The sequence below is a fragment of the Lutra lutra genome, chromosome 11, assembly GCF_902655055.1.
Source record: "Lutra lutra chromosome 11, mLutLut1.2, whole genome shotgun sequence".
Lineage (NCBI taxonomy): Eukaryota > Metazoa > Chordata > Mammalia > Carnivora > Mustelidae > Lutra > Lutra lutra.
Window position 1 is genome coordinate 54,384,076 of NC_062288.1, and position 543,027 is coordinate 54,927,102.

The following is a 543,027-nucleotide window of genomic DNA, read 5'->3' on the forward strand; positions in this document are numbered from 1 at the left end:
ATTTCATGTTAATTTGTAGCCATTGCTCTAGACATTAATGGAAATTAAAATTTGATTTAGGGACATTTTTTACTTAAATATTTTTAAGCAATAAATGTTAGGAAATTGTAGGAAGAGCTAAAAATGAAAAGATAATTAAAATATTATTTAGGCTCACAGAAACGCTAAGAAGCAGAGTGTACCACATAAATGCCACAAAAATCTGTAAGCAAAAGCTGTTGTCTTTTCCTCAGGGGAGAGCCCAGCAAATCTCATGAAGAACCTTGCTAACATAGTGAATACATTACTGTAACAAGTTCATTTATCAGATTTCCAAGCCCAGGCCAGATTAGATGATACAGCCACACGGGGGGCTGGGGATGTTAGGTAGCAGGGGAAGTACCCTGACTCACAGAAGACCCCACAAATAGTCTTTTTACATCTCTAGTAATCGAGAGCTAAATAGTGTATGGGGAGATTGCCTTGTACAGGAAAGCCCTGAGGTAATGGTATGTTTATGTCACAACTTCGTGTAGTGTAGTATGTACTCATAACAATGACTGAATCAACTTAAATGTATGCTATTCTGCCAAACAATACCAGTAAAAAATTTTTCAAAAAATTTGTGTCAAAATGAAAGATGATAGAATTACCAAAAAAGTTCACATTTGGAAGCTAGGATAATACTACATAAAAGAGGTGATAATGGAGAGAGTTAAAATTTTACTGTTTTTTTTTTTTTAATTAATAACATATTACTGGTTTGATTCTTGGGCCTTCTAGGAACTTCAACCACATAACTATGAACAAGACTGAACAGAAGAAAAGACCACGAAGTAATGCTTTTTACTTTCCTAGATTGTGGACATGAAACCATTGGTATAATAAGCTGGGAAAGTGGAAGCAGTGCTAAGAACAAGACTGTACTATAATATGGTATGGTTCACAGTGCTGTTGGTGAGGATAACCTCAAGGCAGGGAAAAGATAGTATCATTTGTTTAGTATTAAAAGTTCAGATGCTTAAGGGGTGCAGAGACTTAAGGTGTGTGCAAGAAACACAAAGGAGTTTATTCCTGAATACATGAATCGTGGTAACTGTCTTAATTGCCCAAGCAATAATATCTGTTTAATATACATACAACCAACTTGTAATTGTGTAGGAGGGTTTTTAAGGTATGTATTTTCATTCTTTTCAGATTTGCTAATTAGCATCTTTGGCCATGTTCTCCTAGTAGCAGGTGGCAATGAAGTAATTATTTTTGGATACCTGCAAGTAATCTCAAGTACAAATAAAAGGAGAGGGGAAGAGAGGAGAGAAGATAGATCTTGTAAACCTCTATTTTTGTCTAAGGTAATAGTTTGGATAATGCTTGGATAATTTTTCCTGAAAGAAAAAGTATTCTAATTTATCAGGTTACTAGAGTTCAGAATTTTAATAATACTCCCAAGTTTTCATATATTTAAAAAATATGTGTATATGCTGCTTGTAATACTCTGGCCCAGAAAAGCAATTTGTGTATGCATGCACATATAGTCAACTATTTACAATAAGGTTTTGAATTAGTAGTACGTGTATTAGACCATACGGGCATAAAAATCTGTTCTCTTCAAACAGAAAAGCTGTTTTATGATTCTGCCCACAATCAAGTGCAGATACTGAAGCCTTAAGTACATTGTACATTGCCTAGCGAAGTCAAGCAGGAAAATTGGGTAACCGTCAACAAAATTTTCACATAACCTTATATATGAAATATTCTATTAAAAATAGTAAAAAATTTTATTCAGGGAAACAATAGCTGCATTACCTGCAATTAACAATACTCCCTTTGCATAGCTGGCACTGTTTAAAATTTTTGTTCAATGTAAACATAATTCATAAGGTTTTTTGTTCCCTATATCTATTTTAAAAGATTATTTATTTGAGAGTGGGGGCAGAGGGAGAGAAAAACTTAAGCAGACTCCACACTGAACATGGAGCCCAACCTGGGGTTTAGTCCCACAACCTTGAGGGAATGACCTGAGCCAACTGCTCCACCCCGATGCCCTGATGTTCCCTATATTTTAATAAAAAATACATTTATATAGATACATATCATAACATTTGGATTGGATTAAGAAGTTAAAATTTAAGGAATGTCTGTGTGGCTTAGTCTGTTATGTGTCTGCCTTCAGCTCAAGTCATGATCCCAGGGTCCTGGGATCGAGTCCGGTATCAGGCTCCCTGCTTAGCAGCAAACCTGATTCTCCCTCTGCCTGCTGCTCCCCCTGCTCTGCACACATGCTCGCTCACTCTCTGAGAAATAAAATCTTTGAGGAAAAAAAAGTGTTAAAACTTCAAAATACAACTTTTGTTTTTAAAGATGCTTTAGGAAAAACCATAAGAGAGTATAGTTAGACTTAAATGTACACACATGGCCTAAAATGAACACTATATGAAGATTTGTACCAATAGTTTCCATGAAACTACCTTTTTTATTTCTGAACATTAATTTGCTGTAGGACTTAACAATAGCAAAGGCTAATAGGTTGAGTTTTGAGTCTCCACTCATCGAACACCTATTACCTACTTTGTGCCAGGCACTAATGCTGGTGGCAGAGAGAGATCAAGAAAGACCAGAAGCCCTATCGCTGACCTCCTAGAGATCACACATATTCCAGAGTGGTAAGGGCGAGGGAGGGCAAGCAGAATAAAGGTGAGGAGAGCTAAGGCTGCAGTTGTAATTAGGGTAATCAGGAAAGCCTTCCTGAAGTGATGTTGGAGCAAAACGGAGTGAGGAAGCGAGCCTTGCACAGGAGCATCTGAGAAGTGGGAGGAAGAGGACTCCAGCAGGAGGGATGAGCCCTAAGATTGGACTGTGGCTAAAGCATGATATCCAGAGGAGCCAGAAGGCAGCAGGAGATAAGACACAACAGTACAGCAGTGTCCTACACACCGGAGTGTGAAGACCTGTTGACCATCAAGTGAGTTGATCTCCCTGGTCCTAGCAAAGCCCCTGTGACCCAGAGATCACAAACTGGGAGCCAGAGGAGCGTGGGCTTTGTTCCTGGTTTGGCCGCTTACTACCCACACCACCTTGGGCAAACTAACCTTTCTAACACCCCCTCTTCCTCCTTTGCACAATAGGAATAATACCTCACAGATCTGTTAAAGGATCAAATAAGATAACTACCGAGCTCCTAAGACCATAGTATTCAGTAGAAGTTATCATTAATTATAAATTAATCCAAAAGGTGAGGGAAGGGACATGGAATATTTCTCAGGTGGACCAATGCTGAAAGCATTGGAAATGGATAATAATACATTGAAAAGTTAATTCTCAGAATCCCATAAAGGAAAGAGAGGGAAAAAACTCAGTGGGAATTCGATTCAATCGTATATTTTTCTCAAACTGTCTGCTTATGAGCTAGTTTGGGATGCTCTATCTCAAAATTAGAGGATAGTCATGTTTCCTCAGTGTAAACAAAATTGAAGTTTCAAGTCATTTTTTTCCTGTAATTTTAAGATTTATTTATTTATTTGAGATAAAAAGAGCCAGAGGGTGGAAGGGGCAGAGAGAGAGACACACAGACTCCCAGCTGAGCACAGAGCCTGACGTGAGGCTCCATCCCGTGACCCTGAGACTGTGACCTAAGCCGAATAAGAGTGAGACACCCCTATTTTTTTCCCTAATTTTAAAATGTTAATTCCCACTACAAATTGCCTACCTCCAAAGTAATAGCAGACAACCAGACAAGTCAACAGAAGCAGACCAATTAGTGAAAAACAGAAACAGCTGCCCATGTATTCAATAACCTTTTTTTTTTTTTTGGACATGTTTGGAAAATGTTCTATATTTGAAATTACTCCCTACATATATTAAATAGATGAAATGAATCCGAACTTACAGGGCAAAAGTACTCCTGTGTTTTCAGCTGCCTACCATATTCCAGCCACAAAAAGAAAATGTGCAATTTTGTGTCCAAAGGTTTTCTTACCCTAGACAACTACTTTTCAGACTCGATTCAGAAAAAGAATAATAGGATGCTTTACATTTATGAGCTCCAAGCTACTTTCACCTAGCTGTCCAGATTATTTGTGGAATAAGATAGGATATAAATAAATAAATTGTCCAAACTGGCTTAGTGTCCTGCCAGGCTCAAGGGCACCTTGGGCTAGTTCCTGCTCTCCACTTCCCCTGCCTTGTCCTTTTACTCTCTTACCTTGACTTCAGATCCTTTTCTTTTTTTTTTTTTTCTAAAGATTTTATTATTATTTGACAGAGAGAGAGAGATCACAAGTAGGCAGAGAGGCAGGCAGAGAGAGAGAGGGGGAAGCAGATTCCCCACCAAGCGGAGAGCCGGATGTGGGGCTCGATCCCAGGACCCTGGGATCATGACCTGAGCTGAAGGCAGAGGATTTAATCCACTGAGCCACACAGGCGCCCCCAGATCCTCTTCTTAATTCTGACTTGCCCCTTCCATTCTCAAGCTGACTTTTGGAGATGCTTTTTTTTTTTAAAGCTCAATAAAGTAAGCACCTCTTGTATGCCAGGATCAGGCACAAGGGGTGCTATTCCTCTTTTCTGCACTAACCCTGATTCCTTGGATCTGTACCCCAGCTAGATTTCTAGAGCACCTCAAGATCTTCTTGCCACAATCCTAGGGACCTGCTGGCCAGCAGTTGCAGAGATGGGAGTATATTAAAATAGTCTGCGTCTGCAGAGAGGAGCCAAGGCTTAGATCATGTTAGGCTAAGTTAAGATGAACGGGTTTCATGTCAGAGTCAGCCAAGAAATCAAACCCTGGAAGCAAAGATCAGAAAAACAGCAAATTACAGGGAAGAGGAGGAAATTAAATGTTAGCAGTTGTCTCAATCACCCATCCATCTTTGAATCATGCATTTCTAGATGGTTGGCTTGGTCAAATTGTGTTATTTATTATCTTGCTCTGAAATGTGATGTAATAAATATTTTATTGATAGTAGTATTATTTTTGAGATGTGGGAGCCATAATAAAGATTATATCTTCTGGTAAAATCATTTCTAGCTTGAAGTTTATGCTAGAATTAAATTTTATGCTAGAATTAAATACATCAGTAATTCATTGTGCTATGGCGAGGGTATCATGGCTTCCAAGAGTTTGGTCACCCTAACACTGTTGAGGAAAGTAATTTAAAGGCAAACAATAAGTTAACTGGAAAAAGATTCCAGCTCAGTTCAGGAATATTGTGAATGGTTACAACTTTAACTTAACTGTTTGACATCTTTGAAGCTCTCTCTATGTCAGCTGCTTCTTTGTCAAATATAGTTATCTATATATGAAATGTGTGTACGTGCGTGTTTCGTGAAGCATCATGTCCTTTTCCAAATACAGTCAGAAGTCAGAAGTTAATTTACTAGTTACTGTGGTTTTGTATTATAGTTGCTTCCTCTCACTTTCTATAATTATGTGGACAAAAAAATTGTGAGAAAAATAAGCCCTATTCTGATGATAATATCTAACCTTATTTTAATGCTCATTTTTGTGGAATAGATTATGACTAGAAAGGGGTTTGGGGACCTATGGAAAGAGCCTCAGTTCTTGATATGTTTTCTTGTTTGTTTTGTTTTTCAGAACATCTGGGATGCCAGTTTGTATTAAAAGTCTCCGTAAGTATGTCCACTAAGTCCTTTTATTTTACTTTTATTCTTGCATCAAATTGTAAAAGTAGACTTCGACATAAAAAAAGGAGAAGGGAACATCTGGCCAACTCATTCAGTGGAGTGTGCAACTCTTAATCTTACCATTGTGGGTTCAAGCCCCGCATTGAATATAGAGATTACTTAGGGATAAAATCCACTTAAAAAAAGGGCAGGGGAGGGCAAACCTACCTAAAGATTTTTTATTAAATTTGTCATTTTGCAGATGCAAAATATATTTTCTGTATTTTTAGGGGAAATGCTACCTTATTTATAAAATGTTTAGAAAATATTTATTTTCCTTTAAGTATTATCATTATTTAATAAAAACCATGATCTTGAAAAATTCTTGAAGGAATTACTGATATGAGAAAAGAGCAGAGAATCATCAAAGAATATATTTAAAGAAATTATTTGTCTTCAGTTTGTGCTTCACATTCTAAGAGAAACACTGATCAGATTTATGATTTAAGTACTTAAGTCTCTTACTTAGAAAAATATAAGATGTTTTTTAACTCTGGCTTTGTTCAGAATACTTCCAAAATAATTATGATCTGTAAAAACATCAAGTAACCCTCCTGCTTTAATTTTTTGTAGCTGAGCTATAACGACCTAAAGGACATCCAGCTCATGAATCCTGAGGACAGGGCTTTGTTTTCAGGAATCTACAACATCCAATCAAAATTCAGACATATTTAGATGTCAAACTAAGAGTTACCATGTTCCAAGTTCAGTGCATTCCTCTTAGGCAAAAATATAAAAGTAATTATTGGTTCTCGTTGCTGTAGATACAGGTTTGATAGTCAAAGTATTAATAACAGTCATGGCACAGCATGCCTCAGTCAGAAAAGATACTAGACATAGTAATGGAGGAAGGTCCCAGAGTCCCTCCTATCCCTCCATCCCCACACACCCCTACCCAACCCCTTGTGCCAGTCAGTACTCTTCAGTTGCTGGGTCCTGGGGAGGTCATAGGATGGTAAGAGAGGGATCAGGAACCACAGTGCCCATATACTTCTTGGTATGAAATCATCTCAATATCTTAATAACCATTATGCTATACTGCTGAATATGAGTGAGGGACAGTGTGGTGATACTCTGAACTATAAATATATGGATAGAAAACCCCGTCCCAAAGTTATCCTTTTAATTGCTGAATTCAAGAAAAAGCTCAGGCAGTTACATAAGCATTTTACTAAGACACACAAAAATCAAAGAAAAATGCAAGTGGAAAAGCCATTTCACTTAAAGATGAGACTAATTTAAAAACTTGCTGGAATATTTGTGTAAGTCCAGTTTCAGGGGGTTATGATGACTTAAATAATTTAAAAGTCAAGTCAGAGAAAGGGCTTGTTAGCGCAACAAAGGTGATTGCTTCCTAAACTTTATTTTCACTGGTTTTTAAAAGCCTGTTAACTATATTTATTGAATTTGAGACACAATTGGTTATTTTTCATATATTAATTTATATATTACAAAAAATTTCTGCCAGTAACACTACAATACAATGCTTTAATGTTAATTAGAAGTTTTATTTTACATTTATGAAAGAGCTCTAATAGACTATTTAGACAGATATTTTCTCATATATCACTCCCGTGCATACTTTAAGAATCCCAGTGAGGGGCTCCTGGCTGGCTCTGTCTGTGGAGCATGTGACTCTTGTTCTTGGGGTTTTGAGTTTGAGCCTCACGTTGGGTATAGAAATTATTTTAAAAAAAGAAGATCTTAAAAAAAAATAAAGAATCTAAAGAGAAGTTTCTTCATATGCAGTGACTCACTTTTCAATCATGTTTGTGCGCAAGAGTGGTAGTTTTTTTTAAAACTATAAATTCTTTGATATTCCTTCCTTCAATAAGTGAAACCTAATTCCCTCCCTTGAGTGTGGGCTTGACAATGAACAGAATAAAGTGGATGTCATGGTGTGGGACTCAAGCCTGGGATACAGAAAGTCACTGTGGCTTCCTTCTTAGTTCTTCTCTTGGATTATTCTATTCACTTCAGAGGAAACCAGCTGCCATGTTGTAAGCAGCCCTAGGGAGGGGCCCACAAGGTAAGGAACTGAGACCTCTGGACAGCCGCCACATACGTGAGCTTGAAGTGGATCTTCCAGCCCAGTCAAGCATTCAGATGACTACGGCCCCCAACGCCACCGTGACCGCAACCTCATGAGGGACTCTGAGGCACAGCACCCAGCTAAATGCCTTTCAGATTCTTGACCAACAGGAACTGTGTGAGCCAACAAAATGTCTGTTTTTTTCAGGCTGCTACATTTGGGGAGTGTTTTGCAGCAATAGAAAACTAAGACACCAGGAGTCATGAATTTTCAATCAATGTCACTTCCTGTGACATTAACAGCATTAACGATGCAGCCTTTATAAAAGAATGCTTCACTTTTATTTTCCAGGAATTTCTCTGCAAGCTTTGCTGTGGATGTGTGGTGGGGACACTGATAACAGACACAGTTCTTGTCAGTCCTCAAATGTAAGACATACCTCAATTTCAGAGACGTGAAAACATGTGCACCACACAATTGATGAAATACCCTTTAAACCATGTTTGTGATTTCCCTTCTGCTCTCATCCACCCCCTTTCTTCTCAAAGCCCTTGATCTTGCCAGTGGCAGTTTTATTGACCATTTCAGGAGAAAAGTACTGAGCTTCACGGCGGGGGGGATTGCTGTATTTGCACTGTTGTTTACAGGGGAAATGAGAGGCTTGAGTGGCTGAGAAAGGGGCTGCTGATGTGAACTGAAAGAATACTTTGTGAACTCTATCCTGTCCCAGCCCAAGCAACCCTTGGAGAGCCACAGAGGATGCTCTTTTTATAGGAGGCAGGAATTGCCCGGAAAGTGGTAGGGGCTTTTTGGTGCTGGCAAAGTTGGGGCATAAAAAGAGAACATGACCATTCTTGGAGATTCGGGAATATTCTAGTTTTATGAGGATTTCTATCTCCTGGAACAATTCACTACCAACCCATTAGGAATATAAATGTATATTTAGGAAGAAAAGCAAATAATTGCTTACTGGTTCAGAAAAAAAAACCTTAGCAACATTATAGTGGGCACATCAGCAATGTAAATATGAAAGGAAAAAGGAGATTTATCTGACCTAAGCACATTGCTCTTCTCCTTAAATCTCTCTGCACTAAATAGGATATCTTATATGAGAGGGCTTTGTAAACTGTTGAGCGCTAAACTTGAGCATAAGGCTTAATTACATACGTGTCTGCTGCCTCCACACTGGGTGGGATCACTAATCTTCATTTAATTCCCACCTGCACCCTGAGCTGAGCACTTTCTCTAGGCTTTCTCCTTATTTCTGATCTCAAGGAAAGGAATTGAAATAATAATGTTTAAGGTGATTTAGAAGATATTCTGAAATAATTATGTTTATACCCCCTACAACTTGACTACCTTTCATATTCTTTTGATGAATTTATTTAATCTCTAAATCTTCCTCCTCTGGAACTTGTGCTCCTAACTTAAAGCTGCTTTCTTGTTCTGATCACCTGTAATTTAATTAATCTCTTTTTACAGGTTTATTTTTTTCTTCTTCAAAGACTCTGACTTTTTTCTGGCTAAAATTTCTTAGAAAACAGAAGTCCTTCCTTTGCTGACATTTTTTTGAAGGGCCTGTTCAAGTCAACAAATATTTGAACAATAGTAATGCTAGAAGGTCTATCCTAGATGCTGTAGGGGATAAATAAATTAATAAATGGCCCCGTCCCTGATAGTTCCTGTCCTCAAAGGGCTTAGTTGCCAATAAGAAAAAAATCAGAAAGCTCCACCAATAACTGTAATGTCGAGTGGAGTACATGACCACTGGAACAGGAAGAGATTATACCAAGTACGGGATGAGGATTTCCTCTCCTGAGTCTTGTGGTTGTTTGCTTCCTCGCTTGCTTTTGTCAGTCATTTCCAGTACAACTCAGTATTTTCTAAGTAATTTTTTTTAAATTTATTCATTTGACAGACAGAGATCACAAGTAGGCAGAGAGGCAGGCAGAGAGAGAGGGGGAAGCAGGCTTCCCGCTGAGCAGAAAGCCCGATGCGGGGCTCGGTCCCAGGACCGGGAGATCATGACCTGAGCCGAAGGCAGTGGCTTAACCCACTGAGCCACCCAGGCGCCCCAGTATTTTCTAAGTATTATGAAATTATTCTTTCTGTAAATCCTTTCATTTTCTACTGTCTTTACACCGTTAGCTCTTACATTCAGGCTTATATTCTGGAAAGCTGACTTAAGTTGCTGTTGTTGTTTTAAATCAAACCCAACAGTGGTTAAGAAAACGGAACTAAACTATTGCTTTAGATCTGCTTTGAATGATTTGACCTTAGGGGTTTCCATTCCTGTCTGATTTGCATATGTCTTTTCGCTGGCGTTTCTACCCTTCTCGACCGCTATGTTACACATAGTAGGGCTGAGACAGCAGCTCCCTGTTACAGTTGTCTTTCACCAGCTTGTTTTAATGTCATGATATCTCTGAAAATCCAGGTAATAAATTTCCTCAAATTGCATGGTTTTCTCAGTTTTACCCTGTTTTTCTTTTCTTCCAAAATCTTAAGATGGCCTCAGTCAAGGGATTCTAAATTTCCTAAATGTGTAGCTACACTTAAAGAAAGAATAAGGTGACAACGTCTTTGTGATTCATGGGAAACTGTGTTAGCGTAGGGTGGTATTTTCGATGATGTTTTAGGTTATCAGTGGCTTCTGAGGAAAAAACACCTTCAATATGTCTCTTGGCTAACTACCAAATGGACACTTACTTTTCCCATTTTCCTCACCGGCAGAACCCAGATTTTGCTCAGGCTCCTCCTAGTGGTCATGTCTTTAAGAGGAGGCTGGAGGTGGATTTTAATGAGCTAAACTAACAGAGGAGTTCTCATGTCCTTTGACAAGTACAAGGTTTAGACATGGGCATGATGAGATGTAATTCTAGCTGATTTGATGTAAGGGGAAGTAAAGTTTTCTCCACTCAGAAATGAGGATATTCCCGGGCACCTGGGTAGCTCAGTGGGTTAAGCCTCTGCCTTCGGCTCAGGTCATGATCTCAGGGTCCTGGGACCTGACATCGGGCTCTCTGCTCAGTGGGGGAGTCTGCTTCCCTCTCTCTCTCTGCCTGCCTCTCTGCCTGCCTCTCTGCCTACTTGTGATCTCTGTCAAATAAATAAATAAGATCTTAAAAAAAAAAGTGAGAAATGAGGATGTTCTCTTTTCTTCCCTTTGGACATTGTCACTTACATGCAGCACTTAAAAGCACAGTTTCCACCGAGCAGCCGTGGTACAAAGAATCACTGACCTACTGGAGACCGCAGAAAAGAGAGATGAACAGTCTCATCCCAGAGTCACTGAACTAACAAACCAATGACTTCACTATAGTGAGACTTCTATGAGGCTATAAATGTCCTCATTCAATGCCACTATCAGTTGGGATTTTGGTGAGCTGCAGTTAGAAGTGAAGCATCCTTCCGATGTCCCTTGTGATGGGATCGTTAAGTTATTTTTCATTTCCACTGTTGTTCTCCTCCACTCTTCTCCTCAAGGCACTCCTTCCTCCTTCATTTGTTGGGTATCCTCCTACTGTTTCAAATACTCTATTCATTACACTTGAAAAAAGTTGTGAAATTGGATCACTTACCCTCACAGAATAATTGTGACTGGAGCAAACGGGTTGAAGGGATTTCGGACATTTGCAAACAGTAGAGGAGACCTTTTTAGGACACTGAAAACAGTCATATACTATTACTTATGAGGCTGGTCCTGAAGGCTAAGTTTGAATTCATCCTTGGTGGTATTTAGCAGAAATCCCACTTTCCCAGAGGAGAAACTGAGTATTTACACACTCTAGGCAAGTTACCCACCCTTCTCCCTGTCAGAATCCATTGGTTCTATTATGTTTTTACTGCCCCTTCACCCCTCATTTCTCTCCTTACTCGGCTTAGGTACCACAGTAAAGTATTTTTTCCAGCTTTGTTGACAGGTAACATTGCGTAGTTTTAAGACGTACAATGTCATGATATGATACACGTATATATTGTGAAATGATTACCACAACAAGATTAGTTAACACCTCCATCATCTCACATAATTACCTTTTTTTGTTGTTTTAGGTGTGGTGAGAACATGTAAGATCTCCTCTCTTAGCCACTTCCAGGATTACAATACAGTATTGTTAACCATGCTCCTCCCGCCACTCTTCAGAACTCATTCATCCTGTAAGAGTGGGAATTTACACCCTTTGATCACATCTCATCATTTCTCCCAACCCCCAGCCCTGGTAATTACTATTCTCCTCTTCGTTTCTATGGGTTCAGCATTTTTGGATTCTACATTCAAGTGGTATTATACCGTATGTTTCTTTCTCTGACTGACTTTCATTCAGCATAATGCCCTCAAGGTCTATTCATGTCTCAGAAGTCAGGATTTCCTTCCCTATATGCGTGGGTATATAAATATACAGATAAATCTCAGATTTTTTTCTATCCACAGATGGACGTTTAGATTGTCTCCATGTCTTGGCTACTGTGAATAATGCCTCACTGCTCATGGGGGTGCAGATGTCTCTTCAAGATAGTGAGACGGTGCTTGCATTTCCTTCAGATACATACCCAGAAGTAGGATTTCAGGATCATATGCTGGTTCTATTTTTAATTTTCTGAGGAACTTCCATACTTTTTCCATAGTGGCTACGTCAATTTACATTCCCACCAGCAGTGCCCAAGGATTCTCTTTCCTGCACCTTCTCCCCAATACTTGTTATCTTCTTCCTTTTTTTTTTCTTTACAAGAAACTTTTTAACAGGTGTAAGGTGATAATTGCATCTGTAGTAAAATAGTAATGGCTAATTTCTGTATACCCTCAACTCCCCTGCCCAATCTCCCTTCGTCAAACTATCCTGGCAAAAAGCAACCGATTAAGATTAAATCCAGCCAATTTAGCTTAAAAATCATGTAGCTGAAAACGGCTGAAGAACAGTACCCAAATTCATACCAGTTAAACTCAAGTAGGCCTTTAGTGCTGCTCTCCAAACCTACTATACTTCGATAGTTTATTCACTTTTGCAGTCTCCCAAGCCACTCTTTCACACATTCAGTGGTCTCAAACCTTGAACACCTCCTCCCTATTTGGCATTCTCTAATGACAACTTTGCTCCTACTTCATCAGAAGATAGGCACAATCAATGTCCATCTATAAATTTCCATCCCTATATGTATTAAGCTTCTTCTGCCTTTTCTTCTGCTGTTGATGAAATCTCTGTGTTCCTATTTAAGGCAAACCCCTATTTAAAGCTAGATTCCTTCCTCTTCCTACCTGCACAAAGATGGCAATGCCCTTCCCTTTCTCTCCAGTGTCAGCAGCTTTTCCCTTTCTATTAAACTATTCCCATCAGAAAAAAAAAATGCATTGATATATTTAGAAAATAAGAAAATATCTAGAAAAAGAAAACTCTTCCCACACCTACTTCCTACTTCATTTCTCTGCTCCTCCTAAATGGAGTTTTCCATACCCACTGTCCAAATGTTCTTCTTCCATTCTCTTTTAAACTCATTCCAACCAGGTTTTGGACTTCACCACTCTTTGACAAGCCTCTTTTCGATGTCGTTAATGACCTTTTGTGTGACTAAGTCCTACAGCTGATTTTCAGTCTTCACTTCAACCTCTCAGAAGCATTTTGTAGAGTTGGCTATACTCCTTTTCTGGAAACATATTCTTTTTTTTAAAGAAATTGAAGATTTTATTTATTTATTTGACAGAGAGATCACAAGTAGGCAGAGAGGCAGGCAGAGAGAGAGGAAGGGAAGCAGGCTCCCTGCTGTGCAGACAGCCCGATGCGGGGCTCGATCCCAGGACCCTGGGATCATGACCTGAGCCGAAGGCAGCGGCTTAACCCACTGAGCCACCCAGGTGCCCCAACATATTCTTTTCTGTCTTGGCTCCTAGAACTCTGCTTCCCCTTGATTTTCCTCCTACATCATTAGATTCTCCTTATTCTCCTTTGCTGAATCCTCCTCAGTCCCAGGGTTTGGTCCTCAGATAACCCCAGGTGAGCTCTTCTAGTCTCATAACTTTATTTCTTTTTCAATGATTTATTTATTTATTTTAGAGAGAAAGAGAGCAGGAGAGTGAATGGGGGAGGGACAGAGGAAGAGAATCTGAAACAGATTCCCTGCTGAGCTTGGAGCCCTACCCTGGGACTCAATCCCATGACCCTGAGATCATGACATAAGCGGTAACTGAGAGTCGGACACTAAACCGACTGAGCCACCCAGGTTCCTCTAGTCTCATAACTTTAAATATTACCTCTATGATGATGATTCTAAAGTTTATTTCTCTAGCTTCACCTCTCCCCTGAACCTAGACTGTATATCCAACTGACATTTCAGTATCTCAAGCTGGACATTTATTAGATATCTCACATTTAACATGTCCAAAACCAGTCTCTTGGTTTCCTTCCTCAAATATTTTTATCTCCATGCTCCTTTATTTCAGCACATCCCAAATCCACCTCCCATCTTATCAGGAAGAAAGAAAATTCTATTAATCCATAATTATTTTTATAATTATTTAATAATTATTTTTTTCATATTTTCCACATCCAAACTTTCAACAAATCCTGTTGGTTTTACCTTGAAAAAAATGTTCAAAATCTAACCACTTCTCAGAACTTCTTACCACTTCCACTACTAAATATCACCATCAATATCCTTCATCTGGATTATTGCTATAATCCTTGATTTTTTTAAAAGAGTTTATTTATTTATTTTGAGGAAGAGAGAGAGCTTGAGAATGGGGAGGGTCCGAGGGAGAAGCAGACTCCCTGCTGAGCAGGGAGCCTGATGCGGGACTCGATGTGGGGACTCCAAGATGGTGACCTGAGCTGAAGGCAGTCCCTTAACCAACTGAGCCACCCACGTGCCCCTATAATCTTTGATTCTTTACAATATCCCTCATCTGGATTATTGCTATAATCCTTGATTTCTTATTGTATGGTCACAGCAAACAGCTAGAATCATCCTTTTATTTTTTTTTAAGATTTTATTTATTCATCAGAGACAGAGAGAGAGGGAGGCAGAGGGAGAAGCAGACTCCCCATTGAGCAAGGAGCCTGATGCAGGACTTGATCCCAGAATCCCAGCATCATGACCTGAGACCACGGCAGACGCTTAACTGATTGAGTCACCCAGGCACCCTAAGATCATCCTTTTATAACTTTAGATGGTGTTACTCTTTTGCTTAAAGAGCCCTGACTCTCATCTGCACAAATTAGAATATAGGCTAAAATGTTTTAACAGAGACCCAAAATACAGTTAAAAAAAAAAAAAAAAAGACTGCCCTTCCTCTTTTATGTAGAAGTTCAAAGTCATGAGGGAAGTCCAGCAGGATGTGCAGTGTTGCTCCATCAGTTGGTCCTGAAAGCCACGTTTTGTGTGTCTTGTTCTGCCACCTTCCTGTAGTGCAAGTCTGCTGACAATGAGTTCTCTTGGTTTTTATCAGAGAAAGCTTTTTTTAATTTCTTCTTCATTTTAGAAAGATATTATTACCAGCTATAGAATTCTTTTTTTTTTTTAAGATTTTATTTATTTATTTGACAGAGAGAAATCACAAGTAAGCAGAGAGGCAGGCAGAGAGAGAGGAGGAAGCAGGCTCCCCGCTGAGCAGAAAGCCCGATGTGGGGCTCGAACCCAGGACCTGGGATCATGACCTGAGCCGAAGGCAGCGGCTTAACCCACTGAGCCACCCAGGCGCCCCTCCAGCTATAGAATTCTGATTGAAGTCTTTTTTCTCCCTTGTCCTTTAAAGCTGTCACTCCACTATCTTATGGCCTGAAAATAAATCTGTTGTTCTTCTTTCCTTTACACCACTTTTGTTTTTTCCCCTTCTGGTTGCCTCTAAGATTTCTCTTTTTATCTTTTGTTTAAAACAGTTTGAATAGAATATGTCTAGATGTATATGTGGGATTTTGTTTGTTTCATTTTGCTTGTTTGGTATCTATCCTGCTTGGTGTTCTCTGAGTTTCCTACCACTATGGTTGGTGGTATTCATTAGTTTTGAAAAATAAGTCTCAGCCATGATTTAAAATGTATTTATTTGACCTCATTTTCTCTCTCTGAGATTCCAACCACATGTTTGAGACTGTTTGGTAATGGCCCACAGCTTTTGGATGATCTGTCCTGTTTTTGTGGGAGTTAAGATTTATTTATTTGAGATAGAGAGAGCGTGCACATGCATAAGAGTAAGAGGGGCAGAGGGAGAGAATCCTTAAACAGACTCCAAATGAGTGTGAGGCCTAACGTGGTGCTCGATTGCAGGATCCTGAGATCATGACCTGCACCGAAATCAAGAGCTGGGCGCTTAATCGGCTAAGCCACCCAGGGGCCCAGTGCTCCTTTCTATACTCTTTTCTCTTCGTATCTCATTTTGGGTAATTTATATTAACCTGGTTCACTTCAGGTTCACTGATTCAGGTTCACCGATGCTTTGCTCAGATGTGTTGAGTCTTCTGATGCACTTACAAGCCTTCTTCATCTCTGTTATGGTATGTGTGATTGACCTAGTTTGAGATTTATTGTTGCTATGGTTATGCTTAGGGCATCCCAAGTTTCAAATTCTTATAACATTAGCTTGAGTTTAGAGTGGAGCTGATTTGCCAGAAAGTATTTTTTAGTGTCTTGGTCACCTTTAGGTCTTTCTACCACATTCTGTTCAATAGAAGAGTCACTAAATCTAGCCTTACCTTCAAGGAGGGGGGAATTAGGCTACATCTTTTGGACAGAAGGGGTGTTAATTGATCAGTTAATTAATTAATTGTGGGATCCACAGAGAGCACTTATTTATTTACTTATTTATTCCATTTATAAAAATCAAAATGTAATTCATGTATAACACTGGGTAAGTTTTAAGTGTATGATGATTTATATATTTATATATAATTATATATTTGTATATTATAATATGATATTCTCTTGGGGGAAGAGTCTGGTGGAAACTACCATAGAAGAGACAGAAGAGAAGGGTTCAGGTGGGGTATTACTCCTCTTCCCCAGGCCTGATCTGCAAAGGAACTTCTCTCAGGGCTTTCACCAAATTTCTTTCCTTTTTTTTTTTTTAGATTATTTATTTATTTATTTGACAGACAAGAGATTACAAGTAGATGGAGAGGCAGGCAGAGAGAGAGAGAGGGAAGCAGGCACCCCGCTGAGCAGAGAGCCCGATGCGGGACTCGATCCCAGGACTCTGAGATCATGACCTGAGCCGAAGGCAGAGGCTTTAACCCACTGAGCCACCCAGGCGCCCCACCAAATTTCTTTAGGTAAGAATTCTGCTATGTCCATGGAAAAAAGCCTATGAGTGGGTGGGTACACGTTCCCCTTGTATTTGTGGCCCCAGCTGTCTCTATATTCACTAAACAGACCACACACATTATTAATAGTAATTTGTGAAATAAACTGTTTCTCTTTTTTTAAAGATTTATTTATTTTAGAGAAGAGAGAGTACATACACATGTGTGTGACTGGAGGGAGGGGCAGAGGGAGAGAATCTCAAGAAGACTCCCTGCTGAGCATGGAGCCCAATGTGGGGCTCTATCTCATGACCCATGAGATCATGATCTGAGCCAAAATTACAAGTTGGATGGTCAACTGACTGAGCCATCCAGGCCCCTCAGCTACGTGTTTTCTTACCAATGTCTAGAGGTATCACCTCTAAGTAATCAAGGGCTCATGACCCATCTCTTCAGTCTTCAGAGTCCTTCATTGCTTTGCAATCTGCAGTCTCAGATCTCTGATGAATGCAAGTGAAATTGTGATTTTGCAGATTTCTCAACATATTTTGTTATTGTAATAATGGGGGGTGCAAAGCTCTTCTCAAATTTCTGTATCATAAGCAGAAGCTGGAAACATACTTCCATCACACATTCATAGACTGCCATATGCTTGAAGTATTTCAAGCTATTGTAGCTTTTATTTTTATTAGGGCTCAAATTTAAGGTGGTGGAAGCCTCTTCAAGGTGGCTCCTAAATGTTTTCTTCATGGTCTCATAAGTATTTGATAGCTTTTCTGCTTTTTGCATGTTCCAAGACCAACTTGTACTTTTTCTGCCTCACAGCTGGAATCAGCCATTTCTCAAAGTTTCTCTGTTTGTACGAGTGGAAAATGGTGTTTAGAAACCAATATCTAAGCACTAGGGGTGCTCATTGCAAAGGGTTACTTCTTGTTTCAGACTCTTCAGTGAGCAAATATTTATTAAAGACAAAAGAGATCATAACTATAATTGAAACTTTAATTTCAAAATCAGGTGTAAAGGATTTTTACTTAATCTCCTCTATCTTATGTCTTTCTCTTTTTCACTGGTTTCCAAGGACACTAGCACAATCATTCATTTGCTTAAAGTGCATGCTGCCTAGATCTTTCTCCTCAAGAATAAGGAACCCATTGCCCCCCCTGCTGGAAATATTTCCTGTTGAGGCATCATGCTGAGGCTTTCCCCAGGAATTGTCCTCAGCCAGAGGATGATGACTTGGCCAAGATTATATCTCAAGTCTCCCTATAGGGGGTGATTGGGTGGCTCAGTTGTTTAAGTGTCCAACTCAGTTTTGGCTTAGGTCATGATCTTAGACTCATGGGAATGAGCTGCACATTGTGTTCTGCATTCATCAGGGAGTTTGCTTCACTCCCTCTCTCTAATCCCCCACCCCCTGCTCTCTCTCTTTCAAATAAATAAATAAATCTTAAAAAAAAAAAAAGAGCTCCCCATGGGATCAACTGAAGCTTCTCTTGCAACTGTCTGACAGTTCAACTGCTCCTTCTGCCCAGTCCTTCAAAGGTATTTTTTTTTCCTGAGCACACTTCCTAATAAATGATCTGCGTGCAAATTCTAGAGTCTTAGAATCTTTTTACTTAAGAATCAAATCTGTGATAGCTTTGTACTCACAATGCATAGTCATTTTTACAATAATATTACCCAACAATACTTACAGAAAAAAACTTAAAATTATTTGTTTATATCATTTTTATTTTATTTTGTGCACTTTTGTTCTTAGATTTTATCTTTTCAGGAATTCACTAATTACCTTTTTGAAATCACTTGAAATAGTTCTTCTCTGTGTGGTTATGCCAATAACTCAAGATACAGGTGAGTTCTTTTGGTTCATTATGTTTTTTACTTTTATAGGTTTAAATTTAAACTTGTTTTTTTAATTATGTAAAATAGTTACTTGGTTCCAATCAACTATTGAAAATGATGTATATTTTCAGGAATCGAACTTCTCTCCTTTTTTCCCACACTTTCTCATGTGTATATATTTAGAGTTTTTGGCTTATTCTTCCATTGTGATAATTATATTTTCACATAAATGGATACTATGGGGAGGGCATGGCTACACCATCTCCACTTCATAGATGAATGGTAGCAAAATATACATATTTTTCTTTCCCTTTCATTTTTCACTTGAAAATGAATCTTGGAGGGGCACCTGGGTAGTATAGTTGGTGAAGCCTCTCACTCTTGGTTTTAGCTCATGTTATGATCTCAGGATTGTGAGACCAAGCCCTGTGGTGGTCTCCATGCTCAGCGGAGAGTCTGCTTGAGATTCTCTCTCTCCCTATCCCTTTGTCCTTCCCACTCATGTTCTTTCTCTCTCAAATAAATCTTAAAAAGAAAGAAAGAAAATATGTCTTGGGGACCATTCTACAGAAGCTTATAGAAGTATCCTCCTTCTTTTTGTAGCTGCATATTACTCCATTATTTGGGTGTTCTGTATTTTATTTAACCACTCAACTATTCCTGGGCATTTAGGAAGTTTCTAGTTTTTTCTACTTAAAAATATAGTGCTGTGATGACCCAGCCTTCTGTATAGATTCCTAGAGGAAAGACTGCTGAGTCAAAGAACAAATGCATAGATAATTTTTCTAGAAATTGACTAATTCACTGGGATTGTATCATTTTGAATTCCCAGCAGTGATGTGAGTGCCTGTTTCCCTACTCATACCAAGAGTATGTCAACCTTAAAGCTAGTAATTAAAAAAATAGTATTGTACTATGGTTTGAATTTGTATTTTTCTTTTGCGAGGGAGGTTGAGTATCTTTTCATATGCTTAAGTATCATTTGTGCGAATGAATGTGACTCAGCATACCATGTTCATATACTAGCAAGCAAGCTGGAAAGACAAAAGAAATGGAGGGTTGCAGATTCTTTTTAAGAACATGACATATGAGTCGTACCTCATAACTTTCACTTCCCATTAGTTACAAGAGAAACTAGGGAATGAAATTTCCAGTTGGGTGACCATGAGTTCCATTAAATCCTGGAATGCGGTAAGTGTTCTATTACCTGAAGGAATAAAGGGTAAGTGGACAGGGTTGGGGACAGTTAGCAGTTTCTACCACACCATCTCATTTTAAGAAAAAAACAGCCATCACCATTGCTGTACATGATTTGGTCATATGTTTTTTCTTCTTCTTTATTTATTTTTTTTTTAGAGAGGGAAAAATGGTGGGGTAGAAGGGCAGAGGAAGAGAGAGAACCTTAAGCAGGCTCCATGCCCGATGTGGAGCCCCATGTGGAAATGCCATGGGGCTCAATCTCATAACCCTGAGATCATGACCTGAGCTGAAATCAAGAGTCAGACACAACCAATTGAGCCACTCAGGTGCCCCAACATGTTTCTTCTTTATCCTCATCTCCTATTATTTTCCTTCTTACTGGTCTTGCTGTTTCTCTAAAAACCATACATCATCTCTATGGGTCTATTTGCTTTTCCGTCTACCAGCAATAGTCTTCTCCCAGAATCCATGGCTCACTTCTTCACTTAAATTTCACTCAAAATGAGGCTTTCTTGAGCATTGATACTGATTAGCATTGTCCTTCCCAACTCTTCATCCTCATTTGCTTTTCTTCTTAGAACCTGTCATTATCTGACGTAATAAACATATTTCACCTTTGCTTGTTCAGTTTCTCAAGTTTTGTACTCCTCAACCAATGATAAACTCTTTGTAAAGCTCAAGTGTATCAGGTACTGGCCTAAGTGTTCGTGATTTCTATATACTTAAACTGAGTTAGTTCTCAGGACAACCCTCTCATTGACTATTTATGCTATTGCTACATAACAAATCTACCACAATTATAAGGCATAAAAAAATTATCATTTATTATTGTTCCTGTATCTGTAGGTTGACTAAGGGTAGATTGATTTAGAGCAGGTTTAGTGGGACATGCCTCTGAGCTCAAGTTGGGTCCAGGTTGATTCCTTACACCAGAGAACTAGCTGAGGATGTACTGTTCATGACAATGTCAGGGGCATAAAAGGCCAGGTCCCACCATACAAACACATTTCAAGCCTTTGTGTCATGTCGGCTAACATCCCATTGACCAAAGAAAGTCATATGGCCAAATACAACTTGAAAGGGACAGGAAAGTATACTCACTCATGAAGGCAGGGGAAGGGAATACTTACTGAAAAAATAATCAAATCTGCCATTTTATTATTCCTATTTTAGATGTTGAAACTGAGACCCCTAGAAGGTAAGTAGCTGTCAAGGTCACATACTCAGTACTGGTAGAAGTGAAGGCACGCCCAGTTGGTATAGTTCTCCTCTTGCCAATATTACTCTAGTTTATACCAGTGATATGAGAGCAAGAACTTAGTCTGTTGTATTCTCAGCACCTAGAACAGTGTTTAGCACTTAGAAGGCACCCAGTAAATATTTGTGGAGCAAATAAATGAATTCAGCACAGTACATAGCCCTTGATTGGCTAGTACTTGATAAATGCTATTATTAAGAAAAATTATTAAAAACTTGAAAAAGGTCAAGGAAAAGCAGCCTATCTTTTCCATGTCACATTGGAACATCATTTAACCAAGAGATTACTTAATTATCTAGGGAAATGTACCTCTTTTGATTAATTTTTTCTTAAGATTTATTTGTTTATTGAGGGGTGGGGACAGAGGGAGAAAGAGAGAGAATCTTAAGCAGACTCTGTGGAATCCAGTGGGGCTTGCTCTCAGTACCCTGATATCATATACTCATTATTTACTACTGATCTGAACTCTATGAAGTTATATTTTTATAGATTTTTGTTCATTACAAATTTAAATTATTTCTAAAATCAAATTATTTTTAAGAAGAGCTCCCAAACCAAAGTTAATGTTACAGTGTTCTGAAGGACATTAAGGAGTATTGTATCTATCCTAGTGATCTATTCTAACAGTCTTCCTCCACAGACAAGAAATCTTTTTCTCTTATTCCCTGTGGAACAACTTCACCATTTTCTTTCCTTAATAATGAGTTGAATATATTGCAATGTCTTCATTCTATATTTTGAGTTACATATTTAACTTTTTGAAAATTGTACTTTAATATTAGCATTATCTAGTTTTGTTTTTTTCCCTGAATCTGAAAGTGGGTGCTATTTTTTAATTAATTATTTATTTATTTATTTAACAGAGAGAGACAGGGAGAGAGGGAACACAACGAGGGGGAGTGGGAGAGGGAAAAACAGGCTCCCCGCTGAGCAGGGAGCTCTGTGCGGGGCTCCATCCCAGGACTCTGGGATCATGACCTGAGTCGAAGGCAGAGGCTTGACATCCTAGCCACCCAGGCACCCCAGGTTTTCACTTTTAAGTCAACTCTTATTTACAGAATTTCTATTTCTCTAGGGTAAGGGATGCAAAGCTGGAATGTAGGGGTGAGAGGAGAGATGAAGAAGCCATAAAGCATTTCCTGGGATTCCCAGACTTGCACCGTAGCCACTGGAGGATTGCTGTGGCCCATACCCAGAGTGCTTGACTGTCTGAAGTTGTTATAAAGGCTTTCCAGGAGCCTGTATTAATTCAAGACTCTGATCATGTCGGGGCACCTGGGTGGCTCAGTGGGTTAGGTCGCTGCCTTCGGCTCAGGTCATGATCTCAGAGTCCTGGGATGGAGCCCCACGTCGGGCTCTCTGCTCAGCAGGCAGCCTGCTTCCTTCTCTCTCTCTGCCTGCCTCTCTGCCTGCTTGTGATCTCTCTGTCAAATAAATAAATAAAATCTTTAAAAAAAAAAAAAGAATCTGATCATGTCACTAGAAAAGCTTACAGATTGTCATCAGACTCAAATCCCCCAAAAGAGAAATTATTGAAGCTCCAGACATTGCTAGAAACAACTATTTATCAATAATCACTTATTATAATGGATCATTGAGGGCAACACTCTTTCAGAACTACTATGACAGAATTGGGGTTTGAAGTCTTTATTTTGACGTGAACAAGTAAAGGGGACCCATTAAAAAAGTTTAGTTTGAGGAACCGTCCTCAAAATTCTGGCTTCTTCAGTCATCAGAGTTTCCTTAATAGTCTCAATAGATGTCATAAATAGACCATACTGAAATCCCATTGCAATATCGTGGGGACTCTCTTTAATCTGGAACTTTTCTCCCCAGACCTTTTACTCTGGGATTGTGTAAAAACTCTAAATACAAAGAGCGCTATGCATTTTCTTTTTTTTTTTTTTTAAGATTTTATTTATTTATTTGACAGACAGAGATCACAAGTAGGCAGAGAGGCAGACAGAGAGAGAGGGGGAAGCAGGCTCTCCACCGAGCAGAGAGCCCGATGCGGGGCTCGATCCCAGGACCCCGAGATCATGACCTGAGCTGAAGGCAGAGGCTTAACCCACTGAGCCACCCAGGCGCCCCTGCTATGCATCTTCTTATTGAGCGTATTAACATTCTCGTAAGTGGCCGGTGAGGATCAGATTCAAGACTTAGAATACCTAGCTCTTGTATTTCCATAACTAGGAAAGTTGATTGCCGGGTTAGCTCTTTCCTGGTAATATTGGGACAACCTCCAGCAAGGTGAATAAAAGCCTGCAGCGCGGGGCCTGAATTCCTGTTCCACTTTCCCCTCGTTAAGCAGCTACTGTGTGACTCAGTTTCCTTGCCCACAGAACAAACTGACCAGTCGGAGCCCTGACTTTTTAAGGATTATATGAAATAATCAAGGTGAAGGATTTAGTATGGAGGTCAGCACCAGACGGCATTGCTTAAACCATGATCAATCAGTGCTGGGCTTTTACTTTCGCTGGCTAGGAGCTCCACCAAACATCCCGTAGGCCCAGCAGCGAGAGGACAGAAGCCGCGGCCCACCCAGCGTCTCGGAACCTCTGCCCTTGCTGCAGCGGAGTTGGAAGCCCAGAGCCCGAAGGCCCCACCCCCGGCGCTGACTCCGCCCCCAGCGGCTGGGGCGGGGACGCTGTCTCCCGGGAAACGGGACGCGCAGCTCCTCTCCAGCCGGTGTCTCCGCAGGCAGAACTCGCCCTGCGAGTCACACCCTCCAGCCAAGTAGCCCCAGGTGGGGGCGAGGGCCACGCTGCTTGCAATCTCCCGAGGAGGTGGGCGCCTCTCGCGACGCGTGTGGGAGGAGAGGAGTCCTCGCCCACCCCAGGCTGGGCAGGGGCGAGCGCAGGGACCCGACCGGTCCCGCATCCTCTCGGACGCGCGGGATGGCAGCCCGGGAGGCGCGCGGCTTCCCAGAAGGCCCGGCCCTTCGCCTAACCCCGGGCGCTGACCTGGAGGTGGCGGGCCTGACAGACCTCGAGGAGGAAGAGGAGGATGAGGAGGCGGCGGCCGCCAGAAGAGCGCTGAGTTTCGCCCGAGACTCGCGGGTGCGCTTTCTCGGCGGCTGCCTGGAGCTGATGCTGGGGCTCCCGGCGGAGAAGTGGAGCCAGTATTTGGAGAGCGAGGACCACCGGCAGGTGCTGCGGGAATTTCTGGAGAGCCCTCGTCCCGCCGGCCTTGTGTTCAGCGTCGCCGCCGCGGGGCCGCTCGCGGTCTCCCGGGAGGTAAGGGACGACGGGCAGAGGGATCCGGTCGCACCGGCTGCTCTGCATAGCGGGGACAGGCCAGTCGCGACTCTTTGGGTTCCCGTGGAGCACGCACTCGGGCGCTTTGAAAAAAACTTTCTTTCGAGCTCTTGCTATGGATTCTGCAAAATCCCTCCCCCCGCCCCCACGTGCGCCCACTCTGCAGTTAAGCATTAAGCAGCTGTAGTTTAGTTTTCTGGAAGGTCGGCTTGTTCGACCCACCGAGAACATCTGCGCTTTCTTTAGCTGTCTGGGCCTTAGGCGAAAGGTGGGTTCTTGGTTCCGCATAGCTACCGTTTCAGGTAGCTCTTGGGTCTGAGGACCTGTCTTTAAAAAATGTTTCGCAGACCCTGAGTGATTTGTCCTGTGCTCGGACTGACTGCTCGTTACGTTTCATCTCAAGTAAAATACTTCGTCCTTAAAAAAGGAGTGCCCGCGCAATCAGCGCTCACATGGTATTTACCAACCGTGGAGGGGGACAATCCCTTCTTTCTTTCCAACTTTTCCCCTTTTTCTTTTCTCTTTTTCTTTCCTTTTTAAAATTAAAAAAAAAAAATTACTGCTCCACTTGAAGAGCTTGAAGATTAAGGTATCACAGCGTGTATTTTTTTTTTTTAAGTGGGAAAAGTTTGGAACAAAATTTACAGTCTTCAGTGTTGTACAGTGCCTCAGTGGAATGTTGTAGAAGTGTTTGTTCTGTTTTTTTGTTTTGTTTTTGTTATCAGTAAAGGTAGTCACTTTAATAGTTGGGGAATGGAATCCCAGAGGAGAAAGAGACTAAAAGGAGTTTACCTTAGGATTTTGAGTGTTGAAATTTTTTGTTCTACTTTCACAGTTATAAATAATTAAAAATTTGTCAATCAAGGAGTTAGGACACTTAACTCCAGTATTACCCAAGTTAAATGACAATATCTGAAGAAATAACTCAATAGTTGGGGAAATGATAGAATATCTTCATTAAACATTTTATCTTGAGAATAGAAGTAAATATTAACTTCCTGTGCCTGGTCTTCATTTCAGTTTGGCTTATTTCCAAACAACAAAAAGATTATAAAAAGGAATAAACCTTTGCTGAGATAGAAAATTTCTAAATTCTCGTTATATTTGTTTTTAATTAGGAGATGTTATGGGATGTAATAATCTTGGCTAATTGGCATGCCCTTTAAAGGTGATATTTCCACACCAATAATGCCATAAAATTAGCATTATAAAAGAACAAAAGTGTATATATTTTGTAGAAAGGGGGAAGAGCAGCAGAACTACCTTATGTATAAAGATAGGCTAGATGCCAGGTTTTTTCTTTTTCTAGCAATCCAGCTACAAGTTAGATACAGCAAATCCTGTTTGTTAACGTGGAAACTGTACTGTGAACTTAAACTAATCATCTTGCTCTTGTTTCAGATTCCAAGAGATGCAAAACATAAACTTGTCTATATTGCCAAGAAGATTACCAAAAATATTGGAGTACATGATTTTTCTCAAACGGTTTTATTTGGAGAGTTAACTGCCTCACCATTTGGACATGTAACTGCTTTTCTAGATGAGGTACTAGGCTATCTTTAATATCTGAATCTTTAATTTATCTCTGACGCTTGGAATTATTCAGAAAAACTCTGGCTATAAAAAAATGTAGAAGCCAGTAATCTTTTTAGCGAGATAGATGGATAACAGACTCTTTCTGAAATGAGATGATAAGCTAATATTCAACGGACAGTAATTTGTAGGATTATCCTTTTTGTTTCTAAATAATGGAAGTAAAAAGCAGCTTAAATTGAATAGCCTTTTGTAATTAGCTCTAGTTTTAAATTCCACATTGAGTGGAGACAAACTGACACTTTGTAAATGAGTATTACAAGTTTTTCAGATTTCCCTTAGTTTCTGTGTCACTCAGGTTAGATAAAGGGGAAAAGGTAATGGAAACAAAGTTTTTGAAATGATTGCTTTAAAATTCTTCTTTCTCACCCCTTAGAGAAGAGCTCTCTAAACCCAGGTTACTTAAACTTTTAAGGTAGGATGTTTTAATGTAGGGTTTTTAAAGTTTTGTTTTTTTTTTTTTAAGATTTTTCAAGGTTTTTAAAGTGGGGTTTAATGTGGGATCTGGGGGATTTTATTTTATCATTTTTTAAAAAAGATTATTTATTTATTTGACAGAGAGAGAGAGAGAGGTCACAAGTAGGCAGAGAGAGAGGGGGGAAGCAGGTTCCCTGCCAAGCAGAGAGCCCGATGTGGGGCTCAATCCCAGGACCCTGAGACCATGACCTGAGTTGAAGGCAGAGGCTTAAACCACTAAGCCACCCAGGTGCCCCCTGGGGGATTTTATTAAAGGCAGGCTGCTCTAGGAGGTCTGGGGTGGGACCGATCTTCTTCCTGTCTAACCTTATACTTTTGGTGGTTGTTCAAAGACCAGCATTGAGGAAAGATGTACCAAATGACCAGGTTCTCTAGAATTAGAGTAGTGGTTCTTAAACTTTGCTGAACATTAGAATCACCTGGGGAACTTTCTAATCTACCCTTGCCCTGTCACTCCTAATACCGATAAATGAGAATGGAGTTGGAACCCGGTGGGAATTGAAGATCCCCAGGTGATTCTAATGTGCCCAAACTGCGGGAAGCACTAGATTATATAGCAGAGCTCCATGATTAGTTCAGACCTGCCAAGGCCAATGCTTAAGGTAGGAATAATTACTAGCATATTTATTACTCAGGATTTGCCAGTCTCCCTGTTGCATGCCTCTTCTGCTTCCCGAGTCGTTGCTCTCTGGGGACCGTCCAAGGTCTCACTCCCAACTTCGGTATCCTGCCTCGGTTTTCTGCCTCAGTTTCCCTCTCCTCCTGTTGAATTGACTTGGTTTTAGATGATTTCAGGGAGATGCTAAGAGAGTTTTTAATCCCCCAAGCTTCTGGGGCACTTTTGCTCTACAGCAGGAGCTCAAGAAATTTTTATTGAACTGAACCTGATGAAAGAATTTCACATGACATGTGAATGGATTTTGGTCATTTGAACCCAAATTGCCATCCACTGGGGCTTGGAAGGACAAGGTTGCACTCTTCATTGGAATTTTTCACTACCATCAGTGTCTTGCAACAGAAGATACACAGCTCTCTCAAGTTCCTCTTTCTTACCTTTTTCTGGATTTGTATCAGTACCAGGGTCTGCATTCTGCCCTGTAAAACGTTAAATGGAAGAGCATATGCCATCAACAAGTATGTTTATTGTAGTTATAAAGCATTCAGAACCTCAGAGTTTAAGTGGTTTAGAAGACTGATGTAATTATGCTTAGAATCTGAGTATTAGGGGGGAAAAAAGTGAGAACGCACTTATGTGTTATGTTAGGTTAAAAGCAATTACAAGGAGGGCCCCTGGTGGCTCAGTAGGCTGAGCATCTGACTCTTGATTTCAACGGATTTCAGCTTGGGTTGTGATCTCAGGGTCGAGGGATGGAGCCCTGTGTCAGGCTCTGTGCTCAGTGGGGTGTCTGCTTGAGATGCTCTCTCTACCTCTGCCCCTCCCTGGGCATGCTCACTCTCTTTAAAATAGTTTTTAAAAGGATTTTGTGAGGATTGTCTTTGCTTGGTATCCAGTATAGCTCACAAAACTGGTTGATTGACAGTGGTTTATGCTGGACAAGGTACTCCCAAACTTCTCTTTCTAGCTGAGAGCTCTCTCCCAAATTTCAAACTTGGAGATCCACTTGTTTTCCTGAAATTCATGCTTGTTAGATAATAAACCTCCCAAACCTACTATCCAACGTTGAACTCCTCTTCCCCAACCTGCATTACTTGTGGTTACCTCCAGAACAGTGGATGTGAACTCCATCTTTGCAGTTGCTCAAGCCAGAAGACCTCAATCAACCCTGACTCCTTTCTTTGTATCCATTCAGCCACGAAATGATGTAAGTTCTACCTTCAAAATACCTTCAGAATCTGCCTTCGTACTCTCCTTCACCTCTGTGATTCTAAGCTGGTTCCACCTTGGTCTCTCAATAGTCTCATAATGTAGGTCTCTCCTTTTGCATGATTCCCATCTAGAACCTATTCCCAACAAAGCTGCCGGAGGGATTCTGTTGAAGCAAGAGTCAGAACACGTCACTTTTCTGCTCAGACCCTGCCCTGGGTCCCCTTTGACTCCCTGGCATGTTCTCTGTGGATCAGAGCTCTCAGTATTAGCTAGAAAGTTGTTACCACTCTAGAATCTCAGGACCTTCTTCAGAGCTCCTGAATCAGGATCATCAGGTCATTCTTAGCCTTACTATGGAATGAAAACCCTAGTCCAGAATCTGTGATCTGACCTCTCCATGACTTTTTTGCTATTACTTGTCTTAGGTACATTGTCGTTCCTGCTGTTTCTTTATCTTCCCCAGAATTCACACAGTGAGCACCTTCATGTCCTTCACGTCTTTCTGCTCAAATACTCCTTTTAGTAAAGCCACCCTTTGGAGGGCAGGAACCTTTGCAGGGTGGAGATTAGAGGTAGCAAATGAGGCACTCAGTTCATGAGTGAAATTTACAGGTGGGCAAGGAGGAAAAACAAGAACCCAGTAATCAAGGTAAGTTTAGTGCAGTATGTTGAAAAAAAAATTTAAAAATCAATACTTCAAGTAAAAACTGGATAGTTCAAAGTGCTGTTCTAGATCATATTGGAGCCTGGGGCAAAAATAAGTCAGTAGTATCGGCTGCTGTCTTTATTTTAAAATGTTGATAATTTGTTCCTCATGACTTTCTTTGCATTAATTTTGGTTTAAAAATGCCTTAAGGGGTGCCCTTTTGGCTCAGTTAAGAGTTGACTCTTGGTTTTATCTCAGGTTATAATCTTAGGGGTCATAAGATGGAGCCTAGTGTTGGTCTCCATAGTCAAAGGGGAGTGGGCTTGAGATCCTCTCGCTCTGTCTCCCCCCACCCCGCCTCTACACTCACGTGTGAGAGTGTACACTCACTTGCTCTCTCTCTCTCAAAGCCTAAAAAAACAAAACAAACTTAAAATATTACTCATCTCCATTCCTGAGTTTTTTGGTGCCCTTAGATATTCAGCTCCAATAATATCCCATAGATAATAATATCCAATAGATATTCAGCTCCATGAAGGCCTCACTTGCCTTACCCTAGCCCCTGCCCTGAGTCTTTGTTTGGCTCCCGGTTGTGGCCCAGACACCTAAAGACCTTGCCTGGCGCATGGTAGGAGCTCAGTGTTTGTTCAGCGAATCAAAGTCAGGTAAGGGCTACTTGACACGCTGTTCCCGTAAGAGACAAAACACTGAAGCATCAAGGTATTCCTTTAGAGAAGAAGCACTTGGTGTATGATCTCTGATAATCCATTTTAATCTTTCTGGACATGTGAAAAGGACACTTGGGGAATTTCATGCTAATCTCAGTTAATAACCTGTATTTACTGAAGACCTACTTGGTGCTGGTGACAGGACAGACGTGGCAACTAGTGATGTAGTTTGCACCCTCAGGAAGTATGCAGTCTGTTCAGGGAGGTGGACTGCTGGGTCTGCCGTGGGAGCCACAGTGGTCATGTTGTGGGAGCATAGGGGCGCTTGCCGCACCTGGAGGGCTGGCAGGGGTGTGGGGATTCTGGAACAGGATGATCATAGATCTCACTTCACCTGGGATGCTTTGGGTTTCCACCTGTTACAGATCAGTTAATGTCTGCTAATAATTTTCCTCTCAACATACCACAGCTGTATGGTGAATTACTTGGTCCCCACAGTGTGGAAGGACAAGGAGGAGAGAGCTAGGTGGAGGAGGAAGGGCATTCTGAGCGGAGGGAGAAACAGTGTAAAGGTACAGAGGTGAGGAAATGAAGGTTGATTTTTTATTTTTATTTTAATTTTTTTAAAAGATTTTATTTATTTATTTGACATACAGAGAAAGATCACAAGTAGGCAGAGAGGCACGCAGAGAGAGAGAGGGAAGCAGGCTCCCCACTGAGCAGAGAGCCCGACTCGGGACTCAATCCCAGGACCCTGAGATCATAACCTGAGTCCAAGGCAGAGGCTTAACCCACTGAGCCACCCAGGCGCCCAAAGGTTGATTTTTTAAAAAGGAATGGATTATTGTAGCTGGACGGGGGAACCAGAGCCGGAAGGTGGTGAGAAACAAGGCTGGAGAGGCTGATTAGAAAAAACAAATGGACAGGGCGCCTGGGTGGCTCAGTGGGTTGAGCCGCTGCCTTCAGCTCAGGTCATGATCTCAGGGTCCTGGGATCGAGTCCCGCATCGGGCTCTCTGCTCAGCAAGAAGCCTGCTTCCCTCTCTCTCTCTGCCTGCCTCTCCGTCTACTTGTGATCTCTCTCTGTCAAATAAATAAATAAAATCTTTAAAAAAAAAAAAAGAAAAGAAAAAACAAATGGACAAAGAGACAAAAATAGCCGTGTATTTCAGGTGGTTGCCAGCAAAGGCAATGGCCAAGCCCAAACTCATGTGTTGATTGGGAGATGGTTGTGGTAATGCACATTCTGGGAAGGTTTTTATCAGCAGCCTTAATTAGGAAGTTGTGGAGTCAAATGGAATGTCAGTGGTCCTTCATGCCTTTCATTCCAAGCTAATCAACTTCTTTCTGATTTGTACATTAACGGTAACCACACTACATGCAAGGACTAGGGAACTGGTGATTCTGTTGAATGAAGGAGAGACTGATAGAGTGATTGCTTTGGAAGGTACTGAGGGAGATTTCTGGTGTTTGACTTCTTTAATGGGATAGAATAAGGAAGGAATGGACCAAGTGTTTGAACTGTAGGTAGGGAAAGTCATTTGTGCCTTTGTATTTGTTTTTTCCTCTTTTAAATGATACTCTCACTTATAGTCAATGGTGAGCAGTTTTTGGAGTTTGACTCCACTCCACAGAGTAATGGGAATTGATGCTGAGGTTCTTGGGGCCTCCCAGACTTCTGTCTCCAGCCTGGCTCTCTCCTAAACTCCAAGCTCAGATGTCCACCTTCCTTGTGGATGTGGCCACTTAGTGTGTAATGTCTCAGATCTAACCTGTCCCAAGTTGAACTCCCAATCTGCTCAACATTATTACGTGTTGCCATACAGTGTGGTTTGTAGCTGTATTATATTTAGCAAAACTATTTAAAATGTCATGTAGCTCTTTATTATATTGACCCAAATCCTTAAAGAAATAATAATTGTGAATTATCCTCATTACTCATTTGGCTTCAAGCCCAAATGGAAATATGATTTGGTTTTTGAGGTTAGTGTCTAGGTCCCATCCTTGGGCATTCCAATTTAAGAAGTCTGGGAGACTATGGTGAGTGCTGTGAAATGTGTAAGCCTGATAATTCACAGACCTGTACCCCTGGGGCAAAGAATACATTATATGTTAATAAAAAAAAAAAAAAAGTAAAGAGGGGAAAAAAAAAAAATCTGGGAGAAGCCCTGTCTCCTGAAAGTACTGCCCAGGTGACAGTCTCTGTTGACTTAAGAACCTGAAAATAAATGAAAATGAAAAGAAAATCCCCAGTTAAAAAAGGATTAGAGAAGGGGGGAACCTGGGTGGCTCAGTCAGTTGGGTTCTTGACTCTGGATTTCAGCTCAGGTGGTGGTTTTGGAATTGTTGGGTTGAGCCCTGGGTTGGGATCTGCAGGCAACATGGAGTCTGCTTATCCCACTAGCTCTGCTTCTCCCTCCAATTGTGTTTTTTCTCTCTCAAATGAATAAAATAAAATCTTAAAAAAAGATCAAAGAAGGTAAGTAGAGAAAACCATCACTAGGCCCCATAGTTCTTTAATTTGTAGTTACACATTGTACATCTATTGAATAAACAAATTATTTTAGTTTTCAGGAAAAGCTTGGAATTTTTCCTCTACACCCCAAAAAGTAGGCAAAAAACCTTCCCAATGGAAACGAAATAAAACCCCCAACTAATTGAATTACTCTGTATATAGTTTAATAAGACGTACTGTAATTAAATAGCACATCCCAGGTCTATTTGTTTTAAATGAGGTTTATAGTGATGCTCTAGCTCTTTGACTAATTGCTCTGCAAAGCACATGGCTCAGAATTTCACACTTTTATCTACAGCGTGTGACAGAAATACTTTAAAAGAAGCTGGCTTTGGGGCGCCTGGGTGGCTCAGTGGGTTAAGCCGCTGCCTTCGGCTCAGGTCATGATCCCAGGTCCTGGGTTCAGGCCCCACATCGGGCTTTCTGCTCAGCAGGGAGCCTGCTTCCTCCTCTCTCTCTGCCTGCCTCTCTGCCTACTTGTGATTTCTCTCTGTCAAATAAATAAATAAAATCTTTAAAAAAAAAAAAAAAGAAGCTGGCTTTGTCATAGAATCATAAGCAGAGTGAAAGTTTGAAACCGTACCCAGTAAATTAGCTATGTCGAATAACCAGAATTTTCCTCACGCTTGATGTTCAGAAATAGTTGTTGAAATCTGGGATTTAGTCGAGAAGTTTTCCATTAGGTCGGCTCATGTTCCACCCAACAAGCTTTGACCCTTCGGTGTGATTTCCAAAGCTCTTCATGAACAACTTTGCCTTTCCCGAAGCTAATTCTGGGCAGGCCAGACTGGCAGTTTTCCAGAAGCATTCTACTTCTGGAGTCCTGAATGATTTTTACAAATCAGTGTGTTTATCCTATGTCTCCACTTCGCATCCTGAATATACCTCAAATCATGGCAGTTCTTGGAGCAAAGGACCTAACCCACTGAGCCATTGCAAGCAGAGACTGTTTCTTACTCTGCTCTTCTAGCTTGACACGTAGCAGGCGCTAGGCAGGAAAACGTAATAATGTGATTTGGAAAGACTTGTTTCAACACCATTAGAAAACAAAAGTGATTGTATTGTCAAAATAGACTGAAAATGGGGAGTAATTATATTCTGAGCATTTTAGCTAATGGAAATTTTATGGTATAATGCTGGTACACCTGGCAGATTATCAGAAAAATGAAAAGTGTTGGAAATTAGTCGATACTAGAAAGGGGTGGGAAAGCAGAAAGAGGCTAGAAACGTCATTCACTCAGCAAGATTCTTATTAACATATGCTGGGCACTGGGAACACAAACACGATTGTTGAAGGTTTTCACATGCTTGGTATCCCATACATGATGCTCCCATTTCAGTGGTAGAGGGAATTCCAAAAAAGGGCCATATGATTAACAAACATTTTTTTTTTTAAGATTTTATTTTATTTGACAGACATCACAAGTAGGCAGAGAGGCAGGCAGGGTGGCAGGGGAAGCAGGCTCCCTGCCGAGCAGAGAGGCCGATGTGGGACTTGATCATGAGATCATGACCTGAGCAGAAGGCAGAGGTTTTAACCCACTGAGCCACCCAGGCGCCACATAAACATGTTTTTGACTGTGAAACTTGAATGCACTGGTGTGCCCCCAGGGGTTGAGAAGATTTATTCACTTTTGCCTCGATGTGATTCAAAAAGGATTTTTTTTTCATTTATGTACCTGCCAATGTGCTTGGTTTGCCTGAAGAAAGCTGTTTGCCTGCCTGACATAACTATGCTTGGTTTATGCAGTGTTTGAGTTATTGGGAACCTCCTTGAATGCTTGATGAATGGGTTAATGAACCAACAGATCTCGTCGTATTTCCACTTTGAAAAATTTTATCTAATTGATGAAGTCTCAATGGGATACTGATAGTGTCCTGTCTTTGTAAATTTGATATCCTAGGAAGGTATTGAACAAATAGAGTGGTTTTGTGGCCAATTTTGTGTCATAAGAAAATCTTTGAAGGAGTATGTTGTCTGTAAATTAACCTCTTTTTGAAAATGTTTCTCTTTCTGTAGATTTTAGTGCCCATTCTTTCTAATAGGAACAACCATAAATCCTGGTCCTGTTTCATTTCACAAGACGTGGAACGCCATGTAGAAGTCATGAAAAGTAAAATGCATGTTTTTCGGGGCAAAATGCTGAGAAGAACTCTTCTACCAATTCCCACGATAGCAGGGAAAATGGACCTGGATCGGAAATACTCTGAGACCAAGTAAGTAATGATATGATATACATAGGTTGTTAAAATGGAGAGCCCACATACCTGATTAATATCATTTCCCCAGAAAACTATTAGTAAGATAATTATTAGAACTATATCATTTTTTAAAGTTGTGCAGAGCACCTATTACTTACAGAGTATCCTTCTTGGGTGCTTGGGTGGCTCAGTCGGCTAAGTGACTGCCTTTGGCTCAGGTCATGATCCTAGAGTCCTGAGATTGAGTCCCACATTGGGCTCCCAGCTCCATGGGGAGTCTGCTTCTCCCTCTAACCTTCTCCCATTTCATACTCTATCTCTCAAATGGATGAATAAAATCTTAAAAAACAAACAAAAAAAACCCCAACAACCCACGAAGTATCCTTCTTACAAGCCCAAAAAGCAAGCTGTAACAATTACAAGACGTCAGCCAAGTTCTTTGGGCAATAATGGTGTGAGCATATGATCATTTGTTTTACAGTGTTGATGCCACAATTAAAATTGAGGCTATAAAAATAAAAGATCTGATTCTGAAATACTTAAATTTGGAAAACTAGTTCATGTTAAAAGTACTGCTTACCATCCAAGTCCTCTCCTCCTTTGGGTGAGGTAATTGGTTTTTGAATTATTCTGTTGATCATTTCAGTGTTGGCATGCTAGACATAAATGAAAGGACGCTACTCCATGCGATTGAGACTATGGTTATTAAATGGTCACATCAAATCCAAGAGATTGTAGAAAAAGATTTAGTGCAGCCTTTGCTGAGTGGTCTTCACTCGAATCCTCAAACTGAACTGGATTTCTGGATGATGAGGAGAGAGAATCTGTCATGCATTTATGATCAAGTAAGTAGACAGTTCCCCCACATGGCTTGTCAACTAATTTAGCCAAGTCCGTCGTAGAATCTGGTTTCTGGAACAGTGATTTCTAATCACTTTAACAGTTTAACATACTGTCTTTGACCTAATAGTCTGTTCTCATTCCGAAGTTCTGTATTATTTAAAAATGAATGGGATGGGGGTTCTTGGGTGGCTTAGTTGGTTAAGTCGTCCGACTCCTGATTTCTGCTCAAGTCATGACCTCAGGGCTGTGAGATGGAGCCCTACCTCAGTCTTGAAGTTGGGCATGGAGGCTGCTGGGGATTTCCTCTCTCCTCTCTCTCTGTGCCTTACCCCCAACTTGTGTGTGTGTTTTCTCTCTCTATTAAAAAAGAAAAAAAGTAAAAATGGGGATTAAAAGTAGTTTTGCCTTTTTGAGACTATTTTGACAGCTTTTGATAATTGGAAACACTGGCATAGAGAGTGGCCCCCCTGGGAAATGTTGAAGATGGTAAAATTTAATTAATCTAGTTGATTGAATTGATTTAGGAAGGAGTGGAGTGTTGCTTGGTGGAGAGATGCAGCTTTGGAAGAGCTAACTTTGCTTCCTCTGGTGTTTGCCTGATGTAGTACTTAATTTAATGTTCGGAAAACTAAGACATTCATTTGCATGTTCACATGTCTCTCAGATTTTCTGAAACATAGCAAGAGATTTTATAGGGAAAATTTAACATTTTACACATGAAGTGTAAATTGACACACTTTTTGAAAACTCAAGAGCTATAAATGTAAAATAAAATTCAAGCTTAAGGAAGAAATGCTGTTAAAAATTATTTCAACCTGAAACCAGCTACGTCTTTGCGTATGAAATGCTGTGTGTATCGTGCATGATTGGAATCGAACTTAAGTATTTCATTACCAGACGGATCTATTTAGACATTATTCCAGCTTCTGCTTCATTTTTTTTTTTTTTCTATTAGCTTCAAGCTCCTGTTGTCCTCAACATGGTTAGGATCCTGAAAATTAAACAGAGCAGCTATTTTCCAACTTTGAGGGACATTTTCATGGCTGTGAAAAATGGTAAGACTCTTGTTTTTTGGTCTGGTGTTGGTGTCCCACCTTATCTTACCCCACCTCCGCCCGCCCAGCCTCATCTACCCTTTGCCATTAGTATGTGCATGAGGTGATGGCCCTTGGCACTTCTAAGGATAAATTCATCTTCATCAGTACTTCCTTCTCCAGTAATATTAAACTACTTTTAGGATAGATTGTAGGGACCTAGCAGATGGGCTCCAGATGGAAGTTCTAATCAGAATGTGTGGGAGCAAGGCCGTTGCAGGGGGTGCATGGAAGCCCAACATGGGGGTTTCTTAGTCAATGTGGGGCTACACTTAGTCCAGTAACTCTCTGATAGAGTCTCTGGTACTTGGCGTCCACCATGCACTTAATTCAAAAGAGCTCAAATTCTTCATCAAAATTTCTGTGAGGATTAAACATAGAGGACAGTCTGTTTGCCGAATTTTGAACAAGTGCATGCACATGGTAAAAAACCGGAAGTTTCAATGAAAAGTCTCCTGGTCCCCTCACTGTCCAGTGTCAGCTCCACCCAGGGGTGACAGCCATCTTGTTTCTTGATTTCTCTTCATGTTTCTTGAGGCATATTTAAGCAAAAAGGAAAACACATGACTGAAGTTTTTAATGTTGCAAATGGAAGCTAATTGGAAGATAATAGCTTTTTTGGTTTCTAACATTAGAAAATGATGCTTAATTTTTTAAAATTTATTATTTTTATTAACATATAATGTATTATTTGCCCCAGGGGTACAGGTCTGTGAATCATCAGGCTTACACATTTCACAGCACTCACCATAGCACATACCCTCCCCAATGTCCATAACCCAACCACCCTATACCTACTCCCCGACGCCCCCAGCAAACCTCAGTTTGTTTTGTGAGATTAAGAGTGTCTTATGGTTTGTCTCCCTCCCATCTTATTTTATTTTTTCCTTCCCTTCCCCCCAAAGCCCCCACCCTGCCTCTCAAATTCCTCATATCAGGGAGATCATATGATAATTGTCTTTCTCTGATTGACTTATTTCACTCAGCATAATACCCTCTAGTTCCATCCATTTTGCTGCAAATGGCAAGCTTTCATTTCTTTCTTTTTTTAATTTAATTTTATTTTTTATAAACATATAATATATTTTTATCCCCAGGGTTACAGGTCTGTGAATCTCCAGGTTTACACACTTCACAGCACTCACCATAGCACATACCCTCCCCAATGTCCATAACCCCAGCCCCCTCCCAACCCCCTCCTCCCATCAACCCTCAGTTTGTGAGAAAAAGAGTCACTTATGGTTTGTCTCCCTCCTAATCCCATCTTGTTTCATTTACTCTTCTCCTACCCCCTTAAACCCCCATGTTGCATCTCCTCTCCCTCATATCAGGGAGATCATATGATAGTTGTCTTTCTCCGATTGACTTATTTCGCTAAGCATGATACCCTCCAGTTCCTTCCCTATCATTGCAAATGGCAAGATTTCATTTCTTTTGATGGCTACATAGTATTCCATTGTGTATATATACCACATCTTCTTTATCCATTCGTCTGTTGATGGACATCTAGGTTCTTTCCATAGTTTGGCTATTGTAGACATTGCTGCTATAAACATTCGGGTGCATGTGCCCCTTCGGATCACTATGTTTGTATCTTTAGGGTAAATACCCAGTAGTGCGATTGCTGGGTCATAGGGTAGTTCTATTTTCAACAATTGAGGAACCTCCATGCTGTTTTCCAGAGTGGCTGTACCAGCTTGCATTCCCACCAACCGTGTAGGAGGGTTCCCCTTTCTCCACATCCTCGCCAGCATCTGTCATTTCCTGACTTGTTAATTTTAGCCATTCTGACTGGTATGAGGTGGTATCTCATTGTCGTTTTGATTTGTATTTCCCTGATGCCGAGTGATATGGAGCACTTTTTCATGTGTCTGTTGTCCATCTGGATGTCTTCTTTGCAGAAATGTCTGTTCACGTCCTCTGCCCATTTCTTGATTGGATTATTTGTTCTTTGGGTGTTGAGTTTGCTAAGTTCTTTATAGATTTTGGACACTAGCCCTTTATCTGATATGTCCTTTGCAAATATCTTCTCCCATTCTGTCAGTTGTCCTTTAGTTTTGTTAACTGTTTCCTTTGCTGTGCAAAAGCTTTTGATCTTGATAAAATCCCAATAGTTCATTTTTGCCCTTGCTTCCCTTGCCTTTGGCGATGTTCCTAGGAAGATGTTGCTGCAGCTGAGGTCGAAGAGGTTGCTGCCTGTGTTCTCCTCAAGGATTTTGATGGATTCCTTTCTCACATTGAGATCCTTCATCCATTTTGAGTCTATTTTCATGTGTGGTATAAGGAAATGATCCAATTTCATTTTTCTGCATGTGGCTGTCCAATTTTCCCAACACCATTTATTGAAGAGGCTGTCTTTTTTCCATTGGACATTCTTTCCTGCTTTGTCGAAGATGAGTTGCCCATAGAGTTGAGGGTCTATTTCTGGGCTCTCTATTCTGTTCCATTGATCTATGTGTCTGTTTTTATGCCAGTACCATGCTGTCTTGATGATGTCAGCTTTGTAATAGAGCTTGAAGTCCGGAATTGTGATGCCACCAACTTTGGCTTTCTTTTTCAATATTGCTTTGGCTATTCGAGATCTTCTCTGGTTCCATGTAAGTTTTAGGATTATTTGTTCCATTTCTTTGAAAAAAATGGATAGTACTTTGATAGGAATTGCATTAAATGTGTAGATTGCTTTAGGTAGCATAGACATTTTCACAATATTTATTCTTCCAATCCAGGAGCATGGAACATTTTTCCATTTCTTTGTGTCTTCCTCAATTTCTTTCATGAGTACTTTATAGTTTTCTGTGTATAGATTCTTAGCCTCTTGGTTAGGTTTATTCCTAGGTATCTTATAGTTTTGGGTGCAATTGTAAATGGGATTGACTCCTTAATTTCTCTTTCTTCTGTCTTGTTGTTGGTGTAGAGAAATGCAACTGATTTCTGTGCATTGATTTTATATCCTGACACTTTACTGAATTCCTGTACAAGTTCTAGCAGTTTTGGAGTGGAGTCTTTTGGGTTTTCCACATAGAGTATCATATCATCTGCGAAGAGTGATAGTTTGACTTCTTCTTTGCCGATTTGGATGCCTTTAATTTCCTTTTGTTGTCTGATTGCTGAGGCTAGGACTTCTAGTACTATGTTGAATAGCAGTGGTGACAATGGACATCCCTGCCATGTTCCTGACCTTAGCGGAAAAGCTTTCAGTTTTTCTCCATTGAGAATGATATTTGCAGTGGGTTTTTCATAGATGGCTTTGATAATATTGAGGTATGTGCCGTCTATCCCTACGTACACTTTGAAGAGTTTTGATCAGGAAGGGATGCTGTACTTTGTCAAATGCTTTTCCAGCATCTATGGAGAGTATCATATGGTTCTTGTTCTTTCTTTTATTAATGTGTTGTATCACATTGATTGATTTGCGGATGTTGAACCAACCTTGCAGCCCTGGAATAAATCCCACTTGGTCGTGGTGAATAATCCTTTTAATGTACTGTTGAGGGGCGCCTGGGTGGCTCAGTGGGTTAAGCCTCTGCCTTCGGCTCAGGTCATGATCCCAGTGTCCTGGGATCAAGCCCCGCATCGGGCTCTCTGCTCCGCAGGGAGCCTGCCTCCACCTCTCTCTCTCTGCCTGCCTCTGTGCCTACTTGTGATCTCTGTCTGTCAAATAAATAAATAAAATCTTTATTGTTGAATCCTATTGGCTAGTATTTTGGCGAGAATTTTTGTATCTGTGTTCATCAAGGATATTGGTCTGTAGTTCTCTTTTTTGATGGGATCCTTGTCTGGTTTTGGGATCAAGGTGTTGCTGGCCTCATAAAATGAGTTTGGAAGTTTTCCTTCCATTTCTATTTTTTGGAACAGTTTCAGGAGAATAGGAATTAGTTCTTCTTTAAATGTTTGGTAGAATTCCCCTGGGAAGCCGTCTGGCCCTGGGCTTTTGTTTGGAGATTTTTGATGACTGTTTCAATCTCCTTACTGGTTATGGGTCTGTTCAGGCTTTCTGTTTCTTCCTGATTCAGTTGTGGTAGTTTATTTGTCTCTAGGAATGCATCCATTTCTTCCAGATTGTCAAATTTGTTGGCGTAGGGTTGCTCATAGTATGTTCTTATAATTGTCTGTATTTCTTTGGTGTTCGTTGTGATCTCTCCTCTTTCAATCATGATTTTATTTATTTGGGTCCTTTCTCTTTTCTTTTTGCTAAGTCTGGCCAGGGGTTTATCAATCTTATTAATTCTTTCAAAGAACCAGCTCCTAGTTTCGTTGATTTGTTCTATTATGTTTTTTTTTTTTTTTTGGTTTTCTATTTCTTTGATTTCTGTTCTGATCTTTATTATTTCTCTTCTCTTGCTGGGTTTAGGCTTTCTTTGCTGTTCTTTCTCTAGCTCCTTTAGGCGTAGGGTTAGGTTGTGTACTTGAGACCTTTCTTGTTTCTTGAGAAAGGCTTGTACTGCTATATACTTTCCTTTCAGGACTGCCTTTGTTATGTCCCACAGATTTCGAACAGTTGTGTTTTCATTTTCATTTGTTTCCACGATTGTTTTTTCAATTCTTCTTTAATTACCTGGTTAACCTATTCATTCTTCGGTAGGATGCTCTTTAGCCTCCATGTATTTGACCTCTTTCCAACTTTCCTCTTGTGATTGAGTTCTAGCTTCAAAGCATTGTGGGCTGAAAATATGCAGGGAATGATTGCAGTCTTTTGGTACCGGTTGAGACCTGATTTATGACCAAGGATGTGATCTATTCTGGAGAATGTTCCATGTGCACTAGAGAAGAATGTGTATTCTGTTCCTTTGGGATGGAATGTTCTGAATATATCTGTGATGTCCATCTGGTCCAGTGTGTCATTTAAGGCCTTTATTTCCTTGTTGATCTTTTGCTTGGATGATCTGTCCATTTCAGTGAGGGGGTTGTTGAAGTCTCCTACTAATATTGTATTATTGTTGATGTGTTTCTTTGATTTTGTTATTAATTGGTTTATATAGTTGGCTGCTCCCACGTTAGGGGCATAGATATTTAAAATTGTTAGATCCTTTTGTTGGACAGACCCTTTAAATAAGGTAGTGTCCTTCCTCATCTCTTATTATAGTCTTTGGCTTAAAATATAATTTATCTGATATAAGGATTGCCACCCTATCTTTCTTTTGATGTCCATTAGCATGGTAAATTGTTTTGTACCCCCTCACTTTAATGAGGCGTCTGGAGGTGTCTTTGGGTCTAAATTAGTTTCTTATAGACAATATATTGATGGGTCTTATTTTTTTATTCATTCTGATAGCCTGTGTCTTTTGATTGGGGCATTTAGCCCATTTATTTTCAGGGTAATTGTTGAAAGATATTAATTTAGTGCCATTGTATTGCCTGTAAGGTGATTGCTATTGTATATTGTCTCTGTTCCTTTTTGGTCTACTACTTTTAGGCTCTTCTTTGCTTACAGGACCCCTTTCATAGTTCCTGTAGGGCTGGTTTGGTGTTTGCAAATTCTTTTAATTTTTGTTTGTCCTGGAAGCTTTTTATCTCTACTTCTATTTTCAATGATAGACTAGCTGGATATAGTATTCTTGGCTGCATGTTTTTCTCATTTAGTGCTCTGAATATATCATGCCAGTTCTTTCTGGCCTGCAAGGTCTCTGTGGATAAGTCTGCTGCCAATCTAATATTTTTACCATTGTATGTTGCAGACTTCTTGTCCCAGGCTGCCTTCAGGATTTTCTCTTTGTCACTAAGACTTGTAAGTTTTACTATTAGATGATGGGGTGTGGACCTATTTTTATTGATTTTGAGGGGGGTTCTCTGTGCCTCCTGAATTTTGATGCTTGTTCCCTTTGCTGTATTAGGGAAATTCTCTACTACAATTTGCTCCAATATACCTTCTGCCCCCCTCTCTCTTCTTCTTCTGGAACCAATTATTCTAATATTGTTTCATCTTATGGTATCACTTACCTCTCGAATTCTCCCCTTGATGTCCAGTAGTTGTTTGTCTCTCTTTTTTGTCAGTTTCTTTATTCTCTGTCATTTGGTCTTCTATATCACTAATTCTCTCCTCTGCCTCATTTATCCTAGCAGTAAGAGCCTCCATTTTTTATTGCACCCATTAATAGGTTTTTTGGATTTCAACTTGGTTAGATTTTAATTCTTTTATTTCTCCAGAAAGGGATTTTATTTCTCCAGAAAGAGTTATTCTAATGTCTTCCATGCATTTCTCAAGCCCAGCTAGCACCTTGAAAATCATCATTCTGAACTCTAGTTCTGACATATTACCAATGTCCATATTGATTAGGTCCCTAGCCATCAGTACTGCGTCTTGTTCTTTTTTTGTGGTGAGTTTTTCTGCCTTGTCATTTTATCCAGATAAGAATATATGAACAAGAGAATAAAATACTGAAAGGGTGGCAAAGACCCAGAAAAATGTATGCTAACCAAATCAGAGGAGACCCAAAACCGGGGGGAGAAGATAGGGGAAAAAAGGAAATAAATATAAAAAATTTAAAAATTTAAATAAATAAATAAGGGTATATATAAGGTTATACATGGGTATACATACAAAAATAAGGGTAAACATGATGAAGGGATGGAATATGACTGTAAAGATGAAAATTAAGAAAATTAAGAAAAAATTCTAAAAAAGGTATTGATAGGATAAGTTGGTTGGAAAAATAAAACATAAGAGGAGAAAATGTGCTCAGGCTGGAGACTAGAACAAAGGCATGTGCTAGATTTAGGGTATATTTTGATCTAGTAGAAGAAATTGTATTCCAAATTTTTAGAGAAGAATCTATATACAAAAAATAAGGTTAAATGCCAATGAAGGGATAAAATATGACTATAACAATGAAGGTTTAAAGCGATTTTTTTTAGAAAGTTATTGTTATGAGAAACTAGTTTAAAAACATTAAAAGAGGAAAGAGGAAAAGTTAAAAAAATAGAATAAGGAAAAAAATAAAATTAGAAAAATAATTTATCCAAGACTAAAGGATCATGACTAAAATCCATGAATTCTGTGCATTGCTTTCCCCTAGCTCTGGAGTTCCGCTCTTGTCCTTGATTGGTGAGCTTGATATTGGCTGGATGTGTTTGCTGATCTCTTGGGGGAGGGGTCTTTTGCAGTGAGTGCAAATGTCTTTGCCTGAGATGGAATTGCACCACCCTTGCCTGGGGCCAGGCTAAGTAATCTGCTCAGGTTTGCTCTTGGGAGCTTTCCATACAGCTTTAGAGGATGGGAATGAAGATGGTGGCCTCCCAATCTCCAGCCCGTAGGAGCTGAGAGCTCAGAGCCCCACTCTTCAGTGTGCCCTCACAGCAGAACAGTCCATACCTCCCATCTCCCTGGTCTCCAGCTGCGCTCCATGCTCACCCGGCCTGTGACTGAGCATTTCTCTCTCTGGTGCATGGCCCGTTTGGAGTCCCCAAACCCAGCAGATTCCTGCATGTGCTCCCATGCCACTCCTTCTGGAGGAGGAAGGTGAGTCTCTCCAGATCTGCCACTTAGGGAGTCCCTGCTCAAAGAGCACTGGCCCAACTGTGCCTTGGATCACTGTTTAATGTAAACCTGAGCTAATAGCCCACTCCTCAGCCCCATCTCTGCAGCTGGCTTCCTTTCTTGGATACCTGGGAGCTCTGCCACACTCAGACACCCTGGTCTTTCTGTGACCCCATGGTACCTGAGACCACACTGTCCCTGCGAGGTCTCCACCCCCACTTAGCCTCTGGAGTGATGTCCCTCAGTGGAGAAGACTTCTAAAAGTTCTGATTTTGTGCTCTGCTGCTCCACCCCTTGCTGCAAAATGGCCCCTCCTGCCTCGGTCTATCTTCCCGTCGTTTTGGATTCACTTCTCCACCCATCCTACCTTTCAGAAAGTGGTCGATTTTCTGTTTCTAGAATTGCTGCTCTTCTCTTCTATCTCCTGTTTAGTTTGTAGGTGTTCAGAATGGTTTGATAACTATCTATCTGGACTACTGGGACCTGATGTCATTTCAGGCTGCTGCTACTCCTCCATCTTGCTTCTCCTAGCGGCTCTTTAATTTCTTGCTATATAGCATATATAAGTTAGGAAATACTTAAAATACACTTCAGAGTTAGATTATCTCTTCAGGGTTTTCCCCAGAAGCTCTCCTGGGAAGAGAATCATGAGGGGGAATATTTAGGTTTGAAGGTCTGTCAGATCAGAATTTCTATCCCAGCTCCACTTAGTACATATTAAATTTGCTGAGCCTCCGATTTTAATCAGCCAATTGGCATATTAACACCTTCCTTGCAGAATTGTTCTGAGGATTAGAGCAATATTTCTCAACCTTGTCATTTTTTTTTTCATTCTTTTCACGGTTTATCACCATTGACATTTTGGACAGGATGATTGTTGGTTGTGGGGAGCTGCCCTGTGCATTGCTGGATGTTGAGTGGCATCCATGGCCTCCACCCCTCCAACCCCCCACCCCCACCCCATTGCAGCTGTGAACATCAAAATGTCACCAGACATCTCCAAATGAGTCCTGGGGGCAAAACCTTTACTGGCCAAGAACCTTTGGATTAAAGATAAATTATACAGGGTACATAGTACTAGGCACACAGTGACATATCTTCAGTGAGCAAAAAGTGCTCAATTTTTTTCTGTCTTGGTATAAGAGGAAAATTTTCTATGGATAAAGTTTCTGCAGGAACAAATCCCAGGGGTACTCAGGGCCTTAGGAGCATGTGGATTTCAAGATTCAGACATAAACTCTTTCAGTAGAACAAGTGGCCCAAAGCCATTGTCAGTTAGACATGCAAGACCCCTTCTCAAGGACGTCCTTGAGGCCTTGTGAAATCACCAGATGTGCTTATTGTACTTGAAAGGCACTTATCAGATGTGATTATTTAATTTTGAAATTAACATTGATAAAAACACTAATTTGAAAGCATGAGTACAACTGGGGAAGAAAACAATTCTTGGATGCTCTCTTTCTTCCAAGGTCTTTATTGTTTAGGTGGACAGAAAAATGGGTTATTGATAAGTGGAGTAATAGGAGTGGTGCATTCCTGACCCTGACAGCTCAAAAAAGTTGGCAGGTTTGTGTTGCTTTGTTTTTTGCCCCTGACAGGAATCTTTTGGGATAACCCCAGAAAATAAGAATGTACTTAACTCCCTACCTTCATAAATAAAGCCTGCTTTCAGTTAATCAAAGGTATTTGTAGTCTCAGGAGCAAAATCCAGTTGGTTGGAGATCATTCAGGGTACATTAAAATGACTAATTTTTTTTTTTTTTTTTTTTTTTTTTTTTTTTTTTTTGTGAGCAGTTTGGGTGAGGGGTGGAGGGGAGGGGCAGAGGGAGGGAGGGAGAGATTCTCCAGCAGGCTTGCTGCCTAACACAGAGTCTGACTTGGGGCTCGATCTCACAACCCTGAAATCATGACCTGAGCAGAAATCATGTTAGGTGCTTAACCAACTGAGGTACCGAGATGCCCGTTTTTGTTTTTGTTTTTTAAGTTGTTTTTTTAAAATTTTATTTATTTGAGACAGAGAGAGAGATCACAAGTAAGCAGAGTGGCAGGCAGAGATAGAAGGGAAGCAGACTCCCCACTGAGCAAAGAGTCTGATGCGGGGCTTGATCCCAGGACCCTGAGATCATGACCTGAGCCGAAGGCAGAGGCTTAAACCACTGAGCCACCCAGGCGCCCCATGAGATGTCTGGTTTTTTTTTTTTGAAGTAAGCTCTGCAGCTTATTCCTTATTCATCCTGCTTAATGATTTTTAAGATGGAGATAAAATTCATCTCACATAAAAATAACCATTTTGAATGTAGTGTTGAGTGACACTTACTACATTCACAATGTCCTACAGCCTTCACCTCTCTCTAGTTCCAAATTATTTTTTATCACCTGTATGGTACAATTTTAGTAGTTACATTTTGAATAACATAAAATTCCACAGTCATTGCCTGAGTTACTCTCATAGGACACTGGGATGAGACACTGAAATTGTCTTGATACCAAGTACCTAAGAGGAATTAACATTGCAGTGATGAGCCTGTAACCCCAACCATAAAGTGATGACAACTTTGCAGACCTGTTTTATTTCTGTAGTTTCGTGCAGTTGGGTAAATATCCTTAGATCTTAAAGATGTATTTTCCCAGTGAGTGTTGCATCATGCTTTCCTTGGGCTCTGTAGTTAACAACACCAGGGCTTGCTTGGATGGCTGCTACATCCAGACTGTGTATAAGTCTTCCAAATCCATAGTGGCTCAGTTGCGGTGTCCCTATTTAAGTATAGCCATGTTCTTTAGCACTGTTTGCTTGAACTTGTAAAGTGAATTTTAAAAAAGAGACTACAGGGGCGCCTGGGTGGCTCAGTGGGTTAAGCCGCTGCCTTCCGATCAGGTCATGATCTCAGAGTCCTGGGATCAAGCCCCGCATCGGGCTCTCTGCTCAGCAGGGAGCCTGCTTCCTCCTCTCTCTCTGCCTGCCTCTCTGCCTGCTTGTGATCTCTCTGTCAAATAAATAAATAAAATCTTTAAAAAAAAAAAAAAAGACTACAGCCCATTGATGGTGGTTTTCATTTCTCTTAGCGCTCCTGGAAGCCCAAGATGTGGAGCTTTACCTGAGACCCCTGAGAAGACATGTTCGGTGTCTCCAGGAGTCAGAATTCCCTCAGATCCGTGTGCTCATTGCCCCGTTATTTCATACCACCTGCCTCATCTGGAGTCATTCCAAGTTTTATAATACTCCTGCTCGGATTATAGTCCTATTGCAAGAGTTTTGTAACCTCTTCATTAACCAGGTATGTGGTATTAAAAAAAAAAAGGAAGAACCATCATTGCCATGTGGTAGGTTTTAATAAACCAATGACAAGCAAATAAATGTAGTCTTTAGTAAGAATACCATTTTCCTTTTTTTTTTTTTTTTTTTTTTTTTTTTTCCAGAAAGGACCTTTATGGTAACAAAGACCAGGTGACTTTATTCTAAATGGCAGAAAAGCTCTGGAAATCTGTCCAGTGCATTCAAATGACAGTTTGTTACTGGATTGAATACTCTACCTTTCTTCAAAGAGATTGAAGACAGCTTCTAATAAAAGGCAGATAGTTGGGCACCTTGGTGGCTCAGTTGGCTAAACATCTGACTGTTGATTTTGGCTCTGGTCATGATCTCAGTGTTGTGGGATTGAGCCCTATTTCGGGCTCCAGTGCTGGGCCTGGAGCCTGCTTGAGATTCTCCCTCTCCATCAGCCCCTCTCCCACTCCCCCTTCTCAAAATATTAAATAAGAAAAGGCAGATAGACATAGTCCTTTCTTCGAAGCTTTCTCTTTGGTTTCCACAGGAACACTAAATGATGGGAGACTTTTGGAAAATAAAGTAAGAGAACCTGGCTGAGAAAGAATGCTGAAAAGTGGTAATGCAATTTATTTAAAAATTGATTCAGGGGCACCTGGATTGGTCAGCTGGGTTGAGCCTCTGCCTTCTGCTCAGGTCATGATCTCAGGGTCCTGGGATCGAGCCCTGCATTGGGCTCTCTGCTCAGCGGGGAGCCTGCTTCCCCCTCTTTCCCTGTCTGCCTCTCTGCCTACTTGTGACCTATCTCTCTGTTAAATAAATAAATAAAATCTTTTTAAAAAAACTGATTCATAGTTGACCTTTAAAAATCTCCAGTTTATATTTCTCTATTCTTCACTTGGAAAATGTTTTAAAAAATTGGACTGCATCCTTAAATATTCTGTATGAACTTTAATTCTTCATGCATCCATAAAATCAGAGAATATTGTATAATTTGAGAGCTAAAAGATAGTTGGAGGGCACATAACCCCGTTGTTCTCAGTTGGGGCTGTGTCTGAGTCTGCTTGAGCTGCTGTAATGAAATACCATAGGCCGGGGTGGCTTTATTTTCAGAAATAGTTTTCTCACAGTTTCGGAGTTGGGGACTCAGATCAAAGTGCCAGTATGGCCATGTTCTGTTGAGTTTGTTTTTTTTTTCCTGGCTTGCAGTCGCTGTGTTTTTCCTCTGTGTCCTCACATGGGGTGGAGGTGGGAGAGCTCTTTTTCTCTTCTTACAAAGTCACAGTCCTATGACATGAGGGTCCTGCTCTTAGGACTCCATGTAACCATGATCATCTCCTGAAAGACCCATTTCTAGACAGTTACGTTGGTGAATAGGGCTTCAGCATATGAACTTGGAAAGAGAGACTGACCGTTCTCTCGGTAGCAAACTCCGTAAGCAGGAAGTAGGTCTGAACCACTAAGGAGTTCTTGTAAAACAAATGCCAGAGAAGCAGGATCTGTGTCTGTATGGCTTGGACTGCGAGTTGTTAACGTTGCTTTCCATGAGAAGTGGATTGCCTCTAGCTGCAATGGACAATCTGAAGAAGAAAAAAAAAGTATAAATTCATGTGAACTGGAAAGTTAAGAATGCAGTGGCTTCTGAAACAGCTTGTTTCAGAGGTCTCAGATGATAATTTCAAAGCTCGCTGCCATCCTCCATTTTGGTCGCTTTATTTTGGACTTTATTCTCATCACTTGTTAAGTAAGACGGCTTTTAGTACTCTAGATATGTCTCCTTTTCATAGAGTAACTTCCCTGGAAAGGGACTGTCCTTCTTGCTTAATTCTGGTCCAGTGGGTTTTGATTCCATTCTGGGATCAATCTTTGTGGCAGAGGAGATAGGCTACTTGGGACAGTTCTGGGTCACTTGCTTAGAGGAGGTTGGATGACTGTGATTGACCTAAATCTCAGATCTAGACTAATGCCTCCCAGTGGTCTTGACACTGTGACTCACATGGAAAATAAAAATGCTTTACTGTACAGTTGGGTGAGTTGGAGAGCAGTTGGAACCCTGGAAGTGTGCTCGTAGACCAGGCGAACAGCTTGCAGCCTCTGCTGCCCCAGGCCCCAGAGCCTTGCTGTTACAAGCAGTAGAGAGAACATGGTATAGGATGAACAGCAGTGGTTTGGGAACTGTATTTCAATCCAGTCTCTGAAATTTTTTTAGACAAATTACCTGAGACTTGAAAAATGACATTATTTGCTGAATTACCCTGAGAATTTAGGGTGAAATCCAGATTAAAGAATGGGTCTCCTAACTTGTGAGATGGAGTTTAGTAGTGTGTGCATGTGCGTGTGTGTTTCTCTCTGGTTTTAAAGAGGTGGAGAATATGGAGAGGGACTTTGGCCTCAGACCAACCTGAATTCAATTCTAATCGAAATACTTAAGGCGGAGTGAAATTGGTTCTTGAGAACTCAGTTTCCATAGCTGTAAGTGAGGGTAATGCCCAGTTCATGGGCTGTTTTGAGGATCAAGAGGTAACCTAAATTGAGTGCCCAGTGTGACATTTAACAGGGTCTCAGTCGAAGCTAGTTCTAAGCTATTGACCTTCAAATTAGTTGCAGCTATTGATGGGAGATAACAACAACAACAACAACAACAACGGGTCAGTTCCTTGCTATATTCTCTCCTCTGGCTTTGTTCTATTTCTTTCTTTGTTGGTCAGCAAGTATGCTAGGTCCTAATGGCTTTGCATCTCCATTTTAAAGACCTTGATCCCTATTGAAAAGTCAGCAATGTATTCTCACAACTTCTGCTAAACCCATTTTAAAGGATCCTCATCACATTTTGAGATTTACTAAAACTTAATACTACAAAGCCCTGCTAATTTATCAACTCCAGAGGTGGTTATCTGTTGCAGTAAGTGGTTTTTAAGAAGTCCTTTAAACCTGTGATCCCTGGCCTCTAGTCTATGGCATGCAGTTTGCCAAGCTCCCAAGCAAATAATGTAGCTTTCCTTGTTGCTTAGTGTTTCTGGCTCCTGTCCAGATGTTCTGATGACCTGATTTCCTTGATTCTCAAGTGGACTTGGTAGTGAAGGTGCCCCAACATGTTACGAATCACAAATCAGTAATGGGCCAAGTTTCATACCTGGGTCCCCTGAAGAGCTGAGCTCTCCCCAAGTCTTCCCCAGTGATCTTCTGTCTAGTTCATTTCTTATGTTAACAAGCAGTATATAGTGCCTTTTATTTGTGAGGAACCCTTCTAAGCCTTTACAGAAACTAAAAATGTAATTCCCTATCAATGCTGTGACAGAGATGCTATTAGTAATCCGTTTTATAATTTAAAAAAATCCCTTGAACTCAAGAGAAGACAAAACGCTTTCCTAAGGTGACCCAGTTTTTAAGTGGCACAGTTTCTTAGCCATTACACTAGGCCCCATATTTTAAAACAACAGTTTTGATTTTTAATTACAATGTAATATGTGGTATACTAATGATAATTATAAAATATTTTCATCACATACAATTTATAATAATAGAAATAGTCCTGCACATCTATCACCATAAAATTCAGCCTTCCTATATTTCATATTCTCAAAACTTACATGTATTTATGCATTTTATCACACATATAATTATTTTTTTATTAATTCCTTGAAAAATTATTGTTGGATATTTAGGCTGCTTCCAGTCTCCTCTGTTATACACACTGTGCAGAAAATGACTTTATATGAGAGTCCCTTTTTCCTTAACTTGGGTCATCAGTTTAATATAAATTCCTGGTAATGATCAAAGGATGCAATGTTTTCATGACCCTTGAATAATTTTTGATATTTACAAATTCTTTTTTAAAAGGTTGTATCAATTACATTGCTATTACCAATATGTAAAACATTTTATTATAATTCACCAGCTTTGAACATTACCTTTTTTTTTTTTAATTTTATTGATTTGAGAGCAAGAGTGAGCATGAGTGGGGTGAGGGGCAGAGGGAGAAGCAGACTCCCCTCTGAGCAGGGAGGCCAATGTGGACTCCATTCCAGGAACCTAGATCAAAACCTGAGCTGCAGGCAGATGCTTAACCAACTGATCCACCCAGGCACCCTGAGCACCACAATTTTTTAAAAAATTGGGACGATTTATTGGGTGTATAGTGGTACCATCTTGTTTAATTTTTACCTTGAACAATTTTTTTTTTAAGATTTTATTTATTTATTTGGCAGACAGAGATCACAAGTAGGCAGAGAGGCAGGCAGAGAGAGAGGAGGAAGCAGGCTCCCTGCTAAGCAGAGAGCCTGATGCAGGGCTCGATCCGAGGACCCTGAGACCATTGACCTGAGCCTAAGGCAGAGGCTTTAACCCACTGAGCCACCCAGGTGCCACAGTACCTTGCACAATTTATATCATTACACATTTTGTGTTTTTTATAATTTCATAATGTAGCTTTCATGTACTTTGTATATACTTTGAATATACTTTGTATATACTTTGAATCTATTGACCTTTAAGTGTTTATAAAACATTTGAACTCTTGCTGTGTTAAACATCAGAGGCAATTTGGCGTTCTATCATATGTATTTGGCTAATACATCAATGCAATATTTTTAATTTCTGTGATATTTTAAAATTTTAGAAAAGTATTATTTAAATTGAAGAGGTCTCACTTAAATTTCGGTGTTCCACCCTCCACTGCTAAGTTAGCAACTCACAGCACTGGCTGTGTCATGGCCATTGGCACAGTCTGTTATAGGAGCTTTAGGTACCCTTTGGAAAGGTCATGTGCTGTCTAGATGACCATGGTCTCCACCATTTGCTGTTATTCCTGGTTGGTTCCATTCATTTTCATTCTATGACCAATCTTTCTAGGCATTCCAATTTCAGATCCTTTTTATTTTAGAAGTAAATATGTTTCTCTTCCCTTGTTTTCTAACAGTGGCCATTAACAGTCATTTAGGTTGGATTTATAAAAGGCATCATCTCTTCATCTGGCCACCTGGCCACCTCAGTTGATGGCATACTGGAGTTTTGATAATGGGGTCTTTTTTTTTTAATGGCTTGCTTCTTTTCTCTGATAACCTGACTCTATTCCCTATTTGTTGTACCTCATTACCACTCTAGGCCCACCACTCTGTCTGTTCCATGGCTTGGTATCTCTTTTGTGGATATTGTTCTTAAAGATCCTAGATGAAGAGATGTGCCCGGGTGGCTCAGTCTGTTAAGCATCTGCCTTTGGCTCAGGTCATGATCCTAGGGTCCTGGGATCGAGTTCTGCATCAGGCTCCCTGCTCAGTTGGGAGTCTCCTTCTCTTTTGACCTCTGATGTTCCACCCTGCTTTTGCTCTCTCTCTCTCTCTCTCTCTCTCTGTCAAATAAAGAAAAAATAAAATCTTTGTCAAAAAAGATCCTAGGTGAAGAAAAGTTTTAAGTCTGAGAGGTCAGCTTGGAAAAGAAATGTCGTGTTTGAGCAAAAATAAAAATCCATAAAAGCACATTAAAAAAAAGCAGCTGAGAGACTGGCATTCGGCTAACACAGTCTCGCAGATAAATTGCTTAATTAATAATTGATTAATTGGCTTATTGATAAATTGGTTAGCAGTATTTTAGTGTATAAGGCCTCTGAGTGGGGACCAGTTCATCCTAAATCCCATGGGTTTTTGGTGTGTGCTGAGACCCTTGAGTATGAGAGAATAGAGTACTCATGGTCGGGTGTGCTCCAGAGTGTTGCTGTAGGAAGCAGAAAAGAATTCAGAGTTTAAGAGCTAAAAGGAATTTTGAGGTTCACTTAATTCATCTTGCTCCTTTCATAGATGAGGAAACTGAGATCCTCTGAGATAATTTAGCTAATATCACAAAAGCAGTTAGTAGCCCCTAACTGGATCATAACTGCCTCCTGCTGATCGTTCGTACCTCACACACCCTGCTGCCCATTGAAATGATATAGACTAGATTTTCTTAGGGTATTTAGTACTATGAGTACTATACCCTTGTCTTTGGGAGATTAATTGCTGTGATTGTGTCATTTGTGTGACGGTCTATCAGGAAGAGTAAGAATGAAAGTAAGAACAGCTTGCCTGGACGTTAAGTTAGATGCAGGTAATTAAGTCACTGGGGGCTCCTGAAACAGAGAAGGCAATTGAGTCATTGCCACAGATTTTTTTTTTTTTAAACTTCCTGAAAGGACACAGGGCACATTTTTAATAAAGCGTACATAAAGATAAAGGTCTCTGGAACTCCTAGCCTGTACCAAAATGTTGACTCCTTTATAACACGCATTGCTACGGGATTACTGGTGGTTCTCTTCAGTGTTCTCTGTGCAGTGTTTACAGTGTACAGGCCATGTACACTCTTCTGGGCAGTCACAGTGGCAAGTAAGAGCACAGATGGGCGATCTACAGCTCAAACTCAAAGAATTCTAATCCGTAGGGGTTTTAGAAGCTAAACATGAGTTTTTTACTTACAAATTATGGCACAGTCTATATTACATGTAAAACTATGACCATTCGTGGGGGAAGAATACTATGTCTACATTTAGGAAAAAATCCTTCCATCTGGTAGGTGAACTCAATGGCTTTCATTACGTACTCCACTGAGATAGGTAACAGCTTTCTAAGCAACCACCACATTCAAGGAACAAAATTTAAGCCTACGTTTTATGTGAGTTGAAGATGTTTCGGGAAGAAATAGTGTACAAAAGATCCTATAGAATTTATATTTTCTTGAAGTCCTTAAAGAGGGAAATTCTGAATATTCCTAACAAATATGGGTAGGGAAGGCCTGGAAGGTACCTAGATGTGACTGTCCTATGAGAAATTGACCAGTGTACATGAATCTGCTACTAGAGTCTTTTTTTTTTTTTTTTTTTTTTTTTTTTTTTAAATAAGAAGTCTCCATGCTGAACATGGGGCTTGAACTTTTGCCTCTGAGATCAATGGTCATGTGCTCTACTGACAGAGCCAGCCAGATGCCCCTGCATGGGTCTTTCTTTTAAAAAACCCTCTTACCTTTCCATTTCCTCTACTTAAAACTAGTTTATATAGCATTATTTCCACTAGATTTTATGTCCCATAATGTTAGTAGAAGAGATGCTTGCTACCGTAAGAAAATTGCTGGTGTGACCCTTAACGATATGAGCTCTTTCTCACCTTTACAGATGACCCACTGCTACCAGGTAAGGTGACCATATTTTTTAAAGCCCATGGTCTTCAAGAGTTCCCCTTCTGGTTTGTGTATTTCTTTATATGAAGGAAAAATTATGCAGAATATTCGTAGTGAGAATACCCATGCAAATTCTCATTATATAGTTGTCATACCTGCAAAGCTTAGCAAAAACTTAGTCATTGCTAGAAAGTGTATTCGGAAATTGTAGAGTCTCCTGTAGATAATTCTAACGTATACAAGTATGTCATTGAAATCCCAGTGTCTGAATTTCTAGAATTTATTTTTTGTCTCACAGCATTGCTAGCCCAATTCAAGGATGTATCATTTAAAACATGCGTTGAGGGGTGCCTGAGTGGCTCAGTCCACTCCGTGTCTCACTCTTGGTTTCCACTCAGGTCATGACCTCAGGATCATGAGATCCAGCCCCAGGTCAGGCTCAGTGTGGAGTATTCTTGTCCCTTTCCCTCTCCCTCTGTCCCTCTACCTACCCCCAGTGCGTCTCACTCTCTCAAATAAAATCTTAAAAAGCAAAAACAAAACAAAAGGATTGAGGGGTACCTGGGTGGCTCAGTCTGTTAAGTGTGTCTGCCTTCTGCCTGGTCATGATCCTGGGGTCCTGGAATTGAGCCCCGTGTTGGGCTCCTTGCTCAGCAGGGAGCCTGCCTCTATCTCTCTCTCTGAGCCTCTCCACATGCTTTCTCTTGAGTAAATAAACAAAATCTTAAAAAAAAAAAAAAAAAAAGAAAAGATTCATTGAAAAAAAAAAAATTCATTGAAACAGGTGTTTTCGGGCGCCTGGGTGGCTCAGTGGGTTAAGCCGCTGCCTTCGGCTCAGGTCATGATCTCGGGGTCCTGGAATCGAGTCCCGCATCGGGCTCTCTGCTCAGCAGGGAGCCTGCTTTGCTTCCCTTCCTCTCTCTCTGCCTGCCTCTCTGCCTACTTGTGATCTCTCTCTGTCAAATAAATAAATAAAATCTTAAAAAAAAAAAAAGAAACAGGTGTTTTCACTAAAAAAACCTTTTTTTTTAAAACATATTTTTGATCAGAGTTTCCTTTTATTAAAACCTAGGCAATAGCTTACCTTTCACCTGAAGACCTTTTGAAAGGAGAAGTTGAAGACTCTTTGGAAAAGATTGAGGTGGCCATTAACATCTTAAAGACTTTCAAAAAGTCTTTTTTCAACTACAGAAAAGAATTGGCAAGCTATTTTAAGGGAAACAAGAAGCTAAAACCATGGGATTTCCAGTCTCAACTGGTGTTTTGTAGATTTGACAAATTTCTGGACCGTTTCATGAAAATAGAGGTATTTATTGACTTGTGATTTATTTGTATTGTGGATGGGTTAAAAAAATCTTGTTTTCTGTATCATTTGGGAGATAGTTTATTCTGTTTGGGTGGGAGAGAGGAAGGTCTCCTTTCTGGATTATTATGAAGTGCTGACAAGGCCAATGCTGTTAAGGTTGTTTTTATAAGCTTTACTTTGATTTCTTTCTTTCTTTTCTTTTTTAAATTCATTTTTTATTCTTTTAGTATACTGAATATATGTGAGACTCTCTTATGTATTAGTGATCTTTGACTTCTAACTTAATAAGCTCTTGGAAGACCATTGTAAATCAAGAATTTCTACTATACCTGGAAAACCCATTTGATTATCTAAATGCCACACTATCTTTCAGAATATCAATATATGGACTATAAAAATACTAAAGCCCATCATAAAAAAAAGAACATGGAAATATGTGCTGTGTGTCAATGTTTTTCAGATACTTTAAAAACAAACATTGAATACACACGTGTACAAACATTCACACACGTAGTTGGAGCCAACTGGCTAAGGGTTTTTTTAAAGCAGGGGATCTAGTGGCAGTGCCTTCGGCTCTTTGTAAAGCTCTTTCAAGTTTGGACTTTTTTGTTATCATAAAATTTGTTGTATTTCATCCAAAATTAGAACTGCGTGTTTTGAAAATTCCCATCCCTTAATCAGCCTGAATGCCTCTCAAAGTCTAAGAGCTAAATGCCTAACTAGAGGTGACTGGTCCCCTTTCCTTATCAGTCTTATGCTCCCTCTCAGTAAGGGAGGTAATTCACTGCAAAGTGGAGGCTGAAGATAGGATTTTAGATATGACCAGGGAATCTGAGGTAGGTTTAGAAGGATGTAAAAGTACAGAATCATATGTTTAGCTCTGGTAAAGTAGGTGTTGCCTGGACTGCTGGAAAATTCTCAGGAAATGTGAAAATGGGAATATGATTTTAAAACCAGTAACTTTGTTCATTTAAATCATTTATAATTTTCTGTCATGTAAGTGTATATTAAATCACTGATTTTTTTTGAATGCTTGAAAGTGTTTCATCTTTGCAACTTTAAACTGCTCCGGTCCTGTTCAAGGTGGTGGAAAGATCTTTATTGTACTGTGTTTTTACCAAGGATATATTTGTCACCATATTGGAATTTGAAAAGCTGGAAAGACTTGAATTTGGTGGTACCAAAGGAGCGATTTTAAATGGACAAATCCTCGAGATGATGGAAGAATTTATGGAACTATGTGAAGTTTTTAAACAGAGCACTTATGACCCATCTGATTACAATAATATGGTAATATTATACCTTTGCATTTTCATTGCATAGAACCTTATAATTTTAAAGCTAGAAAGGATGGAAGGTCAGAGTGGTAATAGGTACCGCCTGGTAGAATCTCTCTAGGATGAAAGAGGTTAAATGACTTGCCCGAAGTCTCTTATCTACTTAGTGGTAGATCAGGGACTGGAACTTAGGCCTTTGCATTTAGAAGTTGAGAACATTGACAGCTGTTTCTAATGTAACAGTGGACTCAGTCTGGATTTGTTTCTGGCTTCTGTGTACTGAAAAGGAAGTTTTCAGATTAACTCATTTCTGTATGACTGATGTCTCTGTAATTTGTGTGTTTTATTTTGTCCTTTTCCTGAATCACTGGATAATTTTTTGGTCTATTTGAACATTTCGTTTCAGCCTATTCACTACATATATTATGAAGATGTATATTGTCTCTCACATATTTTTGCTGTTCTTCTTTAGTGTTCTTTGTAGTTTCATAATTTCAGGCTCAAGGAAATAAGGGGAAGCTTTCAGACGTAGGTGCTTCTTTTTTCTGCCACTCCCAGCCTGTTAGTGGCCAGGGAGTTGCCTGGGAGGCTCCCTGCAGCTCTAGGATAAGAATAGCGTCATTTCAGTTGTCGGCCAAGAGCGGTGAAGTCTGGATACCAAAAAAAGAAAAGAAAAAAAAGGATTTCACTCTTGTCTTCTTTTTTTATACAGAATGTGAATTTCTTCACTGTTGTGCTTATATTTGGTCAAATAATGGGTTATGTGTAATGCACAAGTGCAGTGAGTTAGCCTTATTAAAGACAAGGTCAGCAGACTTAATCCTTTTGAACTCTAGTCCGCTTGTGGAAGTAACGGCAAGAGGATGTGGCCATTATGTGTCCTGCTATTTTGTGCAAAAATAGGAGGAACCTAGGACCCTGGTGAGTAAGAGCCTGAGCTCATCTCCAGAGCCTGTAAGATGTCTCTCCCACATGGTGGGCAGTCCAGGAATCTGGATGGAATAGAACTCTTGCAGTGCCTTGGCTTAGCTCTCCTGAGCAACTTGGCAGAGGAGTGTGAGACCCACCGCGCAGGGAATCCTCGGGTGCACCTGAGTAGCTAAGTCTGGATTTCCCCATGGTGGGAACACCTGGCAGGTTTTCAGAGTGCAGGGGTTGGAGAAGGAGGTGAGGTTTAGCTGATGTCACTACCTTGGCAATGCCAGAGGTCCTGAATTTATCCCTCTCTTCCCAAAGCCTGGCACAGTCGCAAACAAGGAGGAATACAATATTCATTTGCTCCTAACATACGTATTTACTTAGTATTTGTATTTTGGTATTGAGTATTTTGAAGTCCCATTTATTTTGTGAGTAAAATGGGCAAGGCTTACTCCTTTTTTTTTTTTTTTTTTTTTTAAGATTTATCTATTTTAGAGAGAGTGCATGCACAAGCAGGGGGAGGGCCAGAGGGAGATGAAGAGAGAGAATCTCAAGTAGACTCCCTGCTGAGTACAGAGCCCACACTGGCCCCTTGGTCTCACAACTGCAAGACAATGCCCCAAGCCCGAAACGAAGAGTGAGACCCGCAGCCGACTGCACCCCCCAGGTGCCCCAGGGCTTACTTCTGATGTCCGTATCTGGGTTGAGACATTAATAACCTAGCCTCGAAGTTCTTCATCCTCCTCTCTGGGTATTTCTCTTTAGAAGAGAACCTAGAAGCTCCTTGACTTTGAGCCTTCCTTAAAATTAAAATACTATTTAACTAAAAGTTCATTTAATTGCTTTTTTTATGTTGAAGAGTTTTGCCTTTTGTTTCTTTTGAAGATTTTATTTATTTGTCAGAGAGACAGAAAGCGCAAAAGCAGGGGCAGTGGAAGGCAGAGGGAGAAGTAGGCTCTCCGCTGAGCAGGGAGCCCGATGTGGGGCTCAATCCCAGGACCCTAGAATCATGACCTGAGCTGAAGGCAAACCCTTAACCTACTGAGGCACCCAGGTGCCCCAAGCTTTGCCCTGGTTATCAGTGTTGCCTCAGAATGTTGCAATGATTATGTATTTTAGCTTAATAAGCTTTATCTGGGGCTTTTTAGCTGAATTTGTTGTATTGATTTTTATGATGAATTCAGTTGGTAATTTTTAGGAGACATTTTCTGAAATTATTTCCAGCCTAGTATATTCATACAGTCATATCCACATGCCCACCACGTGCCCTTCTCTTCCCACTGCATATACTTTTGCATGTTCCCTGGTCCCCAGTTAATATACACGAGCGCTAAAATAGTAGTTGATTGTATCATGACTTTAGTATAATAATGGTTCAAATATGTTTCAGTAAATTAAAGAAATAATTGCTGATTTGCATTTGGATGTACTAGTATTTGTTTCTTTCAATCATTCTCAAGCCTATAATCAGGCAAAAGAGGTATGCCACTGTGGTCCATTTATAGAACATAGGGATTTTCTCAGGCATATCCTTAAAAATATTTCTAGGTTTCTCAATTATTTTTGAATAGAAAGATCACTTCAGGCATTTCTTGGGCTTCTTCCTATGGAATTTTGAGATTTAGACAATAAAGGGGAGAGACTTGGATTATTTATTTATTGTTGAAATTGATTTGACATTTAACATCATGTAGATTTAAGGTATACAACTTGTTAATTTCAGACATTCATATATTGTGATACTGTCATTGTAGTGAAAACTACCACCTCTCTCACACCACGTAATTATATTTTCTTTTTAGTGGTTGGAATCATTATGTTCTAGTCACTCAGCAAGTTTGATATTAAATGAATATAGACACAACAGTATTGTATTAAAATAACAAACTTGCTAAGAGATTTGCTTTATTAGTTGTATTTAATAGCTAATCAGATCACTTCAGGCCCAGTAGCTTTCCTTTGCTGACATTTTGAGGTGTTACTTGTGTAGTTATCTGGAGAATTTTCTTTAATCAGGGGTAGTGGCTATTTGTGAGAGGAATGTCCTGGCTCCACTTAGTCTCTGTTAATCAGAGTCCATTAATATTTACTGAGTAATTGCTAGGTACCAGGAGTTATGCCAAATCTTCACACATTCCTGTTTCATTCTCACTATAATCCTGAGAGTGATGTCCAGGCGGATAACAAGCAAATTACCTGAGATGCCGTGGTCCTCTGGGAGGGGACCCGGTTCCAGCCCCGAACTCTGAAGCCCATGCCAGCACTCTCCCCTGTGCCACTCTGACTCTTCAGTATTTGCCTTGTTGTCTCCTCATTGAAATGAAGGGAATAAGTTCATCTGGGCAAGGGGGGTGGTGCTGTGGTTGGAGAAATCAACCTGAGCGCCTGTGCCCCAAGGTGAGCTGATCCCAAGATACAGTATCTTTTGCTTCCAGTCTGTCATTATACCAGAATCTAAAATATATTTTCCAAGTTCTTTAGTTAATCCATACTAGGTTGTATTCCAGTTCCTACAGTTCGTTCTCTGTTCTGTTCTAGCCTACCGAATGATTAATTCTTCTATTACTGTATGTAGCATTTTCTAATTTTAGTGATAAAAACTTGTTAGCCATCTGTGGGATTTTCCTATGTCCTACCTGCTTATTTTTTGAGATAAAATTTATTCTTTAAAAGCATGAACTCTTTTGAAAACATATCATGCAAAAAGGTAGTCTCCTACTTCTTATACTGCTGTCTTATTCCTTAATTTTCCACTTTTTTCTCCCCAAAGGCGTCTACCATTAGGAGTTTCTTGTATAATATTCCAGCGATACTTGGTTCATGCACTAGCAAATCCATGGGTGGGTTCTCTTGCATTCTGCTTTTGCACAGATAGCCTTCTCTACGCACCACTTACACCTTGCTTTCGTCACTTAATGTATTTTGGCAGTCATTTTGTATCACTACAAAGGCATTGCCTACTTTTTAAAGAATTGCATCTTATTCCATTGTATTTATGACTATTTTTAAATGTTAAATAAGATAACATTCTTTAAAGATACATTTAGGAACTTCTGCTTCTGGGAAGATGATATAGACATACTTCTCCATATGCCTTTTAGTATGTAGGGCTAAAGCATTTTTATATAAAATTGTTACCTGAAATTTACCTAGACATGGGACTGGATACACTGGCAACCTGGAAACACCAATGAGCACAGACATAACTTGCCCCAGTAAAAGCCAGATCTCTCTTAAGAAGGGAGCAGCATAGTAAGAAAACTTGTAGACCTAATCTCTCTAGTTCAGCCAAACCCTACAGAAGAAACTGTGTCCTACTCCCATTCATGCCAGCAAAGACCGAGTGGGAAGCCTAGACTTAAAATCAGTCTGGGGAAGTCTAGGTGGCTCAGTCAGTTAAGCATCTTTGGCTTAGGTCCTGATCCTGGGGTCCTGGGATCAAGTCTCACATTGGGTTGCCTGCCCCTCCCCCTGCTTGTTCTCTTTCTCCCTCTCTCTCTTTCCTTCTGTCTGTCTCTCTCTGGCAAATAAATAAAATCTTAAAGAAGTCTGTAACAGGTGCCTCAGCAACCCCCCCCCCCACCCCACCGGGATGGTGCCAGAGATTGGGAAATTAGAGAGCTGTGATTGTCATCCTGCCTGGACACTAAAGAGCTCCCACTTTGTGGTGTCAGTGGAGACCCCATGAGAATCCTGGACTTTCTTCCTCATCCAGTAACATACTTACCCCACTGGGGTAGTGTCAGAGGAATCCTGCTGGAGAGTCAGGACTTTGACCATGGCCAAGTGGTAACCAAATAACCTGCACTGGCATCTGTGGAGACCATATGGGGAACTTGAATACCCAGTTATGGTCAAGAGCTCCCCACACTTCGGTATCAACCAATGCCAGGGGAGAACCTGGATGTCTATCTCTACCTACAGTGATGAGGCTGGAGCAGTATTGGAGAAAATCAGCAAAAACAAGTTTCAAGATCCAGTGTCTCATAATATGAAAATGTCCAGGGTCAATTGAAAATGACTTATTATACCAAGAGCCAGGAAGGTCTCCTCTGAATGAGAAAGACCACTAATAGATGGCAACATGGAAATGACAGAGATGTTAGAATTCTCTCACGGATTCACGGATTTTAAAGAGCCAGGCTAAAAATGCTTCAATAAGTAATTATGAACATACTTGAAACAAATGAAAAAGCAGCCACAGTAAAGAAATACAAAGTTTCAGCAAATAGATGATAGAATGAATGAATTTTAGAGCTGAAAATAGAACAAAATATGAAGCACCGGGATATGGAATTCTGTGGCAGAATGGAGGAATAAAGAATTCACGCACTGGAGGGTGCCTGGGTGGCTCAGCGGGTTAAGCCTCTGCCTTCAGCCCAGGTCATGATCTCAGGGTCCTGGGATCAAGCCCTGTATTGGGCTCTCTGCTCGGCAGGGAGCCTGTTTCTCCCTCTCTCTCTGCCTGTCTCTCTGTCTACTTATGATCTCTCTCTCTGTCAAATAAATAAATCTTAAAGAAAACCAAACATGCACTGGAAGGTAGAGCAATAGAGACCCCTCAGTCTGAACACTAGGGAGGGCTAGACAAAGAGAAAGAGCAGAGCCTCCGGGGCCTGTGGGAGTGTACCAGACCTAGCATTTATGTCACTGGACACGGAGAAAGACCATGAAGCTGAAGGTCTCAAAGAGATAATGGCTGAGAACTTGCTGACTTTGGCAAGATAGAAAACTACAGATTCAAGAGGAAATAAGAACTCAAAGGTATATCCAAGGAACAACCCAGAGAATTCTATGCCAAGAGACTTAATTAAACTTTAGAAAACTGAAGACAAAAAAATCTTCAAAGCAACAAGGGAAGTCTTGCCTAAGGGTAAAGATGATTTGAATGACAGGGAATTTCTAATCAGAAATCATGGAGGCCAGAAGGAAATGGCAAAATATTTTTCAAGCCCTGAAAGAAAAAATCCATTAACTCAGAGTTCTCTATCCAGTGAAAAATACCCTTCAGGAATTAAGGACAAATCAAATTCTCAGAAGAACAAAAAACTATGAGAATTTGTCATGAGTAGACTGAACCTAAGAGAACAGCTGAAAGAAGTTCTCCTGACAGAGAGGAAACGATAAAACAGGGAGCCTTGGGACACCAGGGAGAACATGGAAAGGAAAAATATGTGTAAAAATAAGAGACTATCCTTGTCCTCTTGAGTTTTCTAAATTGTTTGACAGTGAAAGCAAAAATTAGAACACTAGTTTCCTTTTTTTTAAAAGATTTTATTTATTTATTTGACAGAGATCACAAGTAGACAGAGAGGCAGGCAGAGAGACAGGAGGAAGCAGGCTCCCTGCTGAGCAGAGAGCCCGATGCGGGACTCGATCCCAGGACTCCGAGATCATGACCTTAGCCGAAGGCAGCGGCTTAACCCACTGAGCCACCCAGGCACCCCTAGAACACTAGTTTTAAGTGTATGTGCTGAAAATATTTAAGACAATTATATTTTAAAAGAGCATGAAGGGATCGAAATGGAGGTAAGGTTTTTTTTCTGTTTTTGCCTATTTAAAAATTGTGGTAAGACATGTTTTGCATTTTACTTTTGTGTCCATTTTTAACTCTCCAGTTAAATGGCATTAAGTATATTCACAGTGTTGTACAATCATCAGTATTATCCACTTCTAGAACTTTTTATCATCTCACATGAAAACTCTACCCATTAAATGACCACTCTCCCTTGCCCCCTCCCCTTAGTCTCAGGTGATCTCTAGACTGCTTTTTGTCTCTGGACATATTTATTTTATATATCTCATGTTAGTGGACTGATATGATGTCTTTTGTGTTTGGCTTATTTCACTTAGCATAATGTCTTCAAGGTTCATCCAGTTACAGCATGCGTTGAAGTTTCATTTTTTCAAGGCTAGATAATATATGTAAATGCTGAGATTCATTTATTGATGAACACCTGGGTTGTTTCTATCTTTTGGCTCTTGTGAATAATGGTGCTATACACAATAATATATAAGTATTTGTTAGTCCTTTCTCTTCTTTGGGGTATATACCTAGGATTAGAGATGATTGGTTGTGGGGCTCCAGGCTGGCTCAGTTGGTTAAGTGTCCAACTCTCACTTTTGGCTCAGGTCATGATCTCAGGGTCCTTAGCCTGAGCCCTGACTTGGATGCTTAGTGGGGAGTCTGGTGAGATTCTCTTTTTCCCTTTCCATCACTCCCCCTTCACTTCCCCCACGCACTCTTATACACTCTCTGTCTCTCAAGTAAATCTTTAAAAAAAGAAAATGCTCAATCATGTAATTTTATATTTAACTTTTTTTTCCCTAAAGATTTTATTTGAGAGAGTGGGAGTGTGAGCACAGATAGGGAGGGGCAGGAGTAGAGGTAGAGGGAGGAGCAGACCTCCCCCCTGAGCAGGGATCCCAATGCGGGGCTCAATTCTGGGACCCTGGAATCAGGACCTGAGCCAAAGGCAGGAGTTTAACCAACTGAGCCACCTAGGTGCCCCTATGTTTCACTTTTTGAGGAATTTCTAAACTTTTTTCCATAGAGGTCGAACATTTTTGCTTTTCCACCAGCAGTGCAGAAAGATTCCAAGATTACCATGTCCTCACTAACACTTACTGATTTTCTCTTTCTTTTCTTCTTTTTCTTCGCCATCCTAATGCCTCTGAAGTGATAACTCATTGTGGTTTGATTTGCATTTCCCTAATAACAAGTAATGTTGGTCTTTTTTTTTTTAAGTACCTATTGGCCATTTTTATATCTGTGAAGACATGTCTGTTCGAGTATTTTGCTCTTTTTTTTTTTTTTAATTGGAGTCTTTGTTGTAGTTTTCCCTATATTTTGGACATTAATCCCTTCTTAAATATAAGATTTGCAAGTAGTTTCTCCCATTCTGTGCATTGTCTTTACACTTTCCTGATAGTGTTTTTTGATGCAAAAAGTTAACTTTGAAGTCACATTTATACATTTTTTTCTTTTGTCATCTTTTACTTTTGATGCCATGTCCAAGAAATGATGGCCAAATTCAATGTCGTGAAGATTTTCTCCAGTATTTTCTTATAAGAGTTTCATATTTTTAACTCTTACATTTAGGTCTTGATCTACTTTAAGTTTATTTTTGTATATCTTGGGGCACCTAGGTGGCTCAGTCAATTTAATTTCTGCCTTTGGTTCAGGTCATGATCTCAGGGTCCTGGATCAAGTCCCACATTGGGCTCCCTGTTGGCAGGAAGGCTTTTCTCTTCCCTACTTATGCTCACTCTCTCTCAAGTAAAATCTTAAAAAAAAATTTTTTTTAATATCTTGTAAGGATCACCTTGTCAGTAATGTATGGAAATGCAACTGATTTTTGCCTGTTGATTTTGTATTCTATGACTTTGATGAATGTATTACTGCTGAAAGTTTTTTTGGAGGAGGGTTGCAGAATCTTTAGGGTTTTCTGCATATAAAATCCTTTAATCTGTTAAGAGATCATTTCACTTCTCAATTTCCACCTTTGATAATTTTTTTTTCTTACCTAATATTTCTAGCTAGCACTTGTTAGGTTGAGTAGAATTGGTAAAAGTGGGCATCCTATTCTGTTGCTGATCTTAAGGGAAAAGAGTTTAAGGTTTAAACATTGAGTATGATATTACCTCTGCATTTTTGATAGATGGCCTTTATCATGTAGATAAAGTTTCCTTCCATTCTTAACTTTGTTGAGTGGTTTTATCATAAAAGGGTGTTGAATTTTGTCATGTTTTTTATGCATCAATTGAGATGATTGGGGTTTTTTTCTTATATTTGATTAATGTGGTGAACTACATTGATTTTCATTTGCCATCCTTGAATTCCAGGAATAAATCTACTTGGTCATTGTGTGTAATTCCTTTAATATGCTGATGGATTCTGTTTGCTCGTTTTTTTGGTGAGTGTGTTTGCATCATTACTTATGAGGAATACCAGTCTAGAGTTTCCTCTTCTTGTAGTATTTTTGTTTGGTTTTGCTATCAGGGAGATGTTTGCCTCATAGAATGAGTTAGGAGTATTTCCTCTTCTACAGTTTTTGGAAGATTTTAAGAAGGATTGTTTTCCTAATTTTTCTTACTGCTGGTTTGTTATTATAATATAGAAGTGCAACAGATTTCTGAATATTAATTTGGTATCCTGGAATTTCACTGAATTCATTTATTCCAATAGTTTTTTGTTTTGTTTTGTTTTTGGTGGCATCCTAAGAGTTTTCTATATAGAGTGTCATGTCATCTGCAAATACTGACAAGTTTCACTTCTTCCTTACCAGTTTGGATGCCTTTTATTTCTTTTTCATATCTGATTGCTGTGGTGAGGACTTCCAGTACTATGTTGGGTAATAATGGTGAGAGTGGACATATTTGTTTTGTTCCTAGTCTTAGAAGAAAAGCTTTCAGCATTTTACCTTTGAGAATGATGTTATCTGCAGGTTTGTCATATATACCCTTTGTTAATGTGAGGTGTGTTCCCTCTAAAAGAGTGAGTTATGTTCCCTCTAAACCTACTTTGTTGACAGTTTTATCATGAATGGATGTTGGATTTTGTCAGATGCTTTTCCTATATCTGTTCAGATGATGATAAAGTGATTTTTATCCTTCATTTTGTTAATGTATCCTTGATCATGGTGAGTCATTCTTTCAATGTGTTGTTGAATTTGGTTTGCTAATTTTTGCATCTATGTTCATCAAGGTTACTGGTCTGTTATTTTCTTTCTTTGTAGTGTCTTTGTCTGGTTTTGGTATCAGTATGCTGACCTTGTAGAAAGAATTGGGAAGTATTTCTTCCTCTTAGATTTTTTTGGAATGGTAAGAAAAGAATAAGTATTAAATCTCCTTTAAATGTTTGGTAGAAAAAAAAAAGTGTTTGGTAGAATTCACCTGTGAAGGTGCCTGCTCCTGCATTTGTGTTTGGGGTTTTTTAAGGTTTTTTAGTTATGGATTTTTGTTACTAGTAATTGGTCTGCTCAGATTTTGTGTTTATTCCATATTTAGTCTTTGCCGATAGCAGGTTTCTAGGAATCTTTCCATTTCTTCCAGGTTGTCCACTTTGTTGGTGTATTGTTTTTCATAGTAGTCTCTTCTAATCCTTTGTATTTCTGTGCTTTTGGTTACTTTTCCTCTTTCACTTCTGATTTTATTTGAGTTTTCTTTTTTCTTTGGTGAGCCTGGCTAGAGGTTTATCATTTTTGTTCATTGTTTCAAAGAACTACCTCTTAGATTCATTGATCTGATCTTTTTTCTTTCTTCCTTTCTTTTTTTTTTTTTTTTTTTTTTTTTTTGTCTTTGTTTCTTCCCTCTCTGTTCTTTATTTCCTGCTACGAACTTTGGGCTTTGTTCTTTTTTTCCTACTTTCTTTAGGTGGAAGGGTAGATTGTTTGAGATTTCTCTGGTTTCTTGAGGTAAGCCTGTATTACTATAAATTTCCTCTTTAGGACTACTTTTGTTTGCATTGTCTCAAAGATCTTGAACCATTGTGTTTCCATTGAATTTGTCTTCAGGTATTTTTTCTATTTCCTCTTTGATTTACTTATTGACACATTGGTTGTTGAATAGCACCTTTAGTCTCCATGTGTTTGTAATTTGCAGTTTTCGTGTAATTTCTAGTTTCATACTGTTGTGGTCAGTAAAGATGCTTGATAGGATTTCAGTCCTCTTAAATTTATCAAGACTAGTTTTGTGGCCTAATATGTAATCTATCCTGGAGAATGTTCTGTGTGCACTTGAAAAGAATGTGTATTTGGCTGTATTTGGATGGAATGTTCTGTACATATCTGTTAGGTCCATCTGGCTTACTGTGTTGTTTAAAGCCACTGTTCACGGATTTTGTCTGGATGCTCTATCCATTGATGTGAGCAGGGTGTTAAAATCTTCAAATATATTACTGTCAGTTTCTCCATTTATGTCAATATTGGCTTTATGTATTTCTATTTATATATGAAACATATTTAGGTACGTAGATATTTACGATTGTTATATCCTCTTGCTGGATTGATTTCCTTTACCATTATGTAATGCCTTTATCTCTTATTAACAGTCAGTCATTGCTATAAATGCTGTTTTGTCTGCTATAAGTATTGCTACCCCAGCTTTTTTTTTTTTTTTTCACTTCCATTTGCATGGAATATCTTTCTAAACCTTCACTTGCAGTTTTATGTGTCTTTAGGTCTGAAGTGAGTCTCTTGTAAGCAGATTAGTCCCATTTTATTTTCCATTCAGTCATCCTATGTCTTTTGATGGTAGTATTTAGACCATTTACATTTAGAGTAGTTATTGATAGGTATGTAATTTGTGCCATTTTAATTGTTCTTTGCTTGTTTTTGTACTTCTTTATTCTTTTGCTCTCTTCCCTGGTTATTTAATGACTTTCTTTAATGTTATGCTTTGGTTCCTTTCTGTAAGTTTTTTGTGTATCATACTTATTTGGTTTGTGGTTGCCATGAGATTCATATTTTATATCTTGTATATTGAGCAGTTTTTATTAAGTTGATGGTCAGTTAAATTTCGATTTTTATTCCCTACCAAATGTTTTATGTATATGATGTTTTAATTTTTGTCTTTTATTCTTTGTATCCCTTAACTAAATTTTGTAGCTATAATTGATTTTACTTTTAATCTTCATGCTAGCTTTTTAAATGATTGATCTACTACTTTTACTTCTGTTGTTTTTACTGGTGAAATTTTTTCTTTTCATAATTTTCTTCTATTTCTGGTTTTGTCTTTCCTAATTAAATAAGTCCTGTTAATAATTTTTTAAGGCTGATTTCGTGGTGATGAAAACTGCCTTTGTTTCTCTGGGAAACACTCTCCTTCAGTGTTGAATGATAACCTTGTTGGGTTGAATATTCCTGTTGTAGGTTTTTCCCTTTCACCTTGAATATATCTTGCCACTTTCTTCTGGTACAAAGTCTCTGCTGAAAAATTAGTTGATAGCTTTATAGATTTCTCTTGTACATTGTAATTTGTTTCCTCTTTCTGCTTTTAAGATTCCTTTGTCTCCTTTTCCTGATTTTTTCTCAGTCTCTTCATTTCTTTCTTTTTTTTTTTTTAAGATTTTATTTATTTATTTGACAGATAGTGATCACAAGTAGGCAGAGAGGCAGGCAGAGAGAGAGAAGGAAGCAGGCTCCCTGCTGAGCAGAGAGCCCTATGTGGGGCTCGATCCCAGGACCCTGGGACCATGACCTGAGCGGAAGGCAGAGGCTTTAACCCACTGAGCCACCCAGGTGCCCCATCAGTCTCTTCATTTCTATGTATTAGTAGGTCAGTTATGTTTCCTGGTCTTGAAGGTAGTGGTGCTATTTAGAAGGCATCCTGTCCCAGGTAGTCTGGGAATATCCCCTGTGTGGGCTGTATGCACCCTTCTGTTGTAGCTGGGCTGCAGCTGCTGCAGTTGTGCTGGTGGTTGCTGCTGGCCCCCAACCCCACTGTCTGCAGTGACTGGCCATGACTACTGCCCTGCCTGTGAGCTGGTGGGCAGGGCTGGCCCCAGACGTGGCTGGCTGTGAGGCCTGGCTCTAGCTAATGTAGACTTGCTGCTGGGTAGGATTAGCTCCTGGCACAGCTGGCAGAGAGGCTGGACTATAGCTGCTGTGGGTGTGTTGTCCCCTCCAACACCCCCCTCCCCCCGCTCCAGGAGCTTCTTGTAGGGGTGCCAGTCCTGGCCAGAACTGCCTGCCAGGTGTGTCAGGGGCAGGAGCTGCTTTGGAGGGATGCATGCCTGGGCAGGTGGGTCTGCAGGGGAATGCTGGGGTGAAGTGGACAAGGCTAGCAGTGCAGATGGAGAGTGTCAGAACTGGCTCTAGCAAGCAGCCAGCCAGCTAGACTGGAGGAGGGCAAGAAAAACGTTACCCACTTGCCATCCATTCTCTGAAAAAGCCCTTGTAGATCCCTGTCATTTCACATATCCTAAAGCAACTCAGTAAATATCCTTCACTTAAGTACTCACATACTGCTTCTCTGTGCTGGGCCTTGGACAGGGTGGTATAGCATGCTGGCCCTTTAAGAAAAGTCTCAGTTTCCTGTAATACCCTGGCTCTCCTGAAGTTAAGCCCTGTTAGAGCCTTGTGTTATGGGAACTGGTCTTTAGGTACAGGTTCCCAAGACCTGGGTGCTTAATGTGTGGCTTGATCTCTTCCTTCCTAGGGGAGGACCTTCACACCTGATACCCTTCTTACTTGTGGGTTCCTACACCAGGGGTTTGGTTCCTAAAGTCCATCTCTGCCCCCCTTCTTCCCTTCTCAGTGTGGCTCCTTTTTTGCCTATGGCCATGGGTGATCTGTTCTGTTAATCTTCAGGTCATTTTCAGAATGACTTGCCTTATATGTACCTGTTGCCTCTGTGTGTCATGGGAAGAGGTGAGCTCAGGATCCTTCTGCTCTGCTGTCTTCCTAGAACTCTTGTGTCAACAGAGTTTTCATTTCCTTTTCGATATCTTCCTTGAACCATTGGTTATGGGAGGTAAGATTTTACTTGAACTGGTGAAAGATGGTGACATTAGACATTAGATAACTAATGTACATATAATGTAAAAATATATCTATGTATCTAGATATGTAATACCTCGAGCATTACAAAGAGATACATTTAAAACACTATAGATACATCAAATGTAAGTCTAAAAAAATTCCCAGAGAGCTGCAGAAAAAGGCAAGAAATGAAGAAAAACAACTGAAAAGAAAAAAAAGGGGGCAGAATTAAACCTTAATGTAGCAATAATTACCTTAAAAGTAAATGGTCAAAATACGCCAATACAAAGAGCTTGCCAGAGTGGATTAAAATATAAGACCCTACTGTGTGCTTTTTTTTTTTTTTTAACTCCAAATATAACCATATATGTAGATTAAAAGTGAAAGGACAGGAAAAGGTATGTCATGGAAATGTGAATTGAAAGAAAGCAGTAATGGCTATATAAATATCAGATAACGTAGATTTCATAGCAAGAAAAAATTAATGGAGAGAGACATTATATAATGATAAAAGGGTCAGTCCAACAAAGAGATCTAGCAATCCTAAATGGGTATGCACCAAATAAGAGCAATAAAATATGTGATTCAAAACTGACAGAACCAAAAAGAAAAATAGACAAATTCACAGTTCAAATTGGAGATTTCATTGCTCCTTTTGAGGAACTGAAAGAATAAGCAGATAGGAAATTAGCAAGGATATGGAAGGGTTCAGTACCATCAACCAGGAGGATCTAATCAACATTTATAGAACACTCCGTGCAACAATGGCAGAATTCACATTGTTTTCAAATGCTCATGAAACATAGACCATGATATGTTATATCCTGGGCCATAGACAACCTTAACAAATATAAGAGATGTGAAATGGTACAGAGTATATTTTTTTGTCGACAGTGGAATAAAAAAGAAATCAGTAATGGAAATCTAATAGGAAAATTTAAACTACTTAGAAACTGAAATGACATCTTTAAATAGTGACTTGACTTTTTTGTCATTTTTTTTTTTTACTTTTCCATGAGTCAAAAAAGTAGTTTCAAGGGAAATAAAATGTAGAGAACTTAAAAAAAATGAAAATATAACATACCAAAATTTGTGGGAACAGACAAAGTAGTTCTGAGAGGGAAATTGATAGCACTAAGTAAGCATATATTAAAAAAGGAAAGTCTCAAATTGGTTTCCACTCTAAGAACCTAGAGAAAAGTAGAGAAAAAAGGCACAAAGCAACTAGAAAGAAAAAATAAAGAGCAAAATCCATGAAATTTAAAACATGGACAAAATTCAATGAAACTAAGAGTTAATTCTTTGAAAAATAAAAAATTGAGAAGGCAAGTTACCATATCAGGAATAAAATGGGCTACCACTACATCCTCTGCAGACATTAAAAGAATAACAGGAATATCAAAACAAGAAATAACCTCTAAACACGTAATTTGACACCTAGAAGAAATGGAGCAATTCCTCAAAAACCAGAACTATCATAACTCATTCAATAAGAAATAGATAACTTTTCAAATTGTGAGATAATATTGTAGTAGTTTGGTTGTGTACCAGTAGTGAGTTGACATGGGCATATATGGAGAAATGATTATCACAATTTTAATACCCACCACCACATATAGTGATTTTTTTTTCTGTGATAAATGAAGTAGAAAATTTGAACAATACTATAACTATTAAGGAAATTGGACTTATCATTTAAAAAAAAAAATACTCTCTGAAAGGAAATGTCAAGGCCCAGACTGTTTCACTTGAGAATTTCTCCAAGTATTTAAGTATTAACATCATTTCTACACAGTGTCTTCCAGAAATGCCAGAGGAGGGAACACTTGCTAATTTGTCTTGTGAAGCTAGTAGTTAGTTACTGCCCCAATACCCAAGCCAGAGAAGTTAATGCAAAAAAAAAAAAAAAAAAAAAAAAATTTCCCTCCCTAATTTTCCTTCCTAAATATAGACGTAAGAATTCTCAAAGTATTAGTAAACAGAACTTAATGTATTAGTAAACAGAATTCAGCAATATGGAACAAGGGCACATTTTATTTGTACCTGAGGTTTATTCTAGGGATGTGAGATGGGTTTAATATTTGAAAACCCGCGTATTAACAGGTTAAAGAAGAGAAACATGATCGTGTCAACTGATGCATGAGAAAAATCAAATTCAGTGCCCATTTCTGGTAAGAACTCTTGGGAAAAAGAAACAGTAACCTCCTCAAGTTGTGTAAAGAACATATACCGAATGCCTATAACACGATACGTAATGGTGAAGGGTCTTCCTAAATCCCAAACCCATAGCATATAGTCAGCTGCCTACTCAACGTCTGTGCTTAAATATCTGATAGACATCTCGAACTTGCAAAACTGAAACTCTGCCTGTACTCAACCCCCTTCCCTGTCTTCTCTCCATCTCCTAAAATGGCACACCTAGTGGGCTACATGGCGCACAAACTTGGAGTCATTCATGATCTTGTTCTTTTTCTCGTGATAAACATCAGGTTCTGTCAGATAAACCCTGAAAATATATCCAGATCTCCTCTCTGACCCGAATGACTGCATAAACTGCCTCCTCAGCCCCTTTCTTGGCTCCATCAGGCTCTGTTCTTCCCACAGCAGCACGAGTGCCATTTTGAAGCTAACTCAAGCCAGTGCATTTCTCTAGCTAAGACTCTTCAGTAATTTCCCACGTCACTAAAAAGGACAATTTTAGAGTTGTCAGGATGAAGAAGAAAAAGATGTTTATAATGATCTTTGAGTAATACCAGCATATCGTTGATGCTTTAATTAGTATTTATTGAGAAGCAGCTATGTGCCCTAAGAACCCCATTAAATACTGGTTATGTAACTCTGGAAACCAAACCTGTTTGTTGTACTCCCAGAGCTGGGAGTCCAGGGGATAATACAGGTAGGCAGTTACCCAGGGCACTCGGTGCCAGGGTATCTGAAGTACAAGGTGCTGGGAGAGTATTTGTGAAGGGCCCCTTGCCAAAGGAGGTGCAAGGAAATTCAGAAAGTAACTGAAAGATACATAGAAGTAAAAAATAAATAGAAATTAAGCAGGTGAAAAGTAGGTAGAAAGGGATGAGTGGGAAATTGTATCCTGCCAAGAGAGAGAGTATATGACAAGGCAGGTGTGACAAGATCCTAGTGTGGAAAGGCGGGAAGGTACTGGAATAGTTCAGGGTGTCAAAACGGCCCAGATAACATAGGGTTTTGTAGAGTATGGTAAGAGTTTGAGACTTCATCTTAAAATATAGGAATTATGAATTGGAGAATTAAAAACTAGGGTGCCGGACTGCCTGGGTGGCTCTGTTGGTTAAGCGTCTGCCTTTGGCTCAGGTCATGTGGGATTGAGCCTCATGTTGGACTCCCTGCTCAGTGGGGAGCCTGCTTCTCCCTTTCTCCCCTCTCATGCTGATATCTCATTCTCTTTCTCTCTATCTCAATAAATAAAATAAATAAAAAAAATTAGAGTGACAAAAGATTTATATTTTGGAAAGTTTATTTAAATGGTACTTTGAGGAATTATTCAGAGAGATAATAATGGAGACAAAGAAAGTAGTTAGAAAGTGGTTAGCAGAAATCCAGGTGAGTGGTGATGGTGATCTAGACGGAGTGATCCCTGGAGACAGGAAGCATAGTTGGTGTGTTCATGAGGAGGTAAGAGATGGATGACTCTTGATCCGGAGAGAAGGGAGCAGAGGAGATGGCTGAGATTTCTGTTTGCACGTCTTAAAAGAACTACTTTGTAGGGTAGATGACGAATTGAGGTTTGTGCAAGATGAGCTTGACTTCTCTGTGGGGAAGGATGGGGGAGAGGTGCCTTTGGTCATTCTGAATTTGGGTTGGATGAGTAAAACCCTTTGGGAGAGAGGAAGAGATAGTTGGGATAAAGATTTGTATTTCCCCCTTGCTGAGGTGTTAAGCACTAACTGTTTAAGTAATATTTGAGCATCTTCAGTTGTAAGTTTCTTGTTGCCTTACTGAGAGGAGGGATAAGCTGGGCTTGTTACGACATGTTGGGAGGTTGTGTTTACTTTTACAAGTCAGTGATGCTTGAATGAAGAGACTGTCTCTCATTAAGACCTGGAGACTTCCGGGACGCCTGGGTGGCTCAGTTGGTTGAGCAGCTGCCTTCGGCTCAGGTCATGATCCCAGCGTCCTGGGATCAAGTCCCACATTGGGCTCCTTGCTTGGCGGGGAGCCTGCTTCTCCCTCTGCCTCTGCCTGCCATTCTGTCTGCCTGTGCTCGCTCTCTCTCACTCTCTCTCTGACAAAAAAAAAAAAAAAGACCTGGAGACTTCCTCTTGATGCTAAATATAACATTGTGGTGTGTGAGACACTGTGCCCTGGGACGTTGCCATTACACGCCATTCTCAGGGCGTGTTCGAGTCCACACAAGGGGGCAGTCCTTCATAGCAACATCAAAACATCGAAACGGTTGCCAGGCTTTTAAATTCTGGTTCTGTCAGTTAGCAATGTTGTGGCTGTGGGCAGGTGACTAACCTGCTCTGCGTTCGCCTTGTCACCTGTAAAATGGAAGCCGCATGACCTACATCCCGCGTGGTTGTGCACATCGAGTTAACAATGTAAAGCATTTAGAACAGAAAACTTCATGTTTGCTGTCATCATTATGGCTGTTACTAACAGACGAGGCTTACTTGACCGAGGAGAGGACTTCATTTTGCTAAATGTGTGGCGGGCGCTGTCCGGGCCGTTTGACTGGAAAGCCCAAAGTGTGTGTGCGTTTCTGGGACTTCTTCACCGTGACCTGCCCTGCTGTGGAGATGGTAGTTACTCTCTCATGGTTTTGTTCTTTGTGTTAATGAGAGCTGCAAACTAACACATGGGGGAAAGGAAGAGCATGGTGTCTCATCTGCATCACTGGTGGACGCCTTCTTATAGACCTGTGTTGCTACTTCTCACCTGAAGAAAGAGCGTCACTTGCCAGGTTTTCTGCCCCCTGAAAAACAAAACAAAACATGTTCCTATTTAAACTGTCTCTGACGTTGTGATGAAAGTGTGGTGTTTTTTGTTTGTTTGTTTTGTTTTGTTTGGAAAAGGTTTGCTTTATCATTTATAATCAGAATGGATTGGGAGAGGGCAGAGTGCTGATGATGGGGTCTGAGCCAGTGAAAACACCCGGGGAGAAATGGACTCGCAGGGCTCAAGGCTCCGTGCTCCTCTAAGGTTGCTGTTTTGAATGGTTAGTCAGAGCTCTCGATCTTCCCCAGAATCCTGCAATGAAACATGCATTGGGAGAGATGGGGCAGGGGAGGGAGTGAAGGGGTGCGGGGAAGAGTGAGACAAGGAGGGGGCTGGGAGAGAGGAGCCACGTGGCTCTGTGATGGCTATTTTCAGTGTTCGATACTTTGCTGTAAACTCTTTCACTTTGAATCTTACAGGAATTTGAAAGTGATTATGTTGTGTTTAAGTCCAAAATTGTGGATTTTGACAGAAGGCTTGGGATGATTCTCTGTGAAGCTTTCTTTAACTGCAATGGTTTAGAAGCTGCATTTAAGGTTAGTTCTGAAGAAGCTATCATTAAAAAATACTTTACTAATGAATAATTTCAACTGTTAGATGAAAGGAGTGGATACATTCCTTTCTGACCCAGGTAAACTATTAACTGGTCACATTCTGTTTGTATTCACCTCACCGAACTAAATTTTACACACTGCTCTAATGAATGATGTTTACTTAGGGACAAGGTCAATTTTAGTACTTTTGACTATTTTTTTTTTTTTTTTTTTTAAAGATTTTATTTATTTATTTGACAGAGAGAGATCACAAGTAGACGGAGAGGCAGGCAGAGAGAGAGAGAGGGAAGCAGGCTTCTTGCTGAGCAGAGAGCCCGATGTGGGGCTCGATCCCAGGACCCTGAGATCATGACCTGAGCCGAAGGCAGCGGCTTAACCCACTGAGCCACCCAGGCGCCCAGTACTTTTGACTATTAATATTTTTTTCAGATTCAGTAGTTTAGCTCTCGTTACTTTTAGAGTGAGTTTGGCATGGCCTGTGAAATCCTAATTCAAAATTAAGCCATGGTGAAAAGAGAAAAATACCCGTTAATGCAAGATTTTCTCTATAGCATTGTTTACATGTGTTGGGTTTACCTGCCCACTTCATTACTACAACTGAAACAAATAATAATTTATATAATACTTTTCCATCAGGCATAAGACACCCTTGGTGATCAGACACACCATTATTTTGTATATAAATAAAATGCCCCCAAAATGATGATTCCATTATTATATAACATAGTCCACTTTCGGATGTTAAGACACAAAGAAAAGTTGGACAGAGAATTAAAGAAATGCAGTATGGTATTTCTGTATTCTGAGTTGCATAAAAGGAATGCATCTTCTTAGACGTCCCACATGGCTAGCTTAGGATGTGGGGAAGAGGGACACCATGTGAAACTTGCTTATCAAAGCAAAGAACTAGCAAGTAAGGTGTAGAACCAAATGATGTCCCAAAAGAGGATTGGAGACTTCTGTTTCTGAAGAAACACACCTACGGGATCATGGGCCCATCTCGTTGGAAATGGCAGTGCAGGGGCGCCTGGGTGGCTCAGTGGGTTAAAGCCTCTGCGTTCGGCTCAGGTCATGATCCCAGGGTCCTGGGATCAAGCCCCACCTCGGGTTCTCTACTCAGCTGGGAGCCTGCTTCCCCCTCTCTCTCTGCCTGCCTCTCTGCCTACTTGTGATCTCTGTCAAATAAATAAAATCTTAAAAAAAAAAAAAAGAAAAAGAAAAGAAAATGGTAGTGCAAAAACAAGGAAACGGACCCAGACTTGATGTGGGATACTGTTTGATTTTGATCTCCAAATTCACATGGTGGGTTAGGAGGTGGTGAAGGTGCAAGTATTTCCTGGCTCCAGGCAAGCATTTTCACATGGAGAATTCGCAACGATTGAGGTCTGGGTGGTTCAGTGGGTGACGCATCCGATTCTTGATCTCAGGTCAGGGTTCGATCTCAGGGTTGAGATTTCAAGCCCCATGTGGGTTCCACGCCGGGCAGGGACCCTACAAAAAAAAAAAAAAAAAAAAAACCAACTCATAAGGATTAAATAGTTCTTTGTTTTGTAAGAGCTGGTAGATGAAACTTTTAGGTGCTGCTGGCCAAAATATCTGGCTTATTATTGTAAAATTAAGCTGCCTGTGATTCCCATCTCTCAGAAATTACGTTCGTTAGCTACATATGTGTACATGTATCCCTTTGACAAGAGTGACATCACAGGCTGACCCTCTTTGGTAACATTTTCCACTTAGGAATGAATCCTAAACATTTTCTTGGTTTCACAGCAGAAATCACGATTTTTATAATGGCTCCGTAATGTATCACCCTCTCTGTTGCTGGAGCTGCTTGGCTTTAATGCCTTCATAAATAACAGAAGGAAAGCGTGTAGATTGTTCCCTTCACAGAAGCTCCTACTGTGTCTAATTCAAGTCTATCTTCCCGTAGCACAACTATTGGTAGGGATTCTGTTCGAGTCCATGCCACTTAATTTTTTCTAAATGACCTTATCTTTTTGTCATGTATTTTGTCTTTAACTTTGTAACTGTCTGTATCTTGTCTATGGAAATATGCAGCATGAGCCCCTGCCCAGGAGCTCTGCAGGGCTGGGACATCATTTTACAGTTTGTGTTCTAGTTAGATCCCCTTCTTCAGTGTCTTCTAGAGCAGACATCTAATAACTGAGGTTGGGGTGATGGACTGGTAGTCAAAGTCCTGGAACGACTCACAGACAAGGGTAAACTGCAGCAAAAGTCATGGTAGAAGAAAAAAAAAATCACAGGATGGCGGGTTAGGGGAAAAATTATTTCTACCCTAGATACAAGGTGATGACCTCTGACCACGTGCTGTTGGGTCCTGGGGAATAAATATTTGCAGACCGTTCTCTGGAGACCATGGTTCATGCCTGCCCTCGGCCAAGACATGACCAGGAAGGGCACTGGGACCAAGCGCTGTTCTACTCAAACATGAAACTGTAGTTCAGAGCCCACAGTGTTGGCACTTAATAAAAAACAAAATGAAGCAAGACACTAATGGATGTTCCTCTAAAACTTAAACAGTATGTCTCCATGAAGGTAGACTGAAGTGTCTCAGATGAAGCATCCAGAGAAGTCTTCAGGCGGTAAAACTGAAAGCTATAAAATCGTAAAGTGCACAAGGTTTTAGGCGGCAACAGATTTAAAACATCTTCAAAAGAGGCAAACCCAGAAAAAATATAAATAGGTGATGAACAATGAATTTTGGAACACTGAAAAAGAAAATAAAATGGAAAAAATATATAGGTACAATAGTGGCAAGGGCGTTATCCCCAAACCATTAGGAGTAGAAGAAAAGGTAGACCACACAGATCTCAAATGGGATGGTTAGGGAAAGAAGCATGTGGTAGGGGTTTACTTTTAATCTTTGGAGGTCGAGATGAAGGAAAACATCTATACTCTTCCCAAAATAGCTCTCGGTTTCCTGAGGACAAGGAAGCAAGAGGTCCACGTGACCCTTGTTCTCTTCCCAGAGAGTAGTTTTTCTGTATCTATGATGCTGAAAAATTACAACAATGTGTACTACCTGAAAGGTTAAAGGCTATCCTTACTACTATTACTACTATTAGCTGGCTTTACAGCCTCCCCAAAGAATATTTTTTCTGTGTCTTTTTTCTGTTCTACTTGGAGTTCAGTCCCACTAAGCATATCAGGTAGGCAAGATGAGATGCAGCCAGGAAGCTTCGGGTATTTCAGCCGTGGTCAGTACATTAAGTGTTTGAAAAGAACAAATTGTGAAGTAAATACATTTCCCTGGTGTTGGTGGCCTGCTCTTTGTTAAATCTGTGAGTCAGTGTTTGCTTTTGACTGTTAACATGAAACCCAGAGTCAACAAAAGAGTGGTTGAAAGAAGAAAGTTAATAAGCATTTTGCTAGGGAGCAGCTAACTAAGCAGGTTTTAAAATATTTAGCAGTTTCTCTACTGGTTACAATATTACCGGGGTGAGAAGCCGAATGTATCTAAACTGATCTCTGAGATATGGTTTGATTTACATTTTACTTTGTACAATTTTTTCACTGTTTTTTTTTTTTTTTTAGTGAACTTAGTTGATATAAATAGAGAATGTTAATTATGAAGCTGTTTTTAAAGAGACAGGTTTTTTCCCCTTTATTTTACTTGAATTCCATTATAATTAATATACAGTGTTAGGTTAGCTTCAGGGGTACAATAATGAATCAGCAGTTGGGTACATTACTCAGTACTCATTGTATAAGTGTATGTCTCTAATCCCCATCACCTGTTTCACTGCTCCCCCCACCCACCTCTCCTCTGGTAGTCCTCAGTTCTCTACAATTAAGAGTTTGGTTTTTTGTTTCTATTTTTCCTTTGCTTTATTTCTTAAATTCCACATATAAATGAAATTATATAGTATTTGTCTTTCTCTGCGTGATTTGTTTCTCTCAGCATTATACACTCTAGATCCATCCATGCTAAAAATGGCAAGATTGCATTCTTTTTAAGGGCTGAATAATATTCCATTGAATATACATACACCACTTCATTACCATTCATCTCTTGATGGGCTCCTTCCGTATTTGGCTATTGTAAATAGTACTACAGTAAACATAGCGGTGCATATATTTTCAGATTACTGTTTTCGTATTCTTTGTGTAAATACCCACGAGTGCAATTACTGGATCATGCAGTAGTTCTCTTCTTAATTTTGTGATGAACCTCCATACTATTTTCCACAGTGACCGTGTCAGCTTGCATTCCTTCCAATAGTGCAGGAAGGTTCCTTTTCTCTCCGCATCCTTGGCAACAGTTGGTATTTAAAGAAAACAAATTGTTAAAGAAAACCAATTGAGGACCACCTATTATTTCCTTAAGAGGAGTAACAAAACTTTCTTTTTGGCCATGTTGCTAACAAGGCACAGAGCTTGGTATATGGTTTTCTGCCATCTTGATTACATTTTACTTTGAAGGAGGTATCATTTTTTGTTATTTTTTTAAAGATTTTATTTATTTGAGAAACAAGCATTTTAATTACATTATTGTGCTTGCAAAGAAAGTTGTCTCACACTGGCACACAGAAGGAGCCACATGGGGCAGAGAATAAGGCAGGAGGCTAATGGAAATCCAAAGTTGGGCTCCACAGGTAGCTGAACTTTGTGGAAGCTGGTGGTGAAGGTGAGTTTGGATCTGGGTGTGGGGGCGGGGCATGGACTGAGTGAGGAGAGCTTCAGGACTTTTACTTTCCTGCTTGCTGATTGTGTGTCGCACCCCCCCCCTCACCCCCGCCACCGGTCTCCCTACTCATTGGCTTCCTCTGCTTGCTAATAGTTGTTGCTCACTCCTAACTTGCTATCTTAGGTTCAGCCTGCCATGCCCTGGTTCTCTTCCTGAGGAGGAGAGAATGTGATTAGTTCTATACATTAGTTTGAGGTAGGACATTCCTATCAAAGGAGCTGTCTGCCCGAGAAGTGGTTGTCCTTGCAACAGGTCACTGCTACTGCCCCAGGCCATGGTGTTGGGGTGGCTAGTTGGTGTGGCATGGGATGTGGGCTGCCAGGGACAGGACAATCCCAGTAACTGATCCATATGGTGTAATATATTTTTTTAAGATTTTATTTATTTATTTGACAGAGACAGCAAGAGAGGGAACACAAGTGGGGGGTGGGGTAGGAGAGGGAGAAGCAGGCTTCTTCCTGTGCAGGAAGCCTGATGCGGAGCTCGATCCCAGGAACCTGGGATCATGACCTGAGCCACCCAGGCACCCCCATTTGATGTAATTATTAAGGGTGTGACTTGAAGGTCCTTGACGTGGATGTTCTACATTGAAAGAGCACCTGTGAAGGAGGGCAGAACAAAGAAAGAAGATGTACATTTTGCTTCTGATTTTCTTTTTCTTTTTTTTTTAATGTTCTGCATATTTTTAAAAAAATTTCTTGAATTTTATTTTATTTTTTTCAGTGTTCCAAAATACATTGTTTATGCTTCTGATTTTCTATCTGCAGAGCATCTTCTCAAACTTTCCCTGGCACCGGGCAGGAAGAAATGGTGTTATCTGTGAGCAGGGATTGCTGACAGACAGTAGTTAATTTCTGACTCCTCTCATTTTCTGCTGAGGAAGGGAAATTACATTTAGTATTTGTTTTATTGGAAACATGTCTTAGATTTGGAGCTATTTCAGGATTCCTGCAGGGTTCTAGATTTTTGTTTAAATTCTAGGCATGTAAAAATCCACGGTCCTTAACCTTTTAACTTTGATTTTTACAGCTTTTGACCATATTTGGGAATTTTCTAGAGAAACCAGTTGTCATGGAAATTTTCAACCCACATTACAGCACGCTACTGCACATGTTGAACGCAGAGTTGGATATGTGCAAGCAATTGTATAATGAACACGTGAAACAGGTAAGCAGGGGTTGACGCTGAGCACATCCCAGCATCATTTTTGTGGGTAATGGCCATTGGCTAGAACTTTATTGAATGGTACCTGAAGATTGAAGATGAGATAAGGACAGTAAACTTTTCATGCCTTTATTTAACTGGTTTCCTTATGCAGCTGAAGAACCTGCTTTAGTGCCCTAACTCTACTAATCAGGTTACTTAATGCATACATTTTACGTCTTTGTACTGTGAAACCGCCAAACTGAAAAACTGCTTTCAAGGGTTTGGAATGCACTCTGATGAAGCATTCCCTTCCTTCCTCTTCACCAAAATATGATTTTTCAGATCGAACATGGAAATGTAGTTCTTCACAGGAATATGCCATTTACCGCAGGCAACATCAAATGGGCTAAAGAGGTCTTCAAACGACTTCAGACATTCTGGTCCAACTTCGCATCTCTCCAGTATTTGTAAGTTATTAGGCCTATTTCATGGCAAAATTATCCTCATGAGACAGGTAATTATTATAGAGGGCAGTGAACTTTTCATTTCAACGTTTGAGGAGTCATTGCCCTATTTAACGCTTTTCCTGGGCTGGGTTCATTGAGAAGGTTTCATCCCCGTGGTTTTAGAATTCATGCACTAGAACTCTTAAAACTTCCATATGTTTCCCTGTCACAGGTCCTTAGATGTTTTCTTCTCACTTTTCCTTGGCACCTACAGTATGTTGGTAGTTTTTGGTTCCTTTTCTTCAGTAACTAGCTCTCCTTTTATTTTCCAGATTTGTCTCTGTAGGAATTATAACTCAACATCAGTAGCAGAAAGTTACCATCTCTGGAGTTCCATTCATTTCATAACTCTGTCTTTTAAGACAAAGACCACTCATAAGCATTATTTGGCCTTTCTTGTTTCTATTTCTGTTTTTTATAGAGCATTTTATTATACTTTCTAGTGTATATTTCCTTGTAAAGTAGTTAAGCTGAAATCTAATATGTAGGAAAGTAGAAAAATTCTATTCCTACAGATTCTTGGAAAGTGCTGATGATGCCCTAGTTTATCAGAAGTACATTGAAATGACTGCTCTGCTAGACCAATTTGAAAATCGTATCTATAATGAATGGAAAAGTAATGTGGATGAAATCTGTGAATTCAATTTGAATCAACCCTTGATTAAATTTAGTGCTATAAATGGGCTTCTCAGTGTCAACTTTGACCCAAAGGTAGGGTGTGATGTTTTTAAGTTGTTTTAAAGATGCTATTTTTATTACAAGTATATTCCTGTATTTACAGTCATTTATATTTAATTTTGGGAGAATGTCAGTCCTATGAGGATTATAACTGAAAACAACTTCTAATAGCCCTTTGTTTGAAAGATTTGTTTCCCAAATGCTATGCCAATTACTCTTTTTTTTTTTTTTTTGCCTTGTAATTATTTACCACTTCTACCTTTACTAGATAATGAGCTGAGAGTAGGGTGCATTTTATCTTATCTTTGTGTTCTGTGTTTCTAGCATAGTGTTGGGCACTCGGTAATACTTAATAAACATTAGCTCACTTGAATGTAATCATTAATCTTTTATAAGAGTTTCCTGGCTTGAATTATATTTATAGCATATATACCAGTCGTTTTTGTTAATTAAAATTTTATCATGTGAGATTTGGGGAGTCCACAAAATGTATGGAATGAGAATAATCTTCAGAGGGGCAATAAACTGTAACATGTTCATTAAATTGGTAATTTTTATAAAACAGTTTTCAGAAAAACATAAAACAACATATAAATGCCCCCAAATAATAGGAACAGTTAAATATATCTAGAATGAAAATTACCTTTATTGAAGATCCCTTTTTTATCCTATGATAAACCACCTAACAGAGGAATTTCATAGATTCTCTTAAGTTTATTTTCTTAAAATGTCATTACATGTTATGTAATAATATAAGTGGAGAAACTTTAATAGCAATTATATATGTGTCTGTGTGTGTATTTATAGATAATGTCCTATATGTGCATGTATCTGATAAATGATATACATGCAGGTATGTGTATATTTTAACCTGTCTCCGGCTCTGAGAGTTTGGTAGGAAGCACAAAATAAACTTTCTTCTCTATTTACCTAAAAGAATATGCTTTACAGGAAAGAGCAAACATGTGAAAATATCTATTTGTAAGTTGCCATTACAAAAAAATTAGTAAACATTTGGATAATTTTTTAGATAGTGAAGATTATATGCTGTTTTTTAGCAATTGCCCTCTCATGTCAGTTCGAATGTATGTCTAGGTAGGAAGTGAGAAAGTTAGCCTCCTGGATCTGTTTGTCATAATCTGCCCCCAAATTCTCATATATTATCCTAAAATAGTACAAAGAATAGCATCATTTAATAATGTTTACAAACCTTAGCACACGTTTATGAGTACACGACCGAGAGAACTTCGTTTTCCTCCCACCTCTGATTTCATAGAACCAACTTAAGGAAACTAAATTCCTGAGGTGTTTCAGGGCTAATTCCTGTGATTGTTCCTGAAGGAATTCTAACAGCACCAAAAGTATGGTACCAGCTCACCAGTGGTGTGACAGCCTAAGGAGGTGAACTGGTTTACCTTCTAAACATGTTACGCAGTCTTTTCCTCGGAACCTGTGATTTAGAGATATAGTCCCTTCTGCTACAACATGACATGCATTCCTAAAAATCACTGTGCTGTGAAAGAATTCACCATAAAAAGTACAGCACTTAGGGGGAAAACAGGGGTTTGGGCTCTCGTACTTAAAAGCTGTCAGCGGTATATTAGGAAAATAGGAACCTAGGAAAAACAGCATTTTACACATTTCATTCAGATGGCTAAATAATACATAAATACTGCAGTAAATATGACACTTTGCCCTGACACAGACCGGAAGTTTCCTCATGGAAGTGGGTGTTGGACAGGTGGTGACTGTGCACTAGTGTGAAGTGCCGGAACGAGGGTTATCTGATACCAGGCAGGAAGCTGTACCCCTCCACGTGAATGCATGTGGCTCATTGTACTTGAGGGAACTGCGGTCTTGGTGGCTGCTGGCATGTGAGCATTTTGCTTATTTCTAAGCCTTTCAGTGGAGTTGGGTGCAGTTTTTTAGTGTTTCTTGCTAATGAAAGTGCAGATCAGTACAGACAAAATTTATGGTACGCCCACATTGCTAGTCTATTAGTTGTATTGGAACAAATTTATCTTTTCAAAACAAACATTGTGACAGAAAGAACAGTCCTGGGAAAGGATTGAGGTCCATGTACAACCTTCCATCTCACAGCTCGGTGTGCACGTGTCTCTGTCTTTTGCCTGAATTCTTTCTCTGAGGGTGGGCCATAGCCGTAAGTAACATTGTTATTCATACTTCTATATCCTAAGAATGTATGATGATTGCTTTTAAAAGCCGTATGAAGCAACAGTCTCTTCACCTTGACAATTTGGAAGTATTGCAATCGTTGACTGAAATTTTAAGTGTTTGGGTTTAACATGTGTTAAAAGGAAATATTCTTAAAATACAAATAATCCTTGATTTTCTTTTAATAGCTCATGGCCGTTTTGAGAGAGGTGAGGTACCTTTTGATGTTGAAGAAATCCGACATACCAGATTCAGCGTTCTCCATCTTCAAAAAGAGAAACACTATTTTAAAGGTGAGTGTTGGGGTGCCTGGGTGGCTCAGTGGGCTAAGCATCTGGCTTCGGCTCAGGTCATGGTCTCAGGGTCCTGGAATCGAGCCCCGCATCGGGCTCTCTGCTCGGTGGGGAGCCTGTCTGTCCACTCCCCACCCACCTCCTCTCTGCCTCCTTGTGATCTCTCTCTCTGTGTCAAATAAATAAATAAAATCTTTTAAAAAATGAAGGTGAGTCTTTGTAGGTATGAGGGCATTTTGGGAACAGAAGTATTTTGATTCATAATTAGGAACACATAGACCTATAATGCTTCAGTGCCTCTAAGATAGCTTTAACGCGTTTGGCACTTTCTGTTTTGGAATTTCCTTCCGCTCAGTACGTTGGGAATCTTGAACTTCTTGTGCAAGGATACAACACGCTGAAGCAGACTCTCCTGGAAGTGGAATACCCCCTGGTGGAGGGTGAGCTGAGGGCCGTGGAGGAGCAGCTGCAGGCCGCCGCGACATCGCTGACCTGGCAGCGTGACTGCTGGGCCTACATCGAGAGCATGAAGGCGGCCACGTTGGAGTTGGCGCGCAGAGTGGAGCGCACGCAGAGCAACGTGAAGGTGATCCAGCAGACCATGAAGGCTTGGGCCGAGTGTACGCTCCTTCCCAGGAGGGAGCCCAGAAGGGAGGCTGCCTTGACTTTGGACGACAAGGGCCATCTGTTTGCTAAAAAATACAAGCAAATTCAAGAAGATGGCTGCAGGATACATAACTTGGTGGAGGTAATGGCTTTTAAGGTTTAGAAATTGACAGAGGGTCTTTTCAATTAGTTGAGAAAAGAGCAGGCATACCCAAGCTAATGATGTAGGATTCTTTTATTGAAACTGAGAGAGCTTTGTGTATGGTTTTATTCAGCATTTTAAAATGGAGGAATTTGCATGACTTGCCTCTAACTTTTGCAGCTCTTCTTGTTTTCATTCCTGAGGGAAGAGATTGGATCCTAGAGATGGGATCCTTGTCTTTGCCCTAGCTCTGTGCTCTCCTGCATGCTGTTCATAGCTCGCAGGGTTTGTGGAATGCTTGTAAGTACCAGCTGACTTGTCTGCATCACCTCCTGCAACCCTCCCAACCTTCTCCTGAGGGTGCACAGTAATCACTCTCCTTTTAACAAATATTTGAGTTTTTAAAACAGTAACAAGCACTATTCCAAAGTTCTCAATTGCAGAGTAGACAAAATAAAACAAAGGAAACAAGATAGAAAATGAAAACAGAACCAAACAAAAAGTCCCTTATTTTTGGGATCTTACAGTCTAGTTGGAAAAGGTAGAGAAAATAACATACACTGAATAGGAGAAACAGTGGAAAATACAGCAGGTAGGATAGGGAATCATTGGTACAGGTGGATTTTATATGAGATGGTTTGAAACATTTCCATACTCAAGTAGCAGTTCTGCAGAGTACTGGAAGGGAAAGAGAATGAACCACATGGATATCAGGAGAAGGATGCTCTAGGCAGCAAAAAGTACAGAAGTTTGAGGAAAGAGTACCGTTGGTATCTTTAGAGAGCCTACCTTCCAGAAACAGAATTTGCAAGGGGAATTGTAGTAGTTGAGGAAGCTTGGAAGGGACTGAGGACACATATGTGGGATTGACATTCTGTGAACTTGGGTTTTTACCATAAGGTGAAGTGGCAGCCAGACACACACTGCTCAAAGGCCTGCCCTATTGAGTGTAAATCAGAGGTGGGCAAGGAGGTAGTAGGAGACCTTTGGGACATAGTTTTAATAATTTAGGTGATAATGGCTTGGGTCAGAACGGTGGGGATAGACGCCATCATGCTGGATATATTCTGAAGGCAAATATTCTGTAGAGCAAACAGGATTTGCTGTGATGAATCAGGAGAGAGAGGGAGGTCAAGGATGAGTTCCAGTTTTTTGGTCTGAGCAACTGGAAAATTGGAGTTTGCCTTTACTGATATGGGGAGAACTGTGCTAGGCAGATTTTGTATGAAAAAGAGAGGCTTTGGGTGGTTAGGCCATGTTGGTTAGAGATACATGCCCAAGTGAATATTTGGGGTAGGCTGGCACTGCAGCTGAGGCTGGAGTTTGGGGTAGAAATCCAGGCCAGGGACCTAAACTTGTGAGTCAGGAGTATGTATGTCATATGTGAAGCCATGGATCTCGATGAATTCATGTAGGGATTAATTATAGGTAGAGGTCCAAGGACTGACCTTGAAGTTCTCTCTGAAGCCAGGGAGAATGGGAGGGTACAGCACAGGATGCTGATAAGGAGGCCAGTGAAGCAGAAGGAAAATTCAGAGAGATGCTGTCTTGGAAAGCAACCCAAGAAGACATTCGAAGGAGGAGGAAGCATTTGACTTTGTCCTATCCTGATCCAGGACCTGAAAATGAGGGCCAAGGTTGGCAGTCAAATGTTGCACCATGGAAGCTGTTGGTGACTGTGACAGAGCTAACCTGGTACAATGGAAGCCAGAATGGAGTGGCTGACAAGAAGGGGAGAGATGGGATCCAAAAGCTACTCAGCTCCTGAGGAGTTCCGAGCTGGCAGAAACTGAAAACTCCGTGGTGCCTGGGGCGTGTCGGGGAGGGGGAGGATTTTATTTTTAATGTTGGTTGGTCTTTCCGAGTGATGGTATGTTGACCGGAATGATCTAGTAGAGGGGAAATAATTGTTGGAGGAAAGTCCTGGAAGGAAAGGGATTTCGTAAATACATGTGGAAGTTGGCTGTAGATAGGAACTTGGAGAGCTCATCTGTAGTAACAGGAGGGAGGGGGGGCCAAGGACAGGAATGTGGTGCTCACAGGGGGGCAGCTCCAATTAAGGTGATGTGGGGAAGTTCATTTTTCATTCTTCCTTAAGGAAAAAAGGATGGGGGACAAAAGAACACAGTTTGTATTTCTTTCTGAGCATGTTTATTATATGGAATTATTTCTAGATCGATGCAGTCCTCAACCATGACACTCTCCTTTGGGCAGAGCACCAACACCCCTCCCCCCTCCCCCCACACCCCTACCCACCCCCATACCCCCCCCACCCACCCCACCATTACAAAGCACCATAGTCAGGGGTTTGCCCATGGTGGAGGTAAAAAACAAGGGTTTTTAGTCTTGTGTCTTCCAGAAACCACGCCTGAATTTCCTCATGTGTAAAGTAAAGACACTTTTCTCTAGGCTAACTTGCAGTAAGAGAATGAGCAATGGACTTATGGTTTTTCTGCTGAAATAGACTATAACCAATTATGTAGTTTAATGTTCCAGTATCATTCACTTTCTCAAGAAATACTTCAGGTGAGCCTCTTATGGGCCCAGTACCGATTTAGCTTCTTGAGATACTTGAGTGGACAGAATAGGGACCCTTGCTTCTGTGGTGCTCCCATCCTAGTGAGGAGAGAGATGTTAGAAACAGTGGATGTGAGGCACAGGTGATAGAACTGGTTGAGTGCTGCAGAACAAAGAGGAAAAGAGAGCAGAGCGCAGGAGTTTCCGACGCTGGGCTTAGGGTTGGGGGGTGGGGGTTTAAACATGATGATCAGGATGAGCCTAAAGGAGAAGGTAAGATGAGAGCCAAGTTACAGAGTCAACACAGCGGGCTGGTGGGAAAGGAGTGTTCCAGACAGAGGAAATGGTCATCAGGGAGCAAGGTGCTGGGTGTTTGGTGCGAAGCCCGAAGGCAAATTAGGCCCCCGCTCGGGGAGTAGGGGGGTGCAGGGGACAAGGAACTCAAGTCAGATGCTCAGATGCTTGTGGGCCGTGAGGAGGGGTGGAGTGGCCCAGCACTTCAGGGAAGTCCGCATGGGCCTTTGTATAGACTTCGGCTTTTACTCCGGGCTCCTTGGGGAGCTCATTGCAGGACTTGGAAGAGAAGAGAGTAAACATGATCTAACTTTGATTTGGAAGAGAGTCCAGCTGTCGTGTTGAAACTCAAGCACAGGGGAGGTGGGGGCCTGGAAGGGTTACCATGGCCGTAACCTAGGTGACAGAGGCGTGGCATCTGGCTGTAACCTAGGTGACAGATCCCTCCCTGGTGTCTGGACTGGGGTCCTGACGATGGAGGTGATTAGGAATGGTTGGATTCTGGATATATTTTAAGTTGAGTATAACAAACAGAATCTCCTAACAGGCTGGATGAGGAGCTTCATAAAAGGAGGCTTTGAAGATTATTCTAAGACTTTGGTCCCCTCAGAGAATAAGGTTGGAGTTTTTCTGCTAATAAATGGACTCAATTCTTTTTTCCTCAAGCCAGAAACTAAGCACCTCTGGAGTCCTTGTTCTCAGTATGAGAAGAGAGGAGAGGTTCCAACTTGAAAGACGTCAACTTCAAAATAGGGTTGGAATGATTGTTTCTAGAAGTTGTATTTTTGTGATTTCCCCCGTCCCTGACCCTGGGATCAGTCCATGATTTTGAGCCTGGCTCTCAGACTACCTCTGAGGAGTGTCATTTCGGGGAAAGCTGTGGAAATACTGCAGAGGGTAGGTTATTTCTGCCTTTTAAGGCTGCACCCTGTGTGGCTGGGGGTATTCTAAGGGATAGTTTGCAGGTAGAGTCTAAGATGAAGAGAGAAGAATGGAACAATGAAAGATTAGGTTTGGAAGGGACCTGAGCCATGCCTAAGTGACCCAAAGCTCTTCTTCCCTTTTCCTCTTTACATAAATTGTTGAAAATAAAACAATCACTATATATATATATATATATATATATATATATATATATATATATATAATGGCACTGCAGTATATAAAACTGGATATCTTGGGATGAAAAAGTATAAACAGGGGTGCCTGGGTGGCTCAGTGGGTTAAAGCCTCTGCCTTTGGCTCAGGTCATGGCCCCATGGTCCTGGGATCAAACCCCACATCGGGCTCTCTGCTCAGCAGGGAGCCTGCTTACTCCTCTCTCTCTGACTGCCTCTCTGCCTACATGTGATCTCTCTGTCAAATAAATAAAATCTTAAAAAAAAAAAGTATAAACAGTGAGGCAGTCACAGGTACTATACTGTGATATGTTTGGAAGAGCCCTACCCTGGGGGGGGGGGGCGTCAAAAGGTCCTATTTGTAGTCCTAGCTTGGGTGCTAACTTCCTACCAGTGTGACGCTTGGTGTGTTTTAGGTCTTTATTTTTATACCTTTCAAATGAATAAACTTTTCATTTGAATGGTATTTAAGGATTTTTTTTTCCCTAGGTGTAAGATCTATACTTCTCCTTTCTAGTGACTACAAAGGATCCAGGTCCGCTATGTACAGATGCCTAGGATATCTACTGCACAACACACTCCAGGGGTGTGGGCCACATATACTACAGATATATACAGATATGAATGGTTCCAGCTAGATAGGCAAGACAACATCCTTGAAGGGAGAGGTCCTTAAATTTGTTGAGGGCAAGATATCCCTCTAAGAACTTTCCAATCTAGGTCCCATTTTATCACCTCTGTAGTTGTGGTTCTTGCCTGTAACACATATCTTTTGAATTGTGGATCATACATCCATAGTAGCAAATGATCAAAGAAAAGGCAGAGTATCATCTACCTTATCATCAGCTCTCATTCCAGTCCAGATTGCTCTGTGATCTAGTTTCTGCCTTGGGCATCTGCCCCCTGGACTGGAGGGACTATGTAACCTTTACTACTCGGAAAGGTATCTCTGGAATCTACCCTTGCTGCCCACCTGACCTTTTCAAATCTGTGTCCCTAGTCCTGCTATACCATATGCTTAGCCTCTAGCAGTCCTAAACAGTATTCATGTCTGACCTTGTCATGCCCTGTCGACCTGTTCATTACCCATACTCTTGGGAGATATCAAGGTAGAAGAACTTAATACTGTTGAAGCACAAAGGGAACTTTGCCTTCACGAGGCTGGTTTTTCTCAAGCTGAGTTACTATTCTATAGGCTGCTTATAGGTGGTTTGCCCAAAGTGTTTGTCATTTGGTTGCTTGTTTTGGTTCAACCAAGTTAAATTGACATTCAGTAGTAGCACCGTGAATCTCCCAGAAAGGCCTAGACTACATAGCACTTTGCAGACTACGTGATCTTGGATATTCCAGAACAGTGTTCTCTGAAAGACCAGTTGGGGAAACCTCATTTACACATGAGGCCATGGAAGACAAAGCCCAGGGCCACATAGAGTTCACCTAGAGCAAGAACTGGAGCCTACATCCAGGACATAGAGAATGTGTTAAAAAAAAAAAAAACCTTCTATCTCTAGTACATACTTGAAGACAGCATTTTTCATTTGATTTTTCCTTTAAAGGATGACTTTTGAATGTATGTTATAGTTGATCTAGGTGTTACAAAATCCTGCTGAGATAGTTACTGTTCGGCTTCAGGCTCTATGACCTGGCATTTAAATGTTCCTGTCTCATGCACAGAAAGGCAGTCACTTCTTTAACAAAACATTTCAGTGGAAAGCTCTCATTTTTGTACCTACTATAGTTGGTACCCCTCTGTTACTATTTATGTTTTAGGAAAATAGGAAGCTCTTCAAAGCCAATCCTTCTCTGGATACCTGGAAGATTTATGTGGAGTTCATCGATGACATGGTGGTAGAAGGCTTTTTTCAAGCCATCATGCATGACTTAGACTTCTTTCTGATGAATACGGAGAAACAACTGAAAGCTGTGCCATTTTTTCAAGTGCAGATGATCTTAATGCCCCCTGAGATTCTCTTCAAACCTTCTCTAGAAAGAGAGGCAGGGGATGGCTTCTACGATCTCGTAGAAGAAATGCTGAGCAGCAGTTGTAGGATGTCTGCCCAGATGGAGCGAGTGGCTGCACATCTGGAAATAGCAACTTATCAGGTATTGTCGCCAAAAAAGCATGTGACCTTTGATATTAATGATTGAAACATAACTGGAGATAATGGGGATCGCATGGAAAGGAGAAGTGGGAAAAAACAACAACACAGTTTCTGAGTTCACCAAGTACTCTCCCTTTGACAGAGGGCCTTGGGTGATGTTACCTTGCTTGTGATTGACAGAGCGAGGTGCGTTCTAATGAATGCTTGATTTTCCTTTCATTTAGAATGACATGGAGAATATGTTGGGCCTGGTAGAGGTCAGGCAGGAGATCATGAAGAGAGTGGCAGATGTCATCAGCAAAGTCTTGGACTTCAGAAACACCCTGGACACGTACGCTTACCTCTGGGTTGATGACCGAGCTGAGTTTATGAAGCATTTTCTCCTGTATGGCCAGGCGGGGTCGTCTGAGGAAATGGACACTCACGCACCTGAAGAAGTCCTTGAACAACCACCAAGTCTGGAACAGTTCAAAGAACAGGCAAGGAAAACCCTCGGTGTTCCCTGTAGTTTCTCCTGTCTGACTGAACTGTCCAAGGACTTCTCTTTTTTCTAATTATAGATTGACATTTACGAAGCTTTGTATGTTCAGATGAGCAAGTTTGAGGACTTCAGAGTGTTTGATAGTTGGTTCAAGGTGGACATGAAGCCTTTCAAAGTGAGCTTGCTGAATATTATTAAGAAATGGAGCTGGATGTTTCAGGAGCATCTTTTGAGATTTGTCGTAGACAGGTAACCTTCTATGCTTTTGGGATTTGGAATTACAACTCTTAACACCTGACTGCTTTCTGAAGCTAAGACATAAATTTTAAGAACATTAAAACTACCAGTTTCTTAGAGATAAAGAGTGATGTTTAGAAAGAATCTTATTTTCCTTGTTGACTATCAGAAGTTTTCTGAAAGTTCTAATGTGTTTACTTTGGGTTTGTGTGTGTTCATGTACGTATATGTTTGTGTGTATCTATATATGTACATACTAGTCTGAATGAGCTCCAAGAATTTATAAAGGAGACAGATGCTGGACTTCAGAGAGATTTAAGTGAGGGTGATCACGATGGTTTAGTTGATATCATGGGGCATCTTCTGGCCGTAAGAAGCCGACAGAGAACTACGGATGAACTCTTTGAACCACTAAAGCAAACCATCATACTCTTGGAAAACTACGGCCAGAATATGCCTGAGCAAGTCTATATTCAGCTGGAGGTAAGTGTCATGGTTAAGTACCCAAATTAACATACATTGGGCACCTCCTTTGGCCAAGTTCTTCATGTGACCTCTCTGAGAACATCCTAGAACAACCTGTACTGGAGACAACTGTTGGCATTCTGTAGGTTAGGAATCTGAAACTTAGATATAATAAGTTTTTCAAGGTCACACAAGTCATTCCAGCCTGCATGAACCTAAATGTCTTTTATGCCAAGATATTCCATCTCAACTGCTGTGCCTGTTGCCTTCTTGCTAGGAGATATTTAGCGAACGGCCTCAGGGATGCTCCTTGAGGTTCCCCGACCCTTCCTCCCAGACATGAAACATAGCCCTGTTCTCTTTCATTGAAAGCTGCTTCTCAACTGAGAAGTGTCCTAGTCTTCAGAAACATATCATGGACATTTTAATAAAGAATAAAGAAAGCCCAAGTGACGGAGAAATCACTGTTTTCTACATAGGAGTTCTGTGTCGTCCTCTTGTTTCTATGCTCTAGAAAGTTGGTGGCTGCTCTGTGCCCATTGACAAGTGAAGTCTTTTTAGTTGGAACTGAAACCATGAATCAAAATCTCACAGTCAAGCTTCTCTCCGCACGCCTGTGTGGAAGATGTATAGATCATATATTTCCATTCTCCATCAGCTTCCAGCATGGGCTTACATTTAACTTGGCAAGTGTGAGCAGTGGACACATTCACTTAGAAAAACTTGTATTAAATCCTAGTTCAGTGATTCGAGCCTGGAACCCAAGTACTGTGTGAGGCCATGCCATCTGCTTGCCTCCGAGCATGCTTCCTCTTGTGTAAACTCTCTCTCCAAACGCCTCGCTTCTAAAATGGGTATGGTCTCCAGGTTCCCACTTCTTTGTTGGGTGAAATTCACAGTTCACATGCCATGAAAGTAATCCTTTGAAAGTGTGTGGCTTTTAGTATGGACATAATATCGTGTAACTACCACCTCTGATCTCAAAACATGTTCATTGCTCTGACAAGAACCTCTGCACCCTCTAGCCATCCTTCCGCATTCCTCCCCACTCTTGCCCTGCCACTGGTCCTTGCTGCCGCCAATCTTTCCCTGTATCTATGCATTTACTTACTCTGGACACTGCACATAAATGGAATTATCCAGTCTGGGGTATTTTGTGTCTGGCTTCTTTCACTTGGCCCGGTATATTAGAGGTTCATTGGTCTTGTGGCATGTGAATGCCACATTCATCTCGTGTCTGAACACCGGCTCATTGTGTTTGCATCGACCACAGCTTGTTAAGCTTTTCATCGGTTGATGGACATTTGGACATCTGGGTGGTTGCCATCTTTCGGTGATCATGAATAATGCTGCTGTGAGCATGGGTCTGCAAGTATTTATTTGGGTACTTGTTTCTTTTTCTTTCTTGCTTGCTTGCATGCTTGCTTGCTTGCTTTCTTTTGTATCAGTTTTCAATTTCTTCTGTAACATAGTAGTGAAATGCAGGGTCTTGGAGTGATTCTAAGTTGCCAGACTTTTCACAGCTGCTGCTGCCTTTTATATCTACGGGTTTTTGGGGTTTTTGTGTGTGTGTGAGGATGAAATGCAACAGTGTATTTACAGGTGGAGTCTTTTGACTCTGGGGACTATAAAGAATTCATAAAGAGAATTACTCAATTCTCTTTATGAAACTGTCCTTAGATCTGAAATCCACTTAGACACAGAGATGAGTTGTAGATACATAGCTACATAACAAGAGTGAGAGATGAAATGGTATGGGGCACAATGTAAATATTTGTTTTTAGAAAGCTTTGGATATTCTTTGAGCCAGGTCTTGGACCTTAAAATAGAAAAACCAGTCGGAACACAGGTCATGGATACCAGAGATTTTAGTACAGCTAGAATTTGTACTATAAGAGTTTGGCTTCTTACTTGAGGTTAATGAATTATTGAAAGCGCTAGGGTTTTTAACATTTCAAAAGTGGGCCACACTTCTAGCTATGTGTGTGCCTCCGTCAGTAATTCAGGCTAGTCAAGAGAAAAAACAAGACTCAAAGGCAATGCACATTTCAGTTGGAGGCTAACAGTGCCCCAATTTTATTTTTATTAAAGCAGTTTGTGATAGTTACTGTTTCTTCTTCATAATCATTAGCAGTTAGCAGTTACATTTCCCTAATACTTGCCTGTGTTGGGTTCTATGCTAAGAAGCCCCTCCGTGTGGCTGTGTCCTCACTCCCTTTCTACGATACAGTCTCGAAGCAGGATTAAACTTTAGTGTATAGATTCGTATCAAGTCCCTTCTTGTTAGGAAGCCTTCACTGACGGCCTCTAGCCTATGAGCACCAACTAGTTGCCCTCCGAGCACTCTTCTACCCCCAGCCTGCACTGGTCATCTTACCTTGCAGGATCTCAAGGATCTCGCCCTAGTTTCTGCCTGCTGGAACCCAGTCTTGTCTTTGAGCCACAAGTTCTGTGCTACCTCTTTGGGGGAATCCTATCATTTAAACTTCAGAGATTGTCTGATCTTTTGGTTTTCAAGGAACATCTGTTTGTATCAAGTGGAAGCTTATTTGGAATCCCTAAACAAGAAGCCGGTAATAGCAGGTTTACGGTGTCAGTCAGGGTTAAGGGGCATGACCCAGGGATGTGACCTTTGTACCCGTTACTCCCAAGGGGCTCCAGGTGATGGTTAGGTTCCTGGGATCAATCGGAAATGCAAAGTGAGAGTGCAGAGATGAGGGTGTGGAGTTTGGATGAGAAGGGTAGAAAAAGGAGATGAAGGACAAGGAGGTTTAAAGCCCAGGTCTCTTGGTCTCTGGTCCGTTTCAGTAATTCCATCAGGAACGTTGCCTTCCAAGCATTCTGTCCCATAGAATAGTTCTTGGGTGCTTCTCATTGACTCTGACAAATTGCAAAACAATTTAAGTGGAAGAACGTGTCTTATCTTTCCAGTACCCCTCCCCTGCACGCATACAGTTGACATGTAGCACGGCGCGCACTCTTCATAATTGACAGCTACTCAGTCATTCATCAAATATTCATTGAGGCTCATAAAATAGTCTCTAGAACCTTTGTTTTTGCACTTGAGCTACACAAGTAGAGTCCCCTCACTATGGGTGGTTTTGTATGACAGAACAATTTCAGTGTCCTAGGAGATCACCCAGAGAAACAATGCTTTGTTAGTCTGGGCACAAGGAATGCTTTTCAACAGCATGTACGTACAACGGCTCTTCAAAGAAAATAATTTGCTGTTGTCCTGTTTGCATTGTAGTCAGGCAGTGCAGAGCTGAGTTGCTACCTGAACTATTTATTGCTGCTTTTGTCCTACATCAAGTAGAAATTAACCTTCCCTCCCCTTGGCCTCTCTTCACTTCGGAAATCCTGGTTACTTGCAATGAACCTGACCTAAATGCTCGAACTCTCTGTCAAGACAGAGTACACACAGAGCTTTGGAAGCTAGAGGAAAAGGCAGGAGATTAACTTTACGCTTTCCTCTGTGCCCCACCAGATTCAAAGCATCTTTCTTCACTTGCTAAATTGCTAAACCTGGCTCCCATTTCCACTTGTTAGACAGCTGGGAAGTCCTTTCTAGAGCTCCTGAATTTCATTCCCTTAACAGCAAAACAGTTTGGAAATTGATGTGTATTTGGAAAAGACTTCCTGTATTCTGCCATAAATCTTACACCAGAGGACAAATCTGGCTTATGCTTGGAACAGATGAATCCCGTGGTGCCAGTGGGTCAGCCTGGCTGGAGCCTTTAGCCACTTGCATCTTTCTGGGGATAAAGTCCTTCTGTCCCAGAAGAATGTGGAGATGTCATGGGTTAACGTATAGAGGTGGGAATAATTAAATCCTGTGGACTTCATTTAATTCAGTCACGGAAGTATTTTCCCATCTGTACCTTTGTTTCCGTAGGAATTACCTGAAAGATGGGAAACTACCAAAAAGATTGCAGTGACTGTTAGACATGCTGTCTCGCCTCTCCAAAATGCAGAAGTCACCCTCATAAGGAAAAAGTGTACTTCCTTCGATGTAAGCAAGCTACCAAGTTTTAGGGGTGTTAGGTTCGTTTTCTCTTTGTTTTAGAGAGAGTTTTTACAAGGGTAACTGAAGCTGCTGTTGGTAATTCACCTTCAGTGTTTTCTGCCCTCATCAGCGGAAGCAGGCCGAGTTCAGAGAGAGATTCAGACTCTACGCGCCTCTCACTTTTAATGCAGAAAATCCGTACACAGTGCTTGATAAGGTAATGCTGATCTCAGTTGTTTTTTGCTACAATAGCCCTTGTAGAAAGTCAGATTAGATACTGACTTACTGGGATATTTTGCCTTAGTTTGGCACTTAGTTAGGCAGTTGAGAATTAACTGTTAGAAACTGGGTTATGAACCGTTCGTTTACCCCAGTAGTATTTTAAATCATGTCTCTCAAAATGACCATCATTATCAAAGTGATCATGATAGCGAAAATAACAACTATTTTTAAAGCACTTACTATGTAAATGTGCCAAGAACTTTAGATGTATTGCTTAAATACGGTTTTTAAAATATTCCTATGATGTAGCTTCTCTTCCTTTCAGATAAATCATCATGTGTAGTTGAGTAACATTGGGGATTACATGGTGGCAGAATAGTATTAAAATGCTAGCTGTCCAAATTTTTTTTTAATCAGGAATTTACCCTCTATTATTGTTGGCCCTGTGATACTTTCCTAGCGACTTTTAACCATAGTGAAGAAAGCCCATAACTTAACTCTTAACTTGGGATACAAATATTATGGAGTCATCCAACCCTAGTTTCTAATGAACTGCTTTATTATAGTTGCCTATAAGAAGGAACGTAATGGGCATACAACCCAAAATGGTGAGTAGTTCATATGGGTTTAAAAAAAATGTATTAAAAGATTATTAGAAAAATAACACTTCAGTTTCTTTAGGAATTCTTAACCTAGCAGCCAAAAAGAGCAATGACTGTGAAGTTCAGATTCAGGAGCGGTGAAGCTTTCTGAGATCTTCATGGAGGCTGCCATCCTGTTTTTACTCCAGAGAGAGGCTTGACTCCTTAGACTGGTAGAAAACTCGAGCGGACACAGCTTGTACCTCCCTGTCCCATGTTCTGGGTTGAGTTTAGTTTTATCTGCTTTATGCCCTTTCAGAAAGCACCGTACTGGAGCAGATCTCCTCCTGCACTCGGCTGTAGAAAACTGGTTAATATATGCATTGTGGGTTAGAATATGCTAATAGAGTTGTGGGGTTTTTAAAGATTCTGTCTAAATTGCAGGTGGTCCGAGCAGATTGTGGAAGGGGAGGCATTTTTACTTGAGTAACCAATGTGCTGTATGTAAACATTTACTACAGATATTTATTAAATGCTACCTTTTTTCATGCTGTAATGTAACAGTATAGAGTTAAATATTTAAAAGTCAAGAGATATTTATCTTGGTACCTACAGAAAGTGTCAAGGGATGTTCTGAATATAGTAGGACTGGGTTACCTTTATTTTGAAGTTGTTTGTGTGTGTGTGTGGGGGGGTCTGTGTGTGTGCACGTGTGGGCACGCTCTAATCTAATCTTACGTCTAATACTTACTGAAGCAGATTCATCCAGAGGCACGTATCTGCTTGTTCTGGGAGGTTGTGGTAGACCCTTGTACTCAAGGCACCTCACTCCACCAGGCAGAAACCTTTGACCCTCCAGAATCAAAGGGAATGGTATGGTGAATCTCTCCTTTATAACTCGTTCTGTGGTAAACTTAGATTATGTGCTTTTGTTTCCTCAAAGCCAAAGACATAGGACACACTTGAATTAACATAACTAGGTGTGTTTGTTTAGGAATAAGTGAGTATAAGAAATGGAAAAAATGCTGACTGGAAGGGCGGTTGACTTTGGGGAGCATGGTACTCTAGACGATTCGAAGAATCCTTCATTAAAACAGATGCCAAAACACATGCACATCTGTGCAACCTGAAATGCATTGCTGAGCTCCCCAGAAAAGAAGAGGAAGCTCCTAAAGGGCAGGGAAAGAAATGGAGGAGCTGAATCGAGGGTGGAAAGCAGTGGCAAGCATAGAAGCCTGCGCTGCTGTGGTGGCAGATGGAACATTTCACACCACAGGGACAGGGAGATGCTTGGGAGCATGAGTACTGGTTACCTGGGGGCCCTAAATGATGACCATCAGAAGCAGATAACAGTAACTGTGTTATCTATACAAGGTAACAAATTAAATGTAGTATTTATGCAGGGTAGTGCTTACACAGTAGTAGGAATCAAGAATTTCCCACAGCCTCACGAATATATATAAATGTGCCTCAAAAATAAAGATGAATTGGAATGTCTTAATACAGAGTATAAAATTATTCACATAAACTTCAGAAACAAACTTTAACATTTTAGCATTTAGCAGTGCATGCATAGGTTGTAAAAAAAAAAAAAAACAGGAATATTAAATAAAAATTAGGTGGTTAATTCTATAGTGGGAAGGAGGGGAATAAAACTGAGGAGTCCATTAAAAGTGAGTAATAACATAGTCCTAAGCTAGATGGTGTGCACACACACCCTTTGATGTGCGTGGAATTTTCCTCACAGAAAATGGGTGAAACTAAGAGAATTGTGGTTCTTATTTATAAGGGTGTGATTTATAAAAATGAAATCTGTAACTCCTATAATGAAAGAAGATGAAAGTGCTGATACTCCTCTTGGCATAGTAGGAAATCAAGAGAATTAAAAACTGATGAAGCAAAAAGGATTAAGTATGAGTATTTAAATTTAAAAAAAATCAGAAGAACTAAAGTAATAGTTGGGTATTGAAAGGAGGATGGGAGAAAATACAAAGTGGAAAAATGAAGTCAAGTCTTTTGTTTATTTTTTTTGGCAAAGCCGGTAACCTAATGTAGTGGCTCAAGTTGATAAATGAAGAAGGAGTAGTCTGTGCACAGAATCGAGAGTTAGAGAAGTGGCGCCCAGAAGAACTGGAGAGAGAACGAGCTGCTTCTATCCCACAGCCTCCTCCATCCTCCTCTAACGTGGACCGTGTGAATACACTGCTATGTTCATGAAAACTAAAATTAAGAGTTGGCTTATCGAGAAAGAAAAAAAGACTCCACTTATATTTGGCACAACAGACTATCCTCCATCGCTGGGATGGTAGACCAGTTGTGGGAAAGATCGTCATACAGTGAAGCTTCTCCTCATCTGTTGTCTTTAGCTCCAGGGTTTTATTTCATGAATTCTCTTCAGTACAGTTTGTGCTGTTGATGATCTCAAGGATATTTTTAGATCTGAAACTTTTTTAAAGAAGTGGTTGCTTCTTCAATGGAAGCTCTAGAGCCGAGTCTCCAGCTGTACAATGAGAATTGGGAAGACGGTTGTAACAGACGTCTGTTACCCAAGCAAATTTTGCTGAAGTTGGCGTGGGGGCATGATTGCTGACATGATTGGGTTGCTGACTAGTCTCCTCTCACTTTCTGAGTAGCCGTGAGTTTCCTCATCAAAACCCTACAGTTTACCGGGGAGGAGTCAAGATGGCGGAGAAGTAGCAGGCTGAGACTACTTCAGGTAGCGGGAGATCAGCTAAATAGCTTATCTAAAGATTGCAAACACCTACAAATCCAACGGGAGATTGAAGAGAAGAAGAACAGCAACTCTAGAAACAGAAAATCAACCACTATCTGAAAGAACTCTACGGAAAGCGCTCAGGAAACAAAAGCTCCCGAAAGCAAACCCAGCAAACCCAAGCGGATTACTCAGCCTGGCCGGGTAAGGGCGGTGCAACTCCGCCTGGGGCAAAGACACTTGAGATTAACTACAACAGACCCCTCCCCCAGAAGATCAACGAGAAACCCAGCCAAGACCAAGTTCACCTACCAAGGAGTGCAGTTTCAATACCAAGGAGAGCGGCAGAATTCCAGAGGAGAAGAAAGCAAAGCATGGAACTCATGGCTTTCTCCCCATGATTCTTTAGCCTTGCAGTTAATTTAATTTTTTTTTCTTTTTCAATTTTTTTCTCTTCTTCTGCTAAATTTTTTTAACTTTTACCGTTTTCTTTTTTAACGTTTTTTAAATAGTTTATCTAATATATATATATATATTTTTCCCTTTTATATTTTTTCTTTATCGGCTTTCTTTTTTTAATAGTTTCTTTTTTTTTTTTTCTTTCTGAGCCCCTTTTTATCCCCTTTCTCCCCCCTCATGATTTGGGATCTCTTCTGATTTGGCTAAAGCATATTTTCCTGGGGTTGTTGCCACCCTTTTAGTATTTTACTTACTCCTTCATATACTCTTATCTGGACAAAATGACAAGGCGGAAAAATTCACAACAAAAAAAAGAACAAGAAGCAGTACCAAAGGCTAGGGACCTAATCAATACAGACATTGGTAATATGTCAGACCTAGAGTTCAGAATGACGATTCTCAAGGTTCTAGCCGGGCTTGAAAAAGGCATGGAAGATATTAAAGCAACCCTCTCGGGAGATATAAAAGCCCTTTCTGGAGAAATAAAAGAACTAAAATCTAACCAAGTTGAAATCAAAAGAGCTATTAATGAGGTGCAATCAAAAATGGAGGCTCTCACTGCTAGGATAAATGAGGCAGAAGAAAGAATTAGTGATATAGAAGACCAAGTGACAGAGAATAAAGAAGCTGAGCAAAAGAGGGACAAACAGCTACTGGACCACGAGGGGAGAATTCGAGAGATAAGTGACACCATAAGACGAAACAACATTAGAATAATTGGGATTCCAGAAGAAGAAAAAACAGAGAGGGGAGCAGAAGGTATGTTGGAGAGAATTATTGGAGAGAATTTCCCCAATATGGCAAAGGGAACAAGCATCAAAATCCAGGAGGTGCAGAGAACCCCCCTCAAAATCAATAAGAATAGGTCCACACCCCGTCACCTAATAGTAAAATTTACAAGTCTTAGTGACAAAGAAAGGATCCTGAAAGCAGCCTGGGAAAAGAAGTCTGTAACGTACAATGGTAAAAATATTAGATTGGCAGCAGACTTATCCACAGAGACCTGGCAGGCCAGAAAGAGCTGGCTTGATATATTCAGAGTACTAAATGAGAAAAACATTCAGCCAAGAATACTATATCCAGCTAGGCTATCATTGAAAATAGGAGGAGAGATTAAAAGCTTCCAGGACAAACAAAAACTGAAAGAATTTGCAAACACCAAACCAGCTCTACAGGAAATATTGAAAGGGGTCCTCTAAGCAAAGAGAAACCCTCAAAGTAGTAGATCAGAAAGAAACAGAGACAATATACAATAACAGTCACCTTACAGGCAATACAATGGCACTAAATTCATATCTCTTAATACTTACCCTGAATGTTAATGGGCTGAATGCCCCAATCAAAAGACACAGGGTATCAGAATGGATAAAAAAAACAAAACCCATCTATATGTTGCCTACAAGAAACTCATCTTAAACCCGAAGACCCCTCCAGGTTTAACGTGAGGGGGTGGAAAAGAATTTACCATGCTAATGGACATCAGAAGAAAGCAGGAGTGGCAATCCTTATATCAGATCAATTAGATTTTAAGCCAAAGACTATAATAAGAGATGAGGAAGGACACGATACCATACTCAAAGGAACTGTCCAACAAGAAGATGTAACAATTTTAAATATCTATGCCCCTAACGTGGGAGCAGCCAACTATATAAACCAATTAATAACAAAATCAAAGAAACACATCGACAAGAATACAATAATAGTAGGGGATTTTAACACTCCCCTCACTGAAATGGACAGATCATCCAAGCAAAAGATCAAAAAGGAAATAAAGGCCTTAAATGACACACTGGACCAGATGGACATCACAGATCTATTCAGAACATTTCATCCCAAAGCAACAGAATACACATTCTTCTCTAGTGCACATGGAACATTCTCCAGAATAGATCACATTCTTGGTCCTAAATCAAGTCTCAACCGGTATCAAAAGATTGGGATCATTCCCTGCATATTTTCAGACCACAATGCTCTGAAGCTAGAACTCAATAACAAGAGGAAATTTGGAAAGAACCCAAATACATGGAGACTAAACAGCATCCTTCTAAAGAATGAATGGGTCAACCAGGAAATCAAAGAAGAATTGAAAAAAATTATGGAAACAAATGATAATGAAAACACAACGGTTCAGAATCTGTGGGACACAACAAAGGCAGTCCTGAGAGGAAAATATATAGCAGTACAAGCCTTTCTCAAGAAACAAGAAAGGTCTCAGGTACACAACCTAACCCTACACCTAAAGGAGCTGGAGAAAGAACAAGAAAGAAACCCTAAACCCAGCAGGAGAAGAGAAATCATAAAGATCAGAGCAGAAATCAATGAAATAGAAACCAAAAAAAAAAACAATAGAACAAATCAACGAAACTAGGAGCTGGTTCTTTGAAAGAATTAATAAGATTGATAAACCCCTGGCCAGACTTATCAAAAAGAAAAGAGAGAGGACCCAAATAAATAAAATCATGAATGAAAGAGGAGAGATCACAACGAACACCAAAGAAATACAGACAATTATAAGAACATACTATGAGGAACTCTATGCCAACAAATTTGACAATCTGGAAGAAATGGATGCATTCCTAGAGACAAACTACCACAACTGAACCAGGAAGAAATGGAAAGCCTGAACAGACCTATAACCAGTAAGGAGATTGAAACAGTCATCAAAAATCTCCAAACAAACAAAAGCCCAGGGCCAGATGGCTTCCCGGGGGAATTCTACCAAACATTTAAAGAAGAACTAATTCCTATTCTCCCGAAACTGTTCCAAAAAATAGAAATAGAAGGAAAACTTCCAAACTCATTTTATGAGGCCAGCATCACCTTGATACCCAAACAAGACAAGGATCCCATCAAAAAAGAGAACTACAGACCAATATCCTTGATGAATACAGATGCAAAAATTCTCGCCAAAATACTAGCCAATAGGATCCAACAGTACATTAAAAGGATTATTCACCATGACCAAGTGGGATTTATTCCAGGGCTGCAAGGTTGGTTCAACATCCGCAAATCAATCAATGTGATACAACACATTAATAAGAGAAAGAACAAGAACCATATGATACTCTCCATAGATGCTGAAAAAGCATTTGACAAAGTACAGCATCCCTTCCTGATCAAAACTCTTCAAAGTGTAGGGATAGACGGCACATACCTCAATATTATCAAAGCCATCTATGAAAAACCCACCGCAAATATCATTCTCAATGGAGAAAAACTGAAAGCTTTTCCGCTAAGGTCAGGAACACGGCAGGGATATCCGTTATCACCACTGCTATTCAACATAGTACTAGAAGTCCTAGCCTCAGCAATCAGACAACAAAAGGAAATTAAAGGCATCCAAATCGACAAAGAAGAAGTCAAACTATCACTCTTCGCAGATGATATGATACTATATGTGGAAAACCCAAAAGACTCCACTCCAAAACTGCTAGAACTTGTACAGGAATTCAGTAAAGTGTCAGGATATAAAATCAATGCACAGAAATCAGTTGCATTTCTCTACACCAACAACAAGACAGAAGAAAGAGAAATTAAGGAGTCAATCCCATTTACAATTGCACCCAAAACTATAAGATACCTGGGAATAAACCTAACCAAAGAGACTAAGAATCTATACACAGAAAACTCTAAAGTACTCATGAAAGAAATTGAGGAAGACACAAAGAAATGGAAAAATGTTCCATGCTCCTGGATTGGAAGAATAAATATTGTGAAAATGTCTATGCTACCTAAAGCAATCTACACATTTAATGCAATTCCTATCAAAGTACCATCCATTTTTTTCAAAGAAATGGAACAAATAATCCTAAAATTTATATGGAACCAGAAAAGACCTCGAATAGCCAAAGGAATATTGAAAAAGTAAGCCAAAGTTGGTGGCATCACAATTCCGGACTTCAAGCTCTCTTACAAAGCTGACATCATCAAGACAGCATGGTACTGGCACAAAAACAGACACATAGATCAATGGAACAGAATAGAGAGCCCAGAAATAGACCCTCAACTCTATGGTCAGCTCATCTTCGACAAAGTCCAATGGAACAAAGACAGCCTCTTCAATAAATGGTGTTGGGAAAATTGGACAGCCACATGCAGAAAAATGAAATTGGATCATTTCCTTACACCACACATGAAAATAGACTCAAAATGGATGAAGGATCTCAATGTGAGAAAGGAATCCATCAAAATCCTTGAGGAGAACACAGGCAGCAACCTCTTCAACCTCAGCCGCAGCAACCTCTTCAACCTCAGCTGCAGCAACATCTTCCTAGGAACATCACCAAAGGCCAGGGAAGCAAGGGCAAAAATGAACTATTGGGATTTTATCAAGATCGAAAGCTTTTGCACAGCAAAGGAAACAGTTAACAAAACCAAAAGACAACTGACAGAATGGGAGAAGATATTTGCAAATGACATATCAGATAAAGGGCTAGTGTCCAAAATCTATAAAGAACTTCGCAAACTCAACACCCAAAGAACAAATAATCCAATCAAGAAATGGGCAGAGGACATGAACAGACATTTCTGCAAAGACGACATCCAGATGGCCAACAGACACATGAAAAAGTGCTCCATATCACTCGGCATCAGGGAAATACAAATCAGAACCACCATGAGATATCACCTCACACCAGTCAGAATGGCTAAAATTAACAAGTCAGGAAATGCAGATGCTGGCGAGGATGCGGAGAAAGGAGAACCCTCCTACACAGTTGGTGGGAATGCAAGCTGGTGCAACCACTCTGGAAAACAGCATGGAGGTTCCTCAAAATGTTGAAAATAGAACTACCCTATGACCCAGCAATTGCACTGCTGGGTATTTACCCTAAAGATACAAACGTAGTGATCCGAAGGGGCACGTGCATCCGAATGTTTATAGCAGCAATGTCTACAATAGCCAAACTATGGAAAGAACCTAGATGTCCATCAACAGACGAATGGATAAAGAAGATGTGGTATATATACACAATGGAATACTATGCAGCCATCAAAAGAAATGAAATCTTGCCATTTGCGACGACATGGATGGAACTAGAGGGTATCGTGCTTAGCGAAATAAGTCAATCAGAGAAAGACAACTATCATATGATCTCCCTGATATGAGGGAGAGGAGATGCAACATGGGGGGTCGAGGGGGTAGGAAAAGAATAAATGAAACAAGATGAGATTAGGAGGGAGACAAACCATAAGTGACTCTTATTCTCACAAAACAAACTGAGGGTTGATGGGGGGAGGGGGGTTGGGAGAGGGGGGGTGGGGTTATGGATATTGGGGAGGGTATGTGCTATGGTGAGTGCTGTGAAGTGTGTAAACCTGGCGATTCGCAGACCTGTACCCCTGGGGATAAAAATATATGTTTATAAAAAATAAAATTTAAGAAAAAAAAAAAACCCTACAGTTTACCAATAATTACACTGCCAGCTTCTTTTAATTTTCATTTTAAAGTAGAGGTTGCAAATGTGGACCTAGCCAGAGGTTCACAGAACTGTGTGGCTTCTCTCTCTCTGGCCATTCACTGAGCATGAAGGGTGTTGAGGTATGTGTGTCTGTGTGTTTTCTCCTTAGGCAAATCAAGAGCTTGAGGCATTGGAAGAAGAAATGTTACAGATGCAAGAATCGACCCACCTTTTTGAAGTGTCTCTTCCTGAGTACAAACAGATGAAGCAGTGTCGCAAAGAAATAAAATTGCTCAAGGGTCTCTGGGACGTCATTACTTACATTACAGTAAGACACTGCCTTTTTTTTTTAAATAGTTCTTTTGTATAAATAGGCAAGTTTTAGTATCTATCTCAGTCTTTGGGGGCTTTATACTGTGAAATCTGTGGGCATTATAGTCCCCTCCCCCCCCCCAAATAGAATTTGTCTATCCCTATGAGAAGATTCTTCTCCGAATTATCATTTGTTTTCTTTTTGGATCTGAATGAAACTGTATAAAGAGTTGACTGCTTCAGATTCTTTTCAGGGATTATGTAAGGTATAAATGAAAATAACACGTAACTATATACTACATGTATATGGTGACTTGTGCGTGCAAATTCATGTATACACTCATACCTACATGCGTATGGAACAGACCTGACTGAAGTTAATTTGCATGTTGTTAATTAAGTCCCAAACTTAAGTGTAAAAGTGAGTTCTGGGGAACCAGGTATATTGCAACACGTATTATACATAATTTGCTTTGAAGTTAGTCGAAAGCCATATAGAAATGTGTTCAGGGACATAGAATATGGTCAAGAAGTTAACGAGCATTTTGTCAATAATGGATGAACACTGTCTTATGGAAGCTGATTTCATGTTACATGAAGAATTTCAAAACCTGGTATTTAATGGTAATCCACTTATCAATTCAGAGTACTCAGGATTAAATGATAATAATAGTATGTAAATGGAATTTGTCACTGCTGCTGGAAATTAATATATCATAATGTTTTCACCTTAAGTTTGACATATCCTGACAACTTTTTTGTTTTGCTGATAGGGAAGTTTTGACAAGTGCAGTTAATATTTAAATAATTGACTTTTCACTGGATGATGGAATCACTGTGTATCATCAGTTTATATATTTTGCTGTGGAGACTTGCTTTCACCAAATGTTGTTGACACTTTTATCTGCTTGTGCGTTTTCAGAGAAGCATTGATAATTGGACTAAAACCCAGTGGAGACAGATTAATGTGGAACAGATGGATGTAGAACTCAGAAGGTTTGCCAAGGCAAGTTCCATAACTGTCGATTACAACCATTTCTCTTTCTCAGCCCCACCTCCTTCCATCCTGCCTAACCGAGGATCTGGGATGTTGGGCTGCGTGTCCTTATTTACTTCAAACAGGATGATAGGCGACAGTACTTTTTTTTTTTTTTTTTTTAAAACCCTGAGCCAGTTGCATTTCTAATCAAGCCTGCCTTTTTGTGAATGAGTGGATGAAAGCATATTAGGGCAAATGGATTCATGAGTAGCAGCTATAATGTTGAACTTCCTCTGGCTATAGAATGGTGGATGTTAAGATTTAAAGTACTGGGGCTAAGAGGTTAGGAATATGAAAACTTTTGAGTTCTTTCCTTGGCAAACCTCATTTTATATTCAAATACAGCTTTCGATTCTGGGATTTGGGTCAATAATTGAAGCATGCCGCTTGGGAATATATATGGAATACCGTGATCTTTGTTCTTGTTGACTATTCTGCTATCCCAAAGGGGCTCAACATATACAGAACAGAGCTGATTTGAATATAGTGCTTTGATGTCTAGTCACATGCCCTCTAAAGAGGGTGGAACCTCTTCGGATAAAGCCAAAATGCACAGAAGTGAAAGACAGCTAAAAACTGGCAGGGCCCTTTGCTTTTTTCTCAGAACATGTTTGCCTCAACTCATGAGGTTTCCTCATGGGACACCGGTGAAAGCTTATGAGTAAGAAACCAGTGTCTCCAAGTGACATTGTATGCAGAGGACTTGTGATAGACAGATGAGTGGATCCTTTTCTATTTCTCTGGCCTTAGCCTTTAACCAATGGGCTTAAATTCTTCTACTCTTTCATAATCTAGGGAAAGGTAGATTTATTCTTTCCTGGAAAACAAATTATGAAATGTACTAATATATCTGGGAATTTTTTTTTTTTTTTGACTTTAGGAAATCTGGTCATTAGACAAGAAAGTCCGTGTGTGGGATGCTTATGCTGGCCTGGAAAGCACGGTGAAGGAATTGGCGGCCTCCCTGAGAGTGGTCATGGAGTTACAGAGCCCTGCACTCAGAGAGAGGCATTGGAACCAGCTGATGAAGGCCACTGGGGTCAGTTTTCTGGGTCTTTTTAATTGAGTATTTTTGTGACTGTGAAGTGTTATTCCTTGGTTTACATTATTCATCTAGGATGATGTGGGATTTGTGAAAAGACTTTAAGTCAAATGGGGGAGGTCAAGCTCCTCAAGATAGAACCAACAGACTGATCATGCAAAGATCCTCCTTCATCCCCCACTGTGGACTAAATGTCATCCCCCAACCCATCCCAGCCCACTCCCCACCCCAGTTCATACACTGAAGCCCAAGTCTCTAAAGTGATGGCATTTGGAGGTGGGGCTTTGGGGAGATAATTAGCTCAGGAGGGTAGAGCTCTCATGAATGGGATTAGTGCCATTAGAACCAGATGGAAAGACTGGAAATTTCTACCCTCAGCCATGTGAGGCTACAGGAAGAAGACAGATTTCGATAAACCAAGAGAACCTTCCCCAGGAACCTGTCCACGCTGGCACCCTGGTGCTGGACTTCCAGCCTCTTGAACAGTGAGCAAGTAAATAAATGTTCATTGTTTAAACCACCCCATGGATGGCATTCTCTTAGAGCAGCCTGAGCCAAGACACCCTCCTTTGGTCTTTTACAGACTCTGTAACCTCAAAAACACTCTTAACCTCTCCCTACTTTGCGTTTTGTTTTTTATTACTACAGTGAGAGGATGCTGTGTGCCCTCATACATCAGAGGAATCTCGTAAGCATCAAGTGAGATGATGTGAAAGCCTTGTATAGAGCACAGCATGGCCACAAACAAGAGTAGTCACAGGCTGGGGAGAGCCAGAGGGGCTGCAGCCACCAAGAAGCAGGGACTGGGTATTAGCAGCTGCGGGACAGGAAAGGGCTTTCCTGTAACCACTAAGGCAGAGTCGGCTCCTCAGGGGTGAGGGTTGTGGTTGGATTTGAGCACTTAGGAAGAGTAGAGAGCTTCTCAGCAAATACTGGGGTTGTGGGGGCGGTGAGGGGCAACGGTCAACAAGATGATGAGGAAATAAATGTGAATTATTTTGTCACATGGTAAATATGAATAATGATGCTATGAGTAAGGGTATATTTTTTGCCAAGAAACTCAGATTAAATTAGTGAGAAAACTAAGTTAAATCACGGAAGCAACTGGGAATTATGTCCAGTGAATAGAGTACTTGAGGAAGAAAAGACAAATGAGCTACTCCCTGATTCCTGGGATTTCAACCAAATTAAAATAAATGAACACTGTGATTCTCTTTAAAAATGGGTTTTGTGAGCAAAGAGGTAAGAAATGAGCTGACAAGGGAAGGATATGAGACAAAGTAGGTGAGTATGAACATGGCCTAAGCCTTAGCTTCTGGTGGGTGATGCCTCAGTAACTCTGAGGTAAAAAACGATGTCTTTAATTGTCCCCACCTTCTAGAACCAGAGGTTGCTCAGCACCTGACTTGGATATATTTAGCTGTGATTCAGCCTTCTGGCCATCAGGCACAAGAACCATTACTACACGTTTAATGTAAATTCTGCCCTTTTCTCTTCCTAATTAGGTCAGATTTTCTATCAACGAAGCCACAACTTTGGCAGATTTGTTAGCATTGCGGTTACACCAAGTGGAAGATGCCGTCCGAAGCATCGTGGACCAAGCCGTGAAGGAGCTGGGGACAGAAAAGGTGGTGTCTTGGGGCCTTTCCCAGTTACACTGAATTAGTTCTGTGCAATAGCTCCTGAGACTCAAAAGTCCCCATGCCATGGGTGTGTGGACACCTGAGGCCTGTTTTCTTCTCTGCTGCATGTGTGTGTGTGTGTGTGTGTGTGTGAGAGAGAGAGAGAGAGAGAGAGAGAGAGACAGACAGACAGACAGACAGAAAGACAGACTCTGGCGGGGAAACTGAATCCTCCTAAACAGGAGGGTGGTCCCAGTCGGTGGTGATAGCAGGTGCTGAGGGTGGTGGGTGCTGGTGATAGCAGAGAACACGACCTGTCATTTAGTTTGTTGCAAGCACCGCTCTGAGTGCTTTATATGATTTCATTTGATTCTGAGGTTGGTAATACTCTCGGCCCTGTCTTACAGATGAGGAAACTGGGGTGCAGTGTGGTAACTGACTCACCCCAGTTCACATCACGTCTCCAAGCGCAACCAGGCTCCTGCGGGCTGATGCGTACATGATCTCTGTTAACCCTTTAGATGAGTTTTGGAGTCCCTTTCTTCTCTGGCATTCTGTGTCAGTGAAGGATGTAAAACTCAGATCCAGCAGAAGTTTGATAATAGAGTGATGCTTGTTTTTGTGAGTTGAAATTCATTCTCTGAACCTCATCACCATGAATTATTTACAGGAAAATAATGAGGCCAATAATATTGGATAATGGTTTTTTTTTTTTTATTTTTAAGAATTCAAGAAGGTTTTTTTTTAAATTTCAGTTGATAGCCTAGATGTTCATCACAAATTAAACTTCTGTGCACATAACTTAATGCTATTTATGTCTAGGCTGTTACTGAAATCAGTCAGACCTGGACTTCCATGGAGTTCTCTTATGAAATTCACTATCGGACTGGCATTCCATTACTAAAATCCGATGAACAACTTTTTGAGACTCTGGAGCACAACCAAGTAAGATGGGTGTTTTGATTATAGATTTTTTTCTTTTAAGTGGCAATTTTAGGCTTTTTCCAAGTTCCAGTACTCAGTATTTATTCATTCATTGGGTATCTACTTGTCCCAGACTCTGGACATGGTACCATTTGGGATCAAAAGGTACGAGCACTTATTCTCAAGGAACTTGGACTTGAGCGGGGAGACAGATGGTAGGGCTCCAAGGGATCTAAGAAGTGATAGAGAGGTTTTGTGTTGGGGAGGGTAAGAGATTCAAGGAGAGCATTGTGAGTTGGGCTGGTAAGTTAGTAAAGAATGACAATCAGAGTCGGGTGTTTGGGGCACTGGGGACAGCAGTGGTTGTCAGGGGTTGGGGAGTGAGGAAATGTGGAGATGTTGGTCAAAGGGCATGCATTTCCAGGGATAAGATGAGTAAGTCCTGGGGATCAAAAGTATAATGTGGTGACTACAGTTAACACTACTGTATTGTCTACTGGAAAATTATTAGGAGACTAGATCTTATTACCACACCCCCAAAAGTTATTCCATGAGGAATGGAGGTGTTAAGGAACCTATTGTGGTTACCATTTTACAATATATATATGTATTCAGTATCACATGGTACACTTTAAACTTCATGTAACATGTCGATAATAGCTTAATAAAATCAATTCTGGGGGAGAAGAGTCAAATGTACTAAGTAGTTAGAGGTGAAAGAGAATGAAAAGCGTCCCTTCTACTCAGTGGCTTTCTGAGATTTCAACGTCAGATAAGTGTTCACCAGACTGCTTGGCGTCCATGCTTGGTAGTTGACAGAGAGGGAAGGAAAATGGAAGCCAAGGGCTTAGGAAGCTGCGGAGAAGTTGCTTTTATATTTTCAGTACTGGGAAAAGGTATTTATAACCTTGCAATGGTTAATAGGCAGGGGCCCCAAGGAGAGAATGAGAGAAGGAAAAGGAAAAAAATTTAATTCTTAAAGCTATACCCTGAAGCACAGGGTTTTTTTCTGCCTGTAAAGAGATACAGGGTCTTCTTATAGAAGACACAGGAAATGCAGGAAATGCAGTTGCTTGTATTTATCTTTTTTTTTTTTTTAAACATGTCAGTATGAGTATTTAATGCCCTCAGTTGATCTCTGTAGCCAATACTGAATGCCTGTTCCAGGTATTGCACGGTAGATCATAGGAATCCAGGAGTCAACAGAATGGGTATGGTCCTTCCCTCATGGTACTTGCAGTCTACCAACTGACCTAGTACTTCAAGTTCTTTGTCTTTCTCTTAGGTTCAGTTGCAGAGTCTACTTCAGAGCAAGTATGTGGAGTATTTTATTGAGCAAGTGTTAAGCTGGCAAAATAAATTAAACATAGCAGACTTGGTCATCTTCACTTGGATGGAAGTCCAGCGAACTTGGTCTCACCTGGAAAGCATCTTTGTTTGTTCAGAAGATATTCGAATCCAGCTCGTGAAAGATGCTAGAAGATTCGATGAAGTAGATGCTGAATTTAAGGTTCATAGAAGATACTGTTTTGTATCCTAGCAGTTTTCCAAACCATCTGAAAATCTTGTAAAGAACCATGATTTGGGGTATCATATTTATAAAAATACATGGTTGCATTTTAGGAAGGTGGAGCAGGAAGCTCGCTCTTGTGAAAGCTTAGATAGTAAGTGTTCTAGGCTTTGCAGTTGTATATGGTTTCTGTCACAACTACTTAGTGCTGCCATTGTAGTGTGAATGAAAACAGACACTATGTAAACAAATGGGTGTGGCTATGCGCCAATAAAACTTTATCAACACTGAAACTTGATTTCTTAGAATTTTCATGTGAGAGAGAATATTAAGCTGTTTTTAACTTTTTCCTACCAATTAAAAATGTAAGAACCATTTTTAGTTTCTGACCACACAAAAAGCAGCAGCAGGCCCAATACTTCCCTTAAGCCCTACAGTAAGGTGCGATAACATTAATCTTCATGAAGTAAATACTGCGGAGGGGATGCCAGTAACAAAACTATTAGTTACTTGTTTGTTGATTTTATAAGGGCCAAAGAAAACACCCAGAGATGCACGTGTGATCATGATGAATGATTTGAAATCCTTTCAGCAAAGAATAATGGCTATACTTTTTCATATAGAAATGAGGAATAACTAATTTTTTTTCTTTTCTAAAGAAGAACACCCAGAGGAATACTATTTTAACTTTAAAGGAAGAAAAAATAGACCGTTCAGCATTCATCCCCTTTTCATATGTCAATGTCCTGTTTACGATTCTGGGTTCTCTCTCTCCTTTCTCTTTTTGTTCGTTTGGACCCAGAATGGTGGGAATTCCCATCGAATTTATTTTGATAAAAACTGTGTGATTATACTTTGTTTTGGATCTTCATTTAAAAGCTTAAAAGGAGAAGTGACTAGGCCTAGTGTTAGAAGTCTCTTTAACCATACTTTCTTAGAGCTTGTTCTTCATTTTTAAATGTCCCAAAGGATGAAAAATTGAGAAAAGTAATTTCTAATACCAATGATTCCATCTTATACTTTCATACAGGAGTTAATGTTGAAGACAGCTAAAATAAAGAATGTTCTAGAAGCAACATGCAGACCTAATCTCTATGAAAAACTTAAAGATTTACAGTACAGGTAAGAATAAAACTATAAAGTGATCAATTTGTCGTAATTTTATGAGATTGCTTTCAAGTATCTTACAGCATCTAACATCGTGTTATTATAGGTAGACCTGTATTAAATTACTTTACAGTTTTGCTTAGAGCTATCTAGTTGCCTTGGACATAATAGATGGTGTGTATATAATGTAAACCAAATACATTCCTCTTGGCCGAAAGGACTACCATAGTAGTAAAACTGGAATATTATCAAAAGAACTGATATGATTGGTTCATTACTTTTTATTGAAGTATACTACAAATATTTATTAAGCATCTACTCTATTCCAAGAACTTGGTTTGCACTTAGTGATTTCGAATTGTTTATTTTGTATATAGTTTATACTAGAAATTACCCTTAGAAAGCCTGTTAGTACTTAGGAAATCCTTAAGGGCCATTTGTAATTTCTAACACAGAAGTCTACACAGCTAATGGTGGTTAGGATATTCTGGCTTTTGATTAAAAAGAGGCAGTCAGCTACTGAAAGAAGAGGTTTATGCGGAGTTCTGATCACTTTTTATTGCAAGGTAGAAAAGAGCTCTAGATAAAAAATATTACATAAGCAAAATTATTTCATGGGGCGCCTGGGTGGCTCAGTGGGTTAAGCTGCTGCCTTCGGCTCAGGTCATGATCTCACGGTCCTGGGATCGAGCCCCGCGTCGGGCTCTCTGCTCAGCAGGGAGCCTGCTTCCTCCTCTCTCTCTGCCTGCCTATCTGCCTACTTGTGATTTCTCTCTGTCAGATAAATAAATAAAATCTTTAAAAAAAAATTATTTCATAATCTGTAGGCTCTCTAGATATAAAGCTACCCATAAGTTTTAAAGGGTATTTCTATAGAAGTTAATTCTTTCTTTCTTTCTTTCTTTCTTTCTTTCTTTCTATTAGAAGTTTATTTAAGTTATCTTTATACCCAGTGCAGGGCTTGAACTCATGGCCCTGAGATCAGAATTCACACGCTCTTCAGACTGAGCCAGCCAGGAGCCCCAGAAGTTAATTATTTCTTAGTGATCTTGGGGGCTTGGGGGTTCTACCTCTGGATCATCTCTGCCAAGAACAATAAAGCAGAAATGAGTCCTAGGATGCCTCTGAATACCAGAGAGGGCTGAAGCCATGTGTGTTTTGTAGGCATTCAGTGGGTAAAGGAAGACCTTGAACCAAAGACATCTTAAATAATGCACTTAGTGTTCAGGAGGAGTGATGCCGAACCTAGTTGACCTTGCTGAGTAAGAATGTTATTAAGAAAAGTGACGAGTGGGGCACCTGGGTGGCTCAGTTGGTTAGGCATCTGGCTCTTGACTTCCCTTCAGTTTGTGGTATCAGGTTTGGGAGATCGAGCCCCACATACGGCTCTGTGCTCTGCTGAGAGTCTGCTTGAGATTCTCTCTCTTCCTCTGCCCCTCCTCCTATGCTTTCCTGCTCACTCTCTCTCAAAATAAATCTTAAAAAAAAAAAGGGAGTGATATCAACCTAATTCTAACCTCTGTTTAGCCTCAGCCCATGGTGTGGTGTATGTGTGCACCTGTCTCCTACTTGACAATATTTGTAGATTAGTCACAAGCAAGATGATGATCAAAGAGGAGTGAGGCTACGTGTTAGACAGTGAGCTTATTATGGTGAGTGGACAGACAAGAGGAGCTGGTTTTAGTTTTGTTGGTGTTTTAACAACTGAATGTGAAAGAGAGGCTTAAGAAGCGTTTCCATTCCCATAGGCTTTCTCTCTGTGAAAAAGCTCTAGCTGAGTACCTGGAGACCAAGCGTGTGGCTTTCCCGCGGTTCTATTTCATCTCTTCTGCAGACTTACTTGACATTCTCTCAAAGGGAGCTCAGCCTAAGCAGGTAATGTATATTTTTTTGAAGTCTCATATTTTACTATATCAGCTAAGGAATGCTACAGTTTCTCTGTCATTGTCAGATGCCACCTACATAGCTTGTCACATGCGTTGGGAACTAGAAAATCGGCAATAAAAATTCATAATGCAGCAACAGAAGGGTGTCAGAGCTGGTGCTAAAGGAACCAAGTCCATGGGCATCTGGGTGGCTCATTCGGTTAATCGTCCAACTGTTGATATCAGCTCATGTTTTGATCTCAGGGTCCATGAGTTCAAATCCCACACTGGGCTCCGTGCTAGTTGTGGAACATACTTAAAAACCAAAACCAAAACCAAAACAAAACTAGATCCTCAGTAAAGGGAAAGGATATCAAATGTGCAAGGCTTAGTGACCTGCAGGAAGTTAGTAGAAGAAACATTGGCTCGAAATCCCCAGAATTCCGAGACAAGGGCTGGAGCATCTGTTGCCTGGTTAGAGGCTTTCCTAGCACAGAATATCTCCCTTGAAACAAGGGATGTCACAATGATGATGTCAGACTGGTCCTCAGTGGTGCCAGAGGTGGACAGGCGCCCAGTCATGCTCCTCGTGAACCTAACCCTCTCATGTAACCCTAGCTGTGCAGGAACAACAGACCACCCATGACAGTATTTAAAGCAAGCAAAAGCAGTTGCCATCTGTAGTCATCTGAGGGCTCAGATCACAGAACAGACGTGGTGCCAATCCCAAAGCCCTCCTTCCTGCAAACTTTGAGAGGCTGTCACCTTTGACTTGTGTCTCTTCAGTTGCTGACCTCCACTGAGGTAGTTCTGGGGTGACACCTGACAGGGGCTCTTCCTTCTAAAACAGACTGTATAGAAGAGGATGGTGACCCCCGAAGCTGTGCTTTATTATTGAGGATTTCTCTTCATGTTCTTTCTTGAGATATTTTTATGCATAGTCTTGGGACCCAGTAGTTTTGCTGAATTCTGCTGTTCTTTGGACACAATATTTATCTTGATTCTTTCTCTCCCATTCATCATATCTCGTGGAACCTAACTTTGGTGGGATGGCTCTGCTGTCCAAGTGCAATCATGATTTTGATGACGGCTTGTTCATCGAACTTGGGCAACATTTCTGGGGTCAGCCCTCAGTCATGGTTTCCTATATCCATGCTAACTTCCAGATGGCCTTGTGAATAAAATCCCTCTGATTTCATTGACTAACAACCTGGTATATCCATCTCTCATTATGTCTCACACAACTGGTTGTTTGGGGTGTTTTATTCCTTGAATTAGTCTCAGAGCTGTCATAACATTCACGTGACCAGCAGCTGGACCCTCGAGTGTGATAGAAGGTACCATATTCCATCACAGGTCTATGTTCCTGAAGGCTTGGAAATCCAAAATACTTACAATTCTGAATTCTCAGTATGAAAATTAGAAGGGATGGATAAATCCATAACTGGGATAACATTGTTTTTCCTTTAATTACATTCTTTAAACATAATAAGTGTTTGTATGATTGGTTTATCGAACAGCGTTAATTACAGAGAGTACAGACATGAAGTTTTATTTTCTATGACTATTAATTGCAAACATACCCTGCTGAATCTCCTTGAACTGAGTAGCAAACCACTTAAGAACACTTGGGGTAGGTATCCTACATCCTGGTCTCTTTTCCTTATTTAAAAAATAAAACAACAACAGCAGCAGCAACAGAAAACAGCTCAGCAAGGTCTAGTTACAAATCCAGTCTTACCTCTGTATGGAGGTCAGGATTTCATGTAATAAATTTGGAGGTGGCAAGGAGATACCGATTATTTTATTAAATATCCCCTTCCCACCCATTTGTCGTGGAGAGGAAGTGGAGCTGCCATCTGTCAGTCATTTGCGTTTCTTAGTACTCGTTCTTGATTCCTTCACCAGCAGTGACGGACTTTTCTCTGCCCTCAACAGCAAGCATCTATGTGTTGGGTCTCTTGTGGAAAATGGGTGTCGGGCCTCAGGGGACAGAGGGGAACTTCCTAGGGGATGTATACTACACAGTCAACTCTGTCTTGGCACTTCCAGTTCTTGCTCTGGGCAGTGAAATCCACCATTGGCTTACATCTTCTCTTTCCTTTTCCATCCCACAGATGGACTTCTGGTAGTCACCTATAGCTTCTATGAGGGATTCTCCCACACCTCTCTCACTTGATGACTCAAGGATGGGGGCTGGGCAAAGCAGTCCTTCACCTGCCCCATAAGGAGTGAGGAAAAGCCACAGCATCCCCTCATGGGCTGATAACTCGCAGGCGTGAGAGGGCCACCTCTTGTCCCCTCCACCCGGTGGTCCTGGCTATAGAAAGTGCGGATGGCAGTAGAAGATGGTAAGGCCTTGGAGGGACTAAGCTGTCCTGACCCATTTGCTGTCCTCAGAAGATGTGCATACACGGTGCCCCTCGGTCCTTACTGGAAGCCCTAGGCTACTGCTGGGGGCACAACTCACTACCGTATTTCTCACTTTACTTCCAAAGAATCAAGCAGTGCTTTGGGCCTTAGCCAGACGACATGTTGGGTCGCCGGTACATGCGTCCCCCATGCCAACTTTGTTTTTTTTTCCACTATCCTTTCTAAGTCATAGGATGAGTTGTTTTTTATGTATATAAACCTCAAAAGTGTACCTTTGAGATCATTCTTTTTATGTTTTCAGTGTCCCTTTAATACTAGAGTGTCCTCTGACATCTCTGGGACTCACCGTGGAAGCCCTCTCACCCTTCCTTCCGAGCTCCGTAGTCAGAAGTTGGACATCTCCAGTTCGGGAACATGGCTCGGTCCTAGTACTGCTACCACTTGTTAGTGAATGACTAGATAGTATAAGATGGTAAAAAGATTTTAAATTAGAATGAAACCGAATATTTAGACTCCTGCACAGAAGTCTCCAGAACTGCTCACAGCCAGGCTGATGAGTGCCACTGGCAGCATTGTCCACACCGTGCTTCTGCTTGCCAGCAGAAGGGTCCAGTGAACGGCGCCTAGGTGGCGCAGTGAGTTAAGCGTCCAGCTCTTGGTTTTGACTTAGATCAGAGCCCTGTGTTCAGCTGCATGCTCGGCATGGAGTCCGCTTGGGAGACTCTGTCTCTCTCTGCCTTTTACTGTACCCTGCCCTGCTCCTGCCAAGTAAACAAATCTTAAAAAAAAAGGAGGGGGGGGGGTCCAGCCATGTGGCTACAATGTAAACATGGTTTATAGATGTCCTGACCTGCCAGCTTTTGGAAGCGTTAGATTATTTTTCTTACCCTGTGGTAAAAAAATAATTCTGTAGTACTTTTATAATTTAAATTCAATTAATTCACAGATAGTGTATTATTAGTTTCAGAAGTAGAGTTCATTGATTCACCAGTTTTGCATAACACCCAGTACTCATTGCATCACATGTCCTCCTTAATGTCCATCACCCCGTTACCCTATCTCCCCAGCCCCCTCCCATCCAGCAACCCTCTTTGTTTCCTAGGATTAAAAGTCTCTTACAGTTTGTCTCTGTGATTTCATCATCTTCTATTTTTCCCTCCCCCATTTTCATCTGTTTTGTTGCTTAAATTCTACATGTGAGTGAGATCATATAATAGTCTTTCCTTGATTGACTTATTTTGCTTTGTATGATACCCTCTAGTTCCATTCACATTGTTGCAAATGGCAAGATTTCATTCTTTTTGATGGCTGAGTAGTATTCCATTGTATATATACAACACATTTTCTTTATCTGTTCATCTGTTGATGGACATCTGGGCTCTTTCCATAGTTTGGCTGTTGTGGACATTGCTGCTATAAACATTGGGGTGCACGTGCCCCTTTGGATCACTACATTTGTATCTTTAGGGTAAATACCCAGTAGTGTGATTGCTGGGTCATAAGGTAGCTCTATTTTCAACTTTCTGTGGAACCTCCATGCTGTTTTCCAGGGTGGCTGCACCAGCTTGCATTCCCGCCAACGGTGTAGGAGGGTTCCCCTTTCTCCGCATCCTCACCAGCATCTGTCATTCCCTGACTTGTTCATTGTAGCCATTCTGACTGGTGTGAGGTGGTGTCTCATTGTGGTTTTGATCTTAACTTCCCTGATCCCAGTGATGTTGAACATTTTGAAAGGATTAGATTTTTGCTATTTTTGAAATTGGTATTTTAAATTGTACTCAAAATGTGATCCCACTGAGTTTTTGTAGTTACATTAATGAAACTTCTGACAATTCACATTCACATAAAATGGTATCCTACTGTTAGTAAAGGTGCATTATTAGAAAAGGTGTTTCACGTACTCTGTGGTGCAGATAACTGCTCGGGAGTGACTAAGGTGGGCAGGGAAGCGAGGAGGAGGTAAGGGCAGTCTGAGACGGCTAGCGCCACCGTCAGCATCTTTCCCTCAAGCAGTTCTGCAGAGTGAAGGTGCTTTCGGAGTTCTTGGTCACTTACTAGGGAATAGTTAGTTGATGGTTTTGGCAATTACACCAAAGAGCCTGGCCTTGCTACACTCTTACCTGCTTTTCAATATCAGAATCTGTTTTGGACCACCAGGCACAGCTTTTCTGTCTTTGCCTTTTGTCCTTAGAATCCTGAATGTGCTCCCCACAGTGTGACCAAAATAACAAGGCCACTGCGGCCTGGCCTGCGGAGTAACAATGCAGTTTGGCCAGGAAAGAAACCCTTTGTGGGGAGATAACTCATGTTGACATCTTGTGAATGACTTGAATTCTTTAACACCCCTCCCCTCTACCCGCCACACATGATTTGACAGTGTTAGCCAAAGTGGGAGTTTCTGCAGTTCATTATGGAATTCTATGAGCCTGCACCCCTTAGCCGGGGAGGTCTGATAGCACTACGACCTCCGTCCCGTAAGCAGAAATTCCCTAGTGAGTTGGAATGCTAGAGGGATGAAATCAGTGTGTCTGTTGTGCCTTCAGTGAGGATTAGCTGTTGGGAAGTTGGTTAAGATCAAGCTGTAAAAATGTCCTCCTTCAGAATTCACCGTGCTCTCCCAGAGGCCTGACCGCTCTAAAGGGGCCCTGTGTGGGCCCTGCCTACCTGCAGAATCAGAATCTCTGGGAGCTGGTTATGGAAATACACACCTAGAGGGGCACTTGCAGGATCCACTGCAATGGTGCCGTAGTTATGGGCAACTGGTTTGAAGTTACACATTCATTATTAACATTCTCTGATTCCGCCCTTTAGAAAAATATCCCTTTGTGTGTGTTTGTTTTTTTTCAAGTGTCTGGTGTAGTGGTTACAGGCAGACAGAATAACAGTCCTTTGTTATGCGGCGCCTTCACATAGCAGACAATTTCATGTAGTCAAGATGTGTTTAGCCCCTGATTCCTAATAACTTGAAAGATCCTTTTGTCGTAGAAGAGTTTGCACATTTTTTCCTCCCTTGTCCACGGCCTGATGAGTGACAGCTTCTCCATGATGGAGCTGAGCTAAAGAGAGACAAGGTTGCGATGGGAGGAGCAGCATTTGTATAGCATAATGCGGGGTAGCCTTGAGCCGACCATCACCAGGGAGCATTTGAAAGGCAGAACCGAGGAACTGAAATTTTTATTTTTTATTTTAATATTTGTTTGTTTGTTTTTAGGGAGAGAGAGAGCATTGTGAGAGCATGGGGGTAGAGGGGCAGAGGAAGGGGAGGGGCTTAAGCAGGGGCTCGGTCTCACAACCCTGAGATCACGACCTAAGTCAAAATCAAGAGTTGGACACTTAACCAACTGAGCCACCCAGATGCCCCTGAGTAACTGAGTTTTTAACTTTAATAAATTTTAATCAGTAAATACTGATATTTGATTTCGTTATTGGAAAACAGAAGTGTGTTTGAATCAGCTTGAGCATGTAAATTTACTTGTACCACAGTATATTTTATGAAATTGAAATACAGATCAAGTATCTCTGATGAGGAATCCAAATTGAGATATGCTATAAATATATACTCCTGACTTGAAAGATTAGCTATGAAGAAAAAAATGTAAAATGTCTAATATTTTTTTATTATATGTCGGAAGCATTTCAGATATGCTAGGTCAAATAAGATACATTAAAGTTAGTTTTGCCTGTCTCTTTTGACTTGTTTCAGCGTGGCCACTAGGAATCCACTGTTTAGAAATCGAGGTCGCCGTGCAGTCTCTAAAATGAGAAGATCGGGGGTGCCTGGCTGGCTCAGTTGGTAGAGCATGTGACTCTATATTTTGGGGTTGTGAGTTCAAGCCCCATGTTGGGTGTAGAAATTACTTAAAAATGAAATTTTTTAAAAAATGAAAAGAGGTGGTCAGAAATACATATATACTCAGAAATGTTAAAAGTTTCCATCAAGAAATGTTCTTCAGGGGCGCCTGGGTGGCTCAGTGGGTTAAAGCCTCTGCCTTCGGATCAGGTCATGATCTCAGGTCCTGGGATCGAGCCCCGCATCGGGCTCACTGCTCAGCAGGGAGCCTGCTTCCTCCTCTCTCTCTGCCTGCCTCTCTGCCTACTTGTGATCTCTCTCTGTCAAATAAATAAATAAAAAAAACTTAAAAAAAAAAAAAGAAATGTCCTTCAGTGATGTCAACCCAAACCTACATGAGAGGAAATCTGCCTACTTGTCTATTAAAAAAATCCCCAAATTTGTGGTGATTGCACAGATGGCACTAAACTGGTAGCCTTACTGGGCTGTAAATATAGGCATCTGGAAAAGTGCATGTCAGGAATGGGCTTCGTATTTGGTGACAAAAAGCCCTGCTGGATCTTTGGGGTACATAGGTAAGACCCCACGTTTCCACAAGCACAGTGTGTTTCTGTAGGGTGCTAGCATTCGGTTGTCTCCACACTGTGTGGAGACACAATCTCTTTTCTCACAGAGATTAGTCTTCCTTCAATGACTATGTTGAAAAAGGCTCAGAATTCAAGTGGTTAGTTGAAGGCATGCAAGAGTGAATGTGTTTTATTTGAAACACAATCAGTGAACAACTGCAGCTTCTTAGAGGAAGTAGAAGGCTGAAGGGCTGTTAGGTACATAAAGTGGAGGAAGGGGTTGCCCTTGAGTTTGGGCTGGGACTGGAGGATGGAACGAGGAAGAGGGAGTAGAAGGAAACAAGCACAGAAGATGCTCGTGGTTTCAACCATCTTGCTTTCATCTCCACCGACCTTCCAGTCAGCAGGGAGGCATAGAAGCTGCTCACCTAAGTGTCGTTTGTCCTAGAAGTGGCCGCGTGAGAGCAGAATCACATGACATAGGTGGCGAATATGTCATGTTGGACATGGATGCCTTCCTGCAAAGGCAGCCTCATACTCAAAGGACTGAGGTATTCACGTGTGTGACAAGAAAATAGACCATCTCACTTTACATATGTCATAAATTATATATCTCCTGGGGATTATCCTTGATTATCCTCACAAAATACCCAATAGATGGTTAACCACAAATTGTGTAACAGTAGATCCACTTTTTTTGGGTTCATTTTGCAAGTGTATTGCCACTGAGAAGATTTTTGTTCCCACTTTGTTATAGGAATCCTCTCCACAACCAAGTTATAACTTATACAACAAAATCAGGGGTATCACAATGTGGGATTAAAACAAAATATCACCTTAATGTTATGAGATCTAAAAATTAAGCCCTATAAATTCTGGATCCTGCCACCAAGGAGTTGTCGGCCTTGCTGTGGCAGCTAGAACTCTTAGTCTTCACAGAGGTCGTTTGGCTTCAGTTTAACATCAGGGGGCAGGGCTTCTGGCCGAAAGAGATGAGCTTTTCACAGAGTACTGTGCATTCTGGGAACCACTAGAAAAGCTGGATAAAATGGTTAACTAAATCTGCTTAAATGCATCACAGAGTTCTTAAAGAACATTGAAGAAAAGTCTATAGCTCAGGGCCTAAGATAGGAGCAGAAAGACACCATAGATTTGCCTGATGTTTGCTATTGATGTTTCCTTGGCAACATTTGACTATTTATAAGATACGACAAAGAGCCTAAAAAGCTGATCAGAACTTTGATCAGTATCGTGGACCTTAAAAGGAGGAGAAAGAAAGAACTGGAATCAGGCACCACCAAGGAGGATGTTCTCCAGAGAATCAAACAATGTAAATGGTTCTGAGGTGAATTGGGTATAAATGTGCAGGGATGGGGGGAAAGGGGCATCTGCCACATACCGTCTAAAAAATCAATTCCGGTGGATGTAGTTAGAAATTTGGAAGGTACAACAATAAAATATATAACATAGGAGAAAGAATGATATTTGAACAAAAATTTCTCAAGCTGGACATGAAGTATTGAGTGTAGGGGAAAGGTTGATGGATTTGACTGTATTTAAGTTGAAAACATTGCCTTATTAAAGGATACTGTTAAGGTACTAACAGTGTAAGCCACAGAGTAGGGAAAGATGTTGCCAGTGCCTCGAACAAGCAAAAGGCTCATATGCAGAATACACAGCGAACTCCTACATTCAAAGAAGAATGGACAGATCGATAATTGGGTGTGAAAGTAGGCAGAATACATAAGGAGGCTGTTCACAAAAGAAGTCTTTGTAATGGCCAATAAACAGGAAAAGTTGTGTAACTCCGAAAGTCATCAGAGAAATGCAAATTAAAGCCACAAAGGAATCTGCACGAGTACTTCTGGCCAAGATGGAGTAGGAGGGGCTGGGTTTACCCACCTGCTTGAAAGAACCCAACACTTTGACAAAATATGTGAAGCGGGACCTTTTTAGACACGGGACCTGGGACATCAAAGGACAGCAGTTCATGAGAGACTTGGAACAAAAGAGGTGAGCTCTGTGCTGGTCCCCATTGTTTCCTCGAGCAAGTTTCCAGGCATCGTATAGGGAGGGAGAACTAAGCAGGATTTGGCAGGCTCCTGGAGTTGAGGGCTCAGAGCTGAGAGTCTGAGGAGGAGAAGCGAGCAAGGGTTGGCAGAGCTGAGTACCAGAGGAGAGAACTGTAGAGAGAGAACTGCAGAAACTTCTAGAGGGGCTTCTTAGAGTCTTCAGCAGGGAGAAGAATTAGCCCTGGGTTACACACTATTCCATTTCTGCCAAACTAATATTAAAAATAAGATCCGAAAGGATCACATTGTTTCCAAGTAATTTAACTGTATCCCAGAACAAAGCTCAAGAAGATAGGAATAAAAATATATTTAGTTCCAAGCAGGGTAACATTGTGATGTGTGACATACCATTAAAGATACGGAGCATCTGAAGAGGAATATGCAACCCTCAGAAAAAAGAAAGGGGGGGATAAAGAGGAACCATGCCAATCAAAATGGATACAAATGTTAGGATTCACAGACCAAAACATTAAAAGTTATAGCTGTATTTGTACGTTCAGAAAATGAAGTGGAGATATGGAAAAGATAAGAAAGTTCCATATGTGTGTATATCAGATATCCTTAAGTGGAGGAAGGGAGCCAGAAAAAATACTTGTGGATAACAGCCAAAAGATTTCTCACTTGATGAAAAGTAGACATCCGTAGATTTCAGCTCAGTGAACCGAAGCACAAGCTACAAAGAAATCTAGATCAGATCACTCCTGTTGGTCATAACCAGCGATAAAGAGATCCAGAGTTCTTCCATAAAGTCACATTATGTACAAAGGAGTAAACATAAGCATGATGAAGGGCTTTGTAAGGTAAATGAGGAAATAGGGAACCAATAGCTCTAAGAAATGGAAAGAAAAAAAATCCACCTATAATTCTTTATGCAGGGAAAATATCTTTTAAAAGTAAAGTCAAAGAGGTTTCCAGACATTCAAAAGCTGAAAGATTTCCTCACCAGCAGACTGGCAATACGAGAAATGTTAAAGGAAGTGCTTCAGGCAGAAGGAAGATGGTACCAGATGGAAACCTGGATCTACACAAAAAATTGTCATCACTGAAATGTTAACTGTGTGGCACAGGACAGGCACATCAGCCATCCATCAGAAGGCAGAAGGGTAAGAAAGAACAGAGTCTTTGAAATGCTACCTGCGCTCAAGCCCTGATTCTGTAGATGAGTGACTAGGTTACTGCTTTATTTTTCTGAACATCAGTTTCTTTGTATACCAAGCGGAGAAAACTGTAGGTACTATCTCTTTGGTTTCTGGGCAAGAAATGAAACAAAGTAGGTAAAGAAACACAAAAAGGACTTATAATGTAAAAATAAGAACAGCCCCAAATTCTTGCCCTCCATGCCTCTGTGCCCTCGTAGTAGTGTGATGGTGCCTTTTCATCCAGGCTAGAGCTTGTATCTCCGTCTGGACTGTGACAGGACTTGTTTTGGCCCAGCGGATCATTAGTAAGAGGTTTGACAAGCTCACGCCCACTAGGACGTACCCTCTTGCCCCTTCTTGGAAACCTCGGACTACAGCATCGTGAGGGAGCCCCAGCCAGCCTGCTCGAGGAACAGCACACGCCATCGCATGCTAGGAGCTGGGGAGCGAGCCCCTCCGTGAGCAAAGCTGCTGATGACCAGCCGACCACAGACACTGAGGGCACCCGGGTGAGGCAACCCGAAGGCTCACACGCAGAGTTAGAAGGAAAGAAAGTGTTGCTGTTTTAAACCCTTGGACTTTGGGGTAGTTAGTCACACTGCAGAAGCAAATTCAAGCACATTAGTGAGGTATTTACATTTACGGGCCTAACCACTTGAATAGGCATTCACCAGTCTCAAGGACTTGTACGTGCTACTGATTTTTGATGTAAGAGATTTTACTTGAGGGGCGCCTGGGTGGCTCAGTGGGTTAAAGCCTCTGCCTTCGGCTCAGGTCATGATCCCAGGGTCCTGGGATTGAGCCCCGCATCAGGCTCTCTGCTCAGCAGGGAGCGTGCTTCCCTGCCTTCCTCTCTGCCTACTTACGATCTCTGTCTGTCAAATAAATAAGTAAAATCTTAAAAAAAAAAAAAGATTTTACTTGAAATTGAGAAACAAAACAAAATTTCGAATACTAAGCCATGCAACTAGGTTTGTCTGGCTTCTCTCCATTTTGTTTTGTTTTGTTTTCCTTTGTTTTGTTGCTTTTTCTGGCTGAAGATACTTTGATAAGAGCTGTGGCATCGTTTTGACATCACTGAGGATGGGAGGACTGGTGAGAATATCATGAATTGGCGTATTTCCCCCTCTTGTCTGTTTGTCCATGGAGTTCCTCAGGCTTTGACCTGACTTGGGATTAGAAAGAGATGCCAAGATCAACCCCACCAAAAGACTAACATTAAAGAGACAAGATGAAGTAATGATAAGAATGTGGACCCAGGGACACATTCTACTCTCGCCACTGAGATCATAAATTGAGAACGACCTCTCAGGAAATCTATTTAACCGTGTCTTATAAGTATGAAAGTCAGAATACGTAATTTTCCAGCATTTTCTTTTTTCCTTGTGTGCTCAGAAGAAGTGTATACATATGTGGACCAAAAAAAGTATACAAGAATTTTCCTAGCTACTTCATTATTATTTATCATAGGTCCAACTGCAAACATCCAAATATCCCTTAACAGTAGAATGGATGAAAATGCTATGTTATGTTGCTGCAATGGAATACCACTTAGCAATGGAAAAAACCAAACTAGTGCTGTACCTAATACCATAAATAAGCCTCATGAACATAATGTTGAATTAGAGAAGGCAAACACAAAAGAGTACTTATTGTATGAAGCTACATTATGTAGAGATAGTGTCCATTTTTGAGAGGAGGGACTAGTGGCTGCCATGGGATATTAGGGGTTTTCTGGGTGCAGGTATATTCTGTTTTCTTAATTCTTGGTGGTTACAAGAGTCATGTTCACTTTATTAAAATTTATTAAGATGTACACACATGATTTTTTTTACTTCTCTCAATTTTCAAAAGGTTATTAAAAATAGCATTTGTGTTATGACTATATTTATGTAAGTTTATGTGTGCATGCTAAAGATGTTAAGAAACAGAATCAGCCCTGGTCTATATATCCAAGTTATATTTGTAAGTAGAAAGTCAAATTGCAAAGTATATATATTTTATTTTTAGTAAAAATAGATTAAGCATTACCTGTTATCTAGTATTGGCTATAATGATTTGTAAAATCTGTAACAAGCTAATTTAGTCTTTTTAGGGTTATATAAGTAATTGCATCTTCATTATTGAAAATGTGAAAAATATGGAAATAAACAGATAAAAGATCGGAATAATATACTTCTAGATGCTGTTTTTGAGTGATTATAGTTTTTAATGTGTCATATATACTTATTCAAAATTGGAATGTTCTTCTACAATATGTTTAGAATCTGTAAAATGTTTCATTATAAGAATATGCCATAATCGATTTAAACAATGTCTAGAAAGTTTTTGCAGATCTAGATTTTCAACAAAGTTGAATGTTCATTTCCCTGCACTGTCACCAATACTGAGTAATATTATCAAAAAGAAAAAGAACATTTTGGCAGATTGGCTTAAATTTTTGCTCATGTAGAAGTAACAAACGCATTTTTATCTTATTCTGGAGGATAATATCCGTAATAGACAGGACTACCTTTTGAACATTACTTACACCCATACATAATCATCATGGCTGTTACCATCATTATGAATTAATGAGTTAATGACTACAGAGGAATACAGCTTGAGGTCATCTCCATGCCAGAAGTGGTACTAGGCTTTTCTGTTTATCTCTGTTAATCAGCAGAGGCATCTTTCATAGATGGATCAAATATGAAATTAGATACGAGAATATAATAGATTATAATTAGATAGAAATTAGATTGAGAATATAATAAGAAGCTCTAGTGATTTTATTTTCCTTTGCCTTTGTTTTCTAAGTGAACATAGGGTAGACCAGCTGATGTGATTTGTGGCTGGATTGGTTTGCATGTTATGTTATAATATTACGTAAATGAGTTAATATTTTTTACTTTATTTACACATAGGTAAATAAACACTGTTAAGTAGGGAGCTCTTCCTGGCCACAGTTGCCACGTATAGGAATTCAATTACTAAGGATTGGTTAAGTGCCAATCCTTAGTAACAAAACCAAACCCAGCAACACGGTCCAAAGTTAAGATACTGCAATACATTCAATGTGAGTAAGAGCAAAAGACAGACTTCATGAAAATCACTGGGTGAATAACAAAGGAGCATCATGCCTCGTGGATAGTTTAGACCATTTGAAGTCTGTCCACGATTGGCCATCATGCAGCTGTTACTCTTCACACAGAGACAGCAAAGCATGTAGTGTGTTACCTCCTTATCCCCAGCGATGAACCATGTAACATTTTGGAGATAAACATAACTGAAGGAGGGAATTTGTGGTAAAATTGGAAACCTAGCGAAGAAATGAACATTGATCATGCTAATTGTTAAATTTGATTCAAACTTAGATGTAGTTATAGAATGCTCACTGGGAATGATGGCTCTGTACCATTTTAAAAATTCTAAATTTGCAGCCAGAGGATTTCGGTGAAAATGAACTTTTGATACAAATGAAAACAGTTATTGTGCCAAAATGGAAGAAAATGTCCCAAGGGCAATGAGGGAAATACCAACCCCCACAAAGAGAGTTTCGCATTAAAGAAGCTCTTAAAGAAATTAGATGACATTGAAAACTCCAAGGATAAAATGCTGGCAGATGATCCAGATTTTGAAAGGAGTGTGGCAATTCTTGAAGGCATAGGAAGGATGCTCACTCTGTGTCTTAAGTTCTAAGATAAGAAGAAAAACACTAATCAGACTACCCCTGATAAGTTTTCTATGAAGAAATAAAAATCATCAATATTTTTAATATTTTAAATTATACTGCCCTAAATATTTGTCGTTTTTATTTTATTTCCTTGTACTTCTGTAACCAAGAGTGAGAGGGATTTTAATGTTTTAATAAAGACTTTTAGAAGTCCAAGGACAATCATAAGTTTCCTATCAGTTATTCAGATTGTGTAGTCGTTGTTATGATCCCACACTACTGTGTGAAGCAAGGACTGCCTGTGTATCTACTCACTAATGGGTGGATGTACCTAATTGCTATAAACCGTAAACTGAGAGAATAACCGGTTTTTTTTTTTTTTGCTGCTGAACTTTTAGAAACCCATCTGAGATATGATGATGTTACTGATTTGTTTGTGATTTAAAGTGTTCAAATCCTTTCTTTTTTTTTTTTTTAAAGATTTTATTTATTTATTTGACAGACAGAGGTCACAAGTAAGCAGAGAGGCGGGGGGGGGGGGGGCGGGGAAGCAGGCTCCCCGGCAAGCAGAGAACCCATTGCGGGACTCGATCCCAGGACCCTGAGATCATGACCTGAGCTGAAGGCAGAGGCTTTAACCCATTGAGCCACCCATTGAGGCGCCCCAAAGTGTTCAAATCCTTTCTATTTCTTTAGTGAGATAAAAAACAGGGGCCTCTAAGGCACTCATTTTTCTTTTTAATCATACAAAGGCATTCTGAAGATCACACTAATAAGGAATTTTATTTTAGTGTTAAGAAACACAGAGATCTTCATAGAAATAGAACAGATTTGAGGACACCCAGGTCCACATTTGTTAAAAAACAAAGAGAAACAAAATAAGAAAAAACCCAGTTCTGTTGTCTCAGAAGCTTTAGGTGGAAGACTGGGTATGAAAACGCCCAACTTCAAACATGCCAGGGGTGACGACGCTCCAGCCCGTGGGGTTTGCATTTCCTGGTCACTGACTGAGAGACTCTGAGAGTAGAAGCTGTTTGGAAACTGTTTTCTCCCCAAAGCAATAATGTCTGAGAGTGTCTAATAGTTGAGGTCTCATTTATCCTGCAGCTTTCACCTGAATATTATTTAGGTCCATTACATAGTAGAAGCCATTAAACATCTGTGCACTTCCTGGCCACTTCAGCTGTGACAGTGAATTGTTAGATTATTGGAGATACTTTCTGTGTGTAAATGTCCACTGGGTAATGTACGGGGATGGAGGAGAATATGATCACCGAAGCTGTGATCATCAGCTCTTGCTCTGTCTACCTTCAAAGTAAGTGAGAGTCTCAAAAACTCATCTATTTTCAACTCTGATTTCTAGCTGCGATTTTCTTTAGTACTAAAACTGCAAATACAGCACAAATGGTGAGGCCCAAAGCTTCAAAGATTAAATCAACCTTAAGGAGTTCCTTACCAATATTAGTTTAGGCCTTGTCATGCGGGAAATTGAGGCAGGTTGGTGTTGTTCCTAGAAGCTGCTCTTGAGATAGTTCTGAAGTCCGGTTAAACTGTATTTCAAGAAAAACTCATTATGGGGACGGCATCTATACGCTGCTAGTAAATGCTGTGTAGCTTTCAATCATCTTCTGGCTCTCAGCACCTTTCTTTTCTGTTGAGGTGCGCAGTTTACATAACCTAGAATTAAGCATTGTAAGGGACAAAGTTCATTGTATGTATGGACCACATCGTCTTTATCCATTCCTCTGTTGAAATGCATCTCGGCTCCTTCCACAGTTTGGCCACTGTGGACATCGCGGCTATGAACATTGGGGTGCAGGTGCCCTTTTCTTTATCTTTGGGGTAAATACCTGGTAGTGCGATTGCTGGGCCGTAGGGTAGCTCTATTTTTTAATGTCCTGAGGAACCCCGTACTGTTTTCCAAAATGGCTGCACCAACTTGCGTTCCCACCAACAGTGTAGGAGGGTTTCCCTTTCTCTACATCCTCTCCAACACTTGTTGTTTCCTGTCTTGTTAATTTTAGCCATTCTGACTGGTGTGAGGTGGTATCTCACTATGGTTTTTGATTTGTATTTCCCTGATGGGTACTGATGTTGAATATTTTTTCATGTGTCTGTTGGCCATTTTTGCTGCCTTTGGAGGGGTGTCTGTTCATGTGCTCTGCCCATTTATTGATTAGTTTTGATTGCTCATCTAGGTATTTCAGTATTTGTTGACAGAAAAAAAATCAGTGTATGCCATTCATTTATAAGTTAATCGGAGATGAAATTGCTAAAAACAATTTAGTATACAATTCAGTGGCATTTTGTGCACTCATGGTGTTGTGCAAACATCATCTCTATCTAGTTCCAAAATATTTCCGTCACCCCAAAATAAAACCCCATGCCCATCAGGCAGTCACTTGGCATTCCCTACTCCCTCTAGCCCCCAGCAACCACCAATGTGCTTTCTGTCTCTAGGGATTTCCCTGTTCTGGACATTTCATCTAAATGGAATCATACAATATTTGGTCTTTCATTTAGCATCATGTTTCCCAGGTTCATCCGTGTCCCATGTATCAGTACTTCATTTTTGTGTCTGGACAACATCCCATTGTCTGTATGTGCCTCATTGTGTCCAGTTATATACATCATTGGACATTGGGGTTGGTTCCACCTTTTGGCTCTTGGGAATAAGACTGCCGTAAACGCTTGTGTACAAGGATGTGAACACTTGTATACAGGTACCTGTTTTAAAATATTTTGAGTATATACCTAGGAGGGGAATTGCTGGGTCTTAATTGTATGTTTAACTTTTTGAGGAACACCCAAGTGTTTTCCACTCACAGTGTTTATTTGTACCTTTTGTAAGGAGGGACCTCTTCTTCCCATTCTTGATACTGCCTCAGGTGTACTCTCTGCCACTCACTGTACCCCAGAAGAGGTCAAGTGGCTCACCCGATTGTTGTCCTTGTGAGTCTGCCTTCAGAATGCTCGCTTTCCTCCCCTTTCCTCCTGACAGCACCTCTAGGTGGGGAGCCCTGTTCTGGTCTGTGCTGATAGGCCTACATGGACAAGTGTGGTTCTTCCGGTACTCCGAATTCCAGTTAGGCTTTAGTCTCCAAATTGGCCTCTGGCTAAACAAATGCTGATCTGTGTCTTTTAATTTGGTTTTATTTTTCAAATAGTCTGGCACCTATAGTGGAGTTCAGTATGTTATTGGGGATTCCTTTGGAGATAACCACGATCTAAGGTATCAAAGTTAATGATGGCAGAAGAATTTGAACTTCATAGATAGGGCCTGGATTTGGAGACCTAACATCTAAAAGCCACTTAGTTTGAGCATTGTCAGCCTGACAAAGTCATCTAGCATTTTAGCTTCAGTTTCCTTGTCAATAAAGATGGGGGAATCTTTCTTTTTGTAATAGATATGTCATAGAGTACACTTAAGTATCAAGGCAAGCGTGCACCAACATAAGACCCAACACAAGACTAAGGTTGTATGTAACGTAAATTTCCCTTTCAAATATTTGAACACAGCTTTCCTGTAGTAAATGATTTCTATAGCTTAAGAATATATCTGAACTTTAGAAACTCAACCATAAAATTCCCAGCAGGGTGATTGCTACAGGTATATGGCGCAGACAGGGAAGTTGGTGAGTGTCTAATCTCCAAGTAAAATGGTAAGCATTGACCACCTAACATCTGATAATCCAGCCAGAGTGCCTGGCCACTTCTCCATCAAGGCCCATTCATTCACTCATCCATTTTTAAAGATTTATTTATTGAGTGTGTGCATGACCCAGGGGGGAGCAAGGGGCAGAGGGAGAGAATCTCAAGCAGACTCGGAGCTGAGCATGAAATCCCACATGAGGCTTCATCTCTGAGCCCTGAGACGGTGACCTGAGCTGAAATTAAGAGTCGGTTACCCAACCGACTGAGCCACCCAGGTGCCCCCATCAAGGTCATTTTAAACTCTGGAATTTAAGAAGTGATAGCTATTTTGAAGAAAAACATTTTGAGAAAACTCTGATTACATAAAGAAAATTGCATGAACTCCCGTGGCATCCTTACTAGGTTACCCGAATAGATCTCCAATAAAAAAAATGCTCTTATCGGGCGCCTGGGTGGCTCAGTGGGTTAAGCCGCTGCCTTCGGCTCAGGTCATGATCTCAGGGTCCTGGGATCGAGTCCCACGTCGGGCTCTCTGCTCAGCAAGAAGCCTGCTTCCCTCTCTCTCTCTCTCTGTCTGCCTCTCCGTCTACTTGTGATCTCTCTCTCTGTCAAATAAATAAATAAAAAATCTTAAAAAAAAAATGCTCTTATCTTTCCAAATGATCATAGGTGACACGTCACCTTGCCAAACTCTTCGACAGCATTACAGATCTGCAGTTTGAAGAGGGTCACGATGTGTCCACCCACAGAGCGATCGGAATGTACAGCAAAGAAAAGGAATACGTCCCGTTCCAAGCCGAGTGCGAATGCACAGGCCACGTAAGATTTGATGATGAGGTTTTCTGTGCCGTGAGAGTATTTTCAGGGTAATTTTTAAAGGATGAATTGAACAAGAAAAAAAACAGCTGCGGTCACATCAGGCCCTGGTTGATTTGGAGATCAGAGCTTCCTGTTTGGCCACCACCGATGTGACCCCTCTGCTTCCCAGTTCCTGCTCACATGGCTTCAGCGCCCCACAGGCCGTCAGAAAGGCTAGTGGCCGAGCTTGTTAGGAAGGATCATCACGGGTTGAGTGAGTGGACCCCGGAAGGAGAAGCAGGTGCAAGCCCCGTGACAGGGTCTCGCACAAAGCTTGCTGGTTCCACCACTGAGAGTTGGGGTGAAGTAGTGCCTTGCAGGAACACGCATGTTTTAAAGAGTCATGTGGTTAAGGAATGTGATGTGAATATTCATAATGGCTGCTCATAAATAAGTGGATGGAGTCTCCCACACTGATGTCCTGTTCTGTAACTACCACGTGCTCCGACAGTTAGGTTAGCATATTTGCTCCTCGCACAGCTGGATACCTTAAAAATATGCTTAATGGTCACTGGCGAGAATGGCTCATGACGATTTATGAAAGAGCTCTTGGTGTTCCCAGATGATGTAGAGGAATCGCATCTTTTTATGATGATGCTTGTGCAGCTTGAGTTAATCCATGGAGTCACTGAGACAGTGGCCTCCATTCCAGAGCTGTTTGGGTTGTGGTGGTGTTCCTTAAAATGTCCCTTGCAGAAATGCAATGCCAAGCTGCTGCTTTTTTTTTTTTTTTTAAACAGGGGTTTTCTTCATTTCTCTCTGCTGCTTTTTAATATTATACCAAGAAATCCTGCCAAATGAAGGGAAAGCAGATGGCGGAATACTTTGATTAAAATATATTTTTTGATCTCTTGGGCTCTTTAGGATATTATTACAGTGATTAGAAAAAGTCACCATAAACTATCTTGACAAAAGTGTGTTGCTGCCTGCTCTCTGCCCGGCAGGCTGCGAGCCGATTGGCATAGTGCCCAGAAGGAGGACAGTCCACTTGACGAATGTGGTTGTCACTCGCGGGAACCTTTGGTACAGAGTGTTTTCACAGAGCTCTCATTAGTTCTCTGTAAGCAGTTTTGGCCAGAGACTCAAGCATACACTACGCTGATCCTCTAAGTGCCTTTGTTTGATAAAAGATGCTTTTCCGTAAGGTCTTCCCCCCCTCCTGCACTTTGATGATTGGTTTCTCCCAATGTAGACTGTATTTTGTTTGAGGAGTGTTGATTGAATACCCACCATGTACCAGATGCTGGGTTAATCTTCTGGGGATCCAGAGATGAGTAAGACATGGTCCCTGTCTTTGAGGAGCTCGTGGGCTCCCTGAAGAAATGGATAGTTGGCAATAATGCGAAGTGGTAATCGTTGTTAAAGAGGGTTGGGCAGAAGCTGAAGAAACACCAGCACGGGAAGGGATCAAACAACATCTCATCAGAGCTTAGTTCTCAGATCACTCTGAGCTAAGTAGCCATTGTTGGCACAGTCATTTGAACATGAGATGATCCATGAGTCTATATGTGTGTTTGGTCTTCCCAGATGGACTGGAAGGTTCTGGAGAGAAGGTGGCTATATTGAGGGTAGGAATCCCAGAGTATTTGGGAAATGCTCAAATGATGTATGATTTCCTGAAGGAACTAGTTGCTGGGTGACACCAAGGGTTGTGACTTAGTGACTTAAAGTAGTGATGGGACTAAAGTAGTGATGGGATCACAGACCTTGAACTTAGACATGCAAACAAAACCCAGTTACAGAGTCAGAAGTGAAGGCTTTGGGGAAGATGGAACCCATTGCCAGGGCAGTGCCACCTTTTTCATCCGGTAGGGAAGACTGTCAGCTCATTAACTACACAGTACTCCTTCCCAGTTCTCCAGAGAAAGATCCTAGGAATGAATGTTTCTGCCATTTTCACAGACAGAGGAGGAATAAAGTATTTTGCTTTTTTTAAAAAAAGATTTTATGTATTTATTTGACAGAGAGAGAATGAGAATGAATGTGAGCGGGGGTGAGGAGCAGAGGGGGAGGGAAAGTGGGGGAAAGAATTTCAAGCAGAGCCCATGCTGAGAGCAGAACTGGATGAGGGACTCGATCTCACGACCCCTGAGACCATGACCTGAGCTGAAACCAAGAGTTGGACACTCAAATGACTGAGCCACCCAGGCACCCCCGGACTAAACAGTTTCAACATCTTCACGATCTTTTATGGTCCTTGGAATTGATTTATTATTTATTTATTTATTAATATATATTAATATTATTATTTATTTATTAATATCATTTTTTATTGCTGAGGTCAACTACTTGTGAATATTGTACGTATCCTTTTTGTTAGGTAGTATCATTCCATGGCAACAGATATATGGGTAAATACAATAAAGCATATTTGAATAGGTTAGAAAATGGGTTAAGATAAATTTGTGGGGGCAGAATAAACTTGCATTTAAAAAAAAGATTAACTTTCACAAGTCAGCAGTTGTCTTATCTCTTATACTCTCCTGCTGTCTAATTTTTGACAAGTGTGAAGATGAGAACCAGTAGGGAATATAATTAAGACACTTGCTGGAAACACTTTGTCTTAAGACTAAGAACGAGGAAGATTTCAGAGAAGAGTTTTCAGTATATTTAAAAATGATCAAAAACACATTTTTAAAACAATCTACCATTATCCCCAGAGCTCTAGAATATTATTCTAGCATATGCCTCTATCTAGTAGATGGCTGTGATTGTTGGTTTCTCAGAACACTGTGCATCACCACAGGGGATCTTAGTCCAGCACCCTCTTGCCTTCGGATGTGAAAAATCAGTAATTGAGAATATCTCCTCTGTTGAGGCTGCAAAAATTTATCAGCCGTCCTGTAGGTGGAGTAACTTGAGCGCTATCCTGGGAGAAGACACGTTCAATGGGCTTCATCCACTGTTGTTCACCTTATCCTCTGAGTTAAACTTCCTCTAGTTTTCTACCTGGATTTAAAATAAATCCGGGGCTCCTGGGTGGCTCAGTTGGTTAAGCGTCTGACTCTTGATTTCGGCTCAGGTCATGATTTCAGGGTGGTGAGATCGAGCCCTGCATCCAGCTTGAGATTCTCTTCCTCTTCCCCTCCCCCCATTCATGCTCATGTGCGCTCTCTCCATCTCAAAATAAATAAATAAATCTGGAAAAGAAATCCATGTAAGGCCTCTCTCTCTGCATGGCTTTTAAGCCCGTGGAGGGATGGAATTCTCTCTCTTCCACAGTTAAGCCTGTGCTAAATCATTTTAATTTGCTTCAAAAGGTGGAAACATGGCTCCTGCGACTTGAAGAGACCATGCAAGGAACAGTGCGACATTCCATCACAGAAGCCATAGCAGCCTACGAGGAAAAACCTAGGGAGTTGTGGATCTTGGATTTCCCGGCACAAGTTGCTCTAACAGGCTCACAGATCTGGTGGACGACAGATGTTGTAATAGCCTTCAGTAGACTGGAGGAAGGCTATGAAACGGCCCTCAAGGATTTCCATAAAAAACAGGTATTTTATAGGTGCGGGCTTTTGAGGCTTGAGGGCACTTGAGGAGGTAAGCGTTCATTCCTCCATCATTTAGGGAGTGTTGTCTGTGTGCCAGGCGCTATGATAGAACTATTTCAGCAATCAGTGGTTTGATTTTTCTTTTTCTAGCTTTGTGTCATCCTTCTGGTTGGCTACACGGGTTAAAAAAAAAAAAAATCACGTCACTCATCTCCCAAGTCTCTAGTGTATCACATGTACTCAGATACCGTGCCTATTTCTGTCCTTCTGTGTAAGACTCTCCATCTAGGCTAATGGAGTATTTATTACAAAATATGTACATGATTTGCATGACTCAGAGAGATGGAGGGCTCTTCGGCAAAGACAGATGTTTTCATGTATTTTGGGTTTTGGTTAATTACAGATCACAGATGAGCAGTTTTGGAAAATGGTCTATTTCGAATTCCATTTTATTCACCCTGCTTCCTCTGGGATCGCTCCGTGAGCCTCCCGTCTTAAGGTGTGCTCCTGGTTGTGGAATTGTTTAGAGATTCGGCCTTTTTATTGGCTTTTAGATTAAGAGGATATTAGGCTGGAAAGATATTTAAATATTAGTGTTTACTTTTGTTTTCAGTGGCTGAAGTGTGAATCCAGAGACATTAAGCAGTTTTCCCAATGTTGTACAATTTTAAGTAGCACTGGCAGGACTAGCAGAATTCAGAATGCTCTCCACTGCTTTCTATTGCCTGTCCTCTTAGCACTACTTTAAATTCAGTCCCCGAAAAATGAAATAGGTGCAGAGGGTGAAGGATATTTGGATCATTAACGTATTCAGCAATTTGACGTTTTAGAGTGTTTTGATTATTTCTTTTAATTTTGCTTGAATCTTGAGTGGAGATCACATGACTTACTGATGTTACTAAAGAAGTCTTTATATTACTTACTTTTGGAGAGAAATAGATTCTTGATGCGCGTCTTTAGGAAAAGGAGACGTTGGTTTATATTGAGTAGGCTTTAGGTTATTGGATTGGATTTTCAAAAGTGACTGGTTTCCTCCTAGGACAATAGCTCTATAATTCTAGTCAGCACCACTTGGGTGAGGAAGCTAAGTAGGTGATTTTTTTTTTCATGGGCATTAACAGCTAATTAAATTGCAATTATATTACAGTTTTATAAAAATAAGTTTCTGGTTAGTTAATTTATTGATATCTCTGCCTTTATTAAAAGTACTTTCATTATCTATTGAAGAAAGGATTCTTTTAAAAAAAAAGTTTTAACATCCTCTCTTAAATTTCAGCTATTATCAATAATTGCTGAAACTTAAATTTTTCAGCCTACGTATGCCTACTTTATTTTTCCCTGGCTTCAATCAATTATCTCTTTGATTACAAGATACCATTTTGTGTGATAATTAAATACTTAATTGCTTAAAACAGTAAATTATATGTTGTGGATATTTCTTCTATCAATTTTATTTTCAGTATCATGATTTCTTTATTAACGTGTGTTATGAAAGATTTAGAAAAAGAAAGTACAGATTGAGAAAGAAAAAAGGGAAAATAATTTTTAGAAAACACCCATAGCCCTATAGCTTTTCTTCCCACAGGTGACCATTGATGACATTTTGGCATATAGATGTCAAAAATTTTCCTCTTTTTTTTGTAAATGTGTAGACAGATCAGTCTGTCTATCTCTAAATATATGTCATTGTGTAGCTATTGACATAAACGTGTACTTGTGCTGTTATCTGTTGATGTATCTAAATATACATAGAAAAAATATTTATATTTAATACATTTTGTTACTTTTTTTCACTCAATGTTATCTACCATTTTCCTTGCTATAAATATATATCAAGTTGACAAATAGAGTGATCGAATATGGGTATGCCAGAATTTATTTCCTCCCTTCTCTAGGTTTGCTCTGATCATCTGAGGGCTCGTCCAGCCCTTTTGTAGGTTCTGTAGGTCCAGCAGCGAAGTTCTTAATTTCATGGTGCTTATGTTCTGGTCAACTGTTACTAGATCTTACCTCTTCCTCACAAGGACTGTGGAAATTCTTATTCTGATCTCCACTTCCTATTTTACATGCTGCTGTTTAATGTCCTTTTTTTTTTTTTTTAAGATTTTGTGTATTTACTTTTAGAGAGAAAGTGTCTACAGGGGGAGGAGTGGAGGCAGAGAATCTCAAGCAGACTCTGTGCTGAGCATGGAGCTCAATTTGGGGCTCGATCTCACCACCCTGAGATCACGACCTGAGTGAAACCAAGAGTGAAACACTTAACTGACTGAGCCACCCAGGCATCCCTAATTTAATTGTTTTTAAATCAACCATTAATTGGGTTATTTAAATCTTTGATGTACCAACATATTAAGCTATGACTTTGCTTATTTTTTTTTACTCCATTTCTTATTTTAAAATCCAATTCCCTTCTTCCTGTAGTGTATCTTTTAGTGATTTGTGCAGTGACGATAATGTCCTACTTATGGAGGACATTTTCTGATCCTTGTCTTTTGACTTCCTTCTTGACAGTTAAGGCCTAAAATTCTAAGTTGAGAATAATTTTTTTTCAGAACTTTAAAAAATATTCTGTTACCTTATGGCCCTCATTGTTGCTATAAACTTTTGGGTCATATTATTTTTCCTTCATGTTAATTGCAGGAACATTTGGTCTTTGGTCTTTGGCTGCTTTTGTGATTTTTTTGTTTCTGTGGTTGTGATGTTTTCTTCTAATGTATCTACCTGTACATTTTTTTTCTCCTGCTATTAAAATTTAACCTGCTTAGGACTCTGAGAACTTCTTGAATCTTTGGTTACATGTCTGTCTTCAATTTTGGAAAATTCCCCTCCATTTTTTCTTTAATTGATGCCTTTCTTCCATTTGCTCTAATTTCATCATTTAGAATTTTATCTGCTATATGTTGAACCTTCTCATGCTCTCTGTCTTTCAACCTCTATCTCATATTTTCAAACTCTCCATTTTTTGGTGCCGTAATTTAGGTAGTTATTTTAATAGTTTATTTATTATTGAATAATCTCTACACCCAACATGGGGCTCGAATGCACAACCCTAAGATCTAGATTTGCATGTTCTACTGACTGAGCCAGCCAGGTGCCCCTTACTTGACTTGTTGAATACATTTTCCACGTCACTAACTTGTTTTTCATAGAGGATAGTGATTAAGAAAGAAGTATCAAGATTCATATTATATAGGTTCAGATGTCAACTCTACCATTGGTTCATTAGCTGTGCTGCCTTGGGCAACTTATTTAATAATTTTGTGCTTTGGTGTTAAAATCTGTAAAGCAGTAATATTAATAGTACCTGTATTATAATATTGTTAGGACTAAATTAGTTAATATATTTAAAACACGATTTTAGAGTGCTTGACCCAGGGATGCCTGGGTGACTCAGTTGGTTAAGTGGGCAACTCTTGATTTTGTGTTAGTCATTGTTGCTGTCACCAAAATGACATAACATTGGTGTCTAATGTGATGCATAGTTAATTTATTCCCCCCCATAATTTATCGTAAAATTTTAATACAGACAACGAAATCGAATTGTACAATGATGTGCAAACCTAACACCAGGATTCTACGATTAATATTTTATTTTCTTTATCACATTATCTGTGCTTTATCCCCGGCTCTATAGTTCCCTCAGTCCACCTTATATTTACAACTCATTGCAGATGAGTTGTAATTGCAGGTGCCAGTAATCTTTACCTGTAAATATTTCAGTATAAATACTAATTTCATCAGTTTTGATTATTGTACCTCTAATTTCCCAAAGTTCTTTTTGGTTCTTGAAAAATCAGTTTATGTTGACTTACCTATCTCTCTTTATGATGACTCATCTCTTCATTATGGTTTTTATTTTTTATCTCAATTCTTTGAAAGAGATATTTTTTTTCTTTAAAGATTTTATTTATTTGACAGAGATCACAAGTAGGCAGAGAGGCAGGCAGAGAGAGAGGGGGAAGCAGGCTCCCCGCCGAGCAGAGAGCCTGATGCGGAGCTCGATCCCAGGACCCTGAGATCGTGACCTGAGCCCAAGGGAGAGGCTTAACCCACTGAGCCACCCAGGTGCCCCGAAAGAGACATTTTTAATAATCTCATCTAGACTGTTCTAATGCTAGTTCTTTTAAGGCTGGTTCTTCTGTTAAACTGAATCTGGTTTTTTGTGTATTCATTTTTAAATTTGAACTAGGTGTGTGTTCTCTGTAGGCATTCTGTGTGCCCTGGAGAAAGTGTGCATGCCTGTAGTGTGTTTCTCTTCTTTGCTTCTAGGTCTCCACAGGTTTTGTGGATGCTGGATTAATTTTGTGGTTGATAACTCAGTTGAGGATTTCCAGATCATGTGGCATGGGCTTAAGGTTTTGTTATCTCTGAAGGGACTTTTTTTTTCCCCTCTCCAAGGGCTTTCATCTTGCCTCTCTGAGCAGGTGGGTAGAATTTTTCTAGAGCTCTGTATTAGGCCGTGTAAGACTCAGAGAATCTCAGCTACATATCAGCATCTCAGTTCCAACTCACGGGCTTGCTCAGGGAGTATGAGAGGCAGGAGACAGAAATGTTGTGTTTCCGGGTGGCAGTTTGAACTCAGTCTCCAGATGTTTGAATCTGTCCCCAAATCCTATGTTAGGTTGTCATGACATTTGCTACTTTTCTGGCTTGGAGGTACACTGCCGGCATCAGGGACTATCACACACTCCCTCCCACCTCCTCCTCCTCCTCCTATCCCCTCTCTCCTTCCACCTCTCTCGTTTTTGCTATGGACTTTGCACATGGGTATATTTTTGCTTTGTGTGTGTTTTAATGAAGGAGTTGCCCATTTGGCTTAATCTAGTACATTGCAGAATGTCGTTTATTACTACTGCTTAATATTGGTGATTAGGTTGGTTTTTGATTTTTGGCTATCATTACTAGTACTGCAGCAAACAGCCGTGTATATACATACATACAGATTGTGTATATTTTTCTTTATTTTTTCAGGATAAACTTCCAGAAGTAAGATTGCTAGGTCAATGAGTGTACCTCTTTTAAGACTTGTGGAACATTTTGGAAATTTATCTTCCCATTCTCAGTATATGAGATATATCCACTCTCTCCCCTGTTGGCAACAATGGATTGTTTTTATTCTTACAGCTAAAGTTCTTCATATTCCAAGAGCTTCCACATATTCCACTAATTAACAGAATTTAGGGGTTTTTTTTTCTCCTTAAAGTTTTCCATTCTGTTCAAGAGTTATGTAATGCTTCCTTTTCATGTTGGATGAGAAGCAGACAACGAGGAAGGTTTATGAAGAAGGCATTTATCTGCTTAATTATGAAACACTTTTAGCACAAATTGAAATGTTTGACAGACCACCCAACAGATGCCTTCAGTACAGTGTTTTAATTTTGTAACTGATACTAATATGCATATTAGAGAATCTAACATTTGAATACTGTTGAAACCTCAGTGTGGTTCATGAGAAGTGTGTGCATCTAAGTTGAAACCCCTTTAGTGTGCTCTCTTCAAAAATGGATGTAACCATCTGCTGGAATTTGTTTTTAATTAAAATTACGCTAATACTGTGAGCAATTTTTAAAGTGAAACTTTAGTCCTTTAAAATCGCTCCATTTTAAATTGAGATCAGAGTTGGCTATAATTGATGATCTACCTGCCTAAGTAATTATTTTAAATTCTTTGTTTCCTTTTATGTAAGATAATGTTGGGATTAAAGGCAAAGATACTGCATTTTGGATGTATATTCCTACTATCAATCTAATAAATTCAGTCATTCAGATTTGAGGGATCTTTGGCAAAAGTACTTTGTTCTGGAGGCTTGGGATCTGGTAAGAAGGATTTTCTACTCTTTCTTTACTTTTAATCTGTGTGAAAATCATCAAAAAAGAGATGGGAACATTTTGGACTTGAAAAGCTTAGTTGCTACCGTGCTGGGACATGACCCAGAGCACTCCCAGTAATTCAAGATAAGCAATATAAAATCATTCATCATCCCTCCCCAGGATGAAGAAATACATATAAGAAAAAGACTCTAATTTTGCTTCTTAGGGCCAGTGTTTGGCCTCACTTTTAGTCATTGAGAGATTCTTTCAAAACCAGTTGGATCCAATGTTGATAGTATTCCTTATCCCAACTTTATTGCATGAGTAGGAAAGCCTATGAAGCCTGAAGCTACCCAGTGTATACTGAACACACAATTTATTCTTCTTGCCTCTCTAGAAAAGCATGATCTGATAACCTCTTTTTTTTGTAACGTAGCAGGAACCCATATTGGTGGAGCACATACTCTTTACCTCCCCTCTCATCTATTAAAAGAAAAATTTCCAGGGAGGGAGACAAACCATAAGTGACTCTTAATCTCACAAAACAAACTGAGGGTTGATGGGGGGAGGGGGTTGGGAGAGGGGGGTGGGGTTATGGATATTGGGGAGGGTGTGTGCTATGGTGAGTGCTGTGAAGTATGTAAACCTGGCGATTCGCAGACCTGTACCCCTGGGGATAAAAATACATGTTTATAAAGCTGTAAAAAAAAAAAAAAAAGAAAAAAGAAAGGATGAATACCCAAGTTTTGTAGCAACATGGACGGGACTGGAAGAGATTATGCTGAGTGAAATAAGTCAAGCAGAGAGAGTCAATTATCATATGGTTTCACTTATTTGTGGAGCATAACAAATAGCATGGAGGACAAGGGGAGATGGAGAGGAGAAGGGAGTTGAGGGAAATTGGAAGGGGAGGTGAACCATGAGAGACTATGGACTCTGAAAAACGATCTGAGAATTTTGAAGGGGTGGGGGGTGGGAGGTTGGGGGCACCAGGTGGTGGGTATTGTAGAGGGCACGGATTGCATGGAGCACTGGGTGTGGTGCAAAAATAATGAATACTGTTATGCTGAAAAAATAAAAAATTAAAAAAAAAATTTCCATAATTTACCAATTTAGCAGGCTTTTACTGAGTGATTCATGAATCAGGCATCATCTAGTCTAACAGAGGCACCAAAATGCTGATAAAGCAAGGGATTTTTATAGTCCAAGTGAGCAGGCACAAGGAAATTATACTGGGCATCTGCTGATTGGTAAAATCAGGTTTCCCTTCCTCAAATGGAGCAAAGGGACATCTTGGAGCTGCGGCAGGTCTCTTGTATGGAGCAGGCAGGTGCTGGCTGCTTGCCCTAGGCCTGCCTTTCTGGGGAAGCTGAGCCTAGAAATTAAGTTCTGGTTTGCTGACCCAGGACGAGGCCTGAGTGACTTCATCTTGGGTTTCATCTGGTTACTTTCACGCAGCCAGAATTTTACTGAATAACCAGCAAGCCATAAAAAAAAAATCGTATCCTATCTGGATACACTAAACCAGTTACTTTGAGGAATGCCTAGAAGTGGACAGCAGATGAGATTGGTTATTGAGAGCGGAGAAAACCTGAGGTGAAACAAGAGGCTATTATAACAGGAAGCCTGTTTGATCCAATGAAGTTGGAACTTGTCATTGGAAATGACAAACTCAGATTCAATAACTAAAAGATAAGTGGGGTCCAGGGCAGCGTTAAGGAGTAAGAAGAGACAGACAGTTGGAACCACTTCTGCCTTCTGTATATCCCAAGAGATTGTCAGTGGGTGTGTTTGCTCCCAGGAAGAAATCCTGAGAAGTGCTTCATAAATACTGTGAGATGTCTGTCAAGGACTTTTGCTATGACTACATCTTGACCCTAGATTTCTAGTTGGGCAACTTTTTCTTTGAAGGATGGGATAGAAATACTTTAATTTCTTTGGGCTGTATAGTTTCTTTCACATCTGCTCATTTCTGCTGTTGCAGTAGGGAAGAAGCCATAGGCAATTTTTAAATGAAGAGCCATGGCAAGGTTCCAATAAAACTTTATTTATAAAAACCAGTAGGGATCCAGATTTGATCTGGTGGCCTGTGGTTTGCCAATCCCTGTTCTAGAAAAAGCAGCAGAACAGATCCTGAGGTAACTCAAGAACTCCACAGTGACATATGTAAGAGAAGATTTATTGCCCATATATGCCATGTGGGTCCAGTCTGAGCCATAAATCCAAGAACTGTTTCCTTAAACAGACCATAACAGCAAAATTTTTAAAAGATTTTATTTATTGGTCAGAGAGAAAGCGCCCAAGCAGGGGGAGGAGGAGGCAGGGGGAGAAGCTGACTCTCTGCTGAGTAGGGAGCCCAGGATCCAGGTATCATGGCCTGAGCCCAAGGCAGATGCTTGACTGACTGAGCCACCCAGGGATCCACATAACAACAAATTTTTGTAGTTAAGAGGAGAAAGAAAAAGAAAGTCGAGTTTGGGGAGAGAGGGAAAAAGATCACGAAAGGAACCGTAACTTCCTATGAGAAGAGATTTTAAAAAGATCATGTAATACTATGTGTGACTTAATGTTTAGCATAAAAATTTAAAATAAAATTTAAAATAAATGAATAATTTTCCATGAACATTGTTTCTGAGGTAGATTCAAAATGAGGTAGAAATTTGAGTAGACCCGTAACCACAAAATAATTGAAATGGTAATCAAGGCAGTTGAGTTGGCCAATCTCATGAATTTTCCTCTTTTTTGGTCTGGATTTTTCACTTCACACTGTTGGGTGACCATCTTCTGTGGGTCTCAAGTTTTGTACATTTTTTGAGCAGAGGAACTTAATGCCTTTGTTCTAGACTATCTTCCAAAAATGTTTATTATATAAACATGTTTATTATATAATATTATATATATATAATATATGATATATAATAATGTTTATTATATAAACATCTTTGGAAGATAGTCTCTCTCACGTTTCTCTCCAGGGCAAAGGGTAGATTGGCTTACTGTCCAGTATAATAAAGAAAAAAATCTCCTTCCAGGGCTAAGTTCAGACATGGTTTTGCTTTAGAAAAGATTTGGGTTCCCTAAATTCAAGATTCTTGTCCTGTAACATACCTCACTACATATACAAGCATTATGTAGCTCTTTTGGGTTATCCCTTAAAAGTTGGGCATCGGGGATCGGTGCAAATGCTGATATGTACATACTACTCAGTGCTATTGGTGTGACTAACGACCTGTGCTTTATCTGTGACCCAGAGGCTCCATGTCTTCTGCCAGGATCCCTTAATCTGAGCCACGCTGACTTGAGCATACAAGGAGAGTAAAATCTCATACTGTTCTCATTTCTTAACAAGTGTGTTATTGCATGTGTTAGAAGTTCATTCTTTTTTGTTGCTTAGCATTCCATTGTGTAACCATAGCACACTTTGTGTATCCATTCTGTTGACTGATATTGGGGTTTCCAATTTGAGGCTACTGTTTCTAAAGCTGCTTGAAACATTTCTTGTCCAAGTCTTTTGATAGACATAGATTTTCCTTTCTCCTGCATAAAATATCTAAAAGTGAAATTGCCAAATCATAGGGAAGGTATATGTTTACTCATTTAAAAAAACTGCCAGACAGATCTCCATTGTTACATTCCCATTAACAAGGTGACACAATTCTAGTTGCTTCATATACTGGCCAGTATTGAGTGTCATCAGTCTGTACAATTGCAGAAATTCTAGTGGGTGTGACATAGTAGTAGCTCGTTGTGGTTTTAATTGGCTTATCTCTAATGTCTAGAGATGTTGAGTAACTTTTCACATGTTTATTGGCATTCGTGTATCTTTTATTGTGAAGAATCTGTTCAAAAAACTTGCCCAGTTTTTTTGTTTGTTTTTAATTGGGATGTTTGCCTTTTTATTGTTGGTTAGAGGATTTCTTTATTTGGTAGCAGTTCCTTTGAAGGAAATGAACAGACTGCTCATTTTATTAATGGTATGTTTTGTGAGTGAAATGTTTTCATTTTGATGTGTAGTGTATCAAATTTTTCTTCTTTGATAATTATTGTGTCAGGCATAAGAAATTCTTACTGTCTCAATGTCATGAAATGATTCTCCTGTTTCCTTCTAGGAGCTTTATAGTTCTGGGTTTTTCATTTAGATCTGTTATTCATACATAATTTTTTTTTTTTTGCTTTTCCATTGTATTAACTTGGCACCTTGATTAAAGTCATATAGAGAGAGATCTATTGCCAGACTCTCCTGTTGTATTCATCTCTTTATGTATTTTCATGCAAAATCCACACTGTATTAATTATGATAGCTTTTATAGTAAGCTTTGAAATCAGGTTAAATATAGCCTCCAACTTAGTTCTATTTTTAAATTTTTTTCCACAATTGTTTGGGCCATTCTAGGTTCTGTTCATATCTACATAAGTTATCATACTGTTTATTTTTAGAAGCCTAATCTTTTAGCCTAATTAATTTTAACTAGGATGATGTCAAATATGAATAAGAATGTTGGGAGGGTGGATATCTTAACCATGATGCATCTTATCTAAGAACATGGTGTATATCTTGACATAGGTTGTGTTTAATTCCTCTCAAAATATTTTCCTGTTGTTTTCAATGTCAGGGTCTTCCACATTTCTTGTTAGACATAATTTTAAATAGTTAATATATTTTGATGCTTGCAAATTTGTTTCCCGATTTTTGTGGCTGGCATATAAAATAGATTTTTTAATCTTAGGACTTTGCCAAATTTGTCTTAGGACTTTGCCAAACTTTGCTTAATAGTTTTAGTAAGTGTTTTTATAGTTTCAAAGGCTTGCTGTGTCCATGAACATGTCCATCTGTCAATAATGACAGTTTTACTTCTGGTCTCCCATTCTTCTTTGCCCTTTATTCCCTCTTCCTGAATTTCTCACTCAGCTAGAACCTCCAGCGCCATGTTGAATGGAAGTAGTTAGAGCAGACATGCCCGCTTATTTCTAGTCTCAGGGAAGAATAATTTAAATTTTCACCATTAAGTATGATTGTTGCTACAGATTTTTGGAGATGCCCTTCCCTTTCTGAATTTGAGGGAGAGCCCTTCCATTGCTAAATACTGAGAGTTTTTAATCTTGAGGAGACATTGAACTTCTTCAAATCTGTTAAGATTTTTCATGTGTCTGCCTCTTTTATTCTGTTACTGTGGTGAATTTTTGAATGCTAAGCCAACTTTGCATTCCTGAAATAAATGCCACTTGGTTAATGATGTATTATCATTTATATATGTATATATGTATTTTTGCTGGGTTTCATTTGCAAAGATTCTGTCCAGGAATTCTCTATATATGTTCACAAGGAACTTTTATCTGTAGTTTCCTTATAATATCCCCGCCAGTTTGGGCATCAGCATTATGCTCTTTAAAAGGAATTGGAAAATACTGTATTCTCATGTATTTTGTGGAAGCGTTTACAATAGAAATCACTGGAGATACCATCTGGGCCTGGAGTTTTCTTTTGGATCATTTTGTTAATTATAAATCAATTTCTTTTATATGTATATATGATGTTCTGTAGCTTTTTCTTTTTCTTTTTTTTCTTGCATCACTTATGAAAATGTGTGTTTTTCAAGGTACTTATCCATTTCATCGAAGTCAGGGCCTGGCACATTACAGCCCTCTGGCCACATCTGGCCCAGTGCCTATGTCTTTTGCTTCAACACTGCCATAGCTACATGGAGTCATTTCAGTGGGGACTTTGTAGACCTCAGTGCCTCAGATGTTGACCATCTGGACCTTTACAGGACCTTGACTTTCAGCCTTGATCTAAGTTTTCAAATGTATTGATGTGAATTGATCTTTGGTCCTTAACATTATCCTTAGCACACCTGGAGGATCTCATACCTAGTGTGGGTGGTTTGTGTTCTTACTCTCTCACTCTCTCTCTTTGAAATCAGGCTTTCTCTGTGTTTATCCTTTTTACTTACATTTTCATAGAACTGATCTTTGACCTTGCTGATTTCTGTCTCTTGTTTGATATTTCATGGATTTCCGCTTTATCTTGATTACTTCCGACTACTTCAATTTCCTCCTCTTTTTTTTTTTTTTTGTTAAGATTTTATTTATTTATTTGACAGACAGAGATCACAAGTAGGCAGAGAGGAAGGCAGAGAGAGAGAGGAGGAAGCAGGCTCTCTGCTGAGCAGAGAGCCTGATGAAGGGCTCGATCCCAGGGCCCTGGGATCATGACCTGAGCTGAAGGCAGCGGCTCAACCGACTGAGCCACCCAGGCGCCCCCAATTTCCTCCTCTTTTTCAGGTTTCTTAAGGTGGCAGCATACTGATTTTATACCCTTTTTCTTTTCTAATACAAGCATTTAAAGGAAACATTATAACTTGAGGAATATCCACTAGAAACCTGCAGAGAAAATCATGCTTAATGGTGAAACTTTGGAATCCTTTCTATTAGTGTCAAGAATGAGGTAATGAGGCGCACTGTCGCTGACATTCATTGCTCAGTACTGTGCTGGGTTTAGCAGTATGATTAATGGAGAAGTAGGAAATGCACAGCGGAAAGGAAGGCCATAGCACGTGCCCTGATGGTGTCAAGAGAAGGTGGGACCTGGTTTCTTTGCCACTTTGCTTTGTTCCAGCTGAAAAGAAAATCCATTGCTCCTGATACTGCTGAAGCGGAAACATGGGTGGTTTTCAAGATTCGAGATCCTTGTTGGTATTGTCCTAAAACAAATGGAACATGACTTCCTTGTCATGTCCAGTTGGGGAGGGATAGAGGGTTCTGGTAGCTGACCCCTAAGCGCTATACTCGTTACTTTGCGGTGCTCACTCAGGTTTGTGAGCTCAGATCTTAACATTTCAACAGAGGGCCCCTTCCAGCTTCTTGGCCACTGTGGCTCAGGTGTGCCTCAGTTGGGAAAGGCCTTGCCTGATGCTGGTGAAATTGCACACTTCTGCTGCAAAGATGATGATGTTCTGCATTGTCTTATTGACATAGTTCTTTAGGTTCACATATATGGTCTCTTCCTGCCGCCCCACGACAGGAGCTGGGTGGGTCAGGACAGAACTGAGAATCAGCCACCACCATGGATCAAGAACCAGCCCTTTTCTCTGACCTTGAATCTGATGCCCTGTGCTTGATATCTTACTTTGTGGTGAGCTTACCATCATCCCACCAAGCAAATGGCCCTCTTTTTGGACCTTAGACATCTCTAACATATAAACATATTATTTGTTTAAGACGTGTCTTAGACGTCTCTAACATATAAACCTCAGTGGTGGTCATGAGTCATGTGGCTCTTTTGGAAAGTGTTTCCATTTTTATCCAAACAAGAGAATTAATGGGTAGTGGATACCTAGTTATTTCCGTTCGTTGCCAGAATCATGCCAGAATCAGCATGATCTGGTAGTGGATAATAGGTTGTCTACTTGGGAAAGTTTTATGTTTATAAAATATGCAATAAAATCCTAGATTCAGGTCCTAAATCCTGGTCCCACTGTTTAGAACTGTGTGATCTTGAGCAGGTTTTCTTATATAAAATTGGATTCATGGTGGTACCTTCCCCATAGGGTTATTGTGATGATTAACTTAGACTTACATACATATATTCTTTATGAATGCACGTACATATGGACACACACACAATGCTTATTAGATAGTAAGAGTTCATTAAATAGCAGCTCTTATTATCTGTTGATGCCATCAGAGAGAACTAGATCAGCCATGACAAGCTAGTGTTCATCCCTTCGCACTACCTACTGTCTTGTTCGAACACAAGCAGAGCCTCTGACTGTTGTGAGCCCTTTCTCCACCTGTGCTCAGGTCTCTTCTGAAAGGGACTCTCAGGATTCCCTGGCTGCCTTTTCTCCTGTGTCTTCCGAGTCTCATTTTTGCTCCTCGCTGTGCTCATTTAAACATTCCCAAGTTTCTCATTGCTTACAAACAAAACAACCGGCGATGTCACATCTCCCATTTCCTGCTCTCACCCTGTAACTTTTATTATAATGAAACTGTTTGAGCTAAATATCGACACTTGACTTTTATCTTCTCTTTCTCATTCCTCTCCATGACCCAGTTCCACCACTTGACTGAGTCTCTCTCTGTGTTGTTAGAAACGCTTCCTCCTCCTTTCATACTCTCTTCCCTTATTTCATGTCTGTTTGAAATCTTTATCATCAGTGTCTTGGGCTCTTCACTTGCCTTTCCTTGCTCCTCTTTGTCCTCCTCGTCTGTTCTGGCTCTGACTTCAGTGCCTTTGTCCTCTCACCATACGGACATCCCTGCTAATCGCGTCTGCTTTTACGGCTCTTTCCTTCCTTTTGTAAGATGCTCACGATGATGACCTCTAGCTCAGACCTCTCTTCTTAAGCATGTGTCCTGGGCTTTTCCACTGGACATCTGACAGGCACCTCCAACCTAGAATGTGGGAAATCTAATCACTCTTCTCAAACCTGCTTCTCCAGTGTTCCCAAGGTCAGAAAGAAACACCCAATGTCCTTCACTTGTTGCTCACCTAGTAGCCTGTTTGACTGCTCTTTTACCCGCTGTCCAGTCAGCCACCACGTCTCTTCAGTTACCCTAAATATACCTGTTCTCGTGATTTCCTCCACTGCTTTGTTAATAACCTGGTCCCAGGCACCCTTCTTCCTTACCTGGACCATGAGAGCTTTCTGCTGTCAGGTCGTCTTCTCTAGTCTGGTTTCCCCTCCAATTCATCATCACACAGGCAGAGAAATCTTTTAAAAACACATCTAATTACTCACACTTTTTAAAACTCTTCAGCAACATCTCATTGCTGTTGAAGTTCAGAGTCCTCAGTAAGCTGGCCAAGCCCTACGTGGTTGCGCCCTTCGGTCTCCGGTCTCCAGTATCTTTGAGCATGTGGTCCACCTGGCCCCAGCCCTCTCCCGGGCGAGATGTGTGTCAGTTCTCTGACAGGGTCACCCGGCTACCTTCTGGCTGTGTGTACTGGCTGCCTCGGGTGGCTTCCACCCCGCCTCCGTAAGGGGCCATCCTCTGAGTTTTTTACGACCTAAATGATACTCATCCTGTATGTCTTAGCATAAATACCCCTTTCTCCAAAATGTCTTTCCAAGCCCTCGATGAGGCCAGGCCCTTTTTCTGTGTGTGATCATGGCACTTTCTTCTTACTCTAGCAGAAGGATTCTGCATTCTGCATTCTGCTTTGACCTGTAATCTCTGGAAACCGTCATCACATTTGCGTTACCCTATGACTGAGAGAATAAAATACTGATGCGGTGTGGTTTGTTGCTGCCCACCCTTCCTCCCTTCCTTCCTTCCTTCCTTCCTTCCTTCCTTCCTCCCTTCCTATGATGTGCGTGTAATGAGATCATACCTAAGACAGGTAAGGGCCTTGTTCCTTTAGAGCTTAGAATCAGGTGGAGGAGGCAAGTTGTAAACAAGGAAATAAGTAAGTGAATGATAGGCTACTAGGAAGTACCATGAGGAAAATAAAATAGGAGCCTGTAGAATAATTGGGTGGGGGGTAATACAAAATGGGTTGGCCAGAGGAGGCCAATCTGAGGAGGTAATTTTGAACTAAGACATGAATGATGAGGGCAAGCCAGCCGTGTAAAGAACAGAGAGGAAATGCCTCCAGGAAGATGAAACCATTTCTCTGGCCCTGAAATAGCCATGATGGAAGAACATCAAGGCCAGTACAGGTGGAGTGATGGGAGGTAGGAAGCAGGCATCGGAGGTCTTGGGGGGCTTTGTGCTCATGAAGAGGAGTTTGGATTGTATTCGAAGGTAGGCTTCTTTCTGTCTCAGGATCTATGCTGTGCCAAAGGCGAGGTGTACAAGGAAAACAGCCCCTTGGGTTTCAAGGTGGGGCGAGGCTGTTGACTTGAGGCAGACATCCATGATCCTCTCAGAACATCACGTAACACTGCTTTGATCAAGGGTAAGAATGAGTGCCAACTGCATTAGAGGGTATTTGTTTTTTAAAGCTGCTCAGCTGTGTTTCGTATGTCACAGGCCACAAACGTGTATGCATTGGTAGTATGACCAGACAGTGATCATGCCTAATGCTGCTGCCCCAGTGATAGACATTTTATAACTGTCTTGTTGTGAGTATGGAATTTTATTGCCTACAGGAGAGCATTGCCAGGAATGTGGAATCCTGAGATACAACATCAGATCCCCAGCATAGGAAGCTGAGCAGATGATGTTGATGAGTTATATTTTTAATTCTCTTCCTCTTGACTATAGGTCAGTGACAAGTGAATCAATAATGGAGAAATCACAGGGTGAAGGAGCCTCAGACAAGACAATGCATGCAAAAGCACTTGGAATTATAAATGTTCTTACAAGGCATAAGATACTATTACTGCCGCTATAACCCACTCTTGTTAAGCAAATGCCAGAACTGGTGTAAGATTTGAGACTGGAAAGCCTGTATATCTTGACCCAGATGAGAAAACAGCCAATGCGAAAACACCTCTTTTCTAACCAACATGTGTATGAACTTTGGTGCTAAACTTGGATGCACATAAGCTCATAATGTACATTCATTAGTGTATGCAGCAAACACCGAGGACTTGCTGTTTGACAGCTAGCTCCTTAGGAGGCTCTGGGGATGAAGTAGTGTCCTAGACAGACACAGATGTGCCTTCATGGAACCTAAAACCTCAGGAACACCGAATGTGGCATATGTGAAACAGTGATCACCTCTGTTGCTGTATCATGTGGCTTAATTTTATGGACGTAAAGTTTTAAAAGCAGATAAGGGTGTTGTATATTTTGAAGGTCTAAAGTCCATGCTTTTCATTCCTCTGAACTAACCTTCCATTGTATGTAAGTCTGTACGGAATGCCTCTTGGACAGTGGGTTTCTCTACCTCAAAGGTGATGGGACCAGTAAGAGCTCGGGCTCGGAAGGCAGACCATCTGCCTTTGAATGGCCCCTTTCCTGCTAATACGCTTGTGACTCAGTTTCCTCATCTGCAAAGTTAGGATAGTGATTGGGTTTGTGCAGATTGAATGGAGAGACACAGACAACCTGGTTAGTGCCCGGCACCTTGCGTATTCTAGTGTAATGTGAGCCGTGCGTGTTATGGTTACTATGTTTCTGCCTGCCTTCCGCCTCCTTACTGGAGTTACAGCAGTTTCTCTGGGTCACCTGCCCCGAAGGCTCAGGGGAGTCTGCAGTGCTGGCCGTTCTCTGGGATGCCATAATAGTGCTGTGGGGAGCATAGTTTTGACAATAGGCCACTAAGGTTTGAGAGTCTCTGCTAATGTGTCATATTCACTCATTACCAATTCTCTCAGGAGCTAACAGTTTGCAAAGGACTGTCCTTTGCAGAGTAAAAAAAGAGAAAAGGCAGTATTGTTTTACTCTGTGTTATCCTGAAATGGCAGAATTGTGGGGTGTGGGAGGGGGAGGGCATGGGGTGGCTAAGAAGCCTTGAATAAAGCAGGCACGCTTTCAATAAATAACCATGCTAACAAAATGACCACCTATGGGAGCATCTTAAAAGCTTTCTGGCTATTAATAGTTAGAAATATTTTGTATCAGATTTAGTTTATACATACATATATGTATACATACTCAACAGTCTGAAACCGAACTCTTCACAAAACAATACATATTCTTCTGTATGCAACATTTTCTATTCCCTGTCATTCTATTTAGTTCCCTTGCATTCTGTGAAAAGAGACTGGTAGTTTGGGAAAATACTGATATAAGAAATCAATGGACCTAAGAATAGGGATATGACTAAGAAAAATTAGTGCAATAGTCTATAACTATACATTGTAAATATTTTCCTGCTAACCTGGCTGCTCTACAAAAAACAAAACAAAACAGAAAAACCCTAAATAATGGGGCACCTGGTTGGCTCAGTTGGTTAAACATCCAATGCTTGGTTTCAGCTCTGCTCCAGCCCCACATCAGGGTCCAAGCCCAGCGAGGGTGTGCTTAAGGATTCTCTCACTCCCCCTCTCTGCCTATCTCGGTTTCTCTCTCTCTTTCTCTCTCTCTCATGAATAAGTAAATCCTAAAAAACAAAACAAAAAAGAACAACAAATAACAAAAAACAAACAAAAAGACGGCTTGATACTTAGTTCCTAAGGTACTTTTATGGAGGTTAGCTCAATCTGACCTTTTAAAATTTATCATTTTTTTTTCCATGCCAGCAAAGTTGTGGACTCATTGTCTTGAGGATGGAGAGTCAGTTCACTGCAGCCCGCAAACCTTGCTGGTAGCCGCCAGCTTTGTCATTATTCGGGCACTTGCTTGTCTTCCTGAGACTCAGTTCAAGGGGGTGTGGGTGGAAGCTATAATATTTATTGTCAATTAATTAATGAAATGTAATTAATTTAATATCATACCTTCCTTTCTCTCCAACCCCCAGGTTGTTCGAGGGCTAGCTGAAATACATATTTGAAATGGTTTTGTAAGCTAGAGGGCTCTTCACAAATAAGAAGACTGTTGGTCTGTAAGACTCAATATTTGTAATCTTTATCTTTTTACACAATTTCTTCTAGATTTCTCAGTTGAATACCCTCATTGCACTTTTGCTGGGAGAACTCCTACCTGGAGACAGGCAGAAGATCATGACAATTTGTACCATCGATGTCCATGCCCGAGATGTGGTGGCCAAACTTATTTCTCAGAAGGCAAGTTCTTCTTAGAAATTCTATGTCTTTTTTTGTTGTTTCCTAAAAGTGGTTTTTATTATCAAGAGTACTTCTGGGGGCACCTGGGTGGCTCAGTGGGTTAAGCCGCTGCTTTTGGCTCAGGTCATGATCCCAGGTCCTGGGTTCGAGCCCCACATCGGGCTTTCTGCTCAACAGGGAGCCTGCTTCCTCCTCTCTCTCTCCCTGCCTCTCTGCCTACTTGTGATTTCTCTCTGTCAAATAAATAAATAAAATCTTTAAAAAAAAAAAAAGAGTACTTCTGAGGAGTACTTTTTTTTTTAATGTTTTGTATTTTTAATTAGTGAAGTTAGTTATGGTTACTAAGAGTGACTTTGATTTCAGTTAGCTGATTATCTTCATGAGAGTTAGCCCAAGTGGTATCCCACAAAGTGTCTCCAAGTCAGAAACTTCTAATACATATCATCCAAATAATTAACACAGGATAGGAGAACCTCGTGAAGTCACCATGTTCATTTCCCCATCTTCAGGCTTTTCTGCATGCTCTTGGTCCTTTGGCCTGGGATTATCACCTGTGTGGCTTTCTAGCTATACTGGCCACACTTGTCTTTTCTTTTTAAGGCTAAATGACAGAGTTTAGAGAAGTCATATTCTAATCCTTTCAAGGCATTAATATCCTTCTTATCTCTTTACGAAACTTTGTATCTCTTAAATACTGGCGATGTTTAATGGGAAAGGAGAATTTCCTCAGCTTTTTTCTAAAATATGTTCCTACTTAGAAATGTCACAAGTGTGTTTGTCTCCTAAACAATGTTGGTTATCATGCTTATCAGCTACTTTCTCCTCACCCCTTTCGTTATCTCAGGGGGGCAGGGCTCTAAAGCAAGACCGGTCCTTTCTCAATTTGAATGCATGTATGTGTCTTGAGATGCTTCTTGGTGTTTTGGTAGTTCTTTTTCAATTTATTAAAATCAAATGAATTTTCATTCTCTCCAGAAGGTGCAAGCAGTGCTTTATGGTGTAAGCCATAAATGGAAAAAGCAATTCTTTATCCAAATTCTGGACCTTTAGTGAATGATGTTGTTTAACCGCTAATCCTAAACTGATCCTTGCAAAATGCCCCTTACTGTGTATTCTCATTTTGATAATGAACCATTGATAACTACTCTTTGAATATGTATGATCTTGTACCTTCTTACATATTATGTTTTATCAGTGGTGATTACTTGAAGTAGGGTAAGTTATGATTTAAAACATGTCCTTTGTACTCAAAGAGGTAAATTACGACTTTGCCTAATTTCTGATAATTTAATATGCACAAGTGTGCAGTGTTGACATTTATGTAGATGTCAGAATGTTAGTAGATAATAACTTTGGTAACTTAAATGGTCCCCGAGAAATCATAGGATCACAAATGTACAAGACTGGAATAATTTTTTCAAAATGGAAAAAGAATGGATAGGCTTGAGTAAGATAAAGAATAGCAATGAAAAAAAAAAAAAACCCTGTAATTTGATTGAATGAAAAATGAAGTGGGAAATCACTGTCCTAAAAGTAAAACTGGTTTTAGAATGGACTTTGTTGAAAGTACAGTTTGCATCTCTGACACATGGAAATTACAGGTTATGTGTTTGACTGCAGAGTGTGTTTTTCCATCTGATTTCAGTGATATGAGTATAAAGTTAGAAAAGTGATCAGATCCTCTAGGCTGATTCATAAAAGGGGGAAAAAACTTACTTGAATAAACTGATGTTGTTTTACAGGAAAAGCCTTCTTAAAATGGAGACTTTTATGACACGTATTTCTGATTAAGTACTGACCCATCTCTTTGCAATTGCAACTTGTAGGAGCAAAGAAGAGATGGCCCTTTTATGAGAGTTTTAGAAATGTGAAACAGCAGGATTGATTTGATTAATAAAGTTTGTTGCTTCAAAATTATCAGTGTCTTGTGTGTAACAATCATGTGATGTTTTCAGGTGGTCAGTCCCCAAGCCTTTGCTTGGCTGTCTCAGCTTCGTCATCAGTGGGAGGACGTCCAGAAGCACTGTTTTGTTCATATTTGTGATGCCCAGTTCCAGTACTTCTATGAATATTTAGGAAATGGTCCTCGGCTAGTGATCACTCCTCTAACTGACAGGTAAGTGTGACAAGTTGGAGTCAGATGGGAGAAAGTGAGCCAGAAAAGTCCCCGAGTGTGGGTAAAGCTGTGTGACATGCCACAGAACGGAGTAAGAGAAAATGCTGAACGAACTTGGAAGGTGTGAAAGCCGTGTGTAAGTGGACTAATGAAGAGACATAGTAGATGTTGACTTCAGTTAGAGATAAGGTCAAGAGGACCAAATGAGAGAAGCAGAAGTATAGGCAATATGCAATCATGACAATATGCAAATCATGAAATCACGAGCAGATTAATATGGTGGAAGACAGGGCTCGTGATCTCCGCGTCCATTCTCTCTGATTTTCTATGGCTAACATCTTCAGACCAGGATCTGTAGCCATTCCCTACCCCTGTGTCCCTTTATCAAAAGTGTAAACATAGGAATTGCCTACGTGCAGATACATTTTTGAAGGGATACCTACAGTGAAAGGAAGAAAAGACTGAGAACATAGATCCTTTAAATGATTTAACAAACACTTAGGAAGCATGGTGCTGAGTACTCCTCCAGACTTAAACACACAGGGTTCCTGGTCTCACACAAAGCACGTTCTAGTTGACTGTGGCATGTGAGTGGCTGGGAATGAAGAGGAATAATAAGTAAGTTAACAAAGTTATTTTGGTAGTATATGCTATGACAAAAATAAAACAGGTTGATATGTTACAGAGTATCCTGGATGGAGAGTCTGCTGTAGATTGTGCGAGTTAGGACCCAAATGATACCGAGGAAGCTATGCAGGCATCCTGGGGCAGAAAGTGACAGGCAGAGACAAGTGCAGAGTTGCTAAAACAGGGAGGGGTTTGGCCAATTCAAGAGGAAGATATAGAGCCAGTGTGATTCAAGTATGTCAAGGGACGGGGTTACCATTATTAGAAGTTCATTGCCACTTGACTCTATATACACATGGTCGGAATGCTGTAGAAGCAAGGATATGTCACATTAGTAAGGAATTCCCTATCAGTGTTCCAACCTCTGCTGGATTACTTGGTGTGTGTGTGTGTGTGTGTGTGTGTGTGTGTGTGTGTGTGTAAGGGACGTGCATTAATTTGTTGGCATTCCTGAAAGAAAGAACATCTCAAAATCACAGGAGTGTTCCCAATTATGTGGTATCATCATACCATACAATTTATCTGGGAATGAAAGCGTAGACTTTCATAGACACTACAGAAAGTGTAACTTTAGATAAGTTAGTAAAGCTGGCTTGTATTGATGATCTTGGGACATCTGTGAAATTCTCCCACTACCTTTGTGATTGTTCTTGCTTGTATTAATCTTGTGAGTTCATCACCAATAAATTGCAATTCTATTTTTTTTTTTTTTTTTAAGATTTGAGAGAGAGCATGTGTGTGTGCGTGAATGGGAGCACAAGGGGAGGGTCAGGGAGAGGGAGAAAGAGAATCCTTAGTGTATTCCCTGCAGAGGGCAAGACGAGATGCGAGGCTCCATCCCATGACCCTGGGATCGTTACCTGAGTGGAAACCAAGAGTCGGACGCTTAACCAACTGAGCCACCCAGGCGCCCCTGTAATTCTGTTTCTCCAATTCAGTTCTCTTTAACTTGTCCCTAACTGAAATTCCATGTTCCCTATCTTAATTGGTTAATTTATGCACGTTTTTCAGTGTGAGAAATTAAAACTTGGACCTTGACAAAATCACTTGAGAATCGTCCAGACTGCAAATATTAAGAGTCTGCTGCAGATGCGCCATGATCAGTAAAGCCGAGAAGAAGGAAGGTCCGGGGTGTAGGAGGAAAAGGGAGGAGACACTTGAAAGGGGGCCAGTATGTGGGACCAATAGCTTATTGGCTTTTTAATCTAAACAAACAAACAAACAAACAAACAAAAATCACCGTGTGCTTTATTTGCAAGTTGAAAGGAAGCTGAATATTCCTTTAGATGGAGTGAGCAGCGCTGCAGGGGACATTCACTTTGCATGCATTTCTTTTCCATTTCACTTTTTTGGGTTTACCAGTTGTTTACCTTAACGAAGCAATGCCTTTTAGACACTCTCGTTACATCTCATTTGGTGTTGACCTTCCCTTTGTGTGGTAGGCGGGCTGCTTCCCTGTGTGGACAGGTTGAGAGACACAGGTCAGCAGCGTGTAACTGAGAGAGTTACCTGCGGGAGCGCCGGCGGGGACGGGTTAGGAGCAGAAGGCTAAGCTGTCACCCAGAGACCCAAAATAGAATGGCTGCCGTTACACAGATGCTGGTGTGTCCCTTGTGTCACAGTCTAGAGGCGAGCTGTTCCGCCGTATAGCCCAGCACGTGGCCGGCATGCCAGATGTGACTTCCACCTTTGTGTCAGCCAGGGAACAAGGGTAAAGCATCTAGAAGGGGGTGCTGTGGGATTTATACATGGCATTTCAATGCATAGTATGTTGGTTGGAGCTTGGCCACTGAGCAGTTCCTGCCTGGAAGGTGGTGGGAAAGGTTGTCTGTGTCCACATGTCCAGCCAAAAGTTGAACCATGAGAAAAGATGATGGGGGGAATAGTCCACCCTATAAAAAAATACTATAATTCCTACTTTAGGGGTCGGTCTTTCCATTCCATATGCATTGAAAGATGCAATTAAACATGTGCCAGCTGTAAAATCTAGAAACACTTTACATTTTCCTAAGGAACTGCTTCTGTTTGCATTGTACTCTGACTTTCTTCAGGCATTTGCCTTGGGCATTCTTAATAGAGCCCTACAATATACCTCGTATTACAGAGGAGAAATCGGAGGCATGTTGATGTCGAAAGACTTGTTTAAGATTAACATCTGATGGGGGCGCCTGGGTGGCTCAGTGGGTTAAAGCTTCTGCCTTCGGCTCAGGTCATGGTCCCAGGGTCCTGGGATCGAGCCCCGCATCGGGCTGTCTGCTCCGCGGGGAGCCTGCTTTCTCCTCTTTCTCGGCCTGCCTCTCTGCCTATTTGTGATCTCTGTCAAATGAGTAAATGAAAATCTTTAAAAAAAAAAAAAAAAAAAAAGATTAACATCTGATGATTGGCAAAGTAGAACCTGGTCCCCAGTCTTCAGACCTTCATGCAAATGTCTTCTTATTAGGTCCACTATCCATACTGAGACAGAATTAATTGATGGAAACCTCGTAGTGGATCCTTGCCATGTGTTCGTTTTTTCTTCTTTTTACACATATCAAATTCTGTCTTTGCATAGTTCTCCTCAGTCTGAGAACCTCTGAATCTTTCCTGCAAAAATAGGTATATTTTCATAATCCAAATGCATGTGGCAACACATGCAGAATGAATTCCTGACATACATTTTAATGTAGCAAATTGTCTTTTGTGTATTTGCTTTATACATTGAAATATGTATATATTTGCATACTCTGCATGGATATGTATTTACATATCTCTTAATGTATTCATTAAATAGCAGTTTAATGAAGTCAATGTTTAACTCATTCAACATTGAAGATTTCTGTTTTTCTTTTATAAACAATGGTTAGGGATGTTGTCTGCCATATTAATAGTGTCTTTACCTGGATGCATCAGAAATTCAGTAGCATTGGGAATCAAGTGTTACTTGTATCAATGCATAGTTCTTAGGAAATGAGACAAAGCAGTACATGTTTTATTATTTTTAAGTAGCCTACCTAAAATTCTGTATAAAACATTATTCTGACTCTTATTATTGTTATGAACAAATCATGGGTATATCAGTATTGTGTGTTAGTACCACATTCTAGACCCTGACTTCTTAAACTAAAGAAAAAGTTAGATTGTCCCTCATGTTCTCTAAAAATCTCACATCAGACTGTAATATTTGTGTTGTCAATGATTTAAAGGTGTTACATCACTTTAACTCAGTCACTTCATTTAACCATGAGTGGAGCTCCAGCTGGCCCAGCCGGTACAGGGAAAACAGAAACCACCAAAGATCTTGGACGTGCCCTTGGCATGATGGTTTATGTATTCAACTGCTCAGAGCAAATGGACTACAAAGTGAGTGAGTTAGAAAATGCTACATTCTAACAATATTATCCCCGATTTGGAATGATGGAAACTAAGAGCTCAGAACCCTCATCTGTGAAATTCTTAATGCCTTGCTCTGTGATTTAGTCCATAGGAAATATCTATAAGGGATTGGTGCAGACAGGGGCCTGGGGCTGCTTTGATGAGTTCAATCGAATTTCTGTGGAAGTCCTGTCCGTGGTTGCCGTCCAGGTGAAACTGATACACGATGCCATCAGAAACAGGAGAAAGAGGTGAGTAGTGCATGGCTTCCTTCTCTTGTTACAGAGAGGAAGGGAAACATGAAGGAAGACAGTCAGCCTCATCTTGCCCTTTTCTTGCTGCCTCTCCCCGTCTCAGGAAATGCATTAAAGAAGAGAGACTGGCTTATTTTGAAGGATGAGTTTGAATAACCTCCCATTTTTTAGTGTTTTTTTAATTGTTGACTACAACAAAAGTGTATACATTAACACCGGGAAAAACTAATACCCTCAACAGTGCTGAATCCACTTACTGGTTCTCAGTCATGATTGGACTTGACCTTCTGGTAGCATTGGACACACCTGATCCTTCCCTTCTGCAGGGCACACTTCTCGTAGGTTCCAGGCCACCACCGTCCTCTTGGTTTTCTCCTACCCTCAGGAATGTTCCCAGGCTGATTTCTTCTCCTTTTCAAAATTGGAAAACAGGGGCTACCATATAGATGATGATGATAGCTAAATACAGAGCACTTGGACAAGTGTCTGACACCCAGTAAGCACTGTGTCAGTGTTTGCTCTTATTTTTTCTTGGTAGTATTTCCCGACCTTATTAATAGTGGATGCCACAGGCCTCAATCTTCGGGTCTCGTTCCCTTCATGATTTCACCCCATCACATGGCTTTGAGAAGCATCTGTTTGCTGCTGGCTGCCAGATGCCCAGACTTTGTTTCTCTGATACCTAGACCTCCAAAGGCCGTGCTTCTAGGGGCATCTTGAGACCACCTGATGTCGTGTGGGCCTGTTAGATTTAATAGATCCGAAATCAGAATGCTGGTCTCTCCAGCAGCACCTGCATGCTCATTGTTCCTGCCCTGACCATTCCACCCACGCACTCCGCTGGTTCCTCCATTACTTCAGAAGCTTCCCAAATATCTCCAGAGCCTAAGAACTTCTAATGTGATGCCATACTCTAAAAGATAAAACATGACTGGCACTCGGGGTCTGATGGCTTAATTTGAGAAATAAGTATTATAGGGGTGCCTGGGTGGCTCTGTTGGTTAAGCAACGGTCTCTTGGTTTGGCTCAGGTCATGATCTCAGGGTCCTGAGGTTGAGCTCTGTGTCAGGCTCCATGCTCAGTAGGGCATGTTTGTCCCTTTCCCTCCCCCTCTCTTCCTCCCTGTGCTGGCTCCATCTCTGTAAAAAAAAAAAAAAATCTTAAAGAAAAAAAGTATTATAGCATTCAATTGTGGTTTTCCTTGTAACATTTTTTGTATATGAGGCAATCTCATTTTTCTGGCCTACCCACTTAGCCCCGACTTCTTAGGGTATTTTGCTGAGCTAGCTGTCCTGTCCACAGGAACACTTCAGTCTCCCAGTGAGGGATGGCTTAGCTAGCCCCTTGAAACTGTGACTCTGTTACAGAGGTTTCCAGGTTTTGTTGATCACATCTGGATATTTCCTCCTCGTAGAAAACTCCCAGTCCTTGTGCGACATGGCTCTGGGATACCAGTTGCCTGTGACCACGTGTCTGCTCCCTTACCTGTCCCCACTCTAAAGCCATGTGAGAGAAGGTAGATTCTTTCCTCTTTGACTGCCCCTGCCTGCATATTTTTAGTTTTTAGTCAAAATCTTAGCATTTACTGTAACTCAGATGTCATTTGCGACTGTCCTTTCTAATGGAGACTTATGTAGCTGACCCTTACAAGGGTTTCTGGACACTCCCAACCCCACTTACGAGTCGTTTGCTCTCTGTTCATGTCTGTGTGTATGAGTTGTACCTGTTGATCGTATGCTAGCCCATGGGCAGAGGCCCAGGCTTCTTCGTGGTTTCATGCATTTCATTACATGCTCTTTATATCCAAGGACTGAATCGGTAGGGCCGTGCCTCAGTGAAGCCCACAGGCATCTTGCTGGCTCTGCCCCCTCAAGGTCCATACTCTTGACTGTGGCTGTTTCTACTGTGTCTCACTGGAGAGCAGTCAGGGACCCTGTTAGACTAGTTTCCTCTCTGTGAGCAGCTCTGCCAGGCCTGTCTGCCTTCCCTGGCCAGATCGGCTGGGAATGAAGGTTTCTCCATTCCTATCTTGGCTACATAAAATCCATCTTCCCTTAACTGTCTAGTACCTAAGAAACTCTTTGTCCTAAAAATTGTGCTTGTCTCTTTTCACTCTCTACGCTATGACATCAGCCCATCTCCTTGACCACTTCAGCCCTTCTCTTTAGCCCTTTTCTCTCTCTCTAAGAGAAGATCTTATACTTCATCCTTAACCGTCATTTGAAAGTTTCCTTCTATTTGTCCTTCACTTTGGCTCCTCCACCCATTGCCCATTCCATTGCCCGGGCCATCGGCAGTCTAACTGGGCCCTTGCAGATGTTCCTACAAATCTTTCCCTGCTTCCCCAGTGCCTTTAAGTGATGAGAATAGTAATAGTCATAGCTAACATCTCTTGAGTATTTACCATATTTTAGGCGTTGTCCTCTTAGCCATTTATATGTATAAACTCTTTTATAAAATTATTTATTTATTTAACAGAGAGAGAGAGAGAGAGAGAGCGCACAAGTAGGCAGAGAGGCAGGCAGAGAAAGAGGGAAGCAGGCTCCCTGCTGAGCAGAGAGCCTGATACAGGCCTCATTCCCAGGGATTATGACCTGAGATTATGACCTGAGCCGAAGGCAGAGGCTTAACCCACTGAGCCACCCAGGTGCCCTGCATAAACTTTTAATCCTCATTTAATTTAACAAGGTGGGTAATATTCTTATCCACCCCCCCCCCCTTTCCTTCTTACGAGGGAATTAGCACGTGTCTAAAGTGATAGAGCTGGTTTCTGAACACTCACAGGCTGGTAGTCAGCAGGGACTTGCTGAATAAATGGGAGGAAAGGCGGGAGGGAGTGAGGGGGGAGGGTGAGCAGACTGAACAAAGAAGCCACTCTCACCATGGGTATTTTCTGGCTTCGCAGTATCCCATTCAAGGGGTCGCAGCCCACGTTGAAGGCAGAAATGACATCACCTTTCAGTAACTGTCAAAATAGTAAAGTCCCCCTTTCTCTATTCCGGCCTATATGGTTGTGCTCAAATAGAAAAGAGTTCTTGCCATATTTGTAACTCTTGGTGGGGAAGGGAGTGCATTTTTAATAAACATGCTTCAAAACATCTTCGGAATATGTGTGCACAGGAGTTTCAAAGAAAATCCCCAGGAATCAACAGCTCCCCAATAATAATTTGCATTTTGCCGCGGTCTGCATTTGTCAATGTGTAGTCACATTCAAGGAGCTCGTTTAATTCCGTCAACATTCTTCTTACGGTAGATTTGTATTTCTCGGGGAAGCCGTCACACTGAAGCCATCCGTTGGAATATTTATTACTATGAACCCAGGATATGCTGGTCGAACCGAATTACCAGAAAATCTCAAAGCTCTTTTCAGGCAAGTGTTAAGCTGGGCGGTTTAGCATCTGGAACACTCATGCCACCTAACGTTGCTGGTTCGCACTGTTAAATGATTTGTTTTTCCTTGAGAATCCCTATGGAGAACCTCTTATTATATCTTTGGGATTCCCTGATAGCAAGAACTTTGATCATGATGAATGAACTCTTTTGAAATATGAAGCCAGAACTTAAAACCATTACTTAAAAGTTACAGGGTACATTTGAACACTTAATACCAGCTCTGTGTTATATTATACATAATATTATTAAAGTTTTTAGCAATTATGGAATATTTAGAAAATATAGGAAAGAATAAAGAAAAGGTGATAGGTTTACCACCCAGAAATGATGGTTGTTGTATTTTTTTTCTGGTTTCTTTACAATGTAGATTTTATGGAGTTAAGATACGAGGTTAGGTATGATTTTTATTTATTTATGGTTTAATATTTTGATATAAGTAGTTTATCATCTTATCAGAAGTTCCTTAGAAATGCTCCTTTATGTAGCTTCAAAATAGTCTCTTTCATGGTTTGTCCATAATTTTCTAAACTGTTCTCTGTTTTCTGGCATGAAGGGTTTGTGTTTTTCTTTTCGTTTTTTTTATGATCATAAAAGAGCAGGCTATAAACATCTCTTCACCTGAAGAGTTACTTTTTTCAGATTATTACCCAGAACAGATTCCTACCTCTGGAACTACCTGGTGAAAGATTAAAATATCTACTGATGACCTGCTTTCCAAAAATATTTCACCAATAGACACACTTTTTAACAGCCCGTCAGAGAAGCTGCGCTGTGTCTGAACCAGTTATGTTTAACTCCAGTTGTAAATCAGCGTTGCTCAGATATACTTTCCTGTAAGAAGACGCGTGCATCTCAGGTTACAGTTTGTGAAAACATCACCGCAATCACAGTGCGGAATATTTCTGGCACAGCCAGAAATTGTTTTGTGCCCCCCTGAAGTGAATTCCCCCACACCATGGGATGTGTTTTCTGGGTCTTGAGGTTGAGGGTGTCTTTCCTAGAGCTCATGTCAAGTGGAACCATCCAGTGTCAACTTGTTTGTGTTATTAGCCTCTTTCCTGGAACACCAAAGTTGGGGGATTCCTCCCAGTTGAGTGTCGCAGGAGTTCTTTTGGTAGGTGGTTAACACTCTGTCGTGGAGACACACTACCATCTGTATCTTTTCACCAGTTGGTGGATGCTTGGGTTGTTTCCAGTTTGGGGCTCTTAGGAATCAAGCTGCTATGAACATTCATCTATGATCTTTGTGTGAACATACATTTTCTTTTGGGTAAATATCTATGAATGACAGTCTCATGGTAAATGTGTGTTTGACGTCATCAGAGTCTGCCAATCTGGTTTCTAAGGTGGTTGTACTGTGTTACACACAGTCTCACCATCAGTGTATAAGAATTCCACTTGCTCTACCTTCTCATCAAAACTTAGTACATGCAGTCTTGTCTGTTTTAGCCAACCTAACAGATAAGTAGTGGTATGTCATTGTGGGTATCGTCTGCTGCATTTCCATGATGGCTAACGATGTTGAACATTTTCTTGCGTAATGTACCGGCCATTCCCACACTTCACTTCTTTGAAGGGCTGTCCTCTGTGGGCTTCCTTAAATTCATGTGTCACAAATATTTTTTCTCTTAACTTGTGGCTTGTCTTAATTTTCTTAATGGTGTCCATCAAAGGTGGCAGTTTTAAATTAGATGAAGTGCAATTTATCCGTTTGCTCTTTAAAATAGGCTAGTGAAGAAAGTTTGACTAATCCCATGTTGCAAAATTTTTCCAGTATGTGTTCTTCCAGAAGTGTTATTTTATAGTTTTCATGTGTTTTCTCCTTTTTTCTGTTGATGTGCTGGATGATACGGACTGATTTTTCAAATGCTAAACAATTCTTCAATGTTATATTCCTGGGATAAACTCCACTTGGTCAGGAGATGCTATTTTTATGTTTGTTGCTGGGTTCCATATGCTACTACTTTGTTAAGGATTTATGCCAGGAGGGATATTGGTCTGTAGTGTATACTTTATGTATTATCTTTATCTGGTTTTGGCTTTAGGGTGACACTGACCTTGTGTAATGAGTTGGCCATTTTCTTGTCTATTTTCTTCAGTTTGTGTAGGGTTGGTATTATTTACCCCTTAAATACCCAAAAGAATTAGTAAATAAAGCCATCTGGGCCTAGATTTTCCTTTGTGGCAGTTTTTTTTCAGTGCTAAACTCAATTTCTTTAGTAGATATGGTCATTCAGATTTTTTTTTCTTGAATTAGTTTTGACAATTTGCATCTTTTAAGAAATCTCTCCACATGATCTAGATTATTGAATGCATTGGCATTCATTTATGATATTCCCTTGTTATCGGTAGTGAGGTCCTGTGGTCCGTGGTGGTCTCTCCTTCCCTTGCCTTGTTGAGCTAGAGGCTTGTCTGTTACATTTTTAAAGAGCTCTCTGCTGTTCACAGTATATGTTGTTCTTCACTGTCTGCCTTAAAAAGGATATACTGCCTAACCTATAAGGTAAGAACCTCTAGTTTTTAGTGTGATTTCTTTTGAGTTTAAAATTTGCTTGTCCATCCATCTGTTTAACCATGTTTCATTTGTATTTTCTTCTCATTTTTATACTTTTTAAATGTGCTTTATTTATTAAGAACTTCTTTTGGCAGATAATAGGAGTATTTAAACTGAATTCTTTTCCCAGTCACCTACTCTAGCGTGCTTTACTGAATGTTTTCCTTTCCTCCTAGACACTTTGTCGAGCATGGCAGCTCTGTGATGTCTGTTTTTCTTGAAAAATGATTTCAGAAAATAATATCCTAGCAATATCATGATTATAGAATACTTTGATTTGAAACTTAAACCTCTGTGCAGTGTTTTTACATTTGCCTCCCAGTTCATCTCCTGCCTGTTTTCACTTGGGTCTTTAAGCTTAAGCTTGAAATTGTTTGATAACATTTTCCTAAACTTGGTCTAACTAAGGACGCGTCATCGATGTTGGGATGCTAGTACTTGCATCCGCAAAGGTTGAAGGACAAGTTGGATGACTCAGGTAGCGTTTGTGAGTGGAGGCAGTATGCCTGAGCCTTAAGAGCCCCATGATTCCACCCCTGACCTACCATGGGGCCTGGGGCGTGTGCTCACCCGGCTCAGAACCTTGGCCTGCACCTTGGCAAAATACAGATAAGAGTAGCCACTTCCTAGAGTTGTGTGAATTAAGGGAGAGAGTGCGTGAAAAGCCTGTAGAACCTGTACAGCGGGAAGAAAGTGCTCAGTAAATTCAAGTTACAATAGTAATGTACGTACTGTGCCAGACAACTTACTACCTTTTCTGTCCCCTATTTCCTGTTGATCTTTATGGCTTCTATTGTATGATAGAGTACAAAACGTGGAGGAAATGTGGGCTTAGTTTAAATAGAAGGACTCGGCGCAGATGCCAAGAAACTTAGGCATGTTCAGCGTGAAAATTAGATATGCATGAAGCCGACTGTAATTTTATCTACAAGAGCAGGTGGATGAATATTACTGAGCTGTGTACTTCACGATGTCTAAAATCACAGGCTTCCTTACTTACTTGGTTCCTCCTTTGCACTTCAATTGAATGGAATTTTTTCAGATGTTGCTTTAAATGGCAATGGTCTTCGGGGAAGACTTTCTGGAAGTCCCCCTCCAAAAAGGGGATTTAAACGTGACATTTCAGTAAATTTTTATCTTAAAAGTCTATCCATGGGGCACCTGGGTGGCTCAGAGGGTTAAGTCTCTGCCTTCGGCTCAGGTCACGGGCTCAGGGTCCTGGGATCAAGCCACACATCGGGCTCCCTGCTCAGCAGGGAGCCTGCTTCCCGCCCTCCCTCTGCCTGCCTCTCTGCCTACTTGTGATCTCTCTCTCTGTGTCAAATAAATAAATAAAATCTTTAAAAAAAAAAAAAAGTCTAACCATGCTGACCCCAGGAGGCGGCACACCAGAACTGGCCTGTACCACCTTGAAAGAGCCGGTGGTTAAATTTTCATTGGAACTTAAATTTTGGAGTTTGTGGTTAAGCACAGCCGCTGGTAGAAACTAAATTATATGGACATATGGTTGTACTTAAAACAGAGGTGATGAGTACTCAAAATGCATCACTGCCTAATTGAATTTCTGTGTTTAGTATTGATGCTCTCAGGTTCTTTCTATCAATTTTGTCTGCGTGGTGGTGTGCTATTGGGTCTCTCTTCCCAAGCCCATGTTTAGCGATGTGTTGCTAGATGGTGGTTAGCCATGCTGGAGGTATTTATTGCATGGAAACCAGCAGATGTTCAATTTTAGAGAGCTGGTCATTAAACATTGACGAGCCTAGCGTTGGCCACAGGTAAAGGTGGCCTCTACCACCAGATACCACATCCCTTTCTTCAGGGACAACTTGTAGGAGTGGACTGGATATACTTAGAGATTTCCTTTAAACTCCTACACCCATTCTTCTGCCTTTTTCACACATTCCATAGTTGCCTACATTATCTAGTAACAAATGGGACATTTTTTTAGTTGAAATGAAGGGTCTCATTAACTGTGACGGACAGAGGTAATTGTGAGTTGCTTGGGAACCATGAGAATATGCATACAAATTAATCACTTGATTTCAGCAATTTGTACTTACTACCTTATAACATTAGAAAGCTGACTCTCTTACTCACTTTTTAGGCCCTGTGCCATGGTGGCCCCTGACATCGAGCTAATCTGTGAAATCATGTTAGTTGCTGAAGGGTTTGCAGACGCTCGTTTATTAGCCCACAAGTTCGTCACGTTGTACACGCTCTGCAGGGGGCTCCTCTCCAAGCAGGTGAGTGGTTTTTCCCTTTGGCTTGGTTTTTACGTCACATTAAAACCGCTTTGGAAATATAGATGCTGGGTAATCTATCACTCACAGGATGGTTAGATGTTTTGGAGTAATTTTTTAAATTTTCTGTAAAATTTTGAAAATCTTTATTGTACAGTTCTAAATTTTTTTCTAAAATTAAATTTGAGACATTTTAAGTTGACCATTTTTTTTTTAAGATTTTATTTATTTGAGAGAGAGTACAGGAGGTGGAAGCGGGGGTGGCAAGGGGCGTGGGGAGAAGCAGACTCCCTACTGAGCAGGTAGCCCAATTTGGGATGAGCTCGATCCCAGGACCCCAGAATCATGACCCGAGCTGGAACCCAGGATCGTGACCTGAGCTGCAGGCAGACGCTTACCTAACTGAGCCAACCAGGTACCCCCCTTAAGTTGACTGTTTCATTGGTACTTCGTACAGTTTTTAATCGATGGGCTCTGTGATTTTCTTTAACCTTCAGCAGTGCTGTAATTATACATGGAATTTTATGATGTGTCCTTTTCTTGGTGAGAACATTATTTTCAATAAGGGATGGCAGGACTGTCCATAAGAGTCAAAAGAAGTAAAAACTGATTTTCCGAAGAACCCCTCAAGAAATTTTAAATGAAAAAGTCTCTCGTTTTGGTGGTCATGTTTTATTTGCAGGTGGGGTTGGCTTCTTTGTTTTTTGTTTTTACTTTGGCTCTGTAAGTCTCTAGTCTCTGAAGTGGGTCAAACTTACTCTTTACTCTCCTCACTAGCTTGGATTTTTTTCTTTTTCTTTTTTTTTTTTTTAGTACAGTTGAAAATGATGCTACATTCATTTTAGGTCTGCAGCACAATGATGCGATATCTCTATACGTTATGTCGTGGTCACCACAAGTGTGCCTGTGCCTGTCACCCTACAAGGCTCTGCCAATACCACTGACTGTATTCCCTGCTCTGTGCCTTTATTCCTGTGTTGTCCCTAGCTTCTTGATCTTTCACCGAAGCTGCTGATGTGCTACAGAAATGACATCAGTATCAGCCTCGTTATTTTTAAATTCAGCTTCGTGGCCACCTTTGACTTCAGTCTTTTGATGACCTTTCATTAATTCCTGGTGACATTATTTTGCAGCTCTTCCAGCATGAAAGTATTAAAATGCCACAGTTAGAGCCACGTAGTTACCTGTACTGACAGAGGCACTCATTCTAAATTACCTGTTGCTGAGGCGGAATTTGGGATGTGAGAGAGAAATTCACGTTGTCATTTTAGATTTACATGGTGGGGGAAATCATAGTGAATTTAATAATACAGAAAAACGTTTATGACAGTGTTGCATGCAGAAAACAGCATACCAAACTAGATGTGATATGCAACTTACATGTGTTTTCTATTTTAGACTCTGTGCATTGTATACATGCTTACACACACACACACACATATATATGTATGTATATACATATACATATGTGTGTGCTTTTTAATTTTTGTCTCTAGGTACTAAGACTAAGTATTTTTTATTTTTCTCCCTGTTTGTAATTTCCTTTTTATTTTTGCAAGGAGTTCATTTTAATTTTATAATGGGCAGGAGTCAGAAGAAAGGGATGTCATTGAACCCGAACAACACAGAGTTGCAACCACATCCATTCCCTGTGGTCCTGTTTAAACATTTAGTGAGCATTTCCTATATCCAAGTAATATGTTTGTTGCCAGTGATGATGATGAAGGTGAACAAGAGCAAATGAAGCAAAGCACTCAGATTCCTGAGTTTGGAGGACTTGGGAGATTCAGTTTATGTGAAATAAAATCACGAGAAGTTGATCATAGGTAGAAGAGGGAGGTGTTGGGAGTAAAAGAACAGTTGCGAGAAGTGCTCTCCGACTGGACAAGTGTCATGGATGAGATGAGGGAAGGCAGAGAGACCAGGACAGAAGGGCCGAATTAGGAACACTCGCTGGTACTTTTCTAAGCTGGAGGGATGGATTTAAGAAAAACCAGTGGCTGTCTTTTAAAAAATTATTTATTTATTTAAGAGAGCATGCCCATGTTGAGGGGGACGGGGCAGAGGGACAGGGAGAGAGAGAATCTCAGGCAGACTCCCCACTGAGTGCAGAGCCTGATGTGGGGCTTTGTCTCATGACCCTGAGGGTCAAGCCGTGAGCTGAAATCAAGAGTTGGACGCTTAACTCCGGAGCCACCCAGGGGCCCCACCCGTGGACATTTTTAAAATTCAACTTAATTTTTATTTAAATTCAATTAGTCAACATGCAGTATGTTACTAGTTTCCAATGTAGAGTTCAGTGATTCATCAGTTGCGTGTAACACCCAGAGCTCGTCGCATCACTTGCCCCGCTTAATGCCCATCACCCAGTTACTGCATCCCCGACCCCCCGCCCCTCCAGCAGCCCTCAGTTTGTTTCCTGTAGTGACCAGTGGACATTTTTGGCTCATGGAGTGATGCAATGAAGATGGTGAAGATTATTGTAGCGCTCATTGCATTCACATGCTTAGGAGAGTCCCCAGATCCTCTTAAACCTGGGTCCAGAATTTCTTCTACCTCCTCTCCTTTAATGTTCTTACTGCACTGACTAAGCACCCCTCTGGCCTCCACACTCCCGGCTTTCCCCCTTCCCTCCTCGCCACAAGTCCTAGTCTCCTTCTGCACCAGTGGCTCTCCACTGATTATTTTTACCATGACCCATGGCAAAAACTGCTTATTCTGTTGAGCTCAGGAAAGCAGCCATGTGTGTTATATGCATAGCTGTGAAACAAGAATTTTCACCCAACACTCCCTACCTTTCCTATTTGTAGTGCATTCTGGTATTTTTCATTCTATTCTGTTCTGTTTTATTACCAGCAGAAATGATGGTCAAGACCTACTAAATTGAATTTACTAATGCACTAATGGATTGAAGGACATATTTATACATGGATATATTGTCTCACTACCCACAAAGCATTAACTCGTTTCATTCCTACAACAGCCCTGTGAAGTGGTTAGATTCTTTTATGTGCCTTTTTATAGATGATGATACTTGGAGAGGGCAGTGATTTTCCCACAGGTGTTGTTGGAAGATATCTGAGAGAAGGGTGTCACTCTGTGGGTTGTAGATGAAAGGCAAAAGACAGTAGGCCTTTTATATGTGATCAGCCCCTTAACTCATTGTCCCCTTCCTGAGCACATGCCCTGGGCAGTGCCCAGTGCCGGGACCTAGAAGACAAAAGATCTGGGCTCTGTTCTCCAGGAGCTCTGAGCCTGTGAAAGGCATCTTCCATCGGGATTATGTAAAAGTCTCAAAGGAGAGGTACTATTTTGTCACCAAGTTTCAATACTATAGCTTGGACTGTGTTCAACACCAACATCGGTGCTGGAGCGTCCAAGTGAGGAAGAGGTAGAGTAGGGGCGCCTGGGTGGCTCGGTGGGTTGAGCCTTTGCCTTAGGCTCAGGTCACGATCTCAGGGTCCTGGGATCAAGCCCCGCATTGGGCTCTCTGCTCAGCAGGGAGCCTGCTTCTCCCTCTCTTCTTCTCCCTCTGCCTGCCTCTCTGCCTACTTGTGATCTCTGTCAAATAAATAAATAAAATCTTAAAAAAAAAAAAAAAAGAGGTAGAGTACTTAGGCCAAGTAGAGATCTGGGCCTGGGAGGGGTGGAGTCACAGGACTGTCCACTGAACTGAAGAAGTGGGCTGTGTTTGGAGGTGAAAACGCACAGGTAGTTCAACTCCTGAGTTAGCAGGTTTCTGGGGAGAAGAGCCGGGAAGGCGACTGGAGCCTGGGGCACACGCTGAAGCTCAGTGCTGGGGGCAGAGATCTGCTGACAGAGGCAGAGAGCCAGGGGGAAGAGGCAGGAGGAAGCTGAAGGGACATGGTTTTCACAGTTGCAAAGAGGAGAGGAAAACACTACTCTACACCTTAAAGCATGTATTTATCTGAACTCTTTTCTTAGAGCTTTTGGCTTCTACCTCTGGAATGAGAATCTTACTCCCTCATAAAATTTTTGAGAAAATATAACCTATGTTTTGATTTTTAGGACCATTATGACTGGGGACTTCGCGCTATTAAATCTGTGTTGGTTGTAGCTGGCTCTCTGAAACGAGGAGATAAAAATAGACCCGAAGATCAGGTACCGCAGTGCTGACTTGGTTCTGGGGCGTGAGTGACTCAACAGCTTCACAGAAATGAGAGTATATACCCGGATGGGGCGCCGTGCCTAGCACAACTTTGAACAAACAGAATCTCTGTTTCTGTAGAACATCCCGAGGACGGGCATTTCTTACGTTATTAAGGATATGACTACAGGAAGGAAAAAGGGGCTTTCTAGGCGCCTTTGAGGTAGTAGCTACAGAAAATATTTTGGCCATCATAATCACATAATTCAGCAATCACTGGTTGATTTCCTCTGAGGAACATTTAGAAAATCTGATTGATTGATTTGGGAAATTAGTCCTGAAAAGTCAGTGAAAACATAATCTCATGGGGCGAAGTGCGTCCCTTTCATGGGCGTAAGATGAGCGTGAGGAATGGAACGGGAAGAATGGTCGCCTGACACCAGTGAAATGCTCAGGTGGTTAGTCACAGAGGCTGGGGCGGTGTTCGATCCCAGCGGGGGGATAGAACAATAACTGCCGCCTTCTCAATTTTTTTGGAAGCGTTTTTCCTTTACTAAAGTGGCTCTGCAGCACTGTATATATCCTGTACGGCTTCAGAAGTTGAAAATAATCTATTCCTGTGCGTTTCTTTTTGTGTTAAAGGACACTTATATAATTTCTACTTCCATAATATTTTTCTCTTCCTCTCAGTCATAATTGACCGCTGGGTAGGGATTTTCTTGCCTTTCTTTGCTATGTTATCAGTGTTGTCGGATCGCTTATCTCTTTCTATAAAAGTCATGCTGATGTTCAAGTTACTGCTTTTAAAAATCTAAAGCCCTCTTTGGTTTTCAGCCAATACGGACAAATACCCACACTAAAAAGGGTTCGGTTTAGCGTTCTAAGATTTGCAGAGATTCTCTTTGAAGACGATGAGCTGATGGGCCTGGTTAATTATATCCTGGAGTTTGAGGATTAAAGAGGGAAGAGCCTTAGACTCTTTGTCAAGATCAAAACAGATCGTTGCCGGAACAGAGCCTGCTCCCTGACTCGAGTCTGAGGTTTGGGGCACCAGCAGAGCCTTCTGGTGTTCTGATACGGGAGCTTGGTAGCATTTACCCTTCCTGTAGATAGGGCGCCATCCTAAGGGAGGGCCAGTATCAATAGCCCGTGCTTTGGGTACAAGGTTTGAAAATAACGTGTCTGGTACACCCTGTATTGGCTTCCTCAATAAAGTGTTTTCTTTCTAGGTACTCATGAGAGCACTGAGGGACTTCAATTTGCCTAAAATAGTGACAGACGACCTTCCCGTTTTTCTGGGCCTGGTTGGTGACCTCTTTCCTGCCCTGGACGTGGCCCGGAGGAGGACACCACACTTGGAACAGACGGTCAGGCAGGCCACCTTGGAGCTCCACCTGCAGCCCGAGGAGAGCTTCGTTCTTAAGGTAAAAGCAGCGTGTGCTTCTCATGGCAGCTCTGGGGATTTACCGTGAGAACGATTGCATTTCAGTGGTCTTTAAGCAAATCATGAACTTACGTATTCCGCGGACCTTTATGCAATCTTAATATTTTCTCTGAAGCATTCTAAATTGACCGGCTTTACGCCAGTCAATAGGAATAATTATTTTAGAGTTCCATTCTGTGAGTAGGGATACAATTCAGTCACGGTTCTAAGTGTGAACATACTTTTCTTCAGGCCACAAAAATTTCTTTGTTGTTCCTGGTAACATGCACCAGAAATTACTTTTGCTCTTTTTTTCTCTCCTCCTTCAAGAAACTTACAAGTAAATCCTTAGTACTTGCTTTTAGTGGGGAAAGAAATGTTGACACGTATGACATCTGACTTCAGGGCTTGTGCCCACGCGTGCTCAATTTGGGTGTAGTGAATACGCAGATGTTAAAATACACTTAGAGAGTATCTAGATATCACGAAGGAGCTAAGTCGTTACTCAGGTGTAGGTCATTAGCCTTGTACTGTTTTGGTTCAACACTTTGTGAAGAGGCAGTGGTTTTGTAAGTCATGCCTGCCATGTATCGAGGACTAGTGTACCTCGCCCCGCCTGCGGCAGTGACTCGCCAAGGAATGGTTTCTCTCCGTTCGTCCCCCCATGTTGTACTTGGGGAGATTCAGGAGAAACTGTGGTTGGCACGGGTCATCTCTTCGAACTTTACTGGAACGTCATTTTGTCGGTGGGAGCTGGTTTGAGTTGTCAGCCAAGAATTAAGCCAGAAAACGGGTAGGGTTTTATTTTTGTTTTTGTTTTTTTTTTCAGGACTGGGGGGTGAGGTTCTTGGTTGTGTTTTTTTGCTTTGTTTGAAATGACCAACTCACTGAAGGAACTGGTGACTGTTTGGTCACAGGTCGTCCAGCTTGAGGAGCTATTGGCTGTGCGGCACTCGGTCTTTGTGGTTGGAAATGCAGGCACGGGCAAGAGTAAGGTATGGTAAATTGCCTGTTTGTTTTCACCCCTGGAAGGAACACGTTTTGGTCGGGCATATTTTCATTTCTATTTAAGAGTTCCCTTTGCCAAAGTCCCCCATAATTTTGAGTTAGAATCTGAGTCTCTAATACAGCTTTTTTGATCAATGGATGCTATTTTTTTTTTCCATATTAGCGGCAGGGAGAGTGCAACACATAGAACCTTGTGCTGAAATAAGAAGAGTAAGCTGAGAGAAGATTGGGCTTTCCATATTCATCAAAACTACTTTTTTCTCTCTCCCAAGTTATTTTAGATTCTCCTTCCCGTATCAGTAAGAAAAACCCAAATATTTTCCTTCAGTACTTTCTCAGAAACAGAGCCCTCTATAGGGGCGAAAGAAACATTGAAAAGCAAGGGAGACAGCAAAACCCATATTTTGGGGGTACCTGTTATGTGCTATGCTGGATGCCTCACATGTGTTTTACTGTGCATGGCGATGGTATGCTCTGGTTATTATTATCTCCATTTTTACCTCACTGCTTGATTTTGTTTGATCTTACCGATAATCCTGGCAACATACTTATTTTCTTGGTTGGCAGACAGTCTATGCAGAACTGCCTGCCTTTTAATTCAGGGTGCTTGGGTATAAACATACTGAGTAGCCAAGGACTAAAAATAATCAGACTGGGCATATGAGACTTTAGAGCATGGGTGTGTATAGAACTTGCCAGGATTTAGATCTGAACCCAAAGTGGAAACAATTGCAAGGGAGGCCTAGTATCAGAATTTTCTAGTGAAAAATGTAATAATTGAAATATTGAAGTGGATAACTGATAGACCTGTAATTATTTTGTTAGAGGAAGTTTCAGATGTGGGCCATGGTTCAGGGAAGGATAAAATTAAATTCTATAATTTCCAGTAGATTAATGGTTTCTAAAAATACAAGCTTAATATTCCTAAGGCATTCAATTTCTTTCATCTAGTCTCCACTGATTGTGTCCCAGCCAACCTTTACTTAAGCTGATAGAACTAGAACACTGGGGCTCAGGGCCGGGTTACGTAGCCGCTTCCTCTTCCAAAGTACTTGACGGTTGTTGATCAGTCCTCTGGAGGCCTGTGGGTCGATTAGGATGATGCAGCCCTGAAATAGAAGCCGTGGCTTTTCAGAGAAGGCAAAAAGGATATTTGGGGGGAGATGACAGAGCTAGGGTGTCAATTACTTAAACAGACCTAGAAAAAGCGCCTACCCGGTGAATCTCACTCAAGCCTTCTTCTTCTCAGGCATCTCGATCAGAGTTTCTCAGCTGTGCTCACGGTTGCCGTGCTGGCTCAGATTACTCTTGATCGTGGAGGCTGCCCCGTACATTCACCGCAGGCTCTTGAGCGGCTCCCGTGGCCTCTGTTGAATAGCACGTCCTCTTCCTCAAGTGCAGACCATCTCCATCTGAGAACCGCGGCTCTAGGTCACTGGGTGTTGGAACACGTCCCCACTAGCATCACGGCATCACCTGGGACGTTATTAGCCATCCAAATCCTCAGTCCCACCCTAGACCTGCTGCCTTAGACTCTCCGGGATTAGGCCCAGCCGTCTCTGTCTTAACATCCTCTAAGCCAGTCTCATGCACCTATGTACAAGCAGCGTGGATTCCCCCACATGAATGGGAACACTTGTTGACTTATTTGCACATGGGGTTAAAAATATTAAATGATAGAGTGACTTCCTTTAGTCTACATGGTTCCAAGAATCCAGTGAAGAGATCCTTAGAGAAGGTAGGATTACATTTTTCAAGATGGTAACGAAAATGTGCACATGTCCTTTTTTCCCCATACTGATTATACTCAGGATGTCTAGGAACGTAACATGAAGAAGAAAAATCCTTTAGAAGTGATTTGCTTTCCATTTGCCTTACGAGAGTATTAATTTTCTTAGCTTTTTCCTTCTTCCCTTCAGATTTTGAGAACATTGAACCGAACATATGTTAACACAAAACAGAAACCTACTTGGACTGACTTAAACCCCAAAGCTGTGACAACAGATGAACTCTTTGGTTTCATACATCACGCTACTCGAGAATGGAAAGATGGCAAGTAGTAGTTCCCCTTTACAAGTGCTAACATTTTTCTTACCCAGAGAACCATTTCTCAGTTCAGGCCAATTTCAGCCATATATTTATGACTTAGATTTATTGTTTATGTGTCAGCGTTATCGGAAATGGAGCAGCTCACAGCAGCATTTATAACCAATAAATTAAAACCAGATTTGAATAAGTGGTCAATTTGTATTCGGCAAGTTTGCACACAGCTGTGTATTTTATCCCATGTCAGTTACGTCGGGGCTCCCTTGTAAAGCAGGCAAGAAGTGAACTTGAATGCTTCAGGAGAATCTGTGAAGTATGGGATGCAAGACACAGACTGAGTTTCAGACAGACACTATTGTAGGCTCCAGAGACAGAAGTTAATGGGACATGTTCCTTGTCCCGAAAGTGTTTACAGATAAACAGATCCTCGTGTTAAAATCTTACTTCCCGTTTCAGTAAATGCTCTAACCTGGACACCATCTTTGAGTCCTTTCTCCCTTTCATACTGTGCATTCAGCCTCACAGCAAATCCTATCGGCTTTACCTTTAATCTGTTGTCTTCCAGTACCATTTGCCTTCTCTGCCGCTCCCGTCAGCCTGGACTGTTGCCTCTTGTCTGTATTTGTGCGGTCGTCCCCGCTCTTGTCTCCTTGCAGTTCATTTCCCACACAACATAGGGCGCTCCTGAAAATACAAATTCTCTGCTTGCAGTTTCCTGTAGGTTCCATCTCCTTTAGAATCCAACCTTAATCCCAGGTTCTGTGTGATTAGATCCCTCATCCCCCAGCTCTGGTCTCGTTTCCTATGCTCTGCTCCTCACCAACCATCATCCATGCACTCTGGCCTCCTTGCTCCTCCTTGAACATGCCAAGCGTCTTCCCATTGTGGGGCCCCCACACTTGATGGTCCCACTGTTGGCAGCGCTACAGGTAATGTGCGTGTCTTAAGGTAAGGAAGTGTCTGGTCCTGGTGTCACCTCAGAGAAGGCTTCACTGAGGATCCTGTCTATAGGAGCACGCCTCACCCTTCTTGGTTTTCTTACCATGTGTGTACCTATTCCTGTAATTTGGGGACAATCAAAACTGGTTCTTGGCCTTTCTGTCATTTTTTTTTAAAGGATGGTGGCATGAAAGGATTAATACCAGTTTATGCTGAAAACCTGTGTAAGCCATTCAGATCCATGATCATTAGGAAAGGTGGTTGGCTTTTTTTTTTTTTTTTTAATGAGTCGTAGTAGTAGGTTTTGCATACTGTCATTTATTTTTGCACAAAATACTTCACAGGAAATGAAACCTTCCACGTATGTGCATCAAAACAGTTTTTCTTACAATATTATATACTTGAGTTTTGAAAAAGCAGTGATTATTACATACATCATGTAATGTACGCAATACCTGAAAAAGCAAGGACAGCAAAAAGGACTGTGGGTTTAAAATATTTTTATCGGGGTGCCTGGGTGGCTTAGTCGGTTGACCATCCAACTCTTAGTTTCAGTTCAGGTCATGATCTCAGGGTCCTGGGATCGAGCCCTATGTCCGGCTCCATGCTCTTTGGGGAGTCTGCTTAAGGATTCTCTCTCTCTCTGCCCCTTCCCTCCACTCTAAGATAAATCTTAAAAAAAAAAAAAAAAGTTTTTATCTTCTCATCTTATAAACTACTAAGCCAATGACCAAATTTCTCAAAGAAATGTAAAATACCTCTGAATTCGCTTCAGAATTCTATCCCATGAATATTGTTGTAGAAAAACAGAGAAAGGTAAAATAAACTAGTATTTGGCCTAAAATAGATAATGTATGTATATGGAAAAGGATAATGTCTTTGTTTGGTGTAACATACATGTATGTTAGCCCCTATGAATCCCCACACCTGTTCTTCAAGGAAGCTACTATCTTTATTTGACATGTGGGAAAGCCTCAGAGAAGGTCAGGCACATCCTCACGGAAGTAAAACTTGTTCATTGGTCTGCAGTCCAGGCATAGCTCAAAAGGTATCCCACATTGCTCATCAGAAAGAGGAAGCAAATGTACAGCGAATTTATTTACCCTTTTTAAAGACTTTATTTATGTATTTATTTATTTATTTGAGAGAGAGAGCGTAAGCGGGCAGAGCGGCAGGCAGAGGGAGAGGGAGAAGTAGGCTCTCCGCTGAGCAGGGAGCCCCACACAGGACTCAATCCCAGACCCTGGGATGGTGACCTGAGCTGAAGGCAGACATTTAACTGACTGAGCCACCCAGGCACCCCAGCAAATTTATTTACTTAATAAAAGAGCTTCCTGTAGAAATAATGGTTTATTTTAGAAATAAAGAGTATGTAACTCCATACTATATTAGCTTTTTAAAAATTCAATTAGCCAACGTATAGTACATCAGTTTTTGATGTAGCGTTTAGCAATGCATTTGTTGAGTATAAGACCCAGTGTTCATCACATCATGTGCCCTCCTTAATGCCTATCACCCTATTATCGCATCCCCCTCCCACTACCCCTTCTGCAACTCTCACTTTGTTTCCCAGAGAGAGGAGTCTCTGATGCTTTGTCTCCTTCTCTGATTTCTTCCCATTCAGTTTTCCCTCCCTTCCCCTATGCTCCTCTGTACTATTCCTTATATTCTGAATATGAGTGAAGCCATATGATAATTGTCTTTCTCTGACTGACTTATTTCACTTAGCATAATCCCCTCCTATTCCATCCATGTCAGTGCAAATGGTCGGTATTCATCCTTTCTGATGGCTGAGTAATATTCCATTGTGTATATGGACCACATCTTCTTTATCCACTCATCTGTTGAAGGCCATCTCGGCTCCTTCCACAGTTTGGTGACTGTGGACATGGGTGCTTTGAACATTAGGGTGCAGGTGCCCCTTCGTTACACTACATCTGTATCTTTGGGGTAAATATCCAGTAATGCAATTGCTGGGTTGTAGGTTAGCTCTATTTTTGACTTCTTGAAAAACCTCCATACTGTTTTCCAGAGTGGCTGCACCAGCTTGCATTCCCACCAAAAGTGTAGGAGGATTCCCCTTTCACTGCATCCTCGCCAACATTTGTTTTTCCATGACTTGTTAATTTTAGCCTTTCTAACTGGCATAAAGTAGTATCTCATTGTGGTTTTGATTTGTAGTTCCCTGATGGGGAATGGTATGGAACATTTTTTCTTGTGGATCATTTATTCTGAATGTGTAGGTCTCTTCTCATCCATTCTGCGAGAACAAGCGAATCTTAAGCATGATGGACCAAAATGGATCATCCTGGATGGAGATATTGATCCCATGTGGATTGAGTCACTAAATACCGTCATGGATGACAACAAGGTGAATAATACCTTAGTGCTAAACAAATATCACATCCGGAGTGTAGGAAGATCTGTTCACTTGTTCATTGGAATACCAGTTTTTAATCATTAGCCCGATGTTCTTCATGTTATTGCTATTTTGATAAGTGGCACTATCCTGATAATGCTCTTAATTTCGTTGTTAAAGAGTTGAAGGGAAATAACGTTTTTCTTGTCTGCATAAATTTAACCACCTTTAAAGAAGGATGGATACCTGAGAATTTAGTTCATACACGCCTCACCATTTTCTAATGGTGTCTAACCATTAGAACTCTAATTTGTCTGAGCAGACAAATTATTATCTTTGGTTATGTATGCAGTACTTGGATAATAAAAGGGTGAGTTTGTGCCCATGTAAATTGATGGAATTTAGCTATTAGAATTAAGTAATTCCTATGGCTATAGAATGAGTATAGATGCATTTCTAAGCATTTTTGCTGTGGCTAATCTAGCATTCCCAGCAAAGACAAAACGTGATAGTCCAGGCCCGTGAGACACCACTTAAAGCAACACAAGGTCTATGGTTAGGGTTAAGAGAAAGAAATAGGCAATCATCCTTGCTACAGAACAGAATTACGAACCCCCTTAAATTAGCGGTAATTACTGCTTTCCACTTTAAGACAGTGTTCATCATAAAATGTAGGTCTGAGATTTTTATACTTGCATGAGTTTCTCTAGCACAATTGATAATTGTGGTATTTCAGATTCTAAAGAAAGTTTGTTTTTTTGTGGTATTCAGGCCTTTTCATGTAATCAACTCTTAGAACAAGTATCTTCTGTTCAGGAGTAATTACTGCAGACACTTAGTGTTTGGCATGAATGAGTCCGTGTTGGTGAGTTTGTTCCTCAGGGGTCAGTGAACTCCCGTCTGGGATTAACTGAGATCTTTATTCACACCACTCTTCCAACTCAGGAGAGCGAGCTCATCACTTTTGGCACTTGTACCGAGGGGGTGGCCAGGGAGAGGGAATACTTGGTGTTCGGAGTTAGCTGCATAGCCTTTGCCCCCCAGTGGCAGCCCCTCTTTCACGCTGTGCTGCTCTGCCCAGGTGCTGACCTTGGCCAGCAATGAGCGCATAGCCCTCACCCCCTCCATGAGGCTGCTCTTTGAGATTCACCACTTGCGGACTGCAACCCCAGCTACTGTTTCCAGAGCAGGGATTCTGTATGTGAACCCACAGGATTTGGGCTGGAATCCGTGAGTACTGCTTTTTTTTTTTTTTTTTTTTTTTTGCTTTTTTTTTTTTTTTTAATTGTGGTAAAATATACATAACAGAAAACATTTTAACCACGTTTAAGTGAACAGTTCAGTGGCAGTAAGTACATTCACACTGTGAAACAACCATCATCCCCAACTGTCTCTGTAACTTTCTCCATCCTCCCCAGTGGAAGCCCCATACCCATTAAACAGTAAGCACCCAATACGCCCTGCCCTCTGTCCCTTTCTCCTTTCTCCCTCTCTGAATCTGATCCTGCTACATACCTCTTATAACTGGAATCATATGGTAATTGTCTTTTGTGGTGGCCTTATTTCACTTAGTATAATGCCTTCAGACTTCATCCATGTTCTAGCATGTTCCAGAATTTCCTTCCTTTTTAAGGCTGAATGATACTCCATTGTATGTATGCAGCACATCTTGCTTATCCGTTCATCCATTGGTAGATACTTGGGCTCCTTCTACCTTTTGATGGTTGCAAATAATGCTTTTGTGGACATGGGCATACAGGTATATCTTTTGAGTCCTTCCAGTTATTTTGGATATATACCCACAAGTGGACTTTCAAGATCATATGGTAATTCTATTTTTAATTTTCACTGGATCCACCATACTGTTTTCCATAGTGGCTGCACCATTTTGCATTCCCTCCAACTGTGTACAAGATTCTAATTTCTGCACATTCTCACCAACGCCTATAATTTTCTCTATTTTTTTATGACAGCCATCCTAATGGGTGTGAAATGGTATGTCACTCTGGTTTTGATTTACATTTCCCTAATAATTAGTCATATCAAGCATCTTTTCATGTGCTTATTGGCCATTTGCATATTTTCTCTGGAGAAATGCTTCTTTCAGTCTTTTGCCTATGTTTTAGATCTATTTTGGTTTTGTTTTTATTTTGTTGTATTTCTTTTTTCAGTCTTAGTTTTAAAAACTGAAATTTTGGGACGCCTGGGTGGCTCAGTGGGTTAAGCCTCTGCCTTCGGCTTGGGTCAAGATCTCAGGGTTCTGGGATCAAGCCCCGCATCAGGCTCTCTGCTCAGCAGGGAGCCTGCTTCCCCCCCACCCTCTGCCCGCCTCTCTGCCTACTTGTGACCTCTGTCAAATAAACAAATAAAATCTTTAAAAAATAAATAAATAAATAACTGAAATTTTATGTGATCACTTGAAGATACAATATTAGTAAATAAATTGAAAGCTAATTGAGTAGGCTAATATAATGAAATTAGCACCTGTATGCCTTTGTCAGTTTTACAGGAACATTACCCTATTCACACCTTGCATATGTTAAGAACTCAGTGTTTGTTGAATAAGTGAAAAACAATACTAGTTCATATGGAGCACTGAGATATAAATAAATCATTTCTATAAGTATATTAATATGTCATATAAATGCATGTATGTTTGTACATACCCATAGAATAGCCATACACGAATAGTGGTAATGATTTGATTCAGAGCAGGTTGACTGTGCCCACCTGCTTACTCTTCAGATGCTTGCACTTTCCAGAATTCATCCTGAAGGTCATGTGTTGGCACCTCTTGCTTTCCCACTGTGAGCTGTGGAAATGATGTTTGACCTCCGCAAGTGACACATGGTTGTGCCTGGTGTGATACTGGAGTCAGAATCTTCTGTTGACCCTCCACCCCACTCTGTGACCCACTCTATGACCCGGAGGCTGTCTAGGCTGTCCAGGCTAACCCCAGAGCCACTTCACTGGGCTCCTTGCCCTCTAGCTTCTGGTTGGTTTAGCCCATGAGGAGCCCTGGCAGGAAATGAGAGGGAGAGAGAGGAGAGTGAGGTCAGGCTATTGATTTCCCTGGCTCCCTCCCCGCGGTGTCACATCAGGATAACTATGTCCTTCATTGGTAGGTCACTCTCCTCTAAAATGTCTCTGTAAGATCAGTCCCTTCCACATTTTGACCGTCCTTCATTCCCTTGTCCCTGCAGGCACAGGTCCACTAACCATTCCTCAGTTAATACCTGTGGCATAGCATTCTCCCTTCGGTTCCCCACTCCATACCCACCTTTGCCAATATCCTTCTAGATTCTTCCCTGTTACCCTGATTTAAGGATAACTGCTGTTCCCTGCCAGGTGCTTGGCTGATGCACTTCTCTAGGCTGCTTTCTCTGGTTCCTGATTTGTTCACTACAGGTCTCATTCCTTGAGTCCACAGCAAAGTAGAGCCATGCCCAGGCTTCTGTGTTTAACAGCGTTTTATTGGATCTCTCTGGGGAGGGCGTCATTTTCAAAAGCCTAAAATGGAGAGTTCTTGTTGAGCTAATAGGTCCTTTCCCCAGCTAGGATTTGGACTGTTCTCTAGGATGTTTCTATGGGTTTGGGGCTGCCTAACAGAGAATCTCTAGTACCCATTGATCCCCTACCATAAAGAGAGCAGAGGCATCCCCACAACCCGTTTCCTTCAAGGTACCCCTCACCTCTCTGGGTGTGCTCTGACTTCAGTCATGAACCTCACAATTCCCATGGTCTCAGCAACATCACATGGAGATTTGTGCTAATAAAAGCTATCTAAATCCTTATTTCAAGAAGGACTTTTATCTAGTAAGTCAGAGTCTTACTCGATTAGAAAAAAACAGTTGCATTCTTATGAAAGTTACACAACTCTGCTTCACCATTACACTTTATTTTTATGGAGGGTTTTTGCTTGATCTAAGGTCAGTGGTTAAGTTTTAATTTTCATGTGTGTGACCACAGAAACATTAACCAAAACAATGGAAATCTTCTCTAAAGGATATTTTTATACTTATACCTCCTACCACCAGAATCTTTTTTTTTTCTTAATTTATTTATTTATTTGAAAGAAACAGAGATAGTGAGAAGACACCATGAGAAGCAGGCTGAGCAGGGAGCTGGATGTGGGGCTCGATTGCAGAGCCCTGGGATCACAACCCAAGCTTAAGGCAGATACCCAACAAACTGAGCCACCCAGGTGCCCCCAGAATCTTTAAATGAACTACAAAAAAACTGGATTTTTTTGGATTAGGGGATATGTTTTCACTCCATATTTATTGGATACATTGCTACCTTACTTTAATGTCATAATTTTAATTATGAGATAGCTTCGCATGTATTGACTCATTGAATCCTTAATTACCTTCTGAGGTAAAATTATCAACCCAGTTTTCCAAACCAGTATCTTCGGTCTCAGTTTCCCCCAACTTTTTAATTTGAAAGTGTTGAAAATTATAGAAAATTAAAAATGGTACTAGTACACTATACACTTTTTCCCTGCGGTACCACTTGTTAGAGTCTTACTACATGTACTTTCTCTCTGAGTGTGAGCACTCTCTCTCTCTCTCTCATGGCTGTAGAGGCACATTTTCTCCTTTTACTTATTTTTGCAAAATTATCTGAAGACATTAAGCCTCTTCACCACTGAGTACTTGAATATCTATTCCCTAAGAACTAGGAAATTGTCCTGTGTGAAGCCAGTACAAGTAACATACCTAAGATATTTGTTCTGGATACAGTAGTATCTAATAAACAATAATTTTTCAAGTTTTCTCAGTTAACTGAGAAATTTCCTTAGTAGGCTTTTTCTTTTCTTTTCTTTTTTTTAATCCACTGTCACAACAAAGATCATGCATTGCATCTACTTGTCTATATTTTCTCCTTTAATGCGGAATATCCTCCCACATTTTTCTTTCATGACATTGACAGTTTTGAGGGTAATCAGTCAGATACCTAGAAGAGTGACCCAATGGTGGTTGCAAGTGGTGACTCCCTAATTCATTCCTTTCTATTTACATAGATGAGGTGACATTTTCCTATAAAGAATGCCTCCTCCTCTTTCCTCCTAGTCCCCTCCCTCACCCCTCCTCCTCCCTTTCTTTTTCTCTCTTGCTTTCTCAGTCCCGCTCCCCCTTTCTTTCTTAATGGACATCATTTTCTGTTCATGGTTTCTTTTCTTTTAGTTTAGTGGGTTATAATTCATTAGCAACATGATCATACTGAACGCTGGCTTTGTCCCAAATTTGCCAACAAGAGCCCTTTCCAGGCAGCCCCTTACTTGTTCTTTTTCACTTTTCATCCTCAGTTAGTCTTGTAGCGCTTGACTTTCCGGCTAACCAGCATGATTCAGGCCCCTTTCATTCTTTCTTTCCTTCACCCAATTCAGTCATTTCTCCAAGGAGCCAAACGGAATAACTTTTTGTGTAAGGAATGGTATTTAGAATCCAAGACAGTGATGCTAGGTGTGCTCATTGCTACTGATAGGTCATTGCTTTTAGGCTCTTTCAGTGACCAGAATTAGGAAATCCATTTTCTTAATTCATATTGTGGGAAACCCTAAGTTATTGTGGATAGAAGAGATGATGAAATATTTTGTTTATAGTGTCTCTGCATGATTTAAGAACTAAAGGTAGTGTCATTATCATGTAAGCTTCTTAGATATTTTTGTTGAAATTCACTGAGCTACTCTAAAAAAAATTTTATATCCACACTTAACAGACACAGAACATATCAAGTCACACAAACATCCTTAAAATCACATGAACATGGGACTGGCTGTCAAAATCAAATACTATTCTACTTCTCAGTCCTAAGTAAATTTACTAGATGAATGCTGGACAGTTTACATGTGTCTCTTGAGATCTTGAGAAACAGAGAAAGAATGGGAAGTAGAAGAAAATTTCTAAAAAATAATCAAGACTTTTTCCCTATTAGAGATGAAATGAATAATTAGGAATGAAGTGCATAGAAAAGGAAAAGCAAACAGGCAATGAATTAAATTCATTCAGAATTAAATTATTTAAATCACTTAACTTAAAATTACTTAAGTCGCTTAGCTTAAAATTATTTGAAGTGAACATCATTGAAAATGAGATCTACCAAACGGTATATTACTCAACTTCTAGAAAATGATAGGAAAATGTGGGACTATCTCCGGAATTTAGTCTGATTCCAAGAGATTACTGGAAGGTAACTTTTGACAACCCCACCTTTAGATCATACTTATTCCTTTATCACTTTAATGGATAAAATCCTTTCGATTTTCTCTCTCTCATCCTCTCACTTGCGTTGGATGAGCTTGTTGTCTTTTTTTTTTTTAAGGTTTTATTTGAGAGAGAGCATGAGTCTGGGGGGTGGAAGGCAGAGGCGGAAGGAGAAGTGGGATCCCGCCGGGCAGGGAGCCCGATGCGCGGCTGGATCCCAGGATCCTGGGACCATGACCCGAGCCGAAGGTAGAAGCTTAACGCACTGAACCACCCATGTGCCCCGAGCTTGTTGTCTTCCACCCCTGCAATCCCATCCTTGCATCTTGGCAGCCTGTATATATTTGCAAACATACGGATTCAGAAACCATCAACGTTCGCTGCCAGTCAGCACGTTGTAACTTGGGCCATTTTTCCGGGCCACCCGTGAATGACAAGAGAGGCTGCATCTTGCTCTGAGGGGCCAGTATATAACCAGAGCTCTGGTGAGTTTCTGCTCTTCTCCAGGACACTATTCCAGTCCCAGACTCTTGAAGAATAAATTAAAGAGTCCTCAGGAGCCTGAAAACTTGGGCTCTAAACTAAGTTTCCAAACTAGAGGGTCTTAGATTCCTGTGATCATGCGAACAGCCCATCTGAAGAAGGGCCGGGCAACACAGCTGACAGTAGGGAACACATTTGCAAAGGCCGAAGAGCCAAAGATCCTCTGTTTGTGAGCTGGATGTTGGTGTGAAGATGGTGCTTCAAGGCGTCATGGTGTGGCCCCTTCCTGAGGCAGGGGCCCCAGTGATCTGTTATGTAAGTAAGAAATAAATATGCCATTTTAGCATGTCTTTTGCCATGGTGTGTCCTACAGTAGCACTGAGTTTCATTTGGTCATGTTCAAATGTACAGCATCTCTTAGAAACCCTAAGGGACTTTTTTATGAAGTACGGTGGAAAGAATTTTCAGCAAAGATCTGGACCTTCCGTTTCTGCCATTGCTGAGGGTGTCTTCCTCTGAATTCACTGTGTTTTAACATCTATTTTTATCCCAAGCTATGAAGATGTATACATAATTTATATGTGAAATTTTAAACTGTTTATATTTGACAATATAGACGTTTTTTTTTACTCCCTGTGCTATGTGGTGTGGTTGACCCCTAACAGAAATTGTTGGGGGCTTTTGAAGGGCGGGGACTGCAGGATCCTATCTCCTGGTTTGGTTGTACTCAAGTCCTGCCCCGTGGAGCTAGTTTGTACAAGGGCAGTATTTGCTCCTGGACCAGGTGGGCGTTCTCTCTGAGACTTGGGCTCCTGCCTCTGTGGGTCCATGAAGCAGCTCTCACCTGCCCCCTCGGGCAGAGCCCTTTTCCCCTTTTCTGGCTCTCTGGAGGCTTTAGCCCCTGGTCATCCCCGCATAGGCCTCTGCTCCACTGACACCAAAGGCCAGGGGTGGAGGCAGAATTTGTTATACCCAGCAGAGCACTGGCTGCCAACCCTTGGGCCCTGCAGGACTCTACTGCCTTGAGGAGATGCACAGATCAGCGGAGCCAGGATATGACCCCAGTTCTCGGGCTTCAACCAACTCTGTGCTGGCTAGCATTTATTGAGAAATTGTTGTAGGTCAGATAATAATCCAAACACTTTCTGCATGAGAAATCATCTCATCCTCAACAATACTAGGAGGTTTGTGAGAAACTTAAAGCACAGAGAGGTGAAGCAACTCACCCTAGGCAGCAGTTAGAAAATGGTGTGGCTGGAGAGCCAAACTATGGAAAGAACCTAGATGTCCATCACCAGATGAATGGATAATGAAGAGGTGGAAGGGGGCACCTGGGTGGCTCAGTGGGTTAAGCTTCTGCCTTCAGCTCAGGTCATGATCTCAGGGTCCTGGGATCAAGCCCTGCATCGGGCTCTCTGCTCAGCAGGGAGCCTGCTTCCTCCTCTCTCTCTCTGCCTGCCTCTCTGCCTACTTGTGATCTCTCTCTCTGTCAAATAAATAAATAAAATCTTAAAAAAAAAAAGTTGTGGTATATATACAATGGAATACTATGCAGCCATCAAAAGAAATGAAATCTTGCCATTTGCGATGACGTGGATGGAACTAGAGGGTATTATGCTTAGCAAAATAAGTCAATCGGAGAAAGACAACTATCATATGATCTCCCTGATATGAGGAAGTGGAGAGGCAATGTGGGGGGTTTGGGGGGTAGGAAAAGAATAAATGAAACAAGATGGGATCGGGAGGGAGACAAACCATAAGAGACTCTAAATGTCACAAAACAAACTGAGGGTGGCTGGGGGGAGGGGGATCAGGAGAGGGTGGTGGGGTTATGGACATTGGGGAGGGTATGTGCTATGGTGAGTGCTGAGAAGTCTGTAAACCTGGTGATTCACAGACCTGTACCCCTGGGGCTAATAATACATTATATGTTTATAAAAAAATTTAAAAATTAAAAAAAAATGGTGTGGCTGGGCTACAGATCCGGGAGGTCGGCCTTGAGAGCTCGGTCTCTCTCCTCACCACCCCTCACGACCCCCACTGCCCCAGTGAGCTCTGGATGCTAAGATTCTGCTTCTGGCAGCTGCTGTGTGGTTGAACAAGCAACTCAGAGGTAGGTGAGGCCCTCGTGCCTTCAATTCCAGTAACTCACACTTGCTTGCCATCGTTCCCTGGTGCCCGCTGTCCCCACGCCCGGAGATGCTCTCTCAAGTTCCCATCCTACACCTGGACTTCACCGAAAACCATTTCTCTTGGACCTGGAGAAGTTTTGACAGTTGATATCCTATAAATCTCACTGTAGTGAAAATGTGATTGAATAGTTAATAGAGCCCTATTGTGGTGCTTTGTAAAATCAAAGGGAGCCTTTTATAGGATAATTATCTTGCCTTAATTTCTTCCAATAGTGGATATGTGAAATCTGATTTGCTTATAGCAAGGTACAGCGGTAGCTGGTAGCTGCGCCACTCGTCCTGTTTGATGAGAACTTTTTGAGCAATTATTTTTCATTTAGCATCACACAGTGTCTCCCCAGAGACGACTGTGGGAGCTGCTAGGCTATGTTTCTATGTTTCATTTTATTGATAAGTATGACTTTATTAATATGTTAGGGTTATTAATATATCAAAATTGATAACCTTCTGTAAGCTCCAGATTAATACATATGTACCCAAGTATGAGATACCATTTCAGAGCGACTTATCGGAAACGCATTATCTGCTTCTCAGGTTGACGTTCCCTCCAAGCCAGTGGAAAAGGAGAGATTCTGAAATAGCCCCTGTAGAATTTTCACCTTTTTATATGTAACTGATTTGTCATTACTAAGTAATTGATGCCAAGATTAATCAAGAAAAATCCCAAGCTGTTTTCATAAATAAAGCCTACCCTATGAAACTAGTTTCAGTCCCTTAGGAAATGACATGCTACACCTCCTTATAAAGGCTCAGTAATGGCCTACTTAGACTCCATTATGTTTGCCTTCTAAGTGCTAGTAGGAGTTTCTTCTACAGTTTTTTCATTAGGGTAAAAATAGCCATTAGAATAAGTTTTTAAGGGGTCATTTAAAAATATTTGCAGTTTGAGAAATAGAATGAACTCACTACACATGTCCCCGAAGGGTGGCATCAATCTGGTTGGGTGGAGGGGTGGCGAGGGGGGAGTTCGGAGTTGGTGAAATTCAGCTTTTCAAGCCTCGTGTTCAGTAAAAGCTTTTCTGTGTTCTTTTTCAGGTATGTGGCCAGTTGGATAGATAGAAGGCAGCATCAATCAGAAAAGGCCAATTTAACTATTCTTTTCGATAAATACATTCCTGCCTGCTTGGATAAGCTGAGAACAAGCTTGAAAACCATCACTTCAATTCCGGAGAACAGCCTGGTGCAGGTCTGGCTCTGGTTTCACCATCGTACGCTCTGGTCCTGATGCAGTGGTGTGGCCTGACGGAGGCAGCAGGAGCTTTTGTTTGCTTGAGGAAGGAGACTCAAAGAGGGGTGCCTGGGTGACTCAGTTGGTTGGGCGTCCGACTCTTGATCTCAGCTCTGGTCTCCGTCTCAGGGTCATGAGTTCAGGCCCTGTGTTGGGCTCCATGCTGGGTGTGGAGCCTACTTGAAAGAATGAAAAATTAAAAAAAAAAAAGATACAGCAGTCATTATATAGCTGCTCTGCTGGAAAATGAAAAATACAAAAAATGAAAAATAAAAAATGAGGCAAAGATTGCGGGGGTCATCAGGTTGCTCCACCTCTCTTTCCCTAGCTCCTTGTTCCCCGGGGCTTTCTGCAAACCTCTGTGACACACCTATCACCTTCTGTTATCACTTGGGCTTGTAGACCGGTTGTTTTCATGAGACTGTGATCTAGAGGCCAGAAGCCACCTTGTATTTATTTTTATGTCCCCAGAAATGTACATAGTTCCCTCGCACAGAGCAGGGGTCAGGTATGTGTTTACTTAATCGTTGTGTTCCTCCAAGTATATTGGAATAGAATAAGAAGAATAAGGTAGTAACAGGCATATTTATTTTTCTGTCTCCTAAGTAACTGGCCCAGAGAAGGGGCTCAGTATGTTTTTGACTACAGTAAATCCAGCATCTAAGCTGGGCGGTAGGAGAAAGCTTCTGAGCTGACCATCCCCGGCCCTCCCATGCTCTTCTTCTTTTCTGTGCACCCCCTCCCCAGATACTCCTGAAGTCAGGTCAGTCTCCATGGGGAGTTCCTAATACTCCAGAAACAGGTCTATTCTGACCCTTGGTCTGAGACCCCTGGTAAGACTGAAGGGTATATGTATGATAGGTTGTCATGGAAGCAAATGAAAATAATTTGCAGCACACAGAAATGAAGGTTGTGATCTTAATCTCAGCATGAAGAGAAACAGTCCCCAGCCTTTACAAGTAGAAAACTTCACAAAAGATTTACAATTAGAAATCCTTTTTTTTTTTTTTCTCTAGGAACAAAATTGGTGTGAGAGTACTTTGTTACCTTTAAGTTCCTGTTACCAGATTTGTTTGAAGCTAAATTAGAAAGAGTCACAAGCATAATAAGAAGATAAAGTTCAGGTTTTTGGATAATTCACACACCAATTAAGTAAACGATAGTCTTCAACAGTAATTATCCGAGGTATAATTTATTTCTGAAAGCAGGTCTGAATTTATTCATAATGAATTAATTATGTGGTTAGCCTAATTAGGCTTCCTCTGGTGTAGTACTTGCAAAAGCATGACTGTGTTCTTTCTCTAGTTGACTTATGTATTTGTGTGATTCTCTGTAGTGTGAATTTTTTCATTCAAGAGTAGTGTGAAAATAGGTCAGTAGGAATTAATATGACTTTCCCTTTCACTTCCTCCTTTTGTAGTATTCAGAAATGGCATTTTGTCCTCAGCTCTTTTCCAGCAGTTGTTTATAGAGTCTCCTTTCTGTGATTACTTGCAAGGACAAAATTTGAGATGAACATGAGTACAAAGGGGAACACCTTCAAATGCCTACTTTAAGAAATTAATGTGCTCTGTTTTCCAATAAATGACATGTATTTGCTTTTTTTTTTTTTTAATACTTATTTGACAGACAGAGATCACAAGTAGGCAGAGAGGCAGGCAGAGAGAGAGGAGGAAGGCAGGCTCCCTGCGGAGCAGAGAGCCCGATGCAGGACTCGATCCCAGGACCCTGAGATCATGACCTGAGCCGAAGGCAGAGGCTTAACCCACTGAGCCACCCAGGCGCCCGACATGTATTTGCTTTAAGCTTGGTTAGTCATATTAATTCCTTCATAATATACACCAGAGTCTGACGTTACTAATTGCTGACACAGAGCTCCAAGTGTTTTCCAAGTACTGCACTGGGGAGAAAACAGAGAAGTGACGAGTTAGTCAAGTCCCCAGATCAGCAGATGAGGACACCCTGAAATTTTCCAGTCCCCGTTTTGGTTTTGGTTTTAATAGTCCCTTATAGCACTAAGGCTTCTACTCAGAAGCAGCAAAGCCTCACAGTCTTACATTATTTTTCTCGATACCAAATGGGTGATTTTTATATCTTTTGGGGGATTATTTTAAATTGGCAGATATGGAACTATATAACATAATAAAAATCAAGAGAGAAGATTGAAAAATACAACGGGCGATCAACTTTTCAAATTGAAAACCTTTGTAAATTACTTCCAGGAGCTCTTCCCTGTGTTAACACGGCTTTTCCCCGGCTTCCAGTGCTGAGAAAGAAAGAGACACGTGCAGTCCTGACTTGTTCTGTAGCGGCTTGCATTGCTGTCTGTGTGATAGTGATCGGATCTCAGGCTGCCTCCAGAAGCCAGGGGAAATGTTCCAGGAGTTCTAAGAGTCTGGGACACCGCTGCTTTGTGACCCCTATACCTGTGCTTCAGAGAAGTAGCTCAAAAACATGTTCACGACGGGTTATTGTTCCCTTTGGAAAGGCCTTTGCAAGCAGCCATGTTCCCCTCCTCACCGACCTAATTGTCCTGAACTCAGGCTGTGTTTCTGACCAACAGCACGTTGCCATCTCACATGGAGGGAGTAAAGGACAAGTTCCTGAATAGTGTTTCTTCCAAGGTTAAATTTAGTTCGGTGTTCAAAAATAAAAAGTCACAGGCGAAGGCTGCCAGTCTGTCTTTCTAAGTTTATACAACAGGTGGGAAAAACCCACTGCCAAAGCACTAAGGGAAAGTGGGTTATCTAAATGTCCAGCAGGAGGGAAATAAATAAATGCCTCTCTGTCAAGTGGAGTCCTTTTCCATTCCCACTGGTACGATAGGGCAACACTTACTGGGAAGGCAGGGTATCTGGAGTTTGTTACTGAGTGAAAATGTGAGCTCTAGACAACTCTGTGTGCTGTGACTCCCTGTTAATAAAAAAGAGCTTAGATATATTCCCCATTGTCTTTACTTTGTGCCTGTATGTACCCATGTTTGTTATAGTGATTACAAATTGGATAAAATAGTCCTTTTTTTAAAAATAGTTGATTATTTAGAAGATCGGTTTCATTAAAAGTGGCAGAGATGGCAGTGCCTGGGTGGCTCAGTGGGTTAAAGCCTCTGCCTTCGGCTCAGGTCATGATCCCGGGGTCCTGGAATCGAGCACCGCATAGGGCTCTCTGCTCAGCGGGGAGCCTGCTTCCCTTCCTCTCTCTCTGCCTGCCTCTCTGCCTACTTGTGATCTCTGTCAAATAAATAAAAATCTTAAAAAAAAAAAAAAAAGAAGTGGTGGCAGAGATTTTCCACTATTGACTTAGAAAACCAAGGCAGTGATTTTTGTCTGCCTCAATGTCACAGATTGGGGAAAATTCTATAATCTCTTAAGGAGCAAGTGGATTGGTTAGTATGTCCTGTGACCTGACTCTGCTATTAAGGAGCTATTGCCCTGAGTGAATAGCTATTTCTTTTTCTTTAGACAATTTGTACCCTTCTGGAATGCTTGTTGACTCCTGACAACGTACCTTTGGACAGCCCAAAAGAGGTTTATGAAGTCTACTTTGTCTTTGCTTGTATCTGGGCGTTTGGAGGCACTCTGTTGCAAGATCAGGTATGTTTTGAGATGGTTCACAGAAATAATTTATAGAACCAGTTTTACTTGGGGGGCAGGTTGTAATGTGATCCCTGTTGGTTTGGTTTTTGTCTTTGTTTTTGTTTTTTTTAATATCATCATAAATCTCTGCTGTTGGCCCTGTTCTCTTATAAGCCAGTATGTTTAGGCAAGCTCGTCCAGGCTGGTAGCTCTAACTTGGGCTGACACTGCCCCACATCTTCTTGGGAGCTCAGGGGTCGGTGATTCCACCTGCCTGGGGAGCAGCGCCAACAGTGTGCTCTTCCAGAGGCCAGTCCCACTCCCTGAGCCAGAGACAGAGCTCTGCCTCTGCCCCACCCCCAAACTGGCTCTTCGTCTTCACCCTTTCTTATCCTCTGGTATACTCTCATTCCTTCCAGTTGCTCGAGTTAAAAACCCAGGAATGGGTCCCATTCTTCTTCACTTCACTATCCAGCGGTCAGCAGATCCTTTCAGTCACACAACAGCTGTCAGGTCTGTCCTCACCTCCCCATCCCTACACCCTTCATTCATGAATGTATCATCTTTAGGTTGTCCTGGGCTGTCACAGTGTCTTAGCTCGGGCTGCCGTAACGAAATGCCATACCTTGGATGGCTTAACGAAATTCACTTTCGTTTCCGGAGGCTCAAGTCCAAGGTCAGGGTGCCAGCATGGTCAAGTTCTGGCAAGGGCTCTCTTCCTGGCTTACAGAGAGCTGCTTTTTTGCTGTGTCCTCACATGACAGAAAACAATAAAAAGCTTTCTGATGTCTTTTTTATAAAGACACTAATCCCATCACAAAGGCCCAAGCCTCATGACCTCATCTAAACCGAATTACCTCCCAAGGCCCCATCTCCAAATATTATCACATTGGGGGATAGAGCTTCAAAATAGGAATGTGGGGCGGGGGGTGGGGATGGACACATTCAGTATACAGCCTGTAAGAACCTTGAAATCAGTTTCCCTGTGTCTTGTCTCTTGCCTCTACTCAGTCTCTTACATGATCCCTGGGGTAATTATTTGCAAACCAGACTCAACTCAGGTGAGATCCTTTCCATGAGTCTTGCCTTCAGCCAAGCATGAGGCTCCCATGCCTGCCCAGCACTCCTAGAGGAGCTCATCCATGACTGCTCATTTCTTTTGGACAAACACTTGACGAGCTTGCTCGAGTGTGTGCATATGTGCTTATTCACACATGAGACTTACTCAGGTGCAAAGTGGGAGTCTTTCAGTGCTAGAAGATGGCACATCTCATCTCCACCATGCTCCCCTGTATGTAGATTTTGCCATGTAACATTTCCAGTAACTGTGTAAGCTATCTTCATGGTGTGCATAAAGCTCAGAGGAGCAAAGGGACTTGACCAAGGTTATGCTGATAGGAAATGACTGCAACAGGATTCACACCCATGTACATCTCCAAAGGCCACCCATTCAAGGGTACCTCAGGATCTCTCACGGTCATAACTGATCCCACATGTAGCCCTGAATCTTTGCCTTAAAAATAGATGGCTCCCCTCTTCCAGACTTTGCCAGATATTCCCATTTAGACTGGAAGGCATCACAGCCAAAAGGGCCCCATATTTCCACTGGTTGACTTGTTGTAGGCCCTCAGATACATGGTTGCTTAAACCTGTGGGCCAGTTCTGCTTCTTGTCACTAGGTCACCGTAAATCATGTCTATAAACAGGTGTGGAATTCACTTGGCCTGCTTGATCTGATGTTGATCCCACATTTCCTTCTATAATATCCAAGGGCTTTCTAAAGCAAAGCTGCCTGTGTTGCTTTGAGTAAGAGTCAAGATTTGGTGTTGGGTGACTTCGTGTGGTTTTTCTCAGGCACAATTTACAGCGTGCGTGAGCTTCTCCTTCATGGAGGCTGTGGGCAGAATCTCCCCCTCTCCCCAACTTATCCCACCCCCCCCGTGTTTTTTTATGTTTTTTCTGGAGTTCTCCCCAAGGTTTTTCCTTCACTAGGATATAAACCAGGTAAAATTGTGTGAGTAGGATGTAGACAGTAGAAATCTCTCTATTCCTGACTACTTTCCTCCCAGCTGATTGCCTTCTTGTCTTTCCAGTTTTCAAACATGGCTGCCTTCCCAACAGTCCATCAGGCCGGGCCCTGGGCCACCACAGTGGTCCCCTCACTCCTCCAGACACTCTTCTCCCTAAATGAGGTTCATCTCCTTCATCCTCCTCCTCATCATCATCACCACCACCTTCACATCTTCAGAAGGGCTCTAACTACAAAACATTCAAAGCAGATGTTATTAAGTTGTAAACATGAAGGAAAGCTGGAAGAAATACTCTTAAGATCGCCTTTTATTAGTTGAACAAATCTGAGTGCCTGCTGGATGTCCGAGAATGCGCTTACACCTCTGAGTCTGCTACTTTCCTGAATTTTCAAAAAAATAAAACCTCTATGTATAAGTACAACTATCCTCCTCCCCTTTTACAAAAGAGCCAAAACTTAGATAGCCTGCTTGAGGACGCCCAGGTGATGTCTGAGCCACGCTCCGACTGCAGCACGCTGGCTCGGCTCCTGTGTTCTTAAGCCAGGCCATTGCAGGCAGCTTCCAAAATAAGTCTTGATCAGCTCTCCCTGAGCTCCCATCAACTGCTATTATCACTTCTCACTTGGCTTCTGAGGTAACAGCCTCACTGGTCTGCTTCTGTACCTCCCCCATAATCCATTATCCTCTCAGCAGCCAGAGCGATTTTTTAAAATGTAAATTGAATGATAGGATACACTTGAGAGTTTAAAACACTTTAATGGATTCCATTTGCTTTTAGGATAAAGTGAAAAATTTAATACTATTTACAAGGCCCCTGGATCTTTGGTCCTGCCAGTCTTTTCCTGCTGCTTCAGCCACCCCTTCTCCCCCCCACCTCCGACCTCCCACATGCTTCCGCCAGCTTTGGTGCCCATTTCTGGAACCCGAGATCTTTCATACCACAGGATCTTCACCCGTGGTGACCTCTTCCTTCTTCTTGGAATTGTCTTCTCCCTAATCTGTGCCAGTTCTCAAAGATAGCTCACCTGAACGTCCAACTAAAATAGGTTCACCCCTTTGTGGTGAGGAAGCAGAGAAAAGGCTTAACCCACTGAGCCACCCAGGCACCCCCATGGAGACTCTTAGAGAGAAGACCCTGAGGGTTCATGGAGGGAGGCGGGTGGGGAATGGGCTGGATGGGTGGTGGGTTTTGGGAGGGCACTCGTTCTGATGAGCACTGGGCGTCCTATGTAAGTGATGAATCACTGAATTCTACTCCTGAAACCAGTATTGCCCTGTACATTAACAAACTAGAACTGAAATAACAATAGATTCACCCCTGTTACTCTCCATTAGAGCAAACTCTGCTTTCACAGCACCTGTTTATTTCTGCGTTTATCAGCTTAGCCTCTGCTTCCTCGGGTCTCTGCTTCTATCTCCCCGTAAGTTCTGTGATGGCAGACACTCTGTTGGCTTTCGTCCCCAGTCTAGAACAAATGCACTGTAGTTGAGTGCACTGAGTCAAAGATGTGTTACCAAAATGATCTTGCTGATGTAGTGGTTAGAAATTTTGATGTCAAGTCCATGTCCTAGGTCTTCTGCCTACAGGGAATCGTGCCAAGTGTTTTGTCTTTGGAACTGATTTGTAAGATGAACTTTTGTAGAGAGATAAAGTAGCCATGCCACCAACTTGAAAACAACTCACACGAGCCTGGACTCATGAACACGTGAGTGGTGGGGAGCAGGAGCGTGAGCTCAGCGTGTTTGGCAGATGGAGGCAAGCTCTGCCTGTGAAGACTCCTCAGCCTTCTCTGCCCTCGGCACACACCCCTGCTCTCCAGCCCTCCTGTCTCTGCTCATGTGTGCAACCAGCCCAGTGCAAGAAGTGAGCCATAGTCCAAGGATGTAGGATACCAAAGAAAAAGCAGTTTTAAGAATGTGACAGGAGAAAACCGGGAGTTAAGGTCTTGGGAAGTCTGAGACTACTGAGTGCCGTAGCCACTCCCACACACTGTTCTTAGAGTTCCCCCAAGCGCAGGGTGGTCGCAGATCCTGCAGGTAAAGAAGTCTCTCTGCCAGGTTGTTCTGTGACTTGAAGGGATGAAATAGGGTTACCCAATGTTTACTTTTCGAAATAAGGACATTTATAAGTAATGACCATAAGGAATACCATAATTTTATAAAAGAAAAGCTATTTCAACAGCAAAAGGTCCAAAAAGCCTGTAAGCTCAAATAAAGGGCAATATTTAAATCAAATAATTTTACCAATTTTTTAAAAAAAATGTTCCTTTGTTCTTATCTTTCCTACTTTATCGAGAATTGATGTGAATATTGGTAGAAATCAACACCAGTGTTTGAGAAACACTGTCTCACTGGAGCTAGATGGTAATTTGCCTGAGAGCTCATTGTTAAATAACCCAGGGATAGTTGAAGGTTCACCTAACCTTACTTTACTTTTTAAGTTAATAATTGTTCCAGAAAATTTGTACCTTTTGGATGTATGGCAATTATAGCTTTCTGCCTCTCTGATATTATCACTCATTTTAAGTTACTTCTAGTTATTTATTTTTCTTGGGTCAGTTACTCTAGCCCGTTTGTAATTATAACTGTGTTATAATTGCAAATAACTGTGTTCAGTGGGATTTGGAGGGGCTTCGTATGTGTTCAGAATTACCTCTAGGTCTGCATAAGGATTTCTCTTGTTCTTAGCTTTCTGACTCTCAAGCTGAATTCAGTCGGTGGTGGCATAAAGAGATGAAAGCAGTGAAGTTTCCATCCCAGGGGACGATCTTTGATTATTATCTGGACCACAAAACTAAGAAATTCTTGCCTTGGGCTGAGAAGGTCCCCACATTTTCTATGGATCCAGAGGTCGCTCTGAAGGTAGGTGGTTGGAACCTAGAAATTTTCAAGCCACACTGTGCTGCTTTGAGCCTTTTTGTTTCATGCTTGAGCAGTCCTTCTGCTCATCAGTCCTGCCTGATGAGAAATTTTTGTTGATATGGTCGAGCATATAGCATATTGCCTGGGAGAGAAGAGTCTTAGTTCTAGGAACAACTACTGAGATGGCTCTTAAGTTTATGCAAACTTTAAAAAAAAAAATCTACCTAAGTCTATTAAAACTGTTTTAATAAGACACAAAAGCAATTTTGTGTCTTATTAAAAATCAAAGACCTATTCTGTTAGTTCCAATGATTCTTATATCTGACCATATTATGAATTTATTAGCACTTTTCATGTGGAACTTCTTTAACCCCCACCAAGCCATAAAGTAGTTGTGTTTAAGCTCCTCAACTCAGAGGTTTGAAATCTCATGGCAGCTGACAAATCTAAGTGAATCTTTTTTTTTTTTTTTAATTTCTCTTCATAAATGTTTGTTTTACATTCCTCTGATGTTGACTTATTCTTCGGTCATCTTTTTCTGCCCCAATCTCTTTTCCTTTTCATTAAAATCGTGACATTCTGATTCACTTGGGAGCTTAGTGCTTCCGGTAGCACTGTGTGAATAGAATATACAGGGTTTCTATGGTATGAACTAAGCAGCTAGTGTGAAACAAGACCCAGTGTATTCACTTCCTAGAGCTGGAGGCTAGGCAATGAAAGACTAAGTGTTAGCAGGAATCGTTCCTCCTGAGTGTCTCCAGGAGACTCCGTTCCAGGCCTCCGTCTGGAGTTCGCTCATGATCTTGGGGTCCCTTGGCTTGTGGCAGCCTAGCTCCTGCCCTAACATGGCATTTTCCCTGAGTGTGTGTCTGTGTGTGCAAATTCCCCTTTGTATAAGGATACCGGTCTTCGCTCTGGGGGCCTACTCTGCTTGTCTTAGTGTGCTGGGGCTGCCCTAACATGATACTACACACTGGATGGCTTAAACACCAGAAATTCATTTCCTCACAGTTCTTTCTGGAGGCAAGAAATCCAGGATTAAGGTGTTGGAAGGCTTGGTTACTCCCAAGAGCTCTCTCCCTAGTTTGAGGATGGTCGCCTTCTTGCTGTGTCCTCACATGACCTTTGTGTGTGCTTCCCTGAGCACTGTCTCCAAGTCTGTCTAAATTTCCTCCTCTCAGGAAGGACACCAGTCAGATAGGGGTAGGGCCCACCCTAACGGCCTCATTTTAACTTAATCATCTCTTTAAAGAGCCTGTTTTCAAATACAGTCACTTTCTGAGGCACTAGGGTTTTGGGCTTTATCATGCGGATTTGGGGAAGACACAGTTCAACCCATTAAACCTAACCCCAGGGAGACTTCATGAACAAGAAATCAGATGTAGGATGGCCCCAAGACTGATTAATTCTGTGACTTGGTGATATCATATCACCAAGAATTTGGATCTTTCCAGCTCTCTGCTCTGCTCTCTTAACACCAGCATCATTTTTAAGACTAGTATCCTTCCTGGTCTGAAGTGGGCTCCAGTTGCCCTAGGAGTTTCCTTCAGAGAGAAAAGCCATGTTGTCATATAGTTTTCATAAAGAGTGAGGAAACTTCTCAGAAGCACCAAAGCAGACCGCCCCTTGAGCATCTAATACTCCAGGGCTCACATGCCACCCCTAACCTGTCTCAGGCCAGACTACTGGGCTACCCTGATTGGCCTTGATGAATCATCACAGTACCATGGGAGCCAGGTTGAGCTTCCCCTGGACCACGTGTGTGTGGAGGAAGCATGGAGACTTGAACAAAGTGGGAGCTCTGACAGGAAGGGATGATGGAGAAATGGGTGCTAGGAGGCAGCCAACCATGTCTGTTCCAACTGCTTGAAGAATTGTGAAATCTGCTTTTGCTCAACCGACCTGCACTTCACCTACCTGGCAGTATTACCTAGCTGGTTGAAAGCTGAGAGTTTGTTAACCAAAGACCAAGAACTGGTATGGCGAGGTTGATGCATCTGATCAGCAATGCCTTTTATTCTACGGGGAACCTATTAGGACTACTTTATAGTCTTACTCTACACACAGTGGTACCAAGTGTGGTTAGTCTACTAACCGCTTCTTAACATATTGAAAAGGAACCATACTGAGTCAGTAGTAATAGTCAATGCTAATATTACAGAAGTCTATCTCAGACCTTTTTCTAATTGCTCTACATAGATTAACTAATCCTTAAAACATCTTTCTAAGGCATAGGCTATGGATAACCCTTTTACATATGGAAAATGGGAGTGCCAAGGGATGGAGTAACGTGTGCCCAACCCATGTCCTGACGTGCCTTCTTGCTGGCTCTGGATAGGCTTGGGCTTTAATCCAAGTACCACCACTTACTACTTTGCTGTGACCTTCATCAAGTTATTGGTGTTCTCTAAGCTTCAGTTTCATCATCTCTGAAATGAAAATCATGACACAACCCCCATCATAGATGAGTTATGAGTATCAGATGACCTAGTGTATGAAATGCTTAACATCATACCTGTCACGTACTCAGCTGTTAGGAAGTGTGAATTATTGGTATTAATGTATAGAGAGCAGATCTAATAGCCAAATTAAGAGGCACCTGAAGACAATGAAGAGCCAAAAAGGAGAAAAAAAATGTAAAATGTAACTCTGATGAAAAGCAGTCATCTGGTTCTGTTTGGCGTAGCATAGAACAGTCTGTGCCTTTCAGTAGGCCCCAAGAGTACCACCAAATTAAAACAGAATTCTAGGGGTGCCTGGGTGGCTCAGTGGGTTAAAGCCTTTGCCTTCGGCTCAGGTCATGATCTCAGGGTCCTGGGATCCAGCCCCACATCGGACTCTCCGTTCCGTGGGGAGCCTGCTTCCTCCTCTCTCTGCCTGCTTCTCTGCCTACTTGTGTTCTCTGTCTGTTAAATAAATAAATAAAAATCTTAAAATAAAAATAAAATAAAACAGAATTCTAGTGTAAATATTCATAATCACGAAAATGATCATAGAAAATGATCTATAAAATATTCTAAATATAAAATATAAAATTGTATTCAGTATATGCTAACCAAACAGGGGAGAATATATTGTAGAATTTAGGTATTCATTGTTTTTTAAGAACAGTCTGAATCTTGCAAGTAGTTTTTTACCTCCTTTTTAATTTGGCCTCCAAAAATGCAAGAAATGTCAACTCTGTTTTAATCACCGTGCAGGATTCTATTTCTTGCATGTCTATGCCTGCTACCTCTCTCCCTGGCGTTATGTATTAGTCTGTATTCCCTGAACCTGGTGTTTATTTCCATTCTTCATTTTCTTGTATTCCCCTAAGCCACCTCACATTTGTTGTGAAACAATGAAGTGTATAAATAAGTCACCAATTTTCAAAACAGAAGGATTGCTATAAAGATTTTTTTAACAAAACAATGCATAATGTGTTCAACATGTACTTTGGACTTAGGAATATTTAACTTAACATCACTGTTTCCCACCAGTGGGTCTCTCCCCATGCTGAACTCCTTTAGTGTTAAGTTCTGCCCTGATCATTGGGCCACTTAATCTTACCCGGCCAAGGCATTGCTCCCAACTTTGATTTATGTGTGACTTAACTTCTCGAATATTCTCTCAGCTCCTAGAGAGTGGTGGACAGTTTCCTAAACCTTTATTGGATTCCCAGTATGCCTAACACAAGGTCTGTGATTAGGGGCTTTGGCTAACACTTAAGTTGGAAAAGATAGGTCTGTTGTTTATACTACTGAATTTTGATGGCACTACCCAGTTGTTCTCAAGCTATGTCTGAACTCTGATAATTCAAAACTGAGTGTCAGGTAAGATCTCCCCTACTGAGTGTGAACTTAAGAATTCTTTGGGTTTCAATTCTCCAGTGACTGTGTCGGTTAAGAGAGAAAATTTCGGAACGCCTCTCTTTCTGACTTCTCTCGTTCTGTTCCCTCCTACCCCAGAGAGTTGTGGTTCCCACATCAGAAACAACTCGTCTCCGATATTTCGTAGAGTTGCTGCTTGAGAAAGGACAACCGCTAATGCTAGTAGGAAATGCTGGGGTGGGAAAGACAGCCTTTGTAAGCGACACGCTGGCAAGTCTCTCTGAGGATTATGTCGTGTCCCGTGTGCCTTTCAACTACTACACAACGTCTGCAGCTCTGCAAAGTGAGTTTTCTTCCTGCTTATATTTTTGAAACAAGGCATCTGAAACGGTCAAGGCTGGGGCATGTAGCCGGAGGGGAAGACTGCTTTTCTTTAGGCTTTAGACGTTTTGCTTTGGCCTCAGATGAATTTTTACTTACCACCAATCGGGGTAAAATATACTTTGTTTCAATATTGTGATTTTGGCTTTTTATATCACAAATGGCTTTATGTGGGTTACTACTCTTTTTTCTTTATTAACCTATGGTGTGTTACTTGTTTCAGGGGTACAGGACTATGATTCATCAGTCTTACACAACACACAGTGCTCACCACAACACATACCCTCCCCAGTGTCCATCACCCACCCATCTCATCCTTCCTCTCCCGCAACCCTCAGTTTGTTTCCTAAGATTAAGAGTCTCTTATGGTTTGTCTTTCTCTCTGGTTTCATCTTGTTTCATATTTTTCCCCTCTTCCCCTATGATCCTCTGTCTTGTTTCTCAAAGTCCACATATCAGTGAGATCCTATCGGATAAAGGGTTATTACTTTTAAGAACAGCAAGAATTGGCATCAACGGTGTTCACTGCTTTGCCTCTATACACTTTGGTCACCTTTAATCAGTTTTCTGGAGCCCTAGCAACATAAGGCTGTCCACAAGGGAGAATGCACTGGTTACCTTTTCAAGTAAGGGATTGATTTAGGAGAACTTCCTTAAAACCATGTTGATGAAATGCCAGGCCATGTGCTGTTAATTAAATCTTGGGAAAATTGTAAGAATAAGATATTTCATTTAATTCTTTAATTTAATTTAATTCTTTAGCAAATCTATATTATTTATCTATTTTTCCCAAGGTGTTGTGTCCTGTGCATGTTTTTCATTCACAGATGCAAAAGGAGGGATCACTTGTAAATGGAAGCTGAGGGCTACAATCCCACAACAAGCACAAAATAAAGTGCTTGACTGTGCGATGAGTTCATCTTGATAATAGCTGAAAGGGTGAAGGCATTGGTGTAAGGTTTAGACATGGCCTATTAGCACAGTAAAGAGACCAGTGTATTTGAAAGAAGGTTTGGGTTTCAGACCATCACAGTGGGGTAGTATGCAGGCAAAGATAGGATTTGGGAAAGAAAAATCAGTGTAAGCAAACATAGGAAAGAAAATTACAGAAGACATTCAATTAATTGACTTTCCAAAGCACAGGGATGGAGTAGAAGACAGGGAAAGGCTGCAGTGGTGCATTGGAGCTAGACTGTAGATAGAAGGCCCAGCTGTTAGGTTTGCCACAGATTAAGGGGATTTCTGGGACATGAGATTTTTACTGTTAAAATCAGGATAGTTTGGGGCACCTGGGTAACTTGGTTAAGTGTCCGACTCTTGGTTTTGGCTCAGATCATGATCTTATGGTCATGAGATGGAGCCCCTAGTTGGGCTCTGCACGGGGTGTGGAGCCTGTTGGACATTCTCTCCTCTCCCCTCTGCCCTTCCCACCGGCACACCTACCCCTGCCCCAGCACACATACGCGCTCGCTTGCTCTCAGAAAACAAACCAGGATAGTCTCAGGCAATGTGGAATGGTTGGTCCCTGTCACTGTAGCAAGAGCCAAGATGCAAGCTGAAGGGACTGTACTTCATTTGGTAGGAAATGGTGAGCCATTTATGGGGAGCAAGGATGCAGGCTGTCCTTTGGGAGATGTCTGAAGTGGGGAGACCAGTCCCCCTGTGTAGTACAGCAGCTGAATGTAACGTTGCTCTGACTAAAATGGTAGAAGGAATGGTGAAAGGGAAGAGACATGAGGTACCATTTTCAGGCTGTGGTCAGGCAGATCTGGGAGCAGGAGAGAAAGAAGATACTAAAGCTTGGCTCTTGACTAAGACACTGTTAATCCCACAGAGGAGCTTAGGAGGGAAAAAGGAAGATGTGGGTTGTGGGTGGGGAAGAGGCTTGTTTCGTGTGGGCCAAACGTCCAGCCACCAGTGGCTGCCAGGAAGTACACACTTGGAAATGCCAAGTCCGCTGCTTGGAAGATGGCTTTGTTAACTTATTCATGACACACTTATTTGTTCTTTGATTCACTTGATAAATGGCTTGTTGTGGTTGTCATCAGGAATATAGTCATGAACACGTCCTTGTCCTCAAGCTATTCATAGTCTATTTGGAGAGTCAGCAGCTATGAGACACTGTATCTTACACACTCGGTTCAGGATTTTCTACCCCCATGGTTTTCTCTCAAGTCCATACAAGTCACTGCGGCACATGAAGAAATGTAAGTTAATGTGTGCACAGGATAGAGACTACGTACAGCTTTCATTACACTCGTGCCATTGGATGACCCAAGAAGAGAGGTTTGGGGACTCTCTTTGTGCATAGATGGTCCTGTAGAGGGGATAGGGAAGGACTGAGGGAGCGGGCCGTGGGCTAGAGTGCGTTTGGGGAACAAAGTGTACAGACCAATAGTGACATGTCCTCAGATTGCTGGCCAGTGTGATGTCCTATGTCAGATGTTGACTATCCGGGAAAGGAAAGGCGAGGTGAGCTCTGCCAAAAGGAGGGAGGTTGACAGGAAAGCGTGACACAGAGGCGGTGACCAGAGGGTCATCACCAATACCAGCCTGCGCAGTTAATACTTGAAGACTTGGGAGTGGGTGAAATGGACAGAAGATGAAAAATGAGGGAAAGAAAAGACAAAGGACAGAAAGTGACATTTTATCTGATGGGTGGGCAAAATGATGCATTTGTTCCAGGAATTCTTGAGAAACCTCTAGAGAAAAAAGCTGGTCGTATCTATGGTCCAGGAGGAAATAAAAAATTAGTTTATTTCATTGACGACATGAATATGCCCGAAGTGGACCCCTATGGCACAGTGCAACCCCACGCTCTGATCCGGCAACACATCGATTACGGACACTGGTAAGCGGTTCTCTGTGTCCTACTCTCTCCTGAAATCGAATCATTGTTTTTATGGGTGAGTGCTGAAGAAGAAAATTACCCCAATCTCTTCCTCTTTTGAGGAGCATTTTCTGGGATAACTTTTGCGTTTCACTTTAGATCCCCTTTTCATCATCGTAAATGCAGTAGGTTCCCTTTGTATCTTGGGATTAATTGGATTGAAAAGTGTCTTAGAAACATGACTGTATAGTTGAAGCATTGAACCCACAGATTAGTTAACTGGCACTAAGGTACTTAAACACCTGACCTTACTCTGAGAGATGTCACTGTTTGGTAATGTCTGGGTGTTGCCGTGTGTCTTTCCCTTCCATTACCTAGAGGGAGAGCCCCCAGCCTCGCTGGAAACAGGGTTCCGTGGGAATCCCTAGGCAGGAACAGCACATATTGATTGAGCTCCCTGTGTTGATTCCGGCGTCAGAGGAGCTGTGAAGACTTCTGTTTGCTCAGCTTTGGTGTCTGTGTCTCTGAGTTGAGGCTAACATGCCCAAAGTCACAGAGTGATTATAAAGATTGAAGGAGACCATGTATGAGGAAGTCCTGCATAAACAGGAGGGTTTTGTTGTGTTGTCATCTTCTGGTTTGGGGTTTACGGTCCTGTTGTCTGTCTTTCAGGTACGACAGACAGAAGGTGATGCTTCGAGAAGTCCACAGCTGTCAGTATGTTGCCTGCATGAATCTGATGGTGGGCAGTTCCACGATCAATCCTCGACTCCAGGTAGGGGTGGAGTCCTGCCGGCTCCAACCTGGCCCAAAGGAAAACCTCACACATTGTAGACTGTGATTCCTGATGCTTTTCCTACAGACTAGGGCTCCTACCAGACTTTTGGTGAAGTGCGTAAGCTTTTTTAAATTTATTTTTATTTGTGTTTTTGTTTCTTTTAATTATGTTCAGTAGCTTTTGCCTTTTCCAATAGACCATTTTTTAAAAGCAGGTACAGGTTTACAGACTGTTTGAGCAGTTTTAGTTGAAAGGACTGCAGAGAGTTCCCATAGTACCCTTCCCCCTCCTCCTACCTCACTCTACCCTATTATGAGCATCTTGCATGAGTATCCTGCCTTTATTACAGTTGATGAACCAATTTCAATCCATTATTATTGACCAAAGGCCAAAGTTTACACGAGAGTTCATTCTTTGTGTTGTATATTCTGTGGGTTTTGGCAAATGCAGAATGCCAGGTATTGCCATGAAAATAGCAGACTGAATAGTTTCACTGTGCCGAAACTCCCCTGGACTCTTCCTGATCATCCCTCCCTCCCTCCGGAATCCCTGTCCACCAGTTGGTCCTTTCATTGTCTCCATAGTTTAGCCTTTTCCAGAATGTCACATAGTTGAAATCCCATAGGTTGAGGTCCTTTCAGATTAGCTTCTTTCACTTGGCTTAAATAGACATTTAAGCTCTCTCCATATCTTTTCTTTGCTTGATAGGTCATTTTTTTTTAACCACTATGTAATAATATCCATCATATTTGTGTGTCAGTTTGTTGACCCGTTCACCTGTTGAAGGATGCCTCGCTTGTTTTCACATCTTGGAATAAGGAATAAAGCTGATAAAAATATTAACGTGCATGTTTTGTATGTGCATATAACCTTTTAATAACAACACCCCCCACCACCTATAACATACATAAAACAACAGTATACGACAGTAAGTGTTGCTTACTCCCTCATCTGGAACCTGCTGGGGGTCGGCTGGGTGACTCTCCATCAGCGAAGCTGTGGTGGCTTTGACTAAAGTGGTAAGGACAGGGTGGCTCAGCTTCGTGGGTCTCTCACCCATTAATAGGCTTGCACAATTCATGGCGAAGGTAGGGCCTTAAGGGAGCAAGTGGAAACACACAGGCTTCTGACAGTGACTGGCACGGTGTCAGTTCTGCCCCACTCTGTTGGCTCAATCCTATAGCCAGGCCCTGAGTCCGAGAGGAAGGTACCACTGTGACACGGCAGGGAGCATGGAATACAGGAAGGGATTACAAAAAAAGGGAGGGGGGAGAGACTTTTTTTGTTTGTTTGTTTGCAATCTAATGGTACCATTATAATCCCTATTATACGTAACTCTTAGATTTCTTTTGTTTTTCAGAGACATTTCACTGTGTTTGCATTCAACTTTCCATCTTTGGAGGCGCTGCAAACCATCTATAGCCAAATTCTTAACTTCCATTTTCAGCAGCAAGCCTTTGGCCCATCAGTTCTCAGGAGTGGGCCCTCTTTGATACAGGCAACAATCAGGTTCCATCAGATGATGACGCATAACTTTTTACCCACAGCTGTTAAATTCCACTACCTCTTTAATCTGAGAGACCTATCGAACGTCTTTCAGGTACCTGGTGGCTCTGGGTTCTTGGTGGCATCTTGGTGGCATCTTGGGTGGAGGAATGATTCTGGTAATATTAATGTTGTTCAGTTATGGAACTTAGTTCAAGGTGATGCTGTGTACTGTGGCCTGTATTCTTGGATATCGCACCGTAAACTCCTCTGAGAAGTCTGTATGGCAGGTTTATTCCCATTTTACTGATGGGACTAGTGGGTTCTCTCGGGTTGTGCAGAGACTTAGCTGCAGAAGCAAGGGTAGGAGTCTGACTCCCTGTTCTGTGTAAATATCGGAGTGCCTCCTTTTGGGCCAAGGGAGGGGAATCATTTGTTATTTTTTCTTATTTATATAATATCATTTTTAAACATACATCAAGAGAAACGTCACCATTTCTTACACCATTAGGTTGTTTTGACTTGACCTTGACTCTTAATGGACTTAGCTGGTAAAAGGACCGGTGTTTCTGTATTTGGTTTAGAAAGGAAATTCCGAAGAGGGAATTGAAACCAGAATTTTAAAAAAATAAAAAGTGAACTGGTGTGATCTACCCTCTACAGTGAAAGCAGTTGGAGGGCTATTTATGGCCTGAGGTTCTTTTTGAGAGAGGTAGTGGAGAATTTCAGGAGACTTCTTTAGATTTGGTGATTTTTGCTTCTTTATATTTTTGTAAGCCTCTTTTCTAAATCACTGCAAATGCCTTAAAACCATAACACTGTGTCAGACAGCAGGTTCCTGAGAACATGGACCACTCACTCATTCTCATTGCTGTGTTTCTAGCACCCCTGGAACAGCTCTGCTCATTACAGTGTTGTTTAAAAGCCGATTTAAAAAAAAATGATTTATTTATCAGAGAGCGTGAGAGAGCAGGCAGGGGGAGAGGAAGAGGGTGAGAGACAATCTCAAGTAGATGCTGGGCTGAGCACGGAGGCCAACATGGGGCTCCATCTCCTGGCCCTGAGATAGTGACCTGAGCTGAAAGAGTCTGATGCTTAACTGACTGAGCCCCCCAGACACCCTGAAGCTGATTTTGGGAAGGAAAGCAATAAGTGGCAAGGGATCAGAGGCTTGTTCCTGGCTTATGTCCAATCTGGCAGCTACTCCTCACACCAGCAGCTGCTGAAACTTTGTAGCTACTCGCCTGCACCTTGCTGTGCTCTCCTCTGAGTCCAGAGCCAGCTGACTCTCTCTGGAAGGAGGGGGTCCCTGTGAATCCGAGATACTGACCCTCAGTGTTGGTGGGGGCGGTGGGGAATGAGAATTGTTCGAGGGCTAGTTGTGGATCTACCCACAAAACGTGATTTCAGGCAGTTTACTTTTGGTCTCATATTCTTCATCTGCTAAATGGAAGGGTTAGACTGACAGATACCAAAGGGTTTTAGGATTAAAAAATGTTGATCCTCGGGACGCCTGGGTGGCTCAGTTGGTTAAGCGGCTGCCTTCGGCTCAGGTCATGATCCCGGCGTCCTGGGATCGAGTCCCACATCGGGCTCCTTGCTCGGCAGGGAGCCTGCTTAAAAAAAAAATTAAAAAAAAAAAAATGTTGATCCTCTAACATTCGTGTTAGCTCTTTGTACTTCGGTTTGGGAAACTTCATCGGCTGGGAGACTTGATAGATGCAAGTCCTCCAATGAGCTACTTATTTCCTTGGTGGCTTGTGAGATACAGTCTTACCTACTTTCTGAACCTGGGTCTAATGGTAGTCAATTTTTAAGATGTTACTTATCAGAGAGTAAAACTACTATTATAATAATTCTATTTAGAGTACTTCTTCTAACTTAAGTTGCTGAATTTAGTAGACAGTTAAAGTGTTAAAGGAAAAGAATATTGTGGAATGTCATCAGTTTCCGAATTTTTAATTCTTCCCGTTCTTGTCTTGTAGGGGATTTTATTTGCTTCCCCTGAATGTTTAAAATGTCCTAATGATTTAATCCGCCTGTGGCTGCACGAATCTTCTCGTGTGTATGGAGACAAACTGGTAGACCCAAAGGACTGTGATTTGTTTCAGAAAAAAATGCTGGAAACTGCTTGTAAATGTTTTGAAGTAAGTGTGTGGGATGTCAGCGGTCACTCTGGCCGGGCACTCTGGTATTGGGGCAGAGTCAACTAAGGATGTGAAGGAACTGTGCATGTGCTGACCCTGCCAGAGCAGGCAGGATTCCAGAATGTACCCGGTCTGTACTTGGGAACGTTCGGCCCAGCGACTCAGACTGACCTGCAGGTTCTTCCTCTGATGGGCCACTGTGCTTCCAGATGAACCGCTCTGGATGACTGACGTGACCCGATCTTTGTCTCCCTTCTCCTGCAGGGTGTAGACAGTCCTGTGCTGCTTCAGCAGCCCCTCGTCTATTGCCACTTTGCTCACAGTGGCCCCGACCCGTGCTACCTGCCGGTGAGGGACTGGGAGGTGCTGAAGACCGTGCTCACGGAGGCCTTAGACAGCTACAATGAGCTGAATGCTGTCATGCCCCTGGTGTTCTTTGAAGACGCCATGCAGCATGTGTGAGTTGACAAGTCATGATGCTTTTTCACAGAGTAAAAATGGCAAGGTCTCCACAGTCATCGTGCTTCTGTGGATCATACTCAGTACTCGAAGCTGGTTGTCGCCTGTCTCTTGTTTGCCATACAGTATGAAACCACAAGTGTCTCTCTCAGTTACGTTCTCATCTTAATCATGTCTGAGGCCAGTGCATTATTTTCTGAAACATCATCACAGCCATAAATTTATTCTATTTCACTGTAGCCCTGATAGGTAAGAATATTGAGAAAGAGAAAGGCATGTGACTCCCTCAAAGCCATAAGTTTCCTACCCAACAGAAACAGGATGAACTGAAACTGCTGGTCATTGAGGAAGCATGTTTATTGAGTGCCTACTGAGTGCTAAGCAGGAACAGTGCCAGCCAGTTCACTACTCTGGTACAAATTTTAAAAGGAAGGGGACATGTTTTCTTGGCAGATAATTAGACAGCTGCCACTATCCTGATGTAGAGCTTGGCTGACAAGGCTCAGTCTCACCTCCTAGACTGGGTGCTTTGTGCAGTGCACAGATCTTGCATCCATCCACAGCTCCCTTGCTGTCAGGCATTGTTCTATGTACTGATGATACAACAGCAAACAAGACAGTCTAGTCCTTACTCTAGCTGAGCTTAGATTTTAGTGATGCCGATGAACATTTATAAAGACAAAAGCAAGCAGGATGGCAGAAAGTGATGTGTCTTGTTGAGAAATAGATTGATTCTGAGAAATAAATATGGGTATTCCCATAAACGGTCTGGATATCTCAATGAAGAGGTGACATTTGAGGTAATATCAAATGGTAAGCAGGAGCTAAGCCTGGAAAGATCTGGAGGAAGAATATTCTAGGCAGGGGCATATTTCATGTGGCCCCAAGGTTGAATGTTCAAAAACAGAAAAGGGGGTCATCATGACTGGAGAATGGAGAAATGGAGAAAAAGTAGAGAGCTATATTCGACAAGCATGGAAATGCCAGAACGGGTCTTACTGACACAGGATATTTCCCTGTAACCAGAGGAAGGAGCTTCCATTTTATTCTAAGTGCAGTGAGAAGCTTTTCAACAGATGTTAGCATGGGAATGACTTCATTTGTGGAAGAGTCTCAGCAGCTGGTCGTTGTTGCTGCCGCTGTGTGGGCAGCTGGGTGCGTCCTCATGTCCAGCACAGCTCTCCTCATCACCATGATTCATCACTGGCTGTATTAGTTTGCTGGAGTTGCCGTACCAAACTACCACGTATAGGTGGTTTAGAAAAACAGCTATTTATTGTCACACAGTGGAGACAAGAAGTCTGAAAAGGAGATGACCGAGAGCCATGCTCCCTCTACAGGTGCTGGGAAGAATCTGTTCCAGAATTCTCTGCCAGCGTGGGGTAGTGTAACTCCTGCCCTCACATAGCCTGCCCCCGCTGTGTGTGCCTGTGTCCACATTTCTCCTGTTTATCAGGACACGGGTTGTAGTGGATAAGGGGCCCACCATACTCCAGAATGATACTGTCTTGTCTTCACCAAGCACTTCCTCAGTGACCCTATTTCCAGATACACTTATATTCAGAGGTATTGGAGGTTAAGACTTTAATATGTGAATTTGGCGGGATGCCATATTCAGAAAGCAGCGCTGGCCTTGCCCACAAGTGATATTTGGGCAAAGATTAAAATAATGAAATCATGGTTAAAAATGAGTCAAGAAAGGAGGAAGTATGGGAAGAAGGAAATTTGAAGAGACATACCAGAAAGGCAGAAAGTTCCATTTTCATGAGTGGCAAAGAAAAAGTTGGGAGGCCTCCCCACTATGAGTTATCGGAAGCATGTTAACTATTGATTGCTTCATCGATCCCTTTCCAGCGGCAGTCCGCCAATGGCACACATACAGCTTGTAGTTAGAATCTATGACTGTGGTACTAATTGAGTATTAGTGACCCTGCTCCTGCTTGGGTTAGGACACTGTGAACGCAAGTCATGGGGTGGGAGAAAGAGTTGGCCCCAAGGGCGAGAGTCTTCCCACTGATCTTTCCTCATGGGCTTCTCAGGGGCTTTCAAGGAGAAGGCCGTTGCCTTGATCAGGGATCGTGAGCTCTCAGCTGATTGACTCAGGGTTAGAGATGTGCTCTCAGGACGTGCCCTTGAAATCTCGTAGGAAGGAACTTTGCTGCTTCGAGAAGTTGGTGAGACCCAAACCTCAAAGCATCCATTAAAACCAAAGGAAAACTCTGCCTGGTAACTTCTGGGTTCACTTGCCTCTGAGTATTTTATGGCTTTCCTGAGGTGGTTTCCTTGTGTGGTCACGGGAAGTCCCCCTCACAGACCAGCTCAGCCTCTCATGATGACTCACCTCTAGTTATTGACGGTTTGCAGCTGAGATGTGTGGGTCCTGGTATAAGTGACCCCAACCTTGCTTTTTCACAAAGTACTTTTGTGAAGAGTCATCTAGGCGTTTTATCAGTCAAGGCTGGAAGTTTACATTCACTTGAGGAAAGCAACCTGGACCTAATAGTCTGGTGTCTCGTTTGTTGTGTTTGGGTATCTGTATGCTTATATTTCAGTTGTTTTCTCATTATTTATAACATAATTATGACCTGTTTCTTCAACCGAGATGATAAGATCAACTTACTCCTAACTATAAAATGTAGCAATAATATCAGTAGCTCAGTCATTCGGAATCTCTTCACTAACAGAACAAGGGATTAGTGGGCCTTACGGGATTCTGAAGGTTTCAGTAAATTTTCTAGAGGGCTCGAGGACAGACAAAGCTTTGGTGCAAAGGGAGGAAGAATCCTACAGGCAAGTGCTAAAACTGCATCAAGTAAATCACATGTAAGATGTTCATTGGCCTAAAAAAATCCAGTCTTTCCAGAGTAATTCTGCAGCCGAAGTTTCTGGCATGAAGACATTCTCCCTTTGATGTTTGCTGCACAGGCTGCATGTGTAAAGTTCGGGTCTCTCTTGCTAGTCACACTCGAAGCCTTGCAGAAGGGCCTTGTCTACGGAAAGTAGGAAGCAGTGAGAGTCCCAGATGTGATTTCCACAGGGACAGCTGCTTAGGCATCCGGTGTGAGGGGCCTCTTTGCTTCATGGGGAAGCAGATGAACGAGGACTAAAGATATAAAATAAATACTCAGATTTCGTGTCAAAAATTTGTAAACAAACAAACAAAAACTAGATGCAGTCCCCAGGCCCTTCAGTCTTCTGCTCCCACGGGTGTGCTGTCTCTGAGCAGGTGTCGCATCAGCCGAATCCTTCAGACCCCTGAGGGTCACGCGCTCTTGATTGGCGTGGGAGGCAGCGGCAAGCAGAGCCTGTCCCGGCTGGCGGCTTACATTTGCGGCCTCGACGTCTTCCAGATCACTCTGACGGAAGGCTTTGGAATCCAAGAACTTCGGGTGAGTAGAGTGGGAGCAACCCTTCCCTCCTCCTGCCTGGTGGATAAAGCCAGAGCTGGTAGCGTTCCCACGTCAGCTCCGACTCCCAGATTGGGCCAAGGCTTCCCCAACCAAGAGGGAAAACTTTTGGGGAATTTAGTGAACATTTATCTGTTTCTCCTTCATGGTAAATAAAGTAATCATGAAATTCGTAAATGTTTATAGGTATATAAACCTGTAAGCAAAGAAAAAGTCGGGAGACCTCCCCGCTATGAGTTATCAGAAGAATGTTAAATATTGACCCAACTCGGAAAATGTTTTATTGCATACTTGTTTACAACAGGGGGCACCTGGGTGGTGCAGGGAGTTGGGAGTCCGATTCTTGGTTTCAGCTCAGGTTGTGATCTCAGGGTGGTGGGATTGAGCCCCACCTTGGGCTCCGCTCTTCGTGTGAAGTCTGCTTGGATTTCTCTCTGCCTTTCCCTCTTCCCCACCTCCCTGTGTGCTCTCTCTCTCTCAAATAAATGAATAAATCTTTTTTAAAAAGTAGTTTAAATACTTGCTTACAACAGATGTAGTTTTTCCTTTGTACAGACCACGCCTGCTGTTCCGCACTGTAAGTACTCCCCTACATTGGAGGGGGAGAGAAAGATACCACCTTTACAGGTCCACTTTGGATGAATCATGAAAATAAAATGTGATGAGAATCCATTCAGGAAACGCTCATGGGCTCTTAAAAGTTCGCTTTTTCATCACAACAGTACTTATAAAATAGTATTCAGAGTTTGTGGCAAGGGAAATGTAGGTGAAATGCAACCACTTTTCAACCCAAAAAGAAAATAAATCTCGTGCTTTCAGTATTATAAAACAAAGCTAAATAATAAAACTGTTTTCAATGAAATAGTTGTGGAAATGAGCAGAGTCTTCTTTTTACTGCGTTGCTTGGCAAGGACGTCACCAAATTCATTTTCAGTCTCTTAGGAGGGAGCTGTCCGTCAGCTGCCCGTTGTCATCCCTATGCTTCATTAAGCCACAAACATGGCGCTCATCACTAAATGCCAGAAAAGGAGGTGATGTCATGCTGTTTGCCCCCATGTGGGATCATGGAGAGGGAAGGATGTGTGAACAGGGAAAGCTCCTGCATTATAGTTACTGAGCTCTTCCCAGCCCTCACACACATCCTCCCCACGTCGCATCAGCATTTTAACAGCGCATGAATGATGGCCTCCTTTCCTTACAGGTAGATCTTGCCAATTTGTACATCAGAACTGGAGCCAAGAACATGCCCACTGTGTTCCTGCTGACAGATGCCCAGGTTCTAGATGAGAGCTTTCTCGTGCTGATTAATGACTTGCTGGCATCAGGTGATTAAACCAACACATTTCTTGAAAGATCTTCCCCAATGACAAATTATCTGTAGTTGCAGTGAACTTTAAAGAGAGATAATTTGTCTTTGAGATGTTTGCTGGGGCAGTCTTTGGGGAGAAACCTATAAACCTAATAATTTGAGGTGTATCGCTTTCTTAGTTTGTTTATGGATGTGAGGTGCCTTAGAGGAGCCTTCAGTGAAGTAAATGTTATTCCTACACGGACAAGCTTGGTGGGTGTGTCCATGAGAGCTTGTCCTCAGTGGGGGTCTGTGTCTCGTAAATGCAAAAAAACAAAAACAAAAACAAAACCTTTCTGTTTCCAAATTCTTTATCCTTTAAACTGAACTTTGTATGATAAAACATTCCAAGCACCGAAAAGTCCTATCTAAAATTCGAATTGTGAATGTCTCTCAGTAATTTTCCTCATTCCTTTGCGGGCAGGAGAAATCCCTGATCTGTTCAATGATGAAGATGCAGACAACATAATTTCTGGGATTCGTAATGAAGTTCGTGGTGTAGGCATGGTGGACTCCAGAGAAAACTGCTGGAAATTCTTTCTGGCCAGAGTGCAGCGACAGCTCAAGGTAAGAAACCCTTGCTTACTTGCATAGTATTTAAAACCTGCTCTTGGAATCATGGCACAGTTCTATTTCCAGATCCATATAGGGGTCTGAATTGCAGCCATTCGTTTTAAAAGGACATTTGCATTTTTACGTGTGCCCACATCTGGAGCAGACCTTCCCGAAGTTTCCCATGATGCTGGGCACCTGCAAAACATGGGTCCAAGCAGACAGCGCAGTGCTCGCTCAAGCTGGATGTGGTCTCTGTCCGGGAGGAGCTGATGCTGCTCCTGGAGGGAAGGGCCCTCACAAGCCATGATGGTGCAGGACAGTTGGGGTAGGGACTCAGGTTACAGAGGAAGGCAGTGTCCCTCTCTGCACTGGGCTCTGCTGGAGGAGGTGTTCTGCCTGCGTCAGGCACGGGCTGGAATCCACAGAGAAGCAATGGGTGGGGAGGAACCTTCAGGGAGAGAAAATAGCATTTAGGTAAGAGGAAGGTTGGCTGGACAGGACGCCTTCAGAGAAACCCAAGATGGCTCTGAATGACTGGAACACCGGGAAAAGGAGGTGAATCAGGCTGGAAAGTAAATTAGGATGAGCAGGGTGCTGAAAATCATGAAGGGTGTGGCGGAAGAGGTTTAAATTACAGACCTGAGTTATGGTTATGTCAGAACTTTAAGGCAAGCCATGTAGGTGTATTACCCAGATGCCCGAGGCTGGAAGTCCTTCCCTCCAGATGACTTGGTGCCTCAGTGGAGCGCCCAGGGCTATAATGTAACCAAATACTAGAAGCGCCTCTCAACTCATGGCAAGAAGCCAACTGAAGGCAAAATCCAGCTTCCTGGTATAGAATGGGTAGTAAATTAGACAAGTTTCCCCTTCGCTGCTACTTCTAGTATTCTGGGTCTGTCAAGCCCAGGCCGCAGGAGACCCTGGAGCCCCCAGAAAGAGGATGGGGCAGCATGTTAGCTGGGAATACACCTCTCCCTGGAGGTAGGAGTGTTGGTAAGCTGCTCGGCCGCTCTACTCTTAAATTCCACATTAATCTTCCTGAGCAGTTCTGGGCTGATGTGAGATCAGAATTTATGGTTCAGTTACCCAAAGAGTTTTATCCTCATCAAAATGTTACTAAGAATACTTTCGCCAGGTTGTAACAAGGCCAGAGTTTTCTCCCTGTTCCGTGGAGGTACATTTAGATCACATTGTCTTTATGAAATGCAAAAACAAGTATAATAAGAGAACATGAGATGATAATGTTATACATCACTGACTATCGAGGTCTGTTCCTCAGCGCAACAGAATCAGCATCACCTAGAAACTGTTTTTAAAATGCAGGTTTTGGGGCACCTGGGTGGCTTAGTGGGTTAAGCCTCTGCCTTCAGGTCAGGTCATGGTCTTAGGGTCCTGGGACCAAGTCCTGCATCGGGCTCTCTGCTCAGCAAGGAGCCTGCTTCTCCCTCTCTCTCTGCCTGCTGCTCTGCCTACTTGTGATCTCTCTCTCTGTCAAATAAATAAATAAAATCTTTTTAAAAAATGTATTAAAAATGCGGGTCCTGCAGTCCCACCCCTGACCTGTGGAATCAGAAACTCTGCACAGCATGCACAATGTACATTGTAGTGAGCCCTCCAGGCAATGCTGAGGCCTGCTGAAATTTTGAGAGCTATTGTTTGAAATAATGCAAGGCTGCCTGGGTGGCTCAGTCAGTTAAGCATTGACTCTTGATTTCAGCTCAGGTCATGACCCTCAGGGTCATGAGGTCAAACCCCGTGTCAGGCTCCCAGCTGGGTGTAGAGCCTGCTTTGGGATTCTCTCTCTCCCTCTGTTCCTACCCACCTGCTCCATCTCACACTCTCTGTCACTTCGGGGGAAAAAAGAAAAATTAAAGTAAGCGTCCTTTACAGATGTCTTTTATACACACCTTTGCTTGCTTCTTGTGGGATAAATTCCTAGGAAGGGTATTGCTAGTTTCAATAGATGTAGCCGGTAGTGGTTTTAAAATGCGTCTGACAGTTCTTCAACGTGCTTCTTACTCACAGGTAGGGTCTTAGTCCTCTCTTGTTGAATCAGGGTGGGTTTGTGAGTATGGGACTACAGATAGGACACTGAGGAACTTGGGAGGCTCAGCTCCAAAGGGCCACTTCTGCATTGACTTACTCATGGTTTCGTTTATCAGAGTTCACTGTATACCAAGCAGTTCATCTTGACATATGTGCTACATGTATTTTGCCTATCATCATTTATCTTTTAAGTGTATATATGGTTCGAATTTGTTGATAACTTGAAGTTTTTTATTAGTTGGATCAGTGTTTTCCTTTATGGATTTAGAGGGGCTTGTGAATTCATAGCAGAGTCTTCCTCTCCAGGATGATAAAACTCGTCACTAGCAGCATTTAGAACTCAACTGGGCCAGATAAAATATCAAAAATTGAAAGACCCATGCTTTCTGGTCTGCCTTTTCTGCCATTGCTCTTCCCGGTGCTGCCTGCCTCGTGAGCACCACACACATGCAGTGGGGTCTGTATTCACAGGAAGGAGGGAGTGGGCAATTTTGGGGCAATCTGGTAGGAAACCAAGGCTTCGCTCGAAGACCCTAAGCTGATCTCATAGTGGCCATGTGTATCACCTGCCACCTCTACCTACCAGGGAATCAGAGGAAGTGGCTTTGCTTATCTCATCACATGACCTTTATGAATAAAATTAGAAATGTATTTTGAGATAGCCACAGAATCCATCATGCCAGTACCTCTATGCTTTACATTTAAAACTTGACTATATCTAGAATATATCTATTATCATATATGGTATAGAGGGAGTAGAGAGGTTTCAGGTTATTTTTTTCCAAAACGGTGACTTTTCATCTTAACACCATGTTTTCTTATGTACTGATTTAGAGTAATAAACTTATTATACATCCTACCTGGTCTATTTCTAGATCCTCTGTTTTCTTGTTAAGTCTCTGTACTACCAGTCCCAGCCTTGTACTGTGTAAATTATTAAGGTTTTATTACACATTTTTATATCAAATATCCCACTGTTCTTGTCTAGTTTTTCTTTGTTCTCACATGTCTACACATCTAGAAAAATATCAGGGTCATTTTTTCCAATTCTAAATACATTCCATTTTAATTTTGATTGAAATTATGCTGATGGCTTATTTTATATTTGGGAGAACTTAATCTTTATTATATAAAGTTTTCTCTAGAAGGAAAGTTTCTTTCATAAGGTTTTCTGATGGTGTATTTTTTGTATATAGGAGAGCTATTGATTTTTAATTTTAAACCCACTATGTTTATAACCAGCCTCTCTGGTAGTTTCTGTTAGTTGGTTGCTATCACATAGCCTGCAGGTAATATTTTGTCTTTTTTAATATTCTATTTATCTACTTTCCTCCCTCATTGCATTGGTAAATATACTGAACATTAAATAATTATGGTCATGGAAATTTTGTCTTCATTTTTACATTAATAAGGATGTTTCTGATATTTCGCTATTAGGTCTTACATTGGCTGTATCTTGTCAAGGAAAGTATCTGTTAAATTCCTTTTCAGCATCTGTTGAGATAATTATATGGTTTTGCTCCCTGAACTTACTAATATTCATGCAGTACAGATGGATGTACAGAAATTTTATTTTTTTGTACTGTTTGAAGCCCGTCAGTCTTGGGATGCCTGGGTGTCTCAGTCGGTTAAGCGTCTGACTCTTGGTTTCTGTTCAGGTCATGATCTCAGGATCCTGGGATGGAGCTCTGCACTCAGCAGGGAGTCTGTTTGACATTCTCTCCCTCTGCCCCACCCCCTACTTGCGTGCTCTCTCTCTCTCTCTTTCTCTCTCTCTCTCAAATAAATAAGTCTTTAAAAAATGAGTAAATCCGTCAGTCTTTCCCCTCACCCATTTCCTTTGACTCCAGTCCAGGAAGCCTTCCCAAAGCTGGGACCAGTTTTAAGTTCATCTCATTTCTGAGGCCCCTTTTCAGTATTTACGTCCATACAAGCTAGACTTTATTTTGGAGTTCAATATGGATCATTTTCCCCACCTTGTCACAGGATTACTGATTGAATAATCTCTTTTCTACTAAAATGAGTAGGAGGGTTTTGGGGGATTTTGTATTGTTTGTGTTTGCTTCCTGCTAAGGAGGAGTAGGACATCTCCTTCAAACACTCCCCATCCTTCTTGGCCTTGTCATTCAGGTTGCTGCGTCATGAGAAGGGGTGGTAGTCAGCATCTTACCCTGAGGGAGAAACACCAGGGCATAAAAGTGGGTCATCTCTTTGCTAGAAAATGGCAATGTCTTTCTCTTCAATACATAAATATTACCCTCACATCTCTGGGTTTTTAAAGAATTCTGGCTTGCTCTGTGTTCGTTTCAAATACTGTGATACTCAGCAATGTGTACTAAGGACTCCGAATTCCTGATGAGTGGATCCTTCCCTTGCATATGTTACTAGCTGGGCAACATGGGAAGCTAAATGCATTACGGGGTTGGTGAGCACACCTGGCAGGTCGAGCTCAATGATGTGAAGTTGCCACCCCATTACCCATGCTCACCACCCAAAGCCACTTCCCATTTGGAATGCGAGGCCAGTAAGAACCTGTTGGCATGAAAATGTGACCTCTGAATCCCACAGAGCAGTTCCCATTAATGATCAGATGTGAACCCTTGGATTGCCTGAAATAAACCAATGAATAAATGCCAAATGCCTTCTCTCCTTCACGTTTGTATACGTGCACCTTTTCCTATGTAATACATACTTTGCAACTAGAGCGCAGACTTCCATCTTCTCTCCTGTTGATTTTAGTTAACCCAAGAACTTTTCTTTCTTGCCTTCCTTTCTCGGCCATCTGATGCCATGGGGAAAGGAACACTTAATATATGTAGCAGCCTGTGATTGCTAGAGACAGATACCCATCTGTCTTGTTATGTCTATGTCTATTGAGGGGAGTGTGTGTGTGTGTGTGTGCTTGTACACATACATACTCATGTGATTTTGTAATTTTAGAAAATGAAAGCATGCTTTCTGATGATGTAAGATATATGTGTTCATTGTAGAGAATTAAAAAATATAGAACCATATGAAGAAAAGAAATTAGGCTTTAATTATATTGCCTGGAGGTAACTACCAAAAGCGTATTAGTATATCTCCTTCCAGTTTTCTGTATGTATATAAATGCATGCAAAGTATATATTCCCAGCTGAAGTGTATTTCCACATCTCTCACAGTTTTCTTCATACTCCTCTTGGCCTTTTTATTAGAAGCCTCCCCCAGGGTGGGGGTTGGGGTGGGGGGCCAAAAAACGAAACAATTCCAAGAATTTGGTGTATGAAGTGAAATATTTCACTCCCATGTACTTTATTCTAGTTACCTACTTGTAGAACACCTTTATTCATGTATACCCTTTACCAAATTTCCTACTGGTTCATTACAGTTTTTGTTGATTTATAGGAACTCTGTATATCTGGATAATATTCCTGTGTCCCTAATGTTCTTGTCTACTTTACATGTTGCCAGAGTTTGTCAAAGTTCATCACAATCCTAACTTTGTTTACAATGACTTCTTTTTTATATTTATATTACCAAGCAATATCTAATTTTTCTTACATGGATTTTATGTCTTAAGGTTTTTTTAAGGAAATATTTCTATACTTCATGGTTATAAAAATATTATTCTGAATTCTATTTAAATTAAATTAAGTTAGAATACTTTGAATGGTTAGCTCTGGATTGTAGTGTGTAGTACAAGGTGACTTTTCTATTCCCCCCACCCCTGGATTCTCCAAACACCATTTATTATATAATATTTCACCACTGATTTGAAATGCTCCCTGTCTCATAATTACAAACTAAATGTCTAAATATATGGTATTCTATTTTTTGACTCTTAGTGTTTATAAATTTGTTCATCTCAGCCTGCATGAATACCATACCGCTTTTTCTTATTGTACCTTTGTAATATATTCTGGAATCTAGTAGAATAATATCTTCCTCCTTGTCCGCACTTACTTAGCTACTACCTTTACTAGATGAACTATGGAATCAGCTTAACATTAAAAAAAAAAAAAATCCTATGAGGGGTGCCTGGGTGGCTCAGTAGGTTAAATGTCTTGATTTGGGGTCAGGTCATGCTGTCAGGGTCATGAGATCGAGCCCCATGTTGGGCTCCAAGCTGAGTGTGCAGCCCGCTTGAAATTCTCTCTCTCCTTCAGCCCAAACCCTCTGCCCACGCTAGCACACGGGCTGTCTCCCCCTCTCTCACATTAAAAAAAAATTTTTTTAATCCTATGAGAATATATAGACTAAATTGAAGGTGATGCATGTATCTCCAATATCAAATGTTTCCATATGGCTTTATTAATAATTTAAAACTTAAGTTTTGTTCCTCGACAATGTAAATTTATGAATATTCTCTTTTTACGAGTGTCCTTAGCCTTTTTTACTCCATCTGAACTTTAGAATCATTTTGTGAAGCTCCACTCATCTTGTTAGGAATTTATGAGAATTGCCCACGATTTGTTGAGGAAGAAATACCTTTATAACAGATGATCTTCTCCAGGAATGTGGCACCTCTTGTCATTTGGTCAGAATGTCTTCACTGAAGCCTAAGTTTTACACAATTCTGAAGTTCTTTCTCAATATTTTACATTATTTTTTTGATCTTGCCAAATTTTCTGACAGGTCATGGTGGACAATAAGAGTGCCATTGGATGGAGGGGGAGAGGGATGGATAGATGCCTCTTTGTTTGTTTTACCTGCCAGTCCACTGAATGCTCCAGTAGGTTTTGCATTTTATACTTTAGAGTTTGCTGAGTAGGTAGTTACATAATCTTTGAATTTTTGCTCCTCCTTTCTAAAAATTACCTCTTTTCTGTGTATTAAAATAGCCATAATTTTTGCATACCATTTAGTACTTTTAAGTGATGATAGTAACATCTCTGTTTTATTTTTGATTTTTATAGGAATGCCTATAGCTTTCCATCATTAAGCTATCATTATATTGGATTAAATATAGGCCTAAGATATTTTTAATATTTTTAGGAAGAGCTGTTGTATTTTATCATGTATGTCCTTTCATAAATCCCCTTGTTTTATCTTTTTTTTTTTTTTTTGAAGTCTTGGACTGTTTCCTTATTATGGGGTTTTTATAACATTCCTTCTAGCCATATGAGAGTGTGAAGCAAGTTTTCTCTTTTAGGTTCTTAGATACCTCAGTGGAATTACCTTCCTTTAAGTCTGCTGGATGCTTTTTAAAATTTTTCTTGTTTTCATATTTTTCCTGAGGCCCCAGTTGAGCTTTCCTTACTCTTCTGGCTTTTGTTCTTCTTTCTCCCTCTTCCTTCTTCTCAGATAGAATAGAGAACAATTCCTGTGTGGGGTTTGACAATAGCCAGTGTAGGTGATGTGCTCCTGGCTCACACTGCAGCTCATCTAGGGAGCCTAAGAGTCTGGGTGGAGATGTTGGGCAACACTCCCATCGAGGCAACAGATTAACATAGAAACACATACCATAAACCACAAGACTTAGCACTCACAGAAGGACTTTTCATGCTATGTCTGTGATCTTGTATAAAAAGCTCAAATACTTAACCTGTCCAGTAGAAAATCAGATGTTGCAAAACCCTCTTACCTTTGCATGGTGGTCAAGTCTAAAGTCCTAGATCTTCATGGGTTAACAGGCAAAGCCCCCAGCTTCCTTTCCTTCATGTGGATGACCACCTAGGATGGCTTTATCATGGAGGAGTGCTGTCTTCTATCCCTCCTGCCCTTCATCCTGATAATCGAGTTGCTGGAAGATAGCGCCCACTCTCGTGGATAAGCTGTCCAGTCCCCATCCCAGGCCCTGTCAGATTTTGCCATGCTAACAGTGTTTTGCTCTTCAGGACCACACCTCTCTGAACATAGTACCCTAGCTCCTCCTCTTGCATTTTTTGATATTATTTACATAAGAGGAATGGAAAGAACATCAGAGAAATGAAAGGCGTGACCTTGTATTTTGTATCTGAGATTCACTGTTCTTGAAATTTCATGAAACAGCAAAACATTTTTGTTTTTTGGAAGTAGGGTCAAAGAAAAGAGTCGGGGATGATTTCAGGGACTTTGGCCTGAATAAACAGGATAAAGGACATATCATTTATTGAGATAGGGAACCTGAGGGGATGTGTGCCTTATACTTGTTTGGTGGATGAGGATAAATAAAAAGTTCTGCCTAAAGTTAACTTAAGATGCCCATTATGCATTCAAATAGAGACAAACAGGATTTAGTTGAACATAGCCATTGGAGTCTGGAGAAGAGGGTGGGACCAGAGATGGAGTTTAAAGCCATCTTTGACCACCACCCATGGCTTAGATGAGGAAGTTGTGACCTGTGAGAAGAGAAGAGGTCCAAGGGCTGGTTCAGAACAAATTAGGATGCAGATGTCAAAATTTCATCTTGCTCTGAAGAATATTTCACATTGCCGTCTGTTAACTCCTTGATCTGTCTGCCGGGCCTCAGCAAGTATTTGCTGATTACCTGTGGTGTGCTGGTCCCTGGGCATAGGATAGTAAGCAGGAGCCGGCCCCTGCCCACTGCATTGTTGGAAAGACCAGCCTGAACCTCCAAATCACACAAACTGAGTATACATTCACACCTCTCTGTATGAGAAGAAGGGGTATATGGGATAACAAAAGACGGGACGAGAAAGGTTTCACTGAGGTGGAAAAAGGATTGGGAAGAATCTCTAAGATGTCTGTTCTCATAGATATCATCTCCCTTATTTTATATTATAAAAGAAATTTTTAACACCAAAAGTGAAGGGCTTAATCCAAGACTAAAGGATTTATCCATTTCAATTGAATAAACTTTGCATTCCAAGGAGCATGGTCTGTGTTTTTCACATTCTGCTTCCAGTTGGGTGTGGGGTTTTCCAGCACGGTATGGGGCTCATGCTTGCATATGCACATGTGTGTGGCCTTACCCCTCATGCCAGCAGAAATGCTGGCCGATAGCAGAGCAGCGCAGATCACAGGCCAAAAACTTTGCATCCCGTGGTTCAGCTCTGGGCCTATTGGGTAGATCGTTAGGCATCAAATAGCTGTTTGAGAAAATAAAAACAGAACACTGTTATACAAGTGTACAGAGCTGCAGACTGGCCTGAAAAGTAGTATGGGGGCACTTGAGTCACTGGCATCAAGCAGGGTAGCTAAGACCAGGGAATACACTCCCCCTGTAGACAGGAACCTATAGTAGGGAGTACCTAGTGGGGAACAGAACTCCTACTGTCTTTACTCCCCAGGAATGGACTTGCTTCTGGCTCTCTTTTAGGATTCCACATACAGTTTCTTTATGAATTGAAGAGTTTTGTTTTAAAAAAAAAAAAAGAAATAAAACTCCCCGACATAGGGGTGCCTGGGTGGCTCAGTCGATTGAGCATCCAATTCTTGATTTCGACTCAGGTCACAGTCTCAGAGTCATGAGATTGAGTCCACAACTGGGCATGGAGCCTGCTTAAGATTCTCTCCCTGCTTCTGCCTCTGCCTCTTCCTCCCTTCTAAAAAACAAACAAAAACTCCCCAATGTAAAATACTATCTCTTAGAAAAATTGGTACTGATCAATAGACATAAGTAAAAGGTTGTGTGAATTATGTCTTTGTGTGTTACCTAAAAAGAAAATGAAATATAAAAATGTATTGAATGGGTGTATGTTGAAGGTGCTGTTGGAGTCCATGAAAATAACTGAAATTAAAAGGTTATTGGATGGTGGTTGATAAGGGAAATTATAAGACTGATAAAATGATACTAAAACAGTCGAACAAGGGAAGAGTTTTTCTGCTAAACTTCCTAAGAGGGTTCTCTCTGGAAGACTCAGATCTTATCACTCTTGAAAAATACTTAGACTTTAGAGGATAAATGCAAACCTAAGTTATGGACAGAAGCTTCTGAAGTAAACATGTGGGAGGGTTACTTCTATCCGAGAATATATCAACTGGAAAAAAATACAGAGTGACAGTAGCAATTCAAATTTCCATTACAGGAGGAAATGGACTGAGTCCTGTTAGTGATATACAGATAAATATGTACTTACAATGGAATCTTACCCAAAAGAAATTGAAATGTATTACAAAGCACAATGAAAAATGGGTTATTGCAAATGAGTCCTAATACCTGTGTTAGGGGGGAAAAAGGGTAGAAAATTCTATGGTGTGGATTGCGAAAGCAAGATGCTGACATCCAAATATTAGAGCCGTAGAAGTACATAGATGGTGATTTCAGGGTTTGCTTCTTACTTGTGAGAATTTGCTTTTAGAAGAGAGCACAGCTGTCTGAGGCATCTTTAACGTTATTTTCTTAGCAGACTTTTCTCTGAGTCCACTGCTAGGAGCTAACTTAAGCCAATTTAGTTATCTGCAGTTGTCAGGGACTATTTGGGAGGAGGTGTATGTTTCCATGGTCTTCAGTACTTACAGGTAGATAGCACCTGTTCTGGAGTCGGGGAGCTCTTGTGCCCCAGTATCCCAACTCAGGAGTGTCTCAAAGAGAGGAAGTCTCAGACCGAACTCAGACACACAGAGTTAGTGTGTAGCACCTAACTTAAAATGGTTCTTAAAGTTTCAAAACCAGCTCTGTGAGCTTACTACAGTCTTAGCTCTGTTCTTGTAGGAAACTAAATAGCTCTTACTGGAAGGATCCTTTGGGGCAGTGGTGGCAATATTCTCATGGTAGGATCCAGCTGATTTTCTCACTGGAATCACATAAAAACAATTTTTCTATAAGCTGTTTTCCACAGGACTGGTCAAAATCCAAGTCTAAAAAGCCAAGGGTGTAATTGTTAGGATACTTCTATATCTAGACTTTTCCTCTTTGGTTCATACAGTGGTGGAGGTGGAAGTATAATATTTCCATTTTCCTCAGATATCTGGAGCACTCTTCCTTTCATCAACAAAAAAATCAGATCCAGTATTCATGATGCCAACTAAATCAATAATTTATGTTGATGAAAGAGGTTAGCTAAGAGCTCAGATAGCTGACTCTGCATGTGTGGGTTTCCATTAGAAATGGGAAATGCTGGTTAAGCCTCCCTGGCCTCTGAGGTTTCTCTTGGTACTTCAGATTCTAAACAGTGGCCTCCTAAAATATAAAATGAGAATTTGCATGCCTATCATACAAGAGTGAAGTTATTTCAAAAGTAAGTTATACGGGACCAGATGGCTCTCACTGGTGAAGTCTATCAAACACTTAAATTAGAATGAATATTAATCCTCCTCAAATTCTTCCAAACAATTGAAGAGGTAGAAACATTTTACAAGGCCAACATTACCCTCCTACCAAAGCAGACAAGGATGTCACCAGAAAAGAAATTACCAAGGCCAATATCCCTGATAGAAAAATAAGAAAATCCTCAACAAACTAGGAGCAAACTGAATTTAATAGTATATTAAAGCAACCCTACCCCATTATGAAGTGGGATTTATTCCAGGGATTCGAGGATGGCTCAACATTGACAAACCAATCCACATAATGCACCATATTAACAAAACGAAGGATAAAAATCTTATCATCTCAATAGACATAGAAAAAGCATTTGAGAAAACAGAACATTCATTTATGATGAAAACTCAACAAACCGAGAATACACCTCAGACAACAAACTCAAACTCAGAACATACCTCAATGTAATAAAGGCCAACACCATAGTGAACAGTGGAAAACTGACAGTTTTTCCTCTAAGATCTGGAACAAGGCAAGGTTACCTACCTACTCTCACCACTTTTATTCATCACAGTACTAGAAGTCTCAATCAGAATGGTTAGGTAAGAAAAAGAAATGAAAGGCATCCAAATCAAAAAGAAAACTATATGTCTCTACTTGTAGATGACATAATTTATAGAAAACTCTAAAGACTTGACCAAAAAAATTGTTAGAACTAATAAATGAAACCAGCAATGTTCAGAATACTAAATCAACACAAAAAAATTTGCTTTTTGGTACACTAATAATGAACTATCAGAGAAATTTAAGGCAATGTTATTTACAGTGGAATTTTAAAAGCAGGGACAAATTTAAGGGGATGAAAGATCTCTGCACTAAAAACTAAGATGATACAGCAAGAAATTGAAGACAGAAACTGAAAAATATTCTATGCTTGTGGATTGGAACAATTAATATTGTTAAACTATCCATATTATCCAAAATGATCTACAGACTCATTGCGTCTTTACCATGATTCCAGTGTATTATTTGCAGAAATAGAAATGAAAATCCTAAAATTTGTGTGGAACCAAAAAAGATCTCAACTAGCTAAAGCAGTCTTGAGAAAGAGCAAAGCTGGAGGCATCATATTGCCTGATTTCAAGCTACATTATAAAGCCATGATAATCAAAACAGTATGGTATGGGCATAAAAACAGACACATGTATCAGTGGGGCAGAATGGAGAGCCCAGAAATAAGCCCATACTTCTCTGGCTAATTAATATTTGACAAAGAAGCCAAAATTATACAGTGAGAAAAGAATAGTCTTTTGAGTAAATGGTGTTGGGAAATTAGGCAGCGACATGCTGGGCCCCTATCTTAAACATAACAAAAATCAACCCAAATGGAAAGAAGACCTGAATGTAAGACAATCTATAACTCCTAGAAGAAAACATAGGGGGCAATCTCCTTCGCAGGAGATCTTGGTGGTGATTTTTTAGATTTGACACCAAAAGCAAAGGCAACAAAAATAAGCAAGTAGAACTGTATCAAACTAAAAAGTTTCCTTTAAAAAAAAAAGAGAGATTTTATTTATCTGAGAGAGAGAGAGAGAAAGCTTGAGCAGGGGGAGAAGCAGAGGGAGCAGGGGAAGCAGACTCCACACTGAGTGTGGAGTCCCATGTTGACCTCAATCACAGGACCTTGGGATCATTACCTGAGCTTAAGGCAGAGGCTTATCCAACTGAGCCATTCTGTTCCCCCGAATTAAAAAGCTTCTCTTCAGCAGAGGAAACCATCAGCAAAATGAAAAGGCAACCTAATGAATGGAAGAAGATATTTGCCAACTACACATTCAGTAGGAGGTTAATATCCAAAGTATACAAGGACCTCATAAAACTCAATAGCAAGAAACCAAATAGCCCAATTGAAAAATGGGCAAAGAACCTGAATACTCCTTATTTCAAAGAAGGTACACAGATGGCCAACATGTGTGAAAAGGTACTCAACATCAGTCATAATCAAGAGATGCAAATCAAAACCACAATGAGATAACACCTCAAACCTTTTGTTGTTTTCTGTTTGTTTTTTAAAGTTTTTTATTTAAATTCTAGTGAACATACAGTGTAGTAATAGTTTCCAGTGTACAGTATAATGATTCAGTGCTTCCATACATCAACACCTGGTGCTCACCATAATAAGTGCCCTCCTTAACCCCCATCACCTATTTAACCCATCCCCCCACTACCTCCCCTGGGGTATAAATCACTTCTCTAGTTAAGAGTCTGTTTCTTGCTTTGCTCTATTTTTTTCTCCTTCACTCATTTGTTTTGTTTCTTAAATTCCACCTTTGAGTGAAATCATATATTTGTCTTTCTCTGTTGGACTTATTTCACTTAGCATTATATGCTCTAGCTCCATCCGTGTCATTGCAAATGGCAAGATTTCATTCTTTTTTATGGCTGAGTAATATTCCAGGGTGTGGGTGTGTGTGTGTGCGCACGCACACACACGCTTGTATATCACATTTTCTTTACCCATTCAGTAGCTAATGGACACTTGGGCTATTTCTATTTGGATGTTGTAGATAATGCTGCTGTAAACATGAGGGTGTATGTATCCCTTCAAATCTTTTTTTTGTATCCTTTGGGTAAATACCAGTAGTGTGATTACTGGGTCATAGGGTAGTTCTATTTTTAACTTTCTAAGGAATCTCCACACTGTTTTCCAGAGTGTCTGTACCTGTTTTCATTCCCACCAGCAGTGTGAAAGATTGCCCTCTCCACACCCTCGTGAACACCTGTTGTTTCTTTTTTTTTTTTTTTTTTTTGACAGAGAGAGTAGGCAGTGAGAGAGGAGGAAGCAGGCTCCCTGCTGAGCTAAGAGCCTGATGCGGGGCTCGATCCCAGGACCCCGAGATCACGACCTGAGCCAAAGGCAGTTGCTTAACCAACTGAGCCACCCAGGTGCACCCAACACCTGTTGTTTCTTGTGTAGTTGATTGTAGCCATTCTGACAGGCTTCAGGTGCTATTTCATTTTAATTTTGATATGTATTTCCCTGATGATGAATGACATTGAGCATCTTTTCATGTGTCTGTTGGCCATTTGGGTATCGTTGGGAAAATGTCCATTCATGTTTTCTGCCCGTTTTTTAATTGGATTATTTGGGTTTTTTGGGTGCTGAGTTGATCAGTTCTTGATATATTTTGGATACTAACCCTTTATTGGATAAATCATTTGAAGATATGTTCTCCCATTTCATAGCTCACCTTTTTTTTTTTAAAGTTTTGTTGGTTGTTTCCTTCTCTGTACAGAAGCTTTTTATTTTGATGAAGTCCCAGTAGTTTATTTTTGCTTCTCTTCCCCTTGCCTCAGGAGTCATATCTAGAAAGAAGTTGCTACCTGTGTTTGCTTATAGAATTTTTATGGTTTCAGGTCTCACATTTAGGTTTTTAATCCGTTTTGAGCTTACTTTTTGTATGGGGTGAGAAAGTGGTCCAGTTTCACTTGTTTGCACACTGCTGGCCAGTTTTCCCAGCACCATTTGTTGAAGAGCCTGCTTTTTTCCTATTGCATCTTCTTCCCTGTTTTGTCAAAGGATAATTGACCATATCATTGTGGAATCATTTCTGGATCTTCTGTTCTGTTCTCCTGATCTCAGTCTATTTTTATACCAGTTACATACAGTTTTGATCATCACAGCTTTGTAATATAACCTGAAGTCCAGAACTGTGATGCCTCCAGCTTTGTGCTTTTCCTTTTAAAGATTGCTTTGGCTATTCAGGGTCTTCTGCGGTTCTGTACCAACTTTAGGATTGTTTGTTCTAGCTCTGTGAAAGATGCTTTTGGTAGTTTTCACCTCACACCTTTTAGAATGGCTATCACCAAAAATGAGAAGTAACAAATGCTGGTGAGGATGTAGAGAAAAGGGAGCCCTGGTACAGGGATGGAATGTTGGCAGGAATGTCAGCTGGTGCAGCCACTCTGGAGAACAGTAGGGGGGTCTGTAAGAAACTGACGATCGCAGTACCCTGTGATCCGGTAATCCCACTTCAGGTGATCGAACTAAAGGAAACAAAACCATTATCTCATAGAGGTACCTGCCCTCCTGTATTCACAACACCATTATTCACAGTAGCCAAGGCACCAAAACAGCCTAAGTGTCAGTCAGTGGACAAGGGGAATAAGAAGATGAGAGATACGCACACGTGCATGCACACACCTGGACACAAATAGAAAGGAGTATTTTCAACCTTAAAAAAGAAGGATATCTTGGGGCGCTTGGGTGGCTCAGTGGGTTAAGCCTCTGTCTTCGGCTCAGGTCATGATCTCAGGGTCCTGGGATCAAGCCCCACATCAAGCTCTCTACTCAGCGGGGAGCCTGCTCCCCACCCCCCCACTTGTGATCTCTGTCAAATAAATAAATAAAATCTTAAAAAAAAAAAAAAAGAAGGATATCTTGTCATTTGGAACAGCATGGGTAAATCTCGAGGCATTACACAAAGCGAAATAAGCCAGGCAGGGAAAGTGAAAAACTATATGGCATCCCCTCCATGTGGGATATTGCCCCGGGAGTAGGGAAATAAGCACTAGTTGGTAAAAGGGCATAAATTTTCAGTTACAAGATGAGTAAGATCTAGGGATCTACCGCGTAATGTGATGACTACAGTTGAAAGCACTGTATTGTGTAATTGAAATGTATTAGGAAAGTAGAACTTAAATGTCCTCAACAACAGTGATAACAGAGAATAAACATATGGGTTGATGGATGTGTAAATTGACGTGATGGGAGAGTTCTTTTACACTGTCTAGGTATATAAAATCATCACGTTGTACACTTGAACTACCTTAGAATTTTGTCAATTATACCACAGTAAACCTGAAAAAGTGAATAAGAGATAACCAAACACCCTTTTTAAAAATCTCTGTTTTTATTTCTTAAAAATCCTCTGCTATTTTAATCTCCTGAAATTAAGAGAAATACAATAGCAAAATTATCCAGGATGATTTTTCCCCATTGTAACATTCTTTGAGGTAACGACTCAAGTTTATTTACCTGTAATTGTGGAAACTTTTTTTTTTTTTTAAGTAACACAGCATGGAGTTGATAGAGCTCTATTCATGCTTCAGCAGGTGTGAGGAGGGCTTTCATATATATCAGTATGTTTTCCTGGTGATGCAGGGAAGTAACTGTGATCTTTTTTGGAGATGTGGGTAGTTCAGTATAATTAAGAAATGTGCCTGTTCTTACATCATCTGTGAACAGGTTGCAGGGTTGGCATTCCATCCCATGATCACAATAAACGTGGAGACCATTTTAGAAAAGAACAGAATAACCACCAATTTCCAGACATTAGGATGGGCTCTCAGAAAAATCTCACATAGGACTACTATCAAGGAAGCTTGATGGCAGGAGAAATTCTGTGCTAGATTTCTAGCAAAACTAGAAATTACTGAGTAATGCATTGGGTCAGTACTTGCACAACTCAAGTTTGGTGTGGTTTGGCCTTTCCCTTCTTAGGAAGTACTAATAACTGAGGATGTCCTGTAAATTAGTTCCCAAGGCCTGTTTTAAAGGATAGAATTTAGGTTATCCATGATTATCTAATTTATTTAAAATCCTCTCAGTTTTTCATTTTCACTCTCTGTATAGAAAGAGACTAAAATTCTATGGTATTTCACCCACTACAGAAGCACTGAAAATGGTGTTTCATTTAAATACTCCCATAGAAAATTTTCAACTAGAAGGTTGTAATGGTGGGTGTCTGAGTCACCTGGAGGTCTTGTTGAAAACAGACTGCCAAGCCCCATCCAGAGTTTCTGATTCCTTAGGTCTAGATTGGGTCCAAGAATTTGCTTTTCTAACCAGTGCCTCGTAATCCTTTGAGAATCATTGATGTCCTGCCAACCGCCCTCTGCGTAAAATGTAGCTGACATTACAAGGATCCTTATTTAAGCCATAATAAATAACACAGGGAAAGATGTCTTCAGCTGTAAAATTGTAGGGAAGAAAAATAATTCTTTCAATGAGGAATCTGTATTATCTTTCAGTAATGAAGTTATGTCACTATATTAACTCAAAGTATTTTTCCTTGAGGCTTAAACACACATGGTTCAGATACTTTGTTTTCTAACAATTTCCACAGACCTGATAGTGTGCCAGTAACAAGAAGGGAAATGCAGTAAGTTTAGAAGAGATGGAAATATTTAAGGTCTCAAAGGATGCTTTTTTTTTCCCCCTTTGCCTTGGCTGTAATTATCTATAAATGAAGCTTCTAAAATTGCCAGGAATGAGAGAGAAATTAGGTGTGGAAACCAAACTTCTAGGACAGAAAGAAATATTCAAGTACAGGGAGAAAGGAAAGCTGGTGGGACAAACCTAAGAACTGTGATGGAAGTGAAAAGTCTACGTTGTAACTGAAGTTCATTAACCCAGTACATGCATTCTTAGAGCAATTATGCAGTTTGTAACTAGACTGGCGTATAATGAATACATGATCGGTCAGCTTATGTATTGTTAAACATTTTAAATATTAGGATTTAGCTGTCAAGTTTTTCAAGAGCCATAGTATATAAAATAAACATAGTGAAAACACATATTAAATAAGATATTATATGGCTTCCTATATGCTGGAGATTTTTAGGATGTGAATTTTTTAAATGTTCTAAGAAAAAAATACCATGACTTTTGAAAAATCATTTCATTAGTTGCCCCATCTCAAAGGGTTGAGAGACTTCCAAGCTTTGTTTTCTCTCAAGTCTGTGCCATTTCGAAAGAAGAGGAAAGCAGGACGGTTGGCACTTTCACACCTTAGCCCAGCCAGTGTCACTATTACCCCCAGTGTTGTCGAGTCCATGGGAACCTAGGAGAGAAGGGAGAGGAGGAAAGGAGTGCTTCCTGAGCACCTCCTTGTGCTGCCACTTCACATAGGGCGTCTCATCTGAGAGCCGTGTGACCCTCAGAGATGCCCAGACAGGACCCTCAGACCCCCACAGCCCTTCATCGCCCCACACTCAGCTTGTGGACCCCGCCACAGCCCAGCTCATGCACTCCTGCCAGATAGAACCCTTGCATCACGACAGAGAGTATGGAAACATAATCAGGTGTAAATTAACTCTTAAATCATCAAATGCACTGAACTTCACTTTTAAACCAGAAACTTAAAATTTTCTCGCCGGAAGCATGTATAAACTGCATCTCTTATTCCCTTGAAAAGGCGAAGAATGCAAGTGGATTTATTTTAAATAAAAACAAAGTAAACCTTCAGGATGATACAAATTGTTTTTAAGTAAACGATAAAGTTTTACTGGACCTGATAAATTACATAATGGAAGGAGACAGAAAGTGAAAGTATTGGTATTACTGTATCATGGTGATTTGGTTTGGATATTGGTTTGGATATTTGTTGTCTATAGCTATTCTGTTCCTTGGGTAATAGAAAAGAATACGTTTCTCACTCTTAATGATGATCCAAAATGTTTTTTAAAAGTAAAGGGACCAGCTGGAAGGAAAGTACTCGGCTGTGTTTCTGAGTGTTCGAGAGGGGCAGCCACCTGCGGCAGATTTATCCTTTGGTTAGCAAGGAGGTCATTGTCACTTCCCCCTCTCTAGGGCTTTAGGATAGCTCCATGTCATGCTTAGCTACGCTCCTTGCTTTCATTGTCTACGACTGCGATGTAATTCTTGGCTCACTCCTCACCCTCCCCTTTCTGCCCTGCCCCTGTGTCTCCACAGATCATTCTGTGTTTCTCTCCGGTTGGTCACACGCTGAGAGGGAGAGCTCGGAAGTTCCCAGCCATAGTTAACTGCACAGCTATTGACTGGTTTCATGCGTGGCCGCAGGAGGCTCTGGTCTCAGTCAGCAGGAGGTTCATTGAGGAAACCAAGGGAATTGAGGTATGCCGAGTCAGCCTCTGAATCTCTCTGTCTCTCTGTCTCCCACACGCGCGCGCGCACGCACACACACACACACACACGCATACCCACTTACTTGGACCAAAGGTCCTCAAGAAAGAAGTAACTTCCACATTATATCTCCTATCCCTTTTATTAGAGATAAGATCATTTTGGTTTCCATTCTATGGAATGTGGTGGTTGACCTTTTTGTACCAGGTTGAGATGTCTGTGCCCACAGGCAGCACACGCAGCACACCAACGGTCCCGTAGACTGAATCACCTGAAAGCCAGGATCATTACTTCCTTGAATCATAATAGGGTTTGCTGAATACGAATCCTTCAAATCTACAAACAAAAAAGCAGCGACCCATAGTCATGCTGGGCTTGATCTTAACAAAGCAAGGCAATGAATTGTGATATTTTTTCTCATTATGGTATGGTATGGTGAAAAATTAGCCCCATGAATTCAGCAGTCACTAAGTCAAATAATGCATCTGCTTCTTTGTTTTATGGGTTTATGTTCTATAAATTAGGTTTGTCATTTGACTGTAATGAAATTTGCACATCCAATTACATTTTAAAATGGTTGCCTGAGGTTTAAAAAAGCACTTCCAGTGCACTTCCCAACTCAGAGGGGAAAGGAATGCAAACATAAAGGTATCACTGAGGCTTCCTGGAAATGAAAATTTATTGGTATCTCGCGCCTTCATGACTAGATAGCTTGGAAAGGTGGTGGTTGTGGACATTGCCCAGGGCAGTTTGTCTTCTGAGTGCACTGAGTGATACAGCTAGCATGGGTCAGACATGGAAAGTGATTCTCAGAGCCAAGAATAGAATCGGGGCTATGTAAGGAATGAGGACTGCTTCCCGTTGAAAGTATCTTGTTAGCAGAGACAACCCCCTTTGGCCTCCCTTCATCCCAAGAGCATAACTGTCACTTCTCCAAAGAATCCTTTCACATTTTGTTGAATATTGTATCTGTTGATGGCCGGATAGTTAGAAATCTGGGCATGGGTGTGCCTGGGTGGCTCAGTGAGTTAAAGCCTCTGCTTTAGGCTCAGGTCATGATCCCAGGGTCCTAGGATATACTTGCAATCTCTCTGTCAAATAAACAAATAAAATCTTTAAAAAAAAAAAATCTGGGCATGTTTGCACACTTACCTAATTATTTGTGGGCAACTAGTGTTATTGCTTATTTCTTATTTTTATGGATAGCTGTATTGTAATGAGGTTTATTGTCTTTTCTGAAATGTCCATTAATCTACTTAGATGCCGAACTGATATGCGGCACCTAAAACCTGTATATATCATAAAGCCTTTATGACGTTCAAATACTTCTACTTCCTGTCTCCTTTTTTCACACACCTAAAACATTTCTGTAAAGAAATGAAAAAAAGGGGCGCCTGGGTGGCTCAGGCAGCTGAGCATCTGCCTTCAGCCTGGGTCGGGATCTCAGGGTCCTGGGATTGAGCCCCACAGCTCATCTCCCTGCTCAGTGGGGAGCCTGATTCTCCCTCTCCCTCAGCCTGTCACTCCCCTCGCTGTGCTTGCTCTCTCTTTCTGTCAGATAAGTACAATCTTTTTTAAAAATGAAAAAAAAAAAAAAGATTGCTTCTGTTTCTGGATGTTTTTTCCACATCCAGAAAGTTTTTCTTTTGCCCGTCTCAATACTCAACATTGGATGCACTTCCCCGGACCTTTAAAACAATGGCAACTAGCTTTCTGGCTAAAGAGTGAAAAATAGGAATGTATTATTGGATTTTTTTTTAAGTGATTTTCACGTTTTCCCGCTGGTTAGGAGGCACTGCATAACGCTTCTTAAATTGGGGGAAAGGGATATAAATTTGTCCTCATGAGTAGGTAAGTGGAATCATAGACACTACCAGAAGTGGTTAATTTCTGTGTGAGCCCCTGCTTTCCCCCTTCACTGCATTTTCCTGAAGAGCCAAAAGAGCCCCACTTAAATGGAGGCTTACCACTGGCATCAGATAAAGTCTGCCAGAAATACTTTGTACTTCAAAATCTGAGAACACATTAAATATGACAAATAATAGTGACAGTTATTAAACCACACATTTCTCAAGCTCTTGCCAGGGTCACTGCGCTACTGGAATTATATAGGACCTTGTTTTCTTCTCCTCCTCGTTGTGAGAAGGGTGCAAAATACCAGTTTATTACAGAATCAGTATGTTCCCTTCATAATTATGTTTTAAACAGCTCATTTGATCCCACGAGGGGTTTGCTGAAGACCAGTGTGCTTCGCAGCTTAATATTAATTTCTCAAAGGGGAAGAACCCAAAGGTAGGAAGTAGCATGGTTTCACTTAGTGTGTTTGGCATGGTGCTTCTTTAAGTTTCTTGCCTTTGCTTCCCTGGTGCAGACTTTGTCCTGCCAAGTCAGGTGCCACTTGACGAACAGCTAGTGAAGCCGAGGGAGCTTTGATCTGCCAGTGACCATTGACATCTGCTGGATGAGGCAGGACTTGCATCCTTTTAGGTCCAGAACCGTCCTGGCAGGTGCTAGGCTCTATCTCACGGTGTCATGACGCCTCCTATAGGATGCCGATTGTCAAAGAGGAATTTTAAAAGTGCTTAAGCCCCCTGTCTGTTGAGCTGAATGGTGCCTGGGAACAGCTCAGCCAGATGATTTCGTCTCAGTGCCGTGTGCTTATTTAACTTTCCCACCTTCCCGGTGGGTTGCTCAGGAGCAGGAATTATCATTCAGAGTGCAATGTGTCTGTCTTCTTCTAAAAATGTGTGGTGCCTCGTCTGCAGAGGTCAGAAAAAGCTTTTAGATTTTTTGAATGGGCACTAATTCGATCGTTTCCTTAGTTAGAATTTTCAACATCAAGACTGAATGGTGGCTGCATCATTTAGGCCCTTCTCAGTTCTTGACCTTATTTGCTGAAGGTGAGGTAGTTTTCCAAGGTGACCCCCTTGAGCCCCTGAGGAAAGGATTCGTGAAAGGCAAGCAGTGTTGTATGTGTGGACATATGCTCTTCCAGCAGGACGCAACTGGCCCCCAGCGGTGCGCGCTGCCTGTGTGTGAGGAAAGCTTTGCACTACTTTCCTGCTACCTGGTGTTCAACTAAATGACAGCTGGCAGGTGACCACACTCGTTCGACCCTTAAGTATCACCTTGGTGTCAGCATACACTCCTCACGCCTCAGGTTTGGGAGTGCAGATGGGGGCATGTGGGGGGAGGAGGGAGAGAAGGAAAGGCGCCCTGGGTATCCCCGGAAAAGGTGGGAGAGACAGGCGTTCGAAGATAGGTGGTGGTGTTGGTTCTTAGCTCAAGGTGAGTAACAGACCCCGGGAGAGCTGGGGCTGAGGAAAGCAGAAATCACCGAAGGGACGTGAAAGGTGAGACTCTGACTGCGGAGTGAGATTTGCACTGGGAGCCGAGCAAGGCGGAGGACCCGTTCTTTCTGAGCATATCGGCTGCCTGACAAGCTAAAGTTCTCTCTCCTTTGGATACGGCACAACTGAATAATTCCGTAAGTTGAATAGCATCAGCTTTTTTCAGTGAAATTCGTTAACTTCCCGATGCCTCCGCTTCTTCAATCCAGAGCTTGTGGCGAGATCTGGTAACAGATGGATGTGTATTTTACCAGCATTTGCCAGTCCGATCAGGAAAAATGCCCCCTCAAAGGGGGAGGTTACTTTACGGCTGTACGTGGAGACTGATCCCTTCGGTGATTCCCTGGTTTTTTGAAATGGTGGGGACAGTGCGAACAGTAGTAAGCGACCCTTTGCTAGGGATAGGTATGTTGGCAGTATTTTTCCTACTGACTTTGAGCACTGTTTTGTCTTTGAAATACAAATGAGGATTGCTCAATATGAATTTTAAAAGTAGAAAGCCTTGTGCAGTAGAAATTCTGCAAATTTGGGGGCAATCTCCTCCTCCTGAGAAGTACTGTAGTCATTTTAAAAGTCAGGACAGAAGCAAATCCAATCAAATTTATCCTGAAACTGCCTACACCTCTAATCGGCTTAAGCCTCTATTCCAACAGATGAGGAAAGACCCCGGTGGCTGTTAACATCCTCCCCTGTTCTTCAGCCCGCCTTTCCTGTGCATGCACACTAATACACCGTTCATCATACATTTCTTTCCCTGTGTAGATTAATCAGATGAAGAGCAGAATTGCAAAAAGCAGTAGAATGCCACTTTCCAGAGTTTTTGTGGTTAGGTAAGCTTTAGGAATCCCCTTCACCTTGAAAGAAGGTTCCAGTTACTATAGCTGCCTGTAAACCTGGACTTGGGGTTAAGCCCAAAGTCGAAGTCAGTCAAACGGAGGCATCACTCCCTCCGAATCACAGCTTTGTGGCTTTTCTGGCCTCGCCAGAACCAGCTACAACATCTGCCTTATCCCACTGGCTCTGGTAGGCGTAGCTGGGTTGCCTTTCACCTCTTCGCCCCCGCCTTGCTCTGGGTGTTGTGTCAGAGACCAGGGAGGCTACCTTTTCAGTGACTGGAAACTCTTCTTGAAGATGGCTGGCTTAGGCTGAATTTGATAATGCCTTTCGCCTTGGAGAGTAGCCTCTCCAATTAGAGACAAAAATTTAAAAACATAAGCAACCTAACAAAATGCACTGGCCAGGCAAAATAAAAAACAAACAAACAAAACAAAATGGAGACGCCCTTGTGTGGTTCAGGAAACTGCTGGTTGCTGCATTTATCTCTCATGGCATTTAACACTTCCTGTCTAGCGGAAGTCATCTTCCTGGGACCAGCACCAGTGCAGAGGGGCTCATCGACTCTCCTCAGCACTCTTCTAAGGAGGGATCCTGGGCTTCCCAGATGAGGGGATGGGGGACTGATATCATGGCACGGGATCACCGAGCAGGTAAGGGCCCCCTCTGCCCTTGGATGCCAGAACCCACAGTCTTAAATCCTGTTCGGGACTGGTGAAGAGTAGTTGGACTGTTCTGGAAAAAAGAATACAAGGAAAAGAAGAAAAGAGACAAGACTCAAAGGAGCACCAAAAATCTAATCTTGGATTCTGAGGGCGGGACACAGTGCAGGGAGTGCTGTCCTTTGCCCAACTACACAGAACTGGGAAGGTACACCACGTCCCAGGATTCAAACCCAGGATCCCCAGCAGCCTCCAGAATCCTTTTTTTCTCGGAAGGAATCAGCATTATGAGGAACTTAAGAGAAGTGCTCAAATGCAGCACTGCTCATTTCACGTATCATTACATTTTCTTTAATAAACCAATTTTACAACCACAGTATCTAATTAGTCTCCATTATTGAGCACCCCCAAAGGAGCTAAAAAGTACAAATAATGGATTCTTAAACCCAGCAGTTTGGAATTACTATAAAATAACATATTAAATGTGTGTGGGTTTTTGTATATCACTTAGGCTTCGATAGAGCTGTAGAAAACAAACATAGAAATAATTTCTGAGAACAACTTTCAAGGAAGGGGTATGGGACATCCTATGTTACAACACGATCCCAAGTTAAACTTAAAAAAAAGAGTTTTCCTTTCATCTCCATCCTCTCTGGTCCCTCCTTCTCCCTTTCCTGGAATACAGAGCTCCTGAAAGTCCGAATTTAAAAATATGGACGAATGTAGTCTTGAGACCAGCCACCCGAAGGCAGGTGTGAGATCCCGCAGAACCCAGGGTGTTTGATTTGATTTGGTATCGGCCTCTGGTATTGGTTTTCGTTTGAATTTTGCGGTCCGTCATTTTCAACACCAGGGCCACACTGGGCACTTGTTTTAGGAGTCAGGTGGCTGAGCGGGGGAGGGAGGGCTTGCTGAGGCGACAACTGCCACTGCTTGAGAACCGTCACCCGAAATAGCAGACTTGTCTCTGCGTTTACAGGGAGCCCAGCGAGAGAGTCAAAATGAAACCTCATTCATCAACCTCCACAAGCCACATCACGCGTGTATCCAATCACGCGTGTATCCATTGACACATCGGCTGCAACATTGTTTTCCAGGGCATCTCAGTGGAGAAATCTTGGATTTATAACCGTGTGATACTGGCACTTTGCTTATTTATATTTCTGCTCTCACCATGATTGGCTGCTGAATGACGACAGAATCAGACCCCCTGGTTTTCCTTAGGGGACCCAATGTAACGGGAGGGATGGTCTCCGCCTGCATCTCTAAAAACAAAAAATGCAGCCTTGCCTTCCCTTCTCTGCAGCAGCACCAGCAGCCATATCCTCCCTGCACAATGCCCCCCCCCCCAAAAAAAAGAAAACTGGAGATAAATGAATGGCAGAATAAATAATTTATGCTAATGAAATTACTGCAATTAGTAGTTCTACAATGACCCTTTTAAAAGCCACAGCTGTTAATGTCAGGAAGTGCTGTCACTACTGACCTTATCATAAGAGAAAGTGACAAATTGAGAATGCAGGGAAGACCAGTCATCAAAGAGGTCTGTTCTGGAACGATTAGAGTTTTCTGAAAAACAGTGTGAATTACAACCAGCTGCTCCCTGGCTCTGCAAGTCTCCCATGCTGTGCCATTTTGTTAAGCCCGATAACAATAGTTATTTTGCCCCATTGAGACAAGTTGTCTCGGGCCATTTCCAGCTCTCCCGGAAACCACTTCTTCCATCCCAGATTTACAAATGAAACTGTTGTTGGAGAGAGCTTTTCAGGGCAGCCTAGGAGCCTCCTCATAAGGATCATGGTTGGGTAGAGGCCAGGTCTTCCCCCACCAACCCCTGCCCCACTCGAGGAAGGTCGTTCTTGGCCAGGGAAGTATTTATATGTAGAAAGACATGTGCTCGCTTTTGGTTCATTAAAACAAGCTAGGACAGGAATGCATTTCTATCCATGTTTATGTCACAGGGAAGGTCTTTTAAAAAATCCCGCAGGGGATCTCATTTCTATGGAGTTCTAGAACTTCTTAGAAGTTTACATTCTGAATTCCCTATTAGGTAACATACACACATCTCAGATCTAGAGAACAAAGACTACTCAGGATTTGCATCATTCTATATATACCTTTGGCTTTAAAAACATTATTTCAGTTACTGGCGAGGTGGATATCTGGGACACAGGATGATCCTATATATATGTACTGGAAACCCCCTCCCAGATTTTTCATGAGGTGGGAAAGCTAAGTGTTTAGATATTGCTCGGGAGCGGTTGCTTTTCACCAATAAGAACTGGCCTGTCTCCTCTCGAACCCTGTTTGTAATATTAATGGTGCAGGTTGGAAACGCTGCATCCCCAGCCGCTTGTGTGCAATTTTCCCAAAGACGTCTGAGCATTATTGACAACACTTTGGTAAATTATGTGTGACTTTCCTAAGAGTTGGTGTAGCTCATTTAATTCATATTAATTGATTTTTTAGGCTTCCCTTGATTAATTGAACCCGGTTCATCTTGTACAGAATGCAATAAATAATCATTAAAATGAGGGAGATGTGACTCCACAAATTAAAAAGTTAACTACTTCAGAAGTCATAGAGGACAAAACAGAAAGAATGGTATAGTAGGGGGTTCTCTAGTAAACCTTCTAAGGGTAGTTACTTCGTTTTTTTTTTGTTTGTTTTCTGTTTTGTTTTGTTTTGTTTTCCAAATGAGAATAGAAATGGTATTTTTCTCTTATGCCTTACCATCCTGTTTGGTTTTTTCTCTTATGCCTTACCATCCTGTTTGTTTCTATAGGGGTTCTTATAAAACTGTATTCTTCAGTTTCAGCTGTGTGTGTCTGTCTGTCTGTCTGCTACAGTGTAGTTTGAAAGCAACACCAAAAATCCTTGTTAGAGTACTGTATCTCAATTTCTCCATTTTTTTCTTTGACACACTTGATAGATAAAAATCACGTTGTGAACACTGTGTTTGTGTTATATGTTGGCTTTTGGGTTTGGTATGTCGAGCGCATAAAAATCCTTTGCCCTACTTGGCAAAGCTGAATGCTTTATTGTTATCTCTCTAATCCTGTGGCTATCTCTTAAAGATTAACAAATCTTCCCAGATCCTCCTGTAATTTGTTCTGCTTAAAAAAAAACCATAATTTTGCTAATTATTCTTTTTTTAAATTGCATTCTTGTCTTAATTTGAGAGAATTACTTATGAATTACAGTGTTTATATTTTCAGCCACTGGACAAAGATTCTATTAGCCTCTTCATGGCCCACGTTCACACCAGCGTGAATGAAATGAGTACCAGGTACTACCAGAATGAGAGAAGACACAACTATACCACCCCAAAGAGTTTTCTAGAACAAATATCACTGTTTAAGAATCTGTTGAAGAAGAAACGAAAAGAGGTATCCCAGAAGAAAGAGCACTTGATGAATGGCATCCAAAAGCTAAAAACCACAGCCTCTCAGGTATGATCGGGATGTGTTATTACTGAGTAAAATGTATGCTCTTAAAGTGAAAAAATAGGTAGTTACTTGGAAAGCAGCATTTCAATCCATTTGTATAAGACACTCAATACTAAAATGTGCAGTTCAGTGACACCAAAACAACACTCCTCATGCTTTCATAATCCAGAAAGGGATTGGCCAGTTCCTCTCTCATGCTGGTTTGGAGAGAAACTTCACTTGGTCTGACTCAGTGCGTAGCTCACTCCCATCTTCTGTCCGCCTGCTTTGGTGCCCTGCGCTCACTGTTAGGAATTTTCTGTCACACAGCAGTGGAAGGAGGATCCCTTTTGGCCTCAGATTCTCAACCCCCCAGTGAGAGAGTTATTTCCTGTCTGGTGACACAATACGGTTTGCTCTGCTTGAGGTTCCTAAGTGTAGCCATTTTGTCCCACCTTGGTGTCTCATCTCCTTCGGTCATCACTTCTCTTCGAACAAAGTGTCCAGTGTGGCCTTTGTCCTCGATCATAAGGCCCCTGCTACCTTGAAAGACAGTACTCTGAACCTCCAGGAGGAAGTCAGAAGAGAATCCGCAAGCTGTGTGTGGGTCTCTACATCTGTCATTTCATTGTAGAAACTATAAACATTTTTATGAAGTTAGTGTTGCTACTACACTTTTTTAGGGAGTTAAAGGCCACGGAACCTGTGAGATTGGAGTTTGAACCCAGATTTGTATTATTCTAAAGCTGTTGTCCATAGCCCCGTGCTGCCTCTGTGACCAGGGGAGAAAAAAATGAGAAAAAGAAAACATGGAGACTTTGGAGACTGGCTCGGCTCGCCCTGAGGCATCGGGGCTCTAGGGATGGAGAAGGAAAAATTCTCCCTGGTGGTCCCTTCCAGGCCAGGAATTCCAGCGGGCTTCTTCAAAGGATTGTCACTTGGTCATAGTCCTCCCCATTTGAAGAGATTGGGCCGGTTTCCTTCCCAGGTGTGTCACGTGGCCTGTCTGTGCCCAGGCTAGAAATAAGCACACGGTGGTGCCTTTCACTCGGAAGGCCTGCCTGGCCACGTCTTCCACGCATTCTGTGGCCAAAGCACCTCCTGCATCCTGTGCCCTTCATTTCGGAAGCCAGGAATGGCTCTTGGGGAACCACTCACCTATGTTCAATAGTGGATAGGGGAACCACGACTGGGGAAGAAGAGGCAGAGTAAGGAGGTTTCCAGGACAGTTCCTAGAATCAAGTGATGCAAAGAATAGTTGTTGGGAAGCCCCCAAAGAATATATCTGTATTTGTGGATCTTTCCCTTTTCTTTCAAAAGAAAAAACAGGGGGTATTTTTACTCTGTGTGTGTGCATGTTACCTTACTCTTTGACTCTCTGCCATCTATCACTTTCCTTTTTCTTCTCTCTACTGATCCTTCCACTTCCATTTCACTTAAATCAAGACTCTTTTTCCTAGTGAAGACTTGCCGAGGAGTCCAACTGAGCTAGAAGACATTGTGTGCAGGAGATCCTTGTCCCAGAGCATTAATGTCCCTTTGAATAATTTCCCCTGATGGACCTGTTGACTTTGCCCCAGGAAATGATAGTGTTGACTAAACTGAACTGTCATACTGGTGGGGCAGGCCTTGGCAAGGGGAAAAATGGCCTGTGCCGCACTTCAAGTTCCCTTCCCGAACACCAGAGCTGAGAGTATGAAAACAGAGTGACACCCATGGTGGCGGCATCTTAGCCGCCGGGGGAGACAAAGAGGTGATGGAGAGGAACAAAGAAAGAGATAGACTCTCCGTGGTGTCTGACAGGCCCAGGGCTGCTTGGGTCTCCTTAGTTCCCCTTGGCTAGAAGGCAGAAAGTCTAAGAAGAAATGTAAAGTTTTAATTGGAGGACTGCTGGTGATTTCTTTTCATTAAGTTTTTGTGCAGAGAATGCTCTTAATATCAGCGGAGTGATTAGAAGATTGAGTATCTCCCTAAGACTTTTAAAAATTTCTACTGATTATGGAGGCGCCTGATTATGGTGGCTCTGTTGGTTACGCGATGGCCTTTGGCTCAGGTCATGATCCCAGGGTCCTGGGATTGAGCCCTGCGTTGGGCTCCCTGTTGGCAGGAAGCCTGCTTCTCTCCCCATCCCACTCCCCCTGCTTGTGTTCCCTCTCTTGCTGTCTCTCTCTGTGTGTCAATAAATACATAAAATCTTTTTAAAAAATTATACTGATTATAGAAAAAAAGCATAGTTTCTTATGTAGACAATTGGGAAGACTTACAGCATGAGATCAGGTTATATGGGGAACAAAATGCCTTCATATTGGAACATGTGTCCTCTACAGACCTGCCTTAAGTCATTCCCCAGAGGGGAATATCCATGCCATTTGAAATACGTGTCTAAACCTGAGCCCTATTTATTCACTGCAGTAAAACCATAAATTCCTGTTAGAGCCCCATCTCCCCTCTCTGGATGTCCGCTTAGGTCATCATAGATAGCCTCACGGCCTTTCTTCATAGATAAGGCTTCGCTTCCAGAACTTGAGTCATTGGATATTTCAGACCTAACAGCTTCCTTAGAAACTGAAATCAGGGCTTGAAATCACCATTTCCTCCTAGTGTCTTAGATGACTCTTGATTTTAGTCTAATATAGGGTGTGTTTCACATGGATAAAAAGAACAGACAAGCAAATGTCACTATACATGATCACCCTGAGTTCTCAGAGAAGCTTAAAAAACATAATTCTTAGCTTAACCTGCAGTAAATCGTACAGGTAACAGTAATAGTAGTGATCATGTCATTTAGGCAGAGGGCAAGTGGGCTGTGTTGAGGTGGGGTTCACAAGAGTTCTGGGCTGCGGTAGTGAGATGTTGTTCCCCAAGAGGAAGCCACTGACGGGCCTTGAGCCATTGCGTCAACATAAGTGATGATGGTTATTCTTGGCTTCTATGAATTTTTTTTTTTTTTTAAAGATTTTATTTATTTATTTGACAGAGAGAGATCACAAGTAGACGGAGAGGCAGGCAGAGAGAGAGAGAGAGGGAAGCAGGCTTCCTGCTGAGCAGAGAGCCCGATGTGGGACTCGATCCCAGGACCCTGAGATCATGACCTGAGCCGAAGGCAGCGGCTTAACCCACTGAGCCACCCAGGCGCCCGGCTTCTATGAATTTTTAAACATAACAACCTACTTCTGGAAAATAAGTAGAATAAAGAGTTGGTTATCACGGTATATAAAGCTGCTCTCGTGTGTCTCTGAGAGCCGCATCACGTTTGTTTTCCAGCACTTCTGCTTTTCTTTACACGATCCACCCACTTAGGAACCTTGTGGTACCTTCTGAACCTCGTGAACACCCAACTGAAAGGGCAAAATCATTCTTTAGAGCAAATTAGTTTGTTGGTGCCTCAGAAAGAGCTGAGTTCCTCAGGAGCTGAGGGAGGCTGTTGAGCTGGGGAGCCGAGAGGAGGAATGCCCATTGAGAATGCTCGCTGGGCTTTGCACACCCCTCCCAGTCCCCATGGGCCGCCCGTGGTTCACTTTTCAGTAGTAGGTACTAAGTTGAATGTTGTATGAGGTGGAAGAAGTTAAGAGGACCGTGTCTTATTTTGTGGGAAGAGATGAGACCTGTCTGTGGGCATTTCCATCAAAGTAACGTTAAATAAATGGAAAGTAAACTAACTCCCAGGCCATACTGATGCCTTTGCCTTGTCTGAGCCTTTAGTGACGTTCTGGGGGAGAGCAGCTGGGAGCTCCTCCAGCTTGTCTTCCCGTCAGGTCTCTGCTGCCTTGATCCTGGGCTTCCCAGGACCGGAAAACCCAGGGGTGTGAGTGACATGTGCTCAGGGGACATGTGCTCCAATGGGGATGGCTGTTGGCACTTTCCTGACTACAGAGACTGGGTGGAGAGGATAAATGCCTAGTTGGTGCTGACAGAAATGACATTTTTTCAGAAAAACCCCTGGAAAGCATGATTCTTGGTGTTCCTATATGGGAGGGAGATAGGTCTGCATTTTTGCACACGGAACTTAAGTCAGAGGAGGGAAAGAAAGAGGGAAAAGAGGCAGACTGGTAGGGATCCATGCGCTCCTTTCACAGAAAGTAAGCCGTGTCTGCTGTTTGCTGTTACTGAGGGGAACTGCTCCTACATGCCGACTTTGCCTTCAGGTGGCAGATCTGAAAGCCCGCCTGGCCTCCCAGGAAGCTGAGCTGCGACTGAGGAGTCAGGATGCCGAAGCTCTGATCACAAAGATGGGGCTCCAGACGGAGAAAGTGAGCCGGGAAAAGGCCATTGCCGACGCTGAGGAGCGAAAGGTCAGGCTAATGCCACCATTAGAGTGCTGAGCTATATTTAGCACAAAATAAACCTTTGTAGGTGAACAATTTTGAACAACTTCCTCTCCAGGGAGCATAAAATCTGAGGAATTATTATAGTTACACATGTAACAGCATCTCACACCATGATTACCACTTGACCTTTCTTTACATTATGCATTTTCCCACCCTTTTAGCTCTTTTAATGATACGAAAGAACAATAAATACTGAGCTCATTCAAGCATATAATGGATGTGGATCTTGAACATCAGGCCTATTTGTAATACAGTAAAGGTCATGAAGTCACCTCTGAGGTTTCTAAAGGTTTCCGGTTTTTAGGCAAATTGAACAACTCAATTGTTAACAAAGCCCATTCCGTCACTTTGCAGGATGGTTTTTCAAATTTTTTCATTTTAATAATATAACTTGAGTTTATTATGAAATCCCAAGCCAAATTTGTTCTTTTTGACTCAATTGAGGCCCTGGTGTTTTGTATTTCATTTTACTGTTGGAAACAATGACTTCTAAGATGATATAGGTTCTGCTTTCTTTATGCCTGGGTTACTGGCAATTCTGAAATAAATATAACTTCTTTGTCCTCTTCCTTTACCAGGACTTTGGCCACAAAAGGGAGGTATTTCATTTTTAGGTGTCTTATTTGTTTGAAAATTGAATACGTTTGTTTGAGACATATTCCTTCATTTTAGACAAAAGATTATAGCCGGGGCTTAGTTGATGAAAAAATATAAATTATGACCACACTTAGAGCCATTGAATCAGTAGGTTTTATATCATCATTCTTCTGTTTTTATGATGCCAGAAAGACTTGAGCTTTCCAGTAGAGTTGCCATTCATTCTTTAGTTGTTCTTCCCTTTTTTCTAATAGGTATTAAGCATGTTGATGTCTTGCTTCCACAACTAAAGGGTTGAAATGTACACTGAAAGTCAGAATGCTGAACGATTGTTTTTTGGGGTGTGGTTTTTTTTTTTTAAACCTTGTTTTTAAGTTGAAGATAAGCTACATTTGACATGGCTGATGGTTCTATAATTCCTAATTCTGGCAATAACTGTTTCCATTGAGTTTCAGATAAGCAGAGGATGTCCTTAAAAGTGTATTATGTTAAGCGATTATGTATCACATTATGATGTGATTATCATGAGCCATTTCCACCCAAGGGGCATTTTTCAAGCATTACATATATGATGATCTAGTAATTGTTCTATTACAACCTATCTCTACAAATACCTTTTAGAGATCTTAAAATGCTCCAGAGGTATTTTCACATCTTGCATGTGAATTTCTAAGGCAAAATCATCCTTGCAAAGAAGGGAAAAAAATGTTTTAGCAAATGTTTTGGCATACTCATCTGACTGGTTGTTTTACGAAGTTCTTCAAACATGAAAAGACACGTACTATTTTCTTAAAGATTTATTTGACAGAGAGAGCATAAGCATAGGGAGTGGAATGCAGAAGGAGAAGGAGAAGCAGGTTCCCTGCTGAGTGGGGAGCCTCATGTGGGGCTTGATTCCATGACCCTGGGATCATGACCTGAGCTCATGGCAGGTGCTTAACTGATTGAGCCACCCAGTTGCCCCAACACATACTATTTTTATATCTAATCTATACCAAGAAATAAAAATACTTTCACTTTACCCATCATGCCCAATTTAATTATCAATAACAAATACTAAGCAGCTTTTTTTGCCTGGCAGTCTTCTAGGCCCTTGAGTGTGTATGACAAACAAGGCACCCTCATGTAGCTTCCATTATAACGGAAAAGACTGGCAGGAGACAAAGTGACAAGATAATTTGGGTTAGTGATACGGGGTAAGATAAAAATCAAATTGAAGCAATGGTGGAATGAATTTTTAAAATTGATTGGTCATGGAAGGAGTATATTGAGTATATCGAGTCAAGGAACTAATTAATATTGAATATGTGCTATGGTTTCACATTTTTCTTATGTTCAGCAATGTACCAGATTGTATGCAATTATTAAATGGGTATATGTGAGCACTGTGACCCTATGAAGTTGGGATCTCAAGGCTTAATGCACGAGAAGTTATTAAGAAGTACATTGCCATATTTAACACGAAGAAGCAGATAGCGACTGCCTCTTGCCATCTCCTGTAGAGCGGCGGCAGCTCTATGTTCCTTCGGATTCATGAAACAGTCAAGAGCCATTCAAACCACTGACATGACCAGCAGGGACCAAGCAGCACAAGCACCATGAAGCCTATGAAAACTAGTTCTTGCAGCTTCATTTGACTTACCAGTTCCAAATTCTACAGGTCCTCGGATCCCTTTCACGCTGCTTTCTTTGTTGAGTGTAAGCCTCATGAGTTAAAGTACCTTCCACATTGCAAGGCTAATATAATCTACTCAAAAGCTGCACATCCTCCTTGATTTGGAGAGGTCTTCTGTTGTTTTGTCTGTCTTTTTGAAATGTGGGAATGGCTGGATTTTGAAGGCTCATCTGGGATTTCCTAGGGTCCAAAGGCAGATAAGAGCAGTGTGTTAGCTTGCTCGGGCTTCCGCAACAAAATGCCACAGACTGCACGGCTTCAACCGCAGGAATTTATTTTCTCACAATTCTGGAGGCTGGAAGTCCAAGATTAGGAGGCAGGTTTGTTTCTTTCTCTCCCCTTGGAGAAACCTCTCAAGGACAGGCCCCTCTCTTGGCTTGTAGATGGCCACCTTCTCACTGTCTTCTCATGGTATTTCCTCTGTGCACACAGCACAGTGTCCCTCGTACCTGTCCAGAGTGCCTCCTCTTAAAAGGACACCCACTAGACTGGACTGGGACCCATTCTCATAGGCTCGTTTTAACTTAATCACCACTTTAAAGGGCCTGTCTCCAAATACAGTCATACTCTGAGGTGCTGGGGTGAGGGCTTTACCATATGCGTTTTTAGATGAACATCCTTCAGCTCATAATTAAGTCATTATTGGTACTTAATTCTCTGTGAGCATCACTAAATTTCACGAACCATTTGCAGGGAGCTTTTGAAAAATAGCAAAAAAGGACTGCGTAACCAAGAATGGGAGTATCTCCAATACTCTGCTTTAACAGACAGCAGTCAAGAAACAACGACATTCCAAGTGACCTGTGTCATTCTTCCCTACTGCCCCAAGTTGAACCTTGCTGACCACTCACTACCCAGGAGCCATGGGGCAGAGGAAATTGCACAGAGACTTACCAGTTCACTAAGATACACAGCATTTTCCCCACTCCACTATCATTGCCCCTGAAATATATAAATGATTGTACCTTAGAATTTGAATAGGTAGGAGGAGTTAAATGTTAGTCCTCTGTAGAACTCTTAGTGTCCTAACTTTGGCCCTGGGTTCAGACCCCATGGTGATTGTGGTATAGGATCTGTGAACAAAAGTGTGCAGAGGGGATTGGGAATAAGAAATAAGTTGACCGACCTAGGGTTTTGTTTTGTTTTGTTTTGTTTTCATTTTCATTTGTGGGGTTTTGTTAATATTCAAGATCACTCTGGTTAAAAAGATTAGCCAAAAGAATAATACTCCAGGTACAGTAAGGGAGTCAGATGGAGAACAGCAACACCCAGTCTCATCGAAACAGCCCTCAAAAGAAATACTGTCCTAGTACTAATACTCTGTGATCTTGAGACCAACTTAAAATGATGCTATTATAAATAGTAGCAAATAGCATTTATAGACTGAATGCATCCTTATGGAAGGTAAGTAACCCTGAGGTATGAACTCACTCACTCTCCTCTCCACTCCCTTTTATTTGCGGTGGTGGCCTCTAGCATACCAACAGTGTCCTGGTCTTACAGTTTTTGTGGTCCATTCTTGGCAATTCTGAGGGGTTTGGAGTGATTCTCATTAAGCATGCAGGGTTTTCTTATTTACTTAACGGTAGCTGTGCACAGATTGGCAGGAGATCACATCTCTACCCTGAACCAATTATGTTCATAAAAGCTACAGTACACAGTATACAGCAAAATAATGGTTAATCAGAAGAATGGCAATTATCGCTAATAAAGCTGTACTAGACAACGTAATTTGTTGTAAGCACTGTTAAATTTATGGTAGAGTTAAACCTGTTCATTCCAAACACAGCTGAGGAAATGCCCTTTTGTTCACATGTTACCTGCCCTGGTCACTGCCCCTGAAAGCCAGGCCCCCTGGAGACTGGACCCCGGTGCCTGGTGCCACAGCTTTGAAACTCCAGTTTCTGCCAAGGATCAAAATTGACTCTTCCTGGGCATTTGATTTGTATATATGTCTTATGGGGAAGAGGAGGGTAAAAACTCCAAAGCTTCTCATTTGGTCCTGGTTCAGGTTTACCAGCATGGCTTCCCTCTGGGTAAACCATCGGTGCTCACCTCAGGAAGCTGAAGCCGCCCCCTCTCTGGAGTGTGAAGGGAGCTGCTGGGCCCTCACCAGTGGGGTGCACATCAGTGTGGTTGTTGCCTTGCCAAAGACAGAACTGGGCTCTCCTAGCTTTCATTTCTTGTCAGCTCCTCAGAGACACCAGCACTTAGTGTTTACAAAGATTAGATCTGTGGTTAAGAACACACAGAAAAGGACACCTGAGTGGCTCAGTGGGTTAAAGCCTCTGCCTTCGGCTCAGGTCATGATCCCAGGTTCCTTGGATCAAGCCCCATGTTGGGATCTCTGCCCGGCAGGGAGCCTGCTTCCTCCTCTCTCTCTGCCTGCCTCTCTGCCTACTTGTGATCTCTGTCTGTCAAATAAATAATCTTAAAAAAAAAAAAAAAAGAACACACAGAAAGAACAGTACCTTCTAGTCAGTTGAACCAAAAAATCCTTCCCTCTTTGCCTAAAGAATAGCCAATGTGGCTTTCGGGCAAATGTAAACAAAAATCAGAGATTTCTGGCAATAATATTTTCTGCCTATGTTACTGAGCCAACTTGGATTTCCCCTTGTCCAGGACACTCCCAAAAAGAAAATGGAAGAGCATAGGAATCGCTCCATCTTGAAATTATTAGCATCTTAAAATTGGAACCCTTCTTGGGGCACTTCAGTGTTTGAGTTCATTTGAGTTGGGGTGTGTGTATTCGGCGCATATACAAAGCTTCATGTGTACACGGTGCCTGAGAGAAATTGGTCCTTAGGACAAACTCCTCACCTGTTGAAAATAGAGACGAAAGGATTACTGAGTCAGTGCCTCTGAGTCAGCCTGTGGTGTTCAGTAGGGAGATCCAAGGTGACAATGTGTGTTTGTGTGCTTTTTCTTCTCTGTTTAGGTGACAGCCATTCAGACGGAAGTGTCCCAGAAACAGAGAGAGTGTGAGGCTGACGTGCTCAAGGCTGAGCCTGCGCTCGTGGCGGCAACAGCTGCACTCGACACGCTCAACAGGGTAAAGACCGTTACCTGGCTCATGGGATTCCACCACATGGTATTTAAAGGTTCTCAGGGTCTGGATAACTGAACTCAGAGTGGATTCCGTGCAACCAAGGTTTGGTTTGGTTTGGTTTGGTTTGGTTTGGTTTGGTTTTTAAAGGAACGTGAGTCCCATAAAATATTAAAGTGGGAACAAGCATTTGAGGTCATCCTTAATAGTGTGGCTTCCTTTCCCATCCAGGACTCTGTCCTTCTGCACCCCGACAAGCAGTCTCCTTCTGAATACTTCCAATCCCATGGGATTTCTGCTTTCATGAGAGGCAGCTCTATTGTTAGCAGCTGGATTCGTACCAAATCTGCTTGTTCACATTGTGTGTTAAGAACTGAGTGCATACTCTTTATTTCCTGTGGATATAAGAAGGGGGCATTAATGAGAGATCCTCATGAAAAGAACAATGCGCTAGAGATGGAGATACCTAGCTTTGGCCCACATCATTTTTCCTGGCTTCAGCTTGTTAGCAAAACCTCATTGAGCATTCGAATTCCCCTAAGAGAAAATAATATGTAGTAGTCAGAAGGATATTGTAAGGAAAAATGGAATTGTGGGCACTGTTATTTCAGGAATCCGCAGCTCGTTTTATACTCGGGTTCCACTAGGCCTCTGGGGAGAACCCTGGGGAATTACCAGGCCTGAGATTCTTAAGATTCAATCGCAAAGAGTAAAGGATCCAGACTGTAGCTGCCCTTCACAAAAATCATTCAAGTCCTTTTTTTTCTTTTTCTTTCCTTTTTTTTTTTTTTTTTTGTAGATTTTATTTGAGAAAGAGAAAGCGAGAAACAGAGCATGCTCAGAGGGGGAGGGACAAAGGGAGAAGCACCGGGTTGAACATTTGGTAGGTTTTATAAGCAAGAGTATATTAGGTAGCTCATGACATGTTACAGGAAGTATCTAGTTTTGTAAATCCTGTCTCATGAGCTTACATCTACTGCTCATAGATAGTAATTCCTGCCTCAAAGTATTTGCCTTAACACCAGTAGTTCATACCAACATTAATACCAATGTGGGGTAAATCAAGATTTTAACCAGAGGAGTTTAGGGAGTCGTGCAGAGAGTAGGTTCAGCTTATATGGGCACATTCTCAGTTGAGAGTCAACACAGTATAATCAAAGAGGTTTTTTGTGCAGGAAAACAAAACCAAGAGACTCAACCAAGGGATGATGTTTCTGGAAGGGGCCTGGTTAAAATGTAGATATATTACATAGGTAGGATAGAACCCATAAACACATTAAAGACTTTGTGTATAAAATTCCCTGGTCTGGGTGAGCCAGGCTCTTCAGATGGAATGGTGTATCAGATGGAGAATTTTTTGGAAGTGAAAAAAGACCAGTGCAATTTCCAGAGTATCAGAAAAGTGTCTGGTGAGAACCTAACCTCCTGGGGTCCCAAGATGGTGTCACTGGGCCGCAAAGACTGCCAAACAGAGACTAGCGGGACAAGGAGAGGGAGGAGGCCCTGACAACCAGCTTGATAACTTCACGGCTCTTCCCTAGCCCTGCCCCACTCTTCAGTGTGGCTCTGCTTTTCTTCAGGTCAATCTCACTGAACTGAAAGCATTTCCCAACCCACCGAATGCTGTTACCAACGTTACCGCGGCTGTGATGGTCCTCCTGGCTCCCTGGGGCAGAGTGCCTAAAGACCGGAGTTGGAAAGCAGCTAAAGTCTTCATGGGAAAGGTATCAGATAGCCTGGCAAGAGGAACATCCCTGCAGTTTCTCTTCTTAGTCCCATGGTTCTACTCGACAGCAGTTTCTCTTCTTAGTCCCATGGTTCTACTCGACAGCAAACGATGTTCAAACCAAAGGAGATCATCATTGCATTCATCAGTGTAATCGACCATTGACCACGTCTGCTCTAGACTTACAGTTTTTGTTTGCCAGGTTGGAGGTTAGCTTGGGCTCACAGCATACCTAAGTCAACACTAGCAGCACTCGGAAGGTTGCTAATTATTTGCAAAATTATGAAAGCAGTTAAGTGTGGGAGGGAGAAAATTACATGGATTTCTTATGCTGGAAAAATGGTACTAATGCACAAGAAGGTGAGGCGGAGGGGCTTTTGGTAGGTGTTTTTCCTTTTCTTTTCTGTCTTTTCTTCAAAATGTGAATGCCTCCTGTGCGGGGACTGAATATTTTACCCTGGGATAGAAGAGATTTTGAAAGTGTCCATTGCTAATTCTCACTTCATACCATAAAGACTGAACAAGTCAAACAGTAGGATAAATGCAGCTTGCCAATTTTGCCTTTGTGTGATGTGAGTCCTAAAAGCTGGTTTTAACTTTTGATCTTGGAATTTTCTCTGCAGCCAAAATAGGTTCATTGCAATCAGTCCTTTTGCTTTACAGGTTGATGATTTTTTGCAAGCGTTAATTAACTATGACAAAGAGCACATTCCAGAGAACTGTCTAAAAGTAGTAAAAGAGCAGTATTTGAAAGACCCAGAGTTCAATCCAAGCCTGATTCGGACCAAATCCTTTGCAGCAGCTGGTCTATGTGCTTGGGTCATCAACATCGTGAAGTTCTACGAGGTATCAGTCTTACTCCGCTGGGCTACAGCTGTTACTCACAAAGACCATCAGGATACTAATTTTTATGGTGGCAAAAAAAAAAGGAAAATAGTGTGAAGTTTAATTACCTGGATAAGATGAAGTTCTCAGAGTGAGATCTGAAAATGTCAGACTAAACAAGAGGTCTACTCAGAAAGATATTTGAAATGTTTGAAACTATCTTTCTTTTAGGATAGAGTGATCAGCTATTGTAGATCAAATAGTTAATTTGATTAGATTAGATTAAAAACTTGCTGGTAGATTAATTATATTTCTTAATGTTAAAATATTAATTTTGTGGGGTGCCTGAGTGGCTCATCAGTGAAGCATCTGCCTTCAGCTCAGGTCATGATCTCTGGGTCCTGGGATTAAGCCCCACGTCAGGCTCTGCACTCAGCAGGGAGTCTGTTTCTCTCTCTCTACCTCTGTGCTCTCTTGCTCTCTCTCAAATAAATCTTTTTTAAAAAAAATTTTTTTAAGATTTTATTTATTTATTTGACAGATAGAGATCACAAGTAGGCAGAGAGGCAGGCAGAGAGAGAGGAGGAAGCAGGTTCCCTACTGAGCAGAGAGCCAGATGTGGGGCTCAATCCCAGGACCCTGGGATCATGACCTGAGCCAACCCACCTGCTGGGTGAGGCTTTAACCTGCTGAGCCAACTAGGCGCTCCTAAAAATTTTAAAAATAAAATAGATACTAATTTTACATTGACTCGACACAACCGCAGGTCTTAATTCATGTTTCAACTTGGTGCCTATGCTCAATGCAGGAATTGACACCATCTATTGTAGACTTAATGAGATGAGGAAATAGATCCTCCCACTTTTTTTTGCTTTAGTATTTTAACGACAAATACACTTGTGACCATATTACGGTCTAATCCAAAAGTTTGTGTTTTCAGACAGCATAGAGAGCAATGATCATTTCAATTATCAGGTACTTAGCACCTGCCACTTGTCTTGCCAGCACTTTGCAGAAGGCTGGATGTAAAAAGGGAACAGTGCATGGCCCTTGACTTGGAAGAACCATCTCACTTTTTTTTCTTGGAAGGTTATATGTTATATTCAAAAATAGAATTACAGAGGAAATACCAAGTGTAATCAACAGCAGTCCCAAAATGATTTTTGTAAAACCAGGTTATATAACCTTTATGTTGGGGCCCTATGCAGGGGACTCACAGGAATAGGACCCCATTGGTCTGTCTCTTCAGGGGAAGCCTCTATCGAGCAAGCATTTGGACAGATGGTAGTTGACATATTGCCTCTCTCCCTGAGAAAATGTCTGACCCCTGTGCTCTCTTTGCACCATAGGTGGAAAAATGAGCACGGAGCTAGACTATGGCTGTGTTCTGTGTGGTTTTACTTTAGAAGAGAAAAGAAAATGTCACTTCCTTCCTCTCTTGCTAACAGGGAAGAAAGTGGGTACCCCACGTTCTCAAACCACCTGTTCAAGTAACATACCCTGAAGTTGGGAGGGACTTGGAGAGTGGAAGTGCGGTTAACACTGGGAGGCTATCTCCCACGGTCCTTCCTGGGTTCAGAGAATTTCTCCACACATGTTTTCTGCCTTAAAATCAAAACTTGGTCCCCGCTTGAACTATAGTTCCTGCCTACTGCAATTTCTAATGAAAGGAAGATTGTCTCCAAATTTTAGGATATATTTACGGTACCATCTGAATGTTGTTTATTGTCTAAAGCACTTTAGGCAAGGATGTGTGACTCTCCTGTCTGGAAGCAATGACTCAGTCATGAACAACCAGACAGAACTAGGAAGGCTGTGTCACTTTTGGCTCTGCCATTGAGTAGGGCCATGGCTAAGAAATAAAACCCAAGTAGCCAGGTGAGATGGGAGTTTTAATGATAAAGTTTCGCTGAGATGTAGGGTTGAATGATTATGTGTCCTCTTTTCCTCTCCCTACCCCATGAGTTAAACCCCATATGGATTTTCAGGTCTACTGTGACGTGGAGCCCAAACGGCAAGCGTTAGCCCAAGCCAACTTCGAATTGGCTGCAGCTACTGAAAAACTCGAGGCTATAAGGAAGAAGCTCGAGGTGAGTGCAAAACGCATCACTGAAGAAGAGATGGTACCCTACCCCCAGACAGGGTCACGTCTGAGTCCACGCAAGCATAAAGGAGCCTGAGCTTTCCTCCATACACTCATTTACCTACTCGTTCAGCAGATACTCCTTGTCTGCTACGTGCTAGACCCTGACCTGAAAAAGTAGAAACGTGGATGGTTTCTGCCCATTAAAAATCCTTCCTGGCCTGGGAGCAGAAGGAGCAGCGTAGCACAAGGTGATTCAAGGCAAGGACCCTGGAGCCAGACTGCCTGGGCAGACAGATATCCCAGCTCCAGGATGTACGATTTCACCCCTTGAGACTTAGCTCCCCTCTCCGAGCCTCTGTTGGCTCATCTGTGTAATCAGCATTATAACGGCATATACTTCTTAGGTAGGACTATAAGGATTAAATGAGAGCAATTCATATTCAGAATTTAGTGTGGAACTGGGCACATGGTAAGTGCTTAGAGAACATTAGCTACAAATATGGTCATTGTTACTCTTCTACAACTATGCACCCAGTCGTTCCAGCCCGGTGTTGTAAGTACATTTGTGACTGTGTGTCTCTGTGAGGGGGCACCAAAAGAAGATCGTTTCTGGAGAAATTAGAGAAAATTTCATAAGGAAGCTGTACTTGGCACGGGCTTCAAAAGTTTCCTAGGAATCCCACGGATAACTAGGCTGAGAAAGGTATTCCTGGGAAAGAATAAAGAAAAAGAAGGAAATGGAGTTGGTGTACTGGAGGAAACTCAATAGGCCAGAACCCGAAGGAAGACGAGCATTCGGGGGAAGGTCGGGAATCGCACGGAGTGACCAGGAACGAACGTGCACAGGGGAGCAAAGGCCTTCTTAGACTTCTCTGCTACAGAATTTAAATGTTACCAGACAAGTGAAATTGGACATTTTGAAAGATTTTAATAGGCTGGTGATGTGATCAAACTACCTTTTAAACAACTGAGTAGGGCAGGAGGGTGGGAAGTGCCCGGAGGCAGGAAGACAAGTCTGAGGCCCACAGTGGGTCCCTGTAGGATCTCCGCTAAGGCAGGAGCAACGGCGAGGGAGAGAGCGAGGTGGCTGGCTGGCTGGCTGATGGCAGGTGGAGAGGGGGCAGGGACCTGAAGAGGGCTACTGAGCCCACAGTGCCCTGCACGGAGATGATGAGACTGTCCAACTCTGGCAATCTGGGGAACTCCCGGGGCTTCAGTTCTGTTTCTGTGACACGGTGATTGTAACAGCTGCCTTTCAAGGTGGGCGTTTGTGATCTGTGGCGACCTAGGATCCAGTCTCCTTTCTGGGGTAATAACAGCCTGAAGTATCTTGGGGAGATGATTCCTCCTCATTGGATACACTCAGGTGGGGCTTTTCCCAGAGGTGTCCTTCTGTTCTCCAGCTAAAGGCTGTATCTACGATCCAAGCTTTGCCATTTTTCACCTCAGTCTCTAGAATTTGAACCATGAGCACAAGAATAAAGACAGCTGACAGAGGTCATGCATTCTAGAGACTGGGTCCAGGTGAGACTTGGGAGGAATTCCTGTTCCTAAGACCCTCAGGAGCTCCCGGAAGCCTATTATGTGGTTCTGTGCCTTTTTCCTCCCTAATAGCCTCCTCAGTCTCCATTTCCTTCCCATAAATTCCCTGCAGCTTAAATTAGCTGGGCATGGTTCCTGTTACCCACCCCTACTCCGTCTATGACTCGTGCTGCACTGAGACACTGCTCAGTGTGTGGTACGCAGTCAGTGCAGCATACATGTTAGTTTCCGCTCGTCCTGTGGAAAACCCGTGTGTTAGGTGTTGAGCTGTCAGAGCTGGAGTTTGAGGCAGGCCTGGCTCAGGAATGTAGAGTTGAGAACGTGGCTGTGAAGGTTACAGATGTAGGGAGTTGTTGGTCCAGTGGGAGGGTAAAGCATAAGGAGTGGGAGCCGAGGCTAGACCTCGGGGAGGATGTTCCTGTCGCAGAGTGAATCCTGCCATGGGTCCCTGAGCAGGTGAACTCAGCGGCCATGGTAGTCCTAGAGACTGGGGCTCACAGTAGCCGGGCAGCGCGTAAGCCCAGCTTCTTACAGAATGAGGCCAGAATTAGACCTGCTTGTGTCTGAGGCCACTACTTGTCACTTTGGGGAGAAAAAAAGTCTGTGCAATGTGGGGGGGGTGCACGTACTAACAGAGAGCACCTCCCAGATATAAGGGCAGGTTCTCCAAAGACAAGGGAGATCATCTTTCCAGAGCAGAGCTGGAGGTATTGACTTTTTGAAAATAACAGAAAGGGATTAAATAGGGCCCTCAACTTTTCTATTCATTCATTAAAAGATGTCTTCTTTCTGGTCCCTACTTTGATATGATGGCTAATGGCCCCAAAAGTGTTCCCAAGGTGTGGAACACTTCAGCACCTCTCCCAGTCATCCACACCTCGTCCCTGCCCAGCGTGCTGCCGCTCCTACAGTTTCCGACCGGCTGTCACTCCGACCGTCACTCCCCGCCCCTGCCCATGTGACTCGCCCATCCTCTCCTCTCCATGCCATCCACATGTATTTCCTGTTACTGTGCCGTCCGTGCTATTCAGTAAATACCCGGTGACTACTGAGATAAAAACAGGCAAACTGTTGATAAACTTAGAGCAAGCGTACTCATTTTAGAAAAACCACCTTCATTGGTCAAAACTTTGTCAACTTGACCAAAGCCTTTAAAAAAAAGTTGCCATCTGCTGTGAATGGCTTCATGCCGATTGTAAGCAATTTAAGGTCCATAGATAAAGGGCTGAGGGTGCCAGCCACATGTGATCCTACACGTAAGACTCTCTTGGGTTGTAGAATTAGTAATCCTTTGGGCACAGCCTGCAACTCGCTGAATGAATTGTTCGTGTCAATTGTTTTCAGAAACCCACAGCAGAGCAGAGGTTCAGTCTCCGTAAGCCTCAGAGCTAAGCTTGCGGACGCAGAGAAAAGAAGACAGAGTAGTAATTGAAATGTCTTGATGAAGAATGGGTCCCCTCTATCCCTGTACCACAAATGGATTTCCAAAGAAAAGTTACTAATGCCGTTCCCACCAAGGACAGAGAACCTCAGCGTAGTTGCTATCTTTTGGCACAGGTTAGACGGATGCGGGAGCCCAAGTGAAATTACAGTTTCGGTTAGCATTGCCTTTGTTTCCCACAGCCTCTGATTTTGCCTCCCTCCTGGACTCTCCTCCTGATTTGCCATCTCCTGTTGCTTTCCTCCCTCACACAGGAGGGACATGTCTGATACTGGCATCTGTGTGGCAACTCATTCAAACCAGAGTTGTTCTGCATGTTTTTGTTCCTTTTACTCCGATCTCTAGTTTAAGACTAAAAGGTGACCTTTTAGGGAAGGTTGAGCAGAAAAGAACTGGCTGAGTTGGAGTGGAAGAAAAGTGGCACGTCTCTCAAACATCCAGGAGCTAAGGGGAGCCATAAAGAACATCTGAAGTCCTTTTTCTTGGGGCCCTGGTTCTCTGGGTGTGTTCCCTAAACCACCACCAGCAGCAGCAGCAGGGTCCCCTGTGAACTCCTTAGAAGGATGGATTCTCAGACCCCATCCCAGACTGACTGAATGAGACACTGTGGTGGGGGACCCCTGGATCTGGGTTTATCAAGCCCCCCAGGTGGTCCTGATACATGCTCAAGTGTGCCAAGCCCTGATTTAGGATAGCTGATAGGCTGCATCCCTTTTTTTCCTCACTCCATTTACTTCTGGAAGCTGAGAGGCCAGGGCCTATCAAGAACTGTGAAGGAGCCGACATTTGACCCTACTTACAAGCTAACAAGTTAGCCTGCCACAGTTTTATGGAGGCGGGCGGGAGACCTGACCCAAGGGGGTGAGAGAGCAGAGGACCCCATGAAGGACAGGGCAGCCAACAGCACGGATGTCGTGCGTTGGTTCTCTGGGCCCCCAGTCCCTGTGGGAGCTGATGCCGTCCACCATGTTAGTGTCACAGCCGAGAGACATGGCAGGCACAGGAGTCCCGGTCTAAAGAGCATAGTGACTGAACTGGCTCAGGCTTTCCCCCGTAAAGAAACCCATCATCATCCTTCTTCCCACGAGACAGTTCTGTCTTGTGCCCAGGGAGGAACACCATCTCTGTCTCCCACGCCTATTCGCTATGCAGGTGTCTTAGGAAAGAGAAAAAAATCAGAGCTTCCTCACAAGAGACCTAGAAACTACTGTAAGAGATTGTGGTCTCTCGACATCCTGCTCCCCTCCCCAACTTTAGGCGGGCATGGATATAACCATTTTATGTCATAGTTGTGTGTATATTTGGGTCAGCCCTATGAGCTGGGTAACATGACTTCCGTTCTGCAGACGGTGAGACTGAGGTGCAGAGAGGTTGTGCAAGCAGTCCGTGTTGACGGGCCTTCACTGCTAGCGGAGTCTGTGTGAGCACAGGCGTTGAATGCCACAGCTCCCACATGCTCCCGTATTTTATAAAACCATGAGCACTTTGAATAACCTAAAATGGACACTTAAATATTATTTGTTTTAGTCTGATTTCCTTTTTTTTTTTTATTTGACAGATCACAAGTAGGCAGAGAGGCAGGCAGAGAAAGGGAGGGAAAGCAGGCTCCCTGCTGAGCAGAAAACCCGATGCGGGGTTCGATCCTAGGACCCTGAGACCAAAGGCAGAGGCCTAACCCACTGAGCCACCCAGGTGCCCCTGTTTTAGTCTGATTTCTAACTGGTTCACCTGTTCTCATATATCTGACCTTATTTTGCACCTTAATCTTAAGTCAGACCTGTACATCTTTTTCTTTTAGAGGGGCTGCTTTAATGGCCTAAACTAAATACTGATACGATAATTGGACCATTGACACATATAAGCCATCTCTTCATTATGAATAGTGTACGTTTGACAGGTTTGCTTACTAAAGTCTCTGAGATTTTGGCACTCACTTACAAAAGCTGTGTTATAATTCTCTGGGATTGTTAGAATTTGGCAGCTAGCAAGAGGCTGTAGTAAGGAGTCCCCATAGGACTGTACTCTTAGTCAAGGGGGGTTTTTTGGCTATCAGTTACAGAAACCTACTTAGAAAACCTTAAGCCAAAAAGGGAGCTGAGGATGAGTCACAGACTCTGAGGGAAAGAAGTGTGAGCTGGTCTCGGGAGCAGAGATCCAGGAAACGGGAGGCTGCCGTGAATGTCTGTTAGTTTCTCTCCAGAGCCTTGTGACTTCTATTGCTGCCCTTTCTTTCTCTTTCTACAGCTTGGTTGTCCCCTGCTTTCTTGTGTGCCTAGTGGAACAAGGTCCCTCTCCAAATGAAACCCTCCAAAATGTGCACCTCTTTCCTGGTCTTTTGATGCTAAAGGCAGTGACATACCTCTGAGTTTCAGTGGCCTATTTCCAGATACAATCTGATTCATGGCCCAGGCTGGGTCAGGTTGCTGAGGTCTGGAGGGGCTCAGTCATTAACACCCCTCTTTATTGCCTGAGTTATGGATCATTGAAAAATAAGAAAAGAGTCAAGAGGTGGAGAACCAAAAAGTGACCATTATTATGAATAAAGGTGTTACCAGAGGATGAGGCTTCGGTACAAAGGAGAGGAGACATGCACCCAGGGTGTGTGTGAGTCTGGAGGGCTCATCCACCACCCTGCACTCCCCCCAACAACCCCCGCCAGTGGCTGTGTGCACTCTGCTTAGTGCAGAAGGCAGGCAAAAGATGTATGCTTACAGGGGCAAAGGTCAAGGAGGCTGGGAGGCTGGTTCCATTGACCTGAAGGTAGTAGATGCTTCACGATGATTATATTATTTCCATTTTACCTAACAGTGGCTCACAAGCTAATTTTCACTCTTACCAGGATTTGGATCGACATCTGAGCAGACTTACAGCTTCATTTGAAAAAGCAATTGCCAAGAAAGTCCAATGTCAAGAAGAGGTGAACCAAACTCACAAAACTATTGAACTAGCCAATAGACTTGTGAAGGAACTTGAGGCAAGTTGACCTTTTCTTCCAAAATTCCAGCTAAAATTTTGAGATCACCCTTTTTTTTTTTTTTTTTTTGGATTTTATCTTTACTTGCTGTCAATAATAAGTAAATAGACCCGGAATCAATAGTGAAAGGAAATAATCAGCCTTCGTACCGTAGTTACAGCTGACTGAAAGGGAGAAGTGATGGGTTCTCTGCATTTTTAGTAGGGAGCCAGGAACTCAGTGGTTTTCTGAGATATGTTAGAAACCGAGGACAGGTGTTGGGTAGCTGTGGGACTGAACTGTTGTCTGATCCTTTTAATAGACATTTGCAACCAAGTGGTACCATCAAAACGTTTTTTAAAACCGAGTCTGCTTTGTTGGTTGGCTTTTTCCTCCTGTGACATGCTTTGACAAGTGACTGACCTATTAATGTTAATAGTTATCCTATTAAATGAAGATTTTTTAAAAGATTTTTATTATTTTAGATAGAGGGTATAGCGGGGGGGACAGAGGGAGAAGGAGAAAGACCAACAGGATGTGCATGGGCCTGACACGGAGCTTGATCTCACAACCCTGAAATTATGACCTGAGCTGAAATCAAGAGTCAGATGTTCAACTGAGCCACCCAGGGGCCACTATTCAATAAAGGTTTTTGAAACAATTCTTATTAAATTTCTCCTGTTCGAACACAAGTGGTAGAAGAACATACAGCCTTTGTCCTCAGGAAGTCCAGATTTTATTGACTCTCCAATGTATAGTATCTTCATATAATAGATTATTATTTGACCATAGAAAGGATTGAGGTCTTGGTACATATTACAACATGGATGAACCTTGAAAATATAAAATAAGTGGAAACAGGTGAGAGAAGAGACAAAATGCCACAGGTTGCATGATTCCATGTATAGGAAATGTCCAGAGGGGACAAAGCTACTGAGACAGCAGATGAGCTGTTGCTGGGGGCTGGAGTAACTGCCAGCAGGTATAGAGGTCGTCCATTGTGTGAGAGAAACATGCTCAAATTAGTGAGAATTATCAAACAAGTCTGTGAATACGTGAAAAACCACTCAGTGCTGTACTTTACAGGGTGACTATCACAATATGTGAATTAAGCCTCAATAAAGCTGCTGTTTTTATTTGAGTGCTACCTAAGAGTATATAACTAAACTATTAGAAATGCATTGAACTGAAAGTGATAGAAAAGTTAAGATTAATAGTGGCTTGAACAAATGGGAATTTATTTTTCACATACTGCAAAAAAAAAAAAAAATTACACGGGTAGACCGTTACCATTGTTGATTCGGGGAGTTGGCGGTCAGACAATGAATCTGAATCTCTTTTTACCTTTCTGCTTCTCCGTGCTTAGCACGCAGTCCTTCGCTCTCTGGCATTCTGCAGCCCTACAGATGTCCCTGCATCCCGAGGGCTGCTATACCTCCAGATTCAAGGGGGAGAGAAAATAATCTGTAGTGGCTGGCTTCTTCTCGTTTTCCATGAAAAACTGAAGTTTTCCTGAGACTTGTCTAGCAGACAGCCATTTACGCCTCTTTAGCCAGAACTGGATTAACCACATCCGCTTCAGAGAAGGCCAGGAAGGTGGGAAATGGGGTTATCATCCTCGGCTTTGCCAGTCACAGTTCATCTCGTGGGGCTGGACCCATCACCACTCTTGAAATTCAGGTTTCTCTTATCCACAAAGGAAGGAGGATTTGTATCAGGACGAGTTGGGTGGGCGATAGCCTAACTTTTAAAGTCGACTTCAAAACAAATCTAATTAAAATTTCCTACAAACTTGAACTCAGTACCTCTCTGACGCTCATGGTTCATGGTACATCAGTTCAGGGTCCGTTCTGCAAAATCCGTTCTTTGCGTTCCATCTCAGTACTTACAAGTCTGTTCTTCCAGGAGTCACAGCACAAAGCTGTGGACTCACTCTTGAGGTTTTGTTCTCTTTCTCACGACCCACACCCATTCCATCAGCATAAGGTCTGTACCTTCGAGTCCATTCCACATCCCAGCCTTGTCCCCCACACTGGTCCAGGCCACCCACTCCTTAGCTCTGGAGGATTGCCCCCCAAAGTCCACGCCCCTTGTCGCAGCTGAGTAATTAAAAAAAATTAAGTTCATCCATGTCTTACCTCCAATAATTCAGGGAAGTCTCCAATAATTCATTGCCTGAAGTTGTAGTCCAAAGGCTTTCACTGATCAGCATGATCGAGCTCCCAGATGCCTTTCTGTCCCTACATCTGTCACCTTCCCTCTAGCTTCTCGTTCGCTGGCCTCCTTGCTTGTCCTCATACTCTTAGTCACTCCTATACTTGTGACCTTTGCCTTTTTCCTTCACATGGCTTACACATTTCCAAATAATGACATCAGTAGCTCCCTCACTTCTTTCAGTGGCTGCTGAAAGTTCTCCTTATTACATGGTTTTGCTCTGCCCATGCATGCGCACGCACACACACACACACACACACACACACACACACACACACACCATAGCTTTCTTTATGCTAGGTCTGCTTTATTTTCTTCACAGCATCTCTCATGACATGACACACTTACGGATGAACGTATGTGAGTACATATTCTTATGGGGAGGTCTTTTTTCCCCTGACTAGAATATAAGCTCCACAGGAACAGGAACTCCATCTGTTTTCTGCTCCACTTGATCCCAAGTAGAGAGAATAATCCTTGGCACGTCATAGGCACCCATAGATACTTGTTGAATGAATGAGTGGTTGAGTCTGGGGAGCCTCCTGTGTTCAGAAACAAAAAAATTCTGTAGCCCCTGAAGACTTACTCTTCTTAGATCACTTGAGAAATTCCACTGCTCCTAGTGGAGTTTACACCCATTCCCATTGAAAGTGATGTGATTTAAGTAGTTTGAAGGGTTTGCCATTTGTGAGGTACCTAAGAAAACGAAAAAGTGCCATTTGATTAGACTGTTTGCTTGTAGTAGGTTTAAGATGTCCAAAACTTCTCTGAAGGAAAGAACAGTCTCTACCATGTGTCTCTGACACACGGCAGTGTTTTCCAAAGGCTTGGCTTACGCGTGATGATTTAGACGAGGAGAGGAAAGAAGGTGAAATCATGTTAATCAGCCAAAAAACAAATCACATATATATTTGTATACACACACACACACCTTCTTTTAAGGATTAATTGAAGATGTCAGACCTTTTCCTTTGAGGATAAATTCTTTCTGACTAGAACAGGAGACAGTTAACTTCTGAAAAGCATCAAGACTGATGATTTTGTCTATATAGCATTGACCTGGAAGCTATAGTCTCTACCATTCAGACTAATAAATCAGGCAATTTATATTTAATCATTAACTAACTCCTGAGCTGAACAGCTGTTCAAAATTAGAAATGGGTCACCCCAGCCAGGATGACATTACAGGCAATCTATAATGCATTAGAATAAAATTATAGTGATTTTTAACTGTCTAGAAATTTATTACAGGACATGTTCCAACTCTTAAACCCTTGTTAGCCAATGTCAGTAATGATTTATGTTGCGTGGGTGGTATAGTGAAATTATTGACGATTTCAATAGCCAATAAGTCTGTGTTTAGTAAATCTTCAAATTTCAAAGCTGTTTTGGAGAATGAGGTGGGTGCACTTTATTGTTTATCATTTACTATCCAAAGACAACAAAGATGGAGGAAAGGCAAATGAGAAATTTCTCTTCAAAATTAATGGACATATGGTCGGTAGCAGAGGAGGGAAAGTAATGAATTCTCTCATGAGGGCTAAAGAGTTGAAGTTCCTTAGTGTTTGTATGGCTAACTTGGGGCGATCTTTATTAAGCACAGCAAAGAGACAATCTTAAAATAGCTTTGATAACCATTCTCACTTGCTAATTTAACAACCTCCGTGATGCGCGTATTATGGTGGCTTGCCGGGGAGCTGGCATTCCAGTCTCTTCTGACATAGGTCATTTTTGCTCTCTGAGTGCTGTCTCTCCTCTTTCACAAGCAGAGCTAAATTCCATAGAGTTCTTCTTTGCTTGGACTATCAGATTGCTTACTTTTTTCAGTACCTATTAATTTGCACGTTCTCAGGATGTGATGCTCATTTTAGTATGCACTGAAACGGTGAGTTAGTGAGCTCTCCTACAGTCAATCCATAGACATTTACTGCAGTTTTATTTAAATCCAATATTAAGGCAGCTTCATATTTAACTTAGAAATCTGGTTAAATGACCATCCAACTAGATAAAAGGACTTCAACAGCATTCTTTGAGTGTATTGTCTTCAAGACTGGTGAAACCCTCCTGATTTCATTCATTCATTCATATATATATATATATATGTGTGTGTGTGTGTGTGTGTGTGTGTGTGTGTGTGTGTTTTAACATGGACTCTATAGGCTCTATAGGCTCTTCCACGAAGAGAGTGATTATATTAGAGAAATAACCCGAGTTTAGTAACTACCAGCATTATTCTTTAGTTAATAGCATCTAGGATAGGTGGCTCTTAAAGCTTTGCATTTGAATTAATGAATGCAAGTGGTGTTGGTCATTTTTCGTTTATCTCTAATCAGCTGACAGCAGTATGTTTAAAACGGTGTTTGCTCAGGGCAGTGGAGTACCATTGGTGCAAAGCAGGAGGAAGGCAGAGCCGCTAGGCTGCCATCAAAAATTCTAATGTCACTTGGGAATGGCCAAAGCTCTTGGTCCTCCACGCTCAGAGGGATAGGGAAGTGACTGTCAGCTTTGAAGAAAGAGAGCATCTGACAGGAGATGGGAAAGATCTAATGCCATATTGCAGGAAACTGCACTAAAGGGAGTATGAGAGTCCCCTTCCTTCCTAATGATGGCTTTCAGACATGAGGAAGATGATGATAGTCATGAAATCCAGTTCTGTTCCTTCTCAAGGCTTTGCAGAAAGACGTAGACTAAAACAGAGCTGTAAGGTGGTCACGGTAAACATTTGTTGAGTTGGTGTTCACTCTGCAATTACATCTGAGTAATTTTACCTTTCAGTCTGAGAAGATTCGCTGGGGTCAGTCTGTTAAATCATTTGAAGCTCAGGAGAAGACCCTCTGTGGAGACGTTCTCCTGACGGCAGCCTTTGTGTCTTATGTCGGACCCTTTACAAAACCGTATCGCCAGGAACTGGTAGACTTCAAGTGGGTTCCCTTTCTCCAGCACAAGGTAAGCTCACTTCCTTACCTTGGAAGCATTTGGAAGCAGCAGACAAATCAGTATGCATAACAGGCTCTTTTGTACCTTTATCATGACCCTCTGACTGATGGGAAATTCCCGTAGAGAGAGACATTCCTTGTGTGTCGCAGTGTTTCTTGTTTAAATGATGCTTTCAACAGAGAGATGAAAAAGAGTAAATTACTTTTTATAAACTCTTGCAAAACTGCTTTTAACAAAACTGATAACGGAAATCAAGTTGGGGTTATTCTGATGGAATAACAGGAAGTTTTCTTTCTTCTTCCTGACATGATGGGTTATTTATTAAAGACTCTCTTTTCACACCTACCTTCAGATAAAAAGTGAGCATTTTGTATGCACGTATAAAAATAACGCCTCCTAAATCTAAAAATCCAAAACCACAAGCGAAGTGAAATCACAGATTTGGAAGATGTGAAATCATCTAGTTCATGATTGTCCTTGTACAAAAGAGGAAACTGAGTCACAGAAGTGTAAGTGACTAAGGTCGTGTAGAAGAGGAGGTTAGTCCTTCTGAATCCATGCCCGTGTTTGCTCTGCAACACTGTGTCAGCTCAGTTGACAAAAGCCCTTAAGATATCCTTACATCTCGGGCGCCTGGGTGGCTCAGTGGGTTAAGCTGCTGCCTTCAGCTCAGGTCATGATCTCAGGGTCCTGGGATCGAGGCCCGCATCGGGCTCTCTGCTCAGCAGGGAGCCTGCTTCCCTCTCTCTCTCTCTCTGCCTGCCTCTCCATCTACTTGTGATCTCTCTCTGTCAAATAAATAAATAAAATCTTTAAAAAAAAAAAAAAGATATCCTTACATCTCTGAATATTAACATTCTGCATTAGTAATAATAATAATAATAATAATAATAATAATAATAATAATTCTGCCTCACTTTTCACAATAGTTGTTTCCATGACATAAAGATATGTCAGTGGCACTTGCACAGATGAAATGAAGTGATGGAGGGAAAGTTCACTATAAAGGCATTCCGTAATTGATAATTTTAGAGGAATAGTCCTTTTGTAATGATTTAATATACCTGTGGTATTGAACAGCTATAATGTCGAAGATTTTTAGGAGTTTGTCTCTACTACTTCCCAAAAGTGCAAGGCTTTTCTTTAAGTATTTCTGCCCTGATATAGGCTTTTACATAAGAACACAGAGCCTCCTGCTGAGACCGTCCAACTCTGACTGTGTCATGGGCTTCAGAGTATCAGCTGCCTGACTCTGCTCGTGCCCTCTTTCTTGGTTTCGTCTTCACCAGACTTCGGTCCTCTGTACGGGTGTCTTGGCCTGCATCATCCCGTGACTAATTCAGAGTGACAGTTGTCCTCTTACGTGGTCCTTTCTGCATTCTCCATCATTCACAGAGCTTTCTCATTCTTTCCAAAGCTGTAGGGAAATTCACCTTCATCTCGAGCTGTCCGAACTCTTGAACTTCACCTTGTCTTCTTATAGTCACAATTCCTCTTCGCTTTGGGGGCATGTCGTAGTCCTGGCAGTTGGAACTTAAGCTCCCAGTCATTTTACAGTGTTTAAGTTGGAAATGTGCCTTCTCAAGTTTAACTTTATAATCGGTCTTAAGTCACTAGTAGAGCATCATTTAGTGTGTGTGTTTCTAGGAAGTTTCCTGTCAACCCATGTGTATTTTCGCACTTAGTTAAAAGCCCAAATGTTACATAAAGTCTTGTTTTGAAGAAGTCATACAAATAAAACAAGAGAATTGATTGACTTCCCCAAAATGTCTCAAACATGCTAAACCTAGCCCCAAAGCAGAACAGCAGTTTTCTGATGCTGTATGCTGTACACATACTCATTTAAACCATGGGCCTGTGAAGCCTGTGGCCCCACAAGTCTCCACAGGGAGCCTCACGCCTGTTTCCCGTCCTCTCCACGCTCTCTTCCGCCCTCCTGAGCACACAGGTACCGTGCAGACCGAGAAGTGGGCCCTGAGATGTGACCAGCTCACGCTTGCACATATCTCCGGGCACAACTATGCTAAAGGAAGAAGATGCTTCCAAATTATATGAATGACGTTCCTTTGGAAGAGTCCTCTCTGTCCCTAAGGCAGCTGGCACAAAGTGCCCCCGAAAACCTAACAAAGGGCTGTCCGTCTGGAAAGAGGGTTCCAGTTTCTGAGCTAGTTAACCCTGCCTCCTTCTAGATCCAGTCACAGCAAGGTGGGAAGATCATCACATCCATGCAAAACCTGTGCCGGGGCCAAGAGGAGCTAAAATTGCTTAAGAATGTGCATTTTTAAATTACTTTTCCTCCAAAAGTGTTTCTTCATCCTCTCCTCTCAAGAAGCCAGTGTTGTTATTTCTTCTCATTACATTAGGGTGGCTTCTGGAGCTCCACGTGCCTGTAGGTAACTGTCCCCTAAGTGTCTCTGACTTGTCAGTTTGGTTCGGCTATCCTGGGGATTCAGAGGGTTCATAAGTTAACCCGTCAGCAAGTGACTATGGTTGTGATTTTTAAAACCTGCAAACCAAGCATGGCATTTATTAATGATCCGTTGACATAGGTAAGGTGACCTTGGAAGGAACCCTTTTATAAAGCAGGTCAGCCATCCTTAATCCTTCCTAGAAATGAAGACTTCATGTTCTAAATGATCAATTCTCCCCAATTTCATAAATAAATTTAGTTCCATTTGAGTCAAAACTCTGGGGGTGGGGGGAATTATATTTTTACTTGACCCAGTGGTTCCAAAGTTTGTTGAAAAAATATGTTTTTGAAATCACCAAGGTAATTTTGGAATAGAACAGTAAGAAAGCACTTGTACTTCGAGATAGTAAAATATGTTCTAAAACGACAATAATTACAACAAGGTTGTTCTGAAGGGGAACTGGAAAAGTATAATCGAGTTCAGAACTGATCTAGGATGTCAAGAGACATCCTACAAACATATGTCCCCTGTGATACCAATGCTCATACCATGTCTTCGCTCCTGATGCTGTAAGAGGAACAGTTGACACTTGTATCTAAGAGTGATCCTCTGGGTTTCTACTAGTTTCCATCTCCTTTCCCTTCCCCAAGAATAATGCCAGAGCAGTTTTCCACTCTCCTCAGTTCTTCCCTCCCTGCTAATTCATGACTAGATCATTGCCACCGGCGTGAACATACGTAGTTATTTCTCCCATCAAACAAGATACACCTAACACGTTTCTCTTGACCCCTCCCGGCCCTTCCAGCTACTCTTCCATTTCTCTATTCTCATTTACAGTAGTCACTTCAGAAGAGTCATCTGCAGTCACTGTCTCCAAGTCCTCCCTCCATTTTCTGAATCACTCTGGACAGGCTTTTGTCCCTACCATTCCACCAAGCCTCCTCTGGGGTAGTTTTGCTTCCACGTTGCTAAGTCCAGTGGTTTGTTTTCCATTCTCATCATACTTGCCTCTTGGCTGCACCTGATGTAATCGATCCCCCCGTCCTTCCATCAGTACCTTCTCTACTTGATTCCAAGACCTCCCCTTTCCCCATCTTATTCCTACCTCACTGACCAATCCTTCTTGGGCTTCGTTACATTTTTCCTCTTCTCCCCACCTTTAACGGTGAAATTCCCAGACTTTACTCTTTGAGCTGCTTTTCACCAGGTTCCTGGCTTTAAATGTCCCTGGTACGTCAGTAATTTGCAAAAGTGTATCTGTGGCTCAGACCTGGCATCTTCACTCCTGTGCCTGAAAGATGTCCACGTACAGCGCATCCCAACTGAAATCCCACCTTCCCCCCACAACCCCTTCTACCCAAATACTCCCAACTGGTTGAACAGCAGCTCGAGCCCCACATGATCACCTTCCTGTAGCACTCGTATCCAGTCCATCTAGGAAATTCTGTAGGCTACGCCTTCAGTGTCTGTTCAGAATCTGACCAGTTTTCCCCACCTACTCTGCTCCCATCCTGGGCCAAACGACCATCCCTCTCTTGAGTAACTGCAGAAATCTCCTAATCTCCTAAACTGCTCCTCCTATTGCTGCATGTGTTGCTCTGCTCCAAATCTGATCTCAGTGTATCAGCCAGTGTGATCAGTTACCAGGGCAAGTCAGAGAAAGTGAATTTTCTTTGAAAATCCCTCTGATGACCCCACCCCACCACTGTACTTCAAGCAAAAACTAGAAATCCTAGAAAGTGTTATAAAACCCTCTAGGATTTTGCCCCTTACTCTCATTATCTCGCTTTCTATTATTCTTTTCCTCACTGCCCTGCTGCAGTCACACGGGCCACCTTTCTTGAATATACAGGTGTGTTCCAACAACTGCAGGCCCTTTGCACCAGCTGTCAACTCTGCTTAAAGTCTTCTCTCAGGACATACAAGTATCTCTTTCCCATCCATCAGGGCTTTGTTCAAATAACATCTTCAGATCCCTGGATAGGATTATAACCTCTATCCCTCAGCATGCCTCCTCCCACTCCATTTTTTTCACCATAACATTTGTCACTTTCTAATATGTTCTTTCATTTATTCATTTGATGTGGTTAATAGCTTTCCTCTCCCTCAACTGTGGTGTAAGATCCACAGAAGCAAGGATTTTGTATGGTTTTTTTAACTACTCTATGCTGAAATGGCACCCGGAACATCATAAATGCTCGGTATATCTCTTCATTGAGATGTGAGTTATATACCATACCGTTCACCCATTTAAGTGTACACTTCAGTAGTGTTAGGGTATTCACAGAGTTGTACAACCGTCATCACAGTCCATTCTAAAACATTTTCATCACCCTCAGAATAAACCCCATATCCGTTAGCTCCAGTCACCCCTTCCTCTCCAGGCTTAGACAGTCACCAGCCTAATTTAGGTCTCCACAGATTTGCCTGTTCTGAACACTTCCTAAGGATGAACTCACAGAACGTGTGGTATTTGTTGCCTAACTTCTTTTACTTTGCATGTTTTCCAGGTTCATCCATGATATATGTAGCCTGTATCAGGGCATTCATTGCTTGTTAAGCCTGAATTATATCCTATTATATGAATGTACCACATTTTACTTACACATTCATCAGTTAGTGGGCATTTGGGTTGCTTCTATTTTTTGATTATTATGAAAAATACTGCTGTGAACATTAGGGTTATTTGTGTGAGGTTTTTTGCATAGACATGTTTATTTCTCTTTGGTACATAGGCAGGAGTGAGGTTGGTTTTTTATTTGTTTGTTTGTTTGTTTTAATAGGCTGCATGGTAGCTCTTTGTTTGATCCTTTGAGGACCTACCAGATGATCAATATGTATTTTTAAAATAAAGGAATGTATGCTTACATGTACATTGCATATCAGTGGGGGGAATAATGGAGTTTTCAGTGAATGGTGATTGAACAACTGACCAACCTTTTGGGCAAAATGACAGTTAGCACTTTCCTTCATAGCTTCAAGGCAAACAGAAAGAGTTCCAAGTGACTTAGAATGTTAAGTAAGCTTCAAATAATGTAAATACACTGGTATGTCATTAAAGACGGGAAAGTACAGCTGAACAAGACAAATTAGTAAGGAGCCATATTATAACCCCCATGTTATAAACGAAGAAACAGAATTTGAATTTTATCATAAGCATCAGGAGTCATTGAAGGATTTTAAGTAGGTCTTTGGTCAGAATTACACATTTGAAAGTTCACAGTGGGCACAGAAAGAACAGTGACTTGGAAGGGGAAGAGACCATTGTTCCTGAGGCCATATGTTACAGTGGCCGTCCGGAAGACTGTGAGCTGAACAAAGTGCTGACGGCAGGCGTGGCCAGCAGGGGGGGTGTTGCCAGACGAGACAAGGAGAAAGCACTAGTAAAACAAAGCCCTGGATTGCCGATGGGAGCGGTAGCGAGATAGGCAGTAGGCGTAGGTGCCATTGCCAGAGATTAAAATTGGTTTGGGAGAAAAGATGGAGGTAACAGAAAGATGACTGCACGGTATCTCTGAAGCATTCACGTGTCAGTGACCAGTAGGAGCTAGATAAGATCCTTATTGGGTGGAGAGATTTGAGAGCCATCGATGTGTAGGGAGTTGTTGGAACTGCACTTGGGTGAGATCACGTCAGAGGAGCTTTAGAGTAAAGGGAACTGCCTCAGTGCTGGGAAGTAGAGAAAGATGAAGAAGGAGCAGAGACTAGAGAACACCTCTGGCCATCGTGGTGACTGGGAGGCGAGAATATAAACATGGGGATGGTCAGTAATGCTGGAGCCACAGAGACACGTGGGAGGAGAGCTAAGAACTGAAGGTGTCCTCACATATGGAAATGTGAAGGTCTTCTGTGACCACGAAGGTCTGACAAGCCAGAAGCCAGATTGCACTGAGTTACACAGAAAGTGGGAGGTGGAGGAATAGAAGGAAAAGACATTATTCTTGGAGGAATTTGCCTGTGATGGGAAGGAGGTAAGCAGAGTGCCTAGTCAGAGACATAGAGTATGGGTAGGGTTGGTTTTTCAGTGTGAATGAGACGGGAGCATGTTTTCTTGCTTCAGGAGAAGAAAGGGAGAAGGAATTGTGAAGGATAAAAGGGTGAGGAGGGATGAGGCCCCAAAAGTGGGGAGGGACAGGCTCCAGAATAGAGGGAGTAGAATGACCTTCAGATTGGAGAAGCAAGACTCTTTGAGCTTAGGTGGGAGGGAAGCAGACAAAAGTGGCTAGTGGTAGAGATCTGGAGAGAAAGTTGACACATCCACACATACTGATCTCTCTCCTCTCAGGAAGCCAGGGAAATGCAGTACCCCCTGGCCAAAGATGAGCAAGCTGACACCAGGAGGACATGTGTAGGGGGAGTGAAAACACCAAAAATGCCTGTTGAGGGCAACAGGAGGGTAGATGTTAATTGTTGCCAAGCAGCTTAAAGAAACCAAAGATGAGTTTGGAAAAGATAAATGCATAGTCACAGTAATAAAGCTTTCATCAGCAATAAGTGTAAGAGGAAGAAAAAAGGACAAAAGATGTTGAATCCAGCCAGGACAGATAAGCCAGAAGGAAACGAAGCCAGAGAAGGTCATGGGGGCTGGCAGAGGAACAGTTAAGGAATGGAAGGTGCTAATTAGGCTGGAGGAGATGCGAGTGTAGCCAGAAATGTGTGGTTAAAAATATGATAGAGTTGGGACACCTGGGTGGCTCAGTTGGTTAAGCAGCTGCCTTCGGCTCAGGTCATGATCCCAGCGTCCTGGGATCGAGTCCCACATCGGGCTCCTTGCTTGGCGGGGAGCCTGCTTCTCCCTCTGCCTCTGCCTGCCATTCTGTCTGCCTGTGCTCGCTCTCTCTCCCTCTCTCTCTGACAAAAAAAAAAAAAAAAAAAAAAAAAAAAAAAAATCTTAAGAGTGCCCTTATTAAAAAAAAAAAAAATATGATAGAATTTTTCAAAAAATTAAATACAGAATTACCACATGATTCAATTCTGCTTATGGGTATATGCCCAAAAGAAGTTAAAGCAGGGACTCAAATACTTGTGTATTTGTTCATAGCAGCATGATTCACAGTAGCCCAAAGGGAGAAGCAATCCTTGTATCCCTCAGTAGATGAGTGGATAAACAAAAGGAGGTGTATACAGATAATGGATTATTATTCAGTGTGAGGAAGGAACTTCTGTCACATGCTACAACATGGATGAACCTTGTAGACCTTATGCTGAGTGAAATAAGCCAGTCATGAAAGGACAAGGATTGTATGATTCTACTTACATGAAGTATCTAAAGTAGTCAGATTCACAGAGACAGAAAGGACAATGGTAGTCACCCGGAGCTGTGGGAAGAGGGGGCTGGGGAGTTACCAGTTAATGGGCATGGAGTTTCAGTTTGGGAAGATGAAAAATTTGTGGAGAGGAATGGTTGGGATGGTCGCACGACAGTGTGAATGTACTTACAGCCGTTGAACTGGACACAGAAAAATGGTTAAAATGGCAAATTTTGTGTTATAAATATTTTACTGTAATAAAAAAATATATGGTAGGTAAGAGACTAAGTATCTTAGTACCATTGGTTAGAGTAAGTATTGTGTTTAAAGGTGAGAGATAGACAGTCATGTTTAATCAAGTGGGGATTAGACATTTAGATTTCGGTGAAATTATTTCAGATTATTAGGTGGTGTGGGACAGCGGTTGTCATCTAAAGAAGGAGATCGTGTAATGCCTGATCAGAAACATGTCACGCTCATTGGAGGTGGAGCGTGTGGGGAATCCAGGGATAGGGATATTGTGTCATCCTCCTTGATGGTCCTGTTACTTTCCTCTCCCTCCTCCTTTTCATCCAGAGTGCTGGAGGGGAAAGAGAGTGCAGAGTTTTGGCCTGAAGGATGTCAAGGCCAGAGATTAGATTCATCATCTATATGGGAATTGATGTTGTCACAGATCGATAGCAAAACTTAGAAAGGCAAGAAAGACTAGTAGCTACGTCCTTGATAATTAATATGAGGAGACACATAGAGGATTGTATAACTGGACTCCATGAGCCTCAGAGGTGGCATTTTTTATTAAAGAATGGTAGCAGTGGTCTTGGAATGACCTGTAGGGAAGTAAGAAGAATGACAACTATTTTCCTACACATGTGTTGAGTCTGAGAGTATTAAGAAAACAGTCTACTTGAGAAAGCCCTGAAGTGAAGTAAGACCTAAGGGAAGCCATTCTTGCCCCCCAGCCTCATGCTGGAATTATGTGGGTGTGAACTTTTAAAATATAGTGATGTTGGTTAAAGTTGAGTCATTAGTGATGGGAGACTACACGTTGGCAGCATTTGAAAGCTCTGGCACATTCTAAAATGCAGCGTGGGGTTGAGAACCACTGCCTTAGGTGAGAGCTGGTATTTTGGTGAAAATGAGTGGGTAGTGGGAGCAAGGTGATTTGGTCCAAATGGGATCAGGCTACTAAAGGGCTTGTGGGAAGGGTTGTCAGAATGTGCAGTGTCAGGGGCATGAGTCTGGAGGATGGATGGGGAAGAACAAGAGCAGCATAGCAGGGACTGAAAGGACAGGGACAGTGGCATATGTGGCCTGGAGGATCCAAATTAAACTGTTACTCAAAACTGCTTTCTTCCAAAGAGTAGCTCAGAGAGCGGTGACCCAACAAGACAGGGGTAGTAGTCATACATGGCCTGTGGGTCTAAGAAAAATGTTACCCAGAATTGTTTCCACCCAGAGCTGTTATCCTCTGGCACACGCGACAGAGACCTGGACATGTTTATGGAGGCATTTACAATCTGCTCCTCAGTCTGACCTAGCAGTTAACAGACAGAACAAAACAAGGAGTCATTAGTGCTCTTAGCCTCTTTATGCCTCAGTGTCCTAAGCAAAAAGAGACAACCAAAGAGGTCTACTTGCCAGAACTCCTCTAAGTTAAATGAGACATTGAAAAGAGTGAATGTATGTGATAACTTTTGTAAACACTTAAAGCCTTATAAATATTAGTAGTTTTGTCACTGTCTTTTTCGAAGAAATGTGTTTTGTTTCATTGTTTTAATTCAGCAGCCTCACAGTTGTTTTACTGTAATCCCAGTGTAATTGGTGTACGGTGTGATTAGTTTCCGGTGTCCGCGTAGTGATTCAACCGTTCTATACGTACCCAGTGCTCATCACAATGACTGTGCTCTTTAACCCCCTCACCTATTTTACCCATCCCCCCACTTCCCCTCCAGTAACCATCAGTTGGTTCTCTGTATTGAAGAGTTTCTTTTTTTTTTTTGGCTTGCTTTTTTTTCTTTGTTCGTTTGTTTTATTTCTTAAATTCCACGTAGGAGTGAAATCATATGGTATTTATCCTTCTCTGACTGACTTCTTTCACTCAGCAATACACTGTCTACCCCTATGAATTGAGGTTTATTTTCCCCTGCCTAAGCCTAGGTTAAAGTTGATTGTGAGAACGATTCCTATGATTTAAATATCTAAAAAAAAATTCCAGTGAAAAAATTTCTTGATGTACTCCTGCAACTATTTGCACACAGTGCTATCAAGAAAATATCCTGAAATTTGTGTCTAAAAATTTCAGTGTCAAAGTCTCACACAGCAGTCAGGATCCTCTTTGGTGTGAGCTACCTGCTCTCTTTCCCCTAGTAGATGAAAATGATCATTTAAAAAGGGAGAGGGAAGGTTCTCTTTGATCCCCTGCCCTCAACTGTGCACCCAGTAGGTGCTCAAGCAATTCAAACTGTGGAATTTGGACACAAGATCTACATGTGTACTGTCTCCTATTCCTTGTAGCATCAGAAATTCAAGTTATTTAAAGCCTCCAGTTGTTACAAGTTGTTTCCCTTAAGTCAAAGTTAAGAAGTTAAAGCTGCAGACTCCTTGCTAATAGGAGGATGCTTATTCTAAAAGATAGCGATTTTCTCTCTTCTCGTGTCTTTGAGAAAACTGTGTGTCAGTCCCAAGGCTTGTTGGTAGGAGATGGAGTTTATTGCTAAGATAACATTGTAGTCAGAGATAGTAGGACTATTGTGCTACCTTCTCTAGAGATAGTGTCATGAATTGCCTCGCAGCTCTACTATAAGAATCCTGCCGCCATTTTCTTTGCTGCAGATCCCTGGCCAACCAGTAAGTCTTGATTCCAGCTGCTGCTACACCCCAGCCCCCGACCCCCGGCCCCTGGCCCACTCTATGTAGGGCTCTTACTGCCCTCTCTAATGAAGGCATGTTTCCATGTTAGCCCCTCACCCAGCCACCACATGGGGTTTAGTACATAGGAGGTGCTCCATAAATATTTGGTGGTGGGTGACTGAATGAAGAAATTCTTTAATAAATTCCCTTCTATAGTCTTGTGTATTTTTTGTAAAGTCCACTTTTGTAAAGAATGATCCTTATTCTTTAAACAGATGTTGGGGGGGCACCTGGGTGGCTCAGTGGGTTAAAGCCTCTGCCTTCAGCTCAGGTCATGATTCCAGGGTCCTGGGATCAAGCCCCACATGGGACTCTTTGCTCAGCAGGGAGCCTGCTTCCTCCTCTCTCTCTGACTGCCTCTCTGCCTACTTGTAATCTCTGTCTGTCAAGTAAATAAATAAAAATAAAAATAAAAATAAAAATAAATAAACAGATGTTGAGGACACCTGGGTGGCTCAGTCAGTTCTGAGCATCTAACTTGTAATTTCAGCTCAGGTCATGATCTCAGGGTTGTGAGATCAACACCTCCCCCTCCAACCCCCACGGCCCCCCGCAGGACTCTGCACTCAGCAGGGAGTTTGCTTCTCTTCCTCTGCCCTCTGCCCCTCCCCTCCCAACCTCCCTCATGCTAGATACATGAGGCTGTCATCTCAGTCCCTGGGCAGAGAATTCATCCCATCAACCTGCCCACAGAAGAGAAGTCATCTCTTGGTAATGTTGGCCTGTGCTACAGGATGAATTGCCTGAGCAAGATACTGCGTTTGAGCCTTGCTCATGTGGGACGATGACCCCCGGAGCAAGAACATTTCTGTTCTCCTGCGGTTCTTTCTGGTGTCTAAGCCCCCCTCCCCTTGGGGGAACAGCCAAGGATATCTGCCTAGGGCCACGTTTCTTTCTCTTGAAGTCAGACGCAATAATAAACCACATGTTGAATACTGAATTTGACAGATTTCAGAGCGGTCAGTACCGTGTTTATAGGGTCAAATTGTGTTCCGCGGCAAGAGCTGCATTTGGCTTCCGAGAGCCCAGAGAGAACTGGCAGGTGTTGTCTTGGCTTTTATCTCTCGTTTTCTTGTCCGTTGCATGGAGTCTTTCCTCTCCCACCCTGGCAGTTGACTGTATTCAACTCTGATTCTCAAGGTTTCCATCCCCATAACCGAAGGCCTGGACTTGGTTGCCATGTTGACAGACGACGCTACCATTGCCACCTGGAATAATGAGGGACTGCCCAGTGACAGAATGTCGACCGAAAATGCCACTATCCTGACACACTGTGAGCGCTGGCCCCTGATGATCGATCCCCAGCAGCAGGGAATTAAGTGGATCAAGAATAAGTACGGAGCGGACCTGAAGGTCACACATTTGGGCCAGAAAGGGTACGTGAGATCGGCGGGATTGGCTTTCTGTTGAATGGCCATGAAATGGGTCTGATTTTTGCCAAGTCCGGTGTTGCCTGCCCTCTCTGCTACTGTGAAATGGGGCAGTATTGTTTATCTGCTTGCTCACGCTTCATATAAAGTATCTTTGTAGAGAGGGCCTCTCTGTTAGGTAGCATCCACTTACCTGAAGATGAAATTAAGCTGAAGGTGAGAACAAACCCTGCACCTGAGTGAAGAGATAGGTAGGTTTCCTAAGGCCAAGAATGGAACAGGATGGACCATTTTCCCTGAGGACATTTGGCATGGGGCAACACAGCAATTGTCAGTGGGTGAGAAATCTATTCCCAAACACACACCTGGCCTGTTGTAGGATTTTAGCGTGCCTACAACCCCAACACTGCCTGAAGAGAATTTCCTAGTCAAGTTTTGTATATCGCCTTGGAGGACTGAATCTATTCTGAGACTTTCTGTCATTGGCACCTCATGACATTACTGTTTGATAAATTTGTCTTGGACGAAGTTGGTCTTCAGTTAATATTGAATAATTTTAGACTTACTGGTATTTGATTTGACCCTTTCATCATCTTTTCACATAGAAAACGAAATAAGGAATTTCTGCCGTTATGCAGATAAATGTACTCCTTGCTTATCTGAAAACTTGAAGAAATTATTTTTGAGGGGGAGAGCCTATGTTTGGAGAGGGAGGATGAAATATAGTGATAATTTGCCACTTGCCAAGACAGAACTTAAAGGTTTAAAAAAAAAATGCTTGACTAAAGCACAAGGTATTTAATATATTTTGGATTTTTTTTTTTTTCTCAAAAAAGGGACCTATTAAATGAATTTAAATTTATGGTGTTTGGGTAAGTTACATTTGTCTCAACCATGGTTATTGTCAAAAGAACTAATTTACACATGGACTTATTCATACTGTTGAATTTCACTTGGAAGATATCACTGTGTAATTCATCTCAAAATCTAATCATGAATTTCTATGTAATCTAGTTGAATACTTTATGAAACAGTTTTCTCTAAGTTAGTCTGTCTCATTTTTAAAAATCTACATTAAATCAAATATAATTTAATATAAATAATTTTGGACATTTTTCCTGTGCTTATTTACTTGCTATTATCTCAATTCTGATTGAATTTTCAGGTTTTTGAATGCCATTGAAACTGCTTTGGCCTTTGGAGATGTCATCCTAGTTGAAAATCTGGAGGAAACACTAGATCCAGTCCTTGGTCCCCTTCTTGGTAGAAACACCATTAGAAAAGGAAAGTAAGTTTTCTTGAATTTTTCACCTCTAATTTTGTGCTACATATGAATGCACTCAGCAGCTTCTCTTAGCCTCAAAATCTGCACAGTCCATTGGAATCTTGTTGGTGATGTTTCTGTTTCCATTCCGTGGCACCTCCATTCTAAGAAGCAACCTCAACACGATCCAGATTTGTAGACTATGTCTTTGGTAGATTTAGACTCAAGTTATCCAGTCCCTGATTTATAAACCAAAAAAATGCATTGTCACAAATCTGCGAGTAGTTGCTCCTTGATCAGTTCATACCAAAGAAGTTTAAGACTTTGCAAAACACCTTTAGTGTGTTTGTTTACCTAAACTGCCTATCTTCTGTATCCTTATTTACTTAATGTTTTTCTTTAGGACACTTCTAAGTCCACTCACTGTTTTTGGTTTAACTCAGCTTCATCCAAAGTTAATGACATCCACAAAATGAGGGGTTTACTGTGCTAGTTCTCTTTTTTTCTAATACACTCACAATATGTGGAAAATAGATAATTTGAAAAAATTCATTAGTGGGCCCTTAAAATCATTCCCATACCGGCAGAGGTGCCACCAACAACTTGAGAACATGCCCTATGAGCTCTGTGTGATGTTCCGGATAGCTGCCATTCCTCTGGACACCTGACTGTCCAGGACATTGTCCCAGAGGCAGGGAAGCCATCTGCGCGGTCGTCATAGCACGGTCTATAATGTGTGAAAAGTCACATGTAGCCAGCATGTCTCTGGCCGAGTCTTCACGGTGGCATTCCCTATGCTCTCTGTGCCCCTTCACGCAGGAAACCGACACTCCCTAGACAATTCACTGGGCTTCCTTCTCTTCTTATGTGTTTTTATTTTTTCCTCCAAAGAGCTATGATTTCGAAATTTCTCCCCCACCCTTCTTTGACACCCAGTCTCTGCCTCAAAGTTAACGGTCTCCTTTCTATCACCAGTTTATTCCTGTCAGTTTTAAGTGAAAATAGGTCTACTTAAGGATAACTAACTTCTGTTTTTTAAATAGTCCCTAACGGATTAGTCGAGTATTTATTATACAAGTAAATCCATTTACAGTGACTGACAACTTATAATTGTTTAATAAGCCAAAATTTACCCAGCCAAGCATTTAGAAAAATTTAATAAGCTACTTGACAAGCTGCAACTCTGACATAAATATATTTGTAGCTGCGTCTGATGTGTTAAAAATACAGTGTAGAATCTTGAATGTCACTGAAGTGAAATCTTCGTTATTAAGATTTTGGCTGTATTAGTAAAGACCGAAAATTTTTTGTTTGTGAAATACACATTCTCTATCTTTAACTTGGACCTTTTCTTTTTAAAAACTTGGATCTTTGGGCGCCTGGGTGGCTCAGTGGGTTAAGCCGCTGCCTTCGGCTCAGGTCATGATCTCGGGGTCCTGGGATCGAGTCCCGCATCGGGCTCTCTGCTCAGCAGGGAGCCTGCTTCCCTTCCTCTCTCTCTCTGCCTGCCTCTCTGCCTACTTGTGATCTCTGTCAAATAAATAAATAAATAAAAATCTTTAAAAACCTTTAAAAAAAATAAAAAAATAAAACTTGGATCTTTAATAACACAATTTAGGAATAAGAAATTTAGCGATTTTCTCTCTCTCCCTCTCATTCTCTCTCTCTCTCTCTAATTATATTATTAAATATATTATAAATATATGATTTTATATTTTTATTTTTATATATTATATATGTAATTAAATATATAAGTAATATATAATAAATACACATAAAATATACATAATAAAACAAATATATAATACGTAATACATAAAATAATGATTATAATTTCATATTTTCTTGATATTTTATATATTATATATGTATTTTAATATATAAGTAATACATAATATAAATATAATAAATATAAATATATAATTTTATGTATTACATATTTAAATATATAAGTAGTATATAATGAATATAAATAAAATATACAATATATTTTATATGTAAATTTTAAATTTTTATATGTATATTATATATTATACATGTGTATACACAAATGTATTATATATACATAAATTTAAAATTTCCAGGGACTAATAAACTTGAGTCACAGTTTTTCTCCAGGATGGCTATAGTTTCATATTATTGTGAATCCCAGAAGTCTTATATTTCAGAAACAAATTATGTAGAGCATCAAAGCTTTATCACAGTCTAGAACACCTTATTCCAAATTATGTTATTTCCTGAATATGTACTCTTTATTAGGTTTTATGGAACTGATCTTATCATTCCAGCATTTTTTAAAGACCAAGAGAATTTAAAATGATACGTAAGAATATAACAAATGGTGTTTACCACATGTAGTTATTACATTAATAATCCTAGTTCCTAAACCCTCACATGTGGGGACGATGACTTACATGAGTGTAAATTCTTATCTGTATCTCCAGTTTTTCCCCCTTCCCTCTCTCCTTGCAGATATTTTTAGTATCTTTTTCCGGAGAATCTGAGTGCTGGTGGACTCTTTACATACTGTATCAGTCACTAATAAAACTTCTCTGAGCACTGTTGACCAGGCGCTGTACTGGGCCCTGCAGATCCAAAGTATGATAGGGGAGAGAGCCAGCTTTTAAGGAAGCTCCATTTCCATAGGGGAAAGGCAGACCTTGTAAACAGAAGAAATACCGTGCTGTTGGTGTGACAATAGAAGTACTCATGGCAGGGGTTCATCATTGCCAGAGTGGAGACTTGGAAAGACTTTGTGGAAAAAATGACATGGGATTACATTGACATTTAATATGAGTCTAGGAAGATGAGTGGGCATTTGTCAGACAGACAAGTGGGAGAGGGGAATTTTGGAATGAGAGAACTAAAACCAAATAGCAGAACACGGAACAGCCTCACAGCTTGGGGCAGGACTGCAAATGGGATCCACATCAGTGGAGAGTCTTGGGTCAGAAGGAATAAAGGACAGCAAGGCCTGGGTGAAGGGAAGCCTGAGAGATGGGCAGGACCTCCAGAGTGTGGAGGTCCTGGGTACCCACAGATCACTTCTAAGTTGGCCCTTTTTCTATAGGTTGATAATTTTTTTCTTTTCTCCAAACACACTAAAGGGGCCCATTCTTATCAGTAACATTAGCTTACAAGAGCAGTGGTTCTTATCCAAAGGACCTTGTCTTCCTGGGATAACAAACCTAGAGTCTCCATATTTTCACTTGAGAATCATGAGTAGGTCAGTGGGGAAGCTAGTGAAGACTCTTAAGCATGCTGGGAGAAATAGAATCAGATTTATTTCTGAAAGGGCATGCTGCTGGCATTGTATTTTTTTTTTTTTTTAGGATTCTATTTATTTATTTGACAGCAAGAGAGGGAGAACAAGCAGGGGGAGTGGGAGAAGGAGAAGCAGGCTCCCCACTGAGCAAGGAACCTGCTGCGGGGCTCGATCCCAGGACTCTTGGATCATGACCTGAGCTGAAGGCAGAGGCTTAACACAGCTACCCAGGCACCCCAGCGTTGTAAAGTTATTGATTGAAGGGAAGTGGACCAGAACCCATGGGGCCAGGATCTAATTAACAAACAATGGCAGTCATCCTGTTGAGGCATGATATGACCCTAAATAAGGCAGTGATACTAGAAAAGCAGGAGAGGACAAATGAAAGAATTCTCAAGGAGTTGATTTCTTTTTTCTTTTTTAAGATTCTATTTATTTACTTGCCAGAAAGAGGGCAAGAGCAAGCGAGTACACAATCAGGGGGAGTGGCAGACAAAAGGAGAAGCGGACTCCCCACTGATCAGGGATCCTAGTGCAGGCCTTGATCCTAGGACCCTGGGATCATGACCTGAGCTGAAGTCAGATGCTCAACCGACTGAGCCACCCAGGCATCCCTCAAGGAGTTAATTTTATCAGTTCGTGGTTGTTAATGGGATTTTGTTGTTAGGGAAAAAACAGAAGATTCAAGTGTGATTTCCAGTCTTCTGCCAGGTTAAATGATGGTGTGACTTATCGGGAGTTGTGGCACAGCAATAGGAGTAAGTGTAGGGAAAGAGGTAATGATTTCATTTATTAGACTTTCAAAGATGAAGGTCCTACTTTAAGATTCTCAGAAAGGAAGTCTAAGAAGCCAGTGGGCATGTGAGTATGGAGCTTGATAAGGAGATCTTAGGAAATATCTACGTGGAGAGGTAGTTAAACCAGCTTAGTAGATGTGATTTTTTTTTTTTTGAAGATGTATTTATTTTTGAGAGAGCGCACATGTGTATGTGAGCAGGGGGAGGGGCAGAGGGAAAGAATCTTGAAGCCGACTCTACACTGAGCGGGGAGGCTGATACGGGCTCAGTTCCAAGACCCATGAAATCATGACCTGAGCTGAAACCAAGAGTCAGACACTTAACCCTGAGCCACCCAGGAGCCCCTGTAGGTGTGATTTATTTAAGCATATCTTCTACAGTCAGAAGATCCGAGGTCACACTCACTTCACAGATGAGAAAAGCTAAATGTCCTCTTGAATGCCCTATGATCATATAAAATTTAATACATAGGTGGAAACATCGTTTCTTAAGTTTTTCCAAATAAATAGGCACTACCTTCTTTCAGTAGAATTCCTATGAGTGCCACTTGGCCATCGTACCTCTCCCTACTCTTTTTTTTCCTTAAACCTTGTTTATTTTCTCATCAGTGTTTTGGAATTCATGTTTCTTCTTCTTTTTTTTTTTTAATCTACATCTTACAGTATAGTTCAGACCTTTCATTTCTTTATGCTGAATGAAGTAATGTCTTTACATTCTCACTCTGCTCATTCCTCTCCAACCCAGAGAGTGGTTAAAATGATCTTTCCCTAATATTGTTTCTATTGCTGGTCTGTTGAAGAATCTGTTAAGAATTCTCTGTTGCCTATTACATTAAATTGAAATGAAGCTCTTCTCTGAGGCCTTGAAATGCTTTACCTGTTTGATACTTCTTATTCCCTTCATTCACACAGATTAATTGCCCCCTCCTATGATATGCTATTTTACTTAACTTTCTACAAATCCCAAATTCACTTAATTCAGAGTCCAACTGCTATTTAATTAATTAAATGGGAATTTTAAGTTTCCACTTTCATTGCTTCCCACTCACGGTCCATTCTGTACTGGGCCACTGTGACATCCTGCCTTTATCTGTCCCTCTTAGGATTTTTTTTTTTTTTCCAGTGCTGTATCTGTATTAAATTGCAAGTTCTCCATGGATAAGAAACATCTATGTCTTTAGAAAGATGGTTAACCAAAGTAAAAATAATCAAAACATAGACTTATTTCGGGCGTTATGGCAGATTAGATGTGTGAATGCTGAAAAACAACAAAATATGTTAAAATAGTCACACCTTCTGGCACTTGGTTGACAAAGTGCAACCAAAAAGTGGGAATTGGATAGACAAGGAACACCAAAGCTGATTTTCTTCTTGAGGTTTCTGCGTGGTTGTAAATTTTCTAACAGACATCCCAATCTCATGTCCAGCAATGAACATTTTACTTAATTTTTTTTCCTGCTCCCTTCCATCTTTACATGTCTATGTTGTTCTCTCTATGCCATTACCTTGTGGCTGCAGATGTTTCCCTTCGCATTGTAAAGGCAAGGTAGCATTGAAACCCAGGAAAGGGGGTGGGGGGACACAACCCACAAGGATTGCAGCGCCCCTGTGTTCACCCAGCATGTCCTCACTGCCTCTCAGTCCTCCCACGCAGGTGGGATATCATTTGCATTTTTTTGCAAGTCACATCCTTCACAGAGTTTTCTGATATTAATAGTGCTTTTGTTTATTTTAGTTCTGTTTGTGTTAGGGGCCTTTTTTAAACCAATATTAGTTGATTCTTCCTAATAATGAATGTCTGAGAAGATGCTTGTGATAGATACAGCAGAGTCCAAAAGTTGAAGTTCATTAATAATTGGAATGTTGCGGAGTATGAAGTAATGAATACTAATTACTCCTTTCATGTCTGACAGGTCCCTGTGGACCAATACATCAGCCCAGACTTTAATTTGGTTCTAGTAATGGTTTCATCAATAGCACATTAAATCTGCATTTGAGAAGATATACAGTTGAACCTGACCCACATAGTAGATACCACTGTCATAAAATGGCCACAGGCTGACAACAGCTGGGTAATTACAAATAATTAAATCCACCAAACTCCAGACAATCCTAATTTTAACTAAAATACATCTTATATCAATCGACAGAAAACATATCAGAGAAGATTTATCAACGTGTACTTTTTGCAAAGCAAATTTACTGGCTTACATGTTAGGGAAGTTGCTGATCTGTGAAGCATCTTCATAAAATTGTATCTCTTCAATCTTTCAAATCCCCCCAAATATTACTGAAGTCGTTTTTTAACTTTAATCTTAGCTGGAGCAACCTTACTGTGAGATGTATTTCAGGTGGTTTCTGAGCATATAAATATTTTTCAAAAAACACTTTATACTTTCCCCATATTTTTCATGTAATTGTCCTTTTAATGAATCCTTAAGTAGTATGTCATATAAAGAAACTTACAACTAACAAATATTAACTATATGATTATAAATTTATTTTATAGAACTATTATAATGAAAGATACTTTACAGATACTTATCATGACTGTGTTTCCTACAAGTGCTACTAAGATTAATTGGGAGAATTGCCTACAGTTAGCAAGGTTTCAGTTTATTCGGTAATATTATTCGGTAAAATTATCAACCCATGGGTTTGATGCTACATGATTGTACAACAGTTGATATTAGATCCGTTTAAATAGATGAGGGCTTGGGTTGGACTTAAGATAGAGAACCATGTTAAATTAAATCCCACACTGTGGCAAAATGTGCTCTCTTGAACTAGGGGCTTCTTTTTAAATAAATTCAGGAGGTATGTAGTCTTATCATTATAACACTTGTGGATAGGAATTGCTTAATTTTCAAGTTAATTTATGCCCTGATATAGTAGAATTCAGCATTCTAGTCCCCCCTAATTTCTAAATGCAACATAAGGTTTAATTACAGGAAAGACCTTTCTGTTAAATTCAGTCAAGTTGTTTTGTTGTTGTTGTTGTTTTAAGAATAACATTCAGGGGTACCTGGGTGGCTCAGTGGGTTAAGCATCTGCCTTTGGCCTGGTCATGATCTCAGGGTCCTGGGATCAAGCCCTGCATCTGCCTCCCTGCTTGGCCGGGAGTCTGCTCTCCCTCTCTCACTCATGCTTGCAATCTCTCTCTCTCTCTTTCAAATAAATCAAAATAATTAAAAACAAAACAAAACATTCACTGTCTATAGATAATCCACACACATTCATAGTCATCTTGGGTAGTAGTTGTTTGACTTGATGTGAAGGCAAATTCCAAATAGGTCACTGATAAAGAATCTTTACTTTCTTGAAAAAAGCAAATTTCTAGGACGCCTGCGTGGCTCAGTTGGTTAAGCCGCTGCCTTCGGCTCAGGTCATGATCCCAGGATCCTGGGATCAAGTCCCGCATTGGGCTCCTTACTCAGAAAAGAGCCTGCTTCTCTCTCTGCCTCTGCCTGTGCGCGCTCTCTCTCCCTGACAAATAAATAAATAAATAAATAAATAAATAAATAAATAAATAAATAAATAAAATATTTAGAAAAAAGCAAATTTCCTTTTAAAAAAATGCAAACAGAACCAGAATTTCTTTTTCATGATACATTATAATATTTAAATATGGCTATATTGAAATATAAAATAGAGATAAACATATACGTATGTCATCATATCATATTGAACACAATATATGTAAAATGTGTACATATTCTGTTTCCCAGAAGGGAAATAATCAGCTAGGATTTTCTTTTTTAGCTTCCTTATTTCTTTCTGCATGAGAGTACCTGGAGTCCCTGCACCAGCAGTCTTTTTTTTTTTTTTTTTTTTTTTTTAATTGAAGTTTGCTTTGATCTGAGAAGGACGTGTTGGTTATATTAACTATATGAAGCAGCAAGACAATTAACTCATTTCTATTCAGCACTTCTTTCCCCCTTTTCCTGGGCCGTCTTGCCAGCTGTGCGGCTTTCAGCCCAAACCTTTCCCCAGGAGCAGGGGTTGACCAACTCCATGGGCCCCCCCCCCTGATGGGGATGCTAAGTAACACAGCCGCATGGCGAGGGCCGCCCGCCACCTTGCTCCCAGCCAGAGCCATCGGGGCTCCCAAGCCTCATTGAGAAGCATTTAATTTGAAGCAGCAGGACATGTAGTAAAGCTTTTAGATGTCCATTGAAAAGTTTGGGTTTTTTTCCTTTTCTTTTCCCTAAGTGTGTTTTTTCTGCAACGACTATATTATTTTCTTATCTCAAAACCCACCCGCCATCTTTCTACCTTGACAAGCAGGGCCTGGTGAGAGGTCTAGAGAATTCCTCCAGTCCAGGGAACTTGTGAGCTCTCTGAATTGCCCATCATAGAGGAAGGCCCTTCAGGGTGCTAATACAGTGTCGCAGGAAATTTCTCTCTCCACGGCATTGTGAGAAACGTTTTGCAAATCTTTCTTAAAACAGTCCTCCTGCAGCGGGTCCTTTTTCTAAATTGAATATGCTGCTTTTCCAAGTTTTGTTTTAGATGGCAATAAAAAATAATGATGGTGTTTGTTCATGTACTCAGAATATCTAATCACTAGAGAAAGTCATTTCGGTTTTTATGATCCAGGACTGATGGCATTTTCAGCAGCAGCTACACTAAATCTTGAGAACAGTTCCAACAAAAGGAGAAGATACTTCCTCCATCTCCGGGTAGATATCTTGAATATAAGATCTCCACCTTGAGAGTCTCATCTTGATTATGTTGAGATAATGGTGCCTCAACTCAAAGAGATTCTGGTTTTCAGAATCATTTCAGAATCTCACAGACACATTTCTGGGAGAAATGTTTCCCCACGTCTGTCACAGATGTGCTCTGACTATTAGCCATGAATTCATTTCACGTGTATTTATATCGGTCCTCTACAGTAGAAATGACCTGTGACTTGAAGAAAGTAGGAATCTTTTCATCCCAAAGCCCCTTTCAGCTGGATTTTGAATAAACTCTGAAAGAATTTTGAAGTTCCCATTGTACCTGATTTTTATGTAAACCTGACCTATGAAAAAAACTGAATTAATAGTTACTTTGTAGATATAGTCTTTTATACAATAATTTATGCAGCTGACTAGTGAGCATTTGGCATATTTAAAAGACTACTTTTTTCCCTTAAAGCCAGAAGATAGAAAATTTTTCTGTATGTTGAGTGATTTATTTTTAAATTTTATAAATTAATTCATTTGATGAATTCAGCTACCAGAAATTCAGCTCTTTGGTTAGACCAGGACACCTCAACAATCAGTGCTATTCTCCTTCATAAGCAAGGACAGAATGTCAAAGCAAAGATCAGCAGGGGATGTTCTCTGGGCTTGATCTCTGTCTTCTTTTCTCTGGCGGCCACAGATTGTACTGAGTCAGTCATAAGTTCTCAGTAGCCTCTTGTGATCGACGGTGAGACAGGTCGATGGAGGCTGGGGTCACCAGCTGTCCCCATCATACAGAGCAAATTAACTTGCAGTATGGTACAGTGAAATGAACTTTATACTAGGAGTCTAGAGACCCAGGTTCTAGTCCCAGTTCTGCCACTAAGCTCTGTGACCTTGGGCAAGTCATAAACTCTTTGGGTCCATAAAAGGGAATCAGTTGAATGGTCTCTAGGGGAACTTCCTGCTCTAAAAGTACAAGTCTACCAGGTGAAACAATGTTTTTGATTCACCCTCTGTCCTATCTGGTAAAACCATACTGTTTGTACTGGGGAAGATAATTTTATATCTGATCTGAGGTCGTATAATTGGTCTCTAACCTCCACACGAGGCATTCTGAGAAAAAGGGGCAGGAATTGGTCACTCCCTTGGAGAGATGGGAAAAAAACATATGGGAGCAACCCCATCCAGCTTCAGAGATATTCCTGGCCCACATGATTCTCCGTGGGATCCAGTGTCAGGGGCAAGTCCTGCTTGTGGGGGGCATGGGGCTGGAAAATGGGTTGTGAATGACTGCTTTAAGATAATAGCCATACTTGCAAGTGTTATGTTGTTCTTCACACCTGTTGTAGCTTCTCATTGGAGTTCAAGTTCAAGAGCTTTTGCTGGTTGCTGTATTCTAGAAGTCATAACCTCTGGGCTCGTGTCTTTCACAGAAACAACAAAGTGATTGTTTGCTTTTCCACCCCTCTGGTTAACTCGGTTGTTTTTTGGATCCTTCAAATCATAAGAGAGCACTAGCTGTGTGTTTAATTTTCCCAGATAGGAGATTAACCAAAAATTAACCTAGCAGCAACAATAAAACCCACTGAGTCATTATGTAGTTTTTGCCTTTCATAGATCATAAACACCCCAACTGAGGATAATTTACTATCACTGGGAAATTTGAACCTATGAAATAATGAAATAATGTTTCCAAGCAAAATGTAAAACCCAGTTTTATAGGTAGACATCCTTCTATTTTCCTCTGTCTCTTCGGTGAGAAAATCGGGCCTGTCTCTCAAGCCGACCAATTCCCCATTCTCAAACTGGGGTATGTGAACACTCCAGGTCACATGTAGGTGTAGAACGGGGGTGTGGAAATAGGAGCCACAGGGTCATCTCTGAGCTCTCTCATGGAGCATCACACTAACTCAGGTATCTGCTGAGTATTTACCCAGTTGAAAACGTTTGCCACCTACACCCAGAAGCAAAGTTGTTCAAACCTCATGCTTCGTATTGGCCAGTCTCACACTTTTTCTTTTTCTTGAAAACCCAGGGAGGGGAACAATGTTAGGTGTAGTAGCTGATTGGAAAAATTATAGCTTGGTGGTACTAGGAAATGGAGTGTGATTAGCTGCTGTTTACTTGCAAGGAGATGACATTCAAACCATAACCATGGGGTCCTCTGGAGTGGAGATAGGCAAACAACCGGTCTCGATGCAACCCTTCTTTGTGAACAAAGAAGAATATTTGGGAAAGACGTATGCAGCCTACAAAATCTGAAGTATGGATTCTCTGGCCCCTTATGGAAATAGTTCTCCAACCCCTCTCTAGAGAGATTTCTCCCTAAGGCCTGAACAGCTAGGACTTCCAGAAATAAGGTAGTCATCTTGTGCGGCTTGTTCTAATTCTTATATGTGTACGTACGTACGTGTACACACACACACACACACACACACACACACACACACCCTTCGCATGCAAACATCGAAATTAAACTTCTTACTTCAGTTCCTCAGCCCGCCACATGGACCTGGCCCAGTGGATAACAATGAGGAAAACTGTGATGTTGGTTCATTCGGTATTCTTCATTAAAGTGCACATTTTTAAGTGGTAAAATATTTACATTTTCTTCTCATCTGGGGATATAGGTTAGTGATTAAAACAAAGTTTATGAGGTGTGAACTCAAATCCAGTAAAAATTCATAAGCAAATTAGGGAATATTGAATCTGAGGTCATGAAAGGTGGTGACAGATAGCATATCCGAGATACTGCCCTGAGGAGGAAAGAATTCAAACCAAGATGGAGCAGTTAATCACAAGATCACAAGACATACCAGAGGTTTTATTTTAAGTTTGGATTTTTATCACTGTGGTGATAGAAATGAGTATCAGCTTTGGTATCACTTGTGTTTGGGAACCCCAAGCACAGTAATGAAAGCTTCACTCTTGAAAGTTCCTTTAGAAGCCAGTCAGTGAATAGTGCTAGCAAAGAAAGATCTTTCTCAAAGCTACCTTTGAGATTAACTTTGGAAACCCTTGAAAGAGAAGCTCAAGCAATGGGAGAAATTTTGATCATGCTTCAAGTGAAGGTGTGATTGAATATGTCTTCATCTAAAAGAATTGGGCTTAACCAACAGAGACATGACATAGTATGGTCTTATGTGACGAGATTATCTTTCTTTGGAGTATATACCCAGGAGCAGAATATTTGGATTAAATGGTAGCTGTGTGTATAAGATTTTGAGAAACTCAAGTTGCCTTCTAAAGTGGTTTTACCATTTTCCATTCCCACCAGCAATGTACAGGGGTTATGACCTCTCTCTCTCTCTCCTTGTCAGCACTTGTTACTACTGTCTTTGGGGATTGGTTTGGTTGTCATCTAGTGAGTGTGAAGTGGCACCTTTTATTTGGATTTCCCTGATGACTCATAGTGTTAAATATCTTTTCAGATGCTTATTGGCCATTTGTATATATTCTTTGAAGAGATGTCGTTTCACATTCTTCACCTCTCTTTGATCTTGATATGACTGTCATGTTATATCAAGATATTTCAGAGGCATATCTTTGATCTTGAGAGGACTGTCATGTTGTAGGCAATTAATGTGTTTTCATTTATTGAACAGACTAAACAGAAGAATGGCTGCATCAGTATGTAAGATGTTATGGTCATAATGCCTGTTAGGGGGGATCTAAGTAATAATGTTTGTGAAAGCAGAGACTGTGCCTATTAGATGCCCCGTGCCTACAGGACTCTCCAACAGCCTGGCGTGGTATAGGTGTTCAGTCACTGCCTTTAGAGTGAATGAATGTTTGGTTGTAACATGTTTTTCTATAAAGACAAAGAACTGAAGAAATTATCAATAAGGTATGTGATGATTTTAATGAGCATAATATCAGCTGGAAGATATTTGCAAACCTGTAAACAGATGGTATTATTTCCATGACCTGTGAAACAAGGGCTTAGGGCCACTGTGCTCATTGGATACACCAACAGCTGCTCTCTGGTTCATTCATAACATTTGGCCTGTGGTTCATTCATCTCTTTTTTCCCCCTCAGTGTTTCTCTTTAACGATGATGTGAATACTCATTTTTTTTTTAATTTTTTTTTTTTAAGATTTTTATTTATTTATTTGACAGAGAGAAATCACAAGTAGGCAGAGAGGCAGGCAGAGAGAGAGGAGGAAGCAGGCTCCCTGCTGAGCAGAAAGCCCGATGTGGGGCTTGAACCCAGGACCTGGGATCATGACCTGAGCCGAAGGCAGCGGCTTAACCCACTGAGCCACCCAGGCGCCCCTTTTTTAATTTTTTAAGACTTTATTTACTTACTTGAGAGAGAGCACAAGCAAAGGGAGGGGCAGAGGGCAGGGAAAAGTAGACTCCCCACTGAGCAGGGAGCCTGATGCGGGGCTCGATCCCAGGACCCCAGGGTCATGACCTGAGCTGAAGGCAGATGCTTAACTGACTGAGCCACCGAGATGCCCCTATTTTTTTTTTAAAGATTTTATTTATTTATTTATTTGACAGAGATCATAAGTAGGCAGAGACGCAGGCAGAGCGAGAGGAGGAAACAGGATCCCTGCTGAGCAGAGAGCCCGATGCGGGGCTCAATCCCAGGACCCTGAGATCATGACCTGAGCCGAAGGCAGAGGCTTTAACCCACTGAACCACCCAGGGGTCCCTATTTTTCTTTTTTTTTTTTAAAGGGAAGCATATTATACAAATCCTGTATCAGCTTAGAAGAAAGTTGCTACCTGAATTGCTCTTCATCCTTCTAGGAAAAAAATATTAAAGCGTAGAAACATAGTAAAAACAACCCAAAACTAGATCACATGAATGGATTGACCATTCAGCTTGATAAAGAATGCTTCCAATGGTTTGTTTGGCAGATCTTTTTAAAGCTTAGAATCCTGTAAAAGTTTTTGCTGAAAATATAAGATCATTACAATGCAAACAAAATTTGAGAGCTGGATGAGGAGGTAATGAGTCTTATCTGTCTTTAGAGATTCTTAGCTATAGTGACTAAAGCTTTAGTGATTAAGAGGGATTCTGTGCTAAAAGCTTTAGTGATTTAAGAAAACTGACTTTTAAAATAATCATTACGCACTACCATTGTTTTACAGAATTCTTCCTTGTCAGATAAAATGGCCAGTGGTTCAGAAGGCTTTTCTTCACTAAGAGGCCCAAGAGACTAACCTCAGAGTAAGATAAAATTACGAAATATCTGCCAGCAGCATCCTAAAATATTGCTACATCACAAATTTGGGGCATCGCTCCTCAAGTTTAAAAAAAGTTGTTGCAAGTATTGTGGCATTTTAATAAAAAGGAATGTTGCCTGAATGCTGAACTTGTTTTTCAATGTCCTTCTTTTGAATTCATCCAGTTTTCCAAAATTGATAAATTTCGTGAAATAACATTTTGTCTGTAAGGCAGTGAGTTAAGTAGTATTTTTAAAAAATACTGTATTTACATAAAAATAATATGGCCTTTGGATAACTTTCTGTCACATTAGAATACCTCTACAATTAAAATACTATATACACTGACTATGGAAGAATGCAGAAGTTTTGTATTTAATATAAAATAGGAGACTGAGAAGATACTCTGTTTCAGGCTCACTTGTAGGCTTCTTACGTGTAATTTTCCTCCTATGCAGTTCAGACCTCTTTGGTGGAAGAGTCTGAAAAATTTCAGTATTTTTCATTTGTTTGTTGCATGAATTTTAAAACCCTTCTTCAGAATCCTTGTAGCAGGTTCTTGGCAGAAAAACAAGACCACAAAGTAGGCTGGAAATTTTAATAGAATTAACAGAGTGACTGTTGACAGAAAGAATGTTCAGAGGGAAGCTTAAGGGAGCCCAGGAGTCCAGGCAACCAGGGATCTACAACATCAGGAAGCCATTACCACCTCTAGGCCCGAAGGTGTTATTTGGTCCTGTGAGTGGAGCTGTGGAAAGAGGCCCATCCCAAACCCGTAATACGGTCATGGCAGGACACAGCCTCCCCCAGACCACAGCACCAAGGCAGGGAAGATCTGCCTCAAACTCCTCCTCCTGTACTGCCATGTCTTGCTAGTGCTTCCATTGGCCAACACCCTTCCAGAACTCAGAGGACACCAGAGCCTGGGTGACGAGGTCCTTACAAGTTAGACCTCAGTATCTGAGGTAGAAAAAAATGAGACCCTCTCCCGAGGGTGAGGCTGTGTCTTTGCAGAGCTTTGCTTGCAATTCCAGAAACCACCTCCATCTAGCTGAAGCCAAACAAAGACTGAACCCGAACGTCACAAGGCTGCAGGGTGTCATGGCAACTGTGTTTAAAAGGCAGTCAGGCTTCAAGGAACATGGGACCTGGAAGCCTGTAGAATCCAGAACCTGCTCCCTTTGTATGACTCTGCAACCTGAATATTGGTTGACTCTTCCCCGGGGAAACCAGGAATGTCTTTCTCTGCTGTGTGGTTTACCAGAAGGAAAGGGTGACATCAGCATGAGCCTAAAGGTTCCATTTCCAATTCTCCCTTCTCTTTGTTCCAATCCCAAGTCCCAGGAGAGCTCACTCTGGGGGGTTTTGAAGTGCCTGCTTCTGGTCCCTATGACCGAGGTAACTGGAATATAGGATAGAAGCATGGTTGTCAAGATCCCGCCCATGTGCATTCCATACAGGAGGCTGCTTAAACTTTGCTTTTGAGCCGGTACCAAAAATCCTGAAATAGTAATTTAAATGTAGGTGTATTTCTAATATGTATATAAATTTTAAGTATATATACACTTAATACACACACACAGATACATGCAAACACATACTCATCCTTTCAGAACAGCAGTGTTTAGGGATGTCTAGGATGGCTCAGTTGGTTAAGCATCTGCCTTCAGCTCAGGGTGCAATACCAGGGTCCTGGGATCAAGACCCATATCAGGCTCCTTGCTCAATAGGGAGCCTGCTTCTCCCTCTGCCTGCCACTCCCCCTGCTTGTGCTCTGTCTCTCTCTCTCTCTCTCTGACAAAAAAATAAATAAAATCTTAAAAAAAAAAAAGAATAGAAATGTTTAATAGAAGCCTAATCACAGAAGTATAATAGAAGCTAATGTTTGTTGTTATACAACCTCTGTATGAAGCACTGCATTTTCTTGTTATGGTGACATTACGAGACGAGTACTGTTAACACCATTTTGCATGTAAACAGTCCTATAGAAGTTTAGTGGATAATTCCTATTTCTTCTGTACTTTTAGGGAGACATGGTAGCTGAAAAATCCTGAATTACCTGGTCTTACAGCCTGGATACATTATTGGAATAGAGGAAATGGAATGCCCCTACATATCAGTTATGGTTCATGGGAATCTCCTGAATGTTTGTGTTGTGCCCCTTTAGATACATCAGGATTGGAGACAAAGAATGTGAATTTAACAAGAACTTTCGCCTTATCCTTCACACAAAACTGGCAAATCCTCACTATAAGCCGGAATTGCAGGCTCAAACAACGCTCCTCAATTTCACTGTCACAGAAGACGGTCTAGAAGCCCAGCTCCTGGCAGAGGTGGTCAGTATGGAAAGGCCAGATCTGGAGAAACTTAAGGTAAAAATTACAAAACCATCCATCAACACTTAACCTGGTATCTGCTTTGCCCGAGTTAGAGTGCTTAGCCCCAGGAGTGTAAGATAGGATACTTGCCCACCTGGGGTTTACACTCTAACTGAGAAAAATCAGGATGTATGTGAACAGTTAACACTTCAAGGACCCTTCTGTTAAAGCAGGTAGTTAGCAGCCTGCCCCCAGTAGGAGATGGGCTTGCTGTAGTTTGATGCAGGTGACAAGGACAAGCAAGGAGATGTAGGAGTCATGGGAAACAGAAGGAGAGAAGCAGGAACATGTCCCGATAGGTTCAGTGATGATAGTCCAAATCAGCCAGGGCAAAAGAACAAAAAAGAGGAGTAATGGAATAAAGCTGGAAAAATTGAGGGGCTCATAGCTGATGATGACTAGCACTTAAAGGAAAATGTATGGCTTTAAGTACAGTGATTAAGAAAAAAATAATAAAAATGAGCATTGAATTAAAAAACAAAAACAAACAAAACACGAAAAAAGCCCCCAAACAACAAATGAAGCCTGAAAATGTAGAAGGAAGTCAGTAGCCGAGGTGACTCATTGCAGCAGAGATTGTATGTCCTGCCAAACCAAAGATACTGGCCATCGCGCTTTTATGGCAAGTGTTCATCTCTCCAGGTATAAATCAGTGCTTCTCAGATGGTGTTCCTAGAACATCAGCATCAGCTGGGAACCTTAAATGAAGAATCTCAGGCCCCAGACCAGATCCTGCTGAATGTGACCTTCCGGGGCAGGCCCAGCAGTCTGTTTTAGCAGAGGCTCTGCAAGGGATTCTCAGTCATTTTCAGAGTCCATTGGAGGCAGCTTTCCATTGGATTAACTTCTGCACCAGTCACCAACCGGAGCAGAGGCAGCCCTGGGACAGAGGCTGAGAGTGAGTGGGCTCGGTTCCCTTGGGTCTCCTCGTGAGCGTGCTCCCATGCGGTGACATCACAACCTGCCAGTAATGAGTGATCCAAGGCCAGGGTTTAGAGGACAGGCTGCTTGGTGTATCACTGCCAAGTTGGACACGGAACATGTCCATATTTGAAACACCATATGACTGTATAAGAAAATCGTCTTGTCGTGGTCATTCATGTACACGTTTTTCTTTTTTGCAAAAGCTTTGACAGTTCAATTAATTTATTTGCTTTTATTTTTGACAGCGAAATTTTTCAAACATAGAAATGTAAAGAAAATAGTTCTAAGTTTCCATGTGATCATCATTTAGCTTCAGTCATGAGCAACATTTTGCCTCTCTCCCCCTTTTTTTTTTTTTTTAATCAGAAACAAGCTTTTAAAATAAATGTTAACTTACTCTGGAATAGTTTTAGATTTATTTACACAAAAGTTACAGGATACTACAGAGTTCCTCTACATCACTAGCCCAACTTCAGTTTCTCCTAATGTTATCCTTCCTTTTTGCAATACAAAAAAATAAAATGTATTTAAAATACTATTCTGCTTAAGTAAAACATGTCATTCATTGTCGTTCAGTAAGACATAGTAATCTTTCTCCCTGTTTTTTATAAGTTTGGGATATCATTCATATACCCTTTTTAATTGTATAATTCGGTGGTTTTTAGGTCATTCACAAAGTATCGATTTTACAACACTTTCAGCACCTCAGAAAGAAAATCCATGCTTACGGCTGTTATTCCCCTGCCCGCGTCCCCACTCACCTAGCTCCTAGCAATCATTAATCTCCTTTCTATCCCTATAGATTTGCCTGTTCTGGACATATCATGTAAATGGAATCTTAAAACAGCTGGCCTTTGTACCTGGCTTCTCTCACTTAGCCTAATATTTTTCAAGTGCATCCATATGATAGCATCTATCAATTCTTCCTTTTTTATAGCTGAATGATATTCTATTATAGATACTATAGACCATATTTTATGTATGCCCTCATCAGTTGATGGACATTCAGGTGGTTCCCACTTCTTGGCTGTGATATTCAATGCTTCTCACAACGTTCACTGTAAGTTGTGTGGACGTATATTTTTCATTTCTCCTCAATATGTACCTCGGAGCAGAACTTCTGTGTCATATAGTAAGTCTGTGTTTAATATTTGAGGAACAGCCAGACTGTTTTCAAAGCAACTGCACCATTTACATTTCTACCAGCTATGTAGAAAGGACGCAGTTTCTTCACATCCTGTCCTATCTTTGTCTCTCTTTTTGATAATAGTCGTAGTAGTGGGTGTGAAGTGGTATCGCACTGTGGTTTGGACTTTCTTTTCCCTATGGACTAATGAGGTTAAGCATCTTCTCATATATTTATTGGCCTTTTGTATGTCTTCTTTAGAGGAGCATCTGTTTCAAATCCTTTGCCCATTTTAAAAATTGGGTTATTTTTATACATTGGGTATTATATACATTGGGTATTATACTCTTACTGGGCATATAATATATAAATATTTTCTCCCGTTCTGATTGTCTTCACTTTCGTGATGGTGTCTTCTGAAGCACACAAGTTTTCAATGTTGATGAAATCCAGTTTACATCTTTTTTCTTTGTTGCTTGTGCTTTTAATGTTATATCTAAGAAACCATTGCCTCACACAAGTTTACTCCTATGTTTTCTTCTAGGAGTTTTAGAGTTTTAGCTCTTACATTCAGGTCTATGATCCACTTTGAGTTAGATTTTGTTTTTAGTGTGAGGTAGGGATCCAGCTCCATTCTTTTGCATGTGGGTACCCCGTTGTCCCGCACCATTTGTTGAAAAGACTGTCCTTTCTCCCTTGCCTTTGCTACTTGTCCAAGACGAATTGACCATATTTCTGTGGATCTATTGTCTAATGTGAAAACTATAACTTCCTTATTGTGGTAGCTTTATAGCAAGTCTTTCAGCTGGGTTTTGTCAGCCTTTCAACTTCTTCCGTACATTGACTGTTGGCTCTTCTGGATCTTAAGCCTTTCCATGTAAACTCTAAGATCAGATTGTCAATATTTGCAAAATAATGTGCTGGAATTTTGATTGATAGTATGTAGAATCACAGAAAGGAAGACACGATACCTTAACAATGTTGAGTTTTCCTGTCATGAATATGGATTCTCTCTACATTTTAAAATCTTTGGTTCCTTTTATCAGAAAATGGTAGAATTCTTCATATATATCTTCAGTATAATTTTCTTTGATTGTTACCTAAGCACTTCAGTTTTTTGGTGCTAATGTAAATGTGTTGTATTATAAACTTCAAATTTCATTTGTTCATTGTTAGTGTATAGAAAAGCAATTGTCTTTGTATATTAACCTTGTATCTTGTAGCTTTGTTATAATCTCATATTTGTTAGGAGTCCTTTTGTTGATTCTTTAGGAATTTCTACAAAGACAACCTTGTCATACGTGAACATAGATTGTTTAATTCAGCCTTCCCATTCTGTATACCTTTATTTTTCTTGTCTTTCTGCATTTGTTAAGACTTTCAGTACAATGTTGAATAGAAGAGGTGAAAGGAAATATTTGTATCGTGTTTCCAGTTTTGGGAAAAAAGCAAATAGCTTCTCACCATTAAGTGAGGTATTAGCTAGATGTTTCATTTTTAGATGTTCTCTATCAAGTTGAAGTTCTTCTATATTTCTAGTTTGCTGAGAATTTTTATCATAAATGAATGTTAGATTTTTCATACTTTTTTTCTTCATCTTTTATTTAATTATTTTTAAGATTTTACTTATTTATTTGACAGACAGAGATCACAAGTAGGCAGAGAGGCAGGCAGAGGTGGGGGGGGGAGCAGGCTCCCTGCTGAGCAAAGAGCCCAATGCGGGGCTCCATTCCTGGACCCTGGGATCATGACCTGAACTGAAGACAGAGGCTTTAACCCACTGAGCCACCCAGGCGCCCCTTCATCTATTTTATATCATATACTTTTTCTTCAGCCTTTTGATGAGATGAATTATGTTACTTCTCGATGTTGACTTGGACTTGCATACTTGGAATAAATCCTACTGAGTATGGTATATAATTCTTTTTACACATGTGTTTGATTTGGTTTGCGCATATTTTGTTGAGGATTTTCATATCTATGCTCATGAAAGATATTGTTATATCATTTTGGAGTTTTTCTGTAATGGCTTTATCTGGTTTTGATATTAGACTATAATGCTGCCCTCTTAAAACAGGTAAGGAAGTAATCCCTTTGCTTCTATTTTCTGGAAGAAATTGTAGAGAATTGATAACATTACTTCTTTACATCCTTGGCAAACTCATCAGCAAAATCACCTGGACCCAGATGCTTTCTATTTTGGAAGATTATTGTCAATTCAGTTTTTTAATTAGATGTAGGCCTCTTCAGATTATATGGTTTCCATTGTAAGAGTTTTTGGTAGATGTGTCTTTCAAGGAATTGGCCTACTGCATCTACATTATCAAATTTATGGGCATACCATTGTTCATTATAGTCTTTTATTGTCTTTTAACCTATCAAATCAATAGTGATAGTCCTTCCTTAATTACTAACATTATAATCTGTGCTTTCTCCTTTTTTTTTCTTGATTGGCCAGGCTACAGGGTTATAAATTTTATTGATTTGTATATAGAAACAATGTTAGGTTGATGATATTTTTTCCCATTGGTTTCCTGTTTTATATTTTATTGATTTCTCCTCTAATTTTTATTGTTTATTTTCATTTCCTTGCTCTTTGTTTATATTGCTCTTCTTTCCATAGTCTCTTAGGGTAAAAGCTTAGGTAATTAATTTTAGAATCTTCCTCCATTTCTAATAAATGTGTTCTATGCTATAAATTTTCCTCCAAGCACTGCTTTTGCTACATCTCACACATTTCATTAAGTTGTGTTTTTATTTTTATTTCAATATATTTTTCATTTCTCTTGAAATTTCTTTTTTTCATCTGTCTGTTACATAGAAGTATAGTGTTTGATCTCCAAATATTTTGGGATTTTTTTCAGCTGTCTTTGTATTTCTGGGTTTTTTTTAACTCTTTCAGATGTGTTTTCTGGCCCAGAGTTTGGTTTATCTTTTGAATGACCTATATGAGCTTGAAAAAATTGCATACTCTCCTATTTGTTGAGAAAGTATCCCATAAATGTTAATTACATCCTGTGATTTTTCCTATTTGGTTTAATTATACTGTTACTGAATCTCTGCCCACTAGATATATTAGCTAGAGTTTTGAATGCTCCAGCATGTGGCTTTGTCTATGTCTTGAAGTTTTATCAGTTTGTCTCATATATTTTGACCCTCTTCTGTCAGAGACATGCTCAATACGGATTCTTATGTTTTCTTAGAGAATTGGCCTCTTTATCATTATGTAATTTCCCTTTTAGCTTTTGTTACTTTTCCTTGTTTTTGTGTCTGCTTTACCTGAAATTAATATAGTTGCTTCAGCTTTCTTTTGTCTAGTGTTACATGGTATATCTTTCTCCATTCCTTTGCCTTTGAGCAAAGCAGATTTTTTGTAGACAACGGACAGTTGGGTCTTGTTTTGCTTTTGTTTTTTTGTTTTTGTTGTTTGTTTTTGTATCCACAGTGTCCGTGTCTGTCTTTTAATTGATATATTTAGAAAATTCACAAAGTGATTATTATTGACACAGTTGAATTAAAATCTACCATATTTGTCACTGTTTTTTTTATTTACTGCACTCTTCCTTATCCTCTTTTTTCTTTTCTTTCTTTCTGCCTTCTCTGATTTTAAATGAGCATTTTATAGGATTCTATTGCCTGTCCTATCTCAGCATGTAAGTTATACTTCTTTTTAAAAACATATAGCTCTTTCTTGGGGCACCTGGGTGACTCAGTGGGTTGAGCCTCTGCCTTCAGGTCAGGTCATGATCTCAGGGTCCTGGGATTTATCCCCGCGTTGGACTATCTGCTCAGCAGGGACCTTGCTTCCCCTCCCTCCCTCCCTCTCTGCCTGCTTCTCTGCCTGCTTGTGATCTCTCTCTCTGTCAAATAAATAAATAAAATCTTAAAAAATAAATTAAAAAAATAAAAGCATATAGTCTTTTCTTTAGCATTTAGTATATACATTTACAAGTAACCTAAGTCCACTTTCAAGTCACATTGTTATACTTCCTACTGGGACATGTGGGTTATCTTTTAAAAGCTTTCCCGTTTCCTCCCTCCAGTCTCTTATAACATTGTTGTCATTCATTTCATTTATCATAAGTTATAATCACCAAATACATTGTTGTCTGTATTATTTTGAACAGTTCTGTCCAGAATAAGAAAAAAAAAAAATCTAATTAAAATTTCCTACAGGGGATGCCTGGGTGGCTCAGTCGGTTAAGCGGCTGCCTTCAACTCAGGTCATGATCCCGAGTCCTGGGATTGAGTCCCACATTGAGCTCCCAGCTCCGCGGGAAGTCTGCTTCTCCCTCTGACCTTCTCCCCTCTCATGCTCTCTCTCACTCTCTCTCTCAAATAAATAAATAAAATCTTTAAAAAGAAAATAAGAAAAAAAATTTTTACCTCCATTTATTCTTTCTCTGACATTCTTCCTTTCTTTATGGAGTTCTGAGTTCTGACCTATAACATTTTTTTCTCTATGACAAAAAAATTTTAATACTTCTTGTAAGACATGTCTCTTCGTGACAGGTTCTTTCAGTTTTTGTGTGTCTGAAAGGTTTTTATTTTTCCTCCATTTTTGAGGAGTGATTTGGCAAGGTAGGAATTTCTAGACTGATGGTTTGTTTCTTCAGTATTTTAAATATTTACTCTTTTTACTTGCATGGTTTCTCAAAAGTTCTGGGAAATTCTTGTCCTCTTTCTTCTGTGGGTGAGGTGGGTTGGTTTGTTTGTTTTCCTTGTAGCTTTTTCTAAAATTTTTTCTTTGTTTGATTATGGTCTGATATATTTGTTTGTTTCTTACTCTGCTTAGTATGCTGTGAACTCCCTGGATCTGTGGTTTGGTGAATGTCATTAATTTTGGAAAATTCTTTGCCATTATTACCTCCAATATTTCTTCTCCTTTTTCTCCTTCAGGATTTCCCATGATGTGCGTGTTAAACTTTTTGTAATTTTCCTACATTTACTGAATATTCTTTTCCCTTTTTTTCCCATTCCTTTTCTCTTTCCTTTTCACTTTGAAAAGTTTCTGTTGACTTACCTTTGAGTTGGCTGATGATTCCCTTGATGTGTCCAGCCTACTGAGGAGTCCATCAAAGACATCCTTCTTTCTGTCATAGAGTTTATTTCTAGCATTTCCTTTCTTAGAGTTTCTCTCTCTCTACTTGAGGTGTCCATATAACCTTGCATGTTTTCCACTTTACCCATTAGAGCCCCTTAGCACATTAAGCTTAGTTATTTTTATTTATTTGTCAGAGAGAGAGAAAGAGAGCACAAGCAGGCAGAGTGGCAGGCAGAGGCAGAGAGAGAAGCAGGCTCCCTGCTGAGCAAGGAGCCTGATGCGGGACTCGATCCCAGGACCCTGGGATCATAATCCGAAAGCATTGGCTTAACCAACTGAGCCACCCAGGCGTCCCAAGCTTAGTTATTTTTAATTCCCAGTTTGATAATTTCAAAATCTCTGCCATTTCTGACTCTTGTTCTGGGGTTTGCTTTATCTCTTCAGACTATGTTGCCTTTTAGTGTGCCTTGTACTTTTTTGTTAAAAGCTAGATATGATATATTAGATAATTTGAAGTGAGTTAAGTAGAGCTTTAGTGTTAGGTTTTATATTTATGTGGTTAGGAGTTAGGCTGCATGTCACATTTGCTGGAACTGTCAGTGTTATAGGCTTTACTTTCCCCTCAGATCCCTGTTATTGTCTTGCTGTGTCCTTGGACGATTCTAGAAGCTCCTTCTTAAATGGAGTCAGTACCTCACACTCTCTTGTAATCCAGTGTTGTCATACTGGAGTCTCTTGATGTGATATGATGGTAAGGTATTTTGGATGGGAAGTATTCTATAATCCCATCATTAAATCCAAGGGTTTTCTAATAGGCCTGAGTCACTGGAGTTTGAACTTCAGACGAGTTTATCATTTATTTTTATATTCTCTATGCAAGAAAGGACATCCAGGGGAAACAGAGTTGTCCAATCATCCTCCTGCCTAAGGTCAGATAAGGCTCTGACAATAAAATTTCCCTTGAGGGCAGGCATCTGTTAAGAGAACAGAAAGCTCCTGCATGTTTTAAATAGTTGCTTTCCTCCGGACATATTTCAAAATGGTTGTTTTTCCCCCTTCCACTGCCCAAAGCAGGAATAGATTTTTCTTTTTTCCCCCTGATCTTCACTGTAAGAACCTGGTAAAGTCTCCTAGAGGCAAATTCACAAAAGTATGAAGGGCTTCCCAAGACCACACCCACCCCCCCCCCCCCAAGGTTTTGAACCCTCAAGCTCTGCCTTCAACAATTAGCCAATGACTATTGTGAATTGGCCAGCAGCTGTGGTGGTCTGTATTCACCCACTTCTCTGCTTTTGAGAGTAGCCGTTGGCCCTGTGACCTCAGTTCTTTGACGGATGTAAAAAGACTTGAGGATTCGTTTTCTTCCTGTTGTGAGGTTGGAAATGACTTCCATCTCTTTAGCTAGGAAGCAGATCCAGAAGTTTCTTCCTGTAGAGTAGATTGTTCTTGTAGGTTCCTGAGGTTAAATGATTAGGACAAATATGCATTCTCTGGACCCTGGGGTGCAAGCAATTCTTACCACAGTTTCCGACTTGCTTTAAAGTAACTTTTTAAAGAGGATTCGTATGTTTTTAATTGTAAGTGCAATTTACTATATATGATTCTGTGAAATTGGTGATTAAAGGATCCGCTTTCAAACCTGAATTGAACCACAATGTCTCACGCCTTTTCCTGGTTTGTGTTAGTTGGTTTTGACGAAGCACCAAAATGACTTTAAGATCGAGCTGAAGTACCTGGAGGACGACCTCCTTCTGCGCCTTTCTGCAGCAGAGGGGAGCTTTCTGGATGACACCGAGCTGGTGGAGAGACTAGAGATGACGAAAGCAACCGCCGCAGAGATAGAGAGCAAGGTAAGAAGACGCGAAGGGCCCCCAGAGGGTCACAGTGCTCCTTTTGGATCAAGTGGTTGGCGTAAAAATGTGATCCAACCTTACAACTTCTCTAAGAGCACTGACTTGTAGATTTCGGTTCACTTAATAAACCGCCCTTAAAAATGTGCGGGGCTCTGTGTGGAGAAGGAGGTGGTTGGACTTGTGCTTATCCTAATTCAGCATAGATCCAGTCACTCACAGGAGACTCTGTCAGGCTATTATTTTTCCTGAGTGGCCAAATCGGAAGAAAATTGAAGCCTGCTGGCATATGTGGTCTAAAATCGAAAAAGGCTCAGCGTCCAGCTCTGGCAGACTGACACCCTACAGTCCCACCACAGGCTTCCCAGTCTGTTGTGCCTTTCAGGGAAATATTTAGAGCTGATGTTTTGTTTGCAGGCCTTCAGTGGTGGGAGACGGAGCAAGGGACGGTGTCCTGCTGTATTCAGATGCATTATTCACCCTGGGAAACAATGACATTTTCTGAATGCCAGTAAAAACTTTCATTGAGTAGATTTCCTGCTGAACGTCCAGCCTGTGTCTCAATCTGCCTTGCACATGATGTGCACTTTGGACTCATACAACTGGCCACGAACTTTAAAATTCTATTGTTTCAGAAGGAGAGGAACCTCATTTCCTTTCTGGAATATCCTCATTACTAAGTAATCTATTAATTACCCAGTTGAGGCTGTGTCACCACATATCCTATATGTTTGCCTTAATTTTAGCTAAGAAAGGGAATCCCAAATTAGTCTCTCCTTTTAAGTAAGTGAATTCTAGGTAGCTCCTAAGATGGTAAAGATTGGGGCAATTAAGTAAATTAGGTCGTAGCTTTGACATTAGCTTCTAATTGTCTCTTTAAATGTCTCTTCCTATCTTCTTAGTATATTGCTATGTAGGGATACCCCCCCTGCCCCACTCTACATTTTATTTCCATTTATACACAAGTATGAGGAATCAACTTTGTTTAAAAAAAAAAAAAAAAGACTAAAAAAGCTGTAGGACCAGCAGTAGTCCTAGATTTTTTAAAAAAAAAAGATATTTGAGCCTTGAGTAAAAATGAGTATGTTGGTTGTAGGTGGTGGTGCTGTTATTGTTGTTTTAATTATCTCTCTGACTATGCCCAGGGGCTAATACATAAAGATAAACTAAATGGAAAAATATGAGCATATGGATCATCTGGTACAAAGTCAGACAGTCATGAGAGTCTTCATATAAAGGCTTTTTAGTAAGCCTGGCTATTGGATATATTATTGACCTTGACTGCTTTTGTATACCTTGTTGACTAATAAAGTTATGGGCATTGAATTGACCCAGCAGACTTTTAAGAGCTATCCCTGAGAGGTGATAGAGCTGGGTTATTAAACCTGAAAAAGAGAGAGGAGGCAGGGGAAGGTGACACTACTCAGAACAAATTCTATAAAACCAAAACCAATCAGGTTTGTTTAATCTGTAACCATAAAACAACTAACATTATGTCCATTCTCACTGAAAACTCAGTTTATGAAAAAAAAGTCATTGAAAATATGAATCTAATAATTTTAGAAAAATTGAAGCACATAGATGCCACACATGTTATCTATTTTAATGCAAATACTTTTTCATTTCAGATACATCCCTTCCATCAGTTGGATAGGTATGAAGAACATGAAGAGTAAGTTACTAGTTACTTACATTGTTTGATCTCACCATAGGTGACTGAAGCTAAAGAAAATGAAAGAAAAATCAATGAGGCCCGAGAATGTTACAGACCAGTGGCGGCCAGAGCATCTCTTCTTTATTTTGTTATTAATGACCTCAGAAAAATTAACCCCATCTATCAATTCTCTTTGAAGGTAATGCTGAATAGGCTAAGAAAAATTTTTAATTTCGTGCATTCAACTTGTTTCTGAAGTTTAGAATTTATTTATTTTTTTTTTTAAAGATTCTATTTATTTATTTGACAGAGATCACAAGTAGGCAGAGGCAGAGAGAGAGAGGAGGAAGCAGGCTCCCCACCGAGCAGAGACCCCGACGCGGGGCTCGATCCCAGGACCCCGGGATCATGACCTGAGCCGAAGGCAGAGGCCTTAACCCACTGAGCCACCCAGGCGCCCCTAGAATTTATTTTTAAGCAATCTCAGTATATCAGGACTCAGTAAGGAGTCCTGAGGATCTAGTAAGGAAAAAAAAAAAAAAACTCATTTTCTCAGGAACTTTTATTTAAGGTTTTCATTAAGGCTTTAAGATAATTAAATTATGTGGCATCATAATACATTTGTTTTTGTTCTTAAACTGAGTCTTGAGTTTATTATATATAAGGGAATTTTCCTTGTGATTCCTTTACTCTGTGAAAATGTAGGTGTCTTATTAAAGATTTCTCATGTTATTTTGGTAGAGCAGGAGAAAGACTGAGAACAACTATTCATTAAGTCACTCTATTCCATACCAGGCATTTTCATACTTTGCTTCATTCTTATACCTGAAACATCTCAATATATTATTATATCCCTATTTAAAAAGAAAAGAAAAGAAAAGAAAGAAAGCTAACATTTTCACATTTTAAAGCAATTGCCCAAGAATTCACATTATAATGCTAAAGGCAGGATTTGAACTCGCGGTTGTGATCCCAAAGGCCATACTTTTTACTTTGCCACATTGTGCCTCTAGGCAGTATTTATTCATTCTGTCACTCAGTTTTTAAACAAATTGCTGTTGACATCAATCATCATGCCAGATGTTGTGCTGAGTATCCAACTTAAAAAAAAAAGGTATGAGTGGAGATACATAGGTGTGTGTGTATTTCTGTGTGTGTATGTGTAAAAGTGATAAGTACAATGAGAGAGAATAATAAGTGTGGGAAGGATTCTTTCGCTCTTAGCTCAGGGAATGCCTCTCAGAGGAAGTAACATAGTTGATTTCTATAGAGTTTAGCCACCTCTGGAGTGTTTGGAGAAAACAAGGACGTGTGAGGGCATGAAAGAGTTTGGGATTCAGGTGGCGAATGAATCTGTGTGGCTGGAGGGTAATTAATGAGTGAGGGAAAAGAAGACAAGACAGGAGTCTAGAGAGGTGCGGAAATGGAGATCATGGGAGACTTCATTGCCAGATGGGGGATTATGGGTTATAGTTTGTCTACAAAAAGTCGCCATTGAACAGTTTGAAGCAGATGACAGATGACGAAAGACTAAAAAAAAAACTTGACCTATGGTTTGAAGCTAAAGTAATCAGCCCTTGGAAACGGATTGGGTATGGACAATAACGAAAAGCGTCAGGAGTAACTAGCAGGTTCCTAGTAGTTTGGAGATAGTGTGCAGAAGTTCTGAAAAGCACAGAGTGGTTGGATTTTGGAACAACCACAGTGTATAAAGAGTAATAAAATTAAATCAGTAATATCAACCCAGTATTATCCAAATACGAAAACCAGACTAAGACATCGCAAGGGAAAAAACCACAAAGCAGACCTCTTCATGAACACTGTTGCCAGTCTACTCAAGGAAAGACTGGCAAATTGATCCAGCTACATATAAAAAAAAAAAAAAACAAAACAGTATATTATATCCAAGTGGAATTTATGCCAGGAATGCAAGCTGGTTAAATATTTTAAAAAAATAACACAAGTCTTCATATGAATAAAACAAAAGAGAAAAGCCACATGTTCAGTTCATTGGATGCAGACAAAGAATCTGACAAATTTCAACACCTGGTCAAAAAAAGAAAAAGAAAACCTGAGCCAACTAATAATAAATGGTAACTTCTCAAAATGAAAATGGCCATCTACAAAAATCTATAGCTAATATTACACTTAATGTTGGAAAATTGAATCCTTTCCCCTAAGATCAGGAACAATGTCTTCTCACAACACTTCTATTCACAACCTCCCTGTAGGTTATTGCCAGTGCAATAATAAAACAAAAGCAGACATTTAAAAAAAAAAAAAGAAGAAAAGGTGTCTCTTTTTCCCCCCCACAAATCACCTAATCATGTATGTAGAAAATCTACCAAAAAATCTACCAATCTACCAATTAAGAAATCTACCAAAAAAACCTACTAGGACTAAGAAGTGAGTTTTTAGCAAGATGGCAGAATATAAAATCAATATACAAAGTCAATTGTTTTTATATATGAAGTACAAACAATTGGAAAATAAAATTAATAACTCAGTACTATTTATAATAGCTTCCAAAATCACAAAACTCTTAGGGATAATTTTAACAAAACAAGACCCATGTGCTATAAGCTACAAAACATGGTTGAGATAGACCATGGAGGAGGTATACTGTGTTTATGGATTAGAACATTCAGTATTACGATGATGCCAGTTCTTTCCAAATTGATCTGTAGGTTCGATATCTCAGTCAAATCTCTAAAGGCTTTTTTAATAGAAATCGGCAAGGTAATTCTAAAATTTGTGTAGAAATTCAAAGCGTTTAAAATGATGGAACAATTTTGAAGAAGAACAAGAAATTTAGGGAATTTACAGTACATGATTTTAGGACTTATTATAGACCTATACTAATTGGCCTAAAGAAAAATATGTAGATAACATAGAATCCAGAGATAGTCCCACAGATGTTTGATCAGTCGATTTTTGGCAGTGATACCAAGTCAGTGAAGAAGGGATAGTTTTTACAACAAATGGTGCTGAGAAAACAGGATATCCACAAAGAATAAAATGAACCTGAACCATTACATCACACTTTATACAAAATTAGCTCAAAATAATTAAGGAAAACTATATAATTTCTAGGAAAAAATGAGAGAGAATCTTTAGGTTAGACAAAGATTTCTTAGCATACAAGAGAAAGAAAATAATCTTTTTTTAAAATATTTTATTTATTTATTTGACAGAGATCACAAACAGGCAGAGAGGCAGGCAGAGAGAAAGGAAGGGAAGCAGGCTCCCCGCTGAGCAGAGAGCCTGATGTGGGGCTTGATCCCAGGACCCTGGGATCATGACCTAAGCCGAAGGCAGAGGTTTTAACCCACTGAGCCACTCAGGCGCCCCATAAGTGAAATCTTATCAAACTAAAAATATATGGTCTTCAAAAGACATTAAGAAAATGAAAAGGCAAGCCACATACTATAAAAATCTTCCAATACATGTATCTAATAATGAACTTAAACCAAAATATGTAAAGAACTCGTACAACTCAATAAGACAACTCAATGAAAGATTTGAACAAACATGTCCTATTACGGTAAGTTATGGGTACTGCCCCTGAGCACATATTTAAATGCTCAATATTCCTCAGAAAAATATGAGGAAAAAGGAAAAGCAGAATGAAGTATTATTGTACACCAAAAAGAATAGCCGCATTTGTACAAGCCCGGCGGTAACGAGTATCAGCACAGTTGCCGGACTGCAACTCCTTCATGTTGCTGATGAAAAGGCAAAGTGGTAAAACCATTTGTGGAAAACAGTTTGGCAGTTTTGTGTACAGTTCAACATAAACTTACAAAGTGATTCCACATTTCTACTGTGTGTCTGGGGGCAGCTAGACATCAGTCTTACCAGTCACTTTGAATTTCCCAGGCTTTCAACATGCTGTTCCTCAGGGCAATCGAACAGGCTGACAAGGTGGAGGACGTGCAGGGGCGAGTCTCGATCCTAATGGAAAACGTCACGCACGCTGTCTTCCTCTATACCAGCCAGGCGCTGTTTGAGAGGGACAAACTCACCTTCCTATCCCAGATGGCTTTTCAGGTAAGGAATTCAGTCACTTGAAAGCATCCTCAGAGCCACACAGTCCCCTACCTGTTTATTACATGCTCTACTTCCACTAAAGGAAGACATGACACCTTTCTTGGAAGCCCTTGGTGGCATGAAGTAAGTTTGAATTTCCCAGGGTAAACTTGGACATGTCCCAGCTTTTGAGTAGGTTCCAAGGTGTTGGTTTTGGGGAGGAGTACGCACTTTAAGTGACCCACATTAGCTGTCACCCTGAAAAACAGATCAATGAGACCTCCCCCTCGCTTCTCAGGTCCTGTGCAGAGCCTGCCAGGTACTACCAGGGAGATGGCTTGAGATCAGAATTATGAGTCTAGATCCTAGTCCTAGGAGTCTCTCTGTCCCTTTAGAAACCAATGAATGCGTAAAAGAGCTCCAGGTTTCACACTGCCACCTTTAGTGAGATCTACTATCCTTTTATTCCTTTTCCTTTTCTTGATATGGACTTCAGCAGAAGATGTGATGTATGTATTTGAGAGAGAGCAAGCTGGGGGAGGGGCAGAGGGAGAGAGAGTCTTAAGCAGACCCCCACTGAGCAGGGAGCCTGACGCAGGGCTCCATCTCACTGCCCTGAGATCATCCCCCAAGTCAAAATCAAGAGACAGATGCTTAACTGACTGAGCCCTCCAGGTGCCCCAGCAAAGATTGCTTTTAAATAAAGATGCCCATGATAGGAAGAAAACATTGAAGACTGAAGCCTAAGTAGAATAAGCATGTGTCCTTTCATTAGTGCTATTGCTGTCTAACTTTTTCTTATCAGCCTACATCTTGACAGAAGGTCAGTGCCTCATCTGTGCTGTGCCCTCCAAAGTGCCTTGCCCAAAGAAGGCATTTTTTTTAAAGATTTTATTTATTTATTTGACAGACAGAGATCACAAGTAGGCAGAGAGGCAGGCAGAGAGAGAGAGATGAGGAAGCAGGCTCCCTGCAGAGCAGACAGCCTGATGTGGGGCTCGATCCCAAGACCCTGGGACCATGACATGAGCCGAAGACAGAGGCTTTAACCCACTGAGCCACCCAGGCGCCCCCAAAGAAGGCATTTTATAAGCCCCTGCTATTAGCAGGGACAGACTATTACATTCAGTATTTTCCGTGCTTGTAGATTTCGTTGGGTTATTTAAGAATATAGGTATAGGTGCTTCATAATGTAAGTGAGACCTAGGAGCAAGGCACTACAAAACGAAATTTTTGTTCTTACACATATTATTCATTAACGGTAAAAAGCCAGGATTGAGAATAAATGACATGTATGCACATTGTCTATTTAAAACTATCTCCCTGGGCCACGTGGGTGACGCAGTTCATTAGGCATCCAACTCTAGATTTTGGCTCCCGTCATCAACTCAGGGTGGTGAGATCGAGCCCCAAACAGGACTCTGTGCTCAGCAGAGAATCTGCTTGAGTTTCTTTCTCTTTCTCTCTCTCTCTCTCTCACTCACTTTCCCCTTCCCTCTGCTCTCCCTCCCCAACCACTCCCCCCACCACTCACACTCTCTGTCTAAAAAAATTTAAAAATTCCTCCTTGGAAGCCAGAAATAAATTAGAGCTTATCGCAAATCCTGGCGATTTTTGTAAATCAAAACTTCGTGTGTGTATATACATATGGCAATTATTTGTTGAAATAAATCGAATTATGAAAAAAGCAATTAATAAAGTATTCTTTTTTAATAAAATATTTTTAATGTGTTACTACTCATAATGCATTTTGAAGATACCTAAGAGTTTTGTTTTGTTTTTAAAGATTTTATTTAAGGGCGCCTGGGTGGCTCAGTGGGTTAAGCCGCTGCCTTCAGCTCAGGTCATGATCTCAGGTCCCTGGGATCGAGTCCCGCATCGGGCTCTCTGCTCAGCAGGGAGCCTGCTTCCCTCTCTCTCTCTCTCTCCTCTGCCTGCCTCTCCATCTACTTATGATCTCTCTCTGTCAAATAAATAAATAAAATCTTAAAAAAAAATAAAAATAAATAAAGATTTTATTTATTTATTTGAGAGAGAGAGAACAGGAGTGGAGAAAAGTCAGCAGGAGAAGCAGACTCCCTGCGGAGCAGGGAGCCCAAAGTGGGACTCAATCCTGGGACTCCAGGATCACAACCTGAGCTGAAGACAGTCGCTTAACCAACTGAGCCACCCAGGAGCCCAATACCTAAGAGTTTTAAAATAGCATAAAGCTCAAACACTTTGCCTGTTTAACTTTATATGGTATTATAATTTTTATGTGAAAGTTAAGAATATTTCATCCCCCTTTTCCACCCCCCAAAATGTTCTACGCACTTAACAGGTTTTTAATGCAGTTTTCTAAAGTTTATTTCAGTTTACACTGTTTGTTTAGTTGTATCTATAAAACAATAATCTCTTATTTTTCTTAATCTCACATTTAAGAAAAATTTTTCAGGATGCCTGGGTGACTAAGTCAGCTAAGTGTCTACCTCTTTTCTTTTTTATTTTTTTATTTTTTCAGTGTTCCAAGAGTCATTGTTTATGTACCACACCCAGTGCTCCATGCAATACGTGCCCTCCTTAATACCCACCACCAGGCTCACCCATCCCCCCACCCCCCTCCCTTCCGACACCCTCAGTTTGTTTCTCAGAGTCCACAGTCTCTCAAGCATCCACCTCTTGATTTCAGCTCAGCTCATGATCTCAGGGTTGTTAGATCAAGCCCAAGCTCCTCATCAGGCTTTAAACTGGGAGATTCTCTCTCTTCCTCTCCCTCTGCCCCTCCCCCACCTCTCTTTAAAAAAAATCTTTCTTGGGGCGCCTGGATGGCTCAGTGGGTTAAAGCCTCTGCCTTCAGCTCAGGTCATGATCCCAGGGTCCTGGGATGGAGCCCCACATCGGGTTCTCTGCTCCGCAGGGAGCCTGCTTCCTCCACCCCCTCTCTCTGCCTGCCTCTCTGCCTACTTGTGATCTCTCTCTCTCTGTCAAATAAATAAAATCTTAAAAAAAAAATCTTTCTTATATCTCATAGTTTATTTGGTGTAACTTCTGTATTAGGACTAAATTATAATACTGGTTCTACCTTTTGTTTAGTAATTTGACCCATTACTAAGGCTTTCTCAATTTATGCAACCAGTTTTAAGACAAGTTTGATCTAAGAGCAAAAGACTAAATATGAATGTATATTTCAAATAATTTGCTAATAGTCATGTGTTAAAATTGGGGAAAAAATAGTCTTCATAATTATTTATTACTAGATTTTCAGGCAGGGTTTTGAGATCATGAGCATAACCTGAGATTTATTATTTCAGCTTTAGAACAGCTCGTTATCAATAAGAAGTTCGGTAGACTTGGTTCTACCTTTTCAGTCCTGTCTTGAAATGGTGACTACCTCTTATGTCCTGATTTTGATATAAACTAAATGACCCTTTTCAATTTCATGTACCCTCAAGATTTTGTTGCGAAAGAAAGAGATAGACCCTCTTGAATTGGATTTCTTGCTTCGGTTCACAGTTGAGCACACTTACCTGAGTCCTGTTGACTTCCTAACTACTCAGTCATGGAGTGCTCTCAAGGTATGTGAGGAAGGTGGCTTTTCACTTCCTAAAACTTATTTCAAGTATCAGTTCTGCCAAATGTAGAAATGTTTTAAAAATATAAATAATGTATTATATCCCATTTCATTTGTAGAAATACGCTACGTAATTTCAAATTGTCTTTTTATTACTAAAGTATACACTGATTAATTTCTTATTTGAAAGTAAAGAAACTTTGACCTACTTATGGGTGGAAAAGTTAATAAATATGTATATTCTGCAGGACCTTTGGTAAAAGTCAAGAAACATTTTTGTCAATTTACCTAAATCAGGCTTGTTTTCTTTTTTATAATACTTCTCCACTTTTTCCGAATTTGTGTGTTAATTATATAACAACACAGTAGTTTATTCTCACTTTAAAGTGTTGAAGCAGAACAGAATATTGTGGAGAAAAAAGTTATTCATCAACCTCAGGTGTCGATTCTTACCTCATTTTTCAGTCAGAAGATCCTACTGTTAAGTTTATTCCCTTAGACTTTGGAATCCTTAAAGAGGCTTGTATGCTAACATACGCATGGTATTTGCTTCATTCTTTTTCTAAGAAGGAAAATTTCTGTCTATTGAAAATAACCATTATCCCTTAGTTTTATAGTATGTTTAGATTTGTTTGTAGTAGAATTTTTAACTAGGTTATGTAGAATTATAAATTCAAGTCTATTTGCTGATCAGTCAGGGTCTCAGCAGAAAACAGATGGCTCATTCAAAGGGGTGATAAAAAAAATTTTAACAAAGAGTGTATTTGCATCCTATGGGAAGAAGACTAAGGGAATCAGCCAGGAATGGGGATGGAAAATGGAAGAAAGGAGTAATTACTGAAACTGTGGAGAAATGAAGTAAGGGGAGGGAGCCAACCTATAGGAGCTGTGACCTTCTGTAGATGAACATAGTCACTGCCAGCCTATGTCACCACAGCTGAGGAAGAAATACCCCTGCGACCCTCTCCTGTAGCCCTCCAGTCTCTGGCCAGTGCCCCCTCTTGGCCAAACCCAACCCAGCCAGAGAACCAGGGAGTTGAGCGCCAATAATCCAGTAACCCTCATAGCTGGGGAGGAAAGGGTGTAGAGCACATCTGGCAAGAAAAGAAGACAGCCCAGCCCAACATGTTGACAGAGGATTCGGTACTTCATTGGTCCCTGTCTCAGACTCTAAACTATTTACCCCCGACCTTATGTCTTCCCCTTGTATGACAGGCAGTAGCCCTCCTGGAAGAATTTCGAGGCATAGACCGAGATGTGGAAGGATCGGCCAAACAGTGGAGGAAATGGGCTGAGTCCGAGTGCCCAGAGAAAGAGAAGTTGCCACAAGAATGGAAGAAGAAAAGTTTCATACAGAAGCTGATTATTTTGAGAGCAGTACGCCCCGACAGAATGACATACGCTCTCAGGTGGGGCCATTAGCATTTTTGGAAATACAGTGACCTAGAAGAGACTTAGTCTTAGGGACAAGGAGCTTCTGGGGGAGGCATTTGTGGTCCCTGTTGATGAGCCACGATGCTGCTGGAAAATCTGATACTTTCATCATTACTATTGATATTGAAATTCGCTGAACGCTAACTAGTGTGCTGGTCTGTCATCAGGCTGAGACCGCCCTTCCTGAAAACCTTGCTTCTGACACCAGGAGGGGAGACGGGGAACCACTGGAAATATTCTAGCTGGGGAGATGGGTGTCAGCAGAGTTCAGAGGCTAGGAGCATGCATTTTCCCAGGGCAATTTCCACTGTCTTTATTTAGCCCTAACATTTGGGCTCCGAAGATTTTACACATCAAACAAAAATGAATTCCTTTCATGGAGACACTGATAGTCCTATAACTTTACAACCAATGCAATTTAAAGTAGGAACCCCTGTCTGCATCTTGGTCCGTGTGTCGTTTTTCTTTGCCCTTTCAGCTCCTCAATGGTAATATGCTGCCTAATTCACACAAGTCGTGTTCTCATTTGAATTCACTAACCAAAGAGTTCTCAAGTTCCTTCCTTTTCTGCTCCTCATTCAACAGCCATGACACACCTCCAGTCTTTTCATCTGCTCTGGCCAACTAATTTCCCCTTTGCAGATGCCTCTGCGTGCCCTACTTTTACAAGTTAATTCTGCTTAGTAGTACTTACTTTCTGCTAAATCTGATACTGCGGGAAAATAATCCTGCTTAATTGAGCTTCCCTATATTAGAAACACCCCAAAAAGCATTTGTATATTCATGAGAAACCCAGCAGGCTGGAAAATTGCACTGTGGCAAATCTAATGAACTGTTAATAAGTAATGGGGGATCTGGCAGGAGATTTGGGGGGGATACAAAGCCATACACAGGCAGCTGGTGGGACTCAGTGTGGGGGGGTCTCAGTAGCCCCCAAAACGGAATATAGGCTTCTGATTTTCAGAGCTTCTGAAGCGGGGAGGGACTTCACTGACACTGATGCATAAATCTAGCTGGATTCGTATTGTTCCGCGAAAATATCCCATATAATGAACGTAGTTTGCTTCCTTCCTGTGCCTGTGATTTAAGCTGATCCAAGTTGGGCACTTTTCAAGGTCATGAGCACTGATGCTGTCTTTTGCCTTATCCTTTTCTATTAGGAATTTCGTGGAGGAAAAGCTGGGTGCCAAGTATGTGGGGAGGACCAGAGTGGATTTAGTTAAAGCATTTGAAGATAGCAGCCCGGACACGCCCATCTTCTTCATCCTGTCTCCAGGGGTGGACGCCCTTAAAGACCTCGAGATCCTTGGTGAGGCACCCGAGATCCTCGGTGAGGCACCCGGAGCCTTGACTTCCCACCCTCCCTCTCACCCAGTGCGCGCCCGGCCTGCCTCTTGGTTCACAGCCAGTTACTTTCATTCTCTCTCTCTTTCCTTCTTTCTTTTTCATTTGTGGGAGATGGAGTATATGGAACACGTAAGGCTAATAACACTGTGGCCTAAAGAACTGTTCAAAAGGAACATTCCTCTGGTTGGCATAATGCAAGTTTCTTTTGTACTGTTTTCCACCTTTTGACTATGTAAGGGCCAGAGGGCAATTTTCTCCATTCTAGTGTAATCTTGTGCCCCCTGTGACTAAATAGTGGTCATTAGAGCAAGCCTATTCGATTGTGAAGGCACTGTCGCTTTGTGCCGTGGATTACTATTCCCCACAGCCCGCACCGAGAACACCAGGTTAATAGAGCGGTGACCTGACTGTGCTCGATTCAAGCATGGCCACAAGGTGAGAGGCTCCTGCATTTACCCAATGAGCCAATTTGTTCAAAAAATGATGTGATAGCTACCACACGTTGCTCCTTTTTTATGAAGGAAATGCTTTGCTACTCCAGCAAGAGTTAATAAAGCTCAATAACAATACTTGCCATCTATCAAAATGTCAAAAGCTTCATTACCATAAAACCAGAGGAACTGATTTCCACAGGCTCTGCTAATGCGCCCGAGGAGGCAGCCGCTGAGAAAGCTCAAAATGCTGCTTGCTGAAATGACAGGAGTTGGGATTGGATTCTTGAGGCGGGCAACCTAGAAGGTGGCAGCCGTAACTACAGGTGGACACGAGACAGAAAGTTCCAGACTCCTCTTACCTCTCCCGAGTCACTCTTCCTCTTATCCTGTTGTGCGCTCCCACAGGCAAACGACTGGGGTTTACAATCGACTCGGGAAAACTCCACAATGTGTCTTTAGGACAAGGTCAGGAGACGGTGGCAGAAAAGGCCCTGGAGAAAGCCTCTAAAGGAGGACACTGGGTCATCCTCCAAGTGAGTATGGCATTTTCTTGGACAATACTGGGAATGATCACGAGGGATGGACAGTGCAGAGTTGTCCAGGCCCATGGGAATGATCTGTCCTCCTGACAGATGGTGATTTGCAGGGTCCTTGGGGTTCTCTTAGTACTAGTGACCCCTCCAAAGGTGTTGAGGGACTCAGCTGACAAGGATAGCAATCATCTTTTGAGAGATTTTCAAGCCATCGTGCTTTGAAGTTTAAAAATATTAGAGGAAACCCCCTCATTCTCCTGACTTAGAGATATCTGGAACATTCTAAGAGTGCTAGAAGTAAACAGGCTTGTATATAAATTGCCAAAGCCATTATCATAATATCTCACATTTGCAACTTGCTTTTTTTTTTTTTTTTAAGATTTCATTTATTTATTTGACAGAGAGCATGAGCAGGGGGAGCAGCAGGTGGAGGGAGATGGAGCCTGAGGCGGGACTTGACCGCAGTCCTGTGGCTATCTCAGTTTCTGGAGGTTTCTACTACCTCGTTGCCATATAAAAGAGAAGCAGGACTTTGAATAAAGGGGAGACCAGCATAATGGGAACTTGTTATGTTGTTTGCAATGTATGTTAAATTATATCCGTGTAGGCATATGATAAGTATGCTCATGAGAATGAGCTCTTAACCAGACCCTACAGTGGTCAGTTCCTGTGGTCAGATAAAGCCCTTCAAGGGATGTTCGACTAGCATTTTATCAGAAGCCCACACACCAGAGAAAACCTGTGCACAGGTAGCAGGATGGCATCTATCTTTGTCTCAGATGTACACCAGATGGCTTGTGAATTGACATACTGGATTTTAAAAATCTATTTTCACGGGCAAAATGGGTCCAAGATACATGGATTTGCTACAAATGTTGCCCATAAGAATCTAGCCAACGTCAAAGCCAAGACCCTCAAGAAGATCCTCAAAGATCAAGAACGCCCAGGCTAGAGTCCAGAATGTGCCTGTGTCTGGGGGTGGCTCACTTGTATTTGTTTCAAGTGAACTTCTCAAGGAAGGTCTTGTAGGCCATAAGATAGAGGAGTCGTATTTGAGCTTGCAAAACAGATTTTATTGTTGTTGTGTTTCTGCTTGCTTGTGTGAGGTTCACAGTCAGGTGTGAGAAGTACTTCGGCTATAATCTAACAGTGAGCATGGAGGGCGAGAAACTCAGAGCCCTTACTTACTGTAGAAGGTTGCTAGGGTTGCCAATCCAAAGTGTCCCACATGGGGTGGCTTAATCAGCAGAAATGCAATTTCTTACAGTTCTGGAGGCCAAAAGTCTGAGATCAAGTTGTCAGTAGGCTTGGTTTCTTCTGAAAGGCTCTCTCCTTGGTGTGTCAATGGTTGTCTCCTCCCAGTGTCTTCACATGGTCTCCCCTCTGTGTGTGTGTGTGTCCTGATCACCTCTTCTTATAAGGATGCAAGCCATATTGGATTGAGACCCACTCTAATTGTTGTGTTTACTCTTAATTACCTTTTTAAAGACCTATTCCAAATATAGTCACTCAGCACTGAGGTACCGAGGGTTATGACTTCCAACATTTGAGTTTGTGGGGACACAGTTCAGCCATGACACCTGCCAGTATATGTTCAGTATTAGCCGAAGGAAGAAAAAGCCTCATAATGTGAACAACTAAATTGGCATTAGATCTTCTTACAACAGAACTGTTGCAAAGATAGGTATCTGTATTACTATTCTATTCCCTATTTGCCTTTATTCTTTGGGGTTTTTATAGCTTTTATAATATCAAATGTTTTTCTTTGCTGGAAATAACTACATATTCCTAGGTGTGATGTTGCAGTCACTACATTAAGGACATCGCCAGAGGGAGGGAGCCTGTTCATGCTGTTCTCACAAGGTCAACTACCCACTCCATGGGTGGGAGGGTTGAGGATTGTGAATCATAAAACTGAAAATCATGAAGCGATGGTGGTGACATTGGTTTCTCTCATGATTTTTGAAAGTTCTAGGATTTAAGGAAATTAACCTGTCAGGGACCTGCAGAGCATCTGAACAAAGAGAGATTTCTTTTTTGGCTACCCCTTTACCTGTCTCATCCTTTGGAGTTCATCTACTAATGAGTAGACACTGAGTAGAGGCGGTTGGTATCAGAAACAATGAAATGGGTGAGGTACATTTCTGGCTTTTAATTTTTATACTTGATTAAACTACCCAGGTAAGTCTTCATAACTGAGTTTGAACTGTAATGAAAAAGTGTCGGAAACTCCACCTCCAAGGTGATGGGTGGGTGTTGGAAGTGGCTAGGTGTGTTGGAAGGAGATTGGGGTTTGCTCCGCTAAGCTGTGGTGATTTGGAACCCGCCACGTGTTCACTATGCAGTAGCGTTTTGGTGCTTAGTTTTGTTCCCTAACGTGATAATACAGGAAAAATTGGTTCTCTGGGTTTTTCTGGTTCTCTGGTTTTCTACCCATTGATATATAGGAAAATGTTGTGATCCCATCATTTAAGCAACATACTTCAGTTTCACCAGAATTATAAGCCATACTGTGTTTTCAGAATGTCCATTTGGTAGCCAGGTGGCTAGGCACCTTGGAGAAGCTCCTTGAAAGATTCAGCCAAGGAAGCCACAGAGATTACCGGGTTTTCATGAGTGCTGAACCTGCACCTACACCTCGTGAACACATCATCCCTCAAGGACTGCTGGAGAATTCCATTAAAATTACTAATGAACCCCCCACAGGAATGCTGGCCAATTTGCATGCTGCCCTCTACAACTTTGATCAGGTAAGAAAGCAGAAGCCTGGTCTGATGGCAGAATCAGAGTTTTCTCACAAAACCAGGGGAGCCATTAGCTACACATGTGTCTCATGCAGAGGGATGAAGTGAAATCCCAGTGTGTAGTTCAATGTCTTGAAAGGATCCCCCTGTCGTTCCCTGTTCCAATGACTAGAAAATCATGTTTTGCCTTAAAACTAGAGCCACATGCTCAGTTGGTTAAGCATCCTACTCTTGGTTTCAGCTCAGGTCATGGTCTTAGGGTCATGAGATGGAGCCCCATGTCAGGCTCTGCACTGGGTGTGGGGCTGGCTTAAGCTTCTCTCTCTCCCCTTCCCTCACCTTCACTCAGGCTCGCACATGAGCTCTTTCTCTCTCAAATGATAAAATCTTAAAAAAAAAAAAAAATACTGCAACCACATGTTTAAGGAGAATAAATTACATTCCTTTTCTGAAGAACCCACTTATTGAAAACAAACATGGTAGACCAGTATCTCTTCGCACAGGAAGAGAAGCCACTATTATTCTGCTTGCTGTTACTGAGGACGGCAGCAACAGTAAAGACATGGGAAGAGTTCCAGTATAAAATTCAGTGTGTCAGATCCGTTTTTGATGTTAGCAGACTTAAATCATCTTCTCCCTGTATATCCATGTTGCCACCTTATTTACACTTTGATTTCCTTCCAAAGTAAAACAAATGCCTTAACACAAGCACAAATGCTCCTATGATTCTCCTTGGGCAAATTATCACAACTATCTGTATAGTAATCAAGTGTTTCAAACAAGTTTCCTTTGTTGTTTCTCTGAGTTGCCATTCCCTCTGATTTTTTACACATCCTTGGGAAATAGTATTTTGTTTGTTTCTGAGAAAGAGAGTGCAAGCAAGGGGTTTGGGGTAGGGGAGAGGGAGAGAATCTTAAGCAGGCTCCATGCCCGGCACAGATCCCCGTACAGGGCTCCACCTCGCGTCCCTGAGATCACGTGCCCAGCCGAAATCCACAGTGGTATGCTTCACCAACTGAGACACCCAGGTACCCCGGGAAACAGTATTCTTATTAGGAGAAGTAGGATGAAACCTAAAGAGGAAATGCACATGGTTTGGTATAAATATTAAGACTCCTGTTAGAAATATTACCATTTCTCACTAGTATCTTCTGGACCAATACTCAAGTCAACATTATGAAGGAATTATAATAATTGGCCATCTAAGATTATAGTTTCAAAGAATACAGTTAATTGTCTAATTAATTTATAGGCTATATAAACACTGTAGAGTGTAGAAAGAGGCACTCAGGAAACCTTGTTGAATGTATTATATAGTTGCAGTACTTTTTCTTTTGGGAACCATGGCAGACATGAATTTTTTTTTTTAATTCCTTGGTTGATAATTTCTGACCACTTAGGACATTCTCAACCTCTTTCCCAAAGTAAATACAAAATAGGAATTTAATATATTTAAATAGGATTTATCCAGCCCCCATAGGACAATTATCTGCATTTGGGGAAAGTGAGCATGTCATGATCAAATATGCCTCAGCCCAATTGTCCATCATTGTTTTTTCTTTTTGTTGTTGTTGTTGGTTTTTTTTTTTTTTTTTTTTTTTGGTAAGGACCTCTCTGATCATCGGATAAAACCACGGACACTTTCCCCAGGGAAATGCCCATTGAAAAATATGTTGCATATCATGGAAGGGATGAACAGATGCCCCAAAGTTTATACATGAGTCCCTGCCCACCCCCCCCCCCCCCCCGGTCCAGTTTATTTATGAAAGTATTCATTCTTTTGACTTATCTAGAAAGCCACTTAGACTAACTAAAGATGACAACTATTGGAAAGACTCTTAAGTACTTAAAGGGGCAGGAGGTCATTGTGGGTAGGGAGGGAAAAAATGAAACAAGATGGGATTGGGAGGGAGACAAACCATAAGAAACTCAATCTCAGGAAACAAACTGAGGGTTGCTGGGGGTGGGGGCAGGGATGGGGTGGCTGGGTTATGGACACTGGGGAGGGTATGTGCTATGGTGAGTGCTGTGAAAGGTGTAAACCTGATGATTCACAGACCTGTACCCCTGAAACAAATAATGCATTATGTGTTAATAGGAGAAAAAAAAAAGACTCATGAATCACAGACCTGTATCTCTGAAGCCAATGCAGTATATATTGATTAATTGAATTTAAATTTAAAAAATTTTTTAAAAACGAAAGAAGAAGGAAGGAAGGAGTCATAAGGGAATACTATTTAGGCTCCTTTCATATAAACATAATAACCACATTTTAAAATAAGATACAGTTTTTTTGTGGTTTTTTTTTTTTTTTTTTTTTTTTGAGAGAGAGAGAGAAAACATCCCAGGGGAGGGAGGGGGGAGCAGAGGGAGAGAGATGATCTCAAGCTGGCCCTATGCTCAGTGTGGAGCCCAAGCACAGGGCCCAATTCCAAGACCCTGAGATCATGACCCCAGCCAAAATCAAAAGTTGAACGTTTAACCAACTGAGCCTCACAGGTGCCCCTAGATTTCTTTTTCTGTAAGATCTGCAGCAGAAACAAATAACTGGTAATTGCACACGTAAAACTGGCGTCTGTGTGCATACCCCCTGCTGTTATGTGAGTGTGGAGGCCTGTCCTCTGGTCTCTGAGCTGTTTGTGTATTTTCTGATGGTAAATTGCTCATCTTTTGGTTTGTAAAAATACAACTGACCTGAAATGTAGAATGTTAGGTAGACTCCTACTTTCTCCTAATTTGAAAAACTTGATTCATATTTTTTCATTTGGAATTCCTATTTGGCATTTATACTATCAGGGCATTAAGTTGTAATTTTTTTGAGGAGGGGTGGGGAGGTGGAGGAGGGGTAGAAAGAGAGGGAGAAAGAATCTTAAATGGGTTCCCAGCTTACGCAGGCTCTCGCACCCAGTACAGAGCCCAGTGGTGGGGCTAGATCTCACAACCCTGAGATCATGACCCGAGCTGAAATTAAGAGACACTTAACCAACTGAGCCACCAAGGTGCCCACGTTGTAGGTTTTTTTTTTTTTTTTTTTTTTTTTTTTTAGCGCTGAGGATAAAACTAAATCTATTATATGAAATATTTATGGAATTAATGTACTTAGTTATTGTAGTACGTTGGTTTTCTGTGGACTATGTTATTCAGGAAGATGGTAGGTGACTTGGTAGATCATAATTCCCAAGTAAAAGTTTGATATTTCTATTTTGTCTCCTAGAAACTTCTTACATTTAAAACTAATACATTTTTTTATATTCTTCAAGATTAATTCCAATTAATATGTTTTTTTATTTTCTTCCTTCATGAGTTTGTCTTTCATTTCATGTTTGTAGAAATGTTACATTTAATGATTATGTATCTTCAAGCCCTATAAATTACCTAGAAATGGCCTAGTGCTTTAGAATGATCTAGTGATTTAGTTGGGTTGGCACTGCGGATGGCCTGGCCAGTTCTACAACTACATTTGTTAGTAACGTTGGATTCTTATTAGAGTAAGTCATAAAGAAACTGAAAAGCTTCTTCTACTCCTAGAACAAGGGAACAAGTCTAGTCTTGGTTTGGTTTAGACTTTTACTAGAAGTTGCCTGGGAGACCAGATCTGAACTCCCACATGAAAGGTGCTAAATGCACTTTGTAGATGGCCCAAGTTGTCAGATTCATTTTAAATGTAGACTGGCTATAATTGGCCATTTTAAAGAATAAGGGAAGAAAGTATAGCTTTGGACTTATCATCCTCTAGTGCCCAACATCAGTTGTTGTAGTCCTTGTTGGCCTCACAGAACTGCCGAATCTGAGAATAAAGTACTACCACCTTTAAGACAGAGATTGGATGGTGGTGGTTCACCTTTTAATTTTATGGCTGTGGGAGCCATAACCATACAGCATGCTAGGATTTAATTTTCCCTCTGCGATTTCAAAAAAATGTTACAGATCTAGTCTACAGGGTGTGTTTTCCCATCTTCCATATGCCATTCTCTCCACCCAGCAATGAATTCTACCCTAAGTTCATTGGAAGGAAACCATTTGTCAGGATGATTATATGAGCTCAGGGACACTACAGAATTGGAGTGCTCCCAACAAGATGACTTCTTGCACATATAACTGGCAGCTGTGTTTCATGATCTCAGCCACACACCCAGGCTGGTAGGTGTATCCCCTGGAACTCACTGACAGCTTCCCTGGTTATCTGGTCAACCTCATGTCTAGCCCACAGAGAAAGGAAAAGAGTGACTACCAGGGCAAGCAACTTTCTTTTAACTAAATGACATGAAAATTGTACACACATTCTTCTGGCAAGAACTTGGTCATATGGCATATCTGGCTTCAAGGGAAGATGGAAATGGTTTTTTGATGGGTGGCCACATGCCCAGGTAACTGTATGACTGGGAAACCAGAGGAAATGAAGGGCTGGGGGTTAACTAGTATTCTGCTACGCTTATGATACAAAGGTGGGGTCCTTTGGTCAGCTAGATTTCTCAAGGAGAATTTTGCAGGGGAAAATGATCTCAAGCAGTATCATCACTGCTCAGATCTCAAGCAATACCATCACTGCTCAGAATGAATTGTGTCATTTTCTAGCGAACTTAGAAGCATTCGGTAAAATAACTGAAGCGAAGTGAAAACATTCCTCTGAAATTAACAGACTGGCAAGTGCCAAATGGTCAGTCTCCTATTATGCGCTGATAGAATAGCAGCCGGGCTTAGAATTGCATGGTACCCCTTGTCCTAGATCTCCCTCAAAGTTATTTACAAGGTCATTGAACTTGCAACCCTTTGCCCTTGGAAGGGGTGCAGAAGGGTAATCAAATATTGTCCTTTCCTCCCAGGATACACTTGAGGCGTGCTCCAAGGAGCAGGAGTTTAAAAGCGTCCTCTTTTCTCTGTGCTACTTCCACGCTTGTGTGGCTGGGAGACTGAGGTTTGGCCCCCGGGGCTGGAGCCGCAGCTATCCCTTCAGTCCTGGAGACCTCACCATTTGCGCCAACGTCCTCTACAACTACTTAGAGGCAAACCCTCATGTAAGTGCTATTGGTCAGATAACCTCTTCCAAAGAGTGTACTGAATCTGTCAGTCTTTGGCCACTATCAAATGGGCCATAATTTCTCTTTTGAAGCTATTATTGAAATAGCTGACACTGTATATGCATCTTCTGCCAAGTGTGAAAATACACCAGATCAAAGGTTTTCCAGCAGTGGAGGCTCGAACTTCATAAGATAGGTCAAACCAGTTCTACATCAGCAGCTTAGTGCCAAAAAAAAAAAAAATGTCCTTCATTATGTTAACAAAAACAGTGGTTTACATGTGCATATATGCCAGATTCATTAGGCAGGTAATGAAGCATTTGCACAAATGTAATTACATACAGCAATTCTGACAGTTCATAACACTGCATTAATAATCACTACAATTAGTTCTTATGATGGAAGCAATTTACAGCGCGTCACATGTATAAATAATGGTGCATTTCCTGCATATGTCATTATTATGTATTAAGGATGCCACCTTGTTGTGACTTTCTCAGTAATGTTCCCCTTGATTGGAAGTTAAAGGTAGATGAATGATTTTATTTCATGGCTAAAATGCGTTTTACAGATGGGCACGGGAATGCTTCATCAAGAACATTTGTGTAAACTCTTAAAAGCCCTGTGATTGGATTGCAAAAAGGAAGAACCATTTGTAGGAATTTTCTGGCTTAGTCTTCATAAAGGAAACTTTTTCCCTTCCATTAAATCTGTTAAAATTGAGATACATTTGTCCAACCAGCTGTTATGCCGTGGGCCACACTTTCTGTAAAGGGCCTTTAAAATGACTCATCTGTGTTTCTGTGGGTAGAGAGTTGCTGTGTGTTCTTTTGGTAACCATTGTTACAATTTTTGTTACCAAATAAGTCTTCTCAAGCTTCAAAGGTGAGGTGACTGCTGTCGGAATAGGTACGCTCAGTGTATAACATGGGTGTGTTCTCCCAAGGAACATATTTTGAATAAGTTGTATCTAAAATAAATGGCTTTAATATGGTATGTGATGATCAGCATTCCATATCTATCATGTTCTAAATTTTTTCCTTAATTTTTATTTATTTATTAGAGCATGAACAGGATGAGGGGCAGAGGGAGAAGCACACTCCCCACTGAGCAGGGAGCCTGATGCGGGACTTGATCCCGGAGTCCCAAAGGCAGGTGCTTAACCGGCTGAACCATCCAGGTGCCCGCAGAGCTATCACTTTTTAAATAGACAAAATTTGAGCATATTTAATCCTCGTAATGGATAATGTTTTGAGTTGCTCTTAACACATTTTGTGTAAAGTGTTGCAGGTAAAATTGACTATTACAATAGTTTTGGAGAAAGTGAAACAGATCACTTAATCCTCTTATACAAGTCCTTCATAACTGTCCCCTGACGCTGAAACAAGGACTGTTGTCCATTTCAGCTGACTCCTGTACAGAGCCGAGGTAGAAATGATGGGGAGAAAGAGAGGAGCGGACTCCTGTTTGTCCCTGGCTCTCATATCCCGAGACCTGGCAGCCCTGCGGTGGCCCTAGTGACGCCCGTTGTGCTGCTGCCCCCACTGGCATCCCAGGAACAGCACAGCTTGCAGTTCTGAATGCTCTGTCCTCTCTCGGATGTCTACACCCAAGGCATTCACTGCACGTGGCCAAGCCAGTGACCGAGATTTGGGAGTAAGGTTATGTTCACAGAGTTTGGTGATACAAAATGCCCTTTTCAAGAAGGCACAAGGATCAGGATTTGGGGGAAGAGCGTCAGTTATTGAAAAGAATAGAGCCCTAGCTGATGAAAATCTTGAGGGAGGAGCATATCCGCTGGTAGAACGTACAGCCCGTACTAACAGACCGCCCTCAGGGAAACGAAATGGAGAGGTCTCTGTCGCCCATCCACTTCACGAGGGTGATGTGGAAGGTTCCCCCGGGGTGGTTCTGGGAGCCTGCTTCAGTCTGCTCGCTTCTCCCGTATTCCTCACCCACCTCACCACCTAGCAGCTTTAAAGAAAGACCTCTTTGAGGTTCATTTATTCAAATTCAAATAAACTTGTAACCAGTACATTTGGAATAGTTGAAGCAATTTTACTTGTTCTGTCACATCATGCAACCCACGAAGGCTATAATTAAGTTTTTACTTGAACTGTTGGGAGGCAATCTAGTGCCCCTGAGGGTATAAAGGTTCCTGTCTGGAAAGGCTTCATCACAGACTGGCATGTTTTGCAAACCCTGAGGAAGCTAAAGGGTAGCAGAGAGAGGCTTCAAATCCTGCTAAGCCAAATAGAGAGGAGATACTGGTATTTCCTGAAGACCACATGGTCCAGTCATTAGAACCCTTAGAACAGTCATGGAGTAGGCCAGTCGTGCCATGAACCAAACCCTCAAATCCGTCTGCAGCAGGGGGTTTGGTTTGCTGGGATTTTTACAAGGAGAGGGCATCCTAAACATCCCCCAAATGCAGATTGTATAAGGTTTTCTTCATTTGCCTAAATGGATCCTAAAAACCTGCTATCACATCCTAAAAATGTGACGTACCATAAAGACCCTGTGAACTAATACCTTTTCCTAATTTTTGGATGAGATTTTGAATTTATCAAGTTTTCCTGCATGGCATGTTCTAGGAATAATAATAAATATAAGCTTTAAAATCTGCATTCAGTGTTCGTGAATTTTCACCGAGTGTATTTAAACACCCCAAATGTAATTCTGTCAAGAAATTCTGTGGAGAAACCCAGACAATTTCTGAACCTCTTTTAAATGCTCCTGTTGGTGGGGATTTGGGGAAACATGGTATTAGAGGTGCTTGGAGAGAGGCGTGTACTGCTGATTGGCCTCTCTGAGGCAGATGCTGGGGGTCTGGCAATGAACATCTATGTGCTGTCCTTCCCAGGTCCCATGGGAAGACCTCCGTTACCTCTTTGGTGAGATCATGTATGGAGGCCACATCACAGATGATTGGGATCGCAAACTGTGTCAGGCATACTTGGAAGAATTCATGAATCCATCTCTGGTAAGAGACTTTATATGTCATTTTACAGAAGAGAAAATCCTAGTAAGGATTTAAAAAAATTTTTAAGTTTTATTTATTTAATCTCTGCACCCAACATGGGGCTTGAACTCACAACTCCAAGATCCAGAATCACATGATTCACTAGCTGAGCCAGCCAGGGGCTCCTCGATTAAGAATTTTTTAAAATAATTTCACTGTATAAATGCTTCTTAAATATTACTGAGGAATCTTGACCTTTTGTAAGTATATACTTGCCACTGTCACAGAGTTTGGAAGTTTGTTAGAAATGAAGAGTCTTTTTTTTTTTTTTTTAAGATTTACTATTTATTTGAGAGAAAGAGAGCATGCAGGCATGTGAGTCGGGGGAGGGGCAGAGAGTGAGAACCTTCAGGCAGACTCTCCACTAAGCACGAATCCCCATACGGAGCTCCATCTCTGGACCCATGAGATCATGTCCTGAGCCGAAACCGAGAGTCAAAGGCGTAACCCAATAAGCCACCCACATGCCCCAGAAATGCAGAGTGTGGGGCCCCATTTCTGTGAAATCCAAATCTGTTTCAGTAAGACCTCCTCGCTGATTTCTGTGTGTGTCCTCATGTTCCACGCCCAGGCGAAAGACCCTCATAGAAACCGACTGAATCTTAGGAGTAACCCTCGGAGGTCATGGCCATTGCTTATTTCATGGAAACACAGGGCGCCCTACATCTCTTTTCGCACTTGAACAGGATACTAACTATGTTTAAAGGTGTGCCGTGTAACTTCTTTGACATCAGCCAGAGCACCATCTTTCTAATAGGCATCCTGAGACAAGGGAAACAAAAGCAAAAATAAACTATTGAGACTTTATCAAAACAAAAAGCTCCTGCACGGGAAGGAAACATTCAGTAAAACTAAAAGCCTATAGAATGGGAGAAGATATTTGCAAGTGACGTGTCTGATTAAGGGTTAGTAGTTACCAGAATAAATAAAGAATTTCTAAAACTCAACACTCAAAAAACAAATAATCCAACTGAAAATTGGATATGAATTGACATTTTTCCAAAGAAGACCTACCAATGGCCAACAGACATATGGAAAGATGCTCAACATTATTCCTCATCAGGGAGACACAAATCAAAACTACAATGAGCTACCACCTCATACCGATCAGAATGGCTAAAATCAGCAACAGAAGAAACAACAGATGTTGGTGAGGATGGGGAGCAAGGGGAACCCTCCAGTATGGTTGGTGGGAATGCAAGCTGGTACAGCCACTCTGGAAAACAGTAGGAAGTTTTCCCAAAAAGTTAAAAATAGAACTACCCCATGGGGGGCACCTGGGTGGCCCAACTTCAGCTCTAGTTGTGATCTCGAGGTCTTGGGATTGAGCCCCATTATCAGGCTCCCTGCTCAGGAGGGAGTCTTCTTGTCTCTCTCCTTCTCCCTCTCTCCCTCTCCTCTGCTCATGTACTCTCTCTCAAATAAATAAAATGTTGGGGCGGGGGGGAAGAACTACCCTATGATCAAGCAATTGTACTACTAGGAATCTACCCAGAAAATACAAAAACACTAATTCAGAGGAACACATGCACCCCGATGTTTATAGCAGCATTATCTACAATGTCCACATTGTGGAAACAGTCCAAGTGTCTGTCCAGTGGATAAAGAAGCAGTGGTGTCTATATGACAGTGGGCTGTGAGCCATAAAAATGAAGGGATCTTGCCATGTGCAAAGGACATGGATGGAGCTAGAGGGTATAAAGCCAAACGAAGTCAGTCAGAGAAAGACAAGTGATTCCACGTGATTTCACGCATGTGGAATTTAACAAAAGAAAGGCGCAAAGGAAGAAAAGAAGCAAACCGAGAAACATCCTCTTCACTATAGAGAACAAACTGATGGTTTAGGTGGATGGGGGATGGGTGAAATAGGTGATGGGGATTGGGGGGGCACTTGGGATGAGCACAGCGGATGTATGGAAGTGTTGAATCTGTATTGTACACTTAAAACTAATACTACATGATATGTTAACTAACCAGAATTTAAATATAAGCTTTATTTTTTTAAAAGATTTTATTTATTGATTTGACAGAGATCACAAGTAGGCAGAGAGGCAGGTAGAGAGAGGGGGTGGGGGAAGGGGGCTCCCCACTGAGCAGAGAGCCTGATGTGGGGCTCGATCCCAGGACCCTGAGATCATGACCTGAGCCAAAGGCAGAGGCTTTAACCCACTGAGCCACCCAGGTGCCCCTAAATATAAGCTTTAAAAAGCAAATATGCTAAGGACTATAAAAAATAACAAAGTAGTGCATATTTTTTTTAATTGTTTGAGCCACCCCCTATTGATAATTTCTCTGAGAACTTCACCTCATAAAAGTATTATGTAGGTTTTTTTTTTTTTAAAGATTTTATTTTTTTATTTATTTGACAGAGGGAGATCACAAGTAGGCAAAGAGGCAGGCAGAGAGAGGGGAGGAAGCAGACTCCCTGCTGAGCAGAGAGCCCAACTCGGGACTCGATCCCAGGACCCTAAGATCATGACCTGAGCAGAAGGCAGAGGCTTAACCCACTGAACCACTCAGGTGCCCCTATTATGTAGTTTATCACCTTCCTCGAGTCCATTTTGAGAAGTAAATAATCATGTAATAGAAAATGTGTATTATCTGTTGTCTAATATAGAAAACTGAGGACAGATTTTGTTTTTTACTACTTTTAATAATGTTAAACAATTTGGGGACAATGCCAAAAAAAAAACCAAAAAAAACAAAACCAACCACCTTTCCTGCCACGTGATCATTATTTGTTTCCTTTGCCGTGAGTCTCCCAGTCTTTCCTTAGTTCTAATGAGCAGGATTTCACAGGTCAGAGAGACACTGTCAATTTACTACAATTCAAAGTCCCTCCTCAGAAGAGGTCTGGGAGCAGGTTACCATGGAGATGGGAAAGCTAAACAGTTTCAGGCATGCGACCTTTACAGAGGTTGATTTCTCCAAGCGGTGGTGGAGGTCACGGGGCAGAGTGAGAAGCTCATGCTGGTGTTCCCTCTCTGGCTCGGGCCTGAAGACAGGGAGTGAATGACTGTTGCCAAACTAGACAGTCCATTAACCTTCCCAAGTCTGAACTACCGTTCAAACAGCGGTACAATGAACACAGAGCGGCAGCAGCGGAGTGTGGGTGAGCCCTTTAGAAACGTAGGTATCCACCCTCCCGTGCAGATCTGCTGATGTTTTCAGGCTCAAAATGCTTCCTTTGCTGTCTGGCTTCCTCCCCCCTTCTCAGCTCAACAGAGGAAGTTCAAACCCTTGCTACTTGGTGTCAGAAAAACACTGCAACATCCCAGTTACTCTGTTCCCTTGCAGATGTGTCTCACTCTTGCTGTTTATTTCAGGAGCTTGATCTAACACCTGTGCATCTGCAGGACGTCTTTTCACCACTTCTCATGTTGGGTTTGTTTGGTATTGTTTTGTTTTAAGATTTTATTTATTTATTTGACAGAGACACAGTGAGGAGAGAGAGAACACAAGACGGGGAGTGGGAGAGGGAGAAGCAGGCTTCCCGCTGAGCAGGGAGCCCGATGCTGGGCTCCACCCGAAGACCCTGGGATCATGACCTGAGCCAAAGGCAGATGCTTAACAATGGAGCCACCCAGGTGCCCCTCACATTGGTTAACTTATTTAGAAATTAGTACCTCTGGTTGCACTGAACCATAATCAGAAAAGCAACTCATTAATGGTGTGGAATTTAAAGCTCCGCCCAGAATGCCTTCTCGGTGTTGTCCTGTGAGGGCGATGGGTGGGTTTCTTGCTGGATAAGTGACAGTGACCCTGGGAGAGGGTTCCCTGATGGCAGTGTGCCTCCCAGCTCTCTAGCAAGAAGTAGGGAATTATTTATTAATATTATTCTCTCACCTAAAGCATGCACTTGGCAATGCTAAATGAGTAACACAGAAAATTACTTTTGGAAAGTAAGGTGTCAGGTCACCTGAAGGTCGTCATATATTAAAAACTCTTCTGGTAATACAAAGTAACCAGTAGGAGGCTGGGCTTTGAGATAAAAAACAATACTAGGGGGCACCTGGGTGGCTCGGTGGGTTAAGCCCCTGCCTTCAGCTCAGGTCATGATCTCAGGGTCCTGAGATCGAGTCCTGCATCAAGTCCTGTCTGCTCTTCAGGGAGCCTACTTCTCCCTCTCTCTCTGCCTGCCTCTCTGCCTGCATGTGATCTCTCTCTCTGTCAAATAAATAAATAAAATCTTAAAAAAAATACTAGGGTTCGCACTCAATTCTCCCTGTATTTGCTTTTATTGTAGGCCCCTCCCCTGAGCCTCAGTTTCGTCTACTGAACAAGAATGGCCCATTTCATAGGTTTGTTGTTAGGTTTAAACATTGGTGCAGCGTTAGAACAACATGCTTAATAATTGGAAGGTCTTTTATTATTAAGTGTAAGTTTTCATGCTATCTCTTGCATACTTGGCTAGATTTAATCTGTGATTATAACAATGGAAACAATTTATTAAACACTTGCTCTGTGCCGGGGGTCAGCACTCCACACCTCATGTGTGTTATTTCCGGGCTGTACCATCATCCTGCCAAGTAGGTATTAATATCCCACGTAATCAGAGAAGAAACCCAGATTCCCAGAGGTCAGACAGTTGGTAAGTAGCTAAACCAGGATATGAGCTCGCAGTCAGACTGCACGGACCGCAGGCTGTCTGCCCCACGCCGCATCGGTTGGAATGCTGATCTGTGTGCAGTATCTGGAGCTCGGGGCACCGATCCACTGACTCACGTCTGTGCTTTGCACAGTGGGTGCCCAGGGGGCCCCCGTGAACAAAACCAGGCGATCCGGGAGCTCTAGGTTCTGGTTCTGCCACTAACTTGCTGTCCAGCTTTGTGCAGGACATCCTTGTGCCTCAGTTTATTGATTTACAAAATGAGAGTACTGTCTAGAAAATCACTCCGGTACCTGTCAGCTCTGAAGACCTCATGATGATAGAATTTAACCTTGAGTAATTTCTGAAAATCCCTTACAGCACTTTGGAGCCATGGCATTTTTTTTACTCGAAAGGCGAAGGGCAAATGCACATGTTTAGACTCAGACTGAGCTGGGGGCTGAACTAGGCAAGACTGCTTGGAGAGGCAGCAGAAGAGGTGGGGCTTTTATTAAATGCCAGAAAGCAAAATGTAAGAAGGACCATAGTCCTCCAGGGTCAGGCGGGATGCTGGCTTTCCCAGTGCCTAATAATTGCGCCTGACACTGATTTCTGTAAAAATGACTTCAAATCCTTGATGATTGTTTTGAGGGGGGGGCATGATGCGGAGTCTCATTCTCTTTGAGCACAATGCCATTAATTTTTTCAAATAACTTTATTGAGTCTAATTCAAACAGAAGTTTACGAATTCCACTTGGGCAATCCAAAGGCTTTAGGCATATTCACAGCTGTGCCGTCACCACAGTCTGTTTTAGACACCTCGTCACCCCCCACAGAAAACCCTGTACCCATTAGGAGTCACTCGCCATCCTCTCCCCCACTCCCCAGCCCCAGGCAACTACTTACTCTTCTACTTTTTGTCTCTGGGTTCGCCTGTTCTGGATATTTTACGTAAATAGAATGATACACAGCCTTCTGTATTTGCTACCTTTCACTTAATATAATGTTTTCAAGGTTCAACTATGCTATAGTATATGTCATTGTTTCCTTTTTATGGCCAAATCATATTCCATTGTATGCATCATTTTCTTTATGCATTCATCAGCTGATGGACATTTGGGTTGTTTCTGTTTTTTGGCTATTAGCAGTAATGCTGCTAATGAACATTTATGAACAGGCGTTTGTGTGGACATACATTTGCATTTCCTTTGGGTGTATACCTAGGAATGAAATTGTTGGATCATAAGGTAACTCTGTTTAACATTTTAAGGAACTGCCATATGATTTTTCCAAAGTGGATGCACCATTTTATATCCCCACCAGCAGCGTATCAGGTTCTACACACTCCACATTTCTGCTGACACTCTTGTTATCCTTTTTTTTTTTTTTTTTTTTACCTTAAGCCATCCTGGTAGGTGTGAAGTGGTACCTCGTTGTGGTTTTGGTTGGCATTCCTCTAGACACTAACAATGCTGAGCATCTTTTCATGTGCTTATTGGCAATTCATTTGTCTTCTTTGGAGAAATGTCTCTTTAGAATTATTGACTCTTTGAGGAATAACGATAACCTCCTCAAATAACCTCTCCCAAAGGTCCATATGCAGAGAGCTCTACTCTTCTGGCCTCATCACCAAGCAGCAGATTTTCATAAAAGCCTTGGGTGGGAAGGGATTCAGAACCAGGATTCACAGAGCTCCTTGAGCACATGGAAACCTTTACAGTTTTCTTTCTTTTTTTTTTTTTAATTTAATTGTTTTCAGTGTTCCAAGATTCATTGTTTATGCACCACACCCAGTCCTCCATGCAATACATGTCCTCCTTAATACCTACCACCAGGCTAACCCTAACCTCCAACCCTCACCCCTCCCCTCCAAAACCCTCAGTTTGTTTCTCAGAGTCCACAGTCTCTTGTGGTTTGTCTCCCCCTCCAATATCCCCCAACTCACTTTTCCTTTCCTTCTCCTAATGTCCTCCATGTTATTCCTTATCCTCCACAAGTGAGTGAAACCATATGATCATTGACTCTCTCTGCTTGACTTATTTCACTCAGCATAATCTCCTCCAGTCCCATCCATGTTGATATAAAAGTTAGATAGTCATCCTTTCTGATGGAGGCATAATACTCCATTGTATATATGGACCACATCTTCCTTAGCCATTCGTCTGTTGAAGGGCATCTTGGCTCTTTCCAGTTTGGCAACTGTGGCCATTGCTGCTATGAATATTTGGGTACAGATGGCCCTTCTTTTCACTACGTCCCTATACAGTTTTCTTAAAGGAGAAAGAGAACACATAAACACCTACATGAACAAAGACTCATTTTTCAAACTTTGCCTGTTGGACATCATAGTAGGAATGTACAATGGAACATTCCTCAGGTTGTGTTTCCTCCCAGAAAATCAGAATATACTTGAAATAACATGTCTATTCCCAGGACACAGAAAAGACCCAAACTAACATCAAAGCCTACTTACATGCTTAGCTGTTTGCATATATGGTAATTAAATTCCCAGTCATGATCTTTAGGTTGCTAGTAAGAGTGATATTTCACTGATGAGACTGAAACTCAGATAAATTGCCATATTTTAAGGCCTCCAGCCATCAACCCCCTCAGGGATGGGAACTGCACCATGTCTGGCTGACCAGAAACCTCAAGGCCTTGCCTTTCCGTTGTGGTTTTCTTGTGTTTTGCTCATTAACGAACATATAAAAGCACTCTTTCCTTGTTTGTAAGAAGACTGCTTAACTGTCTCTCCAGAAAGTATAGACCATTTGCGTTCCCAACAGCACTACAGGAGCAGGCCCTCCTTGCTCCTTCTAGTCCCCATGGCATTTTAACATTTCTAAGTGGTTCCACTTTTTGGTTTCTTAGCTTGAAACTCTGTTGTTAACTTTGTCTTTAATGGAAGGACAATTTAACTGGCTTTTAAGATTTCTTTCAACAGTCTAGTGACCCCTTACAGGGAAGATCAAGTCCTTGTTTGCAGGGACCAAAGTCTGGTTTGTATATATGTATTTTAATTCTGGCTTCATTATTTGTATTTTGTGCCCATATCTCTGTTTTGAATAAATTATCTCATAGGCTAATAATACAAGTTAAAATCTCCCCCACAGTTTTGTTTCAGTCACCTTGAACAGGTGAGATTGAAATGGATTATTCTTAGGGACTCTGGTGGCTCAGGCAGTTAAGCATCTGCCTTAAGCTCAGGTCATGATCCCAGGGTCCTGGAATCGAGCCCTGCATCGGGCCCTCTGCTCAGCAGGGAGCCTGTTTCTCCCTCTCTCTCCCTCTGCCCTTCCCTCTGCTTGTGCGTGTGTGTACTGCCTCTCAAATAAATACATGAAATCTTTAAAGAAAAAAGAAATGGATTAGTCTGATTTCTAAAAATGAAGTGCTAGAAAGTGCAGATAAATGAGTGAAATAAACCATGCTAACAGATACTGGCGGGGAGATGGTCCAAGTTGCTCCTGTTTCTCACAAAATGAAAGAGTAGCTTAACTTGGAACTCTTCCTAGTGCAGAACAAGTGCCAACTCAAATATTTAAAACGCCTTCTGGAGTTCACAGCCACCAGTGAGCATCGTCAGTAAGGACACAGGCCCTCTGGGAAACCGGCAATGGCAGGTCTGAGAAGGAACAAACTGTCAGTACTCACAGCTGACTTGGTTGTGTAGAAAATCACTTCCTTTTCCCCATCAGACTTGGAGTTTCTTAAGAACTAGGATAGATGAAACTTTTACACTCCAGAGGCTTGTTAGGCTACACTAGGTGGTGAGTACGTAGTATCTAGTAACAATCTGCGAATATCTACTTTGTCTCTGGGTGAGAGAGAGGGGACCAGATGGCATAACATACACAATTAGAGGAACCCCAATTTCAGAAAATGATTTAGAAAATCCAGGCATAAAGGAGTTACATTCGGTGAGCGATTTTTAAAGTATCCCACTGTCCATTTAAGCATATCGAGACAGAATTTATAGCAAGAGAGATTGGGAAAATGAAAACAGAGGTGGTTATGGCCCCTGGGAACTAAAAAACAATTGAGAAAAGATTTGAGATGATGCTGAGGGATCTAGAAAATTCTAAGCACTTGACTGAGTTTATGGTTGGTGAGAGAACCAGGTGCATAAATTGTTTTGCTATGTTTTGAGGAACCGCGTTCACATGTCCAGGTTTGGTGCTGCTCCTCATTGCCTTTGTTAAGAGCCTTCTTCTACATGGAATGTCTTACCCACTGCCCCAGCCTTAATGAAGTAGATGGGCATGATCAATGCCTTATCATGCCAGCCTTCCGTTCGTTAGGCACCTGTGCCTCATTCAGTGAGTGAGCACCAGTATGTGCCAGCAGTGGTCCCAGGGTCTGTGGATCTTGAGATGAGCAACACTGACTCTGTCCCGAGTAGCTCAAAGGGAAGGAGGCAGCAATGATAGGATTCTCTGTATATTCTGCCCTGTACAATGTTACATACGCACAGTCCTGTTTTTCAGTATATGTACATGTAACTGTGTTTATAACATGCGTATGTATCACATATCAAATAATTTGAAGCTGTATTGTGGAAAAGTATGTACATTTGGAAAGCAAAGCCTAGAGAGTCATAGAAAATGCGTGCAGAATGAAGATGTAAATCAGACCTTTTGCCTGGGGGGCGGCGGGGGGCGGATTACTCTGAGTCTCAGTTTCTCTCTGCAGAATGTTTGCAGAGGTTTGGGACAGTCACTGACAGGGAGCACGTGATGGGGTGGTCATGCAGTAGATGGGTCAGAACCCAGTCGGCCCTTCATGTGCGTGCATCCTGTTGCCCCAAGCAAACTGCAGACTCCGTCTTCTCGGGGCAAGGATTCACATGTGTTCCTTAGACTCCCCACCCACCTCCCCCACCAGAGGTCAGCGTGGTGCCCTCCACGGGGCAAAAAGATGGGTTACAAAAACATCATGAAACATTTTAGAGAGCCTGCTCCCCATCCAGCATTGCGCTGGACATTCCTACCCAGCATGTTCTCAAAGTGTCTTAGGATGCTAAGAATGATTTCCATTTAGACTTGTCATAACGGACTTTTTCCCTTTGTGGTTGAAGATTGAAGAGGAGTTCATGCTGGCGCCAGGATTTGCAGCCCCACCTAACCTAGATTACTCAGGCTACCATCAGTACATAGAGGAGAAGCTGCCTCCAGAAAGCCCAGCACTGTACGGCCTCCACGCAAACGCTGAGCTAGAACTCCTGACGGTGATGTCCAACACGCTCTTCAGAACGTTGCTGGAGCTGCAGCCCAGGAATGCGCTCATCAGTGAGGAGCTGGGGCAGTCTGCGGAAGAGAAGGTAGGCGGTCTCTGTTTTCTGTTGCACTGCAACATATTCTCGGTGAGTGTACTGATCTAAGTGGACCACTCGATGGCTTTTTCCCTTTCCATAGACCCATATAATCACCACCCAGGTGAAAATACTTAACATTTCCAACACTTGGGTTCAGTCTATCCCTCTGCCTCTGCCCAAACCTGACCTCTATCAGCATAGACGAGCTTTGCCTCTGTTTCTGTGTCAAACGGATGCATTCCTTCAGTACATCCTGATGCACATGCAGCCCCTCTCAATCCATGTTACATTTACGAGATTCGTCCGTATTGTTGCGTGGACCAGTGACTCACTTTTGTCTAGTATTCTATTGTACGAGTATATAGTTCATGCTTTAATTCGTTCTATAGTAGATGGATGTTTGGGTTATTTCTAGTCTTTCACTGTTTTGACTTATCACAGCCATGAACATTCTTGGAGTCTTTTGTCAATTGGCACACGCAACTCCCAGAGGTGTTCCCCAATATTCCTCACCCCCTTTCCTCAGAAGTGGAGTGGCTGGATTGTGGGGTATAATGTGTAGCTTCAGTAGATATTCCCAAACAGTTTTGAGAAGTGTTTGTACCACTTACACTCCTGCCAGCAGTGTGCACATTTTATTTGCTCTCCGTCCTTGGGGTTGTGTTAGCAGTACTAATTCATACTGGTTTTAACTCTGCATTCCTAGTCAAGGACTAAGGCTGAACATTTTTTCGTATGACCTTGGCCATCTAGATGTAATCTTATATGAAGTGCCTGTTCCAGCTGCTTGCCCATTTCTTAGTTGTCAGTGTTTTTCATACAGATTTGTAAGGGCTCTATTCTCATTGTACATCCTTTGTCAGATGGCTGTATTGCAAACATCTCCAAATCTGTGACTTGCCTTTCGCGCTGTGTTTTTGGCTCTGTCATTTTGTTATGGTGTCTTTTTTACATTATCTTGGGAGATTGGCATTATTTCTTTTTTCTTTTAGCATTATTCTTTTGAAGGTATGCATTGTCCTAGAATGACAGGGATGAGAAATAGACATCAAGTCTTACTTGGTTTTACATTTAGTTTATTTTCCCCGCAGATAAATTAGCCCTCATTTCCCTCACAATTAGGATTCGACTGACAAGGATTCAGGTTGTTGGAACACACTAACCATCAGATTTAATTATAGTGAGATCTGAGGAATTTTCATATTATTTCTTGAAATAGGGTCTTTGCTGAGGCCCTTGGTTGTCATTTAGAGGCTTTAGAATTTGTTGTGAGGTGTTTTATTCTATATACTAACATTTTCCTTGTATGATTGTTAGACCTCTTTGTTTGTTTTAAGATTTTGTTTATTTATTTGATAGAGATCACAGGCAGAGAGGCAGGCAGGCGGCAGGGGTTGGGGGGGGAGAGGGAGAGGGGGAACCAGGCTCCCTGCTGAGCAGAGAGCCTGATGCAGGGCTCAATATCAGGACCCTGGGATCATGACCCGAGCTGAAAGCAGAGGCTTTAACCCACTGAGCCACCCAGGCGTCCCTGTTGTTTTGTTCCGTTTTGTTTTTTAACATAAAAAAGGAAACGTTCATCCATTTGGAAAAAGCTTTCTATTTTTTCTATTAATAGAAACAGAGAGATGGTTAAAGTCTTCATTTAGTTTTGGGGTTTTGATCTTTCCAACAAAGAAGCCGTCCATTAAACCAGAAGCTGCGAAGCAAATGATCTGTAGATGCCTCAACACAGTGAACAGGCAAACAGATTGTGGCAATGACTCTTTTGGACGCTTACTATATGCTAGGCAGTAAAGGATGTGCTTTACAAATAAGCCACTTAATCCTCAATAGCTCCAAGTAGTATCAGGATCCCTATTCCAGAATTAAGTTTAGGGGACTTGTCAGACTGCTAGAAAGGGACAATGAAGGAAATCAAACTCTAGCTAATTCCAAAAGCCATTCTTTTACCTAACCTGCCTGCTAGTCTGTTCCATTCTTTCTACAGATGCTGCAGGTGAGTATAAGATTTCAGGACCTGAAAAATAACCTGCCAGGGTGCTAAAGCAATTTGGAATTAGGCTGTCAGAACCACAGTCGGTAGTGCAAGAAAGCAAGGAAAGAGTGAAAGCTGCCTGAGGCTGAAGAAAGACAGTACTCGTAAATCTTTTGTCCATTTTAGGTATTCATTGGTTTTCCCCAGTTCAGTAAAAGATGAGAAAAAATATGTACATTGAAGTACTCCATACATTTTCACATCTTTAATTTATAAATCTTTTATTTCTTCAAGGCAGTAATTAAAGAAGACAGAGAGGCTCCCTTGGTATTAGAAATGTGGATCCAAATTGCTCCTAAAATTTTAGGCTATGTCAGTTGGGAGGGCCACATCATAGACTCACCAGAATTAGCTCAAGCCTAAAGGGCATTTTTGGTTCATGTGGCTTTTCAAATGTTTTTATTTTTCTTTTTAAATTAGCAGATTACCAAATATAGTGCCTAAATGTTGGGATTCTGCTTCCTCTGATTCCGTCTTTGCATACAAGTGAAATGTAGATGATGACAGTTCTTCGATTCCCTAAATGCTGACAGTGAATAAACTGCAGACAAAGAGTAGCTCCTTTCCAGTGGGATCTACAGAAGGGTAGGGGCTGCCTTGACGCAGAGGTAGTTGAGCTTGTCCACAGTGCGTGTCCGCCCATATCCAGGGAGTAGTGGGTCTCTCTTAAATGCATTAGCAGGCATCTTTGGAAGTGGTGGAATATATTCTGGGACTTCTTTGAAGAAACACAGAGGAGCTAAATCTTGTGTGTTAATGATTTAAGGTTAGGAATATCTTGGATGACATTTTGGAGAAACTTCCAGAAGAGTTCAACATGGCAGAGATAATGCAAAAAAGCTCCAACAGAAGCCCCTATGTTCTTGTTTGCTTCCAAGAGTGTGAAAGGATGAATATTCTCCTGCAGGAAATCCGTGTGTCGCTTCAACAGTTAGACCTTGGTTGCAAGGTAAGTTTACAAGTTTAAAAGTGGTAAGTTTAAAAGTTTCCCCACATCCGAGGACACTGACTGTGTGGCCTCTCTTCTCCGTGCCAGGGGGAGCTGCCATTCTCTCCCGAGATGGAAGCCCAGCAGTCCCAGCTGAGTTACGACACCGTCCCAGACACTTGGAGCAGACTGGCTTATCCATCCACGTATGGCCTGGCGCAGTGGTGAGTTGCCCCTCGCAGGCCCCCAGCCAGTATCTGCCTGGCTGCTGGCTCGGTGTTCTCCGTTCCTGTCGGGTCGGAGCAGCTGTGAACAGTGTACTTAGTGAGTTTACTGGCCTGTGGTCGTGCAAACAGAGCACCACCACTTTCACTGGGGTCTTTTCCATGTGTTGCTTTGAAGGCGAAGATCAGTGAAAAGTTAGGGTCAAAGCAAGAGTCACGTGTTGCCCCTTCCTTAGGAGTTGTTTGATCTTGGACAAAATACCTTGGTCTTCCTAGTCTCTCAGTTTATCATCAGGAAAATGCAGGTAACCATTCCTTCATTATTATTTAAATGGCCATGGGAGGCAATTTGAGTTTGTTTTCCTGTTATTTCATATGCTTATTTTCGAAGCTAGTGATTACCAATGCCATCTCCTAGCTAACTTTGAAAAGATTATAGTAGAGGGGCGCCTGGGTGGCTCCGTAGGTTCAGCGGCTGCTTTTGGCTCAGGTCAAGATCCCAGCGTCGTGGGATCCAGTCACACCTCCGGCTTCTCCACCTGTTCTGCCTGCTGCTCTCCCTGCTTATGCTCTCTCTCTCTGGCATATAAATGAATGAAATCTTTTAAAACAACAACAACAACAAAAAAGATTCTAGTTGAGTATACAGGAAAGCTGACTGCTTGGGTGTATGGTTGTGAGTGCAGAGCTGTTCCAGATTCCAGGACCGAAATTCACAATTCCCTGATGGCCAGTGCTCTCTCCCAACTGCTCCTTGGCTTTTGTCGTCAACATAGGAAGTTTCAAAGATTCTCTCTATTCCTGTATTCTCTGGTACCAGAATTTTTTTTCTTCCTTTCCCGTCGTTTTTCCATGAACCAGAATGCTACTCTGAGCCTTAAACTGGAAAGTTCCATCAGAATTCCACATGAGGGGCACCTGGCTGGCTTGGTTGATAGAGCATGCAACTCTTGGATTGTGAGTTCAAGCCCCATGTTGGGCATAGAGATTACTTAAAAAAACAGAATCTTTAGAAAAATTTTCAAATGACTGCAGCTTGGAACTGCCATCCAGGCAGCCAGGTGTTGGCTGTGTGGGACGTGTGCAAACATAATGGATGGGGCAATGTGGAAGGGACACAGATGACAGCAAATAACCATGGTGGGGAAGAGTGAACAGAGCTATTCACTGGATTTCTGTGAACGCTATGGATGTCCAAAATCAGATTTTATATTTCTAATTAAAAATATTTATATTACACTTATATTTTATAATAATGGTAATTTTTGGAGTCACTTCCATCTTATTTTATGCTTTCTGATTTCTGTATTTTTCATTTATTCCAATTTTTTTCCAGCTTCTGTCAGTTTGTCTGGGTTCCTCTCCCCTCCCCTGACTTTTCCTTTATTAAAGTAGGCTCCATGCCCAGTGTGGAGCCGAACGTGGGTCTTGAACTCAGGACCCTGAGATCAAGACCAGAGCAGGTCTCGAGAGTCAGATGTCCAACTGAGTCACCCAGGCGCCCCTTAATAGTTTTCTTTATTCCATATTTATCCCTGTACAGTTCCTGTTATTTTAGCAGAGATGCTACATTGTAACCTACACACTTGATTTTTCTAACACAATGTAAAGTCAAACACTTTTAACCTCCCTCTGAACTTCAGCCTCTTCTGGTCTGCAACTGTAATTCAACCTTACTTTAAACCATAGTATTTTTGTTTTGTTTTTAGTCAATTATTTTCACTTTAACAACATACATTGATTACTTTGTTCATTGTTGCTTTTTATATCTCATTCTGGGCTCTTTTGTTCTGGGTCCTCTTACCTGCTAAAGGACAAGATATACAACAGGGCTTTCAGCTTATGTGGTGGGGAGTAAACAGGGCTCTTTGTGTCTGAATTTTCTTCACTCTTGCTCCATAGTTTACCTACATGTACAATTCTAGGATACCATGATTTTCTCTCAGCCCTGTGATTTGGTAACTCCATTGTTTGCTGGCATTTATTATAGCCAACGAGACTGTAAATGTACCTGTCATTACTTCACAGCTCTTTTCTCTGGGACATTTTTAACATTTTTCTCTTCATCTTTGATGTTCTACAACTTTACTCCTTTATTTAGGTGTGGACTTTTTAAAACATATCCCCATTAGTACCGTGTGGTTGTAAATGTGTAGGTTTGTCTGCCTGTTGCCTCCACTCTGAAAAATTCTTAGCTCTCTCCCAGTACTGCCTTCCCCTGTTGTCTTCATTGTATTTACCTACCTGAAATCTTGTATTTTCAATCTTTTGTCTTGTTCTGATGTACCCTGGTTGATTTCATTGGTCCGGGGTTTGGGGGGCGGGGGAGGACTCTCTTTTTTCCAGTTTACTGTGTTTCCCCTTGCCCTTTAACATTTCATTGTCCAAAACCAGTTTTCAATTCCATGTTCCTTATATGGGGGGCTGGGGAGGTATCAGGCTTGGTTTCATAAATTCCTGTTTTTGTGACTATTACTCTAGTTTCTTAGGAGTTTAAACCTATCAAAGAGTCTCCCCCCCCCCCCCCCTAGATTCCTCTTATGTTTATTTGTTAGGTTATCAACCTTCTTGTTTTTTGGATTTGGTGCAAGTTTTTTATGCCATATATTCAGTTGTCTTTATATTCAAATGACAGGCTGGCTGGTTATAAAAAAAAAAAATTAACCTTATTATTGCTGGGCGGCTTTGTAGGCAGCACATCATTCTCTGATCAAATGCTGCTGTGAGGGTGTCTGCAGCAGACTCAGAGAAGGGAAAAAATGGCTGTTTCCCTGGGAGGATTCCGTCTTCAGTCTGTATTAAGCTGTATCTTAGTATTGATTATTCATTGCCCAATTTTCCTGAAACACGGCATGTCCAATTTAAGAGTCAAATTTGTAATTGAGAAAAACCCAAATTTCCTAGAACTGTTTCCAACCTTTTTCCCATTTCATTTTAAAACGCTTACTCTGAACTCTTTCTACTTAATGTCCTTTTTCTTACTTTCCAAACCTTAATCCTACTTGAACAAGCAATCATTTTTGTTTAAGAACCTACTGGAAATTGGCTACAATGCCTATCCCCTTGTGGCAACTTTTTTTTTTTTTTTAAAGAGTTATTTATCTATTTATTTGACAGATAGAGATCACAAGTAGGCAGAGAGGCAGACAGATAGAGAGAGTGGGGGAAGCAGGCTCCCTGCAGAGCACAGAGCCCGATGTGGGGCTCGATCCCAGGACACTGGGACCATGACCTGAGCCGAAGGCAGAGGCTTTAACCCACTGAGCCACCAGGTGCCCCTTGTGGCAACATTTTTAGGTGAAGTCTTTTCCTATCTCTTCCTGTTCTTCACCTTCCTGTCTTCAAGTAGGTTTTCCCTAAAGCAGCTATTTGAAAGAATTTAAATTGGGTAGGACAAGGGCCAGGTTCTAAGAGCAGGGATTTTCCTGGCGGTGACCCAGGTTTCTCCTTGAACATCATCCCTGCTGCTTTTGCAACCCTTAACCCAACCACGTCCCAGAAAACTTGGGAGCTAGCCTGGGTGTCCCACCCCCTTGGGGAACTGCCTGCTGGCTTTGATCTTGGCGCAGTCTTCCATCTCATACCCCCCTGCTCCATCTTCCCCTTCTTTCGGGCAGCCCTCAATTCTACGGGCAGCCCTCAGCCCTCAATTCTAAGTTTCAAAGCTTGATGTGTTTGATTTTATCAGAGGGTCATTTTCCTGGGTAAAAACAGCACTTTCTCAAACCACAGGCAGGTAGAGGCTGGGAGGTGCTGTTTCTCTTCATTACCTGTCTTCCCTTCTTCAGGCTACAACTGTTAGTGGTAAGACCACAGCCATAGCTGTACTGACCCCGCCCTTCCCAGCAGCCTTCCCCTGCCTTCTCGCATCCTGTCCACACTCTACCTATGGTGATCACCACCCATCCCTAAAGTCACTCAGTAGGTGGACATGAATTTTCCACATTCCCATGTTTCCTGTCCCTAATGGTAATAGTTACAAAATTTCAACAGGAAACAAAATTGAGCTTTTTATAGGGACAGTGTTTTGCAAATCTAAGGATGTTTTTGGTTATCAGTGGTGTGTCTGTCCCATCTTCCCTTGAATCTACCTCAGCTGATTGGAAAACTCGTACTAAAAAGCACGTTTGTGTCTCCCTGCCTTGTGTTTACCAGGTTTAATGACCTCCTTTCACGGTGCCGGGAACTCGAAACCTGGACCCACGATCTTGCCCTCCCAGCTGTGGTGTGGCTTTCCGGCTTCTTCAACCCTGAGTCCTTCCTAACTGGTAAGGGCTGCCGGCCCCCTTGCCCTGCTCCCCAGGGCTCACGCAGGGGCCAGCAAAGGGGCACAGAGAGGGAGGAAAATTCCAAGTGGAAGGGCCACATGAACTGGGATGTAGTTTACTCTAGTAAACATTTTCTGTCAAGGGGCACATGGGCTCCACTCTACCCTGCCAGCGCCACACCAGATGACAGGTAACCATGGCGCATGGCTGTCCCAGTAAAGTTCTTCCACAAGAGCAGGGCAGGTGTCCTGCAGGCATTTGCCAGCACTGGTCTAGCGCAGCCCCATGCCCCCTTGAGGGCCAGAAGCATGTCGCAGGGCGGTGGCCTTGGCCGGCTTACCAGCGGCTCCTGTGAACCTTCACACAACCTCCTCCTTTTCCTCCCACAGCAATCATGCAGACCATGGCCCGAAAAAATGGGTGGCCACTGGATAAAATGAGCTTGACTGTTGATGTCACCAAGAAAACAAAGGAAGATTATGGCCATCCTCCACGGGAAGGTGCCTATCTCCACGGGCTCGTCCTGGAAGGTAAGCTACCCCCAGGAGCCCATGTAGGGGTAGTACCTGAAGGCCCGTTCTTAAATTTGGCTTGGCATTTGCCCTTGTTCACTCCACTCCTCAGCAGTTACTTTTCTCTAATACTTGCTTACCTCATTTCCTAGTTTCACAAAATTTTATACCAGGTTCTGTGTTCAAGGCCAGCCCAATCTTAAGGCATTTAGGGTGATGGCTGTCAATTCAGTGCAGGCCTTAACTTACTCTGTGGTGTTAACACGAGATGTAGATGCAGATTTAATTCAAAATCTTAATTAAAAAAACCAACTTCACTGCTTTTTTACTACAAGACTTCTTTAAGCCCTTAGAATCTCTAAAGGGGGTTAAGAGGGAATGTGCTGAATTAGACAGTTACATTGAGAACGAATTCATTAGCTATACTGTGCCTGGATTCCTATAGAATCTGTTTTCATGCAAATTTTAGACCTTTTGAATTTCAATGTAGTTTTTTCAAAGGAAAGCTGAGGTGTGGAGCCCTGCTTACCAGCACTCCCCATCCCCCCGTGGCAAGAAAACTCCTGACAAGAAGTAACTGTGCCAAAACCAAACATTTATTGCCTCCAACAGGAGAGGAGGGGTACCCACATGCCACATTCTTGCAACTCTTGTGTTTTCTCGGTAGGTGCCCGATGGGACACACAGTCAGGAACCATTGCAGAAGCCTGCCTCCAGGAGGTCACATCGGTGATGCCCGTCATCTTTGCCAAAGCCATCCCCGCGGACAGACAGGAAACCAAACACACGTATGAATGTCCCGTGTATAAAACCAAAATGAGGGGCTCTAACTATGTGTGGACCTTCCGGCTGAAAAGCCAAGATAAGACCACCAAGTGGGTCCTGGCGGGTGTGGCTCTGCTGCTCGAAGCATGAAAACGGGCCACAGCCAGGATGGTCACTGGGGTCCATACACGTTAATTTACTTTACCGAGAGCTACCAAACCTCCTCCCACTTAGATAACTTTGAAGTAATGTACATGTGCCTTAATTTTGTTTAAACACCATCCTTAATAAAGTCTCCCCATCAGTGAAGGGGAATTTTAGCTCTTGCAGACATTAAACAAAATCTTTTTAAATTAAAAATGAGCCCCGACATTCTTACAGTCTGGCAAGCAGGTGACTCCTGAACAAAGGGGCAGCCGTTCCCGCCGGCCAGCAGGGCCCCACGGCTTCCAGTGTCGCGAAGGTGACAGTCTACTTTCTGTTCATTCAAGTTTGCATAAAAATAAAACTCTAGTACTCACAAGATCTACGAATAATTGCACTTTGTAATTTAGGGGAACATCCTTTCACAAATTCCAATGACCCAGAGAAGGGTTAACTATGTGGTCCTGGACTAGAGGTAAAGATCAAGGCCACATAGTCAAACAGTGTCAAAGGCGAGAGCTGCTTATACAATGTTTTCTCTGGAACTTACCTGGACTTTAACTCCACCCTATTTAAACGGCTTTTTTTTCATCGTAAGCAGGTGCTTTTAAACAATATATGTAGGGGCCTGCGGATACATGTATAGAGATCCCTCTGCTGTGCCGTCTTCCTGAGAAATCTTTTTAGACAATCTTAAAAAAAAAATAGCATTTAGGTCTACAAAAAATTTCTGTATAAAAACACAATGGTAAGAAATCTTAGGCACAAGTGGCATGGCAGGGCCGGCCGGCGTGCTCTACGGTGAGCGGGCTGGCTCTTCTCTTAATTGTCTTCCACCAGCTGCTTCTGTAAGCTGAAAGACAGAGGGGACGGAGGCATATACAAGGTGCATCCTAGGCTCAACCCCTCATGGACAGTGGGGAGCCCAAGCCCGGATCTTCGAGGCAAGGGCGGTCCTGCCTCGTCCTGCTTCTGTGAGAGGACACCCTGCAGCCGGGCCGCAGGAGCCCTGGGTCTCACTCCAGAACGGAGCTCTGGACTGCGGGGCTGTTTCCTCAGCCCCAGAAGGTGAGCACACCACCCACCATGCTCTGCTTGGCCTGCACCCTCTGCCGCTCCCCATTTTACACAACGAGGTGAAACAGGCAGTGCCCAGATGAAAATTCTAGCAAAGGAGGGAACGTCCTAACAAGGCAAACAACAGTCCTGAGCTGCTGTCACCCGAGCAGACACGGCATGGATAGCACTCAAGACTCTGCCGGCGCTGGGATCTCTGCCGCTGTCATGGTCTGGGACACTCACCTCTCCAGGTATTCCTTAACGTTATTGTAGCCATAGAATTTGGCCAGGTGGATGAGGATCCCCGTGGCACAGCGGCCGTCCCGCTTCCGGCAGTAGCTGCAGTTGCAGATCCCGCGGCAGGGAGGGCACACCCAGTCCTGGAAGAACAGTGGCCCTGTGACCTCTGCGCTCGGGCTCCCCCCCCCTCCAGGCTAGAGTCTCCTGTGCCTTCGAGGAAAGAGCACACGGTGACCCCATGGGTCTCCCTCCTCCACCTGTTTCAAGGCCCAGACAGGCTGACCACCCAGGGTGCCGCATGGGCAGAAACCCAACCAACAATTATGCAGAATCTGAGGAGTACAAAAGAGCAGTGAGACCGAGGTGTGAATTCGAGCTCTTCTACTTCCTAAACCACTTCTTCCCCGGAGTTGTTTAGATTCGTCTGCCCACTGGGGACAGTACCTGTTTATCCCACATCCATAGGCCAGGGGCAACTGAGGGCAGAGGCTCCGGAGCCAGACTGCCCAGGTTCAAGTGTATGGATCCTAACCGTACTATTATCTCATTTTACAGAAGGACCTGAGAAACAGGGAGGGTATATACCTACTTCGCTAGGTTAAACGAAATAGCCAACCACATTAACAGAGAAAAAAACCTTAGACCAGGGCCCGGCACACCAGAAGCACTCTCCACAGTGACCTCCCTGCCCCCTGAGCCTTGCCCGAGCTAACCCTGTTGCTGGAGGAGAGCGCACAGGTCCACCTTCAAAATCAGAACTGTAAAAAAGTGTGGCTCTGATCCCTGCAGACATCTCCTCTGTCATACCGGCCAGCGCGCTCATTCCAGAAGGAAGCTGTACTTTTCATTTCCTCCAGCGTGCTGGGTCAGGGGGATAGCGCACTGCAGCTAGTAGGTCCCCGATAGGGCCCTAGGAGCCCTTCTCTCTGCCAGTACAGTTCATCACAAGCGAACACGACTCCTACCGGGTCCAGCAGCGCCGATCTCACATCCTCCCCGTAGCGATTCCTCAGGCACGGCCCGCAGAACTGTCCTCGCACCCCGCCGCAGCTCTGGTTCCGACACACGGTCTTGGTGTCGATGGTCTTCTGCCTACACTGGTGGCAGGTGTTGCCCTGAGGGAGGAAGACGGGATTTAGAGGGTGATACTCACAAGGCCACATGCAGCCATGTACACTCGTCGGGGCACGAAGCAGCACGGCCTCTTTGGCACAAACCACAGCCCCATCAAAAGCCCGGAAGGAAGGACATGATCAGACCAGCAGAAAGCTGTGAGGCAGGGAAGAGCCCACAGACAGTGACAGGGGCCCAGTGGCCATGAGTCCCAGGCAGCAGCATGGGGTTCCGGCCTCGCTTCCGGGAATCTGGGTCTTTTCAGAATACAATTTCTTGGTGTTAAAATGCTGACAAGTAAAAACCTCTTACTACCTTAAGTAATAGGACACTGACCTTAAGTAGTAGGACACTGCCTCATCTAAAAAAAATGATGCATACCACCACGAAGCCTCCCTCTGAATCACTGTTTAATAAATATTTAATCCATTTCCTACTGACTGAAGATACTCTGTCAAACTAGTTCCTATGGCTCTATGAATCAAAAAGCACACAAAAAAACCCCACAGTATGTTTTTCCAATGTTTAAAACATGAACACCCTAAAGAGTACTTAAAATGTGACTATTCTAAATGCGCTTTTCCAAACTATACGCCTGCCTTCCCAAGGATCATACGCATCCCCCAGAGAGACCTTTCCCGAGAATTCCTACACCAAGCGGCTTCCCCTTCCCAGTCACAGCTGACCCTCCCGGTCAGAGGGGAGAAGGCCTGGGGGTATGAGCCCAGCTATAGTTAAAGACAATGCAAGGTTTCAAATACCACTGACTCAGACTCCCCATTAGAATCACAAGCATGCGAATTATTTGTTATACATAATTTACCAGAACTTTATCATAGATTTTATCTCGAACAGTTATGGCAACATTTTCTAAGTCCTCTTCAGTGATATCCTCCACTGGCCGAAAAGAAGATACTCGGTGACGCCGTCTGTACCCCTGGCATTTCCCCTGTAAAACGAACCAAAGCAGAACCTGGCATAAGCTGTTTTGACTGGCTAAAAAACACATAAAAATTTCACACTCTGAGGGCACCTAGGTGGCTCAGGCGGTTAAGCCTCTGCCTTTAGCTCAGTTCCTCATCTCAGGGTCCTGGGATCGAGTCCTGCATGAGGTTCCCTGCTCAGTGGGGAGTCTGCTTCTCCCTCTCTGTGCCACCCTGCACCCTGCCCCAGCTCATGCTCTCTCTCAAAGTCTTAAAAAAAAAATCGTTTCTCACTCACAAAGCTCTAGACCATAATGTTAACCATGTCCCCCTTCTACTCCCCTGGCATCACTCATTACGGAGCTCCTGCCACAGGCACGGGACCAGCTGCCTTCACGGCACGGTGATACAACAGTAAATGAGCAGCCCAGGTTTTCCCTGGCCAAGAAATCTTCAGCAGCAGCTATAAACTCTGTGAGGACGGGAGTGAACCACAGTGAACGGCCACACCTGCAAATGGGAAGGACCTAGTTTCTCGCTCCAGACTCTGAAAGCACTTAAAACACCCTGTCCTAAAACTGAAAGGCGAGGAGGAATCCCTGCCCTTTCCCACCAGCAAAACCACAAGGCAGACTGGATGGGCCTTTGTTGCCTCCCCAGCCGATTAAGCTGAGGGTCTTAACCCTGAGCAGCTCCTCTGCTCGGCCGAGGTGGAGGGCGCTCTCTAGCCTACAGCTCAGGTCGGAGTGGGGGGTTCGTCCCTGAGCCTGGTCCTGGGAACACCAGCGCTGCCTGGGAACGTGATAAAGATGCCCACGTAGCAGCACACCTGCCGGGTCAAGACCACAGCACTGGCTTAGACCAAGAATAACCTGTTTGTGGTGCTCAGAAAATACCCCACTCATTGTCTTCCTTCTCCTGAAACTGTAGAACTCTTCTGCAAATTTGGCAGCTGAGACGGTGAAGTTCTCCAGGGCAAACTTCTCGGGAGGCCGTGCACTCCGGGCTGGGTTGGTGCGCCGGGTGACCTGTCCCTCGGAGAACGCCCGCCTCGAGGCCCTCTTCTTCTGCAAGCAAGAAGAGCACAGACCACTGCAAGGGGAGCTGCCTTGAATAAAAGCCGTCTGGGAACAGATCCCGTCCGTCAGTGCTGGCATCAGGAATTATAAAGGAGTTCTACTTACAGAAGCTGAGTTCGGGGTTCGTACTGGGAAGAAATCTGGCATAGAGTTCAGTTCCGCCAGTAGCTGAGCGAGCTGAGGGTCGGAACAAAACAGAGGACCTCACATCAGTACTGCCACGCCTCGTTCATTAACACCTTATCCCCATGTCCTCAGTTTTGCCAACATGAGAAACGTGACCCAAGTAGTTCAAGTACAGTCTCAACAGTTGCTGTGTTTTTGACCTTGTATGTAAAGATTTCTACCTCCAGAGGGAAGACGCAGGGATCATCATTCATAGGAATAAAATCTATACCCATTCTTTATATATAAAGGTCGTCACAGCACATGATGAACGGGCCCCTGGAATGAGGTGGCTGGCTGCAGGAGGTGGGACTCCTGACGGCGCCCCTGACGAGCAGCGTGACCCCTGGAACAGATCATCGTGCACAGCTAAGTCATGTTTTGTCAGGTTCAAAACAAGACGTTCAACTTGACTGTTCGGACAGTAACTTAGAGCTCAAAAAAACCTGTTTAGATTGATTTATTTTTCATTAGAAAAATAACTTGTGAAAATAATCCCATTTTCATAAGAACCTAGAACACCGAATAACAGGCATTAATATCCCAATCAATTCAGATTTTTAATCTTAGATTTTAACAAATGTACAGGTGTCATTAAAAATTCACGAATATAGTTATTTTAAAAATGCAGATACAGTGCTAAAAATTTCCCTTAGATAATCACAAATATGTCTTAGGATAAGCTACACTCAAAAGGAGGCTTTTTATTTTCTTACTAGACATCTAAGTCTGTGTATATACGGTATCATATTATGCTTTTTAAAAAGAAAATATTAGAAATATTCCAAAATACTAAAAGTAACTGAATGGCAGAATTCTAATTCTGTATATACAAAATTACGAAGCCAACAAGTTAGTGACCAAATAGAGAAAAACCAAATACACAAAGCAACGATTTCCCCTTGTGTCATCATTCATTCCAGGGAAGACATGTTCACGTGATTCACACCTGCTCAGTGTAATACCGAGGCCTCCTGCACTCCCTCATCTGAGGTCCTGAAGCCCCAGGGGGTCTTCAAAGGACTTCTCGCTGCAAGTTGCTCACCACAGCCCTTACGTGGGCTCCTTCACACCCAATCCACATTTGCTCCTCTCTGCTGGGAACTGCCAGCTGTTCAGCCCTCCCCTCTCCAATACCACCACCTAGTGGAAACTTAACTTTCTAATAGACAGGAAGTAGCAAGAGGTCACCGCACTAGGACAAGGAGCTGAAAATCGTCCCGAGGGCTGGCTTTCTATTTCCAAGCCACAGCCGATCCAGTGTCAACTGGCTGGGGGTTCAGGAAGAGAGGAAGGACACCCAATACCCAGGGGACACTTCCTGAAGGCAGCCAGGGCTGCCATGGCTCCCAGGACAGCCCTGGAGCCCCAGAGCCCCGGACAGCCCACCGCAGGGCCTTACCATGGCTTTGTTCTCCCTGATGTTCATGGTCCTCTTCAGCAGAGCATCCGAGCCCTCCTGGCCCTCATCCCTGGACTCGTCCTCGGACTCCGAGACCGAATCCTCTCTTTGCTTCCCCTGTCTGCAGCTTCTCTTTCTTCCAAGAATGGCTTTTTTACTGTCCTGTAAGCGTGTGCTAGAAAACGGCGGCTCCGAAGAATTGTCTGACTTTTTTGCCAATTTCTTGGTGGGGAACTGAAAGGCTACTTGAAGACCGATACTGCTCCTCCTGGGCCTCCTTCTTCTAGGTGTAGCCTTTGCTCCTTCGTCCTCCTCCTCTTCCTCACTCACTGAAGACGTCTTACCCGCATCACTCAGATCTGACTCCACAAGCTAACAAAACCAAAGAGCAGAGCAGAGACCGTGTTTCGTGACAGACCTCCCAGAACACGTCATTTAAAAGCACTCCGTCATTACTGCAGAGAAAAGACGAGAAGTAAGCTCCCCCTTCCTACTGTGAGCTCCTGCTGAACTCTCAGTGAGGTGCTCTGCTGAGGCATCTGGTGGAGAGCAGGCATTCTCCTGCTGCCCTCTGGCCCGGCCCCGGCCCCCGGCGGACTGCCGCCTTCGGAGCACGGGCTGGAAGTGGGGCGCTCACAAAGGAGGGCTCCTCCACTGCGCAACGGCGGAGTATTAGGAGGACTGGCCAAAGAAAAGGCTGTGCGTGGTGTAAGCGTTAGCAAGGTAACAATGGAGCGCTCGGGAAGACAAATACTCTTCTGCCCTGAACGGGAGGAACAGGGCTTCTAGAGGGGACAGGAGAGCTGACCTCACCTCAGCCAACGACAGAGGAGCAAGCAGATGATGGGCCAGCGGGGTCAGTGGGGGAGCCTTATCCCCAGGATATGACAGGTCCTCCCTGCCAGGGTCGTCCTCTCCCTGTTCTGCAATCCATGGAGCCGAAGGGGGGACATCAAGGCAGACAGCTCTTGGGTTGGTGTGAGGCACCTGTTCTGTCAGCTCAACTCTCACCCCCGATTATCTGATTCTGCTTGATACGGGTTTCTGGCATTAAAATGGAACTCAGTCTTACACATGAGAACACAGAAGGCGATGGCAGGGTAACGTTACCCAGGTGCGACAGATGACATCTCAGATGCCAGGGGACTCTTAACAATGACAGACACAGGCTTGACTACGGAGATCATCTTTCCTTTACACGCAAAGACCCTCTCTTAGGGACTCTGGACAACAGGGCCACTGTGAGGAGAACAGGGAGCAGCACCACAAAGGCCCCAGGTAAAACCATTTACTTAGGTAAATGATAGCTTCCTCCTCGGTGACTCCCCCACGCCCTAAATTCTAGCTGGACTCAAATTAAAAATAAGGCAGAGGGCTGGGAACCTGGCTGGCTCAGTTGGCAGAGCATGTGACTCATAATCTCAGGGTCGTGACTTAAAGCCCCACACGGGGCATGGAGCCTACTTTAAAGAAGAAAAAAAAAAAACCTAAAAAATGTATTGGGGCATCTGGGCGGCTCAGTCGGTTAAGTGTCCAACTCGATCTCAGCTCAGGTCTTGATCTCCATGTCGTAAGTTCAAGCACACTTGGCTGGAGCCTACTTAAAAAATGAATAAATAAGGAAAGTGGGGGGCGACGTGCAGATAGCTTCCAAATCTTGGGATATATATCAATCCACAACATGCCAAGGAGAGAAATAAGACCACAGTGTATTGATTTTTTGTTGTTGTTGTTTTTTTGGGTATCCTGAACTTTCTACATCAGTAACTTTAGAATCCAAATGGTGGGACTGGAGGAATCCAATGTTAGGAAGACAGTGTTGGAGAGCTTCAGAGGAAATCTCTCTCAGATTGGCTTTATTTATCTGTATCATCCGGCTTCACATACAGCTGGAAGACCATGAGACACCAGGGGATAACATCCTACTGTCAGAGAATGTGGTCTGGCCGGTCCTCACTACGGTGGGCGGGAGGTGGGGGAGGGGGACAGTAACACGGAGACAGTAACACGTGTTGGCTCACTGCCTGGGAAAACCAAATTTGTAGGTGGACCTGCCCTAAGCTATGAGTTCTATCAATCAGCAGGTCACAATTAATACCCCAAATGTATAGACCATGAATAAGGGGGGAAAGAAACCTTTGGAGTAGTCTTCCCAGTGCTAGGAACACAGATTCTCTGAATCACCTGACCTCACTTAGCCAAAAATCAGAAGACAAGTCAGTCACTAAGAGTAGACAATACCCATTAGGGTCTGGAAGGATTTTAGTTAAGTGTCTTGCCGGCGAAAAAACTGGAGGCTGGCCAGTCAGACCTCCAAAGTAGGCCAACCAGTACCAAACCTACTTGGCACAGCATATTTAAACTTCTACCCAAGTTCCATGCTGGCTCGCCCGCCATGGTTCCTTAGGGAGCTTCTGAATGGGAAGAGGTTTAACCTCCATCCTTTATCTTGATACCAAAGAAGGAAACAGTGGGCTGATTTGGGTGGATACATGGATGCTATTTTTCAGTTAGCAGAAGACACTCTGATGCCTGGAAAAAACCCAAAGGTTGTTCTTTAAAGGTACCCGGAGAGGGGCGCCTGGGTGGCTCAGTGGGTTAAAGCCTCTGCCTTCAGCTCAGGTCATGATCCCAGGGTCCTGGGATCGAGCCCCGCATCAGGCTCTCTGCTCAGCAGGGAGCCTGCTTCCTCTCCTTCTCCCTCTGTCTGCCTCTCTGCCTACTTGTGATCTCTGTCTGTCAAATAAATAAATAAATAAAATCTTAAAAAAAAAAAAAAAGTAGCCAGAGAGTCCAATACTAACTTGGCAGTACACTGGCCTCAACATGGGGAGTGAAGGAAGAAATCACCAAGTCTCCTGAAGGTCAAGTGCTGAGAGCAGACCTTCCTCAGCAGTCGACAAAGTCATCTTTATCACTGAAAGAGCATTTCCGCATCCAAACCAAGAATACACAGGGAAAACTCTAAGTTTGTACCATAGTACATTTTGGCCAAATTAACTCCAAACCCAAGAACATGACTTTACACACAAGAAATGACTTTAAGGAACTTGCTACTCCTAGATAGACGGTCCTCTTTCCAGATAAAAGATGTTCCCGAAAGTCTAAAATAAATTCTTTCAGAAGGACAGTAAGGGACACCTGAGATATGTTCCCCCCAAACCCCTAAGGTACCAGGGAAAGACGAGTGGATTTCCTGTAGGAGAATAGTGGACTGGTGGGCCAGGAATTAGCCTTAGAATAGCCAATTCTATATTTTGTTAACCGGCTTAGAAGATAAACATGTAAGAAAAAGTCATTCATTTACAAAGTGACTTCTTACAAGAAAATACAATTCAGAAACAGGACAGAAAATATGAAAACCCACACTCTCCCGCATTGATAATTCTTACCATGACTTCTGGGTTACTATTTTCATTCAGGTCATTCTGCGTAAATCCTTCAAATTCTTCCGTCTCTGAGTCAGTGTCCTCTATAAAAATTCTTCTTAGCTCTTCCGAGAAGTATTTGGAATGGAAACGTACATCTTGCTAAATTAAAAACACAAATGTCATAAAGAAAGAAGAACAGAGGTGACCAGGGGGCGAAGGGGAAGTGAAGAGTTGTTTAATGGGGAGTTTCTGTTTGAGGGGATGAAAACGTTCTGGGTCACGGGGACAGCTGTGCAACCCTGTGCATGTCCTTGACGCCACTGAGCATCTCACTGGTAAGAACCTGGGCACTCGCCCCCACTTAAAAAATGGTGAAATGGGAAATTTTATGCTATGTATATTCTACCGCAATAACCGAACACACACCCGTAGACACACACATCTTTCTATAGATTAGAGAAACAGAACTGAACAATTTGAAACAACTACACCCTTTCGAAGAATCAGCACGGCCATGGGCTCAGCCAGCTGCTTCTGTGGCTGGTGAGTGGCAATGGACTTCAGCTCCTCCTGCCGGGGCTGGCCATCAGGAAGATGTGCTCTCACACAGAACCGAACACACATGGGAAGGAGCCACGGGGAGCAGCCCTGGCTCCCTGCCATAGGCCGACTCTCCCTCCCAGCAGCTGTCCAGAGCCGGCTCCCCCAAGTCAGTGAGCACAGCCTGCCTCGCTTCCAGAGACAGCAAGTTTTTGTGCAGTAAAGGGCCAGAGCCCTTCACACCCCTCCACACCCCCTGCTGAGAAAGCCGCCTCTGCACCCTGACCGCCCAGGGCAGGGGAGGATGGGAGCGTCAACCCTCCCAGCCCCCAGGAGAGCCTGTCCTGCAGGAGGTGGGAGGCCAGCAACCACAGACAGGTAGCAAGTGAGCAGAAAGAAAGATGCTCTAGGATGCTTAAAAAAGAAAGACATTTTCAAATGACTTTTTCTGTCTTTTGAACCAGTAAAAGGCAAGGAACCAGGCTCTCTAAATGGCTCTCTTGACAGAAAGGAGGGAACCGACAGACCTGCACTGAGGAAAGGAGACCCCCAGACTGGCCTCCTCCAAACTGGCAACCAAGGCTGGAGTCAGTGTCCCCAGTTGCCTCTGACGTCTCTTCCTCCCGCACCCGATATAGCAATGACCCCTCCTCGCACCACATTTGGTTGGAGAATCTGTATCTCCCCCACTGCCTCTCCCTGACTTTAATTATATACTTCTTCAAGCTCACATCATCTCTGGAGAAAAATAGATATAATAGATGAGTGGGAAAATTTACAGGGGGATAGAGAAAGAAATGTCTGTATCTAGCATTTTTTTTAAGCTTAAATGTCTCCTATGAATTATTATGGGTAATTGGAATGAGTGTGCTTGAAGCTAAATTATTTTGTTTCTTTGTTGATAGCTGTGGTGCAGCTGCTTGGGGAAAAAAAAAAAACACAAAAGGGAAGTTTCTTTAAAGTGAAATTCAAATGGTGTTTAAGAAAGACCAAAGTCAACCCTGCTGCATGCTGTGTGCAAGTCCGTGCGGCTTCTCTTGGCTGCTTAACATGCATCATGCGTGTATGGGGTCAGGGAGGAGAAGCAACAGGGCCGGGCTGATCTTTAAGGAAGCCCGGGCCGTGGCTGGCCGCCACAGAAGCCACCAGGAGCCTGCTACGTACCAGGGCAGGAAACATCCGGCTCACGGAGCCCAGAGCTGGCCTCTGCAGGCGGCTCTAGGGCAATGGGGTCTCTGTGTCCATTCTGTCATAGACCCACTGTCCCTGCCTCGGGCCCAGAGAGAACAAGTCACATCGCAGAGCAGCAAGCTCCAGCCTTCCATCCTCTGGCTCGCTTCACTCACTGAGCTGGCCTCACAGGGAAGTGGTCAGCCTGGGGGCAACTGGTATCCTTGGTGACCAGATCAAACCCAGAAAGAACTCAGCCACAGTCCTAAACCAAGGCCCCTGCTTTTCTCCTCCTCATTCCACAAGCTGTGAAAACTATTCTGGGGGCACCTGAGTGGCACAGTCAGTTAACCGTCTGCCTCTCATCTCGGTCTTAATCTCAGGGTTGTGAGTTCAAGCCCTGCTCTGGGCTCCACGCTATGCATGGAGCCAACTTAAAAGACAAAACAAACAAAAAACAAAAAAAATGGTTCTTAATGTGAGTGTGTATAAAGCAAAATATCCACTCCATGGTCGGTCTCACTGCAGTCTTGGTTACAACGCTCACACAGCTCTTTGCTCTCCAGAATTTGTGACCCTTTCAAGTCAGTAGCAGGCAGTATGCTCTGGCCCGGGTCCCCTGTATCCATCTCCCATGATCAAGAACGTAAAGCAAGTAACAGATGAGAAGAGCTGCTGACAGAGCACGTACACTTTTTATTTTGAAGCTCATGGGACAGGAAGAAACCGACTGGAAAATGATGGTGAGCTGAGCCCGTCAGACCGGCCTCCCACCTCAATTCCACCCAGAGGGGGCTCATTCACCAATGGGCGCTGAACGCATGGAACATGAGGAAAGGGACAGCATGCGGAAGCTGTCCAACCCAGGAAAGCTGGGAGGCATCGGTCACGTATGGGGCGCCTCCCACCACGGAGGTTAACGGTTTAGTGGGGCAGTGGGAAAGAGGTGAGGATCAGTGTGACAAAGGAGACACGAGCAATATGGCACAGAAAGAAAAGAAAAGAAAAAAAGAAGCAAAGAGAAAAGAATGAAAAAAGAAAAGAAAAAAGGAAGAAAATCTAGTAAAACTTCAAGCAGCAGCAGCAGCATTTGAACTGCATGTGCACGGGGGCAGACTCTAGAAAAATGAGGAGAAGACACACAAGCAGAACGAACAGCACAGCCCAGTGCCTACGGCAGGTGGACTGGTGTATGCGGAGGGTGCCCGTGCGGCTTCGGGTCCCCTGCAGCAAAGGGGAGCAGTGAGAGGGACGAGGCTGCCAAGTTATGCTCCCAGATCTCCAACATCCCGACCTGGACACTTCTCAGACGTGGGGGCTTAGACACGTCACCTCACTGCCCTGAGCTTTAGTTTCATCCCCTGTGAAACAGGGATGATAACACTTCCACTGTCCCCGGGAGGCGCGTGCGTTCAGGGCAAGCTGTATGAAAGCACACGGTCACGGGCCATCTCAGGCACACTGGAGTCCCCGTCCACAGCCCCCTACCCCTGGCAGGGGGAGCAGGAAAGGCAGGTCTGACTGCACAGAAGGAACAGTGCCCAGAGCAGCAAAAGCAGCTGCTTTGGCTTTTTTAAATTTCCATATTTGAATCTAGTTGACCCCGAGTGTTAGTTTCCAGTGTACAACACAGTGTTCCACCTTCTTTGTACCTTACGCTGTGCTCAGCAGTGTAGCTCCCATCGGTCACCAGATACCTCTGTTACAGTATTATCGACTAGAGTCCCTGTGTTGTGCCTTTGTGCCTTTTCCGCCCCATGACTTATTCGCTATGTCACTGGAGGCCTGTACCTCCCACTCCCCTTTCCCATCTTGCCCATCTCCCTACCCCCCTCCCTGCTGGCAACCAACAGTTTGTTCTCTAAATTTACAGGTCTTATTCTGCTTTTTATTTTTGAGATTCCACAAGAGTGAAATCATATGGTATTTGTCCTCCTCAGTGTGACTTAGTTCACATAGCATAATACCCTCTAAACCCATCCGTGTTGCCGCAAATGGCAAAAACCTCATCCTTTTTATGGCTGTATAATATTCCATTATACACATACTCAGCATCTTCCTTATCCATTCTTCCACTGATAGACGCTTAGGTTGCTCCCCTATCTAATCATCAGGAAAACGCTAATCAAAACCATACTGAGGTATCACCCCATGCCTGTCAGAATGGTTAAAATCAAAGAGACAAGCAGTAAGTGTTGAGGACGTGGAGAAAAAGGATTTACTCGTGCAGCACTGGCAGGAATGTAAGTTGGTATAGCCACTATGGAAAATAGTATGGAGATTCCTCAAAAAATTAAAAATAGAGCTACCCTATGATCCAGTAATTTCACGACTGGGTATACACCCCCCTCCCAAAAAAACCCCCAAAACACTACTTTAACAGCCCTGTGTTTATTGCAGCATTATTTACATTATTTACAATAGCCAAGGTAGGGACGTTGCGTTGTTTCATGATGTCTTCGTGCCCATCCTGCGCTGCTCAGAATGGCCCTCATGGTGGACCCCAGGGCGCCACTCTCCCTCACTGCCTCGCCATGCTCAAACAGCTTCTCAATAAGGCAAGGAGCATGACCAGAGCTCAGTTTTGACAGTGAGGTAAGGGTTAGGAGGACCAGGGGAACAGAGGAAGGGAGGGAGGGGAAGGGACGGAGATGAGCAACATGGCAGAAGGGTCACAGGTGCCTGCAAGGGAGTTGGCAGATGGGAGAGGAGGGGGAGGGGTCACGAATACCAAAGATGGAGATAAAAATGAGGAAGATAAACGGACAACCAGGGAAGGACAACGGTGAGTTTGAGATCTCCCCTGATCAAGACTGGTCCGACTGGCAGTCAGATTATATCCTTATGTGTGGAGCCTGAGAGGGAAGTCAAGCCATCAAGAACGTGCAGATAATGGCTGAAAGCAGGCTAGTCCCTAGATCACTAAGAGAAAAAGGTCTGAAGACAAAATCTTGAACCACATCCACAAATGGGGACGGGAGACAAAAGAGAGGACGGTGAAGTATGAAACACGTAAGAAAGAGGAAGAGACCAAGCAGAGCAGCAGCAGGTGGTGAGTGGGTCAAATGAGATAGCACATCAAGTGCAGAGGACAGAGACGGGGGAGGCCCCTCAACACGGTCAAGACCAGCTCCCACAGAGGCCAGAACACGCACAGGCAGCCCGGCCAGCAAGCAGGCACCTCCCTATACAATCAATTGCTTCTCCTCCTGCACCTGCCCAAAGCCAGGTGGGCTTAATTTACAGCCTTGTAAGAGAAGCCGAGGTCAAGGGAGAATGAAGAATTTTGACAGCCACAATGACATTGAAGAAAAGGCCACCAAAGGCTGGTGATTCTGACTGGCCATGCTCCTGCTGAGGCACAAGAGAACCCTCCAGGAAACTAACTCTCAGAGAAATGTCTCTTGTGTTTGCCAGAGAGCCAATCCAAGAAAGAGTAATGCCCTCCCTGACAATTCCAAGCATGAGGTGCCGAGAGAATCACCCTCCAGGAGCCTAGGGACTGGCTCAGGGTAACTGCGAGGTCCCGCTCCGGACTGCGGTATGGACTGGTGTTGTGCGGGCCCAGCCTCTAGTGCAGGCTCCACACAGGCTGCAACCCTGAGGTTGCAAAGAAAATGCATCTGATCATGTGAGGCCCCTTTAAAATATATATATATATGTCATGCACAGAAAGGGCTTGAACAGTAAAATGATCTAGGTACTCTCCCTGGTTCTTGAAACATGAAGGCAAAACACTTATAAAACAAATGCTCGACAGTTAACCACGATCACCAATCTCAGACCAAATTCAAATAAAAGAGTATCAGAACCAAGATCCAGGCTTCCCTCCGACCAGGCCTTCCATGAAAGGAACCATCCGTACCTGTTTCCCTGACTCCAGTGAGTCGAAACTATCACAGCTCTCCTCTGATGAGAGGGTTTCCATGGGAACATCATCTCGGAAACCAACAAACTCTTCATCATCACTGGGGGCGTTAAAGATGTCAGCCACTTCTTTAGGGACCTGTTTCGGATTCAAAAAAGAAGAAGGATGAAACCAGGGGCTGTTATCATCACTTGAATTTTCTAGAGAGCAGGAGGAATTAGCATCTCCCAGCTCTATCGATCTGCCCAGTAACCCGGGAGCAGAATGTGTTTCAGCGGATTCCTCATGGCAACAAAGGAAGGTGGGGTAGGGAAGGACAAGAGTGTTTTCAAACCCCAGAGACGTATCCCATCTTACAGACAATGTCAAGGCCAGACCCAGATAGAATGTCAAGGCCAGACCTAACACAAGCCATGTGTCATCTCTTCACAAAAAATAAACAGTCATTGGGTTTTGAGAAACCAACAATCTATTTTTCCCCTACAGTGGATGTCTTTAAATCGTCATCTATGTCAACATAAGATATTACTAAGGTTTTTTTCATTTCTACCTGTAGCTCTTTAATTTTTCTGCTCTTCATCATCTGCTGATTCAGACATGGAAATCCATACAGCGAAATAAGTACCTTTTTGCTCCTTGTCTATATTCTCAATCAGTAGTTTCAGAATTCCAAGAGAATATAAACCCTATTATAGGCAAATATTCCAAGAATGTTGTCAGCGCACATCATCTAACAACTGTGTATCTGTTCAGAGTTCATTTTCATATGCTGACTACCCACTTGTTCCCAACTCTTTATTTTGAAAAAGTTTGAACCCAGAGTAAGGTGAAGGAATGGTACACACATCTCTATGTTCCTCACAGGAGTTCCCATATGTCACCATGATTGTTTTCTTTCAACAAACATTAAGTGGAACCATAGGCATTTGCTAGTATTTCACAGTTTGTGACCTAGAGAAGCAGCCAGTTAGTATGAGCCAACTTAATCCACGTATATTTATTTTTTTTTAAATGTTTTATTTATTTGAGAGAGAGAATGAATGCACACAAGCAAGGGGAAAGGGCAAACGGGAGAGGGAGAAGCCGACTCCCCATGGAGCAGGGAGCCCCACGTGGGGCTCCATCCCAGAACCCTGAGATTACGACATGAGCTGAAGGCAGCCGCTTAACCAACTGAGCCATCCAGGCACAACCTGTGTATAAAGTAAAGTGCAGACATCATACTAATTCACCCTAAAATACTTTAGTACCCTTCTCCTGAGAATAAAAACATTCCCCTATAGAGCCACAAAACCATAGTCTTACCTAAAAGAATTAACATTAATTCAATAATATCATTTACTACAAGTTTATATTTAAATGTCTGCAACTGTCCCCAAGATGTCAAGATCATGCATTGTATTTTTTATGACAGTATTTTTTGTTGCTTTTCATGACACTGACATCATTTGAATAGCCCAAGACAACAGCCTTATCAAATATCATACATTCTGAGCTTATCTGATTCCAGATACATTTAAGTAAAATATTTCTGGCAACAATTCTATACAAATGACATGCAGTTTTCAATGCAATGCATAAAGAGACACAAAATATTAGATGATCTCCTATTAATTAGTGTTAACGTAATCATGTAATTTTCAAACCAAACCCTACGTAGGCAGGACAGCACCATGAACACACATGGACCCCGAAGCACTTCTGTGCCCATGGCTAATCTTCCCCCATCTGTAGCCCTATCCAACTGCCCTCCTTCCAAATTATTTTGAAGCAAATGAAGATACAGTATCATTTCACCCTGTATCACCAGCAAATACAGAGTCTGTGTTCACAGTTCTGTTAACTTATATTTTTTTTAACTCATTTGTATCATGATCTGAATAAGCTCCGCACACCGGTCAATAGCTCTATAAAGTCTTTTCTCAGGTGTCCCTTTTTTTTCCCTTTGGCAACTTATTTTTGAAGAAACTGGGTCTTCTGTGGAGTTTGCAAAAGTCTGGAAGTTTGTGTTTGAGGTTTGTCTGTTTGTTGAGGTGCAAGATGGTATTTAATAAACTCCTATGTCCCCACAGATTTCCTATGATTTGGTAGTTGAAGTTACAGGCTCAGTCAGATTCAAGTTCTTCTTTCTGACAAAATGAGGACTACTTCATAGGTAGTACCACATTCTTCACTTAGAGAGGACATAACGGGGTGCCTGGGGTGGCTCAGTGGGTTAAGCCTCTGCCTTCGGCTTAAGTCATGATCTCAGGGCCCTGAGATCAAGCCCGGCCATCAGGCTCTCTGCTCAGCGGGGAGCCTGCTTCCCTCCCTATCTCTGCCTACTTGTGATCTCTGTCAAGTAAATAAACAAAATCTTAAAAAAAAGAAAAGAAAAAAAGAGAGCACATAATATCTGGCTATCTCTGGTTTTTAGTGGCGATGCTCTCTGATCAACATGTTAAGGTGGGATGTATCCTATTTCTCCTTAGCAAAAATACCTTTTCCTCTCTGTATTTAGCATGAAGTAAGTAGGGTGATATTTGACATTCTGTGACTATCCTTCCCCCTGATAACAATTCACTCAGTGGTTTCAGCATCCATTGACAGCTCTTACCTGAATCAATTACTACACATGAGAGGTTCCAAAATGGTCATTTTCACATTCTATTCGTTCTTCATGTATTAACTGGCATTCTTCTATAATACAATACACACTCTCTCTTGCTATCCCCCTCCCTCTCTCTGCTTCTCTTGCTCCCATGTAGATTCATGGTATTTTTTTTTAATTCAATGTGCTATATAATTCATTACTGTCACCATTCTTTCTGATGCTTAAATTATCCTAAATTTGGCCAATGGGAGCTCCTTCAAGCCAACTGCTATGTCCTTTTGACATAACCCTAATAGTCTTTGCATAACTCTTTGCTTTCTAGCACAAGTGTACCAAGCTAGCCTTAAACTTCCCCTGCCCCAGACCCTGGATCAGCCATTTTCCCAAAATGCACAGGCATTGAGAAATCAGAGGTGAGGACTTGGTACACCCCTTGCTAGTTAAGTATCATCGCTTCTAAGTTCTGACTGGACAGGGTAATGATATTTTTAAATGTCTTAAGTCACACATTCACAACAACACCTTGAATTCAAATCCAAAATCAGGATTCTTCCTCACCTGCCTCAATCTCAGATTATTTCCCTTTTCTCACAATGAAAGCTACAACTCTCAGTATTTTGCATACACTTACCCCACTTACCCATTTGCTTTACCTATAAGACACACAAAACAGTTTCAAACTTTACCATCAACACCACTACCAATAACCATCAATGACAATCAAGTTTAAGATTCTTTCATAGTTCTTTATTTTTTTTTTTAGATTTTATTTATTTATTTGACAGAGAGATCAAAAGTAGGCAGAGAAGCAGGCAGAGAGAGAGAGGAGGAAGCAGGCTCCCTGCTGAGCAGAGAGCCCGATGCGGGGCTCTATCCCAGGACCCTGAGATCATGACCTGAGCTGAAGGCAGAGGCTTTAACCCACTGAGCCACCCAGGTGCCCCTCTTTCATAGTTCTTATCAAATTCAACACCCAAAGAACAAATAATCCAATCAAGAAATGGGCAGAAGACACCAACAGACATTTCAGCAAAGAAGACATCCAAGTGGCCAAGAGACACATAAAAAAGGGCTCCACATCACTCAGCATCAGGGGAAAAACAAATCAAAACCACAGTGAAATACCACCTCACACCAGTCAGAATGATAAAATTAACCCATCAGGAAATGACAGATGTTGGCGAGGATGCGGAGAAAGGGGAATCCTCCTACACTGTTGGTGGGAATGCAAGCTGGTGCAGCCACTCTGGAAAACAGTATGGAGGTTCCTCAAAAAGTTGAAAATAGAGCTACCCTACAACCCAGCAATTGCACTACTGGGTATTTACCCTAAAGATACAAACGTAGTAATCTGAAGGGGCACGTGCACCCCAATGTTTATAGAAGCCATGCCCACAATAGCCAAACTATGGAAAGAACCTAGGTGTCCGTAAGAGAATCTTAATCTCACGAAACAAACTGGGTCGCTGGGGTGTGGGGGGGTTGGGATAGGGTGGCTGAGTTATGGACACTGGGTAGGGTATGTGCTATGGTGAGTGCTGTGAATTGTGTAACCCTGATGATTCACAGACCTGTACCCCTGGGGCAAATAATATATGTTAATTAAAAAACAAACAGTGGCAGAAAGCACCAAAACACATGAATGCACATTTTTCCTTGTACATTCACGCACATAAAGGCACAAAATACGTCTGTGCCCAACTGTTGACAGAAATCACTTCCACAAAAGGAATTAAAGAGGACTCAGTGGGGATGGGCGGGGATTCTTTTGTAGTTCTTTCTATCCTTGGGATATAGTCCCATTATTTCCTAGATCTTTGCCCTGAGATAACCTGACAATCACTTTCTCGGGGATGTAAAGGGACTCTATCTATACTTCCCATTTCATCATGTGACTATTAAAGAGGTGCCCTCAAGGGCTGAGATTTTAATATAATAATTTTTACTGCTACGAGACATGTTTTTTTAAGAGGGAGGAAGATGAGGGGCAGGGGAAGAGGGAGAGAGAGAACCGTAAGCAGGCTGTAAGCAGGCTCAGTCTCACGACCCTGAGATCATGCATGACCTGAGCCAAAATGAAGAGCTGGACGCTGAGCTGACTGAGCTTCCCAGATGCCTCGACTGCAATAAGACATTTTTATGGGAAACTGCCACCTAGAATTATTACAACAATAATTCTGTCCTCGTGGAACCCTCGGGGGTCCCTAGACCACACCGTGTCGCACTAGCACACAGAGCGGTACATTCGGAAGTTACTTCAAGTCCTTGAATTTTTTTCTGTGCATTGAATTAATTTTACAGTTAGGTACATTGAAGAAATCACTATTCTCTAATCTTATTTTTGTCGTGATTTTAATCATCTTGTTCAACAAATGATGAGGAGGTCAATGGCTTAATTGAAGGAAGTTTCACATTTGGTATACAGAGAACACAAATCCAGAAGTTGAATATGCCGAATTTAATGGTGTCAGAGGATTAACATACATGCTTTCCCACCATCTAATGAAGTCACCTTTGTCTTGGGACAAAGGGTCAGACACAGAAGTAGAATTCCAGTAACAGTAAGGAAAAACAAAACAAAACAAAACCCTGCCCCATTTATGCTGAGAAGCTCCTAATGAAGCCTTAAATGGTTTAAACTTTTAATAAGGAAGTCAATTTACAGTATTTCACATCCCTTATCTTTTCAAAGATACTTTCTAGTTGTTTCATCATGAAACCAACACACCAAAATAATACTCGTAACAAGAGAAACATAGATAGTCCTCGTCTAAGGGTGTGTTCCAGTGTACCTGACAGCGCTGGAGTCCGGCCCCTGCAGTGGCAGCGAGAGACACGGGCCCAGATTGGTTTCTATCATCTTCTTCTCGACTTACCACCATTCTATGAATCAGAAAGCTCCACTGGCCCAGAAGCTTGCTTTAACCTAAAAAGGTTAAAGGAGGATGAGCACACCCTGTCATTTAATGAAGCACCTGGAAGGACGGAGAGATTGGCACCATGAAGAAACTGTGTCCAGTGGCAAATACATCAGCATGGGTACAGCTGCAGCAGGCCTGTCCTCACCCCCGTACCCCCCCACAAGTCATCCAGGACTTCTGCGTCTGCTCCGGAGTCTGTGCCACAGGTACCAAAGCCGGGGGCGGGGGGGGGGGGGGGGCGCAGGGGAGTCGGCTGTGATTACCAATGAGGAACAAAAGGAAGGAACACACTCTGGAAAAAAACAAAAACCAGTATGCATTCTCGGGGCACACAGGGCTCTGTCTCTTGCTGTCTAACTTCCTTCACAAGGCATTAAGAGAAGAGTTTCAGGCACAAGCCCCAAGATTCAGAAAAATCTCCATAAGATATTCAAGGGTCTTCAATGCAAGACACTGTTCAACAGAGCTGACAAATCAAGATTTCTACACAACGCATCTGCTAAAAGATTCATGGGGGCACCCTCCTAATGCATGAGCAGTTCAGAACATGACAATACATTAGGCCCCAGGAGCTGGCATTTCCCTGTGCAGATCACTGCGGATCCACTGGGCAACTCCCTTCTGAAAATGCAAAGACTGTTTAATGAGTCATAATTTTTTCAAGTACACACATTTATTCTATTTCTTTCACATACACTTGCTACATCTGTCCACTCTATCCTTGTCCACTCACCAAGAGTCAAGGGGGGACCAGGAGCCAAATCTCCTCCAAGGACACAGGAACGAGGATGGAGTCCCCAGCATCTAACACGGGACCTGGCCTAAAGCAGGTTCTCAATAACCCAGGCTGAAGGTATCGACATGCATCTGCCCTTGTCATCCGTTTCCTAGGGAAGGTGTGCGGCGGGAAGAGGGGCACGTTATACCATCCCTGTACAGGAGGGATGGCCCATATCAGAACATCCATGAACAAAGCAGTCCCAAAAAGCTCCTCCTTCGCAAAGGACCACAGATCACCTGCAGGCCCTAAACACAACCTCAGAGCTCATCTCGGGAGCAGAGATGGAAGGTCAGCAGTTCTGAGGGCTAAATAGGAAGACAGAAAGGCAGCAGCTCAGGGTAAGCCACCACGGGCCGGGGCGCACTGGTGAGCTCAAGACACAGGTCCAAAAGTGGCAGCCACTCTCCAGGACAGTAGATCATGACCATGCAGAAATGGGGGTCCTGTGGGCTCCCCCTTCAGCCCCCTCCTCCCCCGAGACGCCAGACCTCTTGCTGAGACATCTTCCAGTCGTAGAACGTCGGCTTCACCCGCCGCTGGACCTCACACTCATCCAGCGACAGTGCACAGCAGCAGTCCTGGGGCCACGCAGAACCCAGAGGACGTTTTAAATGCCAGATTTCAAATATGACCAACAGTCTATCTGCTAGTGTCTGGTACGAACAGCAGTAGACACTGGAGTGCTAAGAAAACTAAGTAAAAAGAAAAACTTCACATTAAAAGGAGTGAGGCCACCCTGTCTTTCTCTACAACAAGGCGGCTGAGCGGTTTGGCGATGCTATAGACCCCACGGACAAACAGAGGCAGAACCTGGTGGAGACCCTGATGGACAAGACCCTCACGCTGAGGCTGAGCCCAGGGACACCAGGGAGAATATCAAAGCCAAGACCAAGGTCAAGGAGGGCCTTCTGCGTGACCAGCAGCGTCTGATTTCTGCAGGCGAACAGCTGGAAGGTGTCCACAATGTCCAGAGAGCCCCCCACACACACACTTGGCACTGTGCTTGCAGGGTGGTGAAGGTCCACCGCCAAGTGCCCTGCTCACCTGCACCCCTGCACAGCCAGCAGCTGCAGGAAGTGCACAACCCCAACAATTGCGCCCCAAGAAGGTCACATAAGGCCATGCCCCAGGCTCTGCCTTTGCCCCATGGCCCCGGAACCTCAATCAAGTTTCCCTTCCACGGACTGGAACAGAAAAATCAATTAATTAAAAAATGGCCCTTCTGTTGTTCACAGAAGCACTATATTCAACAGCCACAAAGGGGAAGCAACCCACGTGTCCATCCATGGAAGAACGGACGGACAGAATTCATAGACATGTATGATGAAGTATTATTCAGTCTCAGGAAACAAATTCTAAAAATATCGAATCCTGCAACTAATATGTCGGAGGTCAATTACACCGCCACAAGATTAAAACAAACAGATAAACAAAAGAACCAGTGTGAAACAGTCTGTCGTGGGGGAGAGCCTGGGGTTCTACAGCTGTAGCAAGCTCCCCGGTGAGACGCTGACACTCGTCTGCAGAACATACACTCACCCAGAGTAGGGGTGGAGGCCCACTTTCTGCTCCTGTCCTGCGGGTGAGACCTTTTTCCCTGCTTGACGCCAGCTCTTCAAGGGCTTATCTGAACCTCCTAAATGGACACTTAACTCTCAGAGCAGACTCTCGAGCTCTCTGGAATCTTCCCCGCCCATACTAGGCCCTCTAGCGCCAAGAAGAGTCTTATGTACTTAGAGGTGCTTAATCAACACCTGATTAATTGATGAGCAGCGTTAACTAACTCAAAATGAAAAGGAAGGAAATCCCGTCACACGCTATAACATGAATGAAACTTGAGGGCGTTATGCTAGTAAAGTAAGCCAGTCACAAAAAGACAAATAGTTTGATTCCACTCACAGGAGAAACCTCATAGGACCAGTCCAGGTCACAAATACAGGAAGTAAAGGGGAGGCTGCCAGGGTGGGGGAGGGGAGCAGTTGTTTCATGGGTACAGGGTTTCAGTTTTACAAAATGAAAACCTTCTGGAGATTACTGTGCCCAACAACAATTTAAATGTGTTTTAAACGCTACTTAAAAATTATTAAAAGAATAATTTCATGTTATGTGTACCTTACCACATTTTTTAAAAATTCAGCAATAAAAGACCAACTTTGGAAGACAATCTAAAAGTGCAGAGAAAACCTTCCTTTTAAAAAAAATTTTTATTTAAATTCAAGTTATACGGTGTATTATTAAGTTTTAGAGGTAGAATTCAGTGATTCGTCAGTTATATATCTCACTCAGTGCTCATGACATCAGGGCCCTCCTTAATGCCCAAATACCCCCATGCCCCCCACCCCCCTCCAGCAGCCCTTGGATTTGTTCCCTATAGTTAAGCATCTCTTATGGTTTGCCTCCCTCTCTGTTTTTGTCTTATTTTTTCTTCCCTTCCCCATGTTCATCTGTTTTGTTTCTTAAATTCCACATATGATTGAAATCATAGGGTATTTGTTTTCTCTGACTTACTCCATGCTTAGCAAAATACCCTCTAGTTCCACCACAGCAATGCCAACGGTAAGATTTCATTCTTTTTGATGGTTGAGTAACAGTCCACTGTTTGTGTGTGTATGTGTACAGAGAGAGAGAGAATATAATATGTGAATACATATACATGTTGAATAATATTCCAATGTATGTGTGTGTGTGTGTGTGTGTGTGTGTGTGTACACACACACACACACACACACACATACATCCCCTCTTCCTTATCCATCCACCTGTCAATGAACATCTGGACTCTTAACATATTTTGGCTACTGTGGACCCTGCTGCTATAAACAAGTGGGATTTACTCCTGGGCTGCCAAGGTGGTTCAACATCCACAAATCAATCAATGTGATTCACCACATTAATAAAAGAAAGCACAAGAACCATATGATCCTCTTAATAGATCCCAAAAATGCATTTGACAAAATACAGCATCCTTTCTTGATAAAAACGCTCCACAGTGTAGGGATAGAGGGAACATACCTCAACATCATAACGGCCATATACAAAATATCATTCTCAACAGGGGGAAAAACTGAGAGCTCTTCCCCTAAGGTCAGGAACATGGCAGGGCTGTCCACTCTCACCACTGCTGTTCAACACAGTTCTACAAGTCCTAGCTTCAGCAATCACACAACGAAAAGAAATAAAAGGCATCCAAATTGGCAAAAAAAAGTCAAACTTTCACTCTTCACAGATGACATGATACTCTTTGTGGAAAACCCAAAAGACTCCACCCCAAGATTGTTAGAACTCACACAGGAATTCAGCAAAGTGGCAGGCTAAGAAGTCAATGCACAGAAGTCTGTTGCATTTGTACACACTAGCAAAGAAAATCTTCCCTCCTTAAATGAATGCAATCTTTTCTCAAACTCCAAGAGCGTGTCTAGACCTCCATCCACTTCTACCTGAGGGGCATGTGGTTTAAGAACCCAACGCTTCACCCTAAGGCAGGTTCAGAAACATCACCCCCCGGTTCCAAGTCCAGGCTTCAGCCTTCACGCCTGGCAGTACCGCACCCTGAACCCAGGAACCTGGGCTCCAAAGCCCAGAAATTAACTGCAAGTCTGGGCAACAGAGCTGTCTGCACAACCTTACTTGGTTTAAAATCCAGCTCTGTTCTCTCCCAACTAAGCTCCACTAATAAAAATCAATCCTGCCCAACTGCTGCTTGCTTTGTAGTTAGTCGGTGCCCTTCTAGCATTTCTTGAGGAACACTAAGCCAGGCTCTGGAGCTCTCCGTATCACTTTAGCGACCTCAGCCTAACCCTAATTGAAATTCAATTTAAAAAAAAAGAAAAAAAACAACAACTAATAAGCCATAAAAAGCCTCAAACTGCCAGCTGCTTTTCAATCAAGTATGCACTCTTGAAAACAAATGAGCATATTGTTAATCTAAAACTTTGTATTTTTAAAATTAAGTATATTTTTTAAATTAAGGCTTTTCTGTATATCAATGATCTACAAATGTATTCTTCCTAGACTGAGAAATACCACCTCCCAGCTGGAAGGCACATATTTATCAGCTACTAGTTTCTGAAGGAAAGCGACAGATTCTTCTTAAAGGCCAATTGATTCCAGAGCTGATTTTGATAAAGTTTCAGGAAATGTTTCTTATTCCAGCAACACTGTGTATGTTTCACCTGGAAACAAGTTCCATTTGTAGCCCTAAGGAACTGCCCAAAAGAAATCTGCACACTACTGCATTTTCCTTAGTAAGTGTTTTGAAAGCAATTTTGATAGCAAGGAAAGTGGAATTTGCATGGTGTACTATCTTGCATCTGCAAAAGAACCTTTTACACACAGGAAAGCATTCCTTCAACCCTCCACAAACACCGCTGTTTTGCATCATTTTCTATCACAAACACTGTCATTTCTTTAAATCTCTTACGGTTAAACTGGTAGATCCACAGGACACACCCATACCTTACACCATTTACAAAAACTAACTCAGAAGAGAGCAGACCTAAATAGAAAACCTAAAACTCTAAAACTTCTAGGAGAAAATCTTTGTGACCTTAGGTTCACACCACCAGAAGCAGAATACAGATTTTAAAAATTTATAAATTAGACAATCAAAATTTAAAAATTCTGCCCTTCAAAAAACACTTCAAATAGAATGACAAGAAAAAACAACAGACTGGGAGAAAACACCCACAAACCAGACACCTGATAAAGAACCTATACCCAAAATATATAAAGAACCTCAAAACTCCTTAAGAGAAGAACACAGTTTAAACATGGGCAAAAGACGCAGGCAGACAATTTGCCAAAGACCTAGGACTGGCAGATAAGCACATGAACAGAGCTCTGACATCCACAGCCCTTAGGGAAATGGAAATTTAAACTACAATGAGACGCAATTATCTAACTACCAGAACAGCTTAAGAACACAGGACAATACCGAGTACTGCCCGGCAAGGATCTGGAGCAACTGACACTCTCCTAAACGGCTGGTGGAAACACAAAATGGTAGGACCACACTAGAAAACAATTTGGGAGCTTCTCATCAGGTTAAACATACTCTTACCACATGATCCAGGATGAAATGAAAACTTAGGTTCACCAAAAAAACACTGTTATTAGCAATTTTATTCCCAAACCCAGAAACGATCCAAATCAGCTAGGGAATGAATAAACAAAACGTGGTTCTTCCACAGCACTGACTCCTGCAACACTGACTCCTGCCGGCAATAAAAAAGACTAAATTACTGACAAGACACACTTACATGGATACATCGCAAATGCAGGAGGCCTAGTGAAAAAAGGCTACATGTTGTCTGATTCCACTTTCGGGACACGGTTGGAAAAGACAAAACTAGAGAGACAGAACACATGTCAATGGTTGCCTGACAACGAGAGGTCAGAGGGAATTTTGGAGCAGCGATAAAATCAACTGTGATAGTGATTACACAAAAAGCTCATAGGACTGAACACTAAAAAGGATGACTTCTACCATATGTAAATTAAACCTTAGTCAAAAAGAAGAAAATGATGTAGAAACGGTGGAACATACAGATTGCCTAGAAATGGATCCTAGCACATATCATGAAAATCTGATAGGACAAACGCCACAAATCAATGGGAAAGAGATGTCGGTAAGTCAATAAAGGATGCCGGCAAAACTGACTATTTGAGGTGAATTCAAGAGTCCATTTTTCTTCTCACCTGATACTATCTATGAATCTGAAGAGAATCAGAAGATGAAAGAATTCAAAGGTAAACAAACCACAGGAGAGATTATAATTGATGTGAATATACAGCTGGTCCCGGCATGAGGAAGACTTTAAGCACCAACATAAAGGAGATCAGAATGGAAAAGAGTAGTATCACGGACCGCTTACCAGTTCTAAACACCTTAAAAGAAGACAAATTTAGGGAAAAAACAACAACAACAACAAAAACCTTGGGGAAAAAAGATCTGCCACAAATAGGCAAATTATTGGTACTGAAAAGCTCTTGCAAGTATTCCAAGTCACACAGATAAAATAGGTAAAACAAAGAAAAGTCACTAAAAAGGGAACACAGAAAAGGCTTAAAACATATTTTAAGTCTTCAGTCTGCCTAAGTAATGAAAGCCAGATAAGTTAAGACAAGATTGCTTCTCCGCTAGCAGCTTGGCTGTCCATCACGGGAGCGCTCAGCAATGGCGGCATGTGACAAGACAAGCACCCTGACACAGAACTGGGGAGCACACAAGTGGGCCTGAAGACTCAAAACACCAATGTGATCATGTACATCTAAAGCAGGGGAGTTACTTTTTTAGAAGTATATGCAATGAGATTTTAAAACCTCCAGAAAATATGGTTCAACTCAGAGTGATGGAGCATATGAGCTTTTATTTATAGCTAAGAGGATCCAGGGTCCAGGAGGACCAGAGTACGACAAGATCTCCTCCATCAGCTGGAGCACCTCCTCTCAAAAGGGAGCAAACCTGAGCCTACTTACTCAAGGGCACGCAACTTGTTCATACCCCTACAAACGACATTCAGGCAAATGCTATTTTTCAATAAAATAACTACCCACTAATTAGCATTTGTGTTTAAATTCAATCAAAAAGCTTAAACTTTTTGGCCAAGAAGCATGAGCAACAAAAAACTGATTAAACTGGACCTCATCAAAACTGAAAACATCTCTTCATCAAAGGACATTACCAAGAAAGTGAAAGGCATATGAGGAAGTGGAGATGCAACATGGGGGTTAAGGGGGTAGGAGAAGAATAAATGAAACAAGATGGGATTGGGAGGGAGACAAACCATAAGTGACTCTTAATCTCACAAAACAAACTGAGGGATGCTGGGGGGAGGGGGGTTGGGAGAAGGGGGTGGGGTTATGGACATTGGGGAGGGTATGTGCTATGGGTGCGTGCTGTGAAGTGTGTAAACCTGGTGACTCATAGACCTGTACCCCTGGGGGAAAAAATGTATTATATGTTATAAAAAAAAAAAAAAAAGGAAAAGTGAAAGGCAACCTACAGAATGGGAGAAAAGAGCTGCAGGACACCTAAGTGATAAGGACTCAGCACTCCGAATATATGAAGATCACCTGTGATGCAACAACAGACACCATCCAATCAAAAAATGCATGAAGAACTTAACACATATTTCTCCCCCCACCAAAAACTATATATACAAATGAACAGCAATACAAGAGAAAATGTTCAACATCATCAGTCATTAGGGAAGTGCAAACCAAAAATACAAAATACCACTTCACATCCTCTAGAGTCCAAAAATCATAGGGAAGAAGTGTTGGAGAAAATGTAGAGAAGCCAGAACACTCATACATAGGTAGTGGGAATGTAATGGTTCAGCCACGATGGGAAACATTTTGATGATTCTTCAACAAGTCAAACACAGAATTCCTATCTGACCCAGCACTCTCATTCTTAGGTATGTAACTAAAAGAACTGCAAAAACAGGTGTTTCAGATACATGTACATGCATGTTAACAGCAGGACTACTTATAACAGCCAAAAGGTCCATCATGAATAAGTGGATAAGAAATTGTAGTATATACAATATACAGTGGGCTGTTATTCAGCTATTAAAAGGATGAAGTACTGATCCATGCTATGATGTAGCTCAACCTGCAAAACATTATACTAATAAGCAAGCAGAGCCAGACCCAAAAGTCCCATGAATTGTTCACTTTAAAATGATTAATTTGGGGAGCCTGGGTGGCTGAGTCAGTTGAGCACCTGCTTTTGGCTCAGGTCATGATCCTGGGGTCCTGGGCTCGAGCTCCACATTGGGCTCCCTGCTAATGGGGAGCCTGCTTCTTCCTCTGCCACTTCCCCTGCTTGTACTCTCTCTCACTCTCTCATTCTCTGTCAAATAAATAATCTTTTTAAAAAATAAATAAGGGGCGCCTGCGTGGCTCAGTGGGTTAGGCTGCTGCCTTCGGCTCAGGTCATGATCCCAGAGTCCTGGGGTTGAGTCCCACATCGGGCTCTCTGCTCAGCAGGGAGCCTGCTTCTCCCCCTCTTCCTCTGCCTGCCTCTCTGCCTACTTGTGATCTCTGTCAAATGAATAGATAAAATCTTTAAAAATAAATAAATAATAAATAAATGTTAATTTCACCTAAATTAAAAAAAAAACACCTAAACTCATTATAACAATTAAAAGACTTACTATCCTACTATTCAAATTGGCCTATAATTATGTAAAAGTAGGCAAGTAACTTACTAAACACTGCAAATCGTAGGCAGAATGCAGCTCCTTACAACACTCACCACAACACTGTACCCAATTGGGGACTGCCTGAAGGGACTGGTCCCTCTCTCACCTAACTCAGTCTCCTGCCAGGAAAAGCTCCAGCCATTGCTTATGAAAGCTGCAGGTGACTACAGACCTGCAAACAGTGAGATGAAGAGTTTATGCATGGAGAAATACAGGAGACCACCCAAAGCCCCAAGGAGAAGCTTGGGTAACACTCTGTGGGAAATCAAGGCATTCCAAAGCAGCTGTGTCCCATCAGGGAACTGGGCAACCTCACACCAGGGCAGGCCAGGCCAGGCCAGACACATGCTCAGCAAAGATTTGACAAGACTTTAAGCTTCCAGGCTAGGGCATGCCCAGCTAATCAATGAATGACTTCCCTGGCACAGTGCCAGTCTTTGAAGACTAGAAGAGGTGGCTGTTTCCTCCAACACCCACTCTTCCACAGAAGATCAAAGACATACAAAGAAATAGAAAAAAATGGCCCACTCAAAGGAACAAACTGACAGAGAATGTGCATGAGGTGGCACAGACTGTGGACTTACTAGACAGAGGCCAACTGCCTTCAATATGCTCAGAGAACAAAAGGAAAACACAAGAAAACTAAAGTAAATTGGGAAAAGGATACACAGTCAATCCTTAACACCATGGGTTGGGGGCACTGACCACCCTTCCATATAGCTGAAAACCCACATGTAACTTCTGACTCCCCAAAACTTAACTAATTAGCCTACTGTTGACTAGAAGCCTTACCAATAACACAAACAGTCCATTAACAGTTTGATATATTGTATGTTTTATACGTTGTATTCTTACAACAAAGCGAGCTAGAGAAAGGAAAATATTAAGAAAATCGTAAAGACACTACATGTATAGTACTGGACTATAAAAAAAATATGCATGTATACTGGACCCACGCAGTTCCAATCTGTGTTATTCAGGGTAGACTGTATAAGCAAAATGATGTCAACAAGGAGGAATTATAAAAAGGAACAAGAGAACAAGAATTCTAGAAGTGAAAAAATACAACAGCCAAATTGAAAATATCATGAGACAAGTTCAAAATCAAACTGAGGAGGCAGAATAAAGAATCAGAGAGGCTATTTGACAAAGTAACGACCAAAAACTTCCCAAGTTTGATGGACGACTTGAAGCTCAATAAACCCCAAGTAGTATAAACCCAAGAGATCCACACTGAGACCTATTTATTTTTTTTTTTTAAAGATTTTATTTATTTATTTGACAGAGAGAGATCACAAGCAGGCAGAGAGACAGGCAGAGAGAGAGGAGGAAGCAGGCTCCCCGCTGAGCAGAAAGCCCGATGCGGGGCTCGAACCCAGGACCTGGGATCATGAACTGAGCCGAAGGCAGGGGCTTAACCCACTGAGCCACCCAGGTGCCCCCTGAGACCTATTTAAATCAAACCCATGAAAGACAAAGAAAAAGAGAATACTGAAAGCAGCCCCCCAAAAAGCAACTCATCACACATAAGAACTCCTCTAAAGGATTATCAGCTGATTGCTCAGAAGAAACCTTGGAGGCCAGAAAGCAGTGGAATGATACATGTAAAGCACTAAAGAAAAAATTGTCAACCGAGAACTCTTATCTGGCAAAACTGTCCTTAGACATTACCAGATAAAAAGCTGAGAGTTCATTAGCACCAGATCTGCTGAACAAGAAATCCTACAGGGAGTTCTTCAAGAGGAAATGAAAGGTCATTAGAGAGTAACTCAAAGCCATATGAAATATAAAGTTTTGAAGTAAAATACAAATACTGGTAGTAATATAAATACACTTTTTTGTTTTCTCCAATTAAAAAATGCACCTTTGATTCCACATTTTGCACTGCAAGATGCATAAAGATAGAATTGCTGACATTGATAACAAAAGGAGCGGAGGAGCTGTATACCAGTAGAGTTTTTTGTATGCCACTGACAAACCGGTATCATTCAAATCAGATTATTTCAATTGCAGAGTATTCTATGTAACCCCCATGCTAACCACAGAGGGAAAAAAATCTATAGATAACACAGAAAAGAATATGAGGGTATCAAAACATGCCATTAATCAACAGAATACCAAGGTAGGCAGTAATGGAGGAAATAAGGATCAAAAATGCTAAGAATACAGTAAATAAAACTAAACAAAAATGTCAAAAGTCCTTCCCTACCAGTAACCACTTTAAATGCAAATGGATTAGACTCTGCAATTAAAAGACAGATTGGCAGAAAGAATTAAAAAAAAAGGGGGGGGGGAGGACCCAACTATATCCTGTCTATAGAAAACTCACTTCATACCTAAAAAAGACAGTGAGGCTGAAAAGTGAAAGGACAGAAAAGATATGCAAATGTAAACAGTAATCCAAAGAGAGATGTAATGACTACAGTGATATCAGAGTAGACATTATGTCAAAAAAAAAATTATAAGGACACTGCATATGGATAAAAGGGTCAATTCACCTAAGAAGCCATAACAATTAAAAATATGCATGCACAAAACTTCAGAGCTCCAAAACATATGAAGCAAGTGCTGACAGAAATGAAAGAAATAGTTCTACAATAATAGTTGAAGACTTCAATATCCCACTTTCAATAATGGAAAGAATAAGACAGAAGATCAACAAGGAAACAGGAACTGAACAATACTATAAACCAATTCGAACTAACAGACATATATAGAACACTTCAACCAACACAGTAGGATACATTTTCCTTAAGGTTGCATGAAAAACTCCCCAGGACAGACCTTATGTAGGCCACAAAATAAGTCAGAATAAATTTAAAAAAGTTAAGGGGCGTATGGGTGGCTCAGTGGGTTAAAGCCTCTGCCTTCGGCTCAGGTCATGATCCCAGGGTCCTGGATTGAGCCCCACATGGGGTTCTCAGCTCAGCAGGGAGCCTGCTTCCCTTCCTCTCTCTCTGCCTGCCTCTCTGCCTACTTGTGATCTCTGTCAAATAAATAAATAAATAAATCTTTTTTTTTTTTTAAAGATTTTATTTATTTATTTATTTGACAGAGATCACAAGTAGGCAGAGAGGCAGACGGGGGGGGGGCACAGGCTCCCCGCTGAGCAGAGAGCCCAACGTGGGGCTCCATCCCAGGACCCTCGGATCATGACCGGGGCTGAAGGCAGAGGCTTTAACCTGCTGAGCCACCCAGGTGCCCCAATAAATAAATCTTCTAAAAAATTTTTTAAACAGTTAAAATCATACAAACTATCTTTTCTGATCAGAATGAAATGGAACTAGAAATCAGTAACAGAAGAAGACTAGCAAATTCAAAAGTACGTGAAAATGAAACACCACTGTCAAATAACCAAGGGGTTGCTCCAAAGGAGAAATCATCACAACAGAAATTAGAAAATACTTCCAAACAAGTGAAAATGAAAACAAAATATGCCAAAACTTACACTATGCAGAGGAAAGCAATGCTAAAAGGGACATTTAAAGCTGTAAACACTTACATTAAAAAAGATCTCAAACCAACAAGCTAATTTTAACACCATAAAAGGAAATAGGAAAAGTATAGCAAACTAAACACAAAGGTAACAGAAGGCGGAAATTATAAAGATCATAGTAGATATAAATAGAGAACAGAAAACCAACAGAGAAATATCAACAAAACCAAAAGTTGGTTCCCTCAAAATATCAATATTGACCAACTTTTAGCTAGACCAACTATGAAAAAGAGGTACAAACTACTGAAATAAAGAGGATTCATCACTACCAAATTTACAGAAATAAAAAGGATAATCAATCAAAGAGTTCTATGAGCATTTGAATGCCAACAAATTAGGGTTAGCTAGATGAAATGGAGAGACTCCTAGAAACACATAACCTTCCAAGACTGACTCATGAATAGAAATCCTGAATAGACGTCTAAGGACACCCAGATGGCTTCACTAGTGAATTCTATTTAACTTTTAAAGAATTATTAACATCAACCCTTCTCAAACTCTTCCAACAAATGAAGAGAGCACTTTCTTTACCTCATCCTACATGGCCAGTAGGCCCCCATGTTGCTGAAGACAAAGACAAGGAAAGCACAGAGCAATATCCCTTTTAATTGTCAACAAAAAAGATCCTCAACAAAATGCTAGCAAGCCAAATTCAGTAGCATAGTAAAAGGATTACACAAGATGTCTGAGTGAGATTTATTTTTGGTACGGAAGATGGTTCAACATAGAAAACAAAACACGTGATCTTCTCCACAGATGCAGAAAAAGCATGTGACAAACTTCAACACCTTTTCACGATCAAACCAAACCAAACCAAACAAAAAAACAATCAACAAAGAATGGAAGGAAACTTCAACATAATAAAGGTCACATATGAAAAACAGGTAACCCCATACTCCACAGTGAAAGATTAAAAGCTTTCCCTTAAGATCAGCAACAATACATGGATCCCACTTTCACTACTTCTATTCAACACAGTATTTGAGGATCTAGCCAGAACTACTACACAAGAAATAAAGCATCCAAATTGGAAAGGAAGCAGTAAAATTATGTTTGCAAGTGACATGTTCATATATATAGAAAAGCCTAAAGATTCCACAGAACCTGGGAGCAGTAAATAATGTTGCAAGGTACAAAATCAACACAGAAAAATCAGTTGCATTTCTACACGCTAACAACGAACAATTTGCTAAGGAAATTAAGAAAACAATTCCATTTACCGTAGCATCAAAAAGAATAAAACACTTAGAAATTAACTGAGGCAATATGCAGAAAAACTACACTGAAAACTACAAAACATCACTGAGAGAAATTTAAGAGGGGTGCCAGAGTGGCTCAGTGGGTTAAAGCCTCTGCCTTCAGCTCAGGTCATGATCCCAGGGTCCTGGGATTAAGCCCCTCATGGGGCTCTCTGCTCAGCAGGGAGCCTGTTTCCTCCTCTCTCTGCCTGCCTCTCTACCTACTTGTGATTTGTCAAATAAATAAATAAAATCTTTAAAAAAAAAAAATTCAAGACGACAGAAAGAGATGAAAAAGCACCACACATTCATGGATCAGAACACCGGATATCGTGAACACGACAATACTACCCCCCAAGCTGTCTACGGATCCAGTGCAATTCTATCAAAATCCCAGCAACATTTTTTTTTGCAGAAAGAGAAAGGCCCTTCTTAAAACTTGTGTGGAATCTAAAGGGACTCAGAATAACCCCCCCAAAAATAAATAAATAAACAAACAAATATCTGTAAAAAGAAGAACCAGGGGCACCCAGCAAGCTCTGTCAGTGGAGCACGCAACCCTTGACCCCAGGGGTTGTGAGTTCAAGCCCCATGTTGGTTGTAGAGATTATTTAAAAATAAAATCTTTCAAAGATAAATAAACAAGCAAATAAATAAATAAAAAGAACCATGATGGAAGGCTCACACTTACTAATTTCAATGCTTATTACAAAGCTACAGTAATCCAAACAGAGATGTCCTAGTATAAGGACAGCCATATAGGGGCACTTGGGTGGCTCAGTCGGTTCAGCATCTGCCTTTGGCTCACGTCATGATCTCAGGGTCCTGGGATGGAGCCCCATGTTGGGCTCCCTGCTCAGCGGGGAGCTTGTTTCTCCTTCTCCCTCTCCCCCATGCTCTCCCTCTCACCTTCATTCTTGCTCTTAAATAAATAAAATCTTTAAAAAAAAAAAAGACATATAGACTAGTGCAACCGAATGACGAGCTTGAAGACCAACCTTCACACACATGTGGGTCAAATGATTTTTGACCAAATGCCAAGACTATTCAAGGGGGGAAAGGACGGCCTTTTCAAGAAATGATGCTGGGAAAACTGGATATCCACACTGAAAAGAATGAAGCTGGATCCTTAACACAAACACCTACAAAAAAAACCCCAAAATGTAACCAAGACCTAAAACTAGAAGCTAAAACTACTAACTCTTAGAAGAAAACATAAAGGAAAAAGTTCATGACATTAGACTTGGTAATGATTTCTTTTATAGGATATCAAAGGTGCAGGCAACAATAGAAAAAGACAGACAAATTGGACTTCAGCAAAATCAGGACCAGTTAAGACATCAAAGCACACGATCAAGAGATTGACAAAATATCTGCATATCATACATCTGATAAGGATTTAATATCCAGAATAGAGAACTCTTAGAGCTCAACACCAACAGCAAAACCCAATTTAAAAGAGCAAAAGACTTAAAGACATTTCTCCAAGAATAAAAGGATGGCCCGTAACTGTGTGGAAAGATGTTCAACACTAAACATGAGGAAAATGCAAGTCAAAACCACAATGAGATACCACTCCACAACCACGGGGGGTGGGGAGGGAGGACTATTATTTAAAAAAAAAAAACCACCACCACCACCACCAAAAAAAAAACAAATTACGTGGTGGTGAATATGTGGAGAAACTGGAGGCTCTGGGCAGTGTTGGTGGGGAGGTAAAACAAGGCAGCTGCTATGGCAAAAAAATATGGTAGCTCCTCAAAAACGCACACACAGAATTACCACATAATTCAGAATTCCACTTTAGGTATATGGCCAAAAACACTATAATCCAAGATTCAAGTAGTTATTTTATACCAATGTTCACAGTAGCATTATTCACCATATCCAAAAGGTGGAAACAGCCCAACTGGCATGGATGGACGAATGGATAAAGAAAATGTGGTATATATACGCAATGCATCATTATTCAGCCTTAGAAAGGAAATTCTGATCTAGATAAACATGGATGAACCTTGAAAATATTAGCTGAGTGAAATAAGACCCAACAGGATAAATAGTCTATGATTCCACTTCTGTATGGTAACAGGAAAGGAGAATGGTGGTGATGACCACTGGTGGTAGGATGACAGGGAGAGTGGGAAGGGGGAGACAGCGATTAATGGGTACAGAGTTTCCGTTCAGGATCGTGAAGAAGTTCTGGAGATGGTCAGAGGTGATGGCCACACAACAATGTGACTATACCTAACGCCAGTAGATTTTACGCTATGCATATTTTACCACAATAAAAGAAAAGGCAAAACAAACGATCAGTGCTATTTAAAAAAGAGATCATGTAAATGAGGAGAATCTTACAGACAGGTATGTGCAGAGGGCTTAGAAGAGCTATCCAGGTGAATCACAGAAGAAACTGGAGTTTTGGCAGAGGTTCTAGGAGGGAAGTGAGCCAAACCACTTGGGATACGCTGGGTGATTTCATTTTCCAGAAAGGTCAGCAGACAGGAAATATGAAGCCAGTGTCAAGATTTCACTGGTCCCTAATAGACTGATTATCAAACTGACTGCTCTCCATGTTTTTCAACAAGGTGCTATTGGCATTCTGGACAAGAATGACTACTGCTTCTGGTGGGACTCTCCTGCTCACCACAAGGCACTTACCATCCCTAACTCTGAACCCTTTCACAACCACGACAACCCACTGCAACCCCAGCTCACTGACAAGAACACCAGAGTGAATCCAACAACTGAAATGTGAGAACCTTTAGTGTGTCAGGACATGTCCGGTTATAAAGCAGGAACAAGCAATTCCAAGTCTTAAAGGGCTGAAACAAAACGAGGTTTCTCTCGTTTGTGACCTTTCATCCGGGGCCAGCCAAATGAAACATTCCACACTCCTCCCCACCGTCCTCACACAGGACCGGGCTGCCAGAGACCAATACCTGGAACGTTGGCAGAAGCAGAAGAGGGAAGGACACACGGCAAATGACCTAATGGCATTTAAAAATTCCACCTAGAGAGGTGCCAGGCAGGCTCAGTCAGGGAAGCGTCCGACTCTTGATTTCGGCTCAGGTCACGATCTCAGGGTCGTGAGATGGGAGTGCTATGCTGGGCTCTGCACTGGGCATGGAGGCTGCTTGAGATTCTCTCTCCTTCTCCCTCTCCGCCAACCAGTCTCTCTCTCCCTTTCTTTAAAAAAAAAAAAGGCTTTCTTCTAAAATAAAAATAAAAATTCCACCTAGAAGTGACACGCACCACTTCTTACATTTCATTGGCCAAAGCAGATCAAAAAGTCTTGCTTAATTACGCGGACTAGGAAATTGCATTCCTCCCATGTACCCTGAAGGAAAAGAACCAGAGATCACTTGTTCTGAGCCCTGACAGCTCCCCGCCTGTGACTTAGGAGCATTCTGCGAGGACGCTCTGTCCCTGTCCATGACTGAAAGTTACAGAAGAGCACGTGACCGCTTCGTGTGGTTCCTAAGAGGGTGCGACCCCGGCACTAGGCTAAGGAGTCCCAGGAGGGATGAGCCAGGGGCTGGAGGAGGGAAAAATTGTTACAAACCGTCAGTGCGGGGTGGGACACAGGATCATCAGGGCAGTAAATGCAGGAGGACAACTAACCCCGCAGGGAGGGGTACTGGTCCCAGAGCCTGCGTGCAGCCTCCAGGTAGCCCCGTGTCCGCAGCCGCAGGGCAGGGTCAGCGTGAAGGAGGGCTTGCAGCGGACAGGCGGGTGAAAGCCACAAAGTGGAGAACAGGGGCATCTGGGTGGGAGAAGTGGATCAGCATCTGCCTTCCTTCAGCTCGTCATCATCACCTCAGGCTCCTGGGATAGAGCCCTGTGTCCTGCTGGGCTCCCTGCTTGCCTCTGCCTCCGCCATTCCCCCTGCCTGAGCAAGCATGCCTGCTCTGTCAAATAAATAAAATCTTTTTAAAAAAAAAATTTTTTTTTAAAAGGTCATAGAGAACAGGCAGGCAGGGGGTGCCTGTCTTTCAGAGGAGACAAGTGTCCCTGTGCTCGCTCCCAGAAAGTGCCAAACAGACCCTCACAGGGACAGGAGTGTGGGGGAGGAATCTTCATCCCGTAGCCCGCCCCGAGAGCCTTGAGACAGGGATCCTCTGGACACAGAACAGCCCTGCTGGGGCAGCCAGCGGGGACCAACAGTCCCCAACAGTCCCGAACAGTCCCTGAAGTGAGGCCCGCACAGGCTGCTGACAGCACTGAGCTCCGGGCATTGTGCCACAGTGGACGGCCCACTCCCCTAGTGCGGCCTTTCTCGGGTCCCCACTGCAACCAGGGAAGACGATACACTTCGTGCAATGAAGGTCACGGAGACCAGGTGCTCTCAGTGACATGCTGAAGCCAGCAGTGTGGTCAGACAGAATGAGGAGGGCTTGGTTTGTCTGAGGTCAGTGGGGACAGCCTGATGTAGGAGGCCCGTGTGAGTGAGGGGATGGCTAGATGCGGCCCCACTGTCTTCAGTTATTTTAATTAAAAAAAAAAAACTCCCCCAATAAAAAAATGCCTGGAACCAAGTGTCAGGAAAAAAAAAAATTAAGAATAACCAGTCATTTTAAATGCACTTTTATTTTTCTTAACTTCCCATTTTAAACCAGTGTTAATAGTGAACAAAATAAAAGCTCCACAATAAAAAGAAATATGCCAGCTAAAATATTTTGTTGTTGTATGTTTTTTTTTTCCATTTAACTACGCTCAGAGTCGTGGAGCTTTCCATACAAAGATATTATGGGGTGGAGGAGGAGGCAGGGAGGTATCTTTTCTATTTCAGGATTTATTACAGGTATGCTCTCTGAATGTTACACTCAGCAAGCAGTTCCACACTTCTCAAAATGAGGAGCTCGGTGACAGCCCCAAGGTTTTCAAGACCACGGGTGAGACGGGGAGGGGAATTTTCCTCCCAGGAGGGTAATTTTATAAAAATCTTTTTTTGTGTTAAAATAAATAAAAATGTATTGTGGAATAGAATGCAAAATAAGTGCAAATGTGCCTCACTTTTGAAGATAAAACTGCAGATGGATGAAAAAAATCCCCTGCACAGACGGTGGGGCTGCTGCCCCTCTGGGCCTCTGGGGCAGGCTGGAACTGGCCTCTGCCATCAGTCCAACAGCAGAATCTGATAAGCCCCACAGAAGGATGCTGCAGGCCGTCATAACTCCTACTTCCTCTCACTACACAGTGACAGCCAGAAAAGCCATCTTTCTTTTTTTTTTAAACAATTCAACAAATATTTAACACCTGTTAATATGCCAGGCCCTGCACCCTCAGGATAATTATCATTTGGCCTGTCATATGATTTAGGGTCACCACACACTACCTTGGGGTAAACCCTTGGGCCCTTCTAACAGAGAGTGAGGTGTGCCAGCAGGCAGCCGAGAGGGGCCACGCCAGGCTCTGTGCCAAAAGACCCAGATGCCAGAGCTCAGTCACAAGCACAAGGGACTCTCCAGGTATATACGCCCCTCCCACAGCAGAGGTTTAAGCGGGGTGGGTGGGGGGGGGGGGGGGGGGGGGGGGGGGGGGGGCTTCCCAACAGCTGTGCTGCTGCTCTGGAGGGCTTGGGGGAACAGCAGAGGGGGGTCTGTGGGAAGGGATCCCTGGACTACACCTGGTGCAGATACCCGAAAAACTGGATGGGCACAAGACGCCTGGGAAGTTGTCACCCACGTGCCTGTGTAGGTTGGGCAGTCTGAAAGCACAGACTATAGGACTCACTCATAGGAATTGTACACACTATTTTTTTAAACATTTTAAGTGCAAGAGAAAGCGCATATCGCTTCCGCGCACAGCCTGGTCAAGTTTTACGAACTGCACCAAACCATGACAACCAGCACCCAGATCCAGAAATACATTCTTCTCAGCTCTCAGAAACTCATTTGGAGCCTATGGTTTTACCTCTAGACATTCAACTGTCAATGAACACTTACTTTCAGACATCTAGGAGATGATTTATAGTTGAACTAAGCAATACAAAAGAAGGCAAAGTGATTCAGTGCCACACAGGGGAGGAGCGCAGAGCAGGGTATCTCCCCCCAACCCCCGCATCCACGTGACCAACTTGCAAAATTCCAGGCCAGCCCAATCCAGAGGCACTGCCAGTATGCGCCCATCTTCACCATTTCCCAGGTGGTAAAGAACACACATTTCCCCAAACTAAAAACACATGCTAGGTGCTCCATGTTCAGGAAGAAAACAATGTTTCAGTCTAGTTATCATGAGCCCTGGTTCTAACCTGAGTAAACACTGCTTTCTCTTAGCTAGCACAGCACAATAAAGGGGAAAAAACATTGTGTCAGTGACTCCCATCCACTGCAAAGCAGGCACACTCCCTTTTGGGAAACAGTAAGGACTCAGTAAAGAAATCATAATGGGGCACCCGGGTGGCTCAGTTGGTTAAGCGGCTGCCTTCGGCTCAGGTCATGATTCCAGGGTCCTGGGATCAAGCCCCGCATTGGGCTCCCTGCTCAGCGGAGAGCCTGCTTCTCTCTCTCCCCCTCTCCCTGCCGCTCTGCTTACTTGTGCTCTCTCTCTAGCTCTCTGTCAAATAAACAAATAAAATATTAAAAAAAAAAAAGAAAGAAATCATAATTAAAAACAGCGTGGGGATGCCTGGGTGGCTCAGTGGGTTAAGCTGCTGCCTTCGGCTCAGGTCATGATCCCAGGGTCCTAGGATAGAGTCCCGCATCTGGCTCCCCAGCTCCACAGGGAGTCTGCTTCTCCCTCTGACCTTCCCCCTCTCATGCTCTCTCTTACTCAAATAAATAAAATCTTTAAAAAAACAAGAAAAAATAAATAAATAAAAACAGCGTCGACTCCAACACAGGGCACAAGGCATGTACCAGCTCAAGACATTTATTGAAAAGTTCCTTCTAATAAAGAAAAAAAATTTCAACAGAGAAGTACATAAAATACACACCACGGTGAAAGGCCACAGTCATTAAAAATGAAAACCGTGAAGACCTCTGAACTACTCAGAAATAGCACTGGCAGGGCTAAAGACAGCGGAATTCAAAGTGCCATCATACCGTAAAATTAGGCAAAAATGGTGACTAAACACAGGCAAACACTGGATGGGAAAGATCTAGAAAATGACACCCAGGGAGTAGGGGAGATAGAACAGTAGTTCCAACTTCGTTTTTATTTCAGCTTCTGCGAACCCGATATTACTTGTACAAAATTCATCTAGATATTGTTCCTATGTAAAAGCCTTCTGGATCTGATTCATATTCCAATGCCAACTATTACAGTCAGTATCAAGGAATCCTGTCCAAAGCCTCACCTGTCTAGTCTCTAAAAAAGAACCAGACCAGCTGCTGTTAATGCCCCAGCTCTTCCAGTTAAAGGGAGGAGCAAAGGTGTTAGGAGAAAACCCCAATGTGCTGACAACCTCTTATATTTAAATAATATATTATACTTAGCATGTCCTTGCTTAAGCAAGGATTTCAGATAAAGTAGTGACTTGCCAAGATCTGGTGAGTCTACTGGCCAAGTCAGGCATTGGCTCTTGAGGACAGAATCCTGGCTCAGGCCCTTCCTGGCTGGGCTGCCCAGAGCAAATGGCTCTAGTTCACCTTATCTTTAAAATATAGATAATACAAGCCATTTTGGAACTACAGTGAGGACTAAATCTGATAAAAGGAAATGAGTTTCCATAGGCGGAGGATGGGGGTAGGGTGGGACAGTATGGCTCTTCAGGTCTTCTCCCATTCCCAAAACCTAGGGCCTTGTAGGTCCCCAAAGCACGACAGGGGCCAGCTGAGTTCTGGCAAAGGCAGAAGAGGCAAGGCGTTCCAGACCAACCTTAGTACCCAGCACACAGTAAGTGCTCAAAGCAGGGAGCCCTCTGTCATGAGCTGATGATTAAGAACAGGCAGGAAGCCATCAGCTCTGTGAACTAACTCTGGCCCCTTTAACTGTGAGACTCCACACGGTGCTTCTGCACTGCATACCAATGGCAGCATTTACCACTGTGGGAGACAAAGTCTTCTGCACGTTATCTTCAGCTATATTTACCAAATATGCCTCTGCGTGATCCTACTTACAAACATTCAGAGAGAGAACAAACTGATGGTTTGTTCATCAGTTCATGCATCGAAGGGGAGCTGGGTGAGGAATGGGTCAAAGAGGTAACCGCGGTTCAGAGAGCAGCTCTCATGATGAGCCCTGGGTAGTGTACACAATTGTTGGCTCACTGTATTGCACACCTGAAACTAACAAACACTGTGTGTTAACTGCACTGGAACTCAAATTAAAAACCTAAAAAATAAAATATTCAGAAACCACTGCTTTCCCAAAAGAAAACAGTCCTACTAATGCTGTCTTACTCTATCAATCTTACTTTGGTGAATAAAGCTATCTTCTATGAAACAAAATCGTGTCTTGGAGGTAAAATTTGCAAACTGTAGCTCAGACAAAGTGCTGATGGGTAAAGCAGAACTCTCAAGGACAGTTTAAATAAATATGCCTGTTCTATTTCAATGGCTTTATTGATCTTTTTCATTAATTTACTGTAATATACATAAACTGTTTTAAGTCACATCATTATCTCGTGGATTTCTGTCCCATGTGCCCGACCAGTTCAGAATTGATGTGATCTCTGAAATTTTTCATTACTGAGAATTCAATGCATGGCAAATCACTGTGCTGTACTTCCAAGAAGTGACAAACCATCCCCTTCTGTGAGCAGCTTTCTATGGGCACAAACTTTAAGACAGAGAATCAAGAAGACTCTTTGTAGCTATGAGGTCAGCACCAGAGAAATTCCTCTTTACCACGCCAGCAGCGTGCACCAGACCCGTTCCTGAGACCATCTGCTTCATTCCTTATGAGTCCAGTCTGCACCCTAGAGCAAGAAGAGAGTCACAGGACAACACTGACAGCCAGGACTTGCTGGTTCCTCTGCTGGGAGGCGGAGGCAGTCTCATCCTCCAGAAATTCTTAGCTGCACTGCCAACTGCTCTCAGAAAGGGACCATACCCTCCCCTTCACAGAGTATTACTCTGGTCATTCGACAGAAAGACACAAAGACATAGTGGTCAGCCCAACAAGGACTACATCCATAGAAGCTGTGGTCTGAGTCAGTGGACAGCAACTTGGTTGAGGCTGCAAAAAAGCAGAAGCTAGAAAGGACTTCGGTTTAAATCACGGTCTTCTCATAACATAGGCTGCTTTGCTGGAAGCCCTTCCCACTCTGTCCTTTCCAAGGGATGGAAATTCTATTGATTGTATGTGTGAGAGTAAAAGGCACTGTGCACTAAGTTCACCCCAGGCGGTTCATCACACTGCTTTATTCATAAGGCTGGGGGACAGGGTAGGACCGCACAAATTTTAACATCTTGCTGTGCCTGAAATGTTCGTTAGTGTTCCTATTGGCAGTCACCTGCCTACCCCAAGAACCTCTCCGCTAATTTAGAGAGACTATAATCTGCTCACATTTGAATTATAATGAACAGGAACATTTCCACTGGAAAAATCGTCATGCATCTCAATTTGTGCTGCAAATTAGGTCTTTGGAAAAGGGTGGGAAAAAAACAAACCTGATCCTCTTACATATAGTAATTTGCCCTAATTGGTGTATAATGGGTCAGATATAATTTGTGGATTACCCCCACATGGTAAATAGTTTATTTAACGTTTTAGAAGTACCAAAAATTAGCCTTATTATTTGATGGTAAAAGGTTCACTCCCGACCATACATTCTGGGGACATTTTGAAACTAAACATAGACTGTATATTTAAGTGGTGGGAGTACAGTTGGAGAACAGGTTTCCTGAGTCCTATGTCATCCAGATACATTGTCTGATGAAATTCATAGGGGGCTCCAAGCTCCTTGCAGAAATGGTTAATTCCTAGAGAATATTAATTATACGGTAAAGGTCAGTGGAAAATAAAACACAAAGCTGACTCAGTTCTTACTCTTGTTTCTTTTTCCTTCCTTTTAATACCTCCCCCTCACTGGGGAAATTCAAAAACAGTACTCTTTCTCATCAACATCCACAACAATTTTTTCTCAAATATCTACTTTCAGGAAGCCTTTCGGACATCACTACATGGCCAAAACGACCAACCATTAGTAGTTTGTCTTTAATTGGTGCCAGGACCCAGGCAGGTGATAGCAGTCTGGGCTCAGGCAAGACTGACTGGCTGGGTCGCTTCCATTTCCCAAGGATACGCCCGCAGCTCCGCCTTTCTCCCAGCACCCAGGTGGAGAAGGAGGAAAACACTACTAGTCCAAGGTAAAGTGGAAGCGGTGAGTTAATGGCACTCACAAAAGCAATAAAAAAATCCAACCGTCACAAACCTCTCTCGGGCTCCCACAAGGTATTTCCTTCCCTTTCTAAAAGTTTTATATTTAGTTCATTTGAAAAAAAAAAAAAAGTCGGTATTGCTTACCTCTGAAAATACTAGGTATATTCTTTACTAGAAAGTAAGGAAAAGCTCTTTTAAGAAGTAGAATAGAACACTGAAGTCACGTTCACATTCCCATCACCCCTGGAAACATTTGGAGGAGGGGTACTCTCAAGTGTTTGTGAATGAGATTTTTAAAACCCAGTGTGGACCATAAAGCGTAATTGGGGTCCCGCTGTGTTTATGGCTTGCGATCTCGGGGCTTTTTGTTTTTTAACTTGGCCTCATGACGTTGCCATTTCCCCTTCCAAGTGCTTACAAATTCCTTGCAAACACTTAGAAAAGTTCTAGAACAAATACAAGAGCAATTCCTTGTAAATTACACTCCCTCATCCAAATTGAACTGGACTCCCAGCTATTTTTTAAGAAAAATTACACTTTTCTGAAACTTCCTTATCTCTGTGCCAATTCCCGGAGAAAGTGGGGGGAGCTCACCAGAAAAGCTCCCCGCACACCGTCCACCCCTCCACGCCAGATCCACCAGCGCTGCAAACGCAGGCGCTACGCCCCTGCCGCTTCCCGCCTGCGCTTCCCTCAAAACGCGTCCACTCCAGGGGCTCGCGGCTCCACCGGCCCGGCCTGCGACCCCCGGGCTCCCACGGGGACGGAGGCCACCGCCGCACGAGAAACGCCCAGACTCTTCCATCCCGGCCCCCACCGCGCTGACCCACCGCGCACACCTGCAGGGCGCGCCCGCTCCGGCGTTCCCGGGGCGAGGCTGGCCAGGTCCGCAACGCGGTGGCCAAGGGCCACGTTTCCAGCCCCAAGCAGGGAGGAGGGCAGGACGCAAAAGGCAGGCGGGCCGGGCGGCGTCCGGACTGGGGCGGGCGCCGGGACCCTCACCTGGGAGCGAGACGCCAACTCCATTCTTCCCACCCGGGCTCCGGCCTTTTCCTAGTACGCGGCTCTGGGAGCCTGGCTCGCCACGGGTCCGGTGCACGCAGAACACCCGCGGCCGCGCAGCCCGCGCGCTGCGTCCAGAGCTGCGGCGGGCCGGGGGGAGGGGCGCACTCGGCGCCCGGGACAGGGGGGGAGAGCGCCGCGCCGCTCCCTCGGCGCCGCTGCGTCCGGCTGCCGGGCTCGGGTCTCGGACCAAACTTCGCCACCGGGACACTTGGCTTCGCCCGCGGCGTGAGGGGGGCTGCCGATGGGCGCGGCCCGTGGCGCTGCCAGTGCGGGGGCGCCGGGCTCCCCCCTGCAGCGGAGGGAGGGAGTGGAGCCGTCCGGCCGGGTTTCGCGCGGGAGAAATGAGGGGGCAGTCCCGGCGCAGCCTCCAGCTGGCACGCCTGGCTACGCGCGCCAGAGATTTGCAGGGTTTGTTCCAGCTCCTGCCCTGAAGCACATGCCTCCGCTGCAATCCGTGTCTCCGCTCCGGGAGAGTATTTTAGAGCTACTTCGGAGCTCATTTTGTTTAGTTGTTGTAAAGGGGCGGGGTTCCGCCGCCTCCCCAAATATTGCTACACTGTTCACTTTGCACCACAAGCAACCCGGGTTTCCTTACCGAGGCTCTGGGGTTGGGAAGCTTCAAATCCCCTCGAACTTTCCAGAGGTTAGAAATACGGATTAACAAATACTGGCTGAACAACTACTATGTGTCAAGCACTGTGTTAGACCTGGAAACACGAGATGGAACAAAAAAGAAAAAAACAGGTCCCTGCTCTCTTGGGAGCTTACAGTCAGGGAGCCAGCCACCAGCAAGATGATATATAAGTGCAATCATGATACAAGTAAGTGTAATAATAATGTAGCAACGAATTTCATTCATAATTTAACGATTCAAATACCATTAATGTGATAGTAAGCTCAATTATAATGATGCAAATAAAAAATAAATTTGGAGCCATGATCGATGCCATGAGGGCAAAGGTAAATGGTACTATGGTGGCTTAAAATAGGGAGACTTAATTTGGCACAGGTCAGGGAAGACTTCTTAAAGGTTCAGGTAAGCAGAGTGAAGAAGTAAGTGGGTGGAGAGTGTGGAAGGCTTGAAGAAGGTATTGGGGAAGGCTTGTAGGGAAGTTGTCCTGGAACCAGAGCAGGTTTGCGGAGCAGTATCGAAAGCCTTTTAGCGCTGTGGTCACGAATTCAGAGTGGACCACCGTATGTACGAGACCTTCTGCAGCCCTTCTTGGCTGCTTGGGATCTGATATTCATCTTTTCTTTGTTGAAGCAGTGAATGAAGTTGGCTAAACATTTGCTCAAGCTTGAGGAGAGAACATCTGGACACTGCCCTCCTTCCTACTTTCATTGGTTCAGCAGATACATGTGTTATGTCCTCTCCATGTTCCAGACTGTGGGGGAAGAAAGATCAATAAAACATAATATGATTTTTGGGCGCCTGGGTGGCTCAGTGGGTTGGGCCACTGCCTTCGGCTCAGGTCATGGTCTCAGGGTCCTGGGATCGAGGCCCGCATCGGGCTCTCTGCTCAGCAGGGAGCCTGCTTCCCTCTCTCTCTCTCTCTGCCTGCCTCTCCGTCTACTTGTGATCTCTCTCTGTCAAATAAATAAATAGAATCTTTAAAAAAAAAAATAATATGATTTTTTAAAAAGTTTTCTCTTTATTGGGTAATTTAAACTTCATTATAGCCACTTTCATTCTGATTATGCTTTAGAGTTTTCCTTCATATATATAGTATCTTTTTGGATCTTCCTAACATTCTTCCAGATTCTTACTACCCACATTTTTTAAATGTGGAGATGGAATCTAAGACGATGCATTACGAGAAAGATCCCTGTCCCCCTGCTAGTAAATGACAACTGCAGACTGCCAAACTGGAAAACACTCCTTATACCTCCAAATTCAAAATTTATCTTTTCCTTTTGGCTGCTGGGAAACTCAAGAGTGAAATGTGTTCCACTGGAATTTTTTTCTTTTTCGGTGTATTTGCTTTCCCATGAACCAGTGAGGTTGTTTTCACTTAACTGCCTTTCAGTGTAGGATGCATCAAATCCCTTTTGCAAAAGGGAGTATAAATTTGAAATAGGTCAGAGTGTGCAAATTTGCAGATTTTGAAGTAACCTAGTTCCTATTTGGAAACCTGTATGTAGCTGTGCCTTCTTGCTTTAGAAATTTGCTATAACTAGTCCTAAGTCTTCAAATGGCAACATGGAAACTTTCTTCCTTTGTCCTGAAAAGCCCATGCACTTGAATAGTACTTAGTAATTGATTCTATAGTGCTGTTTTTTGTTGTCAGATTTTGGCTCCATGCTGTCTATTTGACCCTTGAACAACCTAGGGGTGAGGGGGGCCAAGCCCCAGTACAGTCAAAAACCTATATAGAACTTTTGACTCCCTCAACACTTAACTGCTAATAGCCTACTGTTAACACATATTTGTTATTTGTTTACACACATTCTTACAATAAAGTAAGCGAGAGAAAAGAAAATCATGCGAAGAGGGGCACCTGGGTGGCTCAGTCATTAAGCATCTGCCTTCTGCTCAGGTCACGATCCCAGAGTCCTGGGATGGAGCCCCACATGGATTCCCTGCTCAGCCGGGAGCCTGCTTCTCCCTCTCCCACTCCCCCTGCTTGTGTTCCTTCTCTCAGTGTCTTTGTCAAATAAATAAATAAATAAAATCTTTTTTTAAAAAAAGAAGAAGAAATCATACAAAGAGAAAATACATTTACAGTGCTGTACTCTATTTATCTAGAAAAATCTACATGTAAGTAGACCTGCAGTTCAAACCCATGTTGTTCAAGGGTCTACTGTACGTCCTACTCATGGTTACGGATGGGAGCATGGTTGTGAGCGTTGGGTTTCAGCATGGCACTGCAAGAATGAGTGTCCCTTCTCAGGAGCAGTCGTACACATATTGCAACAGAGGAAAAGGAGATGGCAAGTGTTGCAAAATTTCTTAAAGAATCTCTGTTTAGAAATCTATGGTTGCTTTTTAAATGTGTCTGAGATTTAAAACGGGGTCCGTAATACCTTCAACAAGATAAGAAATTTGGGATTAAATGCTACTGCACATGCCTCAAATGACATGAAATAGTTGTGATGATCGTTTATCATTCCTGGCCCACAACTTTTTCCTCCATAAAAGGAGTCCAAATATCTTTCCTCTGCTCTGAAGTAGTGGCTTTGCCCTCCCCATGGAGCTCAGCTGTGGGCAAATCCTCAGTGCACACTTTATAACAGAGAAGTGTGTCAGGTTGGAATTCTAAACGCCCAGCAAAGAATTCACCTTTGGCAGAGGGCTGGAAGCAATGTGAATTAATATCTGAATACCACTTAGCATTACATTTGATCGTGAATAAATGAAATGACAGTTACACAAGATAGCATCCACACTTGTTCTCTTTCTCAGTATCTTGAAACTCCCATCTCATCGAGATTAGATAACACCTCATCCAAATGGGGAGATGTCTCTAAATTTGAGACGCTCCAAGATAACATTTCCAAGTTGTCGCAGAATAAAATATCTAAAATCAAGTCTCTTATAGCAAAGTCGTCACCTAACAGTGACTGGGTGCCGATCTGGGACGTTTCCTTTAATTCCAAGTTGGTATTCTGTCTTGCTGACTTAGCTTGCCAAGAAACTGCTGCCATAGCCAATTTAAATACATTTGGATAATAACCACTTGAACAGCTATGGAGAAAAAGAATAACCAATAATCGATGCCTTCATATATTGGCTGCAGAAAAGTATACATCATGGTGGAACTGTAATGCCCATGGTTCCAGCAAAAAGCCAATAGTCATCGTGGTATCAGTAACAGCAGTAGCTAAATGAGCACCGGCTGGGCACCAAAGCCTGTGCTGAGTTCTCTTTGCAAGCATTCTCTCATCTAATCTTTCAACTGTGACAGTTACCCATCTGCTCCTCAAAAATAGTGCTGGGAAAATAAATGAAAGAATATTTTCAAAGCATTTGAGACTTCTTAGAGACGGTATATAAACTCAAAATATGATGAGTGTGATCCATATTTCATAGGCTTTTTGGAAAATATATAGTATTAGTAATTTGGTCTCTAAACATAAAATATAATTATGACTAGGCACTGACAATAAAGGGATGAAAATGAAAAGATTATTCAAAGCACTTACCTCTCTAAGAACTTAAGGTATTAAAAAAGGAAAAGATAATGATCTATTTCTACATCAGTGGTACCGATAAAGGCACTCTGGTACACAGTTTTTAAAGAACTAAGTTTTTTCACAATGTATTAAATATGCAGCATTTTTTTATTAAAGATTTGATTTATTTATTTGAGACAGAGAGCCAAGGGGAGAGGGAGAGAGAATCTGAAGCAGACTCCACACTGAGCACAGGGCCAGCCCAGGGCTCAAGCTCACCACGGTGATACCATGACCTGAGTCACAACGAAATGGAAAATTGGGAATCAGAAATGTAAAATTTCTCTAAGTGGTTGGCTCTACAAATATTCTGTATTAATTCTACATGTATTTTTTATAACAACTTCCCAGACTTTGTAGAATTTCTGGTTATTACAGATTTATTCTTTTTTTACTTGGAATAATCAAGTATTTATACTGATAATAAGGCTAAATCACATTTGTGATAGAAAATCCACAGGCTTGGGCGATTGTGGGTTCATTTATTGTTCCTTTATTCCCTTAAGCCTCCAGGCAATTTTACGGGCATGGATGTTTGAGAACCATTGCCCTAGCCTAGCTTGGTGTTTTGCCAAGTAGGATCCTCAGCCCAGCAATATCAGCATCACCTGGTTTAAAAAAAGTTCCAATTCTTGGGTCCCACCCCAAACCTACTAAATTGGAAACTCTGGAAGGGGAGCTCAGCAATCTGGGGTTTCTTGATCACCATCCAGGTGATCCTGATTTTTGCTTAAATTTAAGAACCACTTTGGTGGTCCTCCAAGGTCTACTGTTCACCATCTGGGTGACCTTGGGACTAATCACTGAGCTTCATTTTTCTCATCTGGAAAATGGGGATCCCGCATGGCTGCCGAATCCCTGGAACAGTATTCCTGCAAAGAAGAACGTGTCACACCAGATGTGATTGTACTTCGAGAAGGCTAGCGTGGTGGACACTTGTAAAGTGGTATTAATATGAATGACCTTTCCATTTTTTGAACACTGACCACATTCCAGGACCTGCGTATGCGTAATTATACTCAGTTACCACCACTGACGTGGGATGTACGTAACATATTCCTCATTTCTCAGATGAGGAAACTGATGTTCTGAGTTTAAGAAACTTGCTCATGATGACCCAGCGAAGCCAAGAGAGAACCCAGATCCATCCTGCCACAAAGGGGTACTCTCGCGTTTTGCCTTGATTCAGGTACGTTGCGGGGGTGGGGGTAGGGGACGTGTAGAAATTTAACCTTTAATTTAAAAAATGAGAATGAGGTTCTTTATGTTCTATTATTCCAACCTACTTATTTACCATACTAGGAATTCTGGTATCTTCTTCCTTGTTTCTGAAAGTAGTGATTTCTCCATCTACAGGGTACCTTTAGCAGGTATCTCTACGTTCTTTTCAAGAGCCTCCCCCACCACCACATATTCCCATTTATTTTCCAAAATATACATATTCCGGACTCTCAAGTAGTTCAGCTGTCCGAGATAAGATTACTCTCCACTGATAATCTGATCACCCTGCCTTCTGTAGCTTTCAGCTCTGACCTGCTTATCACGCCTGGATTTGTTTATAGCTTTTGAGTCCAAATGAGCTCCTGACCTTGCTAACTGTAGCCCAGTACCAGGAAATTTCTGACAGCATAAAACTCAAGGTCTCATCTTAAGACTATGTAATGAAACCGATAACCATAAATTCCAAGGTGGGCTCAGGAAACAGAATGCAACGGGACTTGGGCATTTCCGACTGTTACTTCCAAAGCAAATCATATCTGTTTATGAAATATGGACTAGAAGTCATGTACTCGGAAAGCGTGTTAAACATGGCTTGTTACAGAATGTCATTTTGCAGGCACAGCCTTATCATCCTCCTCTTATAAACAGGAGGTGGACTGCTTCAGACGCTGACCAAGTGAACTGAAATGTTTTCAGTCTTCTTGTTTTTTCAGAAAAGCAACATACCAGCTCCCCTGCCTCTTCCCGCCCATCGCTCTCACTCCCATCTTTCTGCGACACTCCTCGTTGCTTTCTTCAAACACTCTAAAACCGCCAAGCATTTTCTATCCCAGACCTTGCAGGTCTCTACAGGGCCCAAGGAAAGTCTGAGAGGATTTCTTAGTAAGAAGTTTCTGCCACTGTTTAGAAAAGCTGGGGTATGTGATGGCCCAGACAGAATCTATTGTACTTGAAAACTGAAACATGCCTCCCAAAATAGGAAGAAAAGCAAAACAATCAAACAGAAACCAAGACAATAATAACTGTAACATAGGGAGTTGTACTTTTCCAGAAACTTCTCATGCTCTATGGATGATTAGTGCCTGGGATAATAGTCATAGCCTAAAAAACATGTTTTGAGAGAAGGTAAGTAAAGCAGTGCCTATCTTACAACCAAAAGGGGTGCGAGGCAAGCAAACCATTTATTTGACCTCATAAATGTAACGTTTGCTTTCTGCTCTTCCTTAAAAAAAAAAAAAAAAGAAAAAGAAAAAGAAAAGCCAAACTAAACTACTGAAATAGATTAGGAAAAAGCCACACCTAAAATCAGCAGTTTCTGAAGTTTATTAACTTCTGAGTGAAACTGTAACTGCTTAAAAGTGTTTACATACCTTTAATCCTCACGAAATCAGTTCACCCGAAACCTTGGAGATGAACAAACATGGATGAGCTGACAGCTTCTGCTTCAGCATCTGGTCTCCGTTCCCTCCAGCAATGTAACTGCTGCGCACCCTCGCCAGATCGCATTTCAGTGGTATTTGATCCTCCTTGTAGACCCCCAAGCTGTAGAAGTTCCCCTGCATCCCTGAGAGCTTCAAATAAAGACATAGTTGTGGTCTTATGGCAAACAGCCCATCTTTAAGCAGATTGTTTCTTCGTTTTTTAAAAAAGTAGATTGTTTCTGGGGCGCCTGGGTGGCTCAGTGGGTTAAGCCGCTGCCTTCGGCTCAGGTCATGATCTCAGGGTCCTGGAATCGAGTTCCGCATCGGGCTCTCTGCTCTGCAGGGAGCCTGCTTCCCTTCCTCTCTCGCTGCCTGCCTCTCTGCCTACTTGTGATCTCTGTCTGTCAAACAAATAAATAAAATCTTTAAAAAAAAAAAAAAAGTAGATTGTTTCTTTCTCTCCAGGGACCCACACAGCGATGAAATAACACCTCCAAAAGGGTCATTTTTATTTGCAACTTTTTTTGAGATCATGGTAGATTCTCAGGCAGTTACAAGCCAATAGGACAAAATTCTGAGTGCATTTTGCCCGTTTCCCCCAATAGTGACACTTTGGGAAATTACAGTATAGTCTCATCCAGGATATTGACACCGATACAATTTAGCATTCCAATTTAGATTTCCCTTATTTGACCTGCAAGTGTGTGTGCATGCGTGTATTTAGTTCCATATATTTGTATCATATATGTAACTTTGTGCCTACACCCCAAGAGTCAAGATACTGAACATTCCAACCTTACAGGATCCCTCTTGTTGCCCTTTTAGAACTACATTCACTTCCCTCTTACTGACCCACTCCCCTCCTTAAATTATCCCCTGGTAACCAGGGATCTGTTGTCGATTTATAACTTTTATAATTTCAAAAATGTTAGGGGAGCCTGACTGGCTCAGACTGAGCAACTCTTGACCTCGGGGTTGTAAGTTTCAACTCCATGTTGGGTGTGGAGCCTACTTTTTTTTTTTTTAAGATTTTATTTACTTATTTGACAGACAGAGATCACAAGTAGGCAGAGAGGCAGGCAGAGAGAGAGGAAGAAGCAGGCTCCCTGCTGAGCAGAGAGCCTGATGTGGGGCTCCATCCCAGGACCCTGGGATCATGACCAGAGCCAAAGGCAGAGGCTTTAACCCACTGAACCACCCAGGCACTCTGTGGAGCCTACTTCTTAAAAAATGTTACATAACCTCTTAGAGAACAGTATGTGACCTTTTGGAATTAGCTTTTTAAACTGAGCATAATTCTCCAGAGATTCGTCCAAATAGTTGTATCAATCAAATAGTTCACTTCTGGGTGCCTAGGTGGCTCAGTCCATTAAGCCGCTGCCTTCAGCTCTGATCATGATCCCAGCATCTTGGCATCAAGTCCTGCATCGGGCTCCATGGTCAGCAGGGAGACTGTTTCTACCTCTGCCTGGCACTCCCCCTGCTTATACTCTCGTGCACTGTCTCTGTCAAATAAATGAATAAAATCTGAAAAAAAAAAAATTGCTCACTCCTGTTTCTTGCTGACTAGAATTCCATGATATGTATGGATATACCACAGGTTTTTACCATCACCTGTGAAAGGACATCTGGGTCGATTTTAGTCTGGAAGTGTTACAGGTAAGGCTGCTATGAACATTCGTGTGAAGGTAGTCTTCATTTCTCTGGAACAGATAGATGCCCAAGAGCATGCCTACCCGGTCACAGGGTAGTTGTCAGTTGGAGATGAAACTGCTGACTGTTCCCAGACTGGCTGTACCATTTCACACTCCCACCAGCAACTTGTGAGGGATCCCATCTCTTCTCCTGGGTCCAGGACCCTCTCCAGATGCACCCTCTCCTGTATTTGGTGTTGTTACTCTTTTTTATTTTAACCATTCTGAGCAGTGAGTAGTGACAGCTCTGGGTGCTTTTAATTTGCATTTCCCTCATGGCTAATAATGTAGAACATCTTTTCATATGCTTATTTACCATCCATATTTCCTCTTTGATAAAATGTCTGTCTTTTCTCTTTTTGCCCATTTTCTAATTGGACTGTTACTTTATTGTTGAATTTTGAGAATTTTTTTTTTGTGTTCTCAATAGGAGTTCTCTGTCAGATGCGTGGTTTGCAAATATTTTCTGCCAGTCCGTAGTTTGTCCTTTCATCCTCTTCACAGGGGACCTCACGGAGCAAAAATTTTTAGTTTTGATGCAATTCAATTTCCCACTTTTTTTTTCCAGAAATAGTCATAGTTTTATATTTTATATTTAAGTCTATGATTCATTTTTTTTTCAGATTTTATTTATTCATTTCACAGAGAGAGAGAGAGAAAGAGAGAGAGAGGGAATACAAGCAGGGGGAGCGGGAGAGGGAGAAGCAGGCCCCCCACCAAGCAGGGAGCCTGACGCGGGGCTCGATCCCAGGACCCCAGGACCATGACCGGAGCCAAAGGCAGACGCCCAACGACAGAGCCACCCAGGCGACCCCTGTATTCCTTTTTTAATAAGGTGTGAGATTTAGGTCAAGTTTCGTATTTTCCCCCTATATCCACTTGCTTTCAGCACTATCTGATGAAAAGGCTGTCCCTTTTGTATTCTCTAACTTGTGCACCTTTGTTGAAAATCAGTTGAACACATTTGGGTGGGCCTATGATTGGGTTCTCTATTTTGTTCCATTGATAGCCCTCAGCCCATATCACACTGTCTTCATTACTACAGCTGGATAGTTAAGACTTTAGTATCAGATGGAGTAATTCTTCCCACTTTATTCATCTTTGTAAAGATTATTTTAGCTACTCTAGGGTCTATGCTTTTCTATATAAATTTAAGAATCAGCTTGCCTATAGACTACATAAAGATTGCTAGAATTTTGATAGGAAATGCATTAAGCCTAGAGTTTAATTGGGGGAGAACTGATGTCTTTACTATATTGATTCTTCCAATCCATGATCAAGTTATGTCTCTCCATTTATTTATATCTCTTTTCATTCTTCCATCAGCATTTTGTAATTTTCAGCATACAGATGATACATATGTGTTTAAGTGCATACCTAAATATTCATTTTCTTTGGAACAACTTAAATAGTAGTTTTACAATGGCACTATAAATAGTTTTTAACTACAGCCTCTATATGTTCACTGTTACTATACAGAAATGTAATCCATTTTGTTCTTTTATCCTGTGACCCTGCTGAACTTGCTTATCACTTCTAGGAGGTTTGGGGAAATTCTTAGAGATTTTCTATATAGACAATCATGTCGCTTGCAAATAAAGACAGTTTTATTGCCTTCTTTCTAAATGACATGCCTTCTATTTCTTTTTCTTGCTTTACTGCAGTGGCTAGATCTCCCAGTACAATATTGAATGAGAGTAAAAGAACCATTTTAAATGTTTGGATTTTCTAAGTTTTTATCAGTTTTGCTGTAGGTTCTGGCAAACAGCAACATTCCTCTGCAGCCGTTTCGTTGTACCCTCTCCCTCTTCTTCATGACTAGAACATCTGGCCCATGCACATTATTCAAAATGTCAGATAGTAGTCAACAGATGTGGTTGTTAAAAAAAAAGAAAAAAAGGAGGAAAAATTTAGCATTTCTTGTGGGGATTAATGAGCACACACGTTATATTTTTCACCATGACAGCATCATGTGGGGCGGCTGCAAAATGATACATTTTTTATTTTGTTGAATGTTATGGACTTAATTGTACCCCCCTGTATTTATATGTTGAAGCCCTAACCTTCAATGTGACCCAAATGTAAGATCTTTAGCAGGTAATTAAGGTTGAATAATGTCATAAGAGTGGGGCCCTAACTCCACAGGACTATGGGCTTTATAAAAAGAGGAAGACATCTCTCCCTCTCCTTCTCCCTGCCATGTGTGCACATGGGAAAAAGGCAGCTGTCTACAAGCCAGGAGAGCTCTCAGCAGACACTGAATCAGCTGGCACCTTGATCTCATACTTCCCAACCTCTAAAATTCTGAGAAAATAAATTTCTGTTGCTTAACCCACCCAGACTATGGTATTTTGTTTTGTCAGCCCGAGCTACCTGATACACTGCAGTACCCTGGCACAGAAGCCCTCAACTACACTTGGCCAGGCCCTGAACTACACTTGGCCAGGCCACACTCCCATGAGAAAGCATTGGTGGTGCATCCTGTCCTACGGATCAAGGGAAGAAGGAAAAGAAAGTGTGATTCACTTTTTAGGCTAAGATCTCATTATCAGCAGCAGGAGAAATTGCTAGGATTTCCATAATGTGCCAGGACAAGTCACTGAAACACTCTACTTCAATCGAGGAATGCTTCCCAATAAGGAAGCAGCATGAAGCTTGGACAAAAAGAGGTCCATGTGTACATCAAGACCTGGGATACCTAGAGTGGTGGTTCTCACGTTAGCATGCCCAAGAAGTAGCTGAGGTGCTTGTTCAAACTGCAGATATCTGCCCTTCCCTTTAAGATGTGGATTTAGTAAGGGCACCTGGATGGCTCAGTTGGTTAAGCATCTGCCTTCGGTTCAGGTCATGATCCCAGCGTCCTGGGATGGAGCCCCACATCAGGCTCCCTGCTCAGCAGAGAGCCTGCTTCTCCCCCTCCTTCTGCTGTTGCCCTTGTGCTTTCTCTTGTGCTTTCTCTCTATTTCTCTAATAAATAAAAAAAAAATTTTAAAAAAGAAAAAAGATGTGGATTCAGTGGGTCCAGCATTAAGATGACCAACTATCCCAATTTGCCCAGGACTGTCCTGGTTTTATGGAATCATGGTACTCTGGAAAGCCCTCAGTTCTGGGTCTTTCTGCTGGAAACTACACATTTAACAAGCATTCTAGTAAATATCTGTGTGGATAATCTCCAGACCATATTTTGAGAAATGCCGACCTGCACAGTTGAAGTTGACTTAACGATTCTTACCAGGTGGAAGGAGAAGACGAGATTGAGTACACCCATGAAAAGAACTTGGTGGATTTTAAGTATAGTCACTTTTGAGCCTTAATTGTGGATGGGAAGATGACAAGTCAAATATTTAAGTATCCCCAATCCATCAGACTTTAGCACCTAATGTCCCCCTTCTTGCAGTGCTCAATTTGTCACATTCATGGTAACTTTCCCCCTTGAATCATGGTCTTACTTTTCTCCCTTACTCCCAGCATCATTCTTGCTGACTTTGACATCGGGGTGTCCTGCTTCTTTTCTGGACCTCCTCACATTCTGTGTCAGTCAGAGTCCAGTTAGGAACAAGAACCATGTCAGTTATTTGCACAGAAAGAATTTAATATAAAGACTTGTTAGCTAGGTATAAAATTCTCAACAAGGTAACTGAAAGGGTAAACAGAGAACACTATGGTACTACTGCGGTCGGCAGCTCCCATCCTAGGGCTGGGTGGGGGGCAGGGAGGAGTCCAGGATTAGCACAAATTAAACACTAAGAAGAGGGCCAGCAGAGCTGACACGCAGAACTCTGAAGGGCAGCATGCTGGGCTTGTGCTAGTGTCTCTGAGATAGGCTCTGTAAGACCATTCTACGCGTGGTGGGAGACCACGAACTGGACTCTTTGGGCTGCCACAGGAAGGAACTGCTGCCTGGGTGAAGAAACATGGCTGGAGTAACAGAGATAGAAATGGGAAGCAGGAAGGAGTAAGCCCCTTCTTCCTTCCCCAGCCCTGCAGTCTTGCTCCGCACGCCCCCACCAGCACAGTGTAACAGGGAGCCATTTGGTAAAAGCACAGCGAGCTGCAAAGTTGCGGCCCTGGTATCACAAGGGGGAGCACAGAAGGTGAGTTCGCAGCACAGGGATAAGGGTGTAACAGCGGGCATAGCTCCTATGACATTTTCTCCTACCTCACCTTCGGCAGACTTTTTTTTTCTTTAAAGATTTTATTTACTTATTCATGAGAGACAGAGAGAGAGAGAGAGGCAGAGGTGGAAGCAGGCTCCCCCTGAGCAGGGAGCCCAATGTGGGACTCGATCCCAAGACCCAGGACCACAACCCAAGCCACAAGGCAGATGCTCAACCGACTGAGCCGCCCAGGCGCCCTCACCTTTGTCACTCTTTCCAAGATCATGCTGTTGAGCTTGTCACCACCAGTATCTGTGTCACCTCTGATATAATAATCTCCAGCCTCTCACTGATGACTACTGCCATACACCTAAGGCTCACCCGCTCTAACACTCCTATTTCAGCATCACTTTGACCTCATTAAAACCTCCAATCCATTGACACTTGACATTCACCATCTCTCTTTTTCTGCCTATACTCTCCTTCTTACACAGCTTGGATTCCACGTCATGATAGTTAATTTCCCTACTTTTAACTCCCTGCATTTTTCCCCTAGTGTCCTACTTGCCCATCAGAATGACACCTCTAGTTAAGCCCAAATGATCCAACTGCTTCATGCCTGCAGCAAAGCAGCTGATCGTCGACTGGTCTCACTTTAATTCCATGATCATACATTTAACAGATCCTCAGTATTCCTCAACAATTTGACCGTATCTTCCCTTCCTTCCCAAATACTATTTCACATTTTATATCTTCTCTTTCTCCTCTAGTCTCATTCACTCTGCCCTTCTCCCCATCACTACCAGCTAATGACCTTTTCTCTTATTTAATGGCAAAAACAGAAACCATTTTACAGTAGGCTTCTTCAACTTCCTGTCATCAGAGAAACCAAGCTAACTGCATCGGAACCTAGAAGTTTTGCTTCCCTTCCTGCAGAATGGGTGATGTGAACCTGTTTCTATGAAAGGTCAGCCCCCTTGTTTTGGCCCTCTCTTCTTCCTAAGGACTTCACTTCTTTTTTTTCTTTTTTTTTAAAGATTTATTTATTTATTTATTGGACAGAGAGACAGAGATCACAAGTAGGCAGAGTGGCAGGCAGAGGGAGAGGGAGAAGCAGGATCTTCGCTGAGCAGGGAGCCTGATGTGGGGCTCGGTCCCAGGATGCTGGGATCAAGACCTGAGCCGAAGGCAGATGCTTAACCGACTGAGCCACCCAGGTGCCATAAGGACTTCACTTCTGCGACTATCACTCCCTTACTTCCTGTAATCAGTTTCTCCCTCTCCACTGGATTATTCCTTATGCCTATGAGAAGTCTCAAAAACTTGAAAGAAAGAAATAAAAAGTGGGGAAGAGTGACAAAGAGAAGAAAAAAGAAAAAAAGAAAAAACTTCGCTTGATTTCACAATCTCCTTTCAGCTACTAATCCATACCTGTCCTCCATTTGACAACAAAAACACTCTGAAAGAGCTGCCTACAGTAGCTGTCTTTATTTCTTTATGTACAATTCTCTCCAGAACCCTAATTGGTCTTCAGTCAGCATTACAAAGACATCTGTGTTGCCAATAACAATGGTCATTTCTCTGTCTTTATCACTCCTGAACACTCAGCAGAAACTGATTCACTTGGCCACAGGACGTCTCTCAGTTTCTGAGATACCAAGTCCTCTGGTTCCTCCATCTAAGCGGCAACTCCTGCTCAGTATCCTTTGCTGATCCCCTCTTCAGTATCCCATGTAAACGTAAACGCTGGAATGCCCAGAGCTAGATCCTGGGACCACTTCCCGGATCTATTTCAACTCTTTCTCTAATCAGTCTTATCCCATGACTCCTGACTTGATTATTCAGTGGTCTGTTTTTTCAACTCCAGTTGTTTTTTTTTTTTTTTTTCAAATTTCATTTTCCTATTGTTTGTTGCTAGTATATACAACTATGATTGATTTTTATATATTGACTCTGTTTCCTGAGATCTTGCTAAATTCACCTATTCTAGGAATTTTTGTAAGATTTCCATAGGATTTTCTATCAGGAAAATCATGGCATCTATAAATAACCACACATTTGTTCCTTTTTACCAATCTTTATGATGTACCTGACAAATAATAACAAATAGGAAATTGGCATAGCATTATTAATAAAAGATAAAAAGCATGGTATTAGCTAGGGCTTCCATAACCAAATACCATGGACTGGGTGACTCAACAGATACTTATTTTTTCATAGTTCTGGAGATTACAAGTCTAAAATCAAGTTTTTGGCAACTTGGCTTTTTTTTCTGAGCCGTCTCTCCTTGGTTTGCAGATGGCTATCTTCTCTGTCTTCACTTGGTCTTTCCTTTGTATATGTAAATGTCTATGCCTTAATCTCTTCTTTTCATAAGGACACCTGCCATGTTGGATTAGGGCCCACCCACGTGACCTCATTTTACTTTAATTACCTCTTTATAGGCTCTATCTCCAAATACAGTTACAGTTTGAGGTACTGGGATGGGGTTAGGATTTTAATACATGAATCTTGGGGATGGAGGGCTGAGTTCAGTCCATAACAAGCACTATAGGGATTAAGAGAGAATATATAATAATAAATGGAATAATCCCTTAAGAATGTATAATAATTATGTGTTTTTGCATACCTACCAAAATAATCTCAAATGTAAAAAAAATTAAGAATTATAAGGAGAAATTGACAAATCCATAACATTGATGTGAGAGACTTTAAACACAGCTATCTCCTTGCAAATTTTTTATGCAGCTTACCAAATATTAGGAAAGATATAGTACACATGTACAATTTATGGGATTCATAAATCCTAAAACACATTAAAAAATGGACTATGAGCAGGCAATAAGACAATATTAGATACTTGCAGAGTCAAAATCACACCTGTCATGTTCTTTAATCTCAATGCAAAATAAAGTAGAAATAAAAAACAGAAACTCAATACAGACAGAAATCAAATTCGCTTCTAAGTAACTTGTGGGTTCAAGGGAAATAAAATACAAAATACAAAATAGTACTGAGAAATATTCAAAGTGCTTCCAATCGCAACATGAGGATACAGATAAAAAACTGGGGGGAAATGTATAGTCTCAAATTAAAATGCATTAGAAGAAGACATATTGAACATAAATGAGCTAAGCATTCAGGTGAAGGTTCAAAAAAGAGAAAGGGTACACTGAACTCGAAGAAAACAGAATAAAATAATAATGACAAAAATAACAACAAAGAAAATGAACAAGGATGGCAACATAGAAAAACCAAGCTGATTCTTGGAAAAGACAACTAACATAGTCATCTGACAAGTGCTAATGGCGAAAAGAAAGGAATGGCATCCACACACACTGGACACGGAAAGGACAGATGCAAGGAAATGGCTTGTGTTGAGCATCGGGAAGCTGGAGGGAGAATCAGATGAAGAATATCCCAGGCACTCTGGTGGGACAGACAGGAAAGCCTCTGTTCCCCTGAAGGAGCGTATCGGGGGAATTTGCCCAGACTTCCCATGATGACCAGTTGGCTTTGCCCAGCAGTTACTTAAACCTGAGCTGAGGGCCAAGTGCCCTCAGACATGGTTGACTGGTTTCTCAGAACCACCCAGCCATGGTGGTCTGGCGAACAGAGAATCCCTGAAGTGGGGTGCCTGAAGTTTGGGTCCTGGACCAATCTCTGACACCTGGAGCCCCAACAGTAGTAAAGTAGGAGAAGTTGAGGTGAGGCACTCAGACTTAGAGCCCCTCGCACCCCTACCGGACTCGTGACTGGAGACCACCTACTGGCAGAAATTGGAACATAGCTGATTTTTGTTTGTGGGGGGAAGGAGCGAGAATGAACCTGAGAACCACTTACTGAAGGCAGTTGTACCTGTATAATGACTGATTTTAAAAAGGCAGGGGCTTGGACACCTGGGTGGCTCAGTTGTTAAGCATCTGCCTTTGATAGGGTCATGATCCCAGGGTCCTGGGATCAAGTCCCACATGGGGCTCCCTGTTCCGCAGGAAGCCTGCTTCTCCCTCTCCTGCTCCCCCTGCTTGTGTTCCCTCTCTCGCTGTGTCTCTTTGTCAAATAAATAAAATCTTTAAAAAGGGGGGGGGAAGGGAAGTAGATTGTAAAGAAAAAAATAAAAGACTTCCTGACTATTATTATTATATATACATGAATACATTCTCACATAACAAACTATATAGACAAATAAAAAGTCAAATCGTAGTTCCTCTTTAGTCTTGTCCCCGCCCCCACCCACCCACGCACATCAACTCCCAGAGGAGACCTCCAGTCAGCGGTGTTCGCCCCATTGTTTTCAGTGCAACCACATATGTTACCTGATCACTTTCAAGTAGAGTTTCTGTTTTTATGTTTGTGATGCAATCATCCCGCTCTTTTCAGATCAGAACCCCCAGCTTCAAAGTGAAGAGGAGAGTACTTGGAATGGGACAGGGTGCTCGAGCTAACCGGGATTTTCAAAACAGAGTTCCGAGTTCAGGGTCTCAGAAGCACTTCTTTTCATTTATTTGACAGAGATGACAAGTAGAGGCAGGCAGAGAGAGAGGAGGAAGCAGGCTCTCCGAGGAACAGAGAGCAGGACCCTGGGATCATGACCTGAGCCGAAGGCAGAGGCTTAACCCACTGAGCCACCCAGGTGCCCCTGAAGTACTTCTTTTCTTTGGAAGAGATGCTTGTTTTCTAAGTGGACAATTAAAAATTCAGTACTGTTTCTGCGACTTCCTGGGAGTCTGTCATTCTTTCAAATCATAAAAACAATAACTCTTTAAATGCCGGCATGCGGTTCAGCATATTTTCTATTCTTTGGCTCGGCAATTCTGGAAGCGTTGTGTCCAGATGGAACATTCATCAGCCCGGGTCTCTGGGTAACCGTGATGAGCAGACCTCCTCGCCCACCCACGGTAGACGGGAGCAGATGTGTGAAATATGCTTTGCTGGGTTAAGCGAAAACAACAACAACAACAAACAAACAAAAATCCAGACTGTGGCTTTTGTCATGGTGCCTAACTCCCTGGGAGCACTCGTTCTGAGGGAAGCCACCCGCCACTCTGTGAGGACACCCCGGAAGCTTATGAAGAGGCACAGGGGTGCGGAGCTGAGGTACCCGGCCCACAACCAGCGTGGAAGAGAGAGTTGTCGACAAACCAGGACTGAGCCGAGAGGCAACTCTTCCCCCGTGCAGCCCTCAGGGATGGCAACCTTCAGAGGAACCCCCAGCCAGAACCCAGCTAAGCTGCTCCCTGACTCCTGACCCCAGAAACCGCACGACATAATAAAGGTTTGACATTTGAGGCTGTGAAGTTGGAGAGTGTGAGGCAGCAAAAATAACTAATACCCACGGGCAGAGCCACATTCCGCCTCCTGGGGGCCCCATTCTGGCCTTTGTAGGTGCCTTCCTCTCCGTAAGTGTCAACAATTCTATTCTGTGATCGTGCTGGTATGCAGACAAATATAACCCAGGCTGGATTCATGATTATATATTCATTTTTATGATGTTCATGTTTCTCTTCTGATTTTATTTAATTTTTATTTTTTAGGCTTTTATTTTTATTTATTTGCAGAGAGAGAGATCACAAGTAGGCAGAGAGGCAAGCAGAGAGAGAGAGAGAGAGAGAGAGAGAGAGAGAGAAGCAGGCTGCCTGCTGAGCAGAGAGCCGATGCGGGCCTGGATCCCAGGACCCTGAGATTACAACCTAAGCAGAAGGCAGAGGCTTAACCCAATGGGCCACCAGGCGCCCCTTTCTTCTGATTTTAAAAGAAATGAATTTTGGAGGCCTTCAAGTATCATGGGCCTCCAGGCACTGTGCCCTCTGAGTCGAACGGTTGTCAGTCCTGCCCATGGGAATAGCACAGGAGGGACACGTAGTCACGGAACAATACTGAATACTGAAGGGTAAGGGACTAGCCCAACAGTCCTCAAAGCCAAGCAAGAAGTCTAACCCCCTGCAAAACTATTAGGATTTGGGCAAAATCCCAACCCCACGCTTGTGGATCCTATTGGGTCCTACATCTCCGGTGACCCGGAAGAAGACAGACTGACTGTGTGGGGAGCCAAGCACCTGCGGCACTAAGTGATTACTAAAAGGCAATGATGTGAGCTGCATGTGTGAGGTCCATTGAAATTTGATGTACTGGCTGCAGCTACTCAAGGCTGACACTGGGCCGCGTAACACTGTGTTCTGGACTTGGTGTCTTTCTGGAACTGTTATCTGATAGCCCCAATTTGAGTTAAATCTGGAGGCAGTGAAGTATGTGGTCTCACAGACACAGGAGTAAGCTGGCTGGAGCTTAAATGGCACCTCTGGTCCTTATCTGCTGTGTTACCTCTGCAAATTTCTTAACCTTCCTCTGCCTCAGTTTTATGATCTGTAAAGTGGGAATAATACTAAAACCCACCTCATAGGATAGTTGTGAGGACTACATGAGTTCACACATGTATAAAACTTAGAAGAGTATCGGGGACAGAGTAAGCCCTCAACATTATTATTATCATCATCTTCTCTATTTATTGTTATTAGTACTGAGCGTCACTGGCGCTCACCCTACCTACCAACGGGCATTTTTATGACTCTCCTCGTGGGGTGTGCAATTACATCTCAGGTATGTCGGAGCAGCCATCTCATAAAAAGGAGCTGCAGAGTGTCTTCATCGAATGCAAGGCGGTAGTCAGGAACAGGCCAACGGGAAAGATCCAGGTGGAGAGCCGGGTTCTTGAACAAGGCCAGCAGAGCACAAAGACTGATGCTCCTCAGTGTCTTCGGATGAACAGTCTCCACCTGGGGCTCAGTGGGCTCTAGTTTTGAGATCCTTTCCAAATAATTACAAGCCACAGCTTGGTTCACCAACAGTATGAGTTCATGGCTATTGGTGGTAAACTGCCATTCCGTGGCCAACGTTTGGAGCATTTAAGTGGAAAGAACAGAGAATAAGCAGTCTGTTGGGCCCAGGTCTGGCTGGCATCATTGCTGGCCACCTGGTACAGACTCATACCAGCTCCTGGATAACTGCCACAAGTCCATGAAGGCCAAGTGGACAGTGGAGAGTTGGGTCGTGTAAGACAGGCCATGTTTGGGCTCCACGGATGCCAAAAAATTGGGCCCATTGGGGTCAAACTGGAATGGTACATGGTGATGAGAGTTTTATTGACCTGCAGAACATCAAGTGGATTCACAGAGTATCAGGACATGGTAGTCTGCACATCCTGCTTGGGTAGGTCTCATTGTCTCTCTGAAAACCAAAATATTGCTGCAAAATGGGAACAAGTGAACACAACCAGGCACAAGCTCAGATGAGCACAAACCCCCCACTGCCGGCAGGTGTACTGAGTCAGAGCCTGGTCCAGGGGCAAGAGGCACCTGCTCGTGTAGTGAAGGAAGTTGGGACCTCTTTGGATTTAGAATTTATGTTCCTTATCCCAGAAGCTTTGGCAGCCAGCACTATACAAGGGCAAAAACTTCATCAGCTAGGACCTCAAGCCTAAAGTTGCCCCATCTAGAATATCCACCCCACTAGTCAATAATGTAAGACATGGTCTAAAATAATGGCAAGTGGTTATATCACATAGACTAACTTCAAAGTCAAAACAGCTGTTGGAAAATTGGCATGGGTGGCTAGATGGCTCCACTTGACGAAACCATTACAGAAATATGAAGCCCATGAAGAAAGCTGTAACATATTACTGAAAGACATAGAGAGCTGAATAAAAGGACAGAGATACTGCGTTGGTGAATGAAAACATTCACTGGTGAAAAATTCTCCATAATATAATATACAAGTTAATCACATTCAAAAGGCCAACACACAATTTTTGTGCAATGGGACAAACTTTAAATTCTGAAATTTATATTTAAGAAGAGGCTTCAAGAAGTGTAAAGATGGGGGGGGCACCTGGGTGGCGCAGTTAGTTGAGCTCCTGATTTTGGCTCAGGTCTCAATCTCAGGGTCATAAGGTCGAGTCCTGCACTGGGCTCTGCACTCAGCGCAGAATCGGCGCAAGACTTTCTCTCCCTCTCCCTCTGCCCCTCCCTGTGCTTGTGCCCTCTCTCTCTCAAACAAATAAATAACTCTTAAAAAAAAAAAATAGTAAAGCTAAGAACTAAGATGAAACGTGCCTTACCAGATAGGAAGACAGAATAATTACTATACGTGTTTAATACAGAAAAAAAGAGTAGAAAGCTGAAGAGGAGATCGATATACACACAGGACTTGAGTCCTTTAGTGCAGGGTACAGTCAATACTTAAAATTTACAGGGAAATGAAAGACTATCAGTAAATACTGTTGGGATAATTGGTGAGTCTTCTGGGAAAAATATTTTGCATTGAATTGACAAATTTACCTACATCCAAAAATTTTTGGCACAGCTAAAAGGTAAGCAACCTTTTGGTTAAAGATGCCAGACTCACTGTTTTTACCTTTCCTCCTTCTCCAAGCTCCACTAAAAGAAAGGTGAAATCATAATCAAATGTATAAAACCACAAGGGCAAAGAGAGGGGAATAGGAGATATCAGTGGGAGACACTTCTACCTATTTTGGAAGAAGCACAGTGAATGGATGACTGCTAATGGGCTCAGCAGAGTGGAAGAATTTGAATCCATAGTAGGATGGGGGATGGGGGCAGAGGGGGTGTAATTGCTTCCACAGCCTGGAGGTGTTAAGCATGGCTGCTGGCCATGACTCTGAAAACAGGCAGATTGGTTCAAAGTCTGCTAAGTGTGTGGTCCCATGGACCTCCAGACTGCTTCCCTCACTCCTTGTGAAAACTAGTAGTCAAGCCTCGGGTGCAAAATCAACAATTTCTTCTCAGAGAGCCTGGACAGCCAAGGAGGGAAACCCCACGTACTAACTTCTGAGGGTCCCCAAGTCAATGTTCAGTGCTCTGTTCTGTCGTCCTAACATGAAGCCAACAAGTCAACAAGCCCACAGGCCACCAGAGCTTCCAAATCAGCCTTGCATGGACCCCTCCTGAATATAAATAATAAAACAAGAACACCAGGCATTTTAGATATGGCTCCAGCATGAAAGAAACTCAAAGAAGCCAAAAGGAAAAATAAACCTGGCAAAAAAGATATAATTCACACAAAAGAAATATTTTTAAAATCTTCTTTGTGTCCTCAAGAAGATACTAAAAGATATTATACTCATTCTGTAGGAACACGATACTGTTGAGAAGGGAACACTAATAAAGACTTCTCATAAATTAAAAATAAGGTCATCAGGGGCGCCTGGGTGGCTCAGTGGGTTAAGCCGCTGCCTTCGGCTCAGGTCATGATCCCAGGTCCTGGGTTCGAGCCCCACATCGGGCTCTCTGCTCAGCGGGGAGCCTGCTTCCTCCTCTCTCTCTCTGCCTGCTTCTCTGCCTACTTGTGATTTCTCTCTGTCAAATAAATAAATAAAATCTTTAAAAAAAAAAAAGGTCATCAAAATAAAACATTCAATGAAAGGTTCTGAAGATAAAGTTTAGGAAATCTCCTGGAAAATAAAGCAAAAAGAAAAAAGGAGGGGACACCTACGTGGCTCAGTGGGTTAAGCCGCTGCCTTCAGCTCAGGTCATGATCCTAGGGTCCTGGGATCGAATCCCACATCGGGCTCCTTGCTCAGCGGGGAGCCTGCTTCTCTCTCTGCCTGCCACTCTGCCTACTTGTGCGTGCTCTCTCTCTCTCTCTGACAAATAAATAAAATCTTTTTTTTTTTTTAAAGGGGGGGAATATTAGAGAAAAGCGAAAACACATATAGAGCTAAGGCAGAAGTTTCAGTATTTGATGAAGGTGAGTTTCAGAATGTGAGAACGAGAAAATAGAGTGGAGAATAAAACAGAGAGAGAGGGAGAAAGAAGGGAGAGAGAAAGAAGAGGAGGGAGGGGAGCAAGAATGGGGGCAGGAGGAGGGAGAGAGAGGAGGAGAGGGAGAGAAGAGAGAAGAGGGAGGAGGAGGAGGGTAGAGGGAGAGGACGGGGGCGGGGAAAAGATCCAGATCCAGAAAATGAAGGTCATGAATATCTTTACTGAAAGAACACTGAGTAGCTAAGGTCAGGGGAGAACGCATCCTCATCTTCATGCAATTGCAAATTACCATGAAAATTCAAGAACGCCGGGTATAAAAAGAAGATCTCCAAAATTTACAGAAAGTACAGACCACAAGTATCAAAACCATCAGGCTTCTCAGGTTGTCTGGCTCTAGAAATAAGTGGAGAATTATTACCAAAATACAGCAAGAAAACGATTTTTAATGACAACTAATCACCTGGCAGTACTAGTAATTCAGTGTAAGCATAAAATAAGCCATTGATTTGTAGGAGGAAAGACAGGAAAGGATGGACTTAGGAGTGTGCAGAGGGCAGCGCTCAACAGTAACCACAGAAGGGGCTGAGCAAGCAAGCACCAGTCTGGGGACTGGACTGGAGCAGAGCAGGGAGCTGTAAAGGCAGGTTCCCCCCTCCCCGCCACCCTTCGGGGGTGGGGGGGTGGGGAGGAGGGGGATGAGGGGGTGGAAGGGAAGGGGAGCGGGGGAGGGAGAAAGGAAGAAATACAGGATCATCAGATGGAGCATTTGGGGAAAACACAGGAGAACAGATTAGACCAGGGAAGAGGTGATTTGAGACTTGAACGAAAACACAAAGCTGTACTATAAACTGTAATTTTGATGTACATCTTGGCTCTAGAATGTATGAGAAGGCAGAGTTCTGACATAAATACTGATTATTACACTAAAGATGGTTATAAAAAGTATCTTGGCAAGGTGAAAGGGGGGGAGTAAATGTAATATAAAGAGGAACACACTTTTATATGTCAGGAAGAAGCCACCGGATAGTATCTAAAATTAAATACATCAAGAATAGCAATGTTAGTATATTATTTAAGAATATGAAAATCCCTAATAGAATCACAGCTTTAAAAAAAATAAAAAGCCAAATACAGAAGACTCTGGGGATTAGGAGGAAAGGAAAAACAACAGAAGGGACTTCTTGTTTCTATTATAAGCTTTTAAAAATATTACCAAGGGTAGATCTAGGTTGTGTGTCCCTGGAAGCTCACATAATTGTTGGGGGGGGTGGGGCAGTTATGCCCTTGAAGCAAAAGAATAAAATTTGTAAAATTAGTTTCAAAAGTGAATTATTTGGGATGCCTGGGTGGCTCAGTCGATTAAGCGTCTGCCTTTGGCTCAGGTCATCATACCTGGGTCCTGGGATCGAGTCTAAGATCTGAGAAGTCTAAGTTCTCCTTCTACCTGCTGCTCCCCCTGTTTGTGCTCTCTCTCTCTCTGACAAATAAAATGAATAAAATCTTTTTGAGAAAAAGTGAATATTTACAATGAAAAAATGCCACAAAAATGATAAATTTTAAAAGAATGTAAATACCAAAGATTGTATCAGTCCTTTCGCATGGGTGGTTAAAACTGTTCTTTATTATTGACGATTTAGAAAAGTTCCTTTAAGCTTCACAACTTAATTCTGATAATGTCACTTAAATTGTTAGAATGTATGACAAATTTGGGAAAAGCTCTATTTACTTTTCTTAACGTATGAGCAGTAAAATTTCAAGGCATTTAAAATTTTCTTGTGCAATGACTAATCTTAAATACTCTTCAAAAAACCTTTAATTTTGGGCGCCTGGGTGGCTCAGTGGGTTAAAGCCTCTGCCTTCGGCTCAGGTCCTGATCCCAGTGTCCTGGGATCGAGCCCCGCATCGGGCTCTCCACTCGGCGGGGAGCCTGCTTCCTCCTCTCTCTCTGCCTGCCTCTCTGCCTACTTGTGATCTCTGTCTGTCAAATAAATAAAATCTTTAAAAAAAAAAACCCTTTAATTTTAAGATACTGCTAAACCCATTTGTCATCCATGTTCTTGCAGTGATATATGATGTTATGGAGGTAGTGATTTATTATGAGAAATAAGAACTCCTAGGCATAGGATGATAACCTAATCCTCTGTTTATAATTCACATATCTGATCATTGGAAGGATGTTCCATAGACTGGTTTCTGGCTTTGTAAATTTCAAATTTTGTTTCTCCTCTCTCACACAATTCTAGTGCTGGGAGAACGGAATGCATTCAGGTTGCTGTGTGACGTCTGGCCCCAGGACCTTGTGTCATGATACTAGGTAAGTTGACAGGATAAGCAAAGTATTCCTGAAAGCCACCCCTCCACCATGATGGCCAACAGTAACCTCGCTTAATGTGGAGGTGACTGTGAACCACATAAATATATCCCACCCCAAGCAAACAAAATATGTCTCCAAGTCAACATTCTCTCAGATCCCTATAATTCCAGCACCTGTTCCCAACATGAAGGCAAGTAGGAGTGGAAGGAGGCAGCAGTCTCAATAGATTGTCATTAATGTATTCCACTTTTATAAATTTTGTGGAAACCCATGACTGTGTGCGTACTTTGCTAGTGCCTCTCACAAGGTTCCAGAAAGAACCCAAGGAAATGAAAGCTCTAAAGTTTAAGCTTCATTAGCTTCCAGAAAAATCCACTGTGTATGTGAATTTATTATTTTTTAACTATGTGCATATATTATCTTGATAAAAACAGAATAGAAAGAAAAAATACGTTCCATAACTGGGAAAATACTGGGGTTATATATAATCGATAAAAGATTAATATCCAGCATATATTTCTTAAAACCTCATCCACATTGGAAAAAGACAAGCCAACAGAAGAATGGTTAAAACATTATGACTTGTGTCACAACCAAAGGGATATGAAAAGAGATACACAAATTCCAGAAAACAAAAGAACAATGATTTTAGTGAACAAAAAAATGCTAATTTATAATAAGATAATACCTTGGGTAAGTATTACTAAAAATCACCACATTATGGGATCTTGTACCAGATATATAGCAGGCCTAGGAAGATAAAGGCATTATAAACATAACATTAAAAACCATAAAGTCTTAAAAGTAATATGCTAAAAAAGTAATTAAAATAAAACAAACTGCCCTCCCCCTCGAATATTATCACAGTTTTAAACATCTTAAATTCCTAGTAAGAGTAAACAGCATCCTTCACCTGGGTGAAAGATGTGAAGTTTGGTTTGTGAAAACAGATCTGGTCATGTGTCACAGCACGTCCCAACAGAGGAGAAGAAGCGTGATGAATGGGGTCATCGTATTTGCAGACAAATGTTGTGACTCATGGTCCCAACTTTCTTTCTTCCAGTCTGGATGCAGAGAGAAGTCTGCTTTTGTTGTTGATTTCAGTTTCCCTCTTTCTATAAAGAAGCGGCCTGTCTGGTTCCAAATCAGACCAGATTCCAGGAAATGCTAGCCTGCTGCACTTGGCACTATTGTTGATAGTTTTAGTCCACAGCAAGTGCTATTCGGTGCCACTGAACGCAGAGAAAACTGATGTGTTATGCTCTTCTTTTTGCTGGATTTGCAATCTTGGCTCAGAAGGTAAAATGCATATGCCTTTAGGCCTGTTGCTCTTGTGGTATCACATTCGTTTTTTATCATTTCTTTCAAAAATCATATGTTATTTCAAGACCCTCCACCATAATTAAGGCTTTCCCTATTTGTTTATTATGTGGGCTCTGAAAACCAGTAGGCTTTTTCATGTTTGGGATTCTGTATTAAACACTTTTTTTTTTTACTTTTAATTTCAAAATAATTATAGACTAACAAGTTGCAAAAACGGTAGGCGTGCCTTCACTCAGCTTCCCCAGTAATAACTTCTTACATAACTATAGGACTTTCTCAAAAGCGGGAAAGTGACATTGGCACATTTGTTAAACATTTTCATCAGGAAAATTACACAAACTTGGGACAGTGTGGTATCACCACAGAGAAGGTGAACTGGGGTAAGAGAAAGAAGATGAGGGTGTGGTGTGTGTGTGTGTGTGTGTGTGTGTGTCTATTCCTCCAAGGGTCACTATTTTCAGCTAGCTGGCATTTTTTTTGTGTCTTTGTTAGCAAAAAACATAGTCCTCTTCTTATCCCTTCTCTATCTGTGAGAGACACCAAGCACGTGAACTTCTGGAAGACATGGCAGTCTTCCAGCAGGGGTCTGGCTAGAGGACTCCCTGATGTCAGTGTCAAGCTTTCCTTGAGCTACACTGTAATCCTCCCACTCACACCTTCTCCCTCTCCTTCCCTCCTCTTCTGCACCTGAGGCTCGACCTGCAGTGAGGTCGTCCCGACTCCCTCTGCATTTCTGTCACAGATGTTTTTCCAAATACATTTCTTGCGTGTTTCACCCGTCTAGGCATCTCCTCAGAGATTCCAACTAACACACACATCTCGATGGTTTTAATTTCCCTACTTATCTTCTGTGTATAAACAAATTCAAACATCGCACTCACATGACATAATGGAAGAGAGACTGAACCATTTCCATCCTCCTCATAATTCTGGCAAACCCAGACTTTATTTCCTCCTAATCGCCTCTACTTCACAACTTAAGTCCATTATGGCCATCTTGGTTCAGCCTTCAGCTGATGTGGATACTCCACTGTCCGCTTTTATAGGAAACCCAACTGCACTTAAGCCTAGCATGAATCTGGGGGCTTCTGGAGTGTGCATGAATCACAGAACATGAAGTCACATCATAGGGAGCAGGTCTCAGCCATTTCAGTGGTTTTAATCCCATGGCCTCTTTCCCTACACAGGTCTCTTTAGCTCCTGGCAGATGACACCCAAGCACAGACTCTTGTGAAGTCTAGTCTAGCCCTATCTTTTCTCCCTCATCCTGTCCCAGCCCAGTGACCTTCCCTAAAAATGGCAAAACCAAGCACATATATGAATAAATAAATGAATGTTGTAGAAGAGTAGAGTAGCCTGTCCAGGAAAAAAATGCCCAGAAATAAGAATAATAGGAGTTCTGGGTACTATATCAGCATGAGGCATTCTCTGCCCCTCATTCCCCATCCGTTCTTTCTGCATTGAGATGCTTCCCTCATGTCACAGAAGGTATCTCCCAGAATCAGAGAGATGATAAGAGAGCTAGTATTGCTCCACTCTTTATAGATGCCTCTAGTGAGTTTTTATTGTAAGATATTTTTAACTGTTTCACAGATGAGGAAGTGGGGACTTAGAGAGGGTGAGGAACTTGCCCAAGATTACATGGCAAATAAGAGGTAGAGGCATGATTAGAACTCAGGTTTCCTGAATTTCAAAGTCTTTATTCTTTGCATTGTATCACCACACTCCCCCCACAGTCAACAACTAATACATCATAGGAAGGGTGTTTTTCTAGAAATAGAGGGGTGTTTGAAATGAGTTGGATATGATCAGGACCCACCCCATAGCCTCTTGCATTCAACCACAAACTCAAGGTTCTCCTACAGGCCAACAGCTCCTTGTTCCTCTCAGCTGAGGGCATTTTTAGGCTACGACAGAGAGCTCAGTAAGCACGTGGATGGCTAAAAGTACTCCAGAGTTCATGTCCTCGGAACATAGCTTATATTCTCCTAGATATATGCCTCCCTCCATTTCTCCCCCCTCAAGTGGGACAGTTCCCAGTAATGATCTGCATGGCTCCTCCAAGGATGCCTGGTGGGAATGAGCCCTGATGCCTGCAGCCTAACCCTACTCATGACCTTACCCTCACTGCTCTCCCTCTCTTCCCCTGTCACGCACTGCGTCCTGCCATCACCTCCCAAAAAACTTACTTTCATTTAATTCCTCCCTCAGAGGCTACTTTGGGGGAAATCCAAACAAAAACCACCCCACATCATGGCTCTGAACGTCTTTTCTAGGCAACACTGCTATACGCTCTATCATACATAACATACGCTATAGCTCTCCTTCCTTAAGCAGCTCACCATTGTTAACTGGATACCCTCCAAGTCCTTAACCCAGTATTTGGGGCCCTCTACCATGTGACCGCACCCTCCCTTCTTACCTTACCAATGCCTGGTCTCCTCCAGGGCACCTGTCCTCCAGCCACACCGCGTTACTGTTTCAAAGACACCTTAAGCCATTTGTTTGCATAAGCAGTTCCCATCCCTGGCAGTTTCCTTTCGGGCAGGTCTAAACACCACTTAACATTCACATCTCAACTGCCCCACAATGGGCTAAATTCCTGACATGTTATATTAGTTAGGGTATGACTCACTAGCTGCTGTAACCCATTAGCCCAAATCTCAGTGGCTTACCAAAGAGAAGTTTCTTTCTCACATGAAGTTGGATGAGTGTTTGGAAAGGTTCCTTCCATCGTGCAGTCTCATCATCTCCTAGAACCTTAGAATCCTCTGCTGGTTCTTCTGCAGGTGAAAAGAGAGCTATAATGAATCACTTGGGAAGTCTTTATGGGCCAGGTTTAAAAACAGCACACATTAGACTTTCCCCTATATACCATTGACCAGAACCCAGTCACATGGCCTTTAAAAGCCTCAAGGGATGCTGGGAAATGTAGTCTAGCCTTAGTTCCCAGAGAAGCAAGTGAATCCATTCTGGTGAGCACACAATGTATTAATTAACTTCTGCCGCAATATAGTAATTCATTTATTTCTCACAACAATCTTTTAGGGTAGGTACTATTATTATAGATAGGTAAGCTGGGCACAGAACAATTGAGCAATTTGCCCAGAATGATACAATAAGTACATGTCAGAGTCAGGATCTGAACCCCGGTAGTCAGGCTCTGTCTTTAAACATCTGTATGGATACTGCCTCCTTCTTCAGTAAGTGGTGGCTTAAATGGACTAATAAACTAATCAACTAAATCTGTTTTTGTTTTTTGGGTTTTTTTTTTCAGAAAGACTTTGTCTGAGCTTTCAAAACCAACTGAGAATCACACAGCTTCATTTGGAAAAGACAACTTCAACACTATCTATCCTACCTACCAATTTAGAGACGTGGAAACTGAGGTCAGAGAGCTGACTTGTCCTGCAGCTCAGGACTGGGAACACATTCTCCTGATTTCTATTCTAGTGCTTTCCCCACCACCTCCTGCTTCCTCCCAAAGCTCTATTTGTATTGTCATCATTTTTTGGCACCAATGGACAAGGTCATACTCAGTCAAGTACAAAGGCAAAGAGCTCTGCCCTCTTCTCTCTTGCTATCTTGCAGTGAATTTTCCTGTCACTTTCCAAATCTCCTCTAAATACCACATACTTTAGTGTTGACAGCTCATGCACCTGGTGGCCACAGATATTTCTCATTTGTGGTAAAGTACGCACACGATGGGAAGGAGGAATTTCACTCCAGCCTTGGTAGTGTTTGTACAGCAGCAAACAATGGGGTTTTTTCCCCGACACAGGTAGCAATTATTCTTATTTTTTGGTTCCACTTTTTAATATCTGACTTTCTAGATTCTCTCCCTGAGCCAGGGCTCATTTGTTTTGCGTGCATGTCTGAGCTTACTGACCTATGTGTTAAAAACCTTGGTTTCTTGTCCTCTGAGGGGGATAATGCTCTGTGTGTTTTGCAACACTTCCTAGAAGATTAAGCTCTAGTTCCCACTAAGACATTGGACTTAACGGTAGTGCCTTTCATGCCCACCTTCCCATCTCTGGAGAAGTTCTCTACTTCCTTAGGAACGGTCCCTAAAGTTTCTCAAATAAACTCTCTGCATACAATGCTTCATGTCAGGGTCTGCTTCTGGGAAAACCATGATGTTGAGTCATAAGTGACTAAACTAAGCAGTTTCAGACAATCATGTGCAGGACTGTAATTTTTTGATGTCGTGATACACAGAGTCTAAGCCAGAACTGAACTTCCTGTTGCTTCCGCATCTAACAGGACCATCATGCATGCATTTCCCTCTGAGTGTGTGTTCCTGGATGAGACTCAGTCAACAGGCTTTTCCTAGATTATTTTATTCAGTTGTTTACTTCCTAGAGCCTACATCTCATGCTCTGTCCTGCTTTAAACTCTCTGGGAAGGTTTGGGCCTTGTTTTTCTGAAAAATTATGTGGTTCAACAAGGTGTTAGATGTTCCTTAAAGTTCCATGCATTGATTCTATTGTTTTCCAAGGTTTTTTTGCTTATTTTTTTTTTCCTTTTGAGGGTTTCCTCCTTTCTTACATCATATAAAATTATAAACAACCCAAATGCCTATCAACAGATGAAGGCGTAAACACACTGTGGTATATTCATACAATGGAATATTATTCAGCCATAAAAAGGAGTGAAGTACTGATACATGCTATAACATGGATGAACCTTGAAAACATCTATGAGAAAGAAGCCAGGCGCAAAAGGTCAATATTGTATGATTCCATTTACCAGTAACATCCAGAGTAAGTAAATGTAGACATAGAAGGCATACTGGTGATTGTCAGGGATTAAGGAGAGGAGGAACAACTGCTTAATGGGTACATGGTTTCCTTTTGGGATGACAACAATATTTTGGAGTTAGAGGTGGTAGATGCAAGATATCATGAATGTCCTCAGTGCCACTGAACTGTTCATTTATTGTTTTTCAAAAGATTTTATTTATTTATTTGAGAGAGAGAGTATGAGAAGAGGGAGGGTCAGAGGGAGAAGCAGACTCCCCACCAAGCAGGGAGCCCAATGCAGGACCGGATCCCGATCCCGGGACTCCAGGATCATGACCCAAGCCGAAGGCAGTCACCCAACCAACTAAGCCACCCAGGCGCCCCAGGATTGTTCATTTAAAAATGGTTAATTTTGTGTTATATGCATTTTACCTCAAAAAAAAAAAAGTTTAATGATCTATAGAATGCTGCTGAACTATTTTTTTAGGCTAGAGCTAAAGACCTTTACCATAAAATTGGCTACAGAGAGTTAGAAAGCTGGTGTGGCTTTCTTCATATCAAAGTCAACTTTAGGTCAAGGAGTATTAACAGAGAAAGACAGTAACTTCATATTGATAAAATGAATTTAAGTTAGATACTTGAAACTATTAAACCTCGTCACATTTTTTTTAATCCCTGACATCTCTATTCAACCACTCCTAATGTAGGCCCCTACCATTAGCTGTTTTTTCCACATCCCTCTATCACTCTGACTCTGTTTACCCCTGACCCATACTTCTAAACCTCTTCACTCTTCCTTCTGGAACTCTGGTTTACGGAAGTAAATTTCTTTCAGTCTAAATCTCCTCACTGATTTTACATCAACGGCCAGTAGTCATGATGTACTCTGTCACTATGCTCAGAATCATTCTCATCATTATCTCTTCCAAAATTTCAATATTCCTTGGGGATGTCAGTGGCCTCATAGTCCTTTGTCCTTCTCAATACAGCGAGCTTTATCTCCATGCCACATAGTCTACTCATCCTCATAGACAAATATCAGTCTCTGTCATCACCTAGAAATGCTATACTCCGAACTTTTAGATTGAGAACATTTACCCTCTGTTCTCCTTGCATTTGTTTATTCCACATTATTACTGACTGTCTGCTAAGTGCCAGGTACAGTTGCAGGTGTTGGAGATAGGTCAGTTCATCAAACAGGTACGATTCCTGTACTTCTAGAAATTATATTCAGTGTCCCTCTAGTTCTCTTGTTCCATTGCCACAGCTCTTCTCCTACCTCCCTGAAGAAATGGGCTGCTTTGTATCAATCCCCTTCTTTCTTACTATTTTTCCTAGCCAACCTGAACTCCTGAACTCTATACCTTCTGCTGCCTGCAACCATCTTGTCTTTTTCTCTCTTTTAAAACAGCTGCTTTGGGGACGCCTGGGTGGCTGCCTTCGCCTCAGTTCACGATCCTGGGGTCCTGGGATCGAGTCCTGCATCAGGCTCCTTGCTTGGCGGGGCGCCTGCTTCTCTCTCTGCCTCTGCCTGCCGCTTTGCCTGCTTGTGCTCTCACTCGCTCTCTCTCTCTCTCTGACAAAAAAAATCTTAAAACAGCTGCTTTGTAAATCCCTTGTATTAAACTTCCACTTTCAGGCAAGATGGAGTCACAGAGACCAGGTTTACTCTCCCACCTTCAACAAGAGACAAAATATACGGAGCAGTTTTTAAACACTGGACAACAGGCAGGTCGGAGAGTGCTCACTGAGAGAAGGGATGATAATAAAATGGCCCCATGACTGTCCCAGCTCACTGCTTGGCAGCCATAATTCAGGAAAGGAGAAACCAGGTAGAACCTGGAAGTCTCCCTGAATTGATGAGATGGAACTGGGAGTTTGGGGGCCCAAGTAGCTAGAGTCTGCAGGGCACAGAAGTGAGAACTACACAGAGAGAGAGGATTTCCCCTTGAGTCTTCAGCTGAGAATGATTGATCCGTGCATGCATAAGACAATACTACCCAGAGCCGTTAAAGAACTACCTCAAGATCTCAGAGACAGTCCTTGTAACTCATATGGAGCCAAGAATAAGTCATAATCCCACCAGCTAGAGTAGCAAAGGCTTGTAAAGCCCATGGGTTTTGGATAGAGTTCTCTGAATGGATGTGCCTTAGCAGTGATGAAAAATAAGCGTTAGACTCAAATCTGTTCTGATCCTACTGAATAAAGCTTAAATGCAAGCCTCAAAAAGATTGAAGTGGGGCTGCCTGGGTGACTCAGTTGGTTAAGCATCTGTCTTGGGCTCAGGTCATGATCAAGTCCTGGGATCAAGCTCCATATCAGGGGCCCTGCTCAGCGGGGAATCTGCCTCTCCCTCTCCCTCTGTGTGTGCTCTCTCTCTCTCAAACAAACAAACAAATAAATAAATGAATAAAGCTTAAAAAAAAACCCAAAGTGTTACCTTGTAACTTAACTATATCTCAGAGCTAGGGCCAAGATTATTTTTAAACTTAAAAAAAAAAAAACCCGGCACCTCACGAAGTAAAATCCACCATGCCTAGTATCAAATAAAAAATTACCAGGCATGCAAAGAAGCAGCAAACATGGGCCATCATGAGGAGAAAGAAATCAATCGACAGAAACTGATACAGGTATGACATTTACGGTAGAATTAGCAGACAGGGACAGTCAAACATTATGTTCAAGAAGACAGACAAAAGCACATGCATATTAAGCATAGACATGAAAGTTATTTTTAAAAAAGACCCAAAAAGAACTTCTAAAAATGAAAAATAGGATGTCTGAGGTGAAAACCCTTACCCCAATTCAATCCAACAGCCTGGCTTCTTCATTCTCCACCTGAGCTATGTGAGCCTGTAGGATGGTACCATGTGGCTGGTACCAGTCAGGGCACGCCCATGAACGAACTGCTCTGCAGGCCTTCTAATGTGTTTACCTCCCTCCCCTCCCCCACCTCCTCAGCAGTTTCTCCAAGTCTTCACCATCTACCATCCCCCGCTCTTTCCTCTCATGAAATGATATGGGGACAGCTTCACAGAGAAAATGGAAACCATCTGACAGGAGAGCTTGCACTGCTCCTTTCTTCCGACCTCCGGATACCACCGCTCTCCACCTCCCCGCCCCCACAACACATCTCCATGATCTCTGAGAACTTGATCCACCCATCATCCCCTTTCTTCCATGTTTCAAACTCCACAGCAGTTCTGGCATTTTTCCTCCTAGCTTATAAGCACGAGCTTTCTCTACTTATCTCAAAATAATCTTCCTGTGGCTTTAGGTTCTCTCTTCTCCTTTCCTACAGACTCTAGCGTCTTAAAAAACAGTGTCTATAAAACAATAAAACTCTTAGAAGAAAACATAGGGGTCAAGAGTCATCAAATTAGATACGACAAGGATTTTCTGCATCTGACACCAAAAGTACAAGTAAGAAATGTAAAAATAGGCAAACTGTACTACATCAAACCCAAAAACTTCCATTCACCAAAGGATACATTTAACATAGTAAAAAGACAACCTGTGTAATAAGAGGAAATATTTGCAACCAAATGTCTCATAAGACGTTAAATCCAAATACAGGAAACCTTTTTTTACAACTCAACAGCAAAAAATAACCTGATTAAAAAATGGATTTGAACAATTTCCAAAAATGAGATACAATGGCCAAGAAACCTCTGAAAAGATGCTCAACATCACTACTCATTAGTGAAATGTAAATCAAAACCATGTGAGAGAGCAGCTCGTATCCATTAGGATGCCTACTACAAAAAGATAAACAAAAAATAACAAGTTTGGGCAAGGATGTAGAGAGATCAGAACGCTTGCACTCCCTTGGGGGGAATGTATAATGATCCAGCTGCTATCGAATGGGGTGAAGTTTAATAGTCTCAAAAATTAAAAATAGAATTACCATGTGATCCAGTGGTTCTGCTTTTGGGTATACACCCAAAAGAACGGAAAGCAGGATCTCAATGAGATCCCTGCACACCCAGGTCCATAACAGCACTATTCACAATAGCCTGGAGGTGGGAGCAAGCCAAGTAGCCACCAGCAGATGAACGGATAAACAAAAGGGGGTCTATGTATATAATGGACTGTTACTCAGCCTTAAAAAGGAAGGAAATTCTGATACAAACAATAAAGATGAACCTGAGTGCTGTATTAGTTTGCTACAGCTGCTGTAACTAAATACTACAGATTATAGGGCTTAAATGACAGAACTTTACTCCTCACAGTTCCGGAGACCAGAAGTCCAAAGCGTCAGCAGGTTCGAATTCTCCTGTGTGCGGCCTTCTCTATTCCCTGGTTTACAAATGGCTACTTGCTCTATGCCCAAACAGTCTCTTCTTGTAAATACACCAGTTAGGTTGGATTAGGGCTCACTTGAATATAATCACCTCTTTAAAGACCTGATCTGAAAATAGGGTTGCATTCTGAGGTCCCGGGGAGGGGGTAGGGCTTCAACATAAGAATTTGGGGGGCGGGGACGCTGTTCTGTCCACAACAAGGACATTCTGCTAAGCTACATAAGCCAGTCAGAGAGAGACAAATCCTGTATGATCTACCTGTATGAGGTAGCTACAGTAGTCCCATCCCCAGAAATGGAAAGTGGAACAATGGTGGCCAGGGATGGGAAGAGGGGGACATGGAGAGTTGCTTACTGGGTATAGAGTTTTGGTTTTGCAAAATGAAAACATCTGAAGATTGGTTGCACAACAATGTAAATAAGTAATACTTAACACTGCTGAGTTGTATACCTGGAAATGGTTAAGATAACAGATTTTAAATGACACATTTTTTACCATAATAAAAAACAAAAAAGAAAAAAGAAGAGAGTGTATGTGATTGCTCCACATGCTCCTCCCCACTTCAGCACAGGACCATCACCACCTTCCTCCACACCTTTACTATCATCGGCTAGGAGAGTCAATGACCACGAAATCTTCTAGAAAAATACCACAGAGGCTTCCATACAGCATGATGAGACTCTTCAGTTTTCCCGAACTGGCGCCTCTTTCTACTCAGCCTGCCTTGGTGAAGTTGATCATCCTCTTTCCCCCCCAAACCTGAGTCATCCTCATCTCCTCTGCTCTGCCCACATGCTCCCACTTCTGGTCATTGAACACATCCACCTCTTCAATGTCTCTGAGCTCTGACCCTGTCTCCACAGTCACTGGCTTGGCCACATCCAGTCCTTGCCTGGACAACTGAACAGTAGTCTCTCTACCCCTAGTTACTCTCTTAATCCACTGTCTTCATCCCTTTGGGCTGCTACCACAGAACACTAGAGACTGGCTGGCTTACAAACAGCAGAAATTGACTTCTTCCCGTTCCGGAAGCTGGGAAGTCCACCATCGAGTCACCAACAGATTCTGGGTCTGGTGCGCCTCCACTTTCTGGTTCTCAGACAGCCATCTTTTCTCCCTAACCTCACATGGGGGGAAGGAGGCGAGCAGTCTCTCCGAGGCCTTATTCCTAAGGGCATGAATCCTATCCATAAGGGTTCCATGCTCATGACCTAGTCACCTCCCAAAGGCCCACCTCCTAATACCACCACTGTGGGAGATAGGCTTTATCTGCACCGCCCCCCCAGCCTCTTCTCTCACCTTCCCCCACCACTCACTTACTCCTCCTTCCTTTCAGCCCCATCCTCCTTCCTTTCAGCCCTAAAGAAAGGATCCAAGAAGACACCCGCTCTGCACCCCCACATCCCAGGCCACATTCTCCTTCCCTGTTTCTGTGACTTGGCTCTGTATGGGCACGGCCTCATATCTGAGCAAGTAGCGCTCACCTCTTTCCACAATACAAGACGTTCCACTCTGGGCAGCAGGCACCCTGAACTGTCTACATTTCCCATCAGGTGCTGAGCCCTGTGAGAGCAGAGACCGTGTTCTTCCTTCATGCTACTCACACTCCCTGAGCTGACATTTACTGTACATCCCCATACTAGATCCTCCTGTCCTCGTCTCCGGTGTTTAAAGAGTACCTGGCACGCAGGCAACTTGATAAATATTTCTGGGAATGAACTGTAAATCTTTTCAGCTTAAGTAGCCTGGATTAATTCACTATCTGTGAAGTGAGCAGAGGCATGGCCACTCACTGGGGTGTGTGACCTAATGAAGAGAGGAGAGAGAGGAAGCAAACAGTTAACGTTGTCCGCAGGCAGGCAGAATTACCACCCAAAAAATGTCCCTTTGGGCATGAGGATTATTTTGAACAAAAGGTAATCAAAACCCAGCAGATTCAGGAAAAGCTCTTTACCTTCCCACCAAATGCCCACATTTACTTTGGAAAGAGGCCTGTACCAGGAAGAAAGACGACCAGAGACAATGACCAGAGGTAACTTTTGCCCTAGAAAATGCCTCTGCCTTTCTGCCAGTGGCCTTCCTCCCCTATTCTATCCCTAAACCCTACCCCTGGGCGGAGCTCCTTCCCTGGCACCTGGCTTCCTAAGCTGGGATGTTCCATAAGCTTCCATGACCTGGCTGCTCACTGAGTCTCCGTATCTTTATGTTTTTCTCCTGTTAATTGTCTTATGTCAATTTCATTATTAGCTCACCCCAAGAACCACAGAACAGAAGCGGGGAGTATTTTTCCGTCGGACACCAGGAATGCTAGCAGAGCACGGAAGCTAGCAGAGCAGCGGTCTTGGTAAAGGCCAAGCAGGAGGCTAAGAGCTCCTCCTGCAGTAAATGAGAATTCAAACAGCAAATTTGTGTTTCCTCCCTCTTATCTCACTGGGAGACAAATCAAAAATGCAATCAGTGTCAGTGGAAGTTGCCAGAGAAGGAGAGTTACCAAAGAAGGGCTTGTCAGCAGGCCCCCACTAGGCCTGGGGAGACCATTCTCTGATTCTTCAGTATTTTGCTCTGGGCTCTCAGGCATGAATCTCAGACATAGAAAGGATCATTGCTTTGATTTTAGAATTGCTTGAATACTGACCAGTATCTACTACATTTCTAGGTCCTGATATCATTTAAGTGACCTTCTAATGGATAGTGGCAGCCCCCGTGTCAGGACTTCCCCATGTCCTCCGGGGCCACTGTGATCTCTTACGGCTCAGAAAGCTCGGGAGCCCTGAGGAGGGCCTCTCTCCCCCTGGAGAAGTAAGCATTGCAGTCCAGACACTGATCCCTATGGGACAGGACTCTGTAAGAAGCCGCCCCACTGGTGAGTCTTAACACTGTCTCAGGGAGGTGGGGACCAGCATGGGTTTTAAAACTCCGGGCTCCTCTACTCAGGGGTGAAATAAACTAGCCAGTCCCTTCTACTTTCCATGCTTCTGTCTCCTCCTTTTAAATGGGGGCTAGAATTAGTATTTATAATCGGTATGAGGATTAAATGAATGAACATTATGTCAAGGTCTCAGAATTGCAGCAGGCTCGGAGTAAACGCCATGTAAGCATTAGCTAAAGGCATCTCTTGGCAAGAGTACAAAAATGATTCCGGCATCGTCCTGGGCCCTTTGGATGGCTAATTCTCTTCACCACACACACACCGCATGCGTCTGTACAACACTCTTCGGGGACACATGACAAAGAGAACTGCACATGGACTCACCCACAGAGGCTTCAAAAAAAAAAAATCCCAGAAAGCCAAGCCACACTCCATCCTAAAATGGCCACCTCTGGAGGCAGGACAGAAGCACCGGGATTTTTTTAAAGCTCCCGGGTGATTTCAATGTGCAGCCAGGGCTGAGGATCATGGGGTTATACTGTACGCCCAGGGTCGTTCTGCACAGGCCGTCCCGGCTCCAAAGCCGCAATGGAGTCCTCAAGGCCTGGGTATTTTGTTTTAATTATGTGGTCTTTCGATTCCTGAATGGATTCAGTCAATGAATGGAACAAATTTAAGATGCCCAAATTAGTCAGGTTTCCAGTGAGATAACTGATGGCTCATACTAGAAAACTCTGCATTTAACTTTATCCTCTATTGCTTGTTATTGCCTCCCGTTCACTCAAGAGCTGCTTTCCTGATTAGACCGGCAGGTCCCGGAAGGCAGAGAGCACAGCAGCTCTTGCAAGACACTCGGAGGGACCCCTGAGTGGATGGCAGTGTGGCTGCCTGACGGACCTGCTCTTCCGTGTGCCGTCCTGCGGCTTTCTCCATACAGTTCTCTCTGTCACATGGCTACATGCCGGAGAAAGACCTTAGGTTCTCAGAGCTGAATGTCTGCTTCTCTCTTTATCCTTTATGCTTTGCCATCTTCTGAAAGGATCTGACGCAAGGGACAGAAATTTAAATGCACGTGAGGAGGGTCATCGCAAAATTGCAGGAGTAAATAGCTGCATATAACGATCAAAATTAATTTTAAAATGTGAAACAGGCATAACTAGTTTGAGTTTTTATGCATGAAGTATTAAAGTGCTTGAGATTCAGGAATTGAGGGACTTTATCAGTAGTCTCAGTGGGTCATCACCATCTCAACAAGTACAGTTACAATGCCTGCCTCCTCTGATTTTTAAAGCAACTTGAGCAAAATGGGCAACTCCAAACACACACAAATGTGCTCGTTCCACAGTAACTTACATTAAGCATTCCTCAATGTCTACATGAGCATCATTCTGCCTCCTCCAGAACTTACGCCGTGACCTTATATAATCTGTTATCCACTACGTGATCAGTATTGTCTAATAAACAGGGCTTTCTGAGAAATCCACAAAGCACTCAGAGACAACACAGCACAAGGCTTCACACATCCATGGATAAGCACTCGCTCACAAGTCTCCCAAATGCCATTTTGGGGAATTCCTCTTCTCCCTTTGACCTCAGTTGCTTTTCTCTTGATCTCTGTTACTCTTCTACCAGTCTTTTTAAAAAGTAATCCTGAAGGGGCGCCTGGGTGGCTCAGTGGGTTGGGCCTCTGCCTTCGGCTCAGGTCATGGTCTCAGGGTCCTGGGATCGAGCCCCGCGTCGGGCTCTCTGCTCAGCGGAGAGCCTGCTTCCCTTCCTCTCTCTCTCTGCCTGCCTCTCTGCCTACTTGTGATCTCTGTCTGTCAAATAACTAAATAAAATCTTAAAAAAAAAAAATTATTCTTTGTTTAAAAAAAAAAAGTAATCCTGAAAATGACCAGGTATTTTTCATAGGGAGCATAATTTATTAAGAATAAGTATACAATAAAGTTTAATACTAGACACAAACCCCATTGAGGATAGCATTTACTGTTGACTTAATCTTTGTTTCTCCCTATAGTGCTCTGAATGGTGTCTAACCCACAATAAGTCCTCAATAAATATTGAAGAAATGAATGAGTGCATGAATGAACACATAAGGTATGACTTGAAGCTCCTGGTATTTTTTAGCCAATTACATTCCTCATTACTGTTCTGTATCAAGACCCAGCAGTGTTATTCAAAGTAGCCAAAATGTGGTAGCAACCCATGTGTCTCTTAATGAATGAACAAAATGTGGATACAGGGGCGCCTCTGTGGCTCAGTGGGTCAAAGCCTCTGCCTTTGGCTCAGGTCATGATCCCAGGGTCCTGGGGTCGAGCCCCACAATGGGCTCTCTGCTCAGCGGGGAGCCTGCTTCCTCCCCCATCCCCCGCCTGCCTCTCAGCCTACTTGTGATCTCTGTCTGAAAAATAAATAAATAAAATCTTTTTTAAAAATGTGGATACACACAATGGATTATGTGTCCTTGCGAAGGAAGGAAATTCTAACACCCACTACAACACAGATGAACCTTGGGAAAATATCATGGCAGGTGAAGTCAGTCGGTCAGAAAAGACTGGATGACTCCACTGATACAAGGTACCTAAAACAGTGGAATTCGTAGAAACACAAAGTAGAACTGCAGATGCGGGACTGAGGAAGGCGGACATGGGGAGTTACTGTTTGGTGGGTACAGAGTTTTTCAGATGGGGAGAGCGGTTGCATGACAACATGAATATACTTAACCCTACCGGTTAAGTATTTAAAAATGGTTAAGATAGTAAATTTTATGATATATGTATTTTTAGCACAATAAAAATTGGGAATCAACCTGACCCCCAATTGGCAAGTTTTCATGTGCAGTATTGGCGAAAAAAGTGACTTCAGTTTCTAATTTCTGCTAACAAGAGCATACAGGATGGGCAGGTGAAAGCATGGCCTGGGGGACCGGCGAACGGAACGGGAGATACCTAGTCTGGAGACAGAAGATTTGGTTGGGAGGTTATTAAGTTCTTCAAATACTGTAAATGCTGTTTTCTGAGGAGGGATTAGATCTGGCCCAGTTGCCCCCCCAAATGCAAGTCAACTGACAGGAAGCTTTAGATACACAGATTTCAGCTCAAACCTTCTGTAAGAATGCTGTTTTGATGTGAGATGAACTGTCTTAAGGGGATGTCCCAACAAAGCAGGGCGCCTGGGTACACTCTGCAGGGCGCTTGGGTGGCTCAGTCAGTTGAGTGTCTGCCTTCAGTTATGATCTCAGGGTCTGAGATCGAGTCCCACAACAGGCTCCCTGCTCAGTGCAGAGTGTGCTTCTCCCTCTATCCCGCCCCCCCAACCTGCTTGTGATCTCTCTCTCTCTCTCAAATAAAGAAAATTAAAAAAAAAAAAAAAAAGAATAGTCTCCAAAGTTGCTTATCTGGATGTTATATAGAAGAAATTCTTCAGAAAAATACTTGCTTTTGTAAAATCCCAGGTCCTCTTCCTTTCCTTTGAGATGTCCTACACTATTGAAGGTTATCTCTAATGCTATATAGTCTAAATAAAACCATCTCCTTAGTTTTGGGTGCATTTCATCCTGGCCCATTTTTATTCTGTGACTTGCGTAGGACTGGACCTCACCTTCAGAATTACATTAACTCCATGTGAGTAACGAGGCCCCGGGAGCCGTCTGTGCTCTGTTCCTGACAGGTGATCTGGAAACCAGTGTTGAGTCCAACTTCTTAACCTGTTGCAGACTTTGGCCCATTGCTTATATGGATTTAAACTGGATTCTTTTTGAGTACTTTCTTCATTTCTGGTACCTCCTTCTTTTGGTTTTGTGGTCTGACCATTTGGGGATCTTTGCAAATGGACTAATGGTTCATAAAGTTCTTGTCTCAACTGGATGAATGATGAGATAGAATCTTATTTTTTATTTTTTATTTTATTTATTTTTTTTATTTTTTTTTTTTTTGACAGACAGAGATCACAAGCAGGCAGAGAGGCAGGCAGAGAGAGAGGAAGAAGCAGGCTCCCTGCTGAGCAGAGAGCCTGATGTGGGGCTCCATCCCAGGTCCCTGGGATCATGACCCGAGCCGAAGGCAGAGGCTTTAACCCACTGAGCCACCCAGGCGCCCCAGAATCTTATTTTTTAGTTTCTCCTGTTGTTTTGTCTATTTGTCCGCTTTGAGCTCAAATCTCTTCAGAAGTCATTCCTGCGAGGAAGAACAGTCCTTTGATATGGTTCAGTGAATTCTGTAATTCTCTATTCACACTTCATCCGTGGCTCAAATTTTAGAATTGAAACGAGAAGCTCTTTGTGCCCGTATGTGTTAATGTAATTTGGAAAGGTCTTTACTTCTCATCATGTCAATGTACAGTATTTTCTTCCTCTGAATAGTATTATCTAGGGCCTCTTCCTTTTCTTGAGACTTTCCTCTTAATCAACATTTTCCCTATTGTAATAACCTGAATAAAATCATCCTCTTAATTGTCTGGTGCATTTTGTCATTTGCAGGTGAGATGATCTTTAAGTAGGGTACAGGATAACCATATATAACCTCGTGTTTTACCATCTAGGATAGTTTGGAGCATGAAGACGTTATGAACAAAGAAAACATAATTTCAAAGACATTTGATTTTTTACTAAGAACTATTTTTACGGGGTGCCTAGGGTGGCTCAGTCAGTTAAGCACCTGCCTTCATCTCAGGTCATGATCTCAGGGTCCTGTGATTGAGTCTCACATCAGGCTTCCTGTTCAGTGGGGAGTTTGCTTCTCCCTATTCCCTGTGCCCAACCCCCAGTGCCTGTGCTCTCTCTCCCTCTCTCTCAAATAAATAAATAAAATCTTAAAAAAAAAAAAGAACTCTTTTATGAAATGGTAAACATACAGAATGGTTCTATTCAGATATTTTATTCAAAATAAAATTCTAAAAATAAAAATTACATACATCGAAACAATCTTTTTTATACAGATCATCAAAACAATCCTTCAGATTATACCCAGAACAATACTGAAAATAATGTAAGCATTTATTTATTTTTTTTTAAGATTTTATTTATTTATTTGACAGAGAGAAATCACAAGTAGGCAGAGAGGCAGGCAGAGAGAGAGGAGGAAGCAGGCTCCCTGCTGAGCAGAAAGCCCGATGTGGGGCTCGAACCCAGGACCTGGGATCATGACCTGAGCCGAAGGCAGCGGCTTAACCCACTGAGCCACCCAGGCGCCCCTAATGTAAGCATTTAAAAAATTATTCTGGGTACATATTCCTTCATTTTAATCCATTCCCTGGCTGCATCTATCTGCACAATCATTACTAGCTTTCCAGGGAGAATATGTGGTCCTATTTTTAACTTTTTCATAAAACTGCCATCAGTCTTCTTCACATTTATATTTTATGGTTGATGTATTTGAAACTGACCTTTCTCAGGAGGCCATATTTTCATTGAGAAAATACTCCCTCTACAAGTGTTGCTGTACCTGGTAAGTTTAGAGCAAACGCTGCTAAATGGAGGTTATCCACAATTCTAATTATTTCGTATTAAAGTGTGAAAATCTCTTAGTCCAAAGAGCCTTGTGTGTCCTGTTTCATCCCCATTCTGAATATTTTTCTTAAACATATATTTTTCTTAGATAACAATGATCAAATAACTTACTTTACTTAGGATTCTCTTGAATATTAAGCCAAATTAACATGCTACTCAATGTTCTATTCTAGCAGTGAATATAAATTTATCCAAGTAAAATTAGGTGCACCATCAAAAAATGCTTTCTAGGGTGCCTGGCTGGCTCAGTCAGGTAAGTGTCTGCCTTTGGCTCAGGTCATGATCCCAGGGTCCTGGGATCAAGCCCCGAATCGAGCTCTCTGCTCGGTGGGAAGGCTGCTTCTCCCTCTCCCACTCCCCCTGCTTATGTTCCCTCTCTAGCTGTGTTTTTCTCTGTCAATTAATAAATAAAATCTTTAAAAATATGCTTTCTACATGTGGAGATATTCCAAAAAAACACCTGGAGGATTTAAAAATTGTATCTTGTGTTTATTGGTTTACTAGCTTAGGTCCTTCGTTGCTTTTGTAGAAATACATTTCAATCTCTTCCTGTTTGCAAACTCTATTTTTAGTAATTGAAATTTACTAAACATGTCAAAAGCTGAAATTTTCTGATGCTCTTTTTTTGTGTATTGAAGATTGTCCATTAAAGATTTCCAACTGATTCAGACAAAATACAACTATGATGTGGAAGACTAACTTATTTAAAAGTTCTACACATCAGAGAATACTTATATTGGTTTACAAAGCAGTTAACTACTAAAAGTTTTCTGTCTTTAAGATTTTATTAGGTAATCTGTACACCCAATGTGGGGCTCACACTCACAATCACGAGATCAAGAGTCGCGTGCTCTACCAGCTGAGCCTGCCAGGCTCCCTGACCGCTAAAAGCTTCTGAAAGCCACCCGATGGCAGGCAGGAGAGAGAGAGTGAATGCTGCCACACTCCACTGTTTCTCTTTAAATCGACAGCTTCATGACAAAACTTTCGAGTTTCAGTTACTCTGTTCACATTGAAAAATCTATTTATTAGACAACTACTGTTTTCATATTGATTAGAATATTACAATGTGTATGAATGAAATTATACATATATATGTAGTATAATTCCAAATACATTCCTGTGCCTTCATGATTTTTTTCCCATAAGAATATTGTTTATAGGTAGACAATATGGCGGTTTGATACATGTATACATTGTGCGGTGATGACCACCCTCAGGCTAGGTAACATACCCACCATCTCACACAGTTAGCTTTCTTTCAGGTTTGGTGAGAGCGCTTAAGTGCACCTCTCAGGGGATGCTCAGTCAGTCAGCGTCCGGCTCTTGATTTTGGCTCAGATCATGATCTCAGGGTCCTGGCATCGAACCCTGCATCGGACTCCATGCTCTGTGGGGAGCCTGCTTGAGATTCTCTCTCTCTCTCTCCCTCTATCTCTGCTCCCCACTACCCCCTCAGATAAATTAAAAAATCTTAAAAAAAAGACTTACGCTCTTGCCCAATTTCAAGTATATAATACAATATTCTCAACTATAGTCACCGGGCTGTACAATGGCTCCCCAGAACTTACTCCTCTTGTAACTGAGAGTTTGTCATCTCTGACCACCATCTACCCACTCTCCCCCTGCTCAGTCCCTGGTAACTACCTCAGTTTCCCCCACTACCTCAGTCCCTGTTAGAACTACCATTCTACTCTCCCGTTCCAGGAGTTCAACTTATTTTACATTCCACATATAAGATGATACGGTATTTTTGTGACTTATATCCCAGTAAAGCTGGGGGAGAGAAAATGAATTTTATAACATGATTCTGAGGTCCTCAAGGTTTTGATACTGATACTCACTGGAAGCAAATGTCATTTGAGCTTCCTTCTTGCTTTCCAACTATTCATGAGTTTAAGCTAAGGCACCTTGTGTTTTTACCACAAATATTATGAACACAAATACTGAATTTGCTGTGGCTACAGTTTCACTTTAATAATAAGAAGATTTCGGATTTTATTTATTTTTTATTTTATTTTTAAGATTTTATTTATTTATTTGACAGAGAGAAATCACAAGTAGGCAGAGAGGCAGGCAGAGAGAGAGGAAGAAGCAGGCTCCCTGCTGAGCAGAAAGCCCGATGTGGGGCTTGAACCCAGGACCTGGGATCATGACCTGAGCCGAAGGCAGCGGCTTAACCCACTGAGCCACCCAGGCACCCCAGATTTTGGATTTTAAATACTGACTAGCTAGGAAGTGTCCTCTCCCCCACATGTCGTCAGCCTTTTCAGCATTACATAAGGGAATACAGGAGAGTAATGGTAACGTCTATTTTTGGTAGCATATTAGCACGTTTGAGTTTCTGTTTCTCGAGGAGTGAGGGTGGAAGGCGCCCTCTGAACTTCTGTGCATCCAGAAGAAAAGGCGTTATTTGAACTAACTGAACTTAAAGGCCCACGTTAAGCATCTGGGGAAGCAGCAAATCTCTGTTGTAAGAAAATAAGTAAACACGTAAGTCTGGATTTTCCAAAGGGCACGATTCATCCACTTAAGAGCAATGAAATAGTCTTTGGGTGTGATTTCTGCTCTTTTTGGTGTAAACTATAAATAGCAATTCCATGTTTCTAATGCTCTAATAATGGCCTGGAATAAGACCAAGAAGGACAATTAGTAAGTTGAAAACCAGTGAACTTATTACAGGAGCAGCAACTGCTGCTCTGAATAATCGGACGATTATTCGAATTAACTGTTTTGTTTTTTTTTTTTGACACCACTGATAGAAAAGTTATCATCTAATTATTTCTTAAGTTCTTCCGATAATGGAATTAACACATGAAGTGCTATTGCTTTATTTAAAAAAAAAAAAGATTTTATTTATTTACTGACAGAGAGACAGAGCACACACAGGCAGGGGGAGCAGCAGAGGGAGAGGGAGAAGCAGACTCCCTCTTGAGCAAGGAACCCGATGTGGGACTCGATCCCAGGACCCTGAGATCCTGACCTGAGCTGAAGGCAGATAGCAACGCAGGTGTCCCTATTGCTTTATTTTTGAACAAGCAAAGAAAAGCTTGGAATCGAAACAAGTGAAATTATTTTAGAATGGGGTGGGCAAACTGCAGACAAGGTAAAGATCATGTTTTATGTTATTAAAGGGTTGAAAACCAAAGTCAAAACCCAAACCAAAGAAGAATATGTGACAGAGACCACATGGGGCCTTCAAAGCCAAAAATATTTACTATCTGGACTTACACAGAAAACTGGTTTTCTGTAAAGGTTTGTGAACTCCTGATTAAGAACAATAATCTTTCAAAGAGTTGTTCTCCAGAGATTGGCCATATATATGCATCTTTGAAGATCTATGTTAAGTTCAGGCAAACTTTTCCTATAATACAATAACTTTCAAAATGGATGTTGACTCTCTAAGAAGATTTGGGTCTTCTGGTTTTCATGCTCAGGGATATGACATCATTATGAGACCATAGCAGATGGTAAGTATTGACAATTTGGGCAAGGTACAAGTTCACCATCAACTTTCATGAGAAACAGAACTTCTAATTTAAGTACAGATGCACTTAGATTTTTTTAGCTCATAGTAGCTAAAATGCTTTAATTGATAAAAAGACTTTTCTATTTTATTTATTTTTTAAGGTAGGCTCCACACTCAATGTGGAGCCCAATAAGGGGCTTGAACTCACAACCCTGAGATCAAGACCTGCGTTGAGACCAAGGCTCGGACACCTAACCAACTGAGCCACCCAGGTACCCCCCCATAAAGATTTTTAAAGTATTACAAAAAAGTATTCTTAAATAGTAAAATAAATAGCTATAATGTATATCATGGTAGAGCAAACTCACTTATAAAACACCAAAAAGATAAAATACTTAGGAATAAATTTAATAAAAAAATGTTCAAGCCTATATGAGAAAAAAATTTAAAACACTCCTCAAAGATACAGAAGCAGACATGAACAACTGGAATGATATAGTCTATTATTAGATAGAAAAGCTACACATAACATAGTTCTCCCTTAAGTTAATGTATAAATAGTAATATAATCCTAATAGAAATATTAAGCATTGATGGGCAGTATGATAATGGTACATGCATATACAGAATAGAGGAACAGAGTGCAAGCCCAGAAAAAAAGACCTAAGTACATATGGAAATCAAATATATGATAAGGGTGGCATCTCAAATTATTGCTGAAATGATGGACATTTTAATAAATGGTGCCGTCAAAACTGGGAAACTACCTGGGAAAAAAGATAAAATTAGGCCTGTATCTCTCAAAACCCATAAGAATAAATCAGGGAGTCTAAGTGTAAAAATTTAAACCATACAGGGGCACCTGGGTGGCTCAGTGGGTTAAAGGCTTTACCTTCGGCTCAGGTCATGATCCCAGGGTCCTGGGATTGAGCCCCGCTTTGGGCTCTCTGCTCAGCAGGGAGCCTGCTTCCCCCACCCCTCTCTCTGCCTGCCTCTCTGCCTACTTGTGATCTCTGTCAAATAAATAAATAAAATCCAAAAAAAAAAAAATTTAAACCATACAAATACAAGAGGAACATATTGTGAATCATTCTTCAACTTCAGGGTGGGGGGAAAGCTTTTAAAGTATGACTCAAAAATAAATGGGCAATGTAAGAAAAAAATCAGTAAATTTTACTGCATCAAAATAAAAAAATCTATATGGCAAAAGCATTATAGTTAAAGTCAAGAGACCACTGGCAAACTGGAAGAAAATATTTGTTACATGTACTACAGATGAAAAGTTAATATCCCTCATGAGTATGTATATATGTGTGTGCACATAAATCTTAAAAATGGAGGAGCAAAGGACCAAAAATCCACTAGAAAAATGAGGAAAAAAATATGAACATACAATTCATAGAAAAGGACATAAAATAGCCTTCAACGATCTGAAAACATATTCAGATTCCCATATAATTAGAGAAATGAAAATTAAAACAATACTGAGATGCCATTTCTTACCTATCAGATTCACAATAGTTGAAAAACTGATAATACCTTGTGTGGATGAGGCTGTGGGGAAAAAGACACTGAAAATGGATACAATCCTGGGGGTGGGGGGAGGATTTGCAATACCTAACAAAGCTACATATGTATGCATTTATTTAAGTTGTCTTTTATTGTGATAAAATATACATCACAGAATTGACCACTTTACCACTTTTAAATGTACAATTTAAATGTACAATTCAGGGGCACATGTGCATTGTATAACCATGACCCCTATCCATTTCCAGAACTTTTTCATCATCCCAAACAAAAACTCTGTGTCCTTTGAACATTAACTCCCAAATCCCTCTCTCCCCACCCCGATAACCTTTATTCTGTTTGCTGTCTCTATGAATTTGATCACTCTAAGTACCTCATATAAATGGAATCATATTTTCCTTATGGGTATGGTTTATCTCACTAAGAACTATGTTTCTGATGCATATTATGGCATGAACCAGAAGTTCATTCAATTTTATGGCTGCATACTATGCCACTGTATGTGTATACCACATTTTGCTTATCTATTCATCTGCTGGTGGACACTTGGGTTGCTCCCACCTTTAGCTATGGTGAATAATGCTGCTATGAAAACAGGTATGCAAGTATCTGCTTGGGTCCTGTTTTTAACTCTCTTAGAGTGAAAACGCTAGGTCTCTGGTATATGTATGTATATGGTATATGTTCAACTTTCCAAGAAACTACCAAAAATAACTTTTCACAGCTGTGATTATCTTTTGTTTCAGCAATCCTACCTTTAGGACTCTACCCTGAAGACATATATCCAACAATACAAAAATATATACGTACAAAGTTATTTGCTGTAGTGCTGTTTCTAACTGACAATATGAGAAATAACTTCAATGCTCACATGGAGGAAAGTGGGTTGAATAAACCATAGCACATCCACCCAGTGGAAAAATACACAGTGTGTATTTAAAAAAAAAAAAAAAAAAAAGAGGAAAGTTTCTGTGAACCAGTATGGAGTAATTTCCAGGATACATTGTTAGGTATAAAAAGCAAAGTTCAAAAACCTATTTACAATATGATATCTTTCATAAGAGAAAGGACATAAGAAAACATACACATATCTGCTTCCTTGTGAAAGAGAAACATAGGGATGGTAACATTAGAAATTAAACTCTGTAGGTTACCAGAGAGAAGGGGCGGGGATGGGCCAGAAGGGATGGGAGAATGGGAATGGGGGAGCAAGAACAGGGGGAAGCCACCTTCTCTCAGAACATGTCTTTTATATCTCTGACTCTCAGAAAGATGTAATATTTCACATAACCTCAAAACAGATGAAAATCAGCAGGAACACAGAGAAAACCCCAAATGGAACATGAACAGTAACAAATAAACCTACGTGAAGAGCAAATGAGTAACGCAACCATGCTGAAGGGAGTGGGAAGAAGAGGAACTGTAACCGAAGTAAATATGGAAAACATGATTTTGACCTGATGCTGCAAGGCTAAAAGCTGAAGACCCTGCATACAAACGCCTTCACTGGTCACTTCTCTTCTAACAGGGACGGGGGCTAGCTCTTCGGAAACGATCTTATGTGCATCCTAGAACTGAACAAAGAAGCAAATATGAAGAGAGTAGGGGTTTCTCACCATGAAAAAAAGAGATTACAAATAAAGAAAGAAGGAAGACAACCTCAACGAGAACGAACATGGTGCTACTGGATTTGACTCAGAGGGTCAGTGTAAAATCACGTGTGCGAGTATGCACATGTATGCACGTGTGGAGGCAGACAGAGAAATAAATAGAGATGTACGTGTATGTATGGGTTAGCATACATATATGACATTCCAGAAGTAATGATGCCCGGAAGCAGTTAGTTAATAGCACTGAACCAAAGTTTAACTTCCTTACATAACCTACTGTTGTTAAAACCCCCCAGAGCCTTGGAGGAACCTGAGGTTTCCTATTGAAAAATGAGGGCTTTGCACCATGTGCTCTATAAGATCCATTTTGGATACGAAGTCATGAGTTAGCAATTGCCACGTGGAACAAACATGACCCCTCCACCAGCAATGTGCTTGAGCAGCAAGGAGCATCTCGATTTACCCAAATAGTATTTTGTTTCTGGTAAGGTGCACTGCCGTGTACCCTCATCATTCTGAAGTAGCTGTTGGGTCTGTATTTCTTGAAGAAGGGACCGATCCCACCCAAAGGGTAGCCAGGCTCTGACCTCAACTTTCTTACCCGTAAGTCAACGTTCGAAGTTTGAATCAGACCAGAAATTAATCACTGAATAATCGAATCAATTACTCAGATCTGGTGGCAATATCAGTTTTAATATCAACAGCCACCATTTATTGAGGACCCGCTCTGTGCAGGGTACGTTGCCAGGCTGTGTATCTGGAGACCTTGAATCCCTCAGAGCTGCACCGCTAGAACTCGTCATTGACTCATTCCATCCAGACAAGGACCATGGGGCTAGATTGAGCAAGTGGAAAAGCCAAGATGTGAACTCTTTTGGTTTCAAAGCATATAATCTTTCTACCATGCAATTTTATAAATGTGAACAAGCTGTGGAAAATGTGAACCACCTCCACAACAAAAGTTGGGTCAACCCATCACTCCTCACTGTTATCTCAGAATGGTAATAACAGGGAAAGAATCAAAATACAGCTCAGGTTTCTTGTTCTCTCTCTCTCTCTCTCTTTTTTTTAAGATTTTATTTATTTATCTGACAGAGAGAGAGACCACAAGTAGGCAGAGAGGCAGGCAGAGAGGCAGGAGGAAGCAGGCTCCCTGCTGAGCAGAGAGCCCGATTCGGGGACTCCATCTCAGGACCCTGAGATCATGGCCTGAGCCGAAGGCCGAGGCTTAACCCACTGAGCCACCCAGGAGCCCTTGGTCTCTTTTTTAAAAAAACAAAACAAAACAAAAACAAAAAGCAAAAAAACCCACAAATATTTGTTAAACTTGGGGATGGGGAGGGATGCCTGGGTGGCTCAGTTGGTTAAACGGCTGCCTCCAGCTCAGATCATGATCCCAGGGTTGCTGGGATCAAATCCCTTATCCGGCTCTTTCTTCAGCAGGGATCCTGCTTCTCCCTCTGCCTGCTGCTTCCCCTGCTTGGGCGCCCGTGTGCTCTCTCTTTCTCTGACAAATAAAATCTTAAAACAAAACAAAAATAATCTTGGGATTGAGGCATGGGAAGATAGAGGGTTAACTGTGCAAACTCCATTAATATAAAAGTGTACAGTCCCTGGAATTACCCAACATACACACATTCGAATACGACCTTCTCCTTAGTGCCATCCATAATGTACCACAGGGGGGAAAAAACCATTATTTTCGTTATTCACCTCTTTCCTATGATTTGTCCAATGGGGGAGAGAGGGTTCTTTTAGAAGGACAGCAAAAACCTTCCTTAGTCTCTTAACCCCAGGCGAGTTGTTTTTATACAACAGTGCCATCTACTGGAAAAACTTAGAATTACAGGACGCTTTAGAAATTTTCAGCCTCTTTTCAGGTTCCTTTACTTTTTTTTTCTTTCTTTTTTTAAAAGATTCTATTTATTTGCCTGACAGCGCGAGAGAGCACTAGCAGGGGGGACAATGGGGATAGAGAGGGAGAAGCAGACTCCCCGCCCGAGCAGGGAGCCAGATGCGAGATGCAAGGCTCATCCCATGACCATGGGATCATGACCTGAGCCGAAGGCAGATGCCTAACCATCAGAGCCACCCAGGCGCCCTACCTTCCCTTACTTTTAAGATGAGCTAAAAATAAGATTTCCATTTTCAGTTACTGTTATTAATGGCTCTATTTTATTCATAAACATGTTTTCATAGGCCAAAGACCTGGCTGATTCCTGGGTATGCACTAAAACCACACAACAGCCTACAAATGTCACTCAAGGATTTCATACTGGAATAAAGAGAAATAGATGTGTATCTGGGAGTCCAGATTTTTCTTTTGAAATTGAAAAAAAACATTTTTTTCAAATAAATTGTTCCTTGTAGAAAGATAAGAACATTTAGAGGGGCCAAAGGAAAACATAATCATCAAAACTCTGCTAAAAAAAGCGATCCTTTGGATTTCTTTGTACTTTTATTATTTGTAATTGTGAAATCCCATCTATTATCCTATAGACTCTTTCTTCCATTTAGTAATAATAACACCATTATTATAATCATCATTGTTCTGAATATTATATATATAAAATAATTGTTTCAAAATTTTTAATCCTCATGGTCTAGGTCAGTGCATGTAACTATTTTATTTCAGTTCCATTTGGACAACAGGGTCTCAGGACATCTCTGAGGAGGGGCTTGGCTCTCTTGTGGGTATGTATTTGTGTAACCAGCCCTAAAACACCATCTATTAATAAGAATGCATAGGAACAAGAAGCTAAATATTCCCCAACTCTGTCAGTCTCCCCCTCTTTTCCGCTGTCCTTCAAATGGACAAGGGGAAGTGAGGTGGCGGGGAGGTTGAATCATAAAACAGAAAATAAATTAAAAGACCAGTTTCAAAAAGCTTCTGAGCCACGAGTCCTCCGTGGTCCTTTAAATATTTAGAAGCTGTAGTGACTAAATTGGAAAAGAATAATTCTAAGAACAACATGAAGGTCACTGGAATTATTTTAAATACCTCTGCTTTCCCAGAGAAATCTGGAAGCCACAGCCATAGAATGATTTCCTCCGGAATGATTCTAACCTGTAAACAGAGCAATATTATCATAAATTAGGGGTTACTGGTAGCAAGGACACTCAATTCCCATGCGTTGAGTTTGGAGTGGTGCTTTCCTCTTTTACGTATTTGCTTGATCTGGGTATCATACTGTCTGCCAATTTTGCAGAACCTGGAAGATGATTTTATTTGTTAAAACCTGCTATAGGTTTATGGTTGTTTTATATCTCCTTCTTTGACACATTTTGGCTCATATGAATGATTTACTTGATTCCGAGGACTTGTTCGGGAATACAACCACCAATTAGAACATCATTCCTAGGGGAAAATATGCAACACTTGGCAATGAATTACTTCACAGTGTGGTTTCCAGGAGACCCTTGTGGAAATCAAAAGTAGTATGTTTGTACTTGACGTTGGAGTTCTGTGAGGACAAACACAAATGCTCATATATTATAGAAGGAAAATGAAGTCTCAGACTCAGAGGGATTTTGTCTCTGAAGAAGCAGAAAAAGGCTACCATCTCAGTCTTCCTTCCTCCATGCACTTGGCTTAAGTGACATTCTTGGTCTGCCCTTGATGACAGTGACAGCCTAGGGTATGGACCTGCACCTCATGCTGGGTGTGAGTCTATGGTCTGTACATTACTTAACTGTGCATTAGGAAATCTGCTGATCTCTCTGTATTTGGCATTCTTATTTGTGAAATGGGTCATGATAATGGTACATTATTATAGAGTTATGATGACTAATAAATCGATAAAGCATTTAAAACAGTGCCTTGAAAATAAAAATCCTTTGATAAATATTAGTTACTATTATGTACATAGTCAATAAAATCATACTCTAATAGGTATTCTAAGTACTCAAAAACATCAGCAAAAGTAGTAACAATTTAAATGACATTAATAGGGATGCCTGGGTGGCTCAGTGGGTTAAAGCCTCTGCCTTCAGCTCAGGTCACTATCCCAGAGTCCTGGGATTGAGTCCCACATCGGGCTCTCTGCTCAGCGGGGAGCCTGCTTCCTCCTGTCTCTCTGCCTGCCTCTCTGCCTACTTGTGATCTCTGTCTGTCAAACAAATAAATAAAATCTTTTTTAAAAATGACATTAATAGGGGCTCATTTGTTAAGCATCTGCCTTTGGTTCTGGTCAAGATCCCAGGGTTCTGGGATCAAGCCCCACATTGGGCTCCCTGATCATCAGGAAGCCTGCTCCTCCCTCTCCCACCCCCCCTGCTTGTGTTCCCTCTCTTTCTGTCTCCCTCTCTGTCAAATAAATAAATAAAATCTTTGAAAATAAAATAAAATAAAATGAATGACATTAATAAAATCAGCAATTTCCATTGGTGGGAGCCTACTATGTATCTGGCACACTCCTTCCATATTTTCTCTCATTTGTTGTCTTATCCCCATTTTAAAGATGGCAATTTGGAGTCTCAGAGAAATAATTAACTTTCCTAAGTGGAAAAACCTGGTTTAAAATCCAGGCTCCCCCTCTGCTAAAGCCTGCTGACATTCCAGCTTTACGCCAGGGGACAGCATCCTAAATGCCGTGAACCTTCGTGCTTTGTTTATTTGATATAATAACAGCAGTTTGGCTCAGAGTGGAAAAGATGCATTTCTGATTGTGACAGATTTCTTTTTAACCAGAGCTTATTTTAAGAGAAGCCATTCTCTAAGAATTCGAGTGGATCCAGTGGCAGACATGGTGCCAAGACCTGGAAAGTCAATGATGAACAAGACATGATCCCTGGGTTCAGGGCTCTCACAGGCTGGGGGAGTGGGGAGGCCAGACCACTAGTGAGCGACTATTCTGCATCACGGACGTGTTCCCCAGGAATGGCAGAATCAGATGCTATGGGAACGTATTTCTTTTTTTTTTTTTTTTTTTTAAGATTTTATTTATTTATTTGACAGAGATCACAAGTAGACGGAGAGGAAGGCAGAGAGAGAGAGAGAGAGGGAAGCAGGCTTCTTGCCGAGCAGAGAGCCCAATGTGGGACTCGATCCCAGGACCCTGAGATCATGACCTGAGCCGAAGGCAGCGGCTTAACCCACTGAGCCACCCAGGCGCCCGGGAACGTATTTCTTACCAGGGGCACCAGCCCAGCCTCATGGGGGTAAAGGATAGGTAGGAAACATTAACAATTTTTCTAGGAGCAATTAATGGAGTTGCTAAGACCCTACTTATCCCATCAGGTTTAAGACAGCATCTTCGAACATATGGCCATTACCTGGTCAGCAGCACGCAGGCACCTAAGACGTGTTATCTCATTTAATCCTCTAGTTCTCTAGGGGGTGGTGCCATTGTTCCCATTTGGCAGATAAGAAAACTGAGGCTTCGAGAAACCTAGTAAGTTATCTATGGTCACCTAGCTAGTAAGTGGCATGCCCAGGGTTTTAAACCTAGTCTGTCTGACTACCATGCCCAGGCTAGTAACCACTAGATCAGACTGCTTCTGTTCTTACATTGTTTTCTTGCGTTTTGTGTAGATGAATATGAATTATAATTTTGCCTTCAGGGGTATCTATCTTTTGCTGCTTCGTTTCATTCAACAAGCATTATTCCATAAAATTTTTAAATTTTATTAAAATTTTTAAATTTTTATTATAACATTAAATTTTTAAAAAATATTTTATTATATAAATTTAAATATTTAAAATATTAAATATAAAATTCAATATTTAAAATAGTGAATATAAATTTAATATTTTATTATATATACATATATAAATATTTAGTATAAAAATTTTAATATTTTTGGGCACCTGGGTGGCTCAGTGGGTTAACCCTCTACCTTCAGCTCGGGTCGTGATCTCAGGGTCCTGGGATCGAGCCCCACATCAGGCTCTCTGCACAGCAGGGAGCCTGCTTCCCCCTCTCTCTCTGCCTGCTTCTCTGCCTACTTGTGATCTCTCTTTCTCTGTTGAATGAACAAAATCTTTAAAAAAATTTTTTTAAATATTTTTATAATATAAAAATTTTAAATTTTATTAAAAAGAATTCTTACTCTCAACCATTATGTTCATAGGCTGACCCTTTGCACTTTCCCTGCTCCTCACAAACACAGACATCTCTTGTACGGGCTCCCATCTGTAGTGCAGTAACTCGGTAGACTTGGGGAAAGACCATTCAGCTTTCAATTGATGTGGTGGGGCAGGTCCCCCGTTTCCTGTCCTAAACCCTGTTTGACAGATTTGCAACTCTTTGGTTAGACAGTTGTACAAGGCAACACCAGGTTTCGGGAAAAGAGATTTAACCTTGCTCTGATTCCCTGAGACATCTACCAGAGGAGGCAAATCACGTAAGGGCCTCTTGACCTTCTCGTGTATCAGCACAAATCAAGACCAATCAGACAAACAGCTATTCCAGCCAGAGGATACTAGAATATTTAGCAAGACGTAGTTAGCTGCAAGGTAGTATATGAGCAAACTCTCCTTTGGTGAAATTCTTTCCTGGGGCACCATAGTGGGGATGATCTGGCCCCTGACTCCCCTTCTGTCGTCTCCTGCACCCTCCCCCTCCGCCAACCTCGAGATGCCAGCACATACTTGCCATCCAGCCATGGCAAACTTCCTGCAGCTCCCTGAACAGGCTGTGAGCTCTCTTCCCTCCTAGCCCCTGGGCCGGTATTTGCCTCTTGCTCTTCCCCTCTCATAGCTTCGCCCACATAACCTTGACCTCTGGCTTCTTCAAGGTTAATTCCCATTCAGATCCTCTCCAGACATTTCTTTGCATCCGCATCAAAAGAATCAGGAGCCTTCTCTTTGGGCTGCCCAAGGAGCCCTCTGAGAGCCTTTATTCTTTTTCTTAACCACAGCTCTAATTATGTACTGCATGTCCGATTTCCCAATAAACCATAAAATCACCTTGTATTCTCTTCACCTAATGCAAGTTACACAATTCATAATGCAGTGGGTGGTATTAACGCGAGCCAAGGACCATCACATACTCTCAGATCAACTCAGAAGGGAGACTCCTCAGTACAGACACCATTAATCACTCAAAAATTAAGGATAGAGGAATTTCAGATGTCACGAAGAAAACGTTTAAGATGGAGCCTATAATTACAGGAACAAAGGGTGGTGCCCAGTGACTCCCCCAGCTTAGGCCAGTTGTTGGATTTTACTGACCTAGACTAAAAATGGAAAAAAAAAAATTACAGAAGGCATTTAAATAAAATAGCATGTATAGATTTCCCGGAAGTAACACAAGACCACCTGAAAGAGGCAAGAGACACTCAACAAGGAAATGGCAGATACTCAAGATAAGGCAGGCTCTGAATAGGGTGAACACAAAAACAGGTCACTCCACTCTCCCGTCAGCTTCTGAATCCTCGTGCTTTCCCTGTGGGAGCAGAGCCGTGAGGAGGGCAAAGGGGTTTAACCCTCTGATCTGCACTGCTGGCAACACTCCCTAAGTGGGAAGAAGGAAAAGATACTTCTATCTTCGCTTATGGGAATGAAATCCTCCAGCAAGATGGAATTTAAGACCGTGGTGGAGTGAGGTCATCTCCTATTTCTTTCCCATTTCAACATTGTGAAATGGTCCTCAGGCCCCAGCAAAATGCACCCGGAGGGTGTCTGCCAGGCAGGCAGGCTCTGCGACAAGGCCCCCACCCCACCTTTTAGCAACTCTTGTTAGCACACATCGGTCTTTGTGTCTTTAAATTCTACCAGTCCCTGCTGGTGGTGCCTTTTCTGCCTGCCTCTGGGGAAGTGATTACTGCCAATGTGCAGGATTTTATCCACAATACACAGTATCGTGTGAAGCTTGCTTTTATTGCCTTCAGCCTTTTCTTTCTTACAATTTATTTTAATACGTTTGGAATTATTATCCCAAACATTAGCCAGTTGGCCCGCTGGGGTTTCCTTTGCTGGGTCCCAGGTCTCTCTTTTTCTAATCCTCTCTTCATGGATAATCCACTCTAATGCTTTCTTGGCTGTTGAAGGGGTTTTGCTATTACTACCTGTTGATTAGAAATTCACTTTGTCCTGTGTAGGTGGTTCTAATCGTTTGGTAATGAACACCTTATTTGAGTCAGCTGAGGTCAGAGTTATATGCATGAGATTTTCTTTTTTCTTTCTAGGTTTCTGGATGCTTACTTGTCTTTTCAAAAAAATTTTTTTTCTCCTGAGGTACAATTCAGCTGGTCTTTCAAAACAGCCTCTTAGACCAAAAGTGAAGGAAAAAAAAAAGAACTATAAGAAAAAGAAACTAGGGGCACCTGGGTGGCTCAGTGGGTTAAAGCCTCTGCCTTCGGCTCGGGTCACGATCTCAGGGTTCTGGGATTGAGCCCCGCATCGGGCTTCCGCTCAGTGGGGAGCCTGCTTCCTCCTCCTCTTTCTCTCTCTCTCTACCTGCCTCTCTGCCTACTTGTGATCTCTGTCTGTCAAATAAATAAATAAAATCTTTAAAAAAAAAAAAGAAAAAGAAACTATATGGCAAGGTCTGAGAAAGAGCAAGCTTCCCTGTTCTCCTACAGTTCAATCACCAGCATAAATGGCTTTTATCTTTGCCAGCGGGTGGGCCTTCAGAGTCCCTGCAGAGGGGTCCCCTGGGGAGAGAGCTGGGGAGTCTGTCCCTCAGACGTTAAGAAGGGAGTCCAGGAGAGCAGGCAGCATGATCGAAAGAGGCCTCCGCGCTGCAGAGGGCCCAAAGAACCCCGCGGGCTGCCGTGCTGTCTCCCTCTTGAATCCCGGAAGTCCTCCCACAAGGCACTAAGTCAGCAGCAGGTGTGTGACAAGTGGCAGATGCACCAAAGCAGAGCTGCTCCCTGTGGCAGTCGCCCACCACTGAGCCTTCGCAGCTGCAGACGGTCCCCGTATCCTCTGGGGAGAACCCCAGATGACTCCTGCTTCTTCACACCCATGTCAGGAGATCAGTGCCTGCGTCTCTAGTTCACGCCTTTTTCTATTCTTTTTAAAAGATTTTATTTATTTATTTGTCGGAGAAAAAGATAGCATGAGCAGGGGGAGCGGCAGAGGAAGAATCAGACTCCCTGCTGAGCAGGGAGCCCCCCTGATGAGGGACTCGAACCCAGGACTTGGGCCAAAGGGATCATGACCTGGGCCAAAGGCAGACGCTTCGCTGACTGAAACACCCAGGTATCCCTAGTTTTGTGCGTTTCTGCCTGGAAAAATCTATAGTCTGTATTTGTCCAAAGATGTCCGCAAGTTACAGTAACCACCAGGTACATCTCACTTGAAAATACAAAGAAGTTTTTTTTAAAATTATTTTGTCGTTATTACATGTTTCAGAATGACACTCTTTGCCCCCATTTATGACAGCCCCAGGATAGGAATCGCATCCTCAATCCATCTATAGCCATTCTGGAAGCCTCGAGGCTTCTCAGGGGTCTCCTAGTTCCTCAGGGAACACTGTTATTTGTAGCTGGTTCTTCTCTGTGTCCAGACATTGCCTGGCACTTAGCAGGTAACCAATCCAAAGAGGGAAGCAGAAAGAGAGGAAGGGTGGCGAGGAGGAGGAAAGGAAAGGGGAGAGAAGGAATATGTACAAAAGATACAAAAAAGAAAGCAAGAATTACTCAAAATCCCACTGAGAAATAACCTCAGGGAACAGACCCTTCTCTTGACTCTTCCAGCCTTCTTCTATGCTCACTTCTTTTCCTTCATTGTTTACAAGACTCGGACTGAGGCTGTCAGGCACTTGAGGACCGGAACAAACCTCTGTGCACCTGGAAAGTTCCCAGCAGCCAGTTACCAGTTTTTTTGCACAGCAAAGCAGGAGCTGAGAAGCAAGCCCAGACAGGTCCGAAGCAGTCTGCGTCGAGATGGACCCCGGAGCTGAACTCTGACTTTCCCCCTCGTGATGATACTAAAAATCACGCACGGGGGGGGGGGGGGGGGAGGTAGTTTTAACAGGTGAAGAAGCATGACCTTGAAGTGCACAGGCACTAATAACTCCCCCCACCCCATGGGCTCACCTATCACTCCTTTCCTGCCTCAAGTCCTTTAAAACATTCCCTGGCTGTTGTTGGGTGAGCCGGTCCGACACCTCTGCCATGACTGGGTCTCCCTTCCATGGTAGCCATCGCCCCAGTAAAGCCTTGCCTGTGCCTTTAAATGTGGGGTCCAGCCTCCTTTCTACTCTGGCTGGGTCCAAGGACCAGAGTCTGGTAACAAGTTCACGCTACATACTCAGTTTGTATTCTGCCTTTTAAGATTTTATTTACTTGAGAGAGAGAGCAGGAGCAGGGGAGAGTGGCAATGGGAGAGAGAGAAGCAGAAACCCGCTGAGCGGGGAGACCCTGGCCCACGCGGGTTCGAACCCAGGACCCTGGGATCATGACCCAAGCTGAAGGCAGACACCCAACCCACTGCACCACCCCGGCGCCCCTGTATCCTGCCTTTTCTACCACCAGTATTTTCGCAAGCTGGAAATGCTGTAAAGAACATCTTTCTGGCTAGGTAACAGTTTACCCTTTGAACACACCATTGCTTCTTGAACCATTTTCCTACTGTTAAGTTCATGACTGTTTTCATGCATCTATTTAAAACAGATATTCTTCCTTGAGGTGTTATTCTTTCAGTGATTTTTCAAAAGTAATAATGTGTGGAACTTATTATTAGCACTTGAAGTTATATTGTGTTTAGTATAAAATGGCACATGACTTACAAACTAGAATTGGTTTCAATATTCAAATATACTCATATAAACGAGGCTATTACCTTCCATGGGAATAAAAACAGAAGTTTAATGCAAATTTTGGAAATAAGAGATTTTCTTTTTAAATATTTTATATCCTTTTGGCTACTGGTCAATCTGAGCCACATTTTTGGTCTGCTTCCCCACTATATGATATTTAGGATAATGACCGTAATAGGATTTTGACAACACTCATCAAAAATCAGTGTAAAAAAAAATCAGTGTACTTTATTGTACTTTATCTCTTACATAGATAAATGTAATAATGTCAAAATTCTTCACTGAAGCCACAGCTCTCCAAATATGGATTCCTTTGTATTTACTACTCCATAGTCAACCTTTTTTGGTAGCGTGGTAGCCACCTAATTACTTTGGGAAATTTTTTATAGCTAAAAAGTTAAAGTTAAATATTGAAAATATGTCCTTATTTATTACGACTTTTTTATTTGAGAGAGAGAAAGCGAGCATGGGGGAAGGGCAGAGGGAAAGAATTTCCAAGCAGTCTCCCACTGAGCACAGAGCTGGATGTGAGCCTCGATCTCACAACCCATGAGATCATGACCTGAGCCAAAGTGAAGACTCACTTAACTGAGTCATCAGGGAGCCCTGGATAGGTGCTTATTTAACATTGATTTTGCTGCTGCCTCTATCCTGATGAGGTTTTAAAGAGATCACAAAATACCACATAGATATATTTAATAATGGTAAGCAGCAAGATATACAAAGCTAGTCCTAAAATTAATTAAGCAAATTATATTTTCTAAAAACTACCAAGTTAACTGAGCTTTGTGGTTTTTCTTAGGGAACTGAGAAAGTTCACCTCTCCTACAATGGTGGGCCACCAGTCCAGAAGAAAGAGACATTGACCAGATTGCCTATATTTCATTTTATATATTTTGGCATTTTATAATGTGTTTGACAAAGATCTCCCTGACAAGCAGCCACTCTCTCCCAGCCTTCTCTCCCGAGAGACTCATGGAGATGCACATACAATGGTTGGGTACCAAGAGGGAGACAAGACAGGGCAGCTCTGAAAAGCTCTGTCCTTTCAGTAAGGCCCAAGAACGCCCATATCATGGCTGCTCGGTACCTCTAGGATTCTGCCCATTGCATTTTTCTGTGATTCATTATTTATAGGGGTGAGTGTTTTCCACTCTGATGGGTACCCCTGGGATTATTCATCCCTATATTCCGAAAAGCTAGCAGAATGCCTGGCATGATGAACGCTCCATTTTATTTTATGGATTTTATTTATTTATTTGACAGACAGAGATCACAAGTAGGCAGAGCAGCAGGCAGAGAGGGGGAAGCAGGCTCCCCGCGGAGCAGAGAGCCCGATGTGGGGCTCAATCCCAGGACCCTGGGATCATGACCTGAGCTGAAGGCAGAGGCTTTAACCCACTGAGCCACTCAGGCACCCCTGAACGCTCCATTTTAATATTTATCCTAAGAAGCAACAGGTGAACAGGAGAACATTAATTTAGCATCTTTTTTTTTTTTTAAATTTATCTAACAGAGAGAGAGATTACAAGTAGGCAGACAACCAGGCGGAGTGGGGGGGAGGGGAGAAGCAGGCTCCCCCCTGAGCAGAGAGCCCGATATGGGGCTTGATCCCAGGACCCTGGGATCATGACCTGAGCCAAAGGCAGAGGCTTAACCCACTGAGCCACCTAGGCACCCCCTAATTTAGGATCTTAAAAAAATTATTAAAAAAACCAAAGCACTAAATTAAAAAAAAAAAAAAGAAGAAAAAAAAAAGGGGTGCCTGGGTGGCTCAGTTGGTTAAGCAACTGCCTTCGGCTCGGGTCATGATCCCGGAGTCCTGGGATCGAGTCCCACATCGGGCTCCCAGCTCCATGGGGAGTCTGCTTCTCCCTCTGACTTCCCCTCTCATGCTCTCTGTCTCTCAAATAAATAAATTAAAAAAAAGAAAAAAGAAAAAAACCAAAGCACTTTAAATATGGGAGTTCTTTTTTTTTTTTTTAAAGATTTTATTTATTTATTTGACAGAAAGAGACACAGTGAGAGAGGGAACACAGCAGGGGGAGTGGGAAAGGGAGAAGCAGGCTTCCCACTGAGCAGGGAGACCGATGAGGGGCTCATCCCAGGACCCCGGGATCAGGACCTGAGCTGAAGGCAGACTCTTAACGACTAAGCCACCCAGGTGTCCTGGGAGTTATTTCAAGACAAAATGATTTGATGAGAAACATTTACATCTTTCTGGGGACTTGGTAAAAAGGTTAGTGCTGATCAGTGTGGTGCAGATCATGGTGAAATTTAAATGACACAGTTGAGCAACAGGCTTCTAAAGCACAGGTTTGCTCAGATGCCGGAGTCATTCCACAGGAAGTGCTAAATTGAAGTAATGGTTATTTTTTCTATGCGTTAATGATCTGATGAATTTTCTGCATTCAGTATCCTGAACAAATTCTCCCCTTCCTGTACGTAAGCATTTGGGGATTGAGTAAGAATAAAATCTTTCTGAAACACATCTTATTGACTTCTTCCCAGCCCAACCTCCCTCTGCAGCCAGGATGCTGTTTTACCAATCTGAATTATCCATGGGGTTTGACGTGGCCGGGGTATAATGTGTTGGATTGAAATAGAATTGGATTGTAATCCTAGGTTTGCTACTTTCTAGCTCTGTTACTTTGGGGAAAAAATTCCCTGTGCCTTATTTATTTGTAAAAAGAGAGAGAGTATCTATCAAATTGGATTGTTGGGCAAATTAACTGCTCTGATCCTTTAATGTGCTCAACACATAATGGTGGTTGCTATCGTTTTTCCCTTTTAACTTGTCCCTGTGCATATTTTCTTAGTACTTTGGCATTCCATTTTCATCATGTTGTTCATCTGATTGCAGCATTAGCTGGACTTACTGTAGGTGTTTCTGGTGGAAAGGGCCCCAGTGAGACAAATGGAAGCATATGGGAGGGAGAAGTTACAGTGGCGGTCCTCCAGAGGAAGAACTGATTCTGATTCACTATTTGCTACATACTATTCCTCTACCCAACTAAGTAATAATAGCTTAAATAGCATAGATATAAGTTATTTTTCATGTAATCACAGAGTAAAAAGTTTAGGAAGAATTGTTGACTCCGTGGTCTTGGAGACCTGTGGTCTTGGACGCACCATCTTTTAAGCCATTTTTTATCTCATCTGAGTCTACCTGTCCACCTGGGGAAAAGGGCGTAGGGCTCCTGAGCATAGTCTTTCCTTTTAATGTCAAGACCTGGAACTTCTGTACATCACTTCCACGTATGTTTCTTCTGCCAGGATGCAGTCATATGGCTACAAGGCACAGGGAAGCAGGAAATATAATCTTTATTTTGTGAGGTCATGTATCCAGTTAAAGTTCAGAAGTTCTGCTACTCGCAGAAGGGAGAATCAGTTTCAGGAAATAAATCTTGGGCTCTGTCCTAGGTATGAAGTTTGGCCATCAGCTGTATAAAACCTCGGAGGAATCGAACCTTTTCAATGTCCCAGAATTGATCATGCTCAGGGAGGCTGACTCACATTGGAAATCTCACAAGAGCCTGATGTGTGAAATCGGAACACAATAAAAATGACGGTGAAAAATATTCTTTCCAAGGAGACTGGCTGGATTGTCTTAGACACAATTGTTTCATGTATGTAAGCTGGACCAGAAAAAGAGGCGGGGTGCAAACTGTTGGAGGGCTGCTTGGTGAGCAAACAATCAGAACCTCTCGGTGCGGAATAGCCTCTTGCTAGCCTGTTGCTTCCATCTTCACGGTAGCCTGGTTACTCGCACTGGTTTCTCTCCCCAGCAGTGAGCCGGTGGACCCTACCAGCCATTGTCTCATGGACTCTCCACGAGCTGCTACCTCCTTTTTGACCAACAGCTTTATTTTGTTAGATAAGCTCACCAGCTTTAATCCCTTCCTATTCAACCCTGGAGTCCTTTCGGCCTCTCCTGCTCTCTGCTCTGATCTACATGTGTTGGTTAATGGTCTTAATCCCACCTACCATTCCACTTCTACTAAGGCTTTGAACTTTCCATTATCATTGTAGGTATTTATAGCTTCTTTAGGGCAAGGCCCTCACCTCATACTTCCTGGGACCAAGCTCTTCACTGTGGCCCACCAGGGCACTCCCAGATGTAGGGGGTGTTGAGGAATGACACCAGGATGACAGCTATCTCTGCTGGCACAGGAGAGCTGTGGTCAGGTGAGAGACGTCGAAATGTGTTAGCTGTCACCTGAGCAGGAATGGGTTAAAAGTGCCCTAACAAAAGTCAGACTGAGACCAGGAATAAAAACTTAATACAAATGTAATGACCCAGGATAGTCAGTAAATTTAAATACAGAAGCTGCGGCTTTTGTATTTTGCGGTAATAGTAGGAAAAATGAAAACACATGATGTGCTTTCGGAAACCTGAGCGTGACCTTGCTTCATTTCCTCGGTATTGTATTAAGACTTTTAACCCGAGGTTACTTTCCCACAGTAGCTGTGTGTGTGCACACACACACACCTCTATGCGTGTGTGCACATGTGCACATACACGCATGCCTACTCTGCTTCTGGCTTTAGCGAATGATGTGAGGAACGCATGACTGGCTTGGTGAAATTGGGCACTTAGCAATACTAAGACCAGATGCCCACTAAACAGAATGCCAAAGAAAAATGTTGGCATCCGGTTCTTTTGGAGAGGTGACTGAATCTGATGGTTTCATGACAAGCTGGTTCAAGTCTGGGTGAAGTCACAGTCCATAGCCCTCTGAACCTAGCAGACCAGACAGAACTATTAAATGTGAACAGTCAGAACTCGCAGCCTTGCTATGCCTGTGCCAAGGAAACGAGAATGGAAGTTTTTTTTTTTTTTTTTTAAGATTTTATTTATTTATTTGTCATAGAGAGAGAAGCGAGAGTGAGCACAGGCAGACAGAGTGGCAGGCAGAGGCAGAGGGAGAAGCAGGCTCGCTGCCAAGCAAGGAGCCCGATGTGGGACTCGATCCCAGGACGCTGGGATCATGACCTGAGCCGAAGGCAGCTGCTTAACCAACTGAGCCACCCAGGCGTCCCGGGAATGGAATTTTTGATGAGGAAAAGAGATGGGAAACTTCAAGCCATGGGCCCTGGATGGGTTTACGGGAGAGAAAGAGGGCATGACTGAGGGCCCAAGGACAGAGATGGAAGGGGTGCCCTGGGGGTAGACAAAGGGGAAGCTAGGGAAAACACACCATCAGAAGGGTGCTAGAGAGCAAGAGGGAAATGGTAGTTTAGGCCAAAGCCAGTCTTTGAAACTAGGGAATGGGAGCAGCAGTTGTTGACCGTTTAGAGGAATTTATCAGGAAATAAAGGGAACCAGAAAGGCAGATGGACTGAGCAGTCAGGTCAGGTGAGACTGCCCCTCTCCTCCATTACCCTTCCTTGGCACCCAGTGCTGTGGGACGGGGGCCTTGTGGCAAGGTCACACATCCATGCTACGAGATGGGAGGCCATCCAGGCTGGCAGTAGGGCTGGGATGGTGTTGAAGGTGCTCACTGTTGAAGGATACGGGGATCTGGACAAATGGGAGCTGCGGGCCAAGATCCAAGAAGCCCCGAAGGATGGAAAGGCTTGGAGTATCCACCTGGAGGGTAAAGGGACGATGTATAGGGACTCGGGGAGAGAGTTTCTTGATACCCATGGTCAGTGGCCTATTCTGGGCTGAAAGGTTCAGTAGCGAAAGGTGTACACCGCGCTCTGGCCCCATGCGCATTCATATGTGACAGCCGGGAAGGGGGCCCTAATCTGTGATGCAATGAGTCTGTTTTCAGGGTGTTGAGAGCCATAAAGGCGAGGTTACAATGTTGGTAAGTTTGTTTTTGTTTTATTGCTTTGTTTTTTCGTTTATTCAGTAGGTTGGTTGTTTTTTGTTGTTGTTGTGGGTATGGCAAACTGATTTTTTAAAAATTTTTATTTATTTTTTAAATTTCTTTTCAGTGTTCCAGAATTCATTGTTTATGCACCACATCCAGTGCTCCATGCAATACGTGCCCTCCTTAATACCCACCACCAGGCTCACCCAACCTCCCACCTCCCTCCCCTCCAAAATTAGCAAGACAGGAAACAACGTGTGTTGGAGAGGATGTAGAGAAAGGGGAACCCTCTTACACTGTTGGTGGGAATGCAAGTTGGTGCAGCCACTTTGGAAAACAGTGTGGAGATTCCTTAAGAAATTAAAATAGAGCTTCCTTATGACCCTGCAATTGCACTACTGGGTATTTACCCCAAAGATACAGATGTAGTGAAAAGAAGGGCCATCTGTACCCCAATGTTCATAGCAGCAATGGCCACAGTCGCCAAACTATGGGAAGAACCAAGATGCCCTTCAACAGACAAATGGATAAAGAACATGTGGTCCATATACACTATGGAGTATTATGCCTCCATCACAAAGGATGAATACCCAACTTTTGTGTCAACATGGACGGGACTGGAGGAGATTATGCTGAATGAAATAAGTCAAGCAGAGAGAGTCAATTATCATATGGTTTCACTCACTTGTGGAACATAAGGAATAACACAGAGAACATTGGGAGGTGGAGAGGAGAAGTGAGTTGGGGGAAATCGGACGGGGAGACAAACCATGAGAGACTGTGGACTCTGAGAAACAAATTGAGGGTTGGTTGGTTTTTGATGTCATTGTTGCTATGTGATTGTTTTGTAAATCAGTTTTTTGTTCTTTTTTTGGCAACATGTTAGGAGGCTACAGGGAGCAGTTAGGAAAGAGAGCAGCTGAGAAGGTAGAAAAGATGCAAGTGTGGGGGTTTGTTGACCGTTTAGAGGAATTTATCAGGAAATAAAGGGAACCAGAAAGGTAGATGCACTGAGCAGTCAGGTCAGGTGAGTGCGGAGTGCCTGGCTGGCTCAGTGGGTGGAACGTATGATTCTTGATCTTGTGATTCCCCAGCTGGAGCCCCACCTTGGGTGAAGAGATTATCTTAAAAAAAAAAAAAAAAAAAAATCTTAGGGATGCCTGGGTGGCTCACTCGGCAGTATCTGCCTTCGGCTCAGGTCATGATCTCAGGGTCCTGGAATCAAGCCCAGCACTGAACCCCAAATCAAGCTCCCCGCTCAGCAGGGAGGTTGCTTCATCCTCTCCCTCTGCCCCTACCCCCAATCACTTGTGCATGTGTGTGTGTGTGTGTGTGTGTGTGTATGCGCTCTCTAATAAATAAATAAAATATTTTTTAAAAATCTTAAAAAAAGGGGCTCCTGGGTGGCTCAGTGGGTTAAAGCCTCTGCCTTCGGCTCAGGTCATGGTCCTAGTGTCCTGGGATCGAGCCCCACATCGGGCTCTGTGCTCTGCAGGGAGCCTGCTTCCACCTCTCTAACTATCTGTCTGCTTCTCTGCCTACTTGTGATTTCTGTCTGTCAAATAAATACATAAAATCTTAAAAAAAAAAAAGATGCAGGTGTGGGGCAGAAGGTCTCCCCGGAACCAGAGAGGGGTGAGACTGAGGTCAGAGCATTAAGGGAAGCCTAAGTGTAGAGAGACAGACACTGGGTGGGAGGTCCCTCCACAAATACCTATTAAGTGCTTACTAGGTGCCAGGTCTGTCCTTGGCACTTCTCTTAAACTTGATACAGTGGTGCTTAGAGGTCAGCCTGGGTTAGGGGAATTTAAAAAGTAAAATATTTAGAATAGCTTTTGGGGTTGCAATTTGACTTTTTTTTTTTAAAGATTTTATTTATTTATTTGACAGAGAGAGAGAGAGATCACAAGTGGGCAGAGGGAGGCAGAGACAAGGGGGAAGTAGGCTCCCTGCTGAGCAGAGAGCCCCATGCAGAGCTCAATCCTAGGACTCTGAGACCATGACCTGAGCAGAGGCTTAACCCACTGAGCCACCCAGGTGCCCTGCAATTTGACTTTTAATGAACAAGGAACCAAAGGGAAGATGAGCAGAAATTGGCCATTAGGAAATGTGTAGTGGGACTCAAATGTCTGCAGGGCTAGCTAATCCGTATTAAGAAGTGAAGAGAAATGACTGTATTCCGTTCATCTTTCAAACAAAACCAGAACGAAACCCAGAAATGCTTTATAAAAATAGCAGGGTCTGGGAAAGAAGGACAAAGCACCCAGACAGATGCGACACATTTCCAGGCTCCCCTTTTTGCCCTGGTGTTTCCTCATGGTTGTTAATAAGAACCCGGTTTCGATTTCACAGGAAAAATGGAAGAGAAATGCCAGATCTGCAGTTGAGTGAAACCAGTGTCCCAGTACAACACAGGGGCCTATTTCCAGCAATAAAGGCTGATGCATATTAATTCATTCAGCCGGCCCCTTTGTTTATAATTCTTGCTTACATTTGCTGTCATGCATCAGAGTTAAAATTTACACCCTTTTCTGGATGCAAGAAGTTATTTTTATTTATCTTTCTTTGTTAGCTGTTTCACTTCACAATAATTAATCAAATCACCAAAGCAGCATCAAATTGGGGAGTGACGACTTATTTGCATTACTTGGCTTTTCTAACCAGGACTCTCAGAGGGCGAGGACTCTGCTATAATATGGCCCTCTTCCTTTATGACAGGTTGCAATTTTCTTGTAATGTTAGATGTGGTTCATCTTGATAATTATGCTAAATTAAGTAGTCCTACACATTATAGAAATGTATGTTAAGATACATTAACTGAGATTAAGAATTTTAATTGGGTTCTACATATCACAGAATACATATTAAACAAGAAATCATCTTAAGTTCAGATTTTGAATGTAATTCTATACAACGCAAGTGAATTATTAATGGAAGGACTGGAGGTGTCCCCAGCCTCCCAGCCTTTTCCCTGGTATGAAAAATGGTAGTGGCTATTAAGGTCAGTGTAAAAGTGAAAACACCCATCTAGTTGGCAGCTCATTGCAGATTTTCTCTTTTTCCTGGCCTGTCCTGTTCCATGTCTTTCTCTCCTGCTGTTCCTTTATCAGGAACAGAGAAACGGGTCTAAAAATGCAAGGTGACATGTCCTGTGAAATCTGGGTGTGAAGGGCTGAGGAAAGAAAAACATAAACAGAGCCTGGGGCGGGGGATGGGGGGGCAGGTCTCTGGCTCTGTTCTGCCTCCCAGAAAGGGGCTGTGTATACACATCAGCTCTGAGATCCTGGTGACGATACAAGAGGGAGGCTCCGGAGGGCAGCGTACTTCATCAAGCTGCAGAAGCTGCCTGGATGGAGGGAGCTGCTGCTACAAAGGCCTGGGGCCCTTCCCAGAGGGAAGCAACAATTAGCAAACCCGGGACAGGATTCAAAGGGGCCACCATTTAGGCAAAATGCCTACAGAGTTTCCAACATGTGGGTTCCCTATATTGGTTTACCTTTCGGTTTTGTTCTTTTTGTCAGCAGTTACAACCAATTTTGACTGCTTGCCATGGGCCACGTTGGGTCAAACTGCATCCCCTCAAAATTTGTCTGTTGAGGTCCTAACCCCCGGTACCTTAGGACAGGGCTGTATTTAGAGACCCTGCCTTGAGAAAGGTCGTCAGGGTAAAGAAGTCATACAGGTGGGCCCCGATCCACTATGACTGGTGTCCTTATAAGAAGAAATGAGGACATGGGCATGCACCGAAGAAAAACCATATGAAGATGAAGATGGCCATCTACAAACCAAGGAGAGAGGCCTCAGAAGAAATAATACACGTACACACTGACTTTGGACTTCTAGTCTCTAGAACTGTTAACAACAACAAACCTGTGGTTTAAGCCGCCCAGTCCACAGTACTTTGCTAGGTAGGGTCCACTAGCAAGCTCTCATTACCATATCCTGTTGTAAATTAGCATCTTCCTGGTCACTGAAATCGTTCTTCTGTTTTTAGTCTGGGGGTGGAAGCAAAGAGATAAGAGAAGGAGGAAATGGAGGGTGGGATAGGCTTTATCCTGAAAGGAGATCTATGAACTCCTCATTTTGTCCTTCCTTTCCTATTTCTCATGACTTAGAATAAGTTGCTTTTGATTACAGATTATGAAAAATACAAAGGAGTATTTGAAGGGATGCCCAGTTACTGACCCTGCCTTGGGCACTGCTATGAGTTGGAGTGCATCATACAAAAATTCGTATGCAGAAGTTCCCAGTACCTCAGAACATGACCTTACTAGGAAACAGGGTTACTGCAGATGTAATTATTTAAGGTAGAATGAGGCAGCCTGGACTAGGAGGGGCCCCTGATCCCAGATGACTGGTGTCCTTACAAAAAGGGGGAATTTGGGCACAGGTGCTCCAACAGGGAGAACACTACGTGAACACGAATATGGCAACTGTCAAGCCAAGGAGAGAGGCCTGGAACAGACCCATCCCGCACAGCCTTCACAAAGAACCAAGCCTGCCACACGCTGACTTCAGACTTCGGCCTCCAGAATTGTGAGATGATAAATTTCCGTTGTTTTAGTCACTCCCTTTGTGGAACCTCGTTACAAAAGCCCTAGCAAACTAGTACAAATACTTATTTACCTTGGTCCAGTGCTGGGTGGCTACTCTCTTGATTCTTAGAACTTCCGGGTCAACTAGCGCTGTGTTCCTCCAACTGTAACGTGCGCCCGAAACACATGGGGATCTTGATGAAAGTTGTATTTTTTTTTTTAAGATTTTATTTATTTATTTGACAGACAGAGATCACAAGTAGGCAGAGAGGCAGGCAGAGAGAAAGAGGAGGAAGCAGGCTCCCTGCTGAGCAGAGAGCCCGATGCGGGCTCGATCCCAGGACCCTGGGATCATGACCTGAGCTGAAGGCAGAGGCTTTAACCCACTGAGCCACCCAGGCGCCCCGAAAACTGTATTCTGATGCAGGTCTGGGTGAGACCCTAGAGTCTCTGTTTCTAACAGGCTCCTTCCTGGGTAACACCAATGCTGCTGGTCCACAAACCTCACTTGGAGAATCAAGACTGTAGCATTCTTGGGTAGCAAGAGCAGCCGTCTGGCAAGAGTGGCTTCGTATCTGTGTCACGGGTACGTGACAGTATCTGTGTATCTGTGTAATTCTGCAGTGTCATATACTAGAATCTCAGTGGTGGGACCCAAGCATGGGGATGTTTTTTAAGAGGTCCCTGGTGATTCCAATCTGCAGATTGGTTTAAGAACCACTGAGTTGGGGGGGAGCCTGGGTGGCTCAGTCAGTTAAGCGTCTGCCTTCTGCTCAGCATCCTGGGATGGAGCCTGGAGTTGGGCTCCGTGCTCACTCGGCGGTCTGCTTCTCCCTCTCCCTCTGTGGCTCCCCCACCTCATGTTTTCTCTCTCCCCCGAATAAATAAATAAAATCTTAAAAAAAAAAAAAAACACTGAGCTGGGGCATGATACATTGGAGATTTATATTCTATCATTAGGTTACTAACTTGATAATATCAGAAAGTAGAACAACAGAGGATATCCTTGTGTTTAACTTCTGGGAGGAAATATTTTAAATGATGACCCTTTCCCCAAGTTTGTATGTTTGTCTAAAAACAGGTTGGGGTGGGGCACCTGGGTGCTGAGTGTGCGACTCTTGGTTTTGGCTCAGGTCGTGATCTCAGGGTCGTGAGATCAAGCCCAGCATCAGACTCGGAGCTCAGCATGGTGTCTGCTTGGGATTCTCTTTATTCTTCTTCCCTCCCCTTACTCACTCACTCACTCCATAAATAAATAAATACATAATTAAATAAATAAAATCTTTTAAAAAATCATTAAAACAGCTTGGCATGATCAACAGTGTTTTTCTCATCAGAAGGCAGAAAGCCCCCACTTAATGGGGCCTAGCACTAAGTATAACTCCCCCCCAACAAGGCAATTTTTCAAACTCCTGTTCTTTCTTCCTTCTAGCAGCAGTCCCTCATCCTCAGAACACACCTCTCACTCCTCCTTGGTCTTCTTTTCAGTTTTCTGGGTTTTTTATTTGCCTCCATATCTTTGGTTCTGCCCAATGACCGACCACTTGCAGCAAATGGCTTCCATAGCCCAAGTCCCTCCTGGGCTCAGCTCCAAACAGGCCAGCCCAGAGCAGAGCCCTGGATCGCTAGTTCTAAAACGGGGGTGAGGATAGACAAATCCATCAATCCATCTACTCATCCATCCCACCACCCATGCATACCCATCAACCCATCGAACGACCCGTCATTCGGTGTCCAACGAATACATCTGCTATGTTAAGTACTTGGGAGTAAATGGTGGGCATGACAGCCACAGTCCTTCCCTCTCAGCAAATTTAAATACATCAGTAAGATCTCAGCAAATCCAAAATACAAAGTTCTTGAACATTACCTATGGGGTGAGGACTGCAAAGGAGGAAAGCAGCTGCCATGGGAGTACACTGAAGGAGACTTCAACCTCTCCCTGAGAAGGCAATGTGGGCTTCGGAGGAGACGAAGTTTCAGCTGAGACATGAAAAACAATTATAAATTGTTGTGCGGTTGCTGTGACAAGGATTAAGGGTGTCAGGAAAGAACCTCTGACTGGGGCAGAGTGAGCAAAAAGAGGCAGCATCGAGGGGCTGCTGGCCCTATGGGCAGAAGCCACGTGGGGCACACCCTGCAGTGGGGGCTTTGTCTCAAGCACCCATGAATATAACTCTGGCTCCCTAGCTCCTAGAATCCCCCTCAGGGTTTTACTTTCCTTTGTACTATTCAATTTGAGGAATGTTTTCTGAGCATCTATGCTATGGGGTGGTGCTGCACTGGAGGGGCCGAGAAGGTGATGCGAAAGACAAGAGTCTTGGCCCCTGTGTTTGAAGTGCTCCTGCACAGAGACAACAGTGTCTAGCAGAGAATGAGGGGACCACAGGTGAGCGCCACGAATGGGGCCATCAGGGGATGCAGAGGAGGGCTGAGATATGAGTAAATATTCATCCCTCTATTTATCCATATCTCTTATCTATGTAAATTTACATTTATACAATCAATACAAATGAAAACTGCTTAGCTATAAAAAGCATGCCCCGAGTGTCTGAGTGGCTCAGTCATTAAGCGTCTGCCTTCGCCTCAGGTCAACGATCCCAAGGTCCTGGGTTCGAGCCCCACATCGGGCTCCCTGCTTGACGGGAAGCCTGCTTCTCCCTCTCCCAGTCCCCCTGCTTGTGTTCCCTCTTCTGCTGTCTCTCTGTCAAATAAATAAAATCTTAAAAAAATAAAATAAAATAAAATAAAAATCATCCCCCAATTGAACACGGGTGTTTTGCTAATTTGGGCGGCTTGATTTGGGGAGGAGTTTTGGTTCTGCCGTAAGAACTCAACAGGACGCCTTCATGTCCTTTCACTCATGGTCTAGACAACCTTCTTCTGCAACCCACTTAGGACAGAAGAGCAACTCTTCAACTCTTGAGCAGTCAGTTTTACCAGAGGAAAAAATGGATTAGTAGGCTCTGTAAAAAATGAAATAATGGTACATGAATGAATGTTTAGCATCCAGGAACTTCAGTCAAAGATGAAGGAACCATTAGGGCTAAATTATAGTGGAGGCCTAAACTTTGCTTTTATTTATTCCTTGCCTGCCGGGCCCTATATAGTAAAAGAAATTATTATGTTTTTCTTCCATAAAATTTTAGCGTGCGAATTCAGACAGCTCTACAGGGGCCCAACTACAGCATGTGGGGGGGGCGGTTAACGCCATACAATCTGTCTAAGCCGCAAGAACTGAGAGGCTGATTATTTAACTCCATTTCCTGTAAGGCTTTTTTTTCTTAGTGGGATGACTCAGTCCCACAGAAATCCACAGTAGGGACACCTAACTTGGGACAATTACATTGAATCATGCGCCTTCCCCAGACAATTTACTCTGTGGGGAAGTCCCCAACTTGCGCCTGCCACTCTTTCATAGAAGCCTTATTTTTTTTTCTTTGCCTCAGTGGGAGAGGAAATAGATGTTATCATGTTGTACCCAGAAGAGCAATATATGCTAGATACACATTTTATAAACATCATTCTAAGCAGGTTAAGGGATTTTTTTTTTTTCCTCTTAAAAGTCAGAAGACTGCGTGGAAATGTGTGTATTGCCACATTGGTGTTAAAAAGAAGTAAATAAAACTGGGATGAAGTACCTCAAGGAGAATTGGGGGTGGGGGCGGGGGGCAGGGCTGGGCGGTGGAGAGAGGGGAGGGGATTGGGGAGACTTGGGTGAGCTCTGCTGCCAAGACCAAGCCTCTGATGTACAACCACAGGAACACCGATCGCTGTATACCTTGCGACCAGACATTAATTGATATACATGCAACACTCATTTAATTTGCCTAATTACAATTTGCTCACACCCGCACCACAGGGCTTTGTTACAAATGATGCCCCAGCCCAATCCACTGGGTCGGGGGTGGGATGTCACTCGGCAGTGGTTTGTGGGGGAAATCTGCCGAGAACATCTCCCCCACCAAATTATTAATTGGCTCCCGGGGAGGCGCCGGTTTCCAAGGTTCCGCTTAATTACCGTTCATGTCAAGGTTAAACACCCGCCAGCGGTTAAGCGCGGGTACCTGCTAACCGGTCTGCACTCGCTGCTGTCAGCACCGAGTTTACGTTCACAGCTAGGTAGCTCGTGTCAACACATCCTCTCCACGAAAACAGCAGCGAATGTTGTCGCCACACTGTTTATGCTGATGGAAGAAGGCTGTGTGGGTAGAATGTAAACAGGGAGAGAGAGGCAGCGCCTCACACAGCGGCAGGCGTGGGGTCCTTCCCCGCCACACGCCCTCTTCCCACCCCTCCCTGCTGAGGGTGTGCCACAGCTGCCCAGGGTCGCCAAATATTCTCCACACGCCTCCTGAGCGTTGCGGGAAATTTGTGATGCCCTGTAGGTTTCGTGGAAATAAAAGGAGTCCCTCCTCCTCCCAGTCCTCGGGTCCCATCAGATTAAAAGATCCTGTTTTGGAAATGGGCGATTAGGCCAGTTAGGTTAATGAGCAGGCCCGTTTCCCAGGCTTCCCCTCTCCGAGGCCAACAATACACATTGCACGCCTGAAGCTATCTTTGCAACTGGAAAACCACATTTCATTTTTCATCGCCCATGTTCTGTTCAGCCTGCTGGGGAGAGACCAATTTTAACAGCAAGGAGAGATGGAAAGAAAGAAACTGACCTCAACGTATAGTTTTGAAATAAATCAAGAAATGATCTAGAACAGCAGTCACAGTATACAGCAGACAGACCAAGTCCAGCCCACACTGCCTGATTGCGTAAGTGAAGCTTTACCGAAATACTGTTAATGCTCATTCACTTCCATACTGGCCGCTGTGAACTGAATTGTCTCTTCAACGCTTCGCCAGGAAGAAATCATTTGCTGAAGCTAGTAAGTCCCCTTGACTGTATTAGAGGCAAAGCTTTGGAGGGAATTAAGATTCAACAAGGTCCTAAGGGTGGTGTCCCAGTCTGATAGGAATGGTGGCCTTTAGAAGAAGAGATGGAGAGTTCTCTTTCCAGCAACACACAGAGGTGAGGCCACGTGAGGACCCAGGGCGGAGGCAACCATCTGCAAGGTATTAAGAGAGGCCTCACCAGAATCTGTCCACGCCAGCACCCTGATCTCAGATGACAGCCTCCAAAACTGTGAGAAGATAAAGGCCAGTCTGTGGTGTTTTGTTAGAGCAACCTGAGCAGACTCGAACATCCTCTCTGGCTGCTTTTGATCTATGGCAGACTTGAGGGGTTGGATAGAAAGTGCATGACATGCAAACCCAGAAATACTGACCGTCTGGTCCTTTACAGGGATGGTGTGCAAAGCGTGATGTAGAGTGTTACCTTCCTAAGCCATAGTTGGAGACTAAAGCGATCCCATAAATGAGGAGGGGGGAACCCGTCATTAGAAGTAGTCAGCAACGGGGGCACCTGGGTGGCCCAGTGGGTTAAAGCCTCTGCCTTCGGCTCTGGTCATGATCCCAGGGTCCTGGGATTGAGCCCCGCATCAGGCTCTCTGCTCAGCAGGGAGCCTGCTTCCTCCTCTTTCTCTCTGCCTGCCTCTCTGCCTACTTGTGATCTCTGTCTGTCAAATAAATAAAATCTTAAAAAAAAGAAAAAAAGAAAAAAGAAGGAGGCAGCAATGTAGCAGTTAGGTGAATTTAGACAGCCATCAATATGAAGATACAGGTTAGAAAGGGTGGAAGGTGACACATGACTAAATACTGACAAGGACCAATTATTGAGAGAGGCGGACTGAAAGAAGTGAAGGAATATAACTGAAGGAGTGTGACGTTTAGGGCGGAATTTTCTATCAATGGCAAATTCAAAATGGTAACGTTCCAAAACCAGGGAGAGTAACAAGCTTCAATGCCTACAGCAAACACACAGGTAGTTGTGTGGGAACTGAGAAGGAAGAGCACAGACTCTGCCAAAAGAGGCAGAGACAGCTCAGCGCTCATGAATTCTTGCCAGTTTTTCTAATTTTATGAAAAAATCCCAAAGTCTGAATTATTTGAAATCTCTCAATTATTTTAATTACAAAAAAAAAAAAAGTTCTACAGAACAATGTGAATTAAATCCCTGACCCAGGGGCGCGCGTGGCTCAGTCATTAAGCGTCTGCCTTCGGCTTGAGTCGTGATCCTGGGATCTGGGGATCGAGCCCTGCATCGGGTTCCCTGATTCTTCTGCTCCCACTCCCACCGCTTGTATTCCCCCTCTTGCTGTCTCTCTCTCTGTAAAATAAATAAATCTTAAAAAAAGGAAAAAAAAATCCTCGACCCAGGAGCCACTAGTTTGTAATGAAAGACTTAAAAAAAAAAAAGGGAAAAGAAATCAAGTATCTCCCTTGCTGAGCTCCTTAATAATCATTGAGGGCATTCCTTCTAGAGATGCTTGGGTTGCAGACAGGTTCAATTGCACAGTATTTTCCCCGTGTTTCCAAATGTCACCAATGGATCAACCACTGGGGTGTCACTTAAGCCCCATTAGTCCTGCATTTTGGCAGGTGTAACATGTTATGATGCAGGAAGCTTGGGAATCATTGACTGATAGGTTTTAATTGCACTTAATTGCTTTAACTTGAACAAATAGTCTATATTTGTTTACATACACACTTTTTTTTTTAAGTGAAAGCAAATAAGGCAGCAAGGTCATGTTCTTAGGAAGTCTTTAGTTCCCATCAGTATGCCTGTAGGAAATCCTAAATGATACTGAATGATGACATCTCTTGTGGTCTGGCCTTGTTTTGTTAAGACAAAATTTTTTTTTGCCTTTGACACATCAAACTTTTTTTTTTTTTTAATGTAGTTAGTTGCTTAAAAAGTACCATTTTGGGGCACCTGGTGGCTCAGTGGGTTGGGCCGCTGCCTTCGGCTCAGGTCATGATCTCGGGGTCCTGGGATCGAGTCCCACATCAGGCTCTCTGCTCAGCAGGGAGCCTGCTTCCCTCTCTCTCTCTCTCTGCCTGCCTCTCCGTCTACTTGTGATCTCTCTCTGTCAAATAAATAAATAAATAAAAATCTTTAAAAAAAAAAAAAGTACCATTTTGGTACTTTGGTACTTTTGGGGGGCGCCTGGGTGGCTCAGATAGTTAAGTGTCTGGCTCTTGATTTCAGCGCAGGTTGTGAACTTGGGGTCCTGGCATTGAGCTCTATGCTCAGTGGGGAGTCTCTTTGGGATTCTCTTCTTCTTCTGCAGGTGCATGTACTCTCTCTCTCTCAAATAAATAAATCTTATTAAAAATTTTTAAAAAAATAAAATTACCATTTTCAAGAGAAATAACTGAGGTAGAGAGCTAGAAAAAGTTGTTTGAGCCCAAACTTAGAACAAAAGGCAGAGCTAGCGGCAGAGGATCCTATGGTTTGTGAGGACCTGACGTTAGGTTCTTTGCTTTTACTCTGTTTCTTTAAAATCTATAGATGGTTTCTTATTTCATATATATATTTCATATATACTGGAAACCTTATCAGAAGGATCAGGAACACTACTAGTTACTTAATCAAAAAAGTCAGTTAAAGTAGGAAAATATTAAAAAAAAAAACAAAAGATTCGTACATAGCTTTAACATTTTAATGTAAAATTATAAATGAACATTAATTAGCCAATTAATTTTTTTGTGGAGAGCCAAGGCGTCGTGATTGAAAATGGGTCCCCTGATTAGAATTCCTCAATGTCCTTCTTACATTAACTAAACACCCAATTCTTCATGCAGTTTCTGGCTTGCTCTCCTCAAAGTGGAATGAAGAGAATTAATACACAGGTAAAGCAGCCTGAATACTTGAGTACTTCCAGACTACGATTATGTCCCCTAATCTATCACACTTGTCTCATCACTAACTTTACAGCCATTTTTAAGCGAATGTATTTCTAAGTCTCTTCAAAGATTCATCTTTTGTTTTCACAGAAACTCTATCTTCACATTCATATTCCATTGCTCTATAGAATACTTGATTAAATTCTATCATTGTAACAGCAACTACAACTGGGATATGTAGGCTTGGGAACAAACACAGCTAATTCTTGGTAAGTATTCAACTCAATTGGTGGGAAAGGACAAGGACGTGGGAGGTCCTATCTGAGAGGAACCTCCCACCTGGCAGTGTTTAGTGAGGTCGGTGTGGATGATTTACCAGAGAGAAAGGAGAATTCAGCTTCATCCTGTCAACTAGGGGAACTTCTACTGTAGAGCTTTGGGAAGAAAGTCCCTTCCACATATGACAGCTAACATGGGTACAGCTGAGAATGGTGACCTATGGTCAGTCATAAAGAAACTGGGGCCCCTCCTCAGGGTCCTAGACCAGCTGAACCCCTCACAATTCCAGTGCAGAACGCACAGGCTCTTCAAACTCAACCTGCTTCCACCTCCTCTTTCCTCCCCGCCCCCTGCTTCTCCTGTACGGTTCCCCACTCAGGTGACTGACACAGTCATCCTCCTGGGAGCTCTGCTAAAAAGCTGGCTCACTTCTGCAGCCCTTATATGCAAGTGGACACCAAGCCAAGTCCACTTTGCCTTTCAGCCTTCCCATTTGTCGTTTCCTGTCGACACGCACCGCTTTGGCTCACGGACCTAGTATTTGATGCTGCCCCCTCTGTCTCAGTCCCATCATCCACGTATCTGCCAGGGGGATTTTTCCAAACGGCACTTCTGACTATCTTGCTCCCCTGAATAAATCTTTCAATAGCTTATCACCGCTGTCAGGCTAGCGTTCAAACTCTTTAGCCTGGCATTCACAATTCAGCCACCACCAGCATTTTCAACATGTCTAGACACATGCACATAGTTTATTCCAACCATACTGAACTACTCCCCCAAACAAATCAGGCTGTTTTACACTTTTTTTTTCTTCTTCTGTCTGTAGCGGCTTCCCTCACCATGTCCCCTGGCTCACTCTGCTCCTCCATTAGGACTCAGCTCCTGGGTCACCTCATTCTGTGTATGTGGTCCCTGAGCCCTCCCCGGTTATAAGCCTCTCCCCTCTGCACCACGTAAAACACTATTTAAAAAGTACCTATTGAATCTAGTCATGACTGCCAACTTTCTTGTCTGCCTTTTCTATCAGATGTTGCTCCTCAAAGCAGGGATCCTTATTTTGTTATACTCTGTGTCTCTTGCATGAAAAGATACCCTGAAACATGCCAAGTTTCAAGAATAATTTGTTAGAGGAGTAAGGGAATGAAAGAAAGTCATAAAAAGAGACTTCACTATGCCTTATCCACTAAAATATTCATTTAGCAGTAAAGTGATATACAAATGAGCAATATAATTAAAGGCGAATTAATTTTAAAGTACTGAAGTTCTAAAAGTTTCTTAAAAGGTACAGGAAGGAAAAGCATAGCTATAGGGGATTTTATTTGTACTTAAGCAGGAGCACATAAATTACTACCATATAATAATATGTTGTGGTGTGATTATGGGGAATTTGAGGTTTATGTTTAATATGTATATTAAACATATATAAATGTATGCAAGAGTCTATTATCAAACAAAGATGTTGTAAAATGGGTAGCTGCTGTGGTGATGGTTGCTATCTTTTTTGAATTAGGAATGAAGATTCTGTATGTGTATATATATATAAAATTATATACAGTTTATATCTATATAGATACATATATCCACAGACCTATATGGAACAATTATATAAATATATATACATATATATGTAATAGAACAGTTATATGCTATATTATTTATTATAAAATTGCTATTTAAAAGCCATCATTAGGAGACTTAATAATCTTGAGGCATAAACAACAGGGATGACAAAAATGAACATTTGGTTTATCATTTTGTGGGCAGTTTGCTGAAATGAAGAAATTTATATGAGAGAACACCACAAGTCATCACCTAGCTATTAATTTCAATGCCAAATTGTAATGTCCGAGAACAATTTGGAAAATGGAACTGTGCACAAAAGTTGTTACCTAGTTGTTTTCAAACCTTAACGTCTATAGGTATCAAATGAAGATCCCGTTAAAACGCAGATTCTGATTCAGGTCTGGGAAGGAGCCTGAGATTCTGCATTTTAATGAGCTCCCAGGTGGTGCCAGTGCCACAGGCTCTCAGACCCTGTTTGCGTGGGAGCGGTGTACCACAATCATGATAAATTGTAAGAATACCCTAGGATGATTATTAAAAGTATGGATTTATAAAAGAAACAAGCAAAAATAAAACCAAAATAAACATGGATTCCTGGACCCTTATTGAGTATAAACACACAAATACACATCTGTGCTCATGGAACAAAATTTTGAGGGGGGACAGAGTAGGTTATTAACAGGTAATATGCAAATAAGTATTGATCATATTTTCTGTGGACACTCACTGATATTCACTATAAACCCCTCAATTTCTAGATCACTCAGAGGTGTCTTACAAACTTCAGATATTTTGAATAAGATATCCAAACCAAAGTCCTTGGACAATCCCTACTTTTTACCTTTTCGTTCTGTCTTTGTCAGCACTGTGCCATTCCTAATTCTTTGATGAAATGAACTAGGTATTCCAATTTTGAAGATTTCTAGATAAATTTTTGGTTAAAATTTGATCTCAGAAATATTCAAAGCTGTCTTTTTAAATGTTCCTCCACCCATCCCAAGCATTTAGCCTGGATATGAAGATGATATCTGACGTTAAAATGATTATTCTGGATTTAAAAGAATTTCCCTCCCTTTTCAACAGTGTATGGAACTGGATAGATGTCCCCTTTCACTGATGATGATGAAGACGGTGATGGGACTGAAAAGAGCGGATACTTACGCAGCACTTAACTCCACGTCAGCCACGTTCCTAGCACAGGTTCACGTGGGGTTATTAATATCACCATTTTATAGATGAAGAAACTGAGGCACAGAAGTGCTTTGCTGAAGATCAAAGAGCTCAGGAACAATGGAGCAGGATTTCCTTTTAGACGATCTGACTCTACAGTCTGAGCTCTTGACCATTACAATCTACTGTCATCATGAACACTTGAGACTAAGATCTGGTTTCTAACCATCTTTATTTTAGTATCGTGTCCAAGTGTCTACCGATATCCCAGCCTGTATTACTTTTACTACAGGGCTTTTTAATGTGAAATTGGGCAGGACAACCATCTTCAGTTGCATTTATGTGCTTCGCATGACTCCAGGAGACATCATTCCCATGAATAATCCTGACAGATCTGTGTCATTATTGTCATTTTCTAAAAGACATTATAAAGTATCTCAAGTCATCTTTTTCATAACCTGCAGGGTGAGCAGCAGGAACTGAGTTTTGGCATCTCTAATTAGATAGCTGTAGAGTGGAAGACATAGCCAATATAATTTTGTAGCTACTCCAATAAAGGGATGGATTCTATGCATGACTTGAATTTGGGCTGCCTTGTAACTTGGAATGACCAGTAGAGTGTGGGAAAAGTGAAGTTGTTCAAGTTCAGAAGGGTTGGTTTCAAGAGACCTTGCAGCTTCTCCCTTTGCCCTTTTGGGACACTTCTGCCATTCTATACAGAAGTTTGGTCCAACCTACTGGTTGGACTGGATGGGAGGTCATGGAAACTAGAATCGAATGTTCTGGCCGACAGCTCCAGAGAATGGCCCACCACCCTGTCATAACTTAGCTTAGCCCCATGCTGGTCCAACGCAGCTGAATGACTACACTCAAGACTGGCAGAGTAGTTTCTCAGCCAAACTAGGAATAATGGGAATTAATAAAGTACTCTTTTCAGCTACTAAGTTTTGGGGTTGGTTGCCTGCAGCAATATGCCTGTGATACTGTGGTTCAAAAGATAAATAAATTTAAGGCTGTCTTTCTAACGAATGGTATTTGGAGAATTGTTCGATATAATAACCCTTTTTGATTCAGTAAAATAATTTTGTATAAAAGCCTGTGACCAAACTGGAGATTTAAGGAGACACATTTAATGATTTCTAAAATCACATATTTTCCTAACTAGCAATAGCAAAGAAGGCTATCAGCTAAACACACTGCTGCAAATTCTGAGTTATTATCATTGATTTTATAATCTGAGATTTGCGGCTAGCGGCTAGAAAAATTTTCAATGTCTACATTTTTTATAGTAAATTTGATAATGTATTAAAAATAATATAAATCCCCTTTTAGAAAAGATAATATGATAACAGAAATATGAATCTCCATTTAAGAAGGAATTCAACCACTAATTAAAAGGAAACTATGAAGCAATCTCCATGGATCTAAAATCACTTTGGTGTGTGTGTGTGTGTGTGTGTGTGTGTGTGTGTGTGTTTTCAGTTACTGTGTTGTAAATCCCTTCTCTATGTTGGCAAGGAAACTTGTCAAATTGTTTTACTGCAGAGCTTGTCTCTCCCCACCTAAATTGTAGACCTTTATATTTTTATTGCTGTCAAAAGTTTGTAAAATACGCTTGAGATAATTGTGGAAAATCATAAAACCTGCCTGGGGTTGGAAATAGTAATAGTTCACAAATTATACTTACTGTTAATCAGTTCAGACATAACTGAACTGCAAATGAACTTACTTTTATTTTTTTTACCCACCTCAAGCTAAGCCCCATGTGCTCCAACACATTATAATTTCTTATAATGGAAACTACAAGCCTTCCTTTGTTTTCTCTCTGCAGCAGTAACTAACATGAAAGCTTCTGACACTTTCAAAATCTCACACTCAACAGAGCATTGTTTATTACTCTGAGAGTCGAGGTAATCTAACACGGGCTACAAACAGACTAAGAGCTGCATGACATGGGACCGTTGCCATGCGTTAGTTATTTGGAAGTTTTCTTTAAATCACAAAACTTTAAAGTCCTTGGTTCCATAAGCCACTGATAATTTTTTTGTAGCTTCTATTATTAGCATTTACTATGCACAATCAGTAATCTATCAAAAATCAGTAAAAGGTAGTGCATTCCATTTCTCTCATTATCTTCTAAGAGCCTATTCATGTGAAATGTTTGGTTTGGCTCTACAGCCAAAGGGTTTTTTGTTTTGTTTTGTTTTTTGTTCTTTTAAATTTTTAAATTGCGTTAGCTATTTGGGTTTTGCTTGTTGTTGTTTTTTTTAATTTGGATATTTTTACAATTTTTTATTTGGGTATTTTTTTACTTTTTATTTGGGTATTTTTTATTGTTGGATTTTTTAAAAAATTACTTCAGCTATAAAATATTTTTTTTAGTTAGGAGTCCAATGGGTTTATAAGATTTTGTGAAACCTCTGTCAGATTTTTGCATTAATATGATCCAAGCACCCATCCATGTAAGGAACTTTCCCGTCTACTGAAAAAGCACTGAAGAATTTCAATGAATGAGTCTCAAACACTGCCTGGAATTTTAAGAAAAACTTTAAAAACCCAGCTCGATCTGCTGGTTTATTGTCTTTAAACTTGACAATATTTCTGTTGGCTGGGTCTGTTTCCTTGAGAAACCATTAATAGGTGCCAACAGTTTTTACAAGGAAATTTAGACCCTCTTGCCAGATGGAGGTATCCACCCTTTTATATGAAGTGACCTCAGTCACTCTCTGACTCTTTCTTGTGTGAATTCTGAAACCCTCCCCAGGATATCTGCCGTTCTGGGTGGCTTGCATTTTTAGGGTCATTCCTGGCCCCTTGAGCTCCTTCTTCTGTGGCTTCCTTCAACTGATTTTGAGAATGTCCTTACTGTCTTAAAACTGCTGTCCCTCCCTTTCTCCTTGCTTTAGCCTAGATGTGAAATTCTGCTGCTTTCCTTGATGGCCAAACACACAAGACCCCTCTTCCCAGAGGGAACTTGAGTGAAGCCTTGATTGGAATGTTTGGGACAGACTGAGAGGTTTTTACAAGACTGCAACACCTAGTAAACAACTTAAAATTGTTAACCAGATACACTCATTCTTTTATTTTAAATTGAAACATTATTTTATTTTAAAAGGCATGCGTGCCTTTAGCGATATATTCAAAATATGCAAAAGTCAAAAAAGTAAAAATTTTTCCTCCCACCCTTGTCCCTCTTTCTACCGGTTCCCCTCCCTAGAGGCAACTACACCTAATAATTTCTGGTGTGTCCTTCAGAGCTGTCCTATCAGTATAAAAACTATGTGAGTGTATTCTTATTTTTTAGAAAAAGAAGAAAAACTTATACCACAACTTGCTTTTCTCATTAAATACTGAATTTTTTGAGATCACACGTAATTGTACCAAACTGCCTCAACGCATGCGAGTAATTGTCTGGGTGCACTCTAACTTACTGAATCAGTCCCTTGTTAATGAACATTTCAATTGACGCTTAACTTCAACTGTCACAATCAGTGCCAGAATACATCTCCTTGACAGGTGAGGTGACATGTAAGCAGGGCAGAGTGTAGGATCCATTCCTGGGGGACATGTGCATTCAGAAACTTTTGCTGGAGGAGATGAAATTGTGCTATTTACTTCTTAACAGAGATGAGATCATCCTGTAAAATAATTCTGATTCTTGCTTATTTTTAACTTGACTGTGGGTATTATCCTTTCCCCCATATTATTCAAAACTCTTCATACACATTCTTTTCAGTGGTTGTAAAAGGGTGTTTCTATGAAGCTGCCATAAAACAACGTGGTTGTTTTCCTCTTCGGCTGTTTGAGGTCATCCTCAATAAAAGCCTTGGAACAAAAGTATTTGCTTATGCCTCAGAATGTGAACTTCTAGACAAGTCTTTCAGAAGAGAAATCATAAAGCCAAAGGACAAAAACATCCTCACTGCCAGCGTGCTTTCTGGGAAAGGAGGAACAACCTTCCTCATCTCGGATCCCAGCAGAATGCCCAGCTTACCACATACTCGCCAGCAGCACCATTTCTTTCTTCTTAATATATGAAGAGCTCTTAATTATTTAGGGTAAAAGCCATCTCAAGTTGTTGTTTTCATTTTAACTGAGTATTTATAAAAACTGATGTGGAAATGCTTGGCTCACTAGATTTATAAATTTTTTCTTCTGGAAGCAGGAGACACAGGTACATATATAGTTCAGTTTTCTTATCCTACATTAAAATTGTGTGTGTGTACTTTGTATATTAAAGTAGGATACATATATATTCCATTTCTAAGCAATTTACAGTATTATGACAAATCCACTGCTGTGTTTTTCACTTCCCTGTGTAGGCTGGGGATAGGGAGAATTAACTTTCCACAGTGGAAGAACTATTAACATTCAGTCCCCATACGCCTTTTTTCTTCTTCCAATTTTTAGACTGCCTTAAAAATAATGCATTGTGGTGGGAGCCCACTTTCTCACTGTTGAAGTGAGAATTTACAGATAAGCAAAGGGAAGAGATTAGAATGACCTCTGTGGTAATGGATTACAACTGGAGACATCAGTGGGAATTCATATTTAGCTTAAAGAGGTATTGATAGGAGTGCCTGAGTGGCTCAGTCAGTTAAGCATCTGACTTTGGCTTAGGTCATGATCTCAGGGTCCTGGCATTGAGCCCAGCACCGGGCTCCCTGCTCAGAAGAGAGTCTGCTTGTCCCCCTGCTCCTTATTCGACTCATACTCTCTCTCAAATAAATGAAATCTTAAAAAAATAAAAAGATACAGACAATTGCATATGGAAAGTATAAATTAAATGGAAAGTATATCTATGCATGGGTTGTTATAAATATATGTCCTTGCATTGTGTGTTGAGAGGGCCTAGAATAGCAAAAACACCCAGTAGCATCAAGCACACCTAGCATCCAGATCTTGGTTTCTAATACCATTCCTGAAAAGAAGTAATCAGGGATCCAAGAGAAATGGCTGATTCTAGGACCTGAGCAGGAAATACACAAGGTGAATTTGGAGACTCTTTTAGTACCAATAAGTAAGGAAGAGATTTAAAAACAACCAACCAAAACTCAATCCAGGGGTATGTCAAAAGGACATAGGAACCAACTGAAAGTATTTCTAATGCCAAGGCTGAAAAAATTTCAGTAACAAACTACTATTGGCTTAGAACTCCAAGCATAGAGTAAACATCTGTGAGTCCATACTGACATAAAGTTTTGAACAAATACATAAAGGGGGAGAAGAGATAAATATCCCATTCTGAATTCCAAATAACTTAAGCAGATACTCTGCTCTCACGGAAGTAGAACGTAACACGATACTACTTAAATTAAGTGTGGGCTGCACATGGTGACCCCCTTCTAAAGAGTGGAGTACAGAAAGGGGAAACTTTACTATAAAAAGAGTAACTTGAGGGGCGCCTGGGTGGCTCAGTGGGTTAAAGCCTCTGCCTTCAGCTCGGGTCATGATCTCAGGGTCCAGGGATCGAGCCCTGCATGGGGCTCTCTGCTCAGCAGGGAGCCTGCTTCCTCCTCTCTCACTCTCTCTCTCTGCCTGACTCTCTGCCTACTTGTGATCTCTGTCTGTCAAATAAAAAAAATAAATAAATAAAATAAAATAAAAAAAAAAGAGTAACTTGACAGTGGATAAATGTGACAGGCACTATCTCAGCCAGATGATCATGGTCAACATTAACAGAGATAAAGTGAGGTACCCTTTATATGACATGATGAAAATGGCACCTTACCTCCTCTCCAAAACACAAAGTCTAGTCTAATCATGAGACAAACATCAGACAAAACCCATCAGAGGGACATTCTATAAAACACCTGACCAGTACTGTCAAAACACTCAAGGTCATCAATAACAAGGAAGTCTGAAAAACAGTCACAGCCATGAGGAGCCCAAGGAGATAAAACAACTAACTGAAATATAGTATCTTGGAGAGGATCCTAGAACTGAAAAAGGATGTTAGTTAAAAACCAAAGAAATGTGAATAAAATATGGACTTCAGCCCCAATACCATATCACTATTAGTTCATTGTAAAGAAAAGTGACCACATTGAAGTAAAATGTCTAAGTAATAGAGGAAATTGAGTGGCGCTTCTGGGAACTCTCCACTTTCTTTGCATTTTTTTCTATAAATCTGAAACTTCTGAGAAAGAAAATTTATTCAGTAAAATGTATTATGAAGTACTTCTGAAATATCAAAAAAAGTTCAAAAAAAAAAAAAAAATGAACACCATGTGCCCACCTCCCAGCTCAGGAAATGATGCTTACCAATAGAGTAGAAGTCCCCTGTGCACCCCTCTTCATTTATATTCCCAACTCCCGTCCCCCAGGAGCAACCACTGTCCTTTATTTGGTATTTATTACTGCCATTTTATGACATATCACTTTGCATGTTTTAAAATTTTGTATCAAATGCATCATATGACATCTGCTTTGGCGAACATCTCACTCAATATTAAGCTTATAAGGTTTATGTTAATTTACGTCGCTCAAATTCATTTATGTTTTCTGCTATGGAGACTTCCTTTGGATGGATACACCCAAATCTGATCCCTCTGAGGACCTCTTAGGGTGGTCCATCATTGCTGTTGAAAGCCCTTCCATTTCCCTTTCATTTGCCCATGCCCTAGGGATGTCACATGGGCTGACATCCACACTCTGCATCTCAGCCTAGCGGCCTGACTTCTCTCTCTCCCCTACGCTTTCTTCTTCCACCTTTCCATCGCAGACTGGCCTCTGGAGCTCCAAAGTCTTTTCTCCTTATTATGCACCACTGTTTAGCTTTCCCACCTCTTGTCTCAGACACGTGTCCCAACCTCACTTCTTATAGTTACAAACCAACTAAGATCTCAGCTGAAAAAAGCATCCTCTTCTTCTCTAGTACCTCCCATCCTGGGTAAAATTATGAAAAAACAAAAACAAAAACAAAAAAACCACTGCTCTGTTCTAATGTGCTTTAAAATAATCCAAAAGAGAAATATCCATAGTTCTTTTACAAAACAGTATTTAATGACATCGAATAGCTCAACCTATTAGTGAGGAAAGTTAAAATACAGCCTTGACTATAATCTTAAAGCAGTCTATGTGAAACAAATGTTCAATAAATTAAGTTTCTATAAGGCACGTGATTGTCCAAAACTTGGCAGAATTTGGAAAGAAAGAACCCGCTGGGTGTCAAATGGTATCAAGGCCAGCTCCTTCTAAGTGGGAAAGAACACATACCAATTTTTATGTAATTTCTATATCCTGAGTGTACCTATACTTCACTTCTTTACACTTAAAACCATCCACATGGATAAAGGAAAAGTTTTGCCTTTGTGGGGATGCAGAAGGAGTGAAATGCCAACAAAGGCAACTTCAGGTAAATGGGATCAGAGTTTGGAGAACCCTTGAATTCTACAAAAATGATTCTTTTTTGAACCTGTAGGCAGTCATCTTGGGGCATTTTCCTTGTACTTCAAACTGTAGAGAATAACATTCCTGGCATTAAGGTACCAAAAAACTCATGTGTATATTTATATTGAGAGAGAGAGAATTTTTTTTTATTACATAAAATCAACACTGTTCTCCCAATTAGGAAACTACTTTCAGTTCTTAAGAAGACATAAGCTTAATAGAAATGGTGTTTTTGCACTATTCAGTTGGCAACAGCATGTTGGATGCATGAGAAGGCGATGACGTGTGTACTTATTTGCAGGGGAGCGGCGTTGGTGACGAGGAGAGCAGAGTCTGGGCTAAAGCAGTAATTTAGGTATAAAGCTAGAAAGATAGAGATCGGGGTAGGGCTGTGAAGGTGGAGAAAGGTGGAAGAGACTTGAACAGTGAACTGTTGACATCACTTGGCTAGAACTGATTAGTTAAGGGAAAAGGAGTGAGGGGTCAAGGAGATTTCGCTATTCAAGTGTGGCAGACCTGTCAAGGTGGAACCAGTGAGAGGAAGGGAGAGCACAGAGGGGTGCCACTTAGAGTGTGAAAGTGGCACGAGAGGGCGCCACCCAGAGAGGGCTGGACACAGAATGCCGCATCTCCACACGAGAGGCTGGGACTGACTGGACAGTCAGGAGACAGCCACCCGAAGCAGATTGGAGACAGAAATGAAACCAGTGAAGGGGATGGGACAAAAACTGAGTACCCTAACAGGGAAACGGAAGAAACAGAATATTCACTTGTCCAATATAGCCAATATGAGGCTTAGAGAAGGCTCCTGATTGTGTCACACAGAACAGCTCTATGTTTCTATATCCCTCGCTCCTTTTCCTGATTTATACTGATTAACTTCAGTGACGTGACAGAACTTTCTGGTGTCCTGTTTTGGTTAAGACCTGGTGACGCGCCCTGCAGTTCCCTCAGTGACAGAGGAATGATGTAGCCTCAGGCCACCATGCACCTTATGAGTGAGGATGAGAAATGGAAAGAAAGACAGAAGATGAGTAGCCAACTCCCCCTCCTCAACTCACAAGTCTGAGGCAGCCCGGTCCTGAGCTGCCCAACCCCCACATGCTGTCGTCTGTCTTCATCCTCTCACCTCCGACGGGGATGGACCTCTGGCTCGGCTGGTCACATATCAACCATGTTTCCTTCTTCCACCTCTGTAGCTATTATTTATTCTACCCATACACGTCGGTATTCTCTTACATCCTCTTTTACAAATCTCCCTTAACTCTCCATGTTCACCCTGCCTCAAGAAAAGTTTGCTCCTCACCAGAATTATCTATCCTATCCCTTTGTAAATGTGTGAATTTACTGAATGCTCTGACTGGACAGACTGGAGCTGAAATTATCCGCTGAGAATGAGGAAGACCTGGGTGACCACAGAACCACACTTGTCAGCCATTTACCCAGCCATCATTTACTGAGCACCTACTATGTACCAATCGCCAATAGAGGCGCTTGGGATGTAAATTCTAGTAAGACCTCATCTGTAGGGAGAGACAGATGAGTGAGTCAGCCTTGCCAGGCTGGCCCTGGACAAAGGGCCATCGAGAGAGAGAAGGGCTGCCTCTCACAAGGGTTTTTCTCTGACTGCTAGTGCAAGAAGGTGTACTCTTTGAGGGATCCAGATTTAATAAGGGAACCACGGTGTTTCGTTTTGTTTTGTGTTTTTGGTTGGTTGATGGTTTTACAAAAGTATAGTCCTCTTTGGAGTATATTATAAACATCACATCCAACTTAGTTTGTAGGAGTTGGTTTCTGTGTGGGCTGGGTAGAAAAATAAGTTGACTGTGGGATTTAGTAAATGAAGCCAAGAAAGCCTTCACATGCCTATTGAGGAAATTGCTCCCGGGGAGGTTCTATCCTTGTTCTGGGTCCTTGTGTCTTCTCTTTAGAATCCCTTAACTCCTTCGGAGCCGAATCAAGTGAAATCACAAACAGAGTTTTTTCAGATGCGCTCTGGCCCTGAAGTCTCTTTGCCCTTTAGGAAAGTCAGGCAGATTGGACCAAGACTCCTTAAATGAAAAAGAAAGAGACGCCTTTCCCCACGACTTTGTTCCACAGTAGAGAATCCCACGGAGGCAACACGACAGCTTCCTTCAGGGGCCACAGACCCACCTGCCCGAAGGAGAGGATGACCGGTCAGTGGCCATCACCTCGCACTCTCCCACCACCAGGGCAACCTGACTTTGTAATTCAAATAAGCCGCTCTCTCTGGAAAACCAAGTGTAGTGGCCTTTAGTCTTGGAAAGCAGTTAAGCAAATTTTGCATTTTATGAGCGAGGATAATCCTTCCGCATTTTCAGAAGTTAAGTTTACAAGCCCACGGTGAGCAATGGGAGCCCCGTGACAAATGGGGACACGGAGTGTCCTCCCGGCAATCTGTGTGACACGCAGTAAATCCTCCTGCTTTGGCAGGTCAGCAAGTGCAGCGTGAGAAAGCAAGATGAATTCTCTCCCGGCCTCACAAAGGATCCTTCGTTGCTGATTGCTGCTAAACCGGCGGAGAAGCTTAATGAAGTAGATACTGAAGGCTGACAGGAGTATTGGAAATGAATATAGAGAAAATGAAAATATTATGCACCAAATTGGCAGAAGAGGGGATCGAGTAACTATCAGTGGACAGAAAAATAGAGCGTGGCTGAGCGTGTTCTCAGGCAGCTGTGTGACTGCGGAAGGGCTGTGCGAGGAAGGAGGAAGATGAAACCCGCACGTGGGATGCGGAGGACTTGGAAATCCAAGTCAGACCCCAGGAAGCGGCACGTAAATTGGACACGGGGGCCTGACAGCATTTTGAGAAAAGAAACACAGCTATGGCAAGGGGGACTTTGAGTATCTGAGCCGGGGAGGAAGGTGAATGTGAAAAGGCAGAGTAAGAAAAGATAAACACCAAACAAGCTGAGGGCAGAAATTCCATCCCAGCCTTCTCTCTGGTTGCTTTTAGCCCCCTCTATTAATGTGTTTTTTGTCTGGTCGTGGATGGACCACCTTGCTCTCTGTTCTTTTTCTTTCCCATTTTCCTTCTGTGAATTTACACAAGTGTACGTGAAAAATAACATTGCAATTCAAGTGGAAAATTAGCGCGAAATGGGGAAACATAACGTCTTACAGTTTTCGCTGGTGCTATGAGCAGGTAGGTACAGAGAAATAGCAGAGGGACAGAATGGAAAAATAAATGCAGGGCAATTACTAAAAAGCATTAAAGTGGCAAGGATGCTACTCTCCTGCTTTCAGGGAAGAAGGTCTGGACTTTGGAAAGAACAGAAATATCACTGAGAAGTGCATTTTCTTCACGAGCGTGAATCCCTGCCTCCCGTGTTCAGCTGAGGCAGCGGGCCCATGGTGGGTCGCTCCCTGGCGTGTTCAGCGTCCTGCTGTCGTCGGCCACACACACTGCGTGGAGAAGTTGTGGGTGGAATCCAACCACCGTCCTGAGTTCAAGGTAGGAGACAGTAATGGGAGCACACTGCCTCATTCCTGAAGAACTCTCCCGAGGGAGACTTGGCTGCTCAGGAACAACCTGATGGAGATCAATGAGCTCTGGAGACACTGTTCCGTCAGGGAAATAGGAAATGAAACAAGAAGAGATCACACCCTTAGGAGTCAATCCCACGGGCTCGACTTGTTTAACCCAAATTGAGATATCCGTCTGCCCCTTGCCTGACACAGTGAAAGCAGAGGGACTAGAAGATGCTCTGTTAGCTCGATCCACGGGATCACCACCAAGTGGGAAACCGGGAGTGGGTTTGTAGGAGGTCCGGGTTTTCGTGCCTGCCTCCAACGAAAAAGCCCTCAAGTAAAGCAAAAATCTCCGTGTCATCCTACAAGAGGACTCGAAGCCTTGGCTGTGAATGGGATTCAATCTTTCCACAGGAAAGCACTGGTTTGCTTCTGAGACTGCTTTCCCAGAGGTGACGGAATTTTGCTCTTTTACCTCCCCGAAGGGTCGTCTCCGGCGTCTGGAGTCTTGCCTTGAGGAATCTATGCCCCGTCACCTTCCCTCCATTACCAGTTTCAAAGATTATGCCCAAGAACAGGGCAGAAAAGCTAGCATAAGGGACAAAGAAGCAGGGTAGGGGGGGAGATGAGGGAAACAAAATGGATTATGAATTTGAAAATTGCCAATTATCTTGTATCATACAGCTCAGAGCCCTGGCACAATGCTCAGCCACAATCCAGATTTTTCAGCTTAAATGGCTTTACATTCAAGCAAGCAAATTAACCATAAAATAGGGGGGGGAAAAAAAACAAAATATCCCAAGAAAGAATAAACTGCAGATAATAAGCACCAATCTGGTGTTGAATGCAGCCCAAGATACCAATTGTTTTAAGTCACGACAAAGACAGCTGAATGCTCCTCTTGTGGTTACAGAGTGAGGATGATTGCCTGCCATGAGTATCTTCGCTCACAAATAACAGTTTTTTCGCTCTTAATTTTCTGCTAAATTGGAAGCTAACTGCTTCCCACATTGTCATCGGAACACCTGCAGCTGTGCTGGATTTCTGCGCACCATTTCTTTTAGGTAAAACAGCACTCGGCTTCCTTCAGCTCCTCATTATGGCGAGGTCTTTCTTTCACTGCGCCCGCAGCACTAATGATGCAGGCAGGCTGGTCAGTCATTAAGTGACAAGCAAATGATACCGTGTGCAATGTGTGAGTAATCGGTCTGAACAAATGAAATCACAGACTTGCCTTTCCCATCATTCATTTCACAAACAGTAGCAGTGTGCCGCACAGCAGGTAGTTCAGTTAAAACCAGCCTTGTAAAACAAATTTCCTGCAGCCCTGCGAGGGAAGGCACTGGGGCTGGAGGCTGGGGGCTCTCGATGACGCCCCCCGAGGAGGGAGACGTTGGGCTGGAGGGAGAAGGGGAGGGAGGCGCGCCGAGAGCAGAGCCTGGGACATACATTAGAATAATGAAGGGTTTCGTGTCTTATTGGTGTGTTTTCCATTTGTATGGATCTCAGAAATGACTGTCGGATTAGCGAACCCAAAACATACAGCGTTGGCTTCTCGGGTGCCTTGTCAGGGGGTAGCAGTTAAGAGACGGAAGCGAAGTTCCCAAATAAATAATTCTAAATTTGGAGTCGTGAGGACGTCATTGTCAATCAGAGGGATGGCTAGGAAGCAATTAAAAAAAAAAAAAAAAGCTTCGTGGCTTTTATTTTCACAGTAGATCCCCTTTTGATTCGTCGGTTCTTTGGCAAACAGCACAACTGACAGAAATCCAACTTGCATGCTAAAGCTTAACATGAATTAGAATGGGGGGCGGGGGGGGGGGAGATGTAAAATGAGAGAGGACAACAGGGAAATCTCTAGAGTCCCAAACTTTGAGCCTTCAGGCATCTGGCTAGCATGTCCTGGGACAGGGTGAGGAGCTGCTTTCCTCATGGGACTGGGGTCTTCCCAGAGGCTGCACTCACACTGTACTCACACCGGCTCCCCTCCCTCCGCGCCCTGGCACATGGGGGAACCGAGGGGGTTTTGGTTCCGAATGTATTCTCACTGTTCTGCAGCCACACTGCTGGGTTGTGGGAGGGCAGCCTGGAAGGAGTACCACACCAGCAATCTTCCCTCCACACCATCAGGAATCAAACAGAACGGGGTCTCATGGCTGGCACCTGTTTTTCCTCTTCCTGGCAGTCCCCGTTTGGCTCCAGACTTGTTCATCATGTCCTCTTAGGCGGCTGGCAAAAGCTCCTGGGAAGGGCCTGGGCAATCTGGCTGGACTGTAGGCCACATGGTATGTGTACTCTGAGAAGCTGGGCAAGGGGGTGAAGAAGGATGTCCAGGAGGACAGGTTCTGGCATCCCCCAGGACTGGGCTGGCCTGGACACTTTCAGATACAATTTCGTGTCAACTATTCCCTGACGCACTGGATGACACAGAATGTGTTACATGGAGTGAAAGGAAGAAAATGTGAACATCACAGAGTTGAGTTCCTTCTGGATGAGGTTCATGTTCTCGGTCTGGAAGCCCTTTCTGGGTGGCATCAAACTCTCTAAGGTTACGATAATAAGACATTCTTGTAAATAGATAATAAGGGGTCTGTCGCAAATAGGGCATCCTTGCAAAAGGACAATCTCCTGTATCTTCAACCCTACCTCCATCTGGGCCCAGTGATAAGTTTATCCAAATAGGACTAATGCAAAGCTGTCTTTGCATTAGTGCATTAGTCTTTGCATTCTTGTGTTGCAAGAAGGACGCACAGATATCAAAAGTATTCCTTAACACTGAATTAATGCATGCTTTGCATAGATAAATCAAATAGTATAGAAAACTGTACAAAACACTGCTCCCTCTGCGCTTGCCTTCACCAGGGGTAACCACTATGTATTTTTCGAGACTTTTTAAAAAAAGATTTATTTTAGAGACGGAGAGACTGAGAATCTCAAGCAGACTCCCCACTGAGCATACAGCCCAATACAGAGCTTGATCTCCTGACTCCGAGATCATGACATGAGCCGAAACCAAGAGCTGGACGCTCAACCGACTGAGCCACCCAGGGGCCCCAAATCACACACACTTTCTGTGCTTCTACCAACACATTTGTGGATGGAATCATACTCCATGTTCTGTTCTGCAACTGACCCAGACATAGCACACACCTTTCCCTGTCAACATGTGTAGATTTCTATCCCTTGTTTTAACATCTCTAGAACTCTTTGGTCGGGGGGCATGTTAATGTACTTAACCACTCTCCTACTGAAGGATTTTCAGTTCTCACTTTATTGAAAACAACATGTACGTTTTCTAGTAAAAAGCCTTTTATACAGATCTCCATGCATTTGTGAGTATAATTGTAAGGTGAATTCCTAAAAACAGAATTATCAAACAGTATAATCCTTGCTAATCAGACAGGTGACTGGTTTCCACTTCAGTCTTATTTAACTAAATATGAGGTTGAGAATCGTTTCATGTTTCATTTGCAATTCCCTCTGTTTGTGCCTTGCTGATTTGCCTGTTTTTCAGTTAGACTGATGGTCTTGTTGATTTATAAAAGCATCCTTTTAATGCATGTCTATCCAGCTTGTGTTATGAATTTCTGGGGTCACTTTTGACTCTTAGTGATTTTTACCCTAAAGACATTTTTGGCTGTTTATGCAAATATAACAATTCTTACCTCTTACTACTTTTGGGGTTTCGTTATGTTTGAAAAGTCCTCTCCATTGTAGTATTATAAAAATAGTCACTTCTTTATTTTAAGAATGTTTATGGCTCCATCCATCTGGGATGAGTTGTGGTTGAGAAGGGAGCGAGAGATCCAGTTTCACTTTGTTTCCACATGGTTGGCCATTATCCCAACACGGTTTGTTCCCTGGTCTATCTTAAGAGGCAGTATGACCACCCCAGGCTGTCACCTCATAGAAATGTTTTAAGCCTGCTGCTTTCTCATGGATCTAGGCACAAACGCTCAAAGCTACATATTCATAACGTCTGTCCTTAAATGTCAAAAATCTCCACTTCATATAATCAAGATGTTTTAAGCTCGTTTCAAGATTCTGGGATTTTTCAATTCTGTTGGTGCCGGGTTGCCTCTTAGTTCTAGAATAGAACACAGTCTATGATCTCATATTCAGCATACCAAAAAGCAAAAAGCTCAGACAGCCCTCAAGTTTTTTGTTGTGATTCACTTGATGGCAAAATCGAAACTAATCCATCATAAAGTTTATAGCCTCTATTCTGCTTAGTCCGAATGTTTACACCTTTCGCTGTGGATCTCCAAATACGGTGGGCACCCTGTATTCTTTCAAAATTGAAGAGAGTATGAATGTTAAAAACATATCTGCTCCTAAGGATTTTGGAAAGGGGACTGGGGCTCTGCTAAGAGTCATTTGTCTTACACAGAAGCAAAAGCTTGCCAATAAAGGGAATGGAATGGAAATGGGAAGGAGGGAGCAGGGAAGAAGGGAGAGGATAAAAACCGTGAGAAGCTGGAGAGGAGGAAATGCTCTCACAGTCCTCCTATTTAAAGCTTCAAGGATGCGTATCAATCAGACTTCAAGCTCAGTGATTTGGTGGGAGGTTTTACTAAGTGCGCAGCTGTAAGGAAGCCCTTGCAGAACAAAACACACCAAAACGGCACTGAGATTTTTAACATTACCAGTAAGGAAAAAAGGTCACAACTAATATTATACTAATAAAATAATGTTGGGTTTTCCTGTTTCTTCAAGGATCTTACAATACTTCTTGGTACTCTGGGATGAGGTTTCATTTCTGTCAAAGGGGTAGGTAGGTAGGTCTTGGACATAGATTCTCCCAGACACATTTTAGGCTAACTTTGGGGTTTTCATTATGTTTGAAAGTCTTATCCACTCTAGTATTTCAAAAACAGTCCTCCCTCTTTTTTTTAAAAGAGAATCTTAATGACTTTTTAGAACCATAGCTAGGAAGCCAGAACTCTCTCAGCTCTGGCTGTTTGATCTACAGCACCAGAAAACAAGACAGACAGTTGGCCTTTGCTCAGCTGAAACCAAACAGAAGGAAATAAGTAGGAAGAGAAGGAAAAACCTGAAGCTTCTCAATCTTGGCCGCATATAAGAGTCATCACTTAAAAAATTATCAACTACAGGGGTGCTTCCCAATAAACTTGAATGTGATCAGAATCACCTTGGAGCGCTAGCTCACAGAGCACTGGGTCTCACTCTCAGTTTCAAAACTGGCAGGTCAGGGCTGGGGCCTAAGAAGATGCATTTTAAGTAAGTTCCTGGTGCTGCTGGTCCAGGGTTGTCATTTTGAGATCCCTATCTATCTATCTATCTATCTATCTATCTATCTATCTATCTATCTCTCTTTCTGTTTGAGAGAGAGATTGCCAGAGACAGCACAAGCGGGGAGGAGAGGGAGAAGCAGGCTTCCTGCTGAGCAGGGAGCCCAACGCAGGACTTGATCCCAGGACCCTGGAATCAAGACCTCAGCAGAAGCCAGACACTTAACCTACTGAGCCACCCAGGCGCCCTTGAGATCACCCTTGAGACCTGAGTGAGTATTTCTTTTTCAGAATTCCCCAGGTGACTCAAAGAGGCAGCCAGGCTGGGGAACCACTGAGCAAGGCAGAGACTTTCCTACACAAACCAGAGCAAGAGAGCCCATGTCTTTCTCCACACCGTAAGGAGGCAGCCCTCAGTCTCATCTTCAGTACTTTTTAGCTAAGGGGAGAAGGTTCTTTATAGAGTTCTGGAAAGAACAGTAACGTTGCTTTATTGGAGGAGAAAGGGGATCCAAGAATACAAATGACTAGGTTGATCAGGACGGGATTGCAACAAAATTCTGGGGATTTTCCATAAAATCTAATTTAAAGCACACACTTTTTCTTTTCTTAGAAGCATAATTAGAAACGTTTGAGAATGCTGGGTTCCTTGTAAAAGGGACCTAGAGAATTTACAACAGGCTATTGCTTAAGAGCCCACTATAATTTGGAACACAATAACCCTGGGCAAAAGTGAATTTTGCCTAAAAGTTGCAGTGCAGGAGAAATGCCAGAGATTGTACAAATGATACCCTTGGAAAAGAAATGTCTGTAGTGATGACTGTCCATTCATTTCTGGAAATGCAATAATCTACTCTTATAAGAGATTTTTTAATAAGATTGTAAAGAGGAATGTCAAGGGTGAGCCAGGCATTTGCTTTGCTTGAAATTTCACGCAAACCCAAGATTTTGTTTCTCTGTTATTCCTAAACGTTGGAAGAGGCAGGAGACACGCTCTAACGTGCTTATTCACTCCCTGGCAGACTATGGCACTAGACTGATTTGATTCTCTCTTATTTGTTGATTTTTTTTTTTTTAATAGTCTCTGGCAACATTGTTTGGCTCTGGGATAATGACCACTTGATCCTGCCAAAAAGAAATCTGGGAATTTTCTGATCTGCCTTTGTTTGTTTTCCAAATCTGCTTTGAGGACATGCAGAACCAGTTCTGATGGGTGGTAAAAGTAGAAGTGAAGAGAATGTAGATTTTGCTGAATGAAACAGTAAAAAAAAAAAAAAAAAAGGACATACGCCTTCAGGATTCATCAGTACTGCAAGACTGGTTTATCTCTTAGCCTCTTTATTTGTGCTTCTATCGAGCCTCACTACATCCGCTAGACATTCTCTTTCACGGCCACGCCGTCTGCACTCAGGTGAGAACACGTGTGTCACCAAGAAGACAGAACCCACACCAGCAAAGACTGAAGTCAGGCTTTGCAAGGAAAAGCTGCACGTAGCTTAATTAAGTAGTAAAGGCAGGAGTGCTTCTAACTTCCTTCTCTAAGGTAGCTAATCGTGCCCAAGCACCCTACTTGATTCAGTTCCCTCATGTGGCTAACGCACGAGACAGTGTCTCACTGCCAGGAGAAAACAGACTTGTCGAACAGATTTATTTATTTGAGCCTGAAATTGCTAGAAACCTATGAGATGGGGGATTTTAGAGTTTAACTCCTTTTCAGCCTTGACATACCTTCTGGGATAAGACACAGGTCACTGCACGGCAGAGCAGAAGATAGGGCCACCGTCGCTAATAGGCTATCATCAATCTTCCTTTCAGGGGCCCCGCAGGGACACCGAGGATTTCCTCTGACCCGCCTCCCCCTAGGTGAGGGTCATTTTGCCACTCATGCGACCTTTACCAGGTGGAATGGAAGGGAAAGCAAAGGTAAAACACAAACCATGCTGCTGGTCTCTTTGCTAGTTCTGGTTGGAGGCAGCTTTGCACAAAGCCTGACTGTCCGAAGTCATATTCCACTTTGGTGACAGCTCAGAGCTCCTGGTCCTTACTCCACCTTAGCTGTCACACTCGCAGCAGGAGAGGAGACTGGCGGGGGATCTCTGCCATCCTCCCTGGCATCCTTAGTGTCTCTGATCATGGGGTATGGCAATTAACTGGGAGGTTTTCTTTCTGGAATCCCTTTTGGTTTTCTTCTCACTGCCTGCCTACCTTGGCATTCTGGGACACTGGGCTGACAGTCAGGAACAAGGACATCTCCCTCTCTAGGTCTTGAAAGCCAATAGAGACCATCTTAGTACAGAGTCATGCTGCCCATCACAGAGCCCACACCACTCACCACCACTTAACACACTTTCTCAGAAAACCCTCCGCTTCCTGCCCCACTCTCCATGTCCAGGTTTCCCCTGGCTGCATGAGCTTTGACTCATTCATCAACACATTCCTAATCCCCCGCTTTGCCCTAGCTCCTATGAGTTTTGTCCCCAAAACTTGGGCCCTAATCCACAGAGGACTGTGACTTCCTCTCCTTCCAGCATGTTCAGAAATATGTATCGTAACAGGTTTGCTTCTTCCTTTGACAAAGCCTAGAATCAACCTTGGAATAATGCCTCATTTTGAGACAGACATATGGGATGCTTGTTGCTTAGCATACAGAACCTGGAACTTCCCCCAAGACAACTATTTGATACGTACAACTGCCAAAGGACAAGAACAGAGTATCTAGAAGCCGTGAAAATCAGCTAAAAAAGATAAACAATCCAAAAGCAAAAAGGGCATGAGGAGAGGAAAGGGTCGTTGAAAAAAAGAAAACTTGAAATATCAATAAACATTTGAGAGGAAACTCAACCCCACTAGTCATCAGGGAAATGCAAATAAAATCACCATCAAATGAGCAACATTTTTTAAATTTTTAAAAAATTTTTGAAAGTCTGATCCTATAAACTACTGACAAGGACAGGGGTGGGAGTGGCTATTCTCAGGTCCTGCTGGTAAGAATGTTAACTGTCTAGTCCCTCTGGAGAAGACACAGCCACGTCCGGGAAGTTGATGGCACACTTGACACAGCCCAACACTTTTCCCCGAAGTATAGGTTCTACAGCATCTCTCACAGATACACACAAGAAGTTGTTTACAAGGGTGCTCAGCAAAACATTGTAATGATAGAAAGACATGGAAACATTCTACATACTAATCAATAGGAAATGGAGAGATAAACCATTGTATATACTCACATAATGGAACAGTGTACAGCATTTCTAATGCACGAGCTAGAGGTCCCCATAACAACATGGATAATTTTTTTTTTAAGATTTTTTTTTTTTTAATTTGACAGACAGATCATGAGTAGGCAGAGAGGCAGGCAGAGAGAGAGAGAGAGAGGAGGAGGAGGCAGGCTCCCCGCCGAGCAGAGAGCCCGATGCGGGACTCGATCCCAGGACCCCGAGACCATGACCTGAGCCGAAGGCAGAGGCTTTAACCACTGAGCCACCCAGGCGCCCCCCCCCCTTTTTTTTTAAAGATTATTTATTTATTTGACAGAGATCACAAGTAGGCAGAGAGGCAGGCAAAGAGAGAGAGGCGGAAGCAGGCTCCCTGCTGAGCAGAGAGCCTGATGTAGGGGCTCAATCCCAGGACCCTGAGATCATGACCTGGGCCAAAGGTAGAGGTTTAACCCACTAAGCCACCCAGGCGTCCAAAATGGATAATTTTTACAAATACAATGGAGTACACCACAATTCATCTGGAGTTTAAAAGCACACAGCATACTACTATGGGCACTATTTCTAAATATATACCTGTATATTCCAAGTATTACAACACAGACAGGGAATCTGGTTGGTTTAGTTGGAAGAACATGAGACTCTTGAACTCAGGGTTATAAGTTTGAGTCCCATGCTGGGTGTAGAGATCACTTAAAAATAAAATCTTAAAATCTTAAAAAAACAAAACAAAACACAAAAAGCGGAAAGAAATGGTAAACACCACCAACAATACTGTGGTTACCTCTGGAGAGAGTGGGAGGGACGCACTGACCATTATATCCAGAAGCTTTTATTGAAAAAATAAAGCAAAATGGCACAATGTTCATTTATACTAAATATGGGTGGAAATGGATATAGGTACTTTTCTGCATCTCTGAGATACTTCTCTTTTCTCATATTATAATAACTTCCATGTTGGTCAAGAATGGATCTTTTAACCTCTTTAGAGGACAAATAAACCCACCAACTGAACTTAGAGTTTCTTCTTTCTTTCTGGTTCCCGGGCCTCTCCTCCTGGGTTTTTATAGGAAGCCCAGGGATAGGACCAAAAGTTGCCAAGTGGACATGCTGGGCACATTGAGTACCTTCAGCCAGCAAACCTCTCCTCAGGCTGGGCTACATGTCAGTGCTCAGACACTTGCAGAAAGCACTTTTTGTCTCATTCTCCTTTAAATGCTACATAGGAAGAAACAAAAGGAGATGCCCCCCATGGCTTTAAGTCAAACCCTTAATTTTATTTGAATATAGTTTTTTGTCATTTAATTACTGCCATTTTTTCTTTTCTTTTCTTTTCTTTTTTTTTTTTTAACACTTCCAGATCGCTGTGTAATTTTTATATCTATGCAGATTAGATGAAGAGTCCAAGAAGACCCAGCCACATAATTAAGGACAGAATGGAATCTTTCACTTTTACAACCATCTTTCCCCATTTAAAATATGACATTTTCTAAATCATACGTTTTTGGCTTCCAGGTTTTTGCTTTAGACAAATATTTTCTGCTCAAAACAGGCTGCCGTGAATCTGCAACCTCTCAAGTCAACATGGTCTGGAATGGACAAATGTACCGGTTTTCTGTTCAGGATCCAATTCAAGGAAGAAACAGTGGGGACCACAGGAGAAATTCCCCCCTCGTTCGGGGCTTTTCCTGGAGAGCTTTTGTAGGATCTCAAGCTAAAATCTTTAACAGATTTGGAAAGGCTTTTTCACAGCACTTGTCTCTTTGTTGCCTACCTGATCTTTAAGGCTGAATTACTTTAAGAGAAGTAAAGGCAACAATGGGTTATCAGTGTCTAGAAAACAGAGGGCATACCCATGTTGGGGAATTTGAGGAAAGTTTGATACAGAGACTATTTACAAAAATGTCATCAGGGTAAATGAGAGCCCAAGATTAGTGCCCCTCAGGCTGTTACCACCCCTAGACTTCAACAGGCAAGAGGAAGGGAGTGGTTATCTACAGCCAGAGAGAGAGAAAGAGAAAGAGAGAGAGAGAGAGAGAGAGAGAGAGAGAGAGAGTGTGTGTGTGTGTGTGTGTGTGTGTGTGTGTGTGTATAACAGGTGGGTGCTAGGACAAAGGCACCATTGCAGGGAGGGGCCAGGAAAGAAAGACTCAGCACTTCCTCCATCCTTCTATCTCTGATTGGTGCCCCTCCTTAGCCAAAACTCAACTGGGACCAGAAGATTAAGAACCTTGTGGATTTCAGGTCAGCCTTCGGGAGCAGAGTAGGACTAGTAAGGAGAGTGGCTATCAGCACACCAGGCTATCCAAAAAAGTTCTATTCATGAGATCCCTACTCTGGGTGATCTGATTAAGAATTCTTTTGAGGGGCGCCTGGGTGGCTCAGTGGGTTAAGCCGCTGCCTTCAGCTCAGGTCATGATCTCAGGGTCCTGGGATCGAGTCCCGCATCGGGCTCTCTGCTCAGCAGGGAGCCTGCTTCCTCCTCTCTCTCTCTGCCTGCCTCTCTGTCTACTTGTGATCTCTCTCTGTCAAATAAATAAATAAAATCTTTAAAAAAAAAAAAAAAAGAATTCTTTTGAGGGGCGCCTGGGTGGCTCAGTGGGTTAAAGCCTCTGCCTTTGGCTCGGGTCATGATCCCAGAGTCCTAGGACTGAGCCCTGCATCGGGCTCTCTGCTCTGCGGAGGGCCTGCTTCCTCCTCTCTCTCTGCCTGCCTCTCTGCCTACTTGTGATCTCTCTCTGTCAAATGAATAAATAAAATCTTAAAAAAAAAAAAAGAATTCTTTTGAAAAGGCTGATTAAGCAGTAGGTGGGCAGAGGGAGTGCAAGGGCGAAGAGAATGGCGCCTTGTCCATTCTTCACTCTGCCTGAATACTGCAAATGTCTGGAGGACTTCTAAAGATAGCAATGCCTGGAGGACCCCTCTGAAGATTCTCATTTCACTGGTCCGATGAGAAAGTTTGATACTGGGTACTCTGTAACTTTCCCAGGTGACTTTAATAATCAGAGTGGCTTCTGAAAGGCTTACCTAGAAAAGATGACAGCTCTTGTGCAGGGAATAAAAAAAGACACTATCAGATCCAGAGAAATGCAAAATAAGTGACTGGAACCATCCAAACCTTTAGTTACCGAAAGGCATTGTAATTTACAAGTAATATTATTATAATGTCCTTAGAAGGCAATACCCACTGTGCCCACGAACATAGCCATGCAAGGAGAGGGGGCTTGGACCACTTCAATACAAAGCTGTATCCCTGAAAAACGAAGCTACGGACGGCACCTAGGAAGATAGGGAGGGCTGGATTGTTTCACATCAATTTCACGAAACTGGGGAACCTTCCTGAAGACTCTTGAGTACAAACTCTGTCAGCTATGGCTAGTGTAAGGCAGAGAGAGTCATCGTGACGTAGGTTTGGATAAAAGCAGATAAATACATTTCTATTCTAAGAATAGAAGCAACATGCAAAAGACAGTCCAGCTATTTCCACGAATGCAGATGTTGGTTATAAATTATAGAATGAAGGACAGAGTACTGTTTTGAAGTACAGTGGAAAAGCAGAGAATTCCCACCAAAAATAAAAAGGAGAAACCTACCCTCCTTTACTTTCCATCTTCATGGAAAGTTTTGTGCCTTTTTTTTTGCCCCCTTCCTTCTTGCCTTATCTCCTGACACCCCCTAATTAGCACTCTCCTCTCTGCCTCTGGCACGGTGCGTGCTGTAGGTGGCTGGCATGACACAGGAAGCCTGCCCCTGCCGCACTAGGAGGCACCCTGTAGCGCCCAAACAAAAAGCCCAGAAAGCCTGACCCAACTATTTTCCTATGAATAGAACGTGTTTTCTTTATTGAGATAAAAGGTGTTTGTGTGCATCTATTTGTACGAAGATGAGCGATAAATATAGGGGGTTTGGGGCATGTCTATTGCATGTGAGTTTCTGATTCTATTTAAAAGATCAGAATATTTCAGTGGGTCCTCAAATAGGACTGGAAACTCCTCAAAGACTCAGTATTTGTCCTCTTTGTTTGAAAGACTAAGGGAAGAGAGTGTAACTTTCTAAGAAGCAAGATGGAGTGGAGTGAAACATTCCTGATCTTGAGAATAAAGGCGCTCGCGAGAAATAGGTTAACCTCCTCTTCCACCACCTTCTTTAATGACATCGTAAGATGGAAGTGCTCTTTGCCTTGGAGACAAAAATCTCAGAAACTTCCAGCATGGGGATGAGAACAGTTTTTTGTTTGTTCATTTTTGTTTTGTTTTGTCTCGTTTTTACAGTCAGACATCCAACTAGGATTTATCCGGTGACTCCAGAGGGCGGAGCGTCTTGCTGTGTTGAACCGAGGGCACTCTGGATCTCACTGGGGGGGGTATTCTCCAGAGACCTGTAATGCCACCCTACCGTGAGTGCTGAGATGCTGAAAGATGACGGGTGGGAATAATCAATGCTGAAAATAGTCCCAAAGAGGAGGATCTGGACCTCTGTCTCTCCCCGGGGTGGGGACACATTTGGGGAAGTCCCAGTACGAATCCTAGAGAGATCAGTGTTACAAAGCCAGGGCAGTAGAGAACATGGTGATTCATCAGACCAAAGCCCACTCAACTCTCTAAAATGCAATGATGTAAGCTCTCTGCTATAGTCCTTGACCTGAATCTGGGAGGCAGGTTGTTCCCCCTTTCCCCAATGTCTGTTGGAGACTAGAGTCTGAATGTGTGCCTTCTCCCCAACTCTGCCCAAATTCATGGATTGAAATCCTAACCCTTAAGGTGATGGTATTAGGACATGAGGCTTTTAGGAGGTGATTAGATCATGAGGGCTTTGCCCTTGTGATTGAGATTAGTGTCCTTATAAAAAAGAGGGCCCATGGGGCACCTGGATGGCTCAGTTGGTTGGGCAACTGCCTTCGGCTCAGGTCGTGATCCCGGAGTCCCAGGGTCGAGGCCCACATCGGGCTCCCAGCTCCATGCGGAGTCTGCTTCTCCCTCTGACCTCCTCCCCTCTCATGTTCTCTCTCAAATAAATAAATAAAATCTTTTAAAAGGGGTGGGGGCCAGGGGAGCTCAGTTGGTTAAGCTTCTGCCTTTGGCTCAGGTCATGATCCCAGGGTCCTGGGATCGATCCGCATCGGGCTCCCTGCTCAGCGGAAACCTGCTTCTCCTTCTCCCTTTGTTCCTCCCCTCTGCTCCTGCTCTCCTGCTCACTCTCTCAAATAAATAAAATCTTTAAAAAAAAAAAAAGAAAAAAAAAAAAGAGGGCCCAGGTGATGGCTCATGCCTTCTACTATGTGAGAACAAAGAGATCCTCTCTATGAACCAGATTCCAAATCTGCTGGCACCTTGATTTTTGGACTCTCCAGCCTCCAGAACTGTGAGAAATAAGTTTCTTTTATTTATAAGCCACCCAGCTGAGGTACTTTTGATCCAGCAGTATGGAGAGACTCACATACCGTCTTAGACAGTGGCAGTAAAATGGGCTGCTCATTCTACTGCTGTAGATGCTAAGTGCTCATACACATCCCCATTAGCCCGGGACAGGCCCACTGCGTCCCCATTGTCCTGGTGCAATGATTATTATTATGTTTTAAAGATTTTATATATTTATTTGAGAGAGAGAGTGCGTGCACATAAACGGGAAGAGACAAAGGGAGAGGGAGCGCAAACTCCCCACAGAACAGGGAGCCCAACTCGGGGCTCCATCCCAGGACCCTGAGATCAGGACCTGAGCAGAAGACAGATGCTTCGCTGAGTGAGCCACTCAGGTGCCCCTGTGTTGGTGTGTTTATTAATAGAACCTCTTACCCCCACAAGCACCCAGGTTTGAGTCCCTAGTAAAAACTGAGTGGAACGAGGATTTGACGCTTAGAATATAGGATCTGAAATTGATTGGTACCTTTGGGAGCCTGGTTCACACGAAGTTAGGAAGAATCTTTTCATTGTTATCAGTAATTGAGGACTTCTCTGTTTTAAACAAGATGAATGATTTGTCAAACCTTTCTGAGGAATCTGCTCTTTGCGAGGTCATTCACTGATGCTCCATGGGCGCTCCTGTATGGCTGTGCAGGTGTTCCAGCCACGGGGAGGGAGCATGGGTGAGTGGGTGGGTGGGTGGGAGATGGGCGTTCTGCCTCCATGCATTGCACCCAGACTGAGCTCCTTTTCTGTTTTTTTTTTTTTTTAAGATTTTATTTATTTATTTGAGAGAGAGAGAGAGAGAGAGAGCGCGAGTGCATGTGAGCAGGGGAAGAGGGATAGGGAGAAGCAGGCTCCCCGCTGAGCAAGGAGCCCGGTGTGAGACTCGATCCCAGGACCCTGGGATCATGACCTGAGCCAAAGGCAGCTACTTAACCAACTGAGCCACCCAGGCATCCCCTGAGCTCCTTTTCTTATGCAAACAAGAGCATTGTGTGGAGAAGAGTGGCCTCAGGCATGGTCCCTCACAAAGAAAAATAGACACTGTGTTAAGGAGAAGGGACCAACATGACCTAACTATTGCTAAACCCTACAGGACAGGAGATAATGAAGAGCTAAATTTGGAGTGCCTGGGGTAGGGCAGGGTAGCCAATCCATAAAGGTTGAACAAATAAACGAATGGATGGTATCAAATACCCATCATATGCCTTGAGTTCAGAGAATGGGAAACCGACTAGGGTTAGACTGGGACAAACTGTTTTAATGAGTAAAATGGGACTCTTAAGGGAGGGATGAATTGGATTGAACAGACAGGGAGGATCTGTGGAGAAGGGGAGGGGGGAGGAGCGTTCCATTTCAAAAGGAGAGCAAGACTATGTAGGATCTAGACAATGCAACAGGCTGATGCTTGAGAGGAGAGAAGACTTCCACTGTCTTCCTAAAAAACAGATGCAAGAGCTGGTTCCCCTGTAACCACCATGTATAATTTGGCCAACAGAAAAATTTAAAAAATCAACTTGATTTTCCAGTATAATGGGAGGAACAGCACAGTTAGTTCTCTAGAAACATCTTTGTTACTTCCAGCCATGTAAACCACCGGCCTTTTTGACCTCAGAATCTTTTTATGTGACTGTGTGTGGGAGTAGACACCCATGAATGACCAGGCATTTTAGAAAGAGCTCTGAACATGTGCAGAGCATCTAATTCTTTGAGGCAACAAAAGAGTCTACACTAAAAATTCCAGATGCACAGGAGGAACCAAGGTCAGGGCTGGGCACTCTCAACTTCTGGGACCACAAACTCGCATGCCTTCAGTAGCCAGGCAGCAAGTGTAGGACTGAAGCTGATGAGGTGAAAACAGTAAGAAATGGCACACAGGCTTGTGTCTTCTGGTCAGTGTGTAGCTCTCTTGAAGCATTTAAACTAACATTTATAACCCACTCAGCTGGGCACCTGGGTGGATCAGATGGTTAAATATCAGCCTTTGGTTCAGGTCATGATCTCAGGGTCCTGGAATCAACCTCCCAGCAGAGCTGGGAACTGGCTTCTCCCTCTCCTCTGCCTCTCCCCCTGCTTGTGCTCTGTCTCTGTCTCTCTCTCAAATGAATAAAGAAAATCTTAAAGAATAGTAAGTAAAATAAAATAGAAATAAAACCCACTCAACCAACCAAAGAAATAATCTGTGAGCTGAACTGAGCCTCTGGTTACCAGTTTGCAACCCACATACCAACAAAATATCTGTATTCCACTGACATTTCCAAATATCTTAGAATGTTCAAAAGTTTAAGAGAAAAAAAGGTCTGGGGGGACAAGGGATCTTTATCTGTTTGTTCCCTGATTTATCCAAAGTGCCAAAAATGCTGGTGCATGATAGGCATTCAATAAATGTTGAATGAATGAGTAGCCAATGTTCAAGAGACATTTCATATTTACTGTCAGAAAAGAACTCCATGACCATGAGGATGGCTGTCTAGACAGACACAAGGAAAGTTGTTCCCCTTTCCTCACACTTAAAATTTTGCGATAGCTTTACTGGTTGAGAGCGTTTGACACTTTGATTGTTAAACAGATCCCCCTCCTCTATTTCACTGGGGAGAAATTGCCCAAGACCTGCAAATTCTGACAGTCTCTCTTTCAGTTACATTCACAGCAGATGCACTTGAAACAAATCAGACCATTGCAGGGAGATGTAAAGAACCTTTGAAATCACACAGATGAATAAACCATGCTTTTATATCCCAAAAGAAGCAGAGATCAAACATTCTTAAAACCAAACTTGCTCAATCTTTTTAAAAATAATCTCTACACTGGGGTTCCTGGAATTCACAGGGCAGACTGGGGGGCGGGAATTCTTTCTGTCCATTCTCAAATGTTTTGACAGGACAGTAAGGATGGTGGGTATCAACCACATCCTAGATCTAAAAATCACACTCCTATCAGTGTAGCTGGTAGGTAAACGATGGACTTAAGGATTGTAATTCTACTTCCACTGCCAATGAATGTGACCTTGAGCAAACTTTAAAAAAGACAAACACCATAACCTGAAATTGTCTCTGGAATATACCTTAATATTTACAAATGAATCAATTTGCAAATGACTCACCTTAGATGTAAAAATACCAAGAGTTTTAACAACACAAACCAGCACAATTGAATCTTACATTAAAAAAAAATGAACAAGAAAAAAATATATACATGGAGGCATTTACTAGGTCAACTAGCAGTACCCTGAAGACAATCGATTATGATCTACCTGAAAACACAGACCATTAACTCCTTACACTCCATGCATGCTACCCTTTTGCGTCTACACCGTGCACTTGCTGTCAATTTCAATGTCATTTCCAGGCTACGTATCCGACAGTTTAGCTTACTATAACTCTACTTTGGGCGCCTCACAAAAAGAAAGTAAACTGAGGTAAAGGGAAGCATGCTTTAATAAAGACGGTTCATAGGCTATCTTACTTTAAAAACCATTCATTCTCCTAAAGAAACCTTCTTGATGTGGGTTAGATGACCGCAAATTCAACACTGTAACAGGCTCTCAATAATATAGGGGAAATACCCAGTACAGAATCAGAAACATAAAAGTAACTATGTGAGAGCCCCTGTCACTACTATTTCAGAAAATAAAACATAAGGTATTGGCTTTGCTCTTTTCAAGACTTAGCAAATACATTGCTGTAGACAGTGGTTCTCAAATGTAACTGAGCATGAAAATGATTGGCGAATATGTTTAAAATGTAGATCCCTACGTCCCACTAAGTCAGATTATCTGAATTATCAGATTAAAACTCTTAAATATATATTTTTTAAAAATTCCCCAGTTTACTCTGATGCAAATGGACTACCAGAAGGGAACCGCTGTCCCAGGAAATTTTTCCTTAAAAATTTGAAATTTAGGGGCGCCTGGGTGGGTCAGTAGGTTAAGCGGCTGCCTTCAGCTTAGGTCATGATCCTGGGGTCCTGGGATCAAGCCCTGCCTCGGGCTCCCTGCTCAGCGGGGAGTCTGCTTCTCCCTCTCTCTCTGCCTGCTGGTCTGCCTACTTGTGCTCTCTCTCAAATAAATAAATAAAATCGTTAAAAAAAAAACTTGAAAATTTAAGAATCCAGGAAAAAAATACACACATCTATTTAGTATGTGTGTCTTTACATATACATCTATATGTATAAATATACTGACAAAGATTCTTTGCTTGACCAAACTGTAGTCAAGCTCCTGAACCTTCTCCTAGGTCCATTTAAACAATTCCTTGTAAAACCCAGTTCTACCAAGAACTAAGTGGGTTTAGTGAAAGTCTTCAACCTCCTGAGCAGGTTCCTCATTATTCACCGTCCCCCAGTGAGGCCTGATCACTCCAAGCCTGTCTTCAACCAGAATCCTGCTAGACTGGTTGAAGCCAAAAATCTCCTTATTACTGATAATTTCTCTTGGTAATTTTCTACCCACCCCTCCTGACCCTGCTCTTGGCTGTAATTCCCACTGCCCATGCTGCATTTGGAAGTGAGCTTAGTTCTACACTGAGGTCTCTTTTCCCCTATTGCAATAGTCCTGAATAAACCCTGTACTTCTTTACCTGTTGTCCAGCTCTGGTTTTTCTCTGACACATTCATGTGTATGTAGACGTGTACATTTTCCACGGCTGCTTCTTAGGGAGAAAGACCTTTGCCTTTTAAGCATTTTTCAAATCACCATTCTGAACTAAAATGAGGGACCAAAGCCAATAAACCTCTCAAAAAATTTAGCAAGCAATCATCTAGATATAGAAATGGTCATTTCAATACTTCAATGTGTTTGTCGACTTCTGTAGTATGAAAAATACTACGACTCACTTTTGATGATGGTGGGTAAAATAAATAAATAAAACCCACTCAGCCAACCAAAGAAATAATGTGGAACAAAAAATGATGCAACTCATTTTTGAAAAACTGTTCTGAAAACTTGCCTTTGTGCTGAGAGACAGACAGACTTAGAAAATATTATTGAAAAAGTGAAAAACTTTCCAAAGGTCCCCAAGATGGATGACAAAGTCACTGTGTGCCTCACACTCCCCCACTGTGAACACCATCCTCAGAGCTTGACTCTATACAAATGTTTAGGCCATTCCATCAAAGGACTGGAGGGGAGCCCTGGGTACAAAGGGAAACAAGGGAGATAGGGAGATCCCCTCTGTGAATGGGGAGGTCACTTCCGTGGAAGCTAATGGACTCTGAGTGGGGGTGAGGATGTTTGCTACATTCTAGCAAGAGACATTTTTATTGATGCCTCAGTCTGATCTGTACCTATATTCTTAAATTTGAATTATTTATTTATTTATTTTTAAAGATTTTATTTATTCATATGTCAGAGAGAGAGGAGAGAGGAGAGTGAGCACAGGCACACAGAGCGGCAGGCAGAGGAAGAGGGAGAAACAGGCTCCCCGCCAAGCAAGGAGCCCGATGTGGGACTCGATCCCAGGATGCTTGGATCAGGACCCGAGCTGAAGGCAGCCGCCCAACCAACTGAGCCACCCAGGCGTCCCTTAAATTTGAATAATTTAGAGGAAAAATTCTTCTCTTTCATTCTCTACTTTGAGATTTGGGTGGCTACAAAAAACAATTCTACCCTATATGAGCAAGGATAAAAATAGCAATATTCATTCTTTATCTCCCTTTGTCTCTCAATCATAAAAAAAAAAAAAAGATGAACTGGGTGGGCCCACTAACATTTTTCAGAGGCCCCATAGCTTTAAAGGACAAGCCCCAAAGCATATCCCTAGGATTAGGATAAAATCATGAGATACTTAGTCCTTTTAAAATTTTGAGAGGCTCAGCAATGCTAACTGTGAGAATTCATGGGTCTCATTCATCATTGACCAGCTCCATTAGAATGTTTATGTTCTATTGTAAGTAACAAATGGACAGAGACTTTCATGTGACTCGGAGAATGACATGATTGCTAGTTAACAATCCATTTAGGAAGACAGTTCCACCCATTTTTGCAGACAGCCCTGATATACTCACAAATGGCCAAAGAAAACATCTCCTAGAGAAACCTTGTATAAAGAAAGCAGATACAAAATTGGGTAAAACTATCCTGTTGACTAGTGTCTTCCAGAAAAAAATGCCTACCTAGCATTGTGCCTGGTACACAGGGGCTACGGAAATTATTTATTAAATGAACAAACACATGATGGGAGTGGTGAAAAAATGCATTGGGAAACAAATACTAGAAGGAAGGTGCCTGGGCATTCACAGTATTTTTCTGTCTCCTTTTTACTTTTTTGTATTTTGTGTACCAATTTTCTACAATAAGCACTTACTACTTTTATAGTTTCAAAAAGCAAATAAATGTTAAAACCAAACAAGGCCTTTTTCTTTCTATTTCTCAGTTTTTCCCATCTGAAAGCTTTGAGGTCTGTTTTCCTATTTGGGGAAATTACTTTCATATTTTGTCCCATGGAGAACTATTTTTTCCAGTACTGAAAATACAGCTATAAGGGAGAGGAAAAAAAGAAAAGAAAAGATGTCCTTCTGCTTGGAAAACTGCCTAATCAAGTTAAAATAGAACTTAACAGAAAACTTCAACAGGGCTTACTAGCAACCTAATAGGAACAAAGTAAGTAAACCAGGAAAACCTGTCTGCCATAGAAAATGACACGACTTCTTAGCTCAGTGAGCTGACATTGACACTGACACTGGCACTGACACTTCCCAGGCTGGCTAAGGTTCTCTATGCATTCATCTGTCCTCATTCCTTCCATCACTCACGCACTGTCACCTCACGCTTCTCAAGCAGCACCCTCTTGTATGAGGCTGGTGGAGGTTCAGGCCAGACGTGTGACCACTAAAAGACCCCTCAAGTTCTTCCAGTCTCAAAACAGCGTGGACTTTTCCTTAAAGTGAAAGAATCTCGTCAGTCAGGACACCTAAGACTTCGACAGTAGAGCTCCTCAAGGGCTGCCTTGCCCATGGGGAGAGCCCGGATGGCAGCTCCACAGGGTCTGGAGAGCAGGACCACAATGCCAGGCGCGAAGGAGAGAGACTCTTCCATTCGAGTCATAAACTCTACTTACATTTGAACAGAAATGTCCAAAGTCCATTTATAGCCTTCATCACTTGACCTCCATAACCACCCTGTCAAGTCAACATGGCAGAGTGCCCTGTGATGGACAGCTATGTTAGGGACCCCAGAAATGGAGTGACTGACTACCTTCACACTGTTTGCCGGGAGGCAACAGAGGCAGGCCCGGAACGGGGCTCAACTTCCTTACAATCTGGCACACAGCCCTTCTCTACCCTGCAGGAATTTAAAGAGCCAGAATGCTCACCCCGACGGCACGGAGCTATTCTAAAAGTCACTGGCACTAGGTGAACAGTCTCCAGTAACTGATCCAGCTTGATGTGTACACGGGCAAGTAATTTTCTGTTAGACATCATCATCATTAGCTTTCAACAATTAAGATCCTCGTCCCTTTAGCCCAGAGAAGCTGACGGAGAAGCTGTTCAGGTAGTTCTGATCCAAATTTCACAGATCCAGGAGGCTTGGTTTTTCCATCGAAGGGTCAATAAAGCGTACAGATGACGGGCTGCGGAGTGGCTGCGAATGGCTGACCCTGTTGAGGTTTGCCGGCCACCGCGGGCTGTTCTGATCACACTGTCATCTGGCGGGCAGCTTTCAAGCAATTACCCGTGGCCGCTTAGTGACGCTATTAGGAAAGTTAAGTTGGGATTGTTCCCAACTCCTAATTCGCCTCAATAAAAATCGAAAGTTAAAAAGACAACTAGCTCGGCTGCTGTCTCTAAGTGTTTTTGAAAGACACAACTGGGGCAGGTGGGAGTGAAGGAAGGCGTCAGGCTGTGAACGGAGATTAGCCAGAGACGCCGGAGGAGGACTGGGAGCAGCCCGGTGAGCTGTTGCCAGGGGCCAAGAGAGCTAAGAGTTTTGAGATGTGCAATGGGACAATTTATGCTTATCCGGAGAGTGCTTCTCTTTCATGGATCTTCAGACAAGACCCTGTGATCTCTGCCCTGCCCCAGCCTATTTTCTTCACTGTCCTTTGAAAATGCATCTCCACCCCGGGGCCATCAAAGTGAAAACACAGGACTCTGTTTCCTAACGTCGGGAAATTCTGACTTCTATGTGTGATTCTTGAGGACCCATTAACAGGTCAACTTTATCTTTTTTTTTTTTCTTTTTTAAAAGATTTTATTTATTTATTTGACAGAGAGAGACACAGCCAGAGAGGGAGCACAAGCAGGGGAAGTGGGAGAGGGAGAAGCAGGCTTCCTGCTGAGCAGGGAGCCTGATGTGGGGCTCGATCCCAGGACCCTGGGATCATAACCTGAGCCGAAGGTAGACCCTTAACAACCGAGCCAGCCAGGCGCCCCATGTCAACTTTATCTTAATTTTTAATCCTGTCAGTTGCATATTTGGTTTTATTTATTTATTTATTTATTTAAACATTTTATTTATTTATTTGAGAGAAGAGAGAGACAGTGAGAGAGAGCATGAGCGAGGAGAAGGTCAGAGGGAGAAGCAGACTCCCCGTGGAGCTGGGAGCCTGATGCGGGACTTGATCTCGGGACTCCAGGATCATGACTGAGCTGAAGGCAGTCGCTTAACCAACTGAGCCACCCAGGCGCCCGCATATTTGGTTTTAAAATGATCTGTGATGAGTGAAATAAGTCAAGCAGAGAGAGTCAATTATCATATGGTTTCACTTATTTGTGGAGCATAACAAATAGCATGGAGGACAAGGGGAGATGGAGAGGAGAAGGGAGTTGAGGGAAATTGGAAGGGGAGGTGAACCATGAGAGACTATGGACTCTGAAAAACGATCTGAGAATTTTGAAGGGGTGGGGGTGGGAGGTTGGGGGCACCAGGTGGTGGGTATTGTAGAGGGCACGGATTGCATGGAGCACTGGGTGTGGTGCAAAAATAATGAATACTGTTATGCTGAAAAAAAAAATAAAAAATTAAAAAAAAATAAAAAAAAATAAATAAAATGATCTGTGATTTAAAGAACTTTATAGGAACTATAACAAAAGGGAAAGAAAGAGAAAGAAAGGAGAGGGGAGACACCGCCCCGCTCGGCTACCCACCCCAGCTTTTGCTTTTCCCCCATTTGTTTCATTTCCGAGAATTTTTAGAAAGAAGTTTTCCATTCAAGATGCTTAATATTTCATGGCCCTGAGCCTCCGCACTAGAGTTATGATAAAGTGGCTGGATTCCGGGGGGTGACGATTGTCTTAAACGTGAGTGAGTACTGAAGGACTCCAGCGATCTTCAGCTGGCAAATGAAGAATCACTTCCCCACCCCGCAGCACTGCGCGCTCTCCCACCTCCTGTGGCTGGCTTCCAAGAATTCTTGACATTGACAATTAGCTCAGCTCTTTATAATTTAAGCAAGACTTAATTTAAACAAATGGTTCTGTTGCCATCTGGGAAAGGCCTGGCAGAGAGTTAGAAAAACCCTCTAAAATGTTTAGTCTGTTTTACTCCACATTTTCCTAATATTTTGCTTTATGTGTCTCTTTCTGGTTAGCAGCTATTACGAGTCTTCATTTCTCTCCTTGCCCACTTACACCTGTTCAGCTCGAATTTCTGTACTTCTTCCTTCCCTCTCTGGTTTCTCCCTCTTCTGATCGGTTTCTTCCTACCCTTCCTGATGAGCTGGTAGTGTAGCATGAGGCACAGCCCCACGGGCTTGTTAAGGAAGGTTCCCCTAGAAAGTCTTGCTTACCTGTTTCTGTCCATCCCAGGGAGCAGAATCTTAATAGGTAGGTAGGGGAGGTACAAAAGTATTCATGTAAGAGTGAGAAACGAAATCCCAACCAATTACGAATTTTAAAAAAGCTGACCGATAGTAAACATAAAGTCAGAAAAGCAAAAACAGGGCACTTGGGTGGCTCAGTGGGTTAAGCGCCTGCCTTCAGCTCAGGTCATGATCCCAGGGTCCTGGGATGAAGTCCCACATCCAGCTCCCTGCTCAGCGGGTAGTCTGCTTCTCCCTCTCCCCCTACCCCTCCTCCCTAGTCTTGTGCACTCTCTCTCAAATAAATAAATAAATAAATAAATAAAATCTTTAAAAAAAGAAAAAGAAAAGCAAAAATAAACAAGTGATACTACAGTAAACTAAACAGCTTGTGCACGGCAAAGGAAACCATCAACAATGTGAAAAGGCAGTCTCCTGAATGAGAGAAAATATTTACAAATCATCTACCTGATAAAGGTTAATATCCAAGATATATTAAAAACTCAGACAACTCAATAGCAAAGAACCAAACAGTCCATTCTCAAAAGGGGGGATGATTTGAATAGACATTTTCCAAAGAAGACGTACAGATGGCCAACAGGCACAGGAGAAGGTGCTCAGCATCACTCATCATCAGGGAAATGCAAATCCAAACCACAACCAGATATCATCTCACACTCATTGGAATAACTATTGTCCAAAGAATAAGAAATCACAAGGGATGGCGACAGGGGATACAGAGAAGGGACCACGCACGCACTCTTGTGAGATGTCAATTGGGGGAGCCACTATACAATGACGGCTTGACGATCCATCACCAAATTAAAAACAGAAGGACCACATGACCCAGCAATTCCATTTCTGGGTATTTATCTGAAGGAAATGAAAACACTAAACTTGAAAAGCTATCTGCACCCCCATGTTCACTGCAGCATTATTTACAATAGCCAAGACATGGAAACAACCTGAAAGGATGAATGGATAAAAGAAAATGTAGGATATATATATATATATAATATATATAATATAATATTCCATTATATATATATAATTATATATATATAATATATTATAATATATTATATTATATTATTATATTATATATTATATATAATATATTATATATATAATATATTATATTATATATAATTGAATATTATTCAGCCATAAAAAAGGAAATCTTGTCATTTGAGAAGATGGTTGGAGCTTGAGGGCATTAGGCTCAGTGAAGTAAGTCAGACAAGAAAGACAGATACCACATAATTTCATTTATATGTGGAATCTAAAAAAAATTAAACAAACAAACAAACAAAACGCCTGAACTCAGAGAGAGAGAACAGACTGATAGTTGCCAGAGGCAGAGCATGGGGTGTAGGTGAAATAGGTGAAGGGGATTAAAAGTTACAGACTCCTAGTTATAAAATAAGTAAGTCATGGGAACCTAATGTAGAGTGTGGTGATTATAGTTAATACTACTACATTGTATATTTGAAAGTTGCTAAGACAGTAGAGCTTAAAAGTTCTCATTACAGGGGCACCTGGGTGGTTGGGTCGGTTGAGTGTTGACTCTTGATTTTGGTTGGGGTCGTGATCTCAGGGTTGTGAGACTGAGCCCCAAGTCAGTCTCTGTACTGGGTGTGGAGCCTGTGTGGGATTCTCTCTCTCTCCCTCTTCCTCTGCCCCTCCCTGCTGTTCATGGGCACACTCTCTCAAAAAAAAAAAAAAAAAAAAGGTTCTCATTACAAGAAAAAAAATTGTGCCTGTGTGTGCTTATGGATATTAACTAGACTTATGTAGTGATCATTTTGCAATATATACAGACATCAAATCATTATGCTGCACACCTGGAACTAATATTATGTTATATGTCAATTATAGCTCAATAAAAAATAAAAAGCTGACAAATATCACAAACATCACAAAATGCAGAGATGCAGCATTATATGTACATAATTTATATATAATTGTTAAAACAGTAATTATATATGTTGGCTGACCAGCCCATTATTTTTTCCTTTACTTTTGGATGTGCACTTTTTACATGATAATAATTTTTATAATATCAAATAGTAATATCTCATTCCTAAATGTCATGCAAATTTTTAGAAATTTTTGTCAAATTTAGGAAAACTCAGGGTACATGGGTGGATCAGTGGGTTGAGCATCTGCGTTTGGCTCAAGTCAGGATCTCCGGGTTCTGGAATGGAGCCCTGCATTGGTCTCCCTGTTCAGTGGGGAGCCTGCTTTTCCCTCTCCCTCTGCCTGCCCCTCTCCCCTCAAATAAATAAATACTTTTTTTTTTAAATTAAGGAAGCTATTTTTTTTTACTTAAAATTTTAAATAGTAACAACTCTAAATGCTATACCTTGAAGCCACTTATGAATTGGCTCGTAACAGATGTCCTTGTGGTGGTGGCCTGTTATGAAGGTTTTCTTTTTTCTTCATTTTCCCCCCCACTTTTCTTATTTGAGTATACGTGACACACAATGTTATATTAGTTTCAGGTGTATAACATAGTGATTCAGCTTCTCTATGTGCTACGCTCTGCTCACCAAGTGCAGCTACAGTCTGTCACCATGCAAGGCTGTTACAATCACCTTGACTCTATTCCCTGAGCCATGTCTTCTAGTCCTGTGACTTCTCCAGTCACTAGAAGCCTGCATCTCCCCTTCCCCTTCGTCCATTTTGCCCACCCCAAAACCCCCTTCCCTCTTGCAACCATCAGTTTGTTCTCTGCATTCACAAGTCTGATTCTGCTTTTTGTTTTGTTTTGTTTTGTAGAGTCCACATATAAGTGAGATCATATGGTATATCTATTTTTTATTTTTTTATCTAGACAGATACAACTTCTGCTTTGACCCAGCACTAATGAAAACTAAATCTTTTACTTACAAGATTGAAGATCTGATGAGTACATGAGCTTTCCACAGACTAGCTTCTGGCTTTGTACATTGCAAACCTATTCCTCCTTCATTATATACACACTTTGGTCTTAGGCACCTTTGTTTTACAATGCCAGGTGAGGAAGCACAGTAGACCATAGGTATTCAAGGTCCTTCCCCAACTGGGACAATCTGCAAAACTCTGTGCAACTCATTTCTCCACAAAAAAACTGGGAACCATGGGACAGCTGGGTGACTCAGTCAGTTAAGTATCTGTCTTCAGCTCAGGTCATAATCTCAGGGTCCTGGGATCGAGCCCTGCACTGGGCTCCCTGCTTGGCGGAGAGCCTGCTTCTCCCTCTCTCTCTGCTGCTCTCCCTGATTGTGCTCGCGCGTGCACTCTCTCGCTCTCTCTTTGTCAAATAAATAAAATCTAAAAAAAAAAAAAGAAAGAAAGAAATAACTGGGAACCAAATAAATAGGTCCTATGAAATCCAAACCAAATGTATCTGCCATCCAGCTTTCCTTTGGCTGGATCACCAAAACGGCTGTTACTACCTCCAATGCCACCAAATAGAAAAAGTCACTGGAGTGAAAGTAGAAAAAGAGAGTGGTTCTAACTGATTACAGTTAAAATAGCTCATCTTTCAAATTTTACAAAAGCATGTGACTTGTGAATACATTCCCAGCTCAGCCCAGGATTTGAAAGAAGCTGTGCAATCTGCGTCTACTATAAAAAAAAGTTTACCTTGGGTTTTTTTAGAAATTGGAAAAAAAAAAAAAAGCTTTAGGACCAACAGAAACCTTATTCTGTAATAAGACCAAAATTCAATTGCTTCTACATATTTGTACTGATAAAAATAATTATTTTTGTACAGGGGCTCTCTGTACAGATGCGACCACTGGAGAGCAGTTCAGGTTCACAGACAACGAGGGGCACCTGGGGACAAGGACAGGGTCCAACTTGCTGGACCAAGGCAGCGGTGAGGCAGGGCTGAGCATGCGTGAAACCCTCCAGCTCAGAGCCCAGGCAATTACAGCCTTGAAATGGCGCCTCAACATGACCCAAGCTGTGGAGATAACCGCCACCTGATTTTTGGCAAGCAACGCCCTTCCAAACAAAACAAACCAAGAAACCAAACAAGGACGAAGACAACAACCTCCCTTCTTTCATCTCACCCAAGAACCTCATTCTTTCTTTGCCAAATCCATTAACCCAGCTGACAAGAGAAAGAATTCTTTTTGTTGTTGTTTCTGGCTGGCTGGGCAGGCACATCAACTTCTGCCTTGGGGTCCCTTTTGGCCATACCTGCCCCTCTAGAGTGGGTTCTGATGTCATCTGCCTGGTCTCCACATGAAGAAACCAGTGTAAATTCTTCCACAACTGGCTAGAGAACATGGTCTGCTGCAAGAGGGATCCTCGCAGGTGGCCCATGACGTGAACACAGGGAGTGGGGGATGGGGACTGGCAATCCTTTGCCCAGTGGGTATGTTCTTTCCTTTCGGAAACTGTGTACTTTGTGTGTTTTGACTCTAGAGAATACGGGAGAACCTCAAACACTAACGCGCAGAAGTGAAACAGAACGTTGCTGAGCTTTCCCCCTCACAACTATTCCCCACTCTGTTTTTCCTAATGAAAGGATACCCAAGAATCAAAAAACACAGTTCACAAATTCATTCATAAATATTCACTCTCAAATATTTTTCAAATGCCAGCCCAGAAGAATTAGCAGTGCATAGGGCAAAGTTATTGTCCTCGTGGCCTTTATATTGTAGTAGGTGAGAACCTAAGATGGGAATGAGGGAAGAAAAGAGCTCAGTGAGCAGTGAGGAATAGCAGAAGGTGAGGAGGGAGAGACACCCTGGGTTGTAGTCACCAGAGTTTTGAGGACCACAATCGGGGCTTTAGATTTTATTCTAATCCATTGGAAGGTTGGAGTGACATGATCTGACTGACATTTTAGAAGGCGCACTGCGCTGCTGCGGTGAGAATGGACTGTAGGGGGCGCACAAAGCCAGGGAGCTCGGTGTTTGGAGGCTGCTGGAATAAACGTCAAGTGATTTCCATGCCATGGCCAAAGGTTGGCCAAATCTGCCAAGGTTTGCAGTGGTCTCCAAGTGAAATCCTCAGTACATTTTGTGTCCAACCTGAGTCTGCAGAACTTTCGTGTCATCCACAGGGATCAGGAGCCCATGCTCCCCTTCCATTTATACCAACTGCACAGAGGGGTGCAAAGCTCTGGGGGCCACACAGACCTGGGGTGGAGTCAACACAGACGAGCAGAGACTCTGGGCAAATTTCTTAACCTGGAGAGTCTCGGTTACACGGTGCAGACATGGAGAGGCTGATAACATCCAGTTGTGAGAACAAATGAGACAATTATGTAAGTAAGGATTGAGCAGAGTAGCAGGCATTTGATTGTAATCAAATCTAAAATGTAGCTATATCAGTGGTGAAAATGGCCACTTTCTGCCCTCTAGAGGTAAAAATACTTCTGAAATATTCTGATTAACCAGTGAAACATCCTTTGAAATAGTATCCAGATTTCTGGCAAATCTCCAGGAAATTGATTAAATGTGACTGAGTCTCTTAGTCTCGTTCAAAGTAAGGAATGTACCAATTGTGACATCAGAGGCACTTGTTAAAAGTTCTGATTCCCCATTAGGGAAACGCAAACCAAAAGCACAACTAGATACCACCTCACATCTGTCAGAATGGCTAAAATGAAAAACACAAGAAACAAGTGTTTCAAGGATATGGAGAAAAAGGAACCCACATGCACCATTGGTGGGAATGCAAACTGGTGCAGACTCTGTGCCAAACACTATAGAGTCTCCTAAAAAAATTATAAGTAGAATTACCATATGATCCAGTAATTCCACTACTGCATATTTACCCCCCAAATCCCATAAAAACACGAATTCAAAAAGACATATGCACCTGTATGCTTATTGCAGCGTTATTTATCATGGCCAAATTATGGAATCTGCCCAAGTGTCCATCAATAGATGGATAACGAAGATGTGGTATACCTATAATGGAATATGACTCGGCCATAAAAAAGAATAAAATCTTGCCATTTGCAATGACATGGATGGAGCTAGAGAGTATTATGATGCTAAGTGAAATAAGCAGTCAGAGAAAGACAAATACCAGAAGATTTCACTCATATCTGGGATTTAAGAAACAAAACAAATGAACAAAGGAAAAAAGACAAATCACGAAACAGACTCCTAACCACAGAGAACAAACTGATGGTTACCAAAGGGAAGGAGGGGGGGTGGCTGAAATAGGTGATGGGGATTAAAAAGTACACTTATCACGACGAGCACTAGGTGATGCACAGAATTGCTGAATCACTATACAGCACACCTGAAACTAATATAACACTGTATGTTAACCATAATGGAATTTTTTAAAAAATGCAGATTCCCAAGACTTCCAAACAGAATTCCCAGGTGAGGTCAGGGATCTGCATTTAAAGCTCCTCACAGAGTGGTGGTGTCTTTTGAGAACCACCCCCTGAAGGCTGCAGGGAAGTCTAGAGAGAAGGGGCCCAAGACCTCACCCAACTGGAAGAGGCTGATCCAACCAAGCCTCATCCCCGCTTTGTGAAAAAGGACCCTCTGCCTCCACCGAGGCGGCCGCAGGAGGTGCAAGGGCTAATGGGAACACGTCTTCATTTGGGGCAACATTTCAGTCTGCCTAGTGTCCCCTCCCCCACTACTCCCCTTCCCTACACCCATCCCCCTGCCAAGTCGGAAGGCACATCCTTCGCGCATCTTGCAGGCGCTCACTTTCCCGACCACAGCGACACCTGCTGAGATAAGGCGGTAAGTGCGACTTGGGACCGGGCTCCAGGCCGAGTATCCCCGCGGCCGCCTGGGGCAGGGCGACCACACGGGGCAAGGGGCAAGGGGCGCAGGGCCCTCCCTCACCCAGCTGATGGCCACTGGTGGCTGCTGCCCAAGTGGGCCCCGGGGAAAATTTCGGAAGAGAGCCCCGCTGGCAGCAAGATCTCGCAGAAAGTCCACGGCTTTGGGGAAATCTAAGGACCAGCGCCCTCCAGCGCCCACTAGGCGAGAGCGTTTCTGTCTGGGAACCAGCTTCGCAGAAAGGGAAGGAAGCGACCCTACTGTCCAAGAGGGAAAAGCCGCTTCCCTCAGTCGGCGCCCCCGCCCGCTAGGCCGTGGGGCCACCGCTCCCGCTGGCACTCTCCAGGCTGCTGTGTGTCTCTGTGCCCTGCTGGGTCTATCCCATCCACATTCCCAGGCGGGAGGACCCAAAACACTAGCCAGACTGGGAAATCTCTCGGGGAACCACTGGGGGAGGCAGATAACAGGACAGAAAGGGAGAGGTCCAGAGAGCTTTCTTGGAAAAGCTTAATCCAAGAAGAGGAAAGCAGTGGGAGGGGAGGGCAGGGCAGCTCGCTGGGGAATAACAATCATCGCCCACCACACTCCCCTCCCCGCCTTTCCACGCCCACTCCATCACGATCTCCTTGCCAGCCACGGGGTCCCACGGTGTACCGCCTGGAGACACAGGACTTGAATTTGAATTCTCTCTCCCTTGGGGTATGTCTTAGCTGTTGTAACAAATACCAAAGACTGTGCCTTAAGCACTAGAAATTGATGTCTCAGGCTTCTGGAGCCTGGAAAGTGAGGGATCAGGGTGTCAGCACAGTGGAGTTCTTGGTTTGCAGACTGAACTCTTGCCTCACATGACAGAGAGTAGAGGGGGACTAATTTGTCTCTTCTCCTGAGGCACTATGCTGGTGGGGGAGCGGTCTACACTGATGACCTCATTACATCACCAAGGCCCCCCTCCAAACACCATCAACATTAGGAATTAGGGCTTCCAAGGGGTGTGGGGGGAATAACACAAACATGGAGTCGGTTAAAACGTGCATCAAGACATCTTGGGGATTCTAGTACCCTTCGAGTTATGTATTATCGCCTTCTGCTCCCTCCATTGTCAGCTCTAAGGGGTAGAGGTTTTTACTGTCTGTTGTGTTTCATTCCCTGCTGTACCCCATGCCTGGCATTGGCTGCTTAATACTTATCTGTTCAATGAGCATTTGTAAGACCCACTAAGTCAGAGCCCACTCTGTGCAGTAACTCACTTATTCTCACAACTACACCAGGAGACATGATTTTCAGAAAAGGGAAGCCAGGCACCCCATAAATAATGTACATGAGGTCACGTTCCTCACAAAACTTGAAGCTGGGGTCAGACCAGCAACCTGGCTCCAGAGTTCTCCCAGGTCACCGGGGCACCACCTGCCTCTTGTGAATGAAGAAAGGAAGGGGGAAAAATGTTGGTTCTCTGGGGAAAGGTACAGGCTTTGGGGCCACACAAGTTCTTAGTGCCAAGGAGGACCCTTCCCCTTAGTGCTGGGGAAGAACTGGGGTCCCTGTGATGTCCAGGCTCTGTGGGCCAATGCTCTGGAAACTCACCCAGAGTAACCAGCCTATAGCAGCTCTGCACCATGCTTGGGCCTGTGGCAGTGGTTCTCAACTTTGTCTGCATGTTAGAGTCATTTCTAAGAGACTGTAAAAAGAAAAAAACCCCCCAAAACTCAGCAGCTCAGGCCGCCCCCTGCCCCCACCCCTTAACGCAATGAGAAGCCTCAAGGATGAATCTCAGCCACCAGTTCAGAACGTCTGGAAGTTTCCAGGTGATTCCAGTGAGCAGTCAAAGCCAAGGACCTGGGAGGCAGGTAGTAGGTTTGGGGGGGGGGGGGCGGGGAGCAGGAGCCGCATTCTCTCTCAGAGTGTGGTCACTTGTCGTGTGCCCCAGGACCGCTGAGCTTGCTTGTCAAGAATACACATTTCTGGGTCCCCTCCAGACTTACCAAGTTGAAATCTCTTAGAGTGAGCCACAGGGTCTACTCAAAAGAACAAAACTTCCTCTTGATGTTTATGCCCAGGGAAGCTTGGGAAGCCCGAGAAGCCCAAGCCCGAGGGCAGTGGTTTTGAGAGTCCCACACCAGCAGCAACAGCGCCACCAGCTGGAACTCGTTGGAAATGCAAACGCCCTAGCCCCCAACCAAGACCTCTGGGCCCCACAAACTCTGGGAGTGGGCTCCAGCAGTCCGTGCCTAATGTGCCATGGGGTGATGCTGGTTCTTGCCAAAGTTAGGAAAACCACTGCCCTGGGTAAAGGGCCTCAGATTCGAATCCCAGCTTGGTCATTTCCTAGAAGCGCAGGTCTGGGAAGGTTATTCATCTTCTCTGTGCTTCAGCTTCTTCATGGGTTAGTTGTGGGGTCGGGGTGGGGGGTGATTGTATGAATTGTGTCCTCCCCACTCCCAGATTTATACATTGACGCTTCACTCCCAGTACCTCAAAATGTGGCCTTATTTGGAAATAGAGTCTTTGCAGATATAATTAGTTAAGATAAGGTCATACCAGAGCAGGGTTGGTCCCTAATCCAGCATGACCGGTGTCGTTATAAAACAGAAAAACTTGGGGGTGCCTGGGTAGCTCAGTGGGTTAAGCCTCTGCCTTCGGCTCAGGTCATGATCTCAGGGTCCTGGGATCAAGACCTGCATCAGGCTCTGCTCAGCAGGGAGCCTGCTTCCCCGCCCCCCCACCCCCCCACCCCGCCGCCTGCCTCTCTGCCTACTTGTGATCTCTGTGTGTCAAGTAAATAAATAAAATGTTTTTTAAAAACAAACAAACAAACAGGAAAACTTGGGATGCAGATAACCACACAGCAAGAATGTCATTTGAAGAACAGTATTACGCTGCCACAAGCCAAGGAACTACCAGAAACTAAGAGACCTGGGACAGTTTCTTCCCCTAGTGCCTTCGGAGGAAGCATGGCTCTGTCCACACCTTGATTTCGGATTTTTATTTTTTTAGTATGAAGTTTTCTAAAAGATTATTTATTTGTTGGACAGAGAGAGCAAGAGAGCACAAGCAGGGAGGAGGGAGTAGGAGGAGAGGGAGAAGCAGGCTCTCCGGGAACCTGATGTGGGGCTCAATTCCGGGACCTTGGGATCATAACCTGAGCCGAAGGCAGAGCTTAACCAATTGAGCCACCCAGGCGCCCCTTCATTTTGGATTTTTGATCACCAGAACCCTGAGACAACACATTTCTGTTGAGTAAGCCCCTCTGCTGTGGTACTTTGTTACATACAGCAGCCCTTGCAAACTAATACGGAGGGGGGTGGTATCTGGGACATGGCAAGCTACCAGTGACTTCTCAACAAACGTTAGATTTGGTTATTACTAAAAATGAAAGTGATTCTGTACACTGCCCCCTTTAGTAGGAATTAAACCCAAGGAAAAGGAAGAAAGCTTGACATTCCACCCAGTGGACTGGGGCTGGGGTGGGCGGAGTGGTGGTGTGTGCCAGGCCAACTTGGCCCTGGCCAGAGGCCGAGAAATAGTGGACAGATGGTCATCACCCCTGATCTGGACAAGAACCAAATGAGGGATCCAGAGGCAATGGCGTGTTTAGCTCTGATGTAGCTCTCCTCATCTCAAAAGCTCTCTCTGTGGAGGTTTCCGCCGAACTGTCCCATGAATTCCATGAATTGTCCCAGCCCTTCTGGGTCATAAGCATCCCTGACATGGGGACCAGAGTCCATTACCAATCCCCTGATCTACTCAGACCCTCCAAAACTGCCTTTGCATATATGTGTGTGTGTGTGTGTGTGTGTGTGTGTGTGTGTGTGTGTGTGTGTGTAAGGCTCATTAAATCACCTAAAATGGAAATAAATGAAGCAGAATAAAGTTCCTTTTCCTCAACACTTACAGACAGCTATCCGGCTGCTAGTTAGACAATGCCACCCTCAAACAGTAAGTAAGGAAAGGGGGAAAGTATAAGCAGGGAGAGACAGCACCCCCACCCCCAGCTCTGAAACTATTCCTGGCAGGCAAAAGAGCTAAGACAGAGTGAAAGGGAGATAAGGGAACAACAGACCAGACCACCTGGCCCCGGAGATGTTAGTGAGTACTTTTCTTGCACGCCTACACCGTAATCACAGAAAATGACCGGACCTCAAAGGAGTACGTCATTAAGGGTGTTATCAATAATAGTCCTTGCTCAAACTAAGAGAGCTTAAGAATCTCACAGCCACAAGCTTCCTGGTCAAGTTTTCAGTAAAAGACCACCACTAAAAGCCCTCGTGGCAACCCATTTGGGAGCCCTCTCAGTCTAGAGAGCTTTTTCTTCCTTTCTGCTCTCACCTTCACTGAATCAACTTTCACTTCGCTTCACCCTATTGCGTCCACGAGATCCATTTTTCCTCTCGGTGAGACCAGAACCCTGCCATCCTGCAGCGATGGGAGCCCAACCTCTGTAGTCAGGTGACTTCTGTCACTTCCATTTGTCCTCCAGAGAGACAGAGGGAGCCAGGTGCATGTGACCCAAGCAATCGGGGTCCTACTTCCTCCACGCCAGCCTCCTCATGCCCGGCACCGGGAATTTGAAGTTCATTTTAAGAGTCTGTCCCGAGGCAGCTGGCACACTGGGAGTATCAAGGGGGTGCTTCCTTTTTAAAGACTATAACATTTCTTTCAAGTCATTGAGGAGGCAGAGATCGTCTGAGAACGGTCCTCCCTTGGAGGCAGGTGCTCTGTGCCAAATGCAATCATCCCAGCAGACAGGGCTGGCCTCTCTGCTGTCCTAGGCCCTGTGCAAGATCATGGCAAGGTTGGGGCAATGAACTGGGCTCCAGTCATTGCATGGCATCACAAGTGTGACCCTCAGGCCAGCTGTTAGCTGCCCCTGTAGTGACAGTGAGAGGCCTCGGCTTCAGCAGAAAGCTAGCCTTCCAACTGGAGGCAAAGTTCAAAGTCAAACTCCTCACCCACATTCCACCCATTCTTGCAGATCCTCCTCTCCCTCCTGGCAGCAAGAGACGTAAGGAGCACTGGTTTTAGAGGGGGAAAGAATGCTGGGTGAGCTTGGGCAGTTATGCAACCTCTCTGAATTGGGGGCTTTAGTTTTCCTTCTCTAAAACAGCTTTCCTCATGAGGCTGGGAAAAGTTAAGGCTGGGTAGATGAAGTGGTCTGTAAACAAGAAGGAATGATACAGATGGAAGCACTGTACAGTAGGGCAACTGATTATGGCCCGTACACACACAACTTGCTTATAAGGCCAGGGTTTGTTGACCTTGGTATGATGGCTTTGCACTTGGCTTTAAAGAATGCAGATGAAGGGACACCTGGGTGGCTCAGATGGTTGAGCGTCTGCCTTTGGCTCGGGTCACGGTCCCGGGGTCCTGGGATCGAGTCCCGCATCAGGCTTCTGGCTCAGTGGGGATCCTGCTTCTCCCTCTCCCTCTGCCACTTCCCCTGCTTGTGCTCTCTCTCTCTCAGATGAATAAAATGTCTAAAAAATTTTTTTAAAAAAAGAATGCAGATGAAGTTCAATGGGAAAAGTAGTGGACTGAATAAAGGCAAAGTGAAGTGAACCAATATTCAATGGGCAGGGATTTTTAGGCCTTTTATCATTTAATCCACTCAAAAATCAAGGGAGAGAGAGGTAACCAACCCAAACGGGAAACCTGAGGTTCCCAAACTTTCTCAGTTCTTAGGGCTCTGAGTGTGTCAGCATCCCTAAGAAAAGAAATACCTAGAGGTTCTATTTATTCTGTAGATAGTTCAGACAGTAATGTGTGCTGATACCCTCACAAATGAGCACTGGTGGGCCCTGCACAGCTCCAGAGATTTGGAGTCAGGACACGCCCACCTCATCTCTGGTTCCATATTGACCTTCACACACTTAGTATTTTATCACAGCTCCATGCCTAGCCTCGTGCTGATACATCATCAAAAGGAATGATAGGATTTAATGTTGAAATGGAACTATCTCAAGCTAGAGGTTCACATGATGGCAGACACAGGTTCCCATTTCCCTTAAAAATTCAAAATTTCCCAGAGAGCTCAAGTGAGTTCACTGTGGTACCCCGGGCTGCCTCCCTGTGTAGTCTGGAAACTGAGGTAACAAACTAATGCTCAAAGGTTTGAAGTAACTTCAGGTCAGAGCTTCTCAATTTTTCACGTGCACAGGAGCGGCCCAGGGATCTTGTTTAAATGTGGATTTGGGGGGCACCTGGGTGGCTCAGTTGGCTAAGCACCTGCCTTCGGCTCAGGTCATGATCCTGGAGTCCCAGAATCGAGCCTCACATCAGGCTCCCTGCTCGGTGGAGAGTTTGCTTCTCCCTCTGACCTCCCCACTTGTGCTCACTCTCTCTCTCTCTCTCATGCTCTCTCTCTCATGCTCTCTCTCTTTCACTCTCTCTCTCAAATAAATAAATAAATTATCCTTTTAAGAAGTAAAATAAATGTGGATTTTGATTCAGTAGGGTAAGGGCCTGAGAAGCTCCTTTTCTAACAAGCTCCTGAGTCTGGAAGATGCCACTAGCTCGAGGAATACACTTGGCGAGTAGTAAGGTGCTCAATGAAGCAGTTGGAAGAGGCTGGGCCACCATCCTAAACACCCGGGTCTCTAGAGCCCACGTTCTTCTCCACAACCACACTGTTTCCCCCATACCTAAAACTGTACAGGTAAATTTTTTACTTGTATCAATGAATGTCCGGTTTCCAGATGGGCATTTAAAGAAGTTTGGAAGTTGCCTTCCTTGCCTGATGAGGAAGACAAAGGGACAAGAAGAATGTAGATAAAATTTAAATTCCTGGGGTGCCTGGGTGGCTCAGTAGGTTAAGCATCTGATTCTTGATTTGGGCTTAGGTTATGATCTCAGGGTTGTGAGATCAAACCCTGTGCTGGGCTCTAGGCTGGAGACCGAACCTGCTTGAGACTCTCTCTCTCCCCCTGCCCCACCCTCATGCATTCACCTGTGTGTGCACTCTCCCTGCCCCTCTCTCTCTCTCTCTTTTTCTTAAATAATTAAATAAATTTCCTTACAACTTGCACCCGTTTGACAACTGCTTGGGACAGGCAGAGTATGACAGTCCTCAAGGAGTTCACAATTGTCTCAATGTTAATGCTTCGCTAGAGACAAAGAGCGGCCTTATCTTGACAATAGCCAGACCTCCAGGTCCTTGAAATTCCTTTCAGAAACTTCCTTGATCTCCACCTACCCTCCCCCACCAATTTAAAAGTATATAATCAATCACTCCTCAAAATCCTGGTGCAGTTCTTCGTCCTGTCCCCATGCTTTAAATAAAACCACCTTTTTGCACCAAAAACATCTCAAGATCTTGACCATCCGCTCTTGGCCGGCATCGCGTCATCATCCACCCACACAATAACAAGAAACGTGGAACAAACTCAAACCCAACAACTCTTCCTAAATTCATCAGAGAACTGAGGCAACAAGACAAGCCACTGCCCCCAGCATTGGCGAGACGCACAGGCGAATCCCGAGAACGGTGACCTACCAGACTCGCAGCTCAGCGGCACAAATCCCCAGGACACCAGGACACCAGTGCAGGATGGCGACACCCACAGGGTAGCTGGAGGCCCCGTGCAGGCAGGGCTGAGAGTCAGACTCCAGGAGGGGCTCGAACACCGTGATGAGTTACCTCTCAGAGGGGGGTTCAGAGAGAAGTTCCCTCCTGCTTCTGGAAAGGGGGTGGGGGAAAACAGCTTTTCTTAAATACACATGGAGATTGCCGTTCTTCTTAACAAGGCCTGCCCTTCAGTAAAACTGCTTTCCCAGAGCCTAGTGAACTTGGGGAAGGGAAATACCCAACTCAGACCCTCCGGGCCTCCCCTGAGGGGAAATGAAAGGACACACACCACCACCACCACCACCACTGGAAGAGCTCTCCCGCGGGTCAAGGCGGCCCAGAGGCTCCCCTGAGCCAAGACCCCAGAGCAGAGCTAGAGAATGCTTCCCTCCACCTGCCTCGTGGCCCGCTGAGGCTCCTGTACAGCAACCAGGGCCGCTGTGAACGTCACAGGAGATGGAAGAGTCTCGGGAAATCTGAGGACAACACGGGAGACAAAATGGAAGACACCAGAGAAAGCTCAGCTTCTGACACCTACCCCTGCAGCAACCGGTACGTGGGGCCAACCCTCAGCCAGAGAAACGTAAACCCTCGCACTAATGGCCCATTTCCCTCGATTCCTTTCACCTGGTACATCATGTCCAGCTTGCAACAAAAAAAAAACCACAAGCCAGGTTAAAGATCACCACCACCCCCAATTTGAAGAGCCCCCAAGTCCCTGGCATATGTCCCACTGTCCCGTCAGACATTATTTACAACACACAAGTTCCCACTAAAATTATGAAGACTTCCCGGATGGAGGCCACAGAGCATCACCCCCAAGGCACGTGTCCCTCACGTGTCTGTGACCCCACACGCAGCTCAAACGTTTGCCAGACCAAAGGCTTGGGGAGCTGTGTAGCCCGGGACTTGCTTGTACCCGAACTCTGCTTCGGATCCCACCCAGGAACTAGCTCTGGAGAGGACTGTGTTTTGAGCCTGGAGTCCTCACCAACTCTGTGACCCTGTCAATCATTACCCTGTTCCCCAGCCCCACCTCAAGCCCAGCTGGCCCATGGGAACCCAGGTGCTTTCTCTTTGGAAGCCTGCCCTCGCCCAGAGTGCAAAGCCAGCGTCCTACCCCGGAAGAGACCCCTGTTCCTGTGGGTGCCCTGCTGTATTCCGCCGAGCAGTCTACAACACTTCGATCTGCTCAGCTGTTTTGAGGAGGAAACAGTGTATAGATAAAACTCCGCACGGTATTTGCAGAAACAACTCAATTGAATGACATTCCCCGGAGATGTTGACTTAAAGCAAATCAAAGCTATTCAGCGAGATGAGCGATAAGATACAAGCAACAGGATCTTATTGCAAAAAGGAGTCACCTTGGGCACCTGGGTGGCTCAGTCATTTCGGTGTCTAACTCTTGATTTCGTCTCAGGTCACGAACTCATGGTTGTGAAATGGAACCCCGCATCAGACTCACGTGCTGGGCGCAGAAACTGTTTGGGACTCTCTCTCTCTCTGCCTCTGGCCTGCCCCTAAAAAAAAAGAAGGGGTTACCTCAACATAGAAATGAGAACATGAAAGAATTCAGAAAAAAATCAACAAAGCCCTGGTCCCACTGGGTATTCCTGTGAGCCAACAGAATTGAGGCACCAAATCCTAGTCCATGAGGCCTGCTGGAAGCAGCAGAGGATCTCCTGCAAAGGGAGGGGGGCCCCCAGGTGGCAGCAGGAACCTTAAGAGGAAAGTAACTTGCAGTCTGCAATCACAAGTGCCTTGCTAAAGGTGGACCCTGGAGAAGTGGACCCTGGAGAAATGAAAGACGCATTCCTTCTGCCAAGTTCCTAAATGCATGTAGATAGGCAGTGTGTGGCCTGGAGCTAAGCTTTGGTGTCAGGAACAAAAGAGAGCTGGGGGACTTTGGTTTTGCTCCTGAGGGGATACAGTGGAGGACCTGAGTGGGACCTGGAGCCTGCATTATGGAAAAATAGCCAAGGGATTTTTTTTTTTTAAATAAAGGGATGTCATGAATTCAATGTTAAATTATCTGTGTTGCTACAGTGATGGGATGGTATGAAATACTGATTGAAATCCATCTTTTTTTTTTAACGTATTATCAGAGAGGTGGAGCACAAGCAGGGGGATGGCAGGCAGAGGGAGAGGCAGGCTCCCCACTGAGAGGGAGGCTCCATCCCAGGACCCTGCCATCATGACCTGAGCTGAAGGCAGGTGCTTCGTGGACTGAGCCACCGGCATTCCTGGATCCATTTCTGACTCCAGAAGCTACAGTAAGGTGCAGGGAAACGATGAAAATCCGCCAAGTCCCCGTATTCTTCAGGTCCGCCAGGGCTACCCATCTTCACGTGGAACCTATGCGGACAGTGAGCTAGACCAACCAAGTTAACCGCCCCCCTCCCTGGACACACAGATAGGCCTGTGTATGGTGAAGGATGAAGCTTGCCCAAAAGAGAGGCTTGGCCCCGCTGTGCTCCCGGGTAGTAATCGCTGAGCCCTGGGAATGTCCTGTCTGAGAAGAGTGTATTTGTTTCCATGGGGACCTTGGGCCACACCAGACAGTCTATGGCAACAATGTGATGTACGGTGGGGACCGTGGACCACGTGATTTCAGCTTGCTCTCTGAAGGCTGCAGGCTAGAGGCCAAGACGGAAGACAGTCACATGAGCAGGCGGCCATTCTGCATGACCACTCCCCAGAAATATCTGGGAGACCAAGCCTTCCATGAGTTTCTATGGTTTGCAGTACTCTGTGTCAGCTCACACAGTTGCTCCCGCTGCTTGGGTTCCCTCTCTTGCTGTCTCTCTCTATCAAATAAATAAATAAAATAAAAGCTTAAAACAAACAAAAAAAAGAGGTGATTGGAAAGGAAGAGTCAGTCTGAGATGTGGAGGGAGGTTGCCTGAGGCTTGAACAGAGCCCAGTGGGAGGAGCTACTAAAAAAAAGGTTTCATACTTACATCTTCCCACTGGGGGTGCCTCAGTGAAGCTGGCCTTCTCCGGAATCCCCTCTGCACAGCGCTGTCATTCTTAACCCTGACTGTACTTGAGAAGCACTGAATGCACCTGGGCCTTGTCTCCAGCTAATTTAATTCGTCTGTTCTGGAGGTTTAACATTACATCGTTTTCAGCTAGCTTTATTAGGAAATAATTGACAATGAAATTACCAGTTTGAGATTAAAAAAAATTATGTATTTATTTGACGAGAAAGAGAGAGAGGGAGAGGGAGGGGGAGGGAGGGAGGGAAAGCAGAGGGAGAGGCAGATTCCCTGCTGAGCAAGGAGCCTGATACAGGGCTCATTCCCAGGACCTGGGATTAGGACCCAGGCGGAAGGCAGATGCTTATCCCACTGAGCCACCCAGGTGCCCGTTTGTTGAGCTTTGAGAAATGTTTACAGGAATATAAACGTGCCAATCATCATGATGAAAAATATATGCATCTTCCCAGAATGTTCCTGATTGATCTGGGTGGCTTGCAAACAACATAAATGTATTTTTCCCAGTTCTGGAGGCTGGAATGTCCAAGATCAAGGAACGAGCAAGGTCAAGTTCCAGTGAGAGCCTGGTTTATAGCTGGCCCCCTCTCTCTGTATCTGCACATGGGGCCTCTTTTTACAAGGCACTAACCCCATTTATGAGGGCTCTACCCTCGTGACCTAATCCCCTCCCAAAGTCCCCACCTCCTCATACCATCAACCTTTGGGGTTAGGATTCAATATATGGAGGGGGGCACATTCAGACCAGAAGAGTTTCCTTGTGCATCTGTAGAGTTAATACACTATACATTGCTCTAACCCCCGGCCCCTGGCAAACCGTGATCTAATTCTGTCTCTGTACTTGTGCCTTTTCTAGAATTCACATAAATCGAAGTGTATATCATGTCACTGGGTCTAATTTCTTTCACTTGGTGTTGCGCTTTGAGGTTTATCTACCTGTGTTCAACAGTAGCTCGTCATTTTTTACTGCTGAATGTTTGCCAATTTGTGTATATACTGTAATCTCTTGCGGTTTGTTTGTTTATCCATTCACTAACTGATAGATATTTGGTCTGGTCTGGGACTCCTGACTGAAGGTCTTGCAGATTCCCTTTCTCCAGCGGGGCAGAAGTGCTCAGAGGCATCCCAAGCGTGGCAGCCACTAGATGGCGCTCCACGCTCACACTGAGCTCGAGAAAAGTCCGCAGGCGCAGAATCTGGTGGCTGCCTCATCATCCTTCAAGCACCACAGGCTCAGAGTCTAAGGCCCACCGTACTTTTAGGGACCTACAAAAGTTTTAAAATTTCTTTTAAAATCAAGGGACAAAAAGGAATATAATATTCCTGGATTATATTCATCTTTATACCAATATGTTTATATACATATACACTTAGCTATTCTTTATATATGCATACCTTATATATTTATTTTTTTTACTACAGGTAGGATTCCATGAAAGCAAAGTGTCTAGGGTCCACAAAACTCCCAACTTGGCCTGGATTATTTCTCCGCATCACATTTACTGTGTGCATAAAAAATGTCATTGGAAGTTCAGGCAGTTCCCAGGGAACATCTCTCCTTATGAACATCTTCCAAGATGCACGCATTCATTTATTTATCTAACTCAATAAATTCATTCTCAGTCAAATTCCTCTTGATCTTACCTCCTAAATTTCGCTCCAATCTGTCATCTTCCCTGTGCACCCACGCTGCCACCTAAGTCCTGGTCACGGGCCTGTTTCTCCTGGATTAGGACATTAGTCTCTGGCTGGCCTCTCTGCTTCCAGCACTGCTCTGTTAGCAGCCAGAGAACAAGCCTTAAGAGCTCTACGCTGTTAGTTAGCCTTTGCGTGCTTACAAATGTTTCACGCAGAGGACACACCTTCCTAGTCATCACCCTCACCTGATAAAATCCACCTGCCCCTTCAATGCCCATCTCCCCGGGCTCTGGCTCTCTGCAGCCTCTCCTTGCTCCTCTCCAAAGTCTGGATCCTCCATTTGCCGTGTTAGATGTACCATAGTTGTGTGTTTATATTTTTTCCTTATCATGTTATGGGGGTGTGTGTGTGTGTGTGTGTGCATGTGTCTCTTGTGCGCAGAGGACTACTATTTATAGAGTAGCCACTAGATGCAAGACACGATGCTACACATAGAAAGCTATGTGTCCCTTCAATTCGCCTCTCATTTAGGTGACCAACTCATCCTACTTTGCCTGGAACTTTCTACGTTTTAGCTCTAAAAGTCCTGTGTTCCAGGAAACTCCTCAATCTCAGGCAAAAGGGGATGAATGGTTAGTCATCCTAGACAATGAGCCCATCGTACAGATGAGAAAACTACGGCTCAGAAAGTTACAAAAACTTAGTGAAGCCCATAAAGCTAGTTAGTGCTGGGATCTGGGCTTCAGAAAATCAGTCCTCTTTCCACCATGGCATGCTGCCTGTTCACGGTAGTCAACTTTGTAGCTTCATGCCTATGATGATTCCGCATATATTAAATATTTGATGGATGAGTGAATGAATGAACAAATTCTCCAATAGAGAATCAAAACAGTTACCACCTCCTCCCTCTCTGTGATTCTGCGTAGTCACAGAATGTTAGAAAACTGGGCTCAGAGGGGAGAGATGACTTGTTCAAGGTCACACATCTGGGGAAGAAGGTAGAGCAGGAACCAGAACACAGGTTTCCTGATGCAGGATCTGGAACTACTAGAGAACTGAGTGAAATAAGCCAAAGGAGAGGGAAGAGTAGGAGAAAACTGGACTGTTTTGTTTTTGTTTTATATCTAACTGGAGATGTTAAGCAGCTCTGAATGGCCAGGATCTGTACCATTAAAAAACAAAAACAAAAACAAAAAGCAAGATTGAGAACTTCTTTTCAAAAGACAAATAACAAAATAACAACATCTAGCGTTCCAAGTCTAGAGGGCTTATTACAAGAGCAGGAAACGCAGGAGGTACCAAATTTGTCATCCAGAGGGAAACTTTTTTCTTGTCGATTCTCCCTAATCCCACTCTGAAACAGTCAAGCCTTGGGTTCAAACCAATCGGGCATCTCCAAAACGGAGGGAGTGTTTGGAGACCAAATGGCCAGGCACGGCCAGCCAGAGAAGGGGCCATGCGCACTGCAACTGCAGCACAGCTCTGAAATGCCCACTTTGTCTCCAGTTTTATGAGCAGCTCTTGGCTTCCAGGCTTTGTTTGTGCTTTGTCCCAGGCCTTTACTGACCTCTTTGATTCTGAGGGGAAGCTCAGCCCCAGGCAAATGGGAATTTCAATGTACAATGGAAACGGGTTCCTCTAGGGAGTTGGCTGGTCCCAGCATCTTGACTCTGGCCTTTCCAGAGAAGTGTGGCCCCACTGTGCCTGGGGCAAAGAACAAAAGGAGCCCCAGTGGCAACTACTGGGGCCAATGTAAGTGCCTGAGGGATGAAAAGTTGATGACTTTTCCCTCTTTTCCTCCTGGATCTGCCCTCAAGGCTCTTTTATGAAAAGACCTGAGGAGGGAAGGAATAATCCTTTGTCTTTGCCTTTTGTGTGTTCCCCATCCCCAATACCCCAATCTAGTGGGCTGCAGGTAGCCCATTGAGTCCACACCTGGGAGTGTTCCAGATGCTTGTAAGTGGCTGGGGAAACAGGGCTGCTCAGCTATTAGGAGAGTGGAAATTCTTAGCCTTCAGGGCGAGCCACCCAGGTAATCAGCCCTGGTAGGACTGTTGCTGCGCCAGGGCAGAGGTGAAAGTTGAGCGGAGGACGAGGATTCCCCGCGCCCCTAACCAGTTTGAGTGTTGTTTCTGAGCACAGCTTAGTTAATGTCTCCCACGGTCTGCTCTGAGCCGAGGATGGTGCTCCAGAGCCTCAAGGAGGAACGTGAAAATGTGGACTCTGGACTCCGGGACTGACTGCTGCTCCCACGGACCTCACGGTTGGCTTACCTGGAATCTGCTCTGGGAAAGAGAACTTGGATTCTCCTGAGCCATCAGGGCTCAGAACATGCTGGAATAGCTACCAGGTCTTTGGACAGACAGACCCCAGAACTGGGGGAGGGGCCAAAGGGGACCTTCCTGGGCTCAACTCCAGCTGTGGGACATGCTCACCTCTCAGGCAGGTTCACAGTTATGGCCATCCTCCCAGGGCCTTGAAGTGACCCCTGGCCGAGGTGGCCTCGTGATGGAGAGACTCAGACTCCCATGTGCAGCCACAGGTGTCCTGTCCCCGGCTCCGTGACAGTTACCTTCGCCTTCCAGCAACCACACCACTACCTGCCACCACCAAATCAGTGGTTAAGACGGCAGTTTGTTCCCTGAGAAACCATCCACTCCAGTCAGGAGGGGAGGGGACGCGCAGCAGTGCAGAGGCTGTCGCTTCATTGGAGGGGGTCAACCTGGGGGTGGGGGTGGTCTGGAGGCTCCCCTCAGAGGGGAAGCCAAGCAGGCCGGGGCCGGGAAAGAGCCACTTTCCCGAAGGCCAGGGAGGGGATGCAGGCGGGGCAGTTGACGCCCCGCGGGGCAGGTAAATCGGCTTCGCCAACCTAGTCCCAGGTGTAGCACAGCGCCTCCTAGGCCGCGGAGGACCGCTCTGCAACTGGTTGTTGAACGAGCAGTCCGAAGGCCTGGGAGCCAGGGTACCTGAAAGGTGTAACTGGCCTGGAGTGGAGCCAGGTGGGGTGGGGAGAAAGGTGGGATGGGGGTGGGGCACAGTCCCGGAGGAGATGGGGAAGCGGAGGTCAGACGGGAGGCGCCCGCTCCGCCCTGTTTGGGATTTTCACGTTCTCTCGTGGGCAGGGCCAGTGTGGGGGAGCTGGGAGGAGTGGGGACTTGCTGAGCCATCCCAGCCCGCCCTCACCCTCCTCATCCCCTTAGGAGACAACAGATGACAGTGCCCCCTGAACCCTTCAAGCATCAGCATTCTGTAGTTGAGCTCCTTTCTCATTCCCTGATTTCTCTATTTTCAAAAAGGCTCTGCATTGTACTGGAAAAACAGAGAACAAAGCCTTCTGGCCCGAGGCCCGGCAAGGACAGCAGCGCAGCCCTCGCCTCGCCCTCTGCCGCCGGCCTTGACAGGGCCCCTTTGTGTCCTCCGATTTCAACCGACCCGCAAGAACCCAAGTTTCAACAGAGGTTGAAGTTCTGCGCAGGATCGTCGCATGCCCACCAGATGTCGCTAATGTCTCGCATTTTGGTCACGACCGTTTGCAGGGCCCCTGTCCATCAAGGATAAGCATGAGGCACCGAAAGTGCACTGTGAGTGGGGCCGAGCACGTGGCAGAAAAAAAAAAATCCTTTTTTCCCCAGGATTGTTCCGAGGTTAAAAGAAAGTCCTCTCTTATAATGAATAAAGTCTGTACAACGGAAACTGAGTTGCAAGCCTAGGACCACCTTAAAACACTTGTTTTGAGGGCCTATGAGGAATCCGGTTTTAGGCATATTGCATTCCACTTGGCTAACTGCAGTCCCCAGAATCTGGGATGACAAAAACATAACTCATATTTCTGCATTTCTCCCCGGATGGGAAGTCTGAATGAGAATGCAGCCCCCGAAGGAACCCAGTGGAGTCAAAGTTGAAGGTGTGGTTGGCAGCGGAAGCAGCCTTGCTGGTGGCCCCACGGAGAGCTTGCTGCCCAGCGGGGTGGTGTATGTTGGGCGGCACTTGGAAGGGATGGGTGCTTCACGTCATTCTACACGGCTGTGCCGGGCATGCTTGGAGCACGGAGCCCACGGTCTGAAGGAGTGTTATTTAGCTTAAATCAGCCAGAAGCACATGCCCATCCTACATAAGACCCAGGTTTCCCCTTTGACCCTGGTGAAAATTCCAGAAATGGATGGGCACAAATGTCCAGCATATCTAGTATACACACCAGACCTGTTGTAGAGAAACCCCTGTGGGCTCCCCAGTGGACCCCTCAAGCCGATTACATCCCAGACTGAGCTCTTAATAGTCTCCTTCAAACCTGCTACCTCTGATGGCTTTCTCATACCAGACAATTACAATGGCATCATTCCAGTTTCTCGAGCCAAAATCCTTCGGGTTAACCTTGACTCCTTTCCACATTCAGTCTGTCAGTACCTACGGGCATACCTACCTTCTAACTATATCTAGAATTATTCTACATCATACCACCCCACTTACCCCACCTGGTGGAAATCACCATTGTACCTTGCTTGGATCATTCCAGTAGCTTCCCAACTGATTTCCCGGCTTCCACGCTTACCCCATTTTTGGTCTCTTGGGAAGTCAGCAGCCAGCATGATCTCACTGAAACACAAATCAGAGCGTGTCATTCTCTGCTTCAAACCTTCCGGTGGTTTCTCCTTTGAGCTAGAGGAAACACCCAGGCTCTGTGCATTCTGACCATGTTATCTCTGGCCTCCTCTGCTTCTCTCCCCTCGCTGACTGGCTCCAGCCACACCAGACTCATACTGGTCCTTAAAGTCCAGGTGCACCTTCAGGATCTTGGCACTCGCTGTTCTTGCTGTTTGGGATGCCCTTCCCTCAAGGATTTGCAAGGCTGGCTCCCTCCCTCTTTTCAGTTCTTCTCACCAAGTCTCTACTCGTTTCCCAGGGCCCCCATAACAAAGTCCCACAAACTGGATCTCATAGTTCCGGGGCTGGAAATCAGAAATGAAGGTGTTGGCAGGGTCAGTTCCTTCTGAGGGCTGTGAGTGAGAGTCTGTTCCAGGCCTCTCTCCTCAGTTTGAAGCAACTGTCGCCATGTTCGTATGGTGTTCTCCCTGTGTGGTCTCCGAATTTGCTGTTCTTATAAGGACACCAGTTTTGCTAGATGACCCATCACAGTGACAGGATTTTAACTCTGTACAGACCCAATCTCCAACTAAGGTCACATTCTGAAATCGTGGCAGTTAGGATTCCAACATGGGAGTTTTTTGGGGACCAAGGCAACCCACAGCAATGGCCTCCCCCCGCTGACCTGTCGAACATCGTACCCACCTTCCTGGCATGCTCCAGTCCCCTTCCCTTTCTCTGCTTCTTACCGTCTGAGCTATTCCCAATGATTTTACTTCTGTGTCCTGTTTAATGTCTAGCTCTCCAAGGGGACTGGAGCTCCACAAAGGGATCTTCGTTATGCTTGTGGCCGTTTTTCCGCCACTTAGAAGATTCCCTGCCACACGTAGGTGCTCAAGAAATGTGTGTGAGGGAGTTAATGAAGTGTGTTACAGATTAGCATTAGCTTACTGTTAAGAGAGGAGCGAGGGAGAGAGAAAGTTACTGGGTGATTTAGGGAAGAAAAGCACTAGGCAAGTGTAACCTGAAGTCGGGCGTGGGCTGTCCCTCCTGCTTTCGGCCTCTAGGGCTTTTCTGCCTTACAAAGGGCTTGTCATCTCCACCCAGTGCTCAGTCGGGGCTCAGTCTTCTAGTGCTTGCCTGAACAGACTCTAAATGAACCACAGAAAATTCCGTTGAGGGCAAGCGTCTGTCCTCAGTCTCAGGTCAGAAGCATGATGCTTCTACAGGTTGCCCCCAGGAAGCACATAGCTTGTTAGGGGAACTTATGCCCAAGGGTTCCCGGGCCTGGGGTGGGAGCAGAGGGTCTGCAGGGGATGGGGTGGGAGGGGCCCAGGAAAAGCCCTCCCGGGAGGTGCAAGAGACGGGGTGGCCCCGGATCGGGTGTGAATAGGCCCAAGGTCTGATCTGCCTTTCTTCTCTGTGTTCATCTTTGAATGACAGTGTGAATGCTGACATTGGAAGGACCCCAACTTTGCAGGCTCTATGCAGACATCTTTGCTCAGATCAATCAGCAAACATTTAGGGAGCCGTTGCTCTGTCCCAGGGTTGCGCCAGGCCCGCGGGGATTCAAAAGGAAATCTACTTGATCTCACTCTAACACGCACAGAGGACTCTCAAACGCACGTCCCTTTCATGGTCACAGCTGCCTGGCGGCAAAGATGGTGCTAATTCTCTTGTTTGACAATGGAGAGCAGTAAGCATAAGAGAAGTTCAGGGATTTGCCTAGAGGAGGGTAGAAATGTGGGTGCAAATCTGCTGGCATGCATCCAGTCGCCCCCATCATCGTCGTCTTCCTCATCCCCATCAGTCGCTACCACTTGAGCACCAACTGTGTACCGGACATTGGAGTCAGCACTTTACCTGCATCTTACTGTGGTTCTCGTACCACCCTATGAGGTGGGAGTATATGAACCCCTGTTTATTTTATTTTATTTTTATTAAATATTTTATTTATTTGAGAGAGAGAGAATGAAAGTGAGCGGCCATGAGAGGGGGAAGGTCAGAGGGAGAAGAAGACCCCCTGCTGAGAAGGAAGCCTGATGCGGGACTCCATCCCCGGACTCCAGGGTCATGACCTGAGCTGAAGGCAGCTGCTTAACCAACTGAGCCACCCAGGAGCCCTGAGCCCCCGTTTATGATGCACAGAAAAGGCAGCTAAAATCAAGGTGGGAACTTGCACTAGTTCGCCCAACTCCTAAATGTCTGAGCCTGATCTCAGCCTGACAGTCCGCCTCAGAGGCTACACTGTTCAGTGTTTTCATGACCGTGGAAGCAGCCCACCCTGGATGGGGGGCAAGACAACATGGGGTGGTTCCCCAGAGAGCAACCATGGGCCCTGCTCCCAAGAACTCAGGGATAAGGGATTCCCGCAGGGGATGGGGTCTTCCAAGGGGGCTTTGGAGTGGACAAGCCTTATTTGGTAGGGATGGAAGGGGGCTCGGGCGCAGTGTGTTTGGTGGGGTGGAGGTGGGGGGAGAGAAGAGACTGGGCAGAACTGGGTGCTGGATCCCGGTAGGGGGCTGGGAGAAGGCGCGCCAGGGCCAAAAGGCAGAGCAGAGCAGGGCACACAGAGGCTGCTGAATGGACAATTTTCCCTTACTGCGTCTCCTCCTTACCCCACAGGAGGCCGTTGCAGGCTGGGTACCCAGAAGCAGGCCCCACCCCAGTGAGTCCAGAGCCTTTATTGGGTTTTTCTATCGCCGGCACTCACCTCTGGTAGGACTGAGGAGTCAGCATCAGCGCAGGACAGGAAACAGGCTCCTTTCCGGCCCCCTTCCCCTGTCTTTTCCCTTCCAGTTTGAGGCGGAGCCAGGGTCAAGTGAATACAAAGGGTCAGGAACAGTTATTTCCCACGTCAGCCAAGTCGCTTTGGTAAAAAACAAAAAAACCCAAAGCAAAACAAAACTAATTAGCTCTAGCAGTCAAGGATCTGCACCAGCTTTCTTAGCAGCCAGTGGCTGGAAGGGACCCTGAGGGTCTCCTGGTGTAGCCCTCATCATTAGCCACGCATTAATTATCTATAGGACTTTAAGGTTTAATACTTTGAAAGTAGCAAATAAGCCTCGCATACACTTACTTATTTAGCAATTATTTTGTAGTCACCAATTCCCCACTCCCCCCCCCCCCCCCAGAATATCAGTTTAAAGAGGGAACCAAATTATCGGTCTGCTGGGGCAGCTGCCTGATCTCTTGGGCCCTGGAGAGGCAAGTAGAGGCCAGGAGGTAAAGCACTTGCATGTCACTGAGTTTTCGCTCTATCGCCTGGGGCGCTATTGAAGGATTTTTGAGCTGGGCAGAAGCATGATCACATTTGTGTTTTAGGAAACAAAATTTTTGAGGGCAATTTGGAGATTTTATGGGGGGAAATTCATGGGACTGCCCGTGATGAGGGAAGGACACAGGTAGAAGTTGACTGTAATGACCAAAAGACTGGACAGCAAAGGTCTGAGCACAGTCTCAGGGACAGGATGGGGCTGCTGGTGGAGACACTGACAAGCAGGGGGTGTCCGAGTGGGGAGACAAGATGGTCGCCACATCATGGACTTGGCCTGGTGGTGTATCACCGTGTGAGATTCCCCCAGAGAAAGGGACCTCTGAGTTACGTGATGCCAGAGACCCACTATTGTCATAAAACTTGGGAAAGATCTTGCCATTTCCTTAAGTTTTCCATGTGGGCTAATTATTTTTGACACTTGAATCTTTCTTTCCTTTTTTTTTTTTTTTAAGGTTTATTTATTTGAGAGAGAAAGAGAGTGAGAGCAAAAGCATGAGGGGCAGAGGAAGAGATTCTCAAACAGACTCCTCCCTGGGCACAGAACCCAACTCGGGGTTCAATCTCACAGCCCTGAGATCACAACCTGAGCTGAAATCAAGAGTCAGACGCTTAGCCAACTGTACCACCCAGGTGCTCCAAGACACTGATCTTTCTGCTGCACTGTTTTTGGTTTTGTTTTTGTCAGAACTATAAGAACAAGTGGTCCACTGCAGAGATTTTCTCAGAACACGATTATTTTCATGCAAGTTCTAACTAGAAATTACAGCCCCTAACCACACACAGACAACGTGGTACCCTCCAAAGGTCTGTGAGCGGGAAAGGGGCCTTCGGGGGAGGAGAGCTCAGTACCACTTCCCAGGATAGCCTCTCAGGCCAGCCGGCTCCAGGCTGGGAATGCCTGTGGGTCTTCCGGGAGAAGAGAAGTCCAGCCAGGGATGCCTGGCTTTTCCACCCTCCCCACTCACAGGATGTCGGAGTGACACCCAGATGACAGCCCGGGGATGTCAGAAACAGCCCAAGGTATTGGGAGCAAGTCCACAACAGACAGACGTGTTACTCTCTTCCTAGGGGAAACTGCCCAGGCGCATTGGGAAGATCTGGGACGTGGTACAGTTTTAGCAGGAAATTAATGATGAGGTGGTGTGGCTGGCCAGCAGGGAAGGGCTAGGAAGAGTTCCCACCCTTCCCCTGCCCGCTCTCTCCCTGGAGTGCAAGCCCTATGCAAGGATGGACCGGCAATTCCTTTACCCCCAGGTCAGGGGTGGCTGCAGCATCTACTCCGGGACTGCTGTGGGGAGGAGTGAAATGACCTGCTGGCAGAAATGCCCTGAAAACTAACCATAGGGAACCCTACCCTACCCAGCCCCTCCCCGAAGACCTCCCCCCAGCCGGGGTGGGGGAGGCATCATGAGGAGCCACAGTAGGGCTGAGGAGTAGGTCATGTTTCTCCTGAACAAACATCATGTCAGGGTAAGAAAAACAAAACTGAGGGCCGCGGTTGGACCCGGTTCTGAGTGTGGCTGGAGGAGGGCTCTCAGCTCGAGGCCTCCAGAGCCAAGGGCATATGCTCAGACTGCACGCTTCTGCATAGCACGTCTGTCTTACTCGCTGGGTATGTCTTCCTTGTGCTGGGAAAGGATGCTGGCTGCTTCTGCTAAGACAGAATTGTGCTGCCTTCTGGAACAGGGACACTCTACCAAAGAACATTAGCAGGTCTAAAGCTTTAGGAATCTTGTTTGTTTAATGAGCAGAAAGCAAATACACAGGTGGCTCAGTGGGGATCCAGAAGACCTCAGAGAAGAACCAAGCCAGCCTTGGAGCTCTTTGTCCTTGAAATAGGATTTTGTAACGAAAGCATCAGGGTCAGGACCAGAAAGTTCATTTTGAAGTTTACTAATTTGAACAGGAACCTTTTTCATCCTCCTGGAATAGAATCTCCCAACTATCGGGAAAAATGGGAATTCCTTTTTTTTTTTTTTTTTAAGATTTTATTTATGTATTTGACAGACAGAGATTACAAGTAGGCAGAGAGGCAGGCAGAGAGAGAGGAGGAAGCAGGCTCCCTGCTGAGCAGAGAGCCCAATGTGGGGCTCGATCCCAGGACTCTGGAATCATGACCTGAGCTGAAGGCAGAGGCTTTAACCCACTGAGCCACCCAGGCGCCCCGGATAAATGGGAATTCTGATTTTTTCTGTTCCCTTCCAAAGCTGGAGCTGAGGGCTTCCCTTCTCCCTTCTCTCCTGCCTCGCTCCAGACTATAGGCCCGTCCCCTGATGAAGTGGTTATGGATGAGGACAAAGGCACTGGGGCCCAGTGGTTTTCCCCTCGCTGCTCCCTAATCATCTCAGAGGGAATGCACCCCTGCTCTCGCCTCTCACTTTCCCTTGGCACCAGAAGAGCCACTTCTGGGTTTAAGAGTCCAAGAACATCATCTTCTGGTCTTTTTTCCCACAT

General features: G+C 42.4%; 2 protein-coding genes across 4 annotated transcripts; one reads left to right on the plus strand and one right to left on the minus strand.

The window, feature by feature from the left end:
• Window positions 1–23,902: 23,902 nt before the first annotated feature.
• Window positions 23,903–352,117, plus strand: DNAH11 (dynein axonemal heavy chain 11). Its single transcript, XM_047694987.1, has 82 exons — window positions 23,903–24,453; window positions 25,876–26,019; window positions 34,221–34,417; window positions 35,049–35,247; window positions 36,201–36,300; window positions 46,877–47,088; window positions 55,291–55,524; window positions 56,647–56,814; window positions 75,598–75,714; window positions 81,470–81,607; window positions 81,929–82,053; window positions 82,608–82,803; window positions 85,134–85,238; window positions 85,594–85,986; window positions 91,686–92,018; window positions 92,242–92,496; window positions 92,578–92,747; window positions 92,996–93,218; window positions 97,096–97,212; window positions 97,337–97,423; window positions 106,750–106,908; window positions 107,815–107,898; window positions 108,812–108,970; window positions 110,479–110,601; window positions 111,418–111,540; window positions 112,805–113,029; window positions 114,060–114,151; window positions 115,885–116,011; window positions 133,920–134,069; window positions 137,369–137,602; window positions 155,895–156,026; window positions 157,982–158,142; window positions 161,952–162,108; window positions 162,226–162,371; window positions 165,628–165,744; window positions 170,426–170,564; window positions 174,591–174,683; window positions 175,899–176,093; window positions 177,010–177,087; window positions 179,020–179,152; window positions 182,329–182,456; window positions 183,526–183,674; window positions 192,364–192,514; window positions 196,018–196,149; window positions 200,850–201,023; window positions 204,971–205,175; window positions 207,899–208,064; window positions 208,716–208,818; window positions 210,182–210,421; window positions 212,292–212,453; window positions 212,718–212,911; window positions 216,139–216,301; window positions 217,521–217,644; window positions 218,092–218,234; window positions 237,110–237,271; window positions 245,345–245,578; window positions 249,700–249,846; window positions 255,093–255,206; window positions 256,781–256,924; window positions 257,590–257,772; window positions 259,740–259,841; window positions 265,660–265,794; window positions 270,763–270,933; window positions 282,635–282,870; window positions 284,030–284,152; window positions 300,208–300,412; window positions 309,198–309,362; window positions 311,075–311,215; window positions 314,896–315,066; window positions 318,477–318,599; window positions 319,811–320,004; window positions 321,190–321,338; window positions 322,216–322,343; window positions 324,866–325,093; window positions 329,911–330,102; window positions 332,969–333,088; window positions 342,793–343,035; window positions 345,834–346,016; window positions 346,104–346,219; window positions 350,375–350,487; window positions 350,877–351,017; window positions 351,667–352,117. The coding sequence occupies exons 1-82, from the start codon at window positions 24,115–24,117 to the stop codon at window positions 351,912–351,914; spliced, it is 13,524 nt and encodes a 4,507-aa protein (XP_047550943.1). The 5' UTR covers window positions 23,903–24,114; the 3' UTR covers window positions 351,915–352,117.
• Window positions 352,118–352,294: 177 nt separating this feature from the next.
• CDCA7L (cell division cycle associated 7 like) lies at window positions 352,295–397,513 on the minus strand. 3 transcript variants are annotated; one of them, XM_047694989.1, is made up of 10 exons: window positions 397,346–397,513; window positions 366,836–366,976; window positions 361,282–361,419; window positions 357,890–358,261; window positions 356,428–356,499; window positions 356,140–356,310; window positions 355,144–355,269; window positions 354,173–354,322; window positions 353,211–353,347; window positions 352,295–352,761 (listed from the first exon to the last, which is right to left on the minus strand). In XM_047694989.1, exons 1-10 carry the CDS (start codon window positions 397,367–397,369, stop codon window positions 352,731–352,733), a joined length of 1,362 nt encoding a protein of 453 aa, XP_047550945.1. In that variant the 5' UTR covers window positions 397,370–397,513; the 3' UTR covers window positions 352,295–352,730. The 3 variants fall into 3 exon arrangements, with proteins under 3 accessions (XP_047550945.1, XP_047550944.1, XP_047550946.1); XM_047694988.1 differs by having other exon boundaries at window positions 356,116–356,310; XM_047694990.1 differs by lacking the exon at window positions 397,346–397,513 and adding an exon at window positions 374,673–374,694 and having other exon boundaries at window positions 356,116–356,310.
• Window positions 397,514–543,027: the final 145,514 nt, after the last annotated feature.

Bases quoted from the DNA above. Each gene is read 5' to 3' on its own strand.
- CDCA7L (XM_047694988.1), bottom strand. From the start codon at position 397,369: ATGGAGTTGGCGTCTCGCTCCCAG. The intron at 361,420-366,835 runs GTACGGATGGTT...TTTTTAATTTAG, and splicing joins CACTGGAGTCAGGGAAACAG to CAAGATGTACGTTTCCATTC. The intron at 353,348-354,172 runs GTAGGAGTCGTG...CTGTTCTTCCAG, and splicing joins GATCGGCGCTGCTGGACCCG to GACTGGGTGTGCCCTCCCTG.
- DNAH11 (XM_047694987.1), top strand. From the start codon at position 24,115: ATGGCAGCCCGGGAGGCGCGCGGCTTCCCAGAAGGCCCGGCCCTTCGC. The intron at 162,109-162,225 runs GTGAGTGAGTTA...TCTGTGATTTAG, and splicing joins CAGAGCAAATGGACTACAAA to TCCATAGGAAATATCTATAA. The intron at 346,220-350,374 runs GTGAGTTGCCCC...TGTGTTTACCAG, and splicing joins ACGTATGGCCTGGCGCAGTG to GTTTAATGACCTCCTTTCAC.